This window comes from Leptinotarsa decemlineata, unplaced genomic scaffold (genome assembly GCF_025532065.1).
Source record: "Leptinotarsa decemlineata unplaced genomic scaffold, Ldec_3_MD MMD2_P_RNA_scaffold_2, whole genome shotgun sequence".
In the NCBI taxonomy this organism is placed as follows: Eukaryota; Metazoa; Arthropoda; class Insecta; order Coleoptera; family Chrysomelidae; genus Leptinotarsa; species Leptinotarsa decemlineata.
Genome location: NW_027412529.1, coordinates 4298823 through 4711038, shown reverse-complemented (window position 1 = coordinate 4711038; position 412216 = coordinate 4298823). Strand labels below are relative to the sequence as shown.

General features: G+C 35.4%; 18 protein-coding genes and 3 long non-coding RNA genes across 25 annotated transcripts; 9 read left to right on the top strand and 12 right to left on the bottom strand.

The window, feature by feature from the left end:
* Nucleotides 1–355: 355 nt before the first annotated feature.
* On the bottom strand, nucleotides 356–17881 carry Pten (phosphatase and tensin-like protein). Its single transcript, XM_023173587.2, has 4 exons — nucleotides 17228–17881; nucleotides 13348–13551; nucleotides 4850–5781; nucleotides 356–666 (listed from the first exon to the last, which is right to left on the bottom strand). The coding sequence occupies exons 1-4, from the start codon at nucleotides 17277–17279 to the stop codon at nucleotides 457–459; spliced, it is 1398 nt and encodes a 465-aa protein (XP_023029355.1). The 5' UTR covers nucleotides 17280–17881; the 3' UTR covers nucleotides 356–456.
* A 2738-nt stretch (nucleotides 17882–20619) lies between these two features.
* On the bottom strand, nucleotides 20620–23460 carry LOC111517428 (uncharacterized). The gene is made up of 2 exons (XR_002723818.2): nucleotides 23218–23460; nucleotides 20620–21901 (listed from the first exon to the last, which is right to left on the bottom strand). It is a non-coding gene; the product is annotated as an uncharacterized lncRNA (long non-coding RNA).
* On the top strand, nucleotides 20792–23919 carry nmd (no mitochondrial derivative). Its single transcript, XM_023173586.2, has 4 exons — nucleotides 20792–20958; nucleotides 21015–21232; nucleotides 22328–22754; nucleotides 23459–23919. Exons 1-4 carry the CDS (start codon nucleotides 20792–20794, stop codon nucleotides 23769–23771), a joined length of 1125 nt encoding a protein of 374 aa, XP_023029354.1. The 3' UTR covers nucleotides 23772–23919.
* Nucleotides 23920–30564: 6645 nt separating this feature from the next.
* Nucleotides 30565–117357, bottom strand: LOC111517445 (uncharacterized). The gene is given in 22 exon segments (XM_074181940.1): nucleotides 30565–31030; nucleotides 32236–32371; nucleotides 32425–32812; nucleotides 38357–38536; nucleotides 41086–41315; nucleotides 43334–43471; nucleotides 55189–55332; nucleotides 64490–64727; nucleotides 65344–65749; nucleotides 67578–68099; nucleotides 74669–75033; nucleotides 79361–79531; nucleotides 81195–81546; nucleotides 87176–87587; nucleotides 87590–87983; nucleotides 91440–91552; nucleotides 91677–91858; nucleotides 97703–97912; nucleotides 100681–101003; nucleotides 107235–107287; nucleotides 110162–110226; nucleotides 116869–117357. Coding segments are annotated over 21 exon segments (5025 nt in total). The 5' UTR covers nucleotides 110181–110226; nucleotides 116869–117357; the 3' UTR covers nucleotides 30565–30981.
* Nucleotides 113317–114943, bottom strand: LOC141485385 (uncharacterized). The gene is made up of 3 exons (XM_074181929.1): nucleotides 114432–114943; nucleotides 114151–114372; nucleotides 113317–114093 (listed from the first exon to the last, which is right to left on the bottom strand). Exons 1-3 carry the CDS (start codon nucleotides 114600–114602, stop codon nucleotides 113713–113715), a joined length of 774 nt encoding a protein of 257 aa, XP_074038030.1. The 5' UTR covers nucleotides 114603–114943; the 3' UTR covers nucleotides 113317–113712.
* A 7749-nt stretch (nucleotides 117358–125106) lies between the features above and the next one.
* Nucleotides 125107–128219, top strand: LOC111517425 (cytoplasmic 60S subunit biogenesis factor ZNF622). Its single transcript, XM_023173585.2, has 5 exons — nucleotides 125107–126312; nucleotides 126366–126629; nucleotides 126693–126883; nucleotides 126934–127145; nucleotides 127939–128219. The coding sequence occupies exons 1-5, from the start codon at nucleotides 126012–126014 to the stop codon at nucleotides 128051–128053; spliced, it is 1083 nt and encodes a 360-aa protein (XP_023029353.1). The 5' UTR covers nucleotides 125107–126011; the 3' UTR covers nucleotides 128054–128219.
* Nucleotides 128220–129315: 1096 nt separating this feature from the next.
* LOC111517424 (PAT complex subunit CCDC47) lies at nucleotides 129316–135843 on the bottom strand. Its single transcript, XM_023173584.2, is given in 5 exon segments — nucleotides 129316–129499; nucleotides 129502–129693; nucleotides 129749–129881; nucleotides 133716–134099; nucleotides 135037–135843. Coding segments are annotated over 5 exon segments (1383 nt in total). The 5' UTR covers nucleotides 135667–135843; the 3' UTR covers nucleotides 129316–129455.
* A 1497-nt stretch (nucleotides 135844–137340) lies between these two features.
* Nucleotides 137341–138721, top strand: LOC111517401 (uncharacterized). Its single transcript, XR_002723815.2, has 2 exons — nucleotides 137341–137580; nucleotides 138097–138721. It is a non-coding gene; the product is annotated as an uncharacterized lncRNA (long non-coding RNA).
* A 3116-nt stretch (nucleotides 138722–141837) lies between these two features.
* Nucleotides 141838–176922, top strand: spz4 (Spaetzle domain-containing protein 4). The gene is made up of 3 exons (XM_023173553.2): nucleotides 141838–142086; nucleotides 163171–163958; nucleotides 172885–176922. The coding sequence occupies exons 1-3, from the start codon at nucleotides 142060–142062 to the stop codon at nucleotides 173222–173224; spliced, it is 1155 nt and encodes a 384-aa protein (XP_023029321.2). The 5' UTR covers nucleotides 141838–142059; the 3' UTR covers nucleotides 173225–176922.
* Nucleotides 170059–171799, top strand: LOC141485383 (uncharacterized). Its single transcript, XR_012467165.1, has 2 exons — nucleotides 170059–170129; nucleotides 170232–171799. It is a non-coding gene; the product is annotated as an uncharacterized lncRNA (long non-coding RNA).
* Nucleotides 176923–181646: 4724 nt separating the features above from the next.
* LOC111517423 (serine protease persephone) lies at nucleotides 181647–208457 on the top strand. The gene is made up of 6 exons (XM_023173582.2): nucleotides 181647–181854; nucleotides 188583–188855; nucleotides 197963–198054; nucleotides 199163–199511; nucleotides 204816–204973; nucleotides 208274–208457. The coding sequence occupies exons 1-6, from the start codon at nucleotides 181770–181772 to the stop codon at nucleotides 208400–208402; spliced, it is 1086 nt and encodes a 361-aa protein (XP_023029350.2). The 5' UTR covers nucleotides 181647–181769; the 3' UTR covers nucleotides 208403–208457.
* Nucleotides 208458–215170: 6713 nt separating this feature from the next.
* LOC111517422 (succinate dehydrogenase, subunit A (flavoprotein)) lies at nucleotides 215171–246813 on the bottom strand. Its single transcript, XM_023173581.2, is given in 9 exon segments — nucleotides 215171–215831; nucleotides 221460–221846; nucleotides 227805–228002; nucleotides 229634–229833; nucleotides 232751–233054; nucleotides 240144–240460; nucleotides 240463–240564; nucleotides 245343–245604; nucleotides 246604–246813. Coding segments are annotated over 9 exon segments (1980 nt in total). The 5' UTR covers nucleotides 246664–246813; the 3' UTR covers nucleotides 215171–215681.
* A 1416-nt stretch (nucleotides 246814–248229) lies between these two features.
* Nucleotides 248230–283327, top strand: kraken (serine hydrolase like 2 kraken). Of its 2 annotated transcripts, none has more exons than XM_074181879.1 (4): nucleotides 248230–248440; nucleotides 250891–250947; nucleotides 271963–272501; nucleotides 279996–283327. In XM_074181879.1, the coding sequence occupies exons 1-4, from the start codon at nucleotides 248335–248337 to the stop codon at nucleotides 280293–280295; spliced, it is 1002 nt and encodes a 333-aa protein (XP_074037980.1). In that variant the 5' UTR covers nucleotides 248230–248334; the 3' UTR covers nucleotides 280296–283327. The 2 variants fall into 2 exon arrangements, with proteins under 2 accessions (XP_074037980.1, XP_023029348.2); XM_023173580.2 differs by having other exon boundaries at nucleotides 248294–248582.
* An 8060-nt stretch (nucleotides 283328–291387) lies between these two features.
* On the bottom strand, nucleotides 291388–308367 carry LOC111517419 (erlin-2-B). The gene is made up of 5 exons (XM_023173579.2): nucleotides 308100–308367; nucleotides 306339–306419; nucleotides 303449–303557; nucleotides 295060–295364; nucleotides 291388–291911 (listed from the first exon to the last, which is right to left on the bottom strand). Exons 1-5 carry the CDS (start codon nucleotides 308226–308228, stop codon nucleotides 291504–291506), a joined length of 1032 nt encoding a protein of 343 aa, XP_023029347.2. The 5' UTR covers nucleotides 308229–308367; the 3' UTR covers nucleotides 291388–291503.
* Nucleotides 308368–310434: 2067 nt separating this feature from the next.
* On the top strand, nucleotides 310435–313520 carry LOC111517418 (cytidine deaminase). The gene is made up of 2 exons (XM_023173577.2): nucleotides 310435–310679; nucleotides 311538–313520. Exons 1-2 carry the CDS (start codon nucleotides 310628–310630, stop codon nucleotides 311936–311938), a joined length of 453 nt encoding a protein of 150 aa, XP_023029345.2. The 5' UTR covers nucleotides 310435–310627; the 3' UTR covers nucleotides 311939–313520.
* A 3129-nt stretch (nucleotides 313521–316649) lies between these two features.
* Pym (Partner of Y14 and Mago) lies at nucleotides 316650–318242 on the bottom strand. Its single transcript, XM_023173550.2, has 3 exons — nucleotides 318000–318242; nucleotides 317703–317948; nucleotides 316650–317052 (listed from the first exon to the last, which is right to left on the bottom strand). Exons 1-3 carry the CDS (start codon nucleotides 318031–318033, stop codon nucleotides 316751–316753), a joined length of 582 nt encoding a protein of 193 aa, XP_023029318.2. The 5' UTR covers nucleotides 318034–318242; the 3' UTR covers nucleotides 316650–316750.
* Nucleotides 318243–318973: 731 nt separating this feature from the next.
* On the bottom strand, nucleotides 318974–353415 carry qtc (GRIP domain-containing protein quick-to-court). 4 transcript variants are annotated; one of them, XM_023173571.2, is made up of 11 exons: nucleotides 353170–353415; nucleotides 345301–345759; nucleotides 335875–336016; nucleotides 333463–333535; nucleotides 330018–330242; nucleotides 329781–329961; nucleotides 324489–324706; nucleotides 324180–324342; nucleotides 321427–321522; nucleotides 320517–320606; nucleotides 318974–319253 (listed from the first exon to the last, which is right to left on the bottom strand). In XM_023173571.2, exons 2-11 carry the CDS (start codon nucleotides 345745–345747, stop codon nucleotides 319056–319058), a joined length of 1833 nt encoding a protein of 610 aa, XP_023029339.2. In that variant the 5' UTR covers nucleotides 345748–345759; nucleotides 353170–353415; the 3' UTR covers nucleotides 318974–319055. The 4 variants fall into 4 exon arrangements, with proteins under 4 accessions (XP_023029339.2, XP_023029340.2, XP_023029341.2 ...); XM_023173572.2 differs by having other exon boundaries at nucleotides 353095–353175; XM_023173573.2 differs by lacking the exon at nucleotides 353170–353415 and adding an exon at nucleotides 352720–352842.
* Nucleotides 353416–361388: 7973 nt separating this feature from the next.
* Nucleotides 361389–381337, bottom strand: LOC111517417 (clavesin-2). Its single transcript, XM_023173575.2, is given in 3 exon segments — nucleotides 361389–362482; nucleotides 362485–363248; nucleotides 380885–381337. Coding segments are annotated over 2 exon segments (825 nt in total). The 5' UTR covers nucleotides 363242–363248; nucleotides 380885–381337; the 3' UTR covers nucleotides 361389–362414.
* Nucleotides 381338–385293: 3956 nt separating this feature from the next.
* On the top strand, nucleotides 385294–402865 carry LOC111517414 (ATP-dependent RNA helicase DDX42). Its single transcript, XM_023173568.2, has 10 exons — nucleotides 385294–385743; nucleotides 385803–385956; nucleotides 386417–386918; nucleotides 389032–389246; nucleotides 389964–390181; nucleotides 390238–390445; nucleotides 399183–399299; nucleotides 399424–399692; nucleotides 401537–401720; nucleotides 402622–402865. Exons 1-10 carry the CDS (start codon nucleotides 385568–385570, stop codon nucleotides 402682–402684), a joined length of 2106 nt encoding a protein of 701 aa, XP_023029336.2. The 5' UTR covers nucleotides 385294–385567; the 3' UTR covers nucleotides 402685–402865.
* On the bottom strand, nucleotides 387337–388239 carry LOC111517415 (ubiquinone biosynthesis protein COQ9, mitochondrial-like). The gene has a single exon (XM_074181793.1). The coding sequence runs from the start codon at nucleotides 388159–388161 to the stop codon at nucleotides 387358–387360; it is 804 nt and encodes a 267-aa protein (XP_074037894.1). The 5' UTR covers nucleotides 388162–388239; the 3' UTR covers nucleotides 387337–387357.
* Nucleotides 402866–407699: 4834 nt separating the features above from the next.
* Nucleotides 407700–409601, bottom strand: LOC111517412 (AN1-type zinc finger protein 2A). Its single transcript, XM_023173567.2, has one exon. The coding sequence runs from the start codon at nucleotides 409391–409393 to the stop codon at nucleotides 408737–408739; it is 657 nt and encodes a 218-aa protein (XP_023029335.2). The 5' UTR covers nucleotides 409394–409601; the 3' UTR covers nucleotides 407700–408736.
* Nucleotides 409602–412216: the final 2615 nt, after the last annotated feature.

Below are 412216 nucleotides of genomic sequence, written 5' to 3'. Positions count from 1 at the left end.
CTGCTATCTGAGAACTCTTCAAACTATATGACTACTAGATTCCATCATTAGCTCAGGGCAGAGATCTCAAACATCAAAAAATTCGATAGAACCACAGAATGGGAAATATCTATGTTTAATAATTCGATAGACTCAGGGAAAAAATTGAATATTGTCTCATAAGGAATAATACTCGCAATCATTCAATTCATCGTATCTTGTAGTATTTTTAGTGTTTTCCTATTTTTGAGCAAAAAGATAGCTAAGAGTTTTTGTATAAACTAAAATGTGTTACAATTGAACCTGAATTTTTCATTACCTGAATTCATTTAGATTCAGGATAAAATAAGGAAAGTGGAAGAAGACATAGACAAGATCGAAGACAAAATAAGACATTTCTTATATTATTTACAGTACAGGAAACTTTACAATCTAGTGTAACTTTTTACAGTAAATCAGTAATTTAAATATTGAAGATCAACTCTTGTGTATAACATCACAGCTGTGTTCAGGTTTACTGGGCAAGAGTGAATTCCCTTCACCGCTGTCCCAATCATCTTCCTCGTTTGTGTAGTCATCGGAGGAGTCGGCAGAGCTCTCGCTTGGCGTGTCTTGAACATGAAACGGTCGTTCGTAAGGAGAAGAGCAATGATCTTCTCTTGGTATCCTCTGCAGGAGTACCGTCAACTGAAGAACAAGAAAAAAAATCAGAAACATATCTACCATTTGTTATATTTATTGGAACAAGAGCAAAATGTAGTAGCCTTTAATGATTTTGGTGGAATAATCCTCAGAACGGCTCACAGTTGCCAATTTCTCTATATCAAATCATTTGTGTATTCACTCCTACTTACACTCGTCCTTTTTTACAGAACATTAATTATACTGGCATTTATTTTTAGACAACTCTCCAGAATGAACTTTTTTAAAGACAACTCTCCAGAATGAACTTTTTTAATAATGCTGATTTGTTTTGTTTTATAAGATTTTACCACTGTTAGTGTTCAAGATTAACTCATACTATTTTGTAAATGTATTTTGCTGAATTGAAAAAAAAACTTTTATTGTCCAAACAGACACTAGACCCAATTACAGGACACAGTATACAATTTTGGGATAAAAGTGTTGAATATAGAAAACATATACATATTGTCACAGTAATACATTCATGGAATATTAAAAAGAAAAAAAAACAAATCTCAAGTGACTGTATAATGATTCGCAAATATAATTAATATACAGTTTTGGGATGAAAGTGTTGAATCCCGTAAATAAATAAATTAATACATTCATAATAGTTCTTTCAGGAACCTTATTACATCTTGTAAACTACTATGTTTGCTGATCTACATCCACAGTATGGATTCGCGATCTAGACAGTACTGCAGATATTACTAGCACACTCTCATGTTGAAGAAAAGAAATCTGTATCCCTCATTTCTGGTAACAAGTTCAGATAGGTATAAACAAAAATCAACATCTTAATCTTATTATTAATAAAAATGAGGTAAAATCTTATTAATATTGAGTGGTATTAATTTAGTTCTGATTTTGTTTCATCATTACTTCTAGTGTTGAGTTTTGTATCCTACTGACAGAGCATTGGCTGAAGCCTGATGAACCCCTCCATGTTCCGGGGTACCATCTTCTGTCCAACTACTGTAGGACCAATTATATACATGATGGCACGGCCATATTTGCTCATAATTCATTACAGGAAATGTCTTTTGTTATAGCAGAGTATAAGGCTAATATTATTGCCTTAAGGGTTTCGTGGGTAAAACACTAGGTTACCGAAAATACACAATTTATTGAATCAAAGTTAGTATATAACAAGACTCGCTATCCTCTAGTTATGGGGTTACTGTCTACTAATAAGGGCGGCACTCGCCAGAACAGAGACAGCAATCATACTCGCTGTCAAAAATACTTGTTCCAAGCTTCCTGTTGGCAACCGGGGAGAGTCATAGGCGTCTCGTAGAATAGGGCAAACGGTGTCATGCTACAAGAGGAATATTGTGATATGCGAGAAGAAAAACAATTTGAAATATCTATAGTACTATCGAAAAAAATAAATTTAGTAGTGCTTGTATTTACTGGTCACCAGTGTCAGATATCCATATATTTTTAGATAAATTAGAACATCTCCTATCAAAATTTCAATTAAACGCTAAAATTATTCTAGCTGGGGATTTTAATATCGACTACAAAGAGGAATCCACAATCTGTACTCAAAGACTAAAAAATATCTTTGACTCTTTTGGCCTAGTCAATTATATCAATCCACCAACTCGTATATCCCAGTACTCAGCTACGATGATCGACTACTTCTGCACAAATCTCGAACATGCCTGTGTCTCTTGTTTAATCATGCCCTCCAATTTATATGACCATGAGGCAGTTATTTTAACAAAAAAATTAACAAAAAGAAACGGAAACATTGGATCACTAAGAGAATACGAACTTCTTCAAAAAATATAAGATCTCTTCATCAAATCAGAAAGTTTACTAATAGTTTATTTTTTTACTGTTACTTCAATAATTATAGGAAAGTCTATAGAAAGGTAATCAGGGCTGCAAAAAACTTGTACTATAGTAACAGAATCACGGAAGCTGACAACAAAGCTAAAGAAAGCTTGTCAATAATCAACGAACTCAGAGGAAAAATATGTATACAAACACAACAGATACATCCTTGAATCCGGACCTTCTAAACAGCTATTTCTGCTCCGTCGCAACAAAACTCAGTCAAAACATTGTTCCTACTCACGATCCCCTAGAATATCTCAGTGACATCTATGTAGACAGTACCTTTTCATTACACCACATCAGTATAAATGAATTGAAAGAAGTGATAGGAAACAAAAAATAAGAAAACATCTGGCTTTGATGAAATTTCTATTGAAATTCTCGAAAGCCTGAGACTGCGCTCAATATACTTGTTGAACTGATTAACAACTCCTTCGAGCAAGGAACATTTCCTTCAATTCTCAAAACCTCAGTTGTCATTCCTCTCCATAAAGGCGGCAACAATGAAGATCCAGCAAACTTTAGGTCTATATCGCTCATCCCAACTTTGGCAAAGATAATTGAAAAACTGGTAAAAAAAAGAATAATGGAATTTTTGACCAGTAATGGGATATTGAGTACACATCAGTATGGCATTCAGAATTTTAAGAGTACTAGTGAAGCTATATCAACAGTATTGCAATTGGTGTATAATGAAATCAACAGCGGGGAAGCCACTGCAGCAGTGCTTTGCGACTTATCCAAAGCTTTTGACTGTGTCAATCACAGCATATTGCTTCGGAACTCATAAGATACGGGAAACGGTTTTAGGGACAACAGTCATATTTGAATTAGTTCATACCTTTCTGACAGAAAACAATTTGTAACAACGTCATCTAACTCGGACGTGGGAGAGATAAATTGTGGAGTACCTCAAGGCTCTCTGTTAGGTCCTATACTGTTTCTGTTATACATTAATGATTTGACCAACCTATCGATTACAGGAAGCTTTACCTTATTTGCTGACAACAACACATTAGTGTGGCATGACAAGGACAAAAACAGATTGCATAACAAAAATGTGACAAGACATGAAAAAAGTGAAGAATTGGTTTGACTCGAATCTTCTATCATTGAATACTAGCAAAACAAATAAATTATCATTCAAGTGTAATATACCTGATATCCCCCTAGACAACACAAACAAAAATAACTCCACTTTGAAATTTTTGGGAATTTATTTAGATGAAAATTTAAAATTCTCTCAGCATATTGCACACATCAACAAAAAATTGGCATCAGGATGACGTTTCAAAGGAACTGGGATTTGCTGCAGCGAAAGTAGTGTATTATGCCTTAATAGACTCTCATCTAAGGTATGGTTATACTCTTTTGGGGTGTTTGCAGTAAACAACTTATGCAGTCGGTTTTTGTCTTGCAAAAAAGGGTTATCAGGTACTTATGTAAAGCGAAATGGCGGGATTCATGTAAACCCCTTTTTCGAGAACATAGAATCCTTACGATTATTTCAATATTTATATTGGAAACCGTGTCAATTATACATAAAAATAGGGAGAACTATGAATCTACAGCTACAGCCACATACCATACATCAAATGAACTGAATCTACCAATTCCAAAAACATGTTTGATTCAAAACTCGTTGATATATAATGGAATCAGGATATACAATAAACTTCCCAATGAAATCAAAGAGACTCCTTTCATCCTATTTAGAAAGAAATGTACAAAACTATTGAGTGATAAAGCCTATTATGACCTACAAGAATATTTTAACGATGCCCTGTAATTTAGAATGTGATGAAACTGTGATTGAACTGTGTGTGAAACATATATTTTTATTCGTTGTCCTAGTTCTTGTCGAGTAACCTCTGCATATGTATGTATATATAGTTTATATTTTATTTTAATCATTTATATTTTATACACTTATACTTAATGTTTATATTGATATTTATTTATGACATTGTGTTTGTAACAAGAATTTATTCTTAAACAACAAACATATTATTAATCAATCAAATGTATACTGTATGCATGTTAGCGAGTTCCAAACGAAATTAATATTTTTTTTTAACGCTAAAGTTGCACCGGTTAAACCTTGCCCTGTAAGCCATGAAACTTTTAGATAGCGAGCCACCATTACCAAGTTCTAACTACTCCCCATACCATGAGGTAAGTGATCATTGGGTACGAGAATCATGTGCCCTGAGCAAGCGAAATGAACCAAGAATGACAGCCTTCTGTTAAAAAAATACAGTTTCTCAACGTGCTTTTCGCTAACCATGAACTAAGCTCATACTCCTTAGTCAATTCAGTTTTACAAACAAATAATATCTACCTTAAAGTCAGCTTGGAACACCTTGTTCTGCTTATCCTTTTTGTTGACAATGTCCAGCTCGTTTTTCTCAAACTCGAGCACGTAGCAGAGCTCCTCCACTCCCCCGTTCCGGTCAAAAAACCCGTTCACGTCCAGGTCCTGGATGAAGAACGTATTGAACCAAAACTGGAAGAGCTTCTCCTTCCGCATCATAGTCTTGTTGAAGAACTCGACCTTGATGTCGCCCGTCAGAGGCAGACAGTAGTCGAGTTTGATCGAAAATGGGGCGTCGCTTCTCTTAACTTCGTACACGTCGTTCTTCCTGAGTTTCTTGCACTTCTGCGTCAGCTTCTCTCCTTCCTGCAGCAGCGTCTGGTGCGATATCGTGAAGGAGAGGCAGCCTTGGCCGCCTGTGAAATTGGGCACTGGGTTTAGAATGAATTCCTTAATGTACATCGATACCGGCGTGTAGAAAAGCCGGTTGCTCAACAGAGTCTCGTAATACCGCACATAGCGCACTTGACTAGGAATCGTCACACCTTTTTTGTCCTGAGTCCTCGTCCGGCCGTAGTAGTTTAGGGCCTCGTCCGCACTGTCGAACATGCCGCTGTGTAACAAGTAGCAACATATCATGGTGCCCGTCCTGCCTTTACCGGCTTTGCAGTGGACAACCGCCACGTTGGCTTCGTCCCGGGAGAGCCACTCTTTTACATCGTTGCAGAACGGTTGAATCGAATCGATTTTCGGAGGGTTGTGGTCGTCGAAGGGAAATATCTTTACCCTGTTGTGGAACTTGGCCTTGTCGTAACTACGCTCCGAACATAGGTTGTAGATGTAGTAGTGGTCGGGGTGTTTTTTGTCGAGGAATTTCACCACGTCGTCGATGTGGTTCCTGTAGACACCCTCGATGTTCGAAGCTGGATAACCCATGGCTATGATGTTGTCGGTTATATCTGAGAGAGACAGTTAAGGGAATAGAATCAGAATCATAATATGCTTTATTGTCGAAAGAATACAATTCTTGTTGACAAAGTCAGTTGTCGTACATGGATGTATGTTAAAATAACACTTACAGATGTATAAACACAAATAAACACAGGATCTGATCAAATTAGAGTAAATAATGGTACATATATATATACACCCATCCATACATACATATTCACATAATTGAGCCTCAGCAATGACAGATATGGATAATGAGTTCATTCAGATAATTTGGCTATAAAAAATTCATCCAAGCTATAGAAGGGATGATCAAAGAGTAAAACCTTCACACTACCTCTGAATCTATTATAATTCTTGATTTCCCTAATTCTTGCTGGAAGGTAGTTGTATATTTTCAAGCCGTTATATATAATAGAGTCCTTTACGAGGCGACTTTTGGGTATAGGCAACATAAGACTCGAGTTTTGGGAAGATCGAGTATTGTAAGACGATGACGTTTCTTTACATAGATCACGGTGCTTATGAATCAAACAAGATGTTTCCAATATAGAAATAGAGATCACTGTGAGGATTTGGTGATTTTTAAAGTATTCTTTGCACGATTTGCGACTCTTAATCTTGAAGAGGGCTCTAATGGCTCTTTTTTGTACAACTTGGATCATCTGTAATAAATTTTTATTGCATGCACCCCAAAAAGCAATTGCATAACCTATATGCGATTCAATTGATGCATGGTAGGCAGATTTTGCTGCTGCAAATCCTACCTCATTATTGATGACTCTAATGGCATAGCACCCAGAGGATAGTTTTTTAGACAGTTTTTTAACATGTTCATCGAATCTCAGGTTACTGTCAATATGAAGACCCAAGAATTTTGTGCAGGGGGAGTTGTCAATATTAGTTGAATCAAGAATGATTGCGTCCAATTCACATTTGAAGGTTAACAAGTTAGTTTTGGAGATGTTGAGTACAAGGAGATTATTGTCAAACCACGTTCTTATTGTTTCGAGATCAAGTTGTATGACATTGTGTAAAGATGTTTCATCACTACTGTGCCAAAGTATAGTGGTATCATCTGCAAATAACGTGAACCTCCCAGATATATTCAAATGGGAGATAACGTTGACATATAACAAAAATAAAATAGGTCCCAGTACCGAACCCTGAGGCACACCACATCTAGTAGCTCCAATACGTGAATAGTGGTCAGTTTTTACCAACTGGCTACCATTCTCCAGGTAAGATCTAAACCACTGCAGGCTAATTCCTCTGAAACCATAATAATCAAGTTTGTCTAACAGAATTTGGTGATTTACGCAATCAAAGGCCTTGGTTAGGTCGCAGAATATTGCCGCGGTTGATTGCCCTTCACTAATTCGTTTGTAGACTTTGGTCATTAGCGCCAATATGGCATCATTCGTATTCTTGCGTTTTTGAAATCCGAATTGATCCTCGCTAGAGAGAGATATGTTTAATGTCATGAGAAATAAATATTGTGGTCAAACTTTTTAAAGCTAAAATCTAGAGTGTGATTATATTTATTTATTAATTTACTAACAAACGGAAAAAACCCTAATTCAGTTTACAAAGAATTAAAACTTACAAAAAGTAAAATTCAACAACAATTTATTTAGAAATAGGGCACCCTAACATACAAACAATAATGAATAACTTTTTTCGAGATCAATTGCCCTAACACCAAACTGATATTTTTGCACTCGACGCGCGTTTCGCCAACAAAGTTAGCATCCTCAGGAGAAGAAAATTGATACCTAGTCTAGTCTGGTTAATCCTTATATACTAAAATTTGTTACCTGAGGTTGTATACCTGAAGTCCAATATGGAATTTCTTGGTAATTAACTACCTGCAAGTTCTTGGTAATTATTCTCTTTCTAACAGAAGATTAAAAAGCGGGCAGAACGGGATGGGTCCGTTATCGCCATTCATGCTGGTTTTACATTTTGCTATTTCTAGACTCTCACATGCATCGAGTAGCCTGGTGTCATGCACATACTTAATAGTTTCAGATTGTTTTCACCAATTCTGTGGTCCTTGTCTAGAGCATGTTGGGTGACACTGGATTTTTCTATCCTTCCGTATTTCATGTGTGCACAATGCTCCTTGAAGCGGGTTTTAATCGCTCGTCGGCTCTGGCCGATGTATTTGCTGTTGCAATCGATTTCGTAAATCCCCGACCTTTCTGTGTTTTCTAGTCTATCTTTTGGATTACCAAGAAGCTGTTGCAATTTATAAGAAGTTTTATATGCAACTTTCATATTTACTTTATCGAATACCTGTTGAAGCCCTCTCGTGTATTGGGGTTCATATGGGATTACTATAAACTTGTTATTACTCTCCTCTTTTTGAAAAGTCGAAGATTTACGAAGTGCTTCCCTAAACTTGCATTTTCTAATTATCTTGTCAACTATATCTGGGTTAAAACCGTTTGTTGAAGAATACATTCAACTCACCAAGTTTTGCATGGATCACAATTGTTTTCAATATAATGGCTCATATTATGAACGTGAAGAAACGGCTATGGGTAACCCATTGTCTCCATTTATAGCGAACCTATTCATGGGTAGGTTTGAGACGGAAACTGGGGAAGAACTCAGTTACTTCCCTAGGATCTGGATAAGGTATGTTGATTACATATTCGCTGTAGTGGATACAAGGATAACCAGAATTGAGAATGTCCTTTCAGCACTAAACAACAGGTGTAAGAGTATAAAATTCACACATGAAGTAGAAAAAGAACGAAAGTTGCCGTTTTTAGATGTATTGGTCATAAGGAACGAACAGAACGAAATAGAATTTGACATTTACAGGAAAGACACGGGCACTTTCAGATACATTCCCAATGACTCGAATCATTGTCCACAACACAAAATGGCGGCACTGCAATTTCTGGTACACAGGTTAATAACTTTTCCTTTAAAGAAAGGTAAGCACGACAATGAAAAGAGAGTGATTCGGTAGGTAGCTGAAGCAAACGGTTTTAACCCAGATATAGTTGACAAGATAATTAGAAAATGCAAGTTTAGGGAAGCACTTCGTAAATCTTCGACTTTTCAAAAAGAGGAGAGTAATAACAAGTTTATAGTAATCTCATACGAACACCAATTTTGAGAGGGCTTCAACAGATATTCGATAAAGTAAATATGAAAGTTGCATATAAAACTTCTTATAAATTGCAACAGTTTCTTGGTAATCCAAAAGATAGACTAGAAAACACAGAAAGGTCGGGGATTTACGAAATCAGTTGTCAAGATTGCAGCAGCAAATACATCGGCCAGAGCCGACGAGCGATTAAAACCCGCTTCAAGGAGCATTGTGCAGGTAGTTAATTACCGAGAAATTCCATATTGGACTTCAGGTATACAACCTCAGGTAACACATTTTAGTATATAAGGATTAACCAGACTAGACTAGGTATCAATTTTCTTCTCCTGAGGATGCTAACTTTGTTGGCGAAACGCGCGTCAAGTGCGTTTGGTGTTGGGGCAATTGATCTCAAAAAAAGTTATTTATTCAACTTTCACACCAAAGGTTCCAATCTCATTGTCATACAAACAATAATGACACTCAACTAGAACAAAAATGAACATTTAGATATAAAGAAATATAATTTTTTTTTTTTCGATGGCATTTCAGGTTAGCTTCCCAAATTTCTGCTACCGCAGTTGTCGGTTGATTGGTCAAACCACTAACACTGATATAAAAACTTGGCAAGTTGACTCTGTGTGTCACACCGATAGGTGGTTCCACTTATGTTTCGCTTGCGTTTACGCAGCTATTTTTATCAAGTACTTATATATATATATATAGTCTTACTGAATGTGAAGATACAAAACAAACAATGACACATTAACATAATGGACAAGGTTATATTATAATAGAGATAGTGAACAAACAAAAATACCAATACAATACAATATAAAATTAATGATTCTTTAGCTGAATTGGATATCTGGTTTGACTGATTGGTTATGTGAGACATGTTTTTGTTTCTGTATTAGTGCCCTAAAATTTCAGCAGCTTTCGATGTATGTCTAAATTAGAGGTACTTACAGTTTAACAACAAATGTTATAAACAGGATTCAGGTTTACCAATGGGTTCACCTCTTAGTCCACTTTTAGCAGACATATTTATGAACAGCTTGGAGACCACTATAGTAAATTGCGTCCTGGGTAAAAAACTTATTCATATTTGGTACAGATATGTAGATGACATTCTCGCCTGTTTCAGAGGTACTACACGACAACTGAACCAATTTATTACTAAATCTCAATAGAAACATACAGTCAACACTCGAAACGGAGATAGAAAAACAGATACATTTCTTAGACCTGACCATTACACATAATCAGAATAAATTCAGGTTCAGTGTATATAGAAAACTAAGTCAGACAGACATTGCAATCTCAAGTGATTCTTTCCATCCCGACAGTCATAAATTAGCAGCCTACAATTCAATGTTGAACAGAGCATTCTCGCTACTTTTTTCCGCTAACAATCTAGAGAGGGAAATTAAAATAATCATACAGATTGGACATAATAATTATTTCAACGCAGACACAATCCAGAAGTTAGTCAGAAAAAAAGGCTCAAATTTACTTACAGATTAATATACCTCCAAATCAAACAACCAGAAATCAAGAAATTTGTAGTAATATAACATATTTTGGTAGAAGGACAGAGACAATTGCGGATTTCTTTAGAAAAAACATCGTGGAAATGACATTCAGACCACATGCCAGGTTATTAATCAATCAATCAATATGCTTTATTGTCGGAAGATTAGTATCTTATTGACAAAGTCTTGTAAAAAAATCAAATGAATGTCATAAAATATAAAAAATACAAACATAGCAATCTCAAAAATAAAACATACGTGACATAAAATATAAAAAATACAAACATAGCAATTTCACAAATAAAACATTAAGAAGACAGATGAGTTTAGGTGAACATTATAGGTTATCATGGTAGAATTCATGGATCAAATAATAAGCTTTTTTGATTAAATTTTGAAAATTTGATTATCTTATTTACTTTTTAATGCCAATGATGAAGTGGACAAGTTGGAGAAATCTAGAGTTTATAAGCTCAAGTGTCAGAAGTGTAATACTGTTTATGTGTAAAAATGTGGTTGAAATTTCTTAAAACGGTATGCTCAACATGAAAGATACTTCAGACTAGGTAAAAATGATTCGACGTTTGCAAACTATTCCTTGGAATGCAACCACAAGTTCCCGAATCTAAAGGATACAGAAATTTTTTATCTATGCAAGCAAAGGTTGAAAACTCAATTATTTGGCATCCTTAGAAATTCATAAGCATAAGCATTGAGGATGTAATCTGCTAAATGATCAAATAGATCTAGTTTACTCATCAATTTTCAAATTAGTGTATCCAAATTGTCGCAGGTAAACAAATCTCATGTGCTCAATCAAGTTAAGGACCTCTATTATCACCTACAGTTGTAAAAAACATAGAAAGTTTTATTTCTCAGTTTTCAGAATGTGTTCCATGTCCAAATTACAGTACTGAATTCTACATTATCCTGGGAGCAGTATAAAACTTCAGAGGTGTAAACAGAAAAATCGCTAGCACTTCCAGAGGTTTCCAAGAAACCGAGTCTATATGTTTGTCAAAACTAAGTTTGTTACCTAGAGTTACGCCCAAATTCTTACATAAGACTTTACATAATAGTGCAGTGTTATATAATATGTAATAAAAATAAATGGTAGACTGTGATCTACTGAAAACCATTTTTATGTTAAGGCACAATGCCTGTTCCTGGCACATCTTCCTTTTAGGAGAATTATGTATTTCAAAAGGTCCTTAATTCCAAAATTTAAAGAGGCTATTTTCACCATTTTCACTTTTATAAAAATCTGTGTTTGCACTCTTACTCAACCTTTATCTATACTAGATCAATAATTACATAAAGTTTGGCATTTTCCCAGATTACTGGAAAAATAATTATATGAAACCTATTTATAAGTCGGGATCCAAAGAAAACATTGAAAATCTTGTTATAACCGTCTAATTATGAATACCTTTATTATTGGTATGAAGTACAGCACAATTGATTGGAGTAATGCATCAAAAGTAAATTTCAACATATTATTTGTAATCTAGATATCTACAATGAGAAGCATAATCTATTGAAGAAAAGAGAAATGAAACTTTTATGTTTTTTACCACTTTTATTTGTAACTAACGTTACTGCAGTTTCGTCCTATACGTCCGTATAGGTGCAAAGCAATGAATATTTTAAGCATATTTTTTCACAAATTCGAGAATAAAAAAAAATATTAGTTTTTGTAGAAATATATCTAAATTTAAGAACTGGTAGAATTTTTTGAAAAAATCCAAAAACAAAAAAAAAAAAAAATAAAGTGAGATTTTTTCAATTTACACAAATATTCTTTTCATTACAATTTTTTATCATTTTATATAATAAATGTTGGCTAATATACTCCAAAATTTACATGCTCCATATGAAGAAACAACAGATCAAACAAATATTGATGTGTTTTGATTTTTCAAAACAGAATTCATGAAAATATATATATATATATATATATATATATATATATATATATATTATATATATATATATATATATATATATATATATATATATATATATATATATATATATTGAAATGATTTTATTCCAGTTTATAAAATCCATAAACATTTATTTGAATTGGAATTATTGCAGTGTTTCGAAAATGATGTGCAAAGAGTTCGGTAAATTTCCTTCACACATATATACAAACTCCCTGACTTGAATAATTAAAACTATCAAACATTCTAATTTTTTACTGAGAATAGGCATTGAAGATGACCATCACCGATTAGGATATGAAAAATCTTCAAGCTTCCAATTTTTGCCAAAATCAAGATGATTACATTTGTGACTACTTCGACAACCTAGACTAGTTTACGAAGCATTATATAAATTGTTTGTAGACATACAAAAATGAATGGAATTGCAATTCATCTAAAAATAATAACACACTTCAATTTTACGACTGTTTCATAAAGACTGACTCAAATAGAATGAACTAGGTTAAATACTCAAAACTAATATGCAGTAAACCTAACAGTGCATACTCTGCCATAAAACTGCATCACGGAAAACAACAACATAATATAAATAACTTTGAGAAGGTCAGTACAGCCTACAATCAGAAAATTCATCAATACACCAAGTTATGAATTATCTAGAGAGGTTTTATCTTATCCAATGACATAGTATATTTATGTTCATCAGCACTTGCATGTTTTAAGGTTTCCGAGGGTATCTGTATTGAGAAGTAAATTGAGGTATTGCTAGAGAAATCTTTTTTCCCAATTCTTAACAATATAACATGCCTTGAAAAATCTTGACATTTTGATTCCAGTACCATATGAAATCAGAAATAGGTTCATGGACGAATTAACTATTTTCCTAACTATATATCACAACGGATATTGGTTCTGGTCAAATGATTCAACCTGTTACATTTTATACTTCACAAGTAGTAATAAAGAATTCAATAAAAAGGATACATGTCAAGTCTAAATTGAAGCCATCCTTCTTATATCGGTTTCTTCTTTTACTCACAAGTCCTTTGAGGGGATTTGTAATGTTCATAGTAGAGAATGACGTGGCCATTCCACTTCTGGCAAGTTTAACGGATTGTCCTTTCACGTAACACAGACTGTTTGTCTCATATGGCGTTATTTTTAGAGCACTGGTACCCGTTGCATTTTCTGAAAAATTTATAATTCATTCATTAGCTCATCATATACTTGATGTCAACAGGCGAACCCAATAAACAAATTAAACATTTAAGGGCCCGTTCTACATGTAATTTTTGATAATAAATTGTTATTGTCGAACTTCTTTTTCACCCCGTATCTTCGAAACAAAGGGCCCTATCAAAATATCCTTAGAATAGTGCAAGGAAGAGTCTCTTAATTTTTTTGCCGCATCTTCAATAAATACCCTGTATAATCGAAGTTCAAGTCTAGGTTTGCTTGAACCTCACTTAACTTTGGACTCCCATTTGAATTTTGTTTTACGTTGAACAATCGAATATTGAACAGGTTTTAACACAGCGAGTCTATATTTGAACGTCTTATATTGGTACCATTGAAGAATGCACATAACAAATAAATTTTGGACATAAAATGATGGGGAAGGCAATTCCTAATAAGAAATAATGGAACCCCATTGTAAGCAGAGTAATTCATGAAAAATTGGTACAGTAACTTTGACAGAATACAGAATGTTCATATCACAACTGATGTATCATTTGACTGATATTACGAATACTATATTTATTTATTTGGTTTCTTCCTGATTATTTGGATGTCTTGAGCTTTTTGAATGTAATACCTACTGTCGAAATGAAAAATCTTTTCCAATTGTTGTTTTCATTTTGTTCGGGAGTCTGCAAAAAGATGTTAAAAAATGTCTTTTTTATTATTGCCGAACACTTGCTCAGAAATTAACAAAAAAATGGGAGTCGCGAATAGTTTTTGGCTACCTTATAAGAATATCTTGAACAATGTTGGAAGTTCTGGATTGGCTTTCTGTGAAAGACCATCTGTTCTATCTTACCATGGTATTCATCTTCAAAATATTATCCAGTAATGCACCCTCATATTTTGACCAATTCATTGTTTTCCATCACCAAATTCATAATTACCACACTAGGGGAATTTCTAATTTATATGTACCACGTTGAACTTTACAGGATCCATGGACTCCTTATTCCATAAAGGACTATTGGACTACAATAACCTCCCGCTTGAGATAAAACAAAGTGAATCTATTATGACATTCAAAAAAGGACTTACTATTCATTTAAAGATACAACATCCACATTAATGTTGATATTATAATAACATATATATCTAGTATTTGTGATTTACATTGTTATTTTTTCGATTTATTGAATGCTTGGATAATTCCGAGCATAGAATAGAATAGAATAGAAATTTATTCATCATTAAAAGATTTTATACATGTGGTACATACAGTATAAAACTTTATCAGACTAGTCAGAACCGAACATAAAGCAATTGTGCTTATCTATACTAAGGATACACTACAAAAACACAAAAAAAAGTGTGTTTCTGTAGTGTATCCTCAGTGAACATGAATTTCCACAAAATAAACAAGTCGTCAATCGAAGAAGTGCTTATCTATAGTTAGTGTATATATACATGTTATTAGAAGTTAAGTAGACATAATAAAAAGATGCAAGAACAGTGACAGATAATATATGCAAGTAGCTTAAATTAGTTGAAATTGTGAAATCAATTTTTTTTTTTTTTTTAAATTATTTGTACAAGTAAAATAAAGTAACTATACAATAATAGCTAGAGTTGAAGAAATTCTTCAGTACTATAAAATGCATTTTTGGTAAGGTAATCAAGTAAAGCACTTTGGAATTCAGTGAAATTACATGTGTTTCCAAATAGCTGAAGTGCTTTATTATAGCAGATGATACCTTGATAACTTGAGGATCCCTGACCAAGTGTTATGAAGTTGGACTGTGACTTTGTCTATCCAATTTTAAAATGTTTTTGTATATTAGGATGCCTATTTGAAATAAATATATTATTATTATAAAGCTACATTTGGTATTTTGATTGGTTTGTATGTTGAAGAAAAAGTTTCTGTGTATTTGGGAAATCAGGAGATATTATAAAAAACTGGGAAGTTTTCATATGTCACATTGAGACACTGACATTTTTATATATCTGTTATATAATCTATCAATACCTCTTGTAACATCGGTTTCAAATGACTGACATCTAAAAGTCACTTTGAATTCAATTTCGTCTTTAAAAAAACACCACTGAATGTAGAGATATGTTGCGTTCCAATTGAATTGAACTTGGTTTGAACACCCTTCAAATAATAAAACGAACCATGTTTTTTGTTAAACCTGCCACATTTGAACTGTAACTGTACCACTTGGGCAAAATTATACACAACTCATAAAATTTTGATAAACCCATATAGTCCCAATGTTTCATTTGTGACCCACATACTTTAAGATTTTCTTCTGTTCGATTGAAGGTATTAAATAGTGAATATACTTTAGAATGCCTTTACTTATCACAATAATGCAGAATAAAAAAATGTAAGAGGTATAATTAAATATCAACATTTAAAAAAAAAGTATTGGAATTGCGAAATATTAATGCCTGTTAAAATTATTATTTTTAAGGGCTATTTTTAATTACATTATTAAAATTTATTTTATTAATGTTTAACTTTCTAATATATTCAAAAATTAATTATAAGATATGCAAGAAAAATTATTATTAATGAAAGTATAGTAGAGTACCACTGGGATGATTCTTGCATTAACCCGTGACTTATACAAGTTTTAGCGAATATATTTTTGATCAAAATCTATCAGAACCGAAATTGAAATCCTTGCTTCTTTGAAATTTTGAATTCTCAATAATTTCATGATCATTTCAGACTTTCATTCCTATTGAACAATTTCTTGCTCCTCATTCAAACTGAATATATGGTGATTATATCAATCACACATGGTACGAGTGAAAACAATTGTTTCAAAATAATCTTCGAGTATAGGAAAAATTTGAATGAACTGAGAAACTTGACAGAAACAAATCAAAATCTTTTCCTTTTTGAAAAATATTAATCTGCAACAATCGAAGATGGTGAATCGGAAAGAGGCAAGAATAGAAACCTGACCAATAAACTGAAATTATAAGAATATTTTGATTACTCACATTTTTCAAGAATATTTCAATAAAAAATATTTTTCTTTTTACCATGTGCATCTAAGGTAATCACACTGATTTTCAATTAATACATGAAAAGTAAAAAAAATAATAGGCTAATGAAAGAAATAATAGCAAATACAATATTTCAAACATGGAAAGATGTTTTTTTGGCTCTGCCAGCTTAACAGTAAAGTTAGCAGCACCCACCAATTTTTTTGAACACACGGAAAATCAGCAATAGGGTGGAATAGGTGCCTGAAATTATGGCGTAATCTCATTTAACAAATTTGTTATATAGTTAGGTCCCGCTAGCAGAACTCACGATTCTCTGCGACAAAAATTTTAAAAAATTGGAAATGAAGTTCAAAATCAGCCTGAAATTAGTACCTGAAACTTGGACCTGAAATTGATAGTAACAATTCGATAATTCAGAGTGGTTCTGAAAACTTCACAGGGCTAATATTTACTATAATTAGCTGTAGTGCAAAGACGATAATTCTAATCCACTTTAACATATATAGATATCGAACTAATAACATTTTATCTCCTATAACAATCAGATGTAGGCTTCTTTAAAAGCTATGAGCCCCCTTAAATTGAGTAGCTTATCAACTCACCAAGAGACCAGAGACACAACAAAGAACAAAATAAAATACAGAGCGTTAGTTACCTTTCTGATGAAATCTATTCTGGGATCTTCCACCACTAAAACAGTGACCCATAAAATATCTTCAGCTTCCTCGAGTTTTTTACACGCGATATTATTAATTTTATATTCAGAGCATTCTGTCCAAAAAGACATCGCGACATCGAAAGAGCTGAATCGGAGTATTTCTCGGTGGTTTCGTGGATGATCACCAGCAGAGGGTGTTCTTAAAAAAATGAATATTTTACTGGAACAATGTTTACATCAGGTGGAAATGTCGGACATTTCCAGCATTTTTGAAGTTCCCGATTTCGGCATAAATTAGTAAACTACAATAATAATTGCACCATATGATCACAGAAAAACTACACCAGGTTCGTTTCCCGTAAATTTTCTCTAACTTATCACTTTTCATAAAAATTTTATGAATATAGAGCACTGAGTACTGTCAAACGGCGTTAAATTCACCCCTTCCTACTTCCTCCAGTCTTTTGTCTTCTGTCTAGTTTGCAGTCCCAGTGTTTCAGTACTAGTAATTCAGATTGATCGGGTTACATGGTTACATCTGTCCTTCATGAACAACAATCTTTGAAGAGAGACACATATCATTTCCAACAAAAAACGAGCAACATTTTGGAATGAAAAGATGGAACGATAGTTGACATATCGACTTCGCGTTTTTGACAACTTAGTGGTGATACATTGACAATTGACAGATTTTGAAGGAGGCGAGTTCTTAAATTGAACAGATTACTTCAATCAATAGAAACGCGCTAATTTTTCCAATGAACCAACAGATGAATCCATTGGATCGATCGATGAATCTAAGAAATCGCCTACAGATTTCAAATAAAAATTGACAGTAGAGATGGCCATAAGTCACAGTATAGCTAAAACCAGTAGTGCTCTTATTGGAACCTTTGATGTTTGTGTCTCATAGTTTTGTCTTTTAGGACTACTGCGCATCCATAATTACCCGTCACGAGTGAATTTGTCAGCGTTTGACATTTCATACTCTGGTACAAGTGAATAATAGATATGAACTGCTCGACAATAAAACGAATTTCATCGAAAACGAAATGGGTGTTTTGTAGTCGTTATGAAACGCTTTGAATTTTTTCATTCAAATTGTTCCACGGTTTTACTCGCTCCTTGTGTGTTTGGTTCAAATTTTGAAATCTATTTGAAAAAAGTTATCGAGAAGCTAAAGGGACTTGCAACTTCAAATATATCTCAGAACCTGATGAAATGCAATATTTTTGCATACTGTATAAATAATATAGAACGTATAAAATCGAACAAAGTACCGAAGCGTGTCGACGAGTTTCTAATGAATGAAAAATTGAGGAATGAGTGTGAAAGAGTTTAGGAATCTTCTGCAACTATTGTATTACACTGTAAATGATATATGAACTGTTGTTAGTTTTCTCAAAGAAATCTCTCGCTACACTCTTTACTGCATGTATACCACGTTGGTCGTTCTAAATATTATGAGTATCATCAAAGCTATTGCAATCACTCATCAAATGAGAACAAAACAATTTAATTCAATTATTCATTTATTTATTCATTGAGCCTTGGATGAAACTATATAATTTGTATCTGCTTCAAATGAACCTCTTGAATACATTTAGAAATAAGTACAAAATATTATATTTCCAACCTCCTATCTTTCAGAATTGCCATAAACTAAGGAATGCTGAATTCGTTATTTGCCGTTCCTTTGCAAACTTTATCCTATTGGTAACATCTTCGTTGTTTTCTTTCAAAGCTTTCATTTCTTCAAACATTGTTTTCATATCTTTAAAAATACGAATACAATATAAAATAAATCAAAACTTGGAATATTTCTGTCGTGTGGTCATATTATACACAACAAAACTTCTCTTTGTCATGATTCCAGAAGAGAAACGTCGTCAATCTAATAGGTCAAAAGCGACATGACAACGTTGCTGATTATTGAGTCAATTCACGGTGCATTCCAAAACTACCCTCTACGAGTTGATTATGCGCTCTGTGATTTATAATCAAAAAGTGGGGTTAGTGATACTACTGTGGGTCTTTCAGTATTCTACTGTTCCATAACCACCAGGACCACCCCCGTGAGTCGCTATCAGGCGGCTCCGGTAAGTATAAAAACTGCATAAACAGACCTAACACTCACTTTTTTTTCAGATATACAAACAAACACCAGTTCGCCCAAACAACACTTGTCTCCGTTTAGTTCAAGAAGAACCCATACAAAAATTACATTCAGTAAAGTCACGATAAATAAAATTAACAGATGAAGAAAGTACAAGCATCTGAAGGCTGACTTTCGACAGCAGTAGGTCAGATATCAATCTTGCTGAAGTGCCCATCCAACCCCACTCAGCAATGAGTGGGGGTGGATAGACGAGATTCTAGCTTCTGTACACAGTAACCGTGTGGGAAAGATTCCCTCTCTACACGATATCTCAGGGCCCTCAATCCAGGGGGGAGCATGGTGGGTATGCAATAACCTCATTTTCATTATCCACTCCATCATCGCCCATACTACCGGTTCCCCCTCTACTTGTCCAGGGACAAAAATACCAGACCAGAACTGATCTGTTTTTCCGTTCATCAGATCCGAATTGATGGACCGACAATTGACGCTTGGGAATATGCAGATTCAGGCCCTTGTGACACAAACGACAAGACCTAGGGAGTAGACAGATTGAGGCCTCAGTGTGGTAAAAGCTTCTTGAAAATGGCTTCAAAGTCGAAGCCGAAACACAAGACAAGTTCCTATCCGGACTTTAAATTATCATGTACACAATTATGTGTGTGTAGGTTTATACGGATAGTGGAACATTATTTTGCTGCATTTTTCATAAAAAAAAACTTTACATTAGGTTCAATAGTAAGATGAATATAAAAGTTTATGTTTAGACCACTGTTGACTGAGAAATTTCATTAAAGTTCAATTCAAACTGCTTTCGTGTAACTTGCTTTCAATTTGATGAATTGATGGTGAGGCAAGATTGTTACAGTCTTTTAATATTACAAAACCCATGCCCCTTGCAGAATGGCTGACTGTGACTTCAAGATTGATATGCTGAACTATTTTTCCTGAAAATGTTTCGACTCGCCTTTGAACCGTTTTCATTCAATGTGTATTGCTTATCGTAAACAACACACAGAATAATTTCTGAGTTGTGATTTTCAATTATTGAAAGAAAATTACCGTTGATGTCAGAGAAACTATTCTCATGAAAATATGCCGTACGAGTATGAATGCTCAACGCAATGCAAGAAAAATGCGAAACTTTGGAAAAGTATAAACAGGCCTTAACCGCTGGAAACTCTTGACTTTGAGAAACACATTGAGTGGCAACCGTGGTTAACAGTCAAATATGTCAACTGTCAACTGTAAAAAAAAAGTACTCTTCTCATTTCCAATAGTCCCTTCGTTAAATTGAAAAGTAAAAAGGGATAGCTATTGGTGATGATTAAAAATGTTCTGAACACGAAAATATCAATTTATATTCATTTTCTATAAATCTTAATGTTTCTCATGCGGGAAAGTGAAATTTAACTGTTTCAGGATAGAATATTATCTGAAAAATGTCTAACACCGCTTTTACAAAAAATGAAATATTCGGTCTTGTGGTGAGATTAACCTTGGTTTCAGCTGTTACTTTCTTTAGTATCAAGTGGATAATGAACCAAGTGGATCCGACTAATAAAAGCAAGAAAAAGGCTAAACAGACAGCAAAGGAACAGCTAAAAAGGTTCAGTTTGAAGTTGAATTGTTTCCAAAACTGCTAATATACATTGTTTGATGTAGATTGACCAGTACCGGAAATGCTCCGCTAAAGATTGATAAACTCAATGATTACGAAATGATGATAGCAGCCCATTTAGTTCACCCGCAAGACATCACGGTCACATGGGAAAGCATTGCAGGGCTGGAGGACCTTATCCAGGAACTGAGGGAAACCGTCATACTGCCCATTCAGAAGAAGGAGCTGTTTGCTTACTCACAACTCACGAGTGCTCCGAAAGGTAAGCTACTTGGATATTGCATCAGCTTTTTCCATTTGAATCCTGATTTGCATTTTCAGGTTTTTTGTCAAATTTTTTGTTATGTGTGTGTGTGTGTGTGAGAGAAATTTCAATTTCCATATTGGAAAGAAAAAAACAGAATTTGTAAACATTTTTCTCTGGGATTCCCTGGCTTCTATCATTTGACCTTGACATAAATAATGAGTAATATGCTTCTATCCTTGTTTTTTTACAACAGGAAAGTAAAAGTGGAGGAGTTGCTGTATTTCAGGAAAGCATAATAAATAATGAATTTCAAATTATAATTACAATTCAAATATGTCGATATGAAAAATAATAAAAATGGAACCCCAACCAAATTGGCAACACCAGGAGTTCATTTCATGATGAAGCATTTTTGATTACCCATAGATATAATATATTACAATGGATTAAAGGTGGATTTATGCAGCGACCACTTTCATCTTCACTTTCATTTCCATTTAAACTTTATGAAATTTTCATTAAGATATAACAGATAGTCTATACAGCACTTATTGTTTCCTGAATTTCGTATACTCACTCATCGTATTCCATCATATAAAATCATAAACAAACAAAATCAACCCCACCCAATAGTTCACAACAAAGGACCTTGTGATGGACTTGGTGGAACCGTGAAAAAGTTGTCTGCAAAATAACTAAAATCAATAACAATGAATATTGCAAAAAAATTATACAATCTTTGTTTGATCCAAAATAATATGTAAAAGGCATTCCACAGAAAATGAATATTTTCTCTGAACTAAAATGTAATACATGCAAGAGAAATTTGTAATCAAATTTTGATTATGTATCAGTGATAAATAATGTAACCAATGTGAAATAGATTGGGGACTGATAATGAAAAAACTAATTTCAAAATTCCTTATAGTTTCATAAATATCTTCCCAAGGTCGATATTTTAAAGTAACCAAAATGATAGATAATGTGTCTTTCACATTTCAATAAAAAAATTCTTCAACCAGCGGAAAGCTGACTAGAGATTTTTATTTTGTTTGGCAATAAGTAAAAATGTTAACATATTTTTCCTCTGCTAACTATTGATTGTTACAGGCGTTTTACTACATGGACCACCTGGATGCGGCAAAACTCTCATTGCCAAAGCCACCGCACGAGAAGCTGGTACTCGCTTCATAAATCTAGATCTGTCCATACTGACAGACAAATGGTATGGTGAAAGTCAAAAATTGGCATCAGCCGTTTTCACTCTAGCCGTCAAACTTCAACCCTGTATCATATTTATTGATGAAATTGACTCCTTTCTGAGAGCTCGTAATAGCTCCGACCACGAAGCAACTGCCATGATGAAAGCTCAGTTTATGTCTCTCTGGGATGGACTTATCACAGATTCCAATTGCACGGTAATTATAATGGGGGCTACCAATAGGCCTCAGGATTTGGATAGGGCTATTTTGAGAAGAATGCCGGCTACGTTTCATGTACCCATGCCTAATCTTGGACAACGCAGAGAAATTATAAGGTGATTTGAGTAAATTTAAATCGAGTGGAAAATAATTTTCAGAATACAAGGAATTTTCAAGTATTACGAGCAGTGATTACAAAGAAGAAATAATTCAACCAAGATTTGAACCCACTGCACATTCATTAGTTTTTTTATATTAACCTTCAACATTAGACTTCTCCTGTTTAATATTTACCATTCTTCATTACAAGGTTTTGATGGAAAATATTCTTTTTTGGTGAGAAAGCACAACTTTTGATCAAAAATAATCTCTTCAAACTCGACAAATTTCATCATTTGTTAATGGCTTGTTCTATGCCAAGTTCAAGATGTTACGAAAGATAAATTTCTGGTTTGTAACTTTAAAATAAAATCTCTTATTTTCAAAATTAAGATCTCGAATAACTACTATTAAAGGATAAAATTGACACTTGGAGTTATTATGAAGTTGAACCCTAGATTAATTTTTTTTAATTCTAACCTGTTTTCCCACTTGATTGAAGGATTCCAAACATTTCCGATCTCTACAGGTCATTCAGTATATACACAGCTTCTTCAAACTTCCTTTTGAAACAGTGTTTCCCCCAATAGAGGACCTGAAGTAAGCACGAAAAGACAGCGATGCCATTCAAATTTCAGGTTTACAAAATCTTTACATTTTTCATTCTTTCTTGTAAGTTTTTTTTCTTTTAAAGTTTCAGCATGCCTGTTTTCTATTCCAGATTGATCCTTGAAAACGAACCGATAGCAGAGGACGTGAACTATGATGAATTAGCCACTATCACAAATGGCTTTTCCGGCTCAGACTTGAGGGAGCTGTGTCGAAACGCTTCAGTATACAGAGTGAGAGACTATGTGCGGGACCACTTTGAACATGCCTATCCAAACACAAGCCAGAACGAGTCTGAAGAGAAATTCTATGATACTCTTCGGCCTATTACGATGGCGGATTTGAAATATTCGTATAACAAAATGAGGGATAGCAAAGTTCAGTGCAATACCTTGTCCTTACAGACTAGAATAGATCTGGATTAGAGAGACAATTTTTCAATAATAGACTCCTTGTGTAAATGGTACCTGGTTATTAACTGTTTTCAGTTAAGCTCTAGGACATGCATAACTCTTAAGACTTGTAGCTGTTGGTAGGCCTGTTTTGAATGTAATGAATAAAAAGTAAAACCCACATTTGGTTTTTAATGTAACATTTTTTACTACTTGGGAGCCGTTAGAGACTTGCCCATTTTTCCGAAGTCTCTGGAAAACAATGCAGCCTCGTGGGGTTCTCTTATCTTTTTTATGATATCCATATTCTATTCTTGGCTGAATGAAATTATTACACACACTCTAACCGCTTTAACTATAATTCCATACTATATACAAGTTACAAACGTCCCCTTCTTATTCCAAACCCGAATACCTACTTGCGACTCTTACTTGCGTTAACGCATGTACGTTCAAGACAGAGTTGCCAACTGGATGTCTGGACGAACTATAAAGTCACAGTATTTCTGTATACAGTAGTTTCACTCAGCGTCGGTCCCTTTGATGTCAGTGTCCAGGAGTTTCATTTTTTATAATGATGACGTATTTGACACTAATGACATTTCTCCCTTACTATAGGTTCGTTCCAACCAGCGTCAGAAACAGTTTCTGACAGTCAGGATTCTGCGCAGTAATGTGATTGCGTTCCAACGTGAGTTTCCAACCATTAGTAAACTATCAGTTTTCTGTTCCATCCAAGATTCAAACCTGTTCGAAATCTATCAGAATGGTTTGAGGATTATCTTCTTAGCATTAATCTGACGCATGCGTATTCCGTATTACTGTTTCTGTTTTATGTTCATGCAACTTGCAAACAACATAACCCGCAAAAATTGTTATAAAATAAATTATGTATTTGTTGGCGCAGGAAAAATTAGGAATTCTTTAAGTGTACCTAAAATATGAACATCTTTAATTACACAAATTAATTATTGCGGTGACCTACTTTCCTCCCAGTTCCATGTTGATTAGTAAATAGAATAGAGATAAAAAATACTGCAACCTTCTTTTACTCTTCAGAAATACACTTGATTATATTTTTTTTAAAGGTTTTGTTGCCAAACTTCAGTTTGAACTATCAGCTGTTCCAATCAGAAATTTCAAATTAATCAGAAACCAATATTTAACAGACATGCGCGTTGACAACGATTTACAAACTGTTGGAAATCTGTTGGTGACTCAAGGTTGGAACGAACCTTATAATCTCAACCAAAGCGTGTATACACTGCTCAACATAACAACTATTCATATAAACTGCTCAAAAAAAAACAGTCTATGAAAACCATGTTGGGCACCTGAGAAAATTGTACAAATGATAATTTTGCATTCGTGTAATATTGAAGTAACCCAGATCATTTGGGCAATGATGAACTAAGTTTCAAGTAGATTTTAAAAATTCATGGAATCGGCAGATGTTCATATTCGAATGTGACAAAATATATTTTCATTTCAACAAGATAAAGAACGTGTTTTGTTATTCATGAACCATGGTACGAATCCATGCGAAATTTCTTTGTAGTGATTTTTGGGGCCAAATATAGCATATTCATTTATTGATTGGAGAATTCAAGATGGCGGACGAGTTTGCCGATTCGATTATATTAAGGACCAATTATTAAAAATATTCCTAATCGAATTCATCACTCAAGATTAAGGAATCTGTAGAGCCTATTCTTTCTGAATTATGTAGTTACTATTCAGGACTTGAAGAAGTAAAAAAGTAATTAAGTATGTAGTGTTCAATCATACAAAAATAATTTTTTTGTATGTATGTACTAACTATAAATGTATGTGAGAGTTTTCGGAGTCGGAAGTTATGAATTATTTACACTGTAAGATAATAGGTTGTTTTGCTGCTTCCAGCTTTTATCCAAGTAAAAATTGATAATACAATCACTGACAAGTCCAAATGCATTTTGACTATACCATTATATATGTTTTCCGACAGAAAACAACTACTTCTTTAGCTAATAACTCGACATATATTGACAAATGTTGATATTTGAATCTATACAAGTCTAGATGTCTAATCAACCCCGAAAAGTTGCTGCGTAGATTAAAAACAGTTATTCTAAATGAAACATGTCCTATTAGTCAGCAACTTCTTATATAATGTAAATTTGACTATCAAAAATACCTTACGACTGTTAACCTTTCGGAATCCAAGTCTCCTCAGACATAAGTGCAAAGCTTCTCACTTTGGAGAAACAACTTTGCAAATAGTGGGACTTGCAAATAGTGGGACTGATTCGAACAAGGACCCAACTGCGGACCGTTTTGAAGTGTTCCTTATCAATGCAGACCATGCTATCACGGTTATATACACACAGGGACTCGGTATTCCTCCTAGAGAGCTCTTGCACAGTACCATGGTTCATGAATAACAAAACTCGTTCTTCATCTTGTCTTTTCTCTTGTTGAAATTAAAATATATTTTGTCACATCCGATCCCATGAATTTTTAAAATCTACTTGAAACATAGTTCATCGTTGTCGAAATGATCTGGGTTACTTGAATATTACACAAATGCAAAATTATCATTTGTACAATTTTCTTAGGTGCCCAACATGGTTTTCATCGACTGTATTTTTTTGAGCAGTTTATATGAATATTTGTTATGTTGAGCAGTGTTTAAACGATTTGGTTGCGTGCCTGTCTTGAACTCGTCGTTTGCGCAGACCTGAGACTGCAACTCCTGGGTCTGCGTGTAGGAAATTCAAACCATAAATCACCCGAAGTGGGATTACTGTATATAGTATACTGAGATAAAGTCGTTGCACATGAAGCAAAATTCCGTTACACTGCTTCATATTTCGTTACGCTTGTATATCTCACGCACTGACGCAAATCAAGTCACGCATAAGCCCTATCCAAAATCAAATACTACAGAACTTACAATTTTTATTTTTCAGTTTTTAATAATATTTCAATTTTTTATTTGTTTGGTTGTTGCTTGTATGTAATTTCAGTTTTTTTAATTAAAATTGTTATTTTCGGTTAATCTTATTAATGTTTTATTTTGTGCATTTAGAAACTTGAGTTTCTAACAAACTGACCCTACCACACAGTCCCCTACTGCTCTGAGAGGAATGATTGATTCTCTACAGCCCCCTACGACTCTAAATATTGTTTCTCCACAGCCCTCTACGACTGTGAGGAATATATCTGATAGACCAGAGCTTCGGAAAGGATACACCGAAATATGTCCTGTGGGGTCCAATAAAATCATTGGACCTTTAATTTTTTAATTGTTTTTTTCAGGGTTTTCAAATCAATTTATATTATATTAGACAATGGAAGTCCGAACTTATGAAATACACCACGTAACACTGTCAACAGTGTCAACCACCTTCAAATAAACGAGCGATATTATCAAACAAACAGAACTTACAGTTTGTGTCACAGGTCACAGAATAGTATGTTTACTATTCTGTGGTCTAATATATCCTTTCAAGTTAGAATTAGACAACTAATGTTGAGAAAAACTTTGTTTGCGAGACTTTTTGTATTTTTTGAACATGTCCCATTCCCTTTAATTTAAATTGCGTTAGTTCATTCACTCGATCTATAATCAGATGAGCTATCTTCCATTTCCATTGTTTCATATAATTCATACTCAAGACAGTTTCAAAATATTGGAGGTTATATGGATAAAAAATGTCTTCTTCTCTTTATTCATGTAATAGCCTCAGCTACTAAGACTGGAACCAACGACTATGGACGGTACAGGATTGCTTACTTTTGCGATTTTGTTAGACACGTCAGTGATCTCGTGACGTAACAGTGGTGACTCTGGATTGATTCGGTATTGCACTTTTAAATTAAAATAAACAAATTTCATGTAAATTCCTTATTGAAATATTATTTTTATATATGAATAAATACTTAATATAAATGGATTAATACCAAGTGAAAATTTTTCTTTGGTGGATTATAGGGCGAGCTATTTTGCCCTTTTTAAAAGTAGGAGGTTTCATCAGTTTTTTATCATTTTCGTGAAAACTGTAACTTCCACAAAAATTTTGTAATGAACTTTGTTTTAGATAATAGCAATATTTAAATTTTTTCAAAAGTGTCACCAGTGTTACGTCACATCTGTTCGACGCTTGTTTAACGTGGCGATATATGTAAGTAAGCAATCCTGTATGTCCATAATCGTTGGACTGGAACGTATTGACTGTGCATTCAATTGTCAGCTGTCAGCTTCGAGTGCTGTTCACTGCCTCTTCTTCTTCCATATTTTTTTTTAATATTGATTATTTGTAGAAAATTCAGATACTTTAAGTTCAAATCAGCTACGCCACTATCATCGACTAAATTCCGCTACGGTAGCGGAATTCCGCTACGGTTGACAACACTGCTTCAAGACAGCAAACACAGAGCATGGTTTCCAATATAACACCCCCACATTTGAGGTGTTTTCTGGCATTTAATCGTATTCCAGCGTGTGTTCAAAAAATATTTGTAGTGACGCCATTAATAATAAGATTCGTCAGAATGGAATGATTCAATTTGGGTCAGATGTCAAATTCAATAATCTGTCTGTTCTGTTTCTGTTAAAATCTGTTTTTCCGTTAACCAGCTGTCGCACCCCTACGAACGACAACCCTCAGAAGTCGAAACTTGTGAGAGCTAAGGATTAACGAGGTCTTACCTTTTTACGTGTGATTCCTAACAAGGGTTGGACGTGAAAACGCAAGTGAAAATCTATCGTTCAGACTGTGGCTTGAACCAACGACCAACACGGCAGTCAATTCGAGTGAGTGAACAAAGCACCCTCGTCGAACTGCCTGGCTACCAACCGCTACCGATAAAAATAATCTCTTCAATTTTCTTTAACCTCAATTAAAATCGGGTTTGTGCATACAGCTATATTCTGTACATCCTTACAACGTATTTGATAAAACGTTTTCAGTACTTTATAAACTAAAACCTTAGAGTAATATATTTTTTATTACTCTGAGACTATAACTGACAACTGACGTAACGCAACGTCAATTACCGTTTCAAAACCAACCTCACGCTAGTGTGAGGTTGATTACGTTATAAATCATAGTTGATGTGACATCATCGTTTCAACCCAGAATGAATGTATTTGAATCACAGACGAATATGTTTTGAATACATGAGCGCCAGAAAACGCCTTTAATCTGTTAGCACACGCAATTTAAAATTACATAACTTGTAAGCTTCCATTCATTCAATTATCGAAATGCAACTTTTACAAAATATATGGACGTTCAAAACTAAATGTACATAGCAAACCAATATTGGACCTCACTGGACATATTTCGATGTATCCTTCCGAAAGCTTTGGTTTATCAGATATAGGGGGCTGAAGAGAACCATTGCTCAGCTATTAGCTAAGCTATTAGAAACGCAAATTGCCGTGTCAGTTGCATAGAGGGAGATACGTTAACGTGCTCAGTTCTCGGGAGATCGCTGACGTAAAGGTTATGAAGAATGCGGGAAGGACTGCTTTCTGCGGCACTCTATATGTCTTACCAGAGAGCGATATTATCTAGCTTGACTGTGAACGTTCGATCCCTTCGAGTAGAACCCAATCCATTTGAGTAGAACCCACTCCATTTGACTAGTTTCAGTGGGAGTTTGAATCATATCATTTTGTGTAGAAGGCTTTCGAAATGTCTAATAAAAGGATTTGCACGTGTTTTCTTTGATTCATCTCATATATTCCGTTTTCAACCAATCTTAGGGCTTGAAGTTGGCAAGAATGAGCCGCTCCTGGAACCGAACCATCCGTATCTTCGATCTCCTCGTCCTACTTTTTTAGGAATACTATCTCTCTCCCCTACCTTGGCCATGGAGCAAAACAGTTATAGACCTGTTGTTGGCTTGAGCGGATCTCGCGTAGGTGATGCCGCTCCTGGCTGTATTAGACCCTGCTAGTCTTCTTGGGAGGGGCAGAGGCTGTCTCGGGGACAGAATGCGTAGATTTAGTATGTTTTTCCTGTCTTCTTGGAAAGACTGGGCATCCGTGAACACTAACGCATTAGTCTCTTCTGCAGTTATAGCACATCACTGGCAATCGTCTTGATCTTTTACACTCGACCATTAAGTGTTGGCCGGCGCATTCAAAGCATACTGGAATTGCCTTGAAGTTCCTTTGGGTATGTCCGAAACGTTGGCAGTAATTGCACTGCCCAACCGACGTTCTGAGCCTCTGCGGTTCGGCCTCAATCCAAACCACAGATCAAAACGTTGATGATGTCCCGCACATTGTATAGGTGGTTTTGCTCTTCTTCAGGCAAACGTTATTATAGAGTAATTTTATAAATGAATCATTGTTTTTATTGTTTGACCTATCGTATATCTATAGTTGCTGAAGATGGTAGTTTTGTTATTGAAGGTGAAATAGGAAAATCGAAACTATCATTTGAAGAAACTATAGTTTCAGAGTGAAATGCCTTTTAAAATTTATTTTAACGAACGGTATGTTTTGTGAAGTCCTTCAAAGGTCCTAAAAACGTCATTGTGCTACCTGGGTAGTCGATGTAGCAAGACTAGCTGAGCAATCACTTTGCTTGCCCTCATCCTCGGACTATGAAAACTGACTCATCTGATTCGCGTGTGATTTCTATACTGTACTATTACACTACTTATATAAGTTAACAAAGTTGTGGACAACAGTGCCCTATGTAATATATACATACAGAAAGGGTAGGTCTTGCAATTTTCAGTTTTGGTTATCTATCTGAGATTTCACTTCATAGACAATATGTCCTATAGTAGTTGTAGGTAGGTATATTGAGAATGAAAAACAATCATTAAAAAATCAATATATTTCCAGAATATGTCACTTTGATAAATAAAGCTAAACAATTGTTAAATTAAATAGGCTCCTATCATTCTTTTGAATATAATGGCTATAAATTATATAAATATTCAAAAATATAAAGAGTAATACAGGAAATGAAACCGGAACAGAATTATGCCCATCTACCATTAATTTTGAGTTAATTATATTTTAGTTAGAGCAAGTGAATATTTGAAAAAGAACTAATAAATGTAATTGAACTTAATATTAATATTACTTCGTACAACAAATAGGTACCTGACACTTTTACAAAATAGAAAATATCTTTGTTCGGAATTCATGATTTTCACCTATATTTGGCCTACAGTACGTCCCGATTTCAATTTTTAAAATAAATCAAAAGTTGATGTGATAAACAAACTACTTTTATATTTTGAGCCATTTATCTATTGAATATTCCATGGCTGCTATCCACCTGAAAACAAAAAAAAAATATTGCAATCATGAAATAAAACCCTACTTATTTGATTGGAATTATAAACTAGGGGATAGACAAAAATTAATCATAATTGTATGTAATACGAGGTTCGGCTATTAAATAACGAGACTGGTTACGAAAAAGGGTTTTATTATAAAAAATATTCTACGTTCGAATGCTTCCCTTCAGTATACTCCCCTTCCGTCGCCACACACCTTTCCATTCGTTTTTTCCATTTATCAAAGCAGTGTTGCCGTTTTTTGCTTTACCGCTTCTATCGACTCAATCAGGTCCCTTTCAAAGCAGATTTTATCTTCGGAAACAAAAAAAAGTCGCACGGTGCCAAACTTGGCGAGTACGGCTAGTGTTGGAGCACTGGGGTGCGTTTATCGGCCAAATACCTTTTCACAGATAGCGCATTATGGGCAGGTGCGTTGTCCTGGTGCAAAATCCACGAGTTCTTCTTCCACAACTCGTTTCTTATTAGCTAGTTCTCGCAGTGTTGCCAAAACGGACAAATATTAAGTCTGGTTGACAGTCTGACCCTCTGGAACCCATTCAGTGACAACGATACCGTTAATGTCGAAAAAAAACGATCAACATTGCCTTGAATTTTGATTTGGACATCCTTGCTCTCTCGGCCTTCACTGAAGGGCTTACACTACTCAAAAACCCGCGCACGAGATGGAGAATAGTCCCCATAGGCCTCTTGCAGCAATTTATAGTACTCGGAGTTTTTTCCGCCACACATGGTTTTCGGTACTAGAAAAATCACGTTCGTTTCAAACCGTCACTGCACAAATACTATAATATTGTCGAAAACTTGTTTTGGTACGTGAATAGAGAAGATTTCAAAATACTTAACGCACTACTCGGTTTTTCCCCACCCTTCTAGGGCGCTCTCTAGCCGGACCTCGTATGTATTTTTGTACCATCAGAGAATTGTTCTTTTTTTCTCCAAGTTTCAATTTTTGGTATCAATTATTTATTGACTCCAAAGAACATAAATGTTTATATCAGGGGCCTTGACTAAGTTTATAAAACTAAATATAAACAGGCAATGATATGTTTCTTAATCCAAAAAATATAATACTTACGTCTTAACTTGAAAAAGACGACGGTTATCAGTTTATCAGGTGTTTTCTATATTTTTTTCAACTGTTTTTCAGACACACGTTTCAAAATGATGTACGTATACAAACCTCTTTCTATCTGCATCTGAATCAGTATGGAAATAATAATGCTTTTTGCTGGGGTCTGGCGGTATGATTTCGAAGGCATGTTTCTTAGTCCCTGATAAATATTGTTGTACTCTATATCCATGTAAATAAGCAGCACCTACGAAGAAAACCAACTGATTCACAGAGTTATTTTTCAAAGGTTGATCTTACCGAAAGCGCTTTTGGAATTTGCGTCCTGGTAGAAGTAAAGACAGGCGTCTTTTAGTACGCAGTACCTCTTACTCCAAGATTTCCACTGCGTCCCTAGTTTCACCAAATAACCAAAACAGTCCGGTTCTGGAACCGAACAGGGTGGTAACGATAGATTTCTCCTGGACTTCACCAAGAATTCATCTGCGACTTTGCTGTCGGTTACGGCTTTATTTAATGCTTCTATCCAAGCCTCCTGTGATTCGATGTTATCCGCTGCTACGTACAGAGGCACACCTTCTGATCGCTGTATCAGGAAGCTATTTGGTTTCGATATTTTTTCTTGTTCGTCGTGAATTTTGTGGATCTCCTGGTCGTGGAGCATCACAACGTCCACGGGATGTTTGTCCTGTAAATATATTATTGTTACTTATTCAGGCTTGAGACAGAGAGTATATTTTCAACTGTTAGCAGCTGTTACTATAGTTGAATTTGTTGTTGATAAACCTGATGGTCAAGTGATGTAGGTACCCTGCAAATTATTTTCTTTCCACGCCAACAAAATAGTTCTGAATATTATAACAAAGATGAACATAGGAACATAGTAGCATTCATTAGGAGAAAACAGTTAAAGAGATTAAGATCTCTTAAACTTCGAAGTGAAGTGAAATAATCGCCGAAGGAGATTGAATATCTGGAGGGATATTAAATCCCTGTCTAATTTGGAACCAACATTTAAACAAGTTTAAAATAAATGCGGGGTAGCAGTGGAGCTGTCCAGATGCAGTTACGGAAAGACATGGAGGCTGTAACCAAACATGGTGGATTGGCTCTTCAACGTGATGATCTAACCCATGATAACATTTGCTTCTTTGGTTTGGTGGTCAAAGATGAAACAAGCGATCACCTATCAACTAGACAGAGTGCTTAGATTGGCGTGTTTGTAGCGGCAGCAATGAACACCACACAAACAGCAACATTGAATACGTTGAAGTCACAAACAGTGATGAGTGGAACTTCAGTTGTTTCAAGAACATAACCAGCAGAAACTATAAATATGGGTGGAGAATCGAAAATGGGGATACTAATATGTCAAAAAACGACCGGAAAATGATCAATGAAATGTAAAATATGTATTATTCATCCAAAGTAGGCCCTCCTTAAATGACACACTTACTTCAACGAAATACTCATCAACAAAACGTTTTTAAACGCATTTTTTCGAACCGACTTCAGTACTCAGTACGGGTGCCTCGCAAAGGCGAATACGGTGGCTATTTGATAGAATTTGTTGATTTTTTTGCTAGGAATTCGTTCTTATTATCTTTTTTACATAGTCTCATCTTCTGGGAAGAAATCTGAGTGTACAATACCGTGGTAATAAAAAAACTGTTGACATCACCTTCACTTTTGATTGTCTCCGACGAGTTTTTTACCATTTCAGCTCAGTTGGAAGGTGCCATTCCGAACCTTGTTGAATAGTTTGCATATCAAATTCGTAAACCCATGTCTCGTCGCCAGTTACAATGCATTTTATGAATGCGGTGTACGAATTGACAAATTTCAACAAGTTTTCAGTGATCTTTACGCGATTGCAGAAAATTCAGGTTTTTTGTGACCAAAAGATCGTTCAAAATGTTACAAACTGATTCGTGAGACGCAGAAATTTCAGCGGTTATCTCTCACAATCTCAAATGACGATTTTCAGCTACCATGTGTTGAGTTCATTTGAGTTTATTGCGATGTCCGACCAGAGCGAGAAAAATCTTCCACCACTTCTCTACCAATTTTAAATAATCTGATAAAGTCGATTCATCTGTAACGAAGTTACTATTTTTGTGTATGCAACTCATTCATTGTTTTTCTTCTACAAGTTTTGCGTTTTAAATAGAATAATTGTATCTCAGCTATTTCTTTGTATAAAAATATCAGTCTTGTTGGAAAAAATTCAGGAGAATGCCAAGAATTCGATACGTTTATTAGTTCCGCTCCGCGAGTGATGAAAAACGGATGAAGACCGTGCCGCCGCGAGACAGCGAAAATGTGCAGTCAATGCAGTCTAGTCTGACTGCCCACCCGAGCCACCACCAGCATGACCACATTTTATTAGAGAAATCTACCTACGGTGTCATCGAAAATCTACTGCAATGTAGTGTAGTGAAGTGATGTACTCTTTGATTTGAAGTTTGAAGAGCAACAGCATAGTGAAAATTTGAGTTTTCGACCACTAGGTGGCGCTTGTAAAGACATTTTAATAGCATCACTAAATCTAGAAGGCCTTGGCCTTGGCCTTCTTACGAGTATAGCCAATGGGCGTGGTCTAATATTTGAAATAGCAAGTTTAATCTAGTCGGTTATTTCGAACACAGAGAATATTTCAAGTATTAGATTTCAAGATTCAAAAACAAAAATGTTTCCATGTTTGAAATGAAACTTTCAATTCTTTGAAAGTCTGAAAATTAAAAGTGAAATGAGGTTATGTATCATCTCCTTCCTTTATTCCGAGGTCGGAGGTTAGGAGGTATTCAGAAAATAGTAACAAGCAATCGGGAAATGGATGTTTTATGATCTGTATTCATTTTGTGTTCTGTGTATCGAAGCGGGCAGAATATAGAAATAATGAATTCATATCATTTGCTCTAGATCTTGCCATGTACATTGAAATGAAAATTCTATCGCCAAGGCATCTAATACAATTCATCTACTGCAATTTTTCAATTTGCCGAATTTACCGAAAAAGTAGAAATCTACCGCATGTGGAACCAAAGAACAAGCAATGACTGGATTCAAAGAAAGCAAGGGTGACCAAGCCACAGTAGAAAGCTAAACCACAGTAGAATAATACAACCAGTAGGCTCTCTTACCACGTGATCCGCCTGAGTTGCCGGGGGCCTTCAACCGCTCTTAGGATGAGATTCTCATCCAACGCGTTCAGTGCTGTAGTTTGGAAGGATTCGACGGTACCACGGACATCGGATTAGTTATAATAAATGGTTGGAAATTGATATCGTGTTTAGCTTATTCGCTGTTGTTATTATTGTTTTTGTAGTTGGTTCTAAGTAATTTATCACAAAATATTTTATATTAACCTTAAATTTAGTTTTTATATGGTAAAAAAACGAAATTGGCTCCACACTTCGTTTCTAAGTCACCGAGAACTTTGTGAATTTATGAATGAAAGTAGTGGGAGTGGACTTACTGGTTGATTTTTACTATGGCTAAACTGTGACCAAGCCGACTGCAGTCTATGGCTACCGACAGGGTAGGAAACGTACGTACTTAGTGATTATAATTATTATAGTGGGTGCCTGGCCGTGCCATCCGAATTCGCGTCGTAAGTGTGTTTAACCGTTTACTAGTATCTTCACGCGGCTCTTACGTTTTCCGATCCTTTGTAGTATTCGCCACTTGGATCAACTGTTCGAAACTTCCCTCCGCGTTTCCGGCTCTTTGTGGTATTCTTCTCTTGGGCTACCTTATCTTCACGTGTCTCTTACGTTTTCCGACTTTTTGTGGTACACTTGGATCATCTCTTCGAAACTTCCCTCTGCATTTCTTGCCCTTTGTGGTATCCATCACTTGGGCTATTTTTTCTTCACGTGTCTTCCCTTACATTTTCCTTTGTGTTATTCGCCACTTGGATCAACTATTCGAAACTTCTCTCTGCGTTTCCGGCCCTTTGTGGTATCCATAACTTGGGCTACCTTATATTTACACGTCTCCTACTTTTCCGCCACTTGTATTCGCCACTTGGATCATCCAATCGAATATTATCTCCGCGTTTCCTGCCTTTTGTGATATTCGCCACTTGGGCTACATTTCCTTCAGGTGTCTCCTTTTACGATTTTCGGTCCTTCGCGGTATTCGCCGCTCAGACCATCTGTCCGAAGCTTCTCTCCGCGTTTCCGGTCCGTTGCGGTATTTGCCACTTGGGCTATCCTTTTCGCGCTCTGCGAATCCGAAGCATCGTATACACGGAGTTGGAGAATACAGCTCCAGTAGGTGAAGGACAGGCATTATTTTGAAGTGAATTGCACAGAGCTTCTAATACCCGCTTGCTTCAGTAATCGTGGTTGATTGCGTTTCCTGCCAACCGTTAGTACCGCTAAGGTTACTTTAAACCTTTTTCGTTTTGTTTGAGCATTCACATCGTTGCACGCTTCTTCGTTATTGTAATTAGTTAGCAACCACATAGTAGAGTTGATTTGGTTTAATTGAAGAGTTGAAACTAATTTGTTAGTTTATTTCATTAGAATGGTGAAACATCTTTGCAACTGATAAACAGGTTGAATTCTCAGCAGTCAAGTAAAAATCTGACTTTCTGGCCTACGGATTTTGTCAAGTTCACACAGACCCCTGAATTACCGTTTCTTCACTGTAGCTTCCTGGTGTAGTGGTGCCTTGTGCCACTTAAAATTTACAAGGCTGCCCCCCCGAGATCTCGTCCGTACCGTCTAAGGGACAGTTGTATAGGTCTCGTTTATAGTTTAGTTTGAACTTGGGTTCAATCTTATATTTGAACTCAGGTTTAAACCGATAAAATGCTAAAATATCTTTTGTATATCTTACAGTTAAAAACTCGTAGACACGACAACATTGACAAGTGACAAGTGAATTGAAATTGACCTGCCGTCGGACATTGACGTAAATGTCGTAAATGCCATATGCAATTTGTTGATAAGTTCATAATCTGACACTGTAATGAAATGGAATGCGGGATCCACACTAACAGGAGGTCATCCAATTTTTCCAAGCAGGAAGTGGAGATATATCACGTCTGGTGAAAATCCATAAGGACATTCTGGTATCCAAGAATAGTGAAGACGTGACATGGGCTCACTCAAGGATAATGTATCATTATTATTCATTGTTTTAATTAAAAAAAACTCACAAAAGTCACTGTGGCGTATTCCTATGCAAATTTAGGCCAATTTCTTAATACCCCTACAGATTCTTTCGACATCCTGAACCTACTGATAAATTCCTGGTCTATCCAAATGTCCATGGTGTCGATTCGCGGTAGAAAAAGTCGCGGTCTTCTTGGGTTTTCCACAATATTTATAACATCTATCTCATCTTCTTCTTCAAATAATATATCTTCAAATATGTCCATTATGAAAACATGAAAAAATCTGGACGCGTCAAATATTTATAAGTTATAATACATAAAGTAACCACAAATAGTTGACACATCAGTATTCAATCCGAACATGTGTTTAACTGACGCTTGTAGTTTAACTGCCCCTCCATCCATCAGTTGACAGTTAAACTCCGAATGGCAGTCACAAACACCTATACAATAAACTTTATTCGTTAAACCAAAGTTTAACCAACACTTGTGGTTTAAACTCAACCTATACAAGTTAAGGATGTTAAATATTGAGTAAGTCATATGCAACATTTTCAGCGCTTCGGTACACGAAATTTGATTTGCAATGCAAAATTCAAGACATATTCTTTGTTCGACTATCCCTTCATGCGGGCTTTTTGAATCGATATCCGGTACTTTTTCGACAGAATACATACTGTCCTGGTAGAAATTTACATTACAGCAACCCGATCGACCTATGCACAACCTTTTTCCAGATGGAAATATGTGTAATATTGCGAAAAGTATAAATATTCTTACACACAGTGCATTGTTGAATCCAAGAGTGACATTAGTACTATTCTGGGTACACATGAAAAGAATGGATGAAAAATGTAATACGCCTGTAAGGCTGCAGTTTTTCTTAAAACTCTGAAAATATAGATAGAACGTTGGTATGGGTGTCATAGAATGATAGGATGATAAACGACGAGCCGGTTCATAAGGCTGCAGTTTTTCTGAAAATTCGGAAAAAATAGACAAGTTATTTTGACTTTCTCTATGGCAGTTTCCTTGAGTTTTTAGGGCATTACCAAACTGTCATATCATATACATATGAAAATCATTTATACATAAGATACTCACTACTTCAGTTTTGTAACAGTAGAGACAGTTATTTTGTTTCAGGCAAAACCATCTTCTGGTCCATCTGTTGCTGCTGACTCCGCTGGCGTATCCATTCAACTTCCACAGGTATCCACTGTACAATATTTTCAAGGATTCTTCGTCATTTGGCGGGTTCAATGCATAGCAAGTTCGTGCAACCTTGAAAAAATATTTATAACCTCCAAATCTTCAGTATGCATGAAAATCAGTATTGAACTATCGAAGAAACTACAGAATGAATCTATCGAATCTATTTATGAACTTCCACAATTAGAACCAACTGAAAATGTATGTAAAACTTTATAAATTGGAATTGGTTCCTTCATTCACATCACCATTATAAATGAAAAATACAGCAGTTAGAAATTTATTGTATAGGTATCATTACATTTATAATTATCACACGAGAATATTTCAGGAGTTACACCCAAATAAATCATTCAAATGACATATAATGAAATAATTACTAATCTCCACACTAAAAAACAGATTCAACAGAGGAAAAATCATTCAATTCTATTTGGTTACCCAGTGAATTTTCCGAACTCTTGAATTTAATAATTTCCAAGCCATCCAAAAGATTGAGTTTCAAACCTTTCTCGTCCAAATGTAATACGTCATAATCATGGTTGAACTCATACCGCTCTGCTAAAAGATGGTTTGCAGTGGAAATGGTCTTTACTTTCAAGAAACTATTCCTGTATTATTTTATTCTTCGAGAAAAGGTTCTTTCTGTTTGGCGAATATAAAGTTTTGGGCATGAACCACCAATACACTCCAAGTTTTGTTTTTATTGTTTTTGATGAATCTGACTGAATCATTATTTGTTCTGTGAGCCACGTCCAACTTATTTTTTTCATAAAAACGAGTGATGTTATTGGTGATTTCCCAAAATATATTATTGTCCGATGACGGTTATTATCTTTTCTTGAAGAGGAATACATGGAGTCGATAATATCTACCCTGAACCCCAATAGTCTACCCAATAGTCTGTAAAGCATACTGTTGGAAGCTGACACTTTATGTTGAAAGGGATGTGTCGAGGAAGTATGTGCCCGGAGGGACTACTCCACTGAGTTATAGGCTCTGAGACTGGTCGAAAATACCATCAAAGAGCTTAATACAAATAAGAAAATACACATCGTTCTATTAGACATTTTGAAGGCCTTCGACCGGGTATGACACGAAGGCCTTCTGCATAAATTACACGCTTTCGACCCGCCAGGGCGTCGTGCTCTGTCCCACGCTCTATTCCTTATACACCAGTGACCTTCCGAGGTCCGAGCTTGTGAAGATTTCTCTATACGCCGACAATATAGCTCTCTTCACTTCTTCCATGGGTCGTGAGTTCGAGATCGTATATATGCAACGTATATTAGACGACCTCGAGTGCTGGTACCTTGATTGCAAGATCCGAGTGAACCCGAACAAAGCTCAGGGAAAAACCATGGGAATAACGATATTCTCTCCGGCCATGAAAGTGTGGGTCTCTGGAAGGGAGATTGACTGGCAAGCGCGGGAAAGTACCCAGCTCTTCTGGGTACAGACTTCTTCAGAAGTCTGTACCCTCTGATTGAGTCTGAAAAACAAAATCATAATCTATAACACGATGTTCAAGCCTATCATCATGTACGCTTCAGGCGTCTAGGGATAAGCGGCTCCGACGAATCTCCCCATTTTGAAGAGATTGCAAAATAAGCTAATACGGATGATAATGAATGCTCCGTGGTTCATGCAGAATGACGCCATCCACAGAGATTTGCAGCTGCCTTCCATTTAGCAGCCCATTCAGTCGAGGAATCGGAGAGTTCTAGATAGCGCGAACACTCATGATAATCCGTTAGGGAAGCTATAGATTATGCTGTAGACGACTCCTCACGATATAGAAGGCCCCGACAAGTCGAATGAGGCCCTCATATCCTCTGTCAACGGATGCATAATTTTCTAACCGAATCACTCCGGCCAGGCACATGCCGTGCCGTCTCCATCTCCTGTGCCTGTCTCAGGCCGTCCTCTCACCCCTGCTCTTTTCCTCCTCACGGCGCATGCTTGACTTTGATTTTAGTGCCCTATAAAGACACCGCGAGATATTCACACGTCTTTTCTTCAGCCATCTAGATTGTCGCTGAAAAATATGAATAATTCCGAAGAGAAATTGGTATGTGTTATCCAACAATACCCTGTAGTGTTTGATTTGTCCAATGAATTAATTATACTATGATGTAAAAGTTGCAAGTACAATATCCTCCTCACTAGATAGGGAACAGGAATCCGACAGGAAAAGCATTGTTTACTAGTATTGAGCTATTACTTACGGGATGGGAAATAAGAAGAGGAACCGAGCGAGAAGGAAAGGAAGAAGGTGGGGGAACAGAACGCGGTATCTCGCCCTGCCGTAGTGTACGAAGGAGACAAAGACAGGCAAAGGACAGGCCACGTCCCGTCATGTTCCCGTCCTGTACCGTCCTGTTCGCAGAGTGGGTGCTTGAGATGGTTTGTGGATTATGGATTTTTTTCAAGTATCGACAAACTCCATCGAATATTATATTAAACTATATAATTATTGCTGAATTTGGTTTCATCATCAGATACTTTGTTCAGAGCACTCTCAAGCTCTGGAATTTTTGATAGAATCACCATTAAAAAGGATTTTCAATTGAAAAATAACAACATACAATATGAGTTTTCTTTGAGTAGGTACTACTGACCTCCATCTTCAAAGTGTCGCTTCCAGCGTGGGCAATTTTCACAATTTCGGAGTGACTTTTGTCGAGAACACTGACCCCGTTCACTGATAGAACGATGTCACCGACCTCGAGTCCTGATGATTCAGCGGGAGTCCCCGGTTCTATGGCGGACACGACGACTGGTTTCGAACCGTGGATTCGGAAACCGAATTCCCCCGATTCTCGATGCACTACCACTGTTTTGTCACAATCTGAAACAAAATTATCGAAGGTCATACCATACAATACTTAAAGATCCTCGATGGGAACAAATAACTCGACATTGCGTTAAATATATGTATAGGGTCTTTCAACAGCTACCATTCAACAACACGTGTAAATGATAAAATTGTTTTTAAAAAATGGATGTTCTGTTCGGCCAACGTACGCCCTGCGCCTATTTTACGGTCACCATAATCCCCCTAACGAGAGGACTATTCCCAATGTGATGAATAAATTTGAGTCCACTGGTTCAGTGAACGATCGACCAATATACGTACGTCGACAAAATGCAAGATCTCCCGAAAACATTGTGGCTGTCTGTTGATTTCGCGTCACTCACAAGAACTCGACTTTTTGCAGATCACGACTTTGCGAATTTTGCGTGGTGACTTAGGCCCGCACTCGTACAAAATCCAACTGACCTAGGAGTAACTCTGGAGTAACTGACCCCAATTTTCATCGAAAAATCATCTCCAGCGATGTGGCCCATTTCTGGAACAAACATAATTGTTGAATTTGGAATGATACCAATCGACATGAGACCCAAGATCGTCCAACGTATCCTGAAAAATTCACTCTTTGCTGTGGATTTTGGGCTGGTGGCAATCTGCAAAGAAAACCGTAACTAATAAATAATAGACAACCATGGAGGGGGTCGTGCACGATAGAGACAACAGGACTGGGTGTTTGGGAAAAAAACTACCCTTTCAATCTCCTGCACAACAAGGAGGGGTAAAACTTATTCTCTAGTTGAAAATTTTTTATTAGTAATATATCTGCAAGAGAACGACGCCATTCCTCATGGAAAAACGCGTGCAAATTTGAGCAGGTCCATTCTGGCAATTTTACGACCTTCGACCTTCAAAGCCCACTTCAAGGTCATGTGTCGTTCGTAAGTGTTTTAGAGAGAGAAGTTGGTGAGTTGGAAAGAGACACGTGACGTAGTCGTCCCACTTCTCCACTTTTGCCGTCATCCAGTCGACCAATCAGAAGCTACTGCGCGTACAGCGAGAAATTCAAATCAGTAGATGAACAAGCTTGTTCCTAGCGCATTTCAAGGTCGCGAATCGTTGGTGTTTCAGTGAGAGACTTTAGTGAGTGGGAGAGAGACACGTGTAATGTAATCGATGCATCAAAGGATGGAATGAAAATCGGAGAGATTTAAAGATAAGAGCGTTGACTTGGGCTCCTTTGGGAATTTGCCTCACCGCTCGGGCCTTCTTAGGACTTCACTCCTGAGCTCACTTGTTGGCACCAGTCACGTGGTCCTAGTGGTCATCGGCAATTGAGAGAAAATAAATTTATCGTAATAAATTCTGGAATCAAAGGTACCACGCTCAAAAACCTATAAAGAATTGGTTTAGATTTTCGCGGCTGAGGTTTTCAGTGTCACTGTTTTTCGAGTTTGAAAGCCGTAGATTTTTGGAATTTCTTCCTGACGTTTCGCTGGCGCGAGTGGCTAGCTTCTTCAGAGGTTTACCCATCATGGCTTGCTGTCCGATGACTAACTTTTTAGGCTTCGTAAAGCGTTAGTCATCGGACAGCAAGCCATGATGGGTAAACCTCTGAAGAAGCTAGCCACACGCGCCAGCGAAACGTCAGGAAGAAATTTCAAAAATCCACGGCTTTCAAACTCGAAAAACAGTGACACTATAAAGAATTATCTTTAGCCGCTCAAAGAAAGTTCTTTAGAATATCCAGGGATAATTGATATCGGATGTAAGGTAATTACATGAGGTACCATACAAAGACCTATTTCTTTCACCTCTCAAAGGAAGGCGCTTCAACATTATTTTAGCATCAGGTGTGATAATATAGAATAAGATAACATAAAAACAGAGTCCCATTAAAAATTATAAGTTTGTCGCTGGTGATTGCTTTTTTTATACGATAATCATAATAGAATCTGGGATTGTTAAGTGGATCCTTGAATAATTGAATGACTTACCAAGTAACACATCGTAATGTCACAAACATTTCTTGAATTTCAGTTACTCTTTGTACTAACCTTTTTCTGCATCTGTAACGAGATTAAGTGCCTTGCTTTTTTCGGACCAGATCACCAACATCATTTTCATAATTTCTTCCAGTTTTGGTTTCAATTCTGCACTCATCGTGGGTACATCCGACGGAGACATACCGTTAACTATTGGAAATATATACTTGAAATTATATTAATTCTGTCAAGAAAGTACCGGGAATTGAACATTTAAAAAACCCGCGTGAAGGCATTGTCGAAATAAATTTCGTAGCTATGTTGGCACAACTGTCCTTTATATTCACACATAGTTTCAGCGACATCCGTCATTTAGTTCCTTCACAGTATTCAATTCGTTAATTACCTCAAACATGTTTTGCGATTTTTACAATGGATAAAAACATCGAACAAAGAATCTGTCTTAACTTTTGGATTACAAATGTAAATCCGTGTGCCGAAGCACTAAAAATATTGCGAAAGACTTAGGTGAATCGAATTTATCGAAAACACATCCGTGGTACAGTGTATTTGAAAGCGTTCGTGATGTGGTGGAAGATCTGCCACGCACTGGTTGGCCATCAACATCCTCAATTGTAGTTAACATCTCTTAAGTAAAGGAAATGGTAACTGAAAATCGTCGTTAACTTCTACAAAATATCCGCTAAAATGTATATGTTTCAAGAATCAGTTCTTTAATTTAAAAACGATTTTGTAAGTCATGAAACGCGTAGCCACTCGACTAGTGCCAAAAGACCAGAATTTTCTCTCACTGAATCGCGTAAAGGTCGTTGAAGTCGATTCCAACCTCATATTCATGAAATGTAATGTATATGGTGATGCGAGATATGGGTTTACGAATATACTGAGCTGAAATGGAAAAAGCTCGACAAAGTTGAGGTAAGGCAGTAAATGAAGAATATTAATTGAGTGCTATGCGTCATTTGAGAGAGCAAATCCGTCGGAAAATACCAGATATGTGGAGAGAAAACTCATGTATTCTCCACCACGATAACCAAGTGATCGCAGAAGTTCCCAGCCTGACCTAGAGATGGCGGTAGTTGTTTGAAAAATATCACTGTTTTAGGAAGTACACACTCATTAAATCATAGGTTTCAAATTCAAAAACGCTGCGTTGTTTAAAATTTGTTTTGCAACCATCAATAGCGAAGGTTTTTGGTGAATTTGTGAAAATGGAGAAAATTAGTCTTCGTTATGTCATACCGACAATACTTTTATTTGAAACTAACATAAAAGCTGGACTGGATTCTACTCTGGGTGAGTAAGATATTGGGTAGCAGACTTTAAACAAGGTCGTACGAGCTACCAAGACGAGCATCGCAGTGGACGACCAAATGAAGTGACAACTCCGGAAATGGCGGTGAAAGTCCACAAAGTGGTACTGAATGATCGTTAACTGAAAGTGCGCGAGCTAGCAGACTTAGTAGGCGGTACATCGTATATTATCTGAAAATTTTGACACGAGAAAGATGTGTGCAAGATGGGTGCCGCGTTTTCTCACAATCGAGCGAAACCAGAGTCGTGAAGATGTTTCAAACGAGTGTTCAGCGAAGTTTCACAGCAACAAAGCATCATCAAAGCATCATCGAAGCATCAAGAAAAAAGTGTTTCATCAAGAGCTGCAAGAAGACTATGTTGAAAAATAAATAATTTTTTTTCCAAAATTATTGTGTTTTCTTTGTTGGACCGGGTACTTCTGGGACCACCCTCGTATCATTGTGAACGAATTTCTAGCCAAACATTCAACAAATTTTATACAACAGCCACCGTATTCACCGGACATGGCTTCGGTCGATTTTCTTTTTTTTTCCAAAACTCAAATTACCTCTTCGAAATATCCGTTTTCAGTCGAGAGACGACATTAAAGAGAATTTGCTATGAGTACTGAAGTCGATTAGAAAATAAACGTCCAAAATTGATATTGATGGGTTAATCGTTGGTGTAGTATTTCAGAATGGGCCTACTTTGAAGACGATACAATAAATTGGGGTAAATATTACATATCGTGCGTTTTTTCGACCAATTCCCAGTACTTTTTTTGAAGTGTTAGTACTTTTATAATAGTCGAGAGAATTGATTTGAAAATTTCCTGGTCTAAATATTCCATGTCTTTTCTATTAATTTTTTTGTATATTCGGTAAAAAAGTTTTAAATATTTATCCAGCTTATCTCTTATCAAAACTTCTACAATCTTTTTTCAGAAAAAATTACTCATGTTCGTATATGTTAAAAAAAATATTAAAAGAAATCACTCTTTGAAATTATGACATAAACTGAAGCCATCATTTAAGATGTACCATGTATACAGAATACAAAACTTATGAAAACAAATATCAATGTCAATAACAGATCCTTCTCTCTTATCTCGGTGAGAGAGAAACTGTTTGAAACAACTACTTCCTCTGGGAATATTGAATTATATGAAATACTCTTGTTTTCTCATCTACATCAAACATATCTGTTAAAAAAAATCTGTTTTTCCGTTAACCAGCTGTCGCACCCCTACGAACGACAACCCTCAGAAGTCTAAACTTGTGCGAGATAAGGATTAACGAGGTCTTACCTTTTAACGTGTGATTCCTAACATATATTATCCATGACAGTCGCTACACAATGTAGTAGATGAAGGAGTATTGAAATTATTATTCAATGAATAGACGAGAAAGGAAACTCTCAAAAAATGAGAAATAAAACTTTCTATATTTTTTTAACACTTTTAGTTGTAACTAATATCACTGCAGTTTCGTTCTATGTGGACATTTTCAAACTAATACAATTTGTTTTACCAAGTAGCAACGGCTACATCAATCAGTTCATTAAAAAAAACTATTTATTTCAACATTCTGACGAGAAAGTAGTTGTTTTGGATTGACTCTTCCATAACGATTCACAGATTTTCTTGAATAGTTTATTGAATACGTGAAAAATCATGGCAAACACCAAAAAAAAAGTTTCCCAGCAAATTTAGATTTTCCAGCTCGAATATTGTTTTACTCAATTTCCACAAACTATCGTGACAGTAACACTCTAAATAGTTCTAATAAAAGACAAAGACAACACTTACCAAGTATCATTTTAATTTTTTCAACACCATACAATGTAAAACACGCATAACCTCTTACCAATTCCCGTGAAATGTTAGCTATTTCTGTAAACATTCGCGGATGAAAATAGAAACGGCATCGATAAATTATTTTTTGCCTCGCTTTCCACCGGAATTTCTCTCGCAATTCTTAATCATATACGTGGACTGTTCAAAAAATAAGGTAAATGTTTAAATTTCGCGGGCTACCTACATTCGATTAGCGAGTTTTTTAATTTTTTAATGTTGGTACAGCTGTTTCGAATATATGTTCACAGTTTCACCTGTTAAGTTTGTTGGTAAGAAGCATAAAAGTTAGAAGAATTTTGCATCTTCGGCGATTTTCTGCTAACGAAAAAAATGGATCAAAGAGTTTACATAAAATTCTGTGTAAAAAACGGATTCAAGTGCTCAAAAACACTTGAAATGTTGACAGTGGCATACGGTGACTGTAGTCTAAATCACAAATAACACACCAAAATTTTACTGAAAACAAAATAAGTATAGTCGAAGTAAACGATATTGTGCATATTTAAAGATGTCGGCACTCTTAAAGGCCAAAAAAACCAATACATAGAAATGAATCGGCTGCGAACGAGTCCACGTGGACTGTGGACTTGGCGATTCGTATTGGATAATTTTTACTAACCGAGATTTATGATTGGCTGAAGAGCCAATTAAATTTGAAGTCATGTTACGGTGACGAATAGAAATCGGGAATGCGTGGATGGTTATCGCCGTCTTGTTCAGTTCTTGAACTGATCGTGTTTTGAGTGTTGAAATTCGATATTGGTGCAGTTATAATTACCTAAAATTTTTGTTTAAAATGTGGCGTCCTTGGACAAGTACTGATAGTAATAACGAGTGTGATAACAACGCAGACTTTTTCCAGTATAGTGATTCCAATAGCAATACCAGTGCGAAAAAGAGATACCAGTGAATAAGATTCGGATGCATTTGAATATTGAAACATAGAGAGTATGTTTTAATGTCTATAAGAATCTACATCTCAAGTTTGGTTTCGAGGGAAAGAAACTGTTACAAGCAACATCAGATTTGACCGAAATTTCTTGTTCAACTGTACGTAAAATAGTCAAAAATAAATCTTATGAACGCAAGACGCGATGTGATACAAGATTACCTTCAGATGTTCATCTAATAAAATCATGGAAAAAACAATATACGACTGTTACAAAAGCAATGAGATTCCTACGACTGAAATCATAAGGAAGAAATTGAATACTTCCGGTCATAACGTAAGCTGCTGTGAGTTGACAAAACTTGGATAAAGAAACTAGGATTTAGATTTAAAATAATAAACAAACGTCAAGCAGTTTTGGAAAGCAGAATAATAGTAGAATACTTAGTGGAATACTTAGAATAAATAACTAAAAATAGACAAGAAAACAGCAAATTTTCTATTTTTACGAAACTTCGTATGACATTCACGACACAGTTACGAAAGGGTGACCTGATGGTTTGAGAATGTGTACGTCTAACATGGCTGCAAACAAAGGATCGCAACTGATCATTGTGCATTGCGGAGAAAGTAAAAGATGGGTTCCGAATTCTTTGAAATTATGTGGAAAAAAACTTGAGGACTGCAATGTTAACTATCATAACAACATGAACATTGATCTCAAATTCGGATGCGAATAGTGTAATAGTTTTTGACAACGCTTCCTATCATTCGCGGCAGCTCATCAAAGTACCGAATAACAATTCGAGGAAAGATGAAATACAAAGTTTTTTGATGGATAACGATTTGTATTTTGAAGATTACTATACCAAAAACCAACTACTTGAAGTTTTACAGACAAAAACATTTGAAAAAGTGTATGCCCTTGAGAGTATTGCTGAAAAGTAAGGACACACCATACTAAGACTTCCCCCCTATTTTTGTGTTTTCCATCCCATCGAGTTGATTCGGGAAAAATTGAAACAAAGCATCAGGCGTAAAAATAACTTTCCAAAATTTATTAACAAGATAATAGAGCTAATTAAGGAAGAAGTATGTAATATTACCGAAGAAGACTGGCAAAAAAGGATCGAAAAAGTAATTTTAGTTGAAAAAGACTATATGAAGATTGGACACTTCCATATTAATGGTGGAAATACATTCATTATTGATTTAAATGGTGACAGTGATAGTGAAAGAGAGAAAATGGAAAATAAATTATCAGACGCTTTCGAAGAAAGTTAATGAAAATTAGTTAGCTCCCTAACTATATTATTAAAGGGGAGCTGTTGGGTAGGGTAGAGTAGGTTGTACTATATCGTTTATTTAAACTATATCATCGAGAGCAGATGATAAAGATGAAAACATTTTTCATCCTGATGTTACGAGATCAAATTCCAACCAAACATAAACTGGGTTGGTCGATGTGTGATTCACAGCTCAGGAAGATTTTAATTTCTAATAATACAGTCACATAAGGAATCTTTCCAATAAGTTTTTTTTTATAGTGAACTCCAAATGAAGCACCCCTCTTACCCACCAATTGTGATACCAGTAATTTTGAATGTTACAGTTGTACTCAAGTAGAAGTTTTTCAACTATCATCGTCCAATATATCAGAAAAATTGAATCAGTTACACAGATGTTATTCATCGTGATAGTTTATTTCTTTTTTTCATACTTTTTTCACACTACATTCAATTACTTATAATACATGCTATCATTACTTCTAATAACATACCAATGACAACAGAAAAAGTAAAAATGTTTCATCCCGTACTGTTATTCATACCTAACCTATTCTTCTTCTTTATTCTACATTGTTAACACTTCATTCATACCACATGTGAACTACGCATATACTAAAATTTGAGAAAATCATTGCAATGAAGTAATTTACTGCAATAACAGGCTCATCGTTTTGTTAAAAAAAAGTGCCAGAATGAGATTCAGTCAATTTCTCCATCAGATTACTGAAAGAAAATTCACAAAGGGCAAAATTAATAATCCACGTCTTAGTCTTCGGAGCAATAGTGAATCTGTAGGGTAGAAAGAAAACCAAACCATTTTGTTGGAAGGTAATACATAGGTATGAAGGCATAGTTTCGAAAGGGGTCATCAAAATTAAGCAATGCGGGCAGAGGAAAATAGGGTTCCAATTGACTAACCACCCGTAAGATTTTATTGTAGCTCAGAGAACAGTGAGTTTGATTAAAAATTTTAAAAAATCAATCGATAAGAGAGGGATATGTGTATGGAGGATTGTGAAGATGTTTCGTTTTCAGATAGCTTTCATGACGATCTGAGGATAACTCATCGGTGATATTTGCCAAACTTGAAATTTTCATTGAAGAATGCCATTGAATTTTACATCAACGTCAATAAAACCCACTTCATTGGGTGGAGCTAGTTACACCCTTTTTTGACAAAAATATTTATTATCATAATATATCGTGGTTTGAATAAAATCATTTTCTTTGATATATTATTTATTTTTATTTCGTTTCACAAACACATAGACAGTTTAATATTCAGTTAATTCTAAGGAGTTCTATACACTAAATTAGGTTTCACAGTTTTGAAAACAAATTTTATTTGTAATGTCGAACATTCGATGACAAAATATTTGTGCTTACCATTAATCAGACTTCTTACTAGGGTTTGAAGACAGTTCGTTTTTTGAGCTGAAGGAATTACATCCACTATTCATTATATTCTATGCAGCACTGCAGAAAATCTTTTCATTTTTTAAAATATTAATCAAAAAACATCTCCACAGATAATCAATATGTAAAATTCTGAAGCATTCAGAAATTCAATATTCCAGAGAATTTTAACTTTGGAACATTTCTAGTTTACTACAGATTCTTGGTGAACAACCTCTGGTTGAAATCAATAATATCTGAAGTGGATATCACATTATTCAAAGTAGTTTTTCCTATCTTCGTCGTGCTTGAGATATCATGGTAAAATATGAAACCAAATACATAACAATTGCTGTTATTTGGAAATAAAAACCGCATTTTGCAAATACTCAACAACTGGTGGTCAGAATAAGCCTGCAAGGTCACCTGATTTGAGTTATCAAGTCTTGTATTGAAGTGAGGTTCACCAAGAATCTGTAATTTATAGAATATCATAAACATAGGTTCCCATGTAATTATCACCATTCACTGAAAACTAATCAAAACTAAACGTTAGAAATATTGATATTACAGGGTGGAAGTAGTAGATATAAGAATCTTGATATTTTTTTGACAGATATGTAACTTTCGATAGTTTGAGAGGTTTTGTGAGAAGTATACGCATTGACATATTTTTCACTTCGACATAAATATATTTCCAATATTAGGTCTCAAAAAATGTCATGTATGATTATATTACTTCTTGTGGGTGAAGCTCATGGAGCGGTTCCAGTTTTTTCCTATCTCTATCCTGTTATTCAGGGGCCCTGTAAAAGGAAAAAATGATTGTACCAACAATAGAATTCCAACGAAGAAAAATCTTCTACGAACGTGGCATGGAATTGCTCACCAGTCACAAAAAAAATGAATAAACTAGTAAAACAGTGCCGAAACTACCAATGATGAAAATTGAAATGAACATCATTTGGACATCTACAACCATCTCAAGAACATTAATAAGCACATATATAAAAAGAAGCAACGGAAAGGAGCTCATCTAAAAGAACACCGAAAGACGAAGAGGTGTGTGAGATTCTTTCCAACCCCACACTCAATACAAGGAAAAATTCAAAGAAAAGACACATACTCAATTGGTTAGAGTGGGACAACTAAGAAGCATTCAGCATAATCACTAAACTATCACATGAAAAGCCTAAAATTGTAAGTAGGAGGCATGATAGAAAGTATATGAGGATTGTGTTGGTCCAATCAACTACAATAATCATGCGTAGTGGGTTTTCAATTCTTCATTAAAATGGGATGTTTTGGAATGATAACTGAAATTCAACATCTCATCGAGACAGACTAATATTGGAAATATATTCATTCCAAAGTATTGATCAGTTACCGAAAGTCTACAAAATTTCATAATTGTGATTGAGGATTTATTAGCATGCCTATTGGTTTAAAAAATGACCCGTACATATGACAGCGTTTTCAATTTCAGTGGCCCGAAAAAATCTAATGATTATCACAATTATAATAACTGTTCAAATGTTATCTCACTTTCTGTAACTTTCACATAAACGTTTCAAGTTACTGCTGCAGATGGGGTCATCCTTTTTTTTTAAAGTAAATTACCCATATGATCCGAATATTTTTTTTACAGATGAAATACTATTATGTATGGATAGGAAATAATGACTTCGATTTTTTTTTACTCCAAGAAAGCTCTCCCAGGATTTCAATTACATTCATTCTTATTTCTTAAAGTCAGTACAATTAAACCTATTAAATTATTGATGTAATAAAACTATCACGAGGCCATCACGAGCATCTTATAACTCCATATTCATGTTGTGTATCAGATATTTTTCAAGTATTTTTCTAAGAATAAAACACAAGCACTATAGGAAAATCCTTGATCAAATCCATCTGGAAAAACGTTGTCATGAAGTTTATTCCACATGAACGCAGTTCTCCAGATGGAAGAGTTCTTAAACAGTAAAGTTCGAGGTGTATTGAGTTGTAACTCAGAACGATAAACAACCACAGTCCGTCGCGTATTTAAGATATGTACCACTCTTGGTGGAATCAAATATGCCAAGTCACTTGAACACCTCTCGTGAAAGTATCCATGGAAGAGAGACAAATCCCCAACCTTTCTTCGATGTTCCAGACTATCAACATTGCAAGTGATGTTCGTATCTCCAATCAGATAGGATGGCTCTTTTCTGGATAGAATCCAGCAGCTTCAGTGTATGCTTAGGGGCGGAGCTCCATACATGGGTCTGACCATAGATTTATAAAGCATCAAAGGTTGCTGGGGTTTGTACAGTTTTCTGGTTCGGAACAGTGTTCCAAGCTTTTGAGAAGTAGCCTTTGCAATTCCAGCGACATGTTTGTAGGAATTACTAGTTGGCTGAGCTAACTGTCTCTGGTCAGGTCTGCCGCTAGCTGTTTGATTCGCCCACGTGCAATACCAATTATGCCGCCCTACGACTACATATGCTGAGTTGGCACATTGATATGTCTACCAGTTATATTTATTTCATACCTGAATCAAATTATATCAATATCTTCAGGAGACGATCATCACTATCAGATTGGATATTCTGGTAGTGATTCTTAGGGTATACTTTTCATTTGGGGTAACTTCAAACTGGTAGAATTGTAATTCGGTAGACTTTCAACTTGGTAGATATCCTGATTGATTTACATCGACGTTGGTTGAAATATAACTGGTATACTTGCAATTGATAGAATTGTCTAGGGATATATCAGGATATTGTAGAGTTGTCATAGTTGAAAATATATAACTAATTGATTTATTAATGTGCCCCTTCTGATTTGCCTTTGACCAATAAGGTTAGTCGCACCGAAGCAGAAGAATTCAGATGGAAAATCAGAGAACAGCTGGATCAAGAATCAGTTCCAACATCTAACATCGGCGATGGAGAACGAAGAGCTCTGAATGACCTACGAAGAGAACATCATAAAAATCCTACCTGCAGATAAGGAAAACGCAACTGTTGTGATGGATACGTAACTCTACGAACAGAAGATCGAAGATGTTCTTCGGAAGTGGCAATACACGAAGATTGTACGGGACCCTACTGCATCAGTTGAAAGGAAGTTGACTTTAAAAAAACAACAAGCCTATTTTTCGGAAAAGGTGAGATCATCACTAACACCGCACCACAGTAAGTTCCCTCACCTGTATGGATTACCCAAGATCCACAAGAAGGGTATTCCACTCACACCGATCATTAGTTCCAATGATTGAGCTACTCAAAAATCGTCCAGATTTTCATTTCCAATTATACAAGGAAAAACTTCATCTTCTGTGAAGAATTCAAGACATCTTGTTGAATTACTAGAGGGAATCGAAGTCACGAAGCAAGATCTATTATTCAATTTTGACTTGGAAAGCCTTTACACCAACGTTTCGGTAAAAGAAGCACTTCAAATCATACGAGGATCTGGCATGCTGTGTACGGAGCTACTATTTCCAACTGACGGACGAATTCTTCAAGCAAGAAGCACTTTCACCAGTTATAGCCAACATATATTTTTAAACAGAAACAGATATATATGGAGTGATTTTAAACTTTGGCCACTAAAGAACCCCACAAGAAGCCCCAAGTCTGGTTGAGATACGTTGACAATACCTCCATAGTATGGAACCATGGAAATACAGACACTTTCTGAAGCACATCAACCTTCACAATGGTGATGGGAGTTCTCAACGAATTGCCATACTTAGACGTATTGGTGAAGAAGACCGACACCAAGTTAGAAACATCTGTATACCGAAAACCCACTCACATGGGACGGTATCTGTCACGAATCCAACCATCATCAATCTACCAATGAGGAATCATCAAGACTCCACCGATTCGTGCTTTTGGGCTCTGTGATACGAAGGAAGGTCTCGAGAACGAACTACATAAAAAAATATCTTCAACGGAATGGTTAATCTAAAGTGATGGTGGAACAAATTTTGGTTAGAAGATAGCCAAACGACATTTGGTACTGCATCTTAGTCCTAACGGATGCCAATAGATGGCAATGTTGAAGTTGAGATTGCGCGCCGCGCCGGTCGTGAAATGTGCCTATGCGCTGCAGTTTCTTCAGCTGTAAGTGGGGTGCAGAGTTGCCAACCGTAGCGGAATTCCGCTACTGTGGCGACATTTACTCGACGGTAGCGGCGCAGCGGATTTGAACATAAAGTAGCGGAATTTTATACAAATAATCAATATTGAAAAAAATATGGAAGAAGAGGCACTGGACAACACTCGAAGCTGACAGCTGACACTTGAATAATTGAATGCACAGTCAATACGTTATAGTCTCAGTAGCTGAGGCCATTACATGATAAAAGAGATGAATATTTTCATTCATTCCATAAATCTTATAACCTCCAATATTTTGAAACTAATAGTCTCGACTGTCTAGAGTATTATAAATTATATGGAAAAAATTACAGTGGAAATGGAAGATACTTCATCTGATTGTAGCCTGAGCTGGATTATACCTGTCGCGAATGATCGTTCAAGAGCTCAGTGTGACTATACGTACGTGAACAAATTGATATTCATTTTTACTTTTCGAAATAATTATTTTCAACTGAGAAAAAGAAGTTTTATTTGTTTTTCGGTTTATTTGGTCGAGAAAACAGCTTTCAAAAATTAACTGCTGTAAATTTAGAAAATTGGGTACCATCTACTGAGTTGCGCGGTTGAAAACTAGCATGATCTTGATTCCTGACGTCAGTGACAGTTCAGTTTTGTGGTATCTAAACGGTACACAAACTACAAACTGTAAGTTCTGTATATTTAATTTTGGATAGGACGCATGCGCTAACTGATTGCGTCAGATATACAAGTGTAGTGGAATATGAATAAGTGTAGCGGAATTTTGGTTCATGTGTAGCGACTTTATAGTTCATTCAGTTGGCAACACTGGTGGAGTGGCTATTTAATAGGACAATGACTTTGATATTATGTGATGAGTCGCACAATTTGCCGCCTCTTGGACTTGCAGCCCGCGTGCGGTGCACGCCCGCTCACGGCGGGACTGTTCCTGTAGAAACACGACGAATTCTAACTTGTCAGAATAAGTTCTGTATGTCGCTAAATTATGTTAGAAAAGCGTGCAAAACGTTTCATTACATCGTGTTCCAAAATAAAGGTGTACTCACCGAAAGATTTATTATTTTGCCGTCTGTACATTTCCAAGCAGGATTTTCGGTGAACCATTCGATGAGTTACAGCCTGGTATTTTTTGCGAAAGTCCTTCTCCGACTCGGTACTCGAAATAGAATCGTCACGAGAAGGTGGAATCTCTGAAAAGGATAATGGTCAGTAACAGAGATCTTCTTTGCAATGATAATTTGAAAATTTGATTGTGAGTTGAAAACATGTTTTCGACGATACAAGCTGCAGGTTGGTACACTACATATTGCAACGGAAGATTTTTTCTCATTCATGGACAAAACATAAGAACTACAGGAAACTCCTTGAGGCGCTCTAAGAGCGGTGTCTGTGCGAAAGTAGCACTTCACATTGGATTTGAATCGCTGGAGATTGAATTTATTTGAAAAAACCTTCTCAGGAAGTTTATTCCACACAAACGCAGTTCTCCAAATGGAAGAGTTCTAAAACAGTGAAGTTTGAGGTATACTGAGTTGAACCTCAAAACGATGAGCAGCCACAGTCCTTCGCGTGTTTCTGATATGTACCGCTCTTGGTGGAATCAAATGTGTCAAGTCACTTGAACATTTCCCGTGAAAGTATCTATAGACGAGAGACAAATCTTAAACCTTTTTTCGATGTTCCAGACTATCAAGGTTGTAAGTGATGTTCGCATCTCCAATTGGGTGGATGTCTCTTTTCTGGATAGAATCCAGCAGCTTCAGGGTATGCTTTGGGGCGGAGTTCCATACATGAGAACAATACTCCAAAGAAGATCTGATCTGAATTTTACAAAGCTTCAAAAGTTGCTGAGGTTTGTACAGTTTTCTGGTTCAGAACAGTGTTCCAAGCTTTTGAGATGCACCCTTTTCAATTCCAGGGACATAGTTTCAGAGGAAAAACCAAAATTGACAATAAAAGGGAGATTCATCTTGAAGCAAATGGTATCCGGATCAATGATGGAACAGAAGTTGCCAATAATTTTGCTTGCCACTTTGCCAGAGAAGCCTCGGCAGCTCTGTTAAGACATGTAGGTCAGAACATGTCACTACCACATACGGTCTCGGAATTTAAGGAAAACTCAATGTTTTTTGAAGAAGTGCTAGAACCTGAACTAGTTTCAACAATGACCGAACTAAAAAATAAAAAATCGAGTGGCCTAGACGATATAACAATAAAAGTTCTGAAATATGTCATTCCATCTATGTCTGAAATTCTATTAAATCTTATTAATCACTCTATAATGGAAGGTGTGTTTCCGAGTGTCTTCAAAACAGCCAAAGTTATTCCTATTCTTAAAAAGGGTTCACATGAAGATATAGATAACTATCGCCAAATATCATTACTGAGTATTCCATGAAAGAATACTAGCAAATAGAATTATTGCGTTTCTCGAAAAATACAAGATTCTAACCGATCATCAACATGGTTTTAGCTAGATCAGTTGAGACTGCTATTGCTAGAAAATTCGAGTTTATTTACAATGAAATCGATAAGGGGAAGTACTAGTTTCAATAGTATTTGACTTGGCTAAAGCGTTTGATTCAGTAAATAGTGACATAAAGGTTATTAAGTTATATAATATTGGCATTAGAAAGTTCCTTCTGGAATGAATAAAATCTTTTATGGGAGACAGGAAAATGGTAATGACTGTGAATAATGCAGTATCTGATATTCAAGATATTATCCTTGGGGTACCACAGGGGTCCATTTTAGGCCCACTGCTTTTCTCTATCTATATAAATGATCTTCCGAAGTATATAAAACAAGGTTCCATTATCCTATTCACAGATGACACTACCATAACAGTTTCCGGAAATACTACGGAGGAGCTAGGAAACAACATTAATTCAGTTATGGATGACATGATTTCTCGGTGTGATTAAATCAACTAATACTGAATGAAAGCAAAACAGAACATTTAAGCTTCGCGTTAAGGAAAACAGTAAAATTCAACAACATTCAACTCTCGGAAACAGTCAAACTCTGATATGTTTATAGATAAAACCTTGTCTTGGGAGCCCCATATCGATCATGTCTGCAAAAATTGAATCAAACGTTATTTGCCATCTGACATATCAAAGATGAGCTTAGTTTAGATAGTATCAGAACTGTTTACTATTCACTGGCGTACTCACATATGGCTCAAAATATATCAATGTGGGGTTCTTCTGTGGGGGCAAAACGTGTTTTTATTGTTCAAAAAAGAATAATTAGAACTATCTTTAATATAGCATCCAGGTATAGCTGTAGACCTGCTTTCAGCAAGAACAAGATGCTAACGTTACCGTGTATCTATATATATATATATATAAAGCTATGCTCAATGTGAAAAATTATGTACCCACTCTGAGAGATGAATCAATAGTTCATAACTATGCAACACGAAATAGATATTTATTAACTATCCCAAAACATAAAACATTGACATTCAAGGAATCACTTGCATATAATGGCATAATATTATTCAATACGTTGCCTCAAGATATTAAAGATTTGCATATTATACCATTCAAAAAACGAATAAAGGAGCTATTAACTAATAAGGGATATTATAGCGTAGAAGAATTCTTAGAACGGGATACACTGTTATCATGATTATTGCTTTCACTGCATTTCATTCATCCTAGTTAAAGATAAATTTACTTGATGAGGCCAGTAGCCAGAGGCACGTGTCCGCGGTTTGCCAATAATTTTTTCTTGAGTGCTGTTCCGACTTATCCTATCCTTTTTGAATTAAATCATACACTCGATAACACCTCCTTCTATATATTTATATCCTGGACTCGGAAGTCACGCAGGTAGCTGTAGCTGCCTCCGTGGTGATGTTATGATATCCTAGAAATTCTAGGTCTCCTAATTGAAATCACAAATGTGCGGTAGGCTCCTGTTGGTGACTCCGTTCGTTTGTGCTGTTTTTCCGTTTTTGACAACCAAGTGTTGCCCATCTCTGCACTTGGCTGCGCCGCGCTGATGAGGCCAGTAGCCAGAGGCACGTGTCCGCGGTTTGCCAATAATTTTTTCTTGAGTGCTGTTCCGACTAATCCTTTCCTTTTTGAATTATATATATATATATATATATATATATATATATATTATATATATATATATATATATATATATATATATATATATATATATATATATATATATATATATATATATATATATATATATCCATTCCTTGTCTAAATTGTAGTAGTGAATATATTGGTCAAACGTCAAGATTACTAAAAGACAGAATCTCGTCACATAAGAGTGACAGTAGATTACATCCTGAGAGATGTGCTCTCAGCAATCATATTTACAAAGAAGGTCATAACATGAACTTTAATTCAGCAAAAATTTTATCAACTGAAAGAAATACATCTAAAAGATTGTTTTTGGAAATGTCTTTCATATTACAATCAGATAACTGCCTTAATAAAAGGTCTGACATTGATCATCTCAGTGGAATCTATGCCTTCTTATTAGACATTGATAAAAATTTACATAATTTCCAAATGAACAATAATTCTGGGTTCTCTTCTCCAATATAAATTCATAATATTTGATATTGTTTCAACAAAACTTCCAACCTCCCTAAGGCAGGGTTTTATTTTGAGTAAATATTTTCTTCATTCCATTCCTCAAGACCACTGAGGATTTTGTTAATTAATTAATATATTTGATTTGGTGGATTTTCTCTCATTTATTTACTTACAGAACAGCAGATGTCTCTGATCACACTTGTTCCATAATCAGTTCCCTTTGTGTTCCAGATTGTTATCATTTACAAACTAACACACCTTTATAATATAATGACATGACAACTGTCATTGTCTAAATGTCAACTGTCTTGTGCCTCTCTCTCTTGTTTCTAAATGCACATGGCGTTTACCGGTATTCCCATAATTTTAAAACAAATAACGATTTTTATTAAAAGTTTTAATTCATTATTCTTCTTTGTATCCAGTGAGGTGTCTACCTCTTTTAACTTGATGACTATTTTATTGTATTGACATGTTTCAATTGTTTAGATATAACATTCTTTTCGACACGGCCAACCTCACTAACAGTAAGTTGTATAAAAAAAAATTTTATATCATTATTAAAATAAAAAAAACTTTTTCATATTGTATTATCACCATAAAACATTTGTAGCTTTTCCCTGAAGATGATAATAAATTTTATCGAAATATTGGAATAACTTGTGTTATAAGAGTACACTTCCGTTCTGCTGTTCACCCAAAGAAATTCCCAAGTTTTTATATATATATATATATATATATATATATATATATATATATATATATATATATATATATATATATATTAGTTGTATGTGTATGTATGTTTTATTTTTTATATGTGTATATGTTAAGTACCTGTCCGATCTATGTTATACTGTGGACCGTTATTATTGCTTTATATAATTTTCATATTTTTATTTATGACATGTCTTATATCATGTAAATGATCGAAAAGACGAATAAAGTTATTATTATTATGATTGCCCCAACAAACTTATTGGAGCAGAAAGCGGAAATGTCTGTCCTGACATTATTATATCCAGTTCGGAGACATTTATCTTCTTGGAGAAAACCGACGCATGTGTTTGAATTGAATCTGGTTACTTTCCCCTGAATTCGAAATTACCTCTAGATCCTCATTGAGATATGCAACCTCCTGCTGCCGGTGAAGATGTGCATCCGCAGCTGATCTTCTGGAATCCAAATGGAATGACGAGACTAGCGTGCTGTCGTCAGTAAAGCTATATATTCGATTTTTGTTTTTTCAATAAGTCGTTGATATACCAAAAAAGAATGTAGGAGACAATTTGGCTGCCTGGGAACACCACCGTGGATGGTAAAACTATTCCCTGCAAGTGGCTATCCAGCTCTTGACTCTTCATGTTTCTCGATTGCGTTATTCCAAATATGGGTGACATACGATAGAAGGTCGCCTGTTGATCTTTGTTTCCGAAAGCCATATTGATGACCGCACAAGATGTTGAGATATTTAAGGATATAGTGGTTTACGGTGGTATATGCGACCATCGTTGGGAATCAAGACGGGGGGAAAGGGGTTAACCCGCTGTTATGGAGTCCACTACGGAACCAATCTCTACATGTTCTGGACCATAATGAATATAAAGTATTGTGCTTAACAGTCGACTGCGTCTACTTGGTCCACGGTCTATTGGCTATTATTAATGGTGGTTGAACTCATGATAATATTATGTTGTTTCGAAAGTTTTGTACGTTTCAATGTCACGTGTAGCTCCATATCTCAATAAATATTCATTCTAATCGTAGAGCGATTTTTGGCCAATTTTTCACTACGAATTCAAATTGAACCAAAGCGCTGGCGAAGTTGCCCAACAAATTAACCAGGCATTTGGTAACGGTGGTGTTAATGAACAGACAGTTCGAGGTTGGTTTGTGAAATATCGTTCCAGAAATTTTAGCCTCGATGGTGAGTCCCGAAGTGGTCGACTTATAGTAATCTAGGACGAGTATTCAAAGACCCTGGTCCTGATCCATCAGAAAAGGTGCATTGGATATCGAAAGAACTGAGTGTCAGCTCCCATGCGGTTTTTGATGGTTTAAAACGTGTTGGAAAGGTCAACAAGCTCGAAAAGTGGATGCTCCACGATTTGAACAATCCACATAAATTGTCTCGTTTCGAACTCTGTTCTTCTTTGCTTTTGTGCAACCAAAACTATAATTTTTTTATCGGATAGCCACGTCTGAGGAAAAGAGGATCCTCTACGACACCTAAAGAAAAGTTTAGGACTCTGGATGGAAACCGATGATCCACCCAGGCACTTCCCAAAGGCAAAACCCCATAAAAATAGACCATGGTTACTGAATGTAGTCAGCGGCTGATGTGATTCACTACAACTTTCCCCAACCAGGACAAACCAAGCCTACCGTGTCAATCAGCATAATCCTATTAGAAAGAAATTGACGAAATGTATCAAAAATTGTATCAGCAACAACGCCCGTCCGCACATTTCGTCCGTTTGGTGGAAATCCGCCTTGAAGGTTACTGAGCAAACACAACTGGGAAAGCATACGGGAAAAACTTCAATGACCGACATTCTGAAAATAGAGATCAAGAAAGGTTTCTATGAGAAATATATGAGTCAGACGGCTCCCACGTAGCTAAAGAAGTTGTGAACCTTGTAAAAAATCATTTGATAAAATGATAATATGGTTAAGGCTTTCGCGGCCGAAGTTTTCAGTGTCACTATTTTTCGGGTTTGAAGGCCGTCGATTTTTGGAATTTCTTCCTGACATTTCGCTGACGCGAGTTGCTACCTTCTTCAGGGTTTTATACATCCTGAATTAGGTTTCGATGACTGGATATTACGGGTCCGTAAAACATATCTATTCATGTTTTTGAGAAAGAAAGTTTTTGGGTTTCAACTACTCCATCTTGATACAAAAAAAATTGGGAATCTTCCAAATAAATGATGGAAGCAATCAATTTCAAAAGAAGTAACTGTATACATAGATGTGTAGATCATACAAAGAAGTTACTTTCAGAAACTGGAAACAAACTGGAATAAGAAAAAGCTCTCCTGAAACAACTACTTTCATATAAAAATTGAATTACACGAAAGAAAAATTATTTCGAACATTGAATTATACAAAAAACACTTTTCTCTACTCAGTTTGTACTCCAAACATTCGTTATGGAATTGAATCTGATGTCATTTACAGGATTTCTACACAATATACTGAATGAAAGGTAAAAATTTCACTTACATGGAACACTGTCATCCTCACTGGTTGACAACGATGTTTCGCCGTAAGACACTTTCCTTCGTTTGATTTTCAGGTTTTACAGTATTTTTTACAAATTGTGTGCACCTGATCTCATAATGAGATCGTCTTGTGCCTAAATAGTACTAATTAATTAGTGTTTGAACATTTGATATGTAATATATTATAAGCCTAAATAATATAATAATAAAGAAAATAAAGAAAATAAAGAAAATAATCTAAAATTATCAGGAGCTAAGAGACTGAACTAATATTATAAGAAATTGAGGAACTGAGAGATTTATATATTGGCATTCATTGTATGAGTACTTCAAGAGTTCTAGAGTTCATGAGAATGAAGGACATCAGCTTTTTGCAGAACTGTTTATAACTATGAATATTTTTGATGGATCCTGGGATGTAATTATAAATTTTAGGGCCATTGAATGCTATCGATTTCTTATAAAGGGTAGAATTAAGACGGGAAATATTTAAATGTTTCAAACCTTTTTGTCTTGTACTGTGATTGTGGGAAATCTCTTGGTGTTGCGTTCTATTTTTGTACTTGAATTTCGAAATATGAAAAATATACAGATGTTTAAAATCGAGCATTTTACTTCCTATGAAGAGCTGTTCGCTGGAAAATTTGCCCCTTTTCCTTAGTATTACTTTCAAAATCCATTTCTGTGTGACTTTCAAACAATTTATCTGATTAGTGTACGCAGCTCCCCATACTATTATTCCACAGGACATCACAGATTCTACTAAGGATTTATAGGCTAACGTATTCTAAAAACACTTTATTGTGTGATTTTCACTAGATAGTTTTACAAAAACGCCCGCTTCCTCGGGCGTGTCTTAATGCGTCCACCTCCACCTACTTAATGCATGTCATTAAGACACGCCCGAGGAAGCCATTGTATGGCGAAACACGTGTTGCGTTTTTGTAAAACTATCTAGTAAAAATCACAAAATAAAGTGTTTTTAGAATACGTTAGTTATGGATTTTCATCAAGTATCTTCCGATTCCATCATATATTTATAGGGTACTCTCAAAATTTTTTTAGAAGAATATCCCTGAGTTTATAAAATGCAAATACCAGTTTTTTAAGTTTGCTATTCAAATACACTGAATGATTATCCCATCTGAGCATTTCACTGATGATAACTCCCAGATATTTGATTTCTGAAGTGTTTTAAATTGTCTTCCTACAATCGCAGTTGGTCAGATCACATCTCTCATGAAATTTAATTGATTTCAGGTTGGGTTTAACTTTTAGGCTGCTTGTGAAAGTTATGAATTTAGTCTTGCTCTCATTTAAGCTCAAGAGTTTACAGTCCATCCAACATTTGATTTGATATAAACCTTTTTCCGCGTTTTTCGTAACTTCTTGCCAATTTGTTCCATGGAACAGGAGAACCGTATCGTCCGCATATGAGATGATATTTCCACCTACTTCCATATTCAACATTTCATTGATATAGAGAAGAAATAACTCTCCGTGGTCTTCTTTGGTTATAATCTTCAAACGTTTTGATTGCGTGGTCGAAGTACTCTTCTTGACGTATCAACTGAAACTGAAGCTCTCATTTCTGCCGTGTCATTTTTAGTGCTAATTTTTCGCGCACTTTCTGTAATGGCGTTAGCGCGTACTTCCCGCCTGATTTGGGTGACTCAGCTTCATTTTGGCGCTTTCAAATGCTGTGTGCCAGATCTTTGGTAGATATGTTTCCCTTCTATTGAAGTTCTCTCTGTATTTGTGTATTTCCACGGCTTCTAAATACATTCTCGTTGAATAATTATTCGACGTTGCTAGCCATTCTCTTCATTATTCAACAAGAATGTATTTAGAAGCCATAGAACACCAAGAGAACTTCAACAGAAAGGAAGAAAGACCATATCTACCAAAGATCTGCCACACGGCATTGAAAAGCGCCAAAATGAAGCAGAGTCACCCAAATCAGGCGGGAAGTACGCGCTAACCCGCCATTACAGAAAGTACGCGAAAAATTAGCACTAAAAATGACACGGCAGAAATGAGAGCTTCAGTTTCAGTTGATACGTCAAGATGAATACTTCAACCACATTACTGAAGATGACTGCCGCAGTTGCAGTTGAAATGTTTGGAGATTATAACCAAAGACGACCACGGCAAAACCTGGAAACTAACAAAACATTGACGCCAGTCGTAAAAGCCTACATTTTCATATTTATGTTGACTCAGCTAGTTTGGTGTGCTGATACCCAACCCAGGTTCTATTGAACACTCTATGAGTTTCTGATAAATCCTATGTTTGATATTTATATTGATTTATAATGTGAATTACTTACTTACACTGTTCTCTTTGACTATTCATGTTACGAAGAACACTTTTGTTAACGTGTATAATGTTATTGAATGTTGTCATTTTATGTTATGTTATGGTATGTTAGGTTACGTTAGGTTAGGTCATGTTATGTTGTTATGTTATGTTATGTGATGTTATGTGCTATGTTCTGTTCTGATATTTGAAATGATTTATTGAATTTTAAACAGGTTGTGTTGCTGATATTCACCATTAGGGCTCGAACAAGAGTTTCTGCAAGAGTTGACTTCGTCCCGCTCATCAATATGTATCCAGTAACCATCAATATAAGGCACATCGTAGACCCCAGTGTCGTCCTCGTTTTCAGGGTCACCAGGAAGAACGCTTGGGCTAGAATCGGTTGATTTCAATTCTTCTTGACTGTTAGTGGTCGACTTCGCCATCGGCCTCAGTTTGTTTCGGTATGTTCTTGCCCCACGTTCTTCGGACTAGAATATAAAATAATTATATACGGGCTGTTCCTAAATGTCAGGTGGATATTTGAGGCGGTGAAGCTAAGTATCATATTATGAGAAGGAAATTTCTATGAATTTATTTCCTGAAAGATTCGTTTGTGATACAACAGGGCGTTGAAGTATCATTATGATCCTCGTATATCTGAAGCCATCAAGTTCAAACTTGGCACACAACTCTTGGTTCCTCCATGATTCTATCTTTCATAAATCGGCCATGATGAGGCATTGTATGTCAAAAAATTATTGAAAATTAAAAGGTGATTTTTCGGGCTGAAGTTACTTCCTCATCTTCATTACGTTATTTGGAAGCATAATTCAACATTACCGAATATTGACGAAAGGAACCGAATTGTGAACGCCAACAACCAACAAGTAACATGAGAGGAACCATGCCGCGAGGTCAGTTACTTTCGTTCTCAATGATTTCTTCTAAATTATAGGTACTCGTATGAAACTGCGGGGTATAGTTAGTTACTTTATAAGTCTAATTTATATAACATTTAACGCCCTGTTATGAACAAAAGCTCCTTAAAGATTTATATGACACTTAGAAACACCGTTACAAATCAAGCCGCTAAAAGAAACCCACCTTTGCCCTAACTTCAGCTTTGTAGCGAGTTTTTTTACTCTCTACCAAGTTTCTGTCTTCTGATCTGATCCTCCTGTCGAACTTCTTGAACAACCTTCCAGAAGACTTTATCCTAGGAGAGTCCTCGAAACCCGCGGGAGGTTGCACAATCTCCTCTCGATGGTTTTCGTTGCTGCTGGCGCTTTTCTCTGGATCATCCGTCGTCACGATATCCACTTCTTTGCCGCAATGGAGACAGTGGACCTGGTGATCGGCAGCAATGTGGCTGCTGGGGTCGCTGTAGAAAACACTGTCGCTACCAGGGCTCACTGACCTCAAGGATTCTGCACTCAGCGCCTTCAGTTTGGCGACGTCTTCTGTTTTCTTTGAACTGTGGTTGCCGCTGTCTGGCTGGGATTCCACCGGACTGAAATAAAAGTGGCGCTTTCAGATGAAAATACATGAGTATTACATCAGAACATAGACTCCCACGGCCTGAGTCACGATTGGAGAGGACAAACTCCGGGCTGGAAGGCTCAGGTCGTACGGAACCTCAAGTACCAAACGTTTCGTCTGCTACTGTGGCAGGCATCATCAGCGTTAACTGCGAGGGCGAAATTTATATCTCAAAGTCTCAGCAATGAATGATTTCAGAGGATGGTGTGGATGGTGTTGGGGATTATGGAATATACAATAGTGGGGCCATGCAAATGCAAACTCCTGATTGATCTGCACTTTCGCTGGGTTGTTCTGATTGGTCCATACTGTTACTAGCCTGTTCTCATTGGTCCACATTTTTGTTTGGTGAATGTCGATTGGAGTTGTATTCTAGTTCATTTCTCGCCTTCCTGAGTACTGCATACCACGTTCTGCTGTCACGTATACCTTTTTTTTTTGTTGAAATTGTTGGGATGCACATGCATCTCAATAGGCTCCCTATAGAAATGTGTTGAAAAAAGTATTTTATTACTTTGTCTATTTTTACTAGGACAAATTTCGCATTTGCGAAATTTCTTCGGTTGCATGAGGCGGTAGATCCGCTTGTGTCCTTGTATCCTGGTGTAGATGCTGCGTTTTGTAGTTCCCATGTGAGCTGAACTACAGGAACAGGAAATCCTGTAAATAACATCGGATATAAGAAGCACTCTTTTGTCCTTCACCGATCTGATAGTGTTGCGTAGTTGATTAGTTGTTTATACAGTTTCCCAGTGCTACCCGTGACTTTATGTAATGCAAATAGACTGTGCATACCACTGGCGGCTGAGTCGATGTCGAAGTTGGACTATTTCTTATTTGGATTATTTTGATTTCTCGCGTTGTTGGCCTGTAGAGCTTGGTCTAGATGACAAGGATCTTCTTCAAGACTTGTGATTCTGGTAGCATGATCAACAAGTATTTTTATCATAGCACCACCAGCCCTGAATGGTGGTTTGAATTCTTGTTGAGATACGAATCAGTATAGGGAGTTTTGCGATAAACTGTATGACCTAGTTTTCCGACAGTTTTCCTGTTGACCAGTATATCAAAAAATGATATCTTTCTTTCGTTTTCATTTTGTATGGCGAACTAGATGTGGAGATGAATGGAGTTGAAGTGGCGTAGAAACTATTCTAATGCTTGTTTTCTGTGGCTCCAAATAACAAATATGTCAACATAGCGAAGCCAACAGGTAGGTTTCGATGGAATGGTACTGAGCCTTTTCTCCTCCCGCTAAGTGTTGTCTCGCCCATGAGGAAGCTGGTGAATGCATCTCCAGTGATACAAGTTCGACGATGATCTGGTTCTGATGAGCCAACTCGACGAAAATACTAGAATGCAGATTAAATTGGTTCAGAACGCATATACATTCGGAGATACCAATTTGAAAGAAAGTGATGGGTACACTAGTAGAATAAGAGTGATATCATGCACACCACCAATGGAATGAAACCGAAGACTCTAATCCATAACATAGAACCTGCTGTGATGACAATTAGAGCACTTCATCCGTTGTCTGATCGCCGCAGTCGTAAACGAAACGTCAAGCATGAGAGCCAACAAATCTGGAAAATAGCTTTGACACAATTATTTCCGGCCGCGAAATTTCACAATCTTTGATCACAGTAATTTGTGTTACTCTCCCTAGCGAATTATCCTGACATGAATAAAAGTTCTCATTCCTATATGTTTCAATATAAGCTATTTATTCTAGCGAAACGGTTTTCATCTGAATAGTATACCATTGAAAAACAAGTCTCCGGATCATTTTTACCCACCTGATCACAGCATTTTGATTGTTATCCGAAGACAAGCAATTATTATGCTGTGATTTAGACGATTTTCTCCTGGACAAACTTCCGGGTAAACTCATAAGTTGTTTTTTATCCGAATTATTCTTGACAGGCTTCTGATTCACCGGCGATCTCGGCAAAGACTTCCTTTTGTTGTTTTCCTTATTTTTCTTTCCTTTCCTCGGTGAATTCTGAGTGTTAATGTTCCCTCCAATATCGCAGCTGGATTCATCGGAGGTAGCTTTATTTTCGTTCTCTTCAAAGTATGGCGATCCGTGTGGGGATTTTTTCGGGTGGAAATTTTTCTTGCTCTGCATAGGACTGCGCATTCTTGATTTAGACCGTTTCGGCTTGTCCACAGACGGCGAGATTTTGATGTTCCTCTTATTTGGTTTGTAAATCGAGTTGGAGTTAATTTCCAAATACGATTTTGAGTTGTTCGTCAAATCCAATGTGAATTCTTTGGACTTTTTCAGGGTTTCACGTCTTGATGATGTCCATGTTGAACTGTAACAGAAAACACAATTGAACGGTAAGGATATCATTGTGTAATAGAGTAGAAATATTATCTGATATTCGTGTAATTCGTGAGTCTGAGAATTGATGCAATAATTGATTTTTCAAATATATAGGGTCTTCCAACAGTGACTTTTGAACTCTCACAATTGATAACGGCCAGCTTATTGAAGCTACATCTGTCAAATTGGGCTGGAGCAGTTGGCAACGGGCCGTTGTCGAATTTGGGACTGAACCAATCCACATGAGATCCAAGAGCGTCCAATGCATCCGGATAAAGTCACTGTTTGTTGTAAGTTTTGAGCTGTCGGCGTCATCGGCCTATATTTATTCGAGAACGACGTTGGCCAAGTAATCACTGTCAACGGCGAGCACTAAATGTGGCATGGATTAGATGATTTGGACCCGAGAATACCTACCACAGAGAAACGACATTAACGTCGGATCCTTTGATGTTCGGTGTCCCAACTCCAAACCGAAGATTTTGAGTGATAAACAACCTGGTTCATTGAGAAAAATGACCTCTCAGCGATATACACTATTAAAAAAACATACTCTTACGTTCTAGTATAGTACGTGGGCTCACTCTGAAATATTAAATTATAGTGTGAAGGGAATCTTACTCCATTCAATTTTTATATTGCTAATTGAACAACTTTCGCAGTAATAATAGAGAATATTCAACTATGTTGCCAATTTATTATTATTTATGATGAATTGGCTATTGTGAAATAAATTAAATCACTCTATTTTGTAAATCCAGTTCATTAGATAGAAAATTAAAATAGAGTTACGATAATAGAATAATACTTATATTATACAGGGTGATTCAAAATTACTTTGACAAACTTCAGGAGGTGATTCCTCACAATATTCTAATATGAATTGTCCAAATAAATAAATGTCCGGAAACGCTTCGTTTCCAACAGCAGGATGTTGAAGTTTTATTTTTATTTTCGTTTTTTTCAAATAACTTTTGAAATACTGAACTTAATTAAACGAAGCTTGGTAATAGGAGGTTTTTGAGGAGTCAAATTCGAACCTGATGTTCTTATTGCTAGTACTCGTAGGAGGCGCCACCTACACGTCTTTTTTGGGCGTACTTCTAGCACATTTTTCGGTAAATGAGCTACCCTTGTTACTAGTCGCTGTAAGCAACCGTTTTCTAAATATTTGGACTTGAAAACCTCCAGTCGATTATTTGATAATCGATGCATGTTGAAGTTATTACGAATATTTTGCATTTTTCACAAGAATGCTTTGGAAATAAATTTGACGTTTGTGAGTAGTTTTGGTAATTACATATTTTGTGACAGACATTTTGTTGAAGTTTCCGTAAGTAGAAGTAGAGAAAACTTATTTTGAAAAAATGGATTATTTAAACAATAATGCTCATTTAGCCGATATGCCGATATGACTAGACGACTGACTGCCTGTATCTTCGCTGAAGGTGGACACTTCCAACAATTTATTTGAATAAAATTTAGTTTCGTTTATTTTAGTTAATTCTACATATCCAAAATTTCCTGAAATAAAATGTTGACATTTCTTGCAAATTGTATTAAAACAAATACTGATTATGCACCCTTGATACAAAAATAACTATTTCGCTTAACGATGTCATAAAGGAACGTACCCAACAGTAATGACCTCTTCAAACGAGTAAAACGTCAAATTCATTTCCAAAGCATTCTTGTGAAAAAAGCAGAATATTCGTAATAACTTCAACATGCATCGATTATCAAATAATCGACTTGAAGTTTTCAAGTCCATATATTTAGAAAACCGTTGCTTACAGCGATTAGTAACAAGGGTAGCTTATTTACGTAGATATGATAGAGGAATCGATTTTTTTACTGAAAAATGTGCTAGAAGTACGCCCGAAAAAGTAATGAATCTTTGAAAAAGAAAAAGACGTGTAGGTGGCGCCCCCTACGAGTAAGAGCAATAAGAACATCAGGTTCGAATTCGACACCTCAAAAACCTCCTATTACCAAGTTTCGTTTAATTAAGTTCAGTATTTCAGTTTAATTTAGTTCAGTATTTCAAAAGTTATTTGAAAAAAACGAAAATAAAAATAAAACTTCAACATCCTGTATCTTGGAAACGAAGCGTTTCCGGACATTTATTTATTTGGACAATTCATATTGGAATATTGTGAGGAATCACCTCCTGAAGTTTGTCAAAGTACTTTTGAATCACCCTGTATAATAATTTCATATCCTCTGAAATAAATAAGTCCACTAAGGATGAATAGAAGTGACTTTTGTTATTTTATGTAATCTTAACTTAAACTTTCATTAACAACATCAATACAATCTGAGGGTTCTAATGGAGGGTTCTAATGGACACCAACGTCTTGTGGTTTCAACAGGACGGCGCTACGTGTCACACAGCTCATGCCACATTGGATATTCTGAACGAGCAATATGAGGGCATGGTCGTCTCACATGGAGGTGATATAAATCGGCCACTGGAATCGTGCGATTTGACCGATTTTTTCTTGTTGGGTTTTCTTGAGTCGCAGGTGTAGGAAAAGACCGGGTAATGGGAATCAGTCACTAACAAATCTCCAAAACTATAACCGCTAGAAACTCGTTTACTGCCGTCCCCGCCCAGCTCTGCCCCCCAGCTAGCGCTGCGAGCTCGCCGCCCCAGTATTGCAACGGTTTAGGGAATGACAGGTTTGTTTTGTTTTTACGTCTCGCCGATGTAAATTTTAATGGATGCAAAATGAACGGAAGTATTCTAATTTATTGATCTATTAGCATGTGACTTTCTTACACTTTTACTCGTACATTCAGTGTAACGATTTCATACTTAGATCCCGAGTATTGCTTATATATTTTTTGTGTTTATTTTTTTTCTTCATAAAATTCCTGTGGGTAATGACGATCGGGTGACCCCAATTGCCCGCTAGTGATCACGATTCCCCGCAATGTAAAGGCATACTATAATTTTGTTATTCTGCTTTTAGATGCCGATATACGAGTTAGAGCTTACTGGTCAACTGACTTTGAATAAAGCGTTGAAACTTATTGAAGAAGATGGGTTTTCTATACAAAAAGTAGCTAAGGTTTCGACTTTTCATTTTTCAGACCATTTGAAGGGGCATATAAAAAAGAGTGCGATTCTGCCTCGCAGAAGATCATACCTTACGAAGTAGCATCCTTATTGGGCAAGGCATTTGATAACGTTGCGTCCATTAGTAAAGGAGACTTGGGATTTAGACCTACAGGTATTTATCCAATGAATACCGACGTATTTTGTGATGGAGATTTTCTACCAGCTGAATTGCTTCGATCAGAAACTGCAGCTATTCAAAACTTTGATGAGTCAGTTGCAATTAATAGCCCAGCGCCAGGCCTAGAAAGCTCTTCAGTACCTGGCACATCAATGCAAGTTAATTAACTGCTACCACCGGCGCCACCAAGAACTTCTAGCCCCTGGTCCATAAGTGGAAAGTGTTTCACTAGCACCTTGTCCAGTATATTCGCCAGTCTTTGGCCAAAATTTTAACATCCACGCCAATAAAAAAAAAACTTGATACAAAAAGAGAACAAGAAAAGTAAAACCGCCTCCCCAGCCAAGGATAAGGGATAAGGGAAACCGAACCGAAAGAGTAAGAGGAAGGTTCTCCATGAACCACATGATACATCTGTTTCAGACATGGCTACGCCTGATTTATGCCAAGACGATGAGCTAGATGATGCTAATGACGCAGGGAATACGTGCCTAATCTGCAACGAATTCGGCCGAAATAATGATGTTTGGTACAGGTGTACCTCATGTGGTTTATGGGCTCACGCAGATTGTACGACGGGGTGGTGGGTGCGATTTGTGCTAGATTTTTGTATGATCCTCATTGTCCACAGGGTGACCACAATTACCCTTACCTCCGTGCAAAGGGAATCAATTCCAATTATTGCTTAAGTGATCCCCATTAACCCATTATTAAAAAAACAAAAACAAGAAAAAAGGGTTGTCTCTTCTCTTCTCAGTCAATAAATAATACTTTTCTCTTCTAATATAACAATTTTGTTAAAAATTGCTACAAATATTTCATAAGCACAAGTACTTGATTATGCTTATAAAAACAGGTCTAAAAGTAAATTTTATTGTCCAGCAAGAACCAACGGGGAAGTGAGAGTCGTGTCTTGCCAGGAAAGGAAAGGAAGGATGGGGTATTAAGGACGGTTACATCTGGTTTGTTTAAGTAAATCCACAAGGCACCCGCAAACTACTTTTAATCGGCAGTCATTCAAGTTCAGTATAGTCTGCGAGGGTCCCGCATTTTGAAAGGTGAATTGAAAGGTGTATTTTGTAATTTTGGATAAAAAGGAAAAAAAAACAAAAAAAAATACTAAAAGTAAACATAACATTCGTTCTTAACCCAGAAGAACAAAAACTCAAAAAAACAAATTACAAAATAAATGAGTTACAAAAATTAATAAATAAAACATAACTCTAATATTTGGTAATATCTTTGGTTAAATCTTAACTTAAATAAATACAATATGCATTTTTATATACATTCTATAGTATATATTAGTTAATTAATAGTAGGTAATTAATAGTATTAATTACCTACTCTACTTTAAATATAATCACTTCGTCATAAAATCGGGGGTTGCCTCTCACTTCTTTCATATACTTTTTTTCAATTGAAAGAAGAGATATATCACTTAATTTATTTTGAGTCATGGAATTTCTACTAAAGGATTTAATTCTTTTCAATTCTGAAAAATTTCTCTCAACTGACGCTGATGTTATGGGAACTGTCACAATTATTGATGTAAGTTTATATAACTCAGGTATGCAATCAATCAAATCATTTTTAAACACAAAATTCAATAAATCTGAAGGAGACTTGTAATTTTTAAACATTTGAGGGTCGCTGTGCATTACGATTAATTCATTTTTCAGTTGAATTGTGAATTATATTTGCCCCATAACATTAAAAGTTCCTTGTAATTGCCGCGATTAATCGAATCTTCGGTTTCATCGTGTCCGCGAAAAGCTAATTCTTGGGAACCCAAATAAATCGTAATATCGATAAGTCTTTTTAAATTCGACCGATTTTCCCTAACCTTATTATTAAAAGAAATTATAGTCTCTTTTTGAGCTCTATCTGAAGCTGTTGCTATATTTTGTTTGCTAAACAATTTTAATTTACAAGACGAAAATATATGCTCCTTAGATTTAAAATCTCTTTCTGTAAAACGAAGAATTTTTTTTAAATCGGAGTATCCTAGTTTAGACCACGTTTGGTAATCGGAAAATAAAACACAGGGCCAACAAAAAAGTTTTTCTCGTTTAATGGAGCCGGTTAACCAATCAAATTTATCGTACCAACTGTACAGAATCCTCGATTTTGTCGATTATCTGACGCTTTAATTGAAATCAAATTTGGTTCCTTCACAGAGTTTTGATAATGTAAAATGTATTATCATAAGATAAATAATTAAAATTATTTGTCGACAACCAATCGACCATATCGTCAGATTTTTTAATTTCGTCCAACTTATCCATAATAAATGAAAAAAACTTACCGAAAAGTGAAAACCTGAAAACACCTTGAAATTGAAAGAAAACACTTTAAAAACACATTAAAAATATTGCTAAAAAGCACTGCTATAATACAATACTGCCTGTTTTATACACAAATAACAAATATTATCAAGAAACACTAAAACGATTTACCGAAATATTTTTCAGTCCCGATCCGTCACGGCATCCCGTCCGAATAATTGAATCAAAAACAAACGCAGCCATACACTAACGAAGACCAACTGGTGGCTAGCCTCCTCTAACGCTATAATTTCTGCAACTAAAATTACAAATCGGGACGTATGTCGTTGGCTGGATCGGTCTCGCGGAGCTTGTGTTTTTTAAAGCGGTCGGAGACTTGGCTCCTTTGTAACGTATGAACGTATGGCATTTATTATTTCGGGTTGATGGTTTCTTCGTTATTCGTTCGTGGGCGGTGCGGTTTGTTGATGCAGGATACAGTGTGGTACGTACTACGTAGTGAGTGATAGTGTTTTTTTAGGCACATTATGTATTTATATTGAAAATTAATGGTAAAGTAACGATACCCAAGCATTTTTAGAAAAAAATAATCATAATTATTTCTCAATATCTTTTAATTTATTGCGATGAATAGCCTCAAATTTTATGGGGAGGCTAAGACTCCCTTGCCTCCTCTGACGAGCCGCCGCTGCATATCATGGCATCAATAGGCCTTTCAAACGAAATAAACAAATCGATGTTATATCACACATATTTTATTTTATTGAAATTCATAAATAGGAAGCGCTCAGTGAAAGACCCGTTATTAGGAATCGATATGCTAATTGAATACGCCCTCTGCTTCTGCTAGTCCACTAGTTGAAACCAAAGCCATAATCTGATGAAACCGAGGTTAGGTCTACACTGTTCTTTCTGATGTTGAATGCTTTATAATCTTCATTCATCATTGATAATTATAGATTGAGACTGCCTCAGATCTGATAGACTGTGCCACTTTTCTATATCCTTTTAAAATTGTTTATACGTACTCATCCTCCATGGGAGACTCGTAGTAACCGGACGAGGAATACCGGACGCTCCTCTCGTCGTCGGAGAGGACGCTTCCCTTTCTGGAGGTTCTCGAAGGCACTGTGGATCTATCCAAGATGTCCGGGGTGGATCCTCCCACGCTGTAACTGCCGCAAGAAGAGCTGCTGTCTTCGGACGGAGTGGAACGGCCGGTGCGAATTTGAGGCACTGGGGTATTGCAAAGGCTACGGGAATCGGTTATGGATGCGGAGGGCGAGAAGGACGGCACGACCATGTCATCACCGAGCAGGTCTATGCCTCTGGTGCTTTCGAAGCTGGAACCCTCGTTCAGTTGGGCTTGGAGATTGTTGAACATTTCCATTCCCTGGAAGAAGAGATTTCAATCAATGCTCAGCAATCGCTACCAGGTTATTATCATTCAATGAACGTAAGACGGCATAGCTGTTCAAAGTTATCAAATCAGTTTCAATAACTGCTCAGAACGTTATTAAATACGTTAATTGCTGACACAAATGAAACGCCTCAGGCAGGTCGTTATAGTAGGAAAATGTTGGCATCCCTACAGTGTCCTTACAATGTTTTATTATGATTTCCCTCAAATGACTACAAATTCATTGAGTAATGTTCTTGAAGGATTTTTGACGTTTCAATAAGACGTATTGGCAGAGAAAATTTGATGCGCTTTCAGATGAGTTCAAGCACATAAATGTCTTCGGCAAAGGATCCCAAACTAAAAGGGTTTAGTATTTTTAACAGAACACGCATACGAGCGTGGTCTAAAAAGTTTTTGACCTCAACATGAAGATAGCAGCACTCGTAAATAAAAGTTAGTGGCACTATTTTAGGGGTTCGGAAAAAATTCCAAAAATCCACGGCCTTCGAAACTGAAAAATAGTGACACCGAAAACCTCGGCCGCGAAAACCTTTACCATTTTGTCAAAAACCTCTACGGGGAGGACATATGAAAATTATATAATCAACTCGACAACAGTGTTGGAGGAAGTATTAAATAATGACGGACGCAGCTCCAGTCGATGGTCGTGGTGGTAGAGCGATTGCAGCCATAATGAGGATTTCACAATTCTTCAAGCAGACAAGAGAAATATCACGATGATTCTGAAAACTGCAGAGTACAATAGCAAAATTGAAGAACTATTAGACCCTGCAAACTACCGCAAATTCATACGGGATCCAACAAATCAAGGTTGATAAACATTAAGGAAGAAATACCAAAAATCCATGGCCTTCGAACCTGAAAAAAAAAATAGTGACACTGAAAACCTCGACGCGAAAGCCTTAATCATTTTGTCAAAAGCTAGTGAATTTCGTTGTTCATCTGTTGACAGTTACTCACCAAAGTTTCAGCCAGTTTGGACGCGCAGTTGTTTGAGTGAGTTGATGTGAGTGGTTTTATGGAATTGGACAAAAAAGTGAGAGAGACAGCAGAGGTTATGAACGTGTCAGAAGAACGCTTTTGTCACATATTATCAACATTTAGGCATGAGAAAGCTGTCCGCGCATTGGGCGCCGCTCACGTTACACCGACTATTCACTTTTGATGAACAAATATATGGACGGACTACAGAGATGAGTTCTTCGCTGGGAGGAGTTTGTAGAGTTAAGAGGAGACTATGTTGAAAAATAAAAAAATAACCTGGTTTGTATCTTTATTAGACCACCCTCATATAGAGCTACTCTGCCGTGGAACTGTACCTATATACCACCCAGCCAATCAGCCTTACATCCTTCCTGTTGAAAGGACTTGAGAGGATACTGGACGGACACATCAGGAGGGTAGCATTATATGCATCCCCTCTGAATAACCACCAGTATGCTTATCAAACCGACAAATCGACAGATTTAGCATCAAACAACCTTGTAGAGAAAATCTCCCAATCCCTTGACAACAAGAAGATTGCAGTTGCTGTATTTCTTGATATTGAAGGAGCATTTAACAATGCACTATCTAAATCTATAGGATTGTCTCTGGCTAGGAAAGGTATAGAATCGACCATAACTAGCTGGATCTATGCCATGCTGGTAAACAGAACTGCAACTACGGCTCTTCAAGGCGAGGCCATTAGGCCAAGTGATCATCTTCGAAAAGGAAGATTGAAATAATCAGTTTTATTCTTCCTCTTTGATCGAAACACGTGTCGAGGTGGTAAAAATAACGATTTGGTGTTGAGGAAAAAACTCCAGTAATATTCATTACTACACCAAAGGTTCCGAACAGTGCATCATAAGGTCTACATTGGAAAAGGTAGCTTGTAATATCCTCCAAAGTACGATGGATGTGATTCACAGTTGGTGCCTGAGGGAGAAGATGTATGTCATCCCCAGCAAAACTGTGATAATCCCCTTCACCAGGAGGAGAAAATTGGACGATCTAACGCCACTTTTCCTCAATGGTCAGGTCATTCCATTTGGAAGGGAGGTGAAATATCTTGGCATTGTCCTTGATAAAAGACTCACTTGGAAAAAGTTTTACACAAAGCCAGACTGTCCCTATAAACATGTTGAAGGATTTTTGGTAAAACTTGGGGTTTAGGTCCTAAACGAATTCATTAGATTTATGTGATGATTGTCAGACCAATGATCACTTATGGTGCAATTGCTTGGTGGCCGGAGGCCACAGAAAACGGCCTAGGCGAAGCCCTCTGGCTTACAGAGACAGCCTTGTCTGGCTATTCGTGGTGTCATCAGTACCACACCGTCAGCGGCCATGGAGATCCTTCTAGATCTACCTCCTCTCCACATTTTCAGGAGAGAGATGGACTACATACAAACGTGTGCACATTGCCAATTGCACAAATCAATTTAATGCGAGTGCAATAGACACTGGAAGTCACAGCATTCTGGAAATGACCTCTGACTTGATGTCTCCAACTGTCAACTACGAACTGCCTCATAAACTACTGTTCCCGAGTAGAGAGGACAGGAGAAGAAAATATTAAGAGCAGATAGTTGTTGGTTCACAGATGGATTAAAAACACCTTCCGGTTCTGGTGCAGGTGTTTTTAGTCGCAGAGCCAGGACCGAGATATCTACCTGTCTAGGAACCTTTGCGACTATATTTCAAAAGGAAATTTACGCTATTGAATTATGTGCGGAGAAATTGAAAGAATCCAACCTCATACACAAGTCAATAAAAATATTTTCGTACAGTCAAGAGGCGTTGGAAGCTTTTGGCTCCTACCGAGCAACGTCTAAATTGGTAGCAAATTGTCAAAAACGACTCTCCTCGATAGAAAGACTCAACATTTTGTCTCTGGTCTGGATTCCTGGCCATACTGGCCTGGAAAGCAATGAGGCCGCTGACTCCCTTGAAAAGGAGGGTGCTGCGAGCAGCTTCATCGGGCCAGAACCTGTCATTGGCATCGCTTTAGGCTTTGCCAAATAAACATTGGACACCTGGATCTCAAGAAGATTTATGGATTTCAGGCAGAATCTTCCAGGATTCACTCACTCCAAGGCGTTTATTCACCCTTCGAAGCTTGATACCAAATAGTTGTTGGAGTGCAGTAGGGATGAACTTCGATGTCCAACAGGCCTTCTTACAGGTCACTGTCATTTGAATCATCATATCCAGAGACTCGGACTGTCGGAGGACAGTATGTGAGGCCTCTGTTTGGAAAATTATGAAACAGCAGAACACATTCTTTGTGCCTGCCCCGAATCAGGTTCTTAAAGTTCGGCAGAGCCGTATTCTTACCATCTGATCTGAAAGACCACTCACCATACAAACTAATCGGCTTCGTTAGGAAGCTGGGTTTATTTGGTTGAGTGTGAATATGTGTTAGCCACAATAAACCCTTGAGGGTTGCGGTGGAGAGTCGAATAGACCCACTCACTTTAGACCTAACCTAACCCTCATATATGATAACTTAAAGTCCGGGTTGAACCGCATCTTGTGTTTTTAGTATTTTGACGTTCCGGCTTTGATTTTGAAGCCATTTTCAAAAATTTGTCACTACACCGAGGTCTTAGTCTGCCTACTCCTCAGGTAGTGAGACGCTGTAAGGTTTTTGTGACTCGACGCCAAGGACTCAATTTACATTCTCCCAAGGTCTCGTTGCTGGTCACCGCAAGGGTGAGATCCTTGCGACCCTACTTCCAGCAGTCTAATGGGATCTTTCAATTTTTCGTCTAGCTATCAACATGAACAGTCAAGAAAATGTAGAAGAATGTATAAATAATTTTGAAAAATGAAATATCAAACTCATGGTCGGACGATAGTCGGTTGATTAACGTGAGTGGTTCGTTCTAGTCATTCAGCCAACTACAATGTGAATTTGTTTGAGAGTCTGAAAAATGAGCAGAACAAAGTGGTTTATATCACGCAGTAACTTTTCAGAGTGAATTTGTCAGTTTGCCCTTTATTACACTCCAGCAGATTCTCTATTAATTTAGCTTTGTTTATTTCTCAGATTGTGAAAGGTTATGTACCCAAAAAAAAACAGAAAGAAAAAAAGGGGATTTGGTTCAATACCAACTATGAGATTTTCGATTTTCTCTGCATATTGTTTGCTAGGAATATCACTTTCAACGGTAAGACTTCTGAGGGTTGTCAATCGTAAGAGGGCGACAGCTGATTGACGGAACACAAATATATCAACACATTTTGAAACACGTTCAGAGCAGAAATTGAAAATATGCTAGAGTGAATACATTCAATGTAAGTGACTTACTTGCAATGACCCACTTTTTCGGGAACTGTCAGTTCCTGAATTGGCAGTGATGTAATCGTCAGTGGTCGTGCTCTCAGAAACGTCGGTATTGGTTTTACACGAGTCCGTCCTTGCCAGAAGAAGGTCCGGCACTACTGCCGGTAGAGGAGACTCAGCCGGTGACTCCGGAACCTACAGAAAACACTGTTTAGTGTTTTAACATATATTATATTTGAGGTTAACTAGTTTAGTGATCCAATAATTTTTCTGAAAAAAGGTTGATTGGGTAACAGGATCGATGTTTTCGTAAAATAACAATTGTGTTCTTGCCGACGTTTCGAATTTAATTAAATTCTTCTTCAGGGCTCTGTAACAATGAATTTTCATAAACGTACCTTCCACAAAACTCATTCGATTATTATCTTTTCAATTTCACAAGAAATAATGAGTTCTTAATTAAATTACTGACCGAAAAGTAATGTTTTCGTATTGATGATATTTCTATTTTAAAAACCATCAGAGATATTAGATACATATTTAGAAAAAATAAAAAACATTGCAACAACCAAATTTCCGAGAAAACACCAACACAAAACGAAATGAAACAAACGAATGGCTTTATCTGTGATTCTGAAAAGGTGGTGTCTGTTTTTTAATCAATGGCGGAAAGAAAAAGAATGAAAAAAGGGTAAATATGCAGTACTAAGGTCATCGGCATCTCTTCTCTTCGCATTTGAGGATATGTATCATTTCGCTCAAAAGTCTTTTTGATAAATATGGTTGAACATCTAGAATAGTTGGATGATCAAAATTAAAATGTGTCCATATTTTTTTACGTTCAACGAGAACTGTGGAACTTTTTATATTTAGTTTTTTAGTTTCTCATGTGTTCTGAAACTTGTATTTCAAGATACCGTCCGGTTTGACCAACATAGCATTTGCGACAGCTTCCACAGTTCAATTTGTACACTATATGGAATTGTATTGTGATGTTTTTGATTTTTGTTTTGAAAAACGAAACTTTCCAACTGTATTTTCATTTATATTTGAGGTTGAAGGTCTTCTTTGGCTTTGAGATAGTCAACGTTTCACAGACCTCAGTGGAAGGCATCTCATGAAAAACAAAGATTTTTCCCAATCCACACGTGGACTTTTTTAGGGCAATTTTAAAAATTTAAACTGCACTGCAGTTGAGATTTCTCACATTCCGCGTATTTCCTGACAAAGTACGAATTAGGGCGAGAGAAGCGCTATCCAAGAAGTACAATTTCTGTCACAAATAATGCAATCATACGAATCAAAAGCTCTGAGTTTCAACTAGTCTCATTTTCTAGTTATTAACTTTTTCCAAAAGTTTCGACCGTTTGAGTGTCATGTATTTTTGTAGCTCCATATTCCAATGAATATTTATTTTACAGTGTCGTATTATATAGTTATCGATAGAAAATTTTGTATTCTATACATTGATGCTGTTCATTTTTTTTCCAAATTTTGATTAATTGCCCTTTTTCAGCTCATTACTATATGATGTCGTTGAGCGATTTTCGGCCAATTTTCTCTACGAATTGAAATTAAAACCGAAACAGACCGAAAAATCAACCAGGCTTTTGGCAACATATTAGTATTAATGAACGCGCTGTTCGTCGTTGTTTTGCGAAATTTCGTTTCGGACATTTCAAATAAATAGATGGATTGTTAAAAATTCAACACTTGAAATGGAGAAAAACTATCAATATATTTAGGCCCCATTTTGTTGTAACATTCCAACGAAATAGCCTAACCAAAACAAAAGATTAACGATAATAGTGAAGTCGACATCAATAATAAGAACACAGAAAAATCCTAAACATGTTACCTTTTTCCACATAGGGATCGAATTCTGCACGGAAAGATATTGTCTGGAAAAGTGAACGGTAGGCGTATCCGTCTGCTTGGCCGTCGGTACGTCCAAAACTATTCTGGGATAGGTGGCGCTTTGGTCCGCGATTTCTTCGTCGAGGTTCTCCGTGTCAATGGAGGATCGCTGCTGGTGTTGGAGCATGAGTAAGTGTTTCCTTCTCGAAGACGGAGTTAAAGCCAACGTTGCTGAACCGGGAGAAGTCGCAGAGGTCATCTCGGAGCTGCTTAGAGCTGTTCCGTTGTCTGTGCCGGAATCGACTTGGAGCACCGTCACTTGGGATTCGTTCCAAATGCCATCCGATTGATCTCTGGAAAATGAAAAATTTATTTGAGGTAAAATATGTTGGAAGTTTATATCGCAAATATCCTCCCAGCAGCAGTTCTAACGAGTTGCTCGAAAAAATTGTTGAACACACCGAGTAGGGTACTCCGATTTGGATGTTTTTTCAATTGACTCATATGAATTTACCAAAAATCCCTGTGGGGTCAATACATACTTTTTCATCTAGAGAATCAGTGCACCAACGAAAGACATTGATATTTGATACAGTAAGCAATGAACCTGCTTTCGTAAACACTAGTTTTTCAGGACACCAACACATGATCTTTGAGAATTGAGAACCTCAAACCTCGATCTTATTCTATCAGAAACTCTCAGAAAGTCAGGAATAGTATAAAGTCAACCAGAGATCGAATAGATGGAAAAAGACCTAGGTCATACACAACAAATTAGAAAGGCAAGGAAATTAAGTGCATGGGATTAATACGAAGGTATCTAACTGAATACAACAATATCTGAGAATATCTGAGATATACTCAGGGAGAAATTGAACACACAAGATTAGATCTACAGGATGTTTCCGAAAGAACATCTTGTTTCCGTTAATAATCTGCAATTCTAGTTATTCGTAAAATAAATTTTTGCTGCGAACTGGTTTATTTTCAGCAAAAAACCCAGGAGACAGGCTATCGGAAATAAATTTTTAAATGGTAAACAAATAATAAGACAAAAATTTACATTGAAAATAAATTTTAAGGGTTTCGTTTTCCACCCCTTACAACCATGGGGTAAACCAAATGAATTTCTGATCAAGTGTCTTTTTGGTAGTACAAAACGTCACGTTAATTTCAGTATTGTAACTTTTTTAGTGTTTGTGAAAAAAATTGTTATACACATTTTATGTACCCCCTTTAAGGGGTTGTATCTTAACAAAGGATGCTCCAATGAAATTTCTTTATATGAAAGATCCTATCTTTTCTTCGATGACGAATCACCTCCTTAAATGTTTTACACTTATTTAGTTACACCCTGTATATCGCCTGAATAAGAAAATATTCATCCAGTGATGCTGAAAAAAGCCGAAATATCTATTGTGTGTATTGTAGAAAATCTAGCAGTAGATAATACAACGAAGAGATATTTAGCTCCTTATATTTTCTGAAGGGAACTAGATAACAGGAAACAAGCAATTCATGTCGAACCAAAGAGTATTATGAAAAGAGGAGTGAGAATGCAAATGAATAGTAATTCACGGCACAATACCGACCATCTACAACTCGAGTAAGCAACTGTCATGCGTAGCCGTTTACAAGAATGCCTATTCCTGTAGCTCAATTTACTTCGGAGTTACCAAACGCAGCATCATCACCAGAATACAAGAACACAGGTGTAGCTGCCGCCTTTTCCAAGTGGAGAGACTGCAATAGCTAAACATGTTCTGGCAGAAAAAGAACACGAAAGGCTGTCTTGCCTAATACAACGCATTACAAGGCACGGCTACGTAGGGAAACCATTGAGATCTATGAGCATCCCAACAACTTTAACAGAAAAATAGGAGATGTACGAGCCAAACGTGATATCCAGAACTCCAGAACGCCAAAAATGGATAAGAAGACAACTCTGATCGACATCTGACCAGCATCAACAACGTGAAACAATAAGACCTAATGCGAACCAATTAGGAGTGAGTATATGGACATTCTACCCCCACCACCTCTTCCTAGTATAAATACGAGTGGAGACGGGGTTTCACAGCCACTCGTTCCTGAGACCTTGACAGACTACCGTCGTCATCGCAGTCAACTCATATATAATTTTCCTTTATTTTGAATATTTCAATATTGAATTCTACAAAAAGGATTTGAAGCTTTATATCTTCTATTAATTATTTGCGAGCGCTTTCGACAGTTGGTAGTACTGTCATCTCTCCTCAAAAAAGTTTGAGGAGTGCCATATATATATATATATATATATATATTGTTTTGAAATTAATGATTATCTTTTGTTCTTTCCTCAAAGCTTCTTTATTATTCACTTAAAACAAATTATTATGAAACATTATTGACATACAGGACTTTCCGACAGAAGAAATATATTTCGCTAAAAAAGCATACCTAATTCCCTATTTCAAGTACCTACTCTACGTGAAATTAATCAAAAGGTTTAACGTTCATCAAAGGTCTCCAATTTAAAATCCCGTATTCGACGAGGTATTTACCGAAGACTCCATCAATTCATCTCTGATCCCCGTTAAAAGTCTTTCTCCGAGAAAATTCATCAAAGTGTTCGGTAATTCCTACAGCTTACATTTACCTCTACGTGTTTCTATCTCATAAATAGAGGCGAACTTCCACCCAATTAATTTGTTGATTAACAACCTGGACCGTATCCCAAACATGTACTCTCATCCCGAATGTAATTGCTTCCCATTCCCATAATCAAGTTATCCTGTCCGTTGCCGGATGAAATTCAAAGGAAACGAAGTTTCTTCGTGGAATATCCCACGCGAATCCATTCTAATAGGGTTATATCAAATTATAGCCTCTACCTGGGTTAATTCCTTCCAAATTCAATCGATTAGTTTCGGACATGGCAGTTGGGGACTAACCCAATAGGAATTTTGGAAAATTGTTTGTTGAAGTTTATGTCAGTCATCAACTCTCAGAAGTTTTCATTCATAAAAGTTGTACGAAGTAAAGGGAAACAGAATGAGAGATTTCAACGTGGGATGCATAGCAAATGTGATGGATGGATTCATTAGTCACACTGTACTTCACAGTTACAGTAAACAGAGTACTGTATCGATACCACTGGAAACGGTTTTATAATGATCACAGAAAAAGCAGAATATACTTGCCCGCTAGAAAATATTTTTAGGTGCCTCCTTGGATATTGAGCAAGCATTCGATGTTCTTACAATCAATAATCCAGGCGTCGAAAAGAAGAGGATTGATGATACAAGCAGCAGGAAGATTGGTATAAACAACCTTATAGGAAAAACGGTAGTGCCACTCAAAGATGCCCTAAAGGGGTATCTTGTGCCCATTGTTATGTAATCTTGTGCTGGATGAGTTAATATGTCTTTTCGACAGAAGAGACACCAAATCGACCATATGATCATTCACCGGGATAGAGGGACCAAGACCTGTACAACTTCAAGGTGAAGAGATATAATTATCGAAAGGTTAAATAACTGGGAGAGATGCCGGATGCCAGACTGCCACCACTTAGAGATGATAAACAGAACTGGCCATACGTACTAATAAGGGCTGAAGTCAGGATGATGTACTGGCTATACTTAGTGGTGGTTGAACCCAATATAATATAAACTTTCTTGGTTTGGTGACCAAGGATGAAATAAGCGGCTGTCATTGCACTAATAAGGGTGGAAAGACTTGCTAGTTTGGAAATAATGACAGCAAAAAACCACACATGAGATCATTAGAGCACTTAACTTTCAAGTTAGGAACGTTTTAGGTTTCTGTTATGTCAATAACTCCCTCAAAAATATTCGACTTTCGAAAAAGGTTTCATCAAAAATGAGAAATTTGTTGAAATGAAACGAAAAAGAAAACAATAGGAAAAATTACTTTTGAGACTATTGTTTCGCTTAAATTGAAGGTTTTCATAAGTTATCCCCACTTTGGCCGAGCTAAATGTGTCGTTATTTCAGAATGTAAGCTGCTTCAAGGTTGATGGTGTCTCCCACTAGCTGTTATGAAGGACTCTAGATATTCTCAAAGTCCAGTAAACGAAGTTATTGGACCCTATACCAGGCTGTGATGAATTCTCTTCATTGTAGTGACATGTGTGTTTCACCAGTTTTGCGAAGTATCCGTTCGGTGGTACGGTATCCTGGTGGGCAGTGGCGTGACAGAGGGAGGGGGCCGCAGGGCCCGAGAGCCGGGGGGCCCGAGAGCCGGGGGCCCGAGAGCCGGGGACCCGAGAGCCGGGGGCCCAAGAGCCAGTGGCCCGAGAGCTCTGGGCCCTAGATCCGGGGCCTGAGAACTGGGAGAGCCCGAGAGCTGGGGGGCCCGAGAGCCGAGAGGGAGGGCGCGAACCGGTAAGCAGGAAAGGTCAAGAGGAAACCAACAAGAATTGGGCCTGCGAGACGAGTGGCGGGTCTCATATTAAATTTTATCATTTAATTATTGTATTGAAAATATGGCTGTAACGGTTTTTAACGTACTTTTTGTGTTGTAGAACCTTCTTTCACTTCATAGACAAAAGGAAAGGGAAGATTTTGGAGTCAATTCTTGATTGGCGATGGTGGCGGATAATTTGGCAAGCGCGGCAGAATCGTGAAACATTCCGTTCCGGCAATTTGGTGAGAATTGACTAAGGATGACAGGCGTCTGCGTTGTTTACATCGGCTGAATGGCCAGTAGATATTACAGTACTTTCTGTTCTGTTTCGTGTTTCTATATCTTATTTTACCTCAAGATTCATCGTTACTGAAGGCATATATTTGTAATGTAGGTCAACGATTGAAATTCATACAAAGATAAAATTTACAAAAATGCAGTATTTTAGCCTGTGAAAATAGGACGGAAATCTTCGAATCAAATCCACTTTGGAGTTAATTAAAACCATTTTTGAAAACTAATTAACCCAGTAAATTATTTTAAAAATGTATTATGAACAAAACACCAAGCCTCTTATTGATAAAAAACATTCCGATACGCATTAAAAACTAATAACATTAGTTTCAAACTATTCATTTACATTCACTGATATTGATTATGGTGGGACAATGAAATAACTAAAAACACTGTGGGATGAATGTAGGCGAAGAAAAAGTTGTCAATAGAACAATAAAATCCTATTCCCAAGATAATACAAATGTTATAGCAGAGAGCCGATCACAGCCGCGAAGCTACCTGCTTATTTGAAGGTCGCGTATGTTTGTGATGTAATTTTATAATCGAAACATGATTGAAACAGTAAATACACCATTTTATGCAACCCTCATCTATATGACGAAACTGTTTGATTATGTTATATCAGTTGTTCGAAAATAACTAGTGGGGGGCCCGAAAATGGGTTTGCGGGGGGGCCCAAAAATATCTGTTACGCCACTGCTGGTGGGTTGACGTGGGTGATTTTCTTCACTGGCTCAATCAACTGCTATATGAATCGGTGGTTCGAAGCGCAAGGGCGGACGATCGATTTTCACTTTCTATCGGTCAACCATTGTTAGGAATCACACATTACAAGGTAAGACCTCGTTAGTTCTTAGCTCGCCCAAGTTTCGACTTTTGAAAGTTATCGTTCGTAGGGGAGCAACAGCCGCCGGTTAACGGAAAAACAAATTTTAAGAGACAAACAGATGTTGAAGATTTGTCGACCTTATTCATTGATACTTCATTTGGTGTTGCGGATGAGAATTGCCCCTTTGATTGAAGTTTTGTCGATTCTTCTAACATAAGGTAATTTATGGTGATTGAGTTTGAAATGAATGAGAAAAAAAGTGTTGTTGTTCTCATTATGTCTCTGCTATTTCCTTACTTCACATTTTGCCTGGTTTGTTAATAGTGGTCTGTTATTTCATCTTTGATCACCAAATTAAATATGCATATGTTATCCCTATTCATTGTAAGTGTTGGTTGCTGGTCAGTCTGGATGTAAAACATAATTTCAACTCATACAATACTCACCTGGCATCATTCGCTAGAGAATCATTAGAAGTAAATGGCGAAGATTTCTTTTCCGGCAAAAAACTAATGGAAGGAACAATACATTCATCTCGCAGCCATCTCTCCATATCAATCCTTCCCTCCTCTTTGGAATTCTGATTATCCAGCAGCATTTTGTTGTAAATCAAGTGCTCGTGGAAGTCCTCGTCGATCGAGTCCTGCCCGTACATTCCTGTGTCCAGAGAAGAGTAGACGTTCTCCTCTAGCGGTTTGCAAATCCCTTCGTTTTGGATCGGAGAATTCTGAAAATAGGGAGTGAACGGCTTGTGCTCTTCCTCAGTGTTGATGTTGTCGTGGCTCACAGAGTGGAGAGGCTTCTCTGGAACGACACAGTCATCAGGTTTCTTGTGTTTGCGTTGGTCCAAGAGAATCTCCCGTCCGACAGAGCTTTAATCAGCGCCCTCTTCGTAACTTTTTCCAAAGGGAGAGGCAACTGAGGCTTGAAGTCGATGAAGATCTCCTTCTTCGAGCCTGCGGAGCCTTCGGATTCCTGGTTCGACAGGGAAGAGGTTTCGCTCTCCACAGGTCGCGGGGCTTCTTCCTGGAACATTAAGGGTGGCGTGGGGTTGAGGATGAAGGGAGACCTTGGAGGTTCGTCGGACTGGGTTCGTTGTAACGGTTCATGGTCTAAGATGGGCTCGAAATGGTGGTACTCCACGTTGTTGGGCGAGATTCCGAACTTGTTGCCGGCCTCCGAGTAAGATTTTGTTAGCTTCCTACCGTTCAGGACTAAGCCGTTGGTCTGGGCGCCCTGAGAAACCACTCGCACCTTGAATTATAACAATAATGGTCATTTATATAATTACATCAAGTATCCACGAAAGTATAATCAGAAAATCTGTTAGGTTGCGTGAAATTCACTCAGATGGATATGTTTGGAAATGTCACTCTACAAAAAATAACTTTCAGCTAGATCAAACGAGAATCGAAACAGTGGTACTTCTGTTCAGTACCTAACACTATCTAAGGTGTATCGCTGGCTAACAGATCACAGTATGGATACCAAGTTTCAGATCAAGCAGCATATGTTTGAAAGGAAAAGCAGGTACTTTCAGCTGAGCTACTACATCTCTTGAACCAGTCTATTTATTCCTCCAGCAGAAGGTGAACAAAAAAGTGGAATGATGAGCAGGGAATGATAATTATAACAAGATGAATCAACGGGAAAGGGATCAATATAAGCTCATCCAAATTGATAAACTCAAGAATTTCGAGTTGAAGAGGGGGGTGAATATCTTCTACTGATATTAGATACCATACTGAAAGTTGAACTAGATAGTTGAGAAAACGGCTATTGTTGTGGTCGGCTACAAAAGTATAATAACTTAGATGTTGATTCTATGTCGTCATATCCTCCAACAGCTTCTAGCAGATTTCTGACCTATATCCACAGTATGTAAAGAAAGGCGGAGGTAGCACATCTACGAAAAAACGTAGGAGCTGAAGTTGCATAATGAACAATTTACTGATAATCGAGTCCAAAACGTATGTGAATATATAGGGTGTTAATTAAGTATGTACCATAAATTCAACAGACGATTCTTTAGGTAATTTTAAGACGAACTGTTCATGTAAACATGGGTCCGCAAATCCTTCGTTCTCAAGATACAGGGTGTTAAAATAAAAATTAAAAAAAAGTTATTCGTAAATATCTCAAATATCCTTTACCTAATTCTGTTGTGATTTGGCAATGGTATTTATAACATTAACGAGCTAGATTAGCCCTAACGTGATTCAATTTATTAAGTCCAGTGGCGTCTCAAGCAGGATTTGAACGAATATTTTTGACTTAAAAATGTACACCACTGACTTTTGTGCAATTTTTATCATTTCTTCGGATTGAGCAATTAGAAATACAACTTTTTTTGTCTCTTGAATTTTTTTCGTATCTTGCTTAGTTTTTAAAAAAAAACTTGACCTAATTGCTTATTCCTGGACCTCACAAGGAATAATATGGGGAATTAAATGTTTCTTTTGGAAATTATTATTTTTACAATTTTTCATTACTAATTATGTAACAATAACAACAAATATTAAATAACATTAACATCTAGATTAACGAATTGCACTAAATTAAGTGTTGGGAATGACCTCCTTCGGCTTCAATATAACCGTCTAGCGCCGCATCATTGAATTTTGCACTCTTCTGAAAATACCATAAATAATAATCAAGGGTTGCCTTGGAAAATGATTGCAGCATTTAATAAACAACTTGACAGTTGTTGTCAACTTAAAAGCTTTTAAGTTATAATTGTTATAAAAAGTGTGTTTAGTGATTATTTTTCGAACCATTTTTGTAAAACATGGTTCAATTTACTAACAGTGAAATGGCAGATATGCATTTCTGTTATGGAATGGCTCATGGAAACTCGAATGCTGCAAGACGCATTTACCATGAAAGATTTCCTCAGCGTGTAGTTCCTAATTGAAGAACTTTTGTACGTCTCCATGTACGACTTTCTGAACCAGTCAGCTTTAAAAGATCGACGGTTGTCATTGGGAGGCCTGCAACGGTACTAACAGTTCAAATTGAAGGAGCTGTTTTGAATGAGATTGAAGTAAATCCTCATACCAGTACTCGGAAAATAGCTGAAGAACTGAATATTACCCATGTCACAGTGTGGCAGATTTTAATAGCCCAGCAGCTATATCCCTATCACATGCAACGTGTGCAAGCTCTATAGCCCAGAGATTTGCCTGTAAGACTAGCTTTTTCTAATTGGTTACGCGGTAAAATAAGAAGAAATCCAGGTTTCCCAAGTCGAATATTGTTTACAGATGAAGCTTGTTTTTCTCTCAATTCAATTATTAACTTCCACAACAATCACATTTGGGCCGAAAACAATCCACAAGCCTTGATAGAAAATAATTTTCAAGAACAGTTTTCTTTTAATATTTGGGTTGGAATTGTCGGTGACCATCTCATTGGGTCTCGCTTCCTCCCACCTAGACTTAATGGAGAAGAATACCGAAGGTTTTTAGAATTTGTTTTACCTGGACTTTTAGAAGTAATTCCAGTCATGGAAAGATTCCGTATGTGGTACATGCACGATGGTGCTCCATCACACTTGAATGTAGTGGCACGGCAATTTTTGGATGAAAATTACCATAATCGCTGGATTGGGAGAGCAGGCCCACACCCATGGCCACCTCACTCGCCCGAAATGAATCCCTCAGATTATTTTCTCTGGGGACACCTTAAAGCGTTGGTATACAAAACTGCTATTTAAAGTGAAGAGGATTTACGGAATAAAATCTTTAATTCATGTGACATAATGAAAAATACGCCAGGTATTTTCAGAAGAGTGCGAAATTTAATGATGCAGCGCTAGACGGTTGTATTGAAGCCGAAGGAGGCCATTTCCAACACTTAATTTAGTGCAAGAGTGAGTCAATTCAGACATGAACATTTATCGAGGTATGAGAATCCAGCAGAAGAGATTCTGAAATATGTGAGGTAACGAATATATTCAAGAACACATGAGATCAAAGTCTATAGGCAGTTATAATATCATAGTTAACCGCTGGATCAAAATGCATACGTTTTACACTTAACCGCTTGGTCAAAATGCATACGTTTCTTCTGAGAAGAATATGAAAACCCTGTAAAATGCAGATGAAATCAATTTGAGGTGTCAACGAAATAAGTGGATCAATATTGATGAACCCAAGACTGAAAAGATAGGCAGTGTTGGTATGTTGAAATTATTAAACAAAGTCGATAGAGTCATAGAATTTATTTTTGTTTTGTTGACCTGTTGTGTTCACAAGGATCCACTAGAGTTCATAAATGATTTCGTTTGGTATAAAAAAATTGTCTTTCACGGCTGAAGTCACGATCGCAGAGAACAAATTCCGATCTAGTTGGCCGTGGTTGAATGGAATCTGAAGTAGCAAACATTTTGTAGCAGACGGAGCGTTTGGCACTTGTACTTGGTACTTCAGAAACCTCTCGTGTACCACGAAACCTTTGATATTTGGTTCCATTCCACCACGACCCACCTGTCCAGATTCAGTCCATTAACCTACAGTGTAGGTGAGTTGAGACTGGCCTGAACAAATTGTTCTTTCAGTTAATATGATTTCCAGCCAGTCTTCAAGTATGCCCACGGAATATATGTAAAAGTTCACAAAATCACTTATTGCTAGCTACTCAAGAGGAATAGGAGTGCTTGAGTCAATAAATGTGCTACTCATAGATGAACCAGTATTCTGGATTACTTACCTTCTGTAATGACCTTGGACTTAAGTTAATGTGGGTTAGAGGTAGTGGTTTTCGGGCTAAACCAATTTCTGTTTGAGTTGCTTGCGTTTTCATCGATGCTCGTTTTATTTTATCTGAAAAAAACAATTTTCATATCTTTGGAATGACTTGTGTTGAGGTTAAAGAAATCTAAAATTTCAGATAATTCGTAATATTCAATTTAAAAATATAATATTGTGGTTGTTGAGAAATACTAACCTGACAAGATTTCATGTTCCGGTTGTTTTGTAATAGGTTGTATTTCAGTTTTTCTCACATCCAACAGTCTTTCTTGACTTTTCGTTATCCTACTCAGTTGACTTGTAGATGAGCTCAACGAGGAAATGGCATCATCAAAAGACGCCATGGTATGGGATCTTGCGAAACTGACATGCTTTTTACTGAAAATGTAAAATATTATTTTTCAGATTCCAGTGTATAGCCCGTCCCAAACAATGATGAAGATATAAATATTTCGAAATTGAAGAAGTGAAGAGGTACAGCTGTCGGGAGAAGTCAAATACCCGGGAGTCATACAAAATCCTAGGCTGACATGGATCAAACATTTGCGCCTATGCGCCTATGGTAAGAAGTGGGAGCTGAAGCCAGACGCGATGTATTGACTCCATACCACGGTGATTAAACCCATGGTAACATGCACATATGGTCTGTTGAGCAAACTTGAAACAAACTACGGTTAATAGCAACCTGAGCAAACTTTTTAATGAATAATATACAGAAGAAAGTAATACAAATCATGAAATTATGAAACAACAAAAATTAATTGGCGCTCCGGGGCGACTTCATTCAGCTGCAGGAAAACCCGGAAAAACCTGCAGCACCACATCATCTGAAGTTCTTGATCTGCCAAAGCCCTCTCTTTTATAAAACAAAATGTATGGTGTCTCCAGAGGCTCCAATAAATTCAAGACATCGTCAAAACACTTTGTGATACGACTATCGTCAAACTTAAACCAGTTCGTTTCATCTTTGACCAATGCGTAATGATGACCAGATTCAACGCCAGAACCACAGTGAAAATATCTGCATGAAGATTATAATAGTGGTCTGCTAGATTGAAGTGTTCATCTATTTGGAACTTTCCGTCAGAGAATGAGTCATGTTTGAAGAACATCAGTGTTATTAATAGATTGACTGGTGCCTCAGATATACTTGTTTTCTTATAACAGTCAGTTAGTTTGGCGCATGTTTGGCAATACAGTCGATCATCACCTGTTAAAAGTTCCATTTTCAGATGATTTAACAATAAGCTTTGCACGGACTGGTTTTTGCTACCTCTTGAACATTTACTACAAAGTAGACAAGTGATAATTTTTCCAGCAAAAGATCTACAAACTGAAGACGAGATAGACTGTAAGGAATCACTCAATCCAGATCGGTCAGGAGTATTGATTCTGCTATATTTTTGCTCACGAGGAGTATTCAACAAGAACCCTAAGAATTCGGAGCAATCCTCTTGTTGTCCTAACGAGTATCTAGTGGACTTCAAAGACTCCAGGAAATCGGTTGGTGGGAAAGATAATATACAAGAAATCGCTTACACCCAGTACTCTGTGGTGGCTTACACTAAATTAAGTAAGTAGAAGAAATTGAAATATCTGGCCTGAAAATTTTTTGCCAAAAAATTATCCTATCAAATTTGTCTATTTCTAGTCATGTGTGTCGAAATAACCAATGAAACCATCATTACACTGATAACTACCCATGGATAGTTTTCACGGGTAGTTATCACTTATGTCATGACATTGCTAAGCAACCAACACAATAAAGTTGTTTGACATTTCAGTAATTCAATTTATTTCGAAAATGTCACTTCCTCGCTTTGGTGTTCAAAATGATGCGGCAATTGACAAAATCATTGAAGAAAATACACCAAAAAATACTGTCAATAGTAAAAAATACACTTGGAAAATATTTATGGAGTTTTGTGACGCTAGAAAATATGAATTGGATGGAAATCGTACTCTCGAAGAGCTTGCATTAATACTCAAGGATTGGGCGATTAATATGAGAAAAAAGGATAGCACAGAGTTTAAGAAGGCTACTGTTAAAACCGTATGTAATATAACAAGCAAATTATTACAAGAAAAGTATTACAAGGAGTATAATATCATGCTAGACCCCTTTAAAAGTGTTGCATTCAAACAAGCGCGGAATGCACGCGACGCAGCACGAAGAAATTTACAAACAGATCCCACTAAACGCAAAACAAGCTCAGTACCATTAACTTCAAATGAAATGAGTAAAATTATAAACTTTTGGGATGAAAATACCCCTATAGGACTCCTACGCAAATTTTATCACATAGCAGCGGTGGAATTGGCTTGGAGAGGTGGTGAAGGTGCTGCTTGCTTAGTTGATTATTTTCATATCGAAAAGGACAACAATGGATCTCCAACTAATGGGATAGAATATAATCCAATTTTCAGTAAAACCTGCCAAGGGGGTTCAAAGAACTGCGCCTTTAGCAAATGATTAGTTCAAAATAGTGATAACAATGCTTGTCCTGTCAGATTATTCATTAAATTATTATCAAAACGAGGCACAAATATCAAGACAAATAGACTATTTTTAAGGCCAAATCGTCACTGGAAGACAGGAAGCGATAACTGGTATGACAATATGCCTCTGGGTAGAAATATAATCAACGGATGGACGAAATCTTCTGCTGAAGCAATTGGCTTGGATACGAAACAGAGGAAAATAACCAATCACTCTAATAGAGCAACTGCAGTCAGTCAACTAGCTAAGAGTGGAGTTCAAGAACAGCAATTGTTGAAAATTACTGGGCACAATAATGGAAATTCCATAAAACCTTATTTGAATATTGATCAGGAACATCATAACCAAATAATCAATAGTATGCGTGGAAACACCTATGCAGTAACCGAGGCAAATACAGCAAGATCAACGGAATATCATTATACGAATTGTTCTTTTAATAACTGTGTGTTCAATAAATAATTTTGTTCGAATTGCAAAAAATTTTCTCACCGAATATCCCTCGAACATTGATAAATAACTCATAATTTTATCACAACTTCCTCAAGCACGTTATTTTAGGTAACATCCCTCCGCCTTCGGCGTCGGGATGTTACCAAATAACGTGCTTTCGAAAACTGTGATAAAATTATTTCGTTAGTTATCAATGTCCTTGGGATATTATAGCTGATAAGATCCGGGAATGGACGGCGGTGATTGTTCCTGGCTGAAGCTAATTATACTTCAGTCTTGCTATAAAGAAGAATTTACTTTTACGTGGTATTTACTGCTCAATATAGAATTTTGTACTCCATACATTGATCCTGTTCTTTTTTTCCAAATTCCAAATTTTTGTCTCTTTTCAACTTATTTTCAGCGATTTTTGGCCGATTTTTCTCTACAAATTCTAATTGAACCAAAGCGCTATCGAAAAAGCCAGGTATTTGGCAATGATAGTGTTGATAAACGCACTGTTCGACGTTGGTTTGCAAAATTTCGTTTCGGAGATGTTAGCCGTGAAGATGAGCCTGGAAGTGGTGGACCTACAATAATCCAGGACGAGGATTCGAGGACCCTGGTGAGATTGGCCCATCACAAACGGTGGCGAAAGAGCTGGACGTTAGCTCCTATGTGGTGTTTGATGGTATTTGAACGATGGGCTGATATTGTCTTTGCTTTTGCGCAATGAGAACGATCCTTTTTTGGATCGGATCGTTATGTGCGATGAAAAGTGGATCCTCTACTACAACAGAAAATGTTCAGGACAGCGGTTAGACACCAGGCACTTCCTGGTGGTGTGTGATTCACTATAACTGCAACTCAGTCAAAGTTACGCTCAGCCCCACCTGTGTCTCTTTCGAAAATTCTAAATATGCCGGGTTGTTCGAGAATTATTACATCAGGTTCCAAAGAGTTTCATCGGATTATATAAGCATTACCGCACAAGAGGCTGTGCGAATTCAGCTATCAAGATTGGTTTACTTGAAGTTGTATTGTCAGTGTAGTAGTGAAATAAAGTTGTGATCATTTGTGCAGTGAGCATGCTGAACTGAGTTCTTCGGCTGAATCCGTATAGCCTCCAAAAGAACTAATTCCCAATGGAGTCGGAGTAACGAACGCTACCCTTGTTACAAAATCGTGGGCAAGCCTTTTCGGACCCGAAAACGCCCATGTTTCGACTTATCCCGTCAACATTTTCGACAAAGTCGCTTTTGTCTGAGACGCCAAGAATTCCCCATACCCATATTCTCCCTTAAGCACTCTAGAAGGTCCGACCAGTTTGTTTATCCAGACTGTTATATGATGGGCGAGTTTCTATCTACATACACGATCGTTGGTAGGGCAGTGAGTTTGCAGCCAAGGTGTCTGATTAATCAAATCAATTGCTACATCAACTCGATTATACAAGCCCAGATCGCATGTCCACCACTTCACAACTTTTTGAACAGCCCGAGCTAAAATGTCTTGTCGAACGAAAGGAGGAAATCCAACCTGGTTGTAGTTGGAATGTGTCGTTTTGTGGATCAGTTTGATTACTTAAGCGGCCTACACACATGGGAACTGAACTTGGTTCGGCGAACCATGTTCTTGGTTCGTCACTCCCTACACACAATGGAGGGAGACGAAAAACGCTTCGCCACTTCACCAGTTTCATTCCAGCAGTTGGGATAACTCCTTCGAAGATTGCAGTTGCTTCTGTTGTATTCTATGCGTTTGGGGGTTTTACAAGAAAAAAAAAAGAGATCGCAATGGACCAAGCAGTGGCTTCGTTAGACAGAAGTGGTCTCACCTCAATCTCTAATATCATCTTAGGTAGAACAGTGCGGACGATTACACCAATTATTCAACAATGACTGAAACAGAATTCGATAATTTATTGGAACTTGTGACACCCTGCATATCAAAACAACTCACACAACTCGCTACCTGGCCACTGGAAGAAACTTGGAGGACGTGGTTTTCATTCGCCATATCATCACAAGCACTGAGGAAAACGGCGAACAACGGTTTCCCTCTTCCACACACACACGAACTTGGTGAACCCTGCCAGTGAACCGAACAAATTCTTTCCAACCCGAATTGTGACGATCTTGGTTCGTTAAACACCACACACTGGATAACAAATGACGAATATGGTTCGTGCGAACCAAGTTTGGCTAACCAGGTTCCCATTGTGTGTAGGCCCTTTAGCTTCCTACATTAGGACGAAAGACAGGAGAGAGGCTAAAAATGCCAAAAATTACCAAGCAGCTATAATTACCACTGACTTCATAAAATTTTGCATAACATGCGGAGCGCCTGTATCCAAGGTAGACAACAAGATGCAAAGGAGTTTCTAGGTTTTCTTTCGAGGGAACTCAATAATGAAATGTTTGAGCTAATGGACTTGGTTAAATGTTACACTGAAGATCAAAAATCTCAAATTGACTCTGCTTTGAGTAATGATTTAAGTAATGGATGGAACGTAATGGAATCAAATAATATAGGAGATTCAACTAGCAAGATCAACTTCAACCGGTACACCAATAAGTGACATATGTGGGGGGCAACTAAAGTCAAGCAATAATCGTACCGGAGACCACATTGTTGAGAATATCCAGCCTTTCCTCACCCTGCCGTTCAACATTGAGGAAGTACAGGCTGTCAGGCGCCCACGGTACTCGTCTCCAAAATTAGTTTAGAGGGGCTAACTTCGTCGGAAACTAACAAGAAGGTCGAAGCTTGGGAGCAAATATTGCTTTTCAAATTCCCGCTATCCTCATATTGTATCTGAAGTGTGTCTAAATATAACCACGATGGTTGCAAGAAGATTATCAAGGCTTTGGAGTTTGGATTCGATATTGGTATCGTTGGGAACACAGTCTCCAACAGAGAAGCAGTCGTCACCGTTCACCACGATGTCAACATTGGACGTGACCGATGCCTTCCACGTCGGCTACAACTGCTGACTGAGGTACCACGATTCTTTGGTCAAGACCGTGTGGAAAGTATACGTACTGAAGCCCCAGGGAACGCGACTTTTTTATTTACTGTTCTATAGGCGAAGCGATACGATCCGATCTAAATAACGCTCTCTAGGGGGTGAGGTTGCTATAGTTACAGAGTTTAGGGTCTGGGATCATACGGAATTTCTTTTTAAGTTTTCATCGAATGTAATTTTCTGTTGGTTTCAGTGGATTTTTCATTCTTTCATTTTGCTGTAATGTAACTTGAATGTACTTTATAAAATTAAAATTACTTACCCTGGTAAAGTTGAGGGTAACCTATTGATCGTATGTTCGTGGCAGTCGTTTTCCATTATAGACCTAGGCTTTTCCATTCTGACAGATTCATCATCGGAGGGCATCCAGGTGTAACGGCTGGGATCAACTACAACTTTTCTTCGGAAATAGGATGATTTCAAATCTTCGTCGTAATGATAAATGTCTGACATGATGGGCCCCCACGGATATCTGAAATACATTATACATTCACTTCGAAATTACCAATCATTTCGAAATCATCTTGGGAGTCGAAAGTATAGGGTCTTCCATCCATTAGGCGCTTTCTACCTTTAAATTTAAATGAAACGAAGTGACATGTTGGCTATGAGAACCGCTGTGGTTTGTAGCTTATTCGCATACATCTGCGACTTGAGAAAACTCTAGAAGAAAAAGTCCACCACATTGCGAATAGTCCTCTCAGGAGGATGATTATGGCGTCCGTGAAATGGGCGAAGCGCGCGGGATTGTTGAATGCTTGGTAGGTTGGTAGCCGGGCGGTTCGACGTGGGTGCTTTGTTCACTCTCTCTCAATAGAGCGATGTGCGAGTCGGTGGTTCAAGCTGCAGACTGAACGATGGATTTTCACTTGCTATCGTCTAACCCGTATTAGGAATCACACGTTAAAAGGTAAGACCTCGTTAGTTCATAGTTCGCACACGTTTCGCTTCTGAGGATTGTCGTTCGTAGGGGTGCGACAGCTGGTTAACGGAAAAAAGTATTTCCATGGTGATTTGGCAAAACAGACTAAATAAATGTCAAATAATTTGACACATGTAGCATCACAAGATAGCCGGTATCAATTGTCAAAGTTCGGAAGTCACTTTTGGAAGACCCTGTAGTATGTGGAAATCAATAACTGAAGAAGTGATGAAGCACGGTGTTCCGTAATATTACGAATTGTTTACTCCAACAGAAATTTGTACTTCACATTTATTTTTTAATGAAACTCATCTTGCCAAACACCAATTTGTTTGCCGAAATTGGGTTATATGAAATGAAAACTGAGAGCTGAAGTTTCAAAATTAGGTATCTTCTGAACAGTAGGTTATCTTTATATTCTGAAATTTCAACTTTCAATGAGAGCCATAAACCAAACCAAAATATTCGAATAAGTTCTTCAAAAAACGACAATATTATCAAAAATGTGAGTATCAAATTTGAAAGTATAAGAGAATCTAGCGAACAATAATTGATATGCTAATAATACAGGATGTTTCTTAATGATATGCGCATATCCAAGGGTGTAAATCTACATGAATAAATAATAAATAGGTTGCTATACAAACTATGGTCCAAAAATGTTCAACTTCAACAGTGGCGTGGGTAAGGGTAATAGGTAATAAGTACTGTTTTATATTTACTGAACCATGTAACAGACACACTTCTATAAATACTACTTTGGGTAGTTTGAGGTGGTTACCAGATACTGATTTTTATTTTTGAAATCAAAACAGGATAGGCGCCTATATACCTATATGATAAAATCCCTACTATAATATTTTAAATGCGAATGTAAGTTTGTTTGTTCCACGCGAAAACTACTCGACTGATGATCATGAAATTTTGTACACATGTACATTTGCTCAAAAGAGTCATAACTGGTGACGAATCATGGGTATACGGTTATGACATCGGAACCAAAGTCCAATCGTCCCAAAGGAAGAGCCCAAGAGAGTCAAGACCAAAAAAGGCACGCCAAGTTCAAGAAATTGTCAGGGTTTTGTTCACTGTTTTCTTCGATTACCATGGCGTTGTGCATCGGGAGTTCTTGCCACATGGTCGTATGGTCAATAAGGAGTATAATTTTGATGTTATGCGTCGCTTGCGAAAAGCAATACGAAGAAAACGACCGGTATTGTGAAAAAATAATTCATGGCTTTTACATCACGATAATGCATCTGCTAACTCGTTATTACTTGGTCGTAACTTTTTGGCCAAAAGCAACATCGTAATCATGCTTCAGCCACCACATCCACCAGATTTGCCCCCCTGCGACTTTTTGTTCCCAAGATTGAAGAGATCCGTGAAAGGACAGCGTTTTACGATTATTGAGAAGATAGAAATCGAATCGTTAAAAAAGCTCAAGGACATATCAAAGAATCATGGGTATACGGTTATCGTCCCAAAGGAAGAGCCCAAGAGAGTCAAGACCAAAAAAGGCACGCCAAGTTCAAGAAATTGTCAGGGTTTTGTTCACTGTTTTCTTCGATTACCATGGCGTTGTGCATCGGGAGTTCTTGCCACATGGTCGTATGGTCAATAACGAGTATAATTTTGATGTTATGCGTCGCTTGCGAGAAGCAATACGAAGAAAACGACCGGTATTGTGAAAAAATAATTCATGGCTTTTACATCACGATAATGCATCTGTTCACTCGTTATTACTTGGTCGTAACTTTTTGGCCAAAAACAACATCGTAATCATGCTTCAGCCACCACATTCACCAAATTTGGCCCCCTGCGACTTTTTGTTCCCAAGATTGAAGAGATCCGTGAAAGGACAGCGTTTTACGACTATTGAGAAGATAGAAATCGAATCGTTGAAAAAGCTCAAGGACATATCAAAAAGTGCATATCAGAACTACTGCGAGGATTGGAGAAAACGCTGACAAGTGTATCATATCTGAGGGAGACTACTTTGGAGGGGACAAAATAGAAATTGATGAATAAATAAATATTTTTTGAGAAAAATGAAAATTCTTCTCGTTTTCAATATTTTTTTCACAATTTCAAATCTATTGTATTTTTTTGGAAAATTGTAATCGAAACCTCTCGAAACGTTGACAACCACGCTCAAACCACATTTGAATCAGAAGATGTCTCATGAGATTATCATAGTTTAAAATTAAACCGCCAACATCCCACATATTTCACGGTCCTTCGAACCGGATCGGCCTAGTTACGCGCAACCTCAATTAATAGGTTACCCGGTCAGTCGTCATCATTTGATTTCTCACCTGCTTCTCCGTGGATACGGAGCATATTCCGAGGGATGCCGCCTCTGTAGGTCGTACAAGTTTTCGTCTGACGGAGCTTTCTGTCGCACGCAGGCCGTGAATAACGACGTGCGATTCGAACAGGGCGATCCGTGGTGGGTCGACAGACATCCGAAGAGGCTCTGCTTGTTTTCCAGCGCCCCCAATCCTCTCTCCGTGATGCAATACTGCTCGCGGATGTCCTGCCGGTTGTAATGGGCAGTATCCCGCCGTTCCTTATTCCTGATTCTCGCCATCATTTCATCTTCAGATTCGTAGGTCAGTGCCAGCTGCTGGATGTTCGCCTGCAATCGATAAGGATCGAGGGTTATTTGCGAAATTCGGGTCAGTGTGAATGCCACAGTAATTTGAGAGGTGGGGGATTTTCGGAAGCGTTTGGATATTAAATGGAATCGCGAATATTGAGCTATTATGAAGGTGCTGAATCGCCACGTAGTTTTATTATTTTATAATCGATAGTTCAAACTATTGTTTATCCATAATCAATTATATATAACCAACAGTTTCAACTGTTCAAAGAGTAAATTAGCCATATACGACAGTATAACTCGTTGGTTTTCTTTAATCGACAGTTTTGGGCTATTATGAGGGTGCTGAATGGCCACGTGATATTATTATTTCATAATCTATAGTTCAAACAAAAGTTTATCCATACTCAATTATATATAACCGTCAGTTTCAACTGTTCGAATTGTAAATTAGCTATATAGCTATATTGTATAATCGACAGATTTGGACTATTGTGAGAGTGCTGAATGGCTGCGTAGTATTATTATTTCACAATCGATAGTTCAAACTATCCATAATAAATTATATATGACCGACAGTTTGAACTGTCATAAATTAGCCGTAAATTAATGTAAATTAGCCATATACGACAGTATGAACTGTTGGTTTTTTATCATCAACAGTTTTGGGCTATTATGAGGGTGCTGAATCGCCAAGTAGTATTATTATTTCATAATCGATAGTTTGAACTATCATTAATCCATAATCAATTATATATAACCGAAAGTTTCAACTGTTTAAACTGTAAATTAGCCATATAGGACAATATAAACTGTTGGTTTTGTATAATCGACAGTTTTGGGATATTGTGAGAGTGCTGAATGACCGCGTAGTATTATTATTTCTTAATCGATAGTTCAAACCGTTGTTTATCCATAATCTATTATATGTAACCGACAGTTTTAACTGCTCAAACAGTAAATTAGTCATATACTACAGTATAAACTGTTGATTTTCTATAATCGACAAGTTTGGACTATTATGAAGATGCTGAATGACCAGGTGATATTATCATTTCATAATCGATAGTTCAAACTGCTCTATAACATAGAACAGTATGAACTAGTTTTTTTTTATAATCGACAGTTTTGGGGTTTTGGGCTATTATGAGGTTGCTGAATGGCCACATAGTATAATTATTTCATAATCGATAGTTCAAACTGTTGTTTATTCATGATTAATTAGATATAACCGACAGTTTTAACTGTTCAAACTGTAAATTAGTCATATAAGACAGTATAAACTGTTATTTTTCTATAATCGACAGTTCTGGGCTATTATGGGGGTACTGAATGGTATTATTGTATAATCTATAGTTAAAACTGTATTTTATCCATAATCAATTATATATAATCGACAGTTTCAACTGTTCAAATAGTAAATTAACCATCTACGACAGTATAAACTGTCGTTTTTCTATAATCGACAATTTTGGGCTATATGAAGGTGCTGAATGACCATGTGATATTATCATTTCATAATCGATAGTTCAAACTGCTGTTAATCCATAATAAATTATATATAACCGACGGTTTCAACTGTTCAAACTGTAAATTAGCCATAAAAAAGTATGAACTGTTTTTTTTTCTATAATCGACTGTTTGGGCTATTATGAGGTTGCTGAATGGCCACGTGATATAATTATTTCATAATCGATAGTTCAAACTATTGTTTGTCTATGATTAATTAGATATAACCGACAGTTTCAACTGTTCAAACTGTAAACTAGATATATAAGACAGTATGAACTGTTATTTTTCTATAATCGACAGTTCTGGGCTATTATGGGAGTACTGAATTGCCAAGTAGTATTATTATTGCATAATCTATAGTTCAAACTGTATTTTATCAATAATCAATTATATATAATCGACAGTGTCAACTGTTCAAATAGTAAATTAGCCATATACGACAGTATAAACTGTTGTTTTTGTATAATCGACAATTTTGGCCAATTATGAGGATGCTGAATGACCACGTGATATTATTATTTCATAATCGATAGTTCAAACTGCTGTTAATCCATAATAAATTATATATAACCGACGGTTTCAACTGTTCAAACTGTAAATTAGCCATTTAACATTTTTTATAATCGACTGTTTGGGCTATTACGAGGTTGCTGAATGGACCCATAGTATAATTATTTCATAAGCGATAGTTCAAAGTGTTGTTTATCCATGATTATATATAACCGACAGTTTCAACTGTGCGAACTGTAAATTAGTCATATAAGACAGTTTAAACTGTTGTTCATCTATAATCAACGATTTTGGGCTATTATGAGGGTGCTGAATGGCTACGTAGTATTATTATTTCATAATCGATAGTTCAAATTGTTGTTTATCCATAACCAATTATATATAATTGACAGTTTCAACTGTTCAAACTGTGAATTAGCCATATAAGACAGTATAAACTGTTGTTTTTCTATGATAGACTGTTTTAGGCTATTATGAGGGTGCTGAATGGCTCCTTAGTATTATTATTTCATAATTGATAGTTCAAACTGTTTTTATCCATAATAATTATGTATAACCGACAGTGTCAACTATTCAAACTGTAAATTAGCCATATAAGACAGTATAAACTGTTATTTTTCTATAATCGACTATTCAAACTGTAAATTAGCCATATAAGAAGAATAAACTGTTATTTTTCTATAATCGACATTTTTGGTCTAGTATGAGGGCACTGAATGGCCAAGTAGTATTATTATTACATAATCGATAGTTCAAACTGTTTTTTATCCATAATCGATTATATATAATCGACAGTTTCATTTGTTTAAAGTGTAAATTAGCCATATAGGACAGTATGAACTGTTGGTTTTATATAATCGGCTTCAGCCTAAATTGACAGTTTGAACTGGCTATTATAATCGTAAATTGAAACTATCGTATTGGTTGTCTAGAATCGACAGTTTAAACTATCTTTTCACCATAATGAACAGTTTTAAGTATATTTTTGCCATAATAAACAGTTTGAACTATCTATTATATTCTAGAACTCAAACATATTCGCCTCTCATGTAAACCTATGACTTTGTAGGTGCGTCTTGCAGAAAAACAATAAGTATTCCAACTAAATGGCACGCATAAAGCTGAAGTAAAACCATCAGGCACCTGTGCAATGTTTTTCTCTTTGAAAATTCGTTGCAACTGAATTCCCATATATGAAAAGCTGAAATTAATTTCAGTTGGTCGGGACAACCACCGATAAACCGGTTTCGGGGTACTAGCTCCTCATCAGTAACGGGAGGGTCATTTTAGAAGGAGTGAACCATCTGAATATCCAGAACAAACGAAATTAATTTCAACTAGACATAAGTTCTATCTGCAGTTGCTCCAGTAGGATGTACCACTGCGCCACCTGTAGACTAAGTCTTGAAACAACTCCACAAATACATACTCCGGGGTGGGAGTCAGAATGATAAATATTATCCGTAGAGGTACATATGATGAGCTAAAGTTCAGGTGAAAACACATCACCCTTTCCTCTCATGTGAACCTACGATTTTGTAGGTACGTGTTGCAGATACCCGACAGATAAACAACAACTAACTCAGCCAAGGTCGCGCAGAAAGCTGAAGTGAAACTGTCAGGCACCTGTGCAACGTCTTCTACTTGGAAGGTTCGTCGCAAGTAATTTCTTACATATGAAAAGCTGAAATTAATTTGATCGGGACGACCACCAATAGACCGGTTTCGGGGTACTAGCCACCTGCGCCATCTGCAGACAAAGTCCGGATGCAGCTTATGACTAGTTGGAATCAGTTTCGTTTGGACGAGATATTTTACGGTTCACTCTGTCTGAAATGACTCTCCTGGTACTGACGAGGAGCTAGTACTACAAAACCGGCTCCTAAAGGCGGTCCGTTGCAAAGCCGAGTGTTGACATTGAACGCCAAACGAAATTCATCTTCTGTCTTTCACTGCAAAGCATATCGATAGATTTGTGATTCAACACCAGACAGGGCTATTTTGACCCACCAGGTTTCATTATTAGTGCTAGGCTAAACCACTGGTAACCAACTTCAATTTTCAGACTTGTTTTTTTCAACCTAACAGTAAACCTAAGAATTGAAGGTAATGGCCACCACCTTCGACTCCTCAGGTTTGTTCTTCGGTCAAAAAGAACAAGCTTTTGAGAATTGGCCGTCACCTTCATTTCTTAGGTTTGATCTAAGGTTTGGGGGAATAAGCCTGAGAACTAGAAATTCTGAACATCACTTTCAAATTTCAGGTTTGTTCTTAAGTTATAAATAACACGCCTAAGAATTAAAGGTTTTGGCCATCACCTTCACTTTTTAGGTTTGTTCTTTTTGAAGTTTTCGATAGATCGGATACTTTTGATCGAATGAGGCCATGGTCAAGGAGAGACTTCAAGCTGACTACATTCGCTAACAGTTCTTGGTGATAATTTAACTTTAGAAAGACGATGATTCACCAACAATTAGCTTAAAAAATGGGAATGTCAATTTCCTCTTTTTTGTGAAGACATGGTTATCAGTAAAAAGTACATAGACTATCCAATTGTATCTTGTCCACAAATCGAATTCAAGTTGGAGAGTATTACATTCAGTTGTAACTTGTCCACAAATCAAATTGGAATTGAAGAGTGTTATATCCAATTGTAACTTGTTCACAAATCAAATTCAAGTTAGAGAGTGTTATATTCAATTGTAATATGTCCACAAATCAAATTCAAATTGGAGAGTGTTACATCCAATTGTAACTTGTCCAGAAATCAAATTCAAGTTGAAGAGTGTTACATTCAATTGTGACTTGTCCTCAAATTAAATTTAAAGAGGAGAGTGTTTCACTCCTTTTTACTCTCTGAACTAACCGCGGGATCACCGCAGACTTCCATTTCAAGGAAAACAAAATATTAGTCTAGCAGGAAGTTTAATAAGGGATCGTCCAGGTCAGGTATCTCAATGAAAAGGTGAAGTTGCCCGCGAAATTGAAATTCCTACATGAATGAGCCAAGAAAGGCGGCGGGAGATGAGTTTCCAATTTATTCAAATGAAGGTCATGGAGCAGTGCCAGCAGAGTGCAAAGATAACATCTTTCGCGCCATTCGATAAAGTGATTTCATTTCAAACGAATATTCTTTGTTGCCGTTGGTTTATTTTTGTTATACTCTGCTTTCCAACAGTAAAACGTAATGAATGCTTATTATAGACACTAAACAAAATGTATACTTCAGATCAAATTCAAGTTGGAGAGTGTTACATTCATTTGTAACTTGTCCACAAATCAAATTCAAGTTGGAGAGTGTTACATTCAGTTGTAACTTGTCCTCAAATTAAATTCAAAATGAAGAGTGTTACATTCAATTGTAACTTATCCACAAATCAAATTCAACTTGGAGAGTGTTACATTCAATTGTAACTTGTCCACAACTCAAATTCAAGTTGGAGAGTGTTACATTCAGTTGTAACTTGTCCTCAAATTAAATTCAAAATGAAGAATGTTACATTCAATTGTAACTTATCCACAAATCAAATTCAACTTGGAGAGTGTTACATTCAATTGTTACATGTCCACAATTCAAATTCAAGTTGGAGAGTGTTACATCCAATTGTAACTTGTCCACAACTTCAAATTAAAGTTGGAGAGTGTTACATTCATTTATAACTTTTCCTAAAATCAATTTCAAAATAGAGTGTTACATTTGATTGTAACTCATTCACGTAAAATGCATTCAGAGTGTTGAATTCAATTATACTTTATTAACATTGAATATCTACAGAAGGATCGTTTTGGGAATGAGCTATTGATGAACTATACAATTCTAACAAATCCAACGTATTTTCTTGCGCAAGACCAATATGAGAATTACCTTTTCACCTACGTGAGACGTGAGACTTTGACTCACCACAGGCCGCGTGAGCCTGACGTCGAGCCTCGAGTTGAAAGTGTTTCTTTTCGTGAAAAATACGTAATATTTTATTTTTCTGACTATTTATAATGAAATTACACCACTGAAAAGTAACCAGGTAGAGAAATGCATGCGTTTGACTGGGAAAAAAAATTATTTTTGGGCGGTTAACGTGTTAAGAAATGAGGGGCTCGTTACGTCCGCACTTATTAGTTTTAAGTATTTGATTCTACCTCAAGTTCAACTGGGAGTTTTGATATTGTTACAGAACATAGGTATAAACTTTTTGACATCGTAATACAGTCAAAGTGAAAATAAACTAATGCCGGATTAAACTTTACCTGAGTCGAAACATCCAGATGATTGAAAGGAGCCCGGGAATGTCCTAGATAACCTGAAACGAAGAAATTAGTGATAATACCTTAGATAATTGAGCATATTATCAAAAATAAATTGGAAAAATATGATTGAACTGATCAATACTTTATGAAAATCCATCGAAACGTATTTAGAAAACACACGTTATCTAAGATTTCCACTTGGAAGTTTACAAAAAGAGTATTCAATTGAAATGTGAATTAATCAGTTTTTCCAATTTATAGCCAGTTTTTTTCTACATACGAGGTCTGTTCGAAAAATAAGGTGAATTTTCAAATTTCGCAGGCTACGTATATTCGATAAGCTTTTTTCAAATTATTTTTATGGTGGTACACTCGTCTCGAACATACGTTCATAGTTCCAGCTTTAAAAAAATGTTATGTTTAGAATAGGTTTTTTCCGTTAACCAGCTATTGCACCCCTACGAACGACAACCCTCAGAAGTCGAAACTTGTGCGAGCTAAGGACTGACGAGGTCTTACCTTTTAACGTGTGATTCCTAACACGGGTTGGACGATAGCAAGTGAAAATCGATCGTTCAGCCTGGGGCTTGAACTATCGACTCACACATCGGCCGATTGACTGAGTGAACAAAGCACCTACGTCGACCCGCACGGCTACCGACCGACCAACCTGTTCAGCATGTTCAGTTTATATGATGGAAATGGCCGATTCTTGATGAACATTTGTAACTAACGTATTCAAGGAACACTTTATTGTGGGATTTTCACTGAACAGTTTTACAAAAACGCAACACGTGTTTCGCTTCTTCGGGCGTGTTGCGTTTTTGTAAAACTGTTTAGTGAAAATCTGACAATAGCGTTTTTTGAATATGTTCAGTTTGTAGGTGAGAGAGCATGAAAGTTAGAATTATTTTCCGTGTTCGGCAATTTTCTGCTATCGAAAAAATGGATCAGAAAATTTGCATCAAATCTTTTGTAAAAAAGGAATCAAAACAATTGAAATGTTGATAGTGGCATAAGGTGATGGTATTCTGAGTCAGAAAAATGTTTATGAGTGTTATAGTTCAAGTAAACGATATAGATCTTCCAACATCTCCTCGTTGATAATATAGTTAGAGAGCTAACTAATTTCGTTATTCAATTATCACTTATGATTATATAAGAAAGTAGAGAAAGTAGGGATTCAAATAATAGGATGATAATTGAAAATACTTCTGAATACTACTTTCTCACATTTACATACAATTAATCGCTTCCAAAACACTGCCATATAGTCTTATTCAAGTAAAACTACTTTTTCAATCCTTTTCTGTCAGTCTTCTTCGGTAATATTAGATACTTCTTCTTTAATTAGCTTTAATTACCTTCTTATCAAATTTTGGAAAATTATTTTTACGTCTGATGGTTTGTTTCAATTTTTCCCAAACCAACTCGATGGGATTGAAAACACAAAAATAGGGGGGAAGTCTCAGTATGGTGTAATTTTATACTTTTCAGCAAGACTCTCAAGGGCCTACACTTTTTCAAATTTTTTGTTTGTAAAACTTCAAGTAATTGGTTTTTGGTATATTAATCTTCAATATACAAATTGTTATCCATTAGAAAACTTTGTATTTCATCTTTTCTCGAATTTTCATTCTGTATTTTGATGAGCTGTCGAGAATGATAGGAAGCGCTGTCAAGAACTATTACACTATTCGCATCCAAATTTGGGATCAATGTGTTTTCAAACCATTCCTTGAAAATACTAGCTTTCACATTGCAGTCCTCAAGTTTTTTTCTACATAATTCTTCTCTCCCTCCGCAATGCACAATGATCAGTCGCGATCCTTTGTTTGCAGGCATGTTAGGCGTACACATTCTCGAACCATCAATCCACCCCTTCGTCACTGTGTCGTGAGTGTCATCCCAAGTTTCGTCCAAATAGAAAATTTGCCGATGTTCTTGTATAGATTTAGTTATTTGTTCTAAGTATTTGTTACGCAATTCCACTATTCTTCTGCTTTCCATAACTGCTTGACGTTTTTTTATCATTTTAAATTTACATCCTAGTTTCTTTATGCAATTCTGAAGAGTTTTGTCACAGCAGCTCACGTTATGGCCAGAAGTATTCAATTTCTCCCTTATGATTTCAGTTGTAGGAATCTCATTCCTTTTGTAACAGTCGTATATTGTTTTTTTCAATTATTTTATTAGATGAACATCTAAAGGTTTTGGTAATCCTGTATCACATAGCGTCTTGCGTTCATAAGGTTTGTTTTTGACTATTTTACGTACAGTTGAGAAAGGAATTTCGGTCAAATCTGATGTTGCTTGTAATAGTTTGTTTTCCTCGAAACCAAACTTGAGATGTAGATTCTTATATACATAGAAACATACTCTCTGTGTTTCAATATTCAAATGTATCCGAATCTTATTCATTGGTATCTCTTTTTTGCATTGTTCACCATCGCTATTGGAATCACTGGACTGGAAAAAGTCTGCGTTGTTATCACACTCGGTATCACTATTAGAACTTGTTCAAGGACGCCACATTTTAAACAGACAACAAAAATTTTAAGTAATTATAACTGCATGAATATCGAATTTCAACACTGAAATCGCGATCAGTTCCTGAACTGAACACGACGGCGATAACCATCCCTACATTCCCCGATTTCTATTCGTCACTGTAACATGACTTCAAATTAAATTTTATGACTCTTCAGCCAATCATTAATCTCGGTTAGTAAAAATTATCCAATACGAACCGCCAATTCTTCCGGCCACGTGGACTATTTCGCAGCCGGTTCATTTCTATTTATTGGTTTTTTGTCCTTTGAGAGTGCCGACAACTTTAAGTGTGCACAATATCGTTTACTTCGACTATACTTAAATCAAGGACAGTGGTGGTATGACCATGAATGATTATAGGATTTTATATTTACCTGAGTGGAGGTGATCCATCTCATTGGCTCTTGATGTCCTGTCCAGTTTGGAGAGTTCTATTTTCCTGAAACAAAAGAAATGTTCTTGAAAAATTGTTATACCAATCAATATCACAGTTATTATAGGGTTCGTCTGTGGTTAAATAAGGTTGTTTCAGAAGTTTTCTCCGTTTTGTCATGTGTTTCTGTAGCTCCATATCTCAATAAATATTTATTCTGCTCTGTCCTGTGTAGAATTTTGTACTCTATACAACTGCCGCAATAGATTTTCATCGCCAATAGCATATGCAGGAATAACTTCAGTGAATAATCCTGCACTGATACCTGTCGGATATAATGTTCTTCGTGGTATTAGCCAGGGGAGTAGTGGTTTTCTGATAGGTGTCAGTCTATTAACCTACAGTGTAGAGAGTTGAGACTAGTCTGAACGAATTGTTCTTTTAGATGATTTGATTTATAGACAGTCTTCAAGTATGTCCACTGACTATATGTGAAAAGTTTTTAATCCTTATACGAGGAATTGTGCAAATTTCGGATTTGCGGTTGGTTACCTCGTTCACAGGCAGATGGGGCGATGACAAATCTGTTTTTTTTGTCAACTTCAGCCTAGTTCGAGGAATGATACTTTGAAGGAATTCGATTTTCAATTATCGGAAATAATTGACTTTATATTGATGATAGACACTACCTTGCAGTGACGAGTGGCAAACAGTCCGAAACCTGTCTGCAAGTGTGTTCCAATAATTATATATATATATATATATATATATATATATATATATATATATATATATATATATATATATATATATATATATATATATATTATATATATATATATATATATCGCCCTTCGTGGTATTAGCCAGGGGAGTAGTTGTTTTCTGATAGGTGTCAGTCCATTTACCTACAATGACTGCAATCACTGAATATAAAGAATCCATAGTCATTTTTATGAGGTATCACTCTACTCCTAATCGGGAGTATGGTCTCTGGATTAAAACATTTTGCTCTGACAAACATACTTGACATTTTTTGGATTTTTTCGAATAGTTCTTTGCCTGACAGTTTTGCCTGCGGTACAATTTTGATGACCCACCTGCATGAAAAAGTAATGAATGCAATTTGGCCCACCCTGTGTATGAGAATTTCAGTATGAAAAATCACACGACGTTGCAGTATGGACCAGTAGGAAGAAGCAGGGGCATTAACATTATTTTTCCATTGGTGTTAATGAAACAAAAGTGATTTTGAAAAAATAATTTATCAGAGATAAATTAAAATCCTTATTTGTTTCAAAATATGTTTTTCTGTCAACTAGCTGTCGCCCCCTACGAACGATAACCCTCAAAAGTCGAAACTTGTGCGAGCTAAGAATCAACGAGGTCTTACCTTTCAACATGCGATTCCTAGTATTTGAAATGATATTCTTTATTTTTTATTTTTAAGTGAATTTTCATATGAGAATCATCTAACTGGCAGTATGAATTTCAAAAATGAGCAGAATAAAAACTACTGAAAAACACACATAAAATATTTGAAAATTTGAATCTGTTCAAGTATGTTGTTTATTGTAGTTTTTCAGGTTTTCAGGTAGTTTTCAATAAAAAAATTTTCGAACTACAAACCAAAAATGTATAGAACAGTTTTCATCAACCATGCACTCATCTGTATGTCTCAAGCAAGTTGGAACCATATATAATTATTTTATTAGCAATTTTTAAAGAAAAAAATTATTTCAGTCGTATACCAGGTTTGTCAAAAAATATGGATTTTGCTCCGTTTTTAACAATATCGAAAATTGTTATTGGAGCAAGTTGATTAGAATTGAAAAGTACATCTAATTATAAAATTACATTAATTCACAAAAAAACATGTTCTGTTATTTTTTACCAATTATTCCACTTGATTTTGACCTTGATGACACCAATAATGAACATTTATCTCTTGAGAATAAAGAAACCATGAGAACTGTTTCGTTTATCAATGTTTTTTTTTAAATATTCCACATGCAATAATTACAGTTGAATTTTCGTTGTTATTGTAGATATATTTCGAGGAATAAAAAATAATTTGAGGTTAGTGCATATTTGGAAATGATCTTCAATTATGATAATTTTTTTAAATAACTATTTTGGATACTGCCAAAAATAAGAGTACTTTACTCCCGAGCAAAATTCATATTTTTTGACAAACCTCAGATGCGAATTAAATAATTTGATAATGATAATAGCATTTCAGGTTTTAGTTCTTGCTGAACTTTTTCTGAAGGATATTTTTTTTTACTAAAATTAATAATAAAAAGTTTTCTATATGTTTCCAACTTATTGAGACATCATTGGCCTTTGCTGAGGTTGCAGTTGAGACAAGATTTTGAAGAAGAATAAGATTTTATTGGTTTCATAATGCAAATGTCATTAATTTCTGATTGCCAGTTTAAAGGAACAGATTTGCTTTCGACAGTGCAAATGTAGAAGACATAGTGAGAAAATTCTGTGAAGTTCGTTATCCCCGTAGAAATAAGTTATTATTTCAGATAGCCTCTTTCTTCTAGTTTACATTTGAAATAACACTTATTATTATTATAATAATATGCTTTATTGTCCAAAGAACATCAGGTCTTATTGACAAAGATGCAAATTTTCTTCAATCACCAAACAACTACATATTTGTACAGAGTGGGCTAAATTGGACACTTTTCATGGGAAACTTCCGTTTTCAAACTAGATAGATGAAAACTGATGGCTGTCTCTTAGGTCAAAAATTTCTTGTTTCTATGAAAACATTTCCAATGCACTTTTAACGTAGAATTCAATGGGGTTAAATAAATTATTTTTCAAATGAGACATCAATAGTTATTGATGAAAAACTTTTTTTTGACCGGCCAGCGGCCAACGACTATGGATCTCATTTTTAATTGCCGACAAATTCTATATACGAGGTGGAAGCGGCAGTGTACCGATTCTGTACGCACACATATACATACATATTATACATAGAGTACAGATCAAATTATATCCAAACACATACAATACATATGGATACTGAAGAGAAAGATTACATATGCTAGGGCGCTTGAGTGAAGTTGCTGAGAACATTACAAAAACAATTTAAACGTAAACAAAACGTCAAAATAAACAAGTTATTTCTATAAAATGTTTTATTTCTGACCGGGATATTATAAGCTTATATCGTCATAGTTACGCTATCAATAAAGAGGGTCATAACTCCCTTGGGACATTATAGATTTTATAATTCCCTCTACCTTTCACAAGTAAAAATAAATAGAAATGAAAACTGAACCATATTTTATTTATTCACGTCATTACAAATAATAAATGTACAATTTTGAAATGTTCCCTGAAAATTACTTCCGCCACTGGAAACAATTTCTTCTTTTGTATGGCTGGAGCTTCTGTTCACTACAGTCGAGGTACCTGCCTCTTCTGATGACAAAGTAGACAACATACGCGCCGTTTTATTTCCCAATTCGATACTATCCTCCAAATACCCCTCCGCCACCGTGGAACTTTTCCAACCTCCGTGTCTTTTTAAGTTAGAGCAGTAGCAGAAGTGCGACGAAGGCAATGTCCCGTATAGGAAGATGAGTTTGGCAATCCTAAATACATTGCGATTTTGCTGGGGATTTTCCCAAACATGTTTTTTCCAATTGGCTGAGATGTACATTTATTTTGTCGGAAGCTCAAAAAAAATCTTTCAATACCTTTAGGACGCAAAGACATATAAAGTCTTAATAAAGGCAAAGCGGAGAACTCTTTTTCATCCACAACTGTAAATTTCTTCGATACACCAGTTTTACTTTCCGGTACGTTCACTACCATAACGGAATCCCGGTCCTCTATATCCGATATCTTCATATTCAAAAGTTCCTGACTTCTGCATCCTCCAAAATAACCCATAATCAAAACAACCTGTAACAAAAAAAAGGAAATAAACACACACAAAAAGGAAAATAAGAAAAAAATTACCTTATGCAATAAATGAATATCATTAGGAGCGTCCTTTAGGAATCTGATAACATCTTTAGGAGATAAAACAGCAGACTTTTTCGGCTTATAACTCTTACTCTTCCGTTTCAAAAAAGCCTGTAGTTCATTGAACTTGGTGATATCTCGTTTCTCATGTATAGTCACCATCGATTTTAGCATTGACCATTTAGTCCATAAAGAATTCGGACTATACGTTTCTGACTGAAACGAATAAACACAATTACTACCAAATCTACCGAAAAACATAGAAAATTCCTTACCAGTTCTTGAAAATATGCCAGAAATACAGTTTCAGTGACATCTTTTGGCATAACATTTTTCCGTGTCAGCCAGTCCAGATATATCTTGTATTCTTTTTGGTATACGGCTTCACTTTTCGATGGAATTAATGATTCTCTTGCTTGTTCAGCTTTTTTCAAAATATCCTCCATTATATTTGGGGTAGAAAACACGTTTTCACCGCAAACACAGCTTGATAACAAAGTTCTGTTTATAAACAAATAACATAGCAACAACCTAGCAACAAGAAAACTCTACTATAATCAACGGTACCTGATTCAAATATACCGGGAAGGTAATGAATTGGTACATTTTTCCGTTTCAAAAATGAACAAAATTTTATTGAAATCGGTCAGAAATAAAATTATCTATGTACCACGGGAATTAATGAGCCTTAATAACCTCAGGCAATTGCTGTCCCTCGGGCCAGAGGCCCTCAGGACGCAAACTTTGCCATCGGTAATTAAGGCCCTCCTAATTCCCTTGATACATAAATAACTATAACGAAGAATGATTCGTTTTTGAAATACAGATTGTTGAAATTTTTCAAAACATGGTAGGTTTTTGTCATAAGTTTTTTGCAATTTTAATTGTTTTCATCAAACTTTTTAATCAGTATCCCCATACAGACTTCTTCTAAACTGAGCATTATCGAACTGCTTATTCAATCCAAATTGAAAAAAATTGTCAGGTTTAATTATTCAATTAGAAAGTACTACATTTCGAAGTTTGTAAAAAAAACAATTCGGAGAAGTACTATGTTATTTATTAGGAAAATAAACATATAAAAATTGAACGAAACAACTATTACAACAACTGTTCAAAGTGACGACCCATAACAGTAATACAAGCTTCTGTTCTCCTCATAAAAGAATTCCGCACCCGTTGAAAAATGCCCGGAGTGTTTCTTATCGTTTCGCCGCAAGCTATGGGAATGGGATGGGAATGGGAACATCTTCCATAAGTTGGGGAAGCTCGTGTTCCAAAAAATGTAGGTAAGCATCTCCATTCAAACGTAAGGGGAGAAAATAGGGCCCAATTGAATAATCCCCAATTATGCCTACCCATACATTGAAAGAGAATTTGTCTTGGAAATGAGTTTGCGTTGTCGCATGTGGGTTATCTTCCGCCCAGATGTGGTTGTTATGGAAGATCATGATACCATTTCTTGAAAAATTAGCCTCACCTATGAAGAGGATTTTCGATAAAATTTGCGAATGTTGTTCGACTTTTTTTTCAAGCCATTGAGCAAATTACATGGTTGGAAATCACGTAGCGTAAGTGCCTGGACACGCTAAATATAATAAGGATATAATTGTTGTTCCTTTAAAATTGTGTAAACTGTAATGTGACTCACATTTAAAGTTTGACTAATTTTTCTTGTACTCGCGTCTGGATGTTCACTAATTTCTTCGAGAACCGCCTCTTCCAATTCTACAGTTCTTGTAGTGCGTGGCCGTCCTACTGCAGAATTTGTTTCATAGCTTCCAGATTCGGAAAATCGCCGGAAAAGATTCGCAAATGTCGCTGCACAAGGAGTCACGCGTTGGGGATACCTTTCCTGATAGAGGCGTCTGGCCTCGCTTGAATTTCCGTCAACCAAGCTGTTTGCAAAAACAATATCAGCCATTTCAGCATTCGTAAGGTCGGGCATGGTACCAAAAAATCACTTTATAAACTCCGAACTGTGAATTTGTCAGTTAATAGTTAAAAATGTGACAGTGAACTTCTATTTTTATAAACAAACTTTCTTAGCCTACTCGATTTAATTAACTTAATTTGCAAGTGGAGAGTGACAAAAATTATTGAAATCAAACTTTCCGTATCTCCGAAACGAAGCATTTTCGGACACAAGTTCGTATAGACTTTTTTTTTAAATTGTCTCAGGAATACGTCATTTGAATATTTTAACGTACTTATGTTACACCCTGTATATTAAAAATACAAATAATAAAATGAATTAGAGAAAAATGCCATTACAGAATTCTTTTAAACTATAATGAGATGTACCACATAATTAATATTTCACCGAAAATTAGAGTGTTCCTGCTAAAAGTTAATACTGCCAAATAAATGATTATAAACATCTCAAGACCAACATTATAATATAAGGAGTCTTTGACTGAAGTAGAGGCTGGTATGGTTAATCTTAGGTCATTAGCTTAACGAAGGGCATAATTATTGAAGCACCTGCTAAATATGTTTGTCAATCAAACAGACTGTTTCTAAAGACTCAAAATTTTATATTGTTCAAACTAGGTTTTGAAGGAGTCTCGCACATGAATCTTATAGCTTCTGTGTAATGAAAACAATCTGCAATTGAGATTTGCAACATACTATATCCAGAAACATATGTGGATGAACTGCATGTGTGGATACATTAATGAAAAGCCAAAAAATCATGCACATTGAACTCACCTTCATAAAGTCTAGTCGGTATTTGATATAATTCGTCGAATGCAATGAAGACAGTCACAATATTTTAAGATCGTCCAAAAAATGTCAGTTTAAAAACTAGTCTTTTCATTGGCCCCGCAATACGTTCAAAACATTCGATGTGAATAGACCTCCGACTGAGCAAGCAAGCCTGAGTCTACCTGTACAACATTCTCTATGAGAAATGATAGGCGAAAGCAATTTACTTAATAACAACTTAAGAACACGTTGCATTTTTTTAGGTACTTCTGTTTATACTGGTAGTTTGATATTTACTCGATTATTTATATTGATTTACAACCTTGATTTATTTCTATTTTGAGTCCAGCAGTCTGAGATTTAGTTTCTGTTTATAATTTAAACGTGTAAATTTGTTTTAGTCTCTAAGTGTTAGTTAAGCAATACAAACTCTTTAGTAAAATGTTTATTAAAACTAGTTAGCACCAACAAGTCGATATTAGGGTTTTTTGTACACACGCTCGGTTAGAAGTCAACTCCGGGGAGATGCCTCTCCGGACTCCGGATTCTGCAGCCCGGGCATGCGTCTGCACAAGGACGTCGTCCTATATCGAATACGGGATCGCACAGTGGCGTAGAGTCGACTAGATGAAAGAGAAATCCTCTTCAGCGAAGCCCTATCTTTCAGAACCAGTTCGAACATTGATGCCATGTTTAAGTTCGGAGGCCATCTATGAAATCGACAGAGAACTAAATCCTCGAATGTTAAAATGAGACTCCCCAAAGTCAGTTACAAAGCCAAGCTGCAGTGGAAGACATAGGAAGAATCTTGTCGGCGATCGATGTGGAAGCTTGGCTTTGCAACTGACCGCTTCGTGGAGCCTCATTCATCTTCGATATTCAAGGATTGAGTTTTCTGTCGATGACCTCATTTAATCAGGCTTGGTCTTTAATGACAGTAGAGACCAACAATGCATTCGTGATCCATACACATAATAGTGTGTAAAAAGATAATATTGAAAAAAATACTTAGTGAAACTGCAGTTTTGATGATAACGAATGATTTTAGTGACCTCGTAATTCATAATAAGTATACATACAATGCCACAGATTTGGGAACAAGAAATTTGGTGAAAATATTTCTCTTTCACATAACCCTCAGAAAGATTAAATTTTATCGATTGGCAATTGAATTTCATTTGATTATGCCCATACATAATTTCTGAAAGCTCGTTTGAAAGTGGTTGACAATGTTTCGTGGTGTATTTCATCAGTTCGGACTTTGAAAAAACATCAAGTCTATTTTTCGGAAAAAGAGAGATCATCGCTAACACCGCACCACAGTAAGCACCCTCAATTATATGAACTACCAAAAATCCAAAAGAAGGATGTTCCACTCAGACCGATCATTAGCTCCAGAGATTCAGCCACTCAGAACTTGTCGAGATTTTCACTACCAATAATTAAACCATTGCAAGGTAAAACATCATCTTTTGTGAAAAATTCAAGGCATTTCGTTGAACTACTCGGGGAAATCGAAGTCAAAGAGCAGGATCAAGTGATCAGTTTCGACGTGGAAAGCCTCTACATCAACGATCCTGTCGAAGAAACACTTCAAATCATACAGAAGAAGATATCCGAAGATGGGGACCTGAAAGATAGAACAAACTTACCGATACAAGTAATCATGGAATTACTAGGATGCTGTGTACGAAACTGCTACTTCCAACTGAAGGACGAATTCTTTACGCAAGATGAGGGACAGCCAATGGGATCGCCACTTTCACCAGTTATAGCTATATATATATATATATATATATATATATATATATATATATATATATATATATATATATATATATATATATATATATATATATATATGCAGTGGTTTGAAACTCTGGCCATTGAAGAAGCCCACAAAAAGCCCCCAGTCTGGTTGAGATACGTAGACGACACCTTCATTATATGGAACCATGGGAATGCAAAACTAGACACTTTCCTGAAGCAAATCAACAACGTAAGTCCATCCATCACTTTCACAATGGAAAAGAAAGTACACAACGAATTGCCTTTCTTAGACGTATTGGTGAAGAGGACCGACACTAAATGGGAAACATCTGTATATCGAAAACCCACTCACACAGGACAGTACCTGAACCAGAAATCCAACCATCATCAATCAACTAAGAGAGGAATCATCAAGACTCTACTAGACCGTGCCTTCGGGCTCTGTAATACAAAGGAAGGTCTCGAAAGGAAAACGACCTTCAACGGAATGGTTATTCCAGAGTGATGTTGGAACAGGCTTTAGCTAAAGACAGCAATCCACAAGGAAGAGAAGCCTCCATAACTATTACTTGTACTTCCCTACATCAGAGGATTATTGAAAAGGATACGAAGGATTGGGTCCAAGTATAACATCAGGACCTGCTTCAGATCTGGGAACTCTATTCGTAGCAGCCTCACGAAAACCAGGCCACCAAACGCGGACTGCGATTCCGAAAATTGTATTTACCGGATACCCTGCGAGTGCGGAGAATCATACATCGGTGAAACTAAGAGGCCATTGAAAGTTTGCATTGCTGAGCACAAGAAACACACACAGCGAGGAGAAACCAGCAAATCCGGAATAGCAGAGCATGTTTGGGCTCATGAACAAAATATCAAGTAGGCTCAAGCTGAAATCATCCACAAAGAGGAACACTGGTTTAGGAGAAAATTCAAAGAAGCCGCGTATATGTTGTCCAACAACGCATTTAGTCAAGCTAGCGTAGAGATACGTAACATATGGAAACCTCTAATCAAACGAAAAACGACCAACTTCCGCCAAACGGTTATCTCCTGCTAAAAACCAATGAAGCGGTGAGAGAGAGGAGGGGATAGGTGAAAGCACTCGAATGGCCTATAAATAGTCGGATCTCGGAGGAATAAGTCCAGTTATCACGATGAAGTTATCGAAGACGATTGTGGATACTAATAATCGAAACGTCGTGACATAACTTGGTTTGAAATCTTTTAATTTTTATTTTTATTTTTCATTTTCTGTTAATAATGATTTTTAATTTTCAGCTTTTATTAATATTTCAATTTTAATTTTTTTGGTTGTGTTTGGTTTTATGTTATTTTTATGTAATTTCAGTTTTTTTGTTCGAATAAAATTGTTATTTTCGGTTAAACTTTTTAATATTTTCTCAGGAATTTCAAATCAATTTATATTATATTAGACAATGGAAGTCCGAACTGATGAAATATTCTGATAGCTCATTCTCAAATGAACAGAACAACTTGATAACAAAATTGCACTTTACTTATTTTTTAATTGGATCCTTTTGTATAGTTTGAAATGAGATTTGAAACGTAGGGGAAACTGGGTATAGTTGTTTCACGGTTTGGTTGTCATAGCGGCCATATTGAAAAGTTGAACGAATGAAAGAGTTTATCGAACCGTGAAAGGAATTTCTGGCAAAAACATAACAATCTGCACTGAGAGCAGACAAGCCCTATTAGCCTTGAACAGACAACGTGTAACCTCAGGGCTAGTACTAGAGTGCCACCAAGATTCAGCCAAAGCCTCGGTAGATAATAACATTATCCTGAGGCACGGCAGAAGTAAAGGTAATCACATTTCCGACTCTTCAGCCAAGGAAGCGGCCGGACTAAGAATTTTAGGACCCAGTGGCATCCACGGCCTGATGACTTCGACAATTGCAAAACTAGCCAAACGTCACATCCATGCTCAATCTCTAAAGAGATGGGATGAACTCAAAGGATGCAATCTTGCCAGGATCACCCTGGGCGATCCTGGGAAGCTGGCGCCGAAGAAATATCTGGTCATGACCAGGAAAAATCTACGCTTAATAGTAGGATCTCTGACTGGCCACTGTCAACTAAGGAAACACCTCCACAATATAGGGCTAGTGAACACACCTCAATGCAGGATGTATGACCAGGAAGATGAAACTGTCAGGCATGTCCTATGCGAATGTTCGGAGGTATCGTCAATAAGAGAGTGTGTGTTCGGCGAGTCTTGGCCTACACCTGCCAATATAAAGGAGATGTCTCCCAGATGTCTCCCAGTGTCCCCCTTCCTGGAAAGGACAGGATGGACGATGACCTAGGAGGACAACTCCTCGGAAGGATGTACAATGGGTCATTTGTAGCCTAAGTGCTGTGGGCCTACACTCACCCTCCCTTCTCTGCATATAAAGATACAGAAGAGTTTATCGAACAAAATCGAAGGATCGCGAGAGCAATTCCTCCATTCTAACGTTACTTCAATTCACTTCAGGGAGATGCGTACATTTGATTTTTTCGGACGGCGAAGGTAAATTTTGGTTCATTTGTGTCGAGTCTGTATACTATAATTTTCCGTAGATATATATTATTTCATGTATTTTTGATGAGACATCTGTGGTTCATGATATCACTATCCATTTTTATGAATAATTATTGATTCAGAGTTATTTTAGGGGGTTATGTTTTGAAATGTGTTTTGGGACTCGTTGTCTCAACTTGACGAGGGCTGATAGTCACATGTGACAACCAACACTGGAATGTCAGTAGGAATGTGCTTGGACTATAATAATTGTATAAAAAGTTATTTGTGACGTCCTTGGACAGGGCTCTGTGATTTGGTATTTTAAAATTGAAAAATATAGTTATTGAATGAACCTTGAAGGTGTTTCATTTAGATGGATGACAGACATCACAAACACCATATATATTTGTGATGCTTTTTTTGTTGGCTTTTCCAACTTCTGATAAATACAATTTTTGTGGGCTCTTCCAACTTCTGATACATACAATTTTGTTTGTTTTAGAGAAAATCATAGAAATGTCATGGCATCATGTGAGAAAGTGTGATCGACTAATATTTCACGCAGATAATTGATTTTGGGATTAATTATTATCGCAGTCTGACACTGTTTTATAAAAATACACTGTCGAAGAGACCAGCAACACGGTGTTATCAATACTATCAACAAAATTTGTTATCAAAGGTATAGGCAAATCTTCACTGACAAATAGAAAAAATAATTGGAAAAATAAATACTTACCTAGTATTCATTTTGGGTCATCCCTAAAGAATAGTCAAAAAACAGCGTTACATTTGCCAGATTACATTTGCCATAATTGTGAATTTGAATATTCACTGAATTTTAGACTGACTAATTAATAATTTCGCTAGGATGGCTATTTTTAGTTTACAAGCATTGCGGCCTAAAGGACCTATGTTTTTGGTATTGTAGTTTCCAGATGGATGTTTTTTCATTTGGAGCAAATATGTTCTTCCTACGAATGAGACACTTTTATTATCTTCTTGAGTATAATAATTAATTGCCTATATTATACCACTTTCATTAAAATATTCATTCGAATGTATTTATACCCCTCAATCACCTTTGTGACTACCTACCCCAGCCCCGGCCCCAGGTTAAAAGTCACACTTTCTCTTTTCCATAAGAGTTGTTATATTTCCTTTATCGATGATGTTGGAGAAAAATATGTTTATGGATCTTTTGAATCAATTGGCATGACCTTTTCTGAAAATTCGATGGCGTTTCATGACATCGTGAGTCCGGGGAGCGAAGAGTCGCTTCGCCCTCGCTGAGATACGCCACTGGGATTACTCCTGCAACCATAGTCGCCGAAATGTGGGCGCTAATAACCCTGCACGCTTCTAGGAACTTTAAGCTTTTGCTCCACCCGATTCGGTGCGAGGAAAAGCACCCACACTTATACAAATATCCTGTGGGTGGTCCCGTGTGATAGAGAAAATCGGATTCTTGATTAATTTTGTTGTCGTTGTTGTTGAACAGAACTGCCAATATTCAAGTTACAGGGTATGTGATAGAGCTGTCATCAGGAGAAGTTTCAGATGAAGATATGAAGTTATGTGAAAATATTTCCTATGAAAAATTTAGTTATTGATGTAGTGGAATTTTTTAAATCATCCACAATTTTAGTAGGAGGGACGGGTATCGAAGTTGATATCAAAACGACGCGCATTATATTTAACTTTATTTGGAACAATCATGAAATACAAATCAATTCAAAGAACTAAGATTATAAAAAAAAGGAAAGAAGAAAAAAAAATCACATCAAAGGTGCTGCTTCGTTCCCTCCTGTTCATAAAAGAGGACATATGCTTCATCGCTCACAAGTGATTTTGGATGGCGAAATTGGGAACACGTGTGAATCGTAGTATTCATGCCACGTGCCACTATATGGGTGTCTGCAATATGCTGTGTAATGTCCCTTGTAAGTAGTCCCACTGTGATTGGAAAGTGCATATAGATTATAATGGCAAGGAGCCACATTGTCTGCTGCATAACTGCTCATATCTAATCCATCTGAAGAAAAGTCAATGGAAACATTCAATTCACCTCTGAATCTTTCCGTTGGAGAGAATATTTTCAAATGAATTACTAAAATACGGGGAAACTTATAGATTGATAAGGACTTTGTACATTTTCTTCTTTTCTTGCACCTCGAACACATTGGTTTTTCATCTCCATCCAGAGTTTCCTCTCTTGTGAATCCAAGCAATGTGACAAACTCAATTGGCCAGTTCTTTGTGGTATGGGAAGAGATAAATCCCAGAAAGGATCAAAGGTTACTGATGAGTGTCCACAGTGTGTGCACTTCATAATGGATTTTAATTGACCAACGAAATAGTCTACAATCTTGGAGTTATTCATATTCAAATATCTCTGCCAGGATTCTTGTGCTTTTCCGTTATCGCTCAATTTTTCGTCAATCTCAGTTAAGATCGGTTTAGATTTCTCAGTAATTCTGTTGAGGTCCTCATGTAAACCTTCTAAAAGATATAGAAGGAATTCGTGGGTGTCTTGATGGACAGAACTCATGAATCGAGGGGCAAATCTTTGAATCTGATTGTTGAAGTAGACTGTGTTAATTACTTTATCAGATGAATATTCTAACTACAATTCCTTGATAACTTCTGCGAACGCTTTGATTGAAACACCTTTCATACTAGAAATACTAGTATTGATATCTTCCATGTATGTATCATTTTTTAAGTATTCCAGAAACCAGCCAAATGCGCAAACTGTCTGGGAGCGCACCCGGCAACTTACAGGGGGTGCAGGATGTTTCCCAAGCCCAGACAAATACAACCAACAGGAATAGGCCTCAACAAGCGGAAAGTCAGAGGCCTAGACAGCAGCCGTCAGCAAGGAAGACGACTTCGCCAAGAACGCAAACGGACAGCAGTAACGACCTAATAAACGACGCCCCGTTCACGGACGAAGTAGAAGAAATAGAGATACAGGTGGAAACAACGGCACGTAGACTCAGAAAACAGCGAAGGAACAACGCGTAACCTCTGGCACCAACATCTCTGGAGGAAGTGAAAGACATCGTAAGACTTGTAGCTACTAGGAAAGCCCCAGGCCCAGACCAAATAACAAACCGGGCCCTGAAAGTCCTACAACGAAAAGGTATAGCAGCTAAAACAAACATCATACATGCTATACTCAGACTGCAGCACTTCCCGTACCCGTTAAGGAGGCGACGGTTATCCATATCCCGAAGCCAAAGAAGGACCACCTATTTCCAAAAAACCACAGGCCAATCATTGAGCATTCGCTTGGAGCACGCCGTGAATAAATATTCAAGAAACGACTGTTCTTTAATGGAAAATAACTTGTTCAATTATTTATTGAAGTGAAGTAAAAATAGATTGTTTTTCGAAACTGTTTTTTTTTAAACAGTTTTATGAATTCCGAATAAAAATTTCATATTGATTAAGTTGAAGATATCTACGGTAAGCTCTATATTTGGTTGTAGAGATAACAACCTAATACCACCCGGATTATTGCGAACGTACACAAAATTCTCTGAGGAGAATATAACGGCAATTTGTTGTTTTTTATAAACAAAGAATGAGTATCTGTCCCTCCTACTCCCAAAGCCACCTGCAACGTGGCGAAGAACTCTTGGGGTTCCTAGTCCTAGACAACTTAACAAAGAACTCTTGGGTTCCCGGGCCATGTAGGCAGCGGTTACTTCGAGCAAAAATTGTCTCAGAGATTGGTTGGACGATTAAATTATTGCACTCGAACACTGCAACTTATCTACGTTTCATTGTTTTCGTTTCTTTGCTTAGGTTACAGAAGTGTAGACATACTGACTGCTCTTGATTGTTTAAGTTTAATATTCTGTGCCTGTGGAACAGTATCACTGTGAAAAAGTGGCAAAAGCTAATTTTGGTTAGAGAGAGATCAGTCTCGTGGTGGCCGTGGTAGTGGACGGATGTGCTGATAACGTCCGTCCACAAAGAAGGTACGCGGATGCCATGTGCTATCGTGGAGCTCCGTTTTGTGTTGTGCTAGTCATTTGTAATGAATACTGAAATGTGTGAGAGTTTTAAAAAGTAAAGTTTAAGGGCCCCTTTATCCAGTCCGAGGTGGTTCGGATAACCACGTAAAGGAGCCATGTATGTGAATTTAAAAATCCGAAGGTCTCCCGAAGAGAAGGCGACCCAATAAATATATGTTAAAAATCGAAAGGTCTCCTGAGCAGTAAGCGACAATAAAAAAGTAGTGTGCTTTTTTATTATAAAAAGTGTGATAAAAAGGGGTGGCAGCACTGCTTCGAGCAAGACCGCTGCGCCCCCCCGACGAAGCTTCTGTCAAATTGATGTCAATTTGATAGGAGGAGCCTGGACAAATGCGCTCGAGTGGGAAGATTGGGAAGCAACGTCCATTAACTTAGAGAGCTGAGTTTGTGTTGTGATATCCGCTGTTTTATAACGAGCCAGCAATCGTAAAAATAATAGTGTTAATAAAAATTGTTTGTGTAAAATATTTATAATACCTGCTCCCATTCACGCCGGTTGGAGGCCGGACACTGGATGTCCACGTGGGAGTGGGATCGCAACAATACTATTTTATGAAGAAGACAATAGTTTTATTTCCAAATCTAATTAAGAAAACAAGTCTTGGATTACAGCATGGTTCATAATCAGACCAAGCTGTAATCATCCGAATCGAGCTGGCTAAATGCACCTATCTGGAAGCAAAGGTCAAGAACTTTGAGTGAAGTGAGTGAACTTCGAGAGCTAGAGAGAGGTTAAGTTTATAGAAGTTATAAAAATTCAAGAGAAGATAAGATAATTATCAAGGAAATACATTTCCACAATGAATTCATTAACCTGTCACACTTGTATGGTATTATTCCAAAATGCAGAAATACACAAACAGCATTTCAAAACAGATTGGCATCGGTATAATCTTAAAAGAAAAATTGCAGAACTGCCTCCTGTTGCAGCAGAAGAGTTTCAGACAAGAGTGTTGAACCAAAGAAATGCCGATGATGTTTCTAAAAGAAATGAAGACATATATTGTTCATCTTGCCAAAAGTCGTTCCACAATCAGAATTCATTTGAGAATCACTTGAATTCAAAAAAGCATAAGGATAATGAATTTAGGAGTGCTCATAGTAAGTACAATATCTATTACTAATATGATTTGCAATGACATTGATATTTCCAGGTTCCGAGAATGGAAATGATCAGGAAGTTGCAAGTAACATGGAAGATGACCCAGAAGTTGAAGAAGTTGATTCTGACGAGTGGGAAGACGATACCGAAAATCCCATAGATAATAATGACTGCATTTTCTGTTTGCACCACAGTCGTAACTTCTTGAAAAATTTAGAACATATGACTGTTGCCCATTCCTTCTTCATACCAGATATTGAATATTGCACAGATGTGGAAGGTCTATTGAAATATTTGGGGGAGAAAATATCTGATGGTGGGTTTATCAATTAAAGCAAAATATTTTTGAAGATGAAATAACCGCTAAATATTTTTTTAGGATTCATGTGCTTATGGTGCAATGAAAAGGGTAAAACCTTTCATTCGGCTGATTCGGCCAGGCAGCACATGTTGGACAAAGGACACTGCAAAATGATTCATGAAGGGGTGGCCTTAGCAGAGTATGCAGACTTTTACGATTATTCCTCCTCTTATCCTGATGCTGAACACGACATCGATCCAGATGAAGAGGTAGAACTCCAACTGATAGATTCCACCTTTCAAAACTAGATATTTTTCAGGTCTCTGTAGATGAACTGGATACTTCTGACTACCAACTGGTGCTGCCATCTGGAGTCACAGTTGGGCACCGAAGCCTCATGAGGTACTATAAACAGAGCTTAAATCCAAACCGAGCTGTTGCAGTTCCGTCAAATAGTAAAAAACTGCATAAGGTACTGGCTCAGTATAGATCGTTGGGTTGGACAGAGACTCAACAAGTAGCAGCTGCCAGGTATTTGAAAAATCTGTTGAATATAATTTAGGTTAGGTCGAAAGTGAGTGGGTTTATTCAACCCTCCGCCGCAACCCGGAAGGGTTTATTGTAGCTCACACCTATTCACACTCTACCGAATGAACACAGCTTCTCAACGAAGCCGATTAGTTTGTATAGTGTGTGGTCTTTCAAGTCAGATGGTAAGAGTACGGCTCTGCTGAACTCTGAAGAAGTATGGCTCTGCCGAACTCTAAAGACCTGATTCGGTCCCCAGCGGGGCCGGCACAAAGTATATGCTCTGTTAATGAGATAATGGGATAGTCAAGTCGCAAGGTTCCCACCTTGATACCCACGAGAACTTTCCCATATGAGGGTTTTTGCAAGTCAGCTACACCTGACGATGCCTTAGATTCAACCGTGCAGGGCCTTTTCCCCTCTGGTTTTGGTGAATCATCACTTGAGTGCAAACGTTTGCTAACCTGCTCATGGGGGGGTTTGTTGCTCCACCTGAGACAGATTCTACGTACGCCGGTCAAGAATTTGGTGCAGTGTGGTTTTATAAGGTACCCCGCTCTTGAGGAGACGACTCAGTCATTTCCTGGCTGTACCACCAAGCCTTCAGTTGTTGGATCAGGAATTGGGGAGTTGAGAAGCTCTCGCTTCTGAACTAAATTTACAGGGTGGTCAGTTGGAGACGTAAACTCGACATCCATCTCCTTTTAGACTCACTCCTGAACTATAGATTTCTTATTGTACGAATTTAAGTAGTTTAGGATGCACAATGCTGATATATGCCTTGTTGTTTTTTCAGGAAAGCTAGGGATATCCATTATCTCAAAAGGATCCAGTCGAAATATAAGATGAAAATGGGACTAAAGAACAACCAAATTCTCCAGAAACACTTCAGAAGACAAGTTCAGTTTTGAAGTATTTTTATTAGTTCTATAATTTATGTTGATACTCTATAATTAGGTGAAACATAATTTGGTTATCCACATCAGTTTGTTCTACACATGATCAGGTATTTTATGGAGAAAGTTTGAGAAAGTGTTTGTTTTATATTTTATGTAAAAATAAAAATGTATAAAAATATATTTTGGAAAATAAATTTAGATGGAAATCACAAACACGACTGGAAGTAAAAAACAGAAATTGAAGTGAAAAACACAATTGTTTGGAAATGAAAATAAATACGTCGATTTGAAAAGGAGAGAAAAGTGGGATAGTGACATGACTGAAAGGAAAATTATAACAAATTGATTATTTTGTTAGTAATATCTAAACCGAAAAATTTAACGAAGACATTGTTGAAATGAATCTTGGGAATCATCTTGGCTCAATTTTCATCTTTAACAATTTTGCTAGGACGATGAATTATAATCATAAAGTTCGAAAAATTCCTTTCAGAGATTTTTCTGAAAATAATTTACTAAATCTTCAACACTACATGCCTGTGGAATTAAATGACTCAAGAGTACAATCACCTTATGCCACTGTCAACATTTCAAGTGTTTTGAGCCTCTTACCAACAAACTGAACATGCTCAACAGTTAAAACTGTGAACATATATTGGAGACTCATGAAAATATTTAACTAAGACCATCAAGAGCTGTGACTAGGAATATAAGTTTCGCTTATCATAATTCGAAATGGATCACTAGCTAGCAAGCGCCAGTAGTCTATCACACTCCTTTTCCCTGAGTTAAATAGAAGCCCAGCAAGAGGCTATGCTGAGCTTTTCAACTTGTACATTATAAAACAATTATTCAATAAGTGCGCTAGGACAGTTTTATTTATTGAAACAGATACAGTTTTCAAGCTGGATCATTATATAGTTGAAAATTTCAGTACGCCTCTAAATAGGAACTTTTTATTTCACCAATTCTTTAATGTAGGTTATCACTTGTAACTCATGACCACACCAAGTTCAGATCTTGCTCTGAATGAAAGCAATGTTTTGGTTAGTTTCCGTATCAACTGATACGTTGATAGGTCAAGAAAAGTACTTCGACCACGCCACTGAAGACGACTGCCACAGTTGCTGTTGTAAAGCTTGGAAATTGTGACTAAAGAAGACCAGGGTAAAACCCGGAAACCAACCAAAAAATTGACACCAGCCGTAATAACCTACATTTCTATAATAATGATATTTCGGGTATGGTATCGGTTTGAGATGTAATAAACAAAATATTTTGAAGTTACAACTTTATTCTTGCATTTTTCACCTCCCTTACAATCAAAACAATAACCAGTGTACATATTCCAAACTTTTCAATTTCCTTTCTATAACCAAACTACTACAGCAAATTTCAAACAAAAACCCTCCAATTACAAAGCTTTTACTTTCAGTTGCTTCATTTTTGGCCCCTTTTTTTGGCTTGCCTCCTCTCTTCCTTCAATTCCCAGCGTCTCTGCCTTTCTGGATCTTCTTCAGCCAGAATTTTCTCCTTCTCCTGACGTCTTTTCTCCTCTCGCTTAGCCGCAGCCGCTTCGGCCCTAGCCTGATGCGTGGACTTCAAGAAAGCTTCTTCAACTCGTTGTCGGTTCTTGTCAGCTTTCGATTTAGCTGAAAAGGATATTCGTTCAAGAACAACACAGTCAGAGCTCGTCTTGATTCTCACCTTCTTTAGACAATCTGAATCGTTTTATTTTATCTATGCAATAAAACACCATATTCATCACTGGGTTCAACTTGGTACAAGCCTCTTCAAGGGACATTCCTTTCACAGGAATATTGAATCCAAACTTAAGCACCTGAAACAAAATTATATCAACTCAATTTCTCAATTCAATTTTTTCAAAGATCAGTGAATTTGATTTTATTTTTCGTATCATCAAGGTCATGAAAAATAGTTCAGAATTTTACAGAACTTGAGCATATACTTCAATTGGAAACCACTCCTGAAATGCAATGAGAAGGTTGGATAAAAGAGGAAACATTGCATAACGAAAGGAATCAAAAAAAATCTGAGTTCATTACACCAGAAATTTCATTAACAGCGAGTATTTTCTGAACTACTATCAAAGTAATATACTCTCACCTATGAAATACATCTTTTGGTTATTTAAATGTGAAATCTCTTATTATCCATTTTTCAGATATAAAAGATCTCATTGTCCAAGGAAACCATGATATTTTTGGAGTTGTTGAAACATGGCTTTCTGATACCATACCAGATGAACATATTCAAATCAATGGTTACAAGTTCATTAGATATGATAGAGAGGCTGGGGGTAGGTATATATCTGCGGTCTAATTTTAAAATTAATATAATTAAAAAAGTTATTGATGACTGTTTGGAACAGTTATGGATAAGAATAACATATAATAAGAAAAATATGGCAGTTGGAGTATTATATAGACCTGGTTCTACATCAAAATTTTGTGAATTTTTCAATATTCTAGAGTTAACTTTATAAGAAATCGTTCCTGACTCTGATGAAATAATATATGGAGGCGACATTAATATCGATCTCTTGAGTCTTGCTGAAAATAATACAGAAATTTTTTTCAACTGCATCGATAGCTTCAATTTAAAACAATTAATTGAAACGCCAACAAGCACTGACGTTACTTCAACTTTACTTGACGTTATTATAGTATCCAATGAAGCAACAGTTAATCACTACGGCACATCTCACATTTCTGATCATAATTTAGTTTTCGGCGCAATTCATCATGAAAATTATAGAAATGAGGAACAGTTTTTTACATATAAAAATTTTTAAGCGAATCGACAGAGATCATTTGCTGCAACTGCTGTTACTATCACCCTTTGATGACATTTTGGTTTTTCAGGATGTTAATGACAAGGTTAAATATTTTACTGATTTGATGCTCCTCATATTTGATACGGTTGCGCCAGTAAAAAAAGTTAAAGTCAGGAAGGTTCAACAACCATGACTCTCTGATAATGTGAAACTGATAATAGGTCTGAGGGATAAAGCTCTTAGAAAATTTTAAAAAACTAAGAACACTACTGATTGGAACTATTATAAATCACTAAGAAACCAAACCAATATCATGATGAGAAATGAGAAAAAAGCATATCTTAATCAGGTTATAAGTGGTAACCATAATATTAAATTATTGTGGAATAAACCTTAAAATCTTAACACATATTCTCGTAAAAAAAAATAACTTGTCAGAAAGACTTAATGATCCTGTTAAAATCAATAAATGTTTTTTGAGTAATTCGTACCAACATTTTGTACCTAGTAATGAGTTATTGAATTATTATAACAGTAAAAGGATTTGGAAAAGCTGAATACACTTATTTGAATTAATGAATCGAAGAGGTTTTGTATTAAAGTGTATAATATATTAAAATTCTTGCAAAGCGCATTCGACTTTTGTCATCATCAGTGCCTGACAAGTGACAGTTGCCTGACAAGTGAGCACTGATGATGACAAAAGTCGAAAGCGCTTTGCAAGAATTTTAATATATTATACACTTTAATACAAAACCTCTTCGATTCATTATTATAACAGTAATTCAAAAAATAATATATCTATCAACAAATTTCACTTTGAGCCGATAACAAAAAATATTGTTTACAAATGTATTTTAGAAATAAAAACAAGAGCCATAGGTTCATATGAAATTAATATAGATATGCTACTTCTTTGCTGAATTCCTTAAATATTTTACCAATCAACCAGTCAGGATTTCGTAAAGAACACAGCTGTACAACTGCTTTCTTGAAAATAACTGATGATATTTTCGAAGCTGCTGATAAAGGTAACACGACTGCTTTGATACTTATAGACTTCTCCAAAGCTTTTGATAATATTAGTTATCCAATTTTATTTGCAATTTTGAACTTCATTGGGTTTTCTGAACCTGCTATAAATTTAATTAAAAGCTATTTTAAAGATTGTTCACAGTTTGTAGAAACTTTGAAGGGAAAATCGAGCGGTGAATTTATTAAATTTGGAGTACCTCAGGGATCTATACTTGGACCCTTATTATACACTTGTGATCTAGTTTCTGTTTCAAGAGATTGTAATTCACATATGTATGCGGATGACACACAACTGTATCTATCATTTAACCCTAATTACGTTGCTACTGCTAATCAAAAATTGAATGAAGATCTGGCTCGTGTTATTTCAGCATCTGAAGCTCATAACCTCAAAACCAATTCAAACAAAACTAATCTGCTTGTTTTTGGTACTAATCGTAGCTTGGTGGAAAGACTTATTAATATTGTTATTGGGGATGCAGAAATATGCCCCACGAACGTGGCAAAAAATTTAGGTATCGAAATGGACGTGAATTTAAGGTTTACAAAACATGTCACAAAATGTGTTCAAAGAAGTTACATGAATTTGAAAATACTTTATCCTCATCGTCATTTATTATCAGTAAATTTGAAAACAAAATCAACAAATGCGCTTGTGTTGACTCATTTTGCATATTGTGATGTTGTGTATGGTTCATGCCTGGATAAAAAAGATATTTTAAGAATTGAGAGAGTTTAAAAATCATGTCTTAGGTATATATATGGTATAAGAAAATATGACAGAATTTCATATAAACTTAAGGAAACCAATTGGTTAACTATGGAAAATAGACGTGTTTTACATTTGGCTACCCTCTTTCATAAAATATTGATTAACAAATGTCCATCATATTTGTATGACAAAATAAGATTTCGTAGCAATGTACATACTTTAAATTTGAGGTTTAAAGGGTTACTTTCTCCTCCGCCCCATCAAACCACTCTATATCGACGATCCTTCAGTTATAATATATATAGTTTGTATAATAATATTCCACAAAAATATAAAGTTGGTAAAGTTTCTTCATTTAAGTGCTGTTACAACAAATATCTCATCGCTGCTTAATCAGAAAGTCACTGATTTCATAGATTTTATACTTCTGAAAATTTTTTTTTCTCCCTCTTCCCTCTCTCTCCTTCCTCCTTTTCTTTTCTCTTCTTTTTTCTTTGTTTTTTCTCTAGTTTAGTCTTCTTTTCTTCAAGGCTAGAACTAAAATCAACAGTACCCTTCCGGTATATGTTGTTTCTAGCCTTATTTGTAGTTTTTTTTAGTCATTTTTATAGATTGAATATTTATTGTATTAATATGTAATAAGGAAAATGTCAAAGAACAGAACAAAAGCCTGGTTAATCAAACTTTATCAGAGAAAAAAGTTGTGAGAAAATGTGGACGCGGTTATTCAAGTACTATGAAGTGCTATGAACTAACACTGTTCTCATCAGTAGTTTCAGTGAAAAATGATTCATTCATCAAAAAGTAACACCCAATTTTTTTATTTCAAAGGAAAATCGAAGTTTCAAAAATCTGTGAGATCATTACCATTGAGACTTGCCCCCCCTTCACTTTTTTCCTTCAACTTTTGTTATTCTAACATTTCTCGGTTATTGTATAATCTGTTGGGCAATAATTGTTATTATTACTATTAATAATGACTCTGGACTTCATTACACCTGCATTAAGATATATAATTTCCGTTTAAAACATTTCAATTATTAGTTTCCCTTCTGAAAACTTGAAAGATTCTTTGGGAATAAATCATTTTCAACAGCATTTTGGGGAAAATGGAATATTCATCAGCTCACCTTCTCAGTCTCTGGTAATTTTATATTATTCTCCTCAGTTTGTTTGGGACCGGAATACTGGTCAGAAAAATGGATATAATCTACATATTCGGGATATCTATTCAGTACTGCTGTAATCTTGGAATCCAATATTGCTAAAGCGGCCTCAGAGATTTCACTCATCACATTGAATCCTGACGAAATATTATATTTTTCACCTGATTTTCGCTCAGGGCAGTAAACGCTCAGGTCGGCCATTTCTTTCACCAACTGTTGAGAGGTCTTTTTCGAAGCCAAACAGAAAACAAAGCTATCCATGTCCTCTTTGTTCATTTTTACTGTTATAAGAATCTGATCCATTGTTGGACGCATCATTCCTGACAAGACTGCCAAAAGATCTTGACGCTGAAAAGACCAATATCAAATAATGAAAAAATGTTCAAGATCCATTTTATTTGTTCATGAATAATCACCAATTTTCATACAAAAAGTCTATAAATATCATATGGTTAACCCTACTAATAGAGCCAAGAGCAGATTGCGTTGGCCAATTTAAAAAACTTTAGATACGGATAATATCGTTGTTCGTGTGACGGTACAATTTTGCATCTTCAACAAAGTGATTATGTAAATTGAGAGGTAGATGTGAATCGTGATAACACTGACATAAAATAATTATGACAAAATAATTGAAACTTTCGCCTTATTATCAGTTACAGTTTACGTTTGCTTTTTTGTTAACCAACTGGACTGGTATCAAAATGTTTTACATATGTAATGGAATCGGCCGATATTCGATAAAAATCCATTGCGTTTTCAAGAAACACATTATTGCCAGATGTTCACTTAACAGTTTTACCAAAATGCAACAAGTATATCGCATAAAATAGTTTTTGAAGGCGTGTCTCTAGATGCGTAATAATTAAGTGTTGAACTTTCCACATTCATCATTTTGGTGGCATTAATAAATAAAATACTCTAACTGAAATGCAAGACATTTTTAGCTGTTTTTTAAATATCCTTCAATGAAAAGCAAAGAAAATACTGTACATCCCTAGATAATTGGTCAATGTTTCGTCATATTTAAGTTTTTAACATAAATATTTAACTATTTTAACAATCCGCCATAACTAACAAAAAGATAATCATAGAATGTACAACTATCAATTAGTGTAGTATTTAGGTTGTTTGCCTACCTTTATTTGAATAATGATAATCTTCGAAAATTATAGTTATCATAATAGGTACTTTTAAAATGTTTGCTTTTTCAAATAAATTGAAATTAGGACAAAAACTTTAAAGAATATATGAAAACTGAATCTATAAAAATCACAGAACTCACTTTTATCAGCTTCAGCTCCACAAGCATTCCTTCGCAGCAAGTTCTGCCGCTACACCATAGAGTGAATATATTTTCACTCTCTTTAATCAAACTAACATTTTCATTTCTATCTAACGATCCATCATCCCCAACTAGAGAAAAGTTGTCTTCTAATAGTTGTCTATGAGTGTTGAACCATGTATTTGCAATCTTAACATTTTTACTCTTTCCCGTGGCGAAATTGATGAAATATACAATGAGACCTGACATCATCAAGATTTCCAGATAGTAACTATCCCAATTCTGTCGGAAATTCAATGGAACTTTTGCAATGGTTATTTTCGGTTCAATGGGAGGATTCTCATCCTTGCCTTCAAACCCTTCGAACTCTTCCACGTCTTGGAAGTGTTCGAATTCAGAATCGTCGTCATCTATTACTATTTCTTGATCATCGCTCTCCAATTCATCACTCTCTGGGGATATAATGGGTTCTCTAGGAGTGTCTGAAAGATCATCATTCAGTTGCAGTTCGTCTTCCACGTCAAAGTCCTCAAATTCGGCAAATTCATTGTCAGAAGAATCTTCATAACGATTTGCAAAAAGTCCTTGGAAAAGGAACACTAGTAATAATACCTGGCGAAGGGTCATCATAAAAATTGACGGAGTTTGTTTAAAGATTTTTGATAAATATCATCTGAAGAGTAATACTGCAAAACACTTGTTATTACATAAAACGAAGGTGTCTTGAAATTTGTCTCAGTTACGAAATTACCTTTTATTGGAAACGTATAGGTTAATAATTCATACTATGTTACGTCACTAACTGTCACTGTCACTACATTAGTCACTTGTTACTAGTCTGTTCCACAAAACTGGGTATTTGGTATTTCCATAAAACTCCTAAATATGAAATTATGGTTTAATTGAAATTGGTATATTTTTAGGAGAGGTTAATTTTTAGGACAGAGAGGATGAAAGAGTAGAAAGCCAAAACTTTTCTTGGAAACATTTTACTTTATGGGAAACTTAAAACACTTATTTTGGACAAGAAAATCTCCAGGAAATCAATGAGTTTGTTCAGAAATTTCTATTTTATTTTGATATTTTGTGATTTGATATTATTGAATATTAAGTTTTTGTTACAATACTATATAATTTTGAGTAATTTTCGAAGATAACAAAAAATAAAAACAACTTTGCACCGAAAACTTTGAAAATGAATTTTCTTTTCAAAAAAATTGACCGTGGCTAACATAAAATTTGTGTAATTAGTAATTTTACAGGTTTTTAAATAGAACCGTCGTATACAGGGTGCTGTCTATTTATCGCTTTGGCAGAAATTGTTGTCCCCATTAAAAAAAATAGTAAAAAAATGAAATTTCACTTAGATAGTCATGAATTCAAATCTAGATGTATTTTTCAATGCCAAACAACTTTTCTAAATAACATTTCCCGGGATTTTTCAAAATAAGAGTACTTTACGCTTGTCACAAAATCAAATATTTGAAGGCTCCGCTGGAGCAGATTTTTGACCACAGAATACCTTGCTTTATACTGTACATTCACTTGCAATAAAATGTACAATCCTAATATTTATTATTTACATTAGATTCTACAGATACAGATCAGACTTAACCTCAAATTCTTCTAATGTTTATCCAACTGAAATAAACTTGACAGCAGTGTTGCCGGTTTTCGGATAATTATCCAAATTACGTATCTGAATTGATAGTGGTATATTTTCAGGAGAGAATGATTTTCGGCTGTCTCGTTTATATTATGTGACTAATTTTAAATTGGTTGAGTATAATTCGTATTTGTCTGTACGTGTCTGCGGCAACACTGCTTGTCAGTCAATACACAAAATATATAGGCTGTCTACGTTAAGAAGAGAATGACGTCATTTTTGATTATTTTGTATATCCAACATAACAACGTTAAAATTCCCACTGAAATGGTTTCAACAGCAATGAAACTAGTAATATTTCATTTTGTATGTTTCTCAACTGATAGTGAAATTTCAGACGTTGCCGAATCGAAAAAAACTCGAAAACTGTCAGTCTTCCTTTTCTTTTCTGAACTAATCATTCCTTTTGATAAGACCTGCGTTTATTCAATATGCCTAAAGCATTGTCTAAATAGTCCCAACAATTACTAAAAGTAAGTAAGGATAATATCAATAAAACATATCAACAGTACAAAAAATTTGAAAGTTCGAAATAGTGCACATGTTGGCAACGCCGAAACTTGTCATCTTGTGACGTCATTCTCTTCTTAACGTGAACAACCTATACCTTTCGTCCACTGTCAACTGTCAAGGTTGTCGTTAACAACTGGCCGGATAGACTTAGTTGCTGAGGCCATTGAATCGAAAATAAGAAGAAAAAGAAGTTCAATTAGATTAACATTCGGAGAGTGTGAAGTTATGTCTGATCTATAAAACAACAGATAACATTAATTATTTAACCTGTGATAAAACTAAAAAGTACAAACTCTATACAAGACGCTATTATTTCAAGTATCACTTAGGTGAATGAAAAGTATAAAGCTGTACAATTGTAAATGGTGAGTTCCTCCTCCTAACTATACAAATTCGTTTTGGTCAACACATTTAAAATTTACACATATTCATTTTCCATTGAAAAACTATTGGTCTATTTTCTACCTATAAATTACTGAAGAACCAAGTTTTTCATGGATTCAACTCTCAACAAAGGTCATAATATACCTAAGATATATCTAAGAATCAAATAGAAATGTTTTGTTTATTTTTTAATACTCTACTGTTGATTTCTAACTTGGTTTCTCTTACAAATTAATGCATTATCAAAGAAAGGAGCAATTCATTACAACCAAATTCTAGGGTATATTCTCTACTTACTCATTTGTAAGAAGAATTTGAAAGAATTCAGAGAAATCCATGTATTCCTAGGTTACTGATTAAAAAATATTCAACATTTTTTCTTTGTGAATATGATTCAAATGTTCATTGGTTTAGTTAAAAATTTTTACACTTCGCTTTTTATATTATTGTGAATAAAGGCGCTTATTGTTATCAATATCATTATTATTATGTTACAGGATATTTTAGTTTGCCCTCTATGTCGCTCAGTACTAGAGCTCCAGCAAATTAACTTGAGCCAAGCTGTATATTTATGTTTGGATTTGAAATGTCCTTACCCAATTGGTCAGAAGTGCATTGCAGTTGAAAAACCTCTGGAAGAACTAGGAAATTCTGTACATTCTAGATCTTCGGAGAAAAAAACAAAAAAATTGGAAACTGCGAAATCTTTAGATGTACCTCCTGCTAATGGTGCAAAGACAAAACTACCCACTGATGACACTTTTAAATTGAATGCTTTTCTCTCTGAAGCTTTGGAGAATTTCGATTTACCACCAGATAATCCCATGCCCGTTCATGAAAATTGTGTAATAAACTCTCACAATAATGAGCTGATGCTGAATAATAATGGTTATACTACTAACAATGAGCAGATTTATGATAACCAACAAAAGCTAAACTATAATAGTGAATATATCCAGCCTTATGTGAATCATAATCAACAAATGGTGGATTATAATGGCTTTAACAATGGACAAAGTCAGTTCACTATAAATGATAGCCAGTATATGATGAATCTTGAAGAAATATTTGACGGATTAATGTAAATTGTGAAGATGCAGAAAAATTAAATTATTTTTCAACTTTCCGTTTTTTATTTGAAGTGTTGACATGAGACTATGCCATTAAAATTCTATTTTTAGTGTTTTTTCTCATGAATTTGTTCCTGATGTTGTCACATTTTTGTGATAATTGCAGCATGGTTCTGCTGCTGGATGTACGAGATTTTTTTTTAAATTTTATTACTATACTACCTGAAACCACAAGAACGATAAATTAGATTCCTGTCGGTTGACGGTTATATTTTTTTTGAGAAGAGGATGTCAACTATGACACGAAACTCAGTAGATACGCTCTACTAGGGCATGATGCTCGTTTCCTTGAATATTCAGTGCTACTTCTGATATTTCCTCCAAAAATAAAATTTAGAAGATATATATTTCCCAACGTTCCCACACGGTAGGAACCGGCGAACTACTTCTCTAGCCAATACCACGACGGCATTGGATAAGCTGTGAAGGATGTTGAAATCAATCGAGTACCGACAGCACTGCTGTCCTGTATGAATCTATCCTATACTGACGAGAAGTAACAATCGAATACCCGCCTGAAGGTGACTGATTTTAGCGAGATCTTGCTGCGGGATGAACAAGAATTTTGTCTGAGAAAACTGGCACAAGTGTACGTCGAAAATAATCCAATGTCCGTCATGGTATCAGCCAGGGAAGTAGTTGTGAGGCGAGCATTTGATGGATCTCACTGTAGGAACGCTGAAAGAGATGAATCAAAGAGAAGAAGATTTCAATCAGGCCCATCTGCAACTTCACTTGAAAATATATACGAGGTCACTTGATCAGTCATTCCAGAATTATATTGGACTTATTTTCAGATAAGTACACCCTGTATATATTTCAAGCAATTTATCCATGAATATCACTTCATACAATCGTATTGGTATAATTGTATAACTGTTTGTTTTGTTAATCTTCATTTAATAGATTATATCTTTAATGGAACTCTAGGCGTTATCTTCTTGTTATCATCTCTATGAACAATTTAATAACAAATTACACAAAGCTTCTTTGATATTGCTATTTTTCATCCTATAACTTGACTTTCGAATTTTTATCGCTGTAAAACTATGTTTTACTGGCCTTGCCTACAATTTATAGTAAATATGGGATGTCAAGGAACTTTTTAGGACTAACGAAAAGTTATCTTCAAAATCGGTTTTTCATTGTCGAACATAATGAAAAAAATTCAAATAAATTTCCAGCTAGGTCAGGTGTACTACCAAACTGAAAAGAAAAGAAAATTAGTTGCATCATTCAATATATATATATATATATATATATATATATATATATATATATATATATATATATATATATATATATATATATATATCCAGTTGGCTGCCCAGACCGAAAGAGAGAATTTCTCTAGAAAACCAAGGAGTATATAGCATCACATGCGAGGACTGTGGTCAACAATATATCGGTCAGACCAACAGACGTATATCTGCCAGAACCCAGGAGCACAAAAACTCGATAAGAACAAAACAAACCTCCTCTGCCCTCTTTCAACACCATCTACAAACAGGTCACAAGATTAATTTTGAGTCCACAAAACAGATAGCACAGGTGCAAAACCCAAGAATTCGACAAATCAGGGAAGCTATCGAAATCGAAAAGCAAGGCCTCATCAACAAAAGGGATGACTCACTAAACATCCCAAGGATTTGGAAAACAATAATTAAAAACAACCACCAAAGACAACCACAAATTGATAATAAACCATCGCAGGTAGGAGAACCGCTAGAAGCCATTAACAACCCTCAGGTAGAAAAACAGGTAGGAGAACCGCCAAAAGCCATCAACAACCCTCAGGTGGAAAAACAGGTAACAAATCCATACAACTTACGCAAGCGAAGCCATATAAAAACACCACAAGAAGAACCTAACATCAGTTACACCTCTCGAAGCGAAGCAGTAACTCGTCTTGATAATGCCATCTGAGATGATGGCGAAACGTCGACTATCGAATAGTACACAACGGATGAACACCCGGAAAAACAACACATCATATATATATATATATATATATATATATATATATATATATATATGCTCAGGGTTGCCCCTATCCTCTCATGCAGACCTACGACTTTGTAGGTACGTGTGGCAGATACCCAACGAAAAAACAAACAACCCACCCAGCTAATGCCGCGCAGAGAGTTAAAGTAAAACCATGAGGCAACTGTGCAACGTCTTCGACTTGGATCGACCAAACGAAATTAATTTCTGCTTTTCATAGTGGGAAATAATTTGCGACGAATCTTTCAAGTTGAAGACTTGGCTCTGTCTGCAGGTGGTGTAGTGGATATCCCACTAAATCAACTGCAGAGAGATTCTATGACTAGCTAGAATTATTTTCATTTGGTCGTGATTAGTCATCAGGGAAGCTATAGATTACGCTGTAGACGACCCCTCCCGATATAGAAGGTCCCGACACTATGTCCTCCGTTAACAGATGAATAATATCTTCATCCATCTCACCCCAGCCAGGTAGGGGTACACCGCGAAGGTTGGAGATTTGTCTCTCTTCTTAGATTCTTTCACGGGAAGTGTTCAGGTGACTTGGCACATTTGATTACATCAAGAGCGGTACATATCAGAATTACACGACGGACTGTGACTGCTCATCATTTTGAGGTTCAACTCAACTCCGAACTTCACTGTTTAAAAACTCTTTCATTTGTAGAACGCCGTTTATGTGAAATAAACTTCTTGAGAAAGTTTTTCCAAATGGATTTAATCTCCAGCGATTCGAGTCCAATGTGAATCGCTACTTTTGCACAGGTACCGCTTTTAGAGCGCCTTGAGGATTTTCCTGTAGTGCTTGTGTTTTTTCCTTGAAGATCAGTCTCCGGGAAGTGGGTACTTTCGAAACGGTTTCCGAAAAAATTTATTTTCGCAGTGCCTATATATTCAGATAAGAAACCTGGCCACCCAGTATATTTATACCCAACACGCCGTCCCGTTTTCATTCATCTTCATGTCCCTGTAATACAAGAATAACCGACGAGCAAAAGAGCTGAGCGAGCGCACGTCGCCGAAGAAAGAAGAGGAGGAGCGAACTGGCCCACTTTGCTTAACTTTTTCTTCGCCGATAGCCGCGGCAGAAACCTCATTTCTAAATAAAATAAACAGGAACAATGTATCACCGGCAGAACATCGGAGCAGTTTACTTCTTCAGTTCTTCGGTAGCACTGGTGACTGAGTGACCGCGACCACTCGATTCTTCCGCTACTAGGTCACACAGTCTGCAGCTGAATTCGGAATGATTTTGTGCGGTGACAGAGGAGTTCTCTTCGTGTTAACGCTTGGATTATAGAGGCTGCTTTGCCAAAACGATGCAAAATGATACTGAGCTGTTTTGTCTTATTAGTAAGTGATATTGCTATTTTACTATTGAGGTCTTCAAAGATCATCTGTATGATAATCAGTTCTGAATTACCTGGAGCGAGATTGTGATCTAACTGTTTTGCAAATCTTAGACCTTTGCTGAAGTCTTGGACCAGGTTTAGTTCTTTTAAAGTTCAAGTGAATGTACGTTAGATCTTCATTTAATTCCAGTTATTCATCTCACCTTCAAATTCATTTCTCCTTTACAATCGCAGATTATGCGTTGAACTGCAAACATTAGTTGAACATTGGTTTTTGAACTTTCTCTGGATTTTTCACCATCCACGAACTGAAAAATAAACGAAGCCAAATCAACATATAATCTGTTAAATTGTCATATAGAGGACACTAAACAACTAAAGAGTCCAATAGCTGACAGTTCAAATAAAATCATATTTTTCACAGGGTGTATTTTTAATGTCTTTGGTCTAAACGTTCATTTAAACTCATTTATTTTGTGTCACACTGTATGTATTTATTTTGATACGAGTACCTTGGAGTATCGGGCGTGCGTGTGTGGTACCACGAAACGAGGGACTTACCGCCTCTCTATCAGTGTATAAAAATCTGCCGTCGCAACTATATAGCTCAACTCACCAAAGTATGTCATGAAAGTAAAATACACTGATATTATTTCTCATTTATAAAGTATCAGTATCCTTATTATATACAGCCTGCTGATATTGAAAAAACACTATCTATTTCTGGTCCGGCTCGAAGGACCAAAAATAGGTGGCTAAATAATATCAAATCTAGCGAAAACAGTGGCGTACAATTATTTATATCATAAATATCAATCAAGTAAGCCTTTCTGACACCACTGGATTGAAAATTCCAAATCTTTCATAAATTTCATAAAAAGAATCCCCTCGTCGTTTCTAACAAACACACGTAGTTTAATCAAAATCGACGAAGTATTTGTGAGTTATTGATAAAAGAAAAATATTTTTAGTAAAACTTCAAACTTCTTTTCATGAAATATGATAACTAATCACCATCTAAAAATATGACATGATTTTAGGTACACCCTGTATACTTTGCTTTCTTTTAGATGATTTACGTTATGGAAAGTAATTTCATACGTTATCAAAAACAAAAAAAAATCGAAAAAATGAAATCATATGTGAAAAACGTTTGTCAAAAGAAGTGTATCTAATTCATATCCAGGCATTTTTCACCGGTGAATATTTATTTGTTTTGATAACAGGTACTACCTTGAAGAGACTATTTGAATTGTGTACAAGATTTATAAGTAATTACGAGAAGTTACTGACTAGATAGGTATATAGTTAGTCATTTAATTCCAACGGACATAAATACCCAATTAGAGGAAATGCTAAAGTCTAGTATAAAAGCACGCAACTTAGAAAAATAATAAATTATTTTCAACTGAATTACAAATATGTGAAATAACCATAAATAAAAATAGTACATGATAAAAAATAGTAAGTCCTATTTATATGCACATTGTGATGCTCGTACGGAAAGAACGCAAACTGTCTCTTTTCATGCAATCGCAGTTACATTGGTTATTCCACAAGGATCACATTTGGGACCACTGTTGTTCAACCTTTCTATTAACGATCTAATTCGCTGCGTTCATGAAAGTGAAGCTTTGCTATTTGTTGACGATTTAAATAGCCGATACATTTATTCTAGAAAACGACATAGATTGGCTATCTAACTGGTGTACGCAATATAGTATGTGTTCGAAGGCATCCAAATGCCATGTTCTTCGAATTCATCGAACATATCACCCAATCACTTTCGAATATGGTTTAAATAATCTGACTTTACATTCTGCTTTTGAAACCAAAGAAGTAGGTGTGATACTAGCTTAGCTATAAATCATACATTTCGGCTTTAATTCAGAAATTTATGAAGATGCTTGGCTTTATAAAGAGAACCACCTGCGATTTTACTATCACTACTATTGGTTATCACCATGAAAAATTATCTGCTATCTCGAATTGAAGTAATATGTGTGAATGATGACTTTTTTATTTTGTGGAGATTCATGATCATTTTAATTAAATTAATAAAAACACTTTTGACTCATGTCCACTAGTTATTTTATTTTTACGATCGGTTTCAGGTTTTACCCCATTATCAAGTTTTATACATAAAACTGAAATTTTGTTGAGTAGGAGGAAGTAGTTTGTAGTCCTTCCACGATACACTAAAGTTGTTTTGAATGACAGGTTCCATATCATTATCCCGTATTTCAATTCACTTCTGATGAAGATGCAGTGAATAGAGATCACTGAAACAATGTTTTGGAAATCTCTACTTTGCCCTACTTTGCAGTAAAATGTGTCTCCTCTGCCATATGCAGATGATATAACTTGGTTCATGTGCTAGGAAACAGTTAATTCTTGATCGAAAATAATGCCCGGATCTGATGAAAGATGTCACGGAGCCCTTTGAAATATTAAAATAAGGACAATTTCTGGAACATCACGCATTGATATTATTAATTTCAGACTGTAAATTCAAGCAGTCTGAGGTACTTTCAGTTATTTCATACATTTCCAGATCATCGGCATAGAGTTGCTGCTTTAATGAACTGATGATGTTTCAAAGATCATCAGTGAACAATAAGAATAAAGGCGGCCTGAGATTTGAACCTTGGGGAATGCCTGGAGTGGCTATAGATCGACCACAACTTCGCCAAAAATATGTGTTTTTCATTTGTCCTATCTATTGAAATACAGCTCATATTCATTGGGGAGTGGTCAAGATCATTTATTTACATTACTATACATTATATATTATATACTTTACTAAAGTAGTTAGTAAATGTATTAATATTCTGTGGCTTGTCGAGATTCTCCCCACCATACCTCATCATCATGCCTGATATTTATGTATTACCTACCTCAATTAAATTCCAAAAGCTTGAGGGATCACCCAATATATAGTTTTCGGTTTTTCACAGAAACAATGTGAATTCATAATTCATTTCTGTTCGAAGTGACGTGAATTGTTGATAAAAAATGGTCTCATATTTTTTATAGTTAGAATGTGCCGTTTCTTTTTAATGATATTCGTTGAAAACGAAACATTATCTATATCATTGATTTGTTCAATATTACCCCAGTCAATATTCGATATCATTTTGTACATTAAATGGGCTTCAAAATCAATAGTCTCCGTGGAAAATATTGAAAAAACACAACATCCGTTCATTCAAATATCAACCAAATCGAAAATTGTATGAAAATGATTCTATCAGACGACTAGCATATTGTAACCAGTTTCTCCAAGACATGAGGGTCGAATAATGGTACGCTCAATAGAAACAATATCCGCTGTTAGGCACAAAAATGCCAATTTTTACGAGGCAATTTTCAAGAACGGTATAGGTTCAACGTATGGGTGGGAATAATCGGACGAAGATTGATTGGGTCAATTATCGTCGAAGGATCTTCAACAGGAGAGCGATACTTTGAATTTCTCCAAAATGAAATCGAAGGGTACTTAGAGAAATGAAAAGTATTCCCAACAAGACGGAACATCTCCTTATGATACCGGACGTGGGGTTCAACATCTCAACAGATTTTTTCCCGATAGATGAGTGGGAGCAAATGAGCTCATGAGGTAGCCCGCAAAATCACCAGATTTAACACCACTCGATGTGCATGTGAAAAATCTAGTGTATCGCATACTGGCAGAAAATCGAAGTTATTCGAAAAACCCATGATACGTTGAATAAAGTCGTGAGAGGAATGCCATATAGAATTCGATAATGTCGACCAAATCGATGACAGAAATAACTTGAAATTCTAATAAGGAATGTGTTCCACATTATAAAATATATAATTCTCAATTGAACGCAGTTGAGCCTGTTTTGTTCAAGTATCGACTACTCAGTTATGAACAAATTTATGAAAATTATGATTCGTGTAGTTTGGTGGAATGTTTGTTTACCAATTTTTTTTGAGGTCATCACGAAGTCTCTCTTTTGTGAAGAAGGACTAGTAGCCATATTCTTAAGTTTTACTAAAAGTGAAATCAGCGTGATGCAATCATATTAGAAATACTTTCCCTTCTGAAACTAATGTCGTCAACATGTCAATGAAAGAAAGCACAATGTTCCATTCATTCCGTAAAATTTATCTATGAAATCAGCTGTTGTATATTTTAATAACGTAACTTGTAGCACTACTAATCGTGAGGTAAAGTCTTACTGTATTTATGTACTGTGTGTCCAATATAAGGATGTCTGAATTGAAAGGGTTATATTTTTAGGAGTGATTAATTTTTGGGAAAGAAAGTTTTTGGCTTTCTACTACTCCATCTTGATACAAAAAAAGGAATGAGGGAATCTTCCAAAGAAAGGAAGGAAATAATCAATTTGAAAATAAGTAACTCTATACATGGATGTGTAGATCATGCAAAGAAGTAACTTTCAGACACAAACTGAAAGAAAGTCCTCCTGAAACAGCTACTTTCATATAACCATTGAATTACACGAAAGAAAAAAATTCTTTCGAAACAAATACTTCTATATGAACACTGAATTATACAGAAGATACTTTTCTCTACTCAGTTTGTGTTTCAAACATTCGTTGTGGAATAAAAATCAGATATCATTCACATGAGTTCTGAATGATCTACACATCCATGTATAGAATTACTTATTTTCAAATTGATTAGTTCCTTTCTTTCTTTGGAAGATTCCCTCATCCCTTTTTTTGTATCAAGATGGAGTAGTAGAAAGCCAAATACTTTCTTTCCCAAAAATTAATCACTCCTAAAAATATAACCCCTTCAATTCAAATAAAATTCATATTGGCTGGGATTAAATCAAATAGGTGAATGAATGTCATTACGATGTCATCGATGACATAAGCAGATCAAGCTTATTCCGTGACATTAAAAAATCGTAATTCATGAATGAATGTGTGTATTTTCTATAATGTTATCCAATTTGGTACTGAAGAGCCTTGGGGCAAGTGTCTTAAGGCGAAACATCGGTGTATACCAGTGAGGGTGACAGTGTTCCATGTAAGTGCAATTCATTACCATTCATTCAAAGTAGAACTCATGTGAATGATATCTGATTTTTATTCCACAACGAATGTTTGAAACACAAACTGAGTAGAGAAAAGTATTTTCTGTATAATTCAGTGTTCATATAGAAGTATTTGTTTCGAAACAAATTTTTTTCTTTCGTTTAATTCAATGTTTATATGAAAGTAGCAGTTTCAAGAGGACTTTCTTTCAGTTTGTGTCTGAAAGTTACTTCTTTGCATGATCTACACATCCATGTATAGAGTTATTTATTTTCAAATTGATTATTTCCTTCCTTTCTTTGGAAGATTCCCTCATCCTTTTTTTTGTATCAAGATGAAGTAGTAGAAAGCCAAAAACTTTCCCAAGAAAGGATGTCTGTTGTGAGGTTTTTGGAAGCCATCAGAGATACGAAAAAAATGCCAAAATATTATACCGTATAACAAAAATATAAGTTCATGGATCATTTTCGTTTCGTTTTTGCATCTTGTTGCTGCTGAATTTTTTTTCGTTACAAAATGGACTGTGGTTTCCAACTTGAAAAGAAGCTTGAAACGTCAAACTATTACACTTTATGAATTTCATTAGTTCGGACTTCCATTGCCTAATATGATTCTACTGTGATTCGAAATATGTGAAAAAACAAATGAAATTAGAATGAATAGCTAAAATATCAATTAAATTAAGCAATACAATCTTAAATAAAATGAAAATACAATAAAAATGAATGAAAAAAAAACAAAATGAATATGACTACAGAGTAAAAAGACGTTTTGAATGTTTAGTATCCATAATCGTCTTCGGGTGATGAATTGACTATTTCTCCGAGAGATGACTATTCGAACGCTTTCACCTATCCCTTCTTCCCTCTGTCCGCTTCATCGGTTTAGCGACAGTTGACCGTTTGATGGAAGTTGATCGATTTCAACTTGGTAACCGGTTTACATATGTTCCGTATCTCTACGCTAGCTTGGCTAAATGCGTCGTTGAACAACCTATATGCAGCTTCTTTGAACTTCCTCTTAAACCAGTGTTGCTTCCTGTGGATGATCTCAGCTTGGGACCACTTGATGTTGTGTTGATGAGTCAGCGTTTGGTGACAGTCCGAGTTTGGTGGCCTGTTTTTTGTGGGGTTGCTGCGGGTGGTGTTTCCGGATCTGTTATTGTACTTGGACTCAATTCTTCTTATCCTTTCTTCCCTTTGTAGGGAAGTACCAGCACTAATTGTGGCGGCTTCTCTTCCTTGTGGAGCTCTTGCTGTCTTCTAGCTAAAGCCTGTTCTACCATCACTCTGGGGTAACCATTCCGCTGAAGATCTAGTTCCTTTCCAAAACCTTCCTTCGTGCCGAAAGCATGATCCACTAGAGTATTGATGATTCCTTTTTTGGTAGATTGATGGTGATTGGATTCGTGATTTAAATACTGTCCCGTATGAGTTTTCGGTATACAGATGCTTACCACTTATTGGTCGGTCTTCTTCACCAATCCGTTGTGGACTTCCTTCTCCTTTGTGAAGGTGATGAAAGGTCTTACGCTGTTGATGTACTTCATAAATGTTACCATGGTTCCATACTATGAAGATGTCGTCAACGTATCTCAACTAAACTCGAGGCTTCTTGTGGGATTCTTCAATGGCAAGAGTTTCAGACCACTCCATATATATGTTGGCTACAAGTGAAAGTGGCGATCCCATTGTTTTGAAACCCAAACATAGTTATTTTTAAGACATACCAATCAAGCAACCAACAATGAATAAAATTGTTCGTGGTGGACTCGTGGATTTATCATTTTGGTCGCTTTCATGGAATCGCTAATTAACAATGTTAACTATGTAATGAAAATTACAAAATCGAAAAGTTATTATTGGAAAGTGGCGGAGAACAAAACGTACCCCATCAGTATCTGGTGAAAGTTTCTCGAATATCAAAATGGTTAAAAAATTCCCATAAAAGTTTATTACATTAAATAAATACTACGTCTTACACCATATGTGATATGCAATTAATTGTAAAAATCGTAAATCAACTATCGCTGACCATAAAACTGAACATAAAATCGCCAACCATCGAAATTGTTTAGAAAGTGTGTAAACTCCTTACAACCCATTCCTTTAATGGGAACCATGTTTTCATAATTCCATATGGACATTGATAACTAAAAAGCAATGGGTTTATATGATACAAATTACAATCCACTATTGACAATAACTTGGTTTTCAAAAAAGTTTCTCTATATACATAAATGAACTTCACGAGAATGTATTGAAATAGTATACAAGGTCTGTTCAAAAACGTGATCTATAATTTTTGTCAAAAATTATTGATTTATTCAATAATTTATATGTTGTCCTTTTCAAAAATGTAATACACACGATCTATGCACTTTTTGCATCAATGCAAAACGCCGTCCTTTCATGGGTGTCTATAATCTTGGTAACAGAAAAAAGTGGCGGAGGGCCAAATCTGGTTATTACGGTGGCTGAGGCATGATTTTGTTTTTTGTGTATAAACAACACTACATTAATGCAGTACAAACAAAGCCACTAAAACCGAAGTTGTGCGTGGGACTCCTATCACTAAATGCATAATCAATGAGCTGAATTGAGAAACAATACAATAATTTGTAATATAGCGCACCTTATATATATATATATATATATATATAAAATAGTTAGAAGTATATAATAGATAATTATGAACATAAATATAATATTAAATTACGGTACTTTGGTGGGTATATTTGAGTGAGAAGTGCAAATGTGCAACGGTATAAAAGGAAAGTATAACAGATTTTGAACTCTGGATAACTATTGTCGTCTTTATTTTTTTATAAGAATGTTATGAACGATGCCCCTATTAATATCGAGTAAATACTTCTTGAAGATGTTTTTGAGTAGGTTAATATTATTTATTGTATAAATGTAGGTCCTGTACATGCCCGGTAAGAAGTTGAAGATTTTCTCACTGTCGTATTTGTATGAGTGTTGACCAATGGATTTTTTGTTGCGTTCACTTGTACATCACCCTTTAATTCAGTTCAGTTATTATAATCATTTCTAATTGGTCGAAGTGTCATTTTGTTTTTGTAGATATACAAGATTGAGTTGTACATGTATATTCGTCTGATATCGAGTAGCTTCGAGTCAATGAATATTTAATTAGAATAGTCATTTTTATTGTGGTACATGATTTTAAGTATTTTTCTCTGTAGTACTTCAGCTTTCTTAAGGTGGATATCTAAAATAACACCCTATCTAAGTATGGCATAGATACTGAAGTCGAAATTGTATCAAGGCGTAGTATATTATCCTAAGTTGATTGATATCGGGGATAGATCTCAAGTATTTTTTATGTGGTATGCATCTTAGCGATTTCGAGATCTGGGTAATACGTTTATTCCACCTAAGATGTGGATCTATTGTAACTACCAGCTATTTAATTTGGTCTGCTCGTGAAATTTCCATGTTGTTTTTGTGATCATTCAGTATATTCATCATTCATTATATCCATCGATACTCTAAAAACAATACTAAATTAGCAAGTTTTACACTTTGTTTTTTAATTGATAATTATTCAAGTGCCTCATATGTAGTTTGCGATTTGTTATATCTGTATCTGTAGAGTGGGGAGGGTGAGTGAAGGCCCCCAGCACTTAGGCCACATGTGAACCATTGCACATCCTCCCAAGGAGTTGTCCTCCTAGGTCATCGTCCATCATGTCCTTTCCAGGAAAGTGGACAGGTTGCTGGGAAAATTCTCCTTTATATCGGCAGGTGTAGGCCAAGACTCACCGATCACACACTCTCTTAGGCAATCTGGAGGCGTCTCACGGTCAACGATTATGGACAGGATTGCTTACTTACATCTACAGGGTGATTCAAAAGTACTTTGACAAACTTCAGGAGGTGATTCCTCACAATATTCTAATATGAATTGTCCAAATAAATAAATGTCCGGAAACGTTTCGTTTCCGAGATACAGGATGTTGAAGTTTTATTTTTATTTTCGTTTTATTCAAATAACTTCTGAAATACTGAACTTAATTAAACTAAACTTGGTAATAGGAGGTTTTTGAGGTGTTGAATTCGAACCTGATGTTCTTATTGCTCTCACTCGTAGGGGGCGCCACCTACACGTCTTTTTCTTTTTTTAAAGATCCATAACTTTTTTGGGCGTATTTCTAGCACATTTTTCAGTAAAAAAATCGTTTCCTCTATCATATCTACGTAAATAAGCTACCCTTGTTACTAGTCGCTGTGAGTAACCGTTTTCTAAATATTTGGACTTGAAAACTTCAAGTCGATTATTTGATAATCGATGCATGTTGAAGTTATTACGGATATTTTGCTTTTTTCACAGGAATGTTTTGGAAATGAATTTGACGTTTTACTCGTTTGAAGAGGTCATTACTGTTGGGTACGTTCCTTTATGACATCCTTAAGCGAAATAGTTATTTTTGTATCAAGGGTGCATAATCAGTATTTGTTTTAATAAAATTTGCAAGAAATGTCAACATTTTATTTCAGGAAATTTTGAATATGTAGAATAAACTAAAATAAACGAAACTAAATTGTATTCAAATTAATTGTTGGAAGTGTCCACCTTCAGCGAAGATACAGGCAGTCAGTCGTCTAGTCATTGAATCTCGTAGCCGATCAAAAATTATTGGTGTGTTTCTTATTGTTTCACAGGCGTCAACTATTCGGTTTCTTAGATCTTCCTCGTTCACTACTGGAGTCTTATAAACTAGTGACTTCAAATGTCCCCAAAAATAAAAATCTATCGGGTTTAGATCCATCGATTTGGATAGACTGTGTTAAGGAATTCCCTGGCTACAACGCTAAAATGGGCCGGAGCCCCATCATGCATAAACCACATGCGGATACGAATTTCTAATGGTACATTCTGAAGTAGTCCCGGCAATTCATTTTCTAAAAAGTGTCTGTAAGTTGCGCCATTCAGTCGGAGCGGAAGAAAGAAAGGACTCATCAAGTAATTATCAATTATTGCCGCCCATACATTTATGGAAAATTGATACTGATAATGCCTTTCACTAACTGCGTGCGGATAGCGTGATAGCATTTCGGGAGAAGTTTGCCTCGTCCGTGGAGAGTACATATCTTAAATATTGAGGATTTCCAGCCAATTTTCTCAAAAACCATTGACTCATAGTAATGCGTTGGGGAAAGTCTCGTGGCAAAAGAGCTTGTACCCTTTGAATATGGTATGGATAAACCTCCAAATTGTGGACTGAGTAGAATTGACAGCTTCAGCAATTACTCTTGTGCTTGTTTCTGGATTCTCCTCGAGAGCGTTCAAAACAGCTTCTTCCAATTCTGGGGTTTGGACTGCTCGTGGTCTTTCAATAATATCAGCTGCCCTCTTGAAGCTACCTGTTTCTGCCAAACGACGGTGGAGACTAGCAAATGTTGGAGCTGAAGGCAGTACTCGATTAGGAAATCGCTCCTGGTAAATACGTCTTGCTTCGCGCGCATTGCCATCCGCAAGGCCATAAACGAAATGCATATCGGCTAAATGAGCATTATTGTTTAAATAATCCATTTTTTCAAAATAATTGTTTTCTACTTCTACTTACGGAAACTTCAACAAAACGTCTAACTGTCACAAAATATGTAATTACCAAAACTACTCACAAACGTCAAATTTATTTCCAAAGCATTCTTGTGAAAAATGCAAAATATTCGTAATAACTTCAACATGCATCGATTATAAAATAATCGACTTGAAGTTTTCAAGTCCAAATATTTAGAAAACGATTGCTTACAGCGACTAGTAACAAGGGTAGCTTATTTACGTAGATATGATAGAGGCATCGAATTTTTTACTGAAAAATGTGCTAGAAGTACGCCCAAAAAAGTTATGAATCTTTAAAAAAGAAAAAGACGTGTAGGTGGCGCCCCCTACGAGTAAGAGCAATAATAACATCAGGTTCGAATTCGACACCTCAAAAACCTCCTATTACCAAGTTTCGTTTAATTAAGTTCAGTATTTCAAAAGTTATTTGATAAAAACGAAAATGAAAATAAAACTTCAACATCCTGTATCTTGGAAACGAAGCGTTTCCGGACATTTATTTATTTGGACAATTCATATTAGAATATTTCACCTCCTGAAGTTTGTCAAAGTACTTTTGAATCACCCTGTATCGCCACGTTAAACAAGCGCCGAGTAGATGTGACGTAACACTGGTGACACTTTTAGTAGTTGCCATAAGACTGTGTGTTATTTTTAACATTTTTTGAGGATTATTTTCGGACAGTATTGCATTGTTTTTGTTTATTATTAGGAGTTATTATTAGGTTAGGAGTTAGGGGTGTTCCGCTTCAATGGGTAACATCATACTTAAGAAACAGAACCCAGACGACAGTGGTGAATGGTGTGAAGTCAGATCCACAGGGTTCAATCCTGGGACCACTATTGTTTGTAGCTTTTCTGAGTGACATTGAAGACACCTGTAAATTCGCAAATCAAATGATATTATATGCCAATGACACTAATATTCTGATGTCACACAATAACATTGATCAATTAACAAATTTAAGTAACAAGGCATCTAATGAAATAGAAAGGTATAGCTTTGAGCTTTTGTATTTCAAAAAAGGATAATAAGAACGATTTGTCATGCTCATCCAACCACAACATGTAAACCTTTATTCAAGAATCTCCAAATACTAACCCTTCCATGTTTATATATTCTTGAACTGATTATGTACATAAAACGTAACCAAAATGAACTAATGAGGAATGAAGACACTCATATGTATAATACTAGGGGAAGTTACAGTTTTCACGAAAATAATAAAAAACTGATGAAACCTCTTAGTTTTAAAAGGGTAAAAAGCTCGTCCTATCATCCACAAAAGAAAAATTTTTACTTATTATCAATCCATTTATATTAAGTATTTAATCCTTTATATAAATACTATTCTAATAAGGGATTAACATGAAATTTATTTATTTTAATTTAAAAGTGCAGTACCGAATCAATCCAGAGTCACCACTGTTACGTCACGAGATCACGTGACGTGTCTAACAAAATCGCAAAAGTAAGCAATCCTGTATGTCCATAATCGTTGTCTCACGGTGGCCTCCACGAAGGTTTTGGAAGGTGCAGCGACATTCCTGTCGTTGCGCGGCATCTTCAACCTTTTTGGGGTTCCCCCCGTAGAAGTGCACAAGTGAGGGAGCTTTCCTGTAGGGACAGCAGGTTCATTGCCTTTATTTAGGGTGGATTGGGGGAGGCGGAGGGTGCACTTATAGTTGCTTCGTGAGGCCACATTGGTTTCCCGGACAGGACCTCCGGTCCCCTGGCCGTTCCCCTATCCGCCACCTAGGGACGCTTGAAATGCCTTATTCGTTAACGGATTTAAATTCTTTCTCTTACCGCAGCGTTTCCTGCACTTTCAATAATTTTTCAACATAACAGTGACACTCCAAGTTCAATTCAGTTGAAACAAAGCAAGGTCACGATCAAACCAATCATGATTGTAGGTTACGGTTCATATGAAAGGAAATTTAATGTTCTTGAAACAGTTTTGTAAAAACTCGAGACCAATTTCTCCACTAAACTAGAATTGCAGAATATTTCGAGCAACCGGTTTAGTATCGTGGGCAAATGATATATTTATATTCGTGTCAATTCTCGTAATAATCGAGAAGTTGAACAAATGAGTGAGATCTTTCGCCGAGCATTCCGAGAAACTTTCTAAATACATTAACTTTCCGAATGCAAATCACTTGCAATATTACTCAGATACAGTTGAACGAATATTACTTGTAGATGTGTTTTCAAGTGAGATTTTTTTCGAAACATTTTCGACAGAAGTTGAGAATTTATTTTATATTTTTTCTGTATTAAGGTTATCTTTTATCTCCTGCACTCTACCTGTCTTTATTAAATCAATTATTAGATCAATGTGGATCCATCCTCAGGTACTTTTTTTCAAAACAGACACCTTCTTTTTCATGAAATTTAGTAACCATTGTCATAACGAATTCAGCCATGTATCACAACAGATAATTTTACCGATTTTTTCAAGGACAAAACACAATCACTACAGGGAAATCCTCAAGGTGCTCTTAGAGCGGTACCTGTGCGAAAGTAGTGATTCACATTGGATTTGAATCGCTGGAGATCAAATCCATTTGAAAAAAGGTCTCAGGAAGTTTATTCCACATAAACGCCGTTCTCCAGATGAAAGAGTTCTTGAACAGTGAATTTCGAGGTGTACTGGGTTGAACCTTAAAACGATGAGCAGCCACAGTACGTCGCGTATTTCTGATATGTACCGCTCTTGGTGGAATCAAATGTGCCAAATCACTTGAACACTTCCCGTGAAAGTATCTATAGAAGAGAGACAAATCTGATCTGAGCTTTATAAAGCATTAAAAGTTGCTGAGGTGTGTACAGTTTTCTGGTTTGGAACAGTGTTCCAAGCTTTTGAGAAGCAGCCTTTGCAATCCCAGCGTCATGATTGTGCCAAGACATATTGGTGTTCACTTCAGAAAAATATCGTCATGGTCTTGTTACGTCATTCAACAATTCGTGAGCGATGCTCATACGGCGTTTTTTTGGTCAAAATTCAGCAATTTTGCCGACATCCTCGATGTGCCGACATCTTCGGCAACTTCTCTAATAGAAATTCGACGATTCTATATAACAATTTTCTTCACTTTTGCAACATTTCCATCGGTTGTTGACCTTCTGTGGAAAGCTTGTACTACTTGTTAACATTTTTCTCAGAGTACAATCACCGTATGCCACTGTCAACATTTCAAGTGTTTTTTGAGCTCTTTAATTCCATTTTTGAAACAAAATTTGATGCAAATTCTTTGATCCATTTTTTTCGATAGCAGAAAATCGCCGAACATTCGAAATACTTCTAACTTGTATGGCTCTTACCAAGTAACTCAACAGCTGAAATTGTGAACATATTTTCGAAGCGGCTGTACCAACATTAAAAAATTAAAAGAACTCGCGAATCTAATGTAGGTACGTAGCCCGGGAAATTTGTACTTCCACCTTATTTTTTGAACTAACCGCATAACTCATACTTTTTCTGTTCGTTTTTTTTTTAGATAACTAAATTGTTCGTTCAATTGCGTGTACCGATTGGTTTGTTGTAGCCTTAGGTATGCATAGTATATACGAAGTCAATTCGAATGGCATAAAAACTAAATGGTTACCGAACGTCAGCAGTTTCTTTGTATGGCATGGGTGGCGTGGTGTTCATACGGGTTCTAATCATTATTTTTATGTATGAGGTTTTATATAAAGTGACTAGTTAATAACCACTAGTCAATTTATCAGACCTGGTACACTAGTCTTTTATTTAACTGTTTAGATTGACTTCGTATAGACTATACTCAATAGACACGTTGATAGTTAAAAGGAAGAGAAAAAACTCGTTCTTTGTTCAATTTATTTTTGTATTTTTGTCATATATATATATATATATATATATATATATATAAAATCTAGAAAGGTTAATGCAGTCAAGCTGCTGGAAAATAATTCCATGAAAATCAAAAAATAAATAGATGAGTACTCTTTGATCATTCCCATATTGATTTCAATTTAAGAGCCACCGGTAGACAGCTGTTTCAGCCTATTGGGCATCGTCAGTACCGGGCAGGCGGTCCTCGATTGAAGACAAAATGAGAAAAACCAAGAAAGTACTTGATAAAAATAGCTGCGCCAGACATACTGGCGATATGTCTGGCTTCCCTTTCTTCTCACTCCAACACACATGACTCAGTGTTCAGTGTGCGTTCGACATATACTGTTGACAGTGAGCAGATAACGTAAAACTATCACAGCTTTTGAAAGTGATTACAAAAATTTGATGAAACAAGCAGAAGATGATCCTCGAAACATTACAGAACGGGACTTTCAGTCAGACACGTTCAAAAAACAAATTTACTCTATTTCAGAAATCTTCAAGCTTTCGTCTCTGAATAGAGACTTCGTCAGGACGAAGTGATTTGAGTATCTGAAAATTATAACATTATTAACAACAATGCGCCAATTTTGTATAAAAATTTCGTCGATATTCAATTGTCAATTGTGTTACTCAGATTACTTCGTCCTGACAAAGTCTCTATTCAGAGACGAAAGCTTGACTTTTTGTGAAATAGAGTAGGTATAGTCGAAGTGAACGATATTGTGCACTCTTAAAGTTAGCGGTACTCTCAAAGGCACAAAAAAAACAATACATAGAAATGAAGCGGCAGCGAACTAGTCCACGTGGACTGTAGACTTGGCGGTTCGTATTCGATAATTTTTACTAACCGAGTTTTATGATTGGCTGAAGAGTCATAAAAATCAAATTTGAAGTCATGTTACGATGACGAATAGAAATCAGGGAATGCGGGGATGGTTATTGTCGTCGTGTTCAGTTCAGGAACTGATCGCGATTTGAGTGTTGAAATTCGATATTTGTGCAGTTATAATTACTTGAAATTTTTGTTATCTGTTTGTGAGATGTGGCGTCTTTGGACAAGTAGCTCCTGATAGTGATAACGGGTGTGATAACAATGCAGACTTTTTCCAGTATAGCGATTCCAATAGCGATGGTGAACAATGTGAAAAAGAGATACTCAGTCAAAAAATCAAAACTCTGCTCTCCTTTTCCAAGCTTTCGCTTCTAGTGGAAAGCTTCTTCAGGGCCTATAATTTATTGAGTTGAGGATTTTTTGCCATTGAATAAAATTACAAATCATACTTACAGTAAAAAATGATTGAAAAACAATGAACTGAACATATAAATTGACGAAAGAAAGTTAAACATGTATAGGATTTTTCGGTTTGATAAATGTCAAACCTTCACATAAATGGTCATTTTTCAATGGGCATGATGATTTGATAATCTTTGACTCTAAAGAGAGAGTTGATTGATACAATTTTCATTATTATTATGTTTTCTGGTGTAGTTCCAGGTAGTGGCTGTATATACTGCTAAGATTATCGATGTTAGTTTTCTTATTCATACAATCAGAAGATTTATTAATTAGAGTAAATTGGTTTATGTCTCCATATTTCTCCATTCTATAAAAAAAAATTATATAGTGTTTTCCAAAAATCCCTGCAGCAAGGCACGTCCCAAGGTTATTACCTCATCCTCTCCTAAGAAGACCCTGCATCCTAACAAATACTTTCTCCTGTGATGTACCTACGCTCGAAAAAAACATTCAAAAGTCAACGGCACCGAATGCATTTCTTCTATTTCCACGCCGATTATGTTCCTCCATTGTGAGCAATGAATAATGATAACGTTGCTTTTTCGAGAGGGAAAACAAAATGGACTCGGTGAAAGCAATAGTGTGTTGAATAAATAAAAACATAAAAGTAACCCGCTGACCTACTTCAGAGAAGCATACTACCGTTCTTCAATGGTCGAACGGATAGGTAGCCACACTGCTAGTGCTAATGAAACTCGTGAATGTATGAAGCAGGGGCGGATTTGCAGAAAAGAAGGCCCAGGCGACTAGAAATACGCTTTTGAAATTTTTGTGTGTAATTTGCGGAAAATCTGATTCTTTTGCAATGGTGTTTTACGCTATGAGCCCGGCAGGGGACTAATTACAGTACTAGTTATTTAATAAACGGAATATAAACGAGTACTGTGAAAATTCGTGGCTTTTGCATTAAGATAATGCACATGCTCACTTGTCATTGCTTGTTCGTAATTTTTTTGCCAGAAACAACACCGTAATCATGCTTCAGCCACCGTATTCTCCAGATTTGCCCCTGCGACTTCTTCCTGTTGTTGCGAAACTTTGGTACTTCAGGTTCCATTCAAACACGGCCTAACAGCTCGAATTGTGTGAAAGCCTATGTTCTTAGAATGCGTTTATTGTTTTCAGTTGACGTATTTATTGTCATAATAATAATAATAATAAATATGCTTTATTGATCAAAGAAAACTCTTATTGACAAAGCTTTGGTGAACATTTTCAGAATATAAGCTAGTAGATTGATAAAAATATCTAGAGTCTAGACAATATATTAAATATATCAGTACAAATACAGGCAAATTTACCTAAAGTAGGTACCTGAAATACCTGAGTTGAGACGTTCGGACCATATGAAGAGGCAGACGACAGGATGACAAGTTCAGTTTGAGGAGTGCCTAGAAGATGACAGTACGACCAGCTGTCAAAAGCGCTCGCAGATAATTAATAGAAGATATAAAGCTTCAAATCCTTTTTGTGAAATTTAATATTAAAACACATATATACACATACACACATATGCACACATATATACATACAAACACTAAAATAGTTTATAAAAACAAATATGTATAAAATATGATTAAAAGGTATCGTCATAAAATTCTTACAAACTATAACAGGCCCTATTATAGTTGGAAAATCCTTTGTAGATTTTCGAAATTCAGTACAGTTTACTACGCATTTCAGGTAGTTAGGAAGATGATTATACATCTTGAGACCATTATACAATATAGAATTTTTAATTAAAGTAGTGTTAGGTATGGAAAGACGTTAAATTTGGGGTCTGGCGTGTGGTGTAATTGGAGACAATAGAGAGAAGTTCTGTTCTATGTTAATGCACTAAACAAACTGTTTCTAAAATGAATAGAGCATACAGTGATAAAATGTTGTTTGCTACAAAGGCCTACAAGAATCTCGCCGCCTGGCTCTACAGAGAAATCTTAATGACTTTTTCTGTAGAATAAAAATCGACTCGAGTCGAGTTTGATTACTTACCCCCAGAAAGGGATCCCATGTCTTAGATGTGATTCTACTAATGAATAATAGACAGTTTTGGCTGCAGTTAATCCTACTTCGTTACAAGTTATTTTCAAGGCATAACATCCAGATGAAAGTTTTTTGTTAAGAGATAGTATGTGGTCGTCAAATTTCAACTTATCAATTAATAACCCAGGAAATTTGTTGCATGACGTGTTCTCAATCACATTCGAATTCGAAGCTAGAGAAATATTATCAAGAATGCAATTAAAGGATAAAACTTTGGTTTTTGAGACATTGAAAGCTAATAAATTTGCCTTACACCAATCTGAAGGTTTGGAAATATCAGAGCAAATGGCATTATATAAATCATTTGTGTTGGTATTGCGCTATAATATTGTAGTGTCGTCGGCGAATAAAGTAAATTTACCCTGTATATCAATGGTAGTCAAGTCATTGATAGATAGAGTAGAAAAAGGGTAGGTCCGAGTACTGAGCTTTGTGGTACTCCGTTAGATATGCTATAAACATCAGATAGTGTTGTATATTTAATCTTTTGACTTCTACCCGATAGATAAAATGCAAACCATTTATGAGAAATACCCTCAATACCATAGAGATAAAGTTTCCTGAGCAGAATCTCGTGAATCATAAGATGAACACTATCAACTTTACGAGTACTGAATATAGATGTTATATAATACAAACATCAAATCATTTTATTGAACAACCATTTTGTAAATATAATCAATTACAAAACATTTTCCTAAAATGGGGTGGTCCATCCTACATCAAAATGTCATAGTTTTTGGATTACTGTCTTGTAAGATATACTTCTATCGAGGAATTATGCATGTAATGTCGATATTTTAATCAAAATACCAACACCAAGTAATTTGACAGATTTTGAAAACAAACAAATTCATTTCTGTTTTCAGTTGTTGTTTTTTTCTTTCTCTGAATATACAGTGTGTCCAAGATAAGGATCCTAAGCATGGGAATCTCAGTACTTGTTGGAGATACAGCTTAGGTTAAATTAGGAAAAAGTTGTGTTCTTTAAAGCTTATTTACATGCCGTTTAGAAACTTGAAGAATTTTCATGGCCTGCTGAGATATTTGGGAAAAACGAGAATTTGACAATATCAATTTTATTTTTTTCTGACTTTATTTGAAAAGATATCAAAAAACGAATAACACTTTTTCATTGGCACTTTCAAGGTACTACACGATGGTATTTTTAGTTTTTATATCCGACGTTTCGTTTTCAAAAAACCATCATCAACTCAATTTTTTTAAGTAGCCCGAAAAAAAAGTAAACCCTGTATCTGATTCCATTTTTTATTATGAATTCAACGATGTAACACATGCCATTGTTTTTTTTTAGTTTAAGGGAAAATTGCATTTTTTCTATTTTTAAAATGTATTTTTAAGTAGGTTAATAATGATTTTTTAAAGTAATGAAAACAACAAAGAAATTAACGCATTTTTTATTTAATTCAAAGGAGGTGTTCAAACAGGTTTCCGTTATTTTCCAAACATAAGTATGATCTTCTAACTGTAGAACTTAAAACATCACGTAACATCTCTGGTGTAATACTGTTAAATGCGATAGTTATACATTCTCGTAACTGCTGTTCAGTTTCAAAAGAATGTTGGTAAACCCGGTTTTTAACAAAACCCCATATGAAGAAGTCCAGAGGAGTTGAGTCAAGGGATCGCGCTGGCCAAGACACTTCACTAAAGGTTCCAATCCACCTTCCAGGAAATCGCTGCTGAGGATACTCTCGAACTTGTCTAGAATTATGTGCAGAGCACCGTCTTGTTGAAACCAACAGTTATTAACCTGTGCCAGAGGTAAATTATCTAAACAGTCTTCTACATAGTTTTGCAATAAATGATGGTATCGTTCGGCGGTCAAAGAATTATAGTAAAAAACGGACCTAGTATTTTAGTTCCTAAAATTGCACAGCACATATTAAACCCAAAACGTTCTTGATGTCTTGATATTTTCTTAACACGCGGATTTTGCTGAGCCCAGTAATGCGTATTGCGGCGGTTGAAGATACCATTATTAGTGACCATACTTTCGTCGGACGATATTATTTTTGAAGGGAAATTATAATCTTCTTCACACGCGCGTGTATACCATTCGCAAAAATTTCGGCGCCGTTCGAAATCCCCTGGTTTAAGTCCTTGGCAAATCCTAAATTTATAGGGGTGATATCTATTTTTACGCAAAATAAATTGAGCTGTGGATTTGGCTACTCCTACATTATTTTCGATTTGCCTAGTTGATATTTCAGGGTTCTCAACAACTGCTTGTAAAACATTATTTTGGGCTTCTTCTGAAGATTCCTTTTTTCGAGATAAAACAGGCTTTTTAAATGAACCATATTCTTTTAAATTTCGAGCCAGCTCTAAGAAAATGGACTTACATAGCTGCTTTCTTTCTGGATATGTATTAAGATACATTGCTGCTGTATTTACAGTATTTTTGTGGCACAATATGTAGCACGTTAGCATGTCAAACTTTTCTTCATGGCTATAATGCTCACCCGGCATATTCGATGATAATAACACAATATTATCTATTCAACAATAAACAATAATAACGACAACAGTAACAATAACTCTAAAAACAACAACTCGACAAACAGGCTAACAACAACGACAATTACTATTTTATCGTGTAATTAAATAATATTTGACAGGCTCGGTGACAGGTATTTACGTCAAAGCATTTGTTTGCAACGCCTACTTAAAGATTTTTTTTAAAATAGAAAAAATGTAATTTTTCTTTAAACTAAAAAGAAAACAATGGCATGTGATACATCGTTGAATTCGTAATAAAAAATGGAATCAGATACAGGGTGTACTTTTGTTTCGGGTCATATAAAAAAATAAAGTTGATGATGGTTTCTTGAAAACGAAACGTCGGATATAAAATCTAAAAATACCATCGTGTAGTACCTTAAAAGTGCCAATGAAAAAGTATTATTCGTTTTTTGATATCTTTTCAAATAAAGTCAGAAAAAAATAAAATTGATATTGTCAAATTCTCGTTTTTCCCAAATATCTCAGCAGGCCATGAAAATTCTTCAAGTTTCTAAACGGCATGTAAATAAGCTTTAAAGAACACAACTTTTTCCTAATTTAACCTAAGCTGTATCTCCAACAGGTACTGAGATTCCCATGCTTAGGATCCTTATCTTGGACACACTGTATATCATAATATTTTTTATGTGATCTACCTACCTCAAAGCCCAGCACTGGGCTCGCTTCAATTCACTTCTATAACGCCTCGTTCTTGTTCCAGCTCTACACCCATGGCTCACTGCAATACGGCTACGCCTCCGGAGGAGACCAGACGACTTGTGGCCGTCCTTATAGATCCGGGAGGATGTACCAACCGCCTTGCGATCTGAAGAAGCACGGCTACTGCACATCAGCCGGAAAAACCTACCCGTGGAACGCTGTTAAACGGTTCATCAAGGACAACCAAGGCCTCATGAGGAGAATGTATGGCGACCAGAGGCACATTCAAGTCCTGAAGGCTGAACTTGGGAACGGCCCAGAGTTTGTGGAGAAGAAAATGCGCTTCGCTCGGTATCAGCACGGGGATGATGCCGACAATGAGGTGTTTCCTCCTGAGGAAGATGACGAAAGTGAGGCTAGGTTTCTCCGCGAGGACATGTCTAACGATGACGTGCTTAAAACGAAGTTCATCTACTCCGAGGAGCCTATAATTTCTATCAAGTTGGCGGGTCTGAAGACCGCTCCTCATTTTAGGCCCACCAGCGAGAGAACCACCACTAAAGTTAGTGCTACTGAAAAGGAAAGCGATGAAGGGTCTACTGTTACTACTGAGCTGCCTGACATCAGCACGACTGATTCAGGGACAGATCAGACGACTAACTCAAAATTAAATGATACAGAGAGAGTTGATGATAGCGAGGATGACTCGTCGTCGAACGAGGAAGTGGCAGAGCAGGAGAAAACAACTGCTGGTGGAGAGAAGGAGAAAATGGAGACTGTGCTCTTCCAAGATATGGTAGAGGAGCCGCCGAAGAAAAAGGTCCACCTCAATTACAATTCTAAAGGGGTGTAAGTAAATTTTCACGATTATAGATAGAATCATCAACAATCTGAAAAAATAGATGTAGGAATCCCCGCAATTACAGTGAAGGGTGAACTGAAAAGTTACTGCGTAATATAAGCCTCTGATCAGTCGTGGTCAGATATGTGAGTTTAAGTTATCGTGAGTTTGACGGTACTTTTTCTGTCAAATTCTCCTTGACGAAGGTTTCACAATTGTTGTTTCCCATTCTAGTTCCAGAACAGAACATTTTTCAGTCAGGTGGAATTCATGAAAATGCTTTCTTAAAATGAATTGACGGATGTAGCCATTACTACTACTTCCTATCTTTTTATACCTCTTGTATTTGTAACTAACGTTACTGCAGTTTGGTCCTACAAAGACGTTTTCGAACGAATACAATAAACTGTTATAATTACCAGGGTTAACTCGTATACACAAGTTTCCGACCTCAACATGAAGATAGCACTTGCAAATAAAAGCTAGCGAATGTCGTTGTCAAGCTGTTGACAGTTACTCATTCAAGTTTCAGCCATTTTGCACGCGTATTTGTTATGTAACAGTCTTTTGAGCGAGTTGATGTGAATGTTTTTATGAAAATGGATAAAATCGAGTATCGAGCTGTCATTATATATCTTTTTGAAAGGAAATATGCCTACGCAAATCAAAGATGAGTTGAATTCTGTGTATGGAAACTCTGCACCACCGTTTACCACAGTGAAACTTTGGGCAGCTGAATTTAAACGTGGCCGTAAGAGCTTGGGAGACGATGAACGTTCATGACGTCACAAAACTGCAACTACCGACACCAAATGGTGCTAGACGACCGCCGAATTAAAGTGAGAGAGATTGCAGTGGTTATAAACATATCAAAAGAACGTATTTGTCACATATTGAACCAACATTTAGGCATGAGAAAGCTGTCGGCGCGTTTGCTCACGATAGACCAACTGTCGGCAACAGGCGGACCGCGGTCCGTGTGGTCCGCGAAACGTCGAACCTCGGACCGCCAAATATTGTAATGTGTTATATACAAAGCATAAATTAATACGTAGATAAGGTATACAACACATTTATTAATTGAAGTAATATTTTCAAGCCACATAGAATTCAACTTAGTATGTACTTATTTTATTTCAAGTTGCCTAGTCAATCTGATTTACAAGTACCTACAACTGATACTCGTATAGTTATATATAGCTAGTTATCATTGTTAGTTAAATTGTTAAATTATGTCGCTTTCAACTGACGAAGCCCCAGCAATGATTGGCAAAGAAAAAGGTGTAGTAAAGAGAACCATGTCTAATATCGTATCAGTGCAGCAATGTTCGTTGACTAAGAAGAGGTCAACTTGTTGAACGTATCTGGGGCTGAGAAAAGAAGTAACCTCCTTCTTGCAAAATTTAGATGCGGAGGGAGCTAGAAAGCACTTTGAGTACATAACAAACGAGCGTAGTATGCTGGTCGTGGCTTTTCTAAAAGATATTTTGAAATATTTGAATGTGCTCAACACCGAATTATAAGGAAATGGAAAATTAATATGTGAATCTAAAACGAAGCATGTCTGCTTTTCGTCGCAAGCTGTATATCTTTGAAAAAGATATTGCAAGACAAGAATTTATTCATTTTACGAACATTCTTGAATATAAAAAGAACCCTGAAGAAGACATTGCAGTATTTATCAAATTTCTGGCCGGTCTTAGGAACGAACTTGGTACAAGATACCAAGACTTTGCAGAGATGAGCAAGCTATCCGTTTCTTAAATCGCCATTTGATGTTGATGTAGCAGCCGAATGGACAGATGTAGCTGCCAAGTTGTTCAATCTGTCAAAGGCATCACTTCAAATAGAGATAATTGATTTGCAAGAAGATTTGTATTTGCATATGTGTAAAACCTAATCCACTGAGGAATTTTGGGCTAAACATGTCCCAGGAAAATATGAAAATTGCAAGAAACTAGCTATAAATTTGGCCACTATGTTTGGCTCGACATAAGTATGTGAAACATATTTGTCAAAGATGAATTTTTTGAAAAACAACGAGATTAACGAACGCCCACCTAGAAGACACACTTCGAATTTGCTGTTCCTCTCGAGAATCAAACTATAAAAAACTGGCTCAAGACTGTCGGTGTCATTTCTCACATTAATTTTAGCTCTTGTGTTTCATAATTCAGAATTTGATTTGAAACATGATACATAGGTAGCACTTAATTTTTGTCAGTTGTTTTTTTTTTTTCTTTTTTTCTGGACCTCGTCAAAATTTTCCCACAGTATTCGGACCCCACCTAAAACTACTTGTTCGAATGGACACTTCCAACGCTCTGTTGACACTATTTAAGCACAATAAATCCGAATTTTGGCGTCAAATAATTACTGTAGATGAAACACCATGAACGCCCGAAACAAAAATACAGTCCAAACAGTGGACTGCAAAGAGGGAACCGGCTCCAAAAAAAGTAAAAACTGTTTTTTTCGCTGAGAAAGTGATGGCAACTGTTTTTTGGGCTAGTCATGGAGTTATTTCAATCGATTTTCTTCAAAAATAAATAACCGTTACAGAAACATACTACGCATCAATACTTGACAAGCTGGAGGGAGAACTAGCGGAAAAACAACACATTTGAAGAAAATAAAATCTTGTTCCATGAAGACAACGCATTGTCTAACACCTCATCTGTTGCCACGACGAAAATCCACAAATTACGGTTTGAACTGCTTGACCATCCACCTTATTCACCAAATCTAGCCCCAAGCGACTTTTTTTGTTCCCTCGTCTGAAAATTGCGCTCGGAAACTTCTCAGACCACCCTCGTATCTATACACCTCTCTAGGTAATAATAAACGGTCTCTAGTGACTTTATTACTCGAATTTTGTTTACCTGTTACAATGTTGATAGGCTAATCCGAAAACCAGCTAGTCGACCAGGTCGATTTGGTCATTTAGTAGGTTTCATCCAAAATACTTATGAATTTCCAGGTATCCTAGATAATTGAGTTCTGAAATCTGTTAATGTTCCACTAGCTGTCGCCTTTTTACGAACGACAACCCTCAGATGTCGAAATTTGAGGTTCTATCTTTAACTGCGATTACTAGCACCGTTTTGGTTTCGAAAGATAATTTCATCATGTGTTTTTGGTGGGCCATGAAAATGTGGGGATTTATTACACTTTTACAGCTAATGGCTGATAATGGGGTTAGTTTTACATAGAGATGTTTCCTTCGAAAATTGAAGTTAACCTGTTTCACTAGTTTTCTACAGTCTCAGTATCAAACTACTTATCAAGGGTGGGTCTTTTCAATTGGAGTGCCCTGTACTCGTATATTTGTAATTAAAATTAACAAATTAATAGAGAACACTTTCTAGTTGTGTTAGATGAAGCAGTTTTCAATCAAACTGAAGCAATGTCACACTTGAGTTATTTCATTTCAACTGAAGCACTTGTAGAAATGAGTAAATAAACAATTTTTTAATCAGTGTAAATACAAGGATGCATGCATGTTACTTCAAGTTGTTATTATACATGTTGATAATTTACCTGAGATCATCAGTTTTGCGATATTTATAATCATGCTTTACAATACAAGGTGAAGAGGCAAAATGCAGGAATTATTAAAATGTGTTCGATAAACCAGCTTGGCATTAATATAAACCCCAAGCTTCGATTTATATTTTAATGGGGATGCAGAAAGAGTGCGGGAAAATACTTATAAGAGAGTTGCCTGTGAGAGAGTAGCGATTTACGTTAAATTCTATTAGTTCGGACTTCCATTGCCTCGAGACCTTCCTTTTTTTGCTTAATATAATTGTTATTTTCAGCTATTCCTTTTAATTATTCATTTGTATTGGTTTCTTTCAGGGATTTCAAATTATTTTATATAATATTAGATAATGGAAGTCCGAACTAATGAAATTCATCATGAAACATTGTCAATCACCTTCATATAAACGATTTACGTTAGCTCCAAATCGCTGTAGATCAAGAGGTCTGTTAAAAAATAGGATGAATTTTCATTTTTCTCTAAAAATGTGTATTTATTCATCGGAATCTATTTTGTGCCCTTCAAAGTAGTCCCCCTTGAGTCAGCGTTTTTACAATCCTCGAAGCAGTTCTGATATACACTTTTTGGTATGTCCTTAAGCTCCCTCAGCGATTCGGTTGTATTTCCTCGATCGTCGCAAAACGCCGTCTTTTCATGAGTCTCTACAATCTTGGGAACAGGAAAGAGCCTCAGAGGGCCAAATCTGGTGAATACGGTGGCTGAGGCATGATTTGGGTGTTGTTTTTGGCCAAAAAATATTACGAACAAGCAATCAGTGAGCAGGTGCATTATCGTGATTCAAATGCCATGCATTGTTTTTCCACAATACCGGACGTTTTCTTCGTATTGTCCCTCGCAAGCGACGCATAACTTCAAGATAATACTCCTTATTGACCGTACCGTGGCTTGCTGAACGTGCACCTTATTTTTTGAAAAGAACAAGTATATTAAAACATCCTAAGAAAGTCAATTCCACAGAAACGCCTAATGAAAGGGTTCAGAAAAAATGTGGTTCAAAGTGTATTTAGTTGAGCCTTAAGGGATGCTATCACGAGTTTTCCTCGTACTTCTCTCTCGAAGAAATTAAGCGAGCTAAATCAGTCGAACACTTCCCGTGAAAGTATATGTATACTACAGGCGGGTCCAAAACCTTCCTTTGCTATTCCAAAGTTCCAAATTGAAAGGTGGGCTTTTTTGACCACGAGTCAGACGTAAGGCTTTCTTTTGGATATAATTTAGCAGACTCAGAATTGATAATACAACTTCTGCGAAAATGAAAGAATTATATGATGTTAGTTAAGATTTTAAGTCAATATTTCGTTGCTTAGAAAATATGGACGGAGGAATCTTTCCAAACTCAATATAATACTTTCTTCTCTTTTCCAAATACTCATACGTCTGAAGGTATCTCATTAGGGGCGGCCAAGATCACCAGGGGGGGGGGGGTGACTATAAAACCTGGCGTTCTCAAAGACTTTTACGTATAGAAAAAAGGTGGACGATAATGGCGCTACTCAAACAGCTAACAATTGGTCGTAATAACTGAACGTTAAACATAAGTTATATTTATTGCTTTGGATTTTTTCAGTTATTCAATTGTGGACTGATGAATAGTAGAAAAGGATTACTATAGACACAGAAAACTGAAGAAACCATAACAGTATATGAAAACAACTGACAGGACTCTGTTTTTCTTTTACCATAACTTAGTTTCAATGTGTCCAGTAGATGTCGTATCTGGACGATGAACTTTCCAATAATACTGATTTTAGAGAGAAACTGCTTCCTTTCCTTAGTCTGCTTGCTTGCTTGTTTTTGTGTTTCCAGTGTGATGAAGACTCATCTTTGAATTCCTGAAGTCAAAAAATAAGAAACGTTTCTGTTCTCATCCCATGTTCGATTTTCAAACCATCTGTATTACCAAAGACTACAGAATACTATAAGACGTGTCACTCGCTCATTTTTCGACATCTGAGAAATCTCGCCGCCCGCTAGCGACAGCGGGTAATTACCAGCCGAGGTAGTACAGTGTGTCGCTTGAAGTTACCAGTTCTCGTCGGCACACGAGATATAAAGGTTGTCCGTATTGTTTGGTATTGTCAAAGACTACAGAATCGGTAAACTTTGGTATTGTGATAGTGTTGTGTTCGTTCGGAGTTCGAAATATTTATTTTGTGAAAATGTCGACGTATTGCTCAGTGGATGGTTGTCTGAGTACGGTGGGAAGCCCAGGTATTTCGTTTTTCCGCTGCCCAAAGTACAGTGAAAGGTATTTATTCAATATATTCACCATTAATTTTTATTTTACCTATCTATACCTTTTATGGTTTTGTTGTATAAAATTATTCATAACGAAATATACCGCCGGCATTTGCCAATCCAAACTCATTTCAATCTTTTTTCAAAATGTTCAGTTTATCGATTGATATACTTGAATTTTTTTTTAGGTGTCAACGTTGGAAAAATGTATTAGGCTTCATTGGGAATCATAGATATGCTACTCTTACCCCAGAGCAGAGTCACAATAGAATTAAAATTTGCAGCTTACATTTTAGAGCCGATGCTATTGTGAATTCTCGTATTCATAGCTATGATGTTCCTTCATTGCGTCTGCCTCAAGATGGTTCTCAGAAAGGTTGGTTCAGTGAAGTTTATAGATTCAAATGATGAAAAAATCTTATTCCACTTTTTAACATATGAAATTTACAATATCAATTTTGTTGTTTAAACCTTCCAGATGATGATGCCATTGCCGGTACTAGCAAGGATTTTATTTACATTGATGCTCAGGTTCAAACGGATCAATTAGGATCACGAGGTGAAATATCTTTTCGTTATATTATATACTTACCTGATCTATTTTTATATGCTTCGGAAAAAAAAAACGATGACAAGAAAACAATTATTGAAAGTACGTACATCTTTCTTTTAGATGAATGCAGCCAAACATCTGCTAAACTCTCTTCGGGAACTCCAAGAAAAGTGGCATTACGAAAAAAAATTGTATCACTAGAGAAAACAGTAGCTTCAACATCAAAAAGAGCACTGGACGAAACCGGAATTACTCTGGATGATGTTTTCAAGTTTCTGGATCGAAAATATCCTGAGCAATATTGTAAGCTCTTGAAAGCACAGCTTTTTTTGATAAATAAAGCACCAAAAGGGTCCAGGTATAGTGACGAATTCAAACAGTTTGCATTCACTCTTTATTTTCTTGGTCCGAAAGCATACAAAAAATTTTCAACAATTTGTAGATTACCGTCAAAAAGTACACTTCATCGTTTCACGAAAAATTGGATTGTTGAACCAGGCTTCAACGATTTTATTTTTCGTGTTATTGAATTCAGGATTGGGCTCATGAAGGAGAATGAAAGATATTGTATTTTATGCCTAGACGAAATATCTTTGAAATCTCATCTTTATTATGATATTTCCAGAGACAAAATAGTAGGTTTCCAAACAAGTTTGAATGGGACCTCTACTGACATAGCAAGTAGTGCTCTAACAGTAATGTTCAGAGGTTTGGCAAGCAATTGGAAAATACCACTTGCATACTTTTTCTATAAGACATCAGCAACTTCTGATGATTTGAAAGATATTTTGTTCAAAACGGTACGAAGATGCAAAAGTATAGGCCTAAATGTCATGGGGGTGGTTTCCGATCAGGGTTCAAATTTTCAGAAGTTGGTGAAAACTTTGAATGTTACAGACGAAAATCCCATATTTCTGATAGACGATCATAAACTTGTATATTTGTTTGATATCCCGCACTTGCTGAAGTCGACACGAAACAATTTGTTTTCCTATCAGTTTTTACTTCAGGGTGGAGAAACAGGAAAACATTACATAGAAACAATGTATAATTATGATAGAACTAAACAATATAAATTGGCTCTTAAACTTAATAATGACCACATTTATCGAAATAATTTTCAAAAAATGAAAGTCACGTTGGCTTCCCAAGTTCCCATCAAGAGATATTGTTGACCATGTAATAGAGATGGAAAACATATTTCATTGAAAATTTTGATAAAATCGGCAGTGAGAAGGGAATTGGACAGTATTTGAAAACAAAATATTCGAAAATTCTTTTCTCACATCCATGTCAAAAATTCCTCTTCGATTATTATATATCTTTATATACAAGAGTTCGGATATACTTTACTTTAAAATTCATGAACCAGGACATGAAGATTGTTAGGAAACATAAATCATGCAATGTAAAATTGAATATTTTAAATCATTTATAAACATATAACATTATATAATTGTATTATTTTTGTTAATAAAACATGTTTTTCTGAATGTATGTTTATCATTTCATCAGTAAATCACTCTGATCTGTTTCTTAGATCATTTATTCATGAGTTTATCTATCATGTTTCTAGAAGTTGATCGACAAACAACTACTTTCGTATCTTTGTTTATCTGTCTGATACAACCGAGCAAGCGAAGTTTCAACTTCGGAACGTCCCCTGTAGATATCGCGAATAGGAACTGCCCTCGTATAACTGTCATGCGGCCGGCGGCTTCCAGACATCGTCTGTCGGCGATATGATTTATGGAAATCGCAAAAAATGCAATCCTGAGCCGTACCGACAAACGAATTCCTTGGAGTGAACCAACTTATAGTATTCGGTAAACTTTGGTATTACACCTGGTATTTCTGTTCTCATCATCCATTCTTATTTCGATTTCAATCACGAAGTTTGTGTCGAAGGTACCTCAATATATCATATTTTATTTTAGCCTCCACGTCCTCCCAGCCCCTAGCATCAATGCTACCCCCGCTTTACTTTTATCCGGTCTGAATATAACGGAACCAGATCAATTTGGAGTCTAGTATCACTCCCGGATATTCAACCTACCGCGAGCTGTATCTCTTCATCATGGAAGTGAAGAGGTTCTAGTCCCTCTAGCGCCTATGATTATTCACATGGCTTTTGTTGAGTCTCTCTTTCTAGATTCATGCTTCATGCGTTTCCCCACTCCATTATTCTCTAGAAAAAGAAGTAGTTCATGCATAATCACGTTCCATAAAGCTGGGGGCAAGACGACCCTCTCTGAGGACAGCACTTTCCTATCCGTACTCCTACTGTTTTCCCCATGATGAGCGTACACACCAATCTTCCTCTAAGTATGCAGTCTATCCACAAGCAGCTTATATCGTCGATCTTCATCGCATATGACTCGGCATAAAGCAACTCCAATTAATCGCTCCAAAAATTTCTATTCAGTCTGAAGTTCTTCACCACATTCTATCCGTTTTCTCAGGTTTCGGAATGAGGGTAGCCCTAATCGGTTCCATTTTTTGGGAATGTAACCCAGAAACTCCCCCATCATGTGTTATCTCAACCAGTTAATAAGCTAATAATTCTTTTCAATTCCAGGAACGCTTGTCCGGTCAGAGAGGAGGTCGTAGCCCCATTCTGGGCCAATAACACCCGAGGCGAAGAACTAGCGCTTCTAAACATGTACCCGTTCGAGCAGTACGTCCACCTGGAGAAGTGCGCCTACGAACATCGCCAGATGTACTGCAGGGACGGTTGCCGTTGCGAGCAGCAGTACCGCCTCCACAGGCTGCTCGCCTACGACCCTAACAACGAGTGCAGGGGAATATTTTCGGACTGGTTTAGATTCCCTTCTTGCTGCGTGTGTATCTGCTACGACATGCCCGTGGAGTTCAGGGTAACTTCGAGAAGTCCACGGTATCAGTCGAATTTTAACTGAAAGTTTGTTAGATGAGAAGATTTTGAAGCGGTTAAATCATAGTTGTTCACTCATACAAAAAGAATTTGAATGTTGATGATAGGAAACTGTAGGGTTTTTTCTTTCACGATGATATCACATTAAAATCCTTCCGCAGTAGATGAAGTATCGGCTTACAGTATAGATCCTGGCAGGCTAGAAGAGCGTATATGAGAGCTGGGAGCCTGGTGGAAGTTGAAAGAACTATACCTAAGCTGGTGGATTTTCCTGCATAGTTTGCATTCGCCGCTATGGTAGTCACTGTTTGCAATCCACACACTGCCGAGGCAGACACTAAACGACTACAGTGTGTGTCTGTTATTCAAATTATTGTCATATTTTGCATTCTATACACTTATGTGTCACTACATAGCGATTCTTTTCTGTTTCCTCTTAAACATAATTCAAATAACAAAAACCAATTTGTACTCTATCAGTAACACCGCTTCTTTAAGTTCTTTCGCCAATATGTGCTCCTCCAAGTATATAGTAGGTATCTGAGTTTGTAGTGCAGTATGCGGCCATCCCGGTTCGGCTGTATGCGTAACTTTACAACAGGGTCCATTCTTGCAGAGAGATAATAAACTATACTCAATTGACTGCGAGGACAGGGTCAGTTGATGCTGGAACTTCGAGATATATAATCCTACGTTTTCATATTTATACACTTTATCGAATGGTGCGACCTCTGGGTGTCAAACTTCACTAATAAAGATAACATTGTTTATGGTATCTTTACCATTTTGGTAACCAACAATGGACTATTAGCTTCAATAAAATGGCCGTCATCAATTGTCAAAGTCCATGTGGAAGACAGTGTGAATCATGAGAAAATGAAACTAGTCAGGGTTACTCAAGTTTGTACCTCAAAAGATTCAGTTGATTTAAAAAAAATATGAATATTTATTTTCAATCGATTCATTACATCAGACTCATTAATATTATTTGGGCAATCAGTTATAGGTATAGTCAAAATCTTGGTCAAACCTGGCGTTATTTAAAAATATTTCGGAATTTAAAGAACCTAAACATAATTATTCTGTCACTCTCCAAAAACAACTTGTTTGGCAAAGAACAGATGATCAATTCCAGAAATTTGAAATATAAACATAAATAATTCTGTGCGTTGGATAACCTCAGATTGAACTTTGATTTAGTCACTTTTATAAGTTAATTTTGGTATTTTTGTTAACATTCTTTACGAATTCTGTTACTATTAACTTGCATTTTATCTGTGTTTTAAAGAAATGTTTTAAAGTGTGTATACTGAAACTTATATCAGTTGGAATCGTGAAAGTGACATTCAACCCAGACTTTACCGATTTTCATTAAGAAATTCTTCGTTTTTATTTTTATTGGTCAACTACATGGTACCTACGTTATAATAGTGTAAAAAGTCTTCATGAAAATTATCAATATAAAACTAGATAAGATAGAAAATTAACTACCTTGGTAGTACTTTGAATATATTGATTTATTCAAATTCCTGAATTGGAAAACCCTACTTTTTTATCTTCATCATCGATAGTTCATCGTATTCCTCTGGTTTTGTATTGTAAAAACCATTCTGAACGGAATAAGTTTCAACTTTTTTCCCTCTACTCATGGGAAAAAAGCTTCACCTTGTATATAAAAATATCCAAATGCAGTACTTCGTTAACAGAATTCGAAAGAATGCAATATACCGGTTTTATCAAAATTGACTGTCATTAAATTATATCTATTGTTTCAGTTAATTGTAGGAAACGGTATCCAAATGTCAATCGGAATTCTGATGAGTTTATTCCGTGACCTTATTAGTTTAGAGTTTTACCAAAAACGGTGTAGTCTTTTAAAAACCATGATCAGATGAAGCGATGTGGAACAATTTTATTTTGTTGAAGACATAACTGAATAATTTCAAAAGTAGTGTCAGATACCAAACTTGTTTTTATGAAAGTAATGAAAATGTGAGATATGAAATAAAATAGCCAAGTATCGTATTCGTTTGTTAAAATAGCATAATAAGTGAAAATATTAAAGAATATAAACTTCACGGCAAGATATAACTGTGTCAAAACTATTTTCAGGGTTTGTTGGCCGTGGTCTAGAGGTTTTATAGCAGGCGTTTTGTCTGCAGCTGCGGTGGACATCGCAAAATGTCAGCCATGAAAACATACAGACCATGGTTTCGTTTACAACTAGGGTTGGCAATTCAAAATATCAGGGATGATAATCTGCAGACCACAACCAAGAAACCCAGGGCCAAAGACGGTCGAGCTTGTGAAATCATCACCTTCAAAGCATAAAAATCTACCCAATACTCTTGGTACATGAATAACCATTATTTGACACAAAAATCGCCAAATGAAAACAAATAAATTGCCATGTCTTATTTTCGAAATAGAATTGTTGTTACTGACCACTGAATAATAAATATGCTGCTGGAATAAATGGCAAAGTAAGTTACATACTCAAATATGTTTGTAGCAAGTCATTTACAATCAAAATGAGTTATAAATATTGGACAACACAAACATTTCAAAAATTATCTAAAATATTCTGCAATCACAAAAAAATATCCACACAATATCAATACAAAGCTTGGCCAAACTACAAATGAAAAAAGAAGAAGAAATATCACATAAACTAATGTCAAAATTAAGTTGTAGAAATATATTCTAAATATTCATTGAATGTAGGTTTCTCAGAAGATAGTTTTTCACTGTTCTTTAAATTTTGGTTTTTTAAACTTTCTAGCAGATACTATTTAGAAATTCACTGAAATACTTTACTGTGAGTATCTTCATAAAATTTCACAAAACATACACGAATGTCTCGCTATACGATAGTTTCTTTAAGCAGAACTGATAGAGTGACCCATAGTGAAATACACAGTAAATTCTTTCAGTAAGTTTTGATATGGTTCAGTTCGACTCAACTTCAGAAAGTGGTTGAAATAAGATTTGGATTTTGTAACGCCAAAATTCAAAGGTGAAATTGGAACTGCCAATAGCCCAATTGAACTCCAATCAACCCACTTTATACTAAAAATCAGCTAGTAATAATGTCATTTCTGAAATATAATTGTATAATTAATGTAAAAACAAATGATTTCCAGTGTTATGACAACTTTCAAAAGCTGTCAGTTCGGATTGCACATTATAAATGTAGAGTTAAATTCGAAAATGAGATTCTTCAAAGCTGTAGAGCTGTGGATGGGGTACTCCAAGGGTCGTTGCTAAGGCCCGTTTTATTTTGGCTATATATTAACGATAATATAAAAACAGAAGCTAACTCTAACTTTTCAATGTTCTAAGGTCCAATAAAATCAAGGAAAACAATAAACTTTGATCTATCATTGATAGACAACTAAGTAGTGGAATGCTAATTTTTCACACACAGATCCAAAATAAGTGTTTTACTTTGAATATGATGTAGACAATTATAACATTGACCAAAATGAAATGGAGAAGAGGAGATACATATAGTCCCGAAAAAATGGATTTCAATTTGTAGTTGGTATTAAATTGAAAGGGTTATATTTTTAGGAGTGACTCATTTTTGGGAGTAGTAGAAAGCCAAAAACTTTCTTTCCCAAAAAGTAATCAGCATTGTTATAATTCTTCAGGCAATCAGAATGATACAAATGCTTTCTTTATGAAATTCATAATGTGATGATCACTTAAATTTTCGAAAAAGATATTCGTCACTTTGAAAACTTATTGTTTGTAAAAGCAAAAATCCAAATTGAACTTTCTCAGAATTGTTTGAGAGCTAAACCCAATAATAGAGGTATTTCTGTTCATAACAATGTTTTCCTTCTTTATGCAAAGTGATTTTCATTTACTTACACTGAATCGTGCTGTATTAAAATTAATTAATTCTTTTGCAGAAACTTGATCTTTGGGATTTAGGAATTCCAAATAGTCTGTAATAACTTATTAACTGTTCTTGTTTTATATCAATTATTAATGATAGGAAGACATATGCTTTGGAAAATTCACAGTTATGACAATGTTTATGCTCATATACCACAAAATTTCTGTGTTTTGAGAAAAACCCTGTATCGCATTCAAATAATACCTAAGGCTAGTGCTAATATATACTATGGTACAATTATGGTACATTGTTGATTCTGTTAGAATAGTTCTCTTAGAATAGGACAAGTTATTGTTAATTGTTAACTATTTGTTAAATATATCATGCTAATATTTATTACTTTTTATTGAATACTCTGTATTATGTAGTAATAAAATATATTTCCCAAAATAGTATAATTTTGATTCACCCAAATCTCTTTTGTATCCACATGGTTTTTTGATAATAATAATTATGAATTGTGTTTGGGACAACGACAAGGGATTATATTGCCTTTGCATAACTGTTCAACACATATTACACCTAAACGAAAGAGAAATGAAAATTTCTATGTTTTTTACCACTTTTGATTAAAAGTGGTAATTTTAATTAATTTAAATGAAATGAAAAGAGAAATGAAAATGTCTATGTTTTTTAACACTTTTAATCAAAAGTGGTAATTTTAATTAATTTAATTAATTAAAAGTGGTAAAAAACATAGACATTTTAATTTCTCTTTTCATTATGATCTCCTACCACGTAGTAACGGCTACATCCATCAATTTATTACACCTAAACCTTTGCAAGTTTATTTTGCTAAAGGCTTCAGAGACAAACTAGAGGCAAATAAATCGATCTGAAATATATTCATGATAATAACCTTCAAAAATTTTTAAAGTTTAAAGAAAACACAGATCGAATCAACCAATGGCAATGGCTGATGGTGAATAGCCAACTCGTTCGCAATTAGTTTTATGAAATAAATGTGTCTTCAAGGCAGCCAACTGTCTCAAAATTTCACTCAACATTACAATGCAGAATTATGAAAAATTAGATACAATGAATTAATAAATTCGAATATTTCATCATCATTTTAGCTTCTTCAGTATCATAGGGCTCTTCTAAAATCTTCAATGAGTTCAAAACTTCGACTTCCGCCATTATTCCCACATAGTATAAGCAAGCGCATGGACTATAGGATTATGACAAAGTACGTTATACGTTATGATGTGTCACGTTATGATGAAGTACATTATGACGCGTTATGATTTCTACCGATTACGAATATGATCGTTTGATGTTATGATGCGTTGCTGTTATGATGGTATGATTTTATGATGCATCGTGTTTATTATCGAATGATATTATGATGCGTTAACGTTATGAAAAAGTACGTTATGATGAAGTATATCATGATGGATTACATTATGAAACTGTACATTATGCCGCTGTACGTTTCTATCTTGTACTACTTGTACTTGTAGTTTGCAGTTTGCAGTTTTTTATTCAAACATTCGACTGAATCTTGATTTGAAGATGAAAATATTTAACTTTTAATATGACTGTATAATTTTTCAAATGACTCACTAGCCAAAAGCAAAGATAATAATAATAATATTAATAATGTGTTAGGAATAACACGTTAAAAGGTAAGACTTCGTTAGCCCTTAGCTCGAACAAGTTTCGACTTTTGAGAGTTGTCGTTCGTAGGGGTGCGATAGCTGGTTAACGGAAAACATATTTTTTAAACATATTTTAATTATTTATTTTCAGTCAGATAATAAGATTGTGCAAGGAGTGTCAATACAAAATACGAATTAAAAAAGAAAAGAAAAGAGGAAGACAGGCTTATACTCTAAAAAAGCATAAGAACGTTTTTCTAATAAATAATTCTTTAATGCTTTGTTTGAACACAGAGAAACTATTTTGAGCCTTTAAATGATCTAGAAAGTTTAAATCTGTTTAAAAATCTATTTTTCCGTTAATCAGGTGTCGCCCTCATACGAACGATAACTCTCAGAAGTTGAGTTGAGTTGCGAGCTAAGGACTAACGAGGTCTTACCTTTTAACGTGTGATTCCTAACACGGTTAAGTGTTTAAAATTTTTGGACCAATATATTCCGGTGCACATGACGTTACTTTGAATCTAGTCAAGGGCAAATGAAAATGATTCTAGGTTCTAGTGTCCTGTTGATGAAGTTTTAGATTTGTTGTGAAAGTGAGTACCAATTCCTTAAAAAACCAATAAGGAATCGTTTTTTGCCACATGGGATTTTTTGTTTCGGGGGTTTCCAGAAACGTGCAAACACGGAAAATGAAAATAACCGTCGTTTTCGTCAAAGAGTTACTAAATTTCTGGTTAATGTGTCTCATTGACTTCCAACTGATATTTCGAAATGGGAAATTTTATTAGGTTGTGACAATTTTTTCCTGATTATTTCATCAAATTGATTCGTTTTGCGTATCCTGATTCGGGTTTAACCATTATCTCTCAGGGTCAAGTATTTCTCAGCTGATGCTTTATCTACATTCAATTTTATCAATTTACTTATAACCAAATCATTCAATGTGACATATAGTGAATAACAACTGCAGACTGCTCTTTCCATATACGGCATTAACTTTTTCAGTTTCTTTATACAATTTTAGAAATCCATATTGTAATATTTCTTAGCCACACAAGTGTTTGTGTGGCTAAGAAATATTATTTTATCGAAAAAACTGCCACTTGATAAATATTGCTTTGAAAAGATTTTGAAATAAGCGGTGTATTTGTGTTACTTTCAAAAAATGTTTTATTGTATATTTTGAGCTTTTATAGATCTCCTACTGGAAATTTGAGTGGGTTTTGAAAATATTGAAAGTGTATTAGTATAGTTCAAGTAAACTAGTTTCGTTATTCAATAATCATTTCTGATTATATAAGAATCAAAATAACTATATAATTTATATAATGGAATATATAATGAATATTTTGTTTATATAGATGAGTGGGAAAGTAGGGATTCAAATAACAGGGTGATAATTGAAAATACTTCTGAATAACTTACTAACATATAATATATATATATATATATTATATATATATATATATATATATATATATATATATATACAATCGATCGCGTCAAAAACACTTCACTAACTTTCTTCGAAAGTTTCTGATAATTCCTCTTCCATATTCTCTGTTTCACTATCACTGTCGTCATTTGAATCAATAATCAATATATGCATATTCATTTATTTATCTATAATTGTTTTAGCTGTTCACTAAAAATCGTAACCATATTTCAGTATGACACATACATTAAACCAATGTTTATGTATAATGTATAGTTATTATAGTGAAACTCATTTATACATGATTAGCTTTGTCAACGAGTTTATACTTTGGACAATAAAGCATATTTGATTTGATTTGAATGATTTTATTTCCACCATTAATATGGAAGTGCACAATCTCCATATAATCTTTATAAACTGAAATTATTTTATTAATCCTTTTCTGTCGGTCTTCTTCGGTAATATATATACTTCTTCTTGTATTACCTTCTTATCAAATTTTGTTTGCAGGCATGTTAGGCGTACACATTCTCGAACCATCAGTCCACCGTTTCGTAACTGTGCCGTGAGTGTCATATCAAGTTTCGTCCAAATAGAAAGTTTAACGTTGTTCTTGTCTCTTTTCAGTTATTTAATTGAATAGAATTGGCCGATACTTGATGAACATCCACATTAAAAAACTAATTAATAGAGCTTATTGTATGATTTTCACTATAAAGGGCTATACAAAAACGGCGACATGTGTTTCGCTATACAATACCTAGCTTTCTCAAGCATAAATGCTTATCAATATTTCTAATATGTTTAGAGTTTGTAACGGCGAGTCTTTGTATTCCAAAACTCTGAATAAAACTTGTTAGATCCACATTGCATGCTTTTTCTGGAATTGGAACATTCCAATTCAATATTTTGTCTCCTGGGAAATTAATTATTATTATTAGATATGTTGAATTATGTTGAATATAATGAACCAATTATTAATTCTGGAATTTGGTTGAAAACCAAATAAATATGTGTTAGCTTTCACTTATCTGAATTATTTGAAAATTCTCAAATTTCAATCATTACTTAATACATATAAATTCAGGTTCCCCGCAATTGGTATGTTTTTACCAATATATGGAGTGATTCTAGACGAAGGTTTTTGTTTATGATTTGATAATTTTTGGAAAATGAAGGAATGAAGGAAGAACCCCGTTCTGATTTCAAAATCGTGTTCTACTCATTCCAAATATATACCAAAAATTATTTTGAGAAACATGTTTTCGAAGTACATATGTTCACAATTAGGCAGCATTATCAAATCAAAAAATTTCTATAAAAATACTGTTTCATGAATATCCTCCAAAAAATTTATCGTGTTAGTCCGAAAACCAGCACTTGAAGACAGACACCCTGTATGACTGATGAAGATTGAATACTTGTATTAACGAGTTTGCGCATAAATTAATAAATGAGCATCCGGCTATGCGAGTTTATCTACAAAATACGATGTCGAGGCGACTTGTAGATACCATACAGTATACAGTCATTTCTTTCGAGGTTTTGGTTTACCAGTTGATCGTGAACTTCGTCGTGATCGGATGGTGGCAATGAACGTGAAATAACATCGACTTTATCTCGAATGATGGACGGGCACAGGTTTTCGTATTGCATGCTCCTTTGTTTGTTTTTTGTGACAAAAGTGTGTTTTACAAGAGGACAGTTCGGTGAGTTATCATCATTTTTCGATGTTGAAGATAAAAATTGAGAACCACAAATAACACTGTAGGAAAAATCCCCTTTCTAATGCTTCTCTTGAACGTTACCTATGAATCAATGTTTGTCTTTGACAATAGCCAGGAAAATAGTTTCATTTTTTCAATTATCGACTTTCATAAATTGCTGGGTTGTTAGCTGGTGTTAAAAAGCGATTGTTTTCTCATAACAATGCAGAAGAACTGTTGGGAAAAACCTCAAAGCGGTCTGAGAGCGATGCCTGTGTGAATGTGGTGATTTACTTCGGATTCAAACAAAAAGGAATTTTTCAATTTCCATCATGAATATATTTTAAAAGTTCGCTCTTGAATATCTTCAATGATAAAGTAGATTTGATTGAATCGGGTAAATCATTAAATCGGACAAAACCTTTAAAAAATAAACTGCTCATCCTATTTCTTGTATTTGTTCTATTTATATGAATGTGGTTGTTGTGCCTAGTAGAATGGTGATGAATGTCCTTATTGAAAGTTGTTAATGATAGCAAGTATGGTGGGGTCATTTTATTTAATATTTTATAAATGAAAACCATGGAACAATAGAATAATCTTTTGGATACTGAGGGCCATTGTAGAGCAGATAGCATGGTAGAAATTGGTGTATACCTATTACATTTTAAAATTATTCTCATTCCCCGATTTTGTAGTTTTTTTTATTATTTGCACTTTATTCAAATTAAAAGAGAATTAAATAGATATGCACAGTAGTCAAAATGGGGTTGGATTATTGATTTATGTACCATAATTTTTATACGTTCGTCTTCAATTTTTATATTTATGTTGTTTGTATTTATTTGATTATATTTGAATTTAGTGATTATCATTGCTTTTGGCTTTTTAAGGTTTCATTTTGTTGGTTTTCAGATATTTTTCTACTCTCTTAGAACTTTATTCATTCTGCCAACAGTTTCTTCTAAATTTACTCCAGTAAAGGCCAATGAGGCATAATAATAATAATAATAATAAATCGGCTTTGTTGATAATACAAGAAAAAACAATACAAAGATATATTTGAAAATAAAAATAGGTTACTGGAGTACTCCTTGGCGAAGTCTAGCTCAAAGCTACTCTAACTCAACCAACAAGCACCACTCCATAATGCACGCAAACATACAAAAATAAAAGCAATCAACAGTGATGGTACCACGGAATGAGAACCGTAAATAAAATAATAATTTGTGATTACCTTCTAAAGATAGTTGATAAATAATTAAATTTAATTGATCTGTTGTCTAAAAAGCAAAAGTTGACATTACTGACTATCATAGATATAATTTTTATATTTGTATTTGAATTTCCTGATATTGAATCTCTTCAACTTTTCGGGCAATGAATTATAAAGTTTTACAGCACCAAAAAGAAATGATCTCTGAAACTGTGCAGTGCGATGTTAATTTGTTTTTATGTCTAATGTTTCTTGAGTGAATATTTTCACACATAATTAGTTTTTGTATTAAAAGAGGAGAATGGGGAAGGGTGATCAATTTATGAACAAAACAATTCAAATGATGAATCATACGGTTTTTCATATTGAGCCAGCGGGAGTTTTTAAAGGCTTCAAAAATTGAATCATACTTACGAAGTCCATAAATTAGGCGGCAACAAGAATTTTGCACTTTTTGTATTCTTTTTTTATCTGAATCGTATAAGTAAGGCCCATATATGAAGTCACAGTAGTTGAAATGGCTTAGCACCAAACTATCATAGAACATTCTTTTTAGAGGTTGGTTCAAAATAAAATGATTACAGTATAACAGTTTCAATTACATATAAGCTTTTTTCATTGAATTTTTAACATGACTAGTGAATCTAAGATCAGTGTCAAACATCACCCCTAAGTTTTTAGCTGTATTGTTTTATTAGGATTAATTTTCAAATTATGTTTACTTGATAGCCCATTGATCAAATTAAGATCAGTGTTGAAGAGATTTTGTGCCTCAGCACACTCATCGATTTTAAAGTGCATGTATAACGAGGTAATGTCAGTAATATAAATGATGATCAATAAAGGTCCCAAAATGGAACCCTGTGGTACTCCTGATAGAATATCAAGAGGTAAGGAGTGATGACCATCAACAACAACTTTTTGAGATCGACCAAGTACATAAGACCAGATGAGAAATAAGGGCAGCACTATCAAAACCATAATATTTGAGTTTCATGCAAATCAGCTCATGATTGATGGTATCGAAGGCTTTCGAAAAATCTAGTAGTACCAGAGTGCTAATCATTCCCTTATCAAATCCTTCAACAATGTCTTGTGTAACAATAGCAAGAGCTGTAGCCGTGCTAAAACCCTGCCTAAAACCACATCAACAATTGATGATATGTGTAATATATTTATCTATAAACGGGCTACAAAGTTTTATCATTCTGATTGAAATATTATCAACCCCTGAAGCTTGACTTTTAATATCATTCAAGATTTCATGAATAGCTTCTTCAGTAGCGAATCGAAATGAGAAGTTATCTTGCCTGATTAAATAATTATTTCTATAAAATTCAATATTTTCATCACAATTATTAGAAACATTTTGTACGAATTGGGCAAAATAATGTTTTTTTGAACGAACATTGAGGTTAGAAAGAGCATTCCAGGTTTTGCGTGGTATTTTTTCAGAACAGACAGACTTGAGATATGTCCTTTTTCCAGTTCTAACTATTGACAAGGTATGATTTCTCAATTCTTTATACCTCATACGATCATTAACAGATTTAGTTTTTTTTAATTTTTGAAAGGCTTTATCACGTTCTTTCATAAGAAGTCTGAGATTTTGAGTGAGCCAAGGAGCGGGTGGTTTGGTAAATCTAACTTTTTTAAGAGGGGCGTGTCTGTCAATAATAGAGATTAAAAATGAATTGAAATTGTAAAATTTATTATCAATATCATTTTCACTTATAATTTCGAACCACAACTGGTATAAATCTGATAAAAAAGTATGCAAAGTGAAATTATCGAAACAGCGGTATGTTACAAGTTTGGGTTGTATTTTGAATTTCTTTGTTAAATATTCTTACAGATCTTACAACATGATTATTATTACTAACGAAAATCGGGTCAATGAGCGTGCTAGAAACGTTGGTGATTCTAGTAGACTCATTAAGTATTTGTTCTAAATTGTAACATTCAAAGCAGTTGAGTAGGGGATTGAGTAGTTTGAAAAGGTCAACGTTGAAGTCTCCCATGCATATCACATCATCAGAAACAGGACAAACAGCGGATGAAATATTATCAAGGTCACCAATCATGCTCAAAAAATTAGTATTTGCAGGCCTATAAAATTTCCCTAAGGCCAGACTTCTTCATCCAAGTTTCATCTGCAAATAAGTTGATGAACTCAGTCTGTAAATGATTGTAAATCGTTCAGATACAGAATGAATAATAGGGGTCCAAGCACACTACCTTGTGGTACTCCTGTGTGATTTGTTATATATGATGAGAAATAATCGTTCACATGTACTCTCTGTTTCCTATTTGATAAATAATTACTTATCCATTCATAAACCATCCCCTCAATCCCATATCTTCTCAGCTTCTGAAGCAAAATACTTCTATCGATCGTTTCAAAGGCCCTTTTGAAATCTAAAAAGACAGCTACAACATATTTACCTTTATCTGTTTCATTAGTAAATTTAGTTAATGATAACTGTAGTGATGTTTCACAAGAATGTTTTTTTCGAAAACCAGATTGATTGATAAACATGATTTGATTTTTGACAATAAACTGTAATAATTCATTATATACTGCTATGTCTAAAACCTTCCCTACTACATTTATTATCTAATGACCCAATTATATCATTCAAATCTCTTAAGGTAATTATTATCCAAATTGAACCGTGGTTCGGAATTCTCAAGTAAGTTGTAAAGGAAAAAAAATAAAAGAGGCAAGCGGAAAATCCTGTTTCTTCTAGCCTAACCTCGTGAATCGGGCGAATAGGACCCGAAGAGTGGCCTGCAAGTTGACCCGATTGAGATCCGTTAGATTTTTCGTGGGATTACTCGAAGACTGCAAGACTGCAATTTAGAAAACTTTTCTAGCATATACATTGTATCGAAGTAGCTATGGTTTAAAAAACAGTAATGATTGCTCTTATAATCTACAAATTACATCCTTATTGAGTTCCCAGGAGGAGCCTCGGGACTTACAATGACGGGGAGGTCACCTTAGCAAACACACAATAAAGAATCATCATCTAATCGTTTACGTTCACTTTTCGGTGTTTTTTCGAGGTTTTCCGGATCACAAGAAGTGAGAATAGCAATGTCATCATTACAAAGAGAAGTAATTATTTAGGTGTTGACATATTCGAAGTTTTCACAGAACCGACCGAAATTAAATAAGTCTCTATCAAATACCATTAGTATTTCGTCGATTCTCAGAAGAAATTTCAATTTACTTATACTCGACCTCGTTTCGTGAATTTTCTGTCATTAGAACTGATAATTCGTTAATTATTCCATTTGCCACTGGTATTAATTCTTAGAACAAGTTACGAGAAGCAGATTGTTTAATCTTTAAGTGAATATTAAGCATTTACAATAATACCCATTAGTTGATGACCGGAAAAAAAAGTTTTTATTGATCTTTGGGTATTTTCACCTTTCACAATCTGAAAGATACGAAAACAGTAACAACTTTATACACGGCAAACTTATTATTTTACCCCAATAAGTTACTTCGTGAATTCAAAGGATTTTTCATAAAGAAAAATGTTCTGTTTATCAGTAACTTACCTTATTTAATAATTTTGTCTATCGAAAAAAGAGCTTAGACATTATACAATACTTATCTTAACTTTTCGGAGGCTAAATTCAGCCTTCGTCTTCAGAGATGGACAAAATTTTAATTTATACACAGTCTTTTCCTTCACTAATTCTTCTTATTTGTCGACTTCTTCGACAAATGTGAAAAAAGGTCGACAAAAATGTCTTTAGTTCGGGAAAAAATAATTGATGAAACCTTTAAAAATTGTCCTCCCCAATAACAAAACATTTTCTTTAAATGGTCGGGAAAAAGTTACGTTCTTGTCGGTATTTGCCGAACCCTACTAGTCGAGTAGGAAAACTGGTGGAGGAATGTGTAGGATTTTATACAGAAACATTGGTATTTAATGAAGTGCATTCATAAGATTTAAATTCAGAATTATTTTGTTTATTCATAAGGGAAATTTACAGTAAAGGGGTTGTCGTATTATATTGGCATTTGTCTCACGAATTCAAAAGTCGAAAGCGGCAAAGTCTGAATCCCTTTGCAATCACCCGTGGGTTGACTAATAATTGACTACACTGAATAATCAAATTTAACTTTATATCACTTTGAATACAACAATCACTTCAACAAAAACCTCAACTATTATTTGAATGTCTATCTCCTTACTGGATCACTTCGCGTACCGCACTGTAACTGCCACTTGACTGCCCCGATATGCTCGTGGCTAGCGTTTATATATCGTAATCGAATGCGCTAGACAATTTCGCCGATATTCCGTCGAAATCGGTAGCATTATTTCCGCTGCTTCTAGAGTGGCGGGAATCATCGTACATTCGTGCGCTCGTAGCTACGTCACCACTGGTTTATGGCTACCAGTGGCAGCCGGCCGTTAATTTCTTTCGAGTATGATTTACAACAATATCCTAATTTATAAGGCTTTTGACCGTGTCAGGACAGACAATTCCGCTTTCTGCCTCGATAAGTTGGTAGGGGGTTCATTTCTCGGAGGTCCGTTTCGATTTACCCGTGTTCGCGATTATATTTGATGCTCATTCCTCCACATATTCTAAAATTTTAAGTTAGCTCGATTAATTGTTGCTTGGTGAATTTTGTACAGGGGGTAAATTCGAGTGTTTCTTCAATGCTTCTCTTGGTGTGGTTTTCATTGTATCAAGTCTTCGTACCCTGTCTAACCAATACATCATCACATTTTATTTTATTCTTTCGAAGTTTTCAGTCTCAGTTGGTCTACGATAGCCTCCTCGTTATTACAAATGCTCAGGAAGTGGGTTAAGAGTTCATCCAACACTGCTATTGATGTAGTTTTCATTGCTACCATTGTTCCCAAAGAAATAACTTTGTACCCTGTCTGGGTTCTTAGTAGCAATGGCTCATTTTACCTCTGGCTACCAAAGCAAAGAAACGTGTGTTGATAAGAGTTTAACCAAAACTGAGTATAGCCAATACGTCACGTTTAGTTTTAGTTAGCAATGTTGCTTTTAGCTTGCAACATTGCTATCCCCGCATTTCTCTTCATTCTTTCTAGATATTGATGCCAGGTTAGTATGAGATATAGTAAAACTTCCACGTATTTAACATATGTAGTTAGTTAGTCACCTCGAAATGTTACTGGAATAAACCAATAAAGAGTTAGTTATGTAAATAAAGCTTGAAACAAAGAGAGTATATCCATGGTCAAAATAAAAATCATTGTAGTTATTACTCAGGGGGTCGGTTGTTCCCGAAAGAAGGCAAACCAGATAATTTATCCCTCCACGTACCTTTTCCTTCATAATACTTTTAAATAATAGTAATAATGTAATAAAAGAAATTCAGATATATCATTATTTGAATAGCCTAGGCATGGGATAGAATGACTACGTAATCTGCATATTCCTTTACTTCATCTCACTTAACTTAAAACTTATTTAGTTTCGTCACTCACCACAGTTGGCATTCTTGCAGAGAGCAACAAGTGCAGAAACTCCGGAGTTTCCGGAATTTGCACGAAAATCTTCGACTGTCCGGTCGCCATGGAGTCTCTGAAGAAACGGCACAAGCACGATTTGAAGAGGTGCGGTTTCGACGGATTCGACGAGATAGTCTGCTGTCCGGCTACGTCTTTGAAGGAGCCGGAACTGGTTTTGGATCCTTTCACGGATTCTGCCCGTTTCGGAGAAACAACTGTTGTTCCGGAAGATACCAGCGGCGAAGACCATGATAGGAAGTTTGAACAAGGTAAGAAAAAGTTTTGGAATAGTATTGAAATAATACAATAATATTCAATGAGCGTGTGAAGTGTTGCTATAACTAAATTTCTTGCGAGTTGAATACTACTACTACTACTACTACTACTAAAAGTAGAATATAGTTCAGTCTATTTCTAAACGCTAGACAGCACCAGAAGATGGCAAATGAGACTTTGTCGAAACGTTTTAGACATGATCGTTGTGAGGGTGAAACACATCGAACACGGAAAAACAAGCTTATCATACTTTGTCCGTGAGAATGTTCGAGTTGACACACACAGCCTGCAGCCTGCCAAAGGATACTCTCATGACATTGATTCAAATATTTCGACACGTTTTATTGTCATCACCAGAAAAACAATAATGAAGATGTATTGTTTGCATAGTGCTTAAGTTTCGATAAAACTACTTGGCCAATGGTGGAAAAGTTCTCATATACACATATACAAAAACGCTTAGGTAAAGTTAACAAATGACATTTTCTCTGTATCTGTAGATTAAGGAAGGTGAGTGTTGGCCCACAGCATTTAGGCCACATGTGACCCATTGCACATCCTCCCGAGTAGTTGTCCTCCTAGGTCATCCTGTCCTTTCCAGGACAGGGGTAGGCCAAGACTCGCTGAACACACACTCTCTTATTGACGATAACATTCGCATAAGACATGCCTGACAGTTTCATCTTCCTGTTCACACATCCTGCATAGAGGTGTGTCCACTAGCTCCATAATATGGAGATGTTTCCTCAGTTGACAGTGGCCGGCCAGAAATCCTAATATTAAGCGTAGGTTTTTCCTGGTCATCGCCAGATATTTCTTCGGCACCAGCTTCCCAGGGTTGCCCAGGGTGATCCTGGAAAGACTGCATCCTTTGATTCCATCCCATCTCTTTGGGAATTGAGCATGGGTCTGACGTTCAGCTGGTTCCGCAATTGTCGAAGTTATCAGGCCGTAGGTGTCACTGGGTCCTAAAATACTTATTCCAGCCGCTTCCTTGGCTAAAGAGTCGGCAATGCGATTACCTTTACTCCTGTCATACCCTTTAACCCACCTCAGGATAATGTTATTATCTACCGAGGCTTTGGCTAAATCTTGGTGACACTCTAGTACTAGCCCTGAGGTTACACGTTGTCTGTTCAAGACTAATAGGGCTTCTCTATTATCAGTGCAGATTATAATGATTTTGCCAGAAATTTCTTTCCTGATTGAGATTGAGATACCAGCCAGTTCTGTTTGAACCACACTGGTATTTTTCCCATTCCCTACATAATCCTCAGGCTTAGTGATCTGGAGTAAACTCCACATCCTGAGCCTTCTTTGGTTTTTGAGCTGTCTGTATATATGCGTATTGCATATGTAGCATCTGACTATGTTCTGTTTTATTTGTATTTTGTATGGTTTATTAAACACAACCTTGGGTTCAATTACATCACTGGCTGCCTGCAGCAGAGGTAGCGCAGTAAGTGCTTCTCGCCATAGGCCTAGCCTTAATTGACCCATTCTTACTTCGAGATTTACACCAGCCGTGCGCAATCGTAGCATGGCCATTAATGCAACCTCCTTAACGTACAGGTCCAGAGGGGTCAGACCAGTAATTAATTCCATTGCCGCGGTTGGTGTTGTTCTCATGGCTCCTGTGATGTTTAATCAAGCCAATCGCTGTATTCGATATAATTTTTTGATGGCCGTTACTTGTAGAACTTTCGGTCCCCATGCAATAGCTCCATAACATAGGCCTTATTATTGCAGTGTACCTAGATCCAGGTGACCGCGCGGAGTGAAAGACCCCATGTGCGTCCCGCTGTCCTCTGACATTGCTCATAAGCCACATAAGCTCTATTTGCTCTACTTTGCAGGTGAGAGTTCCATGTTAGCTTCCTGTCGAGGGTAGTACCTTCACCTCTTCAGAGAAGTTTAGTTTGCTTCTGAAGATTTCGGAAGGTTTTAAGCCCGATAAACTTTTTTTCCTGGTGAGAATGACCATCTCAGTCTTCTCGTGATTGATCGACAGTAATTGTTCTTCACACCATGTTTCTATTAATTTGAGCCCATCCTGCGCTCTATCGCACAGTGTGTTCACAAATTTGCCGGTCTGCAAGATAACTGTCATCTGCATATGCAATTGTGTAGAATCCAATATTGTCGAGGTGATTAATCAGGGTATCCAGAACTATGTTCCAAAGAAGGGGTGATAAGATTCCTCCCTGTGAACAACCCTTCATGACCACTCCTCTCACTGTGATGTCTTCTTTATTGATACTTATTGCTCTACTAGAGAACAGCTTGAGTATCCATTCTCCTACTACCAGGGCTACCTTCCTAGAGTTTAGTTGCTGGGTAATTGTTGGAAAGGTTGTTTTATTAAACACTCCCATCTTGGTAACAGGTTTAAATTTTTTTGGAATATAATCATTCATGAATTTTACACTCAATAATTGAAATAAAAGTTGTTATTGTTGAAATTTTGCGATTGCAGTAAGGGAATAACGAGAATATTTGAAATTAGAGTTTATTGGTTATACTTTTTCAAAGTCAAATTACCAGTGGTGCCAATACACTTAGTTGAGGCAACCACAAAATCAGTATCATAGAACAAGATGTCAGATTGTTTTCATAAATCAGCTTCTGGAAAAGAAGTTAATTACTTTGAAGTTTGACTCATTTTATTGTGTTGAATGAAATTTATAATATGAAATATAGTTGTTGAATGTTGTTGTTGTTGTTGAATTTGTACTAACCTTGAAAATATTGTTTAGAAAACTGCAAGAGTATTTGTACAATTTTGATTTAGAGTTTCATAAATTCCTTGATCTAAATGCAAAAAGTAAGAATATATTTCACTTAGATGATTGATATCAGTTTTCTCATTCAAGCATGAAGGTGATTGTGAGATGAAAGTCATCTCTAAGAAGAGTATTTTGTATTTATTATGTTCCAGCTTATTGTATCTGATACATATGTACAAAAAAACTATTCATGGTAGTAAAATTCTAAAAAGTAGAATCAAATCTTAGGACAAATTGGAGAAAACGAAAAAGATTGAGATTCACTATGCCAATCTTTTTATTTAATTTTTTATATTGAATATTATTTTATTCGTATGACTTTTGACTTTTGAAAGAAGATGTCACATACTTTCAAAACCAGAGCCAAAACACAACGCATTCATGATACAACACCACATAACATTAAAAAAAGGCTCCCCAAGGCGGGAGGTCATCATGTGATTTTTTCACACAATATTTTTTAAAAACCTAACTACATTATGTCATATTATGAAAATGACAGTTCATAATAAACGCCCAGTCGAAGGAAATTCGTTTAATTGGAAAGAAACTTTATAACTATCATTGAATACAAAATGGAAATTTTCCTAAGAGAAGAAGAAAGTAATCAAATACATCATTAAAAACCCTTTAAAACATGAGTAAATAATACTAGCTCTAATAATATTTTAACGAACTGTCATTATGACAAGAGTAGATGCGTCTATTTCGATGACATAAAGTCGAAGGTACAATTTTTGAAAGGATTGTGTGAATGGTCTTTCAAAGTCTTTCAAAAAGGTAGTAACGAAAAATTGACGACAAGGGTTTTAGCTCAAATGCAAATCTCAAGATTGTTCTTACAATTCGCACGTCATACGACATATATTGAAACAGAAAAATGTTTCATATATATTGCCCGTTTTCGTTAAAAAGATATATATTTCAAATTGTCTGCAATACATTTACTGATATGGATATGGTTGAATATTCCTATCTGGAAGTAGGTCAAGAAATGATAAGTTGCTGGAATATTTGTAGTCGCTGCAATTTTTGCGATATTTATATTAATACAGCATAATTGACGCTAACTGTTCTTTCTGATATGAATACACGCATTTGCTTTTCAAGATATAGAGTATGTTTTTTATTATTCATGAGGCAGACTTTTTTGTTTTACAAGTTTTAGGAATATGATTACTACATATTCCTAATAACGAGCAATTGTGACCCGCTATTTTCTTTTGTGGCGAGATTTACCCAAATAGAAACAAAAATTACGTCAGTTGATCTTGATATGAGTACTTCTAAGAACATCACCTACGTGGGTTGTTCAAAAAATGAAGTGAAATGTTCAAATTTCGCGACTTTTCGATTGTTAGTATTAATAGGTCACTCAAGTGCTTTCACCTATCACCTCTCTACGCTCCATCATCGGTTTTAGTGGAAGCTGACCGTTCGGCGGGAGTTGGTCGTGTTCCGCTTCATTAGAGGTTTCCATGTGTTGCGTATCTCTACGCTAGCTTGGCTGAAGGCGTTGTTGGACAACATATATGCGGCTTCTTTGAATTTTCTCCTAAACCAGTGTTCCTTCTTGTGTATGATTTCAGCTTGAGCCCACTTGATGTTGTGTTGATGAGTCTAAACATGCTCTGCTATTCTGATTTCTCCTCGCTGTGTGTGTGTGTTTCTTGTACTCGGCTATGCAAACTTTCAATGGCCTCCTAGTTTCACCGATGTATGAATCTCCGCATTCGCAGATACGGTAATTACAATTCTTGGAATTGCAGTCCGCGTTTGGTGGCCTGGTTTTCGTGAAGCTGCTACGGATAGTGTTCCCAGATCTTAAGCAGGTCCTGATGTTATACTTGGACCCAATTCTTCTGATCCTTTCCGATAATCCTCTGATATAGGGAAGTACAAGTACTGGTTGTGGCGGCTTCTCTTCCTTGTGGAGCTCTTGCTGTTTTCTAGCTGAAGTCTGTTCCACCATCACTTTGAAGGTCATTTTTGATGATGCATAGTTCCTTTTCGAGACCTTCCTTTGTATTACAGAGCCCGAAAGCACGGTCTAGTAGAGTCTTGATGATTCCTCTCTTAGTCGATTGATGGAGGTTGAATTCCTGAAATTGGATTCGAGAAAGGATCTTTTTGGTTGCGCAGGACCAAAGAACAGCCCAGTTTTTCCTCCATTTCACGCACTGTTTGTGATGGATCAGTCTCCACCAGGGTCCTCAAATCCTCGTCCTGAATTGCCAGGACGAGGATTTTCCAAATACCTGGTTGATTTTTCGGGCTGTTTCGGCAGCGCTTTGATTCAATTTGAATTCGCAGGGAAAATTTGGCCGAAATATCAATGTATAGAGTACAAAATTCTTTATAGATCAGAACATACCACGACACAGTAGAATGAATATTTATCGAGATATGGAGCTACAGAAACTGACACCGTTTTGTGTTGAGTGAAAGAACAACTCCTTTTTTCAATTAGGAGTTGAACTCTGCCTTTTGGTGTTACTTTCTGTAAAGTGTTAATGAAGAACTAGTAATAATTTCACTTTCAGTACGTCAATAAAAACGTTTATTATTATTATTATTATTATTATTATTATTATTATCATTATATTTCGAATAGTATCTCACACATCATAGTGCGATTGTCGAAATATGAACTAGTCAGCTGAAATAACTTGCTATCAAGTTATCCAAAATAATAAACAATTTTAAACAATTGATTTGAATCATTCAACCTGAAACTTGAAATATGTATTGTTTTCATTCGTTAACAAATCATTATGACGTCACTTAAATATTTGTTAATGGAATTATGTTGCGGTTCATAACAGGTTTAATTAAAATGTAATAATTTAAAAAAATGTGAACTGGTAAAGCACTAAGTCAACATTTACCTTGTTACATAATAATACATCGAAAAGCCAGTTTTGTGAAACCAGATTTGTATGGAATTTAGTTTTCCGCGTTGTAAAAGATATTTAAAATTTCATTGCCAAACCTTATTTTGTTTTGTATAATTATTTATATTTGGCGTGATCTATTGGATTTTTATAACCAATTAATGAGTGTCTTTTCAAATATATTATCGTCTCAGAATAGTTAAATCCTTAAAAAAATCAGCTGTAGGTATGAGACATTCTACTATAGTTTAAGTAAGCGATCTAGTGCAACCTACCTTTAATAATATAGTTAGGGGCTAACTAATTTCGTAATTCAATGATCATTTCTGATTTTATAAGAATCACAATAACTATGCCTATGATATATATATATATATATATATATATACTTCAAAAACACTTCACTAACTTTCTTCGAAAGCTTCTGATAATTCCTCTTCCACATTCTCTGTTTCACTATCACTGTCGTCATTTAAATAAATAATGAATTTATTTCCACCATTAATATGGAAGTGTCCAATCTCTATATAGTCTTTTTCAACTAAAATTACTTTTTAAATCCTTTTATGCCAGTCTTCTTTGGTAATATTAGATATTTCTTTTTTAACTAGCTCTATTACCTTCATATATATGTATATATATATACAGAGAGAGATTTTATCGAGTGTGTATGATACAAATCAAAAATGTAACAAATAGTGGACTTAACACTAATAGTTTATTTTTTACATTTTTGATTTGTATGTAACAAATAGTGGACTTAACACTAATAGTTTATTTGTTACATTTTTGATTTGTATCATACACACTCGATAAAATCTATCTCTGTATTTATATCCTGGACCCGGATGTCACGCAGGTAGCTATAGCTGCCTACGTGGTCATGTTAGATATAGCCTGGGAATTCTAGGTCTTCTAACTGGAACCACAAATGTGCGGTTGGCTTCTGTTGTTGACTCCGTGCGTATGTGTTGTTTCCTGTTTTCGGCAAACAAGTGTTGCCCATCTTTACACTTGGCTGCACCGCCCTGATGAGGATAAGTGATTTATGACTGTTGTCATAAATCACTTATCGAGGAACAAGTACAAATCAAAACACAACAAGATCTCACATTCAATATATTAAACAAAACCATACACATTCCTAGAGAAGATCTAACACGAAGAAGAGTACCTGATGCAGAACAAATACAGCCAAATTTACCTAAAGTACCTGAAATACCTGAGTTAAGACGCTCTGACCGTATAAAGAGACAGACAACAGGATGACCAGTTCAGTTTGAGGAGTGTCAGAAGATGACAGTACTACCAACTGTCGAAAGCGCTCGCAGATAATTAATAGAAGTTATAAAGCTTCAAATCCTTTTTGTAGAATTTAATATTGAAATATATATATATATATATATATATATATATATATATATATATTATATATATATATATATATGTATGATGAGCTGTTTTCTCGGGTTTCGCTCCGTGTTCTGTGTATTTTCTCCCCATAAGGATTAGTTTCACAACGTTTCGGCAAAGTCTCATTTGCAGAACACGGAGCGAAACCCGAGAAAACAGCTCATCATACTTTATCCGTGAGAATCTTCGAGTTAACATATATATGTATGTATATATATGTATATATATATATATATATATATATATATATATATATATATATATATGTATATATATATATATATATATATATATATATATATATATATATATATATATATATGTATGTATATATATGTATGTATATATATGTATGTATATATATGTATATATATATGTATATATATATATATATATGTATATATATATATATATATATATATATATATATATATATATATATATATATGTATGTATATATATATATATATATATATATATATATATATATATATATATATATATATATATATATATATATATACAGGGAGGGAGATAGAGTATTGGTTAATTTATGGCAAAGTTGCGTATTTTAGAGACCTATTCAATGATGTAAAGAAATCGAATATAGCTTATTTGGTTCTGGAGATATACAGGAAAAACCAAAAATCCCAAATTATTTTTTTCCTATATCTTCTTTATTCGCAGTCATTGAAAATCTATCTACATTTTGCTATTGGCACTTGTTGTGGGCTCTCAGAATATAACCATGAATCTTTTATACAGGGTGTCATCTGATTGGGGCCACCCCTATCGTGTTGCCTCCATAAGGTTTGTTTTTGACTATTTTACTTACAGTTGAGAAAGAAATGTTGGTCAAATCTGATGTTGCTTGTAATAGTTTGTTTCCTTCGAAACCAAACTTGAGATGTAGATTCTTATATACTTCGAAACATACTCTCTGTGTTTCAATATTCAAATGCATCCGAATCTTATTCACTGGTATCTCTTTTTCGCATTGTTCACTATTGCTATTTGAATCACTACATAGGAAAAAGTCTGCGTTGCTATCACACTCGTTATTACTGTTAGAACTTGTCCAAGAACGCCACATTTTAAACAGATAACAAAAATTTTAAGTAATTATAACTACACCAATATCGAAAGAAAGTTTTTGGCTTTCTACTACTCCAAAAACTTTCTTTCCCAAAAATATATAGTTCCCTAAGAATATAACCCCTTCAATTCAAACCAATATCGAATTTCAACACTCAAATCGTGATCAGTTCCTGAACTGAACATTGACGACACAACGGCGATACTCATCCCCACATTCTATTCGTCACCGTAACATAACTTCAAATTTAATTTTATGACTCTTCAGCCAATCATAAAACTCGGTTAGTAAAAATTATCCAATACGAACCGCCAATTCTTCAGTCCACGTGGACTAATTCGTAGCGGCATTATTTCTCTGTATTGGTTTTTTTAGCCTTTGATATGCCGATAGCTTTAAGTATTCACAAAGATTACTTCGACTATACCAATAATGTTTTCGTATGGAGTAACAATGGCCACTTTTTATTTTTCAAACGTGGGTATTGTTACCTCCTACAGCTGGAGTAAAAAATGGAAGACAAAAACAAATAAAGTTACAACTTGGAACAGCAAAAGCAAGGTTTGAGATATGTTATGAGAAAGTCTGCAAATAGTTTTAGTTGCCCCGATGGCATAAGTCATTTAAATATTCAAATAATAAATGAAATATCTATATTATCTTTATCCACTACGGTCATGATTGCTTGAAATGTGCCCCATTATTCTGTTTACCTTATTTGATCGAACATGCACTCCAATTCGTTTGGAAATAGTAATCGAGTCAGTATGTTAATACGCCCACATCAGATGTTTAATCATAACGAAATGATCGAACAGTTTTGTAACGGTATTGATAAAAATATGTTGATTTACTGCTGTTTTGCTGACGAGTTCGCTATAAAAGTACCTAATGATTTATTAATTTTCCAGCATGCAACGAAATTTCAAATCAGTCCGCGAAAGGAGTTATTTTCCATATCATCGACGGAGATGACGCCGCAGATAAGGAGTTTCCTCATATGGTAATGTAAGCTTACATTTACATCATAGTTTTCGGTAAAAGTTGAATTGCTACCAAATACCAGAAATAAAATACTAGATTAGTGTAGTTCATCTCCTGAAAACGCCAATTTGTGTCGAAGCTTTTTCCGGGTTTATTTGCCTGACGTTTCGTGTACTACTGCGGTCACATTATCAAAGGCCATGAGGTAGGTTAGGTTACGTTAGGTCCAAATTGAGTGGGTCTATTCGACCCTCCACCGCAACCCGCAAGGGTTTATTGTGGCTCACACCAATTCACACTCGACCAAATAAACCCAGCTTCTTAACGAAGCCGGTTAGTTTTTATGGTGAGTGATCTTTCAGGTCAGATGGTAAGAGTACGGCTCTGCCTATACCAGTTTCAAAGTTGTCCATAAAAACTAGTCAACTAGCAAAGGACTCCTCGGGTTTACCATTGTTAGTCCTTCGATGCATAAATGAAACTTTTCATCAAATTGACAATAATTTTGAAATAGACAATTAGTGAGTAGGCCTACTTGGACGCGAACTTACCGTACAATTAATAATTAAAGCAAATTTATGTAAAACAATGAAAACAAACTTTCAGTGTTGGATAGATCAGGAGTATATACTTGTGGTTCTTGCCTAACACTTTATATTGGCCAAACGGGGAGAACCTTGTCCCGAAAAATGAAAGAACATACCGAATAAAATATATCTCTTCCCGCTTCTAAATCTGTTTTCTGATCTGGAAATCGGTAATTAGTTAGCTTAGAATGTTCAAATTTTCAATTATTCTATTTCCAAAATGATTATTCATTGAATAGGTAGAAGGTCATACGAAAACGCTTGAGAAAGCATTGTAAAGCACGAAAGCAGTGCAAATCTCACGATAAAGTGGTTCTTGAATACGTTAGTTACGGATTTTCATCAAGTATCGGCCAATTCTAGCACAAATCGTAATTTCAGTTGAAAAATATTTAAAATCAATAGATACAACATTGTTTTTGAAATCCCGAAAGTTTTGCCTGTACAATGACTTTACTTCTGAAAAAATCCACCTGCTAACTAATTCCTCACTCCATCCCTTCTAGAGCCGACACCTTGTATAATTGACTCAATTTTCAGGCAGCTCTGGGATCCGAAACTGATGAAGGCATGAGCTGGACGTGCGGAGCCTCCGTGATATCGAACCGTTTCCTCCTCACCGCTGCTCACTGCTTCACGGGCCGGGAGCCCCCCACGAGGGTTCGCTTGGGCATCACTTGGCTGAACGACTCTAACGCCATCGAGACAGATATCAAGAACGTCTCGATGCACGAGGGGTACGACACGAGTCACAAGCACCACGATATAGCGATAGTGGAGCTCACCCAAACCGTCAAGTTTTCCGATAGGGTTTTTCCGGCGTGTCTGTATGAAAAAGATGATGATCCTCTGGGGCTTATAGTCACGGGATGGGGGAAAACGAGTATTGGTGAGTAGAAAAATTGCCACGGAGATATGTTGTTATAGTGTTTAAAAGTCAAATGGAATTAATTCATTATTTTGGTTGCGATACATATTTTAACAAATTCCCAAAACACGTCAAATTTGAATTATAACTTGACATACTTCAACTGGAAAATGCTACCCCTACCTTCAACCTCCGTCGAAGAACATGTACAAACCCCAATTTTTTAAATGGGAAGTATAGGTTTGCGATATATCGTTTGATAGGTATCTTTATTCTCTATTCAAAAATGTTATCGCTTTCCAGTTTATTGCAACAATTAAGATTAAATAAATTAAAATCATATGGTTACTGAAATTCGATAAAATACACTTAAAACTTATTGCTATATACTCAAAACTTATATTTCATGTTGAGGTATTGGAAATAAAAAACCATAGCAATGTTCTTTTAGGATGGTATCTTTTAAAAAACTGTAAATAATTTCCGTGGCAACGTTAGTTTAAAACGCCTTGTCAGCTTGTTTTCTATGTTACAACATTAGTTGTCAGTATTTTAATTTAAGTTTAAAGTTCGTTAACTTCAAGTCTGACAAATGGTTAGATTAATGGAAATGCATAAAACAACAGTTTTACAAATGATTGGTTACGGAGATAAAACCCGAACACAACAGGAAGTAGCTCGCCTATTTCATGAAAAATTTCTAATTTACCCCCCATATCTCACGGAACACGGAATAAGCAGAATAGAGAAGTAGTTTCGCGAACTTGGTCATGTGGGGCAGATAAAAAACAGATGCCAATGCAATGAGTGATGAACTCAAATTAGATGTGATGCTTGAGTTTGAGGAAAACCCATATGCATCGAATAGACAGGCATCCACTATATTCAATGTTATCGATAGTAAACATATCACAACACAACAAAGTTTTTGTTTCGGGGTTGAAATTAGATGATTTTAATGTATTTCCACGTGTTAAAACCGAAAGTGACCATAAAAATTATATATTAGCTCTTGTTTTCAAGATGTAGTATCATTATATTATATATATGTATATTGAGTTTTCAACAAATGAAATATTTCATCACCAACAGATGGTACACATGTTTGTTTACATAACACCCCTCTCATCAGCTGTTCTTAAGTAGTAAACATAGCCTATGTGAGTTTGTCAATTGTACGCACGTGGTTGCTATTGAAATTATCGTGTGAAGTTGATTTTTAAATTAATTTAAGTGCTGATCTGAAATGCCTCGAAAGTGTGTGAATTCTGTCGATAGCTTTTGCTATATATGTGGTGAAATAACATTTAAGGCTCAGAAACGTAAAATGACACCTATCGTTAAGACAGCCTATGAACATTATTTTGGTGTGAAAGTTGGGGACCAAGATAAATCATGGGCTCCTCATATATGTTGTAATTCTTGTTCCGTCATATTGCGAGAGTGGCTGAAAAAAAAAAACCGGGCAATGGCTTTTGCAGTACCTATGGTTTGGCGTGAGCCTACCAATCATACAGACGACTGTTATTTCTGCTTAACTCCTCCATTAAGCAAGGTTTATCTATGAAGAAAAGAGGAACGGTTAAATACCCTAATCTCTCATCTGCTCTTCAGCCTGTACCACACTCAGACAATTTGCCAGTCCCTTCTCCACCCCAAAACTATGAAATTTTAGAGGAAGGTGATGAAGACTGTTTAGAAGGAGCAACCCATCCTTCTACATCCTATGACCCTGATTTTGAGGTAAGCGATAGGTCTAGTGATCCGCACAGAATTAGTCAAGCAGAGTTGAGTGACCTTATAAGAGATCTTCGCTTGTCTAAGGAAAAGGCTGAGCTGTTAGGGTCAAGACTACAACAGTGGAATCTTCTAAAACATGATGTGAAAATATCTAAGACTAAGAATAATGTTTTTTTTTTATTAATTTTGTACTTGAAATATTCTAAAAGAAACATAACAATATTGTTTTATGTACTTTCACTTTTCACGTATAGTATAACTACTCTTTAAGATTAAGTACTGTGTATCTCAAAAACCCGAGCTAATAAAAATTTTTCATTGTTATTTTCGTTTTTATCACCCCAAAATTAGTAGAAATTGACTAATTTAGTGTAGGAAACATTCAAAAAATATTTTTTTGTTGTGTTGTGATATTTAAAGAAAATAAAATGCATCCCTATAAAATGATACCTACTCAGAAGCTCATAGAAGACGATTTTGATAGAAGAACTTATTTTTGTGAGCAAATGTACATGTTGGATAACAAATCATCCAATTAGAAGACGTTATGTTTTATGATAAGTGTACTTTGTCTCTTAACGGTCATGCTAATCGGCAAAATTGCCACTACTGGTCAACGGAAAATCCTCACTGGATGAGAGAAGAACACGCGCAATACCCTCAAAAGGGGCAGGGATTGTAGGAAACCATATCATTCCATTTCTCCTAAGTCTCCGAAAAACGCTGCAGCAAAAACAAAAGTGCATGACTTTTTGCATTTTCAATCCATCTTTTTCTTGACACCCATTTCCCTGTTTGGAACCTTTTGAAAATAATTTGGGTTGTCCATAAATTGTTTGCCTCCTGTGCCTCACATTGGTTTGAAATGTGACGAGCTGTCTCTGTTCCTGTGTTGCATCGTCTGCAGTTAAGGTCTCCGTTGTACAGCCATATTTTTCTCAGGAGTCCTCTCAATGGACAGTGCCAAGTGAGAGGCCCTTCAATTGTTGTGCGCCGATTATTGCTTTATAAAGGTTTTGTGTGTGTTTCCGGATGCTTTTCCAGTACTTTCATAAACCCACTTTCCGATCTGGTTCCGGATCAAAGATTCTGGTACCCCCACAGCTAGTTTAGGGCCTATACAAGCCATTTTTCAGCTGACCATACTACTGCGATCTCGGAAATGGTAAGACCTACACTGTCTGTTTTTTTTTTCAATTAAAAAAGGAAATTATGAAACAACAAAAAATAATTGGCGCTCCGGGAGGACTTGGTTGATTCCAATAGCGCATTTGCTTTTTCAGCTGCAGGAAACCCCGGAAAAACCTGCAGCACCAAGTGGGGAATGGGAAAAAATACCAGCGTGGTCCAAACGGAACTGGCTGGTATCTCAATCGCCACAAAAGAAATATCCAGGAAAGGAATTTCTGACAAAAACATAACAATCTGCACTGACAGCAGACAAGCCCTATAAGCCTTGGACAACGTGTAACCTCAGGGCTAGTACAAGAGTGTCACCAAGATTTACCTAAAGCCTCGGTATATAATAACATTATTCTGAGGTGGGTTAAAGGGCACGACAGGAGTAAAGGTAAACGGTGTTTTGCCATACAATGGCTTCTTCGGGAGTGTCTTTACTAACTAATTCTACATATTCAATGCTAAATATACATTATTCTATAATTTGAAGTACCTGCAGTTCATGTACCCGATTTTTACTTAAGTTTGTAATGAATAAAAAAATTGAAAAAATATTCAATAACGGGGGGTTATTCATTTCTAATTGATCAATCAGTAAATTAACTCCTGAATCTATTGATTTATAAACAATCTAGAAACTAGAAGAGTGAGTTTCAAACTATTCTCCTCTAAATGTGACACATCGTGTTCATGAATGAACTCATGTCTTTCTGCTAAAAGGTGGAAGTGGTCTTTCTATTTACAAAACTACTTGTATGTTCTTCAATTCTTTGGGAAAATGTTCTCCCTGTTTGGCCAATATACAGTTTTGGACAAGATCCACAAGTCAGCTTATACAGGGTATTACATCTCAGACAAGCCACCCCGTATATTTCTTATCCCATAGTGAGTGGAAACATTTTTCGAAACACGTCGAATGATTTTGTTTGGGGGACATCTTTTGACGTATATTATAGGCTTGAACGAGCAACCCCCAATAGGGGGCTCTTCAACCTCTCCCCTTGAATAGGGGAGAGTGGTTGAATGATACCTTATTTGAAAGGTCTTGGAAGCTTCTTTACAACGGTGTATGAAAAACGTAAATTTGATTAACCGTTTTCGCCAATAATCAATTTTGCAGCTCGAATGAGCCACCTTGAATAATTTGGTTATTTTTACAATGTAATAGCCCATTTTTATTAAGCCCTTTTTACAAACTCAAACTATCGTCAAAATCCCTCTCGGTGGTGAATTTTATTGACGGGTGGATGTAATCGACATATGCAATGAACGTGCCTAATTGCCTATCTGTATCAGTAAAACAGACACAATACAGTGTTTTCTGAATACGTCAGTTATGGATTTTCATCAAGTGTCGGTCAATTCCATCATATATAGAATTGTCGAATTTCGTTTTTTGCAATGGTATTTTGCAAAATATGTATTATGTCAAATATTTTGTCGATATTGCCAAAAGTTAATCTGAATACCTTTTCTTCAATGAAGCCCCACAATGAAAAGTCTAGAAGGGTCAGGTCAGGTGAATGTAGTGGCAATTCAATAAGACAATTGTTTTCTATACATCGTCCTGACATAGTCATATTGAGAACATCTTTGCAAATAGTTCTCCAATATTGGAAATTCTCTTGGAAATTTGTAGGAAAGAATTTTCTTGTCGCCAGTAATAATGAATATTTTTCTTGAACCATCCGTTATTTGTGAATCTACTCTCATCACACCATGAAATTTCATAACAGATTTTATTATCCTGGCGATCCTGACAAAATATTTTTTCCAACATAGTCCGTTAAACGCAAATGGTGGATTTTTCTGACTTTGTGCTATATCGACGTAGTCGATATAATACTATGATGTGCCTGAATCGAATAAGTATCACTTTATTATTACCGATAATTTTTTTTTATTTGAGATACTGTTGCGTTTTTCCTCGTGGGTTCATCAATAATTGACTACACTGAATAATCATACTTAACTTTATTTCATTTCAATACAACAAACACTTCAACTATTATTTGACTGTCTATCGCCTTACTAGATCACTTCGCGTACCGCACTGTAACGTCCACTTGACTGTCTCGATATCATCGTGGCTAGCCTTTAAATATCGTAATCGAATGTTTCTCCGAAGTTCTGCCGAAGTCGGTAGCATTATTCCCGTTGCTTCTTGATTGGCGGGGAATCATAGTGCACTCGCGCGCTCTTAGCCACGTCACGCCTGGTTTATGACTACCAGCGGCGGTCGGCGTTATTTTCTTTCGGGCATGATTTACAACAACATTCACTCGCTAACCATCTCGAATAACATATAAACAATCATAATGATTCAATATGGGACTGGATCTTCTCAACTCCTTTAGCGACTAAATCAGTCTCATCCTTATTCAAAATAAATTAATTGACTTTCAGATGCTGAGGATGACAGAAGTAATATATTACAAAAAGCCAAATTAGTTGCTGTTCCGATTGAGCAGTGCAATGAGACCTATACGGTCAGAACATTGGGAACGAAAACCATCGAGTCTACGCAACTTTGTGCTGCTGCGAGCACAAGCGATGCATGCTGGGTAAGGATTTCTGTTTAGCCATTTTTCTCAACATGTTTTTTCTGTGGTTATGTTTTTCGAACATATACAGGGTGTTTCAAATTCGATCCCCACATTGGGATCTCGGAAACTATGAGATACGAAGATGGTTAAATTGGGGCAAAGTTGCGTATTTACCTGACTAACAATATGCTGTTGAGAAAGTTGTGAAATTCCGAGTATATCCGGAGATATCCGGAAAAAAACAGAAGTTTTGGAAAATGGTTTTTATTTTTTTCTGGCTTTTTTTTTCGAAGGATTCAAAAATACATTGCACTTCCACGTTGCCACTTTTTTCCTACTACATAATAGTGTTTTCAGATTTGCTAACCGACGTTTCGTCTTCCGGCACCACTTTCAACTTTCTGTTTTCTTTTGGGCGCTACATTGGATTCTTTCTGTTTTGAATAGAACCAGATTTTACCTTTTCAATGATGTATCATAAGGTATATCATTATTTTTCAAAAAATTGGAGATATTGAAAAAAATGTATTCTTATCATAATAGGCTTTGACTTTAATGTTTCTAAATTTGACTTTCAATTGGTTACACTCAATTACATGTTGTTATTGTACAAGTCATTGAATTTTTGTCGAAAAATGTCTTTCACAAAAGAAGAAAAAAGAGAGATGATACAAATGTATTACAAATACCATTAAACAGTATTAGAACATTGTAAATGTATTTAAACTTGTATCCCGAAAGACGACAACCACCTCGCACTATGTTCAAGTTATTGGATGTCACCGAGTTCGGTTCGTTTGAAAAGCCAATGAATAAATACGGAGAAATTCGAAACACCCTGTATACACTACACTGCCGGGCATGAAATTAGGTTCACTCCGTAATTTGAAGTTATTTTGAATTTTCTTGATTTTTTCAAATCTCTTCCTGATGTCACATATTTTGCCGAGTCCTTGAAAAATGAACCTATCTTTGGTTGCCCAAATTTTACTTCTGTATGCTAGGAAATCAAACAATTTTACTCTGATATGCATTTGGTTGAAAAAGAGAAATGTAAGGGCTTCAGTAACGAGTGTTTGCTCCTGTTGCAGTGAAAACAGCTTGCAAACGACGAGGCATGCTTTGTATCAGATTTTGAATTACGTTCTGCGCAAAATTTTCCCATTATTGTACCAGTAAGTATGTCACGTAGCTCTCTAGAATTTCTAGAAGCCGGCACATCCCCAACATATTCAATGGGGTTTAAATCCCGACTTGCACAGTCCAAATAAATCGCGTGAATTGAACGTCGTCAATATGCTGAGTAATGATCCGGTCATAGTGACGCCGTGCATTATCATGCATAAATGTCTTGAAGATCCTTATGCGCATTCAATGACATATTCTCGATGAAGACTAACTCCGTGCGAGCGACAAACGATATCCCTCCCCATGGCATAACTGATCCGCCACCAAATAGTTGCTCAGCACAACAAGCTTGAGCATTATTTCGTCTGGTCGTTTTGATCCCGGTGTGAAATGATGGAGCCATGTTTCATCCATTGTCACCTATCGACGCATGAATTCGGGTTTTTTATGGTGGAACAGCTTCAAACACTGCTTAGAATCATCAGTTAGTTGTTGTATTTGGCCGATAGTGGGTTCCCATGGCATTGAACAGAGCTTTCTCATACTCAAATATTCATGCATGATATGTCCAACACGTTCATTCGATATCTTTAGAGCCTCAGCTGTCTCGATCAACTTACCTTGCGGTCATCCAAAATTATTTCGTTGACCTTTTTTATGTTTACGTCGGGGTGTCCAACTGTTGATTTTCCTGGTGGAAAGTCCGAATAATGTTTATCAAGCCAAGCTTCGGCTTCAACAGATTTTTTTCGCCAAAAATAATGCTTTATTAACAAACGAAATTCCATTTCATACATTTTCTTCAAACCAACAAAAGTTGCTTCATTCAAAATTTATTAATCGACAGCTGAGAAATTCGTACAATTGTCTTTTGAAGGTTAGGGTCACAGCATAAGTACGCTGTGTTAAGGTTAACTAAAAATTATTTGGATTTGATACTAGTAGCGCCATCTCTGTATGTTAGCCTACGAATTTTTCAGCCCACCTGATATTTTCTGAGTTATCTAGTACCTTCACAATAGAACCGTCATAAAATGTTCCCTTCTTTCCTGCAATCTCCAGAAAAGAAACATCAATAACAGTATTTGAAGAAATTGTAACTGCACCTCTCAAAGATATAAAATCTTTATGGAGTCCTGGAAGAAATAAACTTAGACCACAGTTGGAGCAAAATACATCGAAAAATTATTGCAAATGAGCTAACACAATTCATGCTAGAACAAGAAATTCTTCAGGATGGACAACATAGATTTTTTCTTCACGATCTATAATGATGTATCTATTACGTGCGCCGACCAATAGGCACGCATCCCAGCTTATCGACGTCATATTCATAGATTTCCGCGTTTGATCTTGTGCCTCGCGAAAGGTAGATACAAGCCGGATCACTTTGGATTACGGAGCGAATTACTTCATTGAATGAGAAACTCTCTATCAAATGAGAGTTGCAGGGTGTGAGTCGATGGCGAACTTTTTTGAAGTTAGTTTGCCTCCAGTTGAATACCTCAAAGGTCAGTGATAGGGCCACTACAAGTTTATACCTTCATTAGTGATCTCGGGTCTCTAATGAAATCATATGCGTTCTTCTTCGCTAATAGTGACACAAAACTCTTCCCTTGGCCTATCACAGAATCTCACAAAATCACGGAAGACATTAAAACCGTCGAAACGTGGTATCAATGAGGCCGAATGTACAGTACTCCATATGGAATCCAACAATTGTATTTGAACAATTCTCAAATTAAGCCTGCGTTTCAGCAAAAAGTTTTGGGGGTCACCGTTACTCAAGATCTTGAATAAGCAAGCATCATTGGAGCAACCATAAGAAAAGTATGATGATTTTCAAAGCATTTAAAAATATGTCTCCTGTCATGCCGGTATGAAATCCTTATTTTGTGAGCGATATCCAGGCCCTTGAAAAAATATAGATAAAATTTCCTGTTTTTATACCACCTGTATTTGTAGCTAACGTTACTGCAGTTTCATCCTATATGGACATTTTCAGACAAGTTTATGGTATTCGTTTGAAAATGCTTTAGGGAATAACATATCAGATGTTGGCAATGACTATTTCAATTATTGATGGTAATTTTTTTTTAACTTCGCTAATCTCATATTTCTCCTTCTCTTTCATTCTATATGTCTCGTATAGTGCCTACCCCTCTGATTAAATTTCCTTATCCATTTCAGGGTGATTCCGTGGGCCCTTGCAGATTAGAGAGAAATCCGGAGTCTATTCAATTGTTGGTGTTGTTTCATATGGAGCTGGCTGTGGAGGACGAGTTCCTGGTGTTTATACTAGAATTTCAAAATATTTAGACTGGATAGAGAAAATTGTATGGAGGTGAAAAGAAAATTAAAATTTAAACAAAAAGTAGTTTTCTTTCAGAATGTTATCTTATTAGAATTGAAAGGGGTATATTTTTAGGAGAGGTTGGTTTTTGGAAAAAAGGTTTCGGCTTTCTACTTTTCCATTTTGTACAAATAAATGTGGGAAGTTTCCAAAGAAAGAATAAGCAATGACTTTTGAAATAAACGCTTAGCGAAGTTGTGTAAATCATGCATAGAAGTTATTTTCAGATACACATTGGAAGAAGAAAGTGCTTCCGTAACAACTACTTTCATTTGACACCTACTTTCATTTGAAAATTGAATTACAAGAAAAAACAATTTCAAGACGTTATCATTATTGCATCAAAACTATTTTCCGGGTTTTTTGAACGTGGTCTGCAGGTATTTATGCCTGACGTTTCGAGTACTGCTGCGGTAGGCATCAGAGACGATAACGATCGAAGTGCTCGAACTGTTGTTGCCAACGCAGAAACTACAGTGCTCTCGATATCCATCTTGAATTTAGTCAGGTTGGAGCCTGGCTCCCTTACCCTTTGAACTGATGTTTGCCAGAAGGACAAACGGGTCATAACTGACGGCATGAATGTCCTCAGACATCAGTACCGCCCTTCACGGTGTACCCCTGCCTGGCTGGGGTGAATTGGATGAAAACGTTCATCTTTCATGAGAAGATATAGGGGCCTCATTCGACAGAGTGTCGGGGCCTTCTATATCGGGAGGGGTCGTCTATAGTATAATCCATCAAAAACTCTCTGATTTCTCGACTGGATGAACTGCCGAATGGAAGGCAGCTGCAAATCTCTGCGAATGGCTTCATTCCGCACGAACCAAGAAGCATTCACAATCATCCTTATTAGCTTGTTTTGTAACCTTTCCAGAATGGAAATGTTGGACGGAGCCGCTTGTCCCCAGACGCCTGAAGCATACATGATGACTGACTTGAACATCGTATTTGACGCACATTATGTGCGGGTTCCAAGTGAGCCTACGGTCTATTAGAAGGCCGAGGTACTTTACCCGCGCTTGCCAGTTAATCTCCCTTCCAGAGATTTTCACTTTTCTGGCCGGAGAAGATTTCAGTCTTCCTATGGTTATTGCCTGAGTCTTATCCGGGTTCACTCGGATCTTCCAATCAAGGTACCAGCGCTCGAGGTCGTCCAATGCACGTTGCATATAGACGACACCGAGCTCCCGACCCATGGAAGATGAGAGGAGAGCCGTGTCATCGGCGTAAAGAGATATCTTCACACGCTCGGGCCTCGGAAGGTCACTGGTGTAAAGTGAGTACAACGGAGGAGAGAGCACGGCCCCCTGTGGCACTCCAGCAAGGATATCTCTGTTGTCAGACAGAGATCCCTCTACTCTAAACTGAAATGTCCTGTCTTTCAGGAAGGACCCGATCCACGAGGCCCCGAGGTAGGTCGAAAGCGTTCAATTTATGCAGAAGACCTTCGTGCCAAACACGGTCGAAGGCCTTCGAGATGTCTAATAGGACAATATGCACTTTTTTATTTGTGTTCAACTCGCGGATGGTGTTTTCGACCAGCCTTAGAGCCTGTAACTCAGTGGAGTGGTCTCTCCTGAAGCCAAATTGTTCATCAGGCAGAACATTTCGGTCCTCAACTTCTTCGTTGAGCCTTTGGAGAACAGCCAGCCAGCTTAGCCGCCGAAGAGAGTAGACTTATCGGGCGATAGTTCTGTGGGAACAGCGACCCTGTTTTGGGATCATCATGCATGCTTCCACCTACTGGGGAAGTGTCTGAGGGCTAACGAACTATTGATTATATTCAGTAAGCACTCAACGCAGTTGTCCGGGAGCCTCTTCAACAACTTATTAGTTATTGAGTCGACCTCCGGTGAACTACAGTGCTGGTATTCGACTACGGTTTTATATTATTATAGGTGGGCGTGGCTTGGTTTCTCCTAATTGGATTACCTGACTTTGTTTGTGTACAATTAAGGAGAGTTGGCCATAGTTTATTAATGTCCATTACCGTTTCTTTTCATATTATCCCTGTGTTTTTGAATTTCTGTTGACAAGGACAAACTGACAAATCAGCTGTAGCTGAATATGCTGTCAAAAAGAAGACACATGTTCTTGTAAACGATGATTGGGATCAAGGACACAATATGGCGCTAATTGACAGAGTATTTCCAACAGATATAACCGCCCTCATCGCTCATTGTTTATCATCAACTTATTTCCAGTGAGATGGTGTTTTTTTACGAACAACCGGATGGTACCGCAATGGATAGATAGTCCAGATGGCAAGATGGTGAAGAGACATCAAACAATTTTCTGTTATATCTAAACTCTCTCGACTCAAAAATCCAGTTCACAATGGAACGAGGAACTCAAGGAGACTGCAGCCATCTTGGATGTTCTTGTGAACAGACGTGACGATGATACATTGGGCCACAGAGCGTACAGGAAACCAGCACACACAGACAGGTACCTGAAACAAAAACTCTAACTACCAGCTTTGTAGCTGGTAGTTAGTTTTTGTTCAGGTAAAATAATTAAAACGTTGATTGAGAGAGCACGACGTGTCTGTAAACCTGAGAGTCTTCCTAAGGCCCTCCATCTCCTGAAAAATGCCCTTAAAGGAATGGGTACAGCGAAGAACTTAAGCGGGTCGTATGACCCAGAAGAGAGAACGCCTAAGAAACCCCAGTTAGGACGGTCAAAGAAAAAGCTTTCCTATGTTAAAAATTTTATTAACCGGATCGGGAGAATATTAGAAAAACGCGACGTGAAACCAATATTTAGGCCCATGATAACTATCAGAGAAAGACTAAGGTCAGATAAGGACCCCAAAGATCCTTTACCAACACCCGGATTCCTTCTAGTTGCGGGTTGGTCTATATGTGTATACGTGTATATAGAGTGTTTATTAATATGCGACAAAAATTTGAGGGACTATACGGAGCGAAAAAGAATTTTGACAATAACAATTTATTACCAAAAATTACATGTTGTTTCTTAATCTACAAGAACTGTTGAAAATGACCACCCCACGCTCGTATGCAAGAATCCAATCTTCTCTTTCAAAAACACCAGGATCAATTCTGATTGCGTTATACCAAACAATTATCCGATTTCTCAAATCTTCCACATCATCCACTAGAGTAGTATAAACTAATGACTTTTGGTGGCGCCATAGGAAATAATCCAGGGGGTTTAAGTCTGGTGATCGAGCAGGCCATAAGTGAGGGCCACCTCGACCAATCCAGCGATCTCCTTATATTACTGTTAAAAACTCTCGAGCCAATATGCTTAAGTGCGCTGGTGCACCATCGTGCATAAACCGCACTGCATTTCTTGTAACCAGAATCTGGGGTAGCGAGTACCCTATATCTTCTTCTATAATGGCCAGCACAGTCTCTTCTACTTCTACCGTTCTTACTGTCATTGGCCATCCTGGTGTTCCATTTCGCTTCAAAGCTCCTGTTTCACTAAGTCGTTGATGTATACTTTGGAAGGTTTTTTTATCAGGCACGTTACGATTAGGAAATCGTTCATTGTACAACCGCCTAGCTACCAATGAATTGCCATGAGCAATGCATGTCAGCCATCTCTGTGTTACTATAGCCATTCATGATAGAGGACTTCACTAACAAGACTTCAAATATTAAACACAGAAAATGCACGTCAAATAGACAAAGTCAATCAGTTTCAACCTATTCGACACATACAAATGATCACTTTCAAGACATACTATTCAAATACACTGTCTGCAGCTTTTTGTAGTAATCGGAATGTTGTTGATAGATACCAACGGAATTGTTAGATTTTTTATTACTTGGTAGGTCCAGTGTAGTACGCTATACTCTTATTTCGGCTACGTTAATAATTTCAAAATTGCCAAAATTATTGTCGAAATTCTTTTTGGCCCCGTATCTTCGAAACAAAGCGCCCTATCAAAAATCATCAATGGACAAAATATCCTAAGAATATTCCAACGAATAGTCCCTTAGTTTTTTGCCGCATGTGTAATAAACACCCTGTATATGTGTAGTTTTATTGTTAATGTCCAAATGTGAGTCGTAACTGTTGTAGTGTGAGATTTTTTCTTATGTACTGTATGTATATATTTTATATTTTCTATATGACGTATCTTCTGAACACATTTTGATGTTCCACTAGGTCATTCTACGCATTGATCGCACCAATTTAGGAAAGAAATTTTTATTCTGTGGGAGGCTTCCTTAACCAAAGCAAATTCAAATCCAAGATAGAGTGGATGTAAACATTGACATGCCCTACGCACGTGATATTGAAAATCCCAAGAATTGGCCAGGGTCGTATACAGAACCAACATCTTGTTGATCGCAAATGCTATATCATACTTAGGAAAACTTTTTTATAATAACGAGTGAAATGCACAAGTTTTGCAGTTTAACGGGAAAAATGCAGATAATATGTGTAATATAAAAAGATTTTCATTGGATTTTTCACAGCGCACTCAAGCATTATATGAAAAGAGACGTAATTATTTCTTTATTGATAATTTTTATTTTATGTAAAATCAAAAGGAATATCAATCAAAATTATTCAACTGGATGAATTTGTCTCTTCATCAGTAGTGTCATCCTCACCAATCTGAATTATCAGTGGCTCGATTTGTGTCTCTATTATGTTATCAACCTTCCACATCTTTGTCTCGACTTCCGATATCACATGACGAACACACTTCTCCAATTTCTCCGCTGTGACTCTTTTCAAAGCCTCATCAAAAAGTACTTTGAGATCTGCAAATTTGAACGTGGTGTTATGCTGAGCTACAAAATTCTTCACATCCGCTCATATTAACTCGATGGGATTGAGCTCGCAGTGGTATGGAGGCAGGCGAAGGACAATTTTGTTTTGGCCTGATGCCATCTCATCGACTATATATTTTGGTATTCTTGACAATTTTTAGTAGCTGTACTCTTAGCATTGAGTCTTCAGAGCTAATATTCTTTGATCGCAGACTATTCTGGATTTCAACCTTCTTTGAAGACGTTGTCGGAATCTTCTCTAACCGTCGCAAATGATAAGGTGCATTGTCCATTACAATCACAGCATTATCCTCCAGATGGGGTAGAACTTTGGAAAACTACTGTTCGAAAGATTCGCCGTTTATTTCTTCGTGATAATCTCCAGTTTTCTTCGACTCGAAACACCACAGCCCTTCAGCAACAAACCCATTCTCATTGCCGATGTGACAAATAATAAGGCATTTTCCTTTACCTGAAATTATGAATAGGTATGTAAGTAAATGAAACATATACTCGGGTTACTTTTTATATATTGAGATTGAGACACGTCTTAATATAAATATAAGTTTACCTGATGGATTTGTTAATCCGGTGGATAGTCCATCTAGAAAGGCCCTCCTAGATGAGGTCACAGTTTCATCGATCCATACTTTAGGGGTAGTATGACCAGCATTAACCCAGGTTTCATCCATATAATAAATTGTTCTCTGTTGTTCCCTATAATATTTAATTTTGAACAAATACTCTCTCCTCCATAACACATTTTCCTCTCTATCCAATAATAAACTATTACGCCCTTGTTTTTTCCATACAAAATTCAAATGTTTCAATACTTTATGGAATGTTGACCGCTTAAAACTTGGCAATGAAACATCTTCATTTATTTCTGTGAGTACTTTGTCTATCGTGGGTATTTCATTTTTGAAAAAGTACTCATGCACTTTCCTCCTGATTACATGTTTATCAGCATCATCTATTAATTTTATAATGGTTTGACGATTCTGATTTGTATTCGGTTTGGAAAATATATGATTTTGTTTATATTCCCGTAAAACATTGTAAATCGAAGCGCAACACACTCCAATTTTATCGGAAACTTTCGATACGACTTCGTCGACAGTCAATGTCTCAATTTCTTCCATCTCTTTCTTGAACACATTTAAAATCACTTCTTTCATCTCAACACTCAAATGTCTTTTTCTGGATAGTTTCCTGGCTGGATTCAGTGGATAGCTCACAGTATCATCAGCAGTGTCTGTACTGGACATCTTGGAAAACAATTTATAACAATATACTATAACGCACGCCACACAAAAGACTGATTACAACCCTGTGCTGGTACCGAACTCGTACCAAGAAGGCGAATTCACCAGTGAACGCTGCCCTTTCCATCTGACACTGGGCGATTACATGAACATCACGCTTCGGTTTTGTTTTGTTTTACTCTATCTTGGATTTGGATAGTCTTTAGGTATAAGCGAAAAATTACGAAAATTTCGAGGTTTTATACTCCTAAAAGTTGTCCCCATGAAAATTTTGTTGGATTCGCATAGTTTCCCACTATTGGGGTGACAAGACGCCAATTAAAATTTAGAAACATAATACCTGACCTTTTAATAATAATAATAATAATAAATATACTTTATTGTCTGAAGATACAATAATCTTATCAACAAAGTGTAGACATTCATAAAACTTGATATATCATGGTTCACATGATATTGTCAATAAAATATAGGACTATCAATTAATTTAATTTTCAATTGGTTGTAACTAGTATTACGATAAATAAATTAAATAACACATATAACATACTGAGCTGATGTTAGACGTCAGTGTGTTCATAGAATCTAGATTGATTAGACTACTGTTGGAAATGAAACAATTTTGACTTCTTCAAATTTCTCAGAAGGATCAGAAGACTTCATTCCAAAACAAATTTAAATACACTATCAGTCAGGAAAACAACCTTGGCAATTGCTTAAAATACTTTATTTAAAACAATAACTGGTAACAACCATAAAACATCATTTCACAATATAAAATACTCTTGGATAAAACTCAAAATACTCTTAAGCCTAGATTTCAAATAAATTACTCCTACTACAGCATTGTGCAATACTTTCATGAAAAGAAGCAGTTCAAAAAAAAAGAAAATTAATACTACCGTTCGAAAAGTACATTGAGTTATGAGTAAGCATAATTTTGAAAAAGTTTTTGATTGGGTGGTTTTCCAGGACGTAAGGATCAAAACAAAAGCCAATTTCGATACACAGCGCAAATATCCCAAATCAGGTAAGCAAGCACTTAGTAAGTACATAAATATTACAAGATATAACAACCGATACAGATTTTTGTGTTTTATTATTTGGTATATTGACTACTTTTGACCCGCTGATGATTACTGTGGAACTTGTATATGCAGAAAGATGCGAAATAATAATTGGCATTGTCGAATCCACCTAATCAACAAATAGCAATAATATTAATACGATCTTATTGCTGGAGGCACCGTTGAGCATTCTTTTTTATCCAATGTTTCGTCGATGACCGCTCTGTAAGTGATGGAGACTTTTCCCGTTTTCTCGTCAATTGTCGTCAATGTGTGCTTTCTCCAGTGATCCTTCAGAGATTTCTGGAAAAAATTCCAAATAATAAAAATAATCTTTATTGGTTTCAAAGACCCTAAAGGTAATTATGTTAATAATGATAATTTTATTAGTCTCGAGAAACACACAGTTTTTAGACACGTCAATACATTTTCTAAAATAGGTTTTAGAGGATAAGATTCGTCAATATAGTTTCTAAAGAATGCTTGTAGATAAATTAGAGTTACAAAAAAATACAAGTTAACAAGACAAAATTCCAATTGTATAAAAATTGACTAAAATGTAAAGCCATTAGCTTTACAAATTATAAATCACATATCTAACATATTATATATAATCAAAGTTGAGTAAAAGTTCGGGAGGTGACCACAAGCGTCTCTTTCTTCTTGAATAACTTCGAAAAATTTATCAATTTCATATAAAGGATGTTTGGTTAATATTTTCTTCAATAAGTTTTTGAATCTTCTGAATCGCAAGTTACGAAATTCGACAGATAAGGCATTGTATAGCTTAATTCCTATATTATCTGTTCTTTTCAACCTATTAGCTGTAGGAACAAGGTTTGATTTATTTCGTGTATCATGTTGGTGTATATCCTTGTGACCAACTTTATTCATCAAGTTTTGTTGAACAAGAAGCAGATTTTCATAGACAATAACTGAGTATATGGTCATTATTTTAAGTTTTGCAAATATTGATCGACACTTTTCATCATAATTGGCAGAGATTATGCTTCTTACTGCAGATTTTTGAATGACAAATATTCTATTAAGATGTACCTTTGATGCATTATTCCAATTGATTATACCATACCTAAGGACTGAATGAAAAAGTGAATGATATATGGCAAGTGCCGGACTTTGATTTACTATTTTTTTAATTCTTCTGATAGCAAAAACCGTCTTGCTAAGTTTACTACACATGCTATTTATATGGTCTAACCATATCAGGTTGGAATCTATTTGTACTTCTATTTGTTATCTCGATTTAAGCAAATTGTTTCAAAAGTTAGAGTTTCTGTTTTTTGTTCATTGAGAATCAAGTCATTTGGTGTGAACCATGATCGATCTTTCTCTAATATGTCAGTATGAATCATATGAGGATCATCTATTTTACCTATTTTTTTTGCTCAGGGTTGCATCATCTGCATACAATATAGTTTCTATGTCTGACGAGTTCATCACGTGAGGCAGGTCGTGATATAGATTAGAAACAGAAGTGGCCCCAATATTGACCCTTGTGGCACTCTTCTTAATATTTTTCTTTTTTCACTTTTGGTTTTTCCTAGATCAACAATTTGATATCTTTCGTTAAGGTATGACTTCATGTCCAAGCAAACACCTCTCACTTAGAAGAAATCTAATTTGGCCAATAAAATCGAGTCATTTACAGAATCGAATGCTGAAGTAAGGTCTGTAAAAACGCTCACATATTTTTCTTGGTTAGCAAAGGCGTCTTTTATAATATTTGTGAGAAAGTGTATTGCATCAGACGTCGATTTTCCTTTCCGAAATCCAAATTGATGAAGACTCACAAGATTATTTATATCTAAATATTTTACTAGATGTTCGTAAATTATGTGTTCGAAAATCTTCAAAAAGGTTGGCAGTACTGCTATCTGTCGAAAAATTTTTGGTTCGGATGGAATGCCTTTTTTATGAATTGGCAGGATTCTACCAATTTTTAATTGCTGAGGGAAGTAAGTAGTTTTCACTTAGACAAGTATTGATAATATCTGTTAACGGTTGAGTTATACATTCAATGGAACTCTTTATGACTAAAACATTCACACCGTTTATATTTACAGTTTTTTTATTTTTTAACTTAGTTATGATTATTCCCACCTCATCTGTCATTACAGGCCTAAAGAACATCGACTTATTTGTGTTCATTTTTATATCCGTAAAAGCAATAGGGTCAACATCAGATTTTGGATAGTGCAATAGAGTTGTGTTTATGTTATTGATGAAGAAGTCATTAATCTGGTTAGCTGTTAGATTTTCTGGTTCATTTAAGATTTTGTTTTTACAACCTGTTTCGGAGTTAATGATTTGCCACACAGTTTTGCTGTAATTATCTGTTTTGCTTAATATACTGTGGCAATGTGCTTTTTTAGCCTCCAATAGTGACTCTTGATATTGTTGTTTATAAGTTTTATAGATGTTTTTTATGTTCTTCAGAAGGATTTTGCCTTTATATATTATATGCAAGCATTTAAATATCTTTTGAGGCTGTAACCTCAAGACTTATCCATTTTGATGCTCTCTTTGATTCAAATCTTACTTTCGTGAGTGGAAAGCTAATGTTATAATAAAACATGACATAATAAAAATACATTCAAAGTTAATGAATTTTTCTTTAGCATCATGACTTGTATATACACTGGACCAATCTTCTTTTCGCAGATATGACTTTGTGTTTCTATATTATTGGTTGTATACTTTCTCAATAGTTTACTTTCACTGTGTTTACTCGGTATAAAACAAGTCAAAAGAAAATTAAACACGAATAAGGCAAACAATACATGTACTTTGAAATGCTCTTAGGGGCAAACAGAGTTCACTACGAATATAAGAACTCGCCCATTATATAATACAAGTTAACCAGTAAGTATGTTTTCAGCGTTTTTCTGAATTTGAAGTAAGATACCTCCTGATCGATTTTTGTCAATAAGTAGTTGTAAACCCTAACTCCATTGGAAATAGGGCCATACAGGCATATATTCAACTGACGTTGTGGTGTGTAAAGATGATGACTGAATCTTGTTGGGTAATTGTGGATGTCATTATGACAGGGAATTTTGTTTCTGTTTTTATGTATATAACAGGAAACTTCCAATATATATAAGCAGAAAAGTGAGAGTTATATTCAATTTTTCAAAAAGAGGTGATTCTCTCTGATTTTTATTTAACATTGCACGTATGCATTTTTTTTGTACTAGACATAGTTTTAGTGTTGAAGACGACATTCCCCATAACATATTTCCCCAAAATAATAGTTTCTTAGTACATTTATATTCACTACTCTCTGAAGACATCTGATATGGTAAAGCTTACTGTTATATTTTTTTATTGTTTCACTTATGTGTGATTCCCAATCAAGTGTATTACTCATAGTTACACCTAGAAATTTAATGGTGTGGCACTTCTCTAGAATAAATATACCTAAAGATAATGAGATCACGATACATAAAAAAATATATTAAATTGATGGACGTAGCCGTTACTACTTGGTAGGAGATCATAATGAAAAGAGAAATGAAAGTTTTTTACCACTTTTAATTGTAACTAACGTTACTGCAGTTTGGTCCTATATGGACATTCTCAAACTAATGCAATAAACTCTTTTATTTAATGTCCATATAGGACGAAACTGCAGTAAAGTTAGTTACAATTAAAAGTGATAAAAAATAAAGACATTTTCATTTCTCTTTTCAAAAAATTCAATGTTGACTTATACGACAAAAAGACATCAGGGGTACCGCAGGGATCCCATATGGGCCCACTGCTGTTCAACTTGTTTGTATCGGACATAGAGTTTGTTTTCAAATATTCAGAATTTCTTATGTTTGCTGATGATCTCAAACTTTATCGAGCAATTACTTGCCAGGAAGATTCTTGCCAGGAAGATTAGTTCAAAAAGATCTGGAACTTTTTTCCATGTGGTGTAGAAATAATTTGTTGAAAGGTAAACATTGATAAGTGTCAAATCATTACGTTTGTTAAAATTAGAAGTCCAATATTCTTCGAATATACATTGAATAATATAGCTCTTAAAACAGGAACATTTATTCGCGATCTGGGAGTTAAATTTGATAGCGAAATTAATTTTAATCTTGAAGTATCAGAAATTGTGGCAAACAGTCTCAAAATGCTGGGTTTTGTGTTGACAATTTCTATTTATTTTTCAATTAAAACAAAAAAGATTTTATATTGTGCTTTCGTAAGATCCTTTCTTGAATATTGTTCGGTTATATGGGACCCCTACTATAATGTAAATATCGATTTGATTGAGAATGTTCAAAAAACAATCCTTAAAAAATATTGCTTTTCACTTTGGTATTCAATGAAATGAATATGAATACAGTCAACTCTTAACCAAGTTAAATATAAAATCATTGGAAGATAGGAGAATTTCTATCAACTTGAGTTTCCTCTTCAAAGTAATGAATAGTGAGATTAACCTGCCCAGAACTACTTCAACTAGTAACTTTTCTTATATAACAAAAAGATACGAGAAATCCTGACATTTTTCATATAAATTTTTTCCATACCAATTATGCTTTGAATAGTCCGATTCCTCGTATTCTGAAGCTAGGAAATCAATATCATAATAGCTTAGATCTGTTCAACGTATCACTTCAGGTCTTCAAAAATCAATTGAAAAGGCCATATCATTTTCGAAGCTTTTCTTTACCTTACCATTTTCTTTGCAAGTACCAGATTTGTTACATCTTTTTTCTTGCAAGTACCAGAATTGTTTCATCTTTTAGTAATATAGTCACTAGACATAAGGGTTTATTAATATTTTGTATTTCACACTTTGCTAAATGTTTTGTAAAATTGTAAATTGTAATGTAGACATCAGACATGACCATTCAAAAATACTTTGCAGTTCCTCACACTCTGTTAAATATGTTTTTGTAAATTTGCTTTGCCGTTGAATAAATAAATAAATAAAAGATTTGGTTCGAAGCAACATAACATGATTCTAAAGAGTTATCAAGATCACCTCTTTTATTTGTGATGATCATTTCAACTTTTAAACTTATCATTTCAACTTTTTTTTTTAATTATTTAAATACTTGAAAAAGAGGAACGAAATAATGCATTCAACGTTTAAAGGGATTCATTTCTATTTCACTATTTGGCAACATCAGTTATAGCTAATAAAAGACAATGAATGTGTTACCTGCATGAGATAAACAAAGAGTTTCGAGACATTCTGTGACTTATGACATTTTGTGCACCTAACCTATCTTCCTCTATATAAATAAATAACAAAACAAATGTTGTTTATGTGGCTTGTGGAGGAGGTATTGAACTATAATTTATATTTTGCCTTAATTGTTGATTTATAAAGATAATTTTCCTTTTTTAAAGTAGTATATCTAAGTAGCTATAAATTATTTCAACTTGATATAGGTGCTGCTGCCAATATATGAATTAGAAACAAATCCCTTTAAAAATTAAAGCCCAACATTTGAAACATCAATTTGAGTACTTTTCGAAGTGAATTTGAAAAACTCATGAATTAAACTCAACTTTATTTTGTTCAAACTTGCATTTGCTGTGATAACCCAAATTGAGGAACATTCCCCATTAAGTTATTAGTTTTCTACTTTTTCTACTGAATTTAATTGTTGTATTATGCCTTTCATTGGTTTATTTTGATTTTTTTATTGTATTGATTGAATTAGTTTTGAAACCGTGAATAAATAAATGAATATTCTCAATTTATGGTATGCTTTCATGATAATAACATTTTTTGTTGAGTTTATTGCAAATTGAGAGACCCATTGCTTATTGTAATAGAGAATCTTCCTTTGATTGGGCCATTTTTTGTTTGGACACAGACTGCATCACACAGATTCTCCCATTTATCTTTTTTATTTCAGAACACACTTATAATAATAAATCATTATTGTCACTAACCTTTTGTTGCCCCTCCAAAGGTTTGCTATAGTCATACTCATCGATCCTCGTCTTGTAATCCTCCCTAGCGTGCGCCCCTCTGGATTCCTTGCGATTCTCAGCAGCCACGATCGTCTGACAAGCGTTCAACATCAAATTTTGCAACTCCAAAGTTTCTACCAGATCGGAATTCCATATCAAGCTGCTGTCGGCCACGCGGATATCCTTGAGTTTTCCGTAGATGTCGCTCATTTTGATGACGCCTTCCTTGAGCGTGTCTTCTGTCCTGAACACAGCTGCGTGCGTCTGCATGGTTTTCTGCATTTGCAACCTCAGGTCGGCAGTCGGGATGGCCCCTTTGGCGAACCTGCACCAGTCCAAGTTGGCCACAGATTCCTCACCGGCATTCTGTAAAAGATAGATAGTTTATTTCCAATAGAAAATCCTCAACTTTACTAAAAAATATACTTTGAAATTACTGTATATATAAATAAAATATCAATTCATCTTTACATGGAAGTTATTTGAGAAAAACTATTATTTGAGAGTTTTTATTAACGCATTAGAAACTGAAACAATGGTTTTTAGAATTTTTGTCTGTCTGTGCTTTTGTGCGTGCTAATCTCACAAATAACAACATACCCCGTAAAGCCATATAGAGAGAGAGAGAGAGAAAGAACTTCATTGTCGAAAGAACAGAATTCTTGTTAACAAAGTTTAGAAATACATTTATGTATGTACACATATATCTATATATACACACACACACACACATATACATATGCAACACAAAGGGATCAATCCAAAATTAAGTAAACACCTTAAAATAATAAAACCAAGTAAAATAATATAAAGTGCGTATACAAGTGATTGCAATGTTAGTCAAAATCTTCATTATAATATTCGTCTAAAGTATAAAAAGCTTTATTTAGCAAAAAACATTTTACAGCACTTCGAAAATTTTTATATGAAGAAGTGGAGCGAAGATATACTGGCAAATGATTGAACATTTTCCTGGCATTGTTTATTATGCATTTTATTATTAATGCGCTTTTAGGAATGGGTAGTGCTATTAAGTGACTATTATGCCTAGTATTATAAGAGTTTGTTGAATCACTGGTAGTATTAAATTTTTTGTGCATCATACACACACTTTCAAGGATAAAAATGCATGTCAGAGTCAAGATTTTTTGATCAATAAACAGGGGTTTACAGCAATCTCTCGGTTTTGCCTTACAAATATATCTAACCGCTCTCTTTTGTAAGATAAACACAGACTGTAACAAGAACTGAGAAGCATTACCTCTGAAGCAAATTCCATATCTTAGGCGGGATTCTATTACCGCAAAATAGACTGTTCTTGCAGCTTGCAAGTTGAGTTCTTTGGTAATAACCCTTAAAACATAGCATCCCGAAGCCATCCTATTACATAGATTAGAGATGTGGATATCAAAGGATAGATTATTATCTACATGCGAACCCAAGAATTTACTTGATGAGACGGAGCTAATCAAAGTATTCCCTAGAAAAATTTCATTTAATATACATTTAAAGGTTAGTATGCAGGTTTTTGTGGTATTGAATGCCAGTCTGTTAGCATCACACCACTTTTTAACGATGTCTAGATCAACCGATATATTATTATATAGTTCAGTATTGTCTTTTGAGTGCCAAACAATAGTAGTGTCATCAGCAAATAGAGTTATTTTTCCTTTCGTATTGATGAGAGATAGGTCATTTATGAAGAGCAGGAACAGTAGTGGACCGAGTACTGAACCTTGCGGAACCCCACAAGATACCAACAGAGGTTCAGATCTCTTATTATTAACTAATACAGACTGGGTGCGATCTGACAAATAAGAATGAAACCATTTCAACGCTACATCTCTGAAACCATACATTTCCAATTTATTCAGTCGAATGCCTTAGCAAGGTCACAAAACACAGCAGCAAAACTCATTGATACTGAAATATATTTTTTCTAGAACTGAGAACATAGCATCATTGGTGCTCCTTGATTCTTGAAAACCAAATTGGCAATTACTAAGTGAGTGGTTAGTATTGAGAAATTAGATCATTCTTTTCGTCACCAATTTTTCTATAAGCTTTGCAAGAGTTGGCAAAAGTGAAATGGGTCTAAGGTTTGTAACCAACTCACAATCTCCGCCTTTAGATAAGGGGTTAATTATTGCGAACTTCAAACATTTTGGAAATATTCCGCTCGAGAATGAAAAATTGATGGCTTCTGCCAAGCTTCAAGACTTAAATGATGTGATACTTGTAAAAAAAGAATAACTTGTTCACAACGTTTTCTTTTACAATTAAATTGTTCTTGAAATTTGTTTGAAGGTGGTTGACAATGTTTAATGGTGAATTTCATTAGTTTGGACTTCCATTGTCTAATAATAATAATAATTCAGGGTATGCTTCAATTTAATTAAAAAGAAAAACCATCAGTATAAAGTAGGAATAAAAACATCTTAATATAAATCGAAGTTAACAGCAATCCATATACTCCTGAATTGAATATAGTTCCAAGTCTATAAGAAAAGTTTTAACGCTCTCACCGGATTCGATATTTTATAGTAATTTATTGAAAAACTCAATTGATACATATAAAGGATGCTTTTCGGTTAGTGTTAGTCGATGAATAGGGAAACATATTTGCATTCCGCAGTGGGTAAGTATGATTTGATCCCGCTTCCAAGAACTTATTTTTATGTTTGAATAAGTACTCTACATATAAATAAATGTACAGTGCCTGTAATGTCATTATATAATTACTTTTGAATTTGCCCCAACAAGATTGGCGGTACTTCAGTTTGAACATAGTAATTCCAAATTTGATATGCCACTACAAGATCCCCAGAATAGTGTAGCAAATTTTGCGGAAGACTCAAAATTTGCTGCATATATGACTTTTTTTTTTTGTTAAGATAACTACTAATAATCCTTATCTGTAGCAGATTTGATTCAACTTTTTTCCTAAATTTATAATGTGGGTATGCCAGTGAAGATGCTCATTGATGTGTATACTTAAAGATTTTGTTGAGGTTTGTACTTTCATTTGATTATTTGCTAAATGAAGAGTTGTTGGTGACTCAATCCTTTGTTGAAGGGTTCTAAATAAATTACCTGGGTTTTGTCGGTGTTAAGAATAAGGCCAGTTTTAGAAAATCAGTGCTGTATTTTTTCAACTAAATGGGATAATTTGGTAATTGAATTTCGATAGTTGCAGTTAGGAACTAGTAAATTTGTGTCATCGACATAATAAGTAATAGTAGCCCCCTCGTTATTTAAAATATCTAAGATGTCTTTCATGAAAATCACTAATAGACTAATAGACCTGCTACACTTCACTGTGAAATGCCTATGAATTTTCCCTGATATCAGACTTAAATATCTGTCCACTTTTTATAACTTTCGTTCTTTGTTGAGGATTTGATAAATATGACTCGAATATGATATAAAATGATTTGAAATCTCTCAAAGAATCGATAAAATTGAAATTAATAGCTGAACATAACAATCATATTGAGCAAAAAAAAAACCTGAAATGAAATTACAATAAAATAAAATGCAGTCATCACCCGAAGACTATTGTGGATACTAACAATCGAAACATCGTGAAGTAACCTGACTTGAAATTTTGTCATTTTTATTTATCTTTAACCCTTCAGTTTTCAATTGTTGCTTGTATTTTATTTTATTGCAATTTCATTTCAAGGTATTTTTGCTTAACATAATTGTTATTTTCAGCTAATTGTTTCAATTTTATTGATTCTTTCAGGAATTTCAAATTAGACAAATGGAAGTCCGAAATAATAAAATTTGTGCTTGAAATTGTCCAAAATAGTTCTAAATATTTCACTTCTGTGTTAATTTCTAACCCATCATTCTATGATAAAATATCAATTTGGGCAACATCTATTTTCCTATGTCTTTAAGGTTTTTTTAGTACACTAGAGTGTCAAAAATTCGAACTATTTGAGACTTACAGAGGATGCAGATTTCCAATTTGTTTGGGTTTTCAAACATAACCTAGAAATTCCTAGTTGAACTAAAAATAACAGAATAAATAAAAATAAAAACTGTATGTACTTACATATGTACATACATATTGTACTTTGTATCATTTTCATCTTAAAATTCGAAAAAATGCACTCGTTTTACAAAAAAAATTCACTACATACATATTTACAAATGTAGGTATATATACACAAAAAAATTTATACAAGCAGGAGCTGAGCTTGACTGCATTCAGACTGCACTTTTTACCAAGACATCATTGTCTTTAATGATGTAAAAGCTGTAACGTTTTTTTGTTCAGAGTATAACGCGAACTATTTTATGAAATTACCTGTATACATGTCATATTCGATCACGATCAATTCATTTTCTTTACGGATAGGTGCCACCAACCAACAATGAATTCGAACCTAATATTTATCAATTATAATACCTAGAACATTCCAAGTTCTACCTGTCTCTATTAGATGGCACACGACTTCACTCTTCCGAATCCCAAACTCCGTTTCTGTCCTCTGAAAATATTTTTGAATATTGTGGATAGTTACCAAGGTGATGTGATATGATAAGCGGCTTTGCCTCTCTCTGCCTCAGCAAATTGCGTTTATGCATTATTTCTTAATTGGATTTGTTATGCTGTATGGCTATTGCTTTTTCATCACTTTGTAGATCATTTAATAGTAGGTTTTATACATATTTGGAATAGAAACCTTCCTTTACTGGGGTAAGTTTTTTTTAGTCCATAGTTTTTTTATAATTTCTTTTGCTCTAAAAAAAAAGGGGGAATTGGCCTATTTCCCAATCACGTGAAAATTTATTCCTAATTCTCTCGTAGGGTTTCTTCTGGAGAGTACCAACTCAGCCAGCTGAGAAAAGCTTCCGACTTCAGAATTTGTTAAATAATAAGTTTGATCGACTCCAGTATCCGAATCACCTTCGTCAGCCGGATCACCTAATTGGCAGAATCATATTTCAACATTTCCTGAGAACTCCTCTACTCCATATTCATGTAACAGTGAAACATTTTTTATAAGAGCACTGCTACAAGTTGTCGTCATCTCTATAGGACATTACCAAGAACTCTAAGCACCATCATACATCGAGGGAAATTAAGGCCAGATTTTCGATATTTCCTGATTCATTATTTTTTTATTTGATTACCGATTATTAGATGATATTATTATTTTCTCCTCCGTAACTGATAATGAAAAATTATTGGCACTGATATATTTATCACATGCAATTCATTTAAAATAATTACTTTGAAGAATCAATCTTAATTTTTTTACAGCGAGTCATTAGAAGACTCACACTTGTTACGCTGAACATAGTACTATGAACAGGCGAGTTATATAATATAAATGTTGATCACATCTAACTTAGATTCTCCTAAAGATTTGATTATTTGAATGTTCGAATTATTAAATGATATTTTATTTTAATGTTGTTTTCGTTTTTCAACAGAGATAGTGGAATATTTTATGTAGTCACTGGATAGTCATATAATATGAATTTTGTTTTCCGTGGTTAGCAAAATTCTGAAATACTACTGTTTTAAATCCGGTGGCGCCCGATTCAACATCAAATTTTTTAGTTTCCTCCTATTCACGACCCAAAGAAGCTTCCTAAGTGCTCCGTGCAAGTGTACCTTTTGATAAAAAAAAAGTTACAAAGCTTCAGAATGTGAAGATACTGCGTCGTCTGCTGCGTCTTTTTTGCTGTCACTGCTTTTTTGATTTTCTGGCTTTTGCATTGAAAGAGTTACGATGTCGTTATCATCCAGAATTTCATAGCCCATGTCATTTTTATCAAGATCCAACAATTCCACAGTATCAGTTTCATCACTTAAATAAGACACTCTACAAGTCACACATAATAATTAAAATAAAAATTATGTATGCAATAGGATCCGCAACACGCAACTAAGACTGTTCTCTCACACTGACAAGGCTAAAAATAGACTAGCTCACTGGTGGGAGGTGTAAAGAACTGTTCAAGACAGTCTCCCAAGGTCATTGTTTCGTCACAGCGCCATGCAAAGTACATTCCATATGTTTAAAGCGGACGTTCGGATTTTTGACACTCTACTGTAATCATGCTTTGTCATTTGTTTATGTTCATTTTCAGATTAAACCATCTCATGAAAAAAGTATTTATTAAACTCCATTACATTGTAAAATAAGTATCAATCTAAAAATGTAAAATATAAAATAGGAGGCGGAATATTTATGCAGCACACAACTATATATAGCATAAGATACTGTAGGATATGAAATTGAAATTAGAACTTGTTGCTACCTTATATTATGTTTGAATTTAAAATAAATCGCTACTCACCTCTTTTATACTTCCAATCGCTTCGCCAGGCTTGTTCTCCTCAGCAATGGTGAGGGCACATGCTCTACCGAACACAACTAAATCCAGCAAGGAGTTGGCACCTAATCGATTGGCTCCGTGAACCGAAGAGGATGCCGCCTCGCCACAAGCATACAATCCAGGAACGACTTTGTCTTCATCGTTCACGGTAGTCAAAACCTAAAATGAAAAATTCAACGTCTATATCTTATTTTTCTCTTTCCAGCCTGATATTCAATTACTAGCATTTCTAATTTGCAGAAAGTGAAGTAAAATGTTACTTTTTGTTTCAAAACTCAGATACCTAAATACCAAAAATGTTCTGCTCTTCATTTCATTAAATTACTGGTTGAAAGTCATATCAGTTGTTTTCATTCATCCAGTTCAGTTCTTGTATTAACCATTATTAATATCAAAAATTTTAATAACTTCAAAATAATTTTAAAAATTAATATCTGTACTCCTCTCTGTCTTCACTCTGTCGTCATTCCAAACTCTTTTGTCATTTTCATTCATTTCCTTTTCTCAATTTTCTAGTTACCTAAATTCTTTTGATACATATATTCTGACTCTCATTCAATGTTATTGTTATTCATTCTCTACTACTACTATTTCATTTCTGGTCTCCCATTTCACTTTACTTTCTTTTCAATTCTTCATCGATTAATCTATGTCATCTTTCAATCATATTTATAAATTTAGGTGTTTTTATAGACTTTGCCATACTTTGATGAAAATGCATGATAAATATATTTAAAACTGTTAGTTGTGAGTTTTTACTACATAATAATTCTTCAAGCATTCCTTATGATAAATTTCTCTGTTCCTTTCGCTCTTTTTTCCTCTATCATGTATCTAAGATATATTTCCAATTTGTTTCTTTCATCTTCCCTCTTTCATTTCTTAAACTTTCGTTCCCCTTTCTCCCTCACATGCATCTTAGTTTCTTTATACTCTTTCCCTTTTTAATTTTCTTTATTTTTTTTTCTCCATTTATGTCTTTACTTCATTGTCCCTTCTTAGGGTTTCCTTGGGCTTTTACTCAATATTGCCCTCATACTTGTCATGATCACCCTTGTTTTATTTTTACGCCTCTCACGTCTTATCTTGTCTCTTATTACCCCAATTTTTTTCTCTCTGAATTTCTGCAACAGTGTCTGATGCTCTTTCCTCTTTTACTTCTTCTACTTTCATTCATTTTTCTCCCTCACTTTGTTCACTTTCCTATTTTCACTATCTTTTCTCTCCTCTCTTCTATCTTGCATCTAGAACATTCAATAATTTGTATGCATCCCATTTATCATTGTTTTCCAATTTATCTCAATTTCTTTGCACCCTTCCCTTTTATTATTTTCTCCATTTCCTCCATTTCCATTAATACTTTTTCTTCACTAGATCTTCTTTGGTTTCCCCTAGGCCTGTATTAAAATTTTCTTAAATGTTCCCATACTTCTCAAAATTGCCCTCAAACCATTTCCCACTCTCCCAACTCAAGATTATTTAAAATCTTCCGTTTCAAAATTACTTTCTTCTCTACTACTTTTTGAAATCATTCAATTCTCTTTTATATTTCAATCTTTTTTAATTCTTACCCATCTCACGTATTTCTATCTTGTCTCTTATTATCCCATCAACTGTCTTTCTAAATTTCCTCAACAGTGTTATTTATCCTTGTATATTACTTTTTCTTTTCTCTTCTATATATGTGATGGAATCACGTATTCAAGAAACATGTTATCTCTTTCCACATACTTTATTTTTTCCTCCACTTTTATTTACTGTATTCATTTTATTTCGTCTAATTTACTTACCTGTCCCTTATAATTAGTCGGAACACCTCCCATGTTATAATGAACTGTTGGCAAGACAGGAATAGGCTCCCTAGTGACGTCAACTCCGGCAAATATCATTGCAGTTTCTGAAATACCTGGTAACCTTGTGTGCAGCTGTTCAGCGGGTAAGTGGTGAAGCTGGAGATACACATGATCTTTTTCAGGACCGCATCCACGACCTGAACAAATTACTCAATCAGTACCAGTTAAACGAACGAAGTTCTATATAATAAGAAGATGGATGGAAATTGAAAATCTACAAGATATTTGTGAAAGTTTCAACAATTATTTTGTTACTCTTGGTACAGATTTATCATCTTGTATTACTACCCAAAATGGTCTTGCATTTCAATCAAAATAACCATCAGTGTATCTAAAGTCTACCAAACCAGAAGAAATCAGAATTAGTACCACTGCTGAGTAAATGGTAAACAATAAAAAGAAAATAACTACTTCAATTGTAATTTAATTCAAACTAAGGAATCTTGTACCATTAAAATACCTTAAACTTCAACAAGCAGGCAATCAACTTGTATAAAGCAGAAAAAAATTAGATCTGTCATCCTAACAAATTCAAATTATGTATCTTCATTCATTTGGCAAAAAAAACCCAAACATTCAAATCTGACTGTCAAAAGTAATGAAAATGAGAAAAAACATTTATTGAGATTTACAATGAGCTACCAACTTTTCCAAAAAAATTCCATAAACAAAAAATTTGAAATAATTCAAAAAAATTATTAATTGCTTTAAAACTGTATATAAGTATATGTGGGTGTGTATATATATATATATATATATATATATATATATATATATATATATACATTCGTGTATATATACGTCCGTACATAAAACGGTAATCTGGCGTCACCTAGAAGGAGTACGTTTATTAAAAAATTAACCGTGTATATAGATTCAGCGATTTTTTTTAGACCCCACACTGTTGTCAGCATGTTTTTATCTCATACTTTATGTATATTAATATATATCACTCAAAGGTGAATTTTGTCTTCTGTACAAAAAATCATTCCATAAGGAAACATTCTGGCGTCATATAAGGTTGCCAAGGTTTTCAGCATTGACAAGAGATATGATTTTGACGTCTTATTTGCACATGGACTCAATGTACAAACAAATTTATTAAAAGTTTAATTCATGTAACATTTGTAGCAATCGTGTATGTAATCAATTGAAAGATATTTTACCATCATTAAGACGTCATAATTTATAAAAACCTATTGAAATTTTACTACAAATTGCAGTCTGCTTACAAACTATTATTTTTTGCCAGTGTGGTGGAAGTACTTTTCTGTTTTGAAGTGACTGCATTCAGATAATAATATAGTTCAGTTTAGATTTTGTGTTGAAAGAGAGACATTGTATTACTGTGCTGGCAAACGAAACTTGGAAAGATGTCTTCATATAACAACTGATTTGAACGAATGTTTCAATGCGTTCTATACAACATATCAGTATCATTACCATAATGCGTTTCCGCTAAGAAGAGTCTCAAACAATTATAATCGTAAAAGGGGCAAATCCTGGATATCAAAAGAAATCAAAGAACTGCATCAAATGGTATGTGACATGTGCAAATTAGCTAAATTTTCTAACATAGCAATTATCAAACAAAAATATATACAACTGAAGAACTTATATACAGAAGTAGTAAAACGGGCAAAAAGGGATACAACAACAGAATTATAAATGCAAGAAATATTAATAAGGAAAGTTGGAAAATTATCAATGAAAATAGGAATAAAATAAAAATTGATGATACTTTAGAACTAACAATCAATGGTGATACTACTACAGATAAAACAACAATAAGTAACCTTGTCAATACATTTTTCATTGACATAAAAACAAGTCAACCTAATACAAATGAATTGAAATTATCTCCTTTCTCATACAACAGCTTATTCTTATATCCAACATTACATATAGAGATCCAAAAATCATTAATAAAACCACTAAAACTACAGTGGATTAGGTAGCTAAGCTAAAAGAGTAGACATAAAAAGTAACAACTTAAGAACTCCTATAAGTAAAGATAAAAATATGCGTAACTCAGTTGAAAACTATTGTTAAAATATTCATCCAAAGTATAATAGGGTCTATCAGATAGAAATTGTTTGACTAACTTCCTTCAATAGGCAAATAATTGTACATTTTTCTGCCGTTGTAAAATATGGAGTCTCTGGTAATGTTTTTGGTTGGCACAGTGAGTTTCAGAGTGTGTCTGCAGTTTCGGGTGTTATAATGGGAAGAGAATGAAGCAAAATTTAAAATATGCTCATTTATCAAACACACAGATTCCAGTATAAATAATGCAGTTGCCATTAGAATATTATGTTTTTTGAAGAAGGTTCGACAGGAGTCTCTTGGTTCAAGGTTTCCTATATACCTTATTGACCTTTTCCGTAAAACTTTTGAATAAAGTTGGACTGCATGCTCCCCAAAACGGCATTTCGTAGCGTAAGTGAGAATCTGTGAGTGCAAAGTACGCCATCTTTGCAGAGCTGAACCCCAATTCTTTATAAATCACTCTAACCGCATAACAGCCAGATTAGACTTTTCTAGTGAGTTGTTTAACAGGATCCACAAATTTCAAATTCTGGTCAATGAAGACTCCTAGAATTTTAGTGTTATTTTTAGATTTCAGTAATCTGTCTTCAAAAGAAAGTTCGTTGATTGAGCATCTAAATTATTCTAACCGTTAGTACTAACCGTCAAAATAATTCCATAATATTCTACCAATACGTTTGTGAGTTATTGTGCTAAGAGTGACACTACTTTTGTTATGTTCAAAACAATAGAACGAAAACGATTTCATGTTTTTATTTTACACTGATTTTTCATCAGCGACTATTACATATTGTTATGGGATCGTTTGAAGGCCAGCTCGTGGAAAAACGGACCCATTTAAAGAGAAAAAAACGCTTTTCCTTCCTTGGCCCCCGGACTTTACAGCCCATGTATTATTTATAAGGAATGTTTATAGCACATCTTTATAAATCCTCCATTCTGGATATTTTATCAAAAATAAACTAATACTATTAGTGAAACAAACTGGATTACCCCCAAACTCACCTTCTCTAATTTCAATTGTCATACTTCTGGAAACGACATCCCTGGATGCCAAATCTTTGGCAACGGGAGCGTACCTTTCCATGAACCGTTCTCCTTCCGAATTGATCAGGTAACCTCCCTCACCACGGCAACCCTCGGTGATGAGGCAGCCGGCACCGTAGATGCCAGTGGGGTGAAACTGGACAAACTCCAGATCCTGCGACGGTAGGCCCGCTCTGGCGACCATGGCCGTCCCATCGCCAGTACATGTATGGGCGGACGTACACGAGAAGTAAGCTCTGCCGTAACCACCAGTAGCCAATACCTGGAACCAAGTTGATTTGTTAAACTAATAATAATAGGTCCTTTTTCAACTATTTTATATTCAAATGACATCGATTATGTTCAAGACTGGGAATTCATTAATTTCGTTGCTGATGATACTCTCCTTGCAGCAAGTAATGTAAATTTACATACTTGCAGCAAATTATGTAAATTCACATAAGGTAACGTTGAATTTTACATGAAAACATTTTTGAAATTCTTTTTGTTTCTTCTCAATTTACAGAACAAATCTTGACTATCCCCGGAGAATCGATGTATACATTGACAAATTCATGCACGAATATGAAATGAAATATCCAAGTTCAATATGATCGGTATCTTTGAATAGTGTATTTATTCAACTCTCAAGAATAGCAAAAATCAATTAATTCTCTTCATAAAAGCAGTATTCCTCAAGCACATATAACCCCCAATTGGGGAATTGCAACTTTTGAAATTGGATGGAATGGATTTTCGTCACTAGACTTGTCTTGTCAACAAGGTCTTGTCTACTGGACTACCTTACCTCGAAAATAGTTCGACGGGAGTAGTACATTCAAAACAGATCACTGAGGAACATAAATTATACTTTTTCTATTCATGTCCGTCGTTCTTCATTTTTCGAGACATCTTTTTCTTATTTAGTAACTTATTTGCTAAATATGCCCTCAGAGTATCGTAATTAATCTGCTCCTAATTTGAAGAAAAATCTCAAAGAGTCTATCCATAAACAAATAAGAAACTTATTTGATAATTTATTTAAAATAATTGATTCTACAACATTTGGGACTAACAGCTGAATATAATGAAGAACAGCACGGCTTTGCCCCAAAAAAGTCAACTTCCACAAATCTTTCATCTTTTAGTCATGACGTACTTAGAAGTCTGGAAAATTCTACTCAGGTCGACGTGATATACACATTCCAAAAAGCGTTCGACAAAGTAAATCATGATGTATTGTTGAGTAAACCTTCTCTATGTGGAGCTACTAAAGGAACTATGAAAATTTCAGCATCATATTTAAATGAGAGTGGGTGAAATTTGGAGTGCCCCAAGGATCAAATCTGGGGCCTCTATTGTTTCTCATTTTTATTAATAACATAAAATAGAGTATGCATATGAAATGGAAAATATCACGTTGGCATGAGTAAGTAATGTTAAAGATTTGGGGGTACGATATGACTCAACCCTGTCATTCAAAAAACACATTGAAATAGTAGTCTCTCAGGGTTTACGGAGTTTGGGTTTTGTTTTGAGGCAAAGTAAACATTGTAGAAATTACCAAACAGTCATTAGGATATATAACACTCTGGTGAGAGCCAAACTCGAATATTGTGCAGCCGTTTGGCACCCGTATCATTTTATATATAAAAATAATTTGGAAAAAATTCAAAATAGATTACTGCGGCATTTATATTCTAAGAAATATGGAGTCTACCCAGATTATAATACTGTGAGAACTACTGATCATAGGAAAGAATTTGAAATCTCGAGTTTAGAGAATAGAAGGTTATACATAATAATCGCAATATGTTACAAAATTTATAATAATTATCTCAACTGTCCCAAGTTACGTAGTTTGATGAACCGAAGAAACCCTATCAAAATTATAAGATCAACCCCTTTTTTCGAAATACCATTAGTCACCACGACTCAAGGTACCCCAATCGTAACGATGCTGAAAGTCACAAATAATACACTATTAATGTCCGAACTCAGCTTTGTCCAACCCCCTAGAGAATTTTTTACTGGTTTGAAAAATTATATATTAAGTGTCAATCAATAGCTACTCTGTCATATCTTGGATTAGTTACTTTTTTATTTTTTTCTTATTACATATGTATAGCTTTAATTTCTTTTATTGTATACTGGCTATGAATTCACGATACATATATAACGATTTATTATCATACACCTGTATGAGAATAAATAAATAAATAAACAAATAATATTTCTTTCACTAGGCTGAAGTAAATTTGAAAAATTTCACCATTTTCTGGAGAATTTGTGTAAACAATATGAGAAAACTGCAGAATTTGGCCATTTTGTAAGGGATTTGTGTAAATTATGGGCGAAACCTGAAAATATGATAAATATCTGAATATATTCTTTTCTTTCAATAAACTGAACCAAGTTTGCAAAATTTCACCATTTTAGGGAGGATTTGCAAAAATATTTATTAGATGAATAGTATTTTCACATTCAACAATTTATCTTTGAATTTCCCTATTATAAACAGCCAATGAATTTCACTGGTTCGGACTTCCATTGTCTACTATATAAAATGATTTGAAATCCCTGAAACAAGTAAAAAAAGAATAATTAAAAAGAATAGTTGAAAATAACAATTATATTAAGCAACAATAAACCTGAAATGAAATGATAGTGAAATAACCTACAAGTAAAAATATAATAATTGAATAAATAAAAATTGAAAGAATGCAAAAAAAGAAAATAATAAAAATAAAGTGTAGAGATTCCAAGTCACGTTAGTTCACGACGTTTCGATTGTTGGTATCTACAATCGTCATCACCCGAAGACGATTGTAGATACCAACAATCGAAACGTCGTGAACTAACGTGACTTGGAATCTCTACACTTTTTTATTTTTATTATTTTCTTTTTTTGCATTCTTTCAATTTTTATTTATTCAATTATTATATTTTTACTTGTAGGTTATTTCACTATCATTTCATTTCAGGTTTATTGTTGCTTAATATAATTGTTATTTTTTCTTATTAGTGGTCTGCAAGTGTGCCCGTTCCATAATTGAAGGTCGACTCTTTCAGTTGTATTGCCAATTGCATATGCAGGACATTTTCTGTGAAGATTCCTGCACTGACGCCTGTCTGATATAATCCAACGCCCTTCGTGGTATTAGCCAGGGGAGTAGTTGTTTTCTGATAGGCGTCAGTCCATTAAACCTACTGTGTAGGTATATAGAGACTGGCTTGAACGTTTGAAGTTCCATTTGCTTTAGATAATTGTTATTTTCAACTATTCTTTTTAATTATTCTTTTTTTACTTGTTTCAGGGATTTCAAATCATTTTATATAGTAGACAATGGAAGTCCGAATCAGTGAAATTCATCACGAAACATTGTCAATCACCTTCAAATAAACAGCCAATGTTTCTTAGGAAAGTTGAAATAAAGTTGAAGTTATACAAATTATGTGAGAAATTTGGGAAACTTCATCATTTTGAAGACCATTTTTATACATTTTTTGATAAATCACGAAATATGATAAAATTGGTCATTATCTAATTATATAACTGTATTTTCATAAAACAAGAATTAGCAAATTTCAGGATTTCGCTTGAAAATTGTCAGTAACACAAAATGAATTTATCCATATGGTACCTGATAATGAATGTTATTTATTGAAAAATATCAATCAGCCAGAGTACAATTTACAAATATTCATAATTTGTTTGAATCCATCTTTGGATTAAAACGAATACGAGTATATATATTTCAAACACTGAAGAAAATTTTATCAAAAACATATTTTAAACATGTGGGAATATCTTATCAAAGACCTGTTGACCCAACTTTTGAGAGAAATAATAAACAATAAATTCTTTATTTTCCAATGAATGTCATACACAAATTGGGATGGTCAGTAACAAAATACAGAAATCCACATTTTCAAGGACACCTTCAACGATTTAAAAATGTTTCTAACATAATAATCCACTTTAAAACCTGATAGAGATTGGAGATAATATGAATAATTATCAAATATCCCACACAAAAAAAATAGTGAATTATTAATAGTGAAACAACATAGAATGAATTACAATTCTTGAAAGATGTAAGATGAAAATGGTTTTTTATCATGACTATGGCGAAAATTATTAGTGACTGAAAATGTAATAAATAATTCAAAAAATCCCCTGCATATTATATTTTTTTCTGTAAAACATAAAATTTTCAAACAAAACAGTATAATTAATTTTTCTCTTCGGGTAACAACCAATGAGATTTTGTGCTTCCAACTGAAGTAATGAAAAATGAATAAATTTTATTTTACACTAGCGCCCCGTCCCGACTCCGCACGGGTGCAATGCTGATACTAAATATTAATTCACTCACCGGAAATTGAAGAGCACGGAGAAACACGGCTGGCGCCCCACTCAGATTATTTAAAAATCCTTTCTTATTGCACATCTACAACGTAAAACGAACCTACATACAAAATTTCAGCTTCCGAAAATATAGCGGTATGAAGAATTAGTAATGAAAAGATAACTTTCAAACGTAAACACTCCCCTTTTATCCTTAGGGGGGGCGCGCCCCAATTGGAATATTTAAAAATCCTTTCTTATTGCACATCTACAACATAAAACAAACCTAAATATAGCAGTACAGAGTTATGAAAAGGTAATTTTCATATATAAACGCGCCCCTTTGACACCCACGAGGGGAGCTCCAGTTGTAATTTTTGAAAATCCTTTATTACTGCGCATCCAAGACCTATATACACCTATATACTAAATTTTAGCGATCCATAGTACGGAAAAACACAGAAGAACGAATGTTTAGTAACTTTTGCATTCATAAGTACATAATAATATATTTTTGAATCTGTTTTTAAATAACTCAAACCGTCTTATGGCCCCATCTTACCGTAGTTTTTAAAGTATTATTGTTTTAATACCTTTACATGTAAATATGCCTCTTTGAGACTACAAATAAGTGATCTAGTAGGTTTAGGTCTGGTGAATTGTGTAGCCATTGCATAAAAATTGCTCTTAGAGAGGGCAGAAGATAGAACTCCCTTTTTCTTCACACTATTAAATATCATAATAAAAATTATAATAGAATATTTGATAAAAACAGATCAATGTTTGCCATTATTTAATATTTGATTTCCAAGGCGTTCTATGTGAATGTGCGGTTCTATAATTCTGATTGCTGTTTTTCCGGAAAAAATATAATGAAGTAGAGATATCTCTTATTCATTGATAATAAAAACAATTTTTATATTATTAACAGTTCTACTGCAACAAAATCAATAATACGTGAGAAAAAAGCATACCTCGACTATATGTCACATCAAAACAATCCAAAGACGCTGTGGACTACTTATCAAAAACCCGACATAACATTACCAGATGATTTAATAGATGTCAATGCAATAAATAAACACTAACAACTATTCCCAACGTTGTTAAAACCAAAGGTCAGACAGACTTACTCAGTAAATATAAGCAAGATGTACATAATCAGAAAGGCACTTTTGTGTTTAGTACCGTGGAAAACGACGAAGTGCTTAAATGCATAAACCCAATAAAAAATAACGCAGTGAGCCCCGATTTAGTGACATTGAAAATGCTCAGTTTGGTCTCTAATTTTCTAATCGAGTATATAAAATACATATACAATTATTGCATAAATAACCCAACATTCCCTACGGCTTGGAAATTGTCGCTTGTGATCTCCTTACCAAAAATAACGAATCCTACCAATATCAACCATTTAAGACCAATCAGTCTTCTGCCAATTCTAGCTAAAGCGTTTGAAAAAATTTTATACAATCAAATCAATGAATACGTAATGAAACATAATATTATATCACCGATTCAGTCTGGTTTCAGGGGAGGATTTAGCACCACCACAGCTCTAACAAATATTGTCGATGATATTTTTAGGGCAACTGATGAAGGAAAGGTTACTTGGCTGATCCTGTTGGATTACAGCAAGGCATTTGATACCACGGATCATGAGGTTTTCATTAGTAAATTAAAATTCTTTGGATTCCACTCTGATTCAGTGAAACTATTGGAATGTTACCTGAAGGGAAGAACACAGAGTGGTTCATAACCTTGAATCCTCAGAGACTCTTGCTTTGAGCCATGGCATTCCGCAAGGATCAATATTGGGCCCACTATTATTTTCTATCAAATTCTGCCGCATACACCATTAGGCGGACGATACCCAGCTGTACTTATATTTCAATGAAGTGAAACCCGATGTTACCGCTGCTTTAAATTCGGATATGGATTCTTTGATAAATGTATCTGCAGCACATAATCTGAAGTTGAACGCGAGCAAGTCCAGTGCATTGTTTTTCGGACCGAAGCTCAAACGTAATCTAGCCAGTACCTCAATGGAGATTATTTTGGGTGGGGAAAAAATTCCTATGAAAAATGATACAAAAGATCTCGGACTCTGGTTAGACAATGAATTGAGGTTCACAAAACATGTCAATCAACTTTGCCGAGGTTCATATAATACACTCAAACAACTTTATCCAAGTAAACAATTCATGAGTTCTGCTCTGAAAATTCGGGTATGTGACAGTAGTCGACTTCAAAAAATACAGAACTCTCGTATTAGACTTTCCTTTGGAATACGTAAATATGAGCACATAAGTTATAAATATCGGGAAATGCAAAAACTGAAATTGTTAGATATGAGAAAATTACATCTATTAAATATGACTCATAAAGTACTGAAATATAGAACACCAACATATCTATATGACAAACTAATTAAAATAGGGAATCTGAGTGATTATAACACTCGTAATTTGGGGCTATTTGCAATGACAAACATAAAACCTTCATTTTTCAGCGATCTTTCACGTACAACGCCTGTAAGTTCTATAATAAACTTCCGCATGATTACAGTACATATACTCTGGATAAACTTCAAAAAAAAGATGAAATCCCTATTATCAGTTCAATATGATTAACAAATGTCGAACTCTGCATCTACAGAACGGATAATGACCAGTCAATCACTTTATGAATTTAAGGTACTCATTAATTTGATAGATAATAAAGAAAATTGTGAATTAATATTGTATTTCCATGGTTAAGTTAAAGAACACCCATGGGTGATACTTCGCCACGTTATCTTTGTCGAATACCTATTATTGTTATCTCTTTACATATGTGTCCAAAGATGAATAAAGACGATTTATTATTATTATTAAATAAAGTATGCTGATTCATTGGTAAAAAAACACCAATCTTGGAATACCTCAATAAATTATAATACTCTCAATAATCTTTATGTGCGATATGGATATCTGTATCAAGTATCTACCATAAAACTACTTTCCTGGCTATTGCACTTACCGTATTCTTAGCCCGGAACCTGTGCAGAGAGCCGTCTTCCAAGCACAGAGCTATAACTCCTCTGCATTCACCCCCTTCCATGATCAAGTCCAAAGCGAAATACTCCACAAAATAATTGCAGTCGTACCTCAGACTTTGTCCGTACAGAGTGTGAAGCAGGCTGTGTCCAGTCCTGTCAGCCACGCAGCAACACCTATGAGCTTGACCACCTTTACCAAACTTGAGCGACTGGCCCCCAAAAGCTCTCTGGTAAATCTTACCTTTCTGGGTTCGGGAGAAGGGCATACCTGCGTTTTCGAGTTCGATGACAGCTTTGGGGCTTCGCGCGTCATGTAGTGGATTGCATCTTGATCGCCTAGCCAGTCGGAGCCTTTAACTGTGTCGTACATGTGCCACTGCCAGTTGTCTTCCTCCATGTTTCCTGAGAATAATAATAATCTTCATTTCAAAAATATGTTGACTATTACAATCTCCTAAATACCTACAGACATACAATCACCACATACGTGGGATGTTCGTTTTTTGATGCAATCACAGTGCAATAATTTAGAAAATATTGAAGTTCCACATAGTTTGATTTTGATCAGGCTTGAAAAAACATCTCTATTAGAAAAAATTGGGATAGTTCATAAAGATGGTTCACATATTTAAAAAATCTCAAATCAGAGTCAATCCATCACCCCAGATTTTTTTGAGTTGCAAAAGGTAGAACTTCTTCATTTATATTAATTCATTTATTTATACAAACTCCACAGTCCATGGCCCAGTAACAGAGTAGGAAAGGTAAATATCACAAATAGATTTATACATACAACCAAATGACAAAAAGGTTAAAAAGAAAAAATATTCAACAGGGGTTATACAATTTGATACAATCTATTTCTAAAACTAGCAAGATTTTGGAAGAAGACATCAGTCATTTTGTACAATATTATAGGCATTAGTAAGTAAGTAAGTAAGTAATTAAGTAAGTAAGTAAGTAAGTACTTTATTTAGCCACTTTATATACAGTTACATATTTGTAGCAAGTCACAAAAGTTTGTTCATTGGATAAAAACTTTAAGTAGATATAAAACTGGACATATACCACAGTAGAATATAAACAGAATATACATATAAGAGTAAATAATTTAAAGATAATGTCTCAGTGAGCATAAATCAAATTATTTCACCTTGTTTCACCTTTTCTTCATATTCGTCTAGTGCAGGAGTCTCCAAACTACGGCCCGCGGGCCAAATCCGACCCGCCAGTGTCATCAATCCGGCCCGCGACAGCCAATGATTACCTAAGGGTTGTTACTATTGCTGTGATAAGTTGGAGAAGAAAACACAGAATGATAATTACTCAGTTTTATTTACTTGCAAGGTAAAACTTAACGACAAAAATGATGACAAAGAAAACTTAACTTAAGTATCCAAGTTTAAGCATATTAATAACTAACAAATAATTGAAATGAATCACAGTAAAACGAAAACACTAATAAGATTTATGTAATTGTGATTTTCCACCGACAATACTTTGTAGTTGTGGATCAATTTTACTTGTACCAATTATCAAAAGAGATTTAAGATGCTCATCGGTTAATTGAGATCTGTAAACATTCTTTGTGTACTTCATCTTGGAAAACGTTTTCTCACACAAGTAAGTAGTACCAAAAACAGAAAGCAATCCACGAGCAAATTTATGCAAATTATCAAATTGTTCCAGTGGAAGACTCTTATAAAATTCCAACAAAGATGAATTTTTATATTTGTTCTTAAGCATATTACTGCACCGTAAATCAATAATTTCCATTTAGACTTCCGGAGCCAGGGTTTCAATGTCAGAATCAAAAGGATTTTGAAAAAGCTTCATTTCATTCGCAATGACATCAAAATCTGAAAAACGAGTATCAAAATTTATCTTCAAAGCACCCAAAGTTTCGATTGCAAAATTGACGGAAAATTCAGTCACTGTAGTTGTGGCTGAATATTTCACATGTTTCAAAATGTGTGAGACATTTTTTACGTAATTGCGATTGAAATAGTATTATTTTCTGCCAGAAGGATTTGATATTGGTGTATAAATCAGGGAGAAGCTGATTTTCTCCTTGCAATCTCAAATTCAGTTCGTTCATATGATTTGTCAAATCGACATAAAAGGCTAACTTCCACATCCATTCACTATTTTCTAAATCGACAAAAAGGCGCTGCTTCTCATTTAAAAAAATTTCGATCTCTGCTCGAAGTTCAAAAAAGCGCTTAAGGACTTTTCCGCAACTAAGCCAGCGTACGGCAGTATGATATGGTAAATCATTTTCTCCAATCTGTTGAATAAACTCGCGGAATTGTCGGTGATTCAGCCCAGTGGATCTGATGGAGTTAACAACTGATATGACTGGTTTTAGAACTTCAGACAAATCCAAACATTTTCCGCACAAGGACTGTTGATGAATGATACAATGTAAGACTAATGGTTTTGAACCATCATCATTTTCTACAGTCTTTGACACAAGTGCAACCACTCCTTTATTTTTACCATACATATTTTTGCCTCCATCAGTTCTCCATTTCTCCATCGAAGGTTCTTTTTATTAATGACATTTTCAACTCCCTTAAAAATATCTGCCCCAGTTGTCGTGCCGTGAATTCTATCAATATCAAGAAGTTCTTCATACTCCGCGAATAAAAATTTACACCTGAGCAATATCTGACACATCCGTTGACTCATCCAATACTAGAGAAAACCACTCATGATGTCCATTTTTGTCAGACAGTTGGGATGATATATTTTCTGCGATGTCTTGCACCCTCCGAGCCACGATGTTTGCTGACAAACTGACACTCTTAAATAAATTTACCTTTTCGGGGCATATTTCTTCGGCTACTGCAATCAAGCATTCTTTTATCGTTTCTTCATCGGTGAATGGTTTGCCACGTTTTCCGATTTCAAGAGCCACACGAAAGCTGGCGCGAGTTGCAGACTCTTGTTCAGTATTCGCTATGGTAAACAAAGATTGCTGCGATTTGAGTCCGCGTTTCAAAGCTTCAAATTTTTCCTTCCGCAAACTTCCTGTATACTTAGAGTAACTTTGAAGATGTTTCGATTCATAATGTCGTTTAATGTTAGTCTTTGAGAACAGCTATGGTTTCATTACAAATTAAACATAGCGCCTTATTCCTGGACTCAATCATAAAATACTGAAAGTTCCATTTTTCTTGGAACGTTCTGCATTCACTGTCGATTTTTCGCTTCTTTTCCATACTAACAAATCACACATAAAAACAATAAGTCCAAATAAAAATACTTTTATTGACGGGTGTTACTTTATTTTACAGTAGACAGTTTCGCTTCCTTCGCCTTTCCTACGCAGACTAACTCGCTGTTGCGCCGCTAGCCTTTTTATATGCAATTATTACTGCCATCTCGAGGTGATCGGAATACACTAGCTAGAACCAGAACTTTCTCGAACCAACGCGGTAATTCCAAATATTAAATTACGCCTAATGCCACCTAGTGGGTAGCTGAAAAAGATAGTACATAGTACCACTACTCGCCACTAGATGTCGTTAAGTGTCACAATACACAATAATAATTGAAATGCAAAAAAAGCGTAAGTTTGCTTAGTTCACGCACTTTGCGACTATTCTAGTCTACAAATATAGTCAAGGGCAGAAATTGGCCCTTGGAACAAACTGAAAAAATCATTATGGCCCGAAGGTTTCAAAGTTTGGAGACCCCTGGTCTAGTGTATAAAAGGAATTTTCAATTAAGAAAAGTTTGATAATTTTTTTGAAACAGAACATGTTGGCCTTTTTTAGATCATCTGGAAAGATATTATATAAGCTAAAATTTAAAGAATTATTTGCCGATTTGGTAAGTCTATATCTGGGTATTCTGATATTGTGTGCCCCTCTAGTATTATGTTGATGAATATCAGACTGTGTAACTAAGTTTGGTAGATTCTTATGGATCTCCACAAGAGTACTTAAAATGAATAGGCAAGGAAGAGTCATGATCTTCAACTTTTTGAACAGTGGTCGAGCAGTCTCTCTATACTTGGCATTAGCCAAGTATAGAGAGACTGAGAGAGAGAGATAAATATAAGTCTCTCTATACTTGGCATTAGCCAAGTATAGAGAGACTTATATTTATCAATGATTTGAGAACACAAATAAATTCTATGAAACCTTTTTTGCTGATGATTTGAAAATTCTGAATTCTATCCAAAATGTGAATGATTGCATAAAACTTCAGGAAGATATAGATAATCTGCAGGCTTGCTGTGAAATTAATAACCCACATCTGAATATAGGTAAATGTAAAGTCATGTCATATACTAGAAAACATAGACATATTGAACATCCATACAATATTCAAGGTAGTTTGCTAACCGGTTGTGTGGAGACTAAGGATTTAGGTGTATTTTTTGACTCTAAAATGGCATTTGCCAATCACATAAACAAAAAAGTTTCCGAAGCCAATTAAATGTTAGGATTTATCACACAAAATTGTCGAAACTTCACAAAAAATAAAACGCCTTGAAGATATTATATTTCTCATATCAGATCCAAGCTTGAATACTGCTCAATTATTTGGAGCCCCTACTATTTCTGTCATGAGTACTCAATTGAAAAAGTTCAAAGAAAATTTTTGAAGTTCTTGTACTTCAAAAACACTGGAATTTATCCAGCTAGGGGTTCTGACCACTATAGTCTTCTCAATCACTTTCAATTAATTTCTTTAGAAAAAAGGAGAACATGTGCTTCAATAACCTTTTTGCATAAACTACTGCACAGCCAAGTAGACTGCCATTTGCTCCTGTCAGAACTGAACTTTAGGGTGCCAAGAGCTCAGTCACGGCTGAATCTCACATTTTACTGCTCTGCAGTACGAACTACAGCGAATTTATCAAAATTGCTATAGTCTAATAAAACCAAGCATGTAATATTGTTTTGATTAATTGCTTTAAGAATGTCGTTAGTAATTGATGACTAAAACAATTATCAGTTACATAACTTTAACACAGTAATAGTAGCAACTTGTTGATGAATTCAAGTGAAATCTGTGTTTGCTGAAATGTTATTCATACAATCTAATTAATGATAAAAGCATCTTCATGTAAGAATGAAAAAGGTTTCATACAGTGCATAGCAGATAACACTACGAAATAAGAAGGTATTGAATATTCATTAATTTCGAGTCAGCTTCAGACTTACCTAGAGCTGCATTGATACCCCCTTGTGCAGCCACCGTGTGAGATCTAGTCGGGAAGAGTTTTGTTATCACAGCCGTTTTAAAACCTTCTTGCACCAATCCGAAAGCTGCCCGTAAGCCCGCTCCTCCAGCACCAACAACCACGGCATCATAAGTGTGGTCTACGATTGGATAGACTTTTGAGGTAGTATCGCTGACACTAGCATTTTTACGATCAACTTGAATGTGGAGTGCTCGAGAGATGGTCTGGGGGCCCAAGTTTATCTGAAATAAAGGTTTAAAAATTGCATTTCAGATATTTTTTTGAAAGTTGTTGAATAACGAAAAATTCTGGAATATTAAACAAGTGATTTTTTTGTGGAGGAACTTACAGTTATTGACAATCTTTTTCACCTACCACAATCTAAAAATTTAAAAATTGTGATGGAAAACTCATGAGAATCGCTAGAGGGTGCATATTTGATAATTATGCTTATCGAATAAAGAGCTGAGAATTTTACAGACTCTTGTTTTAATGTTTAGGAACCTTCATATTCACAATTGAAAATTTCATGACAGATATGATGTCAAAGGAGATTTGAAACATGTCAAGGTTGATTGAATTGAAACAAAAAATTCGTCAGAAAAGATTAGTTTCAGATACAAAACGGAAAAAACTCATCTGAAACAAATACTTTCAAACATATGAACATTTGATTACAATGAAAGCATTTCTTCCTATCAAGTTTGTAATCTGAAAATTCATTACGGGATTGAAACAATAAATGAGTAAATCATTCATAGGTACACCATACAACATAATATATGAAAGAGTATTGGCTTTTGAAACAATTGATCATGATTCTGATATTAGTTTGTTGCAATTCTGTAACTTTCTTCAAGACGGGTAGCAAGTAAGATTCATTTTCGAAGAATTGTTTATGGTATATTTTTTTCTAGATATATTTTTATTGCAATACGATCATCAGCAAACGTGAAATTTCAAAAGGTCCATTCTCATTTTCATCAAGAAAAGGTAGGTATTGATTAAAATTTCAAATGGAAATACTTATCAGGGTGTACTTAAAGTTTACCCCTAGAAAGTTTCCCATTACAATTCATTTTCAGATTGTGGAAAATGAAAATACCCAAAAAGGTTAATAAAAAATAAATATTCTGTTACAACCAAACAATGTTCTTAGTAACGCAAAATAGCATTTATGCTACATTGTTTCAAAAAGTTATGTAATAAACAAAAAATTAATTATAAAATAAGTTGGTTACCTTGACGGCATTACTCAGTTGTTTGGTTATTAATGACTTTAGTTTCAGAAGACTACCCATATTTTTGTCAGTATATTAAATTTTCAAATTGACACCCCCAAACTATTTACAATCTGTAATAAAACGACTAATTGAGAAAGGTAGTTGAAAGTTAAAACGTCAAGTTCAAGGCACGCTTCTACTTCTCATTTCTGACTTCACGATGCAGGTATCAAGGTAATTACGTGAAATTCCTTAAAATCAAAAAAGATATTGACATTATACAGAGCGACACCTATCCGTATCACGCAGAACCATCAACAATCGCTCATAAAGTTTTTTTTTAAATTAACTCTTCGATATTTTCAAATTGAAAGTCTCACTATTTCTGCCTGTCACTTTCATGAAAGTAAACTTTTCTGCAATCGAAATAGATTTGAAATAATTCCATAATTTATTGCAAGTGCAGTAGGATTTTCTGTAGTTCAAAGTCATCAGAAAAGGTTTCACCATAGCCATATTTTGGTGTAAAATTATCTTAATTTGTTTGTTTGTTTGGAACATTCGTTGATGACGTCACATCCGTCATTTATTGAAATGAATTCAAAATATCTCCAATGAAGAGCAGTATTTTGGCATGACATTATTTCAGTTGCGTATCACAACAACAATGGTAATAATGAATAATACTTTCCACATTTTCTGTCCGTTTTATTTAAGAATGAATAATTATCATAGAGCTCATATCGTCATTCGGGTATAATTTCAACATACTTTCTAAAGCAAACATTTCTACGATTCAATGTTTGATGACGTCGTGGCATACGAAAACGTGATTGAAATGATTTCGCAATCATCCTATCGAGAAAATATGGCTGAGGTTTCAAAAAAAATTTGTGGTGGAAGCACAAGGTGCTTATATATTTAAACGAGAATGAGGCATGCAAAAGCTAGGCGAGGCAAAACGTATGGTAAATTTGTAAACTATTCGGCATTTGCAGAGACAGTTTCCCAACGACTGTTTGTGAATTATTATTGATCTAAACTTATATTTCGATATATTTAATTATCCTTTTTCATTTACAAATGAGTCTCTATATCCATTTTAATTAGACACTCATTGTTAATTTCCTGTCTGATTTTTCAGATAATTATTATTTTAATTCATCATATTCTTCATTATTTCCATCTCTCAGGCACTTAATAACTATTTAAATGTTAAATGTCGTTTTGACCTATCTTCCTCCAGCGCCCTCTGACGGACTCGCCGATGGTGACCTTCATTCTTCATTACTGCATTTGCGAATATCTTCATCGACCTGCAGTAAGCAGTAAGAGTTTAGTAATGGCATTTTGTGAGAATTTTACGAGTATTTGGTGGTTTTTGTTGGGATTTTGAGAATAATTCATTTCTGTAATTGAAAATTGAAAGAATGTTATTGGTCAAATTGTCAAATGTTTCCGAGCTTATTAGCCGTGGTCATCAGGTTTTATACATGAGGTTTCGTCTGCTAATGCGGCAAACATTATCAGAAGCGATGCGGTATTTTGCGCCATTTTCATTGGCTGCACTGATAACGTCGACAATGTCGTAATTCGTAATCTCGTAAATGTCATATCCTATGTCATGATCTATGATTAGACAGACGCAATCATGTCTCGTCACTCGTCAAGATTAAAAAAATGTCTAGGTACAAGTCTAGGATGATAAGATTAATCATCGTACTGACACGCAGCTGATCAATATACTCAATGTCAATGAATAACAAATTCTCACCCAACGTACGTGGCATTCATATATATATAAAAGAGCGAAATCGAGACATAACCCGCGATTCGAAGATCAAAGGTCTTGGCGGTAAGAGAATGCGAGTTTTGTTTGCATAACCGATAAGAAAGTATAATTGTTTAGTTTTCGTTCTCAACACGCAAAACGTTGAAATTGTGTTTTGCATCAAAATTATTTGACAGTATTAGCAGAACCATGAACGGCCACATAGGTAAATACTTTTTTTTAAATCAAATTTTGGTGGTGGGGATTCATTCGGGATGAACATGGAACAACTGTTTTCCGGTTACAGAGTAAACACTTCTTCTGTTGTCTTCGACGACCGTATGTCTACACTCTGAATGATTAAGTTCAGAGTGTAGACATAGGATGATTTGACACTTTTACTATCATACAACATTGAAATATGATTCTGTAGGATTATTTTGCTTAAGAAACTAGAAAAGTGGCTATAGTACAAATAACTATCAATCGTCAATATTTGAGGTACCTAAGTGTATTATTATATACCGCTAGTGAGGTTAGTAGAGTAATTTGAAATATATTCCGTGGTTGATTGAGCCAAATAACGATTCCTTGTGGAGTGTTCACATGAATGTTCAATATTTTATGCTGATATTATTTTATCTAAGTAATACAACTTCAGATTTTAAGTGGCATAAAAACAAAATATCATATTATGGAGCGCCGCGAAATTGTTCCTAACCTTACCCCTTTGGTTTAATACAGTGAAAAAAAAGTGTCCTGTATGCCCTACATGAAGAATGAAATACCTAGGTGTATCACAACTAAGTGTATCGTCTGCTGTTTCAAATTTCAACAAATAATTTGGATACTACGAATTGATAAGTAGGATCCTCGATTGTTAGACTGATGATACGGGGGTAATACTAAAAATAAGGCCTTCTTTGTACGTCGAAGACATCGAAATCTATAATGATTAAATGCAGATTAAATATGTCCTCCACAATTATTACGGAAATTGCATCATCAAAAACTAAACACTAGCAATAAATGACGATAATGTTTAACCAGATGAAACCAGAGCACAGAGTCTAGTATTATGAGTCAACAGATGACGTCTTCGTAGAGGGAGTTATACCCAATCCCTTTATCATCATTTTTAAGTACACTTATCTTTTCATATACAATTTATGTATTATCAGGCCAGTCAAAATAGACATTTCAATTTATAGTAATTTTTTGTAGAGCTCAAAATTGTTTAAAATACAGTGCTATAAATGAAATATCAAAAGTCATCACTATTTGTGATAAAAAATTTATTGAAGGTTAAGATCATGCATTTGCCTACAATGCTTTACTTTTTTTCTCACAAATTACCATTCCTGATAGGTCGCCATTTCAAAAGTTGGAGTCGTATTTTACTTTAATGTTCGCACAACCTGTGAGGTAGTGTATTTGTTGCGTTTTTAAGTTAATCTACTGTATAGATAACGATACTATATTGATTAAAAATGAATAATCAGGGGATTATTTTATTAGGTATACATTAGTTAATTCATTCATTTTTACAAGTTTTAAATTTACATAAAAATCCTGATAACTTTTAAACTAAACAAATTCTGTTCACTTCTTGGAGCCTTTCTTGAAGGCCTTCAAAAAAGATTCCCATTGGAAAAATTAAAATTTTTTTTTGATATTCCACTTTCTTATTACTAATCAAAGACGTTAAAAAGTGAAAAATTCAATTGAAGCAATGAATTTTTTTTTAATATTCAAATTTATTCGTATTCTTATTATTTAAAGTTACATAAAAATTATTATTCATAACTTTAGCTCTATTTGTTTAAAAAATTGTTTTAAACAAATGTATTGTTTATAAGATATTTGAAATTTTTTGGGGGGGATTTTTATCAGTGATGAATATTATGATTTTTAAAAACAAGTTTTTTTTTAAATTTTTATTGCTTAAAAACGCATTTGTTGATTAACACTTTTTTTTGCTACTAAATATGAATGTTAAGGAACGACTTTTTAAAATTTCTCTTTGATATTCTGAAAAAAAAAAACTTTTTTTCAATTTATATTTTCTTTATTCATTTAATAAACAATTTGTTTTAAACAAATTGAATTTACGATATATATTTTTTAAATACTACCAAAAAAAAAACAAAAACTATCATGTGTCACTTTTTGTGTAAAAAATGTTGTCTTCATTTTTTACAAATTTTTCAATATTTAATATTCTCTGATGCAATTTCTGGGTAAATTGCAACAGAGAATACCTTGTATTTCATCGAATATTTCAGAAATCAATCAACGACATTGGCATATTTTATAGAAGAGAAGTTACAGATGAAGGGAACTTTTTTGCGAAAAATACTTTGTATTCTTTAGTAACTTATTATCTGGGCGAACTGAAAATTTTGCCTTTATCAAGTTCCCCATTACAATTTTTTCAGATTGTGGAGGATGAAAAAAAAAATATTCGTTTTGAATAAGAATATACTTGAATTGGAGGAAATATATTGACAGTTTTGATATTTTTCTAATTTCAGATAAGTCTGCAGATTTTGAGGAAGTGAAAGTACCTGTACCTTGGGGAGTTATTGCAGGTGAGTCATATAAGAAATTTATATTTTTTGAAGATTCGAAATAGATGAACACTTCTATCTAGCAGACCACTATTATAATCTTCATGCAGTCATTGTTCAATGTGGTTCTAGTACAACTGTATTTATTAAATTCTTCGAAAGAGACAACATAGAAATTGACGAATAAATAAATGTTTTTTGAAAAAAATAAAGACTCGCCTTATTTCTTCAACAGAGTAGTATACTTCACGTTACGTTTTTTATACTATTAAGCTTAACTAAAATTGGTGATTTTAATTTCATCTGGACCTATATCTATTGACGCAGTTTGTCTACCAACTTTGGTAAATAAAAAATATTGGAAAACTGTGGAATAGACTCCTAATTATAATTTTTTATCTATTTTGCTCTATTAAAATTGTTTATTTTCATTTAATTGAGCATCATATCTATTAAATGAAATGAATAAAAACACTTTTGTCTAAATACCTCTGAAAAATTTTATTTTACGACCGGTGGTATTTAGACCAGTGGTATAAGTGAACATGAATTACCATAAAGTAAACAAGTCATCAATCACACATATCATATCTATTGATACCTTTTAATGATGTTTAGGTCTTTTCTACAACTTTAGTTAATGAATAGACTCCTAATTATCCACCTGTACATGGAATAAATAATTGGAATATTCGACCTGCAACTTTCCCCAGAAATAAATACAGGAACAATTATATAAAGGATAAAGGTATCATTGTAAGAAAACTGTAAATGGCGGCATCCTAAATTCATCTCTTTTTTGCGCATGCTCTACTTTTCATAAAAGTCTTAGTTAAGTCAATGAAAAAAGAAAAGATTGATCTATGAAAAAGTATCAAGTCTTGGTTTGGGATTTGTTTTTTTTTTCTATTTTTCATCAATAATAATTTGGTAAGTGATAAATGTGTATTCTTTGAGAATGTTATACGAAGATAAAAAATCCTGTAGACCTTATTATCAGTGTATCAATAAGAGTTAGTTGCTTTGAATTCAGAAAATAACCCTACTATTATCAAATTATAGTGTAACGTTGATAGAACTCAATTACCTTGGTCTCTAAAATTTTCAGAGTCAAAGCTAGAATTACCTATAGTTCTTGTTTTTACATTTCATCCAACATTGTTCCATTTCCGCCGCAGTTTAAAAAAAAAAAGTAGTCCCAGCACGCTGTTAATTTTCCGCCCAAAAACCGTTCAAAGTTTAATTTTGTTGCATGTAAAGTAACAGAAATTCCACTGGCAATTTTTTTACTTCTCTCGAAAAATAGGCAATGCTTTGTTTTTATGTAGCAACTTCAGCACGATTTTTACTTTTTCAAGATCCACAAAAAACTATTTTAATAATAATGGTTTTTTATCGAAAATAGGGAAGTAAAAGTAACTCGAAAATAGAGACAGAAAGTACCTATAAACATTTTATGAAGAAAAATACGTTACGTGACAGATTGCAGGTAAACAATAAAAACTGACGCTTTGACAAAAAGTGAAAAACCAAAATACTATAAATTAGTATTTTGGAAACAGAAACCAAAAATTTTTCGACTTACATTCGGAAACAATTAAATAAACTTACCAGTGTTGAAAGCGCAGCTTTGTAGCTTCAACCTTTATCAATTTTTGGCAGCTTCTCAAACAAAAAACCAATTCGACTGCACGTTTGGAAAAAACACATTTTTGACGTCTCCACAAAAAATCACTCAGCAGTCTAAAAGAAAACATCACCGCACCAGACGAAACTTTTCTCTCAACTATACTGGTTCCCGAAAATTACCACCCGCTATACACAAACAACCACGTCATTCACAGCCGGCTCGATGTATAATCTATCAAGATTTTTACTGCCGGTCACAGTTTCCTTCCCTTCTAATTTTGATTGATGTAAATATCGGTACTATTGTCCCTTTTCAGCTCGTGTCCGAGTACTGTTGTCTCTTTTTCCAGTCGAGGCATTACGTTGAGGTTCTCACGTAGTTTTGTTTATATATGCCCGTTATGTAAACATTTTCGGGTTGGTTTTTGGTACCCCAGTAAGGAACTTGTTTCTTCGTAGATCTCTCTTCGAGTTAGAAATATTAACAGAAATAAAAGTAGTTTCTTTGGAATTTAGGCGCGTTCATGATTATCCTAATATGCGCATTTTTGTTGCGAATCGCAAAATTACCATTGCCTTGAGAGCGTTCATCTCAACCTGAGAGTCGTTTTGTTTAGGATACAGGTCACGTATCGAAAGAATACGGTTCGCGAGCTTGACAAGAGAAATATGATTCAGCATGTCCGGTTTATAGACTCAGGTGCATAAAAACGGCCACCTTGAAATGTTGACAAATTTTGATCTTGAATACCTAACTCCTTCATTTTCAGCCCGAGTTACCCCAAATTAATTAATACTAAACTGCCCTCCCCTCTTAACCTTTGAAAGAGGGAATTCACATTTAAAGTCATAGGTTCGACAAGTTCCGGGAATTGATGCTATCATTGATTATTTTATGAATTAGTGTAAGATCTGCTTCTAATCTTTTATGAGCCAGAGTATTCAAGTTAAGAATGTCCAATATAATTTTATAGTCATATTCACCAATATGATATCCCAATTAATATGCAGAGTACCTTAAAAACTTATTTTGAACACTTTCAAGCATATCAATATCCACATGATATGACGGGAACCAAATTGTGGAATTGTATTCGATTATTGATCTCACAATTGAACAATATATGATTTTTATTGAAGTGAGAGATAATTCATTTGCAGATCTAAGAATGAAACCTAACATTTTTAGCGCTTCAGAAGTAATATACAGGGTGTCCCTGGACTTCCTCTTTTCCTCTCGGGAATGTATAGATGGGGTCAAAATATCACCAGTACTTCATATAACTTTTTTTCCTAAAATCCTTCGTTACCAAGTAACGGGCCCTCGAAGTTACAAAATGAAAAATGTTTTTCTTTGATAACTTTTCAAAATCATCCAAATTTTGGTAATTGACTAAACAAATGAATTCCTTCGATGAGCTTTCATGCAGGAGTCAGTTGTTTTGCTACAAAGTCAGGAACGGACTACCCCCGATGGTCCACACCCCAAAACTTTGAAATGACAGATATTTTTCAATATTTTTCAACAAATTAAGGTTACTTGGACAATTTTATGAATAAAAGTACTCGTGTGGAAAGTCGATCGGAGCAACGAGTCTTGATAAAAATGTAGTTTCATCAAACCCGCTCGTCCACCATTATTTGAAATGAATAATTATCAAAGCAGAAATAATAATGATAACGTTAATTCAACAACATTTATCCTGAGATGTCTACCATTATTCGAAAATATCAGTTTTTAAGGAAAATGGAAATGATAGGTAAAATGTTCATAACGAATTTTTATAATGCAAACACGTTTAACTAACGAAACTCAAGAGCCTCAAGAGCAAACAGAAATGAAAAATCCGCTACAGAAACTGCTCGATATGACCACCTTCTCTCTCTATACATTTTCTTAGTCTGCGAAGACACCCTCTCTGTACTTGAAATAGCATTCCAGGGTCGTTTCGTATGGCTTCACAATGTAATGTTATTCTATTCAACAATGCATCTCTTGTGTGAATAGTTGTAGCGTAAACAAGGCTTTTTAGATGCCCCCACAGAAAGAAATCCAATGGATTTAAATCCGGAGACCGCGATGGCCATGAATATGGCCCACCTCTACCAATCCATCTATTGTGGAAAATATGGTTCAGATGGTCACGCACAATCAAACTAAAATGAGGAGGAGCGCCATCATGCATAAACCACATATCTCTTCGGGTTTGCAATGGAACATGTTCCAAAAGTCCATTCAAATCGTTCTGAATGAACTCCAAATAACGTTCTCCATTCAATCGGTCCTGTAGAACGAATGGTCCTATAAGATGGTTTCCTATGATACCAGCCCTAACATTCACGTTGAATTTCCGTTGGTGTTTGGTTTGCAATATCCCATGGGGATTTTCTTCGCCCATATATGGAGATTATGAGAGTTGATAACTCCATCTCTACTGAAACCTGCTTCATCAGTGAATAAAACTCGATTAATAAAAGTCATATCCTCTCGTTGCCTATCCATGAACCAATTGGCATATTCCAGTCGTGCTGGAAAATCTTGAGGTGTCATGGCATGTACCTTCTGGATGTGAAATGGGTGGAGCAGTTGTTCCCTAATTATTCTATGAATAGTGGACTTGGATGTATGGAACTGTTCTGATAGATTTCTGATGCTCATTGAAGGATCATCAGCGACGGCTTCCAAAATATTTTCCTCCAATACAACGGTACGTACAGTCCTAGGAGCGCCCTCACCACCTCGTTTTGGCAAAACTGTACCTACAATAATATCGAAATAAAACAACGTGCTCAAATTAATTATCAATTATTACATACCTGTCTCCCTCAAGCTGCGATCGACACGCTCGAATGTTTCTCTTGACGGTACCGTTCGATTGGGAAAATGCTCGGAATACAGACGACGAGCTTCTGCAGCATTACAAAATGCTCGTCCATAAAATACATGCATATCTGCATATTCATTGAATGTAAACTGTTCGGCCATATCAAAAAAATTCAAAATATCCTATATAATATTGACAATACAATGATAGTCATATGACAACGCACCACTCAACAAAACAAAATCGCATTCCAGTTTCTCATTTTTTATCAAAACTTTCTAAAAGGTTTTTTGTCAACATCTGTGAAAGAAATGGAACATAATTATTCCCTGGATATTTTTCACCTGATCATGTGCAGCCGTTTTTGTAGTGCGTTTTTTCAGCTAAATTTAGATTCGTGTTAAAGAATTTCTCCCATAAAATTATAATTATCAGTGAAACTCCTCAACAGTTTAGCTGTGAAGAAGAATTTGAAACATTCGAATGTTGAGTTTCATGAGATTCAGATAACTGATCAACACGAAACGTGATTATTCCACACGTATTATGTACATACAAAATATGGAATGAATTCGATATTTCATAGTAGAGTAGCTTGTTAGTTTAAAAACACCACGAATCTACAGAACTTGATATTTCTTCTGTTGTTGAATTAACGTTATCATTATTATTTCTGCTTTGATAATTATTCATTTCAAATAATGGTGGACGAGCGGGTTTGATGTCTTCGAGTAGAACTACATTTTTATCAAGACTCGTTGCTCCGATCGACTTTCCACACGAGTACTTTTATTCATAAAATTGTCCAAGTAACCTTATTTTGTTGAAAAATATTGAAAAATATCTGTCATTTCAAAGTTTTGGGTGTGGACCATCGGGGTAGTCCGTTCCTGACTTTGTAGCAAAACAACTGACTCCTGCATGAAAGCTCATCGACGGAATTCATTTGTTTAGTCAATTACCAAAATTTGGATGATTTTGAATATTCACTTGAAAAGTTATCAAAGAAAAACATTTTTCATTTTGTAACTTCGAGGGCCCGTAACTTGGTTACGAAGACTTTTAGGAAAAAAAGTTATATGAAGTACTGGTGATATTTTGACCCCATCTATACATTCCCGAGAGGAAAAGAGGAAGTCCAGGGACACCCTGTATAGTAATATATGGGATTTAAATGACATTTTTGGGTCGAGAGTGATTCCTAAATATCTGATTGTGTTTGTTGTTTTCAGTTCTGATTGATTGATTTCATATGGCCAGTTACTGGGAGTTTTGTTTCGGAAAAAAGTAAATTTTTGACATTTGTCTATATTTAATTGCAGTAGATTTATATCACACCAGCGAACAAAGCCAGACAAATCGTACTGTAATAGTTTTGTATTAGTTGAATCATGAATAACTTTAAACATCTTCAGGTCATCAGCAAACAAAAGAAATTCACTATGAAGAATAACATCTTTCAAGTCATTTACAAATAGGTTGAAAAGCAATGGCCCTAAATGAGAACCCTGTGGTACACCCGATGAAACTGTGATTGAGGAAGATACTGAGTTACCATATTTTACAAATTGTTCTCTGCAGGCTAGATACTTTTCAATCCATTTCAGAATGTTTTTTTTTAATATCCAAAGCGTTTAGTTTATGCAACAACAAATTGTGGTTTACTCGGTCAAATGCCTTTGAAAAATCTGTGTAAATAGAATCCACCTGGTGTCTATTTTCGAAGGCGTTTATTATACAGTGTTGATAAATTAGCAGTTTTGTGCTGGTAGATCTACCACTACTGAATCCATGTTATTGATTAATAATTATATGTCTACAATCCCATGTTAGTTTTTTTGTAATTAGGCTGTCTAACAATTTGGGTAATTCTGATTGATTGCAGACTGCTCGATAATTTTTTATATCATTATGTGATCCACTTTTATAAATAGGTTTCAAAAAACTGTTTTTCCAATAATCTGGAAAGATCGACGATTTCCAGGAAATATTGAATATCATGTGAATTGGTTTGACCAGGGTAAAAATACATTTTTTGATTAGGAATAGCGGAATTCCATCAGGACCTGTAGACAAATATTTTACAAATTGTTCTCTGCAGGCTAGTTAATTTTCAATCCATTTCAGAATGTTTTCTTGAATACCTATAGCGTTCAGTTTATGCAACAACAAATTGTGGTTTACTCGGTCAAATGCCTTTGAAAAATATGAAAAGGAATCATTTTTAGGACTTTTTGATACAACAGTCAATGTTGTGACATAACTCGCCGTAGAGAGGGTGCTATTATTTTTTTTTCAAATAAAAATGGTTGCTTGTGACCCTTTGCTCGAAATGTATTTCAATTCTCTATTTTTTTAAGGACAAAACTCAAGCACTACAGGAAACTCCTTAAGTGAGAAAGATGGCATATTTCAAAACTTCCTTTGACATCTGTCGAAGAAGTAAAGAAATAAGCTATCAAAAAAGGAATAACTGCGAATTTATTCGAATTTTTATCCATTTCTGAAGACGGAGGCAGATTTTGGCCTCCGAAACGTAAAAGATAAGTATCATTTCTTAATAATCTTTTTGATAGGCAAAATTGTTAAATGCGATAAGTTACTGATAAATAGAAGATTTTTCTTTGTGAAAAATACTTTGATTTTTACGCAGTAACTTATCGGGGTAAACTAAAAAGTTTGCCCTTCTACACTTGTATAAAGTTCTCCATTATAATTTTATATTTTTTCAGATTGTGGAAGGTAACAATTACCCAAAAAAGGTCGATAAAAAAAACTGATTTTTTTTCCTCCACAAAAATGACTTTCGTTGAATATGGCAGCATGTTATGAACATGTCAAAAGAACGTGTTTGTCACATATTAAATCAGCATTCAGGCATGAGAAAGGTGTTCGAGCATTGGATTACTGTAGGTCGACCACTTTGGGGCTCATCTTCGAGACTAAAGTCTCCGAAACGTCGCTTAACTACAAATGCAATACGCATATGTATACACGGCTCAAAAACCAAAGAAGGCTTAGGATGTGGAAATTACTCCAGATCAGTAAGCCTAAGGGTTAAGTGGGGAATGGGAAAAAATACCAGCGTAGTTCAAACAGAACTGGCTGGTCTCTCAATCGCCACAAACGAAATAATCAGGAAAGGAATTTCTGGCAAAAACAACAATCTGCCCTGATAGTAGGCAAGCCCTACTAGCCTTGAACAGACAACGTGTTACTTCAGGGCTAGCACTAGAGTGCCACCAAGATTTAGCCAAAGCCTCGGTAGATAATAACATTATCTTAAGGTGGGTTAAAGGGAACCACTGGAGTAAAGATTATCGCATTGCCAACTCTTCAGCCAAGGAAGCGGCTGATCTAAGAATTTTAGGACCCAGTGGCACCTACGGCCTGATGACATCGACAATTGCGGAACTAGCCAAACGCCACACTCATGCTCCATCCCTAAAGAGATGGGATGGAATCAAAAGATGTAATCTTGCCAGGATCACGCTGGGCGACCCTGGGAAGCTGGCGCCGAAGAGTGGCGGGGTGAGAGTCATAGTGAGAGTCATAGTTACGACCGCACCGGGGGGCCTGGGGGGCCGGTTAGGCCCCCCAGACGTACCCTGGCGTTGGATGCGATCGGGCGTGGAGGGGTGGATTTTCGGGAAATCCTTGCGGGTACCGCCCCTCACCCCACACCAACAGGATTTCGCAGGGCTTCCTCCCGCTCACCGAACCCGGAATTGCTTCCTTACATCTACTTAGTGTGGCTAACCAAGAGACAGGACCATCGGCAGCGTTCGACCGAACGTTCGTACAAGTTAACTAAGCTCTTCTTTCGCCAGAGAGTGCTCGCGTCGCACACCTGCCCCCGCCAGCCATGCCAAATCAATTGGGAATATGGTCCCGGAAGTGGCCGGCCGGGGTCCTAAGCTCGGATACTAGTAGCTCCGTCCATCCGGGTTCCGACACCTCAAGCGTCTGCCTTGGTGCCCTCCAAGGCTAGTTTCGGATACTAGATCCCGGAAGGACCGCAAGCCCCGACACCTCGAACGCTTGGATCCGTACAGAAGCAGGCGAGGATCACGGAACAGCATAAGCCGTCCAGTGCCTCATAATGGGGCTGCAATGCACCCATGAATGGATTACCGCAGCCCTGTATCCCTTTACCCGCTAGCGGAGCCGCTGCCCCTAAGAGGCCAACGCCAGTTGGAGATGAGGCTCACTAGTCTCCAGCCGCGAGCGGGCACTCACCTCCCCCCTAGAACTCATGTTAGGAAAGTTCCCTTTCCAACGTTTGATGAGTAACCGTCGAGGACTCTCACGAGCATCCTCTACCACACATCATATGTCGAAGATGTCGCGCCCATTCCCCGTATAGGTGCGGGATAGGGCGGTTCATCAACGACTTTTGGGTGTACGCCGTGTGGTCTGCACCGCATACCCTTACGTTACCCCGAGGGGCACTCATGTTAGGAAAGCTACCTTTCCAGCGTTGGATGAGTAACCGCCGAGGGCTCTTGCGAGACACCTCTACCACACATCTAGCTTGAAATCGGCCAACGCCTGTTGCCCGCAGATGCGGGATAGGGTAGTTGACCGATAACTTTACTGGGTGAGTGCCGTGTGGTCTGCACCGGAGGACTGTCAAACACCCATAAGAGAGAGACAGTGACCCCCCGCCACTCACCCCGCCACTGGCGATTACCACGAAAAACCTACGCTTAACAGTAGAATTTCTGACTGACCACTGTCAACTAAGAAAATACCTCCATATTATGGTAGGAATCATTTTGTCGGTTTCATATGTCTAGAGGAAAATCTGACTGGTGATTTATATTTGAAATTATCTGGTACCTACTCCATTCACCCATGGATTCAAGAAGTCGTGGCCATCAATCAAGATGAATTCAAAAATCCAGTTATTTTCGAACAAGATGGTGCGCCTCCACATTTTTTCGACCAGTATGGTATCAGTTGGCAGGGACGCGCCAAGTAACTTCGGCGCCGTCGTGCGAAATATTGATAAGCGCCTTTATCAAAATTACCAGGGTAGAAATATTATAATCAATCACTCCTTCCCATTTCAGCGTGGAAAACTATGAAATTTTTTCTACATCTACCTAGATTTTTTTTTGAAGAAAACAATAAGTACACAGCACACTTATAAAAAATAATATATTAAACACTATATTGGCTATATTGCACAATAAAACAGAACAGAATAAAAACTATGTTAAAGTTATGAAACATTACTTAAAATTATTAAAAAACTGAAGATCAAATAAAACATATTTAGATTGCGATTCTTTTTTAAACAAATACACTTATTATGATGAAAACGGAAATTTCTTATAGAAATTGAACTTTTCTTGCTTTACCTTTGGCAAATTCATTAATTAGATTTTCAATATTCAGCTCCTTTAACAACTCAGATTCTATAGAAACAAAAGCAAGATTTTCTAGCCGCTCCTGACGCATTCTAGATCTTAAGTAATTCTTAATTAGTTTAAGTTTAGAAAATGATCTCTCGGCTGAAGCTACAGAAATCGGTATAGTTAATAATATACGTAACGCAATAGTAATGTTTGGGAATGAGTGGGCCAAGTATTTTTTGCACTGTAATTAAGTGTTTCTACTACAGATGTTACCTTTCCGTCGCAAATTTGTAGAAATTGCAATTCGGTTAAAAGTTCCGTTCCGTCTATGTCTCTCTCGTTTCGATTTTTGTCAGTTAACGCTTCTTCAAGTTTTTTACAAAAATTAAATTGATCTTCATCAGAATACTTGCCGAAATCCTCAGTATTCCACAAAAATTTGAAAACATCGGCATGGGAGTATAACAGCTCAAATCTCTCATTTACAGATGAAAGAGTAATATCTAGCATTCCAAAAAAACAGTTGACTTTGAATTTTAATTCTTGGTTTTCAATTGGCTGATCTTCACTTTCATAGGAAAATTGTTTTTTTATTCTTCGTGGCTGTAAGGTTTCTGCACTTTTGAATTTCGCATCTACGTCCAAGGCAGTTGCCAATTCTTTGGCATCTACCAGCATCTCACTGAAGCCTTTCTTCGCCACTTCGCTTTTCCGATAACGTTTTACAAGTTTAAACAAGAAAACTCTTGCCGGGAATGCGCGGCGCCTACACTTCTAGAGAAGACAAGTAAGTAGGAGTTTAAATAGCATTAATTTCAAATTTCACCACCGGTCAGCATTGGTGAGTAATAAAATTTCACCATCGGTATTGGTAGAAACATTTTTTATGTTGATTTTTTGTAAAGTTTCAAAAAATCCTTAGTTTTGGATTGAATATTTATTCAATTTTGCCAACTCAAAGGGCGCCTTTAACGCCTTGGCGCCGTCGTGCGCCGCACGACCTTGCCCATATGGACGGCGCTTCCCTGTCAGTTGGATCAGACATACCCAGGCATGTGGGTTGGTAGGCGCGGTCCGTTGGAATGATCTGCTCATTCATTGGATTTGACTCCTCTCGATTTTTCTGTTGGGGCTATATCAAATCGAAAGTTTATGTTACGCAAAGAGTAGAACTTTTACTCCCGTTTTTCGCTAAGTATCAGAAAGTGGTCTTTTTTTTGCGCACTCTATCGAGTCTAATATTGTCTGAATTTCAATATTGATATCGAGTGGTCCAATGAAAAGTATGCACCTTGCTTTTCTCCTTTTTTTGTAACTTAACGCAAAAATGCTCGGACAGGTCAATTTTGCTTTCGAGGGGGACACATTTTAGATGTATTTTTCTACCTGTGCCTTCAACCCCTAGCGAGGGTGAGTAACAACCCTGAAATTTTAACTGGAAAGTGGGGTCGAGTGATATATCATTTGAAAGGGCACAAAATTCTCTTTCCAATGATACCTAATTTGTTGTATTTACTTGAATAGTTATAAAAAAAGCAAGAACATTTACTCGATATTTTTGGTGTTAATGAAAATGCGGAAAAAACGGCATTTTTATCACTACTACATTCCTAAATTTCTCTCGTGCGTTTTTTGGTTCAAATAACAACAACAGATAAGTGTACAAAAAGAATTTAGGCAAACGTTCATTGATTCAGTTCGTTTGCTTTTGAAATTATTTCAACTTTACTGTAAAAATGGTTTATTCCGTTCCTGAACGAGTTGAAATTGTTGAACTTTATTATCAACATAATAGTTGTGCTAGACTTACTGCTCGCCTCTTTAATAACAGTCATCCCGGGAAAAATGTGAATGATTCGTACGTTGCCAAGTTAGTCAAAAAGTTTGTCGATACCGGATCTGTCTGTGATGTGAAACACCAGCTACGGAAACCGATCAGAAATGAAGCAGTGGAAGTCGCTGTTTTGGGACATGTTGAATTGGATCATACTCAAAGTACCCGTCAGCTTGCTGCAGCCTCAGGTGTCTCCCGTTCGTCCATAATACGGATATTAAAAGCCTATAAATTTCATCCGTACAAAATTGAATTAGTACAGGAACTCAATGAAGATGATTCTGATAGAAGGCTGCAATTTTGTGAACAACTGAGCCAGCTACTAATTGATGATCCGCACCTATCATTCAACACGTGCTTTTCCGATGAGAGTACATTTTTTTTAATGGAGCTGTGAATAGGCATAATTGCCGTTACTGGGATGACAGTAACCCACACTTATTCCGAGAGGTCCATACCCAGTACCCTCAAAAAAAAACAATGTCTGGTGTGGCATATTAGGTAGTCATATCGTAGGGCCACTTTTTATTCCTGGGAATTTAACTGGTGAGATGTACCTGAACATGCTTGAAGATACAACTGATCCTCTCGTAACAGAAATAATTGAAAATGACCAAAATCATGATGATGATCGGCTTCATTTCCAGCAAAATGGAGTACCTCCTCACTATGTTGCTCCGGTAAGAGAGTTTTTAGATGACCGGTTTCCTGGACAGTGGACTGGAAGGAGAGGCCCCATCGAATGGCCTGCCAGGTCACCTGATTTATCGTCTTTAGACTTTTTCCTTTGGGGACACTTGGAAAATAAATGTTTTGCTACGCAGCCCGAGTCCATAGAAGATCTTCGCAACGAATTACAGCAGAGTGCAGAAGTATAACACATGATATGCTACAGAATGTTAGGAATAGATTTGAACAAAATCTGCATTATTGTATGGAAGCAAATGGGTCACATTTTCAGCACTTGCTGAAGTAGGATTGGGTTGCAGTTGTTTTTCTTCATGATACCTACATGTTTGAGTGAAATACAACAAATTAGGTATCATTGGAAAGATAATTATGTGCCCTTTCAAATGATATATCACTCGACCCCACTTTCCATTTGAAATTTGAAGGTTGTTACTCACCTTCGCTAGAGGGTTGAAGGCACAGGTAGAAAAATACATCTAAAATGTGTCCCCCTCAAAAGCAAAATTGACCTGTCTGAGCATTTTTGCGTTAAGTTACAAAAAAAAGAAAAAAGAAACGTGCATATTTTTCGTTGGACCACTCTGTATATGCCTTTTGTGGGACATCTACTTTAATTTAGTATAGAATAGGTTTTTTCGAACATTTTTTTGTTAGTGCTGAAAAACTGAAAAAGGTGACAAAATCCCAAGGTTTTTTGCGAAGGCACAAAGTTAAAATTCGGATTGACCGTATAGAAGTAAACATGTTCTATACGGTGACACAAGTAAATTCACTTCCTGTCGGCGTCTTTGATGTATTGGGTCGAGATTTTATTTTTTGCTGACGTGTGGCGGGGAAGGAGGGTGTAGGCTAAGAGCTATCGTGCACCTCTGCACGAGGTTCGATCAAAAAATATGTGACCATGATCTGACTTCATCATTGCTACGAGGAGCTCACAATAAATATCTCATACGATTGTGAACTGTTTAGGAATTGATAAAAAATAAGAGAAGGTGGTGAAATAAACGTATATTTTCTATAGTAAGATTATACAATTTAGGTCAAAAACTTATGCTCATTTATTCTAAAGGTTTTTCAGAATGATGAGTTTTTGATTTTTTTTATATTTCAAAATATGATAAACTCTTATCTTTGTGAAAAGAGAAAATAAATGATTCAAAGAGCGTCGTGAGAAATGTTGATTTTTTAAAACATTGTTTTGAACTGGTTCCCTATACAATCATTGGTACATAAATTGTCAAAATGATTAAGAAACTCTGTCTCTAGATGAATGATACTTTGTAAAAATGAATATGGAGGCATATATAAATTTCCATACTGTATATGGCTTCTGTATTACTATATACCTTGAAATAACTATATACATTTGTTTCATTCAGTGTGGTACTAGCCGCCGTTTCAAAATTTGTACATACTTTACATGAATGTTTTTTTTTAACATTTTCTCAAAAGATATCCACCCGAGCTGTTGCCTTCGGGAGTGGCTAGAGTTCCATAATCATTTGTCTCTACTCACGAAGGTTTATAGGAATTTTTTGGAACTTCCACAAGAATATTCATTCTATTTATGTCAGCATCTGTATTATTAGATAGAATCTCACTAGTATCTTCTAGACCAGGGGTCTCCAAACTGTGAAGCCTTCGGGCCATAATGATTTTTTCAGTTTGTTCCAAGGGCCAATTTCTGCCCTTAACTATATTTCTAGACTAGGATAGTCGCAAAGTGCGTGACCTAAGCAAACTTATGCTTTTTTTGCATTTCAATTATTATTGTGTATTGTGACACTTAACGACATCTAGTGGCGAGTAGTGGCGTAATTGAATATTTGGAATTACCGCGTTGGTTCGATAAAGTTCTGGTTCTAGCTAGTGTATTCCGATCACCTCGAGATGGCAGTAATAATTGCATATATAAAGGCTAGCGGCGCAACTACGAGTTAGTCTGCGTAGGAAAGGCGAAGGAAGCGAAACTGTCTATTGTGAAATAAAGTAACACCCGTCAATAAAAGTATTTTGATTTGACTTATTGTTTTTATGTGTGATTTGTTAGTATGGAAAAGAAGCGAAAAATCGACAGTGAATGCAGAATGGTCCAAGAAAAATGGAACTTTCAGTATTTTATGATTGAGTCCAGTAATAAGGCGCTATGTTTAATTTGTAATGAAACCATTGCTGTTCTCAAAGACTATAATATTAAACGACACTATGAATCGAAACATCTTCAAAGTTACTCCAAGAATACAGGAAGTTTGCGGAAGGAAAAATTTGAAGCTTTGAAACGCGGACTCAAATCGCAGCAATCTTTTTTACCAGAGCGAATAACTGAACAAGAGTCTGCAACTCGCGCCAGCTTTCGTGTGGCTCTTGAAATCGGAAAACGTGGCAAACCATTCACCGATGGAGAAATGATAAAAGAATGCTTGATTGCAGTAGCCGAAGAAATATGCCCCAAAAAGGTAAATTTATTTAAAAGTGTCAGTTTGTCAGCAAACACCGTGGCTCGGAGGGTGCAAGACATCGCAGAAAATATATCATCTCAACTGTCTGACAAAAATGGACATCATGAGTGGTTTTCTCTAGCATTGGATGAGTCAACGGATGTGTCAGATACTGCTTAGGTGTTGATTTTTATTCGCGGAGTAGATGAAAGCTATGAAGTGTATGAAGAATTTCTTGATATTGATAGAATTCACGGCACGACAACTGGGGCAGATATTTTTAAGGGAGTTGAAAATGCCATTAATAAAAAGAACCTTCGATGGAGAAATTTGAAATCTATAACTACTGATGGAGGCAAAATATGTATGGTAAAAATAAAGAAGTGGTTGCACTTTTGTCAAAGGTTGTAGAAAATGATGGTGGTTCAAAACCATTAGTCTTACATTGTATCATTCATCAACAGTCCTTGTGCGGAAAATGTTTGGATATGTCTGAAGTTCTAAAACCAGTCATATCAGTTGTTAACTCCATCAGATCCACTGGGCTGAATCACCGACAATTCCGCGAGTTTATTCAACAGATTGGAGAAAATGATTTACCATATCATACTGCCGTACGCTGGCTTAGTTGCGGAAAAGTCCTTAAGCGCTTTTTTGAACTTGGAGCAGATATCGAAATTTTTTTAAATGAGAAGCAGCGCCCTTTTGGCGATTTAGAAAATAGTGAATGGATGTGGAAATTAGCCTTCTATGTCGATTTGACAAATCATATGAACGAACTGAATTTGAGATTGCAAGGAGAAAATCAGCTTCTCCCTGATTTATACACCAATGTCATATCCTTCAGGCAGAAAATAATACTATTTCAATCGCAATTACGTAAAAAATGTTTCACACATTTGGAAACATGTGAAATATTTAGCCACACTACAGAGAGTGAATTTCCCGCCAATTTTGCAATCGAAACTTTGAGTGCTTTGAAGATAAATTTTGATACTCGTTTTTCAGATTTTGATGTCATTGCGAATGAAATTAAACTTTTTCAAAATCCTTTTGATTCTGACATTGAAACTCTGGCTCCGGAAGTCCAAATGGAACTAATTGATTTACGGAAATATTGATTTGCTCGTTGGTTGTTTTCTGTTTTTGGTACTACTTACTTGTGTGAGAAAACGTTTTCCAAGATGTACACAAAGAATGTTTACAGATCTCAATTAACCGATGAGCATCTTAAATCTCTTTTGATAATTGGTACAAGTAAAATTGATCCACAACTACAAAGTATTGTCGGTGGAAAATCACAATTACATAAATTTCATTAGTGTTTTTGTTTTACTGTGATTCATTTCAATTATTTGTTAGATATTAATATGCTTAAACTTAGATACTTAGGTTAAGTTTTCTTTGTCATCATTTCTGTCGTTAAGTTTTACCTTGCAAGTTAATAAAACCGAGTAATTATCATTCTGTGTTTTCTTCTTCAACTTATCACAGTAATAGTAACAACAATTAGGTAATCATTGGCTGTCGCGGGCCAGATTGATGACAGTAAATCATTGGCTGTCGTGGGCCGGATTGATGACACTGGCGGGCCGGATTTGGCCCGCGGGCCGTAGTTTGGAGACCCCTGTTCTAGACAGTTAGTTCCTTCTGCATGTGTAAAATACTGAAGAGTAAATGTGTTTTTAAAAGCTCTGGTAATTTAATAAGGCGTTTGGTTTCTGGCTCCTCCCTATTGCTGATTGAAACTGGCATAAGTATTAGGTAATCGCTGTAACTACCGAATGAGTGAAAACTTGACTGACTAATTTAACCTTCATTTTTTGAAAGATAGTTGAAAATAAATGAGAATCAGTAAGTTTGGATGCTAGTCTATATTGATTTTCCTTATCCAATTTGTAAAAAGTTGTTCAAGATGACTTTTGTTCACTTCTATACGGTACCAATAAGAAACCTGCTTCTATAAATTTTTTTCACCAAATGTTTTTATGATTGCCACGTATAAAGTGTAATGTGTTCAATAAACTGGGTATAATAATAAATATTAATCATTATGAAATGTAGTCCCTCGCGGGATAAATTAACAACGTCAATGATCCTTTGATTTCATCATTTAACATGGCCCGACAGTTAAAGGATATACGGGTTGTCCTCACAACAGACATTACGTTAATGGAATTTGTCTCCGATTTTATTCAATTGGTGATGGTCATGGCTTTATTTCTATTAGTTGGATTAAATGGCCTTATTTGTGTGCAATTAAGGGCAAGTAGATACTATTTATGTTGATTTCCGCTTGTTTTCTATTGAAAGTTTCTGTGTGTACGAATTTTTCACTGAATTTGTAGACATAAATGCAAGTGATCTAGGAAAATCCATCTACAAGTTTAATTATATTTCAGATAAGAAATCAGACAAATAAAACTTTTGAATTATCAACACCCCATCACACTATAATGCTACAACTTAAGATTGAGTTAACAAAAGTATAATATATATTTATTGAACAGATTATGTCTATAGACATTAGATTGATAAATAATTTTATTCAAATAGTCAACTTGTTGATTAAATCCTAATCAACAATTCATTATTGTGCTTCGAAACTTGGTAGGTTCTTTAGAATTCGTGACACATCCGGTGATATCAAAATTCTATGTTTATATTTCCATTAATTTTTACAAATTGTAAGTAAATGTTTCACAAAAATTATTTATTTATTCATGAATTTTTATTTTGTTCCCATCAAAATTCTCTTAGGGGACGTGTTAGCAATCACACGTTAAAAGGTAATACCTCGTTAATCCTTAGCTCGCACAAGTTTCGACTTTTGAGGATTGTCGTTCGTAGGGGTGCGACAGCTGGTTAACGGAAAAACAGATTTAAAAAAAACAGAACAGATAGCATTTTTTTCAATCCCCGAAGTAGTTTCGATATGCACTATTTGGTATGTCTTTGAGCTCTCTCTGCAGTTTGGGGTTTTTATCTTCTCAATCGGCGCAAAACGCCTTCCTTTCATAGGTCTCTTCAATTTTGGGAACACACGGAAAAAAAAGATTTGTTATTTCAAAGAAATTTATTTAGTCTAATTTATTTCATCACTTTGATTAAATATCATTCATCCAAACGACGTGTGTATTGTATCGATTAGATGATAATTTCGCGGAGACAAAATGAAATTCTCATTTTAATTTCTCTAATATTTCAATTCAAGAGGTCTTTTACTTAGTCAAATGAATTGTGGATCATTTCAAGAATAACATTTATTGAGTTCTCAAAATAATTCGGTTGAGTCAAACAATATAATTTCATCAAATCAAAAGTACGTCTGTTGAATGAAAACTTTCCAATTCAGTTTAACACTATGGGGTGCTGTTTTGACACTAATATATAATTGAATCAACTGAATATTTATTTTCACTTCAACAATACATATCAAAACCTTTAACTAATTTTGGAAATAATTTCAAGATTATGGATAATTTCATTTCAATATTTTTATTATTTGTTGGTTTGAAAAATTGAATTGTTTCCTTTAAAGAAATGATATAGTTGAAATACTTCTAAGGAATAGAGTGCCGGTCGGCACCATTTGCATTTTCGCAAGAACCGTAAACTAATCACGAATGGAATAAGAATTAACAATGTGTTTTGTGTTTTTCAAGGAAATGACGAAGAGGTTTACAGTTTCTTTTTGATTATACGTGGATTGAAGTTTTTCAGTGTTTTCAAAGGTATGTTGATAATATACTTTCTTTCATTCCATATTTTGAAATAATTATGAATAGCATGTATTGGATATAATTGCAATATAATCTCTTTTATTTTTAGACATGGAGGAATTTCTTAATAACTTGGGATTAAATGACCTAATTGGCATTTTTAAAGGTAAAAAAATACATATATTATTTATCTCCTAATAATATACTTAAAACACATACTTTTCAGACAGAAAATGATGTAACCTTAGACATAGCTAAAAGGCTCACTGATGAAGAAATGAAAGAAATGACTCCCCAATTGGCAAAAGAAAAATATTCAATCAAGGAAGCAATTGATGGAATAAATTAAGAATCTTATTTAACAGAGGTATGTCTTTCATTCATAACTTTAATAATAAATATGTATACCATTACAATTAAAAACATATTCAGTTTTCTCAAATAACTATTTTTGCGATTTGCTGTAGATAGTTATTATTATTCAGGTCTATACCTAAGTAATTGAATGCTAGAATTCTTAAATTTAATAGATTTGAAGGCCTGAAAGTTACGATTGGAGACCTAGGTAAATTTTGTCATCACAGTCATATTTCTAATCAAATTTTTCTGTGATGAAGTAAGTCATTGTTTTTTTCCTATTATCAAAAAATAAGGGTATCTCCTTTTGTTAAATTGGATGTGTACAAAAAAAAAATATTATATTTTTATATTTCTATGGAATAATATCTAAGCTAGTTAGTAGAAATTGTTCCAAATTGTTCCAATAGTATTATTGCGAAAATGTAGACTATCACTAATCTCTGTTCTCTTTCATTTTAGATCATTACTTCAGCGAAAGGTTTCGAAATCAACTCTAATTGTTTTTTAGTAGATATCACCAATAACAATAATAAATAATAAAATATGTTAATGTTTCATATTAGGATTAACCATTTGTGAAAAATTTATATTTTCATTTAAATATTTGTAGAAGTCTATTATAATTTATTGATTGTTTGAATAAATTTGGTACTAAAATTTCTCGATTTTTATTTATATTTGCTATTCTCACGTTGAACAATTTTCCACGGCATTTACATAATCAGTATTGAATATGAAATACTATCCGCAAGACTCCCATCAGCAGCTGATTAAAAAATCGTGATACGTAAGTAGATCAATAATCCAGTTGAGAAAATGATACAAAGTGTATTTAATGTATTGAGAAATCTGGTTGTTGAACAAACTATAATATATTCTCACAATTATTCAATAACTTGATCTATTTTGATTGGAGATTCATGTAAATTCAATCACTGACTCTGTATTTCTGATTCTGCCGAAAAGTAATTTTCTCAATATACTAAAACTATACGTAATGCTTTTTATCTACAAACTTAAAAAACATATTGAAGTTTTGGAGAAGAGAAAAGTAATTTTCAGTAGAACTGAAAATTACTACCAACGAGATGCTGGTACTCAGATTAGTATAATATTTGGTTAATTGAATCCAATAACAAATTCAAACAAGAGGGAAGGATTTTGATTTGTAACTTTATTTCATTTGGTACATCATTATTCATACTTATTTTGAACTTTCCAAATGCTTTACTCTATCAGAAAGATACTCACAATGAGGTATAAACATTGTTCGTTCAACTACTATTCATTATTTGTTCAACAAAATCATTACTTTAGTGGAAATTTTCCCATTATCAAAACAAGCAAAGTTCCTCATCATCCTGCAGATATATTATGTTTCTTCAACATAACTTTTATTCAAATAGAAAATACATTTGATTATTTCAATCAGATCCACTATTTCACCCATCTTTAAATTTTGTTTGTTCAATAGAATATTCGAATTACTCTAAATCATTCTCGCTATCAATTAGACAAAATATTACTTGAATTCAATTCTTCTTTGAATTGAAATAACTAATGGATGCGATTGTTTCAATGAACATATGCTTGAAGAAATAGTTAGGAGTCAAGAATTCTGTTTACTTGCATCAACAAAATATTTTGTCGTGCATATATGACACTTTTATTTCTTTGAATGGAGTGAATTTTATTTCATTCAACAAATCTTTTTTTTCTGTGGCAGGAAAAAGTCACAGGGGACCAAATCTGGTGAATACGGTGGCTGAGGCATAATTACGGCATTGTTTTTGGCCAGAAAATTATGGACAAGCAATGACGAGTGGGCAGGTGCATTATCGTGATTCAAAAGCCATGAATCATTGTTTACATTTACAATATGATTGATTTTGATAAAAATTACATCCTTACATGAAAAATCGTCTTTCCAGATCTTGCCAGATCTTTGGTAGATATGTTCCTTCCTGTTGAAGTTCTCTTGGTGTTAGTGCATTTCAATAGCTTTTGTTAATACATTGTTGTTGAATAATTATTCGACATTGCTAGCTAGGATCTTGTGTTCCCCGACGGACAGACCGAGAAGTCTGCATTCGCTGAGCAAGCACTGTCCGTAAACAAAAAATCCCCTCTATTTGATAGTTTTGAAAAAACGTCTGACGTATAATTTTTTTGTAGGAAAATGGTGGGGCCCCAAGACCGTCCAACCGGCTATCGCCATCCACGGCTGGCAAGATAACAGCGGCACCTTCGACAACCTAGCGCCGCTCCTCAAAGAAAAAGGTCTCTCCTTGTTCTGCATAGACCTCCCAGGACACGGCTTCTCCTCGCATTTACCGAAAGGCCAAAACTACTACCTCTTCTGGGACGGGGTGCCCATCCTGAGACGCATCGTGAAACACTTCGGCTGGAAGGAGATCACGATAATTGGACACTCCCTGGGAGGGTGCGTGGCCTTTATGTACGCTGCGGCGTACCCCGACGACGTCAAGAAGTACGTTAGCATTGACATAGCCGGCCCCAGCGTGAGGGACCCGAAGAAAATGCTCGAAGCTATAGGTACGAGCGTCGACAAGTTTTTGGAGTACGAGAAGAAAACCGTAGACGACATGCCTTGCTACAACTACGAGGAAATGATCAACATCGTAGTCGACGCTCACAAGGGATCCGTCACCAGAGAGGGTTGCGAGATAATGATGCGAAGGGGGATGGCACCGGTAATGATATTAGTAATATTTATTTCTCTTGTTGTTCCGATTTGACTCTATAGTCTTTTGAAGTAGTGATATAGACGCGAGGGGAGTTGTATCAAGTTGATGAAGTTATTCAATACATATCCATTGGAATATGTATTCCAAATCGTCTGTTTTACGGTAATACTTTCCTCTATAACAGGCAGGCCGTGGAATTTTATGTTTGGGGTATAGTTCAAGTAAACGATATAGTGCCCCCTACCTTCCAGCAGTTCCCCTTTAATAAAATAGTTAGGGAGCTAACTAATTTTATTATTCAATGATCATTTCTGATAATATAAGGATCACAATAACTTTATTATATACAGGGTGTTCCTTAAACACATGCTAATATTTAAGGAGGTAATTCTTAGACCCATTTTAAGAAAAAAACTTCCTATGGACGTATGTCCTAAACGCCTTGACTTTTGAGATACAGGGTGGCAAAGTTTTCAAAAATAAATAGTTTTTTAATAACAACTGAGATAATTTTGTAGACATCTTTGGCATATTTGGTACATATGTTCCATGCCTCGAAGCGCATTTTCTGATGTACACAAATTTGTATTTTTTCAAACATTGACCATCCCTACGGGTTTCGCATTGAATATTTTTAGGGAAAAAGTACTACGCCAATGCTTTCTTTTCAAAATAAAATCATTTTTAAAATCCTCATTTATTTTTGAGAAAATTTGATCTCCTGGTATTTCTTTGTCCGACGCATGATTTTCACTCAAAAAAATAAAAATCGACAGAAAGCAAATTAAGAAATTAGATCAATTCTAAAATGAATGGGAATCTGAAAATTGCTTCATAACGCATTACCAATTCCCTAATAATATTTGAAAACATAATCTGCAAAAAAATAAATTTTTCACAAAAAACGAGTTTTATTTTATTTTGTGACAGTAAGTCTAAACGAATAGCACAAATTTGTTAATTAGTAATAATTCCAAAACTGATTATAAAAATTGTTGGAAGTGGCCACCTGCACTTAGTATGCATGCTTCCGCCCTTCTACGCATGGAATTACGCACCCGTTCAAATATTCCCGGCGTATTTCGTATAGTTTCACACGAGGCAACTATTCGCTCTCTTAAATCTTCTAAAGTATTAACGGGAGTTTTATACACAAGAGTTTTAAGGTGACCCCATAAAAAAAATCTAAACTGTTGAGATCGGGGGATCTTGCTGGCCATTGATGAGTTCCTCCGCGACCTATCCAACGATTAGGATAAACTGTATTTAAATGGTTTCGAACAATTACACTGAAATGAGCAGGGGCGCCATCGTGCATGTACCATATTCGATTCTTTAACGCAAGTGGCACATCTTCCAATAACCCAGGTAAGTCTTCTTCGAGAAAGTGTAAATAAGAACGACCATCAAGGCGTCCTGGTAGAAAAAATGGGCCTATTAGATGATCACCTATAATTCCTGCCCATACATTAACCGAAAATTGTTGTTGGGAATGGGTTTCGGTTATTGCATGGGATTTTCTTCAGCCCACACATGATTGTTATGGAAATTTTGAATGGCATTCCGAGAAAAATTTGCTTCATCTGTGAACAAAATTTGTGTCTCAAACTGCGGATTTAGTGCAATACTTTGTAGGTACCACTGACTGAAGTTCACACGCTGTGGAAAATCTCTGGGGAGTAATGCCTGCACTCTTGAAATATGGTATGGGTATAACAAAAAATTAACCAAAATACGCCAAACAATTTGATGACAAATATCCAGAGTTCTAGCGATCTTCCTCGTACTTGTCTCAGGATGTTCCTCAATTTCTTGCAGCACCGCTTCCTCAATTTCAGGAGTTCTTACTACACGAGGTCTACCTTTCGGAGTCCCTTTCTTGAAACTACCAGTTTCCCCAAGTCGACGATGAATATTTGAAAAGGTTCAGCTATCTGGTAAGGCACGATTAGGATATCTTTCCTGATAAATGCGCCTGGCTTCTGTTGCATTACCATCGGCAAGGCCATATACGTAATGCATTTGCGCCATTTCCGCATTCGTATAATTTACCATATTTACTGATATTCAGAAAAATAGCGGACTACCAAAATAGCTTCAATAAAAACACTTCAAAATCAATCAAAACGCACTGTGACAGTTTTTAACACCAACACCTTACTTTAAATCAACATCAATATTAGCTACTGACGTTTGTACATACAGAGAATTCGTTTTTTATTGCTATGGTGGGTACGCTGTTTTTTCTGCTTTTAATCTTCAAAAGAAATCACATATCGACAAACTCCATATTTCCAAGAGGTGCAGTAAATAAATTCTGCTACACGTAATTTATTCCAGGATAACTAAATTTATGTTTTGAAAAATTATTAAGCTGTGCTGCGTTATGACGTAATTTTAATTGAGAACAGTGCATCTGACAACAAACAAATACCTTTTAGATCCTCAATTATTTTGCAACAAATCTGATCTCTTAATTTGCTTTCAGATTTTTAAGGGATTTATCCTTAAGTAAAGCGATTTTTAATTTTTTGAGCGAAAACCATGCGTCGGACAAAGAAAACCCAGCAAATCAAATGTGCTCAAAAATGTATGGAGATTTTAAAAATAATTTTTAATTCAAGATAAAGCAGTGGCGTAGTATTTTTTTCGCCAAAAATATACTTTTCAAAACTCGTACGTACGCCACTGGCAGAGAAAATGAAGAAAATTGTACATCAGAAAATGCGCCTTGAGGCATGGAACATATGTACCAAATATGCCAAAGATGTCTACAAAATTATCTCAGTTATTATTAAAAACTGATTATTTTTGAAAACTTTGCACCCTGTATCTCAAAGTTAAGGCGTTTAGGACATACGTCCATAGGACGTTTTTTCCTTAAAATGGATCTAAGAATTACCTCCTTGAATATTAGCATGTGTTTAAGGAACGCCCTGTATATACAGGGCTATTCAAATTTGTTTCTGTACATGGGGATCTCGTAAACGATAAGAGATAGAGTGTCGGTTGAATTATGGCAAAGCTGCGTATTTCAGAGACCTATTCAATGAAGTAAAGAAATCGAATATAGCTCTTTTGGTTCTGGAAATATACAGGAAAAACCAAAAAATCCCAAATTATTTTTTTACCTATTCTTCTTTATTCGCAGACATATTGAAAATCTGTCCACATTTTGCTATTGGCACTTGTTGTGGCTCTCAGAATATTTCCATGAATTTTTTATACAGGGTGTCATCTGACTTGGGCCACCCCTATCTTTGAATTTTTCAATACGGACCTGTATTTTTTGTTGTTAGTTTTTGGATCGTAGACGTTCACTTCATACTGAGAAATTAAATTCAATTTTATATTTCGGGATGTTTCGGTAATATTCGATTATAATCGTGTGAATTATTCCCTTTTGAATTACGGCCCTGGAAATTGGTTGACTGAGTTGAATAAAAACATTAAAGCAACTTTCACGTCTCCCTATGTACCGTAGAGTTTTTCGAAAGTGTTTTTTCATTTTTAGGTACCTATTCATATTTTTTCCATTGCTCTGAGCTTTTTTTTTCTACAATGAACTTCGAATAAAAAAACCTTTTATGATTATCTGAAACATATCTACAACAAAAATATATTATATGTGTTTTGATGAGCAGAAAAAATGGTAGCAATAACAACATTCGAAACGAACACTATAATTATAATGAAAATTGAAATGAAGTAATTTATATACACAAAAAAAAATATTGTGCAATGTTCGAATTGGAGTCCTTCCATTTCGAGACACATAATGGGACAATAAGATCACCAGATCTTACTATTTTGGACTATTTTCTATGGGGGACATTGGAAAATAGGATTTACGCTGGCAGAGAGATAGAAAATGTGGAAGACTCGAGATTGAGGATTTTGAATGATTTCGCAACAATGCAGCAAATAAGTGTATTAAGGGCAATAAATAATATGAAAAACCGAGTTTAAAAATGTCTCGAAATGGAAGGACTCCAATTCGAACATTATTGCGCCAATAATTTTTTTGGATAACTATATAAATTACTTCATTTCAATTTTCATTACAATTATAGTGTTCGTTTCGGATGTTATTATTGCTATCATTTTTATTCTTCTCATTAAAACGCATATAATATATTTTTGATGTAGATATGCTTCAAATAATCATAAAAAGTTTTCTTATTCGAAGTTCATTGTAGAAAACGCTCAGAGCAATGGAAAAAATATGAATAGATACCTAAAAATTTAAAAAAACTCTCGAAAAACTCTACGATACATAGGGAGACGTGAAAGTTGCTATTATGTTTTTATTCAACTCAGTCAACCAATTTCCAGAGCCGTAATTTAAAAGGGAATAATTCACACAATTATAATCGAATATTACCGAAAAATCCCGAAACATGAAATTGAATTTAATTTCTCAGTATGAAGTACTTGTTTACATCATTGAATAGGTCCCTATAATATACAACTTTGCTACAATTTAATCGACACGATATCTCTTATCGTTTACGAGATCCCCATGTACAGAAACGAATTTGAATAGCCCTGTATATATGTACAATCGATCGCTTCAAAAACACTTCAATAAATTTATTCGAAAGCTTCTGATAATTCTTTTTCCATATTCTCCGTTTCACTATCACTGTCGTCATTTAAATCAATAATGAATTTATTTCCAAAATTGATATGGAAGTGTCCAGTCTCCATATAGTCTTTTTCAACTGAAATTACTTTTTTAATCCTTTTCTGTCAGTCTTCTTCGGTGATATTAGATACTTTTTCTTTAACTAGCTCTATCACCTTCTTATCAAATTTTGGAAAATTATTTTTACGCTTGATGCTTAGTTTGAATTTTCCCCAAATAAACTCGATGGGATTGAAAACACAAAAATAGGGGGAAGTCTCAATATGGTGTGTCCATACTTTTCAGCAATACTCTCAAGGGCATACACTTTTTCAAATATTTCTGTCTGTAAAACTTCAAGTAGTTGGTTTTTGGTATAGTTATCTTCAAAATTCCTTTGTATTGATTTATTTAGCCTTTGAGTTCGCCGAAGCTTTAAGAATTACTATGTCAGTTACTTCGACTATATCTACATCCATGATGGATAATCGGATGGAACTTGTAAAGTCGTTAGGACTTTGTAACCTCTTCTCTGCATGGTCCGACATCACATGATAGTAGAAATTATAGTGTCTTTACACGTTAGCTGTCCGAGCGGCCGACGAACTAGGTTTAGTTTAGAACGAGATGACCACAAATCTGCCACCGAGTTGAAACCCGTTCGGCGAAAGGTCCACATGGAAGCCGCAGCGACCACTTAATTTATGCGACCACACAAGGATAAGCTGCCGCATGCAGTTTTCTTCAATAACATTGAAGATCTCGTCTTATCAAAGCACCTGAGCTTTGCTTTCCTTGCGTCGAGTGAGGGTTATCATGTTGCCAGGATGGTTAGGTTAGGTTAGTCCGTAGTGTAGTCCAACAACTGTTTGGTATTAAGCTTCGAAGGGTGAATAAACGCCTTGGAGTGAGCCAATCCTAGAAGATTCTGCCAGAAGTCCATAAATCTTCTTACCATCCAGGCAAAGCCGAAAGCGATGCCAATGACAGGTTCTGGTCCGATGAAACTGCTTGCAGCACCCTCCTTCGCAAGGGAGTCAGCCTCATTGCCTTCCAAGCCAGTATGGCCAGGAATCCAGACCAGAGACAATCTGTTACGTCTTCCTATCGAGGAGAGTCGTTTTTGGAAATTTGCTACCAATTTAGACGTTGCTCGGTAGGAGCCAAGAGCTTCCAACGCCGCTTGACTGTCCGAGAATATTTTTATTGACTTGTGTATGAGGTTGGATTCCTCCAATCTCTCCCCACACCATTCAATAGCGTACATTTCCGCTTGAAATACAGTCGCATAGGTTCCTAGGCAGGTTAATATCTCTGTCCTGGGTAAGCGACTGAAACACCTACACCAGCACCGGAAGGTGGTTTTGACCCATCTGTGAACCAACAACTATCTGCTCTCAATATTTCCTTCTCCCGGAGGATCCACTCTTATCTACTCGGGAACGGTATGCCAGGATGGTGTCTTCAACGCCTAAGTTTACCGTAATCGCATGATGGGTATAGAGGTTCCTGGCTCCAGGTGCAAGATCTACCACGTTGCGCCTGATACCCATATGCCTTAGCTCTCAACATGCCCAATTTACTCAGACCTATATCTATCATCATAAGGCACCCCCACGAATCTTATATTATCATCTCCAGTACTCCTATGGTTTTGAAGAGACACCGGTGTTGCCTTATAATCCGGAAGATATTGAATCCGTTGTGGGAAGTAGGAAGTGCTGATTTTATTGGAACTATTCCTCAAGCTCAGACTAATCCAAGACCCTGATGCAGTCCTTCTCGACCATCAGAGTAAAACGATATTCATCCAGGAGTTTTCAGCTCGGGAGAGACGAATCTCTTTCGGAGTGACTAGAAAAGACGGAATCAAATTCGAGATTTTTTTTCGAACTCTGTAGCATCTACCCAGACTCTTCTGTTGAAACGGTTGATCATATTATTGAAGTCTTTAGTGAATGATGCCCTCCGAGCTCTCCAATCTCAAGATCATGTCGGCTTGCCTCGCTGAGGAAAATATCTTGGCCGAGCAAATGCAGAAAATCGTCAATTTCCTTTCATTCTATCTACTCAGGGCATTACTGGAGTTTTTTCCCAACACCAAATCGTTATTTTTAACACCTCGACACGTGTTTCGATCACCAAATGATCATCTTCAAAGCGGAAGATTAAAACTAGAAACTGATGCAAAGCTAACCCTAATCCCTAAAAAAAAGGGTTAGCTTCGCATTAGTTTCTAGTTTTAATCTTCCTCTTTGAAGATGATCACTTGGTGATCGAAACACGTGTCGAGGTGTTGAAAATGACGATTTGGTGTTGGGAAAAAACTCCAGTAATATTCATTACTACACCAAAGGTTCAAAAAAGTGCATCATAAGTACTCAGGGCACATATTTTTCTCACCCATTGATCTTTCACCACGCGCTATAGGGAGTGGTCATTAATTAATAGTGCCTGGGCGACCAACGAATGTATCCGAGCATCGGGGACAGGGTCCGATCGGCGAAATGTTTTTGGTACAAAATTTATCTCCTTGAAAAATAATATACAATATATACCTACAATTTCATTAACAATATTAAACAATAACAAGAAAAACTTCACTCGAGATTTGTAAAACTAAAAATAGCATTGAGACCAAAGAAGAATGAAGAATTATTTCCTCGGGTCAATATAAACATAATTATGTCTACCAACGACTAGGATCTTCAGTTACTTGAATGCTTTTTCCCGATTGGCCTATTTTGAATAAATCATTGCTTGCTAGGTTCTCAAGCCCAGTAAATTTGCTTCCTTTGGCTTTGTGAACCTACAAACATCTGAATTGTATCATCTGAAGGTATAAAACATCCTCATCCCCGGATTTATTCTAGGTAGGCGAGACCAAAAGGTACTTGTTCACCAGAGACCCGAGGTTGAAGGTTTCCTCTCTGGGTTTCATGACGATAGACGAGGTGCTGCTATTCGCTTCCAGGATCACCTGCGAGGTTATGAACATCCGGGCAGAATCGGGGTTGACGTTGGATAACCCCGGACATTACTCGATGATTCTGGAAGAGATCGAGAAGAGCGCTAAGAAGCTGGAGCGACATTTGGTTCCGGGAACACATCATTTGCATTTGAACAACGGCGAGAGTGTAGCTTCAATCATCTACGACTTTTTGGTGTCGTAACGCTGGAGGAGTTAAATTAATTTATTTATTGGATAAACTTATTTATGGCTAGTTCGATGACTATGGTTTTACTTTTTTTCTGAGTACTCCAAACATATGTAGACTGGTGCTGCCAGATTTGAGTTACCAAGATGTCTCCTTCTGCTTCCTTTGTTTTGATCACACTTATCATAGTCTGTCTCAAATGCTAAAATCTTGAAAAGTTTCGTTATGCTTGATGATTCCAACAAAATCTTGCTTTCTCACTGGTTGAATGGAACACATAATATAATAATATATGTATATATTTATTGAGCAGTACATGATGAATATAAAGAACATAAGTACAGCACCTTGGCTAGCAACTGATCCTTCTTCCCCCTATTAAATTAATATATTTAGTATTTCTAGTATGAAATGCGCTTCAATCAAAGCGTCCGCGGAAGTTATCAAATAATTGTGGTCAGAAGATTCATCTCTTGGAGTAATAAACACTGTTCTGCCCATCAAGACGCCCAGGAATTCCTTCGATATCTTTTAGAAGGTTAACATGAGTACCTTAATGGAATTACTGAAAAACCTAAACCGATCTTAACGGAGATTGACGAAAAATTGAGCGGCAGCATAAAAGCATAAGAGTCCTGGCTGAGATATTTGAGGATGTACAAATTTAAGATTGTAGAGAATTTCGTTGGTCAATTGAAATCCACCAGGAAGTGCACTCACTGTGGACACTCATCAGTAACCTTCGATCCTTTCTGGGATTTGTCTTTCCCCATACCACAAAGAACTGGCCAATAGAGTTTGTCAAAATGCTCTGGATGGAGATGAAAAACCAACGTATTCCAGGTGCAAGGAAACAAAAAATACACAGGGTTCCTACCAATCCATAAGTTTCCCTGTATTTTAGTAGTTCATTTAAAAAGATTCTCCCCCACAGAAATATTCAGAGTCAAATCAAATGTTGCCATTGACTTTTCTTTAAAAGGATAAGAAATGAGCGAGTATGCAGCAGACGATGTGGCTCCTTGTCGTTATAATCTATATGCACTTTCGAATCCCAGTGGAACCACTTACAATGGACATTACACAGCATATTGCGACATCCATATAGTGGAACGAATACAACGATTTACACGTGTCCCCAATTTCACCAAAGTCGCTTGTGAGTGAGACAGCATATGTCCTCTTTTATGAACAAGAGGAAACGGAGGTGAGGTGATTTTTCTTCTTTTTTTTATAAACTAAATTTTGTGAATTGATTTGAATTTCATAGTTTGCCAAAATATACTAGCGTTTGGTTTAAAAAAATATTTACATGTTCACTATTTTAGCATTATATAATGATACAAACTGTATCAATGTCTTGCCTGAAATCTGTATTTAACTTTATTACTAAAGACAGTAAAAGGAAGCCCTATTTCATTCATATAGAGATCAAGTACCTAATATAGTATATGAAAAGTAACCTTCAAATTTTTCGATGTATGTTGTAGAATTGTATTGTTATTAACCCTCAACAAGGACCTTTTCGCCAATGAGTCCTGTGAATAGGATGGTATTTCTGATAAAATAATTTTAGCTTAAAAACATTACAAAGATATGGAGGTAACTCGATCTATGATAACATTTAACAATGTTGGGACTTTCAAATAAAGGGATACAGAAGATTAAATGAAAACTCTAGACAATAAATATTTGTAGAGATAACACAGAAGTTTCTATCAGATACATACAAAATGTTGATATACGTAAGAGTATTGATATAAAATGTCACTTACATGAAACACACGGGTGTACTTCGCAGTTTCGGAACAAGACACCTGTCTTATCACTTCATCAGCACCCTTTTTGAAAAAAAAATACAAAAAATGAATCTCCCCTCAAAATATGTGTACGCTGAGTTGATTTAAGAGCGGAAGCTTTCATCCAGAACCAGGTTCACTCACATTTTTATTTCATTCATTTTTACTTTAACGTCTCGTTATCTAATCATGAAATTTTACTTGGAAAATTGAAAAGGGTTGGCTTCATAGAAGAAGTTGTCCCCGTAGTTCTAGAAAAAATTATCTGAAAGGAAACTGGGCCTTCATAACATAACAGTATGTTCATTATTATAGCTAAATAATATTATTATTTCGGAGGCACTTCAGTTTTTCATTTGAAAATGACATTTTTCGAGCATGGCTTTATGCCTTCCTCTTCAACCCACATGAAGTGACAGCACACTTTTTCAACATTTTTTCAAATGGAAGAATGGTGCATTTGATAGCTCATTCAAGTTTTCTGTTCACATATGTAAGATTTTTCGAATTACTATGACTTTATTCAAAATATTACTATATTTTCAATGTCACAAAGTAAAAAGTCATTCTGACTTTCAAACTACCGCTTGTTATTTGCTCTGTTTCAGTGGATTTTAGTTTTTTGAATATCCTCATAGAAATAGTTGAATCTGGAGAAAGAGTCTACCAATCCAACTATCTGAAATCTTGATTGAAACAGTTTCTTAATTTCAATACGAAATATGGTGTAGCTCCATCATGCTGATCTTAAAATTTTTATTCTGATTATTGGTATTACCGTCATCTTGAAAAAGTATTTTGACTCTGCAACTGGACAATTTTTTAGAGTGCCAGTTGGTGCACCATCAAAAATATGGTTCGATAACTTGACGATTTATAATTTCAGCTTCATAGATTTCAATACATTATGAAATTACGAAATTTTTTGCTAGGTAGACACATTATTTAAATATTTTAAAGGAGGTGCTGTTATTCCAGGAGGGTGATTACATTCCTCCTAACTTTTTCATGAAGTAGAAAGAAAAAATCTACATTCTTTAGAAGCTTGATCTTTTATTTCTTCGACATCCTTTATTTATTCTGAACTTCTGGTACAAAATCAGGAAATCAAAGGTAAGACCATGGTCTGTGTACTAGTCATCAGTAGATAGGCGATTTGGAAATAATTAAGGGTCTTATAAGTATTATTAATTGTATTTTTGAAGTGTGTATGAGTCTTAAAGAATATACGTGACTTTTTACAACGATTTCAATAGCAAATAATTATGCCACAAATAACTGATACACAAATAACATAAGTAATGAACCTTATCTGCAAAATGTAGGTATAAATGAACACATACATGGATATAGTCTTGAAATGAATATTGCATATCGCATTTTTTCACATCGAGTATAATAGTAATTTCTAACTTCAAGTTCTACACAGGTCTGCTGTTTTTTTTTGCAAAATGTTTGTTTACTGTAATGTATTTCGAATGTGAATGTGAACTGTGCACAAAAAAACCAATGTTGTAAATGGTGTCCATAACAAAAATCAAATGGTTCTTCTGCATATTCAAAGGTTTTTTTTTTGTAAAATGATTTTGTCATATCTGAATATGGGTAAGGATGAACCCTATTTTCATGGTTAGCAACCACTGCAGAAGCAGTGAAATTTGACATACATATTTTACTGTTTGAACAGCAACTGATTCAAACTAGAAAGTAAATATTCCAAAATGAAATTTCGAAATATGTCATCTCTCCCAAGTACCCGCCCTGTGAGTTCTGGTAAATGCCTACTGGAAAAAAACTACTTCACCGGCTAATACCTCGCTAGATATTGAATTATATCCAACAGACATTCATTCAAGATACCTCACCGAGGCTAGTCTCGCAGATGTTTCTTGTTCATCCTAGAGCAGGACCATGCTGAAGTTATCAAAATTGATCACCCTCAGACCGGTTGCGGGGTATTTCCTTTCATCAGTACAGAAAAGATCCAACCCAAACAAGTGCCTGCGACCCGATTAATTCCAACGCAGCTCAACTGCAAGTATGAAACCTTCCTCTGAAACAGTGATTTTCAAAGTGGTCCAAGGCGACGTGGTTCTACGTTGGTGACCATAAGAATAGGGTTTCACAATTCGTAAGCTGGGGTCCACGAAAATGTATCTAGTTTCTATAGTGCAGACTGAACGATCGATTTTCACTTGCTATCGTCCAACTCGTGTTAGGAATCACACGTTAGAAGGTAAGACCTCGTTAGTCCTTAGCTCGCACAACTTTCGACTTCTAAGCGTTGTTGTTCATAGGGGTGCGACAGCTGGTTAACGGAAAAAACATATTTTAACATAACGTATACAGGCTGATTCACGGTGGATGGCACATTAGACGTTTCTGGTGAACCAGAAAACGGATCACTTTGAAAATTTAATGGAGGGCATATTCGGACATTCTCTAGCCAACTAAAATATTTTCGACAATGCGGTGTTGCCGCTTCTATTAGAAAGCAGTAGCAACTTTGATTTTTCAAATGGAACACTCTGTATATAATATTATTTTTGGAATCTCCAACAATTGCCCGACAACTTTTCTTGATATTTCCCTATACCTATCTGTTACCGTTTTCGAAATAAAAATTAATTTCAATTTTTTTCTTCGAAAATCATGACTTCTAAAAATGCCGATATCTTTTAGTTAAGAAGTACTATGATATCGAAATTTGGTTTGAAGTTAGGTGATACTTGGACACTTCCCACACGTCAGTCTAATCTCCGTTACTTCAATACAGGGTGGTAAAAAAATACAGTTTTTTCGTTTGCTTGAAAAAGTTGCTGAAATTTGATTATTTTAAATGGAACACCCTGTATATTATTGAAAATTCGGAAAGCTGCTGAAATTTGCTTTCTTTCTATGTATATCATATCTATACCTAACTAGTCAAGTTTCGGACTTATGAACATTTATTTGTGAAAATGTCCCTTCAGAATGGTATTTCCATTCGGTATTTGGTAAGCAGGCCATGATTACTATTTGACAGTAGCGTTGTGACATTCTCCTAATAATATCGACATTTTCGTCACTTCAGAAGTTGCAAATACCTTCAAAACGATGGAACAAAACTATTCAAACGAAGTTCTTACGAATTTGTTTATTATTTTTGGACAGTGTGACAAAATTATCAGCAGAACAGAAAGTTCAATGAAATGTATCCGAATCTACCGCCAATGAACCTCAAGAAATTTATACGAATTCAGAACAATTTCAATGCATTTGGATCAACTTTAAAAGCACCAAGAAACTTACCTCGACCCGTAACTTCCGAAGACAACCAGATTAATGTCTTAGCATATTTTCACGCATTTCCCGAGTCATCGATAAGAAGTGCTGAAGAAGATTTGGGTATAAAATATTCATCGGTTCAAAGAATCTTGCGAAGACATAAAATGCATGATGATAAATTCACCAAAATTCAAGCAATGAAGCCTCAAGATCCTCAACAGAGAGTAGAATTTTGTGAAATGTTGACACGCATTCAAGAAGATCCACTTTTTTTAAATAAAATTATTTGGACTGATGAATCGAAATTTTCGAGAGAAGGGATTTTCAATAGAAAAAATCGTCATTATTGGTCCAGTGAAAATCCTCACGTCACAAAAGAAGCCGGATTTCAAGAAAAATTTAGTTTTAATGTCTTCTGCATGTTGATGGACAACAAATTGAGGTACGTGATATACGAGGAGTCATTAACATCCAGAAGCTACCTGAATATTTTGGAGAATACTGTAGACAGTTTCGTGGATAATCTGCCACTCGAAGATTATCGAAACTGTTGGTACCAACTAGATGGAGCTCCTGCACATTGCACAAGAGAAGTGAGCGCAGAACTGGATAGACTATTTGACGATCGGTGGATGAGGCGCTTGGGACCATGGAATTGGCCAGCGAAATCACCCGATCTTAATCCATTAGATTTTTATTTGTGGGGAATGTTTAAAGAAAAAGTTTACAAAATACCCGTGCGTTCAAGAGATGAATTGTTAGAAAGGATTGCCCAAACATTTGAAGATTTGGATCCCAATGAAATCAGATCTGCCACCACGAAAGCAGTCAACACCCGCATTTTAAAGTGCTTGGAAGTGAACGGCCAGCGATTCGAACATATTTTGAAATATTCCACATGATTGTTTTACTTTTTTATAATTATTCATATCAATATTTCCAATTTCAAGTTTCTTGGTGCTTTTTTAAAGTTTATCCAAACATATTGAAATTGTTCTGAATTCGTATAAATTTCTTGAGGTTCATTGGCGGTAGATTCGGATACATTTCATTGAACTTTCTACATGTTCTGCTGATAATTTTGTCACACTGTCCAAAAATAATAAACAAATTCATAAGAACTTCGTTTGAATAGTTTTGTTCCATCGTTTTGAAGGTATTTGCAACTTCTGAAGTGACGAAAATGTCGATATTATTAGGAGAATGAAATACCATTCTGAAGGGACATTTTCACAAATAAATGTTCATAAGTCCGAAACTTGACTAGTTAGGTATAGGTATGATATGCATAGAAAGAAAGCAAATTTCAGCAGCTTTCCGAATTTTCAATAATATACAGGGTGTTCCATTTAAAATAATCAAATTTCAGCAACTTTTTCAAGCAAACGAAAAAACTGTATTTTTTTACCACCCTGTATTGAAGTGACGGAGATTAGGCTGACGTGTGGGAAGTGTCCAAGTATCACCTAACTCCAAACCAAATTTCGATATCATAGTACTTCTTAACTAAAAGATATCGGCATTTTTAGAAGTCATGATTTTCGAAGAAAAAAATTGAAATTAATTTTTATTTCGAAAACGGTAACAGATAGGTATAGGGAAATATCAAGAAAAGTTGTCGGGCAATTGTTGGAGATTCCAAAAATAATATTATATACAGAGTGTTCCATTTGAAAAATCAAAGTTGCTACTGCTTTCTAATAGAAGCGGCAACACCGCATTGTCGAAAATATTTTAGTTGGCTAGAGAATGTCGGAATATGCCCTCCATTAAATTTTCAAAGTGATCCGTTGTCTGGTTCACCAGAAACGTCTAATGTGCCATCCACCGTGAATCAGCCTGTATACATAAGAACTAAAATGTTGGCTTGACTTCACCTATCAATGCAGCAGATAATATTATAAGAAGCTCAGCCACTGTTATATGTAAAAACTTGCAAATTCTATATTCAGTTCAACGTGTCGAGACTTGCAAAGCCCCCACCATGTCCACTCCCGGCCCTTACGCACGCGTTCATAAACGACTGCATCTGTCTTCTGTATGTCGCTGCGCACTGGCCCCAGGCAGTGCAGGATTATCGGTAATTTTACCACAGTATACTATATACAGTTATACCACTTCGGGTGATTTTGGGTTTAAATTTTCTACACGCAGATCCAGGAGTTGCAGTCTCAGGTCTGCGCAAACGACGATTTCAAGACAGGCACGCAACCCTTCCATAGTTGTCGAATTTCATGGGTTTCATCCAACCTACTGAAAATATAATATAATCGAATCGGCAAACTCGTCCGCCATCTTGAAATCTCCAATCAATAAATTATAATGCTATATTTGGCCCCAAAAATCACTACAAAGAAATTTAGCATGGATTCGTTCCATGGTTCATGAATAACAAAACTCGTTCTCTTCATCTTGTCTTTTTTCTTGTTGAAATGAAAATATATTTTGTCACATCCGAATATGAACATCTGCCGATCCCAAGAATTTTTAAAATCTTCTTGAAACATAGTTCATCATTGTTCAAATGATCTGGGTTACTTGAATATTACACAAATGCAAAATTATCATTTGTACAATTTTCTCAGGTTCCCAACATGGTTGCTTCGATATACTAACTCAATGATCCCTTTGATATTATATATGTAAGGTCCTGTCATTATAATTGGGTTTGTGTGTCTGATATTGCAGAAATATGGACTTTTGATTTTGTCAGTAGCTTCATTCAATCATAGAATAACTACCTATATCATTTTTGGTGGATTTGGTGTTATCCACTGCGGTTTCTATTAATGTATCGGTAGCACAATTACGTTTGAGGAGTGAATGTATCAATAGTTATTTTATTTTTGTAGGATCACATGCTTGGCTAGGTCCTTGTCGTGATGTCCTGCTATCATGAATGTTTCGTTCCGATCCCTATTCTGTAGCCAATCTATTGGTAACTTTCTTTTCATCAGAAATGAATTCGTTTTTAAAATTTTGTGCATCAATTAATTTTGTATCTGTATAAGTTTTGATAGAGGTTTGGTTATATGTCAAAACCGATTTATTTTTTGTATATTCTATTGTGCTCTTTGCGAAATTTCGTTCTGGATATTTTAGCCTCGGAGATGAGCCCCGAAGTAGTCGATGGAGGACGAGGATTTGAGAAAGCGGAATGGCGTCAGTCCCATGCGGTTTTTCATGGTTTAAAATGTATTGTAAAGGTCGGAAAGCTCGAAAAGTGGGTGACCTACGATTTGAACGATCCACAGAAATCGTCACGTTTCGAGGTCTGTTCTTTTTTGCTTTTGCGCAACCAAAACGATGGTCTACAACATGAGACGTTCAGGACAATGGTTGGACACCGATATGAGCCACCTAAATACTTCCTGAAAGCAAAAACCCATCAAAAAGAGACCACGGTTACTGTATGGTGGTTAGCGGCTGGTGTGATTCACTATAACTTTCTGCAGCCGGGACAAACTATCACAGCAGAGTATTATTATGAGGAAATCGACGAAATGTACCGAAAATTACGTCAGTATCAGCCGGCCCTGGTCAACAGAAGAGGTCCGAGGCAACGCCCGTCCGCACGTTTCACAAATCTCCGTCCGAAAATTGAATGAATTGAGCCTCAAAGTTCTGCCTCACCCATCATACTCCCTAGACCTCTTTCCAAACAACTACCACCTATTCGAGTATTTCGATAACTCTCACATAGGCAGTGTTGCCACAAGCTATTTTTTCATCGAGGTAGATTTCTGGAAGGGAGCGGGGTAGAATCGGGGTGGATCCACTTACATGATGACACCAATCACAGTGACGCATTGACGTATACCTATGATTGTCGTTCTTTGTTCTATGATAAATTTGACGATCGTAATCAAAAACATAAGTCACATGTCATCGCATCCAAATTAGGGATCAATGTGTTTCCAAACCATTCCTCGAAAATATTAGCTTCCGTGTTCTTATGATAGTCAACATTGCAGTCCTTGAGTTTTTTTTCCATATACCTTCAAAGAATTCAGACCCATCCTTTACTTCCTCCGCAATGCACAATGATTAATCGCGATCCTTTGTTTGCAGGCTTGTCAGGCGTATACATTCTCGAACCATCAGTCCACCCTTTCGTAACTGTGTCGTGAGTGTTATACCAAGTTTCGTCCAAAAAGGAAATTGGCCGTTGTTCTTGTCTATATTTAGTTATTTGTTCTGAGTATTTGTTACGCAATTCCACTATTCTTCTGCTTTCCATAACTGCTTGACGTTTGTTTATCATTTTGAATCTAAATATTAGTTTCTTTATCCGATTCTAAAGAGTTTTGTCACAGCAGCTCACGTTATTGCCGGAAATATTCAATTCATTCCTTATGATTTCTGTTGTAGGAATCTCATTGCTTGTGTAACAGTCGTATATTGTTTTTTTCAATGATTTTATCAGATGTATATCTAAAGGTTTGGGTAATCCCGTATCACATCGCGTCTTGCGTTCATAAGGTTTGTTTTTGACTATTTTGAATTACATTATTTCACATTCTTTTGCTTTATATCTGAGCGGGGTAGAATTACTTGAGGTGAGCGAGAGGGGGAAATTGAGTTCAAGAGGGGTAGAACTACCCCGTACGGGGTAGCTGTGGCAACAGTGCACATAGGTAGAACCTTTGCCAACCAGGACTAGGCAAAAAGGGCCTTCATCGAATCCCGAGTCACAGAACACCCTATCTATAGGATATCCTATCTAGAACACCCTATCTATATAGATAGGGTGTTCTGTGCCCGAGTCACAATTTTCATGCTGACGGAATTGGTCTACTTTTGTTACGTTGGCAAAAGTGCGCTGATTCAAATGACGCTCAGTTCCATTCAATTATCTGAGTATATTTACTGAGATATTACAGTTTAAATTAGACTCATAAAAACGGACAAAACTTTTGAAACATCCTAATAATATTCTGAGGATTATTCACGATGTCATGACAAGTAACTTGAGAGGTAACTATTTGATGAAATTAAAATTTCGTTTATTACACTGTACAAAGCCTTTGTCATGAACTTTAAAAGCATTGGATGGAGATGTAGTAAGATTCTAGAAAAGTTCCTGCCTTACAGCTTTCGAAAGTTGCCATTTCTCCGGAAAAATTATATTGTATGTAGTATTCTGTTTATTGTACCGTGGAATCGGTCCTTAGTCACTTCTGAATTGCGAGCAGCCTGTTTTTACCACAGTCAGGGCTGCTCCTGGCTATACAATTGTATGAATTGCTATACAATTCGATATTTTTTCGTACATGCATACCATATTGACGAAAAGCATACATTTTGACTTCATTTGGTTTTGAATAGATTCGAACCAGGCCACGGTATATATTTACAAATTTCAATCACTTCGTCCTTCTATATTCGAGTAATCTGTCTATTTCTGTCTTCCGTCTCATTATGATAGGCGTGTCCATCTGTCATAGAAGTATAGATCACGATCACAGAGCACAAATCACTTATTTTCCACATCAGTCAAATGTCAAATCTGTCGAAAACCGCTGATGCTAAAAAATAAAATCCACAGTGAGAAAAGACAAATGACGAATTTTAAATAAATATTTATGAATGGTAGTTGGTAGTTCACCTCACTCCTCTTGTTTTTTGTTTAAGGAGACTTTGTGTTGTCATTTGATTTGATACATAATATAAGCTAAAGCTAGATTAGTGAATGCAGAATTTTCAATTAATATTAATGCAAATAGTAATCAAATCAATATATTTGCATTAACCACTTAAAATATTTACATTAAATATACGAAGGAGTGTCTGCGCATGCGCTAATCGCTTTATTCCATCTTTGCATCATGCGGAAAGCTGTCACTTGTCAATTATTCTGATGAGTGTTGGCGACCATTGATGCTATACAATTAAATCGAAAAGCATACATTTTCATCTGTCATTTTCGTACATTTTTTTTGCCTTGGAGCAGCACTGACCACAGTAAAACAAAACAGGAACAATTGTAACATCGTTTCTCATTTGCTTCTTTGGTTTTGGCAGTAAATAAAACAAATATAGATCATATTTTTCTTCATATAATATATAGACTACATACACAACATAATCACAAACAAAGGGAGGCAAAAGGCCTACACATTGACACATGAAAATTCAACTCGACTCAACTGCACCATTATACAAAAGTTGTGTTTGTCCTACTGTCCCCAACTTTTAGAATTTCATTATCTGGTGGGCATTCATGGGCTTGTGGCTTTCGTACAGCAGGCGGGAAAACGTTGGTGATATCGGCACCGCGCATAATTTTTGGGTTACACGTGATCGCTTCGTATTTCTTCACTTCTATGTACTCGGGTGTGTACAAGATATTATTGATTTCGGCTTGTCTCTGCAACTTGTAGATTTCCTCGTCGACAAGATTTTTTTGTCGTGCCGCGTGAATTTCATTTTCAATTAGGGCAATTTTCCGCAATAATTCCAATTCTATCAGCCTTTTCTCTAATCGGATACTCTCCAGTCGAGCTTCTTTTTCAGCTTTTAGGGTAGCTCTGATCATCTCTACTTCGGCTTCTTTTTCCAGTACCTGAAAACATGCGTAGTCAAACTACAGTCACGGACAACAATATTGCATATTTTATTTCAAGCTTTGATTTCATGTTTATTTCTATTTGTCTGAATCTGTATGCAGTTTTCATTACTAAATAGTACATGCTAAATAATTTGAAGTATATTGATTGCCAAATAATCCAGATATTGAAACTTTAAAACACACTTGTAGAAGAAATAATGGAATAGTCTAGTTTTGGTAATACTATTCAATCAGAACAAGCAACAATAACGACAAAATGAAAGTTCTTTGGGGCAAAATAATAACAGTTCAGAACTTAGTATTTCCTCCTCTATCTGTAACGATAGTCTGCATCCTCTTGGACATACTCCGCAAAAAGTTGTTGGTGTTTTTTTGTGGAATTCGATTCCATTATTCTTGTGCAGCAATTCTTAATTCTGCAATTGAGTTAGGAGCTGGATTTCGTTCTCGTATGTTTTTTAGGATGTCCCAAATATGTTCTATGGGATTTGCGTCAGGACTATTTGGTGGCCACTCCACTGCCTCAAGCACAACAACTTCAAGATACTGGCTGACTGTTCTCGCAACATGTGCACGAGCATTATCATGTATTAGCACGAAATTGTCGTAACCAATGAAGCTGCCGTAAGGTAAAACATGCTTTTCAAGGATGTTGCGTGTGTACCAGTCAGCATTCATTCTTAAATTCACATCTATAAGCTCGGTGCGACTGTCCCAACTAATGCCACCCCACCACATAATGGAACCACCACCAAAGGTAACGTGTACAAGATTACAGTAAATATTCGTTTTGGGGACACCCGGCGATTTTGAAAAAAATTTCAAAAGTACTTACGTATTTTGATGCGTAGATTATGAATCCGAAAGAAACAAAGCGGCGCTCTCCTTTATTTACAAAGTTACGACCCTTCAAAGTTCAGAAAAAGGCAACTTCTCTGCCTTCTTTTTCACAAGATAAACTATTTAAAAACAAGCATTCATTCACTAGGTCACCTTTACACCTTGATCCTCCTACCTTACACTTTTCACTTCAACAATCAACATATTTCCAATACAAATGTTAAAAAATGTAGGGAGCTGCTTTTTGGTTATATATCTCTGTATTTTGCGTTTTTAAGGTTAATGGCATAGTTGGTACGACTGATGCTGTCAATATTCCTAAAGTAATTCAAATGTTTTTTGCCTTCATTCTTTAGATCGTAAATTGGTTTTTGGTAGAGTATTACGAATTTGAAATAGGCGGCGGCAAATACTAACCGCACTAGCAACTAACCTAGAAATAGAAGAATGTCACCAGAAGAAGCATTCGTTTTTAAATTAAGTTTTTTATAAGAAAAATGTTGAGGAGGACTAAGGTGTAAAGGTGACCTAGTGAATAAATGCTTGTGTTTTTAAAAAGTTTCTCTTATGAAAAAGAAGGTTGAAAAGTTGTCCTTTTCTGAACTTTGAAGGCCGCCGATTTTTTCTTACGGATTCGTAATCTACGCATCAAAATACGTAAGTACCCTCAAAATTTCTTTCAAAATCGCCGGATGCCCTCAAAACGAATATTTATCGCCAAAGTTTGTAATTGGTACCATTATTTTACTTATTCAGTCATACGGACTATGTTCAAGCATTCTTTTTTTATACTGAATGGAAATTTACGTAAAATACTTTGGCATATGAACACTTATTAATAAAAATAAATAACGTGTTAAGGAAAAAAAATTGACATGAAAAAAAATCTTGAAATAATATTTTTGTCAGAGAGTGTATAATAATTACAACAATAATACGCCAGTCGAATTCTTTGGGAGGGTCACTAGTAGTTTAAATTTAAGATCCCGGGGTACCAAATCGGTTGCGTCATCCGCCATCTTGAATTTAAGAGTCGATTTTTGTTTATTGAATAAATCGTTTATTTTCAATTTAACACGAAAAATAGTCATGACATGAGTTGTTTAAAATTAAGTTTGCTACAATTTTGATCCTTATCATTTTTTTCTTAGGATCGGTATTTTTCGATTTATACCCGAAAAGAGGGTGTGATTTTTTTTACAACTCGTTTAATTTCAATTTTACTAGAAACATTGTGATGAACTATGTTGTTCAAAATGAAATTTCTTACAATTTTGGTTTTATCGATTTTTTCGTAGGATTGATATTTTTCGATTTACACCCGAGAAAAGGAAGAGGTAAAATCTTATCATTGTATTATCACGTTTATTTTCAATTTTACGAGAAAAATTGTCAAGTACAGAGTTGTACAAAATCAAATTTGAAAATAAAAATTGAAAATAAAGGAATTCAATAAAAAAATTGCCCATTCTTTTCGGGTAAAAATCGAAAAATATCGATCCTGGAAAAAAATTTATAAGAACCAAAAAAAATTGTAGGAAATTCAATTTTGAACAACTTTCGTGATGATTATTTCTCAAGTAAAATTGAAAATAAACGAGTTATTCCATAAACAAAAATCAACCCTAAACTTTAAGATTACGGATGACGCATATGGTCTTGTGCCCCCAGTGACCCCCCCAAAGAATTCCAAAAGAAAATTGTCGGTAAAAACTATTGCGTTTTCAAATTCTAATTCGACTGGGCAATAAAGGATGTACGGTAGGTACACCGTTTATAGCACCTTAAGAAATTTCTTGAATTTGAATATTAATATTAAATTCAAAATCAATATGAAACCTTATCAACTTGTTTCGCAGACTAGCTCATACACGTCCGTTCACTGATCGTCAATAAAAAAGTAAAACGAATATACATAAAAGATAATTCGATTAGAATGTACATTTTATCATTTTTTTCAGGTATAAAAACGCAACACTTGTTTCGCTATATAATAGCTTCTTCAGGCATGGAGTATATACACGCCTGAGGAAGCTATTGTATAGCGAAACACCTGTTGCGTTTTTGTAAAACTGTTTAGTGAAAATCTCACAATCAAGTGTTTTCTTGAGTACGTCATGGATGTTCATCAAATATCGGTCAATTGCATCAAATAACAAAACTTACAACTTTTTCATTTTTTCAGATTATGAAAAGTCAAAAGTTCCACAAAGCCTGTTAGTTCAGATACTGTCGAGCTACTCAACACAGTCTGAACTATCAATTATAGACACATGACTGTGAAATAGAGAACACATATTACCTTTTGACGTTCTGCAGCAATGCGAAAATTAGTCGCTTCGAGTTCTATCCTTTCTAAATTCTTCACCAAATCTCGTGGAATGTTCGGTTTGGACAACGTCACCGAGTGTATCTTCAGGCCAGGGGCCAGCGAAATCAGGTCGTCTTGCAACATCTCTCTGAGCTCACTCCCGATTTCCTTGAATAGATCGATGTATATCTCTTGGGTTGTGTGCCTGCTGCAGAACAGGTTTAATTTGTGCGGCACCCTGTGTTTGATCAGAATGTCTTCGTAATTTCTTGTGTAGTTTTTGATGATATCAACAACTGGAAAATTAAAATATCGTATCAGGAATGTAATGGACTAGAGACTTTGGTGATGCGAGTTGGCAAGTACGGCCCTGCCTTGTTAGACGATCTTAGCTTACATGTATCGTCATGGTTATTAAAAATGGCAGACATTCGACAGATTTGTACTATAAATCCAAAATGGTAGGCACTAAATTACTATAAATCACTGGCGTTTTTGTTTAATCTGTCTTTTGCAGTAGTGTACGGAAATTAGTATAATTTAGTATAATACAGTGCATTTATTTAATGTCCCCCCTTTTATTTTTCGAACGGGTCAACTCAAAAAATTGAAATTTGGGATAATGAAAATAATGCATGAATACTTTATTTTAAAGTGAAATTGTCAGATGAAACTTTCAAGATGGCGACTGGGCGCCATCTTGAAAGTTTCATGTATATAATGGAATGTCATGAAATTCAAAATTATGTGTCACAAGACCCCTCTTTTCATTTAATCTTTTTTCCCAGATGGCGACCAGTCGCCATTTCGAAAGTTTCATCTGACAGTTTCACTTCAAAATAAAGTATTCATGCATTAATTTCATTATCCCAAATTTAATTTTTTTTAGTTGATAAAGGGGGGACATTTAAGAAATGCACTATATACAGATGAGGAAAAATTATGATCACATCACACGTGGGAATCAGTGGAAACGAGGAAGCAGATAAACTCGCTCGAGCATCAATTAATATGGCAGATGCAATAAACGTAGCGGATCTATTAGTATGTGACCTGAACAACCACCTGAAATCAGAGTTGCAAAAAGCGTGGCAAAAACGGTGGAATGACTCAGTTAGCAAGCTGCGAAAAATCAAAGTTTCAGTGAAACCATGGGGAATATTACCGATGAACAGGAAATCACAAGTGTTGATAACGCGTTTGAGACTCGGACATACAAATTTAACACACGCCTACTTGATGAAAAAGGAACCTGAACCAATGTGTTATATATGTGACATGAAACAAACAATAGAACACATTTTGATAGATTGCCCGCAATTCGAACAAGAAAGAAAAAATTGTAATATCCCACCTACATTAGAAGAAGCACTCGGCAGCAATTGTTCTTATACAAATATTATAGAATACGTTAGATTAATCAATATCATAACAAAATTGTAATAGTAACCTTTTCGTTGTAATAGTAACCTTTTCGCTAATAACCCAAGAGGTTGAAGTGATTTAGTAAATAAAAAAAAAAAAAAAAAATTATGATTAAATATATACAGGCTGATTCACGGTGTATGGCACTTTAGACGTTTCTGGTGAACCAGACAACGGATCACTTTGAAAATTTAATGGAGGGCATATTCGGACATTCTCTAGCCAACTAAAATATTTTCGACAATGCGGTGTTGCCGCTTCTATTATAAAGCAGTAGCAACTTTGATTTTTCAAATGGAACACTCTGTATATAATATTATTTTTGGAATCTCCAACAATTGCCCGACAACTTTTCTTGATATTTGATTATTTTAAATGAAACACCCTGTATATTATTGAAAATTCGGAAAGCTGCTGAAATTTGCTTTCTTTCTATGTATATCATGTCTATACCTAACTAGTCAAGTTTCGGACTTATGAACATTTATTTGTGAAAATGTCCCTTCAGAATGGTATTTCCATTCGGTATTTGGTAAGCAGGCCATGATTACAATTTTTTTTCAGTAGCGTTGTGACATTCTCCTAATAATATCGACATTTTCGTCACTTCAGAAGTTGCAAATACCTTCAAAACGATGGAACAAAATTATTCAAACGAAGTTCTTATGAATTTGTTTATTATTTTTGGACAGTGTGACAAAATTATCAGCAGAACATGTAGAAAGTTCAATGAAATGTATCCGAATCTACCGCCAATGAACCTCAAAAAATTTATACGAATTCAGTATTCTGAATTCTGTATTGAAGTAACGGAGATTAGACTGACGTGTGGGAAGTGTCCAAGTATCACCTAACTCCAAACCAAATTTCGATATCATAGTACTTCTTAACTAAAAGATATCGGCATTTTTAGAAGTCATGATTTTCGAAGAAAAAAATTGAAATTAATTTTTATTTCGAAAACGGTAACAGATAGGTATAGGGAAATATCAAGAGAAGTTGTCGGGCAATTGTTGGAGATTCCAAAAATAATATTATATACAGAGTGTTCCATTTGAAAAATCAAAGTTGCTACTGCTTTCTAATAGAAGCGGCAACACCGCATTGTCGAAAATATTTTAGTTGGCTAGAGAATGTCCGAATATGCCCTCCATTAAATTTTCAAAGTGATCCGTTGTCTGGTTCACCAGTAACGTCTAATGTGCCAGCCACCGTGAATCAGCCTGTAGAATCAAAACCTTGACAACAATTTTTTTCGTTTCAATGCAATAATATTTCTGAGAATTTAGTGCCTACTATTATGGAATTGAACTATAATAAACTTTCGAACTCTAGTGACCTGTACCTACTGTGGTTGAAAATCAGCTGTTTTCGTTGATATTATTTTCAAATTCTACGGGGAAAACGGAAGAAGAACCTATAAACATCTTGAAAAATTAACGAATGTCGTACAAGCAGTGTTCGAATCATTTTTCACTTCACAAATTAATGTCATTTCGCTAATAATATTATAAGTTATTTCAACCTTGCTGGGTTTGACAAATAATTAAATCAAAAGTAAGTATTGTGTATCCCTTATTTTAATATACAGGGTTATTCAAATTCGTTTCTGTACATGGGCATCTCGTAAACGATAAAAGATAGAGTGTCGGTTAAATTGTGGCAAAGTTGTGTACTTTAGAGACCTATTCAATGATGTAAAGAAATCGAAAATAGCTCTTTTGGTTCTGGAGATATACACGAAAAACCAAAAAATGCAAAATTATTTTTTTGCCTATATCTTCTTTATTCGCAGACATATTGAGAATCTGTCCACATTTTGCTATTGGCACTTGATGTGGGCTCTCAGAATATATCCATGAATCTTTTATACAGGGTGTCATCTGACTTGGGCCACCCCCATCTTTGAATTTTTTAAATACGAACCTGTTTTTTTTGTTGTAGTTTTTGGATCGTAGACGTTCACTTCATACTGAGAAATTAAATTAAATTTTATATTTCGGGATGTTTCGGTAATATTCGATTATAATTGTGTGAATTATTCCCTTTTACATTACGGCCCTGGAAATTCTGAGCGTTTTCTACAATGAACTTCGAATAAGAAAACCTTTTATGATTATTTGAAACATATCTATATCAAAAATATATTATATGTGTTTTAATAAGCAGAAAAATTAATGATAACTATAATGACATCCGAATCGAACACTATATAATTGTAATGAAAATTGAAATAAAGTAATTTATATAGGTACCCAAAAAAATTATTGGCGCAACAAATGTTCGAATTGGAGTCCTTCCATTTCGAAATATTTTTAAACTAGGTTTTCATATTATTTATTCCCTTAATACACTTATTTGCTGCATTGTTGCGAAATCATTCAAAATCCTCAATCTCGAGTCTTTCACATTTTCTATCTCTCTGTCAGCGTGAATCCTATTTTTCAATATCCCCCATTCAAAATAGTCCAAAATGGTAAGATCTGGTGATCTTGCAGACCATCTTATTGTCCCGTTATTTGTCTCGAAATGGAAGGACTCCAATTCGAACATTTATTGCACAATTAATTTTTTTGTGTATATAAATTACTTACTTCATTTCAATTTATTATAATTATAGTGTTCGTTTCGGATGTTGTTATTGCTACCATTTTTTTTTCTGCTCATCAAAACACATATAATATATTTTTGTTGTAGATATTTTTCAGATAATCATAAAAGGTTTTCTTATTCGAAGTTCATTGTAGAAAACTCTCAGAGCAATGGAAAAAATATGAATAGGTACCTAAAAATGAAAAAACTCTCGAAAAACTCTACGATACATAGGGAGACGTGAAAGTTGCTATTATGTTTTTATTCAACTCAGTCAACCAATTTCCAGGGCCGTAATTTAAAAGGGAATATTTCACACAATTATAATCGAATATTACCGAAAAATTCCGAAACATAAAATTGAATTTAATTTCTCAGTATGAAGTGAACGTCTACGATTCAAAAACTACAACAGAAAATACAGGTCCGTATTTAAAAATACGGCCCAAGTATTCATGGATATATTCTGAGAGCCCACATCCATTGCCAATAGCAAAATATGGACAGATTCTTAATATGTCTGCGAATAAAGAAGATATGGGCAAAAAAATAATTTGGCATTTTTTGGTTTTTCGTTTTCGTGTTTATATCGAGAATCAAAAGAGCTAAATTCGATTTCTTTACGTCATTAAATAGATCTCTAAAATACGCAACTTTGCCACAATTTAACCGACACTTTATCTCTTATCGTTTACGAGATCCCCATGTACAGAAACGAATTTGAATAGCCATGTAAAATTAAATTTTTATTTCGATTCGAAAATTTTTAAAAATAAAAATTATAAGAAAAACATTTTTGAAAAGAAGCTGTTATATAAATGCATTCAAAATGAAAAATGTATTTCTTCATAGGTTGATCTAGGTTATTCTGTAAGTAAGGGACTTGCCGCGGATACAAAATAGGTGATCATGCGTGGGAATAACCAGAATAACCTAGATGAAACAATTGAAGAAATTATGTTTTCAATTTAGTGCATTTGGATAAAAGATTGTCTTCAAACACGTTTAATTATTAATTATTCAATTTGATGAAAATATCAAACTTGGAGAAAAACAGTGGCGTACAATGATTTTTACCATAAATATCAATTAGGTAACCCTCTGTGACGCCACTGGAATTATCATCAGTAATCTATACTCCGTTCATAATTTGTTGATAGCTCACTGCAAGTTTGACCCTCATTAGAGAACTGAAATACAGAGAGGACAGCTAATATTATATAATAACAAAAACCAAACTAAAACTGTCAGTTAGAGATGTTTTCGACTAACCCACCTTGTATCTGAAGAAATACAATACAGCTATAAAACTTTTAATCCGATTATGTAGGTATTTTGAGTGGAAATGAGTGACCAGTGTCGTAGAGTATATGATTAAAACATTAGTTACTTTAAATAAATAAATATATTAATATTCTTAAACTGTAGGTACTGTAAACTGTATTTTTATTTTAAAAAAAATTCTTTATTTTATTCAAAAATAATAAGTTACTTGCAATTTGTAAAAGATACATTTATTTAATTAATACCTATTTTTAAATTATATAAACTACAATTACTTACAAAACTATTCAAATTCAAAATAAACAGGATCATCTTCGGAATCCGAGTCGTCTTGCAGGTTAATAATTAGCGGTTGTGTCTCTACAGTCGCATCAATTATATTGTCAAGATCCCACATTTTTTGTTCTTCTTCTATTGCATGTCTTACTGCATCTCGCCAATTTTGTTCTGTAATATGTTGTAAAGACTCATATAACAATTCACGTACAGCTTGTATTTTATATGACGTATTTTTTCTAGCCACATAGCTTTTCATTTGTGCCCAAATGAGTTCAATTGGATTTAATTCGCAGTGGTAGGGTGGAAGTCTAAGGACTGTGATGTTTCGTCTTTCCGCCATTTTGTCAACTACGTATTTCTTGAACTTAGATTTGTGTTGCCGGGCAATTTTTAAAAGTTCTGCTTTAACCATTCCATCTTCGTAAGGCAGGGACTTATTCCGCAGCCAGTCAATGATATCCTGTTTCTTCCACGCAGTCGTTGGAAGTCTTTCAACTAGTCGTGAATGATAAGGTGCATTATCTAATACTATAATTGAGATTGGTGGTATATGTTCAATCATCTGCTCAAAATACTCTTCGAAAACATCAGCTGCCATCTCCTAATGATAGTCTTTTGTGCTTTTGGATTCAAATTCCAACAAACCATGCTTAGCAAATCCTTTTTCACTGCCAATGTGAGAAACGATTAATCTACTGCCTTTACCAGAGGGTGGGGAAATACCAGTAGACCAACCTTCCATAAAGGCTTGCCTGGAGCTTGATATATTTTTATCTGTCCAAATTTTTGTGAGAGTATGACCTGCGTTTACCCACGTTTCGTCCTGATAGTAAATTGGCCTTCCTTCAGCCCGAAATTTTCGTATAGATCTTAGATACTTTCTTCTCCAACATATTATCTCTTCCCGGTCAATCAAAAGTGATTTTCGGTCTGATTTCTCCCACCGGAAATTTAATTCTTTTAAAACTTACCACAATTTGGTTCGTCCGACATGAGGCAAATCCGGGTCGTCTCTAACTTCTTGTAAAATTTTGTTTAAGTTGGGTATTTCTTTTTTGGAAAAAAATTCGTGAATTTTCCTATAGGAACCTATATATTGTTGACTCCCCTACGCCCGTCATGTTGGCACAACTCTTGATTATGTTCTGAACAGTGTTTGTGGGATTCTGAGAAACCAGAGCATCGTGAACGTTCAAAACAATAGTCTTCTCTCTTGGTGAATAGACAGACTTACTGACTGTACGCAACAGTACTGGTGTAAAACTTGATGATGTTGATGATGATGACGAATCCATCGCAAGCAATCAAACAAAACAAGCAGGAACGAAAGGTACGTATATGTTTGTAGGAATATGAAAAAAAGTTACTCACGCACTGCACAAAATTCGCAAAATAAATATTAGAGACGTTAATTACTGCCGTAGACGCCGAAACACCAACGAGCCGTAAATTAAATGCGATTAAAAAATGTACTAAACCAAAAATTATTTTCGTTCGTAACAACTTCACCCTTTCAAGGCAAGTTTCGAATATAAACTGAAGCTTTATATTTAATGAATAAACACCTCAGGAACCTCCGCCTATGACTTTACGAGTTTTACGACCGTTTTATGACTTGGGCCCTCATTTTGTGCTATCGACAAATTATGAACGGACTATAGTTTCATGAAAAGAAGCCCTTTGTCACTGCTAACAATTTTTCAATCCAATTTTATTATTATTACTTCGATATAACAAGTTATATCGATATAACAAGTTATATCGAAGTAATAGTAACAGTTATCCTTTTTTGGAAATGAAGTTGTTGGCTTTTTACTACTTACAAAAATAATGTGGCATATGTTTCAGGGAAACAACTGACTTTTAATTAACCATATATATTTTCCATAGTAACTTCACTAGTGTTTGATAGTTGAGGTTGATGAATTGTTTTATACCAGTTATATATTTGTTGAATGAGAAGTTTTCTTTCAAACTGCGATCTAGTATTTGTTTGAAGATGGTTGACAATGTTTCGTGATGCATTTCATCAGTTCGGACTTCCATTGTCTAATATAATATAAATTGATTTGAAATCCCTGAAAGAGTCTGTAAAAAATTAAAAAGATTAGCTGAAAAAACAATTTTATTGAGTAAAAAGCTGAAATTACAGTGAAATATCATACAAGCAACAACCAAAAAAACCAAAAAGCTGATAAATTAAAAATCATTAACAAGAAATGAAAATTAAAAATATAAAATTAAAAGATTCCAAACCAAGTTACTTTATGACGTTTCGATTGGTTTGGAATCTTTTAATTTTGTATTTTTAATTTTCATTTCTTGTAAATATTTTTTTCATTTTTTCGGCTCTTGTTGATAGTTCAATTTTTTTTTGGTTTCTTTGGATGTTGCTTGTATGTTATTTCATTGTAATTTCAGTTTTTTGCTTGATAAAATTGTTTTTCAGCTAATCTTTTTAATTTTCTTAAAGATTCTTTCAGGGATTTCATATCAATTTATATCATATTAGACAATGGAAGTCCGAACTGATGAAATGCGATCTAGTATATTGTAAAATTTAGGCCCGAAACAGAAAATTGTTCGTTGTGTATGTTCATTAAAATCGGCAAAAAGTCTTCTGAGTTATTAATAAAAAAAACAATATTTTTAGTGAAGTTTTGATCGTTACTCGGAAACAAAACAATTTAAGACACACGTTCATGAAATATGACAAGCAATTACCACTAGAAATTAATGACTTCATTTAAGATACACCCTGTATACCTAATATTAAAAACCATGCCTCAATGCAACTCACCGCTTTCCGAATCTAATTGATGTACAACTTCAATTGAATCAAAAGTAATCATTATGCCTTCATTTGTTCCGCATGATACATTTTTGATTGTAGATATCCTCGAAGTTACCTGAAAGAAAAGGTAAAAAAAATGTGTAAAGGTGCTAAAGAATTCAAACTAATATCATTGGTTTCAAGAAACAAACAAGGAAAATTGTTTTAATATTCCTCTTGAAGATGATCACTTGGTGATCGAAAAACGTGTCGGGGTGTTAAAAATGACGGTGTTGGGACTAAACTCCAGTAATATTCATTACTATATCAAAGGTTCCAAACAGTGCATCACAAGTCAAATTTTGTAATTGAAGTTTGACCCCCTTCTTGTTAACAGATTGATCTGATATTTGGTACACACATTTAGTTTTGATAACAATACAATCTGATACAGTGTAAATCCAAGATGGCCGCAGATACAAAATGGCAGATTACAAATTGTTTCACAATTACCTCAATATGGGTGTCAAATGACAGGGTTTGAATAGTGGTACCATTGAAAAAGATGCAAAATCAAAATGACTGCAGCTACAAAATGGCGGCCACTAAATCAGTCACTAAATGAACTAAACAGAATGAGAAGAATTGAGTAACAAAATTAGAAACTGAAAACTTGATAATAAAATAAGTAAAATAAAATTTTATGTTGAACGATGTTATGGAAAAAAAAGATAATAATAATATGGATAATGTAGGTACTAAAAACTAATTCGGGCGGTACCTACTAGGTAGCAGTATCACACTTCTCTCCTCAGCAATCTACGGGATTGACCAAATACAAGAATAATAATAAAATCGTTGGGAGTAGCGGAGTCTGAGTAAGTATGGAAATACTGCGCCCAACAATTTTTTTACCAGATCTATTCCGTAGATTGCTGAGGAGAATGGTGTCATGACTGCTACCTAGGAACTTCCGAATTATTTTTTAGTTTTTGGTACCTACATTATCTTCATCATTATTATATTTGTTTTTCCAATAAAACCGTTAGACAGTTTTTTTGCTTATTTTTTGGAAAATAAGGTTATGGCGTTCTTCTTCCCCAAAGGAAGAATTATTTTGGACAAGAAAATCTCCAGAAAATCAATGAGTTTGTTCCGAAATACCTATTTTATTTTGATGTTTTGTGATTTGATATTATTGCATATTGAGATCTTGTTACATTGTTACATTACAATGTAATTTTGAGTAATTTCAGTGTTAACAGAAAATAAAAATAACTTTACACCAAAAACTTTGAAAATTATTTTACTCTTCAAAAAAATTGACTGTGGTTAACACCATAGTTTTGTAATTTGTAATATTGCAGAATTTCAAGATAAACCGTCGTATTTATCGTTTTAGCAAAATTTTTTTCTGACTCCCTATTTTAAAAAAATGGGTAAAAAATTAAACTTCACTTAGATGGCCATGACTTCAAATCTGGATGTATTTTTCAATGCTGAACAACTTTTCTAAGTAATATTTCCCGAGATTTTTCAAAACAAAAGTACTTTACTCTTGTCTCAAAATCAAATATTTGAAGGCCACTCGTATATTATGTGTGTTTAACTATATTTTGTTGGCACATGTTTGGTTTTAGGGGATGCACAAACTTTAATCAAGAATAACTTTTGGTCGAAAAACCCTTAATAAATAAGTTTCCCATATGGTGCATACTTTGGGGATGACACTGTATATATTCAAATTTGTTTCTGTACATGGGGATCTCGTAAACGATAAGAGATAGAGTGTCGGTTGAATTATGGCAAAGTTGCGTATTTTAGAGACCTATTTAATGATGTAAAGAAATCGAATATAGCTGTTTTGGTTCTGGAAATATACACGAAAAACCAAAAAAATGCCAAATTATTTTTTTGCCCATATCTTCTTTATTCGCAGACATATTGAAAATCTGTCCACATTTTGCTATTGGCACTTGATGTTGGCTATCAGAATATGTCCATGAATCTTTTATACAGGGTGTCACTTGGGCCGCCACCCCCATCTTTGAATTTTTAAATACGAACCTGTATTTTTTGTTGTAGTTTTAGGATTGTAGACGTTCACTTCATACTGAGAAATTAAATTTTATTTTATATTTCGGGATGTTTCGGTAATATTTGATTATAAGTGTGTGAATTATTCTTTTTTGAATTACGGCCCTGGAAATTGGTCGACTAAGTTGAATAAAAATACAATAGCAACTTTCTGTCTCCCTATGTACCGTAGAGTTTTTCGAGAGTTTTTTTTTTCATTTTTAGGTACCTATTCATATTTTTTCCATTGCTCTAAACGTTTTCTATACAATTAACTTCGAATAAGAAAACCTTTTATAATTATTTATATCTACATCAAAAATATATTAATTGTGTTTTAATAAGCAGAAAAAGAAATGGTAGCAATAATAACATTCGAAACGAACACTATAATTGAAATAAAAATTGAAATGAAGTAATTTATATAGGTACACAAAAAAATTAATGGCGCAATAAATGTTCGAATTGGAGTCCTTTCATTTCGAGACAAATAATGGGCCAATAAGATAGACTATTTTGACTATTTGGACTATTTTCTATGGGGGACATTGAAAAATGGAATTCACGCTGGCAGGTCCGTATTGTGTACGGTGTTGGAAAAAAACTCCAGTAATTTTCCAGTATTTTTGATTAAATACCCAAACGCACACCACCCAAATACTCATAAAATCTTTCGTTTACGACCCGTCTGCCAAAAAAATATAGTGGACAGGGTAATGTATTATAAACCCGCCTACATCAGCTGTTGCAAGTCATGGCACATTTTGTATCAATACTCTGTTAGTGTTTTTCATTTATAATGAGAATTTATCCAAAAGTAAAAAAAGATGTGGTACTTTACCTGGACTGTCTCGAAAGTGGTAATGAATGGTATCCCAAACTGATAGCCGGGGTAGCTAATTTCTCTCTGCAGGACACCTCCCTATAAAAAAATCATTCAATTGGAATACAGTGCGGACGGAAAAAATTCCACTTTTGAATTATGAGCGGGACACAATATCAAGATCTGATAAAGATAAGGTGAAAAGTACAGAAACTCAAAAGATTATTTTTTCTTCAAGTTTAAAGTCGAAATTTCGAGTTTTAAAGACGTTATTTCGAATTTAAAGTCAAAATTTTGAGTTTAAAGATGAAATTTCGAGAATAGAGTCAGAATTTCGAGTTCAAAGTCGTAATTTCGAGTTCAAAGTCGTAATTTCGAGTTTGGAGTCGAAATTTCGAGTTTGGAGTCGAAATCACGAGGTTTGAGTATGAATTTCGAGAAATAAAGTCGAAATTTCAAGAATAAAGTCGAAATCACAAGATCAAAGTCGAAATTCTAAGTTTAAAGTCGAGATTTGAGACGAAACTTCGAGTTCTAAGTCATCTTTTCGATTTTAAAGTGGAAATTTCGATATAAAGTCAGAATTATGAGTTTCGAAGTCATAATTTGGAAAATAAAGTCGAAATTTTGAGTTCAAAGTCGAAATTTTGAGCTGAAAGTCGAAATTTCGAGTTCAAAGTCATATTAATTTCAAGTTTGAAGTCAAAATTTCGGGTTCAAAGTTGAGATTAGGTCGAAACTTCGAGTTCGGAGTCATAATTTCGAAATTTTGATTTAAAGTCGAAATCACGAGATTGAAGTCAAAATTTTGAGTTCAAAGTCAATATTCAAGTCGAAACTTCGAGGTCAAAGTCGTAATTTCGAGTTTGACTTCGAAATTATTTCGATTTTAAGTCGAAATTATGAATTTCGAAGTCGTAATTTCAACAATAAAGTCGGAATTTTGAGTTCGAAGTCGAAATTTCGAGTTCAAAGTCGAAATTTTGAGTTTGAAGTCGAAGTTTTGAGTTTGAAGTCGAAATTTCGAGATTAAAGTTAAAATTTAAATAAGTCGAGTTTAAAGTGGAAATTTCGAGATTGAAGTCGAAATTTCTAGAATCAAGTGGAAATTCCGAGATTGAAGTCTAAGTTTTGATTTAAAGTCGAAATTACGAATTTCGAAATAGTAATTTCTAGAATAATGTTGAAATTTTTTTGTAATTTTCAAAAAACAAATCAAAAAAATATATGTCCCTTCTGCGTTTCCGTAGCATACCTGAATATGAAAATAAAATGATTCACGATTTTGATAAAACCTAAAATAATATTTTAAATGATTATTACCTATTCTTATTATCGAATAAGCAAATTGATGTAATTGATAAATAAGGCAAGTCGAAATCATGAACGTACCTTCGAAATTCAAAAAGCTCAGATATAAAAAGATGTTTCAAATTTTTAAAGGCAAAAACTTTCGTTTTTTTTTAAGTTGTTTCAGAGAGCATGCCTTTACGAAGTCTAAAGCAATTAATTATTTTCCAAAAGTACAATTGACGTTTTTGCTTAAGATGTTCATTTGAAACAGAAATAAACCTGTTTCAAATGAGCATTCAAGATATATTACTGTATTCATTTCTAAATCTATCATACGTACTACACAATAGAAAAAATAATGAACCTTGAATGTACGATTTTTTTCACAAAAGTACCAAAACTTAACCAACGCAACACGCGAATCAATGAATAAAAAATTCAATTCGAGGAAAACTATTTTAGATTGGTATTAAATTTTGAACTTACCTGATAATAAATCCCAACATGGCCTTCTTCTACCTTATGCCCACAAAATGTCGCTATAGTAAGAAATAGTATCATGCCATAGGAAATAATTTTATTGTCGTTCAAGGCCATACTTCTCAAAATACCCATTATTTAAAAACTTTTGAAAAATATTCGTTTTGAAATTGAGAATTTGTAATTTTCTTGGTGACCGAAGTACAGTAGAGAAGAAAATGGCGATGGCTGAATGTCATGCACATCAATTTTGGTGCTTGAAAAATCTCGTTTCGTTGAACAAAAAACGTTCAATAGGAATCTTTCAATTTTTTTCAAAATTCAAAAAACAACTCAGGCTGTCTCTTTTTTAGAATAGAAATTGGACACGAGAGTTTAACATTCCATGGCGTGATAGGACATTTTACTACACAGAAAGCTTCGATATTCCGTGCTTAGAACTTGACAGATAAATAGACAGTATATAAAACATAAAGTTATTCATATGTGTGTCAAAAACAGAGGTTTTGACAAAAATGGCCTCAACGTTATTCCAAAAGAATTTTGATTTCATTAGCATGCCCATAGAAGGTTACAAAAGCTCAAGGGCATTGTTTTCTAATTCATTTGAAAGTTTTCAGTTGAGTATATTCAAAATAGTAAAGCACTAAAATAATATATGTACATTTGTTGTTTTGCTTCAAATCACAGATAAGTTATATAATTTTATAACAGGAAATTGACTCCTCGGTAACGTTTTTCATTGAATAATTTTATCAGATCAAAGTAGAATGAAAAGATTGATCTTGTTGCGTTTTTATTGAAAAATTGTGGGCATTTCGTGTATATCTGACCTTCATTCTTTAACGCCTCAGTAATAGATAGAAATACATCTACGTAGAATACGTATATACCATTATTTAGTTGTTTGAGACAAGAAGGAAAGTAGGACGACCGTATGTCGCTAGAAAACATTTTGAGTCACAGTAGAAAGCTGAATACCACATTTACCTTCATTTATATATAATAGTTTTTTCTCCTTCAGATAAATTCGGACGTCTGCGTTTGCTTTCACTTTCCATATTGCTCACAGTTAACAGCACAAAATTAAACTGATTTATAATGATATTTTCCTTAATTCAGTATTAAATCTAAGTTTTGCCAAATACATAATACCACTAAAGTATCTTAAATGTATATATTCCAAAAAACAGAAGGTCTTAACCCCTACATCAGAATGACTATAATTTTTTTCTTGCAGAATTTGAACTGGTTAGATCTTCGCTTACAAATAAATCAACAATAACATGAACTCATCATCACTAATGTTGTTTTTCCAAGCTATTGTTTCGCTTGGAAGTGCTGAATTCACATCATCATTTCCACAATCCCGTTGACTGAACACACCCTATGACTGTATCATTATATATCCAAATTTATGATAAATAGATTGATGTAGACGTTACTACCTGGTAGAAAATCATCATTAAAAATGAGAAATGAAACTTTATATGTTTTTTACCACTTTCATTTATAACTATTGTTACTGCAGTTTCGTCTTATATGGACATTTTTAGAAGATTTATTGTATTAGTTTGCAAATATCCATTTGAGACGGAACTACGTCAACGATAGTTACAAATAAAAGTGGTAAAAAACATAGAAAGTTTCATTTCTCATTTTTAAAATTTATGATGTTTGCAAATATATAGATGGGTATATTTGAACTATTTATAGCCGCCGCCATACAATTATTGTTTTATATAACTCTGTTATATACTCCTGTAACACGGATTCGTGCATATTAGATGTATTATGTCTAAATAACTAAATGAAGTAATACAATAAAACAGGAGAAAATATATTTCGTACACATATATTACATACACTATTTACAATCATTATATAGAAAGTAAAATGAATATTACGCTCCATTCACACAGTAGCTCATTTGGAATGACTTCTCAGGTATGGTAGATAAAATCACTTTCACATTGGCTATGTATGAAAATTAGTATGAATAATAAAAGATACAATTAAAAACATTACAACTAGGCCACAGAAGAATTTAAGTATTTTACCTTAGGTACCCTCTTGTTTGAAGCCTGTTATCGGTGGTTATATTTCGCAACCCTCAACCCCTCCTACTTTCTGGAAATTTTTTGCGTTGACTTTTGACAATTAATTTTTCAAATTTCTGGCAACGCTGCAATTGATGGACCCATCGGTGAAATATAAGGTTTTATTGGTAAAACCGGTTCAAAAGAAGTGAATCTCTATCCTTTATTTCTTAATACATTAATGAAGGATAGGTTTGTACTGACTGTTCACTGCTTTCAGCAATGAAAAACGCCATTATTTGAGTGTTATTTTTAAATTCCCACAGTAATGATGATCAATTTACTTTATGTCAATATTGCAATAAATATAAATCATTGCATTAGCGATGAATGTTATCTTGCATCGCAATATTTGTGCAAAGATGAAGTAATTGTGGCGATGTGTAATTATAGACTTTTCAAGAATATTGTAGTTTCCCTGCTCAAACCTGAAAGATGACTAGTACTAAGAATGTAACTGGCAATATTATCAAATTGAAGAATTTAGGTAAATATGTGTAAAAATTTAAAAACCAATATTTTTTTTTAATTTTTATGTAAACTCAACTCGTCCAGATACTCCAGTTTTATACATATGGTTACTGCAAATGTATTTGAACTTTTTGTCTCTAGAGAGAGTAATACTACCCATACCCTTTTTTCTTGTAAAGGACTCGTTGGTATAGAAATAATTTTATTATCAGTCATTTGAGGAATCTTTTGCAATGAGCATCATTCCACCAAAAGGCCATAGTCATCGACGATTATGTCTATAAAGGTTATTTTTAGCATTTATGATTAAATAAACCACTTCATTTCAAGGTTTCATTTAAAAATTCGTTTGCATATTCATCATTCAAATAACCTGTTATTTTGACAATAATCATAACTTGGACTGGAGAAACTTTGATATTGATATGCCCTCTACAATTCTTCAGGTTAATACATATTTGAAAAGAATTAGTGCCTATTTTAATTAAAATTGAATTGAGACAAACTTTATTTGCTACAATATTGATAAAACTTTACGTTTCGAAAAACATTTTTCGTATTGATGTAAAGAATGTAAAAAATTATATTTTGCATAGTCAATCAATTCTGGAACTATTTGCAAAATAATAGAAAGTCAAGCAATTGACTCAGAATATATTTTCAACTTTAAGGCGTGGTCACACTGTTCATATTATTGGTATCAAATTACAGTTTTGCTATTACTTTTTATGAAACTGCTTTGGTCTTTCTTTGATCACAGTATTCAAGCTTGTTACTTCTTATATGTTATGGTTCAACGTCTAATTCATATCCAAACTCTCAAACTTGAATGTTCTCAATATCAGATTTTTTTCTGTATTCATTTAACTTTCAGACGCAAACATTCAGAAATTGATACATGAGGCTGTCGAAGCAAGGACTTTCGCATACTGCCCATATAGCAAATTCAAAGTAGGGGCGAGTGTTCTCTGCGAAGATGGCACACTTTACAGAGGGTGCAATATAGAAAATGCCTGTTACAATGTGGGAATATGCGCAGAAAGATGTGCTTACTCTAAAGCGCTGAGCGAAGGAAAGACCAAGTACCAGGCCGTTGTTGTTGTTGCCCAACAGGAAGACCGCTTCACGCCACCCTGTGGAGCTTGTCGACAGTTTATGAGCGAGTTTGGGAATGTTGATGTTTATATTACAAAACCTGGGTATGAAGATGTTTTGGTAACCTCGTTGAACGAATTGTTACCTTTCCAGTTCGAGTTTACCAATAACCAGGGTTAGATAATATCATGATATTTATATTTGAGTTTACTTTGAGTCTTACCTTTACATTTTTAGTATTTACCTACTTCAATTTTAAAGCAGCATATCAATATATATTATATTTGATGCTTGAACTAATAAAAAAGAGGTAGTACTATCAAAATATCAGATATATATTGATATAGATATCCAAATATTGATGTTTGTGTTGGATATCAATATTATGTTTTTCACTATTTCCAGTGAAAGGAATGAAATATATTGTTCATTGGTGGGACGGTAGCCTGGTGGTTTGACGTGGGTAGTTTGCTCTACTCTTTCAATCGATCGCTGTGCCAACTGGTGGTTTGAACCGCAAGGCCGGACAATTGATTTTTACTTCCTATTGTCCAACCCATGTTAGGTATCACACGTTTAAAGGTAAGACCTCGTTAGTTCTTGTCTCGCAGAAGTTTCGACTTATGAGAGTTGTCGTTCATAGGAGAGCTGGTTAACAGAAAAACAGATTTCAACAGATGGTAGAACTTGTCTAATTAACAAGAAGAAAAAAAATTTTTTGGTTACCTCCAGACATTTTTTACTATCTTTAATGAATAAAAAGAAACATATTGTTCATTGATCTAGTAGGGAAATTGAATAATATAACTCATTTCAACACAATAGACTTTATAAAACTATAATATTACAAAAACAAAACATAATCCTCAACACTTGTCTAACTAACAAGAACAAGAGAAAAAAAACTTATTTTTGAAAACTAATCGATGGTGCATCACCAGAACTACATAAATTGAAAGTCACTGGTACAGGTATCACCTCCCAGATTCATTCTGAATTGTCTCCTTGGGTTTCGGCCCCTTGATTTGATTAAAAAAACAAGCATAGTATTTTGTTGGCATCCAAACCTATTTCAAAGCTTGAACAGAACTGATCTAAACGATGAAAAATATGTTTCCAACATCAAACCAAACGGCATTGTTTCTCAAAAATATTCACCTTACATTCAGTAAATAGTCCCCCTCTCTTAACTTTTCAATGAAACGAGATATCAAAGTCAGGCAGAATTTACGAAAAAAGATATAATTTTTAGTACTTTTTGATTGTATAGTGATCCTATAAATATCATGATATGTATCGATATATCTAATTATATATATAAAATCTAGAAAGGTTAATGCAGTCAAGCTGCATATATATATAAATATATATATATATATATATATATATATATATATATATATATATATATATATATATATATATATATATATATATATATATATATATATATATATATATATATATATATATATATATATATATATTATATTTATTTATATTATTGCCAATAATACTGCCATTCAGTGTGATCTATCAGATGAAACATTATGGATTTAAGTGCATTGTTATGATGAATAAGATTTGCAGTATTTTATTTTAAAAAATGCAGTTTATAGTCATATATTTTTGTCATATTGCATTTGCATTTTTTTATATTTTATTGTATAATGATTTAGACAAAAAGTTGCTGTTCCAAACAGTTGAGATAAAACATGTATCCAGTGTAAAATGTGTCAATTAAAATTTTGACGTATCGAAATCGTGCCTTTTTTTTAACAATCAGTATGTTAGGTTCATTTGATGAGTGATCTTTGAGGTCAGCTGGCCAAGAGTCAGACTGAAAATCTGATTTGGTTCGCAGCAGGAAAGGCACAAACTACTTACTAACTGTTCATTCAAACGACAGTGACCGCAAATAGGGCTGTTAGACAACGTAGTTCATCCCTATTCTTTGTTCTCTCCAGGGCCTTCTATATAGTCATCCATGAATTACTCCTGGTTACAGGAGTAGCAAATGACTGGGTTGCCAGATATTTGAAAAACCAAAGGGTTCCATTGAACCCATTATTCTTTACATCATTTATGAGTGATATCCAACTTTCATCTACTTGCCCACAAAAAACGATAATCTATACTGACAATACAAGTCAAATAGTGGCAGAAAATCATCTTCGACAGACTACAAACTCAAAATTCTAATTGGTTCTCAAATGATAACAGTTTGAATAGTCTTTTATAAATAATTTCTGGTAACATTTATCATATATAGTAGAAAATATTAGCTCTGAAATAGTTCCTTTTGAAAAACTAAATCCAATTTTCAGAGTTGGTATTTTCATGAAATTAAATATGTGCTTTTTACAAAAATTATACTATATATATAATTTATTTATGTTTAAATTGTTTCCAAGTGAAATTGTATAAGGATTCCCATTTCAAATAAAGATCTATCGATCAAAAAAAAAAATCAAAATCCAATGGTTTCTCTTATATATGGATAAAGATCTATTGATAAAAAATAAACAAAACCCAATGGTTCCTCTAATATATGCATTTAGTTTCCGAAAAGTAAAGACACGCCTGAAGAAGCTTCATTCAACATTCAAAGAAAAACTCAAGTCAGCAACACAAAACAGAGTCTAAATATCACAAAGTATTGAAACCATGTCTAAAGTTAGAACATTAGAAAATTTCACTTTCAGCTTGAGATTCATAGGAATAGTATCTAAAAACCTGAAGTAAAGCTCATGTGATATCTGTAAGTATGCTATCTACTTGAAAAATACCTGGCAAATAGAGATGAGGTATTGTTTACAATCAGTAATTTAATGAAGTTTCTTGAAATTCACATTCAGCTGCTTTACAGATAACGCATAAGTTTCTTGAAATTCACATTCAGCTGCTTTACAGATAACGCATAGATATAAAATATGTTATAGATAATAACATTAGGTGTTCCTCAAGAAAGTGTGTATGGACTCCCTCTTTATACAAATATGATAGCATCCCGAGTAAATTCAGATACATTTTGTGCTGATTATATGCTGTTATTCATATTGTGAAAATTGTTTCATAGAAATTCCAAATCAACTAATAGTTTATTAATACAACAAATCCTTTCTTGATTCTACAGCTAGTACGTTTCTATTCTAGATAGGATTTATTAGAAAATTGTACTTTTAGAGACACATACAACCTATAACTGTTTATAAACCCTCACATCTTAATATTATAGAATAGAACTTTATTCGTTATTACAATTAAGAGTACAGAATGTATAACTTATTGGACTCGTCACAAAATATAATGTAAATTTAGTATTTATCCATATAAATATACCCAACAACATATTAGTTCATTTCTCTAGAAATTCTTCCAAAGATTAAAATGCAATGGACTCTAAATATTTGTACAGGAAAATCTTCAGACCTGAAAGATCAATTTTGCTATTAAACAAATCTATAAATCTATTGTAACAAATACCTTTATATATGTGTATCGTACTTGTGTAAACTGCTATTTTTAAGAATGTGAAATTTTCTTGTGTTCTTATATTTAAAGTAATTTGTAATATATATAGTAAATGCACTCTGGGAATACCTATCTTCCAAAAATAGATTTACAAGATGTATTAAGCTCGACTCCAACCATGCTTCTTATGATTTATTTTATTACCAATATCTGATTTAGGTAGCTTGGCCACATAAGGCCTTAACCGAGTCTTGATTGAACCAATCCATAGTATTCCACTTTCCAGGTTTCAGTTGATAGAATATTTTTCATTTGCCTTATTACAAAACATGTTTTACTCAGTTTAGTGGTTATTTCGTTTATATTTTTCCATGTGATTTTATTATCCAATATAACTTCCAGAAAGCAAGCAATCTGCTCAATGCTACTATTATTAATGCTACTTTTATTAATGAGCTAGAATTCCTATTCAGATTTTTCGTTAGAAACTGCATGAAACACTTTTTTCAAATTCACTAATGGCCCATTGTAAGTACACAGTCATAGAATTCATTTGCTACAGTATTGGCTCTGAGTACCATATCACATATATTTTTTTCTGAGATAAGAAAATTGGTATCGTCAGCATACATAACTATATTTTGCGCACTTGGACATGAATTAACCATATCATTCATAAAGATGATGAAGAGTACTGGGACCATTATAAAACCCTGTGGGATACCCATATTAATTTTTTTCCTTTTGATTTATCATTATTTGATACTGGTTTCTCTCTTTTAAATTTTTGCTGTAATCTCATTATCAACACCTCGAAACCCTATTCAAAGTATAAAGCTATTGTGTTTTGTTCAAATAGTTATGTTATAGTACAGAGTTCTGCTGCTGCTGCTGATTTATTTTGCCTAAATCCGAGTTGATAGTTCAACAATGAATTATGGTGTTCTAGAAATTTGTTGAGTCGGCAATTGATAGCAAAGTCGAGAATTTTTGATAGCTGACTTTGTAAGCAGATGTTTGTATAATTATTAACGACATGTTTGGATTTTAACATATCGGTACTGATTTTGAAGTATTCAGATTTGTTGGGTATTGACCTGTAACAAATGTTTCATTGATTAAGTGTATTAGGGGCACTTTTATATATGTTCTCTGACATATCTCAGCGGTTATCCAGAAATTTCATCAATACCTTCAGCCGTTTTCTTGGTGGTTTTCATAATATAATCCTGAATTTCATATGCATTAGTAGGAGAGAAAAAATGTATGGTAGAAATGATATTATTATTATTAACTGGGGGACTAAAACCTAGTTTCCAATAGATCATTATATTTTATACTGATATTTTTTGAATTTCCTTCTTCCCATTCCCAAAAATCAGGTCAATAATTTTTGAAACTTGAAAAAACTGGCAAGTTTTATAAATGAAATCATTTATTTGACACATCAAGTTACAATTCACAAAACGATTATTATAAACCTATAACAACAATTAAAAAACATACCATCTATATTAATCACTGAAGTTGCTTCTCTAATTCATAAATTTGCATGAGTAAATCATTTTTTCTCTTGATCTTCGCTAATTGCTCTGGTTCAGGCTTTGCAAGTGTTCCGTTTGAAACTTTTTCTTCGAGTGCTTCAACTTCCCTCAACCTTTTCTTTAAATTCTTCAGTTTTTTTTGAGGGTCAGTGGTTTCAACATTTTTTTTGCTATCTCCTGATTCTTGAGTCAATTTATCTCCTTTATTAGCTTTCACCTCTGCCGACTTTTCCACAAGTTTTATTTTGTCCATTGAATTCGTTACATCATCAATTTCTACAATAACAAAACATAAAGGTAAATTTAAAATTAGAGTCCAAACAAAACGCATTTATGATTGAACACCAAACAGCGCTTGTAGGGAGCTGTCTTAGTGCACTCCATGAGCTAGAGTATCATAATAGGGTTACTCTAGCCTAGATATCTAGACATTAAGAACACAAGCACAATCAGGAAGGAGGCCAATGCTTTAGCACATAAAGGTGCATCCAGGCCATGGTAGATAAAGACAAGTATAAAAACACCTATCAATTCTTAGATGCAATCCAATTTGCTAAGTTGGTGGAGCAAGTTTCCAGGAATTGGGCAGGAAAAAAGTTCATGAAGTAACCCCCATCCAAATTAACACAATACCTGCTAAACCACAACCACGAGGTTAAGAGGGTAATGGTAGTTCTACTAATGGAACATTATGGCTTATAAAACATATAAGCATTATGGGCCTAGTGAAAGAAACTCCCATGCAGGTTCTGCCGTGAGGAAGAAAAAACTGCATTACATGTTTTAAGTGAATGCTAAGGCATGGGAGATACGAGAAAGGGAAACCGAATGCTACAAGCTATATGAAGGAACCACTATCAAGCCTCGGTGTCTCATTAAAGAGATCAAGCTATATTAAAGACTATTTTTATATTTCTATTTCTTACTTTTTTTGCCTTTCTTTTTAGTCGGCTTCTTTTCTGCATCATCCTGAACTATGAGTAGGCCTGGTATAGGTCTCTGCGCTACCTTTCCAGAAGGCAATACCACTGGTTCTTGCTTTCTGCTAACGAATTGTTTTCCTTTACTTTCATATAATGGCACTTCTTCCTGGGGGACATAACCTTCCTTTACTCTTCTCGCTTTTCGCCATGTACCGTCAGGTCTTTGAGATGCTGGAATGAACTGTTCACCTAAAATATTCGGATTGAATATTTGCGAGACCACTGAAAAAAATCAATTACCATTATCGTTGACAATATTATTGGCAACTGACATTCTTCAGTTGTATGGCTATTGAATTTATCAATTAAACATTCGTAGTTGAGTTAAGCAATATATCTGAAACACTTTATTTAATCTTAATTCACATGTAAACGTATTATGTCAGGGGACTGTAGCGATTTTTGATTGAATTTTTACTCCAAAACAACAACCCTGTCTCTCAGGGCAATTTATTAGGTTAGCTTCTTTTCGTCTTCTTTTTTATCGTTACATTCAGATATCGCTTCTATCGTAACAAGCCAGTATATTTTGTCAGTAAATAAGTTAAATTATACTGGGTTTCCAATAACTATTTTTGAGAAGGCACTCACATGTGTTCAGGGGTTATTTATCTGTCGCAAAATATTTAAGCATCATTAATGAATTTACTGGAAGAACTAACTTGAGAAACAGTGCTTTAGTTCTGATTTCTCAGACTAAAATTAGTTTTAGTCTTGTTCTGATGTGGAAACAGTTTTCTCATCAGATTCGTTTTACTTCAGAGGTTCCAAACTCTATCTATCAAACTATAAGTGCAACCTTATATCACACAAAGTTTTTCAAATGAAAATGTTGTCAAAAAGTGAAAATCAAGAGACTTTTTGAAAGCAGCCAAAGCTGCCAGCCAGTCTGTGGAACTGTGTAAACCAACATTATCATATCAGATCGAGACTATTTGTTTTTCTCGTCTGCATTAGTCAAGACTGTGCAATTTTGTCACTTATTGATTGTTGTTTGTGCAAGCCTTAGTCATCGTCATTTAAGATGTAAACATTTTCTAAAAGGAAAAATGTTGGTTTTCATGCACCGCTCAAATCTCTTATCCATATATTTATTTCAATAATATATTTATTTAAATAGTTATTCAACTGGTCTATACCCACCTGGAAGATTCTCATTATCAATATGGTCTTAGGTAATTGATTTTGAAATAAAAAAATGTAGAAAAACCAGATTTGGTTTAAATAACATTTTAATTCAAATTATCATAAAGTCTTATAAAGTAAATATATATAGGCACTATTCAATAAAATGTTTCAAGTTAATCTAGCTTTTTCTATATTCGAAATTTCATTTGAAGAGAATCCGAGTATACTTTGAATGGCTTTAAGGTGGCCTAGACTGTTCTCCTTATCGGTCAAAAAATAATATACTGCCGATTTTAGGAACTGCAAGGTTATTTCTGGATCAATCTTGTTTTTGCTTTTGGCTTCCATCAACTGCCTATACATTGCCTGAAACAAAAACAATTGCAATGAGAGTAGTATGCCATTTTTTGAAATAGGGTACAATAAATTTGAACATTTCGACTTTTCTAACAACATGACCTCGATTTCATTGTTACTTCATATGATTTTGCATATAAAACTATGAACGAATGTTCAGTAAAAAAGAGAACTGAATGTTATGATAACGAGCATTGTTTAATTTTCTTTTGAAAATTTGATTTATGGCTAAAGGTTTTAGAGTTTAGATGATTATAGATAATGCCAACATGCAATATTTACAACGATTTATCTTCAACTGCTTTTGCGGGCCTGAAACTTGTTAAGACAGTAAAAGATAGGAAGTTGAAAAGAAACTCTAAAATAACATTAAGTACATGCATCAAATTTTGTTAATACTGTTTACATGCCAAGCAATCTAAATAAATCCACCAATAATATTTGCAGCGGCCAGTTTGTTGATAAAGCACGAGGAAAAGCTAGTGAAGAAGATGGAGAGCTAGGAATTAAACTCGTCGTATACGTTTTGTTTACAAGGTTTCGGTTTTGATTAGTGGTTAGTGTTATCTGTATTTTTTTTGAGCTGTATTCATCCTACATGAGAACTTTCACCTCAGTTTATAATGAGGAAGTTAACATTCAATAGTTGAAAATTACATCATCAACGAAACATCGTCACATATACCTTTTTGATTCAGCAACAAATTCTTCACTCCAAAATACAAATTCAACCAAAAGAGTTATGAAGGAATAAAAGAGGCGATAAAAACTCTATCCTAATTTACTTCACCAGTCTTGTGACTATAGAACTTTTGAGTGAGTTGTTCCTTTAGTTGGCGATTGATCCAAATCCAAATGAAGAAAAGAGAAATGAAACTTTCTATGTTTTTACCACTTTCATTTGTAACTAACGTCACTGCAGTTTCGTTACGGACATTTACAAACTTATACAATAAACTAGTTTATAGTCCGTATAGGACGAAACTGCAGTAACGTTAGTTACAAATAAAAGTGGTAAAAAACCTAGAAAGTTTCATTTCCCTTTTCTTCATTATGATTTCATACCACGTAGTAACGGCTACATCCATCAATTTATCCGAATTCAAATTTTTATGACACAAAAATTGTGGTCCATGTTTCATTAACAACCATTCTTCAGGATCAGGACCATCACTATTCTACATTGAAGCGGCTACGTTTTTTTAAACTACTGAAAGAATATGTGCAAGAACAACAGAATAGGTGCGCCCTAAATTTATTTGTAATCGTTACCTTTCTAGCACCGAGTACCCAAAGGGAGAGTGCTTCTTTTGCACTAAGCAGGGGCTGGGAATTATTAGAAGTTGTGGCGTATTCTACATCCTGGAAAAATCATAAAACATTTGGACTAAACGAGGATACAGAGGCATCGGTAACAAATTTTTGCTGGCTATGTCCAGTACGCATCATAATCAGAAGTAGGATGTTCGTACAGGAAACCGAAACACACATCAAATGCCCCTTGCTTAATTTCATGATTTACAGATTTGCAATTTCACAGTTATAATATTGAAAATATATATATTATATTATCTATGGTGGTCTTTCCGAATACCGAAATTGTTAGTAAAGTTATAGTTTCTTGGAAAATACATTTTTAAATAAGCAGAAATTGTCAGACAAGTAGGTGTTTAGTGCATATTATGTCAGTATTATCCGATCTATTTCATTTATCGTTTTACTAAATAAGTTCTACTAGAAATAGTCTTGTTAGTAATCACAGGTGTTTGGAACATTAAAAATATTCATTTTTTTAAATGCAACTGATTCCTATTCGTTCAGTTTACTTTAAAGTATAATTGAAACTTCTGGCATAGATCTAATCCAACAGAGTTTTCCCTCAAAACAAAACTATATAACACGTTCTTGATGCGCGTTTCATCGATCAAACAGGTTTCATCAGGAGATAATCTAAATCACATTAGGTATACCTCTCTTGACTAGAAATAGAGCGCCATCTGCTGATCCCAACAAGAACAAAATGGTTGCAGGAAATTATTTCGCGATATTCTACTTTTGAATTTCTTCAATGTAGTAATAGTCATTATACTTTTGTCTCAATTCATTTGAAGTAAATGTGTTATGATCTGCTTACTTTTTTTTGTATTGAAACCCAGAGAATATGGTGGACAAAATAACTTACTCTTATATTTTCTAGTTCGTTTTTGGTAACTTGCAGCTCTTGAAGTAACTCTGGAACAGATATTCTATTGGGAATCCGATTCACCAATGATACAGCCTGCAATATTTATAAAAAATATTGTTAGTTAGTGAACACAATTCACAAAGAATGAATATATGTGGCGTACAATGGTACAAGCTCGATTTTTGTATAAAAAGATGTACAGATTTGAAAACATCACTATTTATTATTATTATTATTATTCGCTTCAGGTAACAAAATACGTTGTGACTGGCAAAACGGTTCAGTTAAGCGAAATCTATTTTGTTCAGTGAAAAAATGTTTAATTTTACACGTTTTGTACTTCTACATTTAGATGACTGGATATTGGCCTGTAGGTTTCTTCTTCCAGTTTCTTTTTGAAACAGTATTTCTCAATAAAATTGGGGAGTCTTTCTTACAAAGACGCCATGTTTGGGTCGGTAGAAAACAGAAACCCCATTTTCCAAAGAGAACCGGAGTCCCCTCTAGCTTGTTTGTTTTGCCATGTCTATATACGAGGTCTGTTGAAAAAATAAGGTGAATTTAAATTTTTGACAAAACATATTTATATATTCATCAATTTCCGTTTTGTTCCCCTCAAATATAGTACACTTGGGCCAGCGTTTTTTTTCAGTCTTCGATGCAGTTTGATATTCAGTTTTTGGTATGTCCTTGAGACTCTCAGCGGCAAAGGCAAATCTGGTGGCTGAGGCATGATCACGGCGTTGTTTTTCTCGTATTGCTTCTCGCAAGCGTAACATAACTTCAAGATAAAACTCCTTATTGACCATACAACCATGTGGCAAGAACTACTGATTCACTACGCCACGGCAATCGAAGAAAACAATGAGCAAAACCTTGACATTTGATGGAACTCGGCGTGCTTTTTTGGTCCTCGTTCACCTGGGTTCTTCCATTGGGACGATTGATCTTTGATTTCGATGCCTTCACCATATACCCATGAATCTTCACCAGTTATGACCATTTCAAGCAAATCTAGATCGCCTTTAACGTCATTCAACGATTCCTGAGCGAGTCCCATGCGACGATTTTTTTGGTCAAAATTCAGAAATTTTGGAACGTACTTCGAAGTCACACGCTTCATACCCAAAATTTACGAAAAAATTGCAAGGCATGGGCCAATCGATAAGCCGATATTCTCAGCAACTTCTTCAATAGTGATTCGACGATTCCTCATAACAATTTTCTTTCTCAACATTTTTATCGGTTGTTGATATGCAGGGCGTTCAGGGCGAGAGTCGTCATTCACATCTTCTCAATCTTCTGCGAAAACCTTGTACCACTTGTGATCATTTTTCTGACTTAGAGTACAATCACCGTACGCCACTGTCAACATTTCAAGTGTATTTTAGCACCCAATTCCATTTTTTATACAAAATTTGATGCAAATTCTGCAGTAAAACGTCGAAGGCGCGAAACACTTCTAACTTCTATGCCTCCCACCAACAAACTAAATATGCTAAACAGATGAAACTGTGAACAGATGTTCCTGACGAATGTACCAATATAAAAATATAAAAATCGCAAATCGAATTTACCTAGTCCACGAAATTTTAACTTTGAACATTCCCTTATTTTTTGAACGTACCACATAGATCTTTCGCAAAACGTCATGAATATTGTTCTCTAGCGCAGTACAATCGCTCTTGTTGTGTTGTGGTGTATTCAGTGTTCCATGTCATTCATCCATCCGTCAATCATACTATCAATCATACCGTACTCATTCGTTTCTTTAAAATGGCTGCTGATTTGAAACAGTTTGGAATGAATTTTAATATGTCTTATATATTGAACATATATTTGGGTAATTTTCTAAAGTTTGATTTCTGGTTATTTAACATAAATTGATAGAGTGAAACATCATTGTCAGGATTCAGGATATAACAGATAATTATTCAAGTTCTATTGATCATGATTGATACATGACACATGAGATGCGAAACTGGTACATTTCTCTTCATATCAGAAAAATAATTACATAACAAACGAGTATATCATAACTCGTATGTCGTTAACTAGTAGACATCTTTGGAATTCGGTTTTCGGTTGTTATCAGATACAAATCGCATTGACTTGCAACCGATGACAACCAACGACAATCGAACTTTCACTTGCTAGGAACTAACTGATCGGAGATCGGATTCATTTTGAGTTTGGAACTCAATGGACTTTGTTCTGAAGATTGTTTCAAATTTAAACCAGTTTTTCACGAAACTACTTGTAATTTGCAATACAAGATGAGTTTTTTAAAAATAATTTTCACATCACAAAATGATATAGTCTTCCTATGACAATTTCGAGATACTTCGATGGCAATTTGGGAATAACATATCCGAAGGAGTACACGGGGAATCCCGAGGATGTAACACCTTAATCACGTGGGATGGTCTAAAATAGTAAACCGCAATGAAATTGGGATAACCTTGAGATCTGGCTATCAACAAAACATATCCAGGGAAAAGACTGACGTCATTTTCGGTGAGGGGTCCATTAGTAGCGCAGTATATCCTTCAAGGACTCTACTATAAGGGGCTCTATTAAAATATCCTGTGGACATAATGGATTATTTTCGAGAACTCCTGATGAACAAATGGATGTTGAAACAATGTGCTATCTGGGATTATATAAATTTTTATCACTACAAATAGGTGCATCTTTTTTTAAATTGGAAATCACTTAGCAAATTGTTTAGCTTTAGACCAACTACCTACCTTATTCGTTCTGTCTACTTCATCAGCTTCCTCAGCTGATTGGGACTTTCCACGCGAACTTTCTCCTTGCTCTTCCAACTTTTTGCTGGCTTCTTCCAACTGCTGTTCCAGTTCTTTGATTCTCTCCTTGGCCGTTTCCAGTTCTGGAACCAGCTGCCAGTACCTTCACACAAATTGAACTTTGTAATAATGTATATACGAAGAAAATGAGGTAGTATGAAATTCATCTGAGATAACTTTTCTCAAAAAACTAACAAAACTTAAAGATAATACAGAATTCTCAGTCGATTTTGTACCATCCACACATACCTAGTGTTGATTTCCGTGATCCTCTGTAGCAGTTCCTCTATTTTATCGTTTTGTTTTTGCTTCATCTGCAGAGACTCCTCCTCGTGAGTCTTAACTAGCTCTTGAATCCTTTTTTCGTACTCGTCTATCAATTTATTTCGTTCTGCTTCGTATTCTGTCGCGTCAGAGTCAGTTGAAGTTGCCTTATTGATAGTCTCCACATTGTGAAATCCAAAAGGCTGCAAGAATATAGAAGTTAATAGTCTATGGGCTTCAATATCCAATAGTCCATGGGCTATGGGACACTGAAGTCCGAAAAAACTAGCACAACCAAAATTTTAAAGCTTCATAACTTCATTGTGAGAGTATGATAGCATAGATTTTTTCATTTTATAGAGTGAATTGTTGGTGTTTAGATGCCAAATTATTTTAATAGTAATAGGTAAATGTTTTTATGCTATTTTCAAGATGTCCTCTGGATTTTACCAGCACTAGAGTGGTTTCAACCTTTTGACTGACCTGTTAAGTAAATTCCCTTTTACGATGTGGGTTTTCAATCATGTCCTACCCAGAAGACTATTCGCAATGTGGTGGATAAATTTGAGTCCACTGGCACCGGTTCAGTAAACGACCGACCAACACCCGTACGTAGACGAAACGCAAGATCTGCCAAAAACATCTCTCTGTGTGAGAGTGTGCAGGAGGATCCCAGGCAGTCAATTTCGCGTCACTCACAAGAACTCGGCCTTTAGCAGACCACAACACTTTGTTTTATTTGAATTTAAAGATGGGAAGCGCTTGACGAAAGACCATGTAATAACTGCCATTGTGATAGTTAACGAAAAGTATCATTTATTCATAAAGATCGGGGTCGGTTACCCGACCCCGATCACCGGTTGGTGATCTTTGACGGCATCACGAAGATTATGTCTCCTTTCAAAGCAGACTGAACAAACATATCCTGTTGGAAAGTTATAATACTGGGAACGCAAAAAATGCAAGCTGAGTTTGCATTTCAGCTTCGTGGACAGGAAGTTCGGCCATATCTGAATAGGTGGGTCTGAAAATGTATTTAAAATAAAAACTGACCAATGACTTCAATGAAAAGAAGATTCAAGTCTTGAGTAGAAAGGGTTATGGAAAAATTCGGGAATATTAAACAAAGGACAGACCAATCAGGGGACGGTAAAAGGGAGGAGTGTTAATTGGGACGGTGGCGATAGGACGACTGAAGAAGTCGGTTAAAAGGGATTTTGCGATAGAGCAGTTGCGAAAAGATTCTTTTGCGACCGAGAGTTAATTTGAGAGAGTCGCAAAAAGGGAGTTGCGAAAGTCAGTTGCGGAAGAAGGTCGCGACAAGGGACTGTCCGAAAAAGGATTTTGCGATAGTGGAATTCCGGTAAATTGCGGGTAGTGAGTTAATTGTGGTGTTGCACAACGGGTGTGTATTTCACATGGATACCATACCAGAGAGGGAGAACAGAACCCAGTAGTGTATCGTGAGCCAATTTGGATTTTTTATACTAACCCCCATGCCGGTATAGAGAGAGAGGATGTCATTTTAATGTTGTAATAATTGTCTTATTGTTGTTGCGTCTTGGGGACGATAAAAGAAGGACAATAGATTACACTACACCCCTTTCATATCAGCAAATTAGTACACACGGGTTTAAAGCCAGGCAATTTCAAATAATCATTTCAGAATTTCCACAAAGCTCGAGTAGAGTAATTTAGGTTTTCGTATAAGTTGAAATTTTACCTTACGAGAGAATATATAACATTTCACAAGTCGATAAAGAGATAATTTTTGTTTGACAATCAGCTATTTGAGACGTGTTTTCTTGTAAAATTTTGATCGTACTTTTCGAACATTTTTTCTTATTGTTTTGTGGGACTTTCATGTTATATTTTTACACAGTTATTTCTTTTGTAATATAAGCCTAATCTGAAGCTTCTTGTTGCTTTTAATGGCTCACTACTTGAGTAAGTCCCGCACCATTTCAGGATAGTTGAAAGGCCTTTAGCCTTAAGTTAGTCTCCTGCCTCGTTCTGGAGTGGAACTTAAAAGGAAAACCATCTAAACGAGGTACACGATGTAGTTAGGTTTCCAAAAGACCGGCCCTCGTGTGTTCGGTACGAACTCTACAGCTTCTTCGGACCTGCCTTAATATTCAAAATTTGATGCGGAGAAATCTGCATCTGGTGACATCCGCTGCTAAATTGATAATAATAATAGATAAAACCATATATGTATAGAATACACATATATGGTCGGGTATTACAACCCTATAGACAACATGAATAAAACACACTACAAAGAAAAAATGTATATGTACATTATGTGTGTAAAGTTATCCTCGAAAAATTCATTTGATGTATAACATGTTATTTTGACAAGAATTGCCTTCAAGTTTCTCCTGAAAGATTGTAACGTGACACATTCTGTGAAAGTTTCAGGTAGCTGTTTATACATTTCAACCCCATTATATATAACTGAGTTCTTCATTCGTCTACTCGTGATAGAAACCTTCAAATGACCAGCCTGTCTATTATCGAGGTGACGCTGAGAAATATAGGTACATTCGTCCTTGTACCGGGTATTGCTCTTCCTTGTTCTGAATAGATTCGATTCATTCTGCCATGATCTGAATAAGAAGTTTGCAATCATTCCCCGAATATTTTGTTCCGTTCCTCAACAAGAACATCATCTAAAGGAGCTAGATCTTCTGGAAAAATCTAACGAAAATAACACCCAAGATTATTCGGGCAGGGTCGTCATCAAAGCTTATAATTTGTTTGAAGGTGGTTGACAATGTTTCGTGGTGTATTTCATCAGTTCGGACTTCCATTGTCTTATATATTATAAATTGATTTGATAACCCTGAAAAAATCAAAAAAATTTACCGAAAATAACAATTTTATTAAACAAAAAACTGAAATTACAAAGAAATAACATACAAGCAACAACCAAACAATTGAAAATTGAAATATTAATAAAAGCTGAAAAAATTGAAAAATTAAAAATGTTATTAACAAAAAATGAAAAAATAAAAATTAAAATATTTCAAACCAAGTTATATCACAACGTTTCGATTGTGTATCCACAATCGTCTTCGGGTGATAACTGGCGGGAGATGACCGTTTGGCGGGAGTTGGTCGTTTTTCCCTTGATTAGAGGTTTCCATATGTTACGTATTTCTACGCTAGCTTGACTGAATGCGTTGTTGGACAACATATACGCGGCTTCTTTGAATTTTCTCCTAAACCAATGTTCCTCTTTGTGGATGATTTCAGCTTGAGCCCACTTGATGTTGTGTTGATGAGTCCAAACATGCTCTGCTATTCCGGATTTGCTGGTTTCTCCGCGCTGTGTGTGTTTGTTGTGCTCAGCAATGCGAACTTTCAATGGCCTCGTAGTTTCACCGATGTATGATTCTCCGCACTCGCAGGGTATCGGTAAATGCAATTCTTGGAATCGCAGTCCGCATTTGGTGGCCTGGTTTTCGTGAGGCTGCTACGGATAGTGTTCCCAGATCTGAAGCAGGTCCTGATGTTATACTTGGACTCAATCCGTGCTATCCTTTCTAATAATCCTCTGATGTAAGGAAGTACAAGTACTGGTTGTGGCGGCTTCTCTTCCATGTGGAGTTTTTGCTGTCTTCTAGCTAAGGCCTGTTCTACCAGCACTTTGGAGTAACCATTCCGTTGAAGGTCATTTTTGATGATGCCTAGTTCCTTTTCGAGACCTTCCTTTGTATTACAGAGCCCAAAAGCACGGTCCAGTAGAGTCTTGATGATTCCTCTCTTAGTCGATTGATGGTGGTTGGATTTCTGGTTCAGATACTGTACTGTGTGAGTGGGCTTTCGATATACAGATGTTTCCCATTTAGTGTCGGTCCTCTTCACCAATACATCTAAGAAAGGCAATTCGTTCTGGATTCCCTTCTCCATTGTGGAAGTGATGAAAGACCTTACGTTGTTTATGTGCTTCAGGAAAGTGTCTAGTTCTGCATTCCCATGGTTCCATATTATGAAGGTGTCATCTAGGTATCTCAACCAGACTCGGGGCTTCTTGGGGGATTCTTCAATGACCAAAGTTTCAAACCACTCCATATATTAATTGGCTATAACAGGTGAAAGTGGCGATCCCATTGGCAGTCCCTTATCTTACGTAAAGAATTCGTCCTTTAGTTTGAAGTAACAGTTTCGTACACAGCATCCTAGTGATTCCATGATTAATAATAATAATAATAATATTTATTCACCATTTGTGATACATATTGTATATATGGTAGGTCAATGATTATTTACAAAAAAAAGTACGTCACTCATGAATAAAATTATGGAATCAAAGCTTAGATAAAAATTAATATTTGCATATACAAAGGTATAGGTACATATAGATATATAAAATGCTAATTAAAAAATGAATACACACATATTAAAAAAAAACGATAAAATCGCCAGTCAGAACACTGAAACTAAAGCAAAACAGTATCGGTAAGTTTGTTCTATATTTCAGGTCCCCGGCTTCGGATAGCTTCCTCTGTATGATTTGAAGTACTTCTTCGACAGGAACGTTGGTGTAGAGGTTTTCCACGTCGAAACTGATCAGTTGATCCTGCTGTTTGACTTCGATTTCCCTTAGTAGTTCAACGAAATGCCTTGAATTTTTCACAAAAGATGATGTTTTACCTTGCACTGGTTTTTGTTAATAATATTTTTAATTCTTCAATTTTTTCAGCTTTTAGTAATATTTCAATTTTTATTTGTTTGCTTGTTGCTTGTATGTTATTTCTTTGTAATTTCAGTTTTTTGTTTAATAAAATTGTTATTTTCGGTTAATCTTTTTGATTTTTTCAGGGTTATCAAATTAATTTATATTATATTAGACAATGGAAGTCCGAACTGATGAAATGAACCTTATAAATATTACCTTTACACGGAATAGATCGTTGATATGAATGTTGAACACGATCGGGACCAATACCATACCTTGGGAACACCAAACTCGATTATCTTCTTGGAACTCACTGCTTCTGATAAGGTAGCTTCGTCAGTTCTAACAGAATTCTTCAAACACCTAGTTTTACCAATATGACTAGCAGCTTTTCGTGGCTCAAATATTGAATACTTTCGCCAGGTGGACGAAGATGCGAAGACATGATTTTTTACCACTTAATGAATTGTAAATCTGGTTCGTAACCCGATCTGTTGTTCTTCACATAGTATCAATATTGAAGTTTTAAAAAGTAGTAGAATTTTGGTTGCGCCAGCCTCTTTTATACGAATCTTTCAGGAGGGTTTACTTACTGATTTATTCTCATCAAACATGGACTCTTTAGAATGAACGGACGATCCTGTGAAATCATCAAAATGGCCGGAATCAGCGTAAGAACTATTGAATTCGTTTCTATTTATTCTAACTACGTTATCTGCAGATTCCTCAGGGGTAGTCTCTTCACTCGTGTTCTCTCTCACAGTCACAGCATCACTGAAAGGGCAAACGAAATTAATTGATCGCAGGAAAGTTTTTTCCGTTCAACCCACCTAGAATTTGATTTGTCTTCGGGCGAACTTAGAGCTGCTTTGTACAGCCTCAGTTCCACTACTTCTTTGGTAAGCTTCAGTATGTCGCTATCTTTCTCCTCCAAGTCTTTTTTGGCCTGGAGCAGAAGGTATTTGAGCTTTTTCACTTGTCGCTGCGCCCTCTGGGTGGGGGTCAGGTAATCCTCTCCTGTAGCCCCCGCATGCTGATTGCAGTGGAAAACATATCTGTAAAGTGAACTTAGAGTTAAAGTATGGAGTAGTTCATATCAGTTCAGTATGGAAAATGAGGCAGCGTAAACAAGCAAAGTAAACTAGAGGAATAATCTTGATGATTTAAGTATTTTCGGCTAGACTTGATATTGAGTTACTAGAGTTTAAGACTGCAAAACTGCTTCCGGACGAATCAAACGCAGTTGAGATGGGAAACTTGCCCAAAGTAGCAACATTGAGGGAGAAAGTCAACAAACTCATACAAATTCTCGATAAATTGTGAAAGTATTACGGCAAAATGGAATTACGGTAAAGAGGCGCTACTGCGGCAAACTATACCATATACTTTTTCAGAAACTACACCTGAAACTACGCCTTTTTGGCGTCAGATGAAACTAAAGCTCCTGATATACTCTGTGAATTTCTTTCGAATGTGACAAGCGGAAAACCACTGAAAACTGCACATGATAAAATTAAACGCACAGCGAATTCCTTTGCCCAAGATTTGTGCTGTAGCATTACTAATGGTAAATGGTAAATGTCCAAGCATTGTAGTTTAGGAATGACCATAAGGCACCTTACAGGAAGTTCAGCTCTTGTAACTTTGATAAATAGATTTAGTCATTGTGTGTCATACTCGCACTTACTAGAGTTAGAGACAGCTATTTGCAAAAAAATCAAGTTCAGTGACCAAGTTCTTCCTTCAAACACATCTACAATAGGTAACATTGTGTCACACCTGTGTTGAGATAACTTTGACTTGAATGAAGAAACACCATCAGGTAGTGGGACACACCAACTCCAGTAGGACATGGGTGGAAGTTGGAGAATGGTGAAATTAAGTTTTATTGGATTGAAGGAGATCCGTTGCCACCCGAACTGCTTGACGTTCCAGAAAGCTTTGAACCAGATGAAGATGAACCAGAAGTACTAAACTCAGACGACATAATACACGAGGATGAAGAAAATGACAGTTGATTACAAAAAAATAATGATACCACAAAATCATATAATAACTGCAGAGGAAGAGCAGGATGTTTTAGGTCAGAGCGAAGCAGAGAAATGACAGGCTTGAGGTCGTCGAGGTAAAGAGGTGAATTAAGATAGACATTTTTCCTGAGATAAGGTTAGAACGCGAGTCATTTTGATCGGACAAGCGACGAGGTTACAAGCGACAGTGAACAAGTGAAATAAAAGAGATAATTATGAAGTATAATTAAAGTATTTTGTTTATCAGTGACTTGAGTTTTTAATTGAAATTTTATCAACTACTATTCTTTATTAAAAATCGTATAGGTTCAGAAGTCCCAACAGGGACTTCTGAACTTTGACTATTGATAACGGCCATCTTGTTGAAGCTACAATTGCCAAATTAGTTGTCATTCATTCAGTCTGCTTTGACGAATCACCACGGACGGATATAGCATTCGACAACACGTGCAAATAATAAAATTGATTCATTAAAATGGGTGTCGCCATAATCTATTAAGGACTCAATGAACATCTGCATTTCAATCTCATTGAAAGAAACTGCTACACCGTTGACAAGTTTTAATAGTTACTCTCGATGAAAAAAAAATGTTATTTACCTTTATACGTATAGTTTAGTATCTGTCATGTTTTGTTGTTTTATATTTCTATATATGTTTGTTTTTAGTTATACATGGACGTCTTCCTTGTTACTGTATGTAAATGTTTATTGTAATGATTTCATACTGTTCAACAAGTGAAATAAATATTATTATTATTATCATTTTTTTTTTCACCGTAGTGTGAGCTGGTCAGGCCCTATCCCCGAAGTCCCGAAACATTCGGGAGGGCGCGCCAGCATTATCAACCAATGACCACTCCCCATTATCATTATTATTATTATCGTCCTACCGAGAGGACTATTCGCAATGTAGTGGATACATTTGAGTCCACTGGTTCAATAAACGATCGACCAACACCCATACGCCAACGAAACGCGAGATCTGCCGAAAACATCGCCGCTATCTGTGAGAGTGTGCATGAGAATCCGAGGCAGTCGATTTTTCGCCGCTCACAAGAATTCGGTGTTTCGCAGACCACAACTTGACGAATTTTGCGTCGTGACTTGGGCCTGCATCCGTACAAAATTCAACAGTCAGGAACTGAAGGTAAATGACCATAGACAACGGCTCTGCCGAACTCTAAAAACCTGATTGGGTAACCAGCGGTGTAGGCACAAAGTATATGCTCTGCTGTTTCATCTTTTACCAAACAGAGGCGACACACACTGTCTTCCGACAGTCCGAGTCTTTGCATATGATGATTCAAATGACAGTGACCTGTAAGAAGGCCTGTTACACATCGTAGTTCTTCCCTTCTGTAGGCCAACAAATGTTTGGTATCAATCTTCGAAGGGTGAATAAACGCCTTGAAGTGAGCCAATGCTGGAAGATTCTGCCAGAAGTCCATAAATCTTCTTGCCATCCAGGTGTTCAATTTTTGTTTGGCAAAGCCTAAAGCGATGCCAATAACATGTTTTGGTCCGATGAAGCTGCTTGCAGCACCCTCCTTTGCAAAGGAGTCGGCAGCCTCATTGCCTTCCAGGCCAGTATGGCCAGGAATCCAGACCAGAGACAATCTGTTAAGTCTTCCAATCGAGGAAAGTCATTTTGGCAATTTGCTACCAATTTAGACGTTGCTCGGTAAAAGCCATGAGTTTCCAACCCCGCTCAAGTGTCCGAGAATATTTCTATTGACTTGTATATGAGGTTGGATTTTTCCAATCTCTCCGCACACAATTCAATAGCGTAAATTTCCACTTGAAAAACAGTCGGATAAGTTCCTAGGCAGGTTGATATCTCCGTCCTGGGTCTGCAACTCACAACACCTGCACCAGAACCGGAAGGTGTTTTTGATCCATCTGTGAACCAACAATTATCTGCTCTTAATATTTCCTTCTCCCGGAGGATCCAATCCTATCTACTCGGGAAGAGTACTTTATACAGCACTTCGTAGTTGACAGTTGGAGGCATAAAGTCAGAGGTCATTTCCAGAATGCTGTGACTTCCAATGTCAACCAACAGTCTGTTGCACACTGCATTGAATTGGTTTGTGCAATTGGCAATGTGCACAAGTCTACATGCAGTCCATCTATAACCTCTCTCCAGAAAAATGTGGAGAGGAGGTAGATCTAGAAGCCTTAGAAAAAACTCAATCACAGATATTATATGATGAAAAAAGTATTAAATAAATGACTCTAACTCACTTCATACTTCTACCAGAGAAAGTCGTTCCGTTTCTTGCGATACTGGCATGATCACAAGATGCCACGCTGCTACCTGAAAGTCAAAAATATGTCAAAATAAAGAAATGTAGCTTATTCACGATGTTACATTATGAATATGGAAGCAAAAGTTTTCAATTGCTGAAGTGTTGAGAAGCGACAAAAATTCGCACGACACCGGACAATCCAAGAGTACCGATATGGCTCAGTTATCCGGAAAAGAGAAGCAGTTAAAGGAAAAGTGTCAAAAGCTGAGGATTTTTTCTTTTCTATCTGATGGTGGTATTGGAATCGATCTGGGATTTTATCAGGAGAAAAAAAAGCGGGAAAAGTACGACCCGATTTAACCTTGAATTACTCTAGTGTTAACCTCTGGCACATAGTAGTTTTGTTGTTCAATGTTATTTGGCTTAGTGGCTTAGTAGTCTTGTTGCTTTTGTATATGCAATTATGCCCGCTTATTGTAAGTGTGAATTTATGTGTGTTTATGATCTCCTTGCTAACTGTATATTTGTGATGTTATCATGGTGACTGTATGCTTTGTCATGAGAATTGTTATTCTTGGACAATAAAGTATATTTTGATTTGATTGATTTGATTTAAGATCATTTGAAAATTAAACATACTAAATGGCAAGGAAAACACTAGTTGAAGTTCCAATTATTTCCAATTCAAAAAACTTTCTAGAATGAAACCCACATCTTTGATACTAAAAAATGAAATAGCGAAAAAAATCATTATCGAGTCTGTAAGTATAAATTTTCAAAATGAAACCAGATCATCTCAAACCATAAAGAAATGAAGCAGATGAAGAAAATGTCATGTGTGAATTCATTTAGACTCTAATCCCGAAAAGTTGCGGAATAGAAAGATTGAAGTAGATGTTTGAGGCCGCACCCGATATATCGCTCATTCCTGTTTCCGGGATCAAAAATATTGGTATCCATTCAAATAGTTTGAACTGGATGACCAAAGTGATGGTAGAAAAGACTTTGGCTAGAAGACAGCAGGAACCTCGCAAGAAAGAGAAGCCGTCACAACCAGTGCTTGCACTTCCCTACATCAGAGTATTATCGGAGAGGATAAGAAGAATTGATTCCAAGTACAACACCAGAACCTGCTTCAGATCTGGTAACACTATCCGTAGCAGCCTCACGAAAACCAGGCCACCAAACGCGGACTGCGATTCCAAGAATTGTATTTACCGAATACCCTGTGAGTGCGGAAAATCCTATATTGGTGAAACTAAGAGGCCATTGAATGTTCGCATTGCCGAGCACAAGAAACACAAACAGCGAGGGGAAACCAGCAAATCAGGAATAGCAGATCATGTTTGGACCCATCAACACAACATCGAGTGGTCCCAAGCTGAGATCTTGCACTGAGAGGAACATTGGTTTAGGAGAAAATTCAAGGAAGCCGCATACATGTTGTCCAACAACGTATTCAGCCAAGCCAGCGTAGAAATATGCAACATATGGAAACCCATCATCAAGCGAAAAATGGCCAACTCCTGCCAAAACGGTCATCTCTCACGGAACCAGTGAAGCGGAAAATGGAAAGCGGGGATAAGTGAAAGTACTCGAACGACCTATAAATAGTCATCTCTCGGAGGAATCAGTCCAGTCATCACCCGAAGACGATTGTAAATACTAACAATCGAAACGTCGTGAACTAACGTGACTTGAAATCTCTCCACTTTTTATTTTCTTTTTTCATTTCTTTATTTTTATCTATCCAATTGTTCTATTTTTACTTGTATTTTATTTCACTATTATTTCATTTCAGGTTTATTTTGGTTAATATAATTGTTATTTTCAGCTATTCATTTTCAATACTTCTTTTTTAGTTGTTTCAGGGATTTCAAATCATTTTATATAGTAGACAATGGAAGTTCGAATTAGTGAAATTCATCATGAAACATTGTCAATCACCTTCAAACAAATATCTCTGGGATTTTGTTTTTCCTCTACTGCTCTACATTTTCGAGTCATTGAACCGCATCGAGACTTTCAGGTCCTCCTCAAATAAATGTTTGACCTTCAAACGACCTTCAGATCAAATTCAGAGTTGTTCAAGGTCATACCTGATCGTAATTTTTAATTTTTTCGCTCTCTCCGATTCTAGAACAGGATATATGTGTTTCAGGTTGAACACTTGTATTTGACCTTGACACTTGTCATAGTCAAGGTCAAATACAAGGTCGATATTCAGTATCTCTGGGACTTTGCTTTTCCTCTACTGCTCTACATTTTCGAGTAATTGAGCCGCATTGAGATTTTTGGGTCCCCCTCAGATAAATACCCCCCTAGCGCGTATTATGGATCGTGTTTGTACATCTTATTTGCCTATTGTATATTAATTATTTGTACTGTCTGTTCACATAATACTCACCTATACTTGTAATGCTGTCTGCGTCCCAACTATCCAACAAATTTGTCGAATAATTTGGAGTGACTGGATTATTTGGCGAAGATGTTGAAATAGACGGTGACTTCGGACTACTTTGAAGACGGGTATTCGATAAAGATAACGACTGAAAGAAGAAAGAACATATACAGAATTTAAATAAAATTGAAGTCTATTCGAATGTCGTCTCAAAAAAATTTATATTTGCCCAATCACCTGTTAGACATGAATATTTCAAGTTAGGGTTTAGGAATTATAGTATAACTATTTTCAATTGAAGGTAACTCACATACAAATTGAACTGAGAGCTAACGGCAACAATGTTAAATGTTAGAACTAAATTCTTACCGGGGTCGTTTTTACTGTCTATGCATCGCCATTGTAAATAATTGAAAAGTAAGATGATTTCATAAAATTTGCCCCCCGTAACAAGATAGCTTCTGCATATCGATAGGATGTACGAGCGAATAGGTGAACCAGTTCGTTAAATACTTTGAAACATCGATAAACTTCGCAGGTCTATCATATTTGCGTCCTCAAAATGCCATAACTAGTCATTTGGTTTCTTCATTATCAAGCGTCCTTATCTGCATAGGCGTAGTGTGTTCTGTTTCTTGTGAAGGTGACTTTGTTTTGTATTTATTAAATATATTTTATTATATTTATTGAATAGACTGTTATATTTATCAACTTCAAAATATAAGATAGAGTTGGCTGATACTTGTTTCTCAAAATACATTATCATAGATTTTCATCACATTCACACTTCATTGTGAGATAATTAATTGACCCAGTCATTAAACTCAGGTATAAATGTTCGTTGAACCAAGTATAACTGTCATTAATTAGTTCCCAGTTTATTATTAGTTTCTAGGTAGATAGTAATATTTTAAAAAGTATATATAAATCACAATGTATGTAGAATTCAGTTTGTTAGTGAACACGCTTGAAAAAGCTACTGTGCAGCGAAAACGTGTTGCGGATTTGTTAATCTGTTCTAATGAAAATCTCACAATGAAGTCTCACAGTCAAGTCTTCTGCAAAAAGTAAGTTGCCACACGAAAGCTCGGAAGTGAAATAATTTATGAAGATGAGGAAAAGCAGGGGTCCCAGATTGGAGCCTTGTGGCACACCGGATAGTGATAAGTATTGTGCAGACGCAAATCCATTATAAAAAACAACATTGGTTCTCAACATTGGATCAGAAAAAATTGCTGATACATTATCAGCAGTTTTTATTTTGCCTCTATTTTTTCAATAGATACTAAGTTTTTTCTTGAGTTTTCGAATTTCTACCCGAAATGTCAAATTTTTCTCGAGATTTTGAATTTCTACTCAAGAATTTTTCCTCAAGGTCTGAAATATCGAGAAAATTGTCAAGATCTCGGGAAAAAAGTTCAAGATCTTGAGAAAAACACTGAGGTTTTATAAAAAAAAGAATTGGGCATCTACGGCTACATACATCCGTACATAATGTAGTCAATTTCACAACATACATTTTAAATGCAAATCTACAACGGTGATTGCATTACTTTCCCAGTAGTAATTCACGGTTATACAGCTTTGTTCGATAAACTTTTAGTATTCGGTTTATTTTCAGATTACATAAAAATGCGAATAAGTTTCATGTGGAGTCGACATCGTAAGCTGATAGCAGAAAATCTTATTTTTCAAAACCATCGTTGAGGCTAATTCACTTTCTAGAGATATAAAAGAGTCTTTCTCTGTTGGAATGTTCAAGAAAAACTTGAAAAAAATTACCTTTCCTTGATCTCTATCTAATGTGTATCAGTCATATTTTACATATTGGTATTTTGTATCTATCATTGTAATGCATGTCAAAGCTCTGGGATCCGTAGAACTACTAATTATGAACACAAAACTGTTTTGATATGGATATGGATAAATAGTTTTCACGCAATATACACCAAACAGTAATATAGTCCACCTTTAACTTGTTTTGAAGTTTTTTTAAACTTTTTGGGAAGTTGTCATATATGCATTACGAGGGTGGTCTAGAAAGTTTCCAATCTCAACATGAAGGTAGCAGCATTCGTAAATAGACGCTAGTGAATTTCGTTGTTCAGGTGTTGACAGTTACTTTGAAAGGCGATACGCCAAAGTAAATCAAAGACGAGTTGGATTCTGACGCTTTTCTGACGATATTTGTCTCGCCAGGAGCTGAAAACTCCACGACAAATATTGTTTTGCTCTGGTGGTCGAGAAGGACTACATCAGGCTTAGTAGCTTGTATTTGCCTGAGGGTGGGAAACGAATATTTCCAATAAATTCGGCACTTCTCGTTCCCCACAACGGATTCAATATCCCCTGGAGCTTAGGGCAACACCGGTGTCTCGTCAATACCGTACAGTGCCGTAGATGGTGATATAGCACTCTTAGGGCCGCGTTATGTCGATGGATATAGGCTAAGACCGCATATGCTGGACATGCTGATAGCAAGTGCATTAGGGTCTCGGGCGCCTCGCGGTAGGCCCTGCACCTTGTGTCAGGAACCTCTATACCCATCACGCGACTGCCATAGACTAAGGTGTTGAAGACACCATCCTGGCAAGCCATGATGAACCCCTCAGTTTCCGACTTCAGCCCACTCAACCTGAGAAAAGCGAACGTCAGGCGCTTTGATAAGCCAAGGTCTCCAATGTTATTGAAGAAGACCCCATGCATTGGCTTATCCTTGTGTTTCCGTAGAAGTAAGGTTATCTCTGCGGCTTATATCCGATCTTTTTCTGAACGAATTCCAACTCGGTGACAGAGTTGTGGTCACCTCGTTCAGTGTCGAAAACTATACCGAGTTCATCAGCTGCTCGGGCAGCTGCCCTAGAGAGAAATGCTCCAATTCCTGCTATCTCATGGTCACGAACCATGCAAAGAAGGGGATCCGAACTCCTGACGACTTTACAGGCTGTATCTAGTACCATTCTGTCATGAAGACACTCCAAACTCAAAAGTCCACGACCTCCCTGGTCTTTACGTCGAGTTGATACAGCTCCTCACGATTCCACTTCACTACTCCAAACGAGTAGAGTAAGATTGGAACGGCAAGCATATTTGTTGCAGCAACTTTGTTCTTCCCCGACAGTTCCGATGACCAGATGTATCGAAGTTTGTGCTGATACTTGCCGCGGAGAGAGTTTTTCACTGCTGTTACGTCTTGTGAGTGGCGTTGTTCCTCCCAGAGGTAAGTATACGTCTCTCCGGCATCCAGATGGTGTAGGATGCTTCCATCTACGAGCTGTACATCCTATCCGTTGTCCGCGCATCGTCTTCTTTCAAGATGGACCATTGCACATTTGTCTATCCCGAATTTCATATCGATAGCATGCGTGTACTCTTCCACCACCCTCAAGGACTGATGGAGATCCTTCTCTCCAGAGGCATAAAGTTTAAGATCATCCATATAAAACAAATGGGTGACCTTGTGCCTTATTATTATTTATCGCAGTGAAAGTTTGGGCAGTTTTTAGGATAGTCAAGGAGTTATTTTAATAGATTCAAATGGGAAAAACTATTACTGGAGCATACTGCACATCATTACTTGACAAGCTGAAGGCAGAACTTGCGGAAAAACGGTCACATTTGCAGAAAAGAAAATCCTTTTTAACCAAGACAACGCATCAGCAAACACCTCAGCAGCTGCCATGGCGAAAATCCACGAATTACGATTTGAGCTGCTCGACCATCCACCTTACTCACCAGATCTAACCCCAAGCGACTTCTTTTTGTTCCCTTATCTAAGAACTGCGCTAGGAGGACAGAGATTTTCGTCAAATGACGAGGTAATCACCTTCATGAACAATTGTTTTGCAGAGAAAAACGCCGAGCAATATTTGGACGGGTTATAGAGATGAGAGCGTCGCCGAAAGAAGTGATGAGTAGAGTTAAAAGGAGACCATGTTGGAAAAAATCTAAAAGAACATCTTGTATCTTTGTTTGGTCGGAAACTTCCCACACCACTCTCGAACAAAATAACTTTCAAGAGCTGAAGTTGTTAAAAGTATATCTGTATCTAATATTTGGAAATAGTTTTGCAACACCCAGCGCCCTGAAGACGCCAACTTGGTTGGTAAAACGCGGTATAAGAAGAGTGTTGGAGTCCTGGTGTTTGGGAAAAGTGTCTGTTTTTTGATTCATGCTTCGCCGAAGACTCCATTTTAACTTTTACACCCTGTATTGCTTTCGCTGTATATCGAATGCCAATACTGCCACTCATCGGTATTCAGGTTACGGCTTCATTAATCCAGTTCAATCAACCAATTAGCAATTACCGTTCCTTCTATAATAATGACAACAATTAGAACTTTCAGCGATGAAGTGAAATTGTAGTTGAAAAGCAAAACGCATCTAAAAGTGGATCCCAAACCAGGCAATTCGTTTAATTGCAATAAAACGCCTGATCGAACATGTAGAACACCCCTACGAAAACAGAGGATTTTAATAATCATTCGAGCGGGCAGTTATTTCCAGTAATATCCTAATCGAATTATTAGTGCGTATTGTCAGTGGTTTTTCATTACTAGAATACCTGAGGTCACTCGTAAAAAGCACACGAATCAATATAGAATTTTATCATCAGTTTTGAAAGTTACCCGCATGCGTAAAAAAAAGTTGCCTTTTTTTTAATCAATTATTTTAACACGCTTTAATATTAGCTTCACCTGTATGTATGTATGTATGTATGTTTGTTTGTAACTCTCAAGATCGAGATCTGTACTTGACAGAATTATCGACATTATTGCTTGATGTATTCGCAGGCAGATGGCGCTGAACGTAACCTCTTTGATATATCGACATTATTGCTTGCTCTATTCGCGGGCAGATGGCGCTTTACGTAACCTCCTTGATATAATTCGAATTCACTTTACATGTATTTCTTCATTTGAAAAAAGTATTTTTTTTATTAACACGTGCGCCTGCTGCTTTATTTGTAACTCTCCTTTGCGCGCCTGCTGCCTTGGGCTTGGTAGCTGATTTTCAGGCTTCCTCTCCGAAATCGGAAAATATCAATGGTCATTTTTCTAAACAATATACGGCTGATTGATCCCAAAGTTTAGATAAAATAAATATAGTTTAAAAATACTAAAAAACACGCTTTTATAGCATACGAAACTAAAAAATGTAAACTAAATATAGTTCAAAAAACTAAAAACACGCTTTTAAAAACATTATTGTGAAAAAAGCGTGCTTTCTTTGCGCCATATTTTTGTATATCAAGCGCCCGTCGCTTTTTTCACAATAATACTAGTATTTTCCGTTCGTTATTGTTTTAAGCTTATTTTAAACTTTTCAGTTCGATGTTCTTTAAAATCGTGTTTTTTAGTTTTTTAAGCTATATTTATTCGTTTTGACGTTGTTTCCGACGTTGTATAAACATAATATAACCTGAATCATATTTACGTCTCCGAGAATAGCTACAAAGTGGGCCAAATTTGACACTTTTAAAAGGAAACTCCTGTTTTCAAACTAGATATATGAAAACTGATGGCTGTGTCTGATGGTGCATGTTTTTCGAAAATGAGAATTTTCGAAAAGTTGCTGTAACTTTCTCCCTGTCAAAAATTTCTTGTTTCTATGAAAACGTCTCCAAAGCACTTTTTTACGTACAATTCAATGGTGTAAATATCTTATTTTTTCAGATGTGATATCAATAGTTATTGTTAAAAAACATGTTTTTTCAATAAGACACCCTGTATGAATTGAAGGGGTTATATTTTTAGGAGTGATTAAATTTTGGGAAAGAAAGTTTTTGGCTTTCTACTACTCCATCTTGATGAATTACACGAAAGGAAAAAATTCTTTCGAAACAAATACTTCTATATGAACACTGAATTATACAGAAGATACTTTTCTCTACTCAGTTTGTATTTCAAACATTCGTTGTGGAATAAAATCAGATATCATTCACATGAGTTCTACTTCAAGTGAATGGTAACAAATTGCACTTACATGGAACACTGTCATCCTCACTGGTATACATCGATGTTTGGCCGTAAGACACTTGCCTTTCTTTGAAAGATTCCCTCATCTTTTTTTGTATCAAGATGGAGTAGTAGAAAGCCAAAAACTTTCTCTCCCAAAACACCCTGTATATTTCTGTATATTTCAATATAGCTTGAAATTACCTTTACAAAAATGTAGCACACTTGATGTTTTGCTAGAGTCATCTTTGAAGTACAGAGCTTTCAGGTTTTTTCATGTAGATTTTAAAAAGCACACTCTGATTTAGATGATTTGGTCGAGGCGGCGATAAAACAGAATGCAAATCTTTACTGGTATAGTTCAAGTAAACGATATAGTGCAACCTACCTTCCAACAGCTACCTTTTGATAATATAGTTAGGGAGCTAATTGATTTCGGTATTCAATAACCATTTCTGATTATATAAGAATCACAATAAGTATATATATATATATATATATATATATATATATATATATATATATATATATATATATATATATATATATATATATATATATATATATATATATATATATATATAGGAATAACGTAGAGGCAGAGGCAGAAAGATTTTAAAACTCGTTTTTCTATTCAAGCTTTCGAGGCGTTTATTGTCTCTTCATCGGGAACTCTACAATGTCTGTCCTTGAAAGTCTCAGCCTGATTTATACCTATCTCCTTTGTTTAAATAAAGAAAATAAATTTGATAAGACTCAATAATTTCAGAACAGAATTTCCTTACCTTCACTCTCTGTGATTCATCATTTTACAGTTCTGTGAAATCTCATTGGCCGCAATGCATTGGTCAGAACAAGAAATTCTGTCAAAGTCAATGTTTTGTGTCAATCATGTCTGACTACCTGTTGAGCTCAATGTTCAAATTCATTGTTTCATATTATTCGTGCAATCATCTCATATTATCGCAAAATTCTGACTGAATAGTACATGTTTTCAACCAATTTTAATCTTGACATACAAATATGAGGATCCTCTTTTTTACTTATATGTTAACTTCATTTCAACCTCACTTTCGTAAGTATGAACACGTTGTCCATACCCGTTTGTTCATTCAATAATTATTGTAGAGTTCCCGATGAAGAGACAATAAACGCATCGAAAGCTTGAACAGAAAAAAGAGTTTTACAATCTTTCTGCCTCTGACTGCTATACCCGATTCATTCCCTACGTTATTCCTTAACTTAGCCAGTCGAGCTAACCCTTCCTTCTATATATATATACATGGAAGTGTCCAATCCCCATATTATAGTCTTTTTCAACTAAAATTACTTTTTTTATCCTTTTCTGCCAGTCTCCTTCGGTAATATTTGATACTTCTTCTTCAATTAGCTCTTACTTTCTTATCAAATTTTGAAAAATTATTTTTACGCCTGATGCTTTGTTTCAATTTTCCCCAAATCAACTCAATGGAATTGAAAACACAAAAATAGGGGGGAAGTCTCAGTATGGCGTGTCCATACTTTTCAGCAATACTCTCAAAGGCATACCCTTTTTCAAATGGTTTTGTCTGTAAAACTTCAAGTAGTTGGTTTTCAGTATAGTAATCTTCAAAATACAAATTCTTACCATTGAATAACTTTGTATTTCATCTTTCCTCAACTTTTTATTTGGTACTTTAATGAGGTGTCACGAATGATAGGAAGCGTTGTCATGAACTATTACACTATTCGCATCCAAATTTGAGATCAATGTGTTTTCAAACCATTCCTCGAAAATATTAGCTTCCATGTTCTTATGATAGTCAACATTGCAGTCTTCAAGTTTTTTCCACATAATTTCAAAGAATACGAAACCTATTATTTACTTCCTCTGCAATGCACAATGATTAGTCGCGATTCTTTGTTTGCAGGCATGTTAGGCTTACACATTCTCGAACCATCAGCCACCCTTTCGTAACTGTATCGTCCAAATTTGCCGTTGTTCTTGTCTATATTTAGTTATTGGTTCTGAGTATTTGTTACGCAATTCCACTATTCTTCTGCTTTCCATAACTGCTTGACGTTTGTTTATTATTTTGAATCTAAATCCTGTTTTCTTTATCCAATTCTGAAGAGTTTTGTCACAGCAGTTCACGTTATGGCCGAAAGTATTCAATTTCTTCCTTATGATTTCAGTCGTAGGAATCTCATTGCTTTTGTAACAGTCGTATATTGTTTTTTCAATGATTTTATTAGATGCACATCTTATCTAAAGGTTTTGGTAATCCTGTATCACATCGCGTCTTGCGTTCATAAGGTTTGTTTTTGACTATTTTACGTGCAGTTGAGAAAGGAATTTCGGTCAAATCTGATGTTGCTTGTAATAGTTTGTTTCCCCCGAAACCAAACTTGAGATGTAGATTCTTATATACATACATATACATACTCTCTGTGTTTCAATATTCAAATGCATCCGAATCTTATTCACTGATCTCTTTTTCGCATTGTTCACCACCGCTATTGGAATCACTACACCGGAAAAAGTCTGCGTTGTTATCACACTCGTTATTTCTACTAGTACTTGTCCAATTTTAAGTAATCATAACTGCACCAATATCGAATTTCAACACTCAAATCGCGATCAGTTCCTGATAACCATCCCCGCATTCCAGATTTCTATTCGTTACCGTCAAATTTAAATTTATGACTCTTCAGCCAATCATAAAACTCGGTCAGTAAAAATTATCCAATACGAACCGCCAAGTCTACAGTCCACGTGCAATAGTTCGCTGTCGGTTCATTTCTATGTATTGTTTTTATGGCCCTTGAGAGTGCCGCTAACTTTGAGAGTGCAGATTATCGTTTACTTCGACTTTCAATTGTAGATTCCAAAAATAATATTATATACAGGGAGTTCCATTTGAAAAATCAAAGTTACTACTACTGTCTAATGGAATTGGTAACACCGCATTGTCAAAAATATTTTAGTTGGGTATATAATGTCCGAATATGCTCTCCATTAAATTTCAGAAGTGATCCGTTTTCTGGATCCGTGATCCAGAAACGTCTAATGTGCCATCCGCCGTGAATCAGCCTGTATTACGTCAAATGGAAACTGCACGTTATTATTGTTATAATCCCAATAGATCAAACCCCTACAGAAAATCCAATAGAACAACATGATTTTTTCCGATGATTCTTCAGGTTGCCAACACGATCGCGTGACACCCTGTAATTCCACATGAAATAATAATATTATCGCGTCTAGCGCACGGATGTCAATCACCTCTGACACACAATCCCTGCAAAGGTCATTTATATAACAAATACGTAACAACGACACCGGCTTCTACTCAAAAAACGCATTTACCTTGAAACAAACGCGTTGCAAAACACGTACAAGAAAACCCCGACTAGAATAACAAATTCGATACTTCCGTCACCGTCACCTTATCCCCAAAAAAAACTGCGGAAATCTACAAGTAAAAAAACTCACCAAACTCCTGACTCTGGCAGGCGACTGAGGGGTAGTAACAACGCCTTTCGGCAAATCTAGCGTGCTCTTGAACCCAATTTTGACGTTATCCGGCCTTCGTACCACCGGTGTAATGTTTTCACCCCCATTTCGCACCCTGTGTTCGTTCCTCTCCATGAACGACTGCCCTCGCTTCAGCAGGGGGTTGGCGGTGGACTGCGCCGCCTTTCCAGCCGCCAATCGATCGCCGTGGTTCGGCTCCCTGCTGGAATCTCGTCTACGGTTCGCGTCCCTGCTAGCGTCCCGGAAGCGGTTATCGTCTCGGCTACCGTCTCGTTCGCCTCTCAAGCGCAGGCTGTTGTGTCTGCGAAGAGGAATCGGGCTGGCGAGGGGGATTCTCGATCTGTTGTCCAAGGGGCGACAGGGAGTCGTCGGGGTGGGAGGTTTCGGGAACATGTTGGCGCTCATCTTGTCATGGAACTGAAAATAAAATAATGACAGGTATGCGACATTGACATATGGTTATGGGTATAACCCTTAAGTAACATCATTCATGTGCGTCGGATATTTTGAAGAAACATTTGAGAAACTTATTGAAATACTTTTAAAAAATGAGGTGGAAACGCGACAATGTCTAAATGAAAAATCGGTTAATATATGTTCAACACTTTGGTTACTTCATGGTCCATTACAGTGCCATGAGTGGCTAGGAAAATGAGTGGCCCAGCAAAGGTGTATCTTTTCGGTACAGATACAGATACACCTTAGGCTTTTTTAAGGACAAAACACCAGCGTCTCCAGGTGGCGGATAGGGGAACTACCAGGGGACTGAAGGACCTGTCCGGGAAGACAATGTGGCCTTACGGAAGGGGTCGCCGGACTCCTGTGGCAGAAATAAGTAGGGTGAGGGGAACTAAAACCCCCTAAAAGCCTTTGCAGAACATGCCACCGTGGACCAGCCTATTCAAGCTGAAGTGTAAGGAATCGTACCGACAGCTGAATGGCCGCAGGGTGATATGCGGTCACGAACAATCCCCTTGGGGAACTGGGCGAAACCCAATTGTAATCAGCCTCTGGTAATGCGGGGCTCTGCCAGAAGTGACCAACTCTTCCCTTGCTACTCGTGGGAACACACATGTATGAAACAAACACAAAAAAAAAACCTATCTCGAGGCTGGACAGAAGTGCTCACCTCAATCTAAGGCGGTGGCTGGGAAAGAACAGAAATGTCCACCTCAATCTACCGCTTGGAATGAGGCTGGACATAGCAGGTCACCTCCAACAGCAAGGGCACTTCTTGCGGCGTGCGCCAAGAGCTCCGCCTTGAATGAAGGCAAGGAACCGGCTTCTGCTGCAGGAAAGCTCCCTCACTTATCGACCTCTATGGAAGGAACCCCAAGAAAGTTGAAGGAGCCGTGCAACGACAGTAATATCGCTGCACCTTTCAAAACCTTCGCGGATGCCACCGTCAGGCACCTCTCGAATCTAGGCCTACACCTTCCTGAAAAGAACACGATGGACGATGACCTAAGAGGACAACTCCTCGAGAGGATGTACAATGGGTCAGATGTGGCCTAAGTGGTGTGAATCTACACTCACCCTCCCTACTCTACAGATACAAAAACCCACAACAAACTTATCGAAGCAGAAAGCGGAATTGTCTGTCTTGACATTACTATATCCGGTTCGGAGATATTTATCTTTTTGAAGAAAACCGATGCCTGGGTTTTCGTGGCATTGAATAGACCCTGTTTACTTTCACCCCAATTCGAAATCACTTCTAGATTCTCATTAGGATATGCAACCTCCTGCTACCTGTGAAGATGAGCATCCGCACCCGCAATTAGGCTGAAGCGTCATTCAACAGGAGTTTTAGCTTTATGGGTGAAACCTCATCCCACCCCAAGAGTAACATATTGGTTGGAAATGCCGCAAAAATCTGAAGAAACTCGTGGACATAACCCCTATACTGGGTGCTAGGGTACTCACTCAGAAATCGCAGGCATTGAAAAAGCTGATGGGTTTGCCAGGCGCCGACCATCAACTGCATAACCAGCTGTGGAAGTACCAAAATCTTTGGTACGAGATCGGTTCAGAAAGTGGAACAATAATAAACATAAGGAGTTTTGGGAAAATGCAGCTGGGAACGCACAAGCTTTTGTATACAGACCGTATGAAAAAGAATGAAGAAATACCTGATGGACACTGTTCATTGAAAAAACTTGGAAGGAATTGATATGTCATCAGAAGGCTCCTAAGCAACAAACAAATATTGTGTGGGGACACATGCTGTAGTGAGCGACATTGAAAGTTAAAGCAAGATGGACTGAAGAAGGGCTCCAACATCAGCCAATCAAAGTCGACAGTAGCATTGACCTAGAGAAAAGGCTGAGAAATTAGGAAATGTCGAGGAGAAGAGATACCACAGAGTCAAGTGGACGTTTCAGTGCGGTATGCGAAGTGATCCAGTTAGGCGATAGACATTCAAATACTAGTTGAAGTTTTAGTTGAAGTGTTTGTTGTATTTGAAGTGAAATGGAGTTATGTTCGATTATTCAGTGTAGTCAATTATTGGTGAACCCACGGGAACAAACGTAACAGTAGAAACACCGAGAAAGTATAAAGTTAATTCTCCTTCTCCAATTTTTTGCTTTCCCATTTACAAGGTTCACTTAATGAGTTCCCTTTTTATCCAAATATTGTGTAATTCAAAGCATTAATTCATATTTAACGACGTTCTGTTATACAATATTCAATAATTACTTATATAACCGAAAGTAATGACTCAATCAACATACCAATTTATTGTTGAATATCCGCATTATGATAACAATGATTGGCAGCCGGGCAGCCCATATTCTATATTCCACAAGCATAGAAAAGCTACAAAAATGAATCCATCGCAAGAGACGTTCAGATTCTTGAGGTAAGGCTTTGGGAGAGTATCTCTCTGTATCTGTAGCACTTAGGCCACATGTGACCCATTGTACATCCTCCCGAGGAGTTGTCCTCCTAGGTCATCGTCCATCCTATCCTCTCCAGGAAAGTAGACAGGTCACTGGGAAACATCTCCTTTATATCGGCAGGTGTAGACCAAGACTCCCCGAACACACAATCTCTTATTGTGGAGGTGTTTCCTCAGTTGACAGTGGCCAGTCAGAAATCCTACTGTTGAGCGTAGATTTTTCCTGGTCATCGCCAGATATTTCTTCGGCGCAAGCTTCCTAGGGCAATATTGCATCCTTTGATTTCATCCCATCTCTTTAGGGATTGAGCATGGGTGTGGCGTTTGGCTAGTTCCGCAATTGTCGAAGTCATCAGGACGTAAGAGCCACTGGGTCCTAAAATTCTTAGTCCAGCCGCTTCCTTGGCTAAAGAGTCGGCAATGCGATTACCTTTACTCCTGTCGTGCCCTTTAACCCACCTCAGGATAATGTTATTATCAACCGAGGCTTTGGCTAAATCTTGGTGGCACTCTAATACTAGCCCTGAGGTAACACGTTGTCTGTTCAAGGCTGATAGGGCTTGTCTGCTATCAGTGCAGATTGTTATGTTTTTGCCAGAAATTCCTTTCCTGGTTTTTGGGAGAGTATATTATAATGTACAACACAGTTAGTTTAGAAAACTATTTTGAGTTTCGTTAAGTCACAACAAAAAAAATAAAAAAAATTCCCAGTGTATATAGTACTATACCTTTACGTTTTCCTCCTGGAGTAACCAATAACTGACTACTCTCAAATCAAAATTAACTTTGTTGACGACACCTTCATAATATGGAACCATGGGAATACTGAACTAGACGCCTTTCTGAAACACATCAACAGCGTGAGACCTTCCATCACTTTCACAATGGAGAAGGAAATCCACAATGAATTGCCATTCTTAGACGTTTTGGTGAAGAGGACCGACACTAAGTGGGAAACATCTGTATACCGAAAACCCACTCATACGGGACAGTATCTGAACCACGAATCCAACCACCATCAATCGACAAAAAAAGGAATCATCAAGACTCTATTAGATCGTGCTTTTGGGCTCTGTAATACAAAGGAAGGTCTCGAGAAGGAACTAGACATCATCAAAAATGATCTTCAGCGGAATGAATACTCCAAAGCGATGGTAGAAAAGACTTTGGCTAAAAGACAGCAGGAGCCTCGCAAGGAAGAGAAGCCGTCACAACCAGTGCTTGCACTTCCCTACATCAGAGGATTATCGGAGAGGATAAGAAGAATTGGTTCCAAGTACAACATTAGAACCTGTTTCAGATCCGGTAACACTATCCGTAGCAGCCTCACGAAAACCAGGCCCCCAAACGCGGACTGCGATTCCAAGAATTGCATTTACCGGATACCCTGTGAGTGCGGAAAATCCTATATTGGTGAAACTAAGAGGCCAATGAATGTTCGCATTGCCGAGCACAAGAAGCACACACAGCGAGAAGAAACCAGCAAATCAGGAATAGCAGACCATGTTTGGACCCATCAACACAACATCGAGTGGTCCCAAGCTGAGATCTTGCACAGAGAGGAACATTGGTTCAGGAGAAAATTTAAGGAAGCCGCATACATGTTGTCCAACAACGTATTCAGCCAGGCCAGCGTAGATATACGAAACATATGGAAACCCATCATCAAACGAAAAATGACCAACTCCCGCCAAAACGGTCATCTCTCACGGAATCAGTGAAGCGGAAAATGGAAAGTAGAGAAAGTGAAAGTATTTCAACGACCTATAAAATAGTCATCTCTCGGAGGAATCAGTCCAGTCATCACCCGAAGACGATTGTAGATACCAACAATCGAAACGTCGTGAACTAACGTGACTTGGAAACTCTACACTTTTTATTTTTTATTATTTTCTTTTTTCATTCCTTTAATTTTTATTTATTCAATTATTATATTTTTACTTGTAGGTTATTTCACTATCATTTCATTTCAGGTTTATTGTTGCTTAATATAATTGTTATTTTCAACTATTCTTTTTTAATTATTCTTTTTTACTTGTTTCAGGGATTTCAAATCATTTTATATAGTAGACAATGGAAGTCCGAACTAGTGAAATTCATCACGAAACATTGTCAATCACCTTCAAACAAAAAATTAACTTTATTTCACTGTTGATTCAACCAACTATCCAATGGAGGAGCCAAGACCGAAAAGAGCACGCCAAGTTCGATGAAATGTCAAGGTTTTGCTCACTGTTTACTCAGATTATCGTGGCGTAGTGCATCAAGAGTTCTTGCCACATAGTCGTACGATCGAACACTGCACCTACTCACTCGGCATTGCTTTTTCGTAATTTTCTACCCAAAAACAACACCGTAGTCATGCCTCAGCCACCGTATTCACCAGATTTGGCCCCCCGCGACTCTTTGTTGTTTCCAAGATTGAAGAGACCCATTAAAGGACGATGAATGTTGAGATAAACACCGAATTGCTGAGAGAACTCAAAAACATACAAAAATGCATATTAGAACTTCTTCAAGGATTGGAAAAACACTGGCACAAGGGTATTATATTGGTGAATATTGGTGAATATAATACCCTTCCTGTCGATCAATCCCAAGAAGACTGAGATGGTCCTTTTCACCAGGAAAAGAAGTTTATCGGTCTTAAAACCTCCCGAAATCTTCAAAAATAAACTTAATTTCTCTGAAGAGGTGAAATACTTTCTTGACAGGAAGATAACATGGAACTCTCACCTACAGAGTAGAGCAAAAAAAGCATATGTGGCTTATGAGCAATGTCGGAGAAGAGTGGGACGCGCATGGGGTCGTTCACCCCGTATGGCCACCTGGATCTACACTACAATAATAAGACCTATGTTAACATACGGAGCCATTGCATGGGGACCGAAAGTTCTACAAGCAACGGCCATCCAAAAATTATATCAAATACAGCAACTGACTTGTTTAAACATCACAGAACAATATGAGAACAACACCAACCGTGGCAATGGAATTAATTACGAGTCTGACCCCTCTGGATCTGTACGTTAAGGAGGTTGCGTTAATGGTGTTAATGTTACGATTGCGTACGGCTGGTGTACACCTCGAAGTAGGAATGGGTCAATTGAGGCTGGGTCTGTGGCGGGAAGCGCTTACTGCGTAACCTCTTCTGCAGGCAACCAGTGATGCAATTGAACTCAGCTTTGTGTTTAATAAACCTTACAAAATACAGATAAAACAGAACACAGAGTCAGATGCTATAAATGCAATACGAATACATACAGACGGCTCAAAAACCAAAGAAGGAATAAGGAATGTGAAAAAATACCAGCGTGGTCCAATCAGAACTGTCTGGTATCTCAATCGCCACAAAAGTAACAACCAGGAAAGGAATTTCTGGCAAAAACATAACAATCTGCACTGACAGCAGATGAACCCTATTAGCCTTGAACAGACAACGTGTTACCTCAGGGCTAGTACTAGGGTGCCATCAAGATTTAGCCAAAGCCTCGGTAGATAATAACATTATCCTGAGGTGGGTTAAAGGGCACGACCGGAGTAAAGTTAATAGCATTGCCGACTGGATCACCCTGGGCGACCCTGGGAAGCTTGTGCCGAAGAAATATCTGGCGGTGACCAGAAAAAATCTACGCTTAACAGTAGGATTTCTGACTGGCTACTGTCAATTAAGGAGACACCTCTATAATATGGGGCTAGTGGACACACCTCTATGCAGGATGTGTGAATAGGAAGATGAGCCTGTCAGGCATTTTCTATGCGAGTGCCCGGAGTTATCGTCAATAGAGAGAGAGAGTGTGTGTTCGGCGAGTCTTGGCTAACACCTGCTGATATAAAGGAGATGTCTCCCAGTGACCTGTCCATCTTCCTAGAGTGGACAGGATGGACGATGACCTAGGTGGACAAATCCTCGGAAGAATGTACAATGGGTTACATGTGGCCTAAGTGCTGTGGGCTTACCCTCACTCTCCCTACTCTACAGATACAGATCTAACGGGGATTACTTTGCAGGGGATGACATAGAAGTTGATGAATAAATGAATATTTTTTTTGAGAAAAAAGAAAATTTACATCAATTTTTTAACAGACCTCGTATGTTTACAGTTAACGATTATTCCCTAATTATGACAATTCAGTATTCTGTTATTTGACCAATCTCATTTGGGGCTGGTGGCAGCTAAATGCAACTAATGACGTTAAAACATGACGGTCAAGGATATACTGACATTTCGCAACCCTTTCACTATATTACGAATCCTATTTACAACTGAATTCTGATAGAAGGCTAGTGAAACTTCCAAGTATTAAACAATAAAAAACTGTACAGAATTAATAGGTTAAAATAATATTAGTCTTTGAGATTTCTACTATTGGATAAAAATAAATATCTGGTGAATTTTGAAATTTCTTGACGAGAAACCAACTACTTGGTTGTCAAAAAATATAGAATAACATCATAAAATAAGTTCCCTCACGTGTTTTCAGTGACATTTCAGAATCTTCCAGTTTTAAAAAGCCACACATTTCAACACTCATTGAATATTTTCAGTCTTCTTTTCAACTCTAAAGCAATCAACAAAATACGAACTCAACAATGAAAATAATCTTTCAAAACGATAGATTTTACGTGTTTATCGAAGTAAGTACGAGTATTTTACAGTACCTAGTTGTTTTAATCGTAAAGTAGACCAACAATTAAAAAGTGTCAGTTAATAGTTAAAAAATCTTCAAAGTCAACCTCAAAATTTCCTACCCAAACTCATAAATGTTTGCTTTCTTAACAATATTTATATGCCCTCTCACTACTGTCAAATCTGTCATTATTTAGTTACTAATCAAACTCAGCATACCGCAACACGTTGTATATTGATGTAGTCAGCATACAGAGGCAAATATTTACTTCATTGAAAAACTGTCTCACTTACCAATTAGATATCACTTTGCACACGAATCACATGGTACATAGTCTAATCGAACTAATTTGCCTGCAATATAAGATCTCCGATTAGATTGCAATTTTCCACAGCCAACTGCCTCCGTATGTAAAAGAGTCGACAGTTTAACAACGAATAACTGTTCGTTGAAGCAGTTTCTAAAGAATGAATAACCAAGCTATGCTCTGGTTGTTCAGCTTTCCTCTCTAATGGTTTCTCAAGACTCAGGAAAACGGATTAAAATTGTTGTTATATAGGTAATTGTTGCAACGATACTCGAGCGCGTCGACGATGTAACGTTTTGTTTCGTAATTTTGCCGCGTGGAGGTAAAGTGTGTTGCCTGGTTTTAGGAGCTGGAGGGTTGGCTGACGAAAATTTCGTGGGAGTTGATAAACTGAAGTAGATATTGTTTTATCAAGGCTGGTTCATATCAGTGTTCGCGGTAGACATTAAAAAAACAATTTATTTCAAAAATCCATAATTTTGTAGAACTATAACCTTGATAATATGGATATTTAATGGCTTGAACATGAACCGAAGTTTAGAATAGATAGAAACTGCAACAATTGGTAGAAAATGGACTTCCACACAAAAGTAAGGAAAGAACATTGTGACTTTGAATAATTTTTGACAGTAATCTAAATAAACATAGACCTTTTGGGGGATTTTCACTTCTACAATCTGAAAAAAATAAAACTTCAATTGAGAACTTCAGGATAATTTTTGCTACAATTTTCTCAGCTCTTTTTTTTTTCAAGCAAAATTATTAAATGTAAGTTACTGACATGATGCACTGTTTGAAATATTTGGTTGTAGTAGTGTATATTACACCAAACCTTCATTTTTAACACCTCGACACGTGCTTCAATTACCAAGTCATCATCTTCAATCACTTGGTGACTGAAACACGTGTCAGGACAATAAAAATAAAGGTTTGGTGTGGGGATAGAACTCCGGTACCTAATATTCAGAAGTTACTGATGTATAGAACATTTTTCTTTGTGAAAACTAATTCAAATCTAGGCACTAACTTATCGTGGTGGACTGAACAGTTCTCCATTGCATTTTTTCAGCTCCGTCATGCTGGAACCCGCTTTGAAAAAAAATCTAACTTTTTTAGCCTACTTTACTACAAATGACACTAATAAATGCAGTAATGTTCAGTTTTTTGTTGTCTTATCGGTTACTGAGAAAGCACTATTAATATTAATTACGAACGAACTATTAACTACGAAGGACGAGTAATAATGTGCCAAAAAGTTTTGGAATAGGTTCTAAATTGATTGTAGTTTATTGTAGTAAAAACACAATGCTAATTTATTCTATATTATTTTGAAGTATAGCAAAAAAGCTACGAAAACAAGATCTCAAATCATAAAATAACAATTGTCCTCAAACTACAAACGATGGAGTTGATTGTAGCTGAAATTAGATATTTGTAGTTACCATTAAACACATCAGAAATGAATAAAATAAAATCGAGTATTTAATTAGTCGATACTCTCAAAACATCTATGAACCTTAAATTCTATAACGTATGTAGTAGTGTCAATAAATAGTTTTAATCTAAATAAAGAGAACTTCAGTGATTGCAGTTTCGATTGGGTTTAGCGAAACAAATGAAAAATTTCGTAAAAATGATCTTACAAATGATAGACAATTTGATAAACTATTTTCTCTGTAAGAGCAATTTTTTGAAAGTTTCAGTTGTTGTCCTAAGATAATCGAAACTGTAATTGCTTGTGACACAAGGATAGTTCCGTTTAAATCAGTGAGAGAAATGCGAGAAAAAGATGACCTCGCCAGTTAAAATAATACAACAAAAAAATTAAATAAGTATTGAATGATTTGTAGTTTACTGCAGTATTGGTAAAAATAATGTATTCTTCCAAATAACTTTGAAAAGAATTAAATCAAATTAAGCAAAAAATAGTCATCAACACCGGCATAGAAATTACAAATATGCAGTTTGAGAATTGCATACTACAAACAATTGTACCTATAATATGCAGAACTTACGAAAACTACAAATTGCTTTATTACATTCTGTTAAGTGTACCTAGTGACTCAAAAGCAAAAAAAAATGTTTTGTTTTGTGTTAACTACAAACGGTGCCGATGAATTTAGTAGAGTTTATTTTCTTGTAGTCTTATTAGTTACTGAGAAAGCACTATTGCTACTATTCAAACTACGACATACGAGTAACAATGCGCAAGAAAGTTCTGAAATAGGTTTTAAATAGATCGTAGTTTATTGTAGTCACAACACAATATTAATTTATTTTATATTCTTTCGAAGTATCACAAAAATGCTGCAATAACAAGACTAACTCATACAATACTACATTCATCAGCATCGTTTGTAGTCAAAACTAAACAAAAAATAATTTTTTTGTTCTTGATTCGCTACAAATGCACTTGAAAAATACTCGATTTTATTTCATCCATTTTTGATGTGTTTAATGGTAACTACAAACATCTAATTTCAGCTACAATCAACTCCATCGTTTCAATAATGTGTTCGAAAATGTTCGGCGTGAAATATCGGGTAGGCTGTTCATAAGTCAAGAAGTGCAAGGCAACCATTTCGAGCATCTTCTGAACTGACCTCAAGCTTATCACCTCATATTATAATAGTTAAATGTCAATATATTAAGGTAATTATTAAAATTTCCGCCATTTTGTAGTAGTTGAAGATATTGACATTATATTCTAGGGTTGTGAAGCATTTGTCAGTAGCTTCAAAGAAGATGTGTCACAAGACCCCCCTTTCCATTTAATTTTTTTGTCAGATGGCCCTCAGTTGTCATCTTGAAAGTTTCATCTATCAATTTCACTTCAAAATAAAGTATTCATTAATTAATTTCATTATCCCAAATTTCAACTTTTTGAGTCGACCCGTTCTAAAAATAAAAGGGGGGGGGACATTAAAGAAATGCACTGTATAGTGGTAAAATGTAACAATTTTATTTCACATGATTAGGCTGCGAAACTGGATGTATCCCAGGGTTCAGGTCTTCGCCCTATACTGATTCATTATTATTAATATATCACTTTCGCGCTTCCAATTTTTATCGAGTCGTTTATGCTTAATTATGAAACCGGCAACACACATCGCCCAATGAATAACGATTTATTTTACAACCGGCAACACCTGCTTGCGCTAGGAACGTAAAACTTCGATACCATCTCCATCTCTCTTTGCCTCGATTAAGTCGCACGTGTCACTCTTACACACACATACACATCTTTATATGAAATAATAATTCTTTCCCAAATCTAAGTATATTCTTCTATCTACAACATGATAATGACGATTACAACTTCCCTAATATTCTACGGAAATAAAAAAAATGCGGTCCAGTTTATAAAATGAGTCAATTTTCGTCCCGACAAAAATTACGCTATAATAAATACTCATCATTCACATTTACTTTCAATGTTTTACGTTGGTGTAGAAGCTAAGGACAGTGTCTACCACGTGGACGATCCGGGTTCGATTCTCATAACTATAAACTTTTTTAATTAGAACCACGTGACTGGAACGTCACGAACGCCCGAGAGGTGGGGCGGAGTCCCAAGGGGGCCTGAGAGGTGATGCGGAGTACCAAGGGGGCTCACGCTCTTTGATTCTCTCCGATAGTCATTCCATCCTGCGTCGATGACGTCACACGTTTCTCTCTTCCACTCGCTAAAAGTCTCTCTGAAACACTTACCAACAACGCACGACCTTGAAGTGGGCTCGTACCCGCCTTGTTCATCTTGCCTGGCCATACTGGCCTTCCAGGCCAGTATGGCCAGGATTCCAGACCAGAGACAATCTGTTACGCCATCCAATCGAGGAAAGTCGTTTTTGACATTTTGCTACCAATTTAGACGTTGTTCGGTAGGAGCCAAGAGCTTCCAACGCTGCTTGACTGTCTGAGAATATTTTTATTGACTTGTATATGAGGTTGGATTCTTCCAATCTCTCCGCGCACAATTCAACAACGTAAATTTCTGCTAGGTTGCTGCCTAGGTTCCTAGGCAGGCTGATATCTCTGTCCTGGGTCTGTGACTGAAAACACCTGCACCAGAACCGGAAGGTGTTTTTGGAACCATCTGTGAACCAATAATTATCTGCTCTTAATATTTCCTTCTCCCAGAGAATCCAGTCCTTTCTACCCGGGAACATTACTTTATAAAGCAGTTCGTAGTTGACAGTTGGACGCATAAAGTCAGAGGTCATTTCCAGAATGCTGTGACTTTCAGTGTCAACCAACAGTCTGTTGCATTAAATTGATTTGTGCAATCGGCAATGTGCACAAGTCTATATGCAGTCCATCTAGCCTCTCTCTCCAGAAAAAATGTAGAGTAGAGGTAAATATAGAAGGATCTTCATGGCCGCTGACGGTGTGGTAGTTATGTCACATTTCAAAAGAAAGTTATAGCCTTGTTATTGGAGAAATGATTCTGCGAATAAACGTTTTCATAATTTTCTTTTATATGTGTATGTTTTAGTTTGCACATATGTATACAGGGCTTTTCATGATGAGCGTTAATTAGCCGTTTCTGACAAACTATTTAACGGATCAACCTGAAAATTTCACAGTATGCATAAATCAATATGACCTACACGCCTAAAATATTTCAGACGAAGCGGCGTTGTCGCTTCTACTAGAAAGCAGCGGCTTCTTTGATTTTTCAAATGGAACACCCCGTATATAATATCATATTATGATTCATTATCACTTTTTCAACAAATTCATTTACTATTTTCCTATACCTATCTATTACCTTTTAGATGATATAAATTGATTTCGATATTTTTTTACCAAACATGAACTTTTATAAATGCTGATAATCTTGAACTCTCCTGCACTAAAACGATCAAATTTGAAATGGAGTGGAGTGATACTATGAGGATCTTCACTCCGAGTCATATTTTCATTTGCTTCATACAGGGTCTTCAAAAAATGCAGATACTTTGATCTCATGAAAAATGAGTGCAACTCAATTTTTTCAAATGGAACACCCTGTATATTTCAACATTTTTGAGCTCTACATCCAATTTTAGGTTAACTTTGTTCAGATAATACTATTTCTATTTTGAACGCGTTTTCGAGATAAACTGTTTCAAACAGAAACTGACGTGGTTTTCTTCCTCGTTTTTTTGAATCCATCACTTATTTTGGATATTCAACATTTTTTTATACTTAGTAATATTTCTTTTTGATCTAGTTTTTTTGTACCTACCTTAGAAAAAGTTATAATTTGTATAAATTGAGGTATTGGTCTCTAACGTACAACAGTACACATTAATATTTTTTGATAGTGTGCTTTGGAAAAATAAATAAACCAATTATTTAACGTCAGACTTTCGTTGGTGGTTTTGACTGACTGTGATAGCTATACCAATTATAATAGAATAATGTCAAGATTAGGTTACAGTAATGAAGATTTCTTGAATTTATTAATAATTTATGGTGAGTGCAATAGAATTGCAAGTAGAACATGCCGAGTATTTCATGAAAGATATCGACAACTTCCGAAGCCGAATAATAATGTGATAAATCGACTACTAAAAAACTGTAGGTTGAATGGAACCTTCCGTCCAAAAATCATTCGTAAGAAGACTAAAGTGGATGATGATGACAATGGTATAACAGTTTTGGGATACTTTCATGCATTTCCAAATGCTTCTCTGCACGAGGCTGAAAGGGAGATAGGTATACCCTACGTGACAATTTGTCGAATTCTTAATAAGCATAAATGGCATCCCTATAAGTTCTACTGTGTCCAACATTTGAAAGAGACTGATTTACCTCGTAGAGTGGGATTCTTTGAATGGTTACTTGTCAAGACTTAAGAGGATGAACATTTCCTTGACAATATCATATGGACAGATGAGGCCAAGTTCACAAAAAATGGAGTTTTCAATAGACACAACAGTAATTATTGGGCGCCAGAAAATCCCCATGTTGTCCGCCAAAGGAGTTTTCAATAAAGATGGCAATTCAATGTATTTTGTGCCATAAAGAATGAGTCAATTTTTTATATCGAGTTTTATGATGATAATTTGAATGCATCAAAATATGAAGATTTACTGAGGAATGGAATTCAAATGATTTTAAATAATAGACCAGGAAGAGAACGTGTATGGTACCAAATGGATGGTGCTCCACCACATAATTCTCATTCAGTCAGCGAAGCTTTAACCGAAATCTTCGAAGACAGATAGATTGGTAATAATGGACCTTTTCGTTGGCCTCCTAGAACACCAGATGGCAATCCATTAGATTATTTCGTGTGGGGTTTCATTAAAAATATGGTTTACTCTACTCCAATAACAACAATGGAAGATATGAAATCGAGAGTTACAAGTGCTTTCAATAGTTTGACTCCAGACTTGATCAGAAGCGCTACACATGACAATCTTTTGAAGAGATTACAATTTTGTTCAAGTAGAGGTGGAGATGTGTTTGAACATATTCTGAAATACACTGATGATTAAATTAACTCATTAATTTATGGGTTTATTATTTTCAGTTCGTGTTTCAGCGTTAATAAAACTATTGTTTGAAGAAGTTTCATTCGATGGTTGAGGAGTATTTTAATAATTATCTTTTCATTATATCATCTGTGACTAATTGAGAAACATCAAACGAAATCTGTTTTACAAAAATGAGTTATGAACAAGGAAACCATGTCAATTTCCGTTTGAAACAGTTTATCTCGAAAACGGTTCAAAATAGAAATAGTATTATCTGAACAAAGTTATCTGAACAAATGAGTTCCACTAATTTTTTCATGAGATCAAAGTATCTGCATTTTTTGAAGACCCTGTATGAGGCAAATGAAAATATGACTCGGAGTGAAAATCCTCATAGTATCACACTCCACTCCATTTCAAATTTGATCGTTTTAGTGCAAGAGAGTTCAAGATTAACAGCATTTATAAAAGTTCATGTTTGGTAAAAAAAATATCGAAATTAATTTATGTCATCTAAACGGTAATAGATAGGTATAGGAAAATAGTATATGAATTTGTTGACAAAGTGATAATGAATCATAATATATTATATACGGGGTGTTCCATTTGAAAAATAAAAAAAGCCGCTACTTTATAGTAGAAGCGACGACGCCGCTTCGTCTAAAATATTTTAGGCGTGTAGGTTATATTGCATACTGTGGAATTTTCAGGTTGATCCGTTGAATAGTTTGCCAGAAACGGCTAATTAACGCTCATCATGAAAAGCCCTGTATAAGTATTCATGCATTTTTGTTATTGTGTATAACATTGATTTATTATTACTATGCCTTTCCTCTTTCGTAATTTACCATATAAACGCTTTGTATCGCTAATGGTCAATAAACATTATTATTATTATTATTTTAAACCGTAGTGTGCGCTGGTCAGGCTCTATCCCCCGAAGCCCCGATACATTCGGGAGGGCGCGCCAGCATTATGAACCAATGACCACTCCCCACACCGTGGGGTAAGTGATCATTGGGTCCGAGAATCATGTGCCCTGAGCAAGCGCAGTGAGCCAAGAATGGCAGCCTTCTGCATCTGTGCGGCTAAGATTTCTGCCTTAGTGCGGCAAGCCGGTATGATTTTAAGATTCGAGAGTAGAATAGCGCTGGCGCCGAAGATAAGATACGTAATCCCTAAGGTTTTGGGCGGAAAAAGCGGCATGCTCCGGATGTGTTTCACACCACAGAGCATGCAATCTCGCCATGTACCCTCTTCGCGCAGGCTCACTACTCTCGTAGCAATGCATAAGGCTATCTCTTAGCTCAGGCGTCCACTCAAAACGTCCGTTTTCATTGCCAGGGTTGTCATCGGTAGGCAAATCATCGTTTTGGGCCCCACCACCTTGCCTCTGACCCCTCCGAGCAGGTCGATTGTGGGGGCCCCTTCCTTGAGAACCAAGTGTTGGGTCCAGCGGGTGGTTAACCCTGTGGACCCACAGCCAGCACCGGAGGGAGTTCTCCTTCCCAGGTGCGCCTGGGCTGGGCTGTCATTATTGAACAAATTCTTTAGAAACAGGTGCAAGAGGTTTGTAGCAACCTTGGTTTCCTATTTTTCCATTAGAAAATTTGTATATTTCTGCAAAAATCATATGTGGACATCTTTAAAAAAAACTCATATATGCCTCATGGTTCTAAGCTGAATCCTTTTGAAACGCCTTCATTTATTACTGGTTTTCTAAGCAAAAAAAGACAGATCAATATTGTCATTTTATTTTTTTAAATAAACATATAAACAAAAATAAATACGTTTCTTTAAGCAAAACTTGGATATTTGTCATGTTCAATAAACATCGTGCACACCGATCTTGAGTCAACATGAACATCAAATCTCTTAACTTACATCGAATTTTATTTCCTAGTCTTACTCTATCAACTGTTTTCTAATATGAAAGTTGACTAGTCTAGAACTCTTTTGATATTTTCATTGAACTCTTGTCGGTATGTTGTTCATTTCAAGGCTTACTGTTTTCGAGAATCCATAAAATGCTTTCATTTCACTCATTTATACATTTATAGTCGCCAATTATTACAATAATTGTGAATGAACTTAGTAAACTTTGGTTTAGTGAAAGACAATGAAAATCTCAGAGATAGAGGCATTTAGTTTAACACAAAATTCGTACACGGTTGATTAGTAAAGACTCATACAATTATAATATCCGTAGGTCACCTGACCTTGACAAAACTGCATCATACATTTTTCTCTAGAGTAACTCAATGCACTGCTTTTTCCCAATTTCCGCCATCATCAGATTCATCAAAATTTGGAAACCCACAGTCCGTCTAATATAACAAATCGTTAGTCATATATTTTCAGTACCGCTGTCTACTTTGAGTATGAGCCTGGAAAATATTTTTCTGCCATTGTTCATAATGAACCTATAGAAGCATTGCCATGCAAATTTCATTTCATAGTTCTTCAAGCTTTACTCAAAATGAAACTTGAACTAGATATCCTCAAAATGTTTCATGATCAGATCACATTGTCATACATAAACATCATTAGTGAGGAACGCAATGTCACACATATCAAATAAAATATATAAATAAGATCATCCCGTAGGCGCCCAACGTGGGGCATTCGAACACAACCCTTTCATCTCGTGCACAGTTCATTTGTTATCAGAAGTAAGCCATACAAATCGAGTAGCCAGCGTGCAAAAACAAATGCATTGTAAAGAGTGTCCCCACGGAAAAGTACATGCTGAAACCGAATACTGTCACACTTTGTACGACTGCAGGGTATCTAAAAACGACCTAGGGTTGTACGAAGGCTGCTCTCCCCCATTTCAGCGGGAAGAACGTCTTTGTGGACGTGCTCGTGCAGGGTGCTCAGATTGTTTCCATGAACGTAGATCCTTTCCTTCACTCGCTCATTCAGAAACGGTTTTATCACAGTAAGCGCCATTTCAACGTACCAAGGCTGACAGATGAAATGAATACCCTTGAATCTTGCAGGAAAACAGTCCTGCAACCCTTCTATCATCAGCTTCAGCATATACGGCTTCAGGTTGGTGGTTTGCCTGAAGGTGAACTCTGTCCAGTCGACTATGACGACGAAGCCGTTGGACTGGTTGTGAATGTGGTCGATGAGGTGCTCTAGGACGAACAGAAGGGCTCTGTAAATACTGATCAGAGTATAACTGCAGTCCCAGTTAGTTCCTGTGAAGATCAGCACACTCCTGCCCTTGCGGTCCTTGTGGCTCAGCACTCCTGGAAGAGCGTTTTCGAGAGATTTCCTGATATCCGGCGCGTCTAGTGTCAGATTCTTAAACAGGTCCTGGTTTCTTTTCCTATACAGGTAGTAATTTTTCAAGAGATCAAAGCTCTCCGCCAGGTCGAACTTTCTCGCGAATAAGAACTTTTGTAGGGTTTTGTCGTCCTGTGGCAGGATGGATCTGAGTTCGGTATCTTCGCACTGCTGCACCATTTTCTTTATGGTTTGGATAGCTTCGGTTCTGTCCCGTTGGTCCGAGTATCTTGGAGCATTTTTAACCAACGTCTGAACGTTTGAGGGTCCCCATTTGTATTCTATAAACTCCGACATTGTAGATCTGTAAGAAACGAAAAATTGGTCAGTTTGATTTGTCCGAATTACAAAGGGGAAAATATTTGTAAAAAAATAAGTCAGAGGGCGTCTGGCCTGCAGAATATAGCAGAAACCTCTTGGATGAAATGATATCAAAAATGGTACAGAAGAGTACTACATGGGCTTAAAAGTCTCGGGCCTGACATATAGATGACGCTAATCTTATTGTATTTCATCGCTTTTTCAGTTAGTACTAACCTTCAAAAGAAAACTGTTGATATTTTATAATACTCTACTTATAAGTTTGCGAGTTATTGTGTTACGTGTGACACTACGTTTGTTATTTTCAAACAATGAATCAAAAACAAATCGTGTTTTAATTTCACACTGCTTCTTGATGGAAAAAAATGCTGTTCAAGTGAAGCAATGACTTGAAAAGTGTTATAAGTGTTTGAATTATACATTACAAAAATTCGAAAACAAGAAACAAAATAACAGATATATTTATAATCTCAGTTTTATTTGGAAAAAAATATGATACTTTGAAGTAAATAGAGAGGAAAATTTCGAAAACATGTTATATTTTCATGAAACGCCTTTTAAGAGCTTTTCTTTTATAATTTTTCAGAGGACAATCTCTTTTTAAAGACCAGCAGTAATCGGCCATCATGTGACAATCCCATCGACCCTGATATCTTTCTTTCATTACTTTTAGATCATGGTGGAACCGCTCTCCCTGCTCCTCACTATAATTTCCTAAATTATCTGGAAATGTATCCAAATAGTTTCGAAGATAGTGTAACTTGATACTCATATTTGCTCCGAGAATCTGAAAGTTTGTCAGCATATTTTGTACGATTTCTTCATAATTCGGTGCTTTATGGTTACCTAGGAAATTTTCGACTACCAACACAAAACTTTCCCAAGCTTTACTTTCCGGAACAGTCATAACTTTAATAAAATCAGTGTCTTTCATCAATTGTCGTATTTGAGGACCATTAAATATTCCACCTTTCAACTTTTCCATACTAAGTTTTTGAAATTTTCTACAAATATATTTAAAACTATCTCCTTCCTTGTCCAAAGCTTTTACTAATTGCTTTATCATTCTTAACTGAATATGCAATGGTGGAAGTATAATTTTGTCTCTGCTCACCAACGGCTCTCTTATTACATTAGCTTTACAGACAGTTAAAGAATTTCTTTCAGGCCAAACATCTTGTTCCCAATGACGTTGCTTTGCTCTACTGTCCCACATACAAATGAAGCAAGGGTATTTCGTGTATCCACTTTGTTGACCAAGTAAAAAATTAACCATTTTTAAATCCACACAGATCGACCATTGATGCTCCGAGTAATTGATTTTTTCTAAAACTAATTTGGCATGTTCATATTCTTCTTTGAGTTTTGTAAAATGGGCAATTGGAATTGATGCAAATTTATTTCCATTATGCAGTGAGACGTATTTTAAACTTCTTTTACAGCTATCAATAAAAAGACGCCACTCAGTAGGTTTGTATTCTTTCAAACCCATGTCCAGAAGCAGCTTCGCAATATTATTACAGTATACCAATCCTTCATTTTCATCAAAAAATTGTAATAGCTCACTTTCTCGCGTTCTGTACGTTGTAATTGTAACTGTCAGCGCCAATAAATTTTTTTCTTTCAATCTTGAAGCTAACAGTTCTGATCCTTGTTTTAATAAATTTAGATCACGTATTAAATCACTGAGTTCATTTTGAGAAAACAACTCTGGCGTAGATGTTTCACCCTCCCAATCACTTCCACTGGTAGACTGATTCGATTTCTGTGAATTTGGCAACATCATTGTTTTTGAGGACATACGAATCACTTTTGAAACATAAATAGGCCGAAGGAGATTTTCACTGTGTAAAACAGAACATTTTGTAGACTGTAAGTCTGGATATCTCCACGTTTGATTTCGATTAAAACCTCTAGCATCTACTAGGCAAAAGTAACAATCATAGGAATACCAAAGTCTAATCCAGAACGTTCTCCTTTTTTCCACAACCGCAAAGACTCAAACGCAAGACTTACAAACTTTATTAGGGACCCATGATTTATCTAATTTGTCCATTTTAAAACCGAAATACTCAGCATAAGTTTCCTTAACAAAGTCTGTGATATTTCTTTTTTGTTTTTTTGATATATAAATACCACAAATATAACAGAAAAAATCACTACTATATTTGCACTTCCTTCGTGACAAACTCATGTTTAAAAAGACAAGATAAATATATTAGAACGGGCACTCAACAATTGAAACACAATATTAACATATAACAACTTATCCAGATTTCCGTGTTAGTACTTCAATATTATCAAATAACTGAGTTCTCAGCTGTTTTGCAGAGCAAGGAGCCCAAGAAGTGGGGATCACGTGATGTTTCTACCCGCAAAAAAGTTGCGCAGAAGCCTAATCATGACTGAGAACATATTTTTTTTTACTAACAAGCCGATTATTATTGAAAATACAAGATACGTCAAAAATCATAAAAAATAGAGCACATTCAGTACTTTCATAAATTCATTCGTGATTTAGGCACTCGAAAACATAAAAATTTGCAAAAATATCTAGGGCAACATAAATTTTTTTTTTGTAGAGCTGTGCTATCTTAGGAAGGGAAATACCATCAACAGTGAATATTACATAGAGTTATTGAAGCGATTGAAGGCCAAAATTGCAAAGAAACAACCACATATAGCAAAGAAAAAAATGTGTTTCATCAAGACGATGTACCGTGTCACGAGTCAATTAAAACAATGGCAAAACTACATGAATTGAACTTCGAATGGCTCCTAGATCCACCGTATTTGCCAGATTTGGCTCCCATCGACTACTGGCTGTTCGCAGGCTTCAAAAAAATGCTCGCTGGTGAGAAATTTCGCTCGAATGAAGAGGTCATTGCTAAAACTGAGGCCTAGGTATTTTGAGGCAAAAGAAAAATCGTTCTACAAAAGTGGTGAAATGTTTGAGCGGCGCTGGAATTATTGTGTGGCTCTTGATGGGACTTTTCAGACCATGTGTTATGTCTCTTCAGAAAGAATATTTGTGGATCATACATTGTGTTATACAGGACAATTAAATGGGTTATTAACTTTTTGTATATTATCGTATCATCCATGATCATGAATAAACTATTTTCACAAACGTTTTTCATTTCTAGAAGTGTTTCGTGGATAGTGTTATTTTCATCAAGTAATGGGTCAGTCCATCCATAATTTATTATTATATTCTCTGCAAAAATTCTTTCGCAGTTCTACTACCAATATAAGGTTTTCTAAGTTTACCTGAATTCTTTATTGAAAAATATTACAAAATGTCACTGGGTAAACAAAAGAACATGAAACATTCCAAATCAAATATTGACCAACAAAATTGATCGTGTCTACAGCGGTGTTGCCAGGTGCCAATTATTTTAACAAAAATACGAAGTTATAAAACATTATAAATAGTACATTCAAAAGAGATAGCTGAATGGGTGGCAATACAGCTAATATATAACGTTGAGTTTCCTATTTTTGATGGCTGGCATGAATGCATAATTGATTTATTTTATTAGGGTTCATGAGCATTCGAGAACCATTTAAAAATATAGCTCGTTAAATTCTATTTAAAACCATGGTTTTCGAGTATTTTTTATTTCATATGGAGAATTTTTTCATTAATTTAAACGTTAACGGGTTCATATACACTCCCGTTATTAAAATTTCTGTGATATCAACATGAAAATGTCTACTGCCGGAGATATTTCAAAAATAACGTTTTTATTATGTTTTGTGTTATTTGGATCCCATGTATAATAAATTCTTCCTTCCAATGAATTTCTTGCACTTGTTTCTTAGATTTAGTTGTCGGAGGTGACTGTGATTTTACTTTGAATCACGAATGAATCAGAAACTGTTTATACGCTCCGTCAATTTTACAATTTGGCAATGTTCATTATTTGTATTGTTCCTATTGGTCAATCGAACAAGAAGCAGGACTAGGCCCGTGACGTCTCGAGCCTAGAAAATCCGATTTTTAATAATTAATTACGGGAAATCAACGCTATTTAGAGAGCTGAAACAAAGTGCACAATTTTTCAATTTGAAAATACTACCAAACGAACTGTAAACCAAAAATCATGAAACAAGCCCATTGTAGACGAGAACAATCACAATTTTTTTAGATTAATATTTTGGATTCGGCCTATAAGAGAAAGCACATAAAACCTGCTCACAATGGAGTGCCGATTTCAGCGAATGGCGGTATGGACAGTTGTTACAAAAGAAATACCGAAAAAAAAAACTCTTCTCGAAAAAAACTTCCAAAAATATCCAAGCCGGTCCGGCCGAAAATTCCTATAGGAACATTGAAAAATTCATTACTCGAAAACTACAAGCTGCAAAAAATTCATAACATAAATGGGGGTGACTCCGATAAGTTTTGGAGTCTCTTATATGAAAAAACTTTTTGGATGCTTTCGTTTGAGCCACCCTTCAGCCTTTATTACCGCAAACAGCACACATCTCTGTGATCATTGTTCATTATCCATTTGATTATTTTTTTCTCAATTTGTGTATATTACTGGCCTTAGGCTGCGGGCCCGAAAATGGCGACGGCGGAACAGTGGCGATGCTTACAACAACATCGAAAGTATAGGTGACGCGTACGAAACGAGTGGTGGCGTTTCGTGATCACGCGAGATACTTCTCCACATCTTCCTGTTCCGCGCCGCCCCACAGTAGTCATCGCTCGGCCGTCGCCATTTTTGTCCCCGCAGCCTGATCAGCATGATCTTCAGATTGAACATCATTTCGTCCTGAATTAGTCAAAAACTATTCTCAATGTGTTGGTCTTTTACGTGCCAAAAATTCCGACCTGTGTAATGCCTTTGAATTGCAGCAATATCAGAATCAATTGACATTTCAACAGAATAAAGTCGCTAACAAGTAACAAGTTCCATTATTTCTTAGGTTTCATTCATTTTTTTTTTAAATTAAAATACGTGATGTTTTTAAACCACCGAATACTACTACAGATAGGCTACAGATTTTTCTCTAGTACCTATTACAAGAGGAATGCTGTCGAAAGTGATGTTTCACAGGCATAAAATTGTTTAACAGATAATTTAGTGCAAAACAATATGTTTTTTTAATGGTATTATTTATTGCAGAGGTTAAACTCCAAAAATGGATGTATATTTTTTAATTTTCCTGTTGCCAAATAAATCTAGCTTTCCACAACTCTTGATTTTTGTATTGATACTGTAGCACAAAATAGTCTGTTGATTCTAAAAAGATACGTGTTTTCTATAAACATTTCCTCATTCAGTGAACCACTGTCATTGCACATCCTGAACCTAGACCTCTCCCATTCCTTCACGAGATCTCGCAATATTGTTTCTTTGTAGATCATTAGCATCGTAGAGATAATCAAAGTAAACTGAAAAATGCCGTATGCTAATATAGCGAGTAATATAAATCACCAGTTTACCGGATGTTACTGTGAGATAATACAGTAGATTGATTGGGGTTATTCGGTTCAGCTTTCAAACTGAAAAATAGTTGAAATAACTGTTTTTCCATCAGTTTCAATTTTGTACAACTGCCAAATCAACAGTGACCGACTATTAGCAGCTTTGGATAGATTTGACCAATAGTTGATGAAATCTATTATAATATTACAAGTAGAGTAGCTTTATCTAGTAAAATACTCCAACAATATTTAGAAAAATGCATTTTTCTAATTTGTTTGAAAGGTCTGAACATGCATGCTGGTCACTGTCAAAAACAACAGGCTCTCCGTTCACCATATTTGACCCCTCGAGATTTTAAAAAAAGTAAAAAATAATACTGACACCTCTCTAAATGCTACTGTAAAAGTAATAATATCAAAAAGATGTGGTTCTATCATAGTTTACCTAATGAACGTATATATATATATTGACGTATAATTTGTTTTTTTACAAACATGAATTTGAAACCATTTCAACTTTGATATGACAATCTAATCTCCGATAAAGATAAAATTATGTTGAAGGTCTTGTTTAATGATTTTCAAGGAAACCCTATAGGCTAATACGAGTATGATTACTGAGTTTCATCGTATTTCGCACTTTTGAGAACATTTAATGTTTCAAAATAAAAAAACTAATCAGTCCTAACAAAATAATTTGAATAATGTCTAAAGAAAAGAAGTATTTAGTAACTCTATTTGTTTTCACAATATAACTGTGGAAATAAAAAAAACATATTAATTCAATTAAGTTAGACAACTGAAAAATGAATAGAACGAAAGCAAATATATTTGTGTGGCTGTTTACCAAACAAAAAACAGCTAAATAGCTTGCTAATATCGCGCCGAGTATTGGATCCTAAATAAATTGATGGATATAGCCGTTACTACGTGGTAGGAGATGCCGGTATTTGACTCTGGTTTCATATAATTATCAGTGGAATTGGCTTGGTTTCTCTCAATCGGATTACCTGACCTTGTTTGTGTACCTTAAGGGACATGTAGCCAGATTTCATTAATGTTCATTGGCTACCTGTCCCTTAAGGTAGACAAACAAGGTCAGGTAATCCGATTGAGAGAAACCAAGCCAATTCCACTGATAATAATATAAAACCAGAGTCGAATACCTGCTATTCGAAATAATGTGATGTAATTCGTTTTCGTATCTTCTTTTATTGTAATAAACCACAGCACAATATCGTCAGGAGCTGGCTAAATAACAAACACTAGTCTGTACATCAAAATAAATCTCAAGTACCCGTTTGGACGAAGGGTAGCTTGTAATATCCTCCAAACCACGATGGACGTTGTTCACAGTTGGTGTCAGAGGGAGCAGATGTCTGTCAACACCAGCAAAACTGTGATAACACACTTCACCAGGTGGAGAAAATTGGACGATCTAACGCCACCTTTCCCTCAAGGGTGAGGTCATTTCATTTGGAACGGACGGGAAATATCTTGGCATTGTCTTTGATAAAAAAAACTCACCTGGAACGCTCACTTCGAAATAGTTTTACATAAAGCCAGACTGTCCCTAAGGACATGTGGAAGGATTTGTGGTAAAACCAATGATCACTTATGGTGCAATTCCCTCGTGGCTGAAGGCTTTACGGAGGGAAAACGGCCCAAGCAAAGCTCTCTGGCTTACAGAGACAGGCTTGTCTGGCTATTAGTGGTGCAGTGTCAACTTCCAGTGTCAAAAAGTACTGTTCTCGAGAAGAGAGGATAGGATCCTCCGGGAGAAGAAAATATTAGGAGCAGATAGTTGTTTGTTTGAAGGTGATTGACAATGAAATTCAGATAGTTGTTGTTTCACAGATGGATCAAAAACACCTTCCGGTTCTGGTGCAGGTGTTTTCAGTTGCAGACCCAAGACAGAGATATCTACCTGCCTAGGAACCTATGCGACTGTATTTGCATAGGTTCCTAGGCTGTGCGGGGAGATTGGAAGAATCCAACCTCATACACAAGTCAATAAAAATATTCTCGGACGGTCAAGCGGCGTTGGAAGCTCTTAGCTCCTACCAAGCAACGTCTAATTGGTAGCAAAATGCCAAAAACGACTCTCCTCGATAGGAAGACTCAACTAATTGTCTCTGGTCTGGATTCCTGGCTGTACTGGTCTGGAAGGCAATAAGGCTGCTGACTCCCTTGCAAAGGAGGGTGCTGCAAGCAGCTTCATTGGACCAGAACCTGTCATTGGCATCGCTTCGGGCTTTGCCAAACAAAGATTGAACACCTGGATGGCAAGAGATTAATGGACTTCTGACAGAATATTCCAGGATTGGCTCACTCCAAGGTGTTTATTCACCCTTCGAAGCTTGATACCAAACAGTTGTTGGACTACAGGAGGGATAAACTACGATGTCTAACAGGCCTTTCTACAGGTCAGTGTCATTTGAATCATCATATGCAGAGACTCGGACTGTCGGAAGCCAGTGTGTGTCGCCTCTGTTTGGAAAATGATGAAACAGCTGAGCACATACTTTGTGCCTGCCCCGCTGGGGCCCAAATAAATTTTTTAGAGTTCGGCAGAGCCGTACTCTTACCATCTGACCTGAAAGACCACTCACCATTCAAACTAATAAGCTTCGTTAAGAAGCTGCATTTAGTTGGTCGAGTGTGAATAGGCGTGAGCCACAATAAACTCTTGCGGGTTGCGGTGGAGGGTTGAATAGACCCACTCACTTTGGACCTATAACTTAACTCGTTTGGACATTTGAAACTCACAAAACTGGATTGTACGAGAATACAGCTTGTCAAATCTAGGAAGCGACTTCAATGTTTCGACTTAGGAACTCTAAGATGCGCGTTCGTTAGGAGATTGTGTGAGAGAGAAGGAGGTAGAATTCTCAAGTCTCTTTCTAGTTTTGACAAGCTGTATCTGCCTACGTCTGAGCTTACTCACAATTTTATTAAGAATTACAACATAGATAAAAATTCGAGTAATCAAGAAATTACATGAATATAACCCTGTCACTTTGAAGATCCAAGTTGAAATATGATACTTACCTTCTTACCTACAGTAAAAAGATTGAAAATGCAATGAGGCCAGTTCCAAAACGTAATTACGAAACTTAGTTTCTTGAAAACGTATTTGGATGTAGATCATCAACAACTATAAATAATGTAACAATGCTGAAGTAGCCTCGTTCGATTTTGTGGAAATAAAGCGTACTTCATTTTTATTTATCAACAAAATGAAAATCGAATACACCAAATGTCCTCATTACTAAACAGTTTAGCAGAATAGCGTGAGTAAAACATAAATTAGGCGAATTCAACGATAACATCCAAATTTCGTTTTTGTAGCTCCATATCTCGATAAATATTTATTCTACTGTGTCGTGCGGTTTATATTGATGGTCTTCATTTTTTCCCAAATTTTAATTTTTTGCCTCTTTCCAGCTCATTACTTACTATATGATGTCGTTAAGCGATTTTGAGTCAATATTTCTCTACGAATTGAACCAAAGCGCTACCAAACTATACCAAAAAAATGTGCAAGGCATTTGGCAATGATAGTGTTAATGATCACACTGTTCCACGTTGGTTTGCAAATTTTCGTTCCGGAGATTTTAGCTTCGAAGATGAGCCCCAACAAGCTCGAAAAGTGGGTGCCCCACGATTTGAACGATTGACAGAAATTGTCACGCTTCTTTGCTTATGCTTATGGTTGTGGCGGCTTCTCTTCCTTGTACTTCTACTTTTCTACATCAGATGATAGTCGGAAAGGATAAGAAGAATTGGGTCCTAGTATAACATCAGAACCTTCCTCAGATCTGGGAACACTATCCGTAGCAGTCTCACGAAAACCAGGTCACCAAACGTGGACTGCGATTCCAAGAATTACATCGGTGAAACTAAGAGGCCATCGAAAGTTTGCATTGCCGAGCACAAGAGTAACACACAGCGATGAGAAACCAGCAAATCAGAAATAGCAGAGCATGTTTGGATTCATCAACATAACATCAAGTGGTCTCAAGCTGAAATCATCCAAAAGGAGGAACACTGGTTTAGGAGAAACTTCAAATAAGCCGCATATATGTTGTCCAACAACTCATTTAGCCAAGCTTGCGTAGAGATACACAACATATGGAAACGGTCAGCTCCCGCTAAAACCGATGAAGCGGAGAGAGGAAAAAAGGGGTAAGTGAAAGCACTCGAATGACCTATAAATAGTCAGATCTCGAAGGAATAAGTCCAGGCTCTCTCAACGAACCCTTTTTCCAAGAGATTAAATTACGGCAAGTAGGATGGCCAATCAAGTCAAACACGTCATCATTGATCACCAAAACGAAAGGTGGGAGGAGCTCCACGGAGAGCGTGGAGTGTGCTACTCCCCCGCCGACATAGCGTCGACGTTTGCCGACACGATGGAACGTCAGTTTCAACTTAACGATGACGACAATGATAACATCGACCGTGATATTCTGCTGGAAAATCGGGTTCACCGTCTCCTCAGGGAGCATGACGACGATAACATCCACCCAGCTTCTGTGGAAGAGCTGAAGGGTTATATCAGGGCCGCCAAAAAAGCTCCGGGGGTCGATTCAATAATCAATAGGTTGTTGAAGAGGCTCCCAGACAACTACGTCGAAAATCTACTGCAGACCTTTAACAGTTCGTTTGCCCTTAGATACTTCCCCATAAGGTGAAAGCATGCGATCGTTGTCATGATTCCAAAACAGGGTCAGAACTTGCTGTTCCCACAGAACTATCGCCCGATCAGTCTGCTCACGTCGGCGGCTAAGCTGGCTGAAAGAGTCGTTCTGCAAAGACTCAACGAAGAAGTTAAGAACCGAAATGTTCTGTCTGACGAACAATTCGGCTTCAGGAGAGAACACTCAACTGAGCAGGCACTGAGACTGTTCGAAAACACAATCGCAGAACTAAACCAAAATCGTAAAGTTCATGTCGTTCATTTAGGCACCTCGAAGGCCTTCGAACGTGTATGGCACGAAGGTCTTCTGTATAAGCTAGTCGCGTTCTAACCTTCAGGTTAGAGTAGAGGGCCTCTGTCTGACAACAGAAAGATCCTTGCTGGAGTGCCACAGGGAGCTGTGCTCTCTCCCACGCTGTGTTGTCTTTACACCAGTGACCTCCCGAGGTCCGAGCGTGTGAATATATCTCTCTACGCCGATGACACGGCTCTCCTCTCATCTTCCATGGGTTGGGAACTTGGGATCGTCGACATGCAACGTACATTGGACGACCTCGAGCGCTGGTACCTCGAATGGAAGATCCGAATAAGACTCAGGCGATAACCATAGGAGAACGATATCTTCTTCGGTCAGAAAAGTGAGGAATGCTCCGTGGTTCGTGCGGAATGAAGCCATCCGCAGATATTTGTAGCTGCCTCCCATCCAGCAGTCCATTCAGTCGAGAAATCGGCGAGTATTTTGATTATGCTGAAACTCGCGAAAATCCGTTAGTTAGGTGAGCTATAGATTATATTGTAGACGATCCCTCCCGATATAGAAGGCCCCGACACTCTGTCGAATCTGAGAACTTTCATACCGCCGCCACCTTTCAGTCATGTCCCATTTGTCCTTCTGACAATAATCCGCAACCTGTCTGAACTGAAGATGGCCGTCGAATAGTTCCAGTCATCACCTGAAGGTGTTAGGAATCACACGTTAAAAGGTAAGACATCGTTATTCCTTAGCTTGCAAACAGATTTTAAACAGATTTTTGAACAGACGATTGTGGATACTAATTAACGAAACGTCGTGAAGTAACTTGGTCTGAAATATTTTAATTTTTCATTTTAATTCCTTGTTAATAATTTTCAATTTTGATTTATTGTTGATAGCTCTATTTTCAATTGTTGTTTGTATTTTATTTCATTGTAATTTCATATATTTTTTTTGGTTAATATAATAATCAGTTAACTAGTTTAGTGATCCAATAATTTTTCAAAATAATATAATAATCTTTTTAATTTTTATAGAGGTTTCAAATCAATTTATATCATATTAGACAATGGAAGTCCTATAACTTACTAATGAATTGCACCACGAAACATTGTCAACTACCAAAACGTAGACAATAGCAGGGGAGCCCACGATGCAAAATGGGGATTTACTCGAGCGTCATTGAGACATTTGAGACATATTAGGTTGCAAAGCTTAGATGATAAGAAGAAAAAAATGTTATACAATATATACATTTTCATCGGTGCAGGAAGCGGCTATAGATGTTTGAATATGTAAAAAATACTGTTGCATGGACATCCTCGAGCACGTCAGATATTGATAGCATCAATGTTCTACGTATTTTCAATAATGTTGGTATGTTAATCTGATCGTTTGCATGATGTGGGTGGTTGTACGTAAGGGTTAAAAATGAAAAGAAAAAAAATTTATCAAGCGCGTCAGATTTTCTAAAGAGGTGTTAAGTGCACCAAAAAAAAGCTCTCATTCAACAATCTGACGATTTCGATTTGACGCAAACTCGCGGCCATTATTATAATGTGCAAAAAAAATTTGCCATTTTGAAATACTCAAGCGCGTCAGATTAAGATATATATGGTTCATCTTTATGTTTTAGACGTGCTGTCTCATAATCTGACGATTATCTAGAGGGATTCGCTTAATCTGACAAAAAAAATATTTTAATTTTTTTTTTTATTCATTGAACTCAATTAATTGAAAAGCTCAGGAAATAGCATGCAAATAAATAAGTGTATGTTTTTTAAGTAGAATACTTGTATTTATAAGAAATTCATTTTTTTAAACGCTCAAAAAAATTAAATTAATTAATGAAGAAAAGAGAAATGTAACTTTCTATGTAGTAACTAACGTTACTGCAGTTTCGTCCTATATGCACATTTTCAAACTTATATATTGTATAAGTCCTTATATATTGTATAAGTTTGAAAATGTCCTTATAGGACGAAACTGCAGTAACGTTGGTTACAAATAAAAGTGGTGAAAAACATTGAAATTTTAGTTTCTCCTTTCTTCATTATGATTTCCTACCACGTAGTAATGGCTACATCCATCAATTAATCATCATCTTCATCACGAACGAGTCTCTGTGATCAGCTGTGATGGCGTCATGGCAACAAAATTCAGAGTGGGGACGGAGTCAGAGAGTAATAGATAGAGAAGAAGTGAATAAAGAATAGAGGAATAGAAACTCGGAGAGGGAAATATAGGTATCACACAGCTGCACGCATTATCGACGAATTTTTGTTATTTCGGCTTGCGGAAATCGTCAGATTATTTATTTTTCGTTATCCCTGAAGTATTTCCTTCAAAATAAAAAAAAATTAGCTACGCTCGAGAATTGACGTTATTTTTTTACAACTTTGCTGCCCTCCCCTTTCTTTACGACACTCTCAAATTGTCAGATTACTGGAATATACACTTTTTAGCAGGTAATTAACTCACCCTACCTTAATCTGACGCGCTCGAGAATTTCTGATGATCAATTTTTTTTTTACTGATCCTTTATTCCTCACAGGCGGCCTTATATATGGGGCTCATTTTTGGTGGAGGTACTTAACCGGATACAAGGTATCCCCTGTTTATTAATCTGCCGCGCTTTAGTAAATCCCGAAATCCCCGCTGTGCTCCCCTATAAGTAATTTGTACGTTTTTCCTGCAATCTAAATAAGTATATTCTTTTCGCCACACCCCATGCAGGAAAAATTATCTCAACTGCTAAAGAATACTTACAGAATACCTATTCAGAACCATATAATTATTTTTCACTAACTTTCTTGGGTTTTTTTCACGTCCAACAATCTGAAAAATATAAAAATTGCTATGGAGAACTTCATACAGGTGTACAAATGCAAACTTTTTGGTACACCCCGTAAATTCAAAATATTTTTCACAAAAAAAAAGTTCTATTAATCATTAAAAAATCTTCACTGAAAATGACTTTCTTTCAACATATAACTATTATTTTTCATTTCCGTTAATCGGGTTCTTTTTTTGGTGTTTCTCAACTTGTGTTTCTGGCTATTGTTCTTTTTAAAGACTTTATTCCGATTGTATCTGAACTTGCGTCACCAAAATTCATGTGGATCGAATAACTGAATATCTACAATACCATTTGTTGGATTGTTTTTATTCTCAATAAAAAATTAACAATGCGGCGTGCTTCATAAAAACCTTCCAGTACCAAATAAACAATTCAAATAATACTGGAGAATGAATTTCTTTTCGTTTAATTTCTATTGGGTTTTCAACAGAGCCAATAACTCCATTGTCTAGAGTGCATTTCTTTAATGTCACCCCCCTTTTATTTTTTGAACGGGTCAACTAAAAAAATTGAAATTTGGAATAATGAAATTAATACATGAATACTTAATTTTGAAGTGAAATTGACAGATGAAACTTTCAAAAGAGCGACTAGGAGCCTTCTGGGAAAAAAAATCAAATGGAAAGAGGGGTCTTGTGACGAATGTGCATTCGTCACTCAAACAAATATTGTGGAGATAGATAGGATGTCTTGCAATGGTTTCCATCATGATTTCGCAGAATTCTGTTCTTCGATCAGGGTCATCCTCAGTTAATTGGTGTACCATTTTAATTTTGTATGGATGATACCTATTCCTTTTCAAAAGTCTCCACACAGTAGAAGAAGACACCTCACAAACATTCGCGACGGAATAGGTAGACTGTTCAGGATTTACTACCATCTCACCAATTATTTGCACTTGCTGTTCTTCCGGAATGGACGGATGACCTGGGGGCTTTTTGTTATGTATACTACCGGTAGTTGTGAATTTGGATACAAGTTCCCTCAAATATTTTCTACAGATAGGACGATTCGGGAAACGTTCATTGAAAATCCTTTCGGTCTCGTGAAAGTTACGCGTGGCACCGTAAATAAAAATCGCTTCAATTTTTTTTAGAGATTGCTGACGTGGTACCTTTTTACTAGTAAAACCAAAAACTAAATGGGAATATTCTAAGTGAACAATGATGTTCATTGTCGTACTGACATTTTTTGTCGTCTTAGTAAACAAAAAATAACTTAACAAACCATATCGGGTTGCTGGGATTGCCATATGGCTGATAAAAAGGAGCTTCAAAAAGATGTGCTACAAGACCCCCTTTCCATTTAATTTTTTTTCCCAGATGGCGCCCAGTTGCCATCTTAAAAGTCTCATCTGTCAATTTCACTTCAAAATAAAGTATTCATGCATTCATTTTATTATCCCAAATTTCAATTTTTTGAGTTGACCCGTTCAAAAAATAAAGGGGGGGGGACATTAAAGAAATGCACTGTATATTTGTTGCTGCCTTGTCGGTATTATTTTCTACAGAGATAACTAAAAAGAAATCCTGTGAAAAATCTCCACCCTTGCTCAGGCACCACTGGAAGATAAGTCAATATATTGAATTTTTGGTTTTTCCCAATATGCCAGTGATTTGCATGAGTAAAAAAGGGGGAGTTCTGGAAAATTCCACTAAATGACGCGACATTACTAACTTAATAATACGCCCTGTAATCGCTAACTTAATAATACGCCCTGTAATAAAATTCAAACAATGACTCAAAATCTCTTCGAAGAAAAGACATTCATGCGTAATTTTCTGGTTTTTCCTGCATCAGCTGAAAAAAATGATTATCTGGTAAGTGGATATTAATCATGCCTCTCAAATTCTTGTCGTCTACCGATGAGGAAAAAACGCCCTGTCATCTTGAAAATAAAGCGATCTTCATGAAGCAGGTGACTCACAGTGGTGGCGGAATTCAATCCATGCTTGAATATAAACAGTGATTCTTCAATAGATGACAAATTGCTTGGTGAAGCGCGCGTCGAAAAGAGTATTGCAGTTCTGGTGATTGGAAAAAGTACTTGTTTTTGAATTTTTTCTACGCCAGTGGATCCAGTTTTACCTTTCAGTTGCCCCGATATACATTAAGCATAATGTTTGAAAATAGACGAAATTGGGCAATTATTAAGGAAAACGGGTATATTGTTACGGATATGTAGATACGGATATGTTTTGTAGATAATTAATCTGTAAACTCAATTTTCCTGAAGGTCCATCGCCGTATTTTCATAGTTTAACAAGTTATACGTGAGAAAAAGAAATATAAATATCAAATAAGTCTGTAATTTTTATAAACAAGTGCATATTATAATGATCAATCATAATTATGAATAGTTACAATTGCTGATTTTGAAGATCAATATATTCTGTATAAAAAAGATCTGAGTCTCCATCATCGTATCTTCAATTGTTTAAAAGTTACACCCGTTTGTTACATAAGAAATCACGTAGCTGCTGTCGTCCTATATCAAAAAGTATGGATTTTTTGTTTTCATTTTGTTGCATTTAGATGTTCTCAGAATCACATTTACTTTTAGAAAAAAATTATAAGAATAATCCTAATAATTTTCAAAAGAAAACTTTTTTCTTGATTAATTTAAAGAAATCATTATCAACAATTGAAAAAAAAAGTATATATTTTTTTATCACAACAAAACGGCAAAATGTACTTCCCAACTATGAAATTTCCCTATTCGTTTATGAAAAATTTGTTAAAATTACGATTGCCATTATTTACTGTCATTTGTTAATGAACATTTTTAAAATCAAAACATAAAAAAATTACCCTCATTTCTTTGATATGTATTAGTTTTTTCACTAAAAAAAAATACAATGAACAAAATAAAAAACATTTATAATTTTTTATCCCATAATCTTAAGTGTGCATACAAGAAGAACTCCACGAAGCGGAATTTTTTTCAGGTTCATCATTTTAACTATTATTCAATTATTTATCACAGCAGATATACGATAATAATTTTAACAAAAGCATAACTTCGTGAAACATAAGAATAATTTGTTTTCAACGGGAGCTTATTCTTCAAAATGTTTTCAATAAGCCACAATTTTCTCAAAAAAACCCCAAAAAGTATTGAAAACAATGGATTTTTTGTTTTCATTTTGTTGCATTTAGCTGTTCTTGGAATTACATTTACTTTCAAAAATTAGTTTATATGTAAATTAAGATGAAGAAAATTATAAGAATAATCCTAAATTGTATACAACAAATTTTTTTGTTATTAAACAATCGAATTATGGATAACACACAAATAATGATTTTTAGAAGAAAACTTTTTTCTTGGTTGATTTATAGTTTGTCATTTAAACAAACCATTATCAACAATTGAAAAAAATTAAGAAAAATTTTGTTACATTTCTTTTTACAACAGAATGACAAAATACACTTCTTTACTATGACATTTCTCTATTTGTTTATTAACAGAAAACCAGAATACCTCATTTTTTACTCGATCACTTTATTTATAACAATCGTAACTTTTTATCGATTGCAATATCCTCCGACTACATGTTACTGTGTGCATCTGTCCAGCTGAAATTTCCGCCTTATTGCTGAAAACTCCACGACAAATATCGTCTTTTGCTCTGGTGGTCGAGAAGGGCTACATCAGGCTTATTAGCTTGTATGAGGCTGATGGTGGGGAACGAATAGTTCCAATAAATTCAGCACATATTATTATTAAATCTCGAACTAAATCCTGTGTGGGATCAAACTGAATGTTTTTTCAAAAATGTAACGGAATTCTGGCAGTTTCACGATCCTAAAATCAAGAAACAACCTTTTTAACTCTCCTTCTGAAAGTGTGAGTTGGATGGCAACTTTTGATCGGAATAAAGCGATCAACGAGATATACATCCACCTCGAGAACCAGTCCCTGCATAACCTTCGGGGACGACCTTAAGTGAAAGTTTCGAATAGAAGTTAATTACCTTTAGTCGGGTCGTTTGCATTATCGGGGAACAAGAGCATTCTTGTACTGCCGAGGTTTAACATTTTTGAAAGTTTTGTATAGGGACGATTACAAGCAAAGCGGAAGACTGACACTCATTTTTCAGTGAGCGCATTAATATTGTCAGCCAAATGGTTCGTTTTTACATCCTTCCTGTACGTGCATCCATCGAAGCATGAATATTAATGTCATGAATAATGGAGTGGAGTGAATAGGTATATAAATTATAAGAAGTACTAGACCGCAATGTTTTAGAGTATTACAAATCAATGAGTACCTACTTTTATAGAAGTAAACAACTATATCAGACTTCTACTTAGCCCGAAGGTCAACACAGTTAATTGAGGTGCTAAATTAAAGCCATACTCACCAATAATAATAGTATCCCACTGCGTTTTGGACAGTAGCAGTAGTTTTATATAAAAAACAGCAAAAAATACTATCGTCCCATTCTTCCACGGGTATTCACCATTATACTGACTACGCCGACACAAACAAACGTATGTAGATTCGCAGCAGGCGCTGAATCAACAACTACTTACTGGTAGTACCTGTCCAGTCACCGGTACTCGAATGACTCACCCAATAGACTCACTTTTTACTTTTTTAACCCCCACTGATCGCGGCTGAGTTTGGTGTGTTGTAACTTTACGAATGCGGGGCCGATTGAACCTTCAATCGCTATCGTTTTTTGTGGTGCCACTATCTGGGGAATGTGATTTGAATTTTATCGCGATTTTCTGATAAATTCGAACACTACGATAAAGATTATGTTTGGCGTCGGAATTACGATATTTACTACGTTTAATTGGAGTTACTTGAATACTCGAGACGGTTTCACCAAATGAATATAATAATCTGGTCAATTTAGATATCCGAGGGTGTTCAAGTAAACGATATAGTGCGCCCTACCTTCCAGCAGTTCCCTTTTAATAAAATAGTTAGGGAGCTAACTAATGTTGTTATTCAATAATCATTTCTGATTATATAAGAATCACAACAACTATATATATATATATATATATATATATATATATATATATATATATATATATATATATATATATATATATATATATATATATATATATATATATATATATATATATATATATATATATATATATATATACATCGGAAAAGTCTAAGGATATTTTTAAAAATGGCGATAATTTTTTTTAGATCGCTTTAGGAAAAAAAAAAGTTGACGGGCGGGTGATTATTAAACGAATGTAACTTACAACAAAATTTATTAAATGGTCACAAATACTGAGTGCGCATATAAGCAAAACTAAAAAAAAATATGGCTTTTCTTTGGCACCCCGAAAAATAATCATAATACAGACAAATTGGAATCAGTACAAAGTATGGCCTCCACGCTGGTTTATTACGGCCCTACATCTATCGTGCATCGACAAAATGAGATTGTCAATGTCTTGTTGAGGTACATTTGCCCATTCAGCGATTAAAAGCGCTCTCAATTGAAACGTTGTGTGAATGTTCCCCATATGCGGAGTAATTCTTCGTTGAAGCATGTCCCACACATGCTCGATGGGATTCAGATCCGGTGATTGTGCTGGCCATGGCAATACATCAACTCCTTGCCCATAGCATTAGTGTACCACCTCTGTATGTGTGGACTTCCTGGATGTGTCTCAAACGTTCATTATTTCCAGGTCGTCTCCACAGTCTTACTCGACGAGAATCTGGATGAAATCCAAATCCTGATTCGTCTGTAAACAAAACTGTGGCCCAGTCATTTGCATCCCAGTTTTGATGTTTTTGACACCACTCTAATCTTCTACCGCGATTGCCTCTCGACAAAGGTGGACATCTAAGTGGCCTTCTGTTGTGGAGATCTGCTTCATGCAGTCGATTTCTGACAGTATCACGACCAATGGTTACCTGGTGCGTCTGCTGCAACACGTTAACCAACTCAGATGCTGTGATTGTCGGTTGTCTTCTTGCGGTTAAGACCAAAAATCGGTCTTGAACTGCAGTTGTAGCGCGTCCTCGCCCTGGATGTTGTTCGGCTGGACTGCCAGTTTCACGGAAACGCCGCCACAATCGACTGATAACACTTTGGGAGACCCCCAAACGAAGAGCTACATCATTTTGTCGCATGTCACCTTGAAGAAGCCCTACAGCTCTATTCATCTCAGCCAATGGTAAGTGATGGCGTTCCATGTTAAAGCACAATATTTCCAGTTTAATTGCTGAGCAAGAACTGCATAGAATGTACAAACTCGACACTTTCAGATTATTCATTTTAGCCGAAAACCTACAGTTTGTACATAAATTGATAAAAGATTAGTTACCGTTTTTGCAGGCTTTGTTCAACTCATAGAAATCTACAGGGTGGTCGAGTGTACCAATTTAATCGAAATTAAACGACCTCATGCATTTATTTTTATGATATTCAGAATGTTATAAAAATATCCCTAGACTTTTCCGATGTATATATATATATATGGAATAGGAGTGAATTAAGAATGAATAAAAGATAAAAGAAATACCTTTATCCGATTAATGACATATTAATGCCCATAAACTGAAAATCCGAATCAGTTTAACAATGAAATGAAAAAACTAGATGAACTTTGCAACAACAAGAACGAATTTCTAGAGGTGTATTTATTTCTTTTGCTGGTAACAGGCCAATGCGGGTATTTTCTGGGCAAGGTTTGACATTGAAGTCTCGTATTCATTAAATTTATGAAATTTGAATCATGTTTCGTTCGAATCGACAGCGCGAAATATTGGAAAAATAAAAAAAATTTGGAAAAAAAAGTCGAAGTCACAGTAGAGTCCAAATTTTGAGCAAGGGTATAAAATTGGAAATCAAGCAACTTTTTTCTTTGGCTCTTTTCGAAACTTCCAAAAAAAACTGATTTTATGAGGATTTTCGAGAAAAATGTCAAATTCGACAGGTTTAGAGTAGCACATGAATGAAGGAAAGAGACTCTTTTCCATTCATTTTTCAAGCACAAACTAACTGCAAAGTCCAATTTCATTATTTCTATTAATAAAAAAAACTTCCATACGTCGCGAACTTTATTTGTGGCACTATGTAAAAGATTAGGAATCCAAAAAACTTCAAGAAACGTTGACTCCTCCACAAAAATAATAGGTATCTTTCAACGGGATTGAATTGTGCCAAAAAATGTTCTTAACTTTTTTACAAAACTTTTTCCTCTTACGCATTTTTTCAAAATGAAAACTGCTCGATAACCGCGAGTAATCGGAACCTATGTTATATGAACTTCTTGGTTGACCTTGAATGACCTTCCCTATCACTCTTTGAGTTTAACCCATGACACTCTGTATATCTAATCACAAGTCTAAACGTAAACCGAGTTTCAATGATAAAGTGGATAATCCTCCATGTCAATTCCAAGTTTCAACTCGCTCAGACTTGAAAATTGCGTGAGTTCTACTGGTGAATACAGTCAAACTTGAACCTCAAAAAAAGCAAATGTTATTTGTTACGCGACAACTGGAACGAATTTGACATCAATAAAAAACAAACAACTATTGTTACATAATTATGCACGTTTTTTCATGGTTATCGTATGAAACCCATTAAAAAATAATATCGATGAAAAACAGAATAATAATTATAGGTGCAAATTCATAAATAATCATGTTCACTATATAGTGGCGTCAAGGAATACTTAGAACAAACTTCGAAAGTCCTCAGTCCGATTCTGATTATTTTTTTCAATGTATTTTTTTTATAATGAGACAAACAAGGCCCACCCAACTTGATTTAATACGACCCATCGCTGTTTGTGAAGGTTGTGAATGTTTGTGAGCACTTCGGTGCTCATCTTCGAGGATAAAATCTCCGGAACGGAATTTCGCAAACCATCATCAAACAGTGCGTTCATTAAAACTATCATTGCCAAATACCTGGTTGATTATTCGGGCTGTTTCAGCAGCGCTTTGGGTCAATTTGATTTCGTAGAGAAAAATTGGTTGTTTCTAGGTAGAATAATTGGAAGCACCTCTTTTTCTAGTTCTAAAATGAATTGCTTTTGTGTTCCTAACGAAATCACCTCAGATACGTTCCATATGAATTTATAAACTCAAATACTGTCATGAAGTGAATGGTGACCAATTTAGACATTTACCGGAATCAATTGAAGTGAGTTTAGAATACATTTTTTTCTTAAAATTATGATGTTTACCGTTTGTCTGTGGCTCCTCAAAACCAATATAAAACTGTCAATTACTCAATAATGGCTGATCCGATCTTCGAAAATAAAAAAATTCATAATAGAGAATTGAAATACCTATTAAATCAGTTATCTATCGCAATAGCCCCTTTTCTATTTAAAAAAAATATCGTTAGCGCCCTCTCTGCAACGAGTGATGCACTATTGTTTTTCTTATCAAAAAGTACTAAAAATAATACCACGATTCGTTTTAGATATGTTTTATTTACGTAATTTCAATGAAGTTAGGAGTTTGTGATTATTGAAAACTCCATTCATTAGAATAAATTCCTAAATTTCCTACTAGGCTGAGAAGTTGCGAAATATAATATATAGTAAAACAAAGGCTAATTGTCGGTCATATGAGAATTGTGAATAAACCTTCTAATTTCCAATTGGAACTCTGTTCTCCTTTCTCGATTTGAGTTTTGTTGGGCTAAAGCTTCGATAACTACGAAAAAATTGAAAAAAAACACGATAATGTCAAAGTTTCTGTCATTTGCCATTTTTACGTCAACCGTCACCTATCTAAGCATGGAACTGAAAACTAAAAATCGAATCGTTTTAATTCAATCGAATGAATCGAATACAATGAATTATTCGATTTTCTGTATTCAATTCGTTCATCAATAGGTTGTAGTTCTAGTTTCTAATGTTGATAATTTCCAAATGGCATTAAGGTTAAGAAATCCAAAAATTTCGGAGAATTGTTAATCAGAAAGTACTGCTGGCGGTTTTGTGGAAATAATTTTTTCAAAACTTTGAGATGTGTTTTATCTGAAAGTAGGAGAAAGCAACCAACATACTTTATCTGGTACCAATAATATATCCACACAATGGCATTCAACTATGCAAACATCCATTCCAACAATACGAAACGGCATAATGCGGTACCTCCACCTTCTAGTGGTGTTAGTAAACAGGGCTACTCAACAATGAACGCAATCAGTCAGAATGCCCTCTCTGCAGCTTGGGGTGGTACAAGCAGGAAGAGAGCTGCTACGGAAGATGAGTAAGTCGAGAGTGGGCTGAAAGCAAAAGAGTCCCTAACATCAACTGAGCATATTTCAGGTACTTTGATGATGATGAAGAAGAAGCCGTTCCCGACTTGGCTTACATCCCCGCTCCGGGAAGTCCGACTAGGATTGAAATGGAAAGGAAGAAGCAAATTGAAGAGGAAGAAGATGACCCACTGGATGCGTACATGGCAGGCATTGAAAGACAGGTAATCACTTTGTTTATTGGTGATATTGAGATAGTTTCTTTGCAAAATATTTGTTCAAAAGTATATGCTTTTATTTGCAGTTAGCTCTTTTACCTAATATGAGCTATGATTATAAACACGTTCACTGCCCCATTAATGTCAAGAGCGCTCCAGCAAAAAATTGTAGTGCTATAGACTGAGATACAAATTGTCTTATGCACCAACACAGTCCATAAGACCAACATCAGTTTTATAGCCTTGTACACTGCAAGTCTTTTTTAAGTATAAGTACAGAAAAAGACTGAGGCTAGAGTGTATGAAAAATTTACACCACAGACTTGAGACATTACTCATTTATTTGATAACTATATATGGTTGATCTACCATCTAGAATCTCCTTTTGACAATGGCTGCTCATACGGTTGCTGGGAACAAATATTTAATGTTTTGAAATTTGAATTGAAGTCAGACAATCTTCCAGATGGAGAAACAAACGCAAGCACCGCAGCAATCAGGAGTACGTAATGACTTGGAAGAAGAGGACGTAGAGGAGTCCTACTACCGATACATGGAAGAAAACCCCAATGCAGGACTTCTTCCAGTAGACGAAGAATTCCCTGATCTGGAATACGACTCAGATGGCAATCCCATAGCACCAGATAAAAAGAAAATCATTGATCCTCTCCCTCCTATCGATCATTCAGAAATAACTTACGAACCATTCGCGAAAGTGTTTTACGAAGAACATCCCGAAATTAAAGCGTTAGCAGTTGATCAAGTGACCGAATTGAGGAAAATTATAGACATTACGGTATCGGGTAATTCACCGCCCAAACCTGTATCTTCGTTTGCTCATTTTGGGTTTGACGATAAGCTGCTAAAGGCAATCATCAAAGCGGAGTATAGTTCCCCAACACCGATCCAAGCGCAGGCCATTCCTTGTGCTCTCATGGGCAGGGATGTGCTGGGAATTGCACAAACAGGTACGATAATAATTCTTTATTTTACTTTCATATTTGTTTATCAACGGATTCAAGAAACACCTTTGTCAATGTGTATATTCATTTATAAACACAGAATCTCAGAAATTTATGTTGGACTCTTTCCAATGTGATACAGTGATTTGTATAAAATGGTGACCAAATAATTGAGCCATATTCTAAGAGGGAGACTATTAAGGCAAGATACACCAAATTAATTGATAATAATTGTTTGCAGTTTCGAACTTAAAGCCCAATAGCTTTGTTGTATTGACAGCATTATGATTTATGTGACCTACAAATCGTAATTGCTCGTCAAAGATGACTTGTAGATCCTTCATTTTTTTTTATTAGGTATATTGTATATTATATTTAATAATAACATAGCTGAATACGAGCTATCTATTAATACCTCATAGTTTCCTTGGTGAAGTGAAAATATCTACCTATTCCAGTTAAGCCCAAGTATATTACGAGCTGTAATAAACACAGACTGTACTGTTTCCTTGGCAGATTGACTAGTGATCTCGGACTTGCACAATAAATCATGTAACTGCACTGCTTCTGCTAGACAGTGGTTCAAAAAAGTCCATGTGTTTAAGAATTCATCTGACTTATCCTGAATCATGTACAGTTCTGTAGCTTTATAAACTCCAGCGATTCCTATCCTCCTCAGATACCAGTTGAAGTCAACTGATCTATCACCAGCATAATAACAAATGTAATCTACCATGGTCAAGAGTGTTGCTAAATAATTTGGTACATTTAGTGGCAATGACATAATTGCTATAGCTTGTGGCCATTTGCTAATATAGGGTTGTATCATTTTCAAGCGGGCCTGAATGGCTTTCTCTGCAAACTCTCCTGGTAGTATAGGATTTTCTTTACATTCCTCCTGAATCTTTTTCAAGATGTCTAATAATTTTGAATTTGAACTAGTTTGAAAATAGTGTACTAGATCTGCTCCACCTCTGGTAAACATTCCGTGGCTGATTGCGGGGTAACCAATACATTCGGCACCATTGCTTATAGCTTCTTTGGACCATTCTAGCTCAGGTACAAAAGGAAGAGATGATGGTAATATTTTATTTCTAATTCCATCTTCATATGTTGGTTCATTACATTCTTTGATGCTGGAGGAATCTGTAGAGCTCAAACGAGTTACTTGCCATACTATTAGCTTGGAGTTACTTCGCAAATTGAATCTTCTCAACATTATTGAAGCGGCAAAAGCTATGAATACCATGTATACCTGGTTCTATGACGAAATTACTGAAGTTTAAAATTTATTACATTTTATATCTCACAATCAGTAGGCAATAATAGCCATCTTCCTCTTGAAGATGATCACTTGGTGATCGAAACATGTGTCGAGGTGTAAAAATAACGATTTGGTATTGGGAAAAACTCCAGAAATATTCAATAGCCATATAGCCAATTGAAGTGACACATGTTAGTGGATTACCACTCATGGAGTATGATTAGGTTAGGTTAGGTCATAAGGCAGTGGGTCCATTCAACCCCCACCGCTACCTGCAAGAGTTTATTGTGGGTCATATGGTCCAAGCTTTTTAAATCATGTTGTAACATCGTCTAATGATTTTATTGGTCTGAAAATTTCAAGACCATCTGCAAACATTAGAAAATTCTAATTTTCAAAACATTCTGTAATGTCATCAACAAAGTTGTTGAACAGGAGAGGTGTACAGTAAGACCCTTGAGTTACTTCAGACGCTATATGAATGATAGTTAATCCTAGCACTTCCTACCCCAACTTGCTGAGATCGTCCAGTCAAGAAGCTTTAAATCCATGATAGAGACAGATCTGTGAAACCAAATAATATCATGTCTTGAAATAATATGTTGTGATCCAAAGGATCAAATGCCTTGGAGAAATCTGTATAGACTGCTTCCAGTTGGCTTTTTTTCCCCAGAACCTTCATAATATTTTGCTCAAACACCAATAGATCAGTAACTGTAGGTGGACTTTTTCATATTAAATCCATGTTGATTTTTTATGAAATGTTCTTTACAATAAAATGTCAACTGATCAGTTGTCAAGCTATCCAGTAGTTTAGGTAGGGAAGCCTGTTATTTGTGTTATTCATGTTTATAGGTAGTGGTAAAACTGCAGCATTTCTATGGCCGATGATAAAACATATAGCAGCTCAAAAACCAGTTGAAGAAGGAGAAGGTCCAATCGGTCTTATTTTGGCTCCTACTAGAGAATTGGCAATCCAGATATATACCGAGGCTAAGAAATTTGCAAAAGTGTATGATTTGAAAGTTATTTGTGCTTATGGAGGAGGATCAAAATGGGAACAAAGTTTGGTGAGTATAATATTTTATTTTATCCAAACAAGAGGAAAAATTGAATATTAATATAAATGCAACATTTCTAACTTGGTGAGCGGGGTACAGACTTGATCATTATGATGAGCAACAGACAGAACAACGTTTTTAACCCTAATATAACTATCTTCGTATCTCTCATGGTGTCCAAGACTCTCATTATCGTCAACACTCTGTATACCAGAAATTCATATTAAGTACATTAGTGGAAAATAAGATATCTACAAAATTCCTGTGAATTAATACCGATGAGTGTCTGAAATTTGAGGAGCATATAGGCATTATAAATAAGAAACTTTCCTCCGGGTGTTTTGCATTCAGAACAGAATCAAAGGAACTAGGATTTCACCCAGCAAAAAATGTTTATTATGCCCTCATAGACTCTCACTTAAGGTATGATATAGCATTTTGGGGTGTATGCAGTAAACAGCTGTTCAATCTGTTTTCATATTACAAAAACTTGCGGTACGGGATCTCTGTGGAGCAAAATGGAATGATCCTTGTAAGCCACTGTGTTTGATGCATGAAATTTTAACTGTGACTTCATTGTTTATTCTTGAATCAACATGCCTTATACACAAGAATGAATTATTAAAGAATGATTAAATTTCATGTTATTCACATGTGTTAGAAACACATTTCACACAAATTTTCAAACAATTTAGATTGATTTTATTGATTTTCATGTCTTTGTAGGCTCTGAAAGAAGGAGGCGAAATAGTCGTAGCAACACCCGGAAGAATAATCGACCACATTAAAGGCGGAGCTACAAATCTACAGAAAGTCACATTCCTTGTTCTTGATGAGGCAGACAGAATGTTCGAACTCGGTTTTGAACCGCAAGTTCGATCTGTTTGTAATCACGTTCGTCCAGATAGGCAGACACTCTTGTTTTCGGCGACGTTCAGAAAAAGGTACCGTTTCACGATTAATTTCAATGGTTCAGTCTAAATATATTGTTGTGTTTCAGGATTGAGAAGTTAGCGAAGGATGCTCTAACAGATCCCATCAAAATCTCTCAGGGAACCACAGGACAAGCCAACGAGGACGTTACTCAACATGTGCTGTTGTTGCCTAGTCAGGAGTACAAAAGGATTTGGCTATTCAAGAAGCTTGTCGAGCTTTTGTCTGCTGGCTCAGTCTTAGTGTTTGTTACTAAAAAATTGGACGCTGAAATGGTGAGTTCAGATTTTTACGAGCGTTTATTTAACTTCCGATGTTTGAATGCATGGTTGTTGCGGTTAAATCTAGCAACTAAATTTTGAAGCAGTCAGCCTCAACTGGTTGAAATTAAACTTTGCATAAACGTCCAGTTGAGATGACAATGCATGGTTAAACCATTATATTTTTATAATCTTTGGATTTATATGAACAAAAATGAAAACACATGTCGAGGTTTTAAAATAACTGTTTGGTGTTGGGGAAAAACTTCAGTAATATTGATTACTACACCAAAGGTTCCAAACAACGCATCACAAATAATAATGTTCATTAAAAAATGCTACAATTATTTGTAAAAAAAACAATTACATGTAATAAAATGACGTCACACAATGATATTTCAAAACTTATATATATATATATATATATATATATATATATATATATATACATATATATATACATATATATATATATATCCAACTATCAATAGAGCTTCCGTACATTTACAATTTTCTATCAATCGGGCGTCCGGTTTCAATGAGGCGTCCATATATGGACGCCGAATTGTTTCACCATGCCAGGCAGTTCAGAGGTTCCCTATCTTCCATCTGACAAAATTTCAGATGGGCGCCTATTTATCAATTTCATTGTCAAAATTATATGTATTGGCGTATATTCTAGTTGAGTCTTTTTTATTTTGGTGGCGCTCGGGAGGTACGCGTATACTTGTGCCGTATATTTTTCATACATGTGAGCGATTATGAGGCGTCCATATAACTGACAACAATGCAATAGTTTTTGCGAGAGGGAAGTCTCAATGATTTGTTAGAAATATCGTTGATTTGGTATGTTTGTAGGTCGGCGCCGGTTTCATACACAGGGTGACAATTTGAAAACTTACAAGGTCTATCTCTGAGCAACCAAATAAAATATAAGAAATCGCTGAAAACAACTTTCATAATACAAAGGGAGAAACAAATGATGTGATGACTAACTTGTTTTTTCTCTCACACCCTTGCCCCCAGCCACCACAACTTCATATTTTTGAAAGGCAACCACCTACTTGTGATACATTATCTGAAAGCTCTTAAGATATGCTCTTCAATGGTACTCTTCAAAGCTACATTCGATGCAGTAAGTTTTGGTTCATCAAATAAAAGAATTCATTCAGAATAAATTTTATTTTCTATTATTAATTTAGTAAATTTTCAAAAACATGATTTTTACCATCGTAGCATTAATATTAAGACTTGAATATTTTACGCCTCTTCTATTTTTTTTTATTCGTCTCGATAATAGATAGGGATAGATAGGGAAGGAGAGTGGCACCTTGTTTTAGAGGTCTTTCGAATACCTTTACTACTCTGTCAACAGAAAATTTTTGTGACGATTAGTTTTCGAGATAATTTGAAGTTTTAAAGGTATTTGCATTGAGTTCAACTCTTTTTAAAATAAATCAAATTGTTTTTAAGGTGCAAGTTACGTTCAGAACTCTCATAAAAAAAATAAATTTTTGCTTTTTATGACAACCTGCTAATACGTGTCCATTTGATGTCGAATTATTTGTTTATTACGAGGAGATTTCTCCGGGGGATGGGGTTGGTTACCACCATTACATTTTAGGTAAATTGAGTGGCACCTACTTATGAAGGTTGAATTGCCTCTTCAAGAAGTTGTTAATAAGAATCACCGGTTGAATTTCCATCAATGAAAAATGAACCTATAATATGATTGCCTAATATTCCGGCCCAGATATTCAACTTTTGGGGATGTTGGGTATGTATTTCTGCGTATTGTCTTGGGTTTTCATCCGACCAATAACGGCAATTGTAACGGTTCACGCAACCATTTGAATAAAATGAGCTTTCGTCCGAATAACAGATGTTATAAAGCAGTTCGGGATTTTGCATTAATATTTCACTCATGCCCTCACAAAACTCCTGTCTTCGGTCAAAATCATCCTCATTGAGTTCACGAACAAGTTTAATTTTGTAAGGATGGTATTTGTGGTTTTTAAGGATTTTCCATGCGATCATATGGCTTATTCCTGCCATTGCGGATAAACCTCTGGTACTTAACCTGGGATTGGCGATGACTTGACCAAACACTACAATCGCATTATCGTCATTCACTACCCTTCTCTGAACATCACTTTTTTCATTTAAAACCGAACCTGTCTCCCTGAATTTTGTGACCAAATCCAGAACGTGATTTCTGCTTAGGTGTTTACCAGGTTTTTGCTCGTTAAATAAAATTGATGTTTTATTAGCATTTTGGTCGTTGCCAAAAAATGAAGCAATAACTGAAACCCTTTCGGCAGTAGTGAAAGAAATGTTTAAACAAATAACAATACACGACCCGTTTCAACAAAACAATCGAACGTTGTTATTTAACAAAAAATTGATAAGAAGAACTGCTTAAAAATTTTTTTATTTAGGCATACAAGTTACCGAGTGGTCTGTCTAATGTATTATCAACATGGCAATTTTAACTTCAAATTATCTCGAAAACTAATCGTTACAAAAATTTTCTTTTAACAGAGTTGTGAAGGTATTCGAAAGACCTTTAAAACAAGGTGCCACTCGACCTACTTTCCCCATCTAAATAAAGGTCGTCGGACGCACCTCTCTGAGGGGGTGCGTACTACAAAAAATCTGATTAGTCTGAAAGGTGTCCCCCTTCAATTAGAAATCGACGTGTCCGAGCTTTTTTGAAAATCTTACTTTTTATATTCAAAAACGGCTCTGTTAGGTTTTCGTTGTTACACACTGTATATAGAAGAAAATGTAAATGGCGAAATGTATGATCACATGCTAGAAAGATCTATCGAACCTCGGATAGTTCATGAATTAGAGAATCACAGAGACATACACGGCAATTTATCTTTGAAAGAAAATGTATTACATTTTCAACAGAATGGGGAACCTTATTATTTTGTAGTTCCAGTTATTCAATGGTTAGATAATAATTATGCTGATCAATGTATTGGAAGAAGAGATTCTACTGAATGGCCTCTCACATCCCTGGACCTATCTCCTCTAGATTTTTTCCTCTGGGCCACTTACTTAAAATAGGTTGTTTTAAAGACGACGCAATCTGATTCAATAAAGCCACTGAAGGAAAGAATAATCCAAGAATGCTGAGCTATTTTCAGAGAAACATTTGCCAATGTTTCGGAATGACTTTCGGAAATGAAAATTGCGAAAGTTATAAACAATTTAGTGAAAAATAAAAAATGGGTCCAGTTTTTTGGAAATATCTCAAAAACTAATTGGAATTTTCAAAATCGAAAAAAAAAAATTCGAAAAGAGGAAGAAATTTCCTATCGAAAAGTCCTGACTACCGGAACTGTAGGACCAATATTTATAATTTTCCCGGAGCTCTGAAATAGAGCTCTAAATCGGGTGTTTAGCCGCGTGTAGGCCGTGCGTGTTTAGGTTAATTTTACAAAAAAAAATTTATAGCATATAAAATATATAAATTGAGGAATGAAAAAATTCAGTCATATACTCAAAAGATAAATTAACAGTAATCTGTCGGTGAAAAATTTTTAATGCAATTATTAGATTTATTATGCTATTGTTAATTAACAATTTTTTATCGCTCGATTATCATTATTGCAAGTGTGATATTTTTCAAACTAAAAGTGTGGAATTTTTTCCTTTCGTAGAGTTATGATTATAACGGTTAGGAATAGATTCATTTTCGAAATATTGAAAAATTATTATTTTTCAATTATTTATTAACAATTTACTGCATTTTTTAATGAAAAAGTTTAATAAATAATCGAAAAAATTTTTTTATTCATCATTATTACTGATATGTTTTTTTTAAATCAGAAGCTACATAAAAATATTTTTTTTATTTCATCACTTATTGTTTAAAACTTTGTTATAAATTCGATAAAAAATGGAGTGAATAAAAAAATGCATGGTTTTTTTCATTCATCAATTGCAACTGGAACAAAAACGAAATGAAAACATTCATTTGTTTATAACAAATTGTTTATTCAATACACAATGGAGAATTTTAAAAATTAAATTGTTTTTGTTCCGAATTAAAAACAAGATGAATAATTATTTTAAAAAATTGGTTTCTTAATATTATTAATTGGTGGTAAAAAAATTGTTACTCAACAAATGCGTTTTTTTGCATTGTAAAAATTTCTTCAAGAGACAATTGAAAAAAATCATGATTTTTATCAAAAATTAAGATCCAAAAAAAATTCAATCATGTTATAAACGATGCATTTGTTCATAATAAATTTTTAAACAATGAGTGATAAAAATTTTAAAGAAATATGTTCATCTAACTTCTGATTTGTTGATGATCGAGCGATAGAAAATTGTTAATTAACAATAGCGTAATAAATCGAATAACTGCAATAAACATTTTTTACCGACAGATTATTGTTCATTTATCATTTGAGTATATGCCTGAATTCTTTCATTCCTTAATTTATATATTTTAAATGCTGAAATTTTTTTTAGTAAAAATGGCCCAAACAGGCACGGCTCACGCGCGGCCAGACAGCCGATTTCGAGCTCATTTTCAGGGCTTCGGGAAAATTATATATATTGGTCCTACAGTTCCGGGAGTTGAAACTTTTTTATAGGAAATTTTTTCCTATTTTCGAATTTTCGATTTTGAAAATCTCAATTAGTTTTAGAAATATTTTCAAAAAATTAAATCCATTCTTTATTATTCTCTAAATTGTTTATAACTTTTGCTATTTTCATTTTCGGAAGTCGTCCGTTTTCAAAAACTTTCTAGACGCTATTCCGAATCGAATGACACCTCAACCATAATTTTCGGAGACTGCTGAAGAAAGTTCGGAAAAAAGCACTTCTTGATCAGATTAGTCAAGTTCAAACATAGCTTAACAATCTTTCAACAGCTACAGATTGGGGATGAGAAAAAACAGAGACTCTGTTTTTGCCCATGAAAACACCATAATCATTGGCAGGTTTAGAATTACTGAAACTAGTTCATTGTAGTTGCATAGTAGGTATCTAACTGCAGTAAAACTTAAAGCAGTAGAAAAACAGTGATGAGTGCATCCGATGTTGTTGGGATGATGACAATTTCAACTTCGAGTACGGCATGATTGTTGATCAACAAAATACTAACCATCCAGTATATCGAAAACTGATTCAGGCATTCTACGTATCAAACTCAGATACTAACTCTGACGGTTAAGAATGCGTTAATAATAAATTGTTTTGGTAATAAATGATAAAATTAATTATGAAAAATGTTTCTGTCAATTTGTAGAGAAATGTCAATTATGATTTTCAAAATAGAAAACATTCTCCGAATAATCATTTGAACATTCGAGATATATAAAAAAACGTTCATAAACAATTAAAAATCGTATTTTTTTCTGAATATCATATTATGAAGATAAAAATTTTTTGAATTCCCATACGGTCATACACAATTTATAAACAAATTGCGCTAAAACAGTTTGTTCAACTTACCGAATGTCTTTATTTGATACAGAAACAGGATATAATGATAAATATATAGAAAAATTAAAACAATATGTTATGTTACTAAAAAAAATCATAATGAACAAAATATAATGTTTTTGAACTTTTATAATGTGATCTTGTGGAGCACATTGATAAAAAGAGATTCACGTTCATTACAAGACCAAACACGACTATGATACGATATTTCATCATGGAATCCTAGTGCCTATCTTCCGGCTCCATCATCAGATCAGCTCCAGAGTACCTACCATATTGTCATCAAAATCACATAAAACTGCCAATTTTCATAACGCTACGATCTTTAAAAGATGGTTAAATTAGTTTTCTTAGATTTGACTACATAGTTACATACATACATACAGGTCGACCTAATAAAAGCGTATTAAAAACGAAAAACTCTAGAAAAAATTAAAAAATATTTAGGTCAGTCCTTAAAGAAATATTGAAAAATGCATGACTCGAAAAATCGTATACCATACACGGAAATGAATCTTGACAGGTCTTGATGCCTTCTAGATGGCTATCCTGTGTAGTGTGTATCAGCCAAATGGAATAAATATGACACTGAGTAAATATGACTGTGCTCAACAAAACACTCAGGCACGTCCAATTTTCAACAACCAAATTTTTCAATGCTCAATAACTCAGTTAACGGGAACAACAACTCGACCACGAACTCGGGCTTTGCAACCGTTACCACATCGCCTCTGATAATGTATACCGCAGTAGTAGACGAAACGTCAGGCATAAAAACCTGCAAACCACGCAAACGCTGAAAACAGATTTTACACTGTCATCTACGGCCGTGAATATTTACATTCTTTGGTAATTCATATTATTTATCCTATCGTCTGTCATTTTGGCGTCTTCAACTAGTTTGAATACTTTGAATTCTTGCTGTTTTCTAATGGAAATATACAATGAACTTTTTGTAATTAAAGTTGAACTTTCAATAATCACACCATGCATGTGTCGGTTTCACTTCTCCTATCATTATATTCGGCTCGCCTAAATATCATACAGTGTTAAAATGGAAATATGCCAACCAAGACAAAAATTATCGAATGATATTGAAAATTTCGTTATGGAATAAACTTTTCATGATCAGTCAATATCACTTGGTACCTATGTAAAAATGAAATACATACCGGCTACCTGAAATCCATACGCAATTTGTCGTTGGCACAACGCTTGTTGAAAAACAGATGTGAAGAAATTAAAACCCACTTGCTGTCTACATTTAATGCGGTAAATATTGGCAACGTTGTAAGGATTCCCAATAATCTATTTCATGTATGAAAATATACTTATTGGACTCCCTATTATCAATCAGATGTCTGATGATGGTGTATACTGAGGAGTTCTTATGAATGTTTGACGGACGGACGCTCTACTATCGAATCAATAGTGAACTCAATTTTTTTATGGTGGTAAAAATGTCATGCCAGCCTACAGAAATCAGTTTTCTAGTACTTACCATGAAATATATTCGGTAAATTCTTCAAATTATGATGGACGCCCTATCAGCGCATTCAATGTATGGATGCCATATTGATATCGGGATGTATATATATATATATACATATATATATATACATATATATATATATATATATATATATATATATATATATATATATATATATATATATATATATATATATAATTCTACATAAATAAACTGGTGCTTAAGAACATATTGTAAATTATGTGTATATTTTTTTCACTATCGATATTTACTTGCCCCTCTTAAATACTTTGTATATGGTTATATGTATATACAATGTGCGTGCAGATGTGAGCCTGTATTCGTAAGGGTGTAATTATTTTTATGACTTCCTTACTACTTTTGTAATATTTCTAAATATTTCAAATAAGTTTTATCAACTCCTCCCTATGATAATGATGATAATTTCTAAATCATCAAGCAAGTTTTCCCATTAACCAGCTGTTGTCTCTCCGTGTTACCTTTCAGTAAGTGATTCCTAGCAACTTCATTACTGTTATTAATAAAATAATTTTTGTTTTGCAATTAGCTAGTTTTTTATGTTTTTACCAGTTAATAATAAAAAAATAGATAGATAGATAGATAGATAGATAGATCTTTATTTAAAAATAGGTAACCCTAATATACATATATATCCCAATTAAATCAACGGTGTATATATACAACATTAGACAAACACAAAAAAAAGAAATACAATGCAACAATAATATACGAAAATCACAATTTTAAAAATAGAATTAATAGAATTAGTAGAATTACAAAAATTACAAGAATTGCTTTCAGTACGATATCTATTTCATCTTAATAAGTTCTTTCAATTGTTTTTTAAACAAATACAACGATGATGATGTTTTAATGAAGTCTGGTAGTTTATTAAATTCTTGGAAACCTTTGAAAAATAAAGAGCTCATAGTAATGCGATAAGCAGTGCTGCTAATGTGAATGTCATTTTTACCCCGAGTGTTATAAGTGTGAATGTCTCTATTCAATATTATAAATGTATGAAAGTAAACAGGAGTCAGGTTATTCAATATTTTATATACAAAAATCATTGTGAAATAATACAATCTTTTTTCGACTGAGAACCAATTAAGCGTTGCTAACATAGATCTTATGGGGGTGAGACGATTAGTGCTCAGAATTATTCTCATGCCACGATTTTGAAGTTTTTGTAGCATATTCAGCTTAGTAAGATCAAACAAAAACAGGGCTGATGAGCAATAATCAAAATGCAGCTGAATAATTGAGTTATATACCGTGATTTTTGTTTCGGTTGATAATTCCTGGGCTATACGAGAGAAAAAATAAAGTTTTTTTGAAATTTTTTTATGAATATAATTGAAATGGGTATTGAAGTTCAGAAAGTTATCCAACTGGAAGCCCAAATACTTGATATTCGATACAATTTTAATTTGTTCATTATTGATGTTTAGGTTAAGGCTATTAATATTAATGGTATCATATCTGTATTTACTTGTGAATATCATAGCCTGACTTTTAGACACATTCAATTTCAATTTATTCAAACTCAAACACTTGCTAATTGATTGTAAAACATTATTCATTTTTTGAATAGCCGTATCTAGGTAGACGTCACTACAAGCAATTAAGGTATCATCAGCAAAGAGGTTAATGAATTCGCATTCCACAAAGAGGTTAATATCATTAATGTATAATAGAAACAATAATGGGCCCAAAACACTTCCCTGTGTTACTGAAGGTTCCTACTACAAAAAAAAATCATTTCAGGTAGCAAAAGATATCAAGTTGAAAGAATTTGACTGTCTATTATTACACGGAGACATGGAGCAGGCGGATCGTAATAAAGTAATAACAGCCTTCAAGAAAAAGGAGTGTTCTCTATTGGTAAGCATCTTCTACAAACTCTTGTTTAATTATAACCAGTATTGTCCTAAGAACCAAACCTTGTGATACTCCTTCACAAAAAACTTCTCTCTCTTCTTGGATTTCCTATATCGAGCATGTTTAGGTGGCTACCGATGTTGCTGCCCGCGGTTTGGACATCCCTCACGTCAGAACAGTTGTTAATTATGATTTAGCGAGAGATATCGATACTCACACCCACAGAATCGGTAGGACTGGAAGGGCTGGCACCCAGGGTACTGCTTATACGTTACTCACTGTCAAAGATAAGGAGTTTGCCGGTCACATCGTAAGGAATTTGGAGGCTGCTCATCAAGAAGTGCCACAGGACGTTTTGGATTTGGCGCTGCAGAGTTCTTGGTTCAAAAAACAAAGGTATTCACTAACTTATGTATTTGGTAGTGATAACTCTTTATTCATACATATTACATAATAGCATTGGTTAGGATTTAAAAAACTGAGGATGATTTCATTCAATTTTCATTTTGATCTGTATAACTTTAATTTATTCTATAATTGATATTCATCAGTTTTTTTATGTCATTTGAAATATATTTTCCAAACTAAATTAAAAGAGTCAGATTGTGACCTTTCCTCCTCAGCTAAGGATTTCATTGACATATTTTAAAGGAATATTTTTTTAACGTATTCCAAAAACACTTTATTGTGAGATTTTCACTAAATTGTTTTACAAAAACGCAACACGTGTTTCGCCATACAATGGCTTCATCTGGCGTGTCTTTCAACTAATTCTACACATTCAATACTAAATATATATATAGTTTATGGAGTACCTGAAATCAAAGTACCTGTAAACGAAGTACCTGAATTTTAAGTAGCTGATATTTTACCTGAGTTTCTAACGACTTAAATTACCTGCACTTATGTTCCATTTTCACATTTGAAAAAATATATTCAGTAACGGAGAGTTATTGAGTTCTAATTGATCATTCAGTAAATTACCCGAATTCCTGAATCTATTGATTTCTAAACATTCTAGAAGATTAAGTTTCAAACTCTTCTCTTCTAAATGTAACACCTCGTACTCATGATCGAACTCATGTCCTTCTGCTAAAAGATGGTTTGCAAATGTGGAATTGGTCTTTCTATTTACAAAACTACTCCTATGTTCTTTAATTCGTTGGAAAAATGTTCTTCCTGTTTGGCCAATATACAGTTTTGGACAAGAGCCACAAGTCAGCTTATATACTCCTGATCTATCCGACACCAAAGTTTTGTCCTCATTGTTTTTAATAAATTTACTTAGGTTATTATTCGTTCTATAAACTACGTTTACGCCTTCTTTCTTCAAAAAAACGGGCAATATTCCTGTTTGGTTCCCCCACATATGTCAATGTCTTATAACTAACGTTATCACATCTTGAATATGGGTAGACCAGATCCATGGCTTGCTTTTGTCGTTTTTTGGAAAGAATGGAGCTTACAATATCTACCTTATAACCGTTATTAATCGCGACTTGTTTGATCAAATTCAGCTCTTTCTGGAAATCCCTATCAGACAGTGGAATATTCAATAATCTGTGAAGCATACTATTGAATGCAGCAACTTTATGCTGGTACGGGTGTGTGGAGGAATTATGTATGATAATGTCCGTGTACGATGGTTTGTGGAAAATTGCAAACTCATGTTTATTGTTGTTTTTCGTAATGGTTAAGTCCAGGTAATTTATTGAATTATTTACCTCCCTCTCAGTGGTGAATTTTATTGACGGGTGGATGGAATTGGCATATTCAATGAACTTGCCTAATTGCCTATCTGTACCAGTAAAACATACTAAGATATTATCTACGTATCTGTACCAGTACAAAAAATTGTTGGCTAACTGATTATTATGGATTTCATACTCTATGTTATCCATGAAAATTTCCGCCAGTAAGGGACTCGAAGGATTCCCCATTATTAGTCTTTCATTGCATGAAAAGAATTCTCCGTCAAACTGGAAATAATATTGAGACACACAAATGGTGAGTAAATCAACAATCTCCTGTTTTATCAGTGGATTCACGTGGTTTTTGTCTTAAGAGACACTCCACTAGTCCAATTGTTTCAGTTGGCGGGATACTGGGAAATAAATTTTGGACATCGAACGATATTAATTTTGAGTTATCTGGGAGGATTACGTCTTTAATATTATCCACTAATTGATAAGAATTATTTATACTAAATTTAGGCTTGAAATTGGTATTTTTTTCTACAGGTACCGAAAGAAAGATCAAAATCCCAATGTGGGAGGATTGGGACTTGGATTCAAAGAGAAGGCATCCGTGCCTTCAAATTCATCAGGTTCCGCACCATCTCAAAAATCCCAGGTTTCTAGAGGACCAGCGACTGACAGATTATCAGCGATGAAAGAAGCGTTTAAGACTCAGTATCAGAATCAGGTAGGTTCGGTTTATCTGCTATGATAGAAGATCTGGAATCTACGTATATAATAATAACACTGAAAAGTTTTGAATTCATTGAAACTATTCCCCAAACTCAGGCTGAAAGCGAATGAATGTGATGTATTCCTCCTTGAACATCAAAGTTGGACAATATTCGCCGTGGAGTTTTCAGCTTTGGGTGAGATGAACATCATCCGAAAAGAGGAGATAAAAGAGATGAAATATCAACGTTTCCTCTTCAAACTTTACTCATACCACTCTGAAGTTCATTTGAAGAGTATTTGAAACGTTTGTCATGAGTAATATCAAAAATCCATTATTTAAGAATGCCTAAATTCCCTGTTCTGACTGCACGAGTGAGTAGTATAATATTTCAAGGTCATAACTACTTCAAATTTTCTCTAAGAATTTAAATCAATCATAGTACATACATAGTACAATCATAGTACATAGTACCTAAATATCTGATGTCAATATCAATTTAAAAGGGTCCTACATTCAGCAAGTATTTTTTTATGGAGTGGAGATCATTGATTAATATTTATTTTTTACAAAATTTACACTGTAATAATGAGTTTATACATTAGTGTCAAACCTTGTTTCAATATTTTCCATATCTCTGTCAAGTATTTGTTCCAAATCAAACCAACTTTCAGTTTAATCTACGAATCAGTGAAATCAACCTTCACTTTCGATATTTAAGATTGTTAATATATATTTCGAATAGTTGTGGTCCTAAAACTGTACCCTGTAGTACTCCATGTTCAAATATTTTGGTTTACTCAAATTTTCACCTATTTTAACATAAAGTAAAAAGATTTGTCAATTTTCATAACCCCAAATCTATTTCCATTCAATGAAAATAATAGTGTAGTTTATATTTTTATCTACTTTTCAGTTTACTGCTAGTTCAGACCAACCTCCCCCACCGGTTTCAAGGAAGAAAACACGATGGGAGTAGATTTTCCGTATTTAATTCCTAAATTACTGGTAGGTTCTAAAAATTACTGAAAGAGTATGGATTTAGATGTTTCTGTTGTTATTGTTGTTGTTTCCGGCTGATTTGAAGCTGGTTTTTTTCAGTCTTGTATATCCATTGAGTTTTTTTATTGAATCCTCGTCAAATAAAATTGTCAGCGAGATTTTTTTTGTTTTTTATCAATTGGAAAGTTTGTCACTATAAGAAATGTAATTATACATTCAATAGAATTTATTCACAGTAAAGCAGATTTGTTTTATTTTTCAAATTATTACCAACTGAAGTTAGAGCAGATATCACAGGATTGCATGAAACATTCATCTACAGGGTGAGAAGAGGATCTTTGCATTGGTGTAAAATCAGACCACAATGACGAATGCTCGACTATACAGTGTATTATCTGAAACTTGGATCTGATTGATAGAAATCCTAAGGGTTCCTTGTTGTTGGTGAGCTCATCATTTTCGTCCTGCGTAGTGGTGCCCAACGTGGTGCCTGACTCCCCACTTGAAATTTGCGTTTTTGTCAGTCTTAATGAATGTATGAACTGGTCCTGTTACACCATGTCCTCCGTGGTCCCGTCTGTTTCGAAGGTTCTCGCTTTGACCTGGAGAAGTGACAATAATAAGCGGAAGTGGTTTTATTCTTTTCAACAACTAATTACAAGACTTCTTCATAGTAATTTTTTTGTCACTTGAACATTCTGAGTGATTCGAGTTGGTTCTTGAAATATTTTCATCAACTATTTTTAAAAAAACTCACAAAAAAACAATTCAAAAGGAAAGTTTTATTGCTAGTAATATAAATAGAAATAATTGGATTGGGACACATCGAAGGTGACTCCAATAGTGTAGTTGGTAAATAAGCTTGTCGATAGTATGAGCATTTGAAAAATCTGAGGGTTTTGAATATCACATCAAATATTGCTAAATAATCAATTTATTGGAGCGGTTTGTTTCAAATTATTGAAATAGTATTTTCTGTTATAAACTATTATATTGTTATCAATATTTTAAATATTTCACACATTTTTATTTAAGCGAATTAGTTGAATTTTCTTTTCTTCTTTTCCATATCGTTTTTTCCCTAGTATAAACATTGAATGTTTCTTGGAAAATAAATTGATACTATCATCATTTGTTTGCAAATCCAAACTTTCAGAAGCAATTCAAATAACTTATATTATTGGAAAAACAAAAATGTATATCAACTTTTCAATAAATCACAATTCAAAACTGAATCTATAACACTAAAGATGTCATCATATGTAGTAAAAACTATTCTTAAAAATATTTAAATCCAGTTTTTGTCCAATTTGAATATAATTTTAAAAATTGCACTTGAACATAAATAAATTAGTACGTGAGCCGTTCAAAAAATTAGGTGAATATTCAAATTTCGCGGGCGACGTACTGGTTTCATTTTGCCATTTATTCTGTTTCAAGGTCGACAATTATTCAAACCTGAAATGAATACTTTCATGAAGGTTTTGGTGATGCAGTACTTCGTCATTCACTCAGTTCCCATTCACTTGCAAACAACTATACAATGATAATCGAACACGTTCATTATATTCGAACGCACCCCCCTAAGGATTCTGTGTATTTTGTGAACTGTGAATTGACCACTTTTGTTCCATGAATGGCTTGCCGCGGAGATTCAATTTTTTGTGGTACTTTCAGAAGCCATTTGGTAATTTTGGGATTTATGTCTAAACTACTCGATTTTTCAGATTAACATAGCATGTAATAACAGAAATTTGTTTTATTCTTGGCATTTGGATGCTGGTAAAATGTTCAACTCACTTGTTGGATTCAATTTCTTACTGATTTTAATCTTGTCTTCTTGGTGCAAAAGTAAACCGATAAGCCACAGGACATAAAAGGCGAGTTAGTATTTATGAAGGAGACACAAATTTCTTAGGAGATATACTTCTTTCCGCAAGTCCATGTTTTTATTCATATTTTTCGTTAGAAACTATATATTTCAAACTAAAATGTCAGTTCAATGAATTTGACACCTGTAAAGTTACGAATTCATAACTAACTATCTCTAAAATTAGTGACTTCACCTTCTTTTCTGTACTTTTTTTTTTCATGAAAATGTTTTTTTCCGACAGCTCTTTTCTGGTAGGGGATAAAAATTTGGGCTAGTACGACTCGAATTCTTCTTCGAATATTACAAATTCGAATGGGCTTAACTTGATTCAGTTGTTATTGGACACGATTTTCAGAAAAGAAATGATAAATTTAAGAAATAAATTATCTTATACTCCACTTTATAAGCCAAGTGAATGTTCTGATAACATCAACTGCGTTGGTATGTAATTGGCAAAGAAGTTGAAATGAAATATGAAGTGGGTGCATAAAGTGAAAAGCAGGCAGATTAGTCGGTATCCGAATAATTTTTTTAGTGAAGCAGTTGTACCAACGTGAATTTTCAACCTCAAATTTATCAACTGAACCAGAGGTTCCCAATCTGTTTCGATTTGCAGATCCTTAAATAATCGGAGTTTTTTTCGCGGCGAGCTTAATACGTCATTTTTTTTTTAATTTTCGACTTTCCTGAAATCATCTCTGACAAAAAAAGGGTAAATTGTGCGGATAAAGCTATAAAGTAAGGTGGAATGTGTAAATATGACGTCGTTAGTAAAATCGTGAGTGTCCCGACTGGTTTTTTGGTGTGAAGAAGGTGGAATATGACCTTGATCTTTGGAGAGGTAGCATAATTTCCGAACAAAGGGAGACTATCGTGTTTTTTTCGGAATCGTCCACATGTACCAACAATAATTATTTCTATATCTTTCGATGTGAAAACAAAAAATGGGTTTTCTTGGATGAATAACCATTATTTTTTCTTACCATCAATGTCCACTGGTGCACCTAAGGAAACCATGATGGTCACAGCAAACAAAATAAAGTGGACCTAAAAAAATACAAAGGCTCTGGATGAAAAACACAAAATTATTCTTTGAAAAAATACGTTTCAAGCATTACCAAATAACAATTCGACACAAAGACCTTTTTTAATAATTACATTATTTATATATTTTACTGAGAATGTGCAATGGTACAAAAATGTAATAAATTTCTTTGAGAGCGTAGTTGTAGATTCTTAATAAAATAATATTTTCTACTTGAAATCTGAAAAATCTGTACTCACAATAAATTCAAAGAACTTCATTTTATAGGGAAATGGTGCACTCGCTATGGAATTCGAACACTGCAAACAATCTGTCGAGTTATTCAGTTTTATACCAACTAAAAGACAAAAAATGCTTTCTTTTGTTCGAAATAAATTGCTCTCAGAGAAAGTGTTTCCTTCCTCACCACACTTCGTGGTATAAATAACTGATTAATTGCTTCAGTGAACACAGATTGAAAAAATCATATTTGAAAATGGTCAGTGTAATTACAGAGAATCAATTCAATAATTTTTTTCACTACTTCCTGAACCATATCATAAAAACTACGAAAAATTAGTCATGACAAAAAAAATGAATGAAGATTTTTCAGGAATGCCATTTTGTACCTATTATGTGAAACTGTCACTAACTAACGAATTAACGGAATATTTGATCCTAATGGCACCAATAAAATATAATGTCAAACAAAACGACATTTTTCATTATACAAAGAAACATAAAATGTGAGAATAAAATATGAATAGGTGCACGGAAATGAAGAACATGTCAAGGCGGAAATTCAAACGTTTTACAATTTTAAAATAGAGTACTAAGAGTTTTTTGAATTTGTCTATTCTAGACCAGATATTTTAAAATCTGTTCGTTCAAATGTAAAATATAAGTTCAAAATAAAATAAAAAGTTATGATAATCAATGTTTTTTTTTCTCCCGGATTTAGACAGCTAAGAGGTGGTAACCCTACTTACTCATCGAAATCAAGAACATAAAATCCCTTATTAAATTTTTTAAAAAGTGGTAACATACCTATTATAATCTTGAAGAATACTTTGAAGATTCCTTCTGTTACATTCACTATTTTAATCTGTTCATTTTGTTATCAAGATTTTTATACAACTTTAGACTTAAATACACGCCTGAAGAAGCTGCCAATATATATAGCGAACCACATGTTGCATTTTTGTAAAACTGTTTAGTGAAAATCTCACAATAAACTTTCTATACTCTATACTTGAAGTGGTCAACGTTTCAGAAAACAATCTTTTTTCTTTTTCAGAACCCAAAATCCGCTTGAAAACTTTCGATTCAATTATGAAAAGCTGTATTTCTATATACCGAAAGTATGATGGACAATAAAAAACTATTGTTAGATCAAAACATTGTAAAAAATTGATAATGGAACCCTCAAAACAATAAATACATCACAGTCCTGAAAAATGGTTTAGTATAACTTGAAAGTACAAAAAAACAGAAGAATATTTCAAACAAAATAAGTCTGGAGATCGTATTGAGGAGAGAAACGTACGTATAAGAACATAAATATTGAAACATTCGTCTCTCTCAACGTACCTACACAGTAGGTACTGGTAAATGCTTGCCGGGAAACAGCTACTTTCCCGACTAATACCACGTCGGATATTGAATTATGTCTGACGTTTATTTTCCGGCAGGCCATCACCAAAACCTACGGTGTAGGTACATATGCCTCTCTTCTCGATACGATCTCCAGACTTATTTTGTATTGAAATATTATTCTGTTTTTTGTACTTTCAAGTTATAATAAACCATTTTCAGGATTGTTTTCTATCATACTTTTGGCATATAGAACTTTTATATTTTTGAGAAGCGTATATATTTATTTCAATGAAATGGAACATCTATACCATCCCCTCCTATGATGAGAATTTGCATACACCATTGTCTTGTTAATTACGAAACACACAGAACTATGAGATACTTTTGGGAAATTGTGTACACTTGTTTATTTTTACAAGGTGTTCTCAACTCATTGAATAGATAACTGTTTTAAAGTCTCTTAAAATTTCCATCTCAGGGTTTCAGAAAATCAAAGCAATAATAATAATAACTTTTATTAGCAAAATAACAATAAAAATATATAAAATACATAAAAACAACTTGATATTCTCCATTAGGCACAAGTGTCTAAAAATAATAATAATAATGGTGGTAAAGCAAGGCATAGTATTTAGTAATATTCAGATTGAGAAAACGGAATGTGATCTATTTGTTCAAGATACTTGAGAAGGTCATTTTTGTATACCATCAGGTTCAGGTTTTTTCAGTAAAAAAAATAAATTATACTTATATACTGACATCAATTTGAGATTATTTTCAGAAACGAAGTCTTTCATATTTCATTCACAACAAGAACCAAATTGCTAAATGATTAGAATAAAATTCGAACAATTTAACAATGAACATTACTTCAATGACAAATAACGGGGAAAACTCAGTAGTTCTATATAGGTAGTGAAAAAGGAATTTCGATAATTCACATAAATGTGCAATTTTTCTTTTGCATATTATCAAAAATTGGTAATATTTAATTTAGTAGGGGATCATTTTTCAGGAGAGTTTTTGAAAAAAATTTTTTGTCTTTCTGTTAATATTTGAGTATGGTCACTGATACAGTTGTACTTTTTCAGAAAAAAATATTTTCTTATTTTATATTTCTCCTCCAATATGTACAGAAAAGAAAAATTCCATATCGACAACAGAAACAAAAAAAATCAGAAAATCTCTCCTAAAAATAATTTCCTTTCAGTGGTAGTTTTTCAAAAATTTTGCAGTTTTTTTTCAACTTGAACGATAAATTTGAGCGACGGCTAATAAATGTCACAGATTTTTCATGGACCATAAACCACCATTTCAATACAATAAATGACTGAATACATTTCTGAATGATTACAAATTATTCCATATTTATTTTGTGGTATTATTGAAATGTGAGTATAACTATTTTTCCACCTAACCTATAATTTAATTTTGTAGTACTTAAAATTGGTTTAAATAATTCAAATCATGTCTTTTATGATATCGATAAAATTATACCTAGTTCTACCAGTATTATATCCAAACACAATACAGCCCTCATGACAAATTACAAACATTTCTGGAATCTCTGCTAGGTGCTGTGGTTGCGCCAGATTCTGCTGCTTGCAACTGTCTTGCCAAGGCCAAATCCAATTCCTCTTGCCGTTTCTTGCTATTCACACCAGAATCCTGGAAAGAGAGTGCAAGAGCTCTCGCTAGAGCTTCGTCTTCACTCAGGTTTCCTTGAACTTTTTCAGAAGTTGAACCTCTAGGTAATGCATCGAAAATCCACCGTCCCGTGGGTTTACCAGCACAGTTGTGGTCCACTGTATGTCTGTGTTTGATGCAGAAGTTCATGTGGCACTGGTCACACACTACCGGAAGCAGTTCCCTGTTTTTGCACTTCTTGAAGGTGCATCTATTGGTAAATACTTTCCGTCTGGATTTGGCGGGGTCTGACTGGCAGTCACTATCTATGTGGGCTCCGACAACGAAGTCTGGGAGCTCACCCTTCTTAACAGGAATGGGTTTGCTACACAAAGGACAAACTGGAACCTGGTTGTTCTTTTTGTAGGAATTTGCACAGTTGTGGTTAGTGTAACTATAATGTTCTTCACAGAATAACGAACTGCAGGCGTCGCACTTTATAGGCAGAAAGTCTAGCTTGTTACAATCCGATCTGGAGCAGTGTTGTCTTAGATGTGGTAATTCCATGATGAAACAACTTTGAGAACCTTCCAACGTTGGTTAAAACTGGACACAACTAATTGAAGTGGAATGGGAGTCTTTTATATATTAGATTCTGATGAAAGATGATGAAATAATGTTTCGAGAATGTAGAATGTACTAGAATTTATAAACATGATTTTCAATTTTCATATAAAATGATGATTCACTAGATGGCAATGTTGCCAATAAGTAAAAACTAAAAGACATCAAACACTACATACCAACACTATTTCGCTTTAAAAAAAGGATGCATTTTATGTTACAAGGGTGGCTACACTTGGGTAATTTATACTGAACTGTCAAATATGTTATAAATATTTATTTATTTTCATTTATCCTAACGTTCAGCAGTAACCGTATTAATAAAGCTATATAAAAGTAAAAATTAATTTTTTTAAATAGCATTGAATTTTTGACAGTCACCATTAAAATAGGGTACCCAATCATACAACACCATATGCCTCCTTTTTGTCAGATGAAATAATATCTATTGGTCGAACTACTTAGTGAAAGAATCTAGTCAATCTTGAAATAAAATAGGAAACAAGCATATGTATGAAGTCTCTGGTAGTCAAAAATGAGAATCCTAGGGTTCGCATATAGAAGGATCACGGTTATATACGAATCTTTTGTGCTTTCCATCGATTATTTTTATTATTGATTGGAAGATAGAAGTTTGAAGTATTTTTTTTATTTATTGAAAACACATTAGGACGAGAGGATTATTGATGATTATAATAGACTATTTCCGAATGCATGAAAAACATATACGAGTGGCGCTGGAATTTGTTATTCGAAATCAAAGTCAAATTGAATTTGAATTGAAGACTATTTTCAAATTGGAATATTTTGAAAAAAAAGCTTCTTAGTCTCAAGTCAATGCGTCTGAGACGTTTAGTCTGAAATCAGCCACAAAAAACAAATGACGTAAAGGAATTGTTCTACACTTGATGAAAATTAATAATGCGTAATCAACATTTTATTATGCGATTTTCATCAAAAGATAACTTCCTCAGATATGTTCAATACAATGAACACTCTAATGAAGAAACTACTGCAGAATGAAACATGTGTTGCGGTTTTGAAAGTGTTATTGGGGTACAAAAACAAATAGCGTTAAAACTTTGAACAGTTCTCTCATTGTTTTTAGTTCTTTTGTGTCAGAAATAACACTCGTTTCTCCGAAAGCGTATACGTACATACCAAAGCGAGAAAGGGCCACAAAAATCTATTTTACTAGTTCAGACTCCCATAGTCTATTATGATATATGATTAGAAATCTCTGGAAGAACAAATGAATTCACATATCAAAATGAATAGCTAACTGATATTACAATAAAATAAAAATGAGCAAAAAGGTAAAAATTTAACAATTGAAAAATTAAATGAATAATTAAAACTAATTTCAAACCAAAAGTTACGTCACGACGTTTCGATTGCTAGTATTTCTAGCAACCGAAATCGATTCTGCTAGTATTCCTTCGAGAGATCTATTCCTCCGAATAACTAAGTCATTCGAACGGTTTCACCTATCCCCTCTTCGCCTTCATCGCTTCACCAGTTTACCAGAAGTTGACCGTTTTTTCGCTTGATTGAAGGTTTCCATACGCTAGCTTGGCTGAATATGTCACTGCACAACAAATATGCACTTCTTTGAAATTCCTTTAAATCAGTGTTTCTCCCTGTGGTTGATCTCAGCTTGGGACCACTTGATGTTATGCTGACGAGTCCAAACATGCTCTGCTATTCCCGATTTGCTGGTTTCTTCTCGTTGTGTTTCTATTGTGCTCGGCAATGCGCATTAACCACCGTCAATCTACCAAAAGAGGAATCACCAAGACTCTAGTATATCGTGCTTTCGGGCAATACGAATGAAGGTCTTGAGAAGGAACTAGGCATATCAAATAAGATCTTCAACGGAATGGTTACTCCAAAATGATGGTAAAACAGATTTTGGCTAGAAGACATCAAGAGCTTCACAAGGAAAAGAATAAGCCGTCACAACTAGTGCTTGCCCTTCCCCATATGTCAGATGATTGTTGAAAAGGATGGGAAGAAGTGGTTCCAAGTACAAAACATCAGAACCTGCTTCAGATCCGGAAACACCACTCCTAGCAGTCTCACAAAAATCAGGCCTCCAAACGCAAACTGGGTTTCCAACTGTGTTTCCAAGAATTGCATTTACCGGTTACCCTGTGAGTGTGGCAATTGCTGAGATCATCCACAGGGAGGAACACTGGTTGAGAGGGGGTTCATAGAAATTGCATATATCTTGTCCAACCAAGCATTCAGCCAAGCTAGCGTAGAGATACGCCACATATGGAAACCTTCAATCAAGCGGAAAACGGTCAACTCCCGGTAAACCGATAAAGCGGATAGATGGAAGAGGGGATAAGTGAAAGCGTTCGAATGACCTATAAATAGTCATTTCTTGGAGGAATAGTCTAGTTATCACCCGAAGACGATTGTGGATACTGACAATCGAAATGACGTGTAGTAACTTGGTTTAAAATCTGTTTTAATTATTTATTTCATTTTTTAATTGATTTTGAGTGTACATACGTATTTTGATGCGTAGATTACGAATCCGAAAGAAAAAAAGCGGTGCTCTCCTTTATTTACAAAATTACTTCTTTTTCACAAGATAAACTATTTAAAAACACACGCATTCATTCACTAGGTCACCTTTATACCTTATTCCCCCTTTCTTGGCACTTTTCACTTCAACAATCAACATGTTTTCAATAAAAATGTTGAAAATGTACGGAACTGCTTTTTGGTTGTATATCTCCGTATTTTTCGTTTTTA

Bases quoted from the DNA above. Each gene is read 5' to 3' on its own strand.
- Pten (XM_023173587.2), bottom strand. From the start codon at position 17,279: ATGGGTCACTGTTTTAGTGGTGGAAGATCCCAGAATAGATTTCATCAG. The intron at 5,782-13,347 runs GTATCCTTTTTA...TGTCTCTCTCAG, and splicing joins CTTCAATTTAGACTTGACAT to ATATAACCGACAACATCATA. The intron at 667-4,849 runs GTAGATATTATT...CTTGTTCTTCAG, and splicing joins TGTTCCAAGCTGACTTTAAG to TTGACGGTACTCCTGCAGAG.
- nmd (XM_023173586.2), top strand. From the start codon at position 20,792: ATGTCTAACACCGCTTTTACAAAAAATGAAATATTCGGTCTTGTGGTG. The intron at 21,233-22,327 runs GTAAGCTACTTG...TGATTGTTACAG, and splicing joins ACTCACGAGTGCTCCGAAAG to GCGTTTTACTACATGGACCA. The intron at 22,755-23,458 runs GTGATTTGAGTA...TTTCTATTCCAG, and splicing joins CAACGCAGAGAAATTATAAG to ATTGATCCTTGAAAACGAAC.
- LOC141485385 (XM_074181929.1), bottom strand. From the start codon at position 114,602: ATGGAGGATATTTTGAAAAAAGCTGAACAAGCAAGAGAATCATTAATT. The intron at 114,373-114,431 runs GTAAGGAATTTT...TATTCGTTTCAG, and splicing joins TGGCATATTTTCAAGAACTG to TCAGAAACGTATAGTCCGAA. The intron at 114,094-114,150 runs GTAATTTTTTTC...TTTTTGTTACAG, and splicing joins ATATTCATTTATTGCATAAG to GTTGTTTTGATTATGGGTTA.
- LOC111517425 (XM_023173585.2), top strand. From the start codon at position 126,012: ATGAATTCATTAACCTGTCACACTTGTATGGTATTATTCCAAAATGCA. The intron at 126,313-126,365 runs GTAAGTACAATA...TGATATTTCCAG, and splicing joins TGAATTTAGGAGTGCTCATA to GTTCCGAGAATGGAAATGAT. The intron at 127,146-127,938 runs GTATTTGAAAAA...TTGTTTTTTCAG, and splicing joins CAACAAGTAGCAGCTGCCAG to GAAAGCTAGGGATATCCATT.
- spz4 (XM_023173553.2), top strand. From the start codon at position 142,060: ATGATACTGAGCTGTTTTGTCTTATTA. The intron at 142,087-163,170 runs GTAAGTGATATT...TTCTTGTTCCAG, and splicing joins TGAGCTGTTTTGTCTTATTA to CTCTACACCCATGGCTCACT. The intron at 163,959-172,884 runs GTAAGTAAATTT...TTTCAATTCCAG, and splicing joins AATTACAATTCTAAAGGGGT to GAACGCTTGTCCGGTCAGAG.
- LOC111517423 (XM_023173582.2), top strand. From the start codon at position 181,770: ATGATGGACGGGCACAGGTTTTCGTATTGCATGCTCCTTTGTTTGTTT. The intron at 181,855-188,582 runs GTGAGTTATCAT...GCATTCTTGCAG, and splicing joins TTTTACAAGAGGACAGTTCG to AGAGCAACAAGTGCAGAAAC. The intron at 204,974-208,273 runs GTAAGGATTTCT...TATCCATTTCAG, and splicing joins GCACAAGCGATGCATGCTGG to GGTGATTCCGTGGGCCCTTG.
- kraken (XM_074181879.1), top strand. From the start codon at position 248,335: ATGTCAATGAATAACAAATTCTCACCCAACGTACGTGGCATTCATATA. The intron at 248,441-250,890 runs GTAAGAGAATGC...TTCTAATTTCAG, and splicing joins GAAGATCAAAGGTCTTGGCG to ATAAGTCTGCAGATTTTGAG. The intron at 250,948-271,962 runs GTGAGTCATATA...ATTTTTTTGTAG, and splicing joins ACCTTGGGGAGTTATTGCAG to GAAAATGGTGGGGCCCCAAG.
- LOC111517419 (XM_023173579.2), bottom strand. From the start codon at position 308,228: ATGGGTATTTTGAGAAGTATGGCCTTGAACGACAATAAAATTATTTCC. The intron at 295,365-303,448 runs GTGAGTTGCATT...TTAATTTTCCAG, and splicing joins TCAATTAGATTCGGAAAGCG to TTGTTGATATCATCAAAAAC. The intron at 291,912-295,059 runs GTAATATGTGTT...GCATGTTTTCAG, and splicing joins TTGCTGCAGAACGTCAAAAG to GTACTGGAAAAAGAAGCCGA.
- LOC111517418 (XM_023173577.2), top strand. From the start codon at position 310,628: ATGACTAGTACTAAGAATGTAACTGGCAATATTATCAAATTGAAGAAT. The intron at 310,680-311,537 runs GTAAATATGTGT...TTTAACTTTCAG, and splicing joins TATCAAATTGAAGAATTTAG to ACGCAAACATTCAGAAATTG.
- Pym (XM_023173550.2), bottom strand. From the start codon at position 318,033: ATGTCAGTTGCCAATAATATTGTCAACGATAATG. The intron at 317,949-317,999 runs GTAATTGATTTT...CGAATATTTTAG, and splicing joins TAATATTGTCAACGATAATG to GTGAACAGTTCATTCCAGCA. The intron at 317,053-317,702 runs GTAAGAAATAGA...TTGTTATTGTAG, and splicing joins TAAAAAGAAAGGCAAAAAAA to AAATTGATGATGTAACGAAT.
- qtc (XM_023173571.2), bottom strand. From the start codon at position 345,747: ATGAGCGCCAACATGTTCCCGAAACCTCCCACCCCGACGACTCCCTGT. The intron at 333,536-335,874 runs GTGAGTATTATG...TTTGACTTTCAG, and splicing joins AGACAGCATTACAAGTATAG to GTAGCAGCGTGGCATCTTGT. The intron at 329,962-330,017 runs GTGGGTTGAACG...TTGCCCTTTCAG, and splicing joins GAAGACAAATCAAATTCTAG to TGATGCTGTGACTGTGAGAG.
- LOC111517414 (XM_023173568.2), top strand. From the start codon at position 385,568: ATGGCATTCAACTATGCAAACATCCATTCCAACAATACGAAACGGCAT. The intron at 386,919-389,031 runs GTACGATAATAA...TCATGTTTATAG, and splicing joins GCTGGGAATTGCACAAACAG to GTAGTGGTAAAACTGCAGCA. The intron at 399,693-401,536 runs GTATTCACTAAC...TTTTTTCTACAG, and splicing joins TCTTGGTTCAAAAAACAAAG to GTACCGAAAGAAAGATCAAA.
- LOC111517415 (XM_074181793.1), bottom strand. From the start codon at position 388,161: ATGGTATTCATAGCTTTTGCCGCTTCAATAATGTTGAGAAGATTCAAT.
- LOC111517412 (XM_023173567.2), bottom strand. From the start codon at position 409,393: ATGGAATTACCACATCTAAGACAACACTGCTCCAGATCGGATTGTAAC.